Raw genomic sequence first — 510000 nt, 5'->3', positions numbered from 1 at the left:
ACAATGTCCTTTATCATTTCAGACTGATCTGAACAGTTTGAGTACCACAGATTGTTTAGTGAATCTTATTAATGTCTTAAAGTAGTGCAACTTTGCAAAGAGGCTGTTTCTGAAGGATGGAGCAGTGTGAACAAAATTGGAGCCAACAGAAAACACTACAGAAAAAAAACAAACAAAAAAAAAACATTGGTGGAACTCAGGGAAGAGATTAAAACTGTATTCTCTTGATATATATTCACATTCAAGAGAAAGTCTTTGCCGCTATGTTTGTCGCCAGGTTGTTTCCCACTTTTACACTTCATGCCCTCCTATAATGAAGTGATTTGCACCTTCATTATCTTTACAGTAATCACACTGTTTGAGAAGATTGTCATCTCTTTCTCGGTCCCTCTGACCTGAGACAAATCGCCCTTGACTGAGCCAACTAAAGCCGGACAGAGCTTCAACGTGAGCATCTTAAGAGAAAACATCCTGCATTTTGCACACTTAATCTATGCTTAAGTATCTATGAATTTCACTGCATTAGATAAAATATCAAACCAAGTGGCGTTTATTTAAAAGAAAGATAGCACGAGCACAAAAAGATAGTTTTAAATGATAAAAATAACTGTTTAAATAGATGGATGCTTTCTAGTTGGCAAACAATAGTGGAACATGTTTATAGATTAAGGAACAATTTAAAAGGAAGTATGTATTTTTTTAGTCACCCATGTGACATGTAATGGTCGATGATTATTGGTCATGTCACAATAACATTAATCTTGATGTGTTGCATCTAAAGGCCACGTATTTTAAAGGTGATAAAGAGGATCTTTTCGTCGACTGAGAAACCAAAGACTGTTACTAAGTTTTTGAAATGAGCGCATACGTAAGAACAACCCCCCTCCTTCGAAGGAACGCCTCCCAAAACTCGTAAACACTCGTATTGGAACACGAGTGTTTACCACCGGCATTCGCTGTGTCATGTTAGTGGATTCATTATGTCGGACTCACCGCAGGTAACTCATAATCTGCAGTCGTTACTCCTGTCTCCGGACAAAAACATTGCATGCGGTGCCTGTGGAGTGTGGAAAGTTACTGGAGCGTGCAGCCGTGCTCGTCTCTCACAAGGAACGTCGTGGCAGTGATTGACAAGCCAGAGGGCCAATCGTTTAAACTATTGGCTGATGTTTTTAAGGCCCTACCTCGTGCACAGATGATGTATATTAATATTATTCCTTTCAGTGCACCTAATAAATAGTCTTTTATCAGTTAGTAAAGACAGTTTCAAGTAATATTGCAAAAATGTATAAAACAAAACATCTTCTTTAGCACATTTAATAGACACGGACAGTAGAGGGCTATTTTCTCAGTGAATAACTATTCAAATTTTTTTAAATACAATTAAAATTCAATTAAAAGAGACACACAAGTTGGTTAAAATTGTAAAAATGCTTCAGAAAGTACAGTTAGTTATGAGAAAAGCTCAGCATTTGCTTGCAGAGACCATTCGGTTTGGTATTTTGTCATCTTATTCTATGAAATTCTGACATTTTTAATGCCACTAGCGTCACCAAATCCAAAAATAGTAACTGTTTTTAAACAGGTTTTGGGAACACTCCTCCCATCAGCAATTAGCTGGACAAACGGATAGTCCCGCCCCCAAACTCACGCCATTGGGTCAACATGTTGGGCTGCTCAAACCAACAGATTAATGCTACAAACGTCACAGACCCACATTGTTTACACTCTTCTGGGAAATAAAACTCTTACTTATAGCTGTCTCTGTGCCAGGACTTGAGAAAGTGTTTTCACTTCAAAAAATTACACACAGCCGCTTTAAGTGTCCACATACCTTTTGGGACCACTGTATATTCCCATTTAAACTTTTAAAACGTCAAATCTTCATCCATAAAGCTCTCAAGCGTTCAACACTGTCTGATCGTGTACGTGGCACATACCAGTCTCACAACATAAAATCACAAATACAAATAAAACATGGATGACAACTTTAAACAACACTCTCTGGCCAAACAAGAGCGCCCACACACACACACACACACACACACACACACACACACAACTTCAGTTTGTCATAGCATGTCGGTGGTGGAATGTCTGCTATCCTCACGTTCACATTTAGGTCAAATGCTACTATTAAACACAAAGCACTTTAAAGCGACATGATCGATCATCTTTAATGCCATTGACTTGAATGGAAGAGATGCTATTTAATTCTAAGTTAACAAATGCTTTTGAGGTGTAAATATTTTACAAGATATATAATGGTTGAATGTTTGTAGTTTTGAGTCACTGTGCTGTATTTTAATATGATTTAGCTGTGTCAATAAACAAAAATGAAAATGCTTATTGTTTCGTTTGTGAGTATCATGTGGGCAGCTGTAATAGAATGCAAACACAGAAAAGCACAGATCATTCATTACCACAGTGACCTTCTGTGTCAGAGTAACATAAGTGAGATACGTTTGGAGTCAGATTTTATGTTTTTGAAAGAAGTATCTTTTGCTGCATTTATTTGATAAAAAAAAAAAAAAAAAGTAAAACAGCAATATTTTTACATTCTAAAATAACTTTTTTATATTTTAAAAAGTAATTTATTCCTGTGATGCAAAGCTGAATTTTCAGCATCATTACTCCAGTCTTCAGTGTCACATGATCCTTTAAAAATCACTCTAACGATGATTTGCCGCTCAAGAAACATTTCTTATTATTATCAATGTTGAAAACTGACATGTTTGAAAAATATTACAGATGTATAAACATGTTTAATTCATTTTAAAACATAACACTAAATTAAGCCATTTATTTAGGATTTTTTGTAACAATTACATCAGTATAACTGCTTAACTCATGTGTCAGTCACTACTGGCGGTGCAACAACATATCAGTGGCACATGACGCAATGAAAACTGGACATGCCACCGGATGTGCCACTAAGAACAGCAGCATGTGCCAATGGCTTCTGTGTGTAAGATGTCATGCCACTTAATGTTAATAACACTAGTGATAAAAACAGTAAAATGCAAACTCAGAACATTACGCAAACCTGCAATAATTAAATGGTAAATTACAAAAACATACTATGCATTTAATCTCACTTTATTAACCAATGTCTTTGCTGCTGACATTCGATAACCCAATTCAACCATACAAAAGTAACATAACATTACTTTCCATAAAAAGTAACTAAGTAATGCAATTAGTTACTTTAATAGGGACTAATGCAATATTATAATGAATTACTTTTAAAAGTAACTTTATCCAACACTGCTTCCCAAAATATGGTGAAGTAGGTACCTTTATTCTGATGGCAGGACATCCATTCAGGAGAGTTTTAAGTTAGACTGCCATCTGCTGGCTGCAGACCTGAAACATTACACAAAGTAAGCGCAAACTTACACAGAAACTGAAAAATACATAAAGAAATACATTTAAAAATAGGTTATAATAATAAATTGGATTGGTTTTAAATTTTAAATGTTCTGAAAGTGATTTCAACAGTGTTTGTTACCGAACTAAACCTACACTCTAAAAAATGCTGGGTTAAAAACAACCCAAGTTGGGTTGAAAATGGACAAACACAGCGATTGGGTTGTTTTAACCCAGCAGTTGGGTTAAATGTTTAACTATTGTTTAAAAATTACAGTATTGCTTACTTAAAATGAACCCAAAATATCTTGAAAATTAACATTTATTTATATGTTTAATAAATTAACATTTTAATTTCATTTTAGATTCATTTTAAGTCAGCCATATAGTCATTTTCAAACAATAGTTGGGTTAAATAAAACTACTCAGTGGGTTGGGCAAACATTTAACCCAACAGTTGGGTTAAAACAACCCAATTGCTGGGTTTGTCCATTTTCAACCCAACTTGGTTTGTTTTTAACACAGCATTTTTTAGAGTGTACTATAATATAATTTTTACATTTTAATTTTTTTTTTACATTATAATATTTTTAATGGACTTCAATAGAAAAAGATGCTTTTAAGAGCCAGATAGTGTATTTATAATATCTACCAACTAGACCATTTAATAATAACATTTAATTAAGAGCCCTATTTAATCCACCTCTATAATAGCATGATCAAATGTGTCAAAAAGTAAAAAGGTCAAATATTCCTGCCAAAAATGAAAAAGAGAAAAATGTTTTAGATGTCAGAATAAGTGTATGTGTCAAGTATTGTAGTTTATCTGCTTCTTTTTAACTTTAGACTGTGTACTCGTTACATGTGACCTAGTACCAGACACATCACAGGCTCACCCACAAACTATCAGCCAATAAAAACCAGAGGTGTAACCTACTGTAAACACAAAACACTCACACACACACACACACACGTTGGGTTTCCATTTTCATAAACATTATGATTTGTATACTGGACAAACTGTATATTCTATTTTCTAACCATAACCTACCTATTACAGAAAACTTTCTGCCTTTACATTTTCAAAAAACATCATTCTCTATGATTATAAGCTGTTTTCCTCATGTGGAACAAAAAAATTTACCCACAAGATCTAATATTCCTGGTATTACGGTCATTGTGGGGACATTTTGTCCTCACAACATAGAGAACACCTGAATCCACCAAAACACCCCCCACCCCACATAGAAAACCCTTGAAGAAAACCTGTTGCAATCAATGCAAAATATACTAAACTTTTTACTCAGATTTATTGTGTTGACTGATGTCAAAAATACAATTACAATCATTAAACTAAACTAAAAAATAAAATGTAAAACAAAGCCATATTGTGAAATGTAGCAAAATCACACTAAAACAAAACAATAAAACACAAAAAATACGTGAATATATTGTATAATATAACTTAAAATATAAATTCTTTAAATTACCATTAAATCAAATGCCCCTAGTCACTGTAATGGTACAAAATATCCCAGTACTGAGCATTCTCACTCAAACATGCACATGTACACATACTGTACACACGTATGCACACTGATAGACCATTGGAAGCTTCAGAGAGAAAGTGACCTGGAGAAAGTTAAAGTTTTACTAGTTATTTCCACTACAGTTCAGAGACCCCATATGTGCACCATTTATAAATGGAGCAATCCGAGACGCCAAACACACAACATCCTCCTTCATCCTGAACGACACAATCTCAACTGAACCATGAGGGTGCTGAACCTGGTATGTACCTGACATTCAGACACTTATTGACATAATTTCCTCAACAAGTTGTAAGCATTATATACATGAATGATTTTTTGCAATGCTGAAAATGGTCAATCAAACTGTTGCTTTGGTTTGTTAGATTGTGTATCTGTCTATTAAGTCTTATTTCTGACACAAACTTTTACTCATAGGGTCCAGATCCTTCTCTGGCATATCGCCCCGAATGTCACGAGAAAGACCAAGCAGAATTCAGGAATTTTGAAGTAAAATTTTGAATTTTGCATATTCTTGACTTATTCATGTACATTTCCTCTTAATATGAGACACTTATTTCCATTTTGATGTGTGTACGTATCTAATACAGAGTGGAGAGCTCTTTGACCGTGTGTTTAATACATACAAGCTGATGCACACGTACCAAACGCTGGACTTTGTCAAACAAAAGGTTGGTTTTTGAATGGCAAACTATATATAGTATGTATGTACTGTATATGAATATGTAGAGTTTGCATTTTCATCTTCTGTTCTTATTTAAGTCATATTCTGTATTAAAACCAGACAATAAATAGCAGGTAAAAATAAAATATAATGCACCTCTAATAAGGTAAAAGCCCTGTGCAGATACAATGCAGACACACTGAAAACTAAATTCTCTGTTGATCTCCATTAAACAGTATCTATATTGCATGCGTTACTTGCATAATAAAGTTAATTCTAATTCTGGACGTGTTTCTATGTTGGAGTTAAACTAGAATAAACTTAAGACGCTCTGTGTTGGCCTGGATCAATGATAACCTTCACAAACACTGAACACGGCCTCTCTCACCTTTAGCGCCTGGAGTGGGCGAACTGCAATCACTTCAGCATGGCCATGATGGAGAACATCAATTCCCTGGACGAGCTTGTTGACGAATCCGACCCTGATGTTGACTTCCCGAACTCTTTCCATGCTTTCCAGACTGCCGAGGGAATCCGTAAAGAGCATCCTGATAAAGGTGAGGAGTCAGCAGGGACAAAGGCCACAGGAGTCAATTACACCGTCCTTAGATAAGATGGTCTTTTACAATAACACATAGCTTAAGTTGTTTTTGTCCAGTTTCTGATTAATATGTCCAGACACACAGACTAAAATACATATCTAAATGTGAAAGTTTATTTGGCCGAATGTTAAAATACAACATTGAAAACGGAATTTTAAAAAGCACTTCTCTCATTTTTTTACCTGTATCCAGATTGGTTCCAGCTAGTAGGCTTGATCCATGACATTGGAAAAATCATGGCCCTGTATGGGGAGCCACAGGTGAGAGACAAATGCATCCAAACACAGTCTAAAAATCTACAACAATCACATGGGCTAAATAATAAGCTATCAGAATGCTGCTTTGTGCATTTCAGTGGGCTGTAGTTGGAGACACATTCCCAGTGGGATGCAAGTTCCAGAATTCAATAGTGTTCAGAAACTCCACATTTGAAGGCAATCCGGATGTGAAAAACCCTACACTCAAGTACAGCACCACACCTTTTTTCAAAACTCAAATACCTTCTAAATATCAAAACTGGTTTCCTGATCAGTGATATTACAGTATTATTTATATAATATTATATTTAATAATATAATATTATAATATTATTAATAATTTGATAGTTTTCATTTAATTTTAAACAGTCATTTTGCTTTTGTCATTTTTAATTTTAGTTTTATATGTATTTGTTTCTTTTAATATATTTTATATTTATTATTTTTATTATATATATTATTTTATTATTGCCATATTTATATTTTATATCCATTTAATTGTTCTAAATATTTCTATTTAGTTTTCATTTAAGTTTTGGTCAATTTAGTACAACATTTCTAACATTTTAAAGTTTTTTTCCATTAACATTTTTTTTAAATTCAGCTTTATTTAATGAATTTAAATGATTTTTAAAAGTTTTAGTTAACAATAACAACACTTTTCCTGAACATAAACAAACAATTATGCTGTAAAAGGAATAACGGTCAGGTCGTTTCAAACCTGTGAGACTTTCTTTTGTCCATGGAGATGTTTTGAAGAATGTCAACACTGCTCAGTGCTTTAGTGTTCCTCAAAAGAAAGTCATAGAGGTTTGGAAAAACATGAGGGCAAGTAAATGAGTTTTCATTTTAATAAAGTTAATAAATATAAAAATATTATCCTATGTCAATATAGAAATAAAATGTTGACTGCATTCTATAGCATTCCACCTGATGATGTCGCGTTTGCATATTTCCTTCAATGCAGCACAGAATTTGGGATCTATAAGCCACAATGTGGGCTTGATAATGTCCTGATGTCTTGGGGACATGATGGTGAGTGATTTGAGGATCTTTACACACAAGACCATCATGATACTGCATTCAATGTCTCATTGCAAAGCCCACACTATACTGTTCAAACATTTGAGGTTTGAGGGTTTTATTAAGAAAAATACATTAAATTGATCAAAAGTGTTTCTTTGTTTATGATTTAACGCCATGCGAACTACCTCGGCTATATTCATGGCGAGAATGAGATTTTTTTTTTTTTTTTAAAGAAAGAAAAATAATTCAATTACGTTTTTAAATTTGATCTCAGATAAAAATTCTAAAACTAAATCTGACCTTACTTAAGTGACAGTAAAGACCAGGGGAGTGGGAAGATGTCAATACCTGCTTGTAAAAGCCAATGAAGATATTCTGTATCTGAGGCCAAATATTGAGAATTCAACAACACACATTATATTTTTCTAACTCCAAATGATCGGACACTGATTGGAACCGGCTGACAATCACTTCCTTTGATTCAATAAGTCTCAACTTAAGGACCATAGCAAAAAATGGCAGATGGAGCAATAATAACTGACATGATTCATGATAACATGATATTTTTAGTGATATTTGTAAATTGTCTTTCTAAATGTTTCGTTAGCATGTTGCTAAAGTACTGTTAAATGTGGTTAAAGTTACCATAGTTTATTACTGTATTCACGGAGACATGAGGCATCGTTATTTTCATTTTTTAAACACTTGCAGTCTGTATAATTCATAAACACAACTTCATTCTTTATAAATCTCTCCAACAGTGTAGCATTAGCCGTTAGCCACGGAGCACTATCAAACTCATTCAGAATCAAATGTAAATATCCAAATAAATACCATACTTACGCGATTAGACATGCTGCATGACGAACACTTTGTAAAGATCCATTTTGAGGGTTATATTAGCTGTTTGAACTTTGTTTATGCTGTTCAAGGCAAGCGCGAGCTCCGTGGGCGGAGAGCGTGAGCATTTAAAGGGGCCGCAGCCTAAATCGGCTCATATTTAATGATGCCCCAAAATAGGCAGTTAAAAAAAATTAATAAAAAAACATCTATGGGGTATTTTGAGCTAAAACTTCACAGACAAATTCAGGGGACACCTTAGACTTATATTACATCTTTTAAAAAGATGTTCTACGGCACCTTTAAGATATGGCATTACTGTACCAGGGAAACAAATATAAACAATAAGTCTACCATTACCAATATCCTAAAAAATTAAAAGGCAGGAAATTAAATTTATTATGAATACAATACAACTTTATATTCATAAAAAAAAGGTTTCCAAACAGTATGAAGCAACACAACCGTTTTTAACATTGATGATACTAAGAAATTTTCCTTGAGCACCAAATCATCAAATTAGGATAATGTGACAATGAAGACTGTTTTGCAGGCCTAGGAATAAACTGCATTTTAAAATAAATTTAAAACTAAAATATTTTTCCACAATGTTACTGTATTTTTGATCAAATAAATGTCAAAAAAAGAGACTTTTAATAACATTAAAAAAATCTTACCAACCCCAAACTTTTGAATGGTTGTGTATTTGCTGCTGAAGTAACAAAATGGAAATTCTGCTTGCACTATTCTAGAGTATCTGTACCAGGTAATGAAGTTCAACAAATGCACCATCCCTGAGGAGGTAACGTCATAGAGCCCACCTGAGAGGCAAACAAATCTAACACACACAAGCAATAGGATGTCATGTACACTTTTATAAAATACACTTTTGTACATTTAACACTCCCAAATTCTTTCAGGGTCTCTACATGATCCGCTTCCACTCCTTCTACCCTTGGCACTCAAACGGAGACTACATGCACTTATGCAACGAGAAAGACCTGCAGATGCTTCCCTGGGTCAAAGAGTTTAAGTATGTTTTCAGTTTCTCAATAAGAGCTCCTCTGCATTTAATCAGTAAGATCTGACCTTACTCTGCGAGTTTCTAGAGATAGATCAATAACATGTGTCTGTTTGTCTTTGCTCTGACAGCAAGTTCGATTTGTATACAAAGAGCACTGAACTACCGGACGTGGAGAGTCTGAGGCCGTATTATCAGACACTCATTGATAAGTACAGCCCCGGGGTACTGCAGTGGTGAACGTGTACCAGAATTCTACATAAGACAGTATGATGTTCAGTCACTTGAATTAAGGGTGGACTCTTGACTTCCAAAATATGAATTATTAATATCCAAGACTTTATCATATGTATTCGTTGTTATTACTATATTAGACTTTTATTCATATAGATTAAAGATAAAAATGTAAACTGTGAGGCTGTATTTCTTTGGAAATAATGGCAGTTGTGCTAGTGTATATATTTTTTTTAAGTTTATTAAAAATATAACAAAACATTAAAGCTGAGTGTTTTTTTGTGCATCTTCACTCATATTAACAATAAACATGCAATATTTTAATGACATCAAAGTGGTCAAAAAAAGCAATGTCACAAACATTATTACAACGCACATATCACAGACCATAACCAGTTACAGTCTGATAAACAATTTGCAGATCATATAACACCACATATACAAGATGACAGTCTAAGTGAAAAACTATTAAACATCTCTATATTACTCATGAAAATAAAACAAGATTGAAATATTTTCTGATATCAAGATTTCTGAGATACTTTTGGTATACCATAAGGCACAGAGCACATACTGGGCTTCACTCATAAAACACAAGCAGAACAAAGCAATGTGTGTGTAAATTGTTCATAAAACCGCAAGTGCTGGTAGGTTTTTCGATGCATTCAATTCAATGTGTAATTTATGCAAGAATTACTAACACAAATTCCACTCTTCTGTTTAATGAGGCCCAGTATTGAAATATACAGTTTATTTGTTGTTTTTTACAGTTATTTTTAGGTCTCATGGTGGAAGACATTCTGGATTTTACTTAACATGATATAATGTAAGGTGCAAGCAGTAAGTAAGTGCACAATGGGGGAAACGATAACCTACCTTGTCTTGCATTTACCTGTCAGATCAATCGGAGAGCATACAACAAAAATCCCTTGTTTTGCAGTGTGGCCTTCCTATCCGGATTAGTTTAACTAAACGTGCAGGTAAATCCCAGACACTACTAGGATGCATGAAAGTTTCGCTACTCTGCCTACATCTCTCAAAAACGCCTGTGAAAACAGAGAAGTATCAATGTTTTGACAATGAAGGTGTAAGTACTGATGTTTTGGGGTAGATGTCATTACCCTGAGCTGGTATTAAAAAGTCCAGAGTTTCATTTAGAGCCACAGGAGATCAACTGAAAACTTCACTTCCTTTTCCTGAGGCTGTCCTCTTCAGTTTCCTTTGCACTCACTTCCTCTTCAATTTCACCTTCCTGTTCCTCTTCACTTGTTGCAACTTCTTCCTGTTCTTTTCCATCTTCCTCTGCATCATTTTTTGTAACCTCTTTTTTCTCCTCCTCCTCCTCCTCATGTTTCTTCTTGTTCTCTTCCGTCACATTGGGGCGTGTCTGTTCAGCAGCCTGTTTGTCTGTGTGTTGGTTCTGGAGCGATTCGTGTAGGCGATGATATGCACGTGATCGCAGAGAGTTGAGGAGACACACGGTCGCTGCAGAGGTGAAGAGAGTCCACAGCAGCAGATGAGCTGGTATCTCACGGGCATGTTCGCCAACATGTCGCAAGAACCGCGGCAGCCATGCATTCGAGCTGCGCCTCGGAGGAGCCTTATCCTGATGGGCAAAAATGGAAGAGGGTCTCAAATAAAACTGGGTAGATTTCATCCTATAAGTGTATGTACGCGCAAAAGCTAGATTCTGTGTACGCACAAAAAAAAAAATCTGATTTATAAAACCATGCGTACGCCGGATCCTGTGCACAAATCCCTTTATAAATCCCAGTCAGCGCCCTGTCTCCTCCCCAAAATCATATATGGAGCTTATGACGCCTAGTTTTACTATGCATAACCTCATCTGCATATCATTTCCAAGCATATTCCCATCCACGTGACACCATGGTTAACATTTGTGCCATACACATTACATTGCTAAAAATCATCCAATATTCTTATGTTTTAGAATATATATATCAAAATATGCAAAAAAACAAAATTGTATTAAAAGGTGCCCTAGAATTAAAAATTGAATTTATCTCGGCATAGTTAAATAACAAGAGTTCAGTACATGGAAATGAAATACAGTGAGTCTCAAACTCCATTGTTTCCTCCTTCTTATACAAATCTCATTTGTTTAAAAGAATCTCAACATAACACCGACTGTTACGTAACAGTCGGGGTGTACGCCCCCAATATTTGCATATGCCAGCCCAATGAGCCCATGATCGAGGCATTACACAAGGGCAGCCAGTAACGTCTGGATCTGTGCACAGCTGAATCATCAGACTAGGTAAGCAAGCAAGGACAATAGCGAAAAATGGCAGATGGAGCAATAATAACTGACATGATTCATGATATTTTTAGTGATATTTGTAAATTGTCTTTCTAAATGTTTTGTTAGCATGTTGCTAATGTACTGTTAAATGTGGTTAAAGTTACCATCGTTTCTTACTGTATTCGCGGAGACAAGAGAGCCGTCGCTATTTTAATTTTTAAACACTTGCAGTCTGTATAATTCATAAACAACTTCATTCTTTATAAATCTCTCTAACAGTGTAGCATTAGCCGTTAGCCACAGAGCATATAGCCTCAAACTCATTCAGAATCAAATGTAAACATCCAAATAAATACTATACTCACATAATCCGACGCATGCATGCAGTATGCATGACGAACATCTTGTAAAGATCCATTTTGAGGGTTATATTAGCTGTGTAAACTGTGTTTATGGTGTTCAAGGCAAGCGCGAGCTCCGGGGGAGGGGGAGCACGAGAATTAAAGGGGCCGCAACCTATATATCGGTGCATAGTTAATGATGCCCCAAAATAGGCAGTTAAAAACATGAATAAAAAAAATAAAAAATCTATGTGGTATTTTGAGCTGAAACTTCAGAGACACATTCAGGGGACACCTTAGACTTATATTACATCTTGTAAAAAAACGTTCGATGACACCTTTAATTACTTAAGATAAAGGTTTTAGAATAGAGTTGATTCACTCATTTCCACTGGCCAAATAGTATTTTAATCGTTTTAAACAATTCGAATCAAATTTATGCAGTTTTGCTGATAAGGTGAACATATCTTTTAGGAAGTTTATAGGCTATTTTAGTGGAAACAGATCGGCCTACTTATTTATTGCAGTGTAAATACAATTGTCTTTCTCGGCACTTCACTGAAGTATTTTAAAAAGGAAACGTGCAAATCTTACCATTTTCCTCAAATTATATCCTTCATAAACAGTGGTAATTGTTTGAAGATCCTTCACACGACATCAACACCTCCTGCAGCTGTGGTTATACAGTAAGATATTATCATTGGAACTATTCAAACAGGACAACGGACTGTTCGACCACCGGATCCAGCAGTGTCTTCGATAATATCGAAGTTAAGTGTGCATCGATCACCGGTTTCGCTAAAATATTTTGTATAACATCTGCAATGTAGTTTCACAACACAATCAGAACTCGTTACGTATTTCTGAAGGAGGGACTTCATAGAACAAGGAAGTCATCAGCCCGTTTTTATGACAGTGGAAACAGCGGTATACAGATAAGTAAATTATATGAAAAATACTGTTTTTTTACACGCGAAACATGAACACATGTTATATTGCACACTATATACACAATCAAAGCTTCAAAACACGAAAAACGGGATCTTTAAAGCAGCGTGTCACAGGAAATGTAATAGAAAGTAGCACATCTACTATGTAAATTCATATCACGTTTGATTAACTTCTCCGTAATGACTGCGTAATGTAATTTCTGTGCTTATCGCCATTAGTGAAAGTGTAACATTAATGTAAATGTGTATATCAAAATGAAAACGTGAGTTTCCATGCGAGTTTAAATCATTCTTTTATTTATTTAAACTGTTATTGTGAACATGCACTGTATTTATGATTATGACCCATAATTAGGATTTAAAGTGGTTTTCCTTAATCTGCTCTGTCTCCAAAATGTTCGTACGCACGGCTCAAAGTTTGCTTAAAGGTGCGCACATTCTCCCATCAAGTTTGTTTTTTATAGATCACAACCTTTGCGTGGGAACTGGCGTACGCACATTTCCAGCCCCGTTTTGTGCGTATGCACGCTTTATAAATGAGACCCCAGATCATGGCAATGGCATTTAAAATTGTTAAAAGTTCATTAAAAAGATTTTCCATTATTTATGACACAAATTGATGTGTTATTCCCGGCAATCAATGTTTTCACTGTTTTTATATGGTAGGAGGTGCTATTATGCATCTTCTGACATGATTCACTTCATCTATGTTTTGATCAACGTACTGAATCTGATTCAGACAAAATCTTTGACAAAACATGATTCTCAGCTTTTTTTTAAATGTTCCTTTTATTATGAACCTTGCCCACATTCAAATGTTGATAAAAGAATGCATGAAGCTAGAATATTTTGTTGTTATTGATTAAAATCAGAGGCTCTGTTCTTACTTTTGATATCTTGTATGATCAGTAGATTTGTCAAAAGTACCTACTTTGGTACAAAGTCCATATTAAATTTAAAAAAAAAATGTGACGCTTTGAGCGCTGTTGAGCTAATTCGTAAATACCTCTGAATGACACGCTCATCGGATATGTTTGTGATTGGCTACAATGATCAACGCTTTAAAAAGTTGTAAATAGTCATCAATGACACACTTTACTGAGCGCTTACACAGATACACATGGGAGCGTTTGAAAGCAGACGTCTATTGTGAACCAGCCCACTGATCAAACACTTCTGTGTGCTTTCAAACACTCCCGTGCATTGATTATTGTAGCCAATCACAGACATATCTGATGAGCAAATGAACTTAATGGCCAATCAGGTGTTTAAGAATCCGCTCAACAGTGCTCAAAGCGTCACAGTACCGATTGGTACCGAAGTCAGCACTTTTGACAACTCTAATGTTCAGATATTCATACAACAAAATATATTTTCAAAACTAACAAATGTTAAACCCTCAAGCTTTTATTTTGGTGGAAAAACACCAGAAGCTTCACTTTTGTTACCAACAGGCTGTAAATGTTCGTTCATGCGTGTAAATGAACATAGTGCTGCACTTCACTCTGAAACACACAGCATATATTTATTTATGATTTGATAAATCGCACAAAGCCATATGGAATTTTCAGTTTCAATTAATTGTGCAGCCCTAAAAACACGGTTTTCCTAAATCAAACTACTCTACAGATAACAGGACAGTGTACTTTAGGTCTGTTTGATCTCCTCCCTTGAGGTTATAGTCGAAATCAATATTCAAAACATGAACTAATTCAGTTACACTTTCACTTTTGAAGACAGACTTGTTTCTTACCTTCAAACCATGTTGAACCAACATCTGTTCAAGGTAAGAGTCACCAAGGCGCACTATAGGATAGAACTCTTCCACATAAACCCGTCTCCACCATCGCTGGGGATACGAACTAAACACACACAAAAACATTAAATATGACATAGTCATAAAAGAAACGCATCCAATAAGGCTAACATTAAACATCAGCGTTAACAATAATGCATTGTGTTATGCAAGATAATTAAAATGTAATTTTTAACATGCATTTAACAATTTATAGCAAGAGTCATAGTGGAATTTTGCGTGCGCTCACCCGTCCTCTTTTGGCTCGCTGAACCAGTATTTGTAGCGGTGAGCTCTTAGGTACGTAGGAGGCTGTTTGCTGAACGGATACTGAGACTCATCTGTCTGAATGAGTTTGACCACTAAACAACACACACATAGTGTAGTATAGTATAGTATAGTATAATAGAAAACACTGCATTCAGCACTGCATCTTGTTCAGACTGATGCACTGGATGCCTTTAAATCTCACACATGCACAAACGACACATCACCTTACCATCGCGTTTGCCCTGCAGGAGTCTGTGTAGGAGGCTGCTGAACCAGGGGCTCTGTGTGTGTGGCCCCAGAGCAGCAAACCACATCTGCCAGTCCAGCCTGGGCTGGTGCGGAGCCACCACAGGGGGCGCTGCGCTCATGTTCCCTGGCTTATACATGAACTCTATCTCCTGCAAAGAAAAAAAAAAATGCAGATCAAGAATAGTTTTGGAATCGGATTGTGAGGTGCCTAAAGATTCCCAAACCAAGTTGGAAAAAGTATTTTTGCAAATTTGAGGCTGCCTGCTGCAGAGAATCTACAAACTTCAGCTTTAAGATCTGGGTTAGACTTTTCAATCACAAGCCCGTATTATAGACCTTTTAGACTGTTTTTAATATGATAAAAAATTTTGTGAAGTCCATCTCCTTCACATACAAATTAATGCTGTAAATCAGACACAATGCACTTCCTGAAATACTCGTAAACTGACCGTCCATGTGTTGCGATCCATGCTTCCCTCAATGACCACCTCTGGACGACCTCCGACACCGGTCATTCTCCGAAACAATCCATACGAGTTGACCAGCTGGTAACGGTCAGTCACTTCAAACGCTGTCCGGATCCCAGGCCAGAGATTATTGTTGGAATCATACTCAATGTAGGTGTAGGGAACCTGCACATATACAGTACTTCATTATTAGCCTCATTATTTTTACATCACTTAAAAGGGACAGTGCACTCCAAAAGATGTGCACTACACATAAAATACACAATGAAGTTCTTATGTGTATTGTGAATGTTTGAGGTTTGAACATGTGAAAGCATGAATGAGATTGAGATGTGCAGAAGGCTTTTGGTAATAAATTACTATATTCAGTTCCTCACAAAAGCTATCATACTGTTTGGTAAGACTTTAAATATGAAGTACAAAATGTATGGACCATGTTTAGTGGTTCATTTTTGTCATTACATTACAATTCCGCTAATTAACTAAACAGACAGGTTTAAGGGGGTCGCACACCGGACGCGAAGCACGGCGCCGCAAAGCTCTGATAACTCACAGGTATCGCACACCGGCCGCACACATTATATACGTGCGAGCTCAATTTTGAATCGACTCCTGATAGAAGAGCTGCACAATGGGAGTGTTTTACGTCAACAGGGAAACGTTACATGCCTATGCTTTAATATTTCACACTGAGGTTAGTGTACATGGAAAAATGGCACAACAAAGCAAAAGGAAAGAAAATGCTACGTTTATTATACATTTTTAGACTTTATTCAAGCTGTTAAACTAAGAATGTGAAACTGATGTATCTTGCAGCACAGGGTGAAGTCAGTATGTACATTAACGACGATTTGAGAGAAATATACATTTAATGTAAAACAATGTACATGGTGCTCTGTGGTGCGGCAGGATTTTAAACAACTTAATGAGTCGTTGCTGGGCGCCGCGGACAGACGCCGAATGTCGCCGCTGGTGTGCGCACTCTCATAGAAAACAATGCGTTTGAATTTTAAAGACGTGGCGTGGCGCTGAGCTTCGCGTCCGGTGTGCGACCCCCTTTAGAGTGGCATGCAGGAAATAGTATTATTAACTAAAACTAAAATAAACATTAATAAAATATATTTTTAAAAATGCTTGTTTTATTTGAGTTAGTTGCCAAGGCAAATTTCTACTTTTTAAATAGTTTAAGCTGAAATACTAAAACTACTAAAACCAAACCGTAAATAAAAAAAAAAAGACTTAAAAAAAAAAAACTAAAAAAAAAAAACTAAAAACAGAATTACTAAAACTTCAACTAAAATGGGAAAGCATAGAATTGAAAACTACTTTAAAATATTAATAAATGCTATCATACTGTATTAATGATACTAAAATAACACTGACAGGAAGTTTACTGACCAGACTGATGGCAAACATTGAGACTGTAGCCGCAGCCATCACTGCCCACTGGATTGTGCTCCAGAGACGCCGCAACACGCCCCTCACACAAGCACATCTGGAGCATATGCACATGCACAAGCAATCAAAAACATATTTCTACCAGAACGCCATCTAATGGACATAGTGAGCTGACAAACCACAGGTAAACTATCCCCTAACACTCACTTAAACATGGCAGTGATGATCTCCCATGTGAGAGACAGCACACCAATCCAGATACTGGGCACTGTGACAGTCTTCAGAAAGCCATTGAACTCAAAATAAGTAAAGGCTGAGGAACAGGAACACAAAGAGAGATAAATCACACTCAATGATAAGTGACCGCAATAAGAAATCGTAGAGAGCTTCACCTGTTTTGGAGGACACACTTTTCTTTTCCCAGTCCACCTGTAGGTCAAAGTATTGGACAGTCCAGTAGCAAAGCAGAGCGTATACACCGACCTCTAACATTACAGCCAGTCCAGAGAAGAGAGTCTGTAATGATGCTGAACAAATTAATAAATTAACATGGATGTCCAGACCTGGTTTTAACATCTTGTCCTAACAAGGTACAACAAACATTGCCATCTTCACGTAATAATCAAAACATTTTTGCCATTTGATGAAGGAAGTCTTCTGTTCAACTTCAAAAGTTGACATAAAAAAGTTGATACTTTTTCTGCAAGGACACATTAAATTGATCAAAAGTGACAGTAAAGAAATTTATAATGTTACAAATTTTCTATTTCAAATACATGTTACGTTTTTTAAACATACTGCTTTCTGTCTTTTGCGTGGGTCTGCGGAGCCAGAAGTTTACATGTTGGTCATCCAGCAGCGACAGGCACAGGGTGATTGTGAGAATATTAAAGAAGTTATAATTCCCAGACAGGATGATAAACACCTGAAGCAGGAGCTGTAACACACAAAGATGTCACAATAATGCACAAACTCGTAGTAGCTTCTCCATTTCTGATCAAACACACACATACACACTCACCTGCATGTAGAAGGCGGCAAGTCTGTGTCTTCGTATGGGGCTGAAGAACAGGAAAGGAAGTGCGATCTCGATAACAAACGTTCCCACTATACTGAGTTTCTGGAACCACACCGGCAGCTGATGAGCAAACCAGGCCAGCGGGGTCGGTATACACTGGGTCTCATAGTGATAGGTCAAAGCTGATAAGAGAACAACAGAATATTTTAGTATCATTGATATATTATTATAGTTTTTATTAAAATTTTTAATTATTTTTATTTTTATATTGTCCATTATAATTTATGTTAAACATTTAGTAATTCTGTTGTTTGTTTTTTTAAATGTCTATAGAGTTTTTACTCATTTTTACTTTAGTTTTAGTTATTTTAATACATCAAGTTAAACTAAATTAAAAATGAGAACTGTTGCCTTGGCAACTAGCTGAAAGAAATTTATTTTATTTTACTGTTTATTTTATTTCAAGCAATATTGGTTACGATATTGGTTTTGTAATATCGGATTTACAGATTAACGTCACCATCTTATGGGTGTTTTGAGAATTGTGTGTAGGATCGCCATTACAGCGCATCTGAGGGGAGACGAGACCACGGCGTGCACATGTAAAGTATACTTACCTGCTTTGCTGTAAATTAGTCAACTTTATTTAACATAACAGCCATTAAAGGATTAGTTCACTTTCAAATTAAAATTTCCTGATAATTTACTCACCCCCATGTCATCCAAGATGTTCATGTCATTCTTTCTTCAGTTGAAAAGAAATTAAGGTTTTTGATGGAAACTTTCCAGGATTTCTCTCCATATAGTGGGCTTCAATGGAGCCCAAATGGTTGAAGGTCAAAATTACAGTTTCATTGCAGCGTCAAAATGTTCTACACGATCCCAGACGAGAAATAAGGGTCTTATCTAGAGAAACCATCACTCATTTAAGAAAAAAAAATTATATAAGTTAACAATAAATGCTCATCTTGAACTAGCTCTCTTCTTCTTCTCTATTAGAGTTCCAGCAGTGTAGACACTGCTAAGTGTATTACTGCCCTCTACAGGTTAAAGTTTGAACTAATTGTTATACTTGCACTAGCATATTATATATGACAATTTAGTTCAAACTTTGACCTGCGGAGGGCAGTAATACACTTAGCAGTGTCTACACTAGCTAGTTCAAGATGAGCATTTGTGGATAAAACGTATACATTTTTAAAAAAAAAATTTTTTAGTAAATGAGCAATGGTTTCTCTAGATAAGACCCTTATTTCTCATCTGGGATCGCTATAAACTGTAATTTTGACCTTCAACCATTTGGGCTCCATTGAAGTCCACTATATGGAGAAAAATCCTGGAATGTTTTCATCAAAAACCTTAATTTCTTTTCGACTGAAGAAAGAAAGACATGGACATCTTGGATGACATGGGGGTGAGTAAATTATCAGGAAATTTTAATTTGAAAGCGAACTAATTCTTTAATGCACAAATTAGATGCACCTGAAATGCAGCTAGTTTATGCAGCTTGTCTCTAAGAAATAGAGACAAGCTCACAGAGTCACGTAAAATAATTTGTCAAGTCCTGTCCCAATAAAAAAGTAACTTTGCATGAATTAAATACTACAGCCATGAATGAGCACATGTAGGAAATAAAAGCGCTGAATTTAATTCTCTCTCTCTGTTGTCTATGTTCATCATTAGTCTCGTGAAGTCATCTGCATTTTGCCGTTCGCTCAGCGGGTTGATGCTCAGGAAATGCTCCACGGCCACCGCATGTAACTTTTAACAAGATTCACTTGCTTATGTATCAGGATAATCAATAAACTTTGGAGTTTTCAGAATGCTTTTAACCTGATGAACTTTGTTTCTTAATCACTAAATCGGGTCCGAACTGTCTACTAAATATGAGCCCACTTGACACCTTTGTGGCCCTCCGAGGTAACACAGCAGGCCCAATTTCCTTGCTCTTAGGACATCAAAGGGGCCCCTCATGTGGACTACGGGCCAGATCCACATTCCAGCACCCACACACACTGGCACACACACAGACACACATACAGAAACACACAAACATACACTTTTAACTGCATATATATATATATATATATATATATATATAGCACCACTATGCTGAAATATATATTTCATATATTTTAGGGCCTATGCATGTTTCCTAGTGTTTAAATGAGTGTATTTGTGCTAGTGTGCATTTTAATGATATAATTTTGTCTGTAAACCATAACTTCTCTCCTATGCCTTTCTGACCTATCGAGTTTGATCTCGTTTCAAAGCTCCGGACTCGAGCTATTGATTGAGACATGTCAACAAACGGACAAATGCATTTTTCTATGTGTTTAATGATACTGTGAAGAACACACTCCTTTTGGAGATCTGATCTGGTAGTCATAAATCATTGGATTAAGTCGTGAGGCCAAACAATGGGAAAGCTTTCCCGCCAACTTTGCACCCATGTTATTGGCTACCCCACCTCAAGGAGGTGTGTCGGCTTATCTGTCATAAAAGCAAAGACACACTTTCTTGTGTGTTCTCTACCGATTGTCTCACGAGCATCTCGTGCACGTTTTTCCCGGACCTCTCCGGTGACCACGCGCTGCCATCGCGCTCAGCTTCGGGATCGCCATCTTCCAGCGAAACTCACTCTCGTCCTCAGTTCAAACCTTCCCGCTGAACGGAGGAAGCCAACGAACTGCACCAGCGCTAACCTGAAAGTCGACACACGCAACCAATGCAAGTATACTGCCGTTTCTCAATCTTAGATGATGAAACTGATTTCCGTGCTGGCTTAGGACTGGTTGTGAGTTTGCTACTTGCCTTCTCTCTTTCCTTCTCTACTTCTATTCTTGTACATAGGTGTGTATTTTCTTGTATATATATTTAGATGTATAACCTCTGTATTCGTAGTTCGCATATATTAAAACGTTATTCATGCTCGATTGTTCTGTTTGTTCTTTCAGCTGAAAACCAAGTCACTTTAACGCTTTTCGATCGCTTTATGCTTTGATGCAAGTTATTTTCAAGGCTAGAGAATAACTTTGTTTATAATATTCTGTGATAATATTATATAAAAATTTACTATATAACCATTAATTCGCTAATAAACATCCAAGTAAACAACTCTATGGAAATTATTTATTATATCTGTGAGCGATCGCATTTTGAGTATAACTCTTAGTAAATGCATAGATAAACAGCACTTTGTCAGCAGATATTTCATAATCTAGATCGACAAAAACATTATTAATAATTCTGATATAACATACCAGTTGAGAAATGCAATAAAATACGATGTTTTGTTTGTTATATTCCAATATTCCAGACAATATTATTCAGTTATTTAACATTATCCAGTGAATTATTCTTCATTCTTTAGCCTAAACAGCTTAAAATCTACAAAAAAAAAAACTGTAGTTTAAAATGAAGTATTACATTTCTGCAAAGTTTATATGACTCCTGTCTTTAATTTATTTTCTCCATTTGAAAACATTAGACATTCTACATTTATTTTGCTTATTGTTAACATTAGTGTTGCAGCTGATGCTTTTTAATAAGATTTGTTTTGTTTTCTATGCAAGGAAGGAGTGATTGTTATAAATAAAATGGTTTGTTCAGTTCAGTGGTGTTGTAATCGTGTCAAAAACAGAAGTATAACAGTAAATAAATATCAGTTCTGCATATCGGTTATCGGTTCTAAAAAATGAGTATCGGTCTATCACAAAAAATTTGATTTATCAATTCATGAGCCCTTTAATGCTTAACAGCAACTCAGGAACATTTAGTCACAAATACCAATATATTCTACAATTCCTCACCCGTTAGGCCCCACCAGGTGGGGCAGCGGCTGGTCAGTTTGACGACGCCCGACGCAAACATCAGCCGAAACAACAGCCAGCGCACCAGCCAGAAAGTCACATTATCATGGAGACACAACTTTGAAGACCAGGGCATTTTCATGGGAGCAACGAGAATGGCCAAGAAGCCTGTCTCCAACAAGAGGTTATCCCTGAAAACAAGATGAGAAAGCAGAGAGATATGTTTGACACATTCAGATGTGCTGCTGAGGGTTCACATGTGTTATGAAAGCAGATCAACACAGACATGCGACTACAGACACTCAAGTGTCTCGCAAGGTCAAGATTGTTTTGTTGCTACAGTTGTACAGAGTTAAACAAAGCCTGTTGCATAACGGATACAGTTGAGGGAAGGAGAACTTTTTTGAAACAATTTAACATCAACCGGTGTACAAGCAGCACAAAGTGAAAGAAAGCCTTATACTCACCACTGAAAGTATAAGAATACCTGGCCAACCTAGAACAACAAGCACATTTCACTACTTTATACATTACCTTCGAAAAACAATTATTTTTACATTTAATAATAGTATTCATGATAAGTAGTGGTCAACCGATATGGGTTTTTAGGATAATGGCTGACAACAAGTTGGATAGTTTGCAAATTAATATGATACAATACAGTTTAAAGATAGCAAATGAGATGCTTAAAGGGTTAGTTCATCCAAAAATGAAAATTATGTCATTAATTACTCACCATCATGGCGTTCCACACCCGTAAGACCTTCGTTCATCTTCGGAACACAAATTAAGATATTTTTGATGAAATCATTTAATCATTTGCTTTTTCTATGCCCAGAAAGCTACTAAAAAAATATTTAAAGGGATAGTTCGCCCAAAAATGAAAATTTGATGTTTATCTGTTTACACCCAGTGCATCCAAGATGTAGGTGACTTTTTTTCTTCAGTTGAATGCAAATTATGATTTTTAACTGCAACCGCTGCCGTCTGTCAGTCAAATAATAGCAGTAGATGGGAACTTCAACTATAACAGTAAATAAAACTTGCTTAGACAAATCCAAATTAAAACCTGCGGCTCGTGACGACACATTAATGTCCTAAGACACAAAACGATTGGTTTGTGCGAGAAACCGAACATTATTTATATAATTTTTTACCTCTAATACACCACTATGTCCAACTTCGTTCAGCTTCCTGTTAGTGAGGTCAAAAAACGCGTTCTGTTGACGGAAGTGATGTCTCGCCCATATACTTCAATGAGCGCGAGACATCACTTCCGTTGTCAGAGCGCGATCAGACCTCACTAACCGGAAGCTGAACGGAGTTGGACATAGTGGTGTATTAGAGGTAAAAAATGATATAAATACTGTTCGGTTTCTCGCACAAACCGATCGTTTCGTGTCTTAGGACATCAATGTGCCGTCACGAGCCGCAGGGTTTCATTTGGATTTGTCTATGGAAGTTTTTTCGACTCTTATTGTTCAAGTTCCCAATCACTGCTATTATTTGACTGACAGACGGCAGCGGTTGCAGTTAAAAATCATAATTTGCGTTCAACTGAAGAAAAAAAGTAATCTACATCTTGGATGCCCTGGGGGTAAGCAGATAAACATCAAATTTTCATTTTTGGGTGAACTATCCCTTTAAAACGGTTCATGTGACTACAGTGGTTCTACCTTAATGTTACAAAGCGACGAGAATACTTTATGCGACTTATAATGACTTCTCAATAATATCTAGTGATGGGCGATTTCAAAACACCGCTTCATGAAGCTTTACGAATCTTTTGTTTCGAATCAGTGGTTCGGAGCGCCAAAGTCATGTGATTTCAGCAGTTTGACACGCGATCCGAACCACTGATTCGAAACAAAAGATTTGTAAAGCTTCAAAACTTCATGAAGCAGTGTTTTGAAATTGCCCATCACTAGATATTGTTGAAAAGTCATCATTTCGTTTTTTTTGGCGCACAAAAAAAAATATGCTCGTCGCTTTATAATATTAAGGTAGAACCTCTGCAGTCACATGAACCGTTTTAAATATGTCTTTAGTAGCTTTCTGGGCAATGAAAGTGTAAATTAACTTGCTGTCAATGGAGGCTTTTCTGAGCCATCGGATTTCATCAAAAATATCTTAATTTGTGTTCCGAAGAAGAACAAAGGTCTCACGGGTGTGGAACGACATGAGGGTGAGTAATAAATGACAGAATTTTCATTTTTGGGTGAACCCTTTAAAGTAAATGTATCTAAAAAACAATTTAATTAATATTTTTAGCAATATAGAATAAAAAAAATAAAAAAATACACTACATTTTTTTTATTTCTATATATTTTAATATCTGTATAAGAACATTTCTAAATTTTCCATATACAGTGGCATGAAAAAGTATGTGAATTATTTTAATAAAATAAGAGGGATGATAAAAAATGAATGTTATTTTTTGTTTAGTACTGTCCTGAGTAAGATATTTTACATAAAAGATGTTTGCATTTAGTTCACAAGACAAACAATAGCTGAATTTATTAAAATAACACCATTCATAAGTATGTGAACCACTGATTCTCAATACTGTGTGTGATTACCTGATGATCCACGACTGTTTTTATGTTTTGTGATGTTATTCATGAGTTTCTTGTTTGTCCTGAGCAGTTAAACTGAGCTCTGTTCTTCAGAAAATTCCTCCAGCTCCTTCAGATTCATCAGTTTTCAAGCATTTTTGCATATTTGAACCCTTTCCAGCAGTGACTGTAGGATTTTGAGATTCATCTTTTCACACTGAGGACAATTGAGGGACTCAAACACAACTACGTTATTAAAAAAGGTTCAAACATTCACTGATGCACCAGAAGGAAACACGATGCATTAAGAGCCGAGGGGTGAAAACTTTTGAATTCAAATATCAAGGTAAATTGTAGTTAGTTTTTCTGTCGGGAAACATGCAAGTATCTTCTGTTGGTTCTGAAGGGCAGTACTAAATGAAAAACAATGATATTTAAACGAAATAAGAAAAATTGTGACATCTTCATCCTGTTCAAATGTTTACACCCCGACTCTCAGTGCATCGTGTTTCCTTCTGGAGCATCAGTGAATGTTTGAACCTTTTTAATAGTTGTGTTTGAGTCCCTCAGTATGAAAACACAGATCTCAAAATCCTACAGTCACTGCTGGAAAGGGTTAAAATATGCAAAAATGCTTGAAAACTGATGAATCTGCAGGACCTGGAGGATTTTTCTGAAGAACAGAGCTCAGTTTAACTGCTCAGGACAAACAAGAGACTAATTAACAACCATCACACAAAAAAAAAAAAAACAGTCGTGGATCATCAGGTAACCACACACAGTATTGAGAATCAATGGTTCACATACTTATGAATGGGGTTATTTTAATAAATTCAGCTATTGTTTTGTCTTGTGAACTAAATGCAAACATCTTTTATGTGAAATATCTTACTCAGGACAGTACTAAATAAAAAAAAAAAACATGCATTTTTTATTATCCCTCTTATTTTATTAAAATAATTCTCATTTTCACAGATTCTGCAAGGGGTTCACATACTTTTTCATGCCACTGTATATTAATTGGCTATCACTATATCAAGGCAACAACAAATAAGTAGGATATCTGTAAGGCCCAATTAATTGGCAAAAATTTGGCCATTATTGAGATTATCATCATCAGCCGATAATGGTGTATGATTGCACAATTAAAGGAAAGTCTGTTACTCCTTTTATCAAATCCAAGTGAATCTCTTTATACCAAAGAGCTTTTTCAGTATATACTAATTTCTGTGTAAAATATTGTAAAAAATATTTAATCAATTTTATTTACATCAAATGATTTGCTGTTATTAAATTGTATTGTATTTATATATCAGCATCATATCAGCCATAGGTCTATACATCAGCCATTGAAAACCTCATATTGGCCAATCACTAGTAGCATCCGCATGTGAAATAAGTTTGTACCTGGTAGAGAGACAGATAAAGTATCCAGAGCACCAGGAAGACTCTGCAGTCTCTGAGCGGCGGTAAAGCCAGAGTCATTAAACTGAGCAGAGCTCCGGCCAGACTGAGCAGCTCCATGCACTGCTGTGTGTCCAAACCCAGACGAGGACCAAACCACAGCAGTGTGGGAGAATCCTTCAGCTGCTCCACAACACTCTTACCAGACACTCGCAGCTGCCACCGAGCTGGTAGCAAACCCTCATTTCCATACAGACCTAAAGAAAGAGAGCGTTCACATGGTCATTGCAACAAAATTGCTGCAGAATCTGAAATGTGAATGTCATTATGTTACTTTTAGTTTTTGTTTGTTTGGTTGTTTTTCAGAATGCTGATTTCCAAGTTTAAATTTGATTTTGAATCTCAGATTGTCAATGTGGTCTCATATTTTTGGACCCCAATGATCACCATATTCAAATACCATGGTATTATCATGTACATGTCCAAAATCATGATAATATACTAATACTATGGCAAAAAAAAAAAATTAGTTTGTGCAATGCATTTCCTCTTGAGTGAAAGTCTGGCTAATATTCTTACAGTCTGGGTGTCTCAGAACAGACATCAACATGCTAATCTGAGATGTTCTGCACAAACAGACCCATGTAATATGGGCCCTTTAAAATATTTTCATCTCTAGTACTGTATCTCTACACTGCAAAATCACTGGACAACCTGGAGATTTATACGAACTATTACCTAATGTTTTAACAGATGAGTATGTTCATTAAAAATTTAACGTTATGCCTACAAGACATTTGTTGCATGCGTCACAGATAAACTCTTAGTTAGTTAATCAATGCATACAAGTTAAACTAAAAATCTTCACAAACTCACCTGGAATCTGTACGTAAAGAGACGCAAAGGCAAACATATAAACAGCAGAAAGGCACCACAAGAACATGTGCCTCGGCAGTCTTATATCTCCCATTTTTTGGATAATAAACTCCTAAAGGAAACAGATGGGGTAGGAATCTCCTCAAGATGGAGATCAGGGAGGTTTGAATGCAGAGGACTGACTGAGCGACACGTCTGACGTGCAGGAACAGAGAGGCGCGTTCGCTGGCTGTGGCTGTTTTGCCAACGAATCCTACTATGGCGAAGATTTGGCTCATGAATATCAACTACGTAACGCTCGCGGAAGTCAAATTGATTGGCTGACTGGTGTACGTTAGTAAGTTGGCGTGCTCTGCCTGGGTCAACGTTTGACCAACATGAATATGAATTACGCTCGTCCAGTAAAATTAACCGATTGGCTGAAAGGCAGACGTTTTCATTCTTCATAAAAGTTCTTCATAAGTTGACTTTAAATTCTTAAAATGAGCCAAACATTTAATTATTTATTTTTTTAATTTATTATTTACCTAACTGAACTTACCTTTTTTGTTTGTTTGTTTTACAGTCTATGACTGGACGATCCCGGAGGGTAAAAATCAAATCAACTTGACCTAATTACGTTACTATTCACGAGCTAAGCCTTCGTCATAGTAGGATTCGGGAATTTCATTCATGGTCTTGTTTATTTTTTGATTGTTTTATTTTTAGAAGTTTGGAGACTATATTTGAATACTGATGTACAAACGCCTATTTCGGGCGCAGCCATATCCAACTCAGATATTTAGGACATGTATTTTTTTTAATGCCTGGCCACAACTAGCGATTCAGATTAGAATTTATAACTATTTAGTGTCTTTTTGGTTTTGCTTGCATTATGGTTTTTACAGTCATTCAGTATTATTAGCGGATGAAGATTTAAAAAAGGATTTGGATGAATCATTCAGGCTGATTTGTGAACCGGTTCGACTGATTCACTGAAAAGACCTGAATCAAAAAATACTTGTTCACAATCACTATGGTTTTTGGGCAAATTATATTCAATTTTTTTTTATATATTTCCATATATTTCCAGATTTTATTTGATCATAAGAATATATATTCTTAAAATTGTTTCCAAATTCATCATCATCTGGAACAACCTGGGGCCGATTGCATAAACCACTAAGGCTAGTCTTACAAGTTAAGTCATCAATTTTTTTTTTTAAGTCTTCATAACTAAGTTTTTTTTTTTTTAGTTTCATAAGATTGGCCTAATTTGATACCAAAAAGTAAGATTGACTGCCCTTTTACTAACTGCTAATGGGCCACACTAGGGGTTAGTTCACCCAAAAATTAAATTTCTGTAATTAGTTACTCACCCTTGTGTTGTTCCACATCCGTAAGACCTTCATTCATCTTTGGAAGACAAGTTAAGATCTTTTTGATGAAGTCTGAGAGGTTTCTGTCTCTCCATAGAGATCCAACGCAACTACCACTCCAAGGTCCAGAAAGGTAGGAATGACAGTATTAAAGTACTCCATGTGACTCAAGTGGCTTAAACTCAATTTTATGAAGTGAAGTGAGTGCTTTGTTTACGCAACATAAACATAATTTACCACTTACATAAATATTGATCTGCAACAGCGCACGTTCACGAGAGCTTCACAAGGCGTAATTTGCGGGTGGGACATGTCCCCACCACTTTTTGCCAGGGTCGATATTGTCCCCACCACTTTTTATAACATCTCAAGGCACGGATGTATACTAATACAATGGAATGTGTTGTTTTTGAAATCATGCTGAGTGCTCGTTGCCGCCGTTATCAGTGGCGCAACAGTTTTCTCTTTGTGCTTGTGCACACTGCGCAGTCTTCACACGGACGAGCGGTTCAATCTATTGCTGTTGCGGCCGCAGACTCTATATGTTCCGGTGAAATTACAAACAAAATGCACAGAAATGTGTCCCTGCTTTTGATATACAATCACTGATGAACATCTTTGGTTTTAATGAGAAAAAAATTAAATAAATAACACGAGGGCGGTTTATAACCAAGAACCTCTGGCACGCTGAACAAAAATTCTACCCCTCGTCCATCAGGACAACTTAATTTTAACAGCGGATCAAAGTATTTATTGGCCAATGTAAATACTTTTGAGACTAACAATATATTGTATTATACAGGTGCATCTCAATAAATTAGAATATCATGAAAAAGTAATTTAACTCAAAAAGAAAAACTTAAATATATTAAAGTAAAATATTTCCAGACTTTTTTGTCTTCATTTTGATGATTACAGCTTGCTGCTCATCAAAATCAAAAAATCAGTATCTCAAATTATTAGAATATGTAATTTCAAGTTCTATTAAATTACCATTCTCAGGGTATAAATACTGGGTTTAGGTCAGTAATCCCAACAGCAGTCATGGGGAAGTCTGCTGACTTGACAGTTGTCCAGAAGATGATAATCAAAACCCTCTACAATGAGGCCACAGAGGGTCACTGCTGAAAGAGCTGGCTGTTCGCAGAGTGCTGTGCCAAAGCATATTCATGGAAAGTTGACTGGAAGTAAAAAGTGTGGTAGGAAAAGGTGTACAAGTGAAAGGAATGACCACAGGCTTGAGAAGATTGTCAGGTGAAGCCGATTTAAGAACGTAGGAGAGCTTCAAAAGGAGTGGAGTGAAGCTGGAGTCAATGCATCAAGAGCTACCACACACAGACATCTTCAGGAAATGGGCTACAACTGTCACATTCCACGTGCCAAGCCACTTCTGAACCAAAGACAACGTCAGATGTGCTTTATCTGGGCTAAGGAGAAAAAGAACTGGACTGTTGCTCAGGGGTCCAAAGTCCTCTTTTCAGATTAAAGTAAATTTTCCATTTCATTTGGAAATCAGGGTCCCAGAGTCTGGAGGAAGAGAGGAGAGGCACAGAAACCATGTTGCTTGAAGTCCAGTGTGAAGTTTCCACAGTCAGTGATGATTTGGGCTGCCATGTCATCTGCTGGTGTTGTTCCACTGTGTTTTCTGAAGTCCACAGTCAACAGAGCATCTACCAGGAAATTTTAGAGCACTTCATGCTTCCTTCTGCTGACAAGCTTTATGGAGATGCTGATTTCATTTTCCAGCAGGACTTGGCACCTGCCCACACTGCCAAAGGTACCAAAAGCTGGTTCAATGACCAGTTGTTACTGTGCTTGATTGGCCAGCAAACTCGCCTGACCTGAACTCCATAGAGAATCTATGGGGTATTGTCAAGAGGAAGATGAGAGACACCAGACCAATCAATGGAGATGACCTGAAAGCCGCTAAAAGCAACCTCGGCTTCCATTACACCTGAGCAGTGCCACAGGCTGATTGCCTCCATGCCACGCCACATTGATGCAGTAATTCATGCAAAAGGAGGCCCAACCAAGTAATAAGTTCATAGAAATGAACATGCTTTTCAGAAGCCTGACATTTCTGTTTAAAATATCCTTTTTTTTAAGGATTAAGTATTCTAATTTATTGAGATTGGAGGGTTTTTGTTAAATGTGAGCCAAAATCATCACAATTAAAAGAACCAAAGACTTAAAAGTACTTCAATCTGTGTGCACTGAATTTATTTAATACACAAGTTACACAATTTGAGTTGAATTACTGAAATAAATGAACTTTCCATGACATTCTAATTTATTGAGATGCACCTGTAGTAGATGTAAGGAGGAAACTATCATATTAAACATGATGTCTATGTCAATAAATTTTGTGCATTTATTATTGTAATGATACAATTACAATTTACAATACACACCCCCAACACACACAATCCTGTCCCACCCACTTTTTAAAACAAAGTTATGCCACTGTTTCTTACTCATTAAACAACAGGGAAGAAATCAACAAGGACAGAGCCATAATAGTTTTATTTAATTATATCTTATTAATGTACAATTTTGATTTGTCCTCAGGCAAACACATATACAAAATAATAGCAATAAAAGTCAGTCAACACAGGAGCAGAGCATCCCACCTCATATCCAGACCAGTCATCTGTACATTCAAGTGTCAGTCTACAGTGAGCACGCTTCTGCCCTGAAATATCTCTTTCTCTTAATGATTAACTGGCATTGCACATGCAAGAGAACTGGACCGGCCTCAAAGAAGTCAGATCCAAACATTTTGATTTAAAAAAAGCATACATTGTGGCACATGAAAGCAAACAACTTTTCCAGCATTTGACATGATTTTAAAGAGATCAGTAGGACATGACAGGAAGTGCCTAATTTGAAACCAGTTTTTAAAATCCTGAACTGCATGTCGGTGTGAGTGCATCAGTAGTTTATTCCTTTATTTAAATATAAAACATGGCCATTTGGAGTCGTTGACACGTTTACACACTCTTTGAGAACACAAACGCATTTTACAGATCTTTTGGATTTTGTAGCTGCCTTCGCCACATATGGACAAAATGGAATGTGAACAACAATGGACAACACATAGAGACATGGCAGACGACCTTTCTGAAAGGCTTCTGAAGGAGGGATTTAAAAACATTATTCCGAAATAAAAAAATATTGGCCATTTACAGGGGCTAAAATATAATACATGGGCGAACTAACCAATCACGTCATGTTATGCGTGTTTAGATTTTAACTTCTTGTTAGAGATTTGGTTGGTAATTGTAGCGTGACATCTCTTCAAATGGCATGGTTCATGTTGAGACTCATTTACTTGAGTTTGTCGATGTGTGTATGTGGGTTCACGTTCCTTCCCCACCGTTGGAGGTCTGTGTGGTGGTTGACTGTGGCTGTACCGAAGCCGCCTCGAGTTCAGATTCTCGAACAAAGATAACGGCATCCCCGCTGACGTTGATTAGGCACTGCGCCTGTAAAGTACGTGCAACACCAGCATAAATTAACAAACGTGATTGGTTGAGTGTGTATGAGTCTGTGTGTGTGACTGTGGTATGTATTAACCTGGTTCTTGTTAGGGTTCTCCATAAACACACACTCCTTCATGCTGTAGGAGACGACAGCATTCCCTCCAAGAGCAGCGACGTGGGCGCGAACCATCGCAAATACTTCAGCTATGAACGTATGCAGAAACCCGCTAACACCTCCCTCCTAAAACACAGTAATAATAATGATGATAACAATAATAATAATAATAATAATACAATATATACAACAGTAAAAAACTACATATTTATAAAAAATATAAATTAATTACTATTAATGTGAATATTTTAACGTTTAATTTAATGTTATTTTACAAAATATTTAATATTATTACATGTATTATATTTATTATTTTAATAACACTACTTATTATATTAATACTATTAAGTTTTTATAATGCTAATAATAAAACAATATACAATAAATAATATCAATTATATTTTCATGACTATTAATGTTAATAATTGTAATTTAATTATATTATTATTATCAAAAATATTTATTTATTTTTTATCTTTATTTAAAAGATGTATTATATTAATTGTGTAATATTATAATTACTATAATAATTATTTTAATATATAAAATATTAATATGAAATTAACAATATCAATAATTGTAACAATAATGTTTTTAATTAATGTTAATGACTGTAATTTTAAGGGCATTAATATAAAATATTTAATATTAATAATTTTTATTATTGTAATTATTAATTTAAAATGGTTATATCAAATTCATTAAATATAAATATATATTAAAATATTAAAATGTATTAAATACATTTTAAAAGCCTTAATATTACACTAAATATTTAATATATTTTTTAATTAACAATAAAAGTAATACAAGTAATAATAATCATCATAAGCAAATTTCTTAATACATGTGAGGTGGGTAGTAAAAAGAGTGAGACTGCTACCTCTTTCAGTGAGGTGGTCTCTCTAATGAAGAACATGTTGATGATGCCGAGGTATTTTATGATCTTTGCACCAGGAATGAACGAGAGCGGGGTCATTTTGACCACTGCGACAGAACTGCCAGAGTAGGAGCGATTTGACCGAAGAGAACGAGAGCGACCCTCGGGCAACGGGCTAGCCTTCTCCATAGATGATGCTGTTGAGAGTAAAAGAGCGAGAGAGAAAGGGGGTAGAGAAAAAGAGAAGAGAGAAAAGAAAGAGGGGGGTGGGAAGATACCAGACATGGCCTTCAGAGGACGCTCTACAAGACCAACGGATGTGACGAGACAAACATAGTGTGACCGTGGAAAAAAGACATATGTGTATTTGTGTTGCAGATCAGCGGCGTGTGATCAAAGCAAAGCAAAGCACCATGCAAATAAACACCATGCAAATACAGAGAGACAGAGAAGGAGAGAAAGAATGAATGCACGCATGTTGAATCTGCCTTGATAAATCAGAGGATGATAAGCTTTGAGAAGGGAGGACACTTTTTCCCATCAAGAGTGTGAAAGAGCTTAAAATCTCAAAGCTGTAAAACATCATACATGGGGCTGCATCACAACTGTTACATAGAGCTCTATTGTGCATGCAGCTCCAAAACATCGCTCAAACTATCGGTCAGTGGACTCAATTAGGGCTGGGCGATATACTGGAATATATTGGCTTTACAATGGAAATTGTTTTTGTGTTCATTGAGATGAATGTTACTTTTCAAAGGGGGTGTAATCATTTACACTGAGCACTGTACCTTGATTATTTTACACTAAATGTGTTTTTACATTAACCATTTTGAATCTTCAGTAGCTGTTGAGTTGCCATGTCAGAGCATCTACATAAATATCAAGATATTATATATCATCTGAAAAAGAGATTTTTTTTTGTTATAACACCCAACCCTAAACTGTATAACCTTTAAAGCCAAACTTCTAATGCATTTATGCATCATATGCAACAGAGGCAGCCTGTGATGTGCCTTTATTCATACTTGTCTCATCAGCCAGCTCAAATATGAAAACACTGTGGCACAACTGAAAGAATGATGGTCTCATCACAGGTTTCTCACTAGGACTCAACCTCAACTTTCACACTCTGTCAGTCAAGTTCGGATAAGATCGGATTGGCATATGGCAGCAAGACTTGTCCTCTTTTGGATGCAGGACATGGAAGTATGTGTGTAAGGATGCTTGTATAGACTGTAGTCAGAGTAGATGCCATTTTAAATGTAAATTTGAAATTTGATATGTAATCGGTGTACAGCGTAATTTGTGTTCCGAAGATGAGCGAAAGTCTTACGGATGTGGAACGACACCACGGTGAGCAATAAATGACACAATTTTTTTTATTTTTGGGTGAACTATCCCTTTAATGCATGCATTTGTGCCAACTTAAAACAGGATCAAAACACTAATGTATTTTAATGACAAAAATTCAAATAAGAGCAAGTGACAAATATCGGTATCGGAATTGGCCAATGGTTGTTTGATAAAATTGGTATCGGAATTGGTATTGGTATTCGAAAAAAAATCATATCGGCGCATCCCTAATATATACATTTCTTGCACAATAAGACTACAAGTAAATGTTTATGCAATTTGTATTAACATAGTATATAAAGTAAACTGGTCCCATTTTGATTTAACTTTGAAGTTAAAGATCCCTTTAAATATGCAGATCTACTCTGACTAGGGTCTATGTGAGCTTGTGTATGTGTGTCTGTGTATGTAAGCGAGTTTGCGTGAGTACTCCTACTTGTTTTAACTGATCCGCGTCTTATGGTGTGAGCTTTCAGTCTAAGCTGCTCTATCCAGGAGCTGCATCTGTCTGCAAAGGAACTGTAATCAACTGAGGGGGCTGGACACACACACATACACACACACACACACACACACACACATACATACATAGACAAATATAGACAAACATTCAGACACAAACACAGAAAGACACATACACACACACACACACACACACACAAATACGTGCACAAGTGGGAACAAATCCCGTGGACACATACATACAATGACACAACAAAGGGACAAAGAGAAGAGGAAACAAGACACAGAAAGAAAGAAAGAAAAAAAAGAAAAAAGGGGTAAAATGGATGATGCTGGGGTGTGTGCTGCAGCACTTCAAACTGTCACACACAAAAGGAGCAGAAATGAAAAGAAAAAAACACCCTGCTGCCTCCAGATCTCCAAGCAACGAATCAGGTACTGACCTTTGGCTGATGGATGGCTGCCAATCTCTGATAGACCTGTGACAGAGGAAACCAATGCAATTTTGAAAGGACTGAAAATAGGATTTACCTTATTTTTTAAATAAAATTTCAATGTAGAATGGCTCAACAATAATAATAATAATTTTTACAATAATTAATCAAATTCATCAAATCAGAAATCATTCTAAGCCTTGGTGAGCATTAGAGGCTCCTTTCAAAAAGTAAAAAAAAAAAAAAACTTAATTATTCCAAACTTTTCCGAACTTTTTTTTTTGTATCTGTATGTGTCATACAAAAATATTTTTTTCAATGTCAGAATAAAAATATTTAATACTTTTTAAATAAATAAACAAGCAAATAAAGAGTCTCCAGCATCCCTGTGACCATACAGAAGACAAGAGGTTTGGATGGATTGATTATGGCAAACATTTAAAAAGCTGTAAAGAACTGAAGGGGTCATCGGGTGAAGTTTGGATTCACTAGGGTTTACCTTTCGGGGAGCTAAGAGGGTTGGAAGAAGACGTTTCAGCATTGAGCTCCAGGTTGAACTGAAGCTGCTCATCATTTTCTGTTATTGCTGCAAATGACATTCAACAGGAGACCATGACGACCAGCTTTTCAGAGAGGTGTTTCCTACATGAAGGTACATAGAGCACATGCTTACCCTTTATTAGTGTCTTGTCCCCACTTTGTTTGCCATTCTCCAGAGTCTGCTCTTTGTCAAAGCTCATTGCCACAGCTGTCACCGCCACCTGTCAGATTACGTGGGACAGAGGTAAAGGGATAAGAATGAAACCCAAGAGGATAAACAGATCTTGAGGGTTCCATTATTATTTTCTTTTTTGTTTCACAACAGTAACAAGACTGCAAACTGGAAGTTTAATAAGTTTATATTTAACAAAAAAGTAATAAGGTCAGGTGTGTTCTCACCTGGATGAGCTCATCTTCAGGTATTGCCACGGTGAAGTTCAGGTGACAAAGACAGCAAGGGACCATCGACCGCAGTTTGAAGTACAAACTCTACAGAGTACACATATATTCCAGTTAGAGCAGTGATTTCCAAGCACGCTTAAATCATTTAACTTGGTTTAGCTGGTCTACCATGATAGAACTGATCTCTTGAGATAAATAAGATATAGGAAATGTAAGGAAAAAACATGTATTCACCTTAAGCAGGTTCTCACAGAGGTCACTGAAAATCTTATTCAGTCCCTGATTGGTCAAGTTGACGTTGTTAAGGCGAAAGACCCTCACAGAGGTAAACATCTGAAAGCACACAAAAATATGTTTGATTCTACACCATACATTGAAAACTCAGATACAGTACATTACAAACAAGTATAATATGCAAATATTATAGACAATGAATCTGTTTTTCTAAAGTGAACATATCTCAAACTAGCTTCATTTATTAATTATCTGCAAATTTTAGGATAACAGTAATGGTCTTCATGGACCCTTTTCACATTTCCAGGGTTCTCAGAAGTGAAAGTCGTCATAGCTAGCTAGGTAAGCTTCTATAGCGGTGAACGGAAACAACAACAAACACAATTTTTGCTTTCCCATTTGCTTCAATAGCAAAAGAAAAAAAATCCATGATTGTGTTTCTATAAATTTCCAAAAGAGAAAAAAGTTGAGAGATTGCCTGTAGGGCTGCTCGATTATGGCAAAAATCATATCACGATTATTTTGGTCAATATTGCAATCACGATTATTGGTGGGTGATATGACCAAAGTCTTATTTCATGATATGAGTCATTTTAAATGTCAGTGAAATTTCACAATTATTCATACTTCAGCAAAAAGTAATACTAGGTTAATTAATGCAAGTAAAAATTCATCAAAACAGCTACAGAGGACAAGTAGACAGTCAACAATAAAATACGAACAAAAACTAATTAAACTAAAGTAATACCCAAAATTGAATAAAGTAATAAAATGTAAAATAACTCATGTATACATTCAAAATAGACTAATTCTTATTTAAAACTAAAAAAGTTATTCATTCAAGAGCAGTGAGTGATTTTATCTTTGTCTTTTTTGTTAGATTAACAATGACTGCAGCAGACACTGAAGTTGGCTTCTGTCCCTTTAAGAGCTGCACGGACCCAATATAGGCCTACTCTTACTGCGCACTTTCTCGATGTTCATTTTAGACATAACCGACTGCGTTTACGAGGATACTTACCAAAAAGGCATTTTGATTTATTTGTGTGTAGACTATTTGACCGTTTAGGTGCGTATCTGAAACCCATAGTATACTTTGCTTATGCGAGTTCCGCCCCGTCTCGGAGCACGCACACAGGTGGCCGCCTAGGGAACAGCGTTTCTTTCGCGGCTTAATGTGCTTTTAATAGCACTGTTTAATATCAAACACGTCTAGCAGTTTAGCAATAGTAGACTGCATTTTACATCACTCTCTTATTCGGCTGATTTCGATGTTAAGTTTGGGTTAGGGGGGAATGACAGCGCACCGCTGTGAAGGAAAGGAAGGTGCGCTGGACGGAATGTGGCAGCGGTACAGTAATCCTTTTACCTCGATTATCTTATTTTCATAATCGTTGGAAGCCAAAATGTGTTGGTCTGAGGTGAGAAAAATGTCAATTTTGTTATCACTCCCTCAACCTTTCTATTAGAAACTCAAACTATATTGTTATAAATGTACATTATATTATATATATATATATATATATATATATATATATATATATATATATATATATATATATATATATATATATATATATATATATATATATATGTATTAATTTATTTGCAAGATTTATGATGTTAATAACTGTGGAAATGCATCATCACAGTCTGTGAAAAGGTTCCATTGTTAATAAATATAAATATTGCTAAAAAAAATTATTTGATATCTGTGCTGTGATTTGAAATGGCTCTTGCACTCATCCGGTCTTTATTAAAATATTGCTGGCTTCTGTTGAGTCAATAAGTGGCACATCAAGAAATATTGTGTGTTGTAAACATTCTATCTGCAATATTCAGAAAAAATGGACAGGTTCACTATGGTGACCGATACCTGTATAGCTGAAGTCCAGTTCTGAATCCCAGGCATGATTTCAGTGTTGCAGCTGTAGAATCCTGAAAAGAAGACAATGTACAAAACACATATCTGAATATATAGTCCAGTAAACACATCATAGAGTCCAACAGTGGTCTAGTAGAGGTTTGTACCTGCTGGGGTGGGAGAATCAATCAGAAGTGCATGAATATCTTCCACAGCGTCCGTGTCATCAATCTAGAAGAGCATTAAAACATCAGATCTTTCACTCCGCAAAAAAGTCTAGTATCTCCAAATTTATCCATCAAAGCATCAACCTCTAGTACAAAGCCAATTTACCTCCAACACAAAGGCATCCTTCTTCCCATGGGACAGGTCTAGTTCTGACACCTCATCTGAGCTCTCTGAGTGAGAACGAAAGAGACGGGACCTCTGACGGGGTTCAGGAATTGGTGATCCAATGATCTCTTCGACAACTTCCTATGATGGAAAAAAAAGAGAAAATGTTTAGCTGTGGTTTAAAAAGAAGAATGGGTGGACACAAAGAAAAAATAAAATAATATAAAAAATATATTAATATAAAATAATTTAAGAAGTAAATTGCACCTCACAATGTGCCTTGACATGTATATGTACTTACAGGGGGGTTGATTTCATACAGTTCTTTATTTTTAGCGATGGTGTCATTGATTTTCTTCTGCATATTGGAGATGTGCTGTTCGTATGTGATGTCACTGGGAGTTTTTCCCAATATCTGGATTCCTCCTGGACTGGGTAATGCTGTCAGATAGACTCCTGTTGCAGACTGGAAGCACCAAACAACAGCTATTAGCAGGACAAACAGTCATATTTATAAACACATTGAGTATTATGGGTAATAGCACACTGACCGCCATTCCTAGCAGCATGGTCTCTCCCACGCTGATTTGGATACGCAGACCGAACAAAGCATTCATGCCCCGTAGCTTCAATTTGTTCATCAGCTGGGTGTGGAGCTCGTACTCTAGGAACGGCAGAAGATTGCTAATGGATGTGGCGTTCCCCTCTCCCTGGGCCTTCTTTTTAGTCCGACACAGCCTACAGTGGGGTGGAGATGCAAAGAATACCTATTACATTTGCCAAAATGCACAGTTTACAACCAGAACATACCGTGAGAAACACTGTATTCCACAATGCAATACATTTGACCTGAGCTTCACCCGAAGTCTTAACTAATTATTCACTTGGGACACTTTAAAAAAATTCAAGGAAATGCAACGTTGTGATGTTACAAAGTCATTAAACAATACTGCATACTACTAAGGCTGAACGATTTGGGGGAAAATCTAATGAGTTTTTTTATATAAAAAAAATCTTATTATATAATAATAATAATAATAATAATAAAAATTATTATTATTAAATAAAATATTAAAACAAGAAATATTCATATCGTAATGTTTCACTATAAAATAAACTCACTGTAAATCAACTATTTAAGAAAATAATATTAATAATAATAATAACAAGAGCCATTTATACCTTTTTTGTTGCACTATACTGTGCAGTATCCAGTACAATAATATTTCAATTGGACAGGATGTTATGTGCAGTTTCTACCTGGCCTGAATCAGGCAGCCCTTCCCCGTGACGTTGGCTTCAGTAGGCAGGTCGATCGTGGTAAAGAGGACATCGGGCACTTTGTAGCGGCGACAGCAGCAGCAATAGGTCAGCTGAGCAGGAAATGGTATATTCAACTCATCATATGGTATGTGACAGAACCCACAGCCAGGGGGAGCCACCTCCTCAAATCTTACAGAAATAAATACTGCAATTAGTACATAAACAATAACACAAGGGCACACACAGACTCAGCCAGCCATAAACAGAAGAAAACTATCTTTACATACTGTAAGCGTACAAATTTGTAAAGATTATTTTTTAACATAAAACATACATATTCAGAGACAGCCAAATGTTTTAGCCCCTTTGTTATTAAGTCTTTAGGTTAGTAGCTATAAAAACAGTCCTCAGCAAACATATACACAGACACACACACACACACACCGATTTAATTAGTATTGTTTAGTATTGAGATTAAAGGAAAAGTTCACCCAAAATGAAATTTAAGTCATGATTTACTTACAATTATGTTGTTCCAAATCTGTTTGACTTTTAACCTCACCATGAAATCAAAACTGACAATAAACAAAATCAAGTTGCACCTTTTTTATTAAAGTCATGATGAAACGGAAGTACAAACAGATCTTTTCTTATGTATTATGATATTGTGCATTCAAGTGTAACTGTCGAAAAAGAAAAAAAAATAGAGGCTGTTATTTGGTTCAATGCATTGATTGTTTATCCACCTTATGCCTATGCCCCATGACGTGAATTATGGGTGTAACTTCCATTAGGCTGTAAACAATAAGTGAAAGGCTCGCTCTATGAACGCAATAATATGTTTTTTAAACTGGGTACAATGAGATGACATTATTCTACTCACCCTTCAACCACCCAACATTAAATGGACATTTAAGAGTGAAAAAGCATCAACATGGTACTTTCAACAGACCATGAATAACCCTAAATCACAATTTTTTTCTAGAGCAATAACGGACGGGTTAAACAACACTGTAGTAATATAATAATATAATATCTGTATTATGTAATATACGTTGCCTTAATCAAAAATGTTCATAAACTTCAACATTGCATGATACTATTTCAAAGTAATTTCTGTCAAAAAAATCATGATGAAAAGAAAGCAGTGACTGAACAGAGCTCTTGCCAAAGATATTGTTGTTAAACATGTCACGTTAAAATACCAAGCATTACATTATTCTCACGTCTGAAAATAAAACATGAAGGAAAATTGACAGCTAATTTAGATAAACTGACGGATAAGATTCATTTGTAGGGCAACCTTATTATTTGAAATGATTAATTTCAGTCTTTTTGAATGGAAGTTCCCCAAACTGGAAGTGCCACCCATAATTCAAAACGCAGTAGGCTCCTCTGGAATAAGGTGGATTGGATTGGTTGAGATGTGGCCGTTGCACTCAAAAGTGGAGGCAGATGAATGCAAGCATGCAGGAGCAGATTTAAATTTACTAAATTATTGGAGAAGTCCTACATATGTCATCAGAGAGAAGTACATTTTGATTAAAAAATATGAGGTCAAAACATTTAAAAAGAAAAAAAAGAAAGAAAAGAATCATAAATAAAATGATGCACTGATGAATTGCTCACAATAAGATCTATAACATGTATTTAGAAAAAAGATTAACATTTTAAAAATTAAAAAACAAACAAAACAAAAAAAAAAAAACAGATTTTATTTGAAAGATTTATTACATTAACCCTCTGGGGTCTGAGGGTGTTTTTGGGCCCTGGAGAATTTTTGACACGCCCTGATATTTGTGCTTTTTTCCAGTTTCTTATAAATATATTAACTAAAGTCGGATTACACTGTATACACAAACAGGCCTACAATAATATGTGAGCAACATGTATGTATATATATATATATATATATATATATATATATATATATATATATATATATATATATATATATATATATATATTATATATTATATATATTATATATATAATATATATTATATATATATATATATTATATATATAATATATATATATATATATATATATATATATATATATATATATATATATATATATAAATAATACTAGCTAAATTAATACTAGCCTAAAAAACTCTCAAGCTTACTGAAGACAAATAAACTGTGATAAAGAAAGACAAAAGAAAACAAACTACAATAGAACAAAGACAGACCTTATAGGCCTTATAGACAGACAGCTTGAGAGTGACTCCTGAAGGACCAGCACCACATCCTCTTGTACCACTGTTTGAAGAATTTATCATCCAGAATCTGGCAGTAAGTTTTGGAAGATCATTTAGTCCATCTCTGCAAGATGGACATTTCAGGATAAGAGATGGACTAAAAGTGAACTCCCACACCTTACTGCCAGATTCTGGAAGATAAATTCTTCAAACAGTGGTACAACAGGATGTGGTGCTGTTCCTTCAGGAGTCACTCTCAAGCTGTCTGTCTATAAGGCCTATAAAAACCCAGTCTTCATGTATTTTATAACACTTCAGCTTGTGATTCTTATTAAGAGCGGGTCATTTTTTAGGATTCTTCACCTAACCTAAGTCTCTGAGATCCTGACACCTCACACTTCTGAAGACTCCAGGTAGGTTTCAGTACTGGGAAATGGTGGCGCTGGAGACTAAAGGGTTCCTGATGGTTTCACACTTAATTCTTCACCTTAATTCTTAATTATTTTGCAGTTAACGTGTCTTTTCTTCTCCAGCTGTTTTTGTATGACCCCGCTGACCCAATGAGCATTTCACTGTCCAATGGTCATGCTTTAACTTTGCAATTTCTAGTATTACATTAGTATTGCGTCCTTCTCATGAGTATTTAATAATTTTTGACTTTTCAGTCTGAGTTAAATCTCTTTTTTGGCTCATTTTATCTGTAAAAGAAAACCTGCCTAATAATTCTGCACACCTGAATATAGGGCATTCTTCATTTCCAGCCTTCATGAACAATTATATATCACTTATAAATGATTAAAAACAATATTAATAGTAGTTATTAAGATTGATGTGGATTGGAATTGGTCAAATGTGCTTGGAAAAAAAATATGATCAGAAAATCAACTTGCCTAATAATTCTGCACTCCCTGTATATTTAGCACATTCAAAACTTACATCTGAGCAGAAATCTGCTAACAAAAGCTTCTTTGATGATGTAGTATTTTACAGTGAGCACTTCATAAACTATCCAAAACAGGCCAATGAAATCGTGTCTAATAGGGATGTGTATCTCCATAACTGAGGCCGATGCGATACGCATCTCGATGCATAGCCAACGATGCGATACATTAAAAGATACATATAGGCAGCTACCGATGCGATACGATTCACTACTATTACGATGCGGTGCGATACGATTCCGATTAGATTCTACACGATGTGATTCAGTGTAATACGATGCAATGGAGAAAAATAATATGCTGTGCAATTCAATATGTAGATATTTAACTTTTATTTATTTTGTTCCGACAGAAATCTTATCTTAAAGTATCTTAAGTGCCATCTGGCTCTTTCACAAACAAAATATTAGTTTTTTCACAAAACCAAAAGATTAAATAAAAACAGACATTCTTTTCCTGTCTTGTCTCTAGTTACTTTTAACAGCTCACACATTTAAGAATGCTGCTCAGGGATAAACAATAAATAAATGTTCTGTAACTTGCCAGCAGGCTAATGTGATTTCAGCAGGCTAACTCAGTGAGCAGAAAGCAGGTGCTGTTTTTTTAACATAAGCAAAACAAATGAAAACCTTTCACAAACAGGTAAACAAAAATGTATATATTATATTATATATATATATATATATATATATATATATATATATATATATATATGTATATATTATATTATATATATATATATATATATATATATAAGAAAAACTAGTATTGGCAGTCACAGACTGTTGTAAAGCAGATTAGCTTAAATGTCCTACTTTAAGGTTTTTCTTCAGGAAAATCAGTTGATCTACATGATCAGGATGAAGCAAACTTTAAAATCAATCCGTTCTTGGTGGTAACTCTCAGGAGGACACCTCTCGGTCTCCGTAGTGTTGTTGTGATACGTCATAATCACGTAGCAGCTGCAGTGGTGATGAGAGAACGCGCTGAATGCAACAGTTCAGAAAGGAGAAATCAATCTAAAAGTTACATAACATATTGGTCGCTTTATAAATAGTAAAAGAATAGCGCATCTGCTAATAATTATATATGAATAAATAGTTTTTTACCGATGCAGATATGTTAGAAACGATGCATCGCGATACAAATGCCAAATGTATCCGATGCACGCTTATTTAAATCGATGCATCGCATCGTAAGCTTTTATGCCGATGCACCGATGCAAATCGGTGAATCTTACCATCCCTATTGTCTAAACATTCATATTACTTTTATAACATAATATATATAATTTATGTTATATTATAGAGCAGTGATTCTCAAACATTTTAAAGTGGAGTACCCCCTGAAGCATTTAACATCTTTATGCGTACCCCCTTTCTTCCACTTAGACCGCAGTCACACCTTTTCCATTAAGAGACAATTATAGTTGCCCCCTTAAATTGGTTTTCCAGCGTATTTTTTACCTTTATAAATACCTTTTTAAAATAAATAATTAGTGATCGACCGATGTATCGGTTTACCGATATTTTTCCCGATATTTAAGCATTTTTCCATAATCGGGTATCGGTTTTGTAATATCGGATTCGCCGATTTACGGCACCATCTTGTGGCCGTTTTGAGACTTCCTCCGTCTGACGAGATCAGTCAACAACAACTCAGTGCACAGGTAAAGTATATGTTCTACTTGGTTTGCTTTAATTAATCAACTTTATTTAACATAACAGACATGCACAAATGAGATCTGAGACATAAATTCCTGATATAGTTAATTTATGCAGCTTGTTTCTAAACAATTGCTCACTTTTAGTCTAGAAGAAAAAGTTCGTTCATATTGCTTAGCAACTGACGGATGATCAGGAGGCTTAAGCATGGCCACTGAATGAAACTTTTGACAAGATTATCTTGTTTAAACACCCTAGATTATATTATCATTTACTACATAACAATTATTTCGCTAATACACATATAAATATAGCCTACAGCTTTGTGGAAATTAATTATTTATTATCTCCATGCGCGATCGCGGTTGATTAAGTTATAGTCAAACAGCACTTTGTCAGTTGGCATTTCATGATTTAACGTTAGATTAAATTTAGATCATAAAATGCCAACTGACAAGTGCTGTTTAACTTTATTAGATTATATAATCATTTGATTTACTACATAGCTAACCATTATTTAGTTAATACAAATCTAAATAAATGCAGCTCTGTGGAAATTATTTAGTATCTCCACACGCGATCGCGGTTATAGTTTTGTGTAAATGCATAGATAAGTTACAGCACTTTGTCAGAAAGCATTTCATGATCTAGACCGACAAAACATAATAATTAATAAAACTAGTTGGAAAATTCAATGATGTATGCTGTTTTGTTTGTTACTTTCCTGACAATGTTATATATTCCAGCTAATATTATTCAGTAAAGTTTTTTTTTTTTTTTTTGTATGCAAGGAGGGAGTGATTGTTATAAATAAAATGGTTTGTTCAGCTCATTTGTGTTGTAATAATTGTCAAAAACAGAAGTATAACAGTAAATAAATATTGGTTCTGCATATCGGTTATCAGGTACATAAACATGCAAATAATCGGTATCGGTTATAAAAAAATCAATATCGGTCGATCACTATAAATAATGTTTTAAATAAAAAGGTTCAATAGAGAAATATGTAATATTTTTAAATATTAAACTAAATATTAAACACCAGTAGGTGGCAGTAAGTCACTGTCTTAGTAAGTGAATCATCGAGTCATTCATTCAGTAACAATGCAAGTGGCTGTATTTATGAATGGCTCATTGAATCTTTGACTCAATTCGTTCAAAGCCACAGATTCATTCAGGAAACACCACTGCGTGTTGCATTTATTCTGTGGCTTTCGTTGGAACTATTATTTTGTTGCAAAATTGAGCAAACAACACTGACAATACTCCATTTAAAATGTTTATCACTTAATATTCACTTTAAATTTTTTTTGTTGAACTGATAAAATCAATGTCACATTTGCAATTGTGTGGATATTTGGGGAGAAATTGCATTCTTGCTCGTAAAATATATTATCAACATTAAAAACAAGAACTCAGAAGGTACATTGGTACATTGTCGACAATGGCAGTAATGTTGTGCGATTTGCTAAGACAGCATACTCTGCAAGCAACATATTTGCACGCTGCTTGTACGGATGCAGTCAGTTTTGACCACAAAAGACTGGATGTTATGTATTTACGACATTTTGCCTGTATATAATGTTTGCTCGGTTTTAATGTTATTTTAAGGTGGGGTAGAATTAAATTAATGGCAAAACTCGTACCTCCTCGTCACCTCACGTTCCCTCAGGGGTACGCGTACCCCAGTTTGAGAACCACTGTTATAGAGCTCATAAATGTTCATCCTACAGTTGTAATATGTTGCTTATAACAAAGACATTTTATATTTTAACAATAAACATCGATTTCACTCCTCTCTAAGTATAGCAATATAGTTCGGGAAAAGCCAAACTGTACGTCAATGTAAAAAAAAAAAATATATATAGCACTTACCCGTTAAATATATCCTCGGTTGGATCAAGCTGCTCCTCAAAATTAAACTAAGAACCACAATCGTTCTCTTCTTCTTCTTCTTCTATTTTTCACTGCATCCCAAAACGATGTAAAGTAAATGAATCTGATGAAACTTGATGCGTTTAATTGTTTAACGTGAGTGTTGACTGTTTGCATGGGTCGATTCAGATCATTACCTTATGATTAGAGCATTCTGGCTGTAGGTGTGTTCACATAAGCGGTAATTAGGTCACACGCAAACAACTGGACATCGCTCTTTTTTTTATACAGATTTCATAAAGAAAGAATATTGTTTAGTTTTGAATTAGATAATTTAAAAGCAGGCACTTAAGTGTTTCTACAGATGTATTGTTCATGTCTGTGTGACAAGTATTCGCTGAGTTTTGTTTCATTTTTTTTTGTTTCTCCTTTTTTGTTTCAAAATAGTTCATAGAGCAGCAGAAAGCACACCGTTTTTGTTTTCTTTATTTTACAAAAGCACAATGTTTTGTTTTGATAGTAAGTGGACACGTATAAAAGTAGTATAAAATAATGTATTGCTTTTATCTGTATGATTATAAATAAAGTATTTTGAGTTAAATTTGCTGCTAGGTGAAAAAAAATCAACCAAAATGCACCGGTGCGTTCATCGACCCAGAGGGTTATTAACCGTGGGAATGCATCATTACGGTCTGTGAAAAGGGTCCATTATTAATAAATATAAATATTGCTCAATAAATCCTTTGATATCCATGCTGTGATTTTAAATGGCTTTTGCGCTCATCCTGTCTTTATTAAAATAAAATTTTCAAAATTAAAAAAAAAAAAATTCATTTCATGCCCTTTTTGCTGTTTGATACAACATGAGGGAGAGAGTTAATTATCAATTTTTTTTTTTTTGGGTGAACTATTCCTTTAAAAGCCCCTTGTATGGTGTTAAATGATGGACAAAACAGTGCAAGCACATAAACAGCATGCAAGTGAATTACAGCAGTGTGAGCACAGTGACAAAGCTCGCACATAAAATGAAAACCTGCAGAAATCGCAAATCCAATTTTTTTATTTTTTTTTTTCTTTACTAAGTTTTAACATTTACAGTACATTCATCACCCCACCCCTTTGATGGCATATATATATATATATATATATATATATATATATATATCACACACATACATACACACTGTTGTAGTTGTGCTCAAAAGTTTACATACCCCTTGCAGAATCTGCAAATTGTTAATTATTTTAACAAAATAAGAGGGATCATGCAAAATGTGTGTTCTTTTTTATTTACTACTGTCCTGAATTAGATATTTTGCATAAAAGATGTTTACATATAGTCAAAAAACAGCTGAATTTATAAAAATTATCCGTTCAAAAATGTACATACCCTTGATTCTTAATACTGTGTGTGATTACCTGGATGATCCACAACTGTTTTTATGTTTTGTGATGGTTGTTCATGAGTCTCTTGTTTGTCCTGAATAGTTAATGCATCATGTTTTCTTCTGGAGCATCAGTAAATGTTTGAACCTTTTTTAATAGCTGTGTCTGAGTCCCTCAGTTGTCCTCAGTGTGAAAAGATGGATCTCAATATCATACAGTCACTGCTGGAAAGGGTTCAAATATGCAGAAGATGCTGGAAAACTGAAGAATTTGCAGGACCTGGAGGATTTTTCTTAAGAACGTTGGTCAGTTTAAGAACCAGGGGGTGAAAACTTTTGAACAAGATGAAGATGTCCAAATTTGTCTTATTTTGTTTAAATATCTACATTTTTTCATTTAGTACTGCCCATCGGAAGCTACAGAAGATACTCTCATGTTTCCCGGAAGACAAATTAAGTAAAATTTATCTTGATCTTCAAATTCAAAAAGTTTTCACCCCCCGGCTCTTAATGCATCATGTTTCCTTCTGGAGCATTTTTTTAATAGTTGTGTTTGAGTCCCTCAGTTGTCCTCAGTGTGAAAAGATGGATCTCAATATCATACAGTCACTGCTGGAAAGAGTTCAAATATGCAGAAGATGCTGGAAAACTGAAGAATTTGCAGGATCTGGGGGATTTTTCTGAAGGATGTTGGTCAGTTTAACTGTTCAGGACAAACAAGAGACTCATGAACAACCATCACAAAACATAAAAACAGTCGTGGATCATCCAGGTAACCACACACAGTATTGAGAATCAAGGGTATGTAAATTTTTGAACGGGTCATTTTTATAAATTCAGCTATTTTTTGACTATATGTAAATATCTTTTATGCAAAATATCGATAATTTGTGAGGAACATGTTGTACATGTTTGTGTTTTTGAAGGAATAACGTTTATACGTGGTTATTGAAAAAACAAAAAACTTAAGTCACTGAAATAAAGCCAAAAAATATATAATTAAATCTTTGTTCACAAGACTTCTGGGTATTTGAGGTTGTAGACTAGAGTTTTCGTTTCAAACTGAGGTAAAACTTATGCTGCCTGCTTGTTCATATAAAAAAATAGAGAGATTTAAATTTTCTAAAACATCTTTGGTCAAGAAACACAGTATGCGTGGAGGCTTGAATAATCATGAATAATGGATGATTCTCACCTGAGAAGACAAAAGAATTGCATAAAGAGCTCTAATGAGCTGCATAAATAATGAGTTGTTTCAGACAGGTAAGGCTGTGAAAAAACCCTCTGTTGATCATGTCTCACATCTCATCATGGTGTAAATCAAACATACAGAAAAAATAGCAATACTGTGAAATATTATTACAATTTAAAATAATGGCATTCTATTATATTCTTTAAAATATAATGTATTTCTATGATGCAAAGTGTCTGAACAATTATGTTACCTCTATGATATTTCATATAGGCTTTTAGCTTAAAAGCATGCACATTTGGAGAAATACTGATGGATTCTCATATGTTTGTCAATTTTCTATACAGAGGAGTAATATTTATTCAGGATTTATTGTCATTACTATGGATACTGTGTTTTGAATTCATACTTGCAGCCGGAGGGCGCTCTGTACACCTTTAGTCCACAAATGCCTGAGCACTAAAGAAGAATAGGCAATCCAGGAAATAACTGAACTAACAGAGGCCAGAGATCGCTAACTATGGCTATTCAAAACACTTTTCAAGATAATAAATACACGATTGAGACGATGTATGCATGTATTGACTCAGAATTTGCGTCTGAATAGCGCTGGCTCCGTGGGCGTGGCCGCATTAGCGGATAATGAGCTGAATCACAGACTTCTGACATGGCTCTCTTTTCATACAGATTACATAAACACAGAATGTTTGTTTTCGATTTGACTTACACGATTTAAAACCTGAAATTTCAACGTTTTTTTAGACATAAGTCTAATTTTTTTGTCATTAGTATTCACTAAGTTACAGTTCATTTTCTGAGAACTATCAGATTGGAGTTCCTTCAGAGGGAGATGAGAGATCATGCATCTGAGTGTACACAAATAAAAGAAGATATTCCACAGATTAACACTCTGGGGTCGGCGGTCACGCAGGCGTGATCACCGCATTTTTTTTTCAAAATACTCTGTCAATGTTCCACATACAATTAAGAGTTATACACCATTTTAATCTGTGGAATATTTTCTTTTATTTGTGTACACTCAGAGTAAAAACAGAATGTTGTGCTTTTTGTAAAATAAAGAAAACTAACATGATGCGTGATCTCTCGTCTCCCTCTGAATGAAGTCCAATCTGATAGTTCTCAGAAAATGAACTGTAACTTAGTGAATACTAATCACAAAAAAATAGACTTGTGTCTTAAAAAACGTTGAAATGTCAGGTTTTAAATCGTGCAAGTCAGAAAACAAATCTTCTGTGTTTATGTAATCTGTATGAAAAGAGAGCCATGTCAGAAGTCTGTGATTCAGCTCATTATCCGCTAATGCGGCCACGCCCACGGAGCCAGCGCTATTCAGACGCAAATTCAGAGTCAATGCATGCATTCATCGTCTCAACCGTGTATTTACTGTCTTGAAAAGTGTTTTGAATAGCCTTAGTTAGCGATCTCTGGCCTCTGTTAGTTCGGTTATTTCCTGGATTGCCTATTCTTCTTTAGTGCTCAGGCATTTGTGGACAAAAGGGGCAGAGCGCCCTCCGGCTTCAAGTATGAATTGTAAACACAGTATCCAGCACTCATTGTAATGACAATAAATCCTGAATATTACTCCTCTGTATAGAAAATTGACAAACATATGAGAATCCATCAATATTTCTCCAAATGTGCATGCTTTTAAGCTAAAAGCCTCTATGAAATGCCACAGAGATAACATAATTGTTCAGACACTTTGAATCACAGAAATACATTATATTTTAAAGAATATTTTTTAAATTGTAATAATATTTCACAGTATTGCTGTTTTTTCTGTATGTTTGATATACACCATGAGCTTGAGACATAATCATTGTCTCACAGGTTTTTTCACAGCCTACCTGACTGAAAGGCCTCATTATTTATGCATTATTTATCTCTCTATTGTTTTATATGAACAAGCAGGCAGCATCATTTTTACCTCATTTTGAAGCAAAAACTCTAGTCTACAACCTCAAATACCCAAAGGTTTTGTGAACAACGATTTAATATATATTTTTTGTCTTTATTTCAGTGACTTAAGTTTTTTGTTTTTTCAATAACCACGCATAAACGTTATTCCATCAAAAACACAAACATGTACATACATGTTCCTCACATATTATTGTAGCCTAGTTTGTGCTGAATACAGTGTAAAGACACTTTTTCCATTAATATGTTTATGAACAACTGAAAAAAGCACAAATGTCAGGGTATGTCAAAACTTCTCCAGGGGCCAGTTGCACCAGCTGTGCGCAAGTTACAACGTAGACTAGTTTTTACGTAAATGGGCACTAAGTTACAACTTACGCACTACTAAATATTTTTGTGTTGCACCATTAAACTTAGTTGAAGCGTAACTCTACGTATACACTAAATATTTACGGAAGCCTCCTATCAGGAGTAACGGTTGGAATAAAATAGCAGACTGACTGAACTGCATCAATAAGCTCTTGTTTTACCTGACAGACTTCATTCTTTACACATATATGATGCTGCTGACATTTACACTCTCTTAAATTTTAAGAGAGAGAACATCATGTGAAAAGATTACTTTGTTAGACACTCTTCAACACGAACCCGTTAAACAGCGCACCGCTGTGTGCATCGGTCCTATCACTCCGTGTTGTGCATGTCAAATAAAATCAGTCATAATCAATAAATGTAATTTCTTATGTTTTTGTTGTTGTTTCAGTATTTATTTATTGATCCTTATTAATTTCGTTACAAATACAGTTTCTGAATGTTATTTACATATAAAAACATTTATGATTAAGTAGTAGGCTATTATATTTAATGGGAACTTATTACTGTTAGCTACGTGAGGCAAAATAAGTCAGAATGAAGGATAAACTGAAATTCACGTAATTTCAACAACTTCTGCTCCTGTATTTGAAGGATCACTGAAGGTAAACGTCATATTATGCGACTACGCATTACTTTACGGAGACCTTACGAGCTACTAGCTACGTTCTGCCTTAAGAACAAATGGTGCAACCGAATAAAGTACAGAGTTAGTTACAAACTAGCTAGTAGTTACTAAGCCACTAGTGTGGACTTTACGTTCCAATTTAAGAAAGAACTTACGAACGGCTGGTGCAACCCTACCCAGGGTCCCAAAAATCCTCAGACCCCTGAGGGTTAAAATGGTGTATAACTCTTAATTGTATGTGCAACATTGACAGAGTATTTTGAGTCTCTTTCACACTGGTTAGAAAAAAAATGCAGTGATCACGCCATCGTGACCGCCGACCCCAGAGTGTTAAAGGAATACATTTTCTTTCTGAGTTAATACATATGTCTTAGTAGCTGTAAGATTCTTTTTGCACTGGAGCAGCAAGTTTCCATTAAGGCAAACATGATTAGTTTCATAAATGTATGATGCTCGGGAGGCTAACAGCAAATTATAAATGGTCAGCTATTTCAAATAAAAGATGAAGGGTGTGATATTAATGTTGTTCACTAGAGGGAGCCACAGGATAAGAAGTCTTTTAAGACTAATGCCCTTCTATCAGTTTCCATTTGAATGGAAATGCATAGATTATAGTTCATTTGTGTAACTAGGGTTTGTGTAACCCCGTTGTGTTTGCACCCCGTCAAAACTGACTTGTGTCTGTGAAGATTTTAGCTTGTGCACGTGTAGAAAAGAACTCATGCTTGTGGTCAGTTCGGCACGTCTGAAACCTGTCAGGACTCGTAGTTTTGCTATTTCTCATCACAATGTGTTGATTTGTGTCCACTATCATATATTTTTTTTTTTGTGCTTGAGTTTGGGATTTGCGATTTCTTCAGGTTTAAATTTTATGTGCAAGCTTTGTCACTGCGCTCACACTGCTATAATTTACTTGCACTTGCGCTTTTTTGTCCATCATTTAATGCCATACCCTTAGCAGGGGGCCAAAGGTGTGTGTGTGTATATGTGCATGTGTGTGTCATTAACCTACCCTAATGATGCTGTACTACCCATATCCCCCTCGACCCTTTCTGACCCTGCAGAAAAGACAAGCGGTTGCCGTGACAACCTGTGATCGGTGTCCAACGGGCCGTCCTGCATGAAACGGGAGCTGAGGATCGCAGCAGTGCCTGATGCTGACAGAATACACACCTCCTCACTGCAAACACACATAAAAAGCACATAATCAGAGCGTTTCATCACAGAACGGGATGAGGAAGCTGTTTTTGAGGATGTTTCCACATGCTTTTGGTAAAGACCCAAGTTAGTTTGATGTGAATTTAGCTCTTCTGGTTAGTAGGAAAGCCATGTATATCTTACATACACTCTTAAAAATTAAGTGCCCAATTTAACTCTTTTCCATCAATCCATGTTTTCACTGTTATATGTAGGTGGCACTATTACGCACCTTCTGGAAGAGTACAGAATCTCTGGTTAAAACACAGATGAAGAAGCAGATATAAATTAAAACTGCCTAATGTTACTTTAATGAAATGTCGGCTCAGGAAGAGGTATAGGAATGTGCATGCTTTGGGGGTGTTGATGAACTCGATGTACTGCATTTATGTTTTGATTATGGGTGTGCACAAATAGTCGAATATTCGAAATGTATTTAATATTCGAAAAATAAAAATACTATTCAAATTTTACTATGTTGATTTGCTGGTTGTAAATGCAGTGAATCCATGATAAATCCTAAGCACTAAAACTCGCAGTTATAAATAAATGCAGCGGGTGGCGCTGTGGAGTGTGTTTAACAAGTTTATTTAATTTGATCGTCACATACTGTTAGAAAATTAGCTTAGCACACAGTTATCTTTGTGTCTTCTGCAACGTCTGTCAGTGCAGCACGTTTTCTCACCTGAGCATGTGGATATTGTTGTTTTTCTCAACGTGAACATGTGAAACAATACAAACACAATAACCATATACTGAATCGAGTGTATATGTACGTTCTGTACCATAACTGGCGCTGTCTACTTTATTAGCGTTTTTCTCGTTCGCGCTGCTTGAGCTTAAATGCTCTTTATATTTTTTTGTTTGCACATATTGTTTTATGCTTTTTTAGCTAAAAGAAACCTTAATATATAACATAAACTTGTGTTTATTGCCTAATCATAAGCTTGTTCAGAAATGGTTACAAAATCTTGATGAATTAAAAAAAATAACGCCTTTCTCGTGACGTCATTTAAATAAATGAATATTCGAATATTCGTTTTTTACGAGGCCAAATATTCGAATACAATATTTTGGAAAAATGCCCATCCCTAGTTTTGATCAGCTAAGAAAATCGCATTTTTGGCAAAGACAGATTTCAGCTGTTCAGGCAAGCATTTAAAGAAGCCAAAACAACTGTCAACAACTTTACTGAAAAACCTGGATATATGGAAGTCTAATTTTAAAAATGTTATTTCTAGACCTGGAAGAGTTATGCAAATTAATAAAAATCATAAATATCTCTGGGCATTTTTATAATGAATATACATGTTTCTACTTATGCCAAGTTCTAAAAATCAATCCTTTTCCAGTAAATCACAAAAATCTGAAAATAATGAGGTGCCTTCAAATATTGCTGTGGACAATGTGAAGCACTGGAGTCAAATAAGTTTTGTTTGAAAACATCCTCAGAGTTCTATCTGTGTGTGTGTGTGTTTGTTAAGTACCAGATGCTGGTGGACTCGCTGTACCCCACCACAGCGTGGCAGCCGAGAGCTTTGGCATGAGACTTTATTTCCTGACGGATCTCCTCCCACCACGCATCCCGTGTCTCTGGCTCGTCTGAAACAAACATATTTACAACATCACGCACATCGTTGGCACATAAACACCCCTCTTACATTAACAGGATACTAGCCCTGTTAGCTGGTTTCTCGATGCTCCCAAATCTGGCACAACTCACAATTATGCATTTTCATGTATTTAGTCTATATCAGGGATTTCCAAACTTTTTTGTCAGCTGAAACCCCTTTGATCTAAATTTTTACTTGAAGTATTTACCCTGAGCTTTTAAAGGGTTAGTTCACACAAAAATGAAAATTCTGTCATTAATTACTCACCCTCATGTCGTTACAAACTCGTAAGACCTTTGTTCATCTTCTGAACACAAATGAAGATCTTTTTGATGAAATCGGAGAGATTTCTGTCCCTCCATAGACATCTACGCAATTGACACTTTGACGCTTCAAAACGTTCATAAAGAGATCAAAGACTATTCCATATGAATATTACATTTTAGTCCAAATTTTCTGAAAAGACACGATCACTTTTTTTTAATGATGAAAAGATTTAATTTAGGCTTTTAACAAAAACATTCATTAACTCACACATCAGTTGTGGTAAACAGAAGCTCAAGCATATTTGCTTCATGTGCGAGAACCAATGAGGTTCATTCTCGAGTGTTATGCAGTACATTTGAGCTTCCATAAGAGGTTTGTTCTTGCACATTAAGCAGGTGTGGTTGAGCTTGAGTTTTTGTTCGCTGTGAATAAAAGCCTAAAGCCTAGCTGTCTATGGAGGAACAGAAAGCTCTCAGATTTCATCAAAAAGATCTTCATTTGTGTTCCGAAGATGAACGAAAGTCTTACAGGTTTGGAATGACATGAGGGTGAGTAATTGATGACAGAATTTTCATTTTGGGGTGAACTATACCTTTAAAATTAATATTTAAATAATTTAATAAAACATTTGTATATTTACAGTTCTCTGATGTTGGTTATTGGTCTTATGAAATGCAGGTAAACAAAATATTTTATCTTTTTTATTAAGTATTTTGTTTTTACTTTCAAAATTATTTATTTTTTGTAATTTTTAATTTTTATGATCTATTTATTTGCTTTTTGTCAACTCACAAACCCCATGTAACTCCCCCATGAATCCGTTTTGGAAACCCTGCTCTATATCAATAATATGTTACATTTAATGTTTGAGTCCCATACTAAACGGTGTGTATCCCAGAAAAAAATTCTGATTGTCAGAAGAATTAAGGCCCTTTCACACCAATGACGATCGATAACTATAAAGTTAAAGTTATAAAAATCCTTCAAATTCTATGAGAATAGAAGTCCACACCACAACTATCAATATCAACACAAAGGAACAATAATGTTGAAATCCGTTGGAGTGATTTTTTTTCCAGCTGGTTAAGGTTAAATACACTGACAGCCAATCAAAAGAGGCCCGACTTTATAAAGCTTGAGCATTTACAGCAGCATATGACAAAACCTTACAGAACGTTATCAAATGTTGGTGTGGATGCTAATATAGTTTTCATTATAGTTATTGTTCTGGTGTGAATAGGCCTTTAGGCCTGTTCCTCACCATTATTAAAGAGTTAGTTCAACCAAAAATGAAAATTCTGTCACCCTCATGCCGTTCCACACCCGTAAGACACAAATTAAGATATTTTAGTTGAAATCTGATGGCTCTGTGGGGCCTGCATAGGGAGCAATGACACTTCGTCTCTCAAGATCCATAAAGGTACTAAAAACATATTTAAATCAGTTCATGTGAGTACAGTGGTTCAATATTAATATTATAAAACAACGAGAATATTTTTGGAGCGCCAAAAAAAACAAATTAACGACTTCTTTAGTGATGGCCGATTTCAAAACACTGCTTCAGGAAGCATCGGAGCACAGATGAATAAGTGTATCGAATCTGCTGTTCGGAGCGCCAAAGTCACGTGATTTCAGCCGTTGGCAGTTTGACACGCGATCTGAATCATAATTTGATACACTGATTCATTTGTGCTCCAAACGCTCTGATGCTTCATGAAGCAGTGTTTTGAAATCGACCATCACTATATAAGTCGTTATTTTGGTTTTTTTGGTGCACCAAAAATATTCTCGTCGCTTTATAATATTAATATTGAACCACTGTACTCACATGAACTGATTTAAATACGTTTTTAGTACTTTTATGGATCTTGAGAGAAGAATGGATCTTGTCATTGCTCCCTATGGAGGCCTCACGGAGCCATCGGATTTCAACTAAAATATCTTAATTTGTGTTCTGAAGATGAACGAAGGTCTTACAGGTGCGGAACGGCATGAGGGTAAGTAATACATTTTCATTTTTGGGTGAACTAACCCTTTAAAGTCCCCCTGTGGTAAAAATCATGCTTTTGATGTTTATATATCTATGTGGTGATTTTAATATGCTTTAAGACAAATCATGTGCAAATTCATAAGTCAGCACCATTGCTGAGTATTTTATATTTAAAACTGCAATGAAAAAAAAAACAATCATGTCAATGTGCTGGCATATCATTAGCTTATCATTAACAATGACTGCTCTGAAGCAGGAGAGTCTCAAAAGAATATATCCTACTATAACTGTCTGAAAAGGTTAATCATAATAATTATCGTTATGTGTCTGGCGTTGTAAACAGAGATACCATTGTACAGTGTTTACCTCAGTAAATTCACCGAGTGGATCTTTTGAGCTTGTGCAAGTGAGTGGAGGCGGGGCTAATTAGCATATTCAAATATCAATGTATAATAAATGCGGCTAGGGTGTAGAGTTACATTCAAGCTATTTTAAGGCATGTAGATTTTTTTTCCACATGAAAAAATGTTTAAATGTGTCATTTTGGTGATCAAAGATGAGTTTTAAGGGACAAAATTATTGACTACAGGAGGACTTTAAAGGAAATATTCAATATAGCATCCTAAAAAAAAAAAAAAAAAAAAATCGCTTTATTTTCTGTATAGAGTTTGGTTATGCATCAGATAAAAAGTCAGTGTGAAAACACTATGTAATTAAGCAGCTGCTTGAGTATGTGGTGTGAAACAGGCCTTAAAACAGCATCAGAAATGTGTTTTATTAATTTAGTTGTGCAAAACGTATATATTTTTAAAGTGTCAAATATCAAAATTGTCCTCAGAGCAAACCATGTGCTAAAGCAAACAAGGCTAGTACCTGACCTATTCTCTCTCTCTCACACACACACACACACACACACTCACTCACACATGCACGCACACGTGCTCATACTCTCTGAGAGCAAGGGGTTTTCACAAGAGCAAACTCCCCTGCCTATTTACCACATACAAGGAGAGGGCCGAGGGAATGAGGAAGATGAAAGTGATGGTGAAGACGAAGAGGTCAGCGGTGTGATTTGCCATTCTCCTGACTGACAGCTTTTATTAACTAATCTACAACAGTAGGCAGATCATTCCCCTGCTAGTGCAGTCATGCTTCCCAAAGGAGGACAAACTCCATCCTATCCTGGATAAACAGCCCACAGCAGGAGGGAGTTTGAACAATAACAGTAAAAAGAAAAGTGCACAGCATACAAGAGATCAGAAGCAGAAGAAAGTGCAAAAAATAAATAATGGTCTGATGCTCACCTTACCACTGCTGTAATATGATTCAAATCCCTTGTGAACTGACTAGCAACTGAGCATTAAAATACACATTACAACAAAAGTCCAAAATGAACTTTCTTCTAAACTATCCAGACATCTGATTGCTTTTGTAACTATATATACAAATTTCTCTTAAGTCACTGAAAAAGTGCACAGGTGATCAAAAATAACTTTCCACTTCTGCCAATAAATAAAAATCTATAGATAAAATCTTGTGACCAATAAATGTCCCTTTAGGCCAAGAATTTAATTATATTATAATATTAAATTATATTACTTAATACATTTATTTAAATATTTTTTATACCTATGAAAATATATTTTTTTCATTATCATTATCATCTTTGACCTTGACCAAAAACAATTTTTACTAAAATTTTTAATTATAGATTCTTCATTTTGTACTCTGCTGCCAGCTGTTTACAGTTCCTAAGTAATGTTAAACTTTCTGCGATTTCCATTGTCAAAAAACACACCAAAAGTTGCATTAATGAAAAATAAGAGCAAAAATATTCAGTCAAGAAACCAAAAGTATTTAACTAAAGTAAAAATCCCCTACCGACAAGTACGAACCCAGACAATAACTACAAATCCGTATCATCAGAACACGTGATGTCAGGGGACACAATCATAATCCATAATGTATGAATTCTTTTTACTTTAGTACAGGGAAGCAACAATGACCACAGAGGAAACAGCACTGCCAAGCACACAGAGGTCATGAGACAATTCATGACTGAAAAGTAGAACATTGCCTAAGTCCACTTCTCTGGATTGGTAATCAAGTGGTCAAGTGATTAGGGAGCAGGGGAAGCTGGGGAAGGGGTCAGGTGAAGCGCAGTCAGCAGATCAAGGAATGATCGGCCAGAGCAGAGAACAGCCACGGATCCAGCTAAAGCATGCAATGCAACAGCTGCCCGACACACGTTCATTCAGAAGCACAGCGCATGGCAGCTCATGCAACACTCACTACTGAGAAAAAGCATTAGTTTATATATGCGAGCCTGTGTATATTTAAGATTTTCTGTGTAAAGACTAGAACATAAGCATAAATGATTCCTTTTACACACTTAATTAATTTTTATTAAATGTATTTGTAATCACTCTTGACAAAAATCAATGAGCTAAGATCTTCTTTACTGTGAATATGCTTGGAATAAAAATTTTCAACACATATTAAAAGGAAAAGTTCCCCTAATTTTAAAATGTTGTCATTTATTTACCCTCATGTTGTTCGAAACCGTTATGCCTTTCCTAAAATCTTCTTTTGCATTCCATGAAATAAATTACAGTCGTTATTCGATAAAAATCTACTCTCTTGGTGGAAGTACCCACTTTTTGCACCACAGGAACTGGGAATGATTTTAATTATAAGAATGCCTTTTGGGGGGGCTAAATTATTTCCTACTGGAGATGGGTCTAACCCAGCAATAGGAATAGCAATTGGAACTACCAGTGACTTAAGTGTACATAAAGGGCTTTTCCCGAGAACTAAATTTTCAGTTTTCCTGGTTGCATTTGCACCGCCAATAGGAACTCTGACGTGACATAAGCCGCACTCCCATTCTCCTTCTTTAGTTTACAATCTGTTTAACTGTCCTGTCTATTATGTTATTTAGATAGAACTGTTATACAAAGAAAGTTAACAGCATGAGCATTTACCGTGTGGATGATGCCCAATGTCGCTAGCTGAGCAGAAATACATAATCATGTTTCGCTTGGTCCCCTCAAAGTTGTGTTGGATTATCTCCTCAAGTGTAAAGGTTGAGAGGTCCATCTATCACTGTTTTCCATGTTCGTAGAGTATATATATAGGCTATAACCTGTGTGTGTGCACGGCTTTTTTAAAAACAAGTGCTGGTGTTTCACGTGCGTTTGGCCAATCAGCATACACACATCACTGGAGGTTCCTATTGTGCTGGCCCTGGGTTAGACCCAACTCAAAAGTATGAGCAAATTTAGTTCCCCCAAAAGGCGTTCATTGAATTAAACTTGTTCCCAGTTCCTGAGGTGAGAAAAGGCCAAAAAGAGGCTACTTCCACCGTTAGATCTATGTAAAGGTTGCTCCAGTGCAAAAGCCCCTACTGATTGGCCGAACGCATGCCATACGAAACACCAGAACCCGCAATTTTTAAAAACCCTCACTTTACATATACTTTCTTCACAAACTAACTCCACAAATGTGAAAAACAGTGATAGATGGACTGAAGTCCAGGCGCATTGTGTTATTTTCTTAGCCTTGATGATATGTAGTATATAAGCGCATAACTTAAATATCTAGTTCCTAAAAGTGAGTTCCTATAACTACCCATGGGCAAGCACCTAATGATATAAAATCTGGTGCAAAATGTGTCATGTCTGAAGGATTTTCAGAGACTCCTGTTCACTATTTCCATTTAAGTAAAGCATGGACATTCAGATAAACTCTTTTAGTGTTCCTCAGAAGAAAGAAAATCATATGGTTTTGGAAAACATAAGGGTGAGGAAATAATGACAGCATTTAAGCATTATCATTGTAATATTAACTATTGAAAAATATTCAAAATGCAAAACTGCATGATAATACCTGAACCTTATCATATGTATTCAATCATTAGATAAGTGCGTAACAGCTGAGCTGCCAGGAGCTGCGTATAAGTGTGTGTGTGTGTGTGTGTTTGTTGTTTGTGTGTGTTTGTTTGTGTAAAGCAGGACTGAGGGTAGGGTAGTACCTGCATTGAAACTATTCCAGTCTAGCAGTTTGTATGATCTGGTGTTACCCAAGGCTGAGCCAAATCGCCACATTAGTAGATCGGTTAAAGGAGTGGAGAGAAAAAGAGAGAAAGAGAGAGAGAAAGAGAGTAGAAAAGAAAAAGAAAACCAAACACTAACTACAAACAAGAACACAACACTGGACAACACCACTCCACAGGAACTGCAAAGTCAGACAAGAGTTATCTGAGAGGGTGACCACGAGAACGAGAGCAAGAGAGAAGAGATGAACAGAGAGGAAGAATTTAGAGGTCTAGCAGAGAAAATGAAGGGAAAAGAGGTGAAGGAAGAAGAAGGAGAGAGAGAGAGAGAAAGAGAAAGAGAGAGAGAAGCATGCAGCAGCACTACGTCAGAGGCTCTAAACCAGCACATCTACAATAAAAACTACATGAGCAGCTCCTTCAACAAAACCATGCTTTAATTAATGCACACACACTCACACACACTGTTAAATCTTCCATACACAAATGTAGCTGTAGATGCATTTCATTTGTATATTGTTAAATGAAAATTGTGTGTTTTGCAGTCATCTATATGTTACATTAAGAAAATAAAACATCAGATACCCTCTGCACTCTAGAGCTTAATTTAAGTTTTCTGCATTTAATTACACTCCACTAACAAAATAATAGCTTCTCTATGCGGTACCTAATTTGGAAACACATCAGCATTTAAAATGTAAATTAGTAGTAATGGCTTAGCTTGGTTAGCTTGAAGCTTAAATGCATGCAAGTTTTAAACAAATGCAATCAGAGACCACTGCAATGGGCAGCTTCACAAAAGGTGACAAGAGTTATGGGTCATACTGAGGATAGAGTGTTAGGATGGGCAGGAAATGAGAATTAGAAATAGTACGCAATTAAAAAAAATTCATGGGTAGATAAAAAAAAAAAGAAAAAAAAAAGAGACATTATAAGAATCATGCAACAGAGATGTAAAAATTCACTCTGACAAGAACTAAATTTTTTATGCAAAGCAGCATGAATTAAATAATTATTTCGGTCTGATTTATAATTATTTTTAAAAATATGTAGATGGGTCTGAACAGGGTATGTTTTTACAACTCAAAATAGTAAATAGTATGTGTCTGTGTATTATATATATATATATATATATATATATATATATATATATATATATATATATATATATATATATATATATATATATATATATATAAAATTACTATTGAATATTTACATTTAATAATATGCATTTTTAGCTTGATGCATTTTCACAAAGGATGCACTGGAGAAATTGAGTGAGCACAACAGCATTACAAACTATGGAAAGACATGGTGTTACAAATTCAAACAATTGTAAATTAAGATAGCATTTGCATTTTCTACAGCTGTGATTAAATTCCCAATGAAAATGCAAAGAAGCTTGCCACAACCTTCCTTCAGAGATGGAAATTAAAATATTATTAAAAAAACAATATTTTAAATTTTAAACTGCATCAATACCAATATTTACATCCCCTATAAAGCAATGTTAGTACAGATTAGAAAGGGTATATGCAGGTTCACAAAAAGTAATTTTTTGTGCATGTGCTAATAGTAGAAAAATGCAGTAGGCAAAAATAATGTTCAGGGGAGATGGATGTCTCAAAATCTTCTATAAGCAAAGAAGATTAAAAGAGCATCATCTGCTGGACAGGGCCTGAATTCCAGAGGGGAATTGCGGGTATTGCGCATAGTTTCACGCTTATAATGCACCAAATTTCAGCAAACATTTATTCACTATAGCATGTAGTTTAGATGAGTAAATTAATCCACAATGAATATCAAATCAAATTAATAATTTGAAAGCAGTGTGAGTGATTCAGCAGCTCCGCGTCTTCTCTCTCCATGTATCTTGTTATGATGCGGAAGTGGCTTCACATCAGCACATCCATTAAGGTAGAGTTCTACAGGGGTCCACTTGGATCCGAAAACATGAGGTCCGACTAGAGACCTGAGCGGGTTCGGGTCCAAAACTCTGACAAGTGCCTTAGACATGGGTCGGGTTCAGTATTAGTGGTCTCGGGCAAATTAAAATCAATGCCTTTTTTTGAATGGACCCGAGAAGAGCCGAATTCTTTTAAACTATGTGGGGCATTTAACAAAATTTTATTATTTAAAACAATTCTATGACAACGTTATCACACTTTGTCTAAGATCTCTCGGAATCCGCGCTTCTATGTGCATTGGATTATATGCAGTTGTTTCTGCATTTACACTCAGTTGCTCCACATTTTTGCCTACCATTTCAACGAGTGCTGTCAGTATGGATTAAAATAAACTTTAATCTTAAAATAATCTTTAATCTCTTTAATCTAAAGGGGCAATCTTCTGGTCAGGTAAATAACATTACGCTAAAGGTTACAGGACATTTTTCCTGACAGACTGCGGAACTGCAGGCTGTACAAGTCATTGTAGTTTACATTTGAAAATAGGCTACATGCCGTCGGGTCGGGTCTAACTCGGCATCGGGTCGGGTCGGGTTTTTCTTTAAAAAAAATATATTTATGTACGTAGGGCTTGAGTAAGAAGTGATTCGGGTCCGGTACAGATTTTAGGACCCAGAGAAGACCTCTAGCACAGGGTTCTTTTTCACGGCTTATAGCGCTTAAACTGTTAAATACAAACAAAAATTATGTCAAAATGCCTGTTTTGGCGAGTATCCTTGTAAACAAAGTCGGTTATGTCTTAAGTGAACATACAAAGTTGTGAAAGAAAACGTGCATAATGCCTTGGATCCATGCATTTGAGTGACAGCAAGTTAATAAACCTGCTGCTTTCAGTGTCATTAATGTTAATCAAACAACAAAAATCACTCCCTGCTCTTGACTGAATAATGTTTTTAATGTTTATTTTAAGGATTAATCTGTATTTAATTTTTACAGTGAAGACTATCCTATGTTATTTTACATTTGACTATTCAATTTCTGTAGTATTTCTGTACCTGAATACTACTGTTAGACCTACCTAAAAAAAACTTTGATTTGTATCTTTATTCTATTCTATTGTATTTGTGCTACTGCATATAATTTATTTGATCTTATATCACTAACTGTTAACTTACTGTCTGTAAAAATCAATTTTGAAATCAAGCTTACTTGTGCTGTGTGTAAGCTACTGCGTGAAAAAATTACCCTATTGTAAAAACACAAATACATAGAATGAGCAAACATTTAGAATTTAGGTGAAATAATTGTAATTAAAAAAACATTTTTTTTAAAAATCCCTCCTTCCCCATAAGAGTCACCTAAGGTGGGAATTGCCCACATTTTCCAAAACGAAATTCAGGCCCTGCTGGAGAGGACAAACGTTAAGGCCAAGGAATGGGGCACATGCATGGGGTGATGCAGAACATATACCGTACAAGGAACTGGGAACTGAAATTGTAAATACAACGAAATCTCGCACATAACATGCGCAGTTCCAAACTGTCACACGAACACACCTGCTGACTGGTCTGAGTTTTTACTAGGGCTGGGTACTGACACAAATTTCACAATTCAATTTCACAAGCTTGTGATTAAATTCTGATCTCGGTTCGATTTCATTTTATTTTATATCAATTCAATTGTATATATATTATATCAGATACGGTATATGTAAATTTTTCTCAAGGAAAAACTCTGATTAATGCTGTAAACTATACAGGGAATCCCGTCAGTTGGTACAATAATATTAAAGGTGCTCTAAGTGATGTCACGCGTTTTTAGGCCAAAACACTTTTTGTCACATACAGCAAACATCTCCTCACTATCCGCTAGCTGCCTGTCCCCTGAACACACTGTAAAAAAACACGGTCTCTGTAGTCGCCACAAGCTCCGAAAACGGCAATAAAAACAAACTGGTGCAGCCTGGACCACGAAACATAATAAACACGCTTCAGCCGATAACCGACAAGAATGATTTTAAATGCGCGTTCATGACTGTTTCAGGAAGCACGGAGGGGAGGGGGAGGAGGAGGGAGGATCTAGCTAGCCTCTGTTTTGTTTGACAACACTTCGAACGTGAACAGGAAGTTACATCCACCCAGGATCACTTAGAGAACTTTTAAGGTTAAAATTAATAATTACTGTTAATATTTTTGAAAAATAAACATTTAAATGATGGCTGTTGTAACGTTTCATAACAGATTTATTTGAAGAAGAAAAATGTAAGAATAGATTAAATAAAAATATAATGAATACGTAATAGTGTATAAGTGTATATATTTTAGCAGTATATATGCAGTAAATTGCCAGATCTATGGAAACCCTACTTAGAGGTTGTTCCATATTATTAAGTCACAGTTCTCATGCAATATGGGGAGGAAGAAAGATCTTTCTGAAGATGAAAAGCATGAAATGGTGCAATGTTGTGCAAAAGGCATGAAAACAACTAATATTGTGTGAAACTGAATGGAGATTATCGAATTATCATAAGATTTGTGAGTGATTTAGAGCCCAGCAGAACTTGGTCAGATAAAGGCTTATTAATGAAAGTTCCTATCAAAAAAATGAATTGTATTAAAAGGGCAGCTATAAAAAGCCAGTGTTGAGCAGCAAACAGGTATTTGAAGCTGCTGGTGTCTCTGGAGTCTCGAGAACCTCACCATGCAGGCTGGCAGTTGTGCGTAAAGATGCATTTCAGCCACTCCAAACCAAACATCACAAAGAGAAACATTTACAGTAGGTTTAGAAATACATGAAGACTCATTTTTAAATAGTTTTATTCACTGACCAATGCCGTACTACAATGGATGGTCTAAACGGATGGATTTCTGTATGGTTGGTGAATGGCCACCACGTTCCAACAAGACTGCGACGTCAGCAAGGAGCTGGTGGGTGATGATTTGGGCTAGAATACTGGGAAGTGAGATGGAGGGTATTAAAATGACTTTTGCAAGATATGTGGCGTTCATAACTGGCCATTTTCAGCTATGGTATAAAAAGGAGCAATGCACTACTGTACAATGCACTATCCCATGCTGCAAAAAAACACCACAGCAATAAAACTGTTTGAAAATATATTTCTACACCCACTGTAAATGTTTCTCTTTGTTGGTTTGTGGTGTCTAAAATGCATCTTTACGCAAAACTGCCAGCCTGCATGGAGAGGTTCTCAAGACTCCAGAGACACCAGCAGCTTCAAATACCTGTTTGCTGCTCAACACTGGCTTTTTTATAGCTGCCCTTTTAATACAATTAATTTTTTTGATAGGAACTTTCCTCAATAAGCCTTTATCTGACCGAGTTCTGCTGTGCTCTAAATCATGCTTTTCATCTTCAGAAAAATCTTTCTTCCTCTCCATACTGCATGAGAACTGTGACTTGCTTAATAATGTGGAACAACCTCTAAGTAGGGTTTCCATAGATGTGGCAAGTCATGTTGTCTGAGATTGATACCAGTTATCTAAAAAGACATGGATAAATAAACAAACAAACATTTTCTTAGAAAAACTAAAATCTGAATGTTAATTGTACTGAAATCTTACTGATATGTCACTTGCATAATAATTTGGAACGCAGTGTCTATATTTTAGCTCCTGTCCAGAGTTATTTATTCTAGCTGACTAACAAACTATGGATATTGAATGGCTTTCCTGAGGTAAATGCAACTTTACAAAACTGTTTTACTGTTTGTTGTTTTATACAACTTTGTAAAGAGGTAGAGGCAATCGGTTCACTCGCGCTCTGCACAGCCACTTCGCTTGAACTACGGCAATCTGTCGCGTCACCAAACCGATATTTATTGTTTGAATTTCATAATTAAATTGACGAATTGAAAGCAGTGACTTTTTTATATCAAAAATAACAAAACAAAAAGCGATTTACTTGATGGAAGTTGCACTGCAAATAATGTTTAGTAAAGATTTGTTCATGCATCAACTGAAAACAGCATAGACTAAAAGGATCGATTCTTGGGGATTGAAGCATCAATATTGGTCAACCGATTAAAATCGAGAAATCGATATTCTCAACCCAGCCCTAGTCCTTACTACAGTTAAGTTTTGTTATTTGAAATTATGTTAATATATCATATATGTAGTGTGTTGCAGGTATTTGTTTATGTTTGTGCTTGTGTAATACGAGCCATCTTACCTGGGTTGTGGATTCGATCCAGAAGCTTTACTGAGCGTGCACTGACCACACCCCCCAAGTGAAGGAGAAATCCAGGAGGGAAGGAGGTCAACGTGAAGAAAGGGTATTCCTGAAACACACAGAATGGTGATGGAGGGGTCATACAGAACAGACAAAGGTGACCCACTGGCATTCTAGCAAATGTCATGAAGACAGGTGAACTTCTGTACTGAAATCTTCACACATAACTGAAGATTTTATGGTGCAGAAATGGAAACCTGTTGGGTCATGTGATTACATTGTCAATATTTAGCAATTGCAGCAACATTCATGCAGAGACACTTTAGGCTCTTTTACTGGGTAACAACTCTGCATGATGCAATACATCAGGACTTTCAGTAGATGTAAGTGGTTTAAAAAGTGGTCCTTCGGTTTACATGCTCATAAATGCATATGGAGGCCCTTATATTTACTTAACTTACCACTCAAATATTAAACAATATTAAATAATATTCAAGTAGTCCTGATTAAAAGCCTGAACAAAATTGTTACCAGCACCTGTTTCTTTCTCATCCATATGAGTGTGAAGACACAGGCTATAAGAACTCTGGCTATTCACTTAATCATAATTTCATTATTTCACAAGACATTTCACCCCAGGACAAAATCAGACAAAGATCACAGCAAAACTGTGACATACAGATAAACATGAGAGCTTCATAGCACCTGTCAAAGGTTCTAGAACATTCTCCATGTAAATGGGTGCATAACCACATGATGCCCAAACCAATAGTCACAATACTGATGTGTCATTGGTTTGATAATGAAGTCAATAGGACAGTAGAAGAGATGCAGGTCTTCAAGTTTACAGTTCTCAAACAGGGAGGATTTTGGGAAACAAGATAAATAAAAGATTCTACAACCAGAAATATTCGGCATGCCCTTTCCAGACATACCCCTGTCCTAACAAATGCTTCAGAGGATGATGAAACCCCCTGAAGTCCAGTGAGAGAGAGATAGAGTGGAGAAACATAATTCTCATAATCACCAGTCTTTTGTGCATAAACTTGATAGTGAATATATAAACACATGTGAATATATTGTCTTTGTCTTACTCTCTGCTCCAGTGCTGATTGGGTCTGTTGCCTAAGAAGAGCTTTAAGAGGCCCCGCCTCCTTCCCTGCACTGCCGCCACTTCCCATTCCTGTTGGTGGTGAAGAGAGAGAAATTCAGGGGAAATGAAAGTTGACAAACGATACTTTACTTCTAAATAACCAAATAAACAATGTTAAAATAGCCCATGCACTCACATACATTCACCTCTTCTGTGTGCCTATGCCTGTGTTTACATGCAGAAGAATAGTCTTATATTAATTAAAATTGCATGGCATATTATATATATATATATATATATATATATATATATATATATATATATTATATATATATATATATATATATATATATATATATATATATATTGGTTTCTAGTAATTCTAGTAATATTATTCTTGTTATATTATTAATATTCTATAATTCTTGTCATGTAAACATTTAGTTATTTTTTTGCTTTTGTGAATTGTTGTCAACGTAGGTAAAGAACATACATACAGGAATATTCTAATAGCTGTGAAGCATATAAAGGCTGCACCAGAATACCTAAATAAATCATGCAAAAATGATTAATATACACTATCATACAAAAGTTTGGGGTCTAAGATTTTTGAAAGAAGTCTATTATGCTCACCAAGGCTTCATTAATTGGATCAAATACAGTAAAACAGTAATATGATAAAACTACTGTTTTCTATTGTAATTTATTTTAAAATTGTTATTTACTTCTGTGATGCAAAGCTGAATTTTCAGTATCTTTACTCCAGTCTTCAGTGTCATGTGATCCTTCAGAAATTCTAAACATTTCTTATAATTATCAAAGTTGGAAAGAGTTGGCTACTTAATAGTTTGTAACATTATAAATGTCTTTACTGTCACTTTAGAACAATTTAATGCATCCTTGCTCCATAAAAGTATTAATTTCCTTCCAAAAAAAATAAATAAATAAATCTTACTGACCCCAAACTTTTGAATGGTGGTATCAGTCATTAGGTGCCCATAGCCTTCATATCCAGTAAGTGACTTTCTACACTCTATTAGGTAGAGAAGCTGTCTAATATAAAGACAATGTTCACTTCTATTTTGAAAACACAAGGCAAACTTTGTATTCTAAAAATGTAATAATTATATATTTGTTGGATATACACTTAAAGTAATACAAATATGACACCACACAAAACATCTAGAGACTCAATTAAGAAGTAACATTCATCACAATAACATTCAACTTCATCTGGTCATCATATTTGAACAGAATAAAACAATTAACAATTAAAAGACACATAAGCTCAGAGCCCAGGCACTAGGAAATGAGATTTTATGGAACCAGCCAATAAGAGATGACTGAGGGACGCTGGTTTGCTTTTCTTGTTTGCACTTTCATTGGTGGAGAAATCTAACTTGCAGTCAGGCTGAAAAAACATGCAAGTGGGGTTTTGTTAAACCAGAGTGCTCAAAATACATTAAACCACACTGCTCTATCATAAGCAGAGTGCATTTGTCGAAATATGTATGTGGGCAAATGAGGAAAAAAACATTTGTTAGTACGATTTATGCAAAGACGGGCATGATATTCTTCCAGAGGGCAGCACAGGGGTTGGTGTGGTCACACTGGATGCAATCACTGCACCAAGGGTCAAAGGTCATTGGGACAGCAGTGGGTGTGTCCTACCAGAGGCCGCCAGCAGCAGTTCCTCACTGAAAGACACGCTCTTTCGAAGCATGGCTGTGTCTGATTGGCTGACATGGAGAGGGGGAGGAGTTGTACTCCTGGGGGCCATCCTTGGCCGAAAGTGACGGGGCAGATGGGCAGAGGGGAGGGGAGATGATTCAGACTCAAGGGCAGGAGAACTGGGACACAGAAATATCCTCGCTGACAGAGAAAGAATTAGAGAGAAGGACAGTTTGGGGAGGAAAGGTATGAAGACATTCACATGAGAAAAAAGTAAGAGGGGTGGGTGACTGAAATGTAAACAGAAAGAGGAACCCAGAAAGACAGGGATGCAAACTGATGAGAGGTAATAAAAAGGTCAGAAAGTCACAAGTTTCCAGCAAGTTATTTTTTTAAGGTATGCACTGTATAAAGTTCATCCAAAAAACTTGAAACTTCTGTCAGAACTTTGACTTGACTTCGACTTAACTCTGTGAATTATCATAATTCAGTTTGCTCTTCATACAAAGCTGTCTTATCACTTGAAGAGACTCTGATTAGTCATATGGACTACAAAAATTATTCTTTTATGTTTTTTTTTTTTTTTTAGCTTGACAGACATGGTCACTATAAACTAATGTTGTATGGAAACAGAACGACATGAGTGAGAGAAAATAACATTTTCATATTTAGGTGAATAATACCTCTAAAGTGGGATTTTCAAACCTTTTCAAACCATTTTATTTAAAAATGTAGAAAACAATTCTACAGCTTAGGTAAATTTGCTTCAAAAAGAATTTGCATTTCACTTGAAAACACTAAAAGACTAAGACACAACAACGTTCATAAATTACAATGTTTTTTAATGTAAAAGATATGAATGATGAACAACAGAGGAGAGAGAAAAGGAGGAAGATAAAATAATTTTAAAAAATGAAGAGTATCGATTTTATAAATGATACTGTGGCCTTTTGTTTCTTGTGCACATTAATACGTTATTGTTTGCTTAGGCTGGCCACATATTACAACCCTATTTTTAGCTCAATTTGCACCCCCGATTGTGGATTCAAGGCTTGTCGCAAACTATTTTTTTCTCTATTGTGTGGTGTCATTATGATTAACTGATAAATTAAGATATTTACTAATAAGTAAATATCAAACATGACTCTTAATCGGGCTGCCTCTGACATGATAACCTGCGAGAGCCAATGAGAGTGAGCAAGCATAACGGATGTTGCATGCTTCTTTAGCTGAAACTTGGCAGCCACAAACATGCCACGAAAGGGGAGTATTGAGAAAGAAGATCACTCATATTCTTTTTTTCTACTTTGTTTTTCACTGTAAAGCAGAATGCGTGGCAGGGCGGCCTGATGACAATGTTGATTGTCCTCCATTTGTTTTTCTTAAGTCACATTTGATCTAGTGAGTCTCCATGAGATCTCATCTCACTGTGAAATTGCTCCTACAATCAACAGGTGTGTGGTCTCGCAGTCCAGTCGAATTATCCAGTGTGTGCATTTTAATGCTAAAAATCGGTTGAACCTTTCATTATGTTTGTGGTCTCCCACAGTTTTAAAATCAGCTTTATTAGTGCAAAATTAGTGCTGAAACAATTTTAAATCATCATGTTTTGTAATTTAGGGTGTCTGCAAGGAAAAGCCGCACCTTATCTTTTGCTTTTCAATGAGTGTCTTAAGTTGTGAAACCTTCAGAAAAACACTCAGCACATTTACGCAGACTATCTGTGCTAGCAATGTTGTAGTCGAGCACACGATGACCCAATCAAAAGCAAAAACTAGCATTTTCATACAAGTACAGTTAAATATCAACCTTATATCTACTTTACAAAATACCTCTTGAGGCTTCATGTTAAAGGGACAGTTCATCCAGAAGTTATTGTCAACTGACTTACTATCTTCTGCAGAACACAAAAGATATTATAAAGAATATTGGGAACCAAACAGCAGCGCTCATAATGATAACAATGAATATAGAATAAACTCTGTATAGAATAAAATCTGTATAGAAAATTGACATAAACATATGAGAATACATCAATATTTCTCCAAATGTGCATGCTTTTAAACTAAAAACCTATAGTCAGACTCTTTGCATCACAGAAATACATTATATTTTAAAGAATATAATAGAATACCATTATTTTAAATTAAGCTAGGACATGATTACAAAGGTTTTTTTCAAAGTCTACCTGACTGAAAGGCCTCATTATTATACAGCACCATTAGAGGTTCTTTATGCGATTCTTTTGTCTTCTCAGGTGTAAATGATCCATTATTCATGATGATTCACTATACTGTCATACTGTGTTTCTTGACAAAAAGTGTCTTACAAAAACTAAATAAATAAAAAGTTTTATATGAACAAGTAGGCATTATAATTTTTACATAATTTTGAAGCAAAAACTCTAGCCTACAACCTCCAAAACCCAGGAAGACTTGTAAACACTGATTTAATATATATATTTTGGCCTTATTTCAGTGGCTTAATTTTTTTGTTTTTTCAATAACCATGCATAAACGTTATTCCTTCAAAAACGCAAACATGTGCATACTTGTTCCTCACATAGTATGGTAGCCTAGTTTGTGCTGAATACAGTATAATGACACTTTTTCCATTAATATGTTTATGAACAACTGAAAAAAAGCACAAATGTCAGGGCATGTCAAAACTTCTCCAGGCCCCAAATCAGCCTCAGACTCCAGAGGGTTAAACCCCATTGACTTCCACAGAATGGACAAAAAAAACTTTTCTCAAAATATATTTTTCAGTGTTACACAAGAGGAATGAAAGTCATATATGGTTTGGAACAACATAAGGGTGAGTAAATAATGACAGAACATTCATTTTTGGGTGACCTATCCATTTAAAAAATTAACTTTACTGTAAAAATATAAGCTGCTTGGTTCAGCATGAAACAAATAATAAGTGACCTATTTTGTATAACAAACTGAGGATTTAGCATAAAGGTGAGTAGTTTGCATCCCTGGAAAGATAATAAAAGAATAAAGTAGACAAAATTATAATTTCATAAAATTCCAAACGCACAAAATCCGAGATCACAGCCTTGAATCAAATAAAAATAAACATATCACACATGCAGATAAAGTAATAATGGAGGGAAAAAACATAAATTAAATAAACACAAAACTAGAACAAAATATACAAAGACACTGTGCCCTACACCCTCTGCCTCTAGGCTTTGATACTGGGGTCAGTGCATTGATATTGATTAAAATGAAGGCTCGTGGAGAGAGAGAGAGTGTCTGGCAGAGTGCCTGAGGTCAGGTGGGGACGGGTATCTTACCGGTTTTGGGGGTTAGGCTGAGCTCGGTGTCAGAGGAGGAAGACTGGCGACTGTAGGACTTGGAGGGGGAGAAGGAGGAGAAGGTTTGTGCTCTCAGAGGGGTGGGGGGTCCCGAGGACAACGGGACGCCTGGGGCCTCCTCCCCAAAACCTGGCCTGTCAGAGCAAGGAGTAACACACACCATCAACACACACGGACTCACAGGGTCATACATGAGGACTGTGCCCGTGTGCGTGTGTTTGAGCGTGTGCATGTGTGCGTGTTTGTGTGAAGAAGGACTAGAGGTAGAGAAAGAAAGGAGGAAAAGTGTTGACTGCTTGCTGCTGAAAGGGTAGAGCACGTGAGGATGTCAGGAAGAGAGAGGAAAGCACGTGATGTTGTGGGCATGGATAGCAAAAATAAATGGAGAAAAATCCAACACTGTGAAAACTGAAAAAGAGGCAGAATGCAAATGAGATGAACAAGAAGCGTGTTTCAGCCAACCAAAGCACAACGCTTTGATAACAAGGGTCGACTACTGCCTTTACAAGGCCAAAATGTAAAATTCAACAACCCTGCCTGAGAATAAAGGTACACACGCACAACTTAAAAACACAAAAGCTAAACCCACACCTCTGATTGGATATACTCCGTAAGTGACAGCTGAATGCAGCTCACTGATTGGTCAGAGGCGTTTTAAAGCTGTAAACGAGGTTGCTTTGGCAGCTGAAGGGAGGGGGTCTGGTGATGTCGTAGCTGTCTGCCAATGAAGAACAAGGGGTGGTGAGAGGTCCGTGGTGGGTCGTGACGGGGTCATGGGGGTCGTGGGGTACCTGCCTACACTGCCTGGCTCTGGGGGCTTCTGAGCTCCTGTGTCTGGGTTTCATACCGGCGAACAGCAGTGTCGGCACAGAAACGGAGAAGCCCTGAGAAAGACGACTGCTCGCACTGTGAACTGGACTGCTGTGTGTGGAACGACATCCGAGAGTGGAAGGAGCAGCCTGCGGAGAGCTACACACACATTCACGCATATTTCATACATTAAACACACACACGCACCACTGTGTACTGTACAATCACAGAGAACGTGGAACGTGGACATAACATCGACATAACACAAACATGCGTGTGCGCACATAGGGGTGGGAGAAAAAAAAAACTATTCTCTGGATATTTCAGTGTTTTCCCTTAAATAAAAAATAAAAATGCTCTACCAAGGCATAATTTATGCCAATTAAAATGCAGTATAAATTCAATACACAAAACTCAATTATGGACAGACGTTTGCTTTCAAATGCTCATATGCGCTTTCTTTGTGTTAATTCTGAAGGGCGCAAAATTAGAGGATTAGTTCACTTCAGAATTAAAATTTCCTGATAATTTACTCACCCCCATGTCATCCAAGATGTCTTTCTTTTTCAGTCAAAAGTTTGAGGAAAGTTTTTTGAGGAAAACACAGGATTTTTCTCCATATAGTGGACTACAATGGGTTGAAGGTCCAAATTGCAGTTTCACTGCAGCTTCAAAGGGCTCTACATGATCCCAGTCGAGGAATTAGGGTCTTATCTATCGAAACGATCGATAATTAAAAAATATATATATATATATGTATATATATTTTTTAACCACAAATGCTCGTCTTGCACCTGCAAGAAAGACATAAACATCTTGGATGACATTGGGGTGAGTAAATTATTATGGAAGTAAAATAATGCCAAATGTTTTTGAAATAAAAAGCTTGTTGAATTGCACTATTTGAAAAAAATATGCATTACATTAGCTGTACTTGCATTTAGATGCACTGTATTTTTAAGGCTTGCATTTTTATGGGCTGAAATTCAACATGGTCGTATATTTAGGCTGTGAATATTTCAATTAAAAATATTTCACACACATTTTCATTATTAAAAATTCAATAATTCATATTCACCTTTTAGATTTCACTTCCAAAATATTCATTCTGTTTAAAAATACAACCTATAAAATTCAACTAGCAATTTTCAGTCCATTTTATTTCGCTTTACAAATTCGCTTCCACAAATTCAGTGGTTCAAATTCGGCAGAAAATTCAACATTTCACATCCGGGAACTGCAGGAAGAGCAGTAGAGTGCCGATGCATCATCTCTATCTGCTGTTGGTCTTCTTCACCAGCAGGTGCCGCTAGCGGCTGTTTAAGAGAGATCACGGCTAGTAAGTCATCATTCATTCATAAAAACAGATTTACAGAAATGGAGCAAGCGGTAAGTGAATGTGTGATGATTATCAGGGCCAGTATAAATGCAGAAAAGCTGATAAAGACACAAAAGCTGCATTTATGTTTAATTCAGTGTATTTACGCTTACTTTCCCAGTGTAGCTACAGCTTTCTCTCCAGTGAACAAGATAACGTTATTGCCCGATGCTGGTGTATAGATCAAACGTTAAATCTGAGATAGACATATATTTTTCTCTGTTGTTTAGTTTCCTTAACTTTATATCGCAGCGCTGTGTTGTAATTCTAGGGCTTCCCTCATCCGTCATTGCTGCCATCAGGACATATAAACTCTTAACACAGCTTAATGGACTCGTACAGTGATATAAAAGACCAAACTCGCACCTCATTTGTGATGTAGGTTAGACTATATAGGCTCCAAGAAAGCAGATACTGGCATTAAGTTGATTTGACGCTGAACGTTTGATTATGATATTCGCAAATTTAGGGACTGTCTCTAAAGTTACAACATTATGTATTCACGTTTCTACCTTCAATAGCATTTAAAGAGAATGACTTAGTCACAAAACCAACTGTAAATTGTTCATCTAGGTGTCAGGTATAATGCAAACCTTTTAGATTTTTGATGTTTATTAAAATAAAAGGTAACACTTTATATTAAATAGTTGATATGAACGAACAATGAACTGCACTTCTACAGCACTTACTAATCTTTGTTAATGTTAATTCCAGCATTTACTAATACATTATTAAAATCAAGAGTTGTATTTGTCAACTTTAGTTAATGCACAGTGAAGTAACATGAACAATGAACTGCTGTATTTTTATTAACGTTAACAAAGATTAACAAATACAACAACAAATGTGTTGCTCATGGATAGTTCACATTAGTTAATACATTATGAACCTTACTGTAAAGTGTTTCCAAATAAACTGTCAAGTAATATGTAAAGATTGCTATGTATTTCACTACTGTATTGGATCATACAAAAAAATGCCATAACTTAAAGCTCAATAGCATTTGATGAGAATGATTTACAATCACCAAAACTACCTGTGAAGTGTTCATCTATAGGTGCCAGGTCGAAGAGTGATGCACCCTTCTCTCTCTCTCTCTCTCTCTCTCTCACACACACACACACACACACACACACACATATTCAAACACACTCAACTCAAAGTACATGCACATATACTTTTTCTTTTTTTTACACATTCATCACACAATTAGTTCTACTTAGTTAATTTTATTTCTAAATTTAATTTAAAATTTGTATAAGCAGGATAATCTATGATCAGGTAAAATAAAAAATGAACAAAGTAAAAAAAAAATTGTGTGATGAACGTGTAAAAAAAAAAAAAAAAGAAATAGTATATATGCATGTACTTTGAGTGGGGTGTGTTTGAATATGTATATGTGCATGTGTGTCTACAAGAGTTTGGTAGAAGGTAGAAACGTGAATACAGAATGTCGTAACTTTAGAGACGGTCCCTAAATTTGCGAGTATCATAATCAAACGTTCAGCGTCAAATCAACTTTATGCCAGTATCTGCTTTCTTGGAGCCTATATAGTCTAACCTACATCACAAATGAGGTGCGAGTTTGGTCTTTTATATCACTGTACGAGTCCATTAAGCTGTGTTAAGAGTTTATATGTCCTGATGGCAGCTATGACGGATGAGGGAAGCCCTAGTATTACAACACAGCGCTGCGATATAAAGTTAAGGAAACTAAACAACAGAGAGAAATATATGTCTATCTCAGATTTAACGTTTGATCTATACACCAGCATCGGGCAATAACGTTATCTTGTTCACTGTAGAGAAAGCTGTAGCTACACAGGGAAAGTAAGCGTAAAGACACTGAATTAAACATAAATGCAGCTTTTGTGTCTTTATCAGCTTTTCTGCATTTATACTGGCCCTGATAATCATCACACATTCACTTACCGCTTGCTCTAATTCTGTAAATCCGTTTTTATGAATGAATGACTTACTAGCGTTGCTTTGGTCTTCCTAAACAGCCGCTAGCGGCACCTGCTGGTGAAGAAGACTAACAGCAGATAGAGATGATGCATCGGCACTCTACTGCTCTTCCTGCAGTTCCCGGATGTGAAATGTTGAATTTTCTGCCGAATTTGAGCCACTGAATTTGTGGAAGCGAATTTGTAAAGTGAAATAAAATGGACTGAAAATTGCTAGTCGAATTTTATAGGTTGTATTTTTAAACAGAATAAATATCTTGGAAGTGAAATTTGAAATGTGAATATGAATTATTTAATTTTTAATAATGAAAATGTGTGTGAAATATTTTTAATTGAAATATTCACAGCTTAAATATACGACTGTGTTGAATTTCATCCCATAAAAATGCAAGCCTTAAAAATACAGTGCATCTAAATGCAAGTACAGCTAATGTAATGCATTTTTTTTTTTTCCAGTTAGAGCAATTCAACAAGCTTTTTATTTCAAAAACATTTGGCATTAATTTACTTCCATAATTATCAGGAAATTTTTATTCGGAAGTCAGCTATTCCTTTAATGTAAACATTTGACAGGTTAAAATAGATCTGTGTATTAGTGTGGATGTATGGAAGTAAGATAATGCCAAATGTTTTTGAAATAAAAAGCTTGTTGAATTGCACTATTTGAAAAAAAATATGCATTACATTAGCTGTGCTTGCATTTAGATGCACTGTATTTTTAAGGCTTGCATGTTTATGGGATGAAATTCAACACAATCGTATATTTAAGCTGTGAATATTTCAATTAAAAATATTTCACACACATTTTCATTATTAAAAATTCAATAATTCATATTCACCTTTCAAATTTCACTTCCAAAATATTCATTCTGTTTAAAAATACAACCTATAAAATTCGACTAGCAATTTTCAGTCCATTTTATTTCGCTTTACAAATTCGCTCCCACAAATTCAGTGGTTCAAATTCGGCAGAAAATTCAACATTTCACATCCGGGAACTGCAGGAAGAGCAGTAGAGTGCCGATGCATCATCTCTATCTGCTGTTGGTCTTCTTCACCAGCAGGTGCCGCTAGCGGCTGTTTACAAAGACGAGCAACGGCTAGTAAGTCATCATTCATTCATAAAAACGGATTTACAGAATTAGAGCAAGCATAAGTGAATATGTGATGATTATCAGGGCCAGTATAAATGCAGAAAAGCTGATAAAGACACAAAAACTGCATTTATGTTTAATTCAGTGTATTTACGCTTACTTTCCCTGTGTAGCTACAGCTTTCTGTACAGTGAACAAGATAACGTTATTGCCCGATGCTGGTGTACAGATCAAACGTTAAATCTGAGATAGACATATATTTCTCTCTGTTGTTTAGTTTCCTTAACTTTATATCGCGGCGCTGTGTTGTAATACTAGGGCTTCCCTCATCCGTCATAGGATTGCCCTGCCATCAGGACATATAAAACTCTTAACACAGCTTAATGGACTCGTACAGTGATATAAAAGACCAAACTCGCACCTCATTTGTGATGTAGGTTAGACTATATAGGCTCCAAGAAAGCAGATACTGGCATAAAGTTGATTTGACGCTGAACGTTTGATTATGATATTCGCAAATTTAGGGACCGTCTCTAAAGTTACGACATTCTGTATTCACGTTTCTACCTTCAATTGCATTTAAAGAGAATGACTTAGTCACAAAACCAACTGTAAATTGTTCATCTAGCTGTCAGGTATAATGCAAACCTTTTAGATTTTTGATGTTTATTATAATAAAAGGTAACACTTTATATTAAATAGTTGATATGAACGAACAATGAACTGCACTTCTACAGCACTTACTAATCTTTGTTAATGTTAATTCCAGCATTTACTAATACATTATTAAAATCAAGAGTTGTATTTGTCAACTTTAGTTAATGCACAGTGAAGTAACATGAACAATGAACTGCTGTATTTTTATTAACGTTAACAAAGATTAACAAATACAACAACAAATGTGTTGCTCATGGATAGTTCACATTAGTTAATACATTATGAACCTTACTGTAAAGTGGTTCCAAATAAAGTGTCAAGTAATATGTAAAGATTGCTATGTATTTCACTACTGTATTGGATTATACAAAAAATTGCCATAACTTAAAGCTCAATAGCATATGATGAGAATGATTTAGTCACCAAAACTACCTGTGAAGTGTTCATCTATAGGTGCCAGGTCAAAGAGTGATGCACCCTTCTCTCGCTCTCTCTCTCTCTCTCTCTCTCTCTCTCTCTCACACACACACACACACACACACACACACACATATTCAAACACACTCAACTCAAAGTACATGCACATATACTTTTTCTTTTTTTTACACATTCATCACACAATTAGTTCTACTTAGTTAATTTTATTTCTAAATTTTATTTAAAATTTGTATAAGCAGGATAATCTATGATCAGGTAAAATAAAAAATGAACAAAGTAAAAAAAAAATAGTGTGATGAACGTGTAAAAAAAAAAATAAATAAATAAATAAATAGTATAAATATATGCATGTACTTTGAGTGAGGTGTGTTTGAATATGTATATGTGCATGTGTGTCTACAAGAGTTTGGTAGAAGGTAGAAACGTGAATACAGAATGTCGTAACTTTAGAGACGGTCCCTAAATTTGCGAATATCATAATCAAACGTTCAGCGTCAAATCAACTTTATGCCAGTATCTGCTTTCTTGGAGCCTATATAGTCTAACCTACATCACAAATGAGGTGCGAGTTTGGTCTTTTTTATCACTGTACGAGTCCATTAAGCTGTGTTAAGAGTTTTTGTCCTGATGGCAGGGGAATCCTATGACGGATGAGGGAAGCCCTAGTATTACAGCACAGTGCCTCGATATAAAGTTAAGGAAACTAAACAACAGAGAGAAATATATGTCTATCTCAGATTTAACGTTTGATCTGTACACCAGCATCGGGCAATAACGTTATCTTGTTCACTGGAGAGAAAGCTGTAGCTACACTGGGAAAGTAAGCGTAAATACACTGAATTAAACATAAATGCAGCTTTTGTGTCTTTATCAGCTTTTCTGCATTTATACTGGCCCTGATAATCATCACATATTCACTTATGCTTGCTCTAATTCTGTAAATCCGTTTTTATGAATGAATGATGATTTACTAGCGTTGCTTTGGTCTTCCTAAACAGCCGCTAGCGGCACCTGCTGGTGAAGCAGACTAACAGCAGATAGAGATGATGCATCGGCACTCTACTGCTCTTCCTGCAGTTCCCGGATGTGAAATGTTGAATTTTCTGCCGAATTTGAACCACTGAATTTGTGGAAGCGAATTTGTAAAGCGAAATAAAATGGACTGAAAATTGCTAGTTGAATTTTATAGGTTGTATTTTTAAACAGAATAAATATCTTGGAAGTGAAATTTGAAATGTAAATATGAATTATTGAATTTTTAATAATGAAAATGTGTGTGAAATATTTTTAATTGAAATATTCACAGCTTAAATATACGACCATGTTGAATTTCATCCCATAAAAATGCAAGCCTTAAAAATACAGTGCATCTAAATGCAAGTACAGCTAATGTAGTGCATATTTGTTTTCAGTTAGAGCAATTCAACAAGCTTTTTATTTCAAAAACATTTGGCATTAATTTACTTCCATATGGATGCAGCCTATTAGACCTGCCGCTGTCTATGATGTCATCAGTACTAAATCAAAAGAAAAGAAAAGAAAAAAAATCCCTCAGTACCCTTGTCTGAAAAACTTTCACATACTCTCAGTTACTGAAAACACTTTTTGTTCATTGCTTGTATTGTTTCTTTGTTGCCTTTTATTATTTTATTTTTGCTTTTGACACTATATTTAGAATAGATATACATTTCGAAGCTATTTAGATGGTTAATAATTATTAACATACAATTAATTTCTAAATATTTTAAGTAGTACTTATAATTATATAAGTCATTTAGTGAAAATACACAAATTCATTTGATATTCAAAGTTGGTAAACTCAATAAATAAGAAAAAAAAAATCATTTTAGAAATGGATCATGATTACCCAAAATTGGAATTGGATCGGATTGTGATGTGCTTAAAAGATTCCCACCCCTACGCACACACCCAAAGCAGACCGCTTCAAAAACCAACAGGTAGAAAAGTCCATATTGGCTGTAATATGTTTTCTTAAAAACCTACTGAGCTGACTATCTAGACAGCACAAAAAAATGCTGTCTAGTTAGGCAGGTCACTGTAGTTCAAACATTCTTAGCTCCTTAGAGAGCAAGGGAAAAGACAACACAAACACAAAACACAACAGACTCAAGGCAGCACTCCGGATGCAAACCACGGCTAGTTCTGAAACGCACAACTGTACAGCATTTAACCTTTAAGCCATCTAACACAAACACATGCTAGTGCAGGAGAGATGCAGCATGCAGGAGAACGTCAGAAGAAAAAGACAGAGAGAGCAAGAGGAAGATAGAGGACATGCAGGGGAGAACAAGATTGTGGTGTGTTTGTGTGTTGAGAATGCATTTTTTGTAGAAATTATAAAACAGCAGCTCATGAAACAAACACACACACACCCTCATACTCATTTATAAATATATAAACAGAAAACAGTGGGCAATTGTGCAGCATTTTCTTTTTCATGTTGCATTAATACCTGTTTAATAAAACCAAAGGAACGTTAGAACATCTGAATAAATTATTTTAATAATAATAAATTGCTGTGGATAAAAATGTCTGCTAAATAAATAGATGCAAATGTTAATCACAATACACTAATGTTCAAAGGTTTGGGGTCAGTAAGATTTTTTTTTTAAGGAATTAAAGGCACAATATATAGTTTTTTTCCCACTAGAGGTCGCTTATTCAAAACAAAGGAGTAGATTGATAATGCCTTGATTTTGCAGAATCATGGGAAGTGTTGTCTTCACATCCAAAGCCGGTGGAAAAGAATCCGACAGGGCTTGGGCAGAAATCATATTAATGGATGAGCTAATGTATTAAAGATTAACTGTACTACAGTTACTGTAGTATGAAGCAGGGTGCAGCTAAAAGGCCGCTGGAGCGATTGCTAATGAGAGACGAGCACGACACGCGTCTCAAGAGCAGTGGAGCTTTTATTATGCCGCAGTCGCCGCTTCCGCTTCTTCCAGTCCAGCGTATGTGGGGTAAACGCCATGCTGATACATTTGTGTGTTGAAAGTTGTTATAATGCTATTCTGTGCGTTTGCTAGATGTCTACAATGAGACACTTGTTGCACACTGCAGTAAGCTAGATCAATTTTAGGCATGGTAAAACATGGTATTCGTGGTAAATAAGAAAATTGCTTATTTCTTTGGATTTAAACATTCTAGAAACATCTGGGACAATGTAAGTACACAAGTCAACAAAATATATAACACTTTGCTAGTGGTTTTCCAAAAATCTTACATATTGTGCCTTTAATAGTTTTATTCAGCAAGGATATATAATATTGATCAACAAAAATTCTTTTTCAAATAAATGCTGATCTTTTGAAGCACAACTGTTTAAGTTTTCTTGAGCAGCAAATCAGATATTCGAATGATTTCTCAAGGATCGTGCGACAGTGAAGTCATGATGCTGAAAATTCAGCTTTGCATTATAGGAAAATATTACATTTTAAATATGTATTAAAATAGAAAAAAGTCATTTTAAATTGTAATAATATTTCACAATATTAATGTTTTCATTGTATTTATGTTTTTATTTTTTGATCAAATAAATGCAGCGTTGGTGAGCATAACACACTTCTTTCAAGAATCTTAAAGACCCCAAAGTTTTGAATGGTAGTGTACAGTGAGTGAAAATTCACTGAAAACAAACAGCCTCTATTTTTATTAAAGTGTAAAATAATAACCCATGTACAACACTTTAATTTCTAATCCAAAATTCAATTCTTGATCCATTTTTAGTTTAAAAGAAATCCAATGTACTGCAGATGAACTGAGATAGTTGTAAGAAAAGCAAAACAATAACAATTTCCAAATCTCTTAAAAAAAAAAATGCAAGACTTAATGCTGACATGCACAGATGCAAAAACAGTGCATTTTATCCTTGAGGTGGTTTGTGTGTGAGAAAGAGAGAGACACTTACTCTTTCATGTCTTTTGAAGGAGAGGAGTTGCTGGGGAGTGTGGCTGTGGCAGGGAGTGTGCTGATTTTCTCAAGTGTGCAGGCTGTCCCGATGGCACGAACCACAAGGCCTGATTCCCCTTCCAGATCAAAACACTGTAGGTAACCAACCACCGCATTCCCTCCCATCTCCAGCACCTTCAGTCCAATCTTCCTCTGCAATTCACCTACAACAGAAACATATGCATTTACACACTCACCACATGAGCCAATGAGTTTGCGTTCTGATGTAAAACCAGGAAGCACTGAACATAAACAGTGTATGAAAATGACACAGAAGAGAAGATATTGTTAAATGAAGTCATTATTTTTGTTTTGTTTTTGCACACATAAAGTATTCTCGTCGCTTCATAACATTAAGGTTGAAACACTGCAGTGACATTGACTTTTTTAATGATGTCTTTATTACCTTTCTGGATCTTGAAAGTGTTTGTTAAATTGCTGTCTATGCACGAGTCATATACCTCACGGAATTCATCAAAAATATCTTAATTTGTGTTCTGATGATGAACAAAAGGTGGAACGACATGAGGGTGAGTACTTAATGACAGAATTTTCATTTTTGGGTGAATTTAAAAATAGTGTTAAAATATTGTCTCATTCTCGTGAATCCAATATTGTGTATCCTCTTGTCTCGTGAGCTAAGTGTATCATCAACAGCATTATAAATAAGGTTATAAATAATATAAATAAGGTCAGAATTATTGAACTCCATTTCTAATCCGCTCCATCTATTTGACCAGCACATGTTCATCGAAGTCTGTGAAGTTAAACTTTGACTTGCTTGCTGTCAGGATAATCCTTTACATGAAATGGAAATACTTTGTAACATTTACGACTGTAAGAAGTAAGCTCTGCATCTCAAATGCATTAAACAACACAGACATGTAACAGAAGAACAAGCCACATTGGTTTATGATTTAGTTTGAAGCACTTAATATAAAGCAAGTCTCATGTTTAAGACTTGGACTTGAATTGTGCACTCATCCAGCAGTGTCCTTCTTTATTTTTCAGATGTGTTCGCAAAGGATACTGTTCCATCCTGTGGGGGAAACTCGTTGCACACACAGAGAGGTTCCACACATGCAGTGGTTAAAACAACACTGTATTCATTCAGTGCACATGAGCACCATATTTTAGTATGAATGTGTATACCATTACACCCCTACCAGCAATATATGCAAACTAATGGAACAATTCATATCTCCTACATATATCTTTGTCTCTCTTGAACACAGTTTGTGTTGAAGGGGTGGATTCTGGAATCCACTGCCGCTTCAATATATATCTTTTAAGTTATAAATCAACATTTATATTTCTGTTAAATTATTTGAATGACTTCTTCAATGTATGTTAAAGGATCTATTTTCCTCTGTACCTCTCACTGAGAGAAAAGAACATGTTATCAGTATGTTTTGGTAAAGTTTCCTGCTCAGAGCAGAGCTCAGATCAACTTCAGCCTTGAAGAAGCTGTGAATCATGTGTATCTGTGTATGTGCGCTAAGTGTTTTGTGCAGGTCCCTTTGTACTGGACAACTGGCATTCTGCTTGAGACCAGCAGACGCCACATCTTGACCCCAAAAGGACATCCGGTACCTAAATCTAGGGTCCCCCTCGTCATCATCGTGACGAAGGGAGATATGCTTCTTACTATCTGTCCACGTGTGGAAAATTTCTAATCTTGTCTATTTTTCCTAGCCAATCAGAATCATCCAACCTGAAGTAATGACGTAGTTAGTGGACTCTGTTAGAGTATAATTGTTGTGGAAATGTGAATGTACGCGGAGCGGCCTACGAACTCCTTGGGAGACTTGAAGCTGGCTTCTGCTGATGAAACTGCAAACTATTCTTCATTAAATTTTTCTTCAATTTATTATTTTTTTAAACTTTGACTCCTGGTCTTTATTCAACATATCTGGTTTCAAGGGTCCTAAACTGTTTATCCCCAACAGTGTTTAAGTACCTGACATGAGAAAGATGAGTCTCTGTCGGGCCTCGTTGGATGCACGAGGGGTTCTGATACGGTCGATCCACTGGTACTCTGGATCCTCATTCACCACAAGTTCTTCCACAAAGCCATGAATCATAATGGCCCGGTAACATCGGGGAATGGAGGTTGCTGAAGAAAAAGGGAATGCGAGTGAAAATTCTCAGAGAAAGATGAAAATAAAGAGAAAAGTGAGCGAAGCAGAGTAGATAGTGGAGGAAGAAAGTTGTCAGATGAAATACAGTAAAGATGTACAGGAGGCAATGGAAGCAGATGATCTAGATACTTACTACAGAAAAATTTAACCCCACATGAAGACTGTCTGAAGCGGTTCAGGTCGTTGAAGAGATCCACCTTCACCAGCACATTAATTTCCCCTCTTATACCTGAACACAAGCAAGTCATTACAACAAAACAATTCAGAATCATAACTCTTCAATATTACAGACTAAGGGTGTTTCCAGACCTGTAGATTGCTTACTTTGTTCCGAAACAGGGATTAAAATTGTTACAAAGTTTCATTTTCTTCTTGGTTTGGCTCACTTTCACAAGGAAACATTTCTAAACTGACCAAAATTTGCTAGCTAATACAAGTCACATGCAAGTAACCTGTCCTCTTATTGGTCAATGTGTGATTTTCCAGTGCATACTTTGACGTTTATGAATAACTTAATAAAATAAATAATGTTTTAAATAAAAAATCTTTAATAGAGAAATATGCAATGATGGTAAAACGAAGTGATACTTTTAAATATTAAACTAAAACTGCCAGTAGGTGGCAGCAAGTCAACTGTTTTTATGAGTGAGTCATCGAGTCATTTATTCAGTAATGAAGCAAGTGGCTGTGAATGAATCATTGAATCATTGACTCTCACGATTTGTTCAAAGCCGCACTCGTGTGTTGTAGTTCTACTCTGGTTTTCGTTAAAAATATTTTTTCATTGCAAAATAGAGTAAATACCGACAGTACTGTGTTTAAAATGTACGTTTTGTTTTTTGACCTGTTGTATAATAATGCACGTTTGCAGTCATGTGGATATTTGGGTACAGTTGCATTCTTCCTCGTTATCAACATTAAATACAAGAACTCACATAAGGTATGTTTTTGTATTGAAGAACGTTTGAGTCTTAAATTGATATAAATCCTCTATCTGTGTCTATATTTGTTCTTCATGCAAGCGCTAAATCCCCACTTTTACAAAGGTGCATTGTCAAGAACGGCAGTAATTTAGCGCGATTTAAGGCAGCAGATTCGGCACGCAATCTATCATATGCATGCTGCTTGTGTGGATACAGTCATTTTAGACTGCAAAACATGAGGTAATTTGATTAAATGTAATGGATTTATGGCATTTTGCCAGTTAGAAATACATGCTGGATTTTAATATTATTTTAAGGTATGGTAGAGTTCAATTAACTACTCTGCATTTTGTTTGTGTACCCCAGTTTGAGAAACACTGTTCTAAGGCGAACACTCATTTAGACAACCTCTGACTTTTTTTTTTTTTTTCAAATAAGCCAGGTGTGAAAAACCCCTACATTTGCTTATGAATACACACCATGTATAGTGTCATAAATGGGGAGCCAGCCAGAGATGACAGTAGCAGCTTCACTGCAGAGTAATGGATCAATGTCAATGTAAACCTTTCCAATAGCATCATTAGCGCTGTATGTGTCATGGTCAAGAACAGTTATCTGCAATGGCTCATCCTGTAAATCTTCATCATCCACCTGAAGGTAAAACAAAGATAAACATAGGAATAAACTCCATAAAAATCCAAACTATAGCACGACAAAGGAGGAAGACCTTACCTCGAATTTGAACCACTCAGAATTCCACTGAGGATTCAGGGACTTGGGGTATACATCCGTTTTAAATGTTGTGTTTCCAAACTTCACCTGTGGAACAAAAATTTATAAATACTGATCTACAAATTGAGCTGGCTACTTAGGCCACTTTTTTGATCTAATTTGCAGAGCAGACTTCATTAACAGACTGGTGATCAACTGACCTCCACGAAGGCATCAGTGAGATCGCTGGCACGGTCCATGACAGGCAGGTGCCGCCCTGCAACTATCTTCGCCTTTAACTTCCCAGGCATTATTCCTCTAGTCTTGTTATTTGAACACACATAAACACAAACACACTGATTACACTGGATCAAGGCTAAACAGAAAAAAACAGATCCTAAGCAACGTGACCCAGATACATCCCTACTTGAAACAGGTGACCACAACAGGTGCTTTTGACAGATTAGAGGACAGACAGAAGAGACAGAGACTACTGATGCAGATATACTCTCAAATGAAAGCCATTGTGTATATATACACATGAATATATATATATATATGTATTATATATATATATATATATATATATATATATATATATATGCACGTTCCGAACGTCATTTTGACTGAACAAATTATGGCGTCAATGGGAAAACTAATTGAAAAGTAAGTAAACAGATCACGCAGTTATCATCGGTTTATGTCACATCAAAATCAAACTTGAAATGGACTGAAAGCATGATGATTGCAGGGTTATTTAGTGCAATCAGCTTGGTGAAATTAAAAATACATCTTAGTGTCTGTGACAGATGGTGTTTACAGAGCATTACTGATGATCCAAAATAGCCTAGTTGACTATTAAAAATAAAAACATCAATACACAAATAAAATATATTGGTTTAAATTATTATTACCTTTAGTTATTATTTTGGAACGAATGTAGAAATGCTTAAAACACTAACTTGATGAGACTGACTTGGTTTTGATAAATAGAACATTACAAAATAGAATTGTATTTGGTTTATGTTTTTATTTTTTGATGTATTGTAAAATAATGTTCATTTAACAAGGAAGATGTGCCAACGTTAAGAGTAATGCATTAATTTACATTGATTCATAATAAATAAAAAATGTGCCTCATTTCAGAACACCACTGATATATATATATATATATATAATGCATGTACCTTGTTCATGTAAAAACGCAGCAACATTAGCCATGTAAACATGATCTTTTCAGAATTTTGAGAAAATAATTAAATTATACAGCTAATTAATAGATGTAGGTTACATTTCTGGTTTCACCTCACGGTTAGCAGATTGAACCTCATAAACCTTAATGTTTTTACTAAATCATTAGACGTAAAATAAGAACCCCAAAACATTTTAAGGAAATCATAAATCGATAATAATTCTTATACAAAATATGTATAGCTCTGTATGGTTCAGGCAGTCAGCAAAGCGTAGCTGCATTCACATTGTCAATATAACACAGCAGTACCATATTAGACACAAAAGCATATTTCTACAATGATATGTGGACAAACTACTCAAATAAATGCTATTATTTTAGTGTTTTGATGCTGTCAGCTCACCAGAGTTTCACCTTAGCGGTTCAATCTGACATTAAAGTCTCTCCACCGATCCTCGCACCGATTGAAACGCTTCTTCTATCATGATTAGATCTCAGGAAGGTGCAGCGTCGATTTTGTGATGCATTTTGGTCGCTATCATATCAAAATGTTGATGTTTATACGGCTAATTTCAAAAATAAAATCGTCTGTCAGATGCAACGGATTGCGCAGAATCAAGCGCATCGCTCACGCACACGCAGGTGGGAGGGGCGGGCAACTCAAAGCATATCCGGGTCACGGACATTGACGACATTCGCACGTGGGTTTGGGGTCAGATGTGTGCTTTTTCATCCAAAGTTTTTTTCCATCATACAACATCTTTCTTAAATCTTCACACTATCAAATAACTGCACAAATATGCATTGAACTTTTTCCATGTGTCGAGGATTAAAAGTCTTTAACGTCTTAAACTAATCCCATTGCATTCAGGGCCAAATCAGCCAGTGGATGGTTATTAGTCTACCATTATTAAACCTCGCTATCCCACTGAGATCCTCCTATGAAGCATGTGTAAACACACATATTTAATGCCACATAAGCCTTCTTGCACTTAATAAAATGTGTTATTTTAATGTGTAACTCATGTTCATATTGTAATTTATCGGATAAAGGAGCATATGAAACTCTAAATTGTTAAAGATGGAAATCACACAATCAAACAACAAATAGGCCTACAAGTTATATATATAACTTGTATATATAATTATAGTTGAATATATATGTTTGTAAATATTTTTAATATTATTTGGTTTTTCTCACATTTTAAAATATTCCATCTGGGATGATAAATTACAAAAAATGGCATAATAATATAAATAAATTATTATATATTTAAAGGTCCCGTTCTTCGTGATCCCATGTTTCAAACTTTAGTTAGTGTGTAATGTTGTTGTTAAAGTATAAATAAAATCTGTAAAATTTTAAAGCTCAAAGTTCAATGCCAAGCGAGATATTTTATTTAACAGAAGTCGCCTACGTCGAACGGCCAGTTTGGACAACATCCCTCTACTTCCTTCTTTAATGACGTCACTAAAACAGTTTTTTGACTAACCTACGCCCACAGAAATACACAAGAGTTGCGTTTGTAGAGTGTGTTTGTCGCCATGTCGTCGAAACGCTGTTATTTTCATCCGGCAGTCCAATCACCGGGTCTGATTCCGGCTCAAATTGATAGGGTACAATTAAAGACATGTTTACAATAACACTGAGCGCATGCATCTCCACCATAGACTGTGATCTCCACGTTATGGTAAGATGCGTGACTTTTCCGGGCACGGTGCGCTCAGAGCTGTCGAATCACAACACAGGAACCGCTGGCACAATCAGAACTCGTTACGTATTTCTGAAGGAGGGACTTCATAGAACAAGGAAGTCATCAGCCCGTTTTTATGACAGTGGAAACAGCGGTATACAGATAAGTAAATTATGTGAAAAATACTGTTTTTTTACACGCGAAAAATGAACACATGTTAAATTACACACTATAAACACAATCAAAGTTCCAAAAAACCACGAAAAACGGGACCTTTAAAAAAAAAAAAAAGGCTATAATTTACTTTACTTGAACAGAGCCTATTTTTACACCCGTTTATTGTGTAAATATATATGTCCAATATATTCCGCAGGCGTTAGATCCTTCTCCTATTTGGCACCTAAACTCTGGAACAATCTTCCCAGCATTGTTCGGGAAGCAGACACACTTTGTCAGTTTAAATTTAGACTAAAAACGCATCTCTTTAACCTGGCATACACATAACACATTATCAATTTATATTTTCAAATCCGTTAAAGCATTATTAGGCTGCATAAATTAGGTCAGCCGGAACCGGGAACACTTCCTATAACACCAGATGTACTCATCTATGCTAATTTTAGTCTTTCTGTTTATCCTGAGGTTTACCGTAGTCATCCGGACCCGGGCCGTATCCAGATGAGACCGAGGACCTGCGCCTTGACACTGAAGGCCTCATCAACACGACAACCCATGGCGCAGCTCCTCAACAACCATCCATACTTTGAATGTTGCGATCCTATCGGACTTATGATAGCAACCTGAGTCGTAACAAAGCACTGTTCGCCAGAGGAGAACTGGCCCCCCGACTAAGCCTGGTTTCTCCCAAGTTTTTTTTCTCCATTTTAACACCTATTTGCCACCTGTTTGCCACCTGTTGGAGTTTAGGTTCCTTGCCGCTGTCGCCTTTGGCTTGCTTAGTTGGGGACACTTGATATTTGACTTGACATTTGACATTCAACAGTGCTTTGATCAGCCTGCATTAACACTATTCTTTAAGAGCTGCAATGCGGGTAAAATTATATACCAATTATCAATGTAAAGTTGCTTTGACACAATCTGCATTGTAAAAAGCGCTATATAAATAAAGATGACTTGACTATTCATTTTTTAAAAATGGTACAGAGTTAGACCTACTGAGGAAATGACCCGTGTCTAACAATAACCATTACATAAGCAAGCATCATGTTACATAAAATCCATACCTGACATATAGTCATCAAAGACTATTTTTATATGCATGAGTGCATTTTTTGACATCATGTAGCTTGTGTGTATGTAATTTGTATGTGTGTGTGTTAGGGGAACAAGTAGTGTGTTTATGTGCTTCTGTTGTAAGAATCAATTCAGTATCTCGTAAATATTGGCTTAGTTTTAAATTAACCACTGGATCAGAGGAGTTTTCACCTCATTGTGCTGCCTTAGGTGGAAATGTGCTAATTTGAGCTCAAGATGATGCATGAGAGATATTCCTGACACCCCAAGCTGCCGAAAACAGTTCGACTGTAGAGTCTGTCTGCCAGTCAGTGCCGGTCGTGCCTCCGCTCTCCATATGGAAGGGTTACTGAATAAATAGATCATACATTTCAACACAAATTTTTCCTCACTGAATCCAAAAGGACTTTTTGGTAAACAAATAACCTGCATGAAAAGCTTTGCCAGTTCTCATGACCTGATTGTAGATGAAAATGTATAACAGTCCAAATGGTACTGACAGCGGTCCTTGTATGAGTAATCAAGAGTCAAGAATTTAGATGACATATCCTTAAGAATACACCAACACAAAAACTATAAATGCTTGTTCTTGATTTCTAACATACAACAAAATGCATATGCAAAGTATACAGGTGTTTAAAATGCATGCAGTGAGATAATATTTTAGGTCCTGGGTTGGTGGGCAAATGGTGTTTAAAATTAGTATTTATGGAAGTGAGGTTTGCCTCTGAACATGTGAGGGCGAGCAGGTGCTGATTGTTCTGAACTATGACTAATGGATGGAAACGTTTGCTTTATGCAGTGTCTTTCTTGTTAGTGAAGAGTTAATGACCTGGCATTTCTGTAATTTACAGATGTGTCTGGCTGTCCTTTTTAGTCGATGGACTTTCCCTTATACTTACTGACTGTTTGGTTTCACTATTTTCCATTTTTTTTATAGGATGTGTCATTTTTGTCTGCTATATTGTAGTGGAGATATATATAAAAATAATTTGAGTCTAGTAGGCTTTGAATTGCTTTGTCCTTGTGGCGTAGGACACACACACACACACCCAGTCTCTGATATGTTAAGGACAGCTGTCCATTCATTCTCATTCCAGTCTCTGGGAGCTAAAATTACAAAGGTGGTGCCTGTCACAGATAAAAACAATTGTCTCTGTCCTTTGTGCTTTCAGAAGCTGGTTTGACCCCACAGGCAACACCTCAGGTAACACGTCTCTCTCTATGCCACTTTCCTAGACATCTCTCATCAAAAGAGAAGATTTATGTAGTTTAGTATTGTGATTGCAACTATACATCATTGTTTATTTTTATTTCTGATTTCACAGATTTCAAGATGGCAGACGAGTAAGTAGTTTATGCATTGTTTTTCATTAATCTGTGAATTCATGAACACACATCTTTGTATATGTATTTATTTGATACTATTATTATTTTCTTCTCTTTTTCTCTCTGCAACCACCAAAAAACATAAAATCTGCAGCGATGTAAGTAAATTGTCTATTGTTTACATATGTTTTGAGACTCAAATTATAGTAACATTAGGATTAAAACCTTTTAAACCTTAATTATATTATACAATAGTTTTCTGATATGGACAATATGATTTATACTATGTATGTTTACTTGTTTTTTTCATCAAAAGGCACCTGGCCCATTGGCCCCTCGGGTACAAGCCAAGGTATTCACCATAATATTCAAATGTATATTGTGATCATGAAATTTATGCATTTATCTCTATATTGTTGAATGACAGAACATAATGTATAAAATTTGGGATTAAATTCACTTTATTATCTTCCACCCCCTTTTTTTTTTAGCCAAAGTCTAAGATCTCTGCATCTCGAAAACTCTCCCTGAAGGTATGGGTTGGTGTGTGTGTGTGTGTGTGTGTGTGTGTGTGTGTGTGTGTGTGTGTGTGTGTGTGTGTGTTTGTGTGTGGTTAAGGTTAACCCTATGTTATATGGATAAAATGTCCCAACAAAGATGGCAATATGAGAAATCCTTTCCTTTGTGGGGACATTTTTTTGGTCCCCATGTGAAAAACAGCTGATAAACCATACAGAATGATGTTATTTGAAAATGCAGAAAGTTTTCTGTGATGGGTAGGTTTGGATTAGGTGATAGAATATACAGTTTGTACAGTATAAAAATTATTATGTCTATGGAAAGTCTCTATAAAACATGAAAACCCAACGTGTGTGTGTGTGTGTGTGTGTGTGTTTGTTCTGGGGACTAAGCAAATGTGCGTGTGGTAGATATGTTGGTATGTTATTTTAACCTACAGAATGTCTTTTTGTGTTCTGTTTTCTAAGATCCTTTTGCTCCAAAGAGCCATGGAGGAGCTGGAACAGGAAACGATCAATCGTGATGAGGAGAAGGTGAAATATCTGGGTGAAAAGCTTCCGCCTCTTCAAATAACCGGCCTCCAAATGGAGGAGTTGCAGGTTAGTGAAAGATACTCATCAACATATACAGCCACTCATCAATTAGTAAAATAGTGAGTTCAAATTTGATTTTATATTTATTGTAATTAATTCTCATTTTTAGTATTTATTTATATTTTATAATTACATTACAAATTTGACTGAAATTATCTTTCTTATGAAGAGAATTATGTTAGTTCAGAGTTATATATTTATTTATATTTTTTAGTCAATTTGCATATTTTTTTATTGTGATATTGTAATTTGATGACTTAAATATGATTAAAAAACATTAAAAATAGTAATACTTAAGAATGAGTATTTCTGCATGTGTGCAGAAACTGTGCCGGCAACTTCATGCCAAAATCGACATAGTGGACGAGGAGAGATATGACTTTGAGGCCAAAGTCAATAAAAACAACAAAGATGTAAGTATGAAATAAATACTCTAAACTCGCACTAAATGTTTCTGTAATTAACAGCGTGTGTGTATGTGTGTCTGTAAAAGATCCATGAGCTGAAGCTGAAGGTGCAAGATTTAGGAGGGAAGTTTAAGAAACCTGCCCTGAGGAAGGTGCGTGTGTCTGCGGATGAGATGATGAGAGCGCTGCTGGGCTCCAAACACAAGGGCTCCATGGACCTCAGAGCCAACCTCAAATCTGTGAAGAAAGAAGACATTAAACAAGAGAAGGTACAAACATACAAAACACAACAAATAGTAGCATATTGTATAAAACTTTACATAATAGAGTAGAATTTTTGCATTAAATTAAAGGGGACCTATAATGGCCCTTTTCACAAGCCTCTGGTGTCCCCAGAATGTGTCTGTGAAGTTTAAGTTCAAAATACCCCACAGATCATTTATTATAGCTTGTCAAATTTGCCCCTATTTGGGTGTGAGCAAAAACAGCTCATGCTTCCGTTGCTCAACAACAACAAAGCTGGAGAATCTCACGCAGCCAAAATGACGATTGTGGCGCTCTTCAGCCTTAGGGTTCACACCGCACGCGTCAGCAGAGCAGAAGCAGCGCGTATTTTTTTCGGCGTCCATGTTAACAGATGAGAGCGTTCACACCGCACGCAGAGGCTGCGCAGCACCGCGTTGCAGTAGCAGAGCAGAAGCAGCAGTGCCGCGATCTTTTCGGCGCTGGATCTATTTTTGCTGCGCTGCTAACGCTCAATTAAAGTGTTAGTACACCTTTGATGGACAAAATAAATATGATTTCACACAAAAAGTGATAAAAAATGCACAGAATAAGCATATCTAGTGTGTTTTAACAAGAATTGAAGTATGTCAGGAAAGAAAATTAATATTAAAAAATATTTATAGAAGATTTACTCATTTAAACTTGTTTTTAATTATTCAGTTTGGATTAAAGTATGCTATATTATAAAAAAACTAAACTAAACTAGCCAGAAAATAGGATATATAAACATTATTTTACACAGACAGCAATATAGGCTCTAGCATACCCAAATCAAACCCGAGTTTGCTGGCTTTTTTTCGCTGAGTTTGCTGTGTTGTAAACATGTTCATGCGGCAGATGATGTAAAACACAAAGCTTACCTCATTCGTGTGCAGCAATGGATGACATGAGGGTTTTATTCATTTATGTTTTATTCATTTTACGTTTATATGTGAGTTTTGTACACCTTGGATGTTAACAAACTTTCAAGACTATCAAGTTTATAAATGACCAACTTATAAAAACAAATTTATAGCTGTCTTTGTAAAGAAATGCCCACTTTACATATAAAGCTTCGAGCCGCTGCTGTGACGCTGTACAAACGCTTCCAGTGTGAATACTCGCGCGTCTCTGCAGCTGCAGTTCACGCTCACGCGCTTCTGACGCTTGCGGTGTGAACCCGGCCTTACATTGTTCAAACTGGAGTCAGACACTGATGGAGAGACTCAGGAAGAAGCTACAACTTTTAGAATGCATCTGGACATTTTTGAATGGTTAGTAGATAAATTGATGTAGATGCTGGAGTAACTACATTTGTGAAGCAGTCCGGCATAAAATGATGGCATGGCAACAACACTTTACTACAACTCTTCCGCTTCTCTAAAGAACCCCAACATGGCCCCTTTGTTGCGTGTTCTTCTCGGGGGCAGGGTTTATGTAAATTTTGGGGTTTGTGATGTCACCAACCCAAGAAGCTTGTTTTAATGCCGCATTCCAGGCAACCCGTAACCCGTGTTTTTCCAACCTTCTACCCGTGAAAGTGCACTGGAACGGCTGTCAAACCCGTGACTTCATACTAGTGCTGCGTTCCAGGCAGGTATTTGAGTCCTTAAGTCACGATTTCAAATCACGACTTTGTAGCCTTCCAGGAAAGTCAAAAAGTGTAAACAAACCAACATGGCAGATCGTACGGGGCTTATGCTCATTAAAAACAAAGGTGCTTACTCCTTGCTTAATTGAGGGAAACAGAGGAGGAAAACGGCGCATAAGGCAAGAGAAGCTGTTATACCTTTTATTTTACCGTGTACTTGCATAAACACCGCATCCGTAGGGGCTGCCATTGTTGTTTCGCGGGCTATGTGACGTCAGAACTCGTAACTGGGAGTACATTGATCTAGTACGAGTTCACGGGTCGGAAGTCACGGCTTTGACTGCTGTTCCAGTGTACTTTCACGGGTAGAAGGTTGGAAAAACACGGGTTACGGGTTGCCTGGAACGCCGCATAGATCGATGTACCCCAGTTACGGGTTCTGACGTCACATAGCCCGCGAAACAACAATGGCAGCCCCTACGGATGCGGTGTTTATGCAAGTAACGTTACACGGTAAAATAAAAGGTATAACAGCTTCTCTTGCCTACTGTGTGTTCACACCGCCGGCGGCGAGAGCGTCAAAGTGACGCTAGTCATTCATTTTCAATGAGAGCGGCGCGGCGCGTCTTGGACGGTGAGAGCGTCGAGGAGACTTGAAATCAGGTTAACTTTATGGTAATGAGCTATGACGCGGTTCGGCGGCAACCAATTGGAATGTAGAGGTCCTCGCTTGAGAGGCTTCCGATTGGTTGACGCGACTTGTCATTTACTTTGACCCTCCCGTCGGCGGCGGTTTGAACGAACAGTACAGCGTTGTTGGCAGGGCAGCCAAGGCGACTGTTGACGCTCTCGCCGGCGGCGGTTTGAACGAACAGTACAGCGTTGTTGGCAGGGCAGCCAAGGCGACTGTTGACGCTCTCGCCGGCGGCGGTTTGAACGCACGGTTATACGCCGTTTTCCTCCTCCGTTTCCCTCAATTAAGCAAGGAGTAAGCACCTTTGGTTTTAATGAGCATAAGCCCCGTACGGTCCGCCATGTTGGTTTGTTTACACTTTTACGCAGTTTGGCGTGACTTTCCTGGAACTACAAAGTCGTGAGTCGTGATTTGAAGTGACTTACGGGCTCAAAAACCTGCCTGGAACGCAGCCTAAGTCCCTACCAGTTGTATGTTATAAATATCTCCCTTTGCATTGAACTTTGAGCATTGTAACTTTGCAGATGTTGTTTATGCTCAAACAGCATCATTACACACTAACTAAAGTGAAAAAAGTGAAATCATAATCAAGGACCCCTTTAATGGGGTAAATATGCCTAAATGCTGCAGATTTTTTTCATTTTACTTGTCCTTGACAGTTGTTTAGAGATTCACCTGAATAAAGGAAACATGTTTTCAGTTTCTAGACATAACACTGCATTTCTGTTTTATCAGGTTATGTCGGCAGAGGTGGGCGACTGGCGTAAGAACGTTGAGGCCATGTCTGGTATGGAGGGCAGGAAGAAGATGTTTGATGCTGCTGGTGGAGGACAGTAATGGGAGTGTATATAAGAGTGTATAATTGTGTATATTTATGCGTGTGCATTTTTATTAGTCAAAATGAAGGAAATCGCTTGAAGTTAGCCTCCAATAAAAAAACAATATGCATTTAGTACAAATCTCAAAAGAAAGCTTGTTACTATATGAATATGGAATGTTTCATATGACCTCAATTTAAGCTTATTAAAATTTTGATTGTGCTAATTATGTGTGATTCATTATGACAACAGACTGTCATGATATTTTTAACACACACTGGATGGAGAGAACTTCACGACCTTGTGTGACTGACAGTCACTTACATATCAGGCTGTGAGTTCAGGTCACAATCACCACTGACAGATGACAACTGACTCATTCAGAATATTCACACTGTGTGACTGACTCTGTGTTTGTGCTCAAGGGCAAGAGAAGTTATTGTCTTTTATTTGGTCAACACCTGTCTGTGACAAAAGAGATATGAGTTGTGGACATGTAACGTGGCCTGGTTTGGCAGGCATACTCCATGAACAATGGCGTGGACAGTGTGGAAAAAAGAGTTTATCACCTCAAAATAGCATGATTATGTCAGGGAACGGCAAAGTACTCTTATTATTCTTATCATACACACTCTTCTCAAGGCACATTTTACCCCAAAAATTAATGCAATATAAAATAGAATGAAAATAAAGTAGATTTTTATTTAGTTATTTATTTTTTGCAGTGACATTACTTTCATGACAATGGTCTATTAATAGTGTCTATTTTAGACATTTGACCTCTTTTTTTTATTCCTGTTATTCTTAGAGGTGATTATCATTAGATTCAAATTAATTTAATAGAGTAATTTGGTCATGTATTTTTAAAAATGTTTTATTTGAAAAAAACAAAAACAACAAATAAATTATTTGCCTGAATGCTGCAGAAAATGCTTTATTTGGGGTCAGTAAAAGCAGTATTATTGTGAAATATTATTAGAATTTAAAATATTGTGTTCCACCTGAATATATTTTAAAATGTAATTTATTCCTGTGAGTTTTCAGCATCATTACTCCAGTCTTCAGAGTCACATGATCCTTCAGGGGTCAGTTGCATAAACATAGCCATTATGTTAAGACTGTGTCTTAAAGGGTTAGTTCACCCAAAAATGAAAATAATGTCATTTATTACTCACCCTCATGTCGTTCTACAGCCGTAAGACCTTTGTTCATCTCTCAAACACAAATTAAGATATTGTTGATGAAATCCGATGGCTCATTGAGGCCTATATTGAGAGCAAAGCCATTCAAACTCTCAAGGTCCATGAAAGTACTAAAAACATATTTGAAACTATTCATGTGAGTTCAGTTTTAATATTATAAAGCGACGAGAATACTTTTTGTGCACCAAAAAAAAAAAAATAAAAAAAAAAATTAACTACTTTTCAACAATATCTATATGGGCCGATTTCAAAACACTGCTTCAGAGCTTTACGAATCAAATCAGTGAATCGGAGCGCGAAAGTCATGTGTTTTCAGCAGTTTAGCTGTTTGATAGGAGAACCGAATCACTGATTTGAAACAAAAGATTCATAAAGTTCAGAAGCTTCATGAAGAAGTGTTTTGAAATTGGCCCACATAGATATTGTTGAAAAGACATTTTTTTTTTTTTTTTTTTGGCACACAAAAAGTATTCTTGTCGCTTTATAACATTAAGATAGAAAAATTTAACTCACATGAACTGATTCAAATATGTTTTGTGGATCTTGAGAGTTTGAATGGCTTTGCTCTAAATTGAGGCCTCAATGAGCCATCGGATTTCATCAACAATTACATCATAATTTTTGTTCAGAAGATGATCAAAGGTCTTACGGCTGTAAAACGACATGAGGGTGAGTAATAAATTACATTATTTTCATTTTTGGGTGAACTAACCCTTTAACTAGTACTGTATGTCCAACTATCAATTAGTTAGGGGTCTAACTTTTCGGTATCAAATTAGACCAATCTACATTTTTATGTAACTGACTTAAAGGTGCCATCGAACGTTTTTTTACAAGATGTAATATAAGTCTAAGGTGTCCCCTGAATGTGTCTGTGAAGTTTCAGCTCAAAATACCCCATAGATTTTTTTTTAATTCATTTTTTTAACTGCCTATTTTGGGGCATAATTAGAAATGCGCCGATTCATGTTGCAGCCCATTTAAATGCTCACGCTCCCGCCCACGGAGCTCGCGCTTGCCTTAAACAGCAAAGTTTACACAGCTAATATACCCCCCAAAATGGATCTTTACAAAGTGTTCGTCATGCATACTGCATGTATGCATCAGATTATTATCGGACTGTTACGTAACAGTCGGTGTTATGTTGAGATTCGCCTGTTCTTTGGAGGTCTTTCAAACAAATGAGATTTATATAATAAGGAGGAAACAATGGAGTTTGAGACTCACTGTATGTCATTTCCATGTACTGAACTCTTGTTATTTAACTATGCCAAGATAAATTCAATTTTTTTATTCTAGGGCACCTTTAAAAAAAGAAGTTACGAACAGTCTTAAAGGAAAAAAAAAAGATTATAAACTTGTAAGAGTCTTAGCAGTTTATTCATCTGACCTCAGAAATCATTCTAATTTACTGATTTGCTGCTCAAGAAACATTTCTTATTACCAATCGATAACAGTTGTGCAGCATTTTTGTGGAAACCATGATACATACATTTTGTAACAATGTAAAGGTCTTTACTGTAGAGAAAATTTAATAAATCATAGGCTCTAGTGTGTATTATGCAGTATTCTAGTACTCTCACACCAAAATCAGACTACAAACCTCATTTAAACACGTTAAAGTTTAAACAATTGATTGTGTCTGTGTTTGTACTTTGCACTATGGTGAGCTCAGCTGTCTGTAGACGTGAGTGCGCACAAATACAGAACTCCAAATAAATGCACAGACGTGAGCCTTCACTAAATATAACCCAACGTATAAAATTAAAAGGCATTTGCAGAATTTAAACATGCTCACAGGGAAGCCAGAATCCCCTGTACTTATTTTAACCCTTCACAAGCTCATACCAGCAGGTGGAGGGTATATATAGATGCTCTGGAATTAGGTACTGTATTTACTATTCAAGTGTTCATTATTTTTGGTGGATTGTTTAACAATTTGAATGCACCATATTTTAAAGTGTTAGTTCAACCAAAAATTAAAATTCTGTCATTAATTACTTACCCTCATGTCATTCCACACCTTCGTTCATCTTCGGAACACAAATTAAGATATTTTTGATAAAATCTGATGGCACAGTGGGGCCTCCATAGACAGCAAGATAATTAACACTTTCAGTGCCCAGAAAGACATATTTAAAACAGTTCAACCTTAATGATATGAAATACACGCTCCGAACCACTGATTCGAAACAAAAGATTTGTAAAGAAGAGGGAAAGGACATTATTTTGATTATTTTGAAGCATGTTAATTTTTTCTTTTCTCCAAAACAAATGCTTTAAACAAATCATTTACATTTGCAATATACAAACCCGATTCCAAAAAAGTTGGGACACTGTACAAATTGTGAATAAAAACAGAATGCAATGATGTGGAAGTTTCAAATTTCAACATTTTATTCAGAATACAACATAGGTGACATATCAAAAGTTTAAACTGAGAAAATGTATAATTTTAAGGTAAAAATAATTTGATTTTAAATTTCATGGCATCAACACATCTCAAAAAAGTTTGGACAAGGCCTGTGTGGCATCCCCTCTTCTTTTTATAACAGTCTGCAAACGTCTGGGGACTGAGGAGACAAGTTGCTCAAGTTTAGGAATAGGAATGTTGTGCCATTCTTGTCTAATACAGGCTTCTAGTTGCTCGACTGTCTCGGGTCTTCTTTGTTGCATCTTCCTCTTTATGATGCGCCAAATGTTTTCTAATGGGTGAAAGATCTGGACTGCAGGCTGGCTATTTCAGTACCCGGATCCTTCTTCTATGCAGCCGTGATATTGTAATTGATGCAGTATGTGGTCTGGCATTGTCATGTTGAAAAATGCAAGGTCTTCCCTGAAAGAGACGACGTCTGGATGGGAGCATATGTTGTTCTAGAACTTGGATATACCTTTCAGCATTGATGGTGCCTTTCCAGATGTGTAAGCTGCCCATGCCACACACACTCATACAACCCCATACCATCAGAGATGGAGGCTTCTGAACTGAGCGCTGATAACAACTTGGGTTGTCCTTGTCCTCTTTAGTCCGGATGACATGGCGTCCCAGTTTTCCAAAAAGAACTTCAAATGTTGATTCGTCTGACCACAGAACAGTTTTCCACTTTGCCACAGTCCATAGAGAAAACGCCTGCGCTTCTGGATCATGTTTAGATATGGCTTCTTTTTTGACCTATAGAGTTTTAGCTGGCAACGGCGAATGGCACGATGGATTGTGTTCACCGACAATGTTTTCTGGAAGTATTCCTGAGTCCATGTTGTGATTTCCATTACAGTAGCATTCCTGTATATGATGCAGTGCCGTCTAAGGGCCTGAAGATCACGGGCATCCAGAATTTTTTTACCGGCCTTGACCCTTACTCACAGAGATTGTTCCAGATTCTCTGAATCTTTGGATGATATTATGCACTGTAGATGATGATAACTTCAAATTCTTTGCAATTTTTCTCTGAGAAACTCCTTTCTGATATTGCTCCACTATTTTTCACCGCAGCATTGGGGGAATTGGTGATCCTCTGCCCATCTTGACTTCTGAGAGACACTGTCACTCTGAGAGGCTCTTTTTATACCCAATCATGTTGCCAATTGACCTAATAAGTTGCAAATTGGTCCTCCAGCTGTTCCTTATATGTACATTTAACTTTTCCGGCCTCTTATTGCTACCTTTCCCAACTTTTTTAGAATGTGTAGCTCTCATGAAATCCAAAATGAGCCAATATTTGGCATGACATTTCAAAATGTCTCACTTTCAACATTTGATATGTTATGTATATTCTATTGTGAATAAAATATAAGTTTTTGAGATTTGTAAATTATTGCATTCCTTTTTTATTCACATTTTGTACAGTGTCCCAACTTTTTTGGAATCTTGTTTGTACTGCAGTACCGAGAAGTGTTCTTCGAGGTCTTGGTCTAGTTATTTATTACAACAATGATGCACATTGTAGCAAGCAGCTATTTTTGGAGTCTGGCACAACAGACAGGAATTACATAAAAGAATGATGAAACTAACATGCCACATGAGTTGGACAGACAGAAGAACAAGTTTTTTTTGGCCATAATGAAGTACAATATGCAATGTTACAGTCAGACAGTAATATAATTAATGTATTTGATTAAAGGCCATAAACAGGTAAAACAATACTGGTATTAAACATATACCAAATAAAACTCACCACCTGGTGAAGCTTTGCCTGCTGTGCTACATTTTTAAACTGGCCCAGAAGAGCCTATTATAGACTTGACTTTCAGCTAGTTCAGTAGTTTAGCTCATTTTGTCAAAAATGTCACCTTGGCAAAAAGCATTTGTGAAAGGAAACCCAATGTAAATGTAAACCCAGTGTCCCAGGAGCCTGGACTAACAGATCACAGATCCAACAGAAAACTAATGTCGACATCTTCCAGGTTTGGAATCTGCTGAAAAAGGTGAGATCTTTCACTCTCATGTATGAATTCCTCATTAATGTCTTTAGGGAAGAACATTCTATTTTTCTCTTCATCTTCACTGTTTTCAAATCTTCAGATTCAGATTATAAGGAAACTTATAAGAAGTCTTACATCAGCTCTGACAGATCTAAAAGTTGGGAAAGAGATCAGGCTGGTTTCCAGTGAACGCCAAACTCACATGTTTTGGCATTCTCAAAGGAGAAAGTGAGATTTGTTACATTGCAGAAGCTTGAGGACACTCAAGAAAGAACATTAAGCTCATTCATATGACTTTCAGTCAGAAAGCATAATTTCACTGTGAAATTAAATAAAATGAGCTCGTTTCACTCAAATGATAATGAAAGTTCATTGTACTTGGTAGAAAATGATTGTGTACTCTCAAAATGTGATTGTAGTAAGCTTAACTTAATATGATTGAGTTGTAGCAGATTTCATGCTTTGCGTTAGACTAAGGAAAATAAATGTTGAAATTAAGTGTTAATTTCTGTGTTTTCGCACAAGATTAACACAGGGAGACATAAGTGTTTAATATTGTGTTATGTTGGGATTTACAAGGGGTTCTGTTATGTTAGTTTTGTAGGGTTACCATTGTGGTGAAGAGTAGAGCCTGTGCTTAGGTTGAGAATGGGCTGCAAAACATTTAAGACTATACACTGCATGTTGTTTAATTATATCCATGCAAGTATATAATAACAGTCTCTTTGATAGTTATAATAGCATGTGTTATTTGCCATCCAAGATTTAACCAAGATCTGAATGTGATGTTTATGTAAATGAACTATATGTAATTAACATTATGGTGAGTGGGGTGAGGCTAAGAGTGCGTCTCAATCAGCTCCCTAGTTCAGAAGTCAGGGCACTGATCAGGGAGTCGGCCATTTTTAATGGCTGTCTCATTCGCAGAATCCTTGCAGGGCACTGAAATGTTCGCTCCCTAAAAAGTTCCACAATGCACCGTGAGAACCAGGGAGCATCGATGCTCACTATGTTTCCTTAACGGAATTTCTGAAGTGCGAAACTTAAATCACCTGAGCCAATTCATTACACACAATGACGCGCGATAAAGGTTTTTAAAAATACAAACCAATATTTTTTTATATTTCAGCGTAAACATACATCACTAGACAAGTGAACATAATCTAGATAAAATGTATAATTTATTTATGACCGAAATGCTGCATGTATATGTAACAGCTCTGCTGTTGTCCTTTACGGTCCACCAGTGCTCGAATTTGTGTACACGATATACTGATTCACAAGCTCAGGAGCTAGGGAGCTGATTGAGACACACCCTAAGAACTGTGGGAGCGAAGGGATGTTTGATGTGATTGTTAATTAGAGACACCTGTGCACCACACTGGCCTAACTATTATATACTATTGAACTAGCATATTGCATATAAAAATTAGTTCAAAACTTTGACCTGTGGAGGGCAGTATTATGATTAGCAGCGTCTACACTGCTGGAATTCTAATAGAGAAGAAGAAGAAGAGAGCTAGTTCAAGATGAGCATTGATGGCTATATTTCAAATTTTTTTCAGAAAATGAGCGATGGTTTCACTAGATAAGACCCTTATTTCTCATCTGGGATAGTGTAGAACAATTTGAAGCTGCAGTGAAACTAATTTTGACCTTCAACTGTTTGGTGCCCATTGAAGTCTACTAAGGAGAATAATCCTGGAATGTTTTCATCAAAAACCTGCATTTCTTTTCGACTGAAGAAAGAAAGACATGAACATCTTGGATGACATGGGGGTGAGTAAATTATCAGGAAAATTTTATTTAAAAGTGGACTAATCCTTTAAGGCAATTCAATTGGTTTCCTCATATGGTTTGTATTACTGTGACTTATCGGGTCTTACAGTGTAGTGGTTCTTTGTCAGGTTGAAAATTATAGTTTTGACAGGAGAGGCAAAGGTTGAGCTCCTGTAATTCTGTGTTTTAATGGAAAGCTGCTGGTGAGAAAAAAATGCAGGTCAGATCTTTAGAATTGAGGAGCTTTTGAATAGGGCAGATCTAAAAACCTCAGTGTGGTTCAACAAATTCTGAATGTTCAATCAACAAATTCTGCATTTAGAGGAGCAATAAAACCAGGGGGAAAAAAGCTGCAGTTGAAAATCAATCTTTTCACTGCCAATCACAAATATGACTCCACTTTTCATCTCCCAGGGCAAATATGGAAGACCAAACAATTGGTTGTGTTGTGGCTCAGTGATGGTCATAAATACACACACACCAACAAAACAGAAACCTGAAGAAACATTTTATTTTAAGGTTGTTGGTGATCTGCATAAACAATTCATTTTTACTTTGCCTCCAAGAAGATCCTTCATATAAAAAAAAAAATATTTGGACAAAATTATTATTAAAAACAACTACAGATTTTGTAAATAAAAGACTATTGACTGTCAGATCTACAATGCATTAAATGTTACAGCAAGGCAATAACATTTAGAGCATGTGTATAACCATCTCTGGAAAAACAGCACCAAATCCCCACATAAAACAGTAGTGTACAGTAGCTATGTCCATCGGATTTCCTCGAAATTAAACAGCAAAAGGCACTTATGAATAAGTGAGCATGGCTTACATCAGCTTTCATTGGGCAGCAATTCATCAGAGTACAAACTCAAACCCCTAAAGTAAAAACTGAAAACCACTTTATTTGTGTTTTTGATGAATATTATTAGGATCCAATTTATTTTAAAAGTAATACTGTAGAGGGTTGAATCAATCTGAATTGACATGAGCCGGATTTAATGGCTGGAATGTATCATGAACACAAAAAAACTGGCTGCTCAGGAATGAAACTCAAAAAAACACATTGCTTTTTCAGAAAAAAGGGGCATTTTCATCATCAAAACACCTTGAATTCTACTTTAAAAATGGAAAATATCACAAAAACAAGGCCATTTCATAACCTATACCTCTCTCCCCCCAAAATTATATTTTGCATAAAGAAAATGAAGCCTTCAATGAAGGTACTGTGACAGTATGTGACAATTAACCACATCTGTACTAAAACTTCTCATTGATAGAATGAATGTTTTACCTTTTAGTTTTCCTGTGCTGTATTACAATAACAAAACTTTTTTTTACCTTTAAAACAGATCTATATTAAATCTTTATTTTTCTGCATTACATTAAGAATTTGGGAGTAAAACATGCCTAATTTTCAGTCTTTCTTTCTTTTGTATTTTGAGGATGAAATATGACACAGCATGTACTTGACAGGCTTTATGCGATTGACCTGAAAACGGAACAGCATTTCTAACTTGAATTAATTCACTTTTCAAAAACTATCTGAACGCTCCGTGCCTCTGGGAATATTGCACATTTCTTTGGTTTTGGCCACAGTGATGGAAGAGGTCACACAGCATAAAACACATAATAACAGTGTGCAAAGTCAAACCCCTCACCCAAAACACTCATCTACCTGAATAAATACACATTTTCTCATTATATACATCTCATTGAACATCACATTTCTGTCTGTCAGAACAGAATACTTGAATGAAGGCATATTATTGACCTGGAAGTCTGTGACAACACCAAAGTGATGCTGAAACCATAAATGACCTGCACCTATTTCTTTTTACTTTTTTTTTTTTTCTCCCCCTCGACAGTGTAGTTGGCATTAGAGAAACATTTAAACTCTGGAGATGATCCCATAGCAGTTGGAGATGTTGCATAACTCATCTTCAAACAAACATCACAGACATCCTTTTCCTGAGTCTCTGTGTTTGTTTCCAGTAATTTTCACCTCAAAATTACCTTCAGTCCGATGCGATCTGGAACGCACATCTGGAATGTCCTGAGGTTCACCAAACGTTTAAAGTGCCATAGTAACCGGTGCTCAGCAGCGGCAAGACTGTTGAAACGGTTACGTTTTGCGCATCATCTGGTGATTCCACATTCCTCGCTTTGAGTGGAAGTGATGGAAGAAGTTCCTCAGGTAGAGACGTTCCACCTCCAGCCCTCCCTGAAGGATCCTTGAGACCACAGATAACACATGGCACTTTACAAACCAAATAATGTTTAACATTAAGGATGCATTGATATTACATTTCTTTTCATTTATTCTTCTCATTTCATTTATTTTCATGTTTTTTTTATTTTATGTATATAGCACATTCCATACATGGTGGTAATTCAAAGTGCTTTATATAAAATAACTAAACAGAAATAAAACTGTGCATAAAAAAAAATATATATTTTTAAATACTTTATTTTTTAAATAAAAATTTAACTTTAATAAAATTTAATATAATATTTTTTTATAATTATATAATTATAATTATATTTTTTTAATTTTATAATATATATATATATATATATATATATATATATATATATATATATATATATATATATATATATAAAATGTTTTATTTTTATATAAATAAAAGCCTAAAAAACAACAACAACAACAACAACAACAAAAAATCAATACCTTTAAAGATTACCAATGAAATTAGAAATCGCAACATCATAATGTTCAGTATGAAAAATGGATACTGTCTAAGATTAGCTAAAGATTTAGTTAAAGGGTTAGTTCACCCTCATGACATTCCAAACCCGTAAGGTCTTCGTTTATCTTCGGAACACAAATTTGATATTTTTGATGAAATCCAAGATGTTTTTTATCTCCCGTAGAAAGCAACGTAATTACCGTCATTCAAAGTCCAGAAAAGTAGTAAAAACATTGTTTAAATAGTCAACGTGACTAGAGTGGTTCAACCTTAAATGTTATGAAGCAACAACAATACTTTTTGTGCACAAAAACTAAACAAATCAACAACATTTATTCAACAATTTCTTCTCAACCCTGTCAGTCTCCTATGCAGTTGACGCAGTGAATGAAGTTCTGCGCTTCCGTGTTTATGTCCGAACGCAAAAAGTATTCTCGTTGCTTCATAACATTAAGGTTGAACCACTGTAGTCACAGTGACTGTTTTAACAATGTCTTTACTACTTTTCTGGACCTTGAAGGACGGTAATTACGTTGTTTCTATGGGCCCTATTTTAACAATCTAAGCACATGATCTAAAGTGCACAGCACAAGTGCACTTAGGGCGTGTCCAAATCCACTTTTGTTACATTAACGACAGGAAAAATGGTCGGTGCGCATGGTATAAAAGGGTTGTCCCTATTCTTTTAATGAGTAATGGGTGTGTTTTGGGTGTAACATGCAATAAACCAATCAGAGTCTCATCTCCCATTCCCTTTAAAAGCCAGTTGCGCTTACACCATGGAGGAATTTGCAAGCAGAAAAACTGAACGCTTCTCTAGCGAGAAAACAGATCTTTTTGTGCGCTCTTAAATAACAAAACAAATATTGTGCCATTGACTGAGGTTTCAGTTGGTCAACGTGTCTCTATTTCAGTTACCTCAAAACAACAACACACTAGCAATGCCCCTGAACACACCTCGTTTTCAGCTCCACTGGCGCACAAATGGGCATAAATGCATTTGCTATTTAAACAATGTGGCGCAGAACGTGAAAATGATAACTGCATCAAGTTGAAACTAGCAAAAAACACTTGTGTCGCACCAGGCACAGCATTGCACCTGGTTGATGATAGGGCCCTATGGGGGACAAAAAAAATTATTGGATTTCATCAAAAATATCTTAATTTGGCTTCCGAAGATGAACAAAGGTCTTACGGGTTTGGAACGACATGAGGGTGAATAATTAATGACAGAAATTTCATTTTAAGAACTAACCCTTTAAAGATTTCACAGTTTTATTAAATTGTTGTTTTTAATGATTAACTTCAAGTGAGAGTTAGCTGACGTAATCTAAATGTAAAAATATGATATAATGAGCATGCACAGTTAAATAACGATGATACCAATAACTTGAAAAATCTCTAATATTAACCGATAACCGATATATTGGACTGATATACTCTATTTAAAATCATGAAAATTATCCAGACTTCTGCAGTCCGATCTGCTTTGTGATTACGGTTTGCATTATTTTGATATTAGTGTATTGTCTCACGACTGACCTGTCCAGTAGTTCCCAGTCCTCTCCACCCCAGCGGTCAGTGAATTCTTTGGTGTTCATGCCCCCAATGGAGTCCAGGTCTGATTTATAAATGCCCAGGAGTCCAAAGCCATTGACCTCCCAATAACCTGAACATTAAACACACACTCTGTATCTGGTATTCAGTGGTTTTGCTGTGAATTTAAACATCTGCATTACTGTTCAAAATTGTGGGGTCTTTTGATTTTTTTTTTTTTTTTTTTTTTTTACTTATTCAGCAAGGACCCATTTAATTGATCAAAGTAATATCATATATAATTGTTACAAGCAATTCAAATAAATGCTGTTCTTTTGAACTTTCTATTCATCTTTCAATAAGTTACTACAAAACTATTAAGCAGCACAAATAATAAATGTTTCTTGAACAGCAAATCAGCATATTAGAATGATTTCTGAAGGATCATGTGACACTGAAGAGTGAAGTAATGATGCTGAAAATTCAGCTTTGCTTCACAGGAATAAATAAAACTCACTAAAATAGAAAACACTTATTTTGTAATAATATTTTACAATATTCCAGTTTTTAATGTATTTTTGATCACAGAAATGAAGCCTTGTTGAGCATAATATATTAGTCTTAAAAACTCCAAACTTTTGAAAGGCATTGTATTTGTTGATGTACAAAGCAAATCTATTTCTCTCTGATATATCTGACAATGTTATTAGATTATCTCATGTTTGTAAAGACTGTACCATCAGGCTCCAGAGGTGTAGCACCACAGTTCAGTCTCATGACTATGGGAGCGAAGGCCATGTGTCCCTCCACACAGTGTTTTCTCACAGTGTCGATGAAGCCAGGTGGAAAATGGATGTGCAGATCACAAAGAAACACAATGCTGTGATCATCCTAACAGAGAGACAGACAACAGCTTGTATTATCGAAGATCAGGCTTTCATGGCATGTTTTTAGAAATTCAAGCATATTTTGTGCAAGTGTGGTGTGTGTGAGTGACTGTGTGTCTTAAACTTACAGTAATGAGGTCAATTCCTGCCTGCAGTCCTGCTGATCGCTCAAATTTTCCACTTAGCCTGAGGTACTGATACCTGAAATAGAGGACACACAATAGAAAAGGAGTTAAAGTGAGGTCTCATTTGAAAAGATGTACATGAATCATTAAAACAATGTCTTTAAAGGGATAGTTCAAAAATTAACATTTTGTCATCACTTCCCCTCAAGTTGTTCCAAACCTGTATGAGTTTCTTTCTTGCGTTTAACGCAAAAGATTATATTTTAAAGAATGTTGGTAATCAGACAGTTGATGAAAGCCGGACTTTCATAGTAGGAAAAAAAAAAACTATGTAGGTCAACTCTCTGATTACTGACGTTCTTTAAAATATCTTCTTTTTTGTTCAACAGAAGGAAGAAACTCATATAGGTTAGGAACAACTTGAGGGTGAGTAAGTGATTTTCATTTTTGGGTGAACTATGCCATTAACACTTTTTTTTTTTTTTAAGAAGAAGAATCATGCAAATTAATAATAAATAATAATATGATAGGTACAGAAGCATGAGATGACAACATGCCATATGATCAAGGAATCAAAATCATGAAGTTCAGGGGATCACTCTACTAAGCATGTGTTTATAAACCTGTAAATGTACCTGGGTAAATAAGAGTTTTGTAGTGCTTTTTCTATGTTCATATCAGTGCTTTCATAGTCAGTAATGATGATGTTGAAGTTCTGATCTCTAGTGGTGCGGTATAACTCCTCCATGTCAGTTATAAACTGCAGTACCCAACGGGCCTGGTTCTTCACTGCAGACACACAAACACAGACAGAATGAAGCAGACATTAAGTGTGCAAAGAACCCAGCCAACACAGAGCATCCCCTTAAAAGAACTGGTTTGTGTTTTTTTTGCAAACAAATTAGAACATATAAGAAGAGATTTTTGGTTTAATTTTTAATAACCATAAACATTCCCAAAATGTTGCAGAGAGGTTTTTAACACACACACACACACACACACACACAAATTAACAAAAGAGAAATAATTCACAGGGACATAAATATTATAGATGCAGTCAAATACATGTACAAAATCATGGACCAGTGGCATACAGCAGATCATCACAATATTAAGCATAACTCTCTGTTTATGGGTATAATTAACAATGACTCCGCCATATATGGCAGCTGCCTATAATAGCAGACAGAGCACAGTACCTTGCTAGCCGCTTAGCCCTTTTTTGGGCATCCCAAGCTTTGAAGCCCCTTTACTACCAGCCTGTGTGTATGTCCTAAGCTGCTAAATATGAAAACATGTAATCAGGCCCCATAACCAAATCTCTGAAATGGTTTTTAGGAGTGGTTGTTATTTAACCACTTTAGTCATAAAGGCTTCCTCCACACTGGAGTCAAAAGTGCAAGCAACCACCAAAACAAACACTTCTCTAGACTCTTCATTAATCACAACAACATCAGGTGTAGCAAACAGATGTGAAAAGGTTCCAGAGTTACTATTGCAGTACTGGAACATGTATGTATAAACATTCCTGTGTAAAACCAGAGTCAGACCTCGCCCACTCCAGCGATACTCCAGTTCGAACACAGAGGTCATTTAGGTCCGGCCAGTCTGACCAGACACCAAAACCAGCACAGTGGGTGTCAAGACTCCTGCTGGGTTTTCTTTTGAAGCCAAGGAAGTAAGGCTCTGACTCCCTGGCCAACGGCACATTGACACATCTTCTTTAAAGGTGCCATAGAATGTTCTTTCACAAAATGTAATATAAGTCTAAGGTGTCCCCTGAATGTGTCTGTGAAGTTTCAGCCCAAAATACCCCATTGATTCATTTTTTTAAACTGCCTATTTTGGGGCATCATTAACTATGCACCGATTCAGCGCACGGCCCCTTTAAATTTCTTGCTCCATACATGGATTGGATCATGTGAGTATTTTTTAAGTATGTTTTATTTTTTAAGTATGTTTTAAGTTTCTATTAGAATGTTAAAACATTCTTTATATATAAGAAACTTCAGCCACGTTTTTAAAATGTTTAAAAAAAATTATATCTATTCATCTATATATATGATATAAGCATGATATGATTTATGATAATCATAATGTTACAGAAGGTTGCAGAAAGGATTTTTAAATAGACAATTATGCATAAAGATGTGAATCGGAACCGTTTAAATAAGCTGGTGTAACTTCTGTTAAATCAAACTTTTGTTTAGAACAAGGTTATAAATAAAACTAGTTTAACTAGCTACAGTAGCTATAGCTGGTGACCAGTTTAAATGACCAGATAAAACCATCTTACTGCTGGTTACCAGCATAAAGGTATGTTTGGATTGTGCCAGACCAGCACATCTTTCTTACTAAGAAAGGGTCTTAAATACAATCCAGAAAATCTGGTTGTTCATTCTTCTCTTTATGAGAGAGTCTTACCTGGGATGATGAAGTGGACAGTAGCAGTCGGATTCCAGTAGAAGCTATATGGATTGCAAAGCTTAAATTCTGCATCCTGAACCTTTTGTTTTTTATAAGAACCCCAATCATCAGCTCTTTTCACAAAGATGTACTGAACCAGGCGCAGGTGGTGTCCTGATGCCTCCAGCAGGTCCAGTTCCAGTAGATATCTACTGCCCCAATTAAAATCAGGCTTCTTCTCAATGTTCACAATATTACCTAGAGTGAACTGCCTACACACACAAAAATGTATGTCAGAGATGAATTAAATATTTGGAATGGCATATTACCATACTACTCATACTATTGTTACTATGTATGCAATACTATAGGACCAAAACATACCATGTGACATACTGTATTCCAAAATTAAATGATTTTGACTTGATCTTCCAATTTTCATGATGGTGAACTGGAAATAATTGCAAAATTGTATGCAAAAGTGCATACAATTACAATTTATTGCTATATTCACTAAACAATAATATATATTTAATATTTAATATATCACATTTTTTAGTTAATATAGACAATATTAAACAATATTTTTGATCAATCAGCCTTGGTGATCAAAACATAAAACATAAAACATAACACATACATACATACATATATATATATATATATATAAAAAATATTATTTTGTGAATATAGTATTTTAAATTGTATGCACTTTTGGCATTCGGTTTAGGGTCAGTAATATGTTATTAATGTTTTTCGAAGAAATCTCTTTACGCTCACCATTTATTGATCAAAAATACAGTAAAAACAGTAATATTAAGAAATTTTATTAGAATTTAAATTGACTGCTTACTATTTAAATATATATTAAAATGTAATTTATTCCTGTGATGCAAAGCTGAATTTTTAGCATCATTAATAAAAACATTTCTTATAATTTTCAATGTTGAAAAGAGTTGTGCTGCTTAATAGTTTTGTAGAAACTGTACACATTTATTTTTTCAGGATTCTTTGATGAATAGAAAGTTAATGTTTTTTAATTTATTAAAGCATTTATTTGAAATAGAAATCATTTGTAACATTCTAAATGTCTTTTTTGTCAAGGTTGGCCAATTTAATGTGACCATGCTGAATAAAAGTATTAATGTTTTTCAAAAAGCTATCAAAAAATATTTACTGACCACAAACTTTTGAACGGTAGTGTAAAATGTGCATTATATTGTAAGCATGTTACAAATCCATACAAAGAAATGTTACCTTATTAATGCAAGTTTCACATAACATTGTTAATAAAATGGCATGCAGTACACTGCATAAAATGTGTAGTATGCAGTATGCTAGTATTCCATTCTAAACACAGCTCAGAGAATCTTATTTTGCATACTGTAATAGGATAATTGATTCAAAACTATTTTAGCAGTCAGCCTACCTTGGATATTTCTTGTTTAGTTTGTTCATGAAAGCTTCAACTACGGACAATGCTTCTGATTCGTCTAGTAGCAAGTTTCCAGACACATTACACTTCAGATCGATCCAATCGGAGCGCATGACATTCAGATCTAGGGGTTTAGCCTGGAACGTCTGATTCCACTTGACTTCTACATCAAACAAAGCCTTACTGAAGAGGTCGTAGTCTTCTTCCTCTGAGAAACCATGATCCACCCAAGAGTCTTCCTCTTGTCCATCTTTAATCTCTTCTATATGTATTGCATTATCCTGCTTCTCATTTTCCTTTCTGGCATCATTCACACGGCCCAAGTGTTTGTTATATTCTTTTGTGGACGGAGCAGCAAGGACCAATGTCTTATGCTCATTAGCCTGGTTATATAATGCGTTTTGTTGTGAATTTTGAGTGATTTGGAGATGATGTGCCACATTTTTATGCTTGATATTATTGCTGTCATTTTCATTGTTGCCATCTACTACAGCCTTTTTAGGGTTGCCCTTCAAAACATGCAAAGCTTTTTCTGCTTTACGCTCTGGGTGTTTGGACCTCAAAGCTTCTGCTTTGACTTCATCCCCATCCAAAGATGGTCGTTCATCTGTACTATTCTTCTTCTTTACTTCTACCACATCTAATGAGTTCTTGGGTGCCTTGTCCACATGACCTCCCAGAAAGACTTTCCGATTACCCATCCGATTCACAAGGTCATGACGTTCATTCTGGACCTCATCAAACATGGCAGGGTTGGTCACTAATCTTTTCTTCAACTTATTGACTTCTTGTATGTTCTCCAGTGGAATATCTCTGTCTCTGAATGCAGCAGGGTTTAGATTTCCATCGCCATTATAGCCGTGTGGTGCTTTAAGTGGGTGGAGCTCAATTCCACCATCCTGACTAAGCGATTGGTCCATTTGATGTTTCACCTCTGACCTCCAGCGGTCTTCTTTCTGAGCTGGTCCTGGATTCTGCTGAGCAGGTATCTTCTCCATGACATTATTCTGAATCTGTTGTGCGACCACAGAGTCGTTTTCCTTTCCCTGGTCATGGGTCTTCACCTCAGAAGGTCCGTTTTGAAGGTAGTGTTGGTCCTTCAGGTGTTGTTGAGGGCGTCTCTTTTTCTTCTTCCTTCTCTGTTGGTGCTGTGGTTCCTCTGGATCATTCCGAGGTTCTTCAGGCAGTTTTTGGATTCCCTTAGCTTGGTTGTCTTGGTCCATCTGTTCAAATCTGACATCTATTTTCCCATCTTCTCTCTTTTTTCTGATTCTGACATTTTTCTGGACAGAGAACAGCTTGCGGCGCATCTGCATCGAGTAATCATAATACTCGCCGTAATCTTGGAGAACCTCGTTCCTCTCCATACCTTCCACTTGCTGCTCCTTCTCATCATTTTTAGCTCCTACAGGAAGATAAAGACAAGCATGACCTGTCATGAAATGGGGAATGAATAAACACTTTTACATTCCTTTTAGAGTGTTTTATGTTCTGAACCATAAAGCTGATTGCATATTTTAATACAACAGTTAAAGACAACAAAACTGACCCTATTTAAATAAATTTACCTGATCTTATTACACAGTTCATCATAATATGTTATAGTTAATGAGAAAAAAATGTTTGTTTTCATAATTGTAATGATAATTCATAATAATGAAGTCCTCATGCTCATTTCAGTGCTTATTTCCTGCTGAATACTCTTGTTGCATTAAGGAAGTTAGATGCATTGTGAATGTTGTTTTAATGTGGTCTTTAAATGTAAAGACACCACTAAAGCACTGCGTGTTTGCTGTACCTTTGAATTTGATGAACTCTTGATTTCCAGGCTGATCAAGTTGAATGTAGTGTGAGAAGCCATATCTGGAAAAAAATAAATTAAAAAATTGATTCGAGATAATACACAAGGTGCACCAAAGAGTGCTAGATTGGTGGGTGTGTTTTTGCTCATGTACAGATTGTACACAATCATTCAAAAGTTCAATAGGTCAATATTTTTTTTTAAATACGTTTAATCAGCAAGGACACATTAAATTGAAGACATTTATAATGTTAAAAAAAGATATCCATTTAAAGGGATCATGAACTGAGAAGTCAAAATTTCCTTGAGTTTTGATATACAGTGGGTACGGAAAGTATTCAGGCCCCCTTAAATTTTTCACTCTTTGTTATATTGCAGCCATTTGCTAAAATCATTTAAGTTTATTTTTTTCCTCATTAATGTACACACAGCACCCCTTATTGACAGAAAAAACAGAATTTTTGCATTTTTGCAGATTTATTAAAAAAGAAAAACTGAAATATCACATGGTCCTAAGTATTCAGACCCTTTGCTCAGAATTTAGTAGAAGCACCCTTCTAATACAGCCATGAGTCTTTTTGGGAAAGATGCAACAAGTTTTTCACACCTGGATTTGGGGATCCTCTGCCATTCCTCCTTGCAGATCATCTCCAGTTCTGTCAGGTTGGATGGTAAACGTTGGTGGTCAGCCATTTTTAGGTCTCTCCAGAGATGCTCAATTGGGTTTAAGTCAGGGCTCTGGCTGGGCCATTCAAGAACAGTTGTTGTGAAGCCACTCCTTCGTTATTTTAGCTGTGTGCTTAGGGTCATTGTCTTGTTGGAAGGTAAACCTTCAGCCCAGTCTGAGGTCCTGAGCACTCTGGAGAAGGTTTTCGTCCAGGATATCCCTGTACTTGGCCGCATTCATCTTTCCCTCGATTGCAACCAGTCGTCCTGTCCCTGCAGCTGAAAAACACTCCCACAGCATGATGCTGCCACCACCATGCTTCACTATTGGGACTGTATTGGACAGGTGATGAGCAGTGCGTGGTTTTCTCCACACATACCGCTTAGAATTAAGGCCAAAAAGTTCTATCTTGGTCTCATCAGACCAGAGAATCTTATTTCTCACCATATTAGAGTCCTTCAGGTGTTTTTTAGCAAACTCCATGCGGGCTTTCATGTGTCTTGCACTGAGGAGAGGCTTCCGTCGGGCCACTCTGCCATAAAGCCCCGACTGGTGGAGGGCTGAAGTGATGGTTGACTTTCTACAACTTTCTCCCATCTCCCGACTGCATCTCTGGAGCTCAGCCACAGTGATCTTTGGGTTCTTCTTTACCTCTCTCACCAAGGCTCTTCTCCTCCGATAGCTCAGTTTGGCCGGATGGCCAGCCAGCTCTAGGAAGGGTTCTGGTCGTCCCAAACGTCTTCCATTTAAGGATTATGGAGGCCACTGTGCTCTTAGGAACCTTAAGTGCAGCAGAATTTTTTTTGTAACCTTGGCCAGATCTGTGCCTTGCCACAATTCTGTCTCTGAGCTCTTCAGGCAGTTCCTTTGACCTCATGATTCTCATTTGCTCTGACATGCACTGTGAGCTGTAAGGTCTTATATAGACAGGTGTGTGGCTTTCCTAATCAAGTCCAATCAGTATAATCAAACACAGCTGGACTCAAATGAAGGTGTAGAACCATCTCAAGGATGATCAGAAGAAATGGACAGCACCTGAGTTAAATATATGAGTGTCACAGCAAAGGGTCTGAATACTTAGGACCATGTGATATTTCAGTTTTTCTTTTTTAATAAATCTGCAAAAATGTCAACAATTCTGTGTTTTTCTGTCAATATGGGGTGCTGTGTGTACATTAATGAGGGAAAAAAAGAACTTAAATGACTTTAGCAAATGGCTGCAATATAACAAAGAGTGAAAATTTTAAGGGGGTCTGAATACTTTCCGTAGGTCATCATACAATAAGAATATCCTGCAAGTTTCAGAACTGAAAACTTCCTTGTTAGTCCAAAAACAGCTTTTAATGTTACCAAGCCCAGCAAACGACTGGTCCTGGAATGTGCATATTTATGACATAATAGATAGGTGAAAGACCGCCTCTGCAGAAGAAAATCAACACCTACTTCACCATTGCAACTTTGGCCCTGCCCACTGGCATTAGTGAGATGAGTAAGATAGAACACCTTCCAAAGGATCCTAATGCTAGGAATGTGGCTATTTTATTTATTTTAAGCAATATGAATGTCTCAGTTGAGCATTATTTATTTTTTATGCAGAACACTGTGGATTCTTTGGTAAATCAGTCACAATTTTGGAGCAGACTCTGCAAACATATGGACTTGACAGTAATGTAAACATGTAAGTAACCGTGTTAATTCTAATGTCTGATCTGTGACCAGTGATTTCTGATTTGTAATGATTCATGTACAGTCAGATGTTCTTTGTAAATCAAATCAAACCAGTGATGACTTAACAGTCAACTTCACACTGTTTCTCTTAGCAGGATGAAAATAATCTGTTATTTAAACTGTGATCAAATCATAAATAGAAAGCGATCAAAGAACGCTCCTTTTACAATAGCTGGAGCTGTCAATCAAATAACACCAGTTTATCAGTGACTGAGTTCTGGACTTCAGTGTACCAAAAGTGCACCAAATGAAACATTCTAAAAACAACAACAACAAAAAAACCCCAATGCAGTTCATGACCTCTTTAAAATAAATGCTGTTCAAATAAATCAGTGTATTAGAATGATTTCTGAAGGATCATGAGTCTAAGAAGACTGGAGTAATAATGCTGAATATTCAGCCATCACAGGAATAAATGACATTTTAATATATATTCAAATATTTTTAATTGTAATAATATTTCACAATATTACTTTTTACTGTATTTCTGTATTTGTGTGTCTCTACCTGTCCATGTAGTATGGATTCTCACGGTAGAAACATTTGTTATTGCTCTCCATGTGTGTTAGCCGTGTGTAGTCATTAGGATACACATACGTCAGGTGCACCTGCATGAGATTACATTGATCAAGATCATGCTCGCACAGGCACAACAAAATGAATTGCTTTACAAAGGAATGCAATTAAAAAATAAATTTTTCCTAGTGCTCTATTTATTTATGTGTGTTCAAGCACTTACAAACTGCAGGCCCTGGTAGCGCATTAGAGGATATCCCTTTATGATGTAGCTGGGGTTATAGATACAGTCAGGTAAAACTCCCTGCATACGCACCCTGTCCAGTAATGGAACTGCACATACAAATACACACAAACAAAAAAGGCAAGAAATAACACTATTATTAATAATAATAATAATAATAATAATAATAATAACACTGTTACATAATTGCATTAATTCTATAAACTTAAGCCTCTAATGCAGTGGTTCATCCGCAGCAAACATCCAAGGGGGCAGCAAGTTACATTTAAATGAATAAATTATTCATTTTAAATTATTAGAATTATTTTTTATGTATATAATCTCTCAACTCTAAATCTAAACTCTAATCTAAACTACTGTTTCTAAAACTTCTAGAATCACAAAATGTATTATTGTTAATTAATTTAATATATCAAGATTCTCAGTTTCCATTAACAGAGCCCTCCAGTCGAAAAGGTTGAGAAATACTGTCTCTTTTGCCACAAGGTGGTGCTAAATTCATGTTCTGAATATCATATATTCCAATGTCCAGTGCTTGTATACATGCAACTTTAAGATCTGTAACAGATTTTGTCTATAAGTCAATACATCACAAAATTTAAGGAACAAGCAAGCAACTAGAAACAAGAAGCAAATAAAAAGTGATGGATCATAAACATATTCGTAATAAAAAGTGCAGAGGACAGTGATTTATTATAGAGTAATAGAACTTTCATAAATCTGCCAGGTCCACTTTATTTGACAATTCTGTTAATATTCACTCACTCTTATGTTTCAAACCAGTATACCAGGGGTGTTCAAACTCGGTCCTGCAGAGATTAGCTCTAACTTGCCTCAACAAACCTGTCTGGAAGTTCCTAGAATGCCGAGTAAGACCTTGATTAGCTGTTTAATTGAGGTTATTTATTTTGTTAGTTATTTTGAGGGGACAGCAAATTTACACTGTTATACAAGCTGTACAATCACTACTTTACATTGTAGTAAAGTGTCATCTCTTCAGTGTTGTCACATGAAAAGATATAATACAATATTTACAAAAATATGAGGGGTGTACTCACTTCTGTGAGATACTGTATATGGTTATATTATGTATATGGTCATTATTATATATACACAGTTTCTCAAAACTTTTAGTTTTTCGCTGAAAAACACCAGAGAATGGCATGAGGTTGAGTATATAATTACAAAAAATGAATTTTTGGGAAAAATATCTCTTTAACAAGTTAAGTTTAGTTTTTAATGGTTCATCATGTCTTCATTGTTAGTGTATTATGTTTATTCTGACCATGAAGTGTGTTAAGTGAGTGTGGGTTTTTTGTCTGAATTTCTCACCCTGATGAAATGAGTCTCGTGGATCTGTTCTCAGCATGTCTACTCCATGGGGCGGATTCTGAGATGACTTCTGGGGAGGAGTCACATGACTCGCAGCAGTTAGAGGAATGTGACTGACATCTCCTGCCATCAGAGTGGACTCATCTACACACACACACACACACACACACACACACACACACACACACACACACACACACACACACACACACACACACACACACACACACACACACACACACACACACACACACACACACACACACACACATAATCAGGACTGCTTTAATGTGTAAACTCTGATACAAAAATTAGATTATCAGTTTGGCAAGCATACATACTACACATTATTTTTAGTATGCGGTATGTACAACCATCAGAAAGCTATAAGTTGCTAAAAGTTTAGGCGATTTTAAAAATGCTAAATTTTTTATAACAGTATGTAGTGTGTAACGATAAATGTGTCAAACAGCAGTACACTACATTGTCACATGACCTTACAACATGTCCCAAACAGCATAACTACTGTTTAAAACCTTTATCGCACAATGCACAATGCATGATGTTTTAAAAAACATACTACTTAAAACATTTTTTTTTTCACAATGTATTATACTATTAATATAATACACTATTTTTTAAAAGAAAAAAAAAAAAAATAGTATAATACAGTAGTATGCAGTACACATATATTCCTAAACATACTGTAGCAGGCATTGTTATCGGACATACCTACAAGATCTAGAGAAAAACGTAAACACACATGCGATGCAGTGTTATTCATGTATTACTTATATTCAAATCATATTATTATTTATTAGTATCTTACATGAGCTTTTATTTGTATATTTTTAAATTTTGATTGTAGCATTAGTAAGTTTGCTATGTGTTTTTCTTTTTTTTTTTTAATTTCTATTTAGTTGTCAAGTTTTTATTATCTAATAGTTATATTTAATTTTATTTCAATTTCAAAAGTAATTTTTTTTTTTAAATAGTGATGCAGTGACAGAGGCATATTGACAAACTAGCAATCTGAAGTACATCAAAAACATTCAGTTTTTACCTAAAGCTACATAAGCATACCTTTAAATAGAAATGAATGCAAAAGCCAGCTTAAGCATTAAGACGACAACACACACACACACACACACACACACACACACACACACACACACACACACACACACACACACACACACACACACACACACACACACACACACACACACACACACTTTGTGCAGAGGAGGCTACCCCATCATTAACTCTATTTCAGGGCGTGTGTGTGGACAGAAGCAGCTATTCCAGGCTTCTTAACACTACCCTGACATTTCTGCAACCACAGCCCAAAATAACACACACACACACACACTCACTGGTATAGAGGGAGATGAACTTGGAATCGATGATTGAAAATCCGTGTCCAGTCTGTTTGAGCTGCCACTGTAAGTAAATACAGGCAGTGTCATAACAGTATACGACAATCACACAGCAAAACCCTCATTAAACACACTCACCGCAACCTCCACATGATCCGTTCCTTGATCGTTTTGCTTATGAAGGAGTTCAAAGAAATATTTATTGTTCTTCTGAAGACTGTAAAAAACGATAACAAAATGTGAAACATTCCTCATTTCGTAAGAATTATGTGCGAGAATTTTCTCTTAAAGAATTAAGGCCTTTGAATTTTTTCAACAGTTTTATAGAATTAATTAATAGAAGCGTCATATTTTGTTCAATTTATTATGCATTTTTAAATGTATTTTATTAAAATATAGACAAACTTCTTTTTTTGAAAGAAATTAAAGCTCCTATTTAACAAGGACATATTAAACTAATCAAAACTGACAGTAAAGAAATTTATAATGTTACAAAAGATTTCTATTTCAAATAAATGCTGTTTTTTTTAAACTTTCTATTAGATCTATTTATCAATTCTGAAAAAGCATCAAATCAGCATTTTAAAATCAGGGACATGGGCAGGGTTTTTATAAATACAGGGGTCCCAAAATGTGGTAAGGATAACAATAGCTTTAAATCCATGTCAGTGAGCAGCAGCATAAATTATTTGTCAGGCAGATAACTTTTAAACATGAGAATCAGGTTAAATGTTGCAATGAATGATCCACACTACAAACTGGAAATACAGAAGAGGCTATTTTTTTTTTTGTTGAAAATGCACAATCACAAATGGCCTTAAATAAGAAAAACTCTTCCTCTTTCATCTCATCACCTTCTTTCTTTCTTTTTCTCAGTCTCCTTATCTTGCCCTGTATCTCATCCCTGAGAGTCTTTTTTAAAAAAATCTGTGTCAGTGAAGAAAGTAAACATAGGGTGAACTGATATTTATGTTTTATGAATCATATTCTTAGATAAGTGAATTTACTGAAGGCAACCAGGAAAGCTAAGCAACTTAGTAACTCAAATTCATTCACAACGTGTGCACATTCCTTATTAATCTTATGCGTAATGTGAAGAAAACGGCTTTGTTATTTTCTATTAAAAATGGCGAAATTAGAAAAAAGTTTATTAGTTTGCATCCCTGAGTCGTTTCACATTTCTATTGTAAAACTGCTGTCAACTATTAAACGTTTAGTTTAGCTTATCTCACACTTTTATGAATTGAAGCATCACACTGGAATTCAAGCTCAGCAGCTTCTGTGAACATAAATCTCATCTACTTTGATTTGTTTCATCTCAAATATTGACGAGTGCTATTTGGCTGCTGAGGCAGCTCAGATGAAAAGGTTGGTTATTTTGGCATTGTGCAATATGCTTGCAGCACCATAGTAGCCGCAAGCACATTGCAGCTACTATGGTGCAATATGCTTCCCATAATTTACTCACCCTCAAGCCATCCTAGGTGTATTTGACTTTCTTCTTTCAGTCAAACACAGGTGGAGTTATATTAAAATAATATTCTGGCTCTTCTAAACTTTACAATGGGAGGGAATAGTAACTGATAAAGCCCAAAAAAGGACATCCATCATCCATCCATCATAAAAGTAACCCATACGTCTCCAGGGGGTCAATAGAGGCCTTCTGAAGTTAAGTGAAGCAATGCGTTTTTGTAAGTAAAATATCTATATTTATAAAAGAGAAATTTAAAGAGAATTGAAAGAGAAATGTTGGAGGAGCTTGAGTTTGTTACCCAGTCCTATTTGTTTGTACTGCGAGAGGCGTCTACTCTCACCTAAGCTTAAGTGAACTAACCCTTTAATATTAGGCAATTATTTCAAAACCTTTACTATATGCTTAACTATTTAGGTCTGGACCTCAGGGACCTCAATGGTGGGTACGGCCCTGATTAGAATGATTTCTGAAGGATCATGTGACTGAAGATCAATTGCTTGTTGAACGTCCATACACAATAGCTGGATCAGCAATGTTTTGTGTGATTTGATCTAAGGAAGTACTGCTGGGTTGATGAACTACACAATATTTTTGTCGGTTACGATAGTCACTGTGTCAGATTATATGATTTTGACTCCTAAAATCTTGTCATCTTCTAAACAACAAACATGAACATCCATTTATCGCTTTCCGTCTTTAACAACGTGTGTGCTGTCATCGAGAAGGCGGGACTATCGACTGACAGAAGGTGCCTTGAGAGTACAATGGCTAGTAGCGTGTCAGAAAAGCGGTTAGATGTTGCATGACGAACACTTTGTAAAGATCCATTTTGAGGGTTATATTAGCTGTGTAAACTTTGTTTTTTATAAGGCAAGCGCAAGCTCTTGGGGCGTGGAGCACGAGATTTAAAGGGGCCGCGTACCCTGAATCGGCGCATTTATAATGATAGGCAGTAAAAAAAAATTATAAAAAAAAAAAAACTATGGGGTGTTTTGAGCTGATACTTCACAGACACATTCAGGGGACACCTTAGACTTATATTACATCTTTTGAAAACATGTTCTTCGGCACCTTTAAAAAAAGTTTATTTTTTCAACTTTTAGGAACATGATTGCACAGTATATCGATTTCCTCAAACCTAACAGACAAAAACCCACTAAAACATCACGTGATTGCGGTGCGTGCTCTCAGGCGAAAGCGAAACGCTAGAGTCACACATGTGACGGAACTAGCCGTGGACGACCGGAAAAAAAAATTAAACATGCTAGTCTTTCTGTCGTAAACCATCGCAGACGCGGCATCGGTTGTCGTCCACAATGACACACTACACAAGCTGAAACGATCGAATCTTACATCCTGACACCCGTTGTCATTTACGCATCCCCACGACACCCTACGTCACGCAGATCGTGGCAAAATCGGGCTAAAATGGTGTAGTCTGAACTGGGCTTAACAACTGATTTACCCATTTTTGTTTGATTTTATCTGTTACTGAAATGTAATCTTGACCAACAGATTTCAGACACACACACACACACACACGAATTACAAATCATGATTTAACAGATGAATCACTTCTAATGGCTTCCCGGCTTGTGCCATGACCAGAATTTGGACACAAGCAGCAGCTTGTGAATCTACACATGATGAGTCTAAAAATAGTTCTTCATCACTGAGGTATGTGGTCACAACATGGAGAGGTGTTTGAGTATTTCCCTGAAGCATTATGAAACGCAAATGCCACATTCACTTACGGAATGAGATCTGATATCTGACTGGCGTATTTCTCATATTCCCCTGGGGCGGTCCATTCTCTGCCAGTCTAAAAATGGAGGAATAACAGAAAATGAAGTGTGTGAATTTCACACACCTACACAACAGTAATCGTAAAGTCAACACTTGTCTCACAAACCTTTCCAACGTAAGCACGGAGCTTCAGATTATCGGGATTCTCATCGTCGCTGAGCCAGAACTCACTGTTATCATCAGACGCTACTGCAAACAGAAAGTCACCTGTCGGACATAAGGAAGTATTAACAGTGGGACAATGGCACACGATCTGAATAGGTGTGTGTGTGTGTGTGAAAGAGATTTACAGACCATCAGTATAAGGATGTATGTAGCCAAATATCCTGAGTCCATAATTGGTCCAACTGGGCGACACAGCAAGTTTCTTCACAGTTGAACGATTCTAAAAAGATAAAAAAAAAAAAACAGTGTTATCAAATGCAATATGCAAAGCAAACAAATGTAATATTGCAAGAAAAGTATGTTGCTAACAGTGTTATTGTTAATGAACAAATTTTGTTAGCTGAAATCAAAACACGTATTAAAAAAAACTTTAAAATAGAAATGTTTCCATGACAACTAACTGAAAATAATACTGAAATAAAATAAAGTTCTAAAATTACTGAAACTGAAATAGCGTTAGTTAAAACTATAAAATAAAGCTATAAAACTTAAAAAAAAAGATTAAAAAATGACAATCACAGCAAAATTCAACTCAAAATATTAATAAATACTATAATAGTATATAAATACTAAAATAATGTATTGTCAACATGCTTGATCTTTTATAGTAGAGTATTTAGATAAATGCTGTTTTCAATTCATTTCATTTATATAACCTTTTCAAGTAGTATTTATGTATCTGATCAAAATGATTAAAAACGCCCTCCCAAAAAATGAAAATAGATTCCTGTTCAAATTTGATTGCAGTCTTATATCAGAAATACATCCTACTTGCTATCAGATTTTCAAAATTGTGGCCAGTTAAATGTGGTTAAAGTTACCATCGTTTCTTACTGTATTCACAGAGACAAGATTATCGTTATTTTCATTTTTAAACACTTGCAGTCTGTATAATATAAACAACTTCATTCTTTATAAATCTCTCCAACAGTGTAGCATTAGCTGTTAGCCACGGAGCACCATCAAACTCGTTCAGAATCAATGTAAACATCCAAATAAATACCATATTTACGCAGTTAGACATGTTGCATGATGAACACTTTGTAAAGATCCATTTTGAGGGTTATATTAGCTGTGTAAACTTTGTTTATGGTGTTAAAGGCAAGCGCGAGCTCTTGGGGCGTGGAGCACGAGATTTAAAGGGGCTGCGTACCCTGAATAGGCACATTTATAATGATAGGCAGTTAAAAAAATTAATAAAAAAAAAAACTATGGGGTGTTTTGAGCTGATACTACACAGACACATTCAGGGGACACCTTAGACTTATATTACATCTTTTGAAAACATGTTCTTTGGCACCTTTAAAAAAAATATTTTTTCAACTTTTAGGAACATGATTGTACAGTATATCGATTTCCTCAAATCTAACAGACAAAAACCCACTAAAATGTCACGTGATTGCGGTGCATGCTCTCAGGCGAAAGCGTGTCTTTCAAGAGCTTCATGTTTGCTGAAAGCGACAAAAGGAAATGGTGTGTGGAAAGCCCTTATGGACACGGTTTGGGAGTCTTTTATGCAATTACTAACCTCAGGCACATGGTCGCTCATTTAGAATACTCCAAATTCATTAACGTTCGAACGAGGTTAAGAACAATTCCATGTGTGTACACATCTGGTGTGAATTAGGCAGACATTTTTCATGAGAAGTTCTCTTGTGCATATGAACATGAATAATGTACACAATTATTTCTGAATGAGAGCAATTTCTTTTTATTATCAGTGTTGAAAACAGTTGTGCAGCTTAATATTTTGAAACAGTCACTGTCACTTTTGAACAATTTAATTAATCTTTGCTGAATAAAAGGTAAAAGGTGAGAATGACAGGGGAGAGATGAATTTGTTGAATAAAATCATTATTTTTGTTTTGGTGCACAAAAAGTATTATCGTCACTTCATAATATTAAGGATGAACCACTGTAGTCACGTTGACTATTTTAACCATGTTTTTACTACTTTTCTGTACCTTGAATGACGGTAATGTCATTGCCTTTAATAGACAATAAAAAAAAAAACCTCGAATTTCATCAAAAATATCTTAATTTGTGTTCTGAATATGACTTTTGGTGAACTAACCCTTTAAACTTTTGAATGGCAGTGTATATTTGACAGATATATAACTTACGTGAGGATATAGTGGATAATGTAGATTCTTCCGTAGCTGAGCTATTGACGTCCCACACCAGTCCTCAAAGATGTGAAGATTAGCCAGTCCTTTATACTGCAGCAAACACACACAAACAAACACACTCATATATAGCAAATGAACAGCTTTTTACTTTACAATAGTCTATGCAATTTAAAGAATGCTTTGGGTTCAGTAATACAAGAAAATTTTATCCATCAGACTGTAAAAACAAGGAAAACCATGTTTACAGTAATACACAATAATGCATGGAAGTCTATTGGGCAAGACCCTGCACTGGAATAAACATTAAAATACTGTTTCAAAGCAGAGGCACAACATCATACATATCAGCATGGTCATGGATGTGATAAAAACCCTACCCAGTCTCTGTGCAAAGTTATTTGAACTCCTGTCATAACTGTGTAAAGTTGCACAACATGATATCATAGGATAGGTGACTGTCTGTACCATTTACATTCATTCACCTAGAACAATTTTCTACTTCTAAAAGGATGAGATAGGCATTTTTATAGCTCAAATTATACACATTTTTGCAAATAAGAATTAATAAAATTACAAGCTGCTCATTTCTCCTGTTATTTCTCCTGGATTATCTTGCCCCATAGGGCAAGTTTTTTTTTTTTTTTTTTTTACAAAGAGTCATTTTCTGTGGTAATTAATAATAGAACTTAAATTACTTTGAAGCACAAATATTTTAAATCACCAACTAACATACAGAATGAACAAAAATGTACAGCTCATGTGTCATGTTTAAAATAGTGCAGTGACACCAGAGACACACAGAGTCATGCTAAATTTAACAAGACAGCAAAAGTCTTGCCAAAGACACACAGAAAGGGCCATAGGCAACATGGAGGGAAATGTTCTTGTGGTTTAATACCATCATCCTTACAGCATATGTACATCAACAGATTACGCATACAGAGCTCTGAGTAAGAGAAACACTATTACACTAAACAAAGTACCAAAAAATACAATGGTATTAAGCTTTCTGGGACATACCAAGGTGATACCGTGGCAATACCATGGTTTTGGAAACGCATCAACGTTAAACCATATTTTTGGATACCATGGTAACACCATCCCTGTGTATTCCTGTCATTGTGGCTGTATCTTTACCTCCATCCTCCATGTCTGTTGAGTGTTTTTTGGTGTCCAGATGTCTTTATCATGATTATCATAAGAGATGTGATCTTCTTGAGACTGTGAGACACACACACACAGTTTTTTTTTGTATTTCATTTGTGTTTCAAAACATACTAAGCAACTACCTAGACAATATTTTTGAGCATCACAGATGTGGTGACATGTTTTTATTTCTGAGTATGCAAATTTTCTGCATGCATGAAACACCGGGAAACCCACTACATTTGCCAAAATGTGCAAAGGATGTGGCAAGGAATATTGTATCCAACAATACTATGAATGTACTCAACTTATTTTTATTTTGTTTATTATTTGCCGTTTCACAAATGAACCAGAAGAAAAATCTGCCATGATTTTTAACCTTTTTTGTGACTCAAAATATTTAACTGGCTGCTGAGAGTCATGTTTTAACACAAAAATAAATTTAAAAATGGAAAATAATAATTTTCAAGATTATAACTGGGCTCTAGATGAATGAAACATGCAACATGATGGAGTATAACTGAGTTTTTACCACACATCGAACAGCAGCTTTTGACCTGGCGACACTTTCACTGCGGACGGTTACGTCTGAAAGAGAAATAGAGTAAATATTTAGTCAAGTAGCCAATTAATTAATTAAACCTGACCAACCAAGTGTGTGTTTGATCCATGACAGTGACGTTAGATTGCCATTGATGGTTTAGGATTTCTACAGATAGACTGAAACCGATTCCATGTTCACATTAATCTTTAACAGGAAGGAAAAAGTATTAACTTACACACCGTCACACACATTTCTCCCTTACACACACTTTCAATTTTACCCCAAATTACATGAAATAAAAAAATATAAATTCTACACTATAGGCAAACACAGAGTTTAAACTGGGTTTCCAGCTACTATCCTGAGCCATTTATAAAATGCAACACTGCTTTCAGAGTTTCCCGAAACTCAAATCAAGTGATTGACATGGAATTTTTATTTGTCACAAACATGCTTGATGCTTCCTTGTCATTTAATGTCAAGATGTTTCTCTCTGTGCATGTACATGCACACATAAATGAGGACATACAGTACACTTATTTTGTTTTTAAATAAGATCAATTATGATTAATTTACTACTAACCCTAATCCCATTTTAAAAAGGAAACTTTATGCATTTTAAGGAAAAAAAAAAAAATCAATAAAAAAAAAAAAATCTACTTATTTACACTTTTTTTTTTTATAATTGCAGAGGTTTCTAAAAAACTTCTGAGGGCAATTTCATTCCCCAAGTATAGCTAAACACACATACCTAGTTTACCATTTTAAATTAGCACATATCATGAACTATTGTTTAATATAAAAAGCAATGTATAATTACTATAAACTAAAGCTGCACGATTAATCATTAAAAAAAAAAAAAATTTTTTTTAATTTTAATTCAAACAACCATGCCATCTTATTCTAAATGACAACAATTTCCCTATTTGTCCTCTAGTCATTTGTAATAATTGCAGAGGTTGTCTGTGATCTAAATCCTGTGTGAATCGGCCATGTCTGTAATTTGTAAAGTAAAAAAAATTCCCCTGCAAATTACCTACCATATTTCACCGAACACTGAGGTTCTGTGATAATATTAGTCATGTGCGAATTGGCATCTCTGTGATTTGACAGATTTCACAGTCAAATATAATTTTTTCAAGGTTTTTGTTTCCTTTGCCTTTTTATCCATCTTTCGTGAAGAATGGAGGCTGCGTTGGGAGTGTTTTGATGGTATTTTGGGTGCTGGGTCATATCGAAAACTGGGACGCCATGTCATCCGGACTAAAGAGGACAAGGACAACCCAAGTTGTTATCAGCGCTCAGTTCAGAAGCCTGCAGCTCTGATGGTATGGGGTTGTATGAATGGGTGTGGCATGGGCAGCTTACACATCTGGAAAGGCACCATCAATGCTGAAAGGTATATCCAAGTTCTAGAACAACATATGCTCCCATCCAGACGTCATCTCTTTCAGGGAAGACCTTGCATTTTCCAACATGACAATGCCAGACCACATACTGCATCAATTACAAAATCATGGCTGTGTAGAAGAAGGATCCGGGTACTGAAATGGCCAGCCTGCAGTCCAGATCTTTCACCCATAGAAAACATTTGCCGCATCATAAGGAGGAAGATGCGACAACGAAAACCTGAGACAGTTGAGCAACTAGAAGCCTGTATTGGTCAAGAATGGGACAACATTCCTATTCCTAAACTTGAGCAACTTGTCTCCTCAGTCCCCAGACGTTTGCCACACAGTTTGCCACACAGTGGTAAACAAGGCCTTGTCCCATCTTTTTTGAGACTTATTTTTCCCTTAAAATGATACAATTTCTCAGTTTAAACATTTGATATGTCATCTATGTTGTATTCTGAATAAAATATTGACATTTGAAACTTTTGAAACTAACAATTTGTACAGTGTCCCAACTTTTTTGGAATCGGGTTTGTAATTCGAGGTTAATGTGTTAAATAAATCAAGTGTAAAGCTTGAGCTATTAGATTTTAACCTGGTGAAATGTTTCGTTTTTATCCATCTAACAAGACCATAGGACTCTCAACAAGGGGAAAAGCCTTGACTCCATATCCAGGAGATGAGTCAGAAAATGTAAGTATAATCATAGTCTTCACTTATCCCATGTGAATGCACCACAAAAAATTCAGGTTGGGGGGTAATTTCTAAATCACTCAAGGTCCCCAGAAAATACCGATGCCGTGCGAATAGCGTTTATGTTTATTAAACCTTTGACAAGTACGATCACAGTGAACATTCAAATCTGTGTTGGTGCTTCCGCTGAAAAAGAAACAGCTTCACAAACTGTCTTTTCAACCACACAGTATCATTATTTCTGTTACAAACATTGTAATTATCACAAAAGTACTGGGATAAAGTTTATATTTTCAGTAATGAAACAAGTAAAGTCTTTATGAGTGAGTCATTGAATCATTAATTCAACCGATTTTAAAAAATTATAATTCAAATTAAATATTTTTAAATAGACTGCATCAATAACATTTTGTCAGAACCTCTAGTAAATGACGTTTTTTCTGTTTTAATGTTTGTTCTGTTTATTTGTTTATTCAGAATCATATGAGAATTGTGATCTCTAAAATTGTGTTTCTCAATTTATCCAAATTTGTGGCGATCTACTGTAAATGACTCATGTTACATCATTTGGGCACCTGTACATGTGTGTTGTATGCACTTTGTCCCTTCAGTCACATTATACAGTATGTGAACAAAAACCAGTTACTTAAGTTTCACTAAAGTTTCTGGGTATAAAGAATGGGTATTTTGTATGCATTCATCGAACAACTGCTGTCTTTTGACTGACAAACATCCTGCTATGTTGTGAGCTTGTCAAATAGACAGTTAAATATGTACAATAAGCACACAATACATAAAAAAAATTGTATAGTTTATTTACACAAGCTATCTGCAAATATTTACAGCAAATGTCTAGAGGTAAAGAAAATACATACACTCCCTGCAAAAAGACAGAGAGAGATTGTGTGTACAGAGAAGTGTGCTTAACCTTGCACATTGGTGCTATAGCAACAAGGAACACAGGAAATGTCGCCTCGCCTTACAGAAGAGAGGGTCACCTGACCCCCAGTGCGACTGAGCATACACTGAGGGGAGGGCCAGGGCGGACAGGCTATTATGGTATGTGTCTTCAGGTGTATTTGCAAACTAGGTGGTGTGTGAACTTTCTTTAGAGTGTGAGTGAGAACAAATGAGTTTAAAGAAGAGACCCTGATCTCATGTGCATGTTCAAAGTGTGTTTTTAGCGAGTGACCAAGATTTCCTTCTTTGCCTTTCTCCATCATCCAAATCCTTTCTTTCACTGTTCACCCTAGAAGTCACTGGTAGCCCCCGGAGGAATGTCGAGTTTGTTTAAAAGAGGGTAAAAGCAGCATAGGAGGAGAGAGAGAGAGAGAGAGAGAGAGAGAGAGAGGGTGAGACATGCATTACTGTAGTCTCGTTCCATTTCTGCTCCATGCACCTGCTCTTTGATGATTCCTCACAAAAAATAACAAAGAAATCATGATCTTAAAGTCCAGGGCTGGAACCACTGGTGCAAAAATAATCCAGGGTCAAGGGTCAGTCACAAGGGTGCGTCACTTCACACCGACATACAATGTTGCCCCAGTGTGTCTAAACTGACACACACATAAAATTTAGGGTAGGCCACATGGATGACTAACTACAGCCCTTCAAAGGGCAAGCTGAACACAGGTGCTGCCCGTCAAACACTCAAAACAACAAAATTAGTGAGAACAATCAACTGTGCATCTTCTCCTGAAGGTATTATACTAATTTAGCTACATAAAATTCAGTGATTGGCACTACACTTTTTTTTAAAATAAGCTAATTTTCCAACTCCCCTAGAGTTAAACAGTTGAGTTTTACCGTTTTCAAATCCATTCAGCCAATCTCAGGGAACTATACTCTCATTCCGCCGTAATAATCAAGGAACTTTGCTGCCGTACTATGGGTGCAGCAGGCGCAATGATATTACGCATATCGTGTAATATCATTGCGCCTGCTGCACCCATGGTACGACAGCACAGTTCCTTGATTATTACGGCGGAATATTATTATGATTATGATAGGAAATCAATTTTTCATTTTCCATCGGTCTTAGTACACAATGTAACTAAAGAAGAGTCAAGTTTTAAAAAGGAAAAATATCGAAACTCTTTGGTCATTTTTTTTGAGAGAGATGCTAATGGTCTAATCAGATTCAATGAACTATGCTAAGCTATGCTAAAAGTGGTACCACCAAACCCAGAGATCGGCTGAATGGATTTGAAAACAGTAAAACTCAACTGTTTAACTCTAGGAGAGTTGGAAAATGAGCCTATTTTCAAAAAATTGTCACATGCAAACTACAGTGACAATGGAGGCCTACATAGATGAGAGACTGTACGAAGAGGTTAGAAAGCACACTAATTTGCACAACTTTAGCATGAAAGAATACAAAGATATTTACATAAGTTGTAATAAGTTGTGTTGAGAGATTGCTCAAAACTGTATATGCATACGAGTACACTAGCGTACGCGTAAAAAAATGAAGTATACCCAGGGCTTGATGCTGACGCAGGAGCTGGCCAATAAGGAGTCAACATTCTGACGTAGAACCTGATATAAACAGCGTAGGAGAATATCAGGAGAAAAAATTCATTTTTTGAATAAAGTTGTTATTTTTGTTTTGTTTTTGTGCACAAAAAGTATTCTTGTCGCTTAATAACATTAAGGTTAAACCACTGTAGTCACGTTGACTATTTTAATGAGGTCTTTAATACTTTTCTGGAACTTGAATGACTGTAATTTTGTTGCTTTCTATGGGGGGATAAAAAACCTCTCGGATTTCGTAAAAAATACCTTAATTTGTGTTCCAAAGGTCTTATTGGTGTGGAACGACATGAGGGTGAGTAATTAATGACAGAATTATTTTTGGGTGAACTAACCCTTTAACTATGGGTTAAAGGTACAATATGTAATATTTTCTGTCCGCTAGAGGTCACTAGAAGCCTATTCAAAACAAAGGCGTAGCTTGATGATGCTCTGAAACTCTGGCTTGATTGGCTCCGAAACTCTGGAATAGCCTTCCTGATAATGTTAGGGGCTCAGACTCGCTCACCCAGTTTAAATCTAGATTAAAGACACATCTCTTTAGCCAAGCATTCACATAATGCATCTCATATCAGATCAATTGCACATGACTATCTTTGCTTAAAGGTGCCCTCGAATGAAAAATTGAATTTATATTGGCATAGTTAAATAACAAGAGTTCAGTACATGGAAATGACATACAGTGAGTTTCAAACCCCATTGCTTCCTCTTTCTTATGTAAATCTCATTTGTTTAAAAGACTTCTGGAAAACACGCGGATCTCAACATAACACCGACTGTTACGTAACAGTCGGGATCATTAATATGTATGACCCCAATATTTGCATATATGCCAGCCCATGTTCGAGCATTAGACAAGGAAAGGCAGTATTAACGTCTGGATCTGTGCACAGACAAAGTAAGCAAGCAAGAACAACAGGAGCGAAAAATGGCAGATGGAGTAATAATAACTGACATGATCCATGATATCATGATATTTTTAGTGATATTTGTAAATTGTCTTTCTAAATGTTTTGTTAGCATGTTGCTAATGTACTGTTAAATGAGGTTAAAGTTACCATTGTGTCTTACTGTATTCACGGAGACAAGAGCCGTCGCTATTTTCATTTGCAAAATGAAATTTGCAGTCTGTATAATGCATAAACACAACTTCATTCTTTATAAATCTCTCCAACAGTGTAGCATTAGCCGTTAGCCACGGAGTATAACCTCAAACTCATAGAGAATCAAATGTAAACATAAAAAAAAATAGTTTACTCACATGATTCAATGTATGCACACATCATGCATGACGAACATCTTGTAAAGATCCATTTGAGGGTTATATTATCTTTGTAAATACGCTGTAATATAGTCAAGAGCTCTTGAGGCAGGGAGTATGCGATTTAAAGGGGCGGCGTGCTGAAAAAAATCAGTGTATAGTTAATGATGCCCCAAAATAGGGAGTTAAAAAAATTTATTAAAAAAAATCTATGGGGTATTTTGAGCTGAAACTTCACAGACACATTCAGGAGACACCTTAGACATATTACATTTTGTGAAAAAGCATTCTTGGGCACCTTTAATGTTATGAACAGCAGCTACGCTAATTATTCTCCATTTGCTTATTCTCCATTACACTCGTCCCGAGGTGACTAGAGAGGACATCAGCTTCAGTTTGGATCCAGCCTCTTAAGAAGACCTCAGATGACCAACACCTATGAAGAGACGGCGCCAACTCCTGCGAGGACTTCAGAAGATGCAATCATCTGGATCAACATGCACACTGCCCAATTTCTATATCCTAATTATTGTTAATGTAATTCATTTTTTCAGGAGCTCACTTCTTCTACGTTCAGTTAAACTGCTAACAGTGATTGTAAATTAATTGCCTAAATTATTACATTATTTGCTAACTGCATTCTTTAAATTGTGATGTTGACATGCATTCTCTGTAAAGCTGCTTTGAAATGATATGTATCGTGAAAAGCGCTATACAAATAAATGTGAATTGAATTGAATTGATGATGCCAAGTTTTAGAGCGGAATCTTGGGACATGTGGTCTCCATTTCAACGGACAGTGCAAAAGAACAGGGATTTGAATCGGGAAGAAATCATGTTCATGAATGCGATTATTAACGTTGCTGTAGTATGAAGCAGAGCAGGACCGAGTGTTGTGGGAGCTGAATGAGGCCGCTGGAGCCATTGAGCAACACACGCCTCACGAGCAGCAGAACTTTTATTATGCCACAGTCGCCGGTGCCGCTTCCGCTTTTCCAGTCATGAGTATGAGGTAACGCAGCTCTGTTTATTAGATCCATTTGAGTGTGTTGAAAATGTTATAAGGTTACTGTGTGCATTCGCTTGGTGGCTGCTGTGAGACACTGTTGCACACTGCAGTAAGATTTTAGAATATCATATTAAATACTGGATGGCTTGTGTTGATAAATGGCATGCAATTAATATGCAAAATAAAACCGGAAACCGAGGGTAACACGGGTATGACGCAATTGATAGGCGACTCCTCACACGTCCCGGAGCCTTGGTTAAAATTGCAATTTTCTCACGATTTACAAATAGTTGGAAACATTTGGGCTATTATAAGTACTCAAGTGAACAAAATATATAACACTGGCCTAGTGGTTTTTGGATATTTTACTGCAAAAATATTACTTATTGCACCTTTAAGCAATATTTTGCATAATATTGAGTGAGTTAGCAAAGGTTTTTATTTTTTGGGTGAATATTTGGCAACTATATTTGGTCATTATCAGCCGATAACCATATCTGTGTGGCTGAATACCAAAAATCTACCAACAGCTTTGACACAATCAATAATAAACAAATTTTGTTTTTTATTTTTGTATGTGAATATTGTGTAAAAATGTTTGCATTTCATTTCAGCAGTTTCATAACTCATCTGCAGTCATTAAACTGCTCTCTGGATATCATCTATTGACAAAAAAAAGAATACAAAAAGTGGTTGTTGACCACTAGTTACATTTTGCAGTGATAACTCATAATTGCATTTCCTAGGCAGTACAAAACAACACAAAACACATTACTCAGAATTGTTTAGCCACCGACAATCATTAACTAAGCAGCAATTATTATTATTAATTATTAGCCGGAGGCAAAAACTTAAAAATGTATTAAAAGTTTATTTAATAGACTGACGTGATTTGACACAAGTTATGTGCATTATTGTTCTTGTGTGTTGTGCATGTCCAATTGATGTTATTAAGTTCATAAATATGCAAATAACGTTCAAGTCTAACTATCATGCAAAATAAATGTAGGTTCACAGAGGAATGGCATGCATGAGAATGTGTGAGTAATGGAATCATAAGAGTGCAACAATGCCATGTAGTCACAAAACCAAAGTGTGCCTGCGGGGACACACACTACCCTGCTGTCATTCTTAAAAGTACCAGTACTAGAAAAATGAGAAATCGTACTGTTTTTTAAAAGCAGGGCAATACCCTTCTAGTACCGGTAAATAATCTTTTCTGTAAGCCCCAATCTTTATGAATTAGGGCTGAGTCAGTGAGAAACATGCACTGTACAACATCAAAAGTTGAGAAAACTTTTAAGTTTAAGGCAAACTTCAGCAGATTTTTTGAGTTTTCTCTACTTGTTGTATTCAGTTTAAACAACAAAAAGTTGAGAAAACTCAAAAATCTGCTTAAGTTTATTGCCTTAAACTTTTAGGTTTTCTCAACTTTTGATTTTTTTACAGTGTGCTGGAATAATTTTTTATTATTTACAAACAAAATAAGTTAACTGCCTGCACAAAATATAATAGCATTGTAATTTAACATTATAATAAGTAACAAAGTTTACAATGGCTTCACAAATTAGTTAAAAACATAAAAAAGCAAAACACACTGCACATTATTTGTTCTTCATTTTCTACAAGTAGAGTTTAAAATCATTGCTGTATTTTTGTGTAGTTAATTAAGAATAGGTACAACACCATCTTGCTCTGATAAAAGTAACTTGAACACACCTGACGTAAACACGACTTCCCAAGAGGCTTTGAACCTATCGTAGTGCCATGTGCAATCATTCACCTCTGGATTTCTTTTGGAAATACAGAAGGAACAAGGAACTCAGATCACATTCAAGCATCCTCCACCCAATCAAAATTAACATGAGCCCAAGCAAAGCTAAACTGTACAGCTGTTGTTTACATTCTGATTTTATGCAGGTCAGTGTGAGTTTACTATTCAAATGTAATTCTAGATGCACATTAGCAGGCTGGTGTCCAGGTGGTGTGACATTGGTGCTGCTCTGCTGGTCTGACACTGACCTCAAACAAGATGACAAACCCCTTCTGTAGGTCAGAGCTCACCTGACATCTCTCAGGTTTCCTCAATCACATAAGCGTCTCTTTGTACAGACTTTGCAATAAAAGAACATGAATAAAATTGCTGTAAGTTTCAAGGTGCCTGAGTCAGCAGATATAGGAAAGCAGAGGAGACACTGAGTCACTCTGGGAATAGGGAAGAAACACCCTGTATTCAGCTGGTGTAAAAAAAAAAAAAAAAAAAAACTAACTTGACCGACAGGGCAGAAACAAGCAGCCTGATGTTCTTGCGTTTGCACGCACATTGAACATATCCTTCTTATTAATACAATGTATTCTGCCACTGCATTATATTCATTGTGCTGTACTGTTTGCATGTTGTTTTGTATTGCATTGTGTTCAATAAAAATTGAACTGTTCTTAAGAACAAACTCACTAAGCCAACAAACTCCAAACTTTAACTCCAGCTCAAACTGATACAAAAGACGAGAATATCCAAAACACTGGAATGTTATTAGTCAAATGGACTGCATGTAACTGTGGAATATAATGGGTAAAAATTGGAATGCAATCATAAAATGTATCTAGAAAGGAATGCAATTACAAGTTGGTAAAAATCTAATAAGAAAACAGAAATGGAAGGTAGAAACTGGAATCCAATTAGAAATTGGCCAAATTGACCTTATTGAGTGTTATCTAGATTAACATTAGTTAATAATTATCATTATAATGTGATTAACTTGTGTTGCTGATAATAAATTAACTAATTTTAAAGGGTTAGTTCACACAAAAATGAAAATTCTTTAATTTATTACTCACCCTCATGTCGTTTCACACCCGTAAGACCTTTGTTAATCTTCGGAATACAAATTAAGATATTTTAGTTGAAATCCAATGGCTCCATGAGGCATCCATAGGGAGCAATGTCACTTCCTCTGTCAAGATCCATAAAGGTACTAAAAACATATTTAAATCAGTTCATGTAAGTACAGTAGCTCAATATTAATAATATAAAGCGACGAGAATATTTTTTGTTATATGGAATATTTATGAAGCATCGGAGCATTGTGAATCTGTGTGTCGAATCTGCAGTTCGGAGTGCCAAAGTCACGTGACTTCAGCCGTTTGACACGCGATCCGAATCATGATTCGATACACTGATTCATTTATGCTCCGAATCTTCCTGAAGCAGTGTTTTGAAATCAGTCATCACTAAATAAGTCGTTATTTTGTTTTTTTGGCGCACCAAAAATATTCTCGTCGCTTTATAATATTAATATTGAGCCACTGTACTCACATGAACTGATTTAAATATGTTTTTAGTACCTTTATGGATCTTGAGAGAGGAAGTGTCCATTGCTCCCTATGGAGGCCTCACAGAGCCATCAGATTTCAACAAAAATATCTTAATTTGTGTTCAAAAGATTAATGAAGGTCTTACAGGTGTGGAACGACATGAGGGTGAGTAATAAATGACAGAATTTTCATTTTTGGGTGAACTAACCCTTTAATACCGAAAAGTCTTTAGTTTTGTCATATTTATAAAAGATAGATACGCTAAATCGAGTCTTTCCGAAAAAAGCCAAGATCCTGGAGGCGTGTCTGCCGTCAGTGCTGTGGGCAGAGCTAAAGAATCAGGAGCGCACGCAGCTTTTGCATAGAGATTGCATGCTAGCTGCGAGCTATTATAAATAAAAAGGGAACAAAAATGTTTGTCGTTAACATTATATGCACTTGCACGCCGATTGCCAACAAAACACAGACATCTGATGCAGCTTTACTCACAGTCTGTGATCTGCAAATCCAGTGCCGAACTGGGACTTGTTTACAAAGTATTCATCACAGAATTCCCGGGAACAAACAAACATATATGTACAACTCTGTTGCTGCTGAAAAACACACTTCATCCACTGTTCCCTTGGCGCTGGGTTCTTTGGTAAGCTGAAAAAGTTAACTTTTCCTCACAACCAAAAACACACTCCTTTGTTTACAGGAGCTGTGTCTCATTTTGAAGGCTGCATACGTCATCGAGGATGTCATATTTAAGAAAAGGAAGCGTAATAAAATTGACTGATAATTCATTGTGAGGTGTAAAATACTGTAATTTCTTTTCTATGTTGCAATCTAACAGTTAATTTACTTAAATGAGACTCGATGATGTATGCAGCCTTCAAAGGGTGCAGCCCCTATAGTGGGACACAGCCAGGGATGGGCAGTATTTATGAATCATGTATTTCAAATACAAAATAGTATTTTGTAATTTGTATTTGATAGGGTTGATGAAAATGGCTTTGTATTTTGTATCAAAATACTTTAGTGTTTCGTATTTTTGTAGTTTTAAAATACTGTAAAATACTTTGTAGGAAGTCTACATGATCACATCATAAAAATGCGGCCTCTGATTGGTGCTTACTCAGTAGTTAGCAGAGACTTGTTGAGTTCAGAACAGATGTTAACTTTTGGTGTTTGTTTTAGTAGCCTAAGCTAAATAGTTTACCAATTTACATAATGTTCTAGAAAACTATTATACCGACCAGCAGCCCCTATATTTATGATTTATTAATTAGAAACTAGTTGCTATGAATACAGGTGCCATCAGTTGTCTTCTTATGAGGGATTTGTTTGTCATTGAGTCCGTGTTGCTGATGCAAAGTAGGCCCTTCGTTACCAAACACAGAGTAACTAAATTAGAATACAATTATGAGTCAATCGCAAACTGTTAAAAATTAAACTGTTGGTTACTTTAAAACTAACCTTCATCTGGGAGATCACAGTTATATGTGAATATTTGATCTGTTAAATATTCACCATTAGAGGTCGCTTATTCAGTCACTTATCCTTGATTTTGTGGAATCAAGGGATTAGTGTTGCACGATATACCGGTACTAGAAAGATATCGCGATAGCCTGCTTTTAAAAACGGTCCGGTTCTTCATTTTATTAGTACCGGTACTTTGAGTGCCAGCTGTATTTCCTAAAGTGCAACAGCAGGGGGCAGTGTGCATGCAGCGCACTGCTTCAAAGGCACATTGAGTGCGTGTTTATTCCTCAACTGCGCAATAGACATACACGGTTTTATGGTGACGAAACGAGAGGTATGGCTGCAAATACAGGTGCTCTTGCAGACCGTCCACAAATTGTTGAGAAAGCAGATGCACGAAGCGAAATATGGCATTATTTTGCTTACATTGCCGACAGTCAGGGCAAGCCCACGGACACCACAAAGCCCGTCTGCAAAAGATGTTACAAAATAACGCAAGCGAAGGGAGTCAAAAGCATCTTGGCGACAAAGAATTTAAAGGTGCCCTAGAATTAAAAATTGAATTTATATTGGCATAGTTAAATAACAAGAGTTCAGTACATGGAAAAGACATACATTGAGTTTCAAACCCCATTGCTTCCTCCTTCTAATATAAATCTCACTTGTTTAAAAGACTTCTGGAAACACGCAGATCTCAACATAACACTGGCTGTTACGTAACAGTCGGGATCATTAATATGTATGACCCCAATATTTGCATATATGCCAGCCCATGTTCAAGGCATTAGACAAGGAAAGGCAGTATTAACGTCTAGATCTGTGCACAGACAAGGTAAGCCAGCAAGAACAACAAGAGCGAAAAATGGCAGATGGAGCAATAATAACTGACATGATCCATGATATCATGATATTTTTAGTGATATTTGTAAATTGTCTTTCTAAACGTTTCATTAGCATGTTGCTAATGTACTGTTAAATGAGGTAAAAGTTACCATCGTTTCTTACTGTATTCACGGAGACAAGAGAGCCGTCGCTATTTTCATTTTTAAACATGTGCAGTCTGTATAATTCATAAACACAACTTCATTCTTTATAAATCTCGCCAGTGTAGCATTAGCCGTTAGCCACAGAGCATAGCCTCAAACTCATATAGAATCAAACGTAAACATCAAAATAAATACTTTTAATTCGAAGCATGAATACAGCATGCATGACGAACATCTTGTAAAGATCCATTTGAGGGTTATATTGAACTTTGTAAATGCACTGTAATATAGTCGAGAGCTCGTGTGGCAGTGAGCACGCCATTTAAAGGGGCGGCGCTGCCAAAATCAGTGTATAGTTAATGATGCCCCAAAATAGGCAGTTAAAAAAATTAATTAAAAAAAATCTATGGGGTATTTTGAGCTGAAACTTCACAGACACATTCAGGAGACACCTTAGACTTATATTACATCTTGTGAAAAAGCATTCTTGGGCACCTTTAAAGAGCGACAGGTTAGTGAATGTGATACCAGCATTATGTTTATGCCCTCAAACATTAAATGAGTGTTTTTTTATTTATTTTACTTGTGCAAGCAGACCTGAGGTGTATTAATGAGTCTAAGTTTATAAGTGATATAAGTGATATCTGGTTGATTAAGAAGTTCTGTCATATGTTATTTATTTACTTTTTCTGCTGTTTTAGGTTTTTGCCGTAGTATCGTTTAAGTATCGGTATCGTGATATTTAGGTTAGGTATCGTATCGAAGTCAAAATTTTGGTATCGTGACAACACTACAAGGGATGTGTTGTTTTCATGTCTACAGCTCTTGGAAAAGAATCAGGATGGGCATATCCATGGATGAGAAAGTTGTTATGGTTGTTATACACTCCTCTGTGTGTTTGCTTGGAGGCTGCTATTAGACACTTGTAAGCTAGATCGATATTAGTCATGGTAAAACATGGTAATCGTGGTAAACCAAGAAAACAAGATTTAAACAAGAAGCTATATATCATGATTAGTTTTCAGTCGATGAATGAATCCAAATAGTTCCTCATCTGTCTAATAAAACATCAAACAGGCCAATTGATGGAAGGTCTGCGAAGAAATTTCATGCTCCCTTGTAAAAGTATTTTTTAGTATTTTCAAAATACAAAAATACAGTAGTTTATTTTGATACATGGTGTGGCTGCTGTATTTTGTAGTTTATTTTGATACACTTAAAATTAAGGTATTTGGTATTTTATTTTTAAATACATTTTGATGTATTTTTGCCCAACCCTGGACACAGCCATTGTTGAAAAATCTCGGCTTCTGTATCCCTAATGAAACGCGTAGATGGGCGTGCTCTTGCTCTTGTTCTGGGTGATGTGTGTGCACGCTTATCAAGGAAAAGTGCCTGTACAAGGAATTCCGCTCTCTTTTGACGTCATACAGGACACATTCGAAAAAAAACTCTCCGAATCCTGTACGGAAGTAGTGGATTTGGCACATAAATAATCATATGTCCAACTCGTGTTTTGAAACTTTGACCATGTTTAGCATGAGAATGCAACTATTTAACAGTGTAAATAAGTCAGAATGCATGAAATAGCATTACACCCCCCTTTAATCTTAATTATAATAAGCAGCTAGTAAATAATTAAATCGAAAAAAAGCTAAATTATTTAAAAAAAATCTTAATAAAACACTTAAAAAAGATAAAATAATCTATTTGTTTACCTGCATGTCATGTGATTATTAACTGACATCAGGGGGGTATTCCACAAAGCAAGGTTAACTTATACCCTGAACTCTCGGGTTATGTTCAGAGAGTAAGTTGCTTTCTGGAATACAACTCTGACTGTGATGTAAACACGCATTTTGTTATTTTATTTAGGTCAAATGGGTTCGGTTGACGACAAATAGTTTAGGAATCCTGATTCTAGATTGATAAATGCTGTAAAAATGTTGTTAATAAATTGATCCTTATTGTAAACAATTTGACTTTAATACTTTAACACTATACCACAACGAATGTGTAAAGTAGTCAGTAAGTGGACAGGGCATCAGATGTCACTCACCAGTGCTGCTCCACTCGCTCGTGGCCCTGAACTCCAGATAAGCCGCCAGCAACGCGACCATCAGCACCACCCCGAACACGATATATCTGCCGTTGCGCTTGAATTTCCGCACCGGGAAAAAGTTGAGCATCATCTTTAAGTCCTTCAGGCTCCGTGCGAATCACAGAAGTTGAAAACCGCTGGAAGAATCATCGATACACGCTATCCCGGTTTCAAACCCTGTGGAAAAACTCAATCTCTCGTCACACTCGTTCACATTTCCTTCACTGTGATTCAGCGTCTGCAAGTGTCTCTCAAACATCAGTGCACGCACAGGTTGACGAGGCCACGCCCTCTGCGTGACGTCGCTGCTCCTCTGAACAGGTACAACAGGGTAAATTCAACTATATACTGGGCAATATTATCAAGCTATTTCCTTTTCAAAGTCTCTTAAGACGGGAAAGCTGTGCGGCATTCTTAATTTATTTTGTTAAAGGATATATTTTGTCGAGTTATTATTAACTTTATTATTGATTTATTTATTTATGTGTTTTTCTTTTTGTCTTTGTTTATTTAAATTTGCATGACATAAAATACTACCTTGTTTTGTTTAAAAAAAAAATTATTTACATAATACAGACATAAAGGATAAAGGCTTTTTTTTTTTTTTGGTAACCCACTTAAGACATTCTAATAACTAAGTAACTTTGCAACTAAATGTCAATTACCAGTCATTAGAGTATTAATAGTTGTTAACTTGTTCTACTAACCCTAACCTAACCTAAACAGTCTACTAATACTCTAATGAGAGTTAGTTGACATGCATTTGCAAAGTTATTTACAGTTAGTAGTGGACTCAAATTAAAGTATCATTTCAAAAGGCAATTTCAAAGAAACTGTGATTATCTCCTAAAAGTCCTCAAAGGAGGACAAAGAATATTTATACAATTATGTGCAGTGTGGCTGGTCTGGAAAAACCTGTATGACCTGCTGCAGGCTGCTTTGCATGCAGGTTTATTTGTTTACAACATCAGTGTTGTTTCTAGCAGAAGCCATAAATTTGAACATGGAAACATAAGAGCAAGAGATGTGCTTAGTACTGAAAAACAAACATATCTGCCTGGGGACTTCACGGTCTCTAATGACCATATGTTACCAAGTGACACACCGCAGGCACACAGAGGAAAGGGCTCAAGTTTACGCCATTTTATTTAACACTAAAATGCAGGCTTTTTTGCTATATTTTTATATAAACTATTACCTGATATTTCTCAATTCAGATATTTGTGAACTCACTCTTTTCCTATTTACTATATATAAAAAAGGGTTCATAATATTAATATCCCTATAGTGTTTTGTTGTTTGCATGTTATCTAAGTTTGTCATCACATACAGGCAATGTTCAGAATTTTTTTAAATAAGTAAATAAGCTTTCATTTGTCAGATGTTTTTATTAACAGAGACTTTTTTTAGGGACAATCCCCTTGGAGCAACCTGAGTTTCGGTGTACACACACGCACGTCACTATCCCTCTAGGGACTCTCCATAGACGTAATGGTTTTTATACTGTACAAACTGTATATTCTATCCCCCTACACTAAACCTACCCCTGAACCTAGCCATCACAGAAAACCTTTGGCATTTTTACATTTTCAAAACATAATTTAGTATGTTTATAAATCCATTTTCCCCATGGGGACTGCTGGCTGGTCCCGACAGTGTAGGTGATCTCAGGTTTTACTATCCTTGACCCAAAATGTAATATAAACCTGTACACACACACACATACACACACACACACACACACACACACACACACACACACACACACACACGCATACACTTTCCATTATCGTCGTGAGGACTTTTCATCAACTTCTGTTGTTTTAATATTGTGCTAATGATAATCCTAAACATAACCCTTACAAAAGCCTTTGTGCATTTGAGATCATTATTTAGTATTGTAAAATGAGCCATTTTCTTATGTTGATCGCAACAGTGTAGGTTATTTCAGGTTTTACCGTCTTTGTGGTGTAATTTGGTCATTGTTGGCAAAACCTGACCCACACAAGCACAATCAAAACTTTATTTTTATATTTTTCACCAACAAAACAAGTGTTATATGCATCTAATTTTTATTCCCTTCACAACTATATCCACATGTCTTTTAGAAAAAAACGTTAGCCATTAGTTAAGAAGAATCTAGAAACTATGTGACATCAGGTGTCTTGCAGGTGTAAGTGTTGTATAGCACCAGCAGATGGCAGTGTGAACATGTATTTAAAAGTTTCACGCAGATGCACTTTGGATTCAATTAATGCATTTTTTGTTTTTTTTTCACTTATTTTATTGCTGCTAGACTCTCGTTAGACACTAGTTTATTCACATGTTAGACTCTCTTTATGTTCTCTATTTATTCTGCTTCAATTGCACTCTTATGCTTCACGTGCACCATTACACACCCTGCAGGTGTACGTATAGAGTTCTTGGCATGTTTACTGCTTCAAAACCACCAAGGCAAAGTCCTTCTAAGTACAACTTGGCCAATAAAATTAGATTTCTGATTAAACAATTGTGCAATTTTTCCACATTATATATTTTCCTTCTCAATCAAATGCTACCTGTTTGCATGATTATGGTATTGTGGCATAAACCATGGTACATTTTAGTGAAAACAAATCAGTCATAAGGGTCCATTTTTTTTTAAATTAAGAAAGCTGAATAAATAAGCTTTCCATTGATGTATGATTTGTTATGATAGGACACTAAACTAAAAATAAAAAAAAATAAATAAATAAAAATAATGGGAAAATCATCTTTAAAGTTGTCCAAATTAAGTCTTTAGCAATGCATATCCACTCACAAAAATATTTTTTATATATATTTACGGTAGGAACATGATCTTTACTTAATATCCTAATGATTTTTGGCATAAAAAAAAAAAATCATTTTGACCCATACAAGGTATTGTCGGCTATTACTAAAAATATACCCGTGTGACTTATGACTGGTTTTGTGGTCCAGCGTCACATTTAATAGCAATTTCTATCTAATAAAATATTTTACAGCTTAAAGTTTATATAAATTTATAAAAAAATATATTCATTATAAAAATATCCACAACATAAGATTTAATTTCCATGACGTATTCACGAGCACCGTGATTGAAACAAATGAAAAGGATTTCAACTTATATTTTGATTATTAGCCATTTTTGACTTTTGAGTTTATTAGCCTAACATTTATCTAGTTTTGCTTGTATTTTTGCTGAATGCAATTTCACTGGCTAATATGATATCTTTAGAAAGATATTGACCCATTTTGTACTAATTTCACATTGTACTAAATGCTACAAACCAGACAATACAGCAGAAGGATTTTGAGTTTATTTTTATTGTTCTAGTCAACATCAGAAGAGAATCAAGGACATGGGAACAGAACTATCTGTATGCCTCTCTTAAACCCCAACACTACAGTAATCTTGTCCTGGTTGAGCTCCGTCACAAAGCGCTGCAGGGTAAAGCAAGCCTCTTCTGCCATGACAATTCACCATGAGATTAGGCTACAATGTGCAAGTTACAATTATGGAGAAATCATGGGTAATCTTGTCCACAAGAAGATAAAAAGAGACAAGGGACAAAGCCGCAAAATGTCTCAATGTAAGACTGCAGGTCTAAGTTCATGTTCTCACTTTGTAAAAATGACAAACATCTCAGCCCCATATTGATGATGTTCTCTGCTAGAACAATATCACCGAAAAGGCTGCACACAGAGGGAAGCAGAGACTAAACAGCTCTTTACAGGAAAGGTGCGTGATTTCTCCTCTAAAACGCTTCAGCAGAGATTCACTATCGAAAGGTTTCCAGTTGTGATTAGTCATACACATTAAACGTGGAGAATTTAACAGTGGATCGATTATAAAAAAACAAAAAAAAAAACAAAAAAAAAAAAAACAGTCTTTTTGCCCTGGTGATCACTTCCATGCACATAAAGTTAAGTGACGGGACAGAAAAGCGCTTTATTGTACAGCAGTGCGACTCAAAAGTTTCTAAGGATCAGCATCGGTTTTGCGGCCGACACGAGAGGCTGCAGTACAGGCTACAGGCTGAGAATGAGTTTGTTTTATTTCCACTGTCTCTCAACACGAAGAGAGACGCAGCAGAGAACATGGCCAGGCCGACTAGCTGCCTTACAGTAATGCACACACAAACATTCATACACACCCTGGCCATAAGGATCTGGCCACAGTACAAAAGCAAATGTCTCGCTACTTTATATTAGAAACCAAAACATGTACGCATCCTCACTCGCACAAACACACTTCAGGGGAACAGAAATTATAGAAGGTATATAAAAAAAAAAAAAAAAAGACTCTTAAAACCAAAACACAAAAGACAGTAAACAGAAACGCACACCATTATGCTGCAGTTTGTTCCTGAGCTCCGTTTTCTTCTATTTCCATTGCATTACCATTCTGTTTCTTTTCCTGCTCCTTTTCATGCTCCGCCTCCTTCTGAAAAAAAAAAAACAATATTAGATAGTATACAACAGATATTTGGTGGGTAAATCTTTTGTGCAGTGACTAAGAGCTAGTAACCGTAGACACTTACTTTAGCGTCTCTCTCTGCAAACTTCTGGAACATGTTGGCATAGAGGCGTTTGTCCTTCTCATGTTGCTCTTTGACATGTTTCTGGCAGAGCATGATCTGGCTCTTTGCTGCCTTATTTGCTGGATACAACTGAGTGACACGCTGGAAGTCTGCTCTCGCCCTGTCAAACTCCTTCATGACAACCAGCGCCTCTCCTCGCCTAAACAAAGCCTTCTCGTTATTTGCGTCCAGCTCCAGTGCCTTCACACAAAGAAAACAGAAAGCAAAAAGAAATCTGAAGAGATGAGAGCAACAGTTTGGCAGGGCACAATGAAGATCAAATTTACCTGCAATTTATGTAAGAAACCATTTCTAAACATCATAGTTAGCCACCAAATAAATGAATTAGGACTTCAAAATCAAGATGAGGCACAATAAATCACAATTATTAAATCATTATTAAAAAAGTATAATTTAAAATGGGTAGAATTGAGTATGAAATGCTACATGCTCAGTTACATTAATCGTTTTTGCTCATTAACCATTTTATTTCAAGTAATTATAAATGTAGGGCCATTATTAACATTTCTCACAAGTAAGCATTTTGGGAGCTCAAACAATAGTGAATTAGGGATGTGATGGTGAGGAAGTTTTCCCATGGGTCGACATTGTGACAATACCTAATACTTTTTTTTTTTTTTTAAATGGCTTAAGAATGCCGGTGTGGCTGTGTGCATTTTACTTTCACTGTCAAATTAGTGGCAATTGCTTGAATGGTGGGTTATTATTCTTACTGAAAAACACAACAACAAAACAGTACAATGACAAACTCGCTTATATTAAACATAGAACGTTTATTAACAAAATTAATAAGATACATCATGCTAGGCCTAATATAAAATAAAAAAATAGGCTAATTTACACAACTGGAAATTGTGGAACCAAATAAAGAAGGTTTTAATTCTTTAGTCAAGAACAGTGAGTAATTCTCTCTCTTACCTTTGTTCTTTGATTAACATTAATGACACTTTAAGTTCTGCCGCTGCTGCACACAACGCGGATCTGACACGCGTCCCATTTTCTCACAAATCTTTACGTTCATTTAAGACTTAATTTAACTCATTTAAGACTGCTCTTATGAGGACACTCAACAAAAACTGACATTTTGGCATAATTTGTGTGTGTAATGTTCGTTCAAGCGTGGAGGAGAACTCGATACTGGAGCATGTTGTGTGCGTGTCACAGACAGGACATAGACAGCGCGTTCACTTGTGTCTTGTCTTGTGCTTGAATGGTTTAAAAGCATTTGCATGAATAAGTGCTTGATCAAATAACGCAGAAAAACTGATACTGCGTTAAATATTTTTAACACATTAAACTGAAAAAATTTGCCCTGGGGGGCAAGTGATGAAACTGGTGTTGCGACTGATCACTGATAATTGCATTAAAGCAATTTTAAAAAATGAAATGTGATGTATTAACTTCAGCAGCCCTTATATATGAAATAGAAGTGACGTGACGTAACCAAGTATGGTGTCCCATACTCGGAATTTGTCCTCTGCATTTCACCCAAGTGCGCACACACAGCAGCGAGTGTTGAACACACACACGTTTGTTTTTGTGAATTGTGGGGACTTTCCATAGGCCGCAATGCATTTTATACTGTACAAACCGTACTTTCTATCCCCCTACCCTACCCCTAACCCTAAACCTAAACCTAACCATCACAGGAAACTGCACACCTTTATTTTCTCACAAAAACATAATTTAGTATTTTTATTAATGAATTTACACTGTGGGGACCGGTGGCTGGTCCCCACGATGTAGGTGAACTCAGGTTTATATTACATCGTGGGGACACCACAATGTAATATAAACAAACTCACACACACACACACACACACACACGAACACACCCGGAGCAGTGGGCAGTCTGAGGCACCTGGGAGTGATTGGGGGTTAGGTACCTTGCTCAAGGGCACCTCATCTGTGGATAATGAGTGGAAGTGAGCACTGTTCCATCCCCCCACCTACATTTCCTGCCGGTACTGAAACTTGAACCTATGAAGTCTGACTCTCTAACCATTAGGGCCACAACTTCCTTGACCATGCGACAAGCATGAATTTCCTACCTTGTCACAGTTCTCGAGGGCAGGGCTTGCATCCTGCAGCTTTAGGTAGCACATAGCTAGATTGAGGTGAGCAGCCAATCGCAGTGCTTTGGCTTTCTCTTCTTCCTCCGGCTCCATACTGGACTCGTGCTCTAACCAGGACACAATGCGTTTGTACTGCACGGCTGCCTGCTTGAATTTCCCCTCCTGTGCACATGAAACACTCCAATTACTGAAACAAATCATTCAATGAGAGCAACCTCATAACAAACACTGACACATAGTCATCATTGTGGTGATCTTGTACAATGAATAGATCTTAAAATAGTGTACTATTAGAAAGAGCTGGGTGGTATGACCAAAAATCTGTATTACAGTATTTTAAGATTCTGGTCATTTCATGGTATATCACAGTATTATTGCTTGAAGTATACTCTACTGAGGAATTTCTGTTATATTTTCTTCAAGTTAAACCAAAGTTTTATTTTGACGGGTTGTCGTGAAGACCTTTGGGTTTCTGTGTGTATATGATATGACAATTGTTTTACCTAATGAAATGGTGAAATGCTCATAACATGAACTCTTATAGCAGCTATGGAGATGAACTTCATGTCCTCATAGTGAGACGGCATACACTGAAAACAAACGTCACACGTGCTTCAGTAGCCCATGTGTGTATTAGATGAAACTGTGGTGCTAATTCACACAGCGACATGCAGACTTCAGATTTACAGTATTTATGCAGTATTTTTGTGCTTTAAAGCTGCAGTAGGGAGTTTTTTTTAACCTGAAAATTTGAACAAGCACAACTCATAGGTCACTCCCCCTTGCTCTCTGCTGCGCTACAGCCCTCCCTCCACAGCTCCTCCCCCATCACAACGGAGCCTGCCGTGAACGCGCAGGCTAGTAAGGCTGATAAACAGTTATGGCACATTCACTGGTACAGACGAAACTTCAACAATATGATTTACATTGACTATGGCCTGCCCATACTTTGACTACAAACTTGGTCCTCAAAACATTACGTATTTTGCAATACATGTAATGTAACTATATGACGTATATGCACTATTTCTATAAGTAATAAATAGCTAGTATGATAATATAACGGTAACTAACGTTACAGTATGCAAGTAATTATTCTATCGATATGTAATGCTAAATAAGGTTTGCTAGTACATTATTTCAGCAACATGACAAGCCAGTGAATTAGTAGTTTTCAATAGTTGCTTTGCACAGTGCGTGACATTTTATCTGTATGTTATGCGGCTAGAGTTTTGACACTAGACGTTTCTCAAAACCAGGTTCACTAAGTTCGGACTCGCGTCCTTGGTAGTTCGGACTTGGCAAGTTCGACTCCGGAGAACGAACTCCCGTGGACGGGAGAACACAAGTCCGGTGATTCTGCAAATGGAACAGCCGCGTACTTGATAACGTCACTCAGCACGCTCTGGCTTCTCCGGTTATCTCTGTATGTATATTTTAGCCAAGAATAAAACAAAATTTGTTATTAAACCACTCTGCCTCTTTTCGTTTTATTTAAAGAAACAAACAAAAACATATTAATAGCCTCAGGCAACGAGTGATTAATTATCTGCAATGTGCACATATTTATAACAAAACGAAATATTAAACAATCCTGCCTCTTTTCGTTTACATTTCAAAAATATTAAATGTAATACTATTTGTGGATAATCTGATTATCTTCACTGTAATGAAATGAAATAGGCTTTAACATAAAACACAACCTTCTCTTTTTGTTAAATGTCAGTTTTAATGTTCAATAATAGCCATTATAAAAGGTATAAAAATATACAATAAGAAATAAAGCAAACAATTCAGTCAAGCGTACAAAATCTACAAAATCAGCGCTTTAGTATGATACAAAAGTGAAATAGCCATATATAAATTTATGAAACGTCACGGAGCCAGCGGCAAACGTCAGAAGGATTAGCCGAGGTAAGGCTGCTCTCGGCTGGGTACATGAGCGCTGAGAGTCCGGTGATCGCCTGGATCTCACAACTCCGACAACGTCAGATCAAATTTTCAGAAAGGCGCTATCTTTATCAATTAACCACAAATTTGAGCTTTAAACCAGCACATTCTTGCCTGAAAAATCGTAAAACTGCATATCATGACATAATAGAGCCCGATCACACGAAAATGCGTATCAATAGTACGAGTTTGTAATCTCGTAGAATATATACGCCAAAATGAGTTTTTCGCGTGCATATGATACGCACTTTATGGGGTATTATACGTACGAAACTGGATTGTTTGTCCGCCATAAGCAAAGCTACAGCACACCGGTAATCTTGAATTTGACGCCTGTACGTGCTGGCGCTGTGCTTGACAGGAGTGTGATCAGTGCACACACGAGCTTGATTGACACTGCTAAGACACTCCTCCTGACTCTGATTGGTTGTTTCTTAAGCCGGGGACACACCTAACGATTCGCTGAAACATTCTAAGACTGAACTGAACACACATACCGATTGTTTCCTTTGACTGGAGCCGATTTTAATCGTTGACAGTCGGAGAAGAACACAAACGTTTATGATTGAGACCGCTGCTAAGCAACACACTGTGCGCGGGATCTTGAAAATGGATGTAAACAAACAGCTGGCGCTCTTCATCTGCAGCTATATTTGTGCGGAAAATAACAAAAAAAAAAAACGAAAAACGCGCAGGATATGGGTGAGGTTCTGGCTGGAGAGGCAACATGGACTTTGTTCTCTACAGAGAGAATTTGAGGTGAGTAAACTTTGTTAAATTAATCTATTTTTAGAGCTTGCACTCCGGTGGTGTTGGCCGTTGTTAAGCAACGATAAGCTGCGATCCTCAATGAAGCTTGTTCGACTTGAAACGGCACTGTACAGACCATTAAATTACCACAGAAGTATACTACTACAATGCGACCTCAAAGGGCACTTTCACTTTCGCGATCAAAGGGCAGGGCTCTTTATATTCTCTCTGTATATTGTATCATTAACTGTTAATTTTGATCCTTATCTTTCCAGATAAATAATATATACAAAACATGATAAAAAAAAAAATTTAAAAAAAAGTCAAACTTAGTCATTATCTTTATCACTTGTTGCCCCCCTATTGGCTGGTGCCCCAGGACACTCGCCCAATCCCGTCTATAATCCGGTCCAGTATGTCCAGTACCTGACACGTCCAAAGCTTCCGCAATAGCAGCCCAGCTTCTTTCCTTGTCGCTTCTATTATGGTATTCCTTCGAAGAAATGTTGTATAGACATTTATACTCTTGCCAGAGTTCAACCAGTTTTTCTTCCATACTGGTTGTCCAATGTGTTTTTATGTTGCAAACTTTTTTGACGCCATTTCGCCACTTGTTTACAATCGCCTGACAGCCTCCAAGGAAACAGAGACGTTAGCGGTCGCAAATAATATGCTGCCTTCTCGTGCTCTCATCGTTATTGTAAAGATGACTTTCCTTGAAAAAAATTTAACGCCCCCCCAGTTCGAAACCTGAATGCGATTTGCTCGTAATCACTACTTCAGAAGTGGGAATTATCAAATTTGAGAAGAATCTTTGTGAGGAGGACTGGCAATGACTGTTTCTAAAAGTCTAAGACTAGAATCGTTAGACGCAGCACACGATTTTAAGCACCAACTGTAAACACCGACTGAACGCAACTGGCTCTGACTCGCCGCGATTGGACATGATCAGTCTTAAGTATCAAATTACTAGGGCTGGGTACCGAACTCGATACTTTTTAGGTACCGATCGAACTGCCTCGATACTACAGAGTATCGAAAAGTGTCTTGTCATTCGGTACCAAATTTCGGTACCTCAGAATGGAGCCGATCGAGGAGAGGGGCGGAGAAATGCTTTCGCTGTCTCGTTGAGGAGCAAGTAACGTTGCGCTACATTGTTATTTATATCTAAATATATAAAACTATACGCGCGAGAGAGACCATATGTGCGAGAGGGCGATTGAATCAACGGTTTCGTTTTCAGTTTATCTCCGAATGGACGGGTGAGAAACGGCTGTTTATGTGAGCAGCCGGTTCACTACAGATACTGTTAACAGAAAACAAAAGTGTAGCACTGCCTGCGGAAACAGCGGAACGCGCAATGTTTTTTAGACTAGTTATGGACAGGTACAACACAGCAGCAGCTTTACATCAGCGTTCTTCCCTCAAGTCTACACGCGACCGGTTCGTGACAGGCTCGTTCACCTGCACGAGCACAGGCTCTGCCTCTGGCTCCAGAACGCGAACAATTCTGCTGAAAAAGGGGTCTCAGCGTCCTCCTGATACTGCGGATAATTTGCGGGTCGGGCCAAGTAATAACAAAATAACATTCAAATTAATTGCGAGTGGATGAGAGATGAATCATTAATGTGTTGATTTTAATAAAGACACAGAACTCTTATTTCACGGTAAGACGCAACGAACTTGCGTCACTCTTACTTCCGCTTTGATCTTGTTAATAATAATACATTTTTTGAAGAACAATTGCTGAGTGATTTAAAAAGAGCCTCACATACTTAATTTTTTCCATTGAAAACTAAACTTTATTAAAACTATTTGCACTGATTTATTGTGTTGGGTAAATTTTGTTAATTTGTGCTTTTTTTATTCCCCGCAGTGGCTCAGGAGATGAGTCTTTGAGTCTGATAAAAAGTCAAGAAAGTTAAAATATAAAACCAAAGAATTTTTTGAGGTTATGTAATCTTGTTTAAACAGATTTTATAAAACTGGTACCGAAAAAGGTATCGTTTAGGTATCGGTATCGAAGTCAAGGTATCGGTATCGAAGTCAAGGTATCGGTATCGTCTCGGTATCGAAAATTTTTGAACGATACCCAGCCCTACAAATTACATTCATAATCGGCCTTACAATCGTTAAATGTGTGCCCGGCTTTACCGGGAGCGGTGTATTTCTGCAAATGGCAATAGGACCACTGGGAGGAGCCAGAGGAGCTTGATTTTTTCACAGATTATCTGTCTCATATTCTACTGTCAGGACATAATGACAGGTTTAATAAATATGTAAAAAATACATTTTACCTACTGCAGCTTTAATATTCACAAATACTAGTCCATATCGCAATTTGATTCCTTGTACAGCCCTATTTTTGATTTATTCATCCAAAAATTGCCACTTTATACAGAAAGTTCCATTTGTGAAAGTTCCATTTGTGACTGGATTCCGTAATTCCGTCCGCGTTTTCTACATCGCGGAAATCATGGACCTCTACAAGGTATTTGCCGTGTTAAAGAGAGTTTATTTATTGTTGTTATAAACTTATAACCATTAGTAAGAAGGGTATGCATTCAATAGAGGTCCCCTCTCAATACACTATACATAGTGCTCTTCATGGCCATTGAATAGATGCAATTTTTTCAGCTATTCACCGAAACTGAAACCGGTATACCAGATGAACCGTTATACCACCCAGCACTACTGTTAGATTAAAATAGAATATAGAGCATAAATTCATGGCGGTGTGCATGACATTGCATCTACCTTAAAATACTGAGTTCCTTTCTCTTTGACGATGATGCTCTGTTCTAGTTTTTCACTCGAGTTCATCTCCCAGGATTCTTTGGCCTGTGCGACAGGACACAGCATCTTAACCTCATCACAATGACTGTGTACAGACATTACTGCATAACTGATCATTTACAGTCTGTAATAAATCTTCAAGCATGGCTTTTTTTAATAAAGCTAGAAACGAGTTCTTAGGACTTATTTCAATGACCAAAATCTTACATCACAATATAGTGAATTTTATATTACAAACCCACATGTTCCCTACAATATAAACTCCCATATCATAATACCCCCATATACCAAGTATTACAGGTGTAATTTTGCTATGCATTGCTTATATTTTGAAGGAGACACTGACCTTCTCAAATGCTTTCAGTGTGACATTGTACTGCAGTGTAGCATCAGGTGGAATGTTGAATTTCTCGCTGCCAGCAGTTCCATAGCCGTACCTAAGATTCATAAATAAATAAATTAAAACATTCACACATTTACAGCTACTGTGCGCAGGTGTAAGAAATGTGCGTTTACTTTGGCTTGATGGTGAAGAGTGCCTCTTCTCCCTGCTCCATGGATTGCAAAGCTTTCTCCACACCTGGAGGCAGGCCCAAACTCTCTCCATCTCCCACCTCAAACTTCAACTCACGCTCGTCGAAAACACGTTCCTCGTGACGGCCCACCAAACACACTAAATCAAAGAAAAGGAAAAATGAATGAACTATGGCAAAGGTGCACTAATAAGGAATGATTAAATTAGTTTTGCTTCATTCTTCTGATAACATTTGCATTTACTCATTTAGAGGACACTCGCAGACTGCAGTGTAGATGAACTGCTCTCCAATTATTGATTGCTTCAAATAGGCCATATCAAGTCTTGATTTTGTTTTTTGGTTTACAAGAATAGGTTTTCATTCTTGAAATGTTAAAAAACAAACAAATAAAACCCCAAACAAACATTATTCTTCACATATTTTACATTTTTGCAGCACCTCTCTTGGTCAGTCAGTAACACTGTTTAATTCACGTCTCTATGAAGCCCCTCCTTCCAAAAAGGAGCAATGTGCTGATCGGTCAGCTGGACCAGTGTGTTGTGACTGGTCATACGCACCCCTACTAGTACTGCAACTTAACTAGGCCTCACTTTTTTTTTGAGTATGCCTTGGGCAGGAATTATTTAAATTAGGGATAACGTGTTCTTTCCTGGAAGAAAACTCAAGACTACATTTGAGGCGTTGCAGGGAGTTCAGAAACAGTGCTTACTGATAACTCCCTTCGGAGTAACTTTGCAGACATTTTTCATGCTCAAACAGCAACAGAAAAGCATAATTCAGCCAGGACCACTCTGTTTGATTAAGATTACTGATGAACGATAGTTATTTGGTGGAAGTCTTCGCTCTGAAGGTTTCAGCTTCTGGCAAGTGAGTGTACGGAATAAACTTATATGTCTTGCATAAATGGTAGAGGGAGGAGCTACGGATCAGCTAAGTGTCAGCTAATGGCTGGCTGTCATGCTGTAGTCTGCCTGAATTACGTTTAAACTTAGGGGTTAAACGGATCACCGTTGATCAGTGATCTATACGGACCCGTCCCCTCAGTTCTGCACACATGAGTTGTTTGTGGATTAATTGCTAAATTTCACTATCAATTCTGTACTTGTGCGCAGAGAGGGGCGAGTTTCAGATATCGTGCAAACAGCGAATTGATTCCTCTTTTGAACATCCATGCGCTTAAACGGACATACACACAAAATTTTGTAAAAATACCAGTCTTGGCAAATATTCTCGTAAACGCATTCAGTTATGTTTTAGGGTGCTTTCACACTTGGTTCGATTGCCTGGACCGAACCAGAGTTCGATTACTCCCCCCTCCCCCTTCACCCACTGGACTGTGTTCACATTATATTATTTGGGTCCAACCCGCGGTTCGTTTGCATCATCAAACCAGCAGCTGTTTACTACGTTGCTTAGTAACGATGGCACAGGAGAAGGCGGCAAAATGCATAACGTTGCTCTCCTCACTTTTATATTTTTGTTTTTGAACCGTTGGTTTTGTTCATAACGGCTCTTGCGTCTATCTGCCACGAATGTAGAATGTTGAAGGCGAGCAGAAATGAGAAAAGCTACGCTACAGCTCTCTGTTTGCAGCACGTCAGTCACGCTCGTTGGGAAAGTGAGTGAAACACACACACAAACACACATTTTTATCAAATTATATGGCATTAATAGCGGTTCACTTCCGCAATTTGGTACGTTTGCATTCATATCAGAAGCGAACCGTACACTTGAACCGCACCCCAGACCACCCTTTTTAAGCAGACTCGGGTACGGTTTGAGTTCAGAAGACCGTGTTCACATCATCCAAACGTACCGAACTCTGACGTCAATCGAACCCGGGTGCGCACCAAAAGTGCTAATGTGAAAGCACCCTTAAAAGAACGTAAAGAGTTGAGAAAGAAATAGGATGTGTATCATTATATTGGATCCATGCATTTGCTCTTAAAGTGACAGCAACCTATAAATACCTGCTGCTGTCTGAGTAATTAATGTTAATCAAACAACAAAACACAGCTTTCACAAAGAATCTAGATTTCATTTATACAGTGATCACTATAGTCTTATTTTAAAGGTGCCCTAGAATTAAAAATTGAATTTACCTTGGCATAGTTGAATAACAAGAGTTATATGCCAGCTCATGTTAAAGGCATTACACAAGGGCAGCCAGTATTAACGTCTGGATCTGTGCACAGCTGAATCGACAGACTAGGTAAGAAAGCAAGAACAACAGCAAAAAATGGCAGATGGAGCGATAATAACTGACATGATCCATGATATCATTATATTTTTAGTGATATTTGTAAATTGTCTTTCTAAATGTTTCGTTAGCATGTTGCTAATGTACTGTTAAATGTGGTTAACGTTAAACATCCAAATAAATACCAAACTCACATAAGCCGATGTATGCATGCAGCATGCATGACGAACACTTTGTAAAGATCCATTTTGAGGGTTATATTAGTTGTGTGAACTTTGTTTATGCTGTTCAAGGCAAGCGCGAGCTCCATGGGCGGAGAGCACGAGAATTTAAAGGGGCCGCAGCATGAATCGGCGCATTTCTAATTATGCCTCAAAATAGGCCGTTAAAAAATTAATTAAAAAAAAAAAAAACAATCTATAGGGTATTTTGAGCTGAAACTTCACAGACACATTCAGGGGACACCGTAGACTTCTATTACATCTTGTAAAACGTTCGATGGCACCTTTAAATTTAGGCGTAATTATTACATGCGTGAACCTGAATACACTGCAGTTAGACCTTTATTTGTAACTTTGTTGTAAATTAATTTGTTTGTAAATTAGTTAGGATAGTAGTTTAGTTAGGCTAGTAGTTTTTTGCTGTGTTATTGGAAGTGTGCTTTAAAAATGGAAAGCAATGTTACAGTTGCCATTTTTGCTGATCCGAAAAATGATCAGAACAAAAAACATAATATGAGCCGAACTCTGAGTTTTGTGATCCATTGAACCACTACTCAGACTACATTAGGTCCTCTATAAGAATAAGAATAGTTTGTTTTACCTTCCACAGATGCACCCTCATTAGGCTTTGTGTAGCCCTCCCCCTTAGTAATGATCCTGCGAATAATTCCACCATCTTCTTCATCAGTGATGTCTTCCCCATGAAACTCAAACAACTCCACCTGCCAGACAAACAAATGGACACGTCAAAACAAAACCTCTCCTTGCAATACTCTGAATAGTCTGTTCTCATGCGTCTGGACCTTACCTGGAACACAAGGGTGGCGTTGGGTGGGATTTTGGGTGGGCTGCCAGCAGCTCCATAAGCATACTCGGGTTTGCAAATCAATTGGCAGATCTCGCCAATCTTCATCGTGGCCACACCGATGTCCCATGCTTTGATCACCTGACCTGTGAGCGAGATCAAATAATGGTTTAAAGTGGTGGACTTGCATGCTAAACAATGTTTTGCTCTATTCTATATTTCTGCAGCACTCCATATGGAAAAATCATCTGTCGCTGCTTCCATTACATTGCGATTTTTAGCAATCATAACAGGTGTTATTTCCATATAAAGCTACAGTATCAACAGCCTGTTTTAAGAGTCAGGGAGGGTACACTAATATTTAACCCACTTTACCTTATAATACCCACCTTTGCCCAGCTCAAAGGAGAACTTCTCCCCTCTATCCCGGCTGGAGTCAAACTGTGTGCCATCAAGCAGTGTTCCGACATAGTGCACAAATACTTTATCACCGGTCATAGGCAACTCAGAGCCTGTACCCTCCTTCTTGACCATCTGTAGAAGAGAGAAAGAGATTAATCATCAATCTGTTAGTCGCACTGCACTACACCTGTGACCTGTCAATCTTCAAAGGCCACAGGGCAGAAAGATGTTCACGCCTATGCTTATGTTAATGATACATTACATAATTACTGCAGATAATTTCATCTACGTTTGAATATAGTAAACTACTTTAAACTACACAGGTGTACTATACTGCACATTATAATTAGAGGTCATTCAGACACATATTATTGAATGCATTACATTGAAAGCGTTGAATTATCCCAATTAAATCCTATTAAATGTGTCACTTATGAATACATATTGGATGACATTTTAATGTTTACTTGCACGTGGTTAATCTGTGCAAGCAGAACAACAATATTGCAACACGCTTAAACGGAAAATTCACCTAAAAAAAAAATATATATATATATATTTGTCTATATTTACTCGACCTCGTGCTATTTCAAATCTTATTTACTTTATTTTTGTCTGTGGAACACAAAAATAAATGTTATTCATAATGACATCAGTCGTTGGATAGGACAATATGCAATGAAAGTGAATGGTGACCGAAGCTACCAATCGCTAACGTTTTGCTACATCTCCTTAACATAAGAAAGAAAGTCATAATGTGTATTTTTAGACATTGAAAGTGATATAGTGATAAAAAATGTCATTTTGAGGGGTGAACTGTCCCTTTAATCTCGACAAGATCGCTAGAAAGATCTAGCAATGCTGCAAAATTAGCAACAGGCGCTGTTCGCAACCAGTTAATAACGTTTAAATTAATTAAACACATTTATTCGTATTTGACTACATAGAACAGCTATAGCTCCGGTAAAGTGAGCTAACAGATAGAAATTGGCTCAACATGCATTCAGTCAGTCAGTCAGTCAGTCAAACCTCCCTCATGGAGTCAATGCGGCTCAGTGCACTGCAGTATTTACCTTTAAAACACCTCCATCTTTCTTCGCGGTGATGTCTTCACCCTCGACGGGGATGCTGCAACCTTCAGCCACCACCTCCTCTGCAGTCATCTTTGATTTAATATGAATATTTCCTTTAAAACAGTCCAAACAATAGATCCACTCTCTTCACAGAGGCTCTCTGAGGTATTTCCTTCAAAGAAATCACTGAAGACTCGACGTCAGCAGAACTAAACCGATTTAATATCGTTATTAGTAATGGACTTGGTGATCTAAAGCGTGAATTTGAAGGTTAGTTGCCGTTAAATATAGTTTTTAAGTCCGCAAACAGGCTGAGCGAGGCGTTTATATAACGTTCGGCCCCGCCACTGGAAACTGAAGCGAACTTTCCAGAGCTTGTGGAGTCTAGAACGGACTGAATTTAGGCACCGTCGCTAAAATGTTAACTGCATTCATTAACGAAAAAAGGGTTATGCATGTTTATACGGTCAGATTATATTCAAATCACTTGATGTGTACAGAATAAATTACATTAAATATTTGATTTAACACATTTTAAATACATTTTAACAAGAACATGTAGCCTGTCTATACTATACAGTTTACCACTGCATATCAATGTTGTGTAATGGTGTATATAATAAAAAAAAGTATAAGATTGTTTAAAAATATCAATTTGTATTTATACAGAACACTTTAAAACAATACTAATTCGTAAATGCATGTACAATATGGATATGGATATATGATAGATAGATGATAGATAGATGTTAGATAGATAGATAAATGTTAGATAGATAGATAGATAGATTACAAATATTAAATAGACACTTTAAACAAAACATTACTGTTGTTTAAATAAAAGAATGATAGTTTGTGAAAATCAATGGAAGATTCAAGAAAACGGTGTTGTTATGGTTAACTATATTATTAACAGTTTTTGTTCATTGAAATAAATCTGGAATAAAATACAGTTAGAAGAAAAAAAATAAATGCTAAAATTACTAAAACAAATAAAAATAAATTGAAGCTAAATAGACATAAAAACAAAAGTTAAAATGAAAAAAAACACAATATACAATAAAAAATATTAAATAAACAGACGACTTTAAACAAATCGTTACTGATGTTTAAACAAAAGAGTGATCGTTCGTCAAAATCAACGAAAGACGTTCAAGAAAGGGTGAAGTTTCTTTTCAGTTTTTATGAAAGAGTGGAAATTGATGTGGGTCCCTATCTTCTAAGAAGATTTCCTTTGTTTTCATTGGTTAAAGCAGAAGACTGGCGCGTTTGTTCGAGGAAGTTTACGCTGTCAGAACGTGTTTTCTTTGATGTGGAATAACGTGATATTTCTTTACAGCCATTTGTAATCTCAATGTAATTACGCGGGGAAAATGGCACATTTAGATATGAACTTAAGTCATGTTCCGTTGAAACCGTGAGGTGTTTATTGTCAGTGTGTTACTGGTCCAATGCAGCGTTGAATTGTTCAGTATATGGGTGTTTAGTCTGTATGTTAGGAATCGCTTCGTCCTGATTCCGATTATATGACATGGAGAGCAAGAGCGGTCGGTTTCCTTTCCCCTTCCAGCCCTATCCCATTCAGGAGAGCTTCATGGAGGCACTTTACACTGCTCTGGATCAGGGGAAAATCGGTATATTCGAGAGTCCCACGGGCACGGTCAGTCTGCGCATGAGATCAGTTCATCTTAAAACAGATTACAGAGGGTGTTTGAGCTTTCTTGTGTTTGATCCCTCAGGGAAAGTCTCTGAGTCTAATATGTGGTGCACTGACGTGGCTGAGAGACTATGAGGAGAAGAAGAAACAGGAGGCTGCTAAACTTCTGGATCAACCGGAGGAGTGTGATGCTGTGAAGGAGAACACCAACGGCCACCTATCAGAGCCAGACTGGGTGTCTGAGTTTGTGCAGAAGAAAGCAGAAAGAGACATGGTGAACAAGTTAAAGGTATGACAACTGTTATGTGCCTTTAACAGTTCATTAGATCTTCAAGGCCAGTTAAGCTCAAACAGTGCGCTTAAAGGTAGTACTTGGGGGGAAAAAAACAAAATAATGATATTAAATGATTCAATAAATTAAAAATTAACATTTTTAATAAATAAATAGTACAAATAACAGTACAGTACTATAGTGAGTACAAAAAAATGTAATGTAAAAAAAAACTATTTTCCAAATAATATTTATTTAAATTATTTTTAAATTTATATTTTTCATATTTTTCATATTTCACATGATAATATGAGTCCATGGCATCTAAAAGATCGAAATTCAATGTTTAAGAGAGTTTAAAGGGTTAGTTCACCCAGATATGAAATTTTCTGTCATTATTTACTCACCCTCATGTCGTTCCAAACCTGTAAGACCTTCATTCATCTTTGAATGAAGATATTTTTGATGAAATCCAAGGGTTTCTGAACCACACATAGGCAGCAACGTCATTGCACCTTTTGTGGTCCAGAAAGTAGACATTGTTAAAATAATCAACGTGACTACAGTGCTTCAACCTTAAAGGTACAATATGTAAAATTTTTGCAGTAAAATATCAAAAAACCACTAGGCTAGTGTTATATATTTTGTCCAGCTGATTACAAACAATATCTCTAATGTTTTCAACTACTTGTAAATCATGAGAAAATTCCCATTCTAAACAGTGACACGGGGCAGTGCAGTGCAGTCGCCTGTCAATGACGTCAGTTACCTTTGTTACTGCCTTTACTGACGTAGAAACCACATGACAACAGTGCCGTGGACAAATGCGGAAGTAGAGTCTAGCGTCCAGCAAACCACTAGCTTGCTTCAAGCAGTTCCTTATTTACTTCTTGCACATTTTATGGTGGATTGTGTTACTTATTTATGGAATATAATTACTGTTTACCATCTGCCGCTGGTTCTGTCGACAAGGACAGCTCCCGTAAACTCATGACTGGAAAAGCGGAAGCGGTGCCGGTGACTGTTTCATAATAAAAGTCCCGCTGCTCGTGAGGCATGTGTTGATCGATCGCTCCAGCTCCTCGTTCAGCTCCCGCAACACTCGGTCCTGCTCTGCTTCATACTACAGTAACGTTAATAATCGCATCCACGAACATGAGTTCTTCCAGACTCCAATCCCTATTCTTTTGCACCGTCCGTTGAGTTAGAGACCACATGTCCCAAGTTTCCGCTCTAAAACTTGGCGTCATCAAACTACGCCTTTGTTTTGAATAGGCTTCTAGAGACCTCTAGCGGAAAAAAATATCACAAATTGTACCTTTAATGTTATAAAGTGACGAATGCTTTTTGTGCGCAAAAACAAAACAAAAATAACGACTTTATTTTACAGTTTGAACTGTTGTCATATGCAGTTGACATAGTGAATGCAGTGCAGGCTTCCGTGTTCTACATTCGAATGACGACGACTCAGTACTCAATACCTTTCTGGACCTCAAAAGGTGCAGTGACATTGCTTGCCTATGTGTAGTTCAGAAATGGATTTCATGAAAAATATCTGAATTTGGGTTCTGAAGTCTCACGGGTTTGAGACGACATGAGGGTGAGTAATTAATGACAGAAATTTCATTTTTGGATGAACTAACCCTTTAAAAAATATCATTGTCCTCAATTTCATTCAGGATGAAGAGCTGAAACGGAAGAAGCGAGAGGAGAGACTGGAGATGATCCGACACAATGCCCAGCTCAGATATGCTGTGAAGAGAAAAGTGAGTGCATGAACAGTGGGATCCGAAAGACTGCAATCTGGCTTGTTTTTTCATCTTTACTTGGAAATAAAGAGAAGGTTTTACTATTTAGAAGAATTAAGAAAAATAAATATTTAAAAATTCTGCATATATAAATGTTTAATAGTTTAGTCAAATAAATACGTTTGAAATACATAAATTGAGCGAGGATCTGCTTTATTTCTATTGCTCATGGATATTTACCCAGTTAAAGTATCAGGTTGCTTATTGCACCTTTAACAGGCCAGTGAAGATGATGAGGCTGTAAAATTACTGCAGCTAAGCAGAGAGGGGGTGGAGTCAGAGAGCCACGATCCAGAGGAGGAGGGGCTTATTGTAGCAGAATATGAGAGTGATGATGAGGCCACGCCCAAGAGCAGGTATTGATTGTGTTTGAGAATGACTGGATGAGTGTGTGTTTCCCAGCCTTGAGTTCTCATAGCGCTTCCTCCACAGGCTGTGTGATGATGATGAAGATGAAGATCTAGAAGAGGATCATGTCACTAAGGTGCATGTTTAAATCCACCCTGTATTGGTATTGTGCATGTTTAAAAATGTATTTTTTTATTTTTTATATTAAGATTTATTACTGTAGCCGAACTCACTCTCAGCTGGCTCAGTTTGTGCATGAGGTACAGAAGAGTCCTTACGGGACTGCTGTCCGCTTGGTTAACCTGGGCTCCAGACAGGTAAACATACACCAGATTTATTCTTGTGATTACAGTATGACTATGATTTATATACACTTATGCAACAATTGTACCATTTAAAAGTTTGGGGACTGTGATATTTAAACACTGTGACAGTAATTTCAGCATCATTACTCCAGTCTTCAGTGTTACATGATTCTTCATAAAGAAACATTCTTATTATTATCAGTGTTGAAACCAGTTGTGCTGCTTTATATTTTTGTGGAAACTGATAAAATAAATAAAAAATTTTGGGATGTTTTGATGAATAGAAAGTTTAAAGGTGCCCTAGAATCAGAATTAGAATTTTCCTCGGCATAGTTGAATAACAAGAGTTCAGTACATGGAAAAGACATACAGTGAGTTTCAAACTCCATTGTTTCCTCCTTCTTATGTAAATCTCATTTGTTTAAAAGACTTCCGGAAAACACTCGGATCTCAACATAACACCGACTGTTACGTAACAGTCGGGATCATTAATATGTATGACCCCAATATTTGCATAATGCCAGCCCATTCGACGCATTAGACAAGGAAAGGCAGTATTAACGTCTGGATCTGTGCACAGACAAGGTAAGCAAGCAAGAACAACAGCAAAAAATGGCAGATGGAGCGATAATAACTGACATGATTCGTGATATCATGATATTTTTAGTGATATTTGTAAATTGTCTTTCTAAATGTTTTGTTAGCATGTTGCTAATGTACTGTTAAATGTGGTTAGAGTTACCATCCTTTCTTACTGTATTCACGGAGAAAAGAGCCGTCGTTATTTTCATTATTAAACACTTGCAGTCTGTATAATTCATAAACACAACTTCATTCTTTATAAATCTCTCCAACAGTGTGTAATGTTAGCTTTAGCCACAGAGCATAGCCTCAAACTCACACAGAATCAAACGTAAATAAATAAAATACTAAATATCTAAATAAATACTTTACTCACATAATTCGAAGCATGCATGCAGCATGCATGACGAACATCTTGTAAAGATCCATTTGAGGATTATATTAGCTGTGTGAACTTTGTAAATGCACTGTAATATAGTCGAGAGCTTGTGTGGCAGAGGAAGCGCATCTCTTAAAGGGGCCGTGCTGAAAAAATCTGTGCATAGTTAGGCCCAATCCCAATTCTACTCCTTACCCCTTCCCCTTTACCCTTCCCCTTTGTTTCGCGCGTTCACGTGAAGGGGTAGGGGTGTCCCAATTCTCATTTGGTTGGAGGGGAAGGGGTAGGGGGAAGGGCCAGGTAGCCCTTCAAACGAAGATTTTTCGGGACCACACTTCAGACGAAGGGGTATGATAAATTTCCAACATGGCCGACCGAGCGAGCAGAGAGACCCATAAATATAAGTATTTTCTAACGGTAAACAGTATTTTAGTAATAAATAATCACTTGTTTTATGTTGGCTTTAATCTTGTGTTCATGTATATGGTTATGTTCTCCGAAAAAAGGATTACGCCAGAGTTTGTTGCCGTCTGTTGGAAAACTGTTCACACCGCGCAGACATTCCACGACCCGACAAACGCCGATTAAACATGTTCAGTCGGGTGAAAACCGACTCCAACAGACACCAACAGGGGTATCACACCGATCCAACAAACTCCAACAGACGAGTGTTGTCGGTGCGGTGTGAATTGACCTTTAGAAGTGTCAGTGATAAACATCGGCGCATCTATGACGTAGGAGCTAGCGACGACTTATGATGACGTGTAACGGTCTAGTAGTGGTGTCCCATTTCTTAGGGGAATATTTTCAGCCATACCCCTTGACACTCTGTTTCAAGGGGCAAGGGGAAGGGGTAGGCGTAGGGGGAAGGGGAAGGGGAATAAAATAGAATTGGGATTGGGCCTTAATGATGCCCCAAAATAGGCAGTTAAAAAAATTAATAAAAAAAAATCTATGTGGTATTTTGAGCTGAAACTTCACAGACACATTCAGGGGACACCTACGACTTATATTACATCTTGTAAAAAAACTATCTAGGGCACCTTTAAAAGAACAGAATTTATGTGAAATGTAAATCATTTTGTAAAATTACAGATGTCTTTACTGTCACTTTTGATCTATTAAATGAATCCTTTCTGAAGTATTAATTTCATTTAAAAAAATCAACTGACCCCCCAAAAATGTTAACACTAGTGTATAATGTTTTAATTATACTATAATCAATATACAGTATTTAAAGGGTTAGTTCACCCAAAAATGAAAATAATGTCATTTATTACTCACACTCATGCCGTTCCACACCCGTAAGAGCTTTGTTCATCTTTGGAACGCAAATTAAGATATTTTTGTTGAAATCCGATGGCTCAGTGAGTCCTGCATAGGGAGCAATGACACTTCCTGTCTCAAGATCCATAAAGGTACTAAAAACATATTTAAATCACTTCATGTGAGTACAGTGGCTCAATATTAATATTATAAAGCGACGAGAATATTTTTGGAGCACCAAAAAAACTAAATAACGACTTATTTAGTGATGGCCGATTTCAAAACACTGCTTCAGGAAGCTTCGGAGCACAGATGAATCAGTGTGTCGAATCTGCTGTTCGGAGCGCCAAAGTCACGTGATTTCAGCTGTTGGCAGTTTGACACGCGATCTGAATCATGATTCGACACACTGATTCATTGTGCTCTGATGCTTCATGAAGCAGTGTTTTGAAATCAGCCATCACTAAATAAGTTGTTATTTTGATTTTTTTTTAGCGCACCAAAAATATTCTTGTCACTTTATTATATTAATATTGAACCACTGTACTCACATGAACTGATTTAAATATGTTTTTAGTACCTTTATGGATCTTGAGAGAGGAAATGTCATTGCTCCCTATGGAGGCCTCATGGAGCTATTGGATTTCAACAAAAATATCTTAATTTGTGTTCCAAAGATTAAGGAAGGTCTTACGGTTGTGGAACGGCATGAGGGTGAGTAATTAATGACAGAATTTTCATTTTTGGGTGAACTAACCCTTTAATATAATAAAAAAAAGTTACAATAAAATCGATATGAGTACCTATAACAAGAATTGTACATTTATATTTTTTCTAAATGAACTTTTAAATTTTAGATTTTCAAATTTTCTGAAGAAAATTAGTGCTGCTTGCCTGAGCAAAAGTCGCTGCCACAATGCTAGGCCAGTTTTCAACAATAAATTCTTATGAACACATTAAAATGAATAAAAAGCAAAACAGATGATTTCTGTGTCACTTTTGCCCTTATTAGAACCTGTGCATTAATCCAGAGATCATCCGGCTCGGAAACGTCCAAATGATGAACGACCGCTGTTTGGAAATGCAGAAAAACAAACATGGTCAGAGAGATAAACACGATCTCTGCCAATTCAAACACAGTGTTATTGCTATTTCAAATGATCCAATGAATACATAATCAGGAGAGAATGACATAATGAGGAAAATGTTCTGACCTCCATCTCCAGAGAAGCGAGAAAAGGCTACAGACTTAGAGCCGAAGCGGAGGCGTGGTGATGCCAAGGTGACGTGTGCTTTCTCTGGTTTTGAGAATTTGATGGCGATGAGGGACGAAGTGCTGGTGAAGGTGCGAGACGTGGAGCAGCTCCTACAGCACGGCCGGGAAACGCACACGTGTCCTTACTACAGCACACGGATGGCCATACCTGCAGCTCAGGTACACACACACCAACTGGAATACACTCTCATTCATATAAAACATGCATTCAGTCTTTCTCTCTTTTTCTCAGGTGGTGGTGTTGCCGTATCAGTCACTGCTTCATGCTTCCACCCGCAAAGCATCAGGGATCAAACTAAAGGATCAGATTGTCATTATAGATGAGGCTCATAATCTAACTGACACCATCTCAGCCATACACAGCACTGAAATCAGTGGAGCACAGGTATATGCATGCACAAACTCATTGATCAGATCTAGACAACTCAGGCTAGTTAACCAATGTGCATTTCTTATGTTTCAGCTCTGCAGGGCTCATTCACAGCTCTCTCAGTACTGTGAGCGCTACAGGTAAAGAACACATTTCAAGCACTTGGTACATCTAAATTAGGGTCATTTATTCACCCTCATGTCGTTCCAAACTCGTATGACTTTCTTTCCACTGTGGAACACAAAAGAAGAACTTTTGATTGTTCATACAATGAAAATGAATGGGACTAATGCTGTTGAGCACAAATGTTTTTGAAAGAAGCCTCTTCTGCTCACCAAGACTGCATTTATTTGATCAGAAATACAGTAAAACAGTATTATTGTGAAATATTATTACAGTTTATAAGAACTGCTTTCTATGTTACTATATTTTAAAATGTAATTTCTTCCTGTGATGGCAAAACTGAATTTTCAGCATCATTACTCCAGTCTTTATTGTCACATGATCCTTCAGAAATCATTCTAATATGCTGATTTACTTCTCAAGAAATATTTCTTCTTATTAATACCATCACAAAAGTACAAACTTAAATTAAAGTCAGCTAAAGTCATGTTTTTAGACATCAGATGACATTATCATTGTGATTTACTATACATGTCATTGTGTCGGATGGTTGCAGAAGTCGATTGAAGGCGAAAAATCTGATGTACATCAAACAGATCCTGTTTGTGCTGGAGGGGCTTGTGCGAACACTCGGAGGTAGGCTGTGCACTGCATAGTTTTGTTTGTGTATTCTATCTTGTTCCATCTGGTTTTATCTAGCTGATTTATTGCTGTCATTTACTGTTAACAGGTAAAGTGGGTCAGAATCCGAACACTCAGTCCTGCCAAGCAGGTAAACAAACTTTTTGCTTCTAAGAGTTTTCCTCCTTAATGAAGTTTTCTTTACATCCTCGTACTATGTCATCATCAACCGATGAAGTTAAATTCCAATACTCAAGAATGCAAGTACAGAGAACGCATGAAAGTACCTGGATGTGTTTTTGATATCAAGGATGCATTGAATGCAGACTTGAGAGAATCAAACCGTTAGAAATCCCAGAATGCGCTGCGGGCGGACAACGTACGGAAGCCTGTCAGCTTTAAACTTCTCATTCTCACTTAAGAGATTCCCGCTGCAAGCTCGCAAATACACAAAGGCTTGTGAAAGCAAACATTTGTCCGTTTGTTTTGCTTAATTTTAATAAAGTGATAACCTGAAGAAAGCCTACAGTATTTTTATTGGCATATTAAAAAGAATTGACAAAGCATAGGTAACATTAAACATGCATACTCATTTTCACAAATACACGAGGTAAAATAAAATGATTTAAAATAATATGAAAATAAACGCCAATAATAATAATAATAATATGAAATAAATGTTTTAATAGGTTATGACATTTGTTTGTGATGTTCTGTTCTATTTATTGTGCATTGGTCGCTACTTAGAATATGCTGGGACGGTCAGTTGAGCAATGGGAATGCAAGTCCGTTCTTTGCGTTCTTGGAATTGAGAAACAAGACTAAAAATGTTAATTTGGTTTTGAATTTCTTTACACAACAGGAAGTGAGCTGCTGACCATCAACGACTTCCTGTTTAAGGGTCAAGTTGATAACATAAACCTTTTTAAGGTATTACTCCAACTCTTGAGTTATTTTAGTATTATTCATATACTATTTTATTTATTAATACAAACCCGATTCCAAAAAAGTTGGGACACTGTACAAATTGTGAATAAAAAAGGAATGCAATAATTTACAAATCTCATAAACTTATATTTTATTCACAGTAGAATATAGATAACATATCAAATGTTGAAAGTGAGACATTTTGAAATGTCATGCCAAATATTGGCTTATTTTGGATTTCATGAGAGCTACACATTCCAAAAAAGTTGGGACAGGTAGCAATAAGAGGCCGGAAAAGTTAAATGTACATATAAGGAACAGCTGGAGGACCAATTTGCAACTTATTAGGTCAATTGGCAACATGATTGGGTATAAAAAGAGCCTCTCAGAGTGGCAGTGTCTCTCAGAAGTCAAGATGGGCAGAGGATCACCAATTCCCCAATGCTGCAGCGAAAAATAGTGGAGCAATATCAGAAAGTTTCTCCAAGAAAAATTGCAAAGAGTTTGAAGTTATCATCATCTACAGTGCATAATATCATCCAAAGATTCAGAGAATCTGGAACAATCTCTGTGCGTAAGGGTCAAGGCCAGAAAACCATACTGGATGCCCGTGATCTTCAGGCCCTTAGACGGCACTGCATCACATACAGGAATGCTACTGTAATGGAAATCACAACATGGACTCAGGAATACTTCCAGAAAACATTGTCGGTGAACACAATCCATCCAGAAGCGCAGGCGTTTTCTCTGGGCCAAGGCTCATTTAAAATGGACTGTGGAAAAGTGGAAAACTGTTCTGTGGTCAGACAAATCAAAATATTGAAGTTATATTGGAAAACTGTGACGCCATGTCATCCGGACTAAAGAGGACAAGGACAACCCAAGTTGTTATCAGCGCTCAGTTCAGAAGCCTCCATCTCTGATGGTATGGGGTTGCATGAGTGAGTGTGGCATGGGCAGCTTACACATCTGGAAAGGCACCATCAATGCTGAAAGGTATATCCAAGTTCTAGAACAACATATGCTCCCATCCAGACGTCGTCTCTTTCAGGGAAGACGTTGCATTTTCCTACATGACAATGCCAGACCACATACTGCATCAATTACAACATCATGGCTGCGTAAAAGGAGGATCCGGGCACTGAAATGGCCAGCCTGCAGTCCAGATCTTTCACCCATAGAAAACATTTGGCGCATCATAAAGAGGAAGATGCGACAAAGACAGTTGAGCAACTAGAAGCCTGTATTAGACAAGAATGGGACAACATTCCTATTCCTAAACTTGTCTCCTCAGTCCCCAGACGTTTGCAGACTGTTATAAAAAGAAGAGGGGATGCCACACAGGGGTTTAACATGGCCTTGTCCCAACTTTTTTGAGATGTGTTGATGCCATGAAATTTAAAATCAACTTATTTTTCCCTTAAAATGATACATTTTCTCAGTTTAAACTTTTGATATGTCTTCTATGTTGTATTCTGAATAAAATATTGAAATTTGAAACTTCCATATCATTGCATTCTGTTTTTATTCACAATTTGTACAGTGTCCCAACTTTTTTGGAATCGGGTTTGTATATTGAATTGGCTTTTGCTCTATATTTTCTGTTTTTATTTTAACTTTTAGTAATTTTGTTATGTGCTTTTGCCATTTTTATTAGCTTGTTTTTTAATATTTCTATTTAGCTTTAATTTATTTTTATTTCAGTTTAGTAATTTTAGAACTTTATTTTATTTCAGTTATTTGCTAAGGCAACTTTTTCATTATTTCGGATTTATTTCAATTAACGAAAACAATTGTATTTTTTACACTGCACTGCACTTTGTTGGTATATTCTGGTAACAAAAACATAAGAAATTTAAAAAAAAAATTGTTTTGACTTTTATTAGTTTCTTTAATATTTGTATTTAGATTTATTTTATTTTTATTTCAGTTTTAATAGTGTTAGAACTTTTTTCACTTAGTTATCAAGGCATCATTTTTAAGTTTTTCATCTAATATTGATATTTTATTTCTGATTTATTTCAATTAAAAAAAAGATTTTCAATAGTTTTGGTTAACGATAACATAACTGTACCAACTTCATTGGTACATTCTAGAAACAAAAACATAATATTAATTTGACATTGTTATAATTCTTAACATGATTTAATCTGTCTGTTGAAGGTTCAGAAATATTTTGAGAAGAGCATGATCAGCCGAAAGGTCAGTATGAGAACACATTTACGAATTTATTTTAAAAAGTGGACATAAACACACGCTGATGATCTGTGTTCTGTGTGTAGCTGTGTGGATTTGTGGAGAAATATGAAGGCAGCGGTGTAAACACACACTCCAGCTCGAAGAACAAAGAGAACCGTCGTACAGAAGGACTCGGACGTTTCCTGCAGACGCTTCAGAACAAACCTACAGGTACAATCTGGTATCAGTAAACATTTAGACCTTGTTTCCACCTGCTATTAAGGTATGTTTTGGTCGATCAGATCACAAGTGGACGAAGCTAAATACAGGTGTAAACGGGGTGTAAAACGTTTTGATTGTCTACTTTCAACTACTTCCAGAGGTATTCGAAAACACGTGTTCGAACAGCCACTAAAGACCTCTAATTGACCTAACGCGTAAACAGTGCGCTAGCCAAATGGAATTTCAATTTTGTCAGCTGAAGACCCAAGTTTGGTGTTCAATGTTCTCACACCATTCCTGATTTCTAACACGCACTCACCATGTTCAGCCGGCTGGTCTTACAGCTGTAAAGAGCAGAAACGAAAACTGATGCTCTCTTTGTGTTTTTCTGTCATGATGGGCACGTTCATATGTAAATTACACAAGCTTATTTTGTCCATTAGATCAAAAGATCTGAAAAATCCCTTACATTTACCCACCCATAGACCCTCCCTTCAAGGAAATCAGGACAGAAGTGGTTGAAAGTGGACAAAAGGGACGGATTAAAATACCAGGTGTAAATGGGTATGTGTCTGCCTCGTCTACTTGTGATCCAATCGACCAATCGAACGCATCTTAAAGGGTTAGTTCACCCAAAAATGAAAATATTGTCATTTATTTGTATTTTTTTATCTGTAAGACCTTCGTTCAACTTCAGAACGCAAATTAAGATGTTTTTGACGAAGTCTGAGAGGTTTCCATCTCTCCATAGAGATCCAGCACAACTACCACTCCAAGATCCAGAAAGGTAGGAATGACATCATTACTCCATGTGACTCCAGTGGCTTAAACTCAATTTTATGAAAAAAAAACCCCAAAACAATTTACCTCTTTATTTAAAAAATAATATTATCCAAAGCATGTTCACGCAACAATGTCAGCTCTTGTGTGAACACAAACCGTATGCCTCGTGAACGTACATTGCAGATCAATATTTTTGTAAGTAAAGTGATAAATTAAGTTTTTTTTGAGCAAACAAAGCACTCGCGTTGCTTCATAAAATTGAGTTTAAGCCACTGGGGTCACATGTACTTTAATGTACTTTAATGATGTCACTCCTACCTTTCTAAACCTTGAAAGTGGTAGTTGCATTGGATCTCTATGGAGAGACAGAAACCTCTCAGACTTCATCAAAAACATCTTAATTTGTGTTCTGAAGATGAACGAAGGTCTTACGGATGTGTGAACGACACAAGGGTGAGTAATAAGTAACAAAGGAAGATATTTGGAAGAATGTCAGTAACCAAACAGATCTCGCCCCCCGTTTACTACCATAGCATTATTTTTTCCCTAGTATGGTAGTAAACGGGGGACGAGATCTGTTTGGTTACTGACATTCTTCCAAATATTTTCCTTTGTGTTCAGCAGAACAGAAATTCATACAGGTCTGGAACCATTTGAGGGTGAGTAAATGATGACAGAATTTTCAATTTTGGGTAAGCTATCCCTTTAATACCAGGTGGAAACAGTGCCTTAGTTCCTCATTATACACCATGGTTTTGGAGAAGCAGCACTCAAGCCAATGGGTTCATCTCAGTCAGCTCCCTAGCTCCCGAATTAGTGAATCAGTATATCGTGTACACAAATCCGGGCACTGGTAAGGACCTTGGTTCACTACACTTTGGGACAGTGATTAGATTACTCAATTTCTAATTTACGGTGACATGATTATGTACGGCGTGAATGTACAACATTGTAGAGCATCACGCTTGTATTAATTAAAGGGTTAGTTCACCCAAAAATGAAAATTCTGTCATTTATTACTTACCCTCATGCCGTTCTACACCCGTAAGACCTTCGTTAATCTTCGGAACACAGATTAAGATGTTTTAGTTGAAATCCGATGGCTCCGTGAGGCCTCTATAGGGAGCAATGACACTTCCTCTCTCAAGATCCATAAAGGTACTTAAAACATATTTAAAGGTGCCCTTGATTCAAAAATTTAATTTACCTCGGCATAGTCAAACAACAAGAGTTCAGTACATGGAAGTGACATACAGTGAGTCTCAAACTCCATTGTTTCCTCCTCCTTATATAAATCTCATTTGTTTAAACGACCTCTGAAGAACAGGCGAATCTCAACATAACACCGACTGTTATGTAACAGTCGGGGTGTTCGCCCCAATATTTGCATATTCCAGCCCATGTTCCCAACATTATGAAAGGCATTAGACAAGGGCAGCCAGTAACGTCTGGATCTGCACAGGTGAATCAACATACTAGGTAAGCAAGCAAGAACAACAGCGAAAAATGGCAGATGGAGCAATAATAACTGACATGATTCATGATAACATGATATTTTTAGTGATATTTGTAAATTGTCTTTCTAAATGTTTCGTTAGCATGTTGCTAATGTACTGTTAAATGTGGTTAAAGTTACCATCGTTTTTTACTGTATTCACGGAGACAAGAGCCGTCGCTATTTTCATTTTTAAACACTTGCAGTCTGTATAATTCATAAACAACTTCATTCTTCATAAATCTCTCCAACAGTGTGTAATGTTAGCTTTAGCCATGGAGCACTATCAAACTCATTCAGAATCAAATGTAAACATCAAAATAAACACTGTACTTACGCGATTAGACATGCTGCATGACAAACACTTTGTAAAGATCCATTTTGAGGGTTATATTAGCTGTTTTAACTTTTTTTATGTTGTTTAAGGCAAGCGTGAGCTCTTGGGGCGTGGAGCACGAGATTTAAAGGGGCCGCGTACCCTGAATCGGCACATTTATAATGATGCCCCAAAATAGGCAGTTAAACATGAATTTAAAAAAATCTATGGGGGATTTTGAGCTGAAACTTCACAGACACATTCAGGAGACACCTTAGACTTATATTACATCTTTTAAAAAAAAGTTCTAGGGCACCTTTAAATCAGTTCATGTGAGTACAGTGGTTCAATATTAATATTATAAAGCGATGAGAATATTTTTGGAGTGCCAAAAAAACAAAAAAACGACTTATTTAGTGATGGCCGATTTCAAAACACTAATAGAGCATAATGAATCAGTGTATCGAATCATGATTCAGATCGCATATCAAACTGCCAATGGCTGAAATAACGTGACTTTGGCGCTCCGAACAGCAGATTCGACACACTGATTCATCTGTGCTCTGATGCTTCCTGAAGCATTGTTTTGAAATCGGCCATCACTAAAGAAGTCGTTATTTTGCTCCAAAAATATTCTCGTCGCTTTATAATATTAATATTGAACCACTGTACTCACATGAACCAATTTAAATATGTTTTTAGTACCTTTATGGATCTTGAGAGAGGAAGTGTCCATTGCTCCCTGTGGAGGCCTCACGGAGCTATCGGATTTCAACTAAAATATCTTAATTTGTGTTCTGAAGATTAACGAAGGTCTTACGGGTGTGGAACGATATGAGGGTGAGTAATAAATGACAGAATTTTCATTTTTGGGTGAACTAACCCTTTAACTGCTGACAGGACCTATATCTTTTTGATATTTTTTATGCAGTTTAAACACATTGTTCTGTTATTAATGTTAGCTACATGTGTTCACTACCTGTCTAGCAATGTGCGTTTATGCTGATATATAATTATTATTATTATTATAATAAAATGGTTTGTCTTTTCAAATCTTCTATCGCATGTCATTATATTTGAGTTGGCTCATGCGTCTTATGTTTTCACACTTCAGAAATGTGGTAAGGGAGCATAGTGAGCATCGATGCTCCCTGTTTTTTGCAGTGCATTGTGGGATTTTTTCGTTTTTTGCGATTAAGGCAGCTTATTGGCCGACTCCCTGATCAGTGCCCTGACTACTGAACTAGGGAGCTGATTGAGACGCACCCAATGTAAAACGTGTGTTTTTGATGTTCTAGATGTTTCAGAACAGCAGGTGGCAGTAGAGGACAAACCAATCATGGCCTCTCCAATGATGCTGGTTGAAAGTTTCCTGTTTGCCCTTACTAACACTAACAAAGACGGACGAGTCGTGATACAAAGGCAGGGTTAGTGGAGTATTTGATCACCTGCATAACGATACACATGTGAAACTGTCTCTCACAAATAATTCCTTTCTCCAGCATGTCTTGCCCAGAGCAGTCTGAAATTTCTCCTGCTGAACGCCGCGGTTCACTTCGCACAGATCGTGGAGGAGTGCAGGGCTGTGATCATCGCCGGGGGAACCATGCAGCCCGTCAGCTCACACACACACACACACACACACACATACACAGACTATTGGAGACAGTGACACAGCTGTCTCGCTTACATAACCTAACATTAAAAGACTCGCAGTGTGTGGAATATCACTCTGAAAGCAAGACTTATTTTGTGTTAATGTTTTGCAGGTTGCTGATTTCAAAGAGCAGCTTCTGTTTTCCGCCGGGGTCACAGAAGACCGTATTTTAGAGTTCTCATGTGGTGAGTTTACGTTATTGTGCTCATTTCTTCTTACCATCTTTTACAATGTTGCTAATCATGTGTGTAACTGTTGCGTAATGGCTTCAGGTCATGTCATTCCCCCTGAGAACATCCTACCCATAATCCTTTGCGCCGGCCCCTCAGGACAACAGTTGGAGTTCACTTTTCAAACTAGAGACACGCCGCAGATGGTAAAACTTACATGTGCAAATAAAAAATTCCACAGATGGTTGCATGCAAACACAAAATCTGCTTATTTTAAATTATGGCCACAAAATACACATAAATATGGTTCACATCATAGACACAACATATTAATGTTATGTTATGTTATGTTATGTTATTTATTTATAAAGCACATATAAAAACAACCACAAGGTTGACCAAAGTGCTGTACATTAGAAACAATACATAAAAGAAAACTTCGAAAGAACAGAGTAAAATACACACAATTAAATTTTTGTTAAACACTGTAGATAAAAAATAAGATTTTAACTTTGATTTAAACATGGAAAGAGATGGTACCGTTCTAATTGACATTGGTAGGCTGTTCCATAGTTTGGGGCCAGCCTTAGCAAAGGCTCTGTCCCCTCTATGTTTTAGCTTAGTCCTGCACACAGAGAGTAATCCAAGATCCCCTGACCTAAGTGACCTAATTGGGTTGTGAGTGAGTACCAAAACGGAAAGGTAGTCTGGAGCTAAGCCATGTAAACATTTATAAACGAAAACCAAGATTTTGAACTCTATTCTAAATTTGACCGGAAGCCAGCGCAGAGACGTCAAGATGGGAGTAATGCGATCAAATTTTTTGCTGCCAGTCAACAGCCTAGCAGCAGCATTCTGAACGAGTTGTAGACGCCCAATTGATGAGCTATTAGCTCCATAGTAAAGAGAATTACAGTAGTCAAGACGTGTAGTAATGAATGCGTGGATAACTGTTTCAAAATTCTTGAGAGAGAGAAATGATTTAACTTTTGCAAGGCGGTGTAGATGGAAAAAACACGATTTGACAACAGAATTAATCTGTTTATCAAACCGAAGTCCTGAGTCGATTAAAACGCCAAGGTTTTTAGCGCACAGAGTAACATAAGAACTTAAAATGCCAAGGTCCAGATTACCACGATCATAAAAGTCACTTGGTCCGAAAATTAAAACCTTAGTTTTTTTCTCATTTAAGGCCAAAAAATTTTGCGATAGCCATGATTTCAGATCCTGTAGGCATGCTATCAAAACCTCAATAGAACAGGAATCATTGCGTTTAAGTGGGAGATACAACTGGGTGTCATCGGCGTATAAATGAAATGATACTCCATATTTAGAAAACGGGGATCCCAATGGTAACATGTATAAAGAGAAAAGTGTTGGAGCAAGGAAAACTTCCTATTGGTTAAATATGATCGAAACCATTTTAAAACAACACCCTGAATGCCTACATAACTTTCCAGTCTAGAAATTAAAATGTTATGATCAACCATATCAAATGCTGAACTGAGATCTAAAAGAACCAAAGCAACAGCATTCCCATTGTCAGTAGACATCATAATATCATTTGTAACTTTCAATAATGCAGATTCAGTACTATGTAATTTTCTATAACCTGACTGAAATGTTTCATATATTGAATTTGAACTTAGAAAAGACTGTAGTTGAGTGAGTACCACCTTTTCTAAAATTTTTTAAACAAACGGAAGATTAGAAATCGGTCTAAAATTACTTAACACGGAAACATCAAGATTGGGTTTCTTCAAAAAAGGGGTGACGGAAGCATGTTTTAGACAGTCAGGAACAGTACCAGTATGTAGACAGCTATTAATAAAAAACAAAAGATCAGACCCTACAATGTCTATAATTTGCTTTAAAAAACGTGAAGGAATAAAATCATAGTGACAGGAAGTAGGTTTTAAGTGTGTAATAATATCGTTACAGGTTTGTAAGGAAATGTGATCAAACACACTCCAGGTAGCTGAGCGACGATTTATTTCAGACAAGGCATAAGACATCTGTGAAGATTGAGGTCTTGATAATTTTGTCTTATCAACAAAGAAAGACAGAAAGTTTTCACATAGAGTGTTAGACACATCAGAGAAAACATTAACAACAGGGTTTAAAACAGAATCTATAGTTGAAAATATGATCCTGGGAGTCTGACAGTTTTTTGTAACAATCTCAGTAAGGAATCTGGATTTAGCTGACTTAACAGCCTTCTGAAAGACAGAAAGAGACTCCTGTAGCATTTCATAGGACACCTGTAGTCTGTCCTTACGAAATTTACGTTCAGCCCTTCTACATACTCGTCTGAGTGAACGAATAGAGTCATTAAACCAGGGCGCAGATTTTTCTTTAGAAAGTTTACATTTCAAAGGATGTTCAAACAGGTGTTACTAAAATGATTAAAAAATTCATCAGCGTTATATTCTGAAGTCAGAAACATCCATAGACGAGTCAACAGCCGTATATGCAGCCGCAAAATCCTCACTGGCTGTCGGAGAAAAATAACGAGACAATCGAGCCAGGACAGGTGCATCACTTGATGTGTAAGGAAGACTAGTAGCGAAAATCACAGATTTATGATCAGAAAAACCAATGTCATTAATCTCCAAGTTGGTGAGAGGAAGACCATGTGAGAAAACCAGATCCAAGGTATGACCGTGATTATGCGTCAGACAATTAACTTGTGAGAATGTCATATTTGTCATAAGATCTATGTTGAGGGAATATCTAATGACATAAGGATGTCGTTACCTTTACAAAATTATTATATAAAAAGTTACTAACACAATTAGTTGCTTTTTAGGAGTAACACAATATTGTAACACATTACTTTTAAATGTAGCTTTCTCCCAACACTGGTAATGATTTCATTTTCAAACTTAATGATTCTGTATAATTAATGGTAGAGTGAAGCATGATCTTTATACCTGTCACCTATATCAGATGGAGGAGACGGGCCGGGTTCTGTCAAACCTCTGTAACATAGTGCCGGGGGGCGTGGTCTGTTTCTTCCCCTCCTACGAATATGAAAAGAGGATTCTGGGACACTGGGAAAGCACTGGTGTCCTCCAGCGGCTGCAGTCTAAGAAGAAGGTACACAAACGGCAACACTATCATGCAAAGTCAGTTTATGCTCGAGTTAAGATTCCCTCTGTGTGTTTCAGATTTTCCAGGAGCCGAAAAAAGCCAGTCAGGTTGAGCAAGTGCTCAGTGACTATTCCAAGTGTATACAGGTGTGTTAGTATGTGAATATTACTATACTTATATTACATGTAAACATAACTGTGCCTTATGCAGTAAACCAAAACAGATCTGTTTATATCTACAATAAATGTCATTATAGTCAAGTCAATGCAGATTGTTTCAAAGCAGCTTCACATGAATTGAACAGTTTTATTGTAAAATACATCAGGGTAGAAATCAATTAAATTTTAGCTGAAAAGGCAGCACTACAGAAGAAAAGAGTCATTATTCAGCTCAGTATAGTTTGCAAAGTTACTGTGAGGTCAGATTTCATCTGATAGTGACGGTGCAGTGAAATCGATAATATTGACGCATATTAATCGTCTTTTAAACCAATTTTATTTGTTTATTTTATTTGTTTTATAGTGTTTTTATAGTCTTTTAAAGTGTAAAATGGTTTGTTGATGCAGCGCTGCAGTAATGCCGGAAGTGGCCAGACTGGGGCGCTGCTATTCTCTGTAGTCGGTGGGAAAATGAGTGAAGGAATCAACTTCTCTGATGAACTGGGCAGGTGAGTACGAGCACTGTATGTTACAATAGAATACCATACTATTGCAGTATGTATCCACCTTATTTTAAATGTCGTCTTCATAACATGAATGGCTTTTATCTGAAGTACTTAATACTACAGATGACTTATTTTTCATGTTGTAACTACTTTTTTTTTCACAATGTTTCTAAAACATTTTATTTGTTTACATTATTTGTTAAATTGTTGAATGAAACAGCTTTTTGCATCTGTGGATGCGTTTAGATGTATCGTTATGGTTGGAATGCCGTATCCCAACATAAAGTCACCAGAGCTGCAGGAGAAGATGGCTTACCTGGACAAGCACATGGTGAGATGTAGTACGGGATGGTGCAGAAACACATTGGCCATTTCTAACTCTTTCTCTACATTTTCAGCCTCACATTAGTGGTAAAAGTCCCGGGAAGGCTTTGGTTGAGAGTCTCTGCATGAAAGCTGTCAATCAATCTATTGGTAGGTGAAGCCACATACTCAAGACCTCCTGAGATTCAATGCCGTTTCACAAAGGGCAAACACATAGTCTGAATTGAGAATTTTTTAAATTATTTTATTATTTCTTGGATATAAAACTAGTATCCTAGTGTTTTATTACCAATTCAACTATTAAGACAATGCATTAACTAACAGTTGTTTAATAGCTGATAAAGCAGAGTAAAGCAGTTTAACACATTTGTTTCTGACTTCTTACCCCACACAGGTCGGGCGATCCGTCACAGGGGCGATTACGCATGCATTGTGCTGTGTGACCATCGATACGCCCGAACAGGCACACTGCAGAAACTTCCACAATGGATTCGTTCCAGCACACACACGCACACAACTTTTGGTCCTGCCTTTGCCAGCGTCAGGAGGGTAAGCATACTGCATATTGTGTAGTATGTAGTGTCTACTTTTTAAAAATTGTATGTGAAACAACATGCAACAATTTCAAACTTTAGTATTATGGTCACATGATCTTTTTTGTTGCATTTAGCAATTCTCCAGTTGTTTCAAAATCAAATTTTCAATTCAGTTTTTGTTAAAATGTCTTAGCTTTTGCCAGACATATCAAATATTAAGTAAATAAATTATTTGAAAAATGCAGTTGATCACATTCGTCAAAATGGAAGGTCAAGCACATTGCATTGTGGGATACCATGTGCTCTGTTGTATACTATGTATGTACAGTATGCATCAGGGATGCAATTTGTTTTCCATATTGATATAGATTTCTGTATTTTACATAATCTTTAAGGTTCTCCAGTAGATTTCCACCAAAATAAAAGCTCTATGGTTTAGAGTTTGAAAGCAAAGAAATTAAGACAGTCATAAATACAAGTATTGTCATTTTACTGTTATTATTATTATTATTATTATGTTTCATTTTACATTACAATAGAAGTAATATTTCTTTGATTTGTTGATTTTTATAATTTAAATAATATTAATTAAAATGTTTTTTATTGTATTATTTATTTCTTATTATAATTATATAGTCATGTTAAAGGGGACCTATTATGCAAAATTCACTTTTATAAAGTGTTTGTTCTAGCACTACGGACACACATCGATGTACAATCAGCCTATAATGGTAAAAATCCACTTTTTATAATTCCAATAAATCAGAAGCAGTCTCTTCAAACAAGCCGATTCAGATTACCTGCTATGATGACGTCATTTTAGGTAGAAGTCCCGCCTTATTAGCGTAGACAGCCCTGAGTAAGAAGCCCAGAGTCTGCCATTTCTGTATCCTCGCTGTAGCAGCTGGAGCTGTACATTGGCCCTGTCCCAAATGGCACCCTAAACACTTGCAGTCTTCCTATGAGTCCGCACTTTTGTGAGGTAATGCCACTTTGACTGTCGGGAAGATTTTTGCTGCGGAGCTCGCACCAGTGTGGGCTCGGCAAAAGTGTGCATTGAGGGTGCATATCGACCACAAAGGGGGTGCTTGTGAGCACCCTTCTGAGACCTAAAATTGACAAATGGGACAGCCATTGGAAATCAACAAGACCGAAAGTTCTATGAAGTGTGCCATTTGGGACAGGGCCCATGTCTGCGCCAAAGAGGCATTACAAGTGTTTTGTTTTGGGATGTTCCACTGAACACCATCTGAGTCACTGAGCACATCATGGTTAAATTTCATTTTCATAGGAAATGTCCCCCCAAAAACAAAACAAAAAATCAGTAAAGTATTATACGTTTGCGGCAATCATTTTGCACCAGACTGCTTCACAAACGAGGGTCTTTTTAATGCTGGATTTTCACAAAGGTTGATTCTGAAGCATATAAGGACTTTTTCACAAGAATCGGAAATCACGTGACGCGGGGTAAAGTTAGTTCCGCTATGCGTCTACGGCTATTTTCTCAAATATCGCTTCTTACCTTTTCTGTTTTGTCTGTTTTCCAAGTTGCTGTTGTATAATCTACAAAGATATTATTTTCTACTTGTTTGTAGCTTATATGGCCACTCAAACCGTTGCTCGAATTTACAGCAGGTGGATTTATAGTCGGTATAGGCTACGCAGCTACTCATTCAGTAATTCCCCTGATCATATCACGTATGATGCACATTATTTATATAATTTATTCAACTCCCAATATATACTTCAGTGGAGTAAATAAAGTCGTGATACACAATATTGATGTGAGTTTAATACGTTTTAAAAATATATAGCATGTATTAATCTCACATGGCATTACATCCCACATTCAAGCATATGTTTTATCCTGATCAATTAAAATGATTCAACTAAGACATAATTTCCAACACCACACTACACAACTATCAGTCTTTGCATTAATGTTGCAACAGCACAATAATACTGCGCATAATACACACTTTATGATGATGACGACAGGAAAATATGAGTGAGAGATGACTGAAATCTTTATATATATCCAGAAATATCAGGGTACGAGCGGATCAGAGGATCAGGCTTGCGTGATAAAGGATCCAATAATTTCCCCAGCACGTCGCTAAAAATACTCTATACATCCCAATGTGCATACTATCCACCCTAAATATTACTATATATTACTAATGTCACATAGACTATTATTTAGGATGGCTAGTATGCACGTTTAGATGCAGGCACTGTCTTTACAGTACATAGAGTGCGATAATGCACAGCCGCGCCAAAGTTTAACCGCCAGCACTTCGAATTATTTATTAAATTTAGCTCTTAATGAGAACTCTGTAGTCTCACCAATAATTCACCAAGAACGTTCAAACATTTTCATGACATTTAATTCGTAAAACGACTTTGATTCCCGAGCTGGTTCTGATCGAGGCTATTTATCACTGTAACCGGAAAAACTTTTACCCAGCGTGGATCATTGCGGAAGCCAAAAACATGGAAGTGTGAAAAAGGTCTATTGACAGTTTCTGACATTTTCAGTGCGTGAGATAATCCTGTTTTGTTGTTGCTGGTATGCCTGAGCATGATTTCTTGAAACTATGTCCCTTATCTTGAAAGGGGGCCGGGAGCACCAGCTTATTTACATTTAAAGGATTCGTCCACTTTTAAATAAACTTTTCCTGATCATTTACTCACCCCCATGTCATCTAAGATGTCCATGTCTTTCTTTCTTCAGTCGAAAAGAAATTTAAGTTTTTGATGAAAACATTCCAGGATTTTTCTCCTTATAGTGGACTTCAATGGGCACCAAACAGTTGAAGGTCAAAATTAGTTTCACTGCAGCTTCAAATTGTTCAACACGATCCCAGATGAGAAATAAGGGTTTAAGAGAAACCATCGCTCATTTTCTGAAAAAAATTTAAAATTATATATTTTAACCAGAAATGCTCATCTTGAACTAGCTCTCTTCTTCTCCTCTATTAGAATTCCAGCAGTGTAGACACTGCTAAGTGTATTACTGCCCTCCACAGGCCAAAGTTTGAACTAATTGTTATATAGTATTGAACTAGCATATTGCATATAAAATTAGTTCAAAACTTTGACCTGTGGAGGGCAGTAATACTCTTAGAAGTGTCTACACTGCTGGAATTTCTGGTTAAAACTTATATAATTTTAAATTTTTTTCAGAAAATGAGCGATGGTTTCTCTAGATGAGACCCTTATTTCTCATCTGGGATCGTGTTGAACAATTTGAAGCTGCAGTGAAACTAATTTTGACCTTCAACCGTTTGGTGCCCATTGAAGTCTACTATAAGGAGAAAAATCCTGAAATATTTTCCTCAAATTGTAATTTCTTTTCGACTGAAGAAAGAAAGACATGAACATCTTGGATGACATGGGGGTGAGTAAATTATCAGGAAAAGTTTATTTAAAAGTGGATTAATCTTTTAAAGACACACACACAAATGGCACGTTTTTGCTCACCCCCAAAATGTGGCAATTTTAACATGCTATAAAAAAAATGATTTATAGGGTATTTTGAGCTAAGACTTAACATACACACTCATTAGGTCCGTTTTAAATAGGTAAAAAAAATAGATTTTCCTTTTTTTTTGTCCTTAGTTGATCACTTCCCTCATGCATACTACAATCAGCTTCATTTCTAAAATAGTATGTAGAATGCCAATCTTGTAGAGTGTGATAGACAGGAGCATGTGAAGAGCGTCTGAGTGTCTCTCCAGCTGCGTGCTGTTTTAATGAGACAGACGTTCTCCAGCTGTGCACTCTGTAAGCAGGTCTGTTCTAATGACAGGAAGTGGAGGATGACAGGATGAGAAGGATTTGTTAGCAGTATGCTCCCTGTCTGATCCTTTATTTGATTCCGCAGTTCTTCCTGGAGAAGCGACAGAGACCGCCGCTCTGAGGCCATCAACTCGACAGCATGTAAAAGTACTACGGTGTGTCCTGCATTATGAATGTTTGTTTGATTACTCTGGCCTTGTGAATTATTGAGTTCTGCCGCCTCTGTCCTCAGGTTCTGTGTTCAGATGTGTGTTTTTGATTCAGTCCTTGACTTTCATTTAAATAAAGCTCATTTTTACAAGGCTGGATTGGTTTCTGTGTTTGAATTCCAAAATGTGAAGCCAAGACTGGTTTGTATGGGCTAAAACAATCATAGTAGATTAGTTTATTTTTTTGTACTAAAGCTACAAATGCCAGAGATGTTTTAGTCCATGTAAAACACAAAATAGTTTTTTTTTTAAACATTCTTTTCTTCCTTGATGGAAAACATTTGTTATTTCAACATCAACTTCATTCTGTCACTTTCTAAATGTGCATGAGAAGTGAAAGACTTTCATCAAAAAGTGCGATTAAGTATTGTCAACATAAAACAACCATAATGTCAGTTCTGAGTAAAAGTGGTTCAGGTTCACATGAACTCAATTGCTTGTACGGCCTCGATGGCATCGGATGAACTGGATCAGAACTGGAGGAAGTTGTTGACATTAATAATATAATCTTTCTGGCTCTAAGGGTTTTAGTGACATTTAGAATGCATCTTCTCATACTTCTGTTCATTTACTGACCTTGAGGTTACAAAACAAGTGACAAAATGTCTCACTTAACGCCATAGCTCTCCTTGGAGAGACAATATTTCCAGACTGTCTTTGAGAATTTCAACTCTTGAGTTTCATGCTCAACTCTGGGTCGCCATGGTTACGCCTCCCAATCATCTTCATCATCTGCGGTCGCTTGCTGCGGCGCTGGAAGGGGTGGGATCACATCTGACATCCTGGCGAATGCTCCGCCAGAGCTGGCAGGTGCTTCGGATGAGTCTCCAGCCCCTGGAACCTTGCCAGAGATACCTGTCGAATATTCACACACACACACACAAAAAAAAATGGATCAGGTAGCATGAAAACACAGAGATTGAGGCACTGAAATTAAGGTTTCCAACACACCTTTCCTGCGCAAGGCCAACTTATTGAAGAGGTCTGACATCAGGTCTCCACCGCTGACTGCTGCACCAACTGGAAAAAAGGATGATTGTTAGTTTAAGCGACAGGGGAGAAAATGGCTTTTTTTCTTAATGTTACACATTACAGGGCTTCAGAAGATTATTTTTATAGAAAGGAATCCTTAAAATGGTCAAAGCTGACGAACTTTCTATTTTTATTTAACTTTCTATTTATTAAAAAGGGTTAGTTCACCCAAAAATGAAAATTATATCATTAATTAATCACCCTCATGTCTTTCCACATCCGTAAGACCTTCGTTCATCTTCACAACACAAAGATATTTTTGATAAAATCCGATGGCTCAGTGAGGCCTGCATCGCCAGCAATAACACTCCCTTTTTCAATGCCCAGAAAGCTACTAAAAACATATTTAAAACAGTTCATGTGACTACAGTGGTTCAACCTTAATATTATAAAGCAACGAGAATACTTTTTGTGCGCCAAAAAAAAAAAAAAATGGTGACTTTATTCCACAATATCTAGTGATGGGCGATTTCAAAACAATGCTTCATGAAGCTTCAAAACTTTTTCGAATCAGTGGTTCAGAGCACCACAATCACATGATTTCAGAAAACAAGGCTTCGTTACATCATAAATGTTTTAAACTTCAATATTTCATGTGACTTCGGCAGTTTGATACGCGCTCCGAACCACTGAATTGAAACAAAAGATTCGAAAAGCTTCAAAGCTCACTAGATATTGTTGAATAAAGTCGCTATTTTGTTATTTTTGGCGCACAAAAAGTATTCTCGTCGCTTTATAATATTAAGGTTGAACCACTGTAGTCACATGAACTGATTTAAATATGTCTTTAGTAGCTTTCTGGGCATTGAAAAAGGGAGTGTTATTGCTGGCGATGCAGGCCTCACTGAACCATCGGATTTTATCAAAAAATATCTTAATTTGTGTTCCAAAGATGAATGAAAGTCTTACAGGTGTGGAACAACATGATGGTGAGTAATAAATGACAATCTTCATTTTTGGGTGAACTAACCCTTTAAATGCAGCCTTGGTCAGCATAAGAATTCTTCCAAAAAACAAAACAAAAGACGAACGAACCACGCACAAACTTTTGAACGGTAGTGTATATTGCGCACAAGTCATATAGATCACTTTTATTGTGCTTTTTTGACCTTTTCAGAGACTCAACAGCATCCATCCTAATTAACTTTCATTGAAACAAAAGTAGCAGTGAATATCTCCTTTATTTTATGTTCCTCAAAAGAAAAGCAGTTTCCAAAGACTGTCTTTGTTATTTTCTGCAGAAAAAAAGAGAATAACAAGTAGTAAAGAATATTAAATTATGTTCTTTCAAATCTTAACTGTGGCATTTACTCTCACCCAAGTCCTAAATCATTAGTAATTACCTCTCAGAGATGACTAATTCAAAAGACTGCATAGTTTATCCATTGATAACATATCAATGAAGAACTTATTTTAAATATCTGAGACTTTGTGAGTCCAGAGCCAGTCGATTTCAGAGCAAATGTCAAGCGGATTTAAAAAGGCTTAATAGGGCAGATTTAATGAAAGTAAATTTCTCTTTTGACCTTTCCAAATACCACGGCGCTCTTCCTTATATCAGAGTTACTGAAACAATGAATTCCTCTTGTTTTAAAAAAAGAATACTCTTGTACAAATTACCAGCACATTTTACGTATATTCTGGGTGGTTGCCAGGATGTACCTATGCGATTACTAGGGAATTGTTAGGTGGTTGCTTACTGACCCAAGTCTGTACATAGAATGCTTGGGTGCCTTAGGATTTTTTATGCTTGCCTGAGCAAACACTACTAACGAGTTTCTTACTCTAATAACAGTTTATCTAATGTTAACACCCTCTAATTGACCCTGTTTGAGTAGTATGTACAGCCTGTTTTTAGCACAGAGTGTAAACACTGGTGGCGTCTGACCTTGCTCTTGTTCCTTCTGTTTCTTCTTCTCCATCTTGCGCTCCTTCACATTGCGGAGGTTTGCTTTGCCGATTCCGCCGGCGTTTCGGATCGACTCCAGCAGGCTGGCTCGTCCGTCCGACGGCTGTAACACCTCAGAAGGGGCGTCTTTCACCACACCTTGTAAACGCAAACAGAAATTAATGTGGTTGACATACACTACCATTCAAATTTTGTTTTTTTATTAAAGAAATAATACTTTTGTTCAGCAAGGATGCATTCAATTAATGAAAAGTGACAGTATAGGCATGTATAATGTGAGATTTATTTCTTTTGAACTTTCTATTCATCAAAAAATCCTAAAAAAAAAAATAAAATTCCACAAAAATATTATGCAGCACAACTGTTTTCAACATTGATAGGAATAAGAAATGTTTCTTGAGTAGCAAATCAGAATATTAGAATGATTTCTGAAGGATCATGTGACACTGAAGACTGGAGTGATGATGCTGAAAATTCAGCTTTCATCACTGGAATAAATTACATTTGAAAATAAAATAGAAAACATTTTAAAATGTATTAATATGACTATTTTTTACAGTAATTTTGATCAAATAAATGCAGACTTGGTGAGCAGAAGAGACTTCTTTCAAAAACATTTAAAAATCTTTTGAAAATATAAAAAAAATAAAAAAAACATTGAACAGTAGTGTATACGGACAAAAAGAGACTGTTTTTGTTGTTTGTGGGCAGAAGGCAGAAATATAAAAGTCATGTTTTAAATAAGTTTAGGTTTTGAACATTAAAGGGAAAGTTCACCCAAAAATGAAAACTCATGTGGGTGAGTAAATAATGAAAGAATTTTCATTTTTGGGTAAACTATTCCTTTTAATCATCTTTGCAGTCAAAAAAAAATTTCAAGAAAGTAGACCAATAGCAATTCAATACTGCAATGACATCATCACAGTCGGTTTGCCTTACAAACAATAACAATAAAATGTAATTAAATTATAAAAAATTCATTCAAGTCTATAAATCTGAAAATGAAACTTACTTGAGGGAGTGGCTTGACTTGTTGTGTCAGTGCAGTCTGGTGTGATAGGTGGAGGCGGGGGTGGAGGAGGCGGGGCTGGAGACATTCCAGGGGGTGGGACTGATACCTGGGTTGACTCCGGTGGAGGAGGGGGTGGTGGAGGCGGAGGGGGTGGAGCCTCAAGTCTAAAATGAGAGTCTTAAAACAAACAAACAAAACAATAAGAATTAAAAAAAAAAAACAGTAGACCATGAAGGAAAACAAATGAGACTGCTTAAAGTTAGGGCTGCACGATTTGGAGAAAAAATCTAATTGCGATTTTCTGGTTAAAATTGCGTTTTAAAATTAAATTAAAAATTGGGAAAAAAAAAAAAAAAAAAATTACAAACAATACCAGGCTTGTTTTGCTTGTTTGTAGGGCTGCACAATTTGGCTCAAAATTATTTTTATTATCATTATTGCTAAATAAAAATTCTAAACCAAATAAGAAATATTACTGTTGTAATAACTTTCATTATTAAAGTATTTAGCATTAGTATTTGATTATAAATATAACTATAATAATTAGAAAATAAAATTAAAACTTGTATGACAAAATGGGGGATTACCTGTTAACATGCAAGCAGTATGTATATAAATCATTAGAAAGGTCTAAGGATTTATTATCAAATATTATATTATTATGATAAAAATCTGTCTCAACTTCTTTATTTTTGTCAGGAAGTATGCAAAATCAAAAATGGAGTCCATGATTTAATATGAACTACGTGTCTCTTATGCATCCACTGTGGAAAAAACTGTACACTTATGTACACTGGAGAAAAACATATTTATTATATATTTCCCTCAAAGTTCTTTAGAGAGAGGAATTATTTTTCCTATTTTTACCTTGAATAGGATTGAATGAGCTTTACTATATATAACAAACGCTGTTCCAGGTAATCCCCAATGGGCATCATGCTATCGCTGAATAAAAAGAAGGTAGAAACGCTTTGATTGATTAAACCTGAATAAAATAAACAGACGACTACAACTATACATGGTTTATATGTTTTCTTCAAGCTTTCTCAGGTATTTCCGTAATAATAAAGTATATTTATAATCCAATGCTAATCAAAATGCTATTTCAAACACGCAACTGATGTAATGAAGTGAGTTTGGAGTAAAAACACATTAAATGTTGTCTTTTGTTAGAAAATAAGTTCATAAAGGCTTCTCGTGTTTGGAAAGTTTGCATATTTGACGTGTGTTGCGTTTTCTAATGCAGTGCTCTCGAATGAAGCGTCATTTTCTACTGATCACAGAGCAGCTCTTTGCAATGTCATAATCGCACTAAGCCAAATCGCGATTTTGATTCGATTACGATTAATTGTGCAGCCCTACTTAAAGGGGTCACACTGTACTTTTTTTTTTTTAATTCATTTTGTGTTTATAAATATAAAAAATTAAATTATTTTTTATATTTTCCAAAATAATTATATTTAAAGACTGAATTTCTCACAATATGACCTCTTTAAGTTTAAAATATGCCATAAAAGAATGTTAATAATGATCCCACCGGATCCACTAGATTCATCATGCTCCGTGCCAAACGAGGGAAGTTCAGGGATGCTGTTGCTGGCAGGAACAGACGGTGCGAACCCTGGGCCGAGGTCAGCGCTGTACATGAGGTCATCAGCGATGCCGGGTAAGTCAGGCAGGTAAGACGGAACATCAATCTCCGGCACTTGCCCCAGGTCTGGCACATAGAAATAATTCTCTGCAGTCTGAGTAGAAAGCGTGACAGAGACATCAGCTAAGCTTGCATCCTGTTTTCAGTTTATCGCTTTATTATAGATGTGACTAAACATCTCACCTGTCTTTCTAGCTGCTCTCTCTTGGTGATTGACAGCGGTGCATCAAACGGTTTATCTTCCTTTTCCGTCTCTAACGTGGTGTGTGTTTTAGTCACAGCACCCGCCAGAGGGTCAAGAAACACATATTTCTTATAGCTGAAAACACACAAACACACATAGCGATGATTATATGAGCGTTAATAAGGTTGCATCGCCTGTGCAGCATTCAGTCGATATGTGTAGGTGTGTGTATACTCACAGGTTCTCCGTTGTGTTGAACAGCAATAAGGAGCTGACTGAGTTGACATTTCTCGGCAGACTTCCCAATCCCTCCTCTGTCTCATCCTCAGAGTGCTTCTTAGTGTTTACGCACACGGGCAAATACATCAGCTTCTCCTATAAAACATATTTGCTGGTCATTTCGTGAATCATTTTTAAGATTTTTGTTGATAGTTTTACACTGTAATCTGACATTACAAGCTTAGTGCTCAAGGTCGTGAAACTACAAACAGCTACTTAAAAAAAGAATTTAATGTTGACATTTTTACAAATATCCTCAATTTTTTTTCATGTAACAACTGTTAAGTGCTTGTGTGGCTCTGAAAATTCAGTCAAAAGCTGATCGTTGCCTACACAAGTGAAATGTCAATTTTTTTTAACTAAAAAAAATGTATAAAAAAACAATAACTGGTAAAGGTTTTTTCAAAAATGATTTTTAATTCATTCAATTTTAAAACATTAATTAAATAAAGTTTTAAATATGTCCATTTATATTTCAATTATTTTAACAACATTTTATAACATGAATTAAATGTGCAGTTTTCAATATGTCTTTTAATTTGTCTATTTAAAAAGTGATTTCTTTATTTCCATTTTTAGGTTTGAATTATTAAATTGGTAATCTGTATTTATTTCACTCCTAGACCTCCATAAAATCATGGTAACAGAGTTGATATAGTAATATTACAAAATACAATGTTAATTCTGTTACCATGATTTTTGGAAATAAAAATAGAAATAAATATATCAATTTTTTAAATGTACAAATGAACAGACATATTTAACACATATTTAATTCATGTTTTAAAACAATAAAATATTAATAAATAAAGAGATAAATAGAGTTCACTTCCTCTCTTTATGTCAGATTTTTTTTTTATTTAAAACTCCATTCATTTATAAGAGGGAAATAATTATGAACTGCAGACTTTAAGTCCTTACAATAATTCATTACAATCTAAAAGTATATAGAAATAAATTAAGACAAAATGCTAGCTTATATAGCCATTAATTTCCATGTATTTGTAAATAACTAAATATGATCCATTAAAGGTACAATATGTAATCATTTTGCAGTAAAATATCCAAAAACCACTAGGCCAGTGCTATATATTTTTTTCACTTGAGTACTTACAATATCCCAAATGTTTCCAACTATTTGTAAATTGTGAGAAAATTGCAATTTTAACCAAGGCTCCGGGACGTGTGAGGAGTCGCCTGTCAATTGTGTCATACCCGCGTTACCCTCGGTTTCCGGTTTTATTTTGTAGAAACCATGGAAACACCAAAGACGCTTTAATATATTACATGTTTTAATAGACAAGGAAACAAATGTTTTGATTTATAGACAGAAAATGAATTATTGTTATATAGCTCAACACGTTTAGTCTTATTGTTTAAATCTAATTTTCTTGATTTTTTGCGAGTACCATGCTTTACCATGCCTCAGAGAAAAACACTATTTTATGAAGTAGCTAATATAGCATAATCAGATGCACCTTTATTTTTATTAACAGTAATACAGAATTTTCTCCATCATACAATACGTTTTAAAATTAATCGCATGCCATTTATCAACACAAGCCATCCAGCATTTAATATGATATTCTAAAATCGATCTATCTTACAGTGTGTCTCAAACAAGTGTCGCACAGCAGCCACCGAGCGAACGTAACGTGATAACATCATTTTCAACACACTCAAATGTATCTAATATGATAAACAGAGCTGTGTTACCTCATACTCATGACCGGAAAAGTGGAAGGAGCGCCGGCGACTGTGGCATAATAAAAGTTCTGCTGAGGCTTGTGTTGTGCAATCGCTCCAGCGGCCTCGTTCAGCTCCCACAACACTCGGTCCTGCTCTGCTTCATACTAAAGTAACGTACTAAACATACCAAATAATTGAACATACTAAATAATCTAATTCATGAACATGAGTTCTTCCAGACTCAAATCCATGTTCTTTTGCACCGTCCGTTGAGGTGGAGACCACATGTCCCAAGATTCTGCTCTAAAACTTGGCGTCATCAAGCTACGCCTTTGTTTTGAATAGGCTTCTAGCGACCTCTAGCGGCAAAAATTATTACATATTGTACCTTTAACTCTGGAAAGTATGACAGGAAGAAGGAGGTTTAAGACAGATAACTGAATTTTTTTCACCTGTAAGGCCTTGTCATCCAGTGGGCGATGTTTGCTCTGAACTTTAAAGCGAGGCCGCTTCTGGGATGCGGGATCAACTGCCCCCGTAAAGATAGAAGAATAATCCTGCAGTTTTTCTGGAGCGGGGTATTTAGCACTGGAGAACACCTACACAAACACATCAAACATAATCACTCAGACCTTTAAAGTGCCCCTATTATGCTTTTTCGAATATAGCCTTTCATGCTGTGTGTTTGTGAATGTAATATGTCTGCAAAGTTTTAAAGATCAAAGTGCACGAAAGATAAAGTTATTGTCTCCTAAAAGAAAGAATTGATTCTGAACTGCCAAAACAAGTCATCAGCAATTCCAGTATCACTTCCTGTTACATAGGCCAGTATATGACCTTCACTGGCTGCCCACGAACAACATCTACATTGACCCACCCTCAAACACTGTAGTTGTAGCTGAGGCCTAAGAGTGTGGTTCATGTTGTCGACATGTTGAGAAGACATTGTTTTCAGTGATGCCTGCACTTCAAAAGGATGAGGACTCGTGTTGGACTGACGCCATTATTCATTTCACTGTGTATCACAAATGCTGAATAAGCCTAATAGGCGTTTAGTTTCTGACTTGTGCTGTAAGCGAAAGACCAATCATGACAGACTAGGCCGTCTGACAGAGCAGAGTAGACTAGCGGTTAAGAGGGGATTAAAGAGACTGTGCAATGTATATCATGAGAAAATTAAGTGTTTTTGACCTTGGATGCATGTAAATCTATTGTAGGAGAACACTAAAACAAAAATAGGAAACTTTAAAATTGCATAATAGGGGAACTTTAAGTAACCTTCAGGTGCTCAAAAAGAAAAATAATATATGTCATTTGCATAAAGAAAAAGACTATTTTGCACTGTGACATTTTTATGACAACTAAGCACATTTAATCCTCAAATTTTAATTTCAGTAATGTGAAAAAATAATGATATATTATTTAAATTGAATAGCAATTATATATATCATGGCATTATTTGTTGTATTGTATTTAATTCATGCTAATTAATAAAATACTTGTGTTTGGATGTAGTAAAGACAATTTGGGGGTAAATGTGCTTAATTGTCATAAAATAATATCACAATGCAAAAAAGCTTCATTTTCTTAATGGAAACAGTGTTTTTGCAAAATAGGTTTTGTAATTTTCACTGTTTTAACCATTAGCCTATGCATATTCACATGCTGCTCCAGACAGTTGTTGCAGAATAAGTTTCTCTTCTACACTTTGTGACTGACTGGCAGATTTTCTGTGTGTCTGAATCATCTGCATCACCTTTGTGGCTTTCTTGCTTCCTTTGATCTTCTGGACTCTGGCCTGAGCCAATTTGATCCGGTCTGTGACAGACTGAAGGTGTGCACGGTTCTTCTCCACGCTCTGAGACACCCTGTCAAAGCCAAACCAAGTCAAAAAATGTCTGCAGAATACAGATGAACACATTCAAATCGGAACTTCACCAAACTGTAATATAAAATTCAATTCTGAACTAATTTGTTATTGATTGAAACGGTTTTGCAATGAATCTACTTTAAACCAGTATGCTTGAATAATATTGAACTATTTTTACATGTTCAACACTAATAATTTCAATTTTCATATTGGCAAAGTTGAATAACAAGAGTTCAGTACATGGAAATGACATACAGTGAGTCTCAAACTCCATTGTTTCCTCCTTCTTATATAAAACTCATTTGTTTAAAAGACCTCTGAAGAACAGGCGAATCTCAACATAACACCGACTGTTACACAACAGTTGGGGTGTACGCCCCCAATATTTGCATATGCCAGCCCATGTTCCCTATTTTCATTATTAAACACTTGCAGTCTGTATAATTCATAAACACAACTTCATTCTATATAAATCTCTCCAACAGTGTAGCATTAGCCGTTAGCCACGGAGCACCATCAAACTCATTCAGAATCAAATGTAAACAATATAACAGTATACAATACTCACATAATCCGACCCATGCATGCCGCATACATGTCGAACACTTTGTAAAGATCCATTTGAGGGTTATATTAGCTGTGTGAACTTTGTTTATTCACTGTTCAAGGCAAGCGCGAGCTCCGTGGGCGTGGAGCACGAGAATTAAAGGGCCAGTAGCCCTGAATCGGCTCATTTATAATGATGCCCCAAAACAGGCAAAAAAATGAATTAAAAAAAATCTATTGGGTATTATGAGCTGAAACTTCACAGACACATTCAGGGGACACCTTAGACTTATATTACATCTTTTTTTAAAAAAGTTCTAGGGCACCTTTAATAGATATTTCTGAGTGAATTTTATGTAATAATAATAGAATTGAAATATTTTGTATGTTTAATTTGCTATAAGCAGTAAGGTACAAGTGCGTTATTACTTTTATAAAACAGTATATACATTGTATATTATATAAACACACTACTAATTAAAAGTCAGAACTTTTTTTTAAAGAAATTAATACTTTTATTCATCAAGGATGCATTAAAGGCTTTTATAATGTTGCAATGTTGTTTTATAATGTTATACAGTTTTATAATGAAAAGGATTTCTATTTCAAATAAATGTTTCTATTCTTCAAAGAATATATATATATATATATATATATATATATATATATATATATATATATTTATATTTTTTTATATATATATATATATATCATATCATGGTTTCTATATTATTGTTTAGCTATAAATTGTAATATTTCACAATTTTATTGTTTTTACTGTATTTTTTTTATCAGATTAATGCAGCCTTGGTGAACATGAAAAGACTTCTTTTAATAAAAAAAATGTAAAAATATTAATTATATATAAAAATACTGGACACTATGGCCTTTATACACTATTGGTCAAAAGTTTTTGAACGGTAAGATTTTTAAAAATGTTTTTAAAAGAAGTCTCTTCTGCTCACCAAGGCTTCATTTATTTGATATAAAATACAGCAAAAACAGTAATATTGTGAAATATTTTTACAATTTAAAATAACTTTATAATTGATAATAATCATAAATGTTTCTTGAGCAGCAAATATTAGAACGATTTCTGAAGGATCATGTGACACTGAAGACTGGAGTAATGATGCTGAAAATTCAGTTTTGCCATCACAGAAATACATTGCATTTTAAAATATATTCAAATAGAAAACAGTTATTTTAAATTGTAAAAATATTTCACAATATTACTGTTTTTACTGTATTTTGGATCAAATAAATGAAGCCTTGGTGAGCAGAAAAGACTTCTGCTCAAAAACCGTTCAAAAACTTTTGACCGGTACCGTATATCAACATTGGTCTCTGAAAAATCCATATTTGTCAACCGCTAGTTGTGACAGCTAAATTTCCCATAATATTAAGCAACAACCAGGACGAATGCGAAACTTTGCAGCAAACTTCTCCAAACAACGGTCTGAACAATAAGCCAAGTAAATGATGTACTGCAGCATGCTAAGCAGACAAAACTGCACCAATACTCAGACCTTCTGGCTCTCTGACAATGCCATCGGTCTTGGCTGGATAATGAATTTTATTACACCTATTGTAACCCACTGACCATATATCTCTTTCGTTTGTCCATTCTTAACTGCTTCTGTGAACAAACATCACAAATGGAAAAGAAGATCCCTTGATTGCAAAAGGACAGCTACAGTAAGCCAGCCTGAATACATAAACAAAATGCAGCGGGAATGAGAGCGTAATTGTGCATGCGTACAGTCCTATCATCACTACAAAGTGTGCTTTTCTAGTGCCCTATGGCACTACATGCTGTCTGAAAAGACCCTCCATTAGAAAAGGATGGAAAAAATGACAGAAGAATGACTAAAAGAGAGGGGGGAAGGAGAGGCTTAATGGAGCTGACCTAGAAACGCACTGCTTCACCACACACACACAAATACGTTCCCTGGACCCCTACGTGCCATGTTGTCATGGTAACGCTGTGGATGGTTTTCCAGCCTGTTCAGCTGGAATTAGCATATTTGAGCACTCACTCCTTCACAACTGCATCTCATGCAAAACACACACCTTCATTGTATTTCTCTTCTTTGTTATTTTCACACGGTCTAAACACACTCTTTCCTTCAATAGCCAGGCGCAACAATAAGGATGGCCCGGGGGCCAGTGCGAGGGTGTTTTGGGCCCGTGGACAGAGCTGTCATTTACCTTATAGGACCAGTAGCGTATTTTTGCTACATCTTATGTTTGCTGATCATGTACATGTGCTTTTATGCCTTACACACATAAACATTTGCTCTGCGTAATGCACTGAAATGTTGTTCATTCTAGAGTTATCTTGCTGGTTAACATTCAAGATTTTGATGAACCTGTTATATCAAAACTGTATGAAGTGATAGTTTTCACAGAGTTAAATTAGAGTTGCAGTTATTAAAATTAACTAATATATTACTATAGTAATTTTTGGTAAAGAACTTAAAATTATATGAAAAATATATTTTTGACATAAAATACATTGCTAAAATAAATATATTTTTATCACATATAAAATTTGTTGCTAAAATTTTGAAAAATGTGAAAAAAATATTAAAAATGTTGAATGTGAAATTTTTTCAAATTATCTATTTTTCATCCATTTTGCTATTTAATTTATTCACAAAATTCATATATCGCATAAAATATTTGTGAATAATGCAGCGTTATCATCCCATGTGTTCAATATAACAAAATCATCACTTCCTGGTAAATTGGAGCAAAATATCTAATAAAAATGGAAGTTTCTGCAACGTAGGAATCCACAGTGGCTCTTTTTTCATATATCATAAATGTACGAATTATTCCTAACTGTTTTGATGACAGAGTTTGGCTCATGCATTTCAGAAGGACCAAACCAACATTTGAGATGCTGAGCGATGTGATTGGCCCCATGGTTAGTCCAGATATCCAAACACATCCACTGTTGAGGCAAAATCACGTGAGTTTTCAGTTGCGCATCGAAGCATGAATTTGGTAAACGTGTTTCCATCGTAGTTTATGCACACATATATGTTTTTATTGATCTTGGTGATTTTTATGCAATATCCCAAAATGCGTAAAAAAATAGGTGGATGGAAACATAGCTAATGTTGAAATTTTTTTGAAAAATCCATATTGTTGAGACTTGAATAGGTGACTCAAAAAGTAACCTTCATATATATATATGTATATATGTATATATATATATATATATATATATATATATATATATATGTATATATGTATATATATATATATATATATATATATATATTAGTATTTGCGTGTACTGCTATAATCTAGAAATTCTAGATCCTTGATCTCTGATCTGCAGAAAAACACTCTGTACTATGAATGAATGTGTATAAATGTTTTTACCTATTAAAGATGTCTGTTGATATAGTTTCCAGGTACTGTAGTGCATCAGTGATCTGATGGACAGCCTCTTCCCTCCTCAGGTCTGGCTGGATAAGTGGAACAGAGTACACCTGTCCCTCCAGGTAACGTTTCTGTGTCATCCTACACATACACACAGATACACACCAATAAATCATTCAATCTGTGTATCAAATATATTCCTAAACTATGCTTTAAGCATTAAAACAAGCAAATAAACCAAACATTGTGCAGTAAATAAATTGAAAGGGTATGATACGCGCGCACACACACACACACACACACACACACACACACACACACACACACACACACAAACATTAAATCTAGTGTTATAATTTGCCATGGTAGTAGCTAAATTGATCCAGTATGTGTTGTGATATATACATATAACTTATACACTGCATACTATAGGCTACTGAAGTTGGCAACCCACAATACTGTTTGTTGCAATGGACACTGGATGGAAATGCAAATTTAATCTCCTCTGGGGATTTATGTTTTTTGCCCCCTTTCATCACTGTTACATAGTTCACGTATCTAGATCCAATCTAGAAGACTCTAATCTAGTACAGCAACATAAAACACTGATCCAGCCTTAACAGAAACAAACCCACAGGCTTCACCAAATGACAGTCACATGACGACTCCACACAGCGTTAGATAAAGTTGAATAAACAGTGTTATGTTTTATGTCGCAACGCAAACCCATTAATAAGAGTGTATAATAACAATATGACAATTATTTGAAAAAAAAAAATCAGTTGATTTCGATATTGATTCTCATTAGATTTACACAACGCAATCATCATCCTGCTACCTCCGGTGGAAAAAAACAAAGCGGCAAGAAACTCAAAAGGGATGCCTGTAAGATGTCTGTGGAATATTGCTATAAAAATAAATGCAAGTAGAAGGAAACACTGTACCTGACCATTTATATGACAAAAGCACAAACGTTCAAAAGCTTGAAGGTGCTCGGAGTGTCAGGATCAAAACTTCCGCACTCCCAGATCACGTGACGCCTGACGTCGGCGCGCAACAACGGGGGGAAAACGTATCATAAAATAATAAAAACAAAATTTTAAAGTTTAAAATCTGTGTACATAACAGTATGTTAGGATTTAATTAAATGTTTATTAAATGTCAATTAAAATGTTAATAATGATTCACGTAGAAGACTTAACACACTGTTTTAATCTCTGTTATATTGTTATTTTATTATTATTGGTTACAATTATTTTATATGTATTTTTTGTGTAAGATACCTTTTCTGTAAGCCATACGAATATTAAAACAATTATTTGTGTTGTAGCTTAGGCCTCGGCTAAACAGGTAAATAGGAAAGACGTTTTGATCGGATTATTTAGCAGTCTATGACGAACCATGTTCACATATCGACCTTTTTGATTTTGTTCTATTTTTATTATTATTTGCACTGAAGATTAGTATAAGGCCTATATAGTAAGCAACAGTCATAATGCTCTCAGATTCATTGGTAACTAAGCAACAGAAATCTAAATTTGTAACAATAAAATAAGACTCTAGGCATTTTAAATACACATTTAACTTTTCTGTAGCTACATTTTCATGATTAGGCCTAGCCTACATGGGATGTTATTATTTTTTTTATTATTGAATATACAAACTATAGGAACAGGGACGTGCACAGACATTTTGGGGGGCAGGGGCTCAAGTGGAAAAAAGGCACTTCATATAATTATTTATTTAAAGAAATTATAAACCCTTAAATATATTAAGACAACTGACTTCCTTACCATTTTATTTTAATTCCCTCACACTCACGCAATTTCATACTCCACAGATTTCTACAAAATAATCAGTCCACACAGAGACCATGGTCTTCTTTAGTATTCACTAGGTTTATAACAAGAGAAGGCTACAGCAAACTATGCCACAGTGTGCATGTTTTCTACGCTACTATTTTCAAGTAGCTATATATTTTAAAAAAAATGACTGCACCTACGAGAGGGACATAGTTTCACTAATAATTTGTTTATTTGTTTATGTAGTGGACAATTTTAAGATTGTGGACCATTTTTGCTGCCATGTCTTTACTCTAATGGAAAGAAAACCCTACACATTTAGATGGTGTTTGTTTTAAGCCTACTACCATCTGTCTGTTTGCATCTGTAGATTTCTAAATTAACCAAAACAAGCTAATCTGCATATTGAAACACATCAAGAGTTTTTTCCCCTGAATTGTTATAAATACATTATATTTTATAACAAATGCCTGCAGAGGGCGCCAAAAGCCTGCTGTTTTTTGTTGTTACACAGCACAGCATGATCAAATCCACGATCAAAGACAACCACCATCATTAAAAATATATATATTATTAGTTAAATAATAATATAATAAATATTTTATATAATTTAATAATAATATTTATGATTTTTAAATAGTTTTAGTACATCGTGCATCCTCAGAAAACTGTCTAATAGTTCACAAATGCTCCTCTTCTGGTATTGACAGCCCTACAGATATCTTTACCATGGTTCAAAGCGCAATGCATAGCACATTAAAATAATCGAAATTATAATATGACATAAATTACATTAGTATCAAATCAGGCAGATGCGTTGCTGGTGGTCAAACTATTAAAGCGGCCTTAAATGTATAAATAATCTCACCTTTAAATAGCCAAAAATTTCACATGTTTGTGAACATACATAGGCTACCTAAAAGAAATGCACGGGATGGATCCATCTAGAGCTTTTTTCTTTTTCGCTTCTCATCGCGCGCGTGCGGGAATGAATGAATGGTGAGTCTCGGAGCGGAGGGCAGCTGAACTCAAAAAGGCCGACCTGATATATAGTATTTTTTTTTTTTTTTTTTATTCAGTAAATATATTTGTTTGACAGGGAAGCTGTGCGCAAACGGCAATATATATTCATTTATTTTAAAAAAACAAGAAAAGAAAAAAAAATGTCTATGTGTGCAAGTGCCTGTATAGAAGCCATGTTAAGGCAGTTATTATTAATAATGATAATTCATTATTAACAACAAATCTGAATGAACTGTGAAAATAAACAAACGAAATAATAAACAAAGTACAGCTGATCTCGATTTCTTATTTTTTATGAGCCTCAGTAAACCAAACAAACTCTGTTATTGCGCCTCATTGCGTGCCCCCTGACGTCACTCGCGAATCCGGCCACGCCCCCTTCAATCCTATGTTTTGACATCCTCGCCTCAGCACCACTCCGCGCATCCCTTCATGCGCGCTCTGGACACGGATGTGGAGGCGGAGGCGGGGGTCTCGCGCTCTTTCTGTCTCTCTTTCTCTCTCAGTTCAGCCATTTAAATAGCAACCCGTACATCAGGGGTACTGACACCGAAACACCCCGCTTGTATAGCATCATTGCTCGGCTTTTTCAAGAGGAGCGTCGCACGGGAGTCTCGCCGGGATGTCAAGCCTCCTGGAGAACCCTCTGCAGGCGGTGCTCTATCTTAAGGAGCTCACCGCCATCGTGCAGAATCAACAGAGTCTGATCCAAACCCAGCGATACCGGATAGACATACTCGAGCGCCGGCTGGAGGATCTAGCGGTTGAGAATCGGCAGCTCCGGGACTCCAGCAGCCATCACCGGCATCCTCCCCGCTATCATCCGCCTCCGCCCCCCCGGACCTCCAGCCTGCCCCGAACCAGCAGAGCCGGGACACCTCCAGTTCAAACTCAGCAGCAGCAGCATCATTCCCCTCTGGACATGCAGCTTGTGCCTGCTGGACCCAGCACTGCCAGTCCGGACTCTGCTGATGAAGATGATGATGATGCTCAGAACCCCTGCTGTAGGTCCCTGGTCCCACAGACACCTGCCACCTTGTGCCGAGCTGTGGGACTCCCACGGGCATCTGAGTGAGTTCTCAAGTGGATAATAATTTCTCAAATCAGTCTTTCTTTAGGAAAACACGAGATCGGTGAGGCAGATTACATGCGCCATCAGGATTACATAACACAGGAATCTCACTATGTAGGCCACAGTGAATATACAAGTGTGCACATCAATAATTCAGTGAACTTAAAATGTATGATTTGCATTTATAAAATCATTCAGCATTTATAAAATCACCCACATGATCTTAAAAATATTTTTTTAAGATCATGTGGGTGTGTAATCTGGCAGTGTTTATATGCATGTGTGTGTGTATGTGTTTGCACTGCTATGTCCAGTACTGAATTAACCACACACTCTAAAATGGAAGAAAAATGATTATAGGTCAGCATTAGTTCACTCTTTACAGGGCAAAAAGGTCTCAGGAAAGAGGTTTTTAATGCACCTGATTATTTTGCTGCAAGAATGCTTTTTAAAAAGAGCTTAAAAACACTTTACTGCCAGGGATCTACATGCACACACACACACACACATACACACAAATTTATGCATAAAACGAGGCTTTAAGTGACATTCCCATAGTGCATGTGAATTTGATCCGCCAGCTGGAATCTAATCCACAGTAAGAGAGAGAAAGATTGAGGGACTGAGTGTGTGTGTGTGTCACTGTCATCTATTACGACTGCTCATCTGCTTCGATGCACATCTCACGCTGCATTTGTAGAGTACTCCCTGTGTGTGTGTGTGTGTGTGTGTGTATGTGTGTGTGTTAACCCCACAAGCAAAACTGGAATGATACATTCTGCTCTGATTTGTTTAATGGTAACATTGTCTTTTCCTTTAGGGTACAAAACACTTAGTCTTGAGTCTGAGAGTATGTTACCTTGTAGTGTGTTTATGATGGAATAAATTTAGATGTACTGGAAGTGTGAGACACTCATTGCCAATGAGTTTTAGGGTCCAATTATGCTCATGCTCCCAGCTCATTAAAGTTAATCTCACATCGCTATCATCAGCGTGTCTGGTTATGACAGGTGTATTTTGAGAGTGTTGCATCTTTATTAGCGAGTGAAGACAGGGTGTTTGCAAAAGACAAATCAACATTCTGCCATCATCCTCATGTCGTTCCAAAACTGACTTTCTTTCTTCTGTGGAACACAAAAATGTAGCGATGCACTTTTTTTTTTTTAAAACCAAGAAAGCAGCTGGGACAACAGAATATTGGATTATTAATGAATATTACATAATAATCACAATAGCAGGACTGCAAGGAAGTGATATGCAAATATGATTATATTAATAGCACTTCACATTCTCATGTTATGCTCGAGTGAGAAGTAAACATATTTGATGTGCTGTCAACAATGGAGGGCTCAAACAAGACTCATCTTGAGCTCTGAAATCAGCCAGACTCCTTATTTAGACTGAAGTATATACAATATTAGGTCCCACTTTATATTAAGTGGCCTTAACTACTATGTACTTACATCAAAAAATAAGTACAATGTACTTATTGGGTTCATATTGAATTACAAAACACATTTTCAGCTATTGAGGTGGGATACGGGTAAGGTTAGGGACAGGTTTGGTGGTATGGGTAGGTTTAAGGGTAGGGGTAGGGTTAAGGGATGGGTCAACAGTGTAATTATAAATGTAATTACAGAAATTAATTACAGATGTATTTACATGGAAGTGTTTTTAAAATATAAGTACAATGTAAAAACATGTATTTACACAATAAGTGCATTGTATCAAATGATTAATTTAAATGTAAGTACATAGTAGTTAAGGCCATTTAATATAAAGTGGGTCCCAATATTATAGAATGAAAAGAAATTGTGAGCAGCCATATACAGTGCTCAGTGTAGATGAGTACACCCCCTTTGAAAAGTAACATTTTGAACAATATCTCCATTAACACAAAAACAATTTCCAAAATGTTGACAAGACTACGTTTTATACAACATCTGTTTAACATGAAAGTAAGTGCTGTCATTTCATGGAGGCCATACAAAGTACTAGATGTAGTTTTTGTTGTGGGGTGTACTCATTTTTGCATCAATCTAATTTGAGTAAAACTAAAAAATTTTTAATCTAAGTTATATTATTAACCTTACTTTCATGTTATAAGTTAAACAGATGTTATACAAAACTTAGTCGTCAACATTTTGGAAGTTGTTTTTGTGTTCTTTGAGATATTGTTTAAAACATTTGTGATTGCCAGGATGAACATTTCATTTTGAAATTAATTTAGGTATGTTGTTTAGCATCAGGCTAGTGGTTCAAAACCAGCAACTGCAGGTCTGTTCTGGTTGCAGACACCTGGAAAAGCAACTAACCATTTTTAAAGGTAAACGAAATATGACTCAAACTACATTAAATACAGGTTCTCTTGCATCAAGGACATGGTTTGTGCCAACCATAATGTTTTGTGCAGTGAATGCCTGGCTGTTATTTCGATTGCTATTTCCTGTAGCTCAAGTAGTAGAGCATGACGCTAATAATGCCAAGGTCATGGGTTTGATTCCTAGGGAATGCGTGAACTGATAAAATGTATACTTTGAATGCAATACAAGTTACATAGGTAGAAAGAGTTTACCAAACACATAAATGTATTTAAAGGGATAGTTCACCCAAAAATGAAAATTCTGTCATCATTTACTCACCCTTATGTTGTTCCAAACCTGTGAGTTTCTTTCTTCTGTTGAACACAAAAGAAGTTATTTTAAAGCTGCAGTCCATAAGTTTTGCCTCTTTGTCGCCATCTCTGTTCAAAACCTGCAATTGCAGTTATATGTGTAATTATCATCTTTACGTGGGTTGTGCATCAGCGCAGATGAAACTAATGCTTTGAGGAGAATGTGTGGCTGTCAGTCACTGCACCAGTGGATACTACTGTACTTCGGAATCACAGATTGTAGTCTTGGAAATATGACCAACACTTTTGTTCTGACCAACTGAGAAAAAAGTATTACAATAAATCGCGCTACCAGTGGTGAGTAAATTTAACGATCGCTTAGCTTAGATCAAACTGTGCAAATTATTATTGTTATACTTTGTTCTCAAATTGTTAATACTAACATCAGCATTGTGTGACTACGTGTATTTAGTGTGTATTAGCGTAATCTGTAGATTTCAGTTTCTGTACAGTCTAATCTCTAATTGTCCATTTGTCATACCATACAATCCGCCATCAAACTGATAAGTTTAATTATTGCAGCTGCTTTGAGAAAACACTATAAATAATCCGCCACCTGCAGCATCCTCACATGCCATATAGCCTACTAGCTGGGATTCGTTCTTTCGAAACAGATGTGATGTACTGACACAAAGAACAACAGCGGCATGCTCAAATTTCCAGCAGAAACCAACCAGTACCACTCTATTTAGAAAACTTTATTACAAGCTTACCGTTGTGAATCGGGCTAAGGTAAGGAGATAGTTTTGAACACTGGCTGGTTATGTACTTGCTCAAAAATTGATTTGGGGTAATTTTTAAACAAAAAATGTTACGGACTGCAGCTTTTAAGAATGTTGGTAACCAGACAGTTGACGGTAGCCATTGACTTCTATAGTATTTTTTTCCTACAATGGAAGTCAATGGCTACCGTCAACTGTCTGATTGCAAACATTATTTAAAATATCTTCCTTTGTGTCCAACTGAAAAAAAGAAACTTATACAGGTTTGGAACAGCTTGAGAGTGAATAAGTGATGATAGAATTGTTTTTTTTGGGGTGAACTAACCCTTTAAGGCCCAATAATCTGCATTCTGAAGCAAAACTAGTTCAGTACCACCACACTAAGCTACAGCAACCAAGTGCTTGAGAAAGGCAAATGAAGTGACATGTAAATAATATAGTATTTAATATGTGGAATGTGGATTTCAACATTTACAGGAGTCAGACCGTCTTGCACCAGTTCTGCTGTCCAGCACCAGAGGCCCCAGAGGGAGATTCCATAACCTGCTCCAGGTGAGGATGACACCCTCTATAACAAGCCAATCAGAAGAGAGTTACACTTTCTACACGACAGGCAAAATGTGCAATATGAGAAACAGTACATTGATGCAGGAAGAATAGTGTGAATATACATGTTTACCGCAGATGTCTGCATTGTTTAAGTATTTCATCTTTGAATGGTAGTGGTTTTCTGTTTGCGGTCCCTGTTCTCTGGGCCTGAGGCAGTCTGGGTGATGGGATTCAAGCTAGCGGAGTGTAAGTGTGTGTGTGTTTGCGAGAAAGAGAGTTAGTGCATGTTGCAGGTGTAGTTTAACCGTGGTCCGTCCTCTGATAGACTGGAAAACTCTCGGCATGGATAAGCACCACTCAGGTGGAGAGAGAGGCTGTGTGTGTTTGTGTGTGTGAGAATGCATGTGCGAATGTGGCAGCTCTGCACTATTTTGGGAACTTCAAACCATCTGAGCTTTGTTGACTGCATATTTTATGATGCCAAGAAAACCAAGTCTTAAAAGCTATTCATAATAAAACAGTAAATAATAACTGAACATAATCAGATCCAAACAACAGAAAATTTATACTTTTGTGTCCAAATTTGAAGAAATTATCACCATGTCTTTTTAGCAAACTGATAAGGCAGAAATTTCCCATATTTTTTTTTTTACCTTAACAGAAAACTCTGAATCATATTATCAAATTTTTGTGGTAAACATAAAAGAGCAGCTTTATTTCTATAGAAAATCTATTTTGATTTAGTGCCAGTAATGATTGAAAAAAGAAGAACCAAGATAAACAAAAAATACTGTTAACTTTACATTAAAAACTGGCTGATGTGGTAACAGCGGTATTATGGGATGCCTGTATAATTTATATCTTACAATTGTACATTTCATTAAATGATATGATGTTAATATACCAATCTACTTAAACTGCTTTTTTAATTATATGGTATTTCATTTTTTTTTACTTCTAAAAAACATTAATTTGACAGTATTTAACAGTAAAATACACATATACAGTATAATGTCATGTTAAACCATTAACAATTTTCACTGCACTTTAAGAAAGTAACTTCATAAATTTGCAGCCAAATGTTAATATGAAGAAATTTTCATTATTGTTTTTTTCACAGGCGTTTTACCTGTATTTTGAATTACATATTGCATGTTTTGTGTTTCAGGGTTGAAGGAAATGTCTGTAAACTTTTCTCAAAGGACGTTATCCAATTTTTCTACAGATATTTCTTCTTACAGTGTGTATATAATAAAGTATCTTATAGTTAAAGGAACACTCCACTTTTTTTGAAAATAGGCTCATTTTCCAGCTCCCCTAGAGTTAAACAGTTGAGTTTTACCGTTTTCGAATCCATTCAGCCGATCTCCGGTTCTGGCGGTACCACTTTTAGCATAGCTTAGCATAGTTCATTGAATCTGATTAGACCGTTAGCATCGCGCTTAAAAATGACCAAAGAGTTTTGATATTTTTCCTATTTAAAACTTGACTCTTCTGTAGTGAAATCGTGTACTAAGACCGACGGAAAATAAAAAGTTGTGATTTTCTAGGCTGATATGTCTAGGAACTATACTCTCATTCAGGCGTAATAATCAAGGAACTTTGCTGCCGTTCCATGGCTGCAGCAGGAGCAATGATATTACGCAGCCTCTCTCACATACGTCTCCATGGTTGCAAGGCACGTTCCCTGTGCAAGCAGGGGCTCACGGGCGCTGCGTAATGTCATTGCTCCTGCTGCAGCCATGGAACGGCAGCAAAGTTCCTTGATTATTACGCCTGAATGAGAGTATAGTTCCTAGCCATATCAGCCTAGAAAATCACAACTTTTTATTTTCCGTCGGTCTTAGTACACAATTTAACTACAGAAGAGTCAAGTTTTAAATAGGAAAAATATCAAAACTCTTTGGTCATTTTTAAGCGCGATGCTAACGGTCTAATCAGATTCAATGAACTATGCTAAGCTATGCTAAAAGTGGTACCGCCAAAACCGGAGATCGGCTGAATGGATTTTTTAAAAAAAAGTGGAGTGTTCCTTTAAGCATTGTTTTTTACTGTGGCATCACATGTAGAAATTACATTTACATTGAAGAGGAAACATGCTTGCAGGGCTGGACGATATGACCTAAAGTCAAAACCTCAATTAATTGAACATTCACTGACAAGGTTTGTACTGTAATATGCTTGACTATTAAAAGTGGGATATTTTTCCTAATGAAAGAGTGCTCCAACATAGCTCACTTTCAGCAGTTATTTTATCTATAGTTGCGTCCCAAATGACACACTATGCACTTGTACACAATGTACTTATGCACTATGTACACATCCATGTAGTGTGTAAATTGTATAAGGTTATTTTGTCATTTAACAACAGAGTCTGATACCCTCTCCCCCTCCAATACGTAATTAAAGCTGTGACAGTTGAGTGCGGTGTGTCCAACATTCCACACTTTGTTTTTTCCGTTAATTTAGTGCACCATCCGGGTATTTAAAGTGCACTTTTTCTTTTTGGAATTTTCATTGTGAACACACTATTTGTACTTAAAAATGTCATAGAATAGTGCATAAGTACGCAAATTGGGACGCACCTTATGATTCGTAACATTTCTTACAGATTTCTGCTCGTTGTAAATCAGATACAGATAAATTAGCACAGTACCAGTACATTTATTTGAATGCATTAATGAGAGCGATTGCATCTGTGAATTAGTCATGCCATCTCTCTATTAATTATGAATCTGTGGGATGTAAGTAGTTACTTCAAAAGTAGAAAAATATATGCTATAACTTGAGTTTCTAATCTACTTTAGTGATAAATCACAGGACAGTGTTGATAATGAGTTTCTGCGCTCCTCTCTCTGCGCACGGTCTTCACGTGATGTGCGGCTATGAAGCTCAGTATAATACAAATCTGATGGTCTAAAATTGCTTGAATGTTCAAACTGGCAATCCTTAAAAACACATACAATTGACAAACTTTCATGAGGACCAAAGCTAAAGTGATCTCACTTCGGGGATCGTCTTTGTGTGTTGACTCTGCGTTCGAGTTTGCCTCCATGTTGCTTCCATGCCGCTGACTTGACGGGGCAGAGTCACGTGACTACACATGCGGTAGTATGTTTTTAAGCATTAAGTATTAACAGTAATTAAAAAACCCAAATAATCGACATGGGAAAATTATGCTGGTTAGAGGTTCTGAATTTCGATTTCGATTACTTTTCGATTAACTTGTTGGCACCTTGCAGTTATTAGAGTGTTCTGAATGTTTTTAGCATGTTTCTATGCAGTTGCTAGGGTGCTCTGATGGTTACTAGGGCGTTTTGGGAGCTGATATGGTGATGTCATATTTGTCCTTAGCACAAATGGTCCAGGTTTGGTGATGAACTAAAGTTTAATGCTTTAATGAATTAGCTTCTCACTTCTTATTTACAGGAATCGACTGCCTGGGTTTCTGCTTGATGTTGAAACTTGTCGTCACGCACAATTTGTTTTTAAACAGCTTGAGAGAGAAAACATATTCATTTGAGTCATATCACAGGAAATGACATCAAACTCTTTGCTACCTGCATGACTTCACATGCTCTCTCATAAAGAATATCACATTTCAGTTTGGGTGCTCAGATCAATTGCGTAGCAACCTAATGATCTGTACCGACCATGTGGATTGGCGTAAGTTTTCACTCTCGTTTAAGGTTCTGCTGCATTTGTTCTCGTTCCTCAGAGGCAAACAGTACTTGGTGCATGAAAGATGGAAAACCCTGCTCTCTGCTCCTCGTGTATGAGTGCTTACAGAGCTTAAGTGGCCTTGACTCCAGGGTAGCAGCTAATGTGCTGACAGTGAATTCAGTCTGCAGTGTGCTTGTGCGTGTTGTAAACCCGTGTCTACACTGAGAGAGAACCTAGAGAAAATGGAAATGGGGTTGAGCTGTGTTGTTAAGCAGAAGAAACGCACTTTGTGACATCTCTCATGATTTAAACATCTGCTTTCCACTCAGAGACACTTTTCATGAGCCCAACATGAGAGGAAAATGGCTTTGTCATGTATGGGCTTATGCAAGATTGTGTGGGGTGTTAACCTCTGAGATTTGGTTTGATTCAGAATTTATAATTATGACTGTACTATGTGAGTAACCAAATATTTTATTGTATTTAATAAATAATTTAATTAGAATCAGTGTTTTATACACTTTGTGATTTGTATATATATACTTTGTGATTTATTCTCATATATAGATGCATTTAAATCAAATTTATTCAATGAATAGTTTAAAATACAAAACTGAATAACGCCATTTTATTTTATTGTAATTAAATTTTGCTTATCTAATGCAATGTTTCATGACAATTAAATGATGATTTGAAATGATGATCTAAACCCTTCACTTGATTACCTCATTTTCCATGAAGACTGTGTTGAATTTGAAATCCGTGAGACCCTGCATGTAGTAATTAAGCAGAGTTAATTAGTCTTGAATGCGCACTGGGTTCTGATCAGGCTAGATTAAAAGACAGCAAATCTGGGTCAGCCACTGCTCACTTGTGTCATTCCAAACCTCAGCTCGATTCCTGCTGCAGGAGAGGAACAGAAAGATGAAAAAAAAGACGGTCAGCCTGACGTGCCGCCCTGCTCACATCCTCCAGAATACGAGCTCTCTCCTGATCTGAAACAAAAACAGGTAAGCCCCAACAGTAAGGCTTCTGTGCATGTGAAACTGTTTGTTACAGATATTAAGAGCTTGAAAAGATGAGATCATTTTAAGTTAATAAGTATCTATCTATCTATCTATCTATCTGCAGATAGAGGAACTGGAGCAAAAGTACGGTGGTCCTCTAATTTCTCGGCGTGCGGCCTGTAAGATTCAGATGGCGTTTCGTCAGTACCAGCTCAGCAAGAACTTCCAGAAGATCCGTAACTCAGTTCTGGAGAGTGGGATCCCGCGGCGTATGTCAGTGCGCAGGGTCCGGGTGCAGAGGGAAAGTTTCTCTGCTGAACGGGCGCTGATGGAAGGATGTTCACTCATGGGAATCCCGCTCACACACTCCACGTCACTGCCGGGGGCCGCTACAACCACACTCACACACCTGGAGGACACATTCACAGAACAGGTACAGTTACACCATTAACATACATGATGATACAGCAAGAATTCTGTGCAAATCAGTTCAGCATATTTAGCTCAAGTAAACAAACTATTCTGTTCATTCATACTATTTTATTGCTTGATTCTACTGCATTTGTTCTTTCTCTTCTGTCCTTCTGTTTTGTTGTTCTGTTCTATTCAAATGTTATTCTATTCTGTTGTATTCTGTTCTATTCTATTATATTCCATTCTGCTCTATTCTATTATTCTACTCTATTGTATTCATTTCTGTTCTATTCAAATATGGGTTTCTATTTTGTTGTATTCTGTTTTATTCTATTCTATTCAATTCAAATATGTTGTTCTATTATGTTGTATTTGGTTCTATTCTATTCTGTTCTGTTTTATTAAATTAAAATGTTGTATTCTGTTCTATTTAAATAAGATTTGTTCTATTATATTGTAACAGTTATGTTCAGGCAGGAAGATGAATAGATCAAAATACTCCAAGTTTAATTACAACAATCCACACAGGCAGATAGGCAGGGTTAACACAACATAATGTAATGTAGTTCGGACCAGGATAAAGTGAACAGGATGAACTAAAATATCAAAGACAACCAAGGATAATTAATAGAACACAGCTGACACATATGAACTAATAACGATGGTAACCGGGGAGACGGATGAGGGGCGGAACACTGAACAAAGGAACATGTGACAAATGAAAACAAACTGGAAGTCCATGAAACTGAACATAAACAGTACTGAACGTGACATGTCGCCCCCTCCAGCAAAGGCACAACTGCGCCATGGCAGAACAGAGGGAGGGCCAGAGGGGGCTTTGGAGGAGGACGAGGTGATGGAGAAGGGATGGTGAGAGGCAGACAAGGAGGGATGATGGCAGGATGTAGTGAAAGGATGGTGATGGTGGGACAATGAGACACTGGCTACAATGATGGTGGTTGGTCGATGGCACAGACCCAGAAGTTCCCCAGTGCCAACAGCCCACGGTGGAGACAAGGGAGGGAGGAGTCCAGGTGGTGACGAAGCTGATGTCAGCTGGGGGATGACCATTAGAGACAGAGCCGGTGGCTCCACCGGTGCAGACCGAGCATCGATGGAGCTGAGCGACATCGCTGGTGCAGGAGATCCAGGCAATGTCACGACGCTGAGCATTGTAGGTGGAGCCAGAGTACCCGAGGACAGGGACAATGCTGGTGAGACCCCGCAGGGAGGATGGAGCCCGCTGTAGCCGTAGGGGAGGAGGGGCAGAGCGCAGCGGACGGCCCAGATGTCCGTGGCATAGACAGTGAGACGACAGACCAAGGGGGAGCCGACGGGACAAGGGAATCTGGTGGAGTCACTCGGATGAGGGTCTCTGGAGGAGCCAAAGGTGGGAGGAGCCAGGGCGGAGCCGACAGGTCAACAGGCCGAGGTGGAATGAAGGGATCTGAGGCCGGATTATCCTTGATAGGCGCTGTTGATGGTTGCTGGACCTGCGTCTCAACGGCTTGACAGGGCGTAGAGACAGTGCAGGGCTGCAAACATCCAGAAGTGATGGGGCTGGAGGACTGCCTGAGCTCTGTAGTGGTGGAAGTGACAGGAGACTGGACATGATGATGGTGTCCTTAAACAACAATGAAGATTCAGATATCGGTTGGGAGTTGACAAGTCCCTGTCGAAGTCAGCCAGTACTCTGCTTCACTGGGGTCACGGGCTCACACCCCTGGTCTGAACCACGTTGGGGCACTGCATGACTGACAAGCTCTGTTTCTCTTTTCAGTGGGCTCTGGCTCGCTCTTCACGGTGGGTGGTGCCACTCAGTCTGTGGGGGGCTCATGTGACATCTCTGTGGTTGCTGGTGTAGAAGCTTGCTCTGGGTCTGGCTGCTCTCTGGATCGGGACGCGATGCTCTTCAAACACCTAAAGATAGTCTAGTTCAGTCCATTAGTGTTTGGGAGGTCGATGGGATGATTGTAGTTGGCCCTGATCCAGATAAGCGACTTCAGGGTCTCGTCATTGAGGGGGCTGGTGATAGCAAGATGACAAAAGTTAACATTAAAGGTAAAAAAGTTTGTGCTTTCTTGAGGATGACAAATTTGAGCCAGTTGTCCATTTTGGGCAGTCTGATATTCTGTAACACTTGTGTTCAGGTAGGAAAATTAGTGTTCAGGCAGGAAGATGAAGACAGACGAATAGATCAAAATACAAGTTTAATTACAACAATCCACACAGGCAGGCAGGCAGGGTTAACACAACATAATGTAACGTAGATCTGACCAGGATAGAGTAAACAGGAGGAACTTAATAGAACACAGCTGACACGTGAACTAATAACGATGGTAACCGGGGAGACAGACGAGTGGCGGGAAACTGAAAAAAGAACGTGACAAATGAAAGTTCATGAAACAGAAACTAAACAGTGCTGAACGTGACATCTATTCTATTCTCTTCTATTCAAATATGGTGTTCTATTCTGTTCTATTTCATTAAATTCAAATATGTTGTATTCTGTTCTATTTTATTCAAATTTGTTCTATTCTATTCTATTCTATTCACATATGGTGTTCTATTTTGTTGGAGTTGGTTCTATTCCGTTCCATTTCATTAAATTCAAATGTCATATTCTGTTCTATTTTTATTTAAATTTGTTCTATTCTATTATATTTTATTCAAATATGTTGTTCTTTTCAAGTCAAGTCAAGTGACCTTTATTTATATAGCGCTTTATACAATACAGATTGTTTCAAAGCAGCTTTACAGTGATAACAAAAATGACGCATTTTGGCTGTTGTTCAGCTGAAGTCAGTTCAATGCTGACTCAGTTCTGTTGTAAAGATCATTCTGTTGTATTTGGTTCTATTCTAATCTGTTTAATTAAATTCAAATATGTTGTATTCTGTTCTATTTTATTCAAATTTGTTCTGTTCTATTTTATTCAAATTTGTTCTGTTCTATTCAAATATGTTGTTCTGTTCTGTTGTATTTGGCTTTATTCTATTCTGTTCTATTTCATGTTGTATTCTGTTATATTTTATTCAAATTTGTTCTATTCTATTCTATTCTATTCTATTCTATTCTATTCTATTCTATTCTATTCTATTCTGTCCTCCCTGCCAGGTTCAGTCTTTAGCACGGTCTATTGACGAGGCTTTGAGCAGCTGGAGTTCTGTTCGAGACGGTGAAGCAGAGAAGTCCTCTGCGGCCCCTCCCTCTGGCTCCCATCCTGAGGGGCTCCTGATGGACCCCCTACAGGAGGCCGCACCGAGCGGCTGTGGGGAGAGCATACCCCGCAGTGCCAGTAAACTCATGATGGCTTTCAGAGATGTGACTGTTCAAATTGATAACCACAACTTTCGCCTCTCCTCCTCCTCCATGCTGGAGTCAGTATCCCTTGGTAACGGCGTATCCAAGGAGACCGGCTCGGAACCCCAAAAGGGGGGAAAGATTGCAGGCCAGTCGGCATCATCAGCCCCGGTGGAGCCTGAGTTTCCAGCTCCACCACCCAGCGAGGAAGAGAAAGAGAACCAACAGCCAACCGGATTGGATGCACCATCAGCAGGGTCGGGACAGGAGGGGAAACAGACCAATCAGATTGCGCCCGAGACGGCGGAAAACAGCTCAGAGCCCGTCAGTAGCAGCAGCACCTCGACATCAGCGTGTGAAACGATGATTCTGTCTCTGCCCCGCCCACACTGCCAGGACACGCCCTGTGGCACGCTGTCAACAGATATTGCACGCAAACGCCTTTACCGCATAGGACTCAACCTCTTCAATGTGTGAGTACAAAGATTAAAGATAAATCTTTCTATTAAAGGTCCAGTATGTAAAATTTAGGAGGATCTATTGACAGAAATGCAATACAGTATACATAACTATGTTTTCAGTGGTGTATAAAGACCTTACATAATGAACTATTATGTTTTTATTACCTTAGAATGAGCCATTTCTATCTACATACACCGGGGGGCCCCTTACATCAAATTTGCCATTTTGTGCCGCCATGTTTCTACAGTAGCCCTAAATGGACAAACTGCTTTACAGAGCATGTTTGCTTGACTAGCTACTCTTTGCTGTTTAGACAACGACATATTTGTCCCGTGTCAGCCTCCGTAGCTTCTGTATGTGCTTTGAAAGGGAGGGGTGAGCAGTGGCCTGAGTCTTTGGTTGCGATTTGCAGCCTCACCGCTAGATGGCGCTAAAATTTACACACTGCACCTTTAAAGCGGTCTTTTAGTTTGTTACTGTTTTTTTTTCTCTATATTTCTTTACAGCTTTAATTTATTTTTGTATTAATTCAACTTAAACTTTTTTCAGTTAGTTGCCAAGGCAACATTTCAGTTTTTTATATTTTATTTTAGCTTTATTTTAACTACCAAAAACAATTTTCAATAGTTTTAGTAAACAAAAACAGCACTGCCAATCTTATGATCTTCATGAGGAAAACTGATGGTACGGTACGGTTAGTACGGAAGTTAATTTGTCCCTAGATCATTTCATTTTCTGAAGAAAGGTGCTCTGAATGTTTTTTTTAGCATGTTTCTATGCTGTTACTAGGGTCTTCTTAGTGGTTGCTACATATATTTACTGGCCCAAGTCCAAAGCACCACGTACGATATTCTGGTTTCAAGATATTGCTTCAATTTCTAAATTTAAGGATGTAGAATTGCAATTTGAATATATGAAAGTAAAATTAAATGTGAAGAAATTCATATAGGTATAATATTTGACTACAAAAGCAAAGTTTGTCATGGTACATTTTGGCTTGTCAAAATCTCATTCGAACGTTTTGAAAAAAGTTTACAGTTTAAAGGTTTATAGGTCTTCATGAACAAAGAAACATTTGATAGATTTGTTCCAAATACTAATCCAAAATATGAGCAACAGTAATAGTAGCAAGACCCACTAAATCTAATTTAAAAACAGTACAATTTATTGGCGGGTACATTTGCTGTAAATAAAATATAATTTCACAAAAGAGCTTTTGTTTGCCGGGTCAGTTTGCGCATGAATAAAGAGTTGAGTGCATTTTCATTATGCCTGCTGATACACACTGACAATTACACACACACACACACACTCGCACATGTATACATACACACATACTCAAGATGACTACATTATACTCCCTCAGGGGTGATTGTGAAGCTCTTTCTCTGCTCCATTTTGTGTGTGTGTAGCACTTTCAGACACACACACATATACAGAGAGAGAGAATAAAGCCAATCCTCAGAGGCTTCAGAGTGCATCAGCACTCAATTGAAATCTCAGATCAGATTCACTTTGACATGCTTGATGTGAGTAGCAGCATGGTTGCCGTGGTAACCAGGTGATCTACACTGACAGTTTTACTCAGGCTGTGTGACTAAGGGACAATGTTGTTTTTAAAAAGGTTTCTGTCAAGATATATGTGGATATTGTATTTTTTTCAGCTATTCACTCACAATGGGTAGCACGTTTGGGGTGACGCACGTGTGTGTGCATGTTTGCACGTGCGTTTACCCCTTATAAGGTCGGATGTGACCTGTGAAGATGTTCAGCGTGCTGGAAATAATGCACGTTACAGTGATGTCATCTCAGAATGCGATGCTAAAGAAAGCAAGAAGCAGACAAATACAGAGAGAGACTGAGAAAGAAATATCAGTATTATTATAAATGAACATTTCAATGCAATAGTGCAAATAAAACAAAAACTTTCACTGGTGTCCATATGGGTTATTTTTTCCTTTAAATCAACTTATAATGAAGCAATGTCCTGTAATAATTCTGTTCTAGCTCCACTCTGAGTTTTTCATTTCACACTTCTTGCTTTCACTACTTGCTTTATTTGAAATGTCTTTATAAAGGTCTTTACTGTCACTTTTGATCAATTTAATCCAGCCTTGCTGAGTTCTTATCGACGCAATAGTAGTGTACATACATAAATATAAGATACTCAGTGCAGCTGTTATTGGCTGAGGGCTGCTAATACAAACGTTGTGATGCACAAATGGATGTGCGCATCTCTGAAACAGAATGATGTTAATGGATGTGGAAAGAGTAATCTGAAATACTCTATGTTTTGTCGCTATGAATATCTCTCCTAACACATTTATATAAGAAAACCTGCGCACAAGCACACAAACTAGTGTTGCCAAGTCCGTGGTTTTCCTACTTTAACACGGTTGCCGCGGGTTGTTTTTTTTTTTATGTCGGCGGGTTGAAGCGACCCCAAATAACATGATATTTATCCCCCAAATGAGAATTTTACCAGGGGAACCTCGCCACAAAGCTGGGGCCGGGGGACCCCCCGATACGCGATTGGACAAGTTTCAAGTAGCAATTTGGCAGGTTTTGTTGTGAAAACCTGGTAACCCTGACACAAACGTCTTCCTTTTTTTTTTTTTTTCTTGGAAACATAACTTTCACACAACCTGACTAGATGCAGATTGTTTGTGTATTTTCTGCTCAGAATTTTGTTTAATGGTTTTAACATAGTAAAATATGTGTTCAAAAAAGCATTCAATTCACCAAGGCTGCATTTATATGATCAAAAATACTGTAAAAACAGTAATATTATGAAATATTCTTACAATTTAAAATATGTGTTTTCCATATATTTTAAACTGTTATTTATTACTGTGATGCAAAGCTGAATTTTCAGCATCAGTACTCCAGTCTTCAGTGTTACATGATCCTTCAGAAGTCCCTCTAATATGCTGATTTGCTCAAGAAACATTTCTTATTATTATCAATGTTGAAACCATTTTTTTCTTGGAATATTTTTGTGGAAAATTATTAAAAAAAAAAAAAAAAAAAAAAGATTTTAATGGGTATTGTAAATTTAAGTATAAAAAAATGTTTCATTAAATGTACATGAAGTATATTATATCATAACATTATATAATGTGATGTTAGCTAATTATATTAATGATAGTTAATATAGTGTTAGCTCCAGCTTCTTTAGAAAAAGAAGAATCAGTTGTTAGTACTCATCTACATCTTTCTTAATCTTCCTGCAGAAATCCAGACAAAGGAATCCAGTTCTTGATATCCAGGGGCTTTATTCCGGACACAGCCATCGGTGTGGCTCACTTCCTGTTGCAGAGGAAGGGTTTGAGTCGACAGATGATTGGAGAGTTCCTGGGTAACAGCAAGAGGCAGTTCAACAGAGATGTGTTAGAGTGAGTCATGTCTTCATAAACCCTTCATAAGCACTATAGTTTTCCCTGTATCATAGTCATTTTGCAGACGAACTGTCTGATGAGGCAAAGGTTTAGTCCTAAATCCTTTAAAACATCTATATAAACCCCCATAAATGAAATAAACCAGCTGAATTTAAAACTATGTAAAAATATGTGCAAATATACTATATAGAAATAAAATGATGCAAAAAGTATTGTGCAAAAAAAAAAAAAAAAAGTCAGGATTGTCAATAAATTGTAAATATAAATTAAAAATATTATGTTAATACATAATATTAAACTATGGCATTAATTAACAAACTATAAAATTATATTCTTGTTGTGAAAGGTAAACATTACAATTAAGGTTAATATAATGACATTAACCTGACCAATGTTAACCAGCGCATGAATATAACTGCATATTCAGGATTGGGGTTTATAATTTAAGAACCAACCACTGAAGGTAATAATGGCACATTTTCATTTCTTACAGTGCTGGAGCTTCATAAATTGGTCTCTTAATTTAAACAGAGCACATTTATGAGTTTTTTATGTGCCTCTCTCTCTCTCTTTCTCAGCTGTGTGGTGGATGAGATGGATTTTTCTATGCTGGAGCTGGATGAAGCTCTGAGAAAGTTTCAGGCTCATGTGCGAGTGCAAGGAGAAGCTCAAAAAGTCGAGAGACTCATTGAAGCATTCAGGTGAGAATCACACACCAGTAAAGAGTCATTTCCTTGACACACATGCAATTTTCAGATTAACTATGGCAATTTTTTTCCACAGCTTTTACTGGGTGCAGTAGATTTACTAAAATGTGCATTCCTGTGTCTTTCTTTCAGTCAGAGGTATTGCATGTGTAACCCTGACGTGGTGCAACAGTTTCATAACCCCGACACCATCTTCATCCTGGCCTTTGCCATCGTGCTGCTGAACACAGACATGTACAGTCCCAACATAAAACCAGAGCGCAAGATGCTGCTGGAAGACTTCATACGCAACCTACGAGGTGCGTTTATGTGTGCTTTGGAGCGTGTTGGTGTTTTGAGGTCAGAGATTGAATATTTGATTTTAAATCTTGCCAATTTTAATCAGCTTTCCATCTCCATGTTTAAATTTGCATTTTTTAATATCAAAAGAGTCATTCTGATTATCTCCTAGGAGTGTAGACGTGTGTGTGTGTGTGTGTGTGTCTTGGACAGATTCCGGGTCTCTGATCAAATAGTTTTTGATCTGTTGCCATACTTCCTGCAAACACATACGGTGTAAGAGAGCTGTTTAAAGTGAGATGTAAAGACATGGGGACTGGAATGAAATTAGAGCATACTATTAGTTGAGCTCTAGGACTTTTCAATAGAGCCAAATAAATCCTCACTTTTAACAGCAATAAGTTACTTAAAAGTATACAGTGACACTTCTGCTTTTCTATATGGTGTGGTCCTTGTTAACAAAAGATTCATACCTATTACACAGACCATCCAGAACATTCATGTACACAGTTCTACATCCTGTCTTATTTTTGCATTTGTATTATAATGATAATACATAATTAATAAATAAATTCCCCTTCAGGAGTGGATGATGGGGCAGATATTCCGCGGGAGATGCTAGCCGGCATTTACGAGCGGATTCAGCAGAGGGAGCTGCGCTCCAACGAGGACCATGTGACCTACGTTACCAGGGTGGAGCAAAGCATTCTTGGAATGAAGACGGTGAGTCAGTTCTCTACCAATTAAACACAAAGGTCAAGTAAATGTGAAAAGTGCATCACCTTTTGGTTTGGGTTGCACCTGTTACAGATTTGAAAAGGTGATTAGAGACAGTGAGATAGCTGACCGAACAACCGTCTCATCAACATTACATTTATTAGTGGGTCTTGCTGAGCCAAACATTGGCATTACTATCACTCATACTTGTGCAGTGGAGTGATGATGTCCTACAAAGTTAGCTTCAACTTGCCTCAAAACACCTGCCTGGAAGTTTTCTAGTATACCTTGGCTGTGTTCGAAATTGCCCCCTATACCCTTATTCACTATTATCCACAATTACTCCACTAATAATCCACTTAAATGAGTGAATGAAAATGAGTGAGTGAATCTGACACTGCATATGCTGGATAAGCATTACAAGCTTTTGCATAGTTTGTGCTTGAAACGTAGCAAACTGGCAGCTCCAGTAGTAAGATGAAAAGATGTATCTTGAACTCTGTCATGGAAACTACTGTAGCATTTATTAAACAATTTAATAATCAAGTAAAAAGGAATTTATACCTGCATGATATTATGCTGTTGCCACATTGGACCAGCAGTTTGGAAAATGGACGGATGGATGATTCAGCTGCGGAAGCCATCTTTTGGTTTCATTCGACGCGACCATCACAGAGCATTATGGGTATTCTCTAGCCATTGAACGTACATCGGTTGTAAACTTGTTATTATGGTGCATTGCGGGATTGAATGAGTGCACTCGATAACGTCCACTATGGTTTCGGACACCACTACAAATGACTGTCCCCTCAAATAGTGCCCTTTTTAAGGGTACAGGGGGCTATTTTAGACACAGCTCTTGATTAGTTGGGTCAGGTGTGTTTAATTGGGGTTGGAGCTAAACTCTGAAGGACACTGACCCTCCAGGAGCAGGACTGGACCCCCCTGTACTAGTGTAAATGATTTGGTCAAACCCTAACACTCATAGGCGTAATTTGTGGGTGGGACGGGTGGGACATGTCCCCACCACTTTTTGAAAGGGTCGATATTGTCCCCACCACTTTTTATAACATCTCGCAGATATCTAATACAAAATAAACACCTCTAGTTGATTATCAATTTGTGTTAATAATAGGCGATTTGGCGCTGGGATGTGTTGTTTTTGAAATTATGTTGAGTGCTTGTTGTCACTGTTATCAGAGGCGCGTGCAACAGGGTTCACAGCACTCGTGCACACTGCGCAGTCTTCACACGGATGAGCGCTTCAATCTATCGCTATTGCGGAGACTCTCTATTCGATACGTTGAAATCACAAAAAACAAAATACATATAAACGTATCCCATCTCTCGATATACAATCACTAATGAACATATTTGGTTTTAATGAGGAAAAAAAAAAGACATATGGTTGGATTAGAACCGGGAACCTCTTGCACCCTAAACGGAGAAACTGCCACTAGTCCATCAGTACATTCAATTATTTAAGGCGGATCGTCGTATTTATTAACTAATGTACATACTCTCGAGACTAAAGACATTGTATTATAGCAGATGTTAGAAAACTATCATATTTGAACACATTTATAGTTTTAATATCATATTATTATTATTGTAATAATAATACAACATACCCCCCCCCCATACACATTCTTGTCCCACCCATTTTTTAAAATAAAGTTACGCCACTGCTAACACTAGGTATTGAACTTGTCCAGCACCGTTTATGCAATAGTTATAAATGTCGAGGGATTCTTCTTAGAAATTTAGGGGAAAAAAGAAGAGCAACTAGATTGCCAAATGATGAAATTGTGCTATTAATGGAACTGGTTCATAAAAATTCATAAAATTCTATTTATTTAAATGAATCCGGTTCTGCGTAAGAACTTACAAAATAATAAGGAAGGTAAACAACATGGGTTTCATATATAAGTCTGAAATTTATTTTTAACTTATATGACCCAAAAAACATTTGCCAGTCTGAAGTTTGAGTAACATGATGAAGTAAAAATAAACTTTGCTCAAAGCATCAACCAGTGAAATTCACATTACTGTTTCTGATCATTAATTTTTCCCACCTCTGTATACTAACAGCTACGTGAATCAGTTTATAAAAACAGGTATAAAAGTAAAAAAAAAAACAAAAAAAAAAAAACAGAAAACTTGAGACTGAAACTGCTCATTAGTTTGGTGCCATAATTTCATACTTCACATGACAGCGCAGTAAAACATTGCACCTCCATATTAAATATTAATTTCTTTCTTCAGCCCGTGCTGCATCAGAAATTCCCCTTTTCATTTCTTGTGCTGATGGAAGCTGTACCTTTTGAATTGAATTCACTCGATTTTTGATCTCTCTCTTTCTTCCTCAGATACTGTCAGTTCCTCATCGTAGGCTGGTGTGCTGCAGTCGACTCTATGAGGTCACTGATGTAAATAAACCGCAGAAACAGGCTTCACATCAGAGGGAGGTGTTCCTCTTCAATGACCTGATAGTGGTGAGACACACACACACAGATCAACACATATTCGCACATGTACAAACAAACAACTGAAATTAAACAATCTTTTTTCCCCTGCTTTTTTATGATGTTAGATCTTAAAACTATGCCCTAAGAAGAAGAGTGCCGCAACATACACGTTCTGCAAGGCCATGGGCTTACTGGGAATGCAATTCCATCTTTTTGAGAATGAGTGTAAGAACACAAACATACACATAGTTAAATATAGCATATGTTTATTTTTACTATAATTATAAATAAAGTAAAAATTGTTAGTTATAGTTGACCATGAAAGTATTAAAGGGGGTATTACTACCATGGGAAAAAAAAATTGTATTGTTGTATTACTTTATATAATTCAGTTGCTACTGAAGAATTTACGGAAGAGGATTAGGGCCAAGCAATAATAAAAAAATAAAACCATCTCAAGATTAAAGTTGTTAAATTTCGAGAAAAAACTTGATAAATTTCGAGAAAATGTCTAAATAAAATGTTGAGAATAAACTCATTAAATTATGAGAAAAAACTCGTTAAATTTCGAGAAAAAGGGAATTTAACGATAAAATGTTGAGAATAAACTTGTTAAATTACGAGAAAAAAACTCGTTAAATTTCGTGAAAAAGGTCGAGATAAAATGTTGAGAATAAACTTGTGAACATCTTTGGTTTTAATGAGGAAAAAAAATGACATATGGTTAGATTAGAACCGGGAACCTCTTGCACCCTAAACTGAGAAACTGCCACTAGTCCATCAGGACATTCAATTATTCAAGGCGGATCGTCATATTTATTAACTAATGTACATACTCTCGAGACTAACGACATTGTATTATAGCAGATGTAGGAAAACTATCATATTTGATTATGAGAAAAAACTCGTTAAATTATGAGAAACAACTCGTTACATTTCGAGAAAAAAGTCTAAATAAAATGTTGAGAATAAACTCATTAAATTATGTGAAAAAAATCATTAAATTTCGAGAAAAAGGTCAAGATAAAATGTTGAGAATAAACTCGTTAAATTACGAGAAAAAAACTTGTTAAATTTCGAGAAAAAAGTCGAGATAAAATGTTGAGAATAAAGTCATTAAATTACGAGAAAAAAGTCGAGATAAAATGTTGAGAATAAACTCGTTAAATCACGAGAAAAAAACTCATTAAATTTAGAGAAAAAAGTCGCGATAAAATGTTGAGAATAAACTTGTTAAATTATGAGAAAAAACTCGTTAAATTATGAGAAAAAACTCGTTAAATTTCGAGAAAAAAGTCGAGATAAAATGTTGAGAATAAACTCATTAAATTATGAGAAAAAACTCGTTAAATTTTGAGAAAAAGGTCGAGATAAAATGTTGAGAATAAACTCGTTAAATCACGAGAAAAAAACTCGTTAAATTTAGAGAAAAAAGTCGAGATAAAATGTAGAGAATAAAGTCATTAATTTACGAGAAAAAACTCGTTAAATTTCGAGAAAAAAGGTAGAGATAAAATGTTGAGAATAAACTCATTAAATTACGAGAAAAAATCTCGTTAAATTTCGAGAAAACAGTCGAGATAAAATGTTGAGAATAAAGTCATTAAATTACGAGAAAAAAAGTCAATAAATTACGAGAAAAAAGTCGAGATAAAATGTTGAGAATAAACTCATTAAATCACGAGAAAAAAACTCGTTAAATTTAGAGAAAAAAGTCGAGATAAAATGTTGAGAATAAACTCATTAAATTATGAGAAAAAACTCGTTAAATTTTGAGAAAAAGGTCGAGATAAAATGTTGAGAATAAACTCGTTAAATCACGAGAAAAAAACTCGTTAAATTTAGAGAAAAAAGTCGAGATAAAATGTAGAGAATAAAGTCATTAATTTACGAGAAAAAACTCGTTAAATTTCGAGAAAAAAGGTAGAGATAAAATGTTGAGAATAAACTCATTAAATTACGAGAAAAAATCTTGTTAAATTTCGAGAAAACAGTCGAGATAAAATGTTGAGAATAAAGTCATTAAATTACGAGAAAAAAAGTCAATAAATTACGAGAAAAAAGTCGAGATAAAATGTTGAGAATAAACTCATTAAATCACGAGAAAAAAACTTGTTAAATTTAGAGAAAAAAGTCGAGATAAAATGTTGAGAATAAAGTGATTAATTTACGAGAAAAAACTCGTAAAATTTTGTGAAAAAGGTCAAGATAAAATGTTGAGAATAAACTTGTTAAATTATGAGAAAAAACTTGTTAAATTATGAGAAAAAACTCGTTAAATTTTGAGAAAAAAGTCTAGATAAAATGTTGAGAATAAACTTGTTAAGTTACGAGAAAAAACTTGTTAAATTTCGAGAAAAAGGTTGAGATAAAATGTTGAGAATAAAGTCATTAAGTTGTTAAATTACGAGAACAAATTCGTTAAATTATGAGAAAAATGTTAAATTTTGAGAAAAAAAGTCAAGATAAAATGTGGAGAATAAAGTCATTAAATTACGAGAACAAATTCGTTAAATTACAAATTTATTCTCATAATTTAACTACTTTTTTCTAGTAATTTAATGACTTTATTCTCCACATTTTATTTCGACTTTTTTCTTGAAATTTAACAAGTTTTTTCTCAAAATTTAACAACTCTCAAGATGGTTTTATTTTTTTATTATTGCTTGGCCCTAATCCTCTTCCGTAAGAATTACCCAATTTTAATATTCTTGTCTTTTAAGTACCATTTTGTTATTTTTTTTTACCTAATTCAGATGCATGCATGTTTTTTTTAAATCATAAAAACAGAGAAAAATTCACAAATCCTCAAGGCAGGACCTTACTCAATATTTGCAGTATCAGATGTGTGATACATACGATACAATGCGTTTTTTCCATCACAGATTACCCTCATGGAATCACGATATTGTCTCCATTCTCATCGGAAAAGAAGCAGGTGGTGAGCTTCTGTTCTCAGAGCGCAGAAGAGCTGCTCAAGTTTGTAGAGGACCTGAGAGAGAGCATTGCAGAGGTGGCAGAGATGGAACAAATTCGCATTGAGTGTGAGTGTTTTTGCATGTTACTGTATGTTACTCGTGTTCACATGCTTTAGGGTAGTGAGTTTATGTTAAAAATTTCAACATAAAAAAATCTCTGTGTTTCTGGACGTCCATGTTTTGTCTAAACCAGATCCCATAGACTTACATTGAGAAGCTAAAATCTAGGGAACAGTAAGAAACCACCCAGCAACATGTCAAACAATCTTAGTGGTGAGTTTTGTATAGGTAAACATCACTCACATTAGCTTCAGAGAAGAAAAAAACAGTTCAAAAGGGGGTCCAAGCAAACCATTTTGGGTTCCCCAAAGAACCTTTTGGTGAAAAGTTCGTAAAAGAGACAATTTTTTTAGTGCGAAGAATATTTAAATAATCTGAAGAACGTTTCTAATATAAAGAACATTTTGTGCTATGTAAAGTTTTTATGGATGGTAAAGGTTCTTCACGAAAACCATCAATGCCAATAAAGAACCTTTATTTTAAGCGTATAAGGGGATGTTCTGTATGTAAAAGAACGTTATCATTACCTAAAGGTTAGCTTTAATAAAAATAAATTCTCTACATTCCTCTGTGGTTTGAATACTATGGTTGTGGCCATCATTAAAGTGAATTATGCATGTGGTTCTCAGGGGAACTAGAAAGACAACAGGTTGTGAGAAATCAAACTAACAAGAACGGCACACAACTAGACATCCACGCTGGACCTAGTTCTGCTTCAGGTACACACACACTTACACACACATACATGCTCATACACAACATTAAGCCTATTTTTGATGTCTTGTATATTTTTGTGGTTTGCAGGGGATGATTTTTATGAGAAAACGGGGAGCAACACGGTAGAGGTTTGTATCAGTAAATCGTTGTGTGAGCGCAGCGCAAAATTATGTTCCGATTCTGTGTGCATGTATTTACAGTGTCCTCCAAAAGTGTGGAAACACCCTAGGCAAAGTGGGATTTTGGATAATATCAGCATAAATCTGTATAATTTTTAGTGATGATTTTGCATTGATAAGGGACTATGGAAATATATTAAAAAATGAATACAGAGCATAGAAAAATACTAGAGCTATTTATAAACAGGGTTTATGCAGGTTTCAAATTTAAGACCTTTTTAAGACATTTTAAGACCATAAAGATTGAAATTTAAGACCTACACGACGCATTACCAAAAAATATTCAAATCAAAGAAATTCTGAAAAAATCATTTTTATTTCAATGAATTCAGTCATTGAAAAAGCATTAATTTAATTTACAGATAAAGCAATCACATTAGTAACCTTCCACACACATCAATGTGCCAAATGGCCAAAACCTTAGGCCCCAAATGAAAATAGGCTAAAACAAACTTTCCCTCAAATAGAATAGATTTCATCTCATTATTTATTTACATTACAAAACAGCATATTAATAGCCTAATAAAGATTGAACAGGCTACTCCAACCCATGTAACAACCAATGTAGCACACACACACACACACACACACACACACACACACACTCACACCAGATAATCCATTTTAGATAGATAGATACTTACCTCGGGATAATTAGAGTATCTATCTAACATGGATATCTGTGTGTGTGTGTGTGTGTGTGTGTGTGTGTGTGTGTGTCTCGCACTGTCCCATGAACTGTGAGCCCAGGTACCTCGACTTAACAATTCATTGTTCCAGAACAATGGTCCTGGTGGTCTGATTTTGGCTTTCATTGAACGTTACGACATACGGCCCGGTAAGAGTACGAATCAGTTCCCTCTTTATAAACTCCCCCAATCCAAATCTCACCATAAGTGATCTTGTTGGGCCCGCAAGAGAAGTAGTATATAAATACTTGTTGGGCCCGTGTGTAGTATACAAATCACCTCGGCTTTCGATGTGTCAGTCACTCCAAAAGTACCCCGAAGGTTGTTCGACGGAGCTGTGATGATATTGCGCTGGAGACCGGAGGGACCAGGCATTGAGGAGGACGACGGCAGTGGTGAGGCTAATTGGCCGAGTCCGCTGAAGGGATTTTGCGGCTAGCTTGTGTTTCTCCGCTCTGGCGTGTGACTCCAGCGCCTTTACACCGCTTCACACCCAGACTCTCTAACTGATTTTTTTATTTTTATTTTTTCAAAGTTTGCAGTGAGCCTCGTACCTGGAGCTGGGTACCGCTTGTAACCAACAGCAGAAATCGCTGTGATCTAGCCATGTCTCGTTGAAAGTACACTTTCCCATTTTCCACACGTAGCCGAACTTTAACAAACTCTGAGGAGACGCAGACGTATTTCGCGGGCACGTATTGCATTTATCACGGGATTTGTAGTTTTATCACCGCGTATTCCAACACCAATATACCCCAGAAAGAACTACGACTCGCTACTTTTTTGCTACTTTGTAATAACTTTCAGCAGGTAGCGTTTCTGGAAATGGGTAAAAAAAATTAAGACCTGACTAAATGAAATTTAAGACCTCGGATGAAAATCTGGCCGTTTTTAAGACTTTTTAAGGCCTTAAATTTAAAGTTCTGAATTTTAGACTTTTTAAGACTTTTTAAGACCCCGCGGGAACCCTGTATAAAGCACCTTCAAACTGTGTTCTGATGGATCTGTTGTTCTGTCAGTCAATCAGTGAAGCTATAAAGGTGTGCTGCTGACATAATAAACTTCAAAAAGAAACTATTATCCAATCAGTAAGAAAATTATTATTGTCTTCAATGATAATTGCATAATCCCAATTTTAAACCTAGGGTGTTTCTAAACTTTTTAGAGTCATTGTAGGTGGTGACAGTACGTATTGTAGTTAACATCACTGTCTCCTTGCAGAATCAGAGATAACCTCCCCACCGTCCCCCCACTCCCTGACCTTTGCTTTTGACCCCTGAGCTCACTGTCCCCTCTGTCCATCAGAATGGAGACACCTGCCCTCGGTGTCTTCACTGCAAACACACACCCCTCGTTCAGAGCAATAACAGCACTGCCGTCCCCCAGAAAACACCACCCACTGCCCCTCGTCGTGATCTGTAATCGATGGCCTCTCACTCGGGCTTTTGCTGACTGCTGTGTTTTAATCCTGCATACAGCTGCTGTTGTCGTAGGGTGAAATTATTTAAACTTAAAAATCTTTATGCCAGTCCATAAGTGGAAATTATGTCGACAATGTATTCAACTAAGATGCGTTGATAACGCATTTACACATACAGCCTTTGCCTTAAAGAAAATTTTGTGCTGGAATGCAACGGATTTGTGACTGTAATGCAACGGATTAGCATCAATGCCATGTGCAAATAAATCCTATTTTTTCTGTTATATATCCTTTTTTTTACTCAGAAATGCTCTGAGTTCAAAGATTTGGGGTCAGTTAGATTTAAAATAATAATAAAAATAATATTTTTATTCAGCAAGGATGCATGATTAAAGTGACCGTATGCATTTATAATGTTACAAAAGATTTCTATTTCAAATAAATGCTTTTTTTAACCTTCTAGTTATCAAAGAGTCCTGAAAAAAATTGTTTCCACAAAAATATTTCAACATTGATAATATTAAGAAATGTTTCTTGAGCCTCATCAGCATATTATGATGACTTCTGAAGGATATTGTCACACTGAAGACTAGAGTAATGATGCTAAAAATAAAGCTTTTTTTCACAGGAACATTGTATTTTTAAAAAATATATTAAAATGGAAAACCATTATTTGAAGTTGTAATAATAATAATTCACAATATTACTGTATTTTTAATTAACAAGTTGATGAAATTGAGAGAATAATTTTTATTTGCATTTCTTTCAAAATATAATGATTAATTATTAATTATAATGAAATTATCATTAATTTAAAAGAAGGTGTACAAGGCAGAACCCCCAAAATATCGGTATCGTTATCGGTACACTGTAAAAAAATATTTTCAGAACATTTTTTCAAAACCAATCACCTTCATTGTATTAACATTAACTAAAAAATTTTATTTCAATGAACTCAAAATTAAGGCAACCAGGTAACTTACTTTTTTTAATTTAAACCAACAATTCTTTTTTACAATGTATTGGCAGATATCACTCTGAATAATCGGCTATCATATCGGTGGAGAGATTTCATATCGGTGCATCTCTATTTAAAATGGTAGTGTATATTAGATTACAGAATTAAAAAAGGTTGCAAATTGCATATCATGTTGTAACATTACAAAAAAGACAACATACAAATAACGTGAAAATAGTATTGCTTGCGAAACAACTAAGTTAAGATTTGCAGTGCACGTCTAGAGACTCCATCAGCAGTAGTTTCAACAGCTCCTGCACTGGAACTCATTAAATTTCAAATACTTCATTAAAAAGAGCTGAAATGAAAAGGAATGAGCTGTGGTTAGTATGGACAGACAGGCTACATGAGTGCGCTTTCATGAGATGCCTCGCACATAACATGTATACACGTGCAAACAAGGTCTATCAAGACAAGGTGCAAATTATCCAGCATGCAATAAGGACCCTCTCTGCCAAGCGTCTTGGCCCTCAAGGGGCACTTTAATGCTTCTTACAGAAGGATAAAAATATAACAGTCTGATTAGCAGTGAAGTAATAAGAGGAAATGCATAAGATTGCAGGTAATTATGCAAATCTTGGCAGGTCTAGTAGGAAATCACCCTGCCTTCACCCACTCCGACCGCGCTGTATGTACATAGTCATGCCGTGTTTTGCCGCCTGCATGCTCTGTGGCATGGCCTTGTCGTGTGATCCGCACCAGAGGGCCGTGAGAGTGCAGCAGGCCAGGCTGATAACGCTTCCTGCTTCTGGCTGTTTCTAAACTAGGTGTCAATTCACAACAGGCTCCAAACATACCAACTCAGCTCTCCTCTGGCCCCACCCAGCGCTCAGCAACACCTGGCCGTCCTGCCTAGCCCCGCCCCTGGCTCCGCCCTCACCATCTCCCCCGACACCCTGATCCAGTGCCAGCAGATCGTGAAAGTGATCGTCATGGACGCCGCCGGGCGTGGCCACGTGGAGGCGTTCCTCAGCCACAACCCCGCCCACCGCCTCATCCAGTCGGCTGTGTCCACACCCATCAGGTCACGGGAGGGAGGCAAGCAACAGCAGCCTCCCCTCCCTCCCCCGCCACCTCCTTATCACCACCCTCATCAGTTTTGCCCCCCGACCCCTCCACCACCACGCCACCTGCTGAGCCAACGCAGGTACTCCAGTGGGACACGCAGCCTAGTCTGAATAACATACACACAAATGAGTTTACACCTGTTCACAGATCACCTAAAATGAACATTCTGTCTTTATTTAATCACCCACATGCTGTTCCATGCTGCTAATATTATATATATCTATATATATCTATATATATATATATATATATATATATATATACATACATACATACATACACATAATTACTAAAACTAAAATGAAAACTGAAAATATAAAAATAAAAAACATGTAAAATATAAAAAAATACTATAATAGTATATAAATAATACAATAATTAATATTGTATTATTGATATAATATTTATTGATATTTTAAATTTTTTTATTTTTATATTTTCAGTTTTCATTTTAGTAATTATGTGCTTTTATTATTTATTTTTATTTAGTTTTAGTTTTAGTAATTTAATTATTAAAATCACTTTTGTTTAAACTTTAAGTTTTTCATCTAATATTTAGATTTTTTTTATTTCAGCTTAATTTCAATTAAAGGCACAATATGTAAATTTTCGCCACCAGAGGTCACTTATTCAAAACAAAGGTGTAGCTTGATGATGAGACACTGTCTACTATGAGACACTGCAGTAAGCTAGATCGATATTAGGCATGGTAAAACATGGTACTCGCTGTAAATCAAGAAAACAAGATTTAAACAATAAGACTTACTGTGTTAACATTATTAGTTTTCTGTCAATGAATGTATCCAAACAGTTGCTCACCTGTCTAAAAAAAAAACATACTATATTAAAGCGTCTTTGATGTTACCATGGTTTCTATAAAATAAAACCGGAAACCCAAGGTAACGTGACATGGTGTCCTGATTAAAATTACTTATTTCTCTGGATTTAAAAATTCTTAGAAACATTTGGGATAATGTAAGTACACAAATAAAATATATAACATTGTTCTAGTGGTTTTAGGTATTTTAATCTAAAAATCTTACATATTGTGCCTTTAAAAAAAAAAGTTTTAATTTTTAATTAACTATCATTGCATGTAAACATTATATAAAAATTAAAAACATTGTATAAAAATTCTCTTTTTGTGTTCCTTGGGAAAAATAACAGCATACAGATTTACAGCAACATGAGGGTGAATAAATAATGAAGGAATGTTCATATTTATGTGAACTATGGCTTTAAAACTAAACTATCATGTACACTCTTTTTTGAAGATAGCACAAGCAGCCCAATCTGAACTCTTAGGCTCAGATCACTCAAAAGAAGATATTCTTAGAATTGTTGGGTTCTCATGGCCTTAAAGTGTGCATTTAAAAGTGAGTAGATGTATAGTATTTTTTTAAGAGGGTTTTTTTCTCAGATCTTTTTTGTGTGTGTTCACCATGTCCCTATATTCAAATTAAGTGTTTATATATTTTGATTTCTCCTTAAAAACCGATGTTGTGTCACCCGAACTACAATAGATGGATGTAGTATAGAGAGAGTGCTTGTGAAGGTGAATTTATTCCAAGATACCACCATGAAATAATGTTTGCAATTATATAAATGTTCACATCATATTTTGTATAGAGATAGGAAATCACCACCCTCTTTCAAAGGTCTTACCTGTTAGTCTAAATCCCAAAGATGAAATCCAATACCAGTATTTGGATATAAATCATACCTCAACATTTCTGAAAAGGAAACAAGCAAAAGTAATTTAGTTAGATAAAAGTACACCCTCTGAGTGAGTTTAAATACAACAAATAACAATTTGCACACACGTCACTGCAGTAGGCGCTCTGAACTAAACAGTAGCCAAGGGAGATCATGCGACTTCTACTGCTTTCCCATTGGTGGTTGTCACATCATGTGAATCCACATTTGCATTCGAACAGCAAAATCTCACAGAAAATGAATGCTTTTATTGCTGCAAATTACTGTCTTTTAGTGAATTATTCAAACCGTGTTTTTGGGTTTTGGATGAGATTTAGGTCAGGATGTGACCACTAAAGAATTTCTAACTTCCAAGATAAAAGCCACAGATTTTGTCTGTATTTGGCATCATCCACTGATGTTTTTATCCTGTCAAGAGTCCCAATCTCAGCTGCTGTTAACTAGGCATTGGTCACATGTGACCAAAACATTTGCCACTTTTTCATTAAGGCAGCGGGTTTATCTTGCAATTGGTGGTTCCCCTTCATTGTTAGAGTGTGCAGGCTTTTTTTAAGTGTTTCCCTAATTGGAGTTTTCAGTCTATGTGTCTCATTTGGACAATTTTTAAGGCGTGGTGGTGAGCTTCTGGCTTTTCTTAAATTGAGGATGCTGCCATACTGTGTGGAGGAAGCGCATCATCTTGGCTACGTTCAGTCCAAATCTGATTTTTGTGCATATCCTATTGATATCTGATCAGATTTAGCAAGTGTGAATGGCCAAGCTACATTCATATGTGGACACCCAATGTGGATGTCAATAATTTTAGATCAGATTCCAATCGGATACAAAAAAATCAGATTTGGACTGACAGTGTAAACGGAGCCCCTGAGAGCCGTTCACCTCATACCTAGCAGGGGTGTTGACTGAGCTCCATTAACCCTTTAAAACTTTTAGACAGTCTGCTCTTGACTTGTGCCTTCCTACAAAAGTATTTTAATGTCCTTTGAAAAGCACATTTGAATTGCTAATCTGCGTTGAAATTAGGGGTGCAACGGTTCAGATTACTCACGGTTCGGTTTGTATCAAGGTTTTAGGCTTACGGTTTCAGTACTGTTCGGTATGTCAAATAAAAATAAAGAAAATAAGAACAAATAATCAAAAAGCACAAATAAATTCAGTAAAGCAAAAATACAAATAAAGCTTTCAGGTTTTTTAATAATTCATAATGATTGATCTTTATTTAATTAATACAGTTACTATTCAGTCATGAGCAATGAGTGATTTCCTTGTCTTTTGTCGTTTGATTAACATTAAAAACAATAGACAGCAGGAATGCAAGGGCTCTTTAAGACATAATACAGTAATCAGTACAACTGATACTGAACACATGCGTTCTTTCTCGAGTGTATAAGTTAACTTAAGACATAACCGACAATGCTTGCTAGGATACTCACCAAGACAGGCATGTTGACATAATTTTGTGTGAATTTGTCCGTTCAAGCAAAAGACTTGAATGAGACCTCAATATTTGCGCGCTGTACAGCGCTTCCGCGTGCGCGCTTCGGATGAGTGCACAAATCTTCTTAGCGCGCGTGTAAATTCTCTTTCGCGCCTTGCACTCGAATGTTTAAATTGGCAACGCTTAAATTTCAACGTGTGCTGTTCAGGTCTCACCTGCACTCGCGCATTATCAACAGTGGTGTGTTTAGGTTATTGGGGGCCCTAAGCAAATCTCCAGGAGGGGGCCCCGTGAACGTGTTCCCGGGGGTTTATCAGCTTGAAATTTTCAATGCACATTGAAAAGTGCAGGTTGCCACTATTATTGACAATAATGGAAAGATGAGGCTTATCAATATGTCACAATATCACCCTGTTTGGACTTTGTTTTCTGTTTTGCGTAATTTCCTGCCAGTATGTCATCATAGTTATGCATTTTGATTCACAAGCTTGCAATTAAATTCAGAGTCAGTTATTTTGGACATAATGTATATCAGGTACAGTACATGGCAAATTTTCTCAAGAAAAACAAATCTCTCAACTACTGGGAATTAGTTGGTACTACATTAATATTGAAGGTTAAAATGAACTGATTTGTATACAAACTTAAATTACACTTAAGGAAATTTTTATAATAATAAAGTTGGTAGGCCTACTAACTTTAAAATTATTTCTACTCCAATTCGTTTTTTTGAAATAAACATTTAAATGGTGCTGTCAACTTGATGGATTTATTCAAACATGCATTATATAATAAAGAACATTAAAAATATATAATTAATATGTAATATGGTACATATATTAAGCTAAATGCTCCTCTCTAGAGTTCATTTTCTTGCTGACTAACGAGTTTATGGTCATGATAAATATGTTTGTTCCAAGGTAAATGTGTCGTGTGTTGTTTGTTTACCAGCGTTTTTATTAACGTCTTTCCGCGTTTAAAACAATGATTGAGCACGATTACACAAGACATGATGTGGATTTTGAAAAGTTGAACAGTATCTTTTAACACACCTTTAGTTGTTCATTCATGTATATTTCGTGCTGTAACTGGTATTAAAGTGGAGGAGAAGATCAGTTCACGTGCGCGTCAGGCTGCCGCTTCTCTTGAACTGAGGCGTTACGATCTGTGACGGCACATTACAGAGCACCAAATCTGTATCCTCGTGCTTTTTAAAGCGCGTATATGCTAATCCTTGACCTTTCTCAGTGGATATACGGCATATACCTGCGTATCACAGAGACAACACCACCTTGAGGTCCCCCTCGGGAGAAATTGCGGGGGCCCCCCAAGCCCGCGGGGCCCCACGCAATTGCGTGCTTTGCGTTGTGGGTAAACACGCTACTGGCTATCAACACGCGGGTAATGATGGCGTAAATGACTGGTCATATAAAGCATATGGCACTCGCATTGAACAAAGTTTAGGGGAAGCCAGAATGCGCATCGACAGAAACATACATTAGCCTAACTCTGTTTGTCTGTTTTATTTATTTTCTACAAACCATATTATGTGTCGTCAGATTTGAAATGAACCGCGGTGTAAGTGCGTGCCGAACCGAGTGTGCAGAACGGTACGGTTCGCTTTATTTTTTTCTTTTATTTTTTTACAGAAAACCGTTTCACCCCTAGTTGAAATCTGCACTATATCATTTTCTACAAATTCGTATTGGTTATCAAAGGGTGTGGTTTACTTATCCAAATGAGGTATTTACATCATTAACAAACATAGTATCCTGTTGAAAAATGTTAGTTCATTTTCAAATAGTGAGAAATTTTTATTTTATTGGTATATTTTTTTCACATATATATACATTTGAATGTACATCAAGTAGCCTATTGATCTGTTCTACATTATCATGTTTGTAAATGAGTAGGCTGTAATTTTAAGTGTATAAAAGTGTTTCCAAATGTTATTTTCACTTTGTTAAAGGATATTTACAACATATTTTTAGAGCAACACAAAGCAAAAAATATAAAATTTGAAAGAGGGTGGTGAGATGGTTTACTAACTAGAGCCAGGGGCCGGCTTTAACCCAGCTAATCATCTCAAATCAACCTGTTTATTTTTGTCCGGTCCAATAGAGCGACTCTGTAGCTTGTTACTGTGATCAAGCCTGGTGCTCAGGTAGCTTCATGTGAAAACCAGGCGCACATCAAACCTCTGAGAAAATATCAAATGTTGTATACTACAAGGCTATGACTGAGAAATTGTATATTTTTAAAAAAAACTTATCACTTAAAATGTTTATTAAAATATTGTATTAAAATCTTTTTTTTTTTTGGGGGGGGGGGGGGGGGATTTGTGTTTTAAAAAGATCTGGTGGATTATGTTTGTGTTTGCCACTTAGATTTCACATTTTCTGTATTGCATGTAATAAGAGATTCATATGTTTATGTGCAGATCTTTAAAGAGCTTTTATCTGGAGTATATTGGCACTAATATTTATGTTACTGTTTTGCTTGGTTTTTGAATCACAAAACTAGTTTTTAATTACAAGTGTATCTGTTTTTTTCCAAGGCATTATTGGAAATGATGTCATTCTGTGCTTAGACACAGGAATTACAGAAAAGCAGCAAAAAAATGTATTTATAAATCTATTTATTTATACAGAGTAGAGAACGAAAAGCTTTATTGTATAATTTGCACAGCTGTTTATTCATTAAGATGCGCTGATCCAATACCGTCTTTACTTCATGTACACCTGCTCTGACATGTTTCTGGGACAATTCAAATCATGTGCGCTCCTCTACCACGCACCACATCGAGTCAGAAGCTGTTCATTTTCTAGGTTAAATTAGTACGTAGCAACATATTTGTTTCCAAGTACATGCTGACACATTTAAACCCAGCGAGGGGCCGTATTCTGACTGTGAATTTGTGAACATGCACTGCATTTTTGTAAAAATGCACCATAAACTCCATCCTAGAGTCCATAGATTCAGTCTAATGTGAAATTCTTGACTCAAATTCTTTCCCAGAAGTTCATTATAAAAAAAAGAGAAGCTAAAAATGTCTTCAAAAGAAGTCAATGCTGAAATTCATGTATAACTCGTCAAAATATGGCCTTGTGATGGTCAATGCAGTGGTCCCATCTATAAGGTTTTTACGATTTATATTTATATTGAGCACTGTTATGAAGTTTTATATAGTGTAAAGACACTTGATACGCTCACATTCATATCCTGTATATGCAATGTCACTCAATCATATCTCAACAATCATTAAACGTGCAGAAAAACTTGTGTGTGTTTGTGTTTCAGTATTTGTACTTATAAACTCGTCAATTTATCATGATGGTATTAAAGACGGCAATCAGAGGCCTGTTAAATAATACAGTAAATCTATTGTTCAGCTAGGCTTTCTCAAATACTATTGACTGCATATTGGTTAAACTTGACATTCAAGAGTTTGCTCACTAATCAGTACTAATCAAAAACATTAGCATTTATTTACATGATTAAACATTATCAACTCCATTTATCAAAATCACTATTAGACATGAGATTAGTTGCATTGTACGAGAAAACTGGCGCCCAATTAAAAATTGAAAAAATCAAACACAAAAACAAAATATAGCTGCGAGCAGCAATTATTGGGTTCAAGCTTTAAGGCCTTTAAGCACATTCATAAAAAGGTATAATGTTTTAATTAGCAAGCCTGTAATCATCTCAATCGTAGATGGAAAAGACCATTTACTATTGGAAATATATAATTTATAAAGCTTTTTAAAAGTTATTGAGTTTGAGCCAAAAACCTAGGGTTAGTTTGCCAAAGTTGGTTTTTGAAATAATCTCCAATATTTAACAAACGATTCAGCGGTCCTAGAGGCAAAGTTGCTTGGAATCAGGAGTTCTACCGTGTGTTATGAATGTTGTGGGCGTGTGCGAAAAATCGCATGATATACAATCCTTTACGCACATGAAAATCGCGAAGGTGCCTCCCAGAGGCAGATTTCTTTAGAATTTCTCACAGGCTTCAAGAGCCGTGAGTCAAACAGGCCCAGCGAGTTTTGGCCTCCATTACCCTTGTCCGATAGCTGCTCAAACTTCATTGGCCAACACCGGCCACATTTTTTAAGATATGCAAATGTCCTCAAAGGCAGTCTTGGCACCTTGGACAAAGACACTGCATGCCAATTTTCAAGTCAATCAGACTTCGGGTTGCGTAGTTATAGCCATTTTTTTTTTTAATTCCATGGTAATAATAACGCCACCAAGTGGCCAGATGCCGCATCCTTTTTCAAGCAACCACAGAATGAGCACTTACGTTTTAGGAGTTATGATTACAATTTCATACTTTTGACCTCTGTAGCACCCCCATCAGGCCGATCAGGGCGAGCCTTGGTGACGTTGTAGACAGTATGAGTACTGTATGTCCTGATACAGTTAAATTATCTTACCGACCCCAAACTTTTGAACTGTAGTACTTTCTTACTCAAAGTCAAAGGTGCCGTAGAACGTCTTTTTAAAAGATGTAATATTAGTCTAAGGTGTCCCCTGAATGTGTCTGTGAAGTTTCAGCTCAAAATACCCCATAGATTTTTTTTATTAATTTTTTTAACTGCCTATTTTGGGGCATCATTAAATATGAGCCGATTTAGGCTGCGGCCCCTTTAAATGCTTACGCTCCCCGCCCACGGAGCTCACGCTTGCCTTTAACAGCATAAACAAAGTTCAAACAGCTAATGTAACCCTCAAAATTGTTCTTTACAAAGTGTTCATCATGCAGCATGTCTAATCGTGTAAGTATGGTATTTATTTGGATGTTTACATTTGATTCGAGTTTGATAGTGCTCCGCGGCTAAAGCTAACATTACACACTATTGGAGAGATTTATACAGAATGAAGTTGTATTTATGAATTATATTATACAGACTGCAAGTGTTTAAAAAATGAAAATAGCGACGGCTCTTGTCTCCGTGAATACAGTAAGAAATGATGGTAACTTTAACCACATTTAACAGTACATTAGCAACATGCTAACGAAACATTTAGAAAGGCAATTTACAAATATCACTAAAAATATCATGTTATCATGGATCATGTCAGTTATTATTGCTCCATCTGCCATTTTTCGCTATTGTCCTTGCTTGCTTACCTACTCTGATGATTCAGCTGTGCACATCCACACGTCCTGCCCTTGTCTAATGCTTGAACATGAGCTGGCATATGCAAATATTGGGGGCGTTCACTCCGACTGTTTTGTAACAGTGGGTGTTATGTTGAGATTCACCTGTTTTTCTGAGGTCTTTTAAACAAATGAGATTTATATAAGGAGGAAACAATGGAGTTTGAGACTCACTGTATGTCATTTCCATGTACTGAACTCTTATTTAACTATGCCAACATAAATTCAATTTTTAATTCTAGGGCACCTTTAAAAATGTAAAATAGATGTACACATGTGCTCTCATATCAGTTCAGTTATTAATTACAGGACTTATTCTTATTATGCAGTTTCTTATTGTACCCCAAACATCCCCTATACCTGAACAGTCCTCTCAATATAGGACCTTGTGTTCTCCCAGCATCCCTTTGTTTCGACAGCAAGCTTTAGTACTGCTCTCCAGGGTCCTGAATTGCTGCTTTCACACTGGATGCTCTCTCACTCTTCAAAGCAACCATACAGAGAATGACAGTCCTTGCACTCTGGGATGTCTACGAAATTGAGCTCCTGTAATCATTTCAACAATCAGACATTTTGAAAACCTCTAGTTTTTTTTTTTTTTTTTTTTTTTTTTAAACATCATTAACACCAGACAATTTCCATTACTGTAACCATTTATAAAGATTACATTTAACCACTTCTGTGTTATTCCAAACCTATGACTTTCGTTCATCCGTTCATCACAAAACGTGAATTTCTGACAAAAACTGAGCTCAATCTTTTTAGTACATATAAGGAGAATGAGGACCGAGACTGTAAAGTTCCAAATTGACAAAAACACCATTAAAGTTTTAAAGTATCATAAAAAATATCTTAAAAGTGCTCCACACAACTCATGGACTATTGTAAAGTCATAGTATGATAGCTTTGTGTGAAGAACAGATCATAATTTAACTATTTAGTGAAAACCATGACAGTCAAAATATCTGCAGTAATCTTCAGAAGAAAAAAAACAACATTTATATATTTATTTCAAAACACAAATACGGTTGATTTCCAAATATACACACAACAAATTCGTATGTCATCTCCAGACACACATTTGGCTTGATAATAATTTACACAAAAGATAGATAACTTCTGAAAGAGCTTTACAATTTTGTGAGATAAATCTTGGTTTGCTCTCAATCAGTACCTGTGTTACACGAACAAATGAAGCAAAACAAGACAAATGAACGACGTGACAAGTTATTTACAAATGAATGAACATGTAAAGTGTGTTACCTTACTCTGCCCCAGCTTTAGCATGAGTTAACAGAAGGTTGAAGTAATGTCTAAAAAGCACCACAGTTTGAAACTTCAGAGATGATGATGGTGAAGAGATGCTGTGTGAAAGATCTTTCTTTTAAACTTAAGTTATTGCTTAGAAAAACATTAGTTATAGATATACACGACACAACTTCCGTATGAAACAATAAGTGCAGTTTTTCCCCCATTGTGGGTAAATATAATTCATGTCAGGCCTCTCAAACTATCTAATGTCCCATTTACACCACCTTCCAAACGATAACGACGCGGTGGAATGATATTTTTGTAATCACGGTCAGGGCGGGGTTTTTTTTTTCTAACGGATGAACGGTAAAATATTGACAGGCAATGAAAATCCACCCGGCGTAAAGCGCGCGCTGAGATTAACGTCAAATAACGTAAGTTACGTAACTGTAAATCACGCGCATTAGGCCTACTTAAAGCGGCAGACTATATAACTCATAATTAACATTATTTTCCGTTGATATGGACGCTAAAATAAATGGTTGTAGTAAAATAGTCTTTCAGAATTATAAAACATTAAGAGATATTCAAAATTCATGCGACTTTAAAGCGCACACTATGTTCAGAGAACGTAGCGCGCGCTAATAAACAATGTTATTTTACGTTGACGTGTGAACATTACATTCATTATAGTTTTACTCATTTACATTCTAGGAGTGAGGAAGACTAAAAGGAGGGGTATGTTCATGTTCTATGTGAATAAAAATACTCTTCTGCTAAAATGATCTCATAATTTGTCCCCCGCCCCCCAAAAAATCATTTTGGAACCAGAATCATTAGATTTGTAATGACTCTCATCTCTAATAATTGCGTTTAAAATACATTTGACTACAGGACATAAGAAAAACTTAGTTTTTTCCTACTGCTGAATATTCTTTCTCCAGAACATAGTCTATATAATTTTGGAGTTTGATACATTTTGATTCCATAAGTAGTGTACCATATTCTACAGTAGGTAGAGATAAAATAATTACAGAAGTTGGACAAGAACTACGAGAAAAACTTTGATGGATGAGAGTGTCTCCTGGATGTAAATGAGATTGTGAGTCAGAGTCGATCCATTTAGGAGAGAATATTTGAGTTTGCTTCTGAATCCTCATTTTATCCTTTGCTCAGTGTTTGGCCTCAGGGTCCAAAGTCCCAGCATCTGTGTATGGATTTCATAAGTCTCCATGTCTCCTCCCAACAGACTGACAGAGTGTCCCCGTTACATTGTTGTCTCTTCCCACTCCAGTTCTACATCACCTGAGAGAACAAACGTGACAAAATACAGTTCCATCAAGACAAAACAAAAGAATGATCTTTAACAACCAGCCTTCACCATAGTGCACAAGTCAGCGATTGTGGGATATATTTTACCCTCCATCGCATCTAGCGAGTCCATCTTCTCCAGAGCGGAGTAATTTACAAACCATATGGACTGACTGTTTCCTTTTGCGGACAGCAGATCCAGAGTGCTTTGATGCAGAAACATGTACTGAGCCTGAGAGAGAGGCAGATATCATCAAATCTGAAAATGATCATCTCTCACTAGTCTACACAACTATTTCTGCAACATACAGTGAAATCTGTCAGTTTTTAATGGGTTTACCAGGTTTTGCACCATGCACATCCTCTCACTGCGCAGTTCTGCGACCAGGCCATATATATCCACAAAGTCATGATCCCTCATATGCTGAATGAGATGATCCAGGGCTATAAACACCCCAGTTCTGCCCACACCAGCACTGCACATATAGACATTAGATACATGATACACATGGAAATATTAATAAACATCTTACACTACAACCATAAAAAACTTTTTTTTTTACTTGAAATAAAATAAACGTTAACCAAAATGCAAAAGAAAAAAAGACGCTTTATCAGGTAGTTGCTGAGGAAACATTTTTAATTAAGTTTATTTTAATTTAGTGTACTAAAATTACGGAAGAGGATTAGGGCCAATCAATAATAAAAAAATAAAACCATCTGGAGATTAAAGTTTTTTGAGAATAAATTTGTTAAATTACAAGAATAAATTTGTTAAATTACGAGAATAAACTTGTAAAATTACGAGAAAAAACTTGTTAAATTTTGAGAAAAAGGTCGAGATAAAATGTTGAGAATAAACTCATTAAATTACGAGAAAAAAGTTGTTAAATTACGAGAACAAATTCGTTAAATTATGAGAAAAATGTCGTTAAATTTAGAGAAAAAAGACGTTAAATTTATTACGAGAACAAATTTGTTAAATTACGAATTTGTTCTCATAATTTAACGACTTTTTTCTCGAAATTTAACAACTTTAATCTCAAAATGTTTTTTTTATTATTATTGCTTGGCCCTATTCTGTATAAAATAACTTAAAATTAATAAAAAATTAATAAAAACTATATTGAAAAAAACTAATACAAATGACAAATTAAAAAAAAAAAAACTTTAAAGTTAAAATGAAAACAGAACAGACAAAAATAAAAAATTCTAAATAATAAAATCTATAACAGTATCTCAATGATACTAAGAATACACTGGTCAGTACAGATAAATAAAAAAAATGTTGCATTTGTTAATGCACTGAGGTAACGAACAAAAATGTAATTTCTCTCCATATGGTGGACTTCAATGGTCTCCAAACGGTTGAAGGTCAAAATTACAGTTTACAGTGATCCCAGATGAGAAATAAGGGTCTTATCTAGAGAAACCATTGCTCATTTTCTAAAAAAATAAATAATTTTTTTTATACGTTTTAACCATAAATGCTCATCCTGAACTAGCCCTCTTCTTCTCTATTTGAATTCCGGCAGTGTAGATGCTGCTAAGTGTATTACTGCCCTCTATAGGTCAAAGTTTGAACTAAATTGTCATATACAATATGCTAGTGCAAGTATACAACAATTACTTTAAAACTTTAACCTGTTGAGGGCAGTAAAACACTTAGCAGCATCTACACTGCTGGAATTCAAATAGAGAAGAAGAAGAGAGCTAGTTCAAGATGAGCATTTATTGTTAATAATGTTATGTTTTTGTTTTTTTAGAAAATGAGTGATGGTTTCTCTAGATAAGACCCTTATTCCTCGTCTGGGATCATATAGAACGTTTTGAAGATGTAATGAAACTGTAATTTTGACCTTCATCTGTTTGGGCTCCATTGAAGTCCACTATAAGGAGAATAATCCTGGAATGTTTTCATCAAAAACCTTAATTTCTTTTCGACTGAAGAAAGAAGGACATGAACATCTTGGATGACATGGGGGTGAGTAAATTATCAGGAAATTTTAATTTGAAAGTGAACAAACCTCTTAACTAATGTTAACAAATAAACCTTATTGTAAAGTGTTACCACTTTTTCTTTTACTCTGAGGCAAAACGGGCTTCCATGCAGTCCGAAACAGCTCAAACATAAACATGGAAGCACACTGTAGAAAAAATGTTCAAGACCTCCTGTTAAGGTAATTTGGCAGATAGCACACACCTGCAGTGGACCACGATGGTTGTGTTGTCATGGGCTCTGTTGGAGCGAACCGCTTTGACAAACTGGATGAGTGTGGAGCTGGACTCTGGAACGCCATGTTCTGGCCATGAGGTGTAGTTGAAATGATGAACAATCATGTAGTTGCCATGCTGGAGAGAGAAAGAGAGAGAGAGGAAGGGCTAAATGTGTCATTGGGGACTAATTATCGATCCATCTAACCACCCACATCTGTGTGTGTATGTGTTATTGTGCATTGTTAAGACTCAGAGTAAGGCCACAAACATACTCAAGTATGCATACGCAGAACCAAATACTCAATCAACACATGAAAGTGTGCAGCCCCATGGTACATACATTTCTGTGGCAGTAAAAAAACTTATTACCCAGGGGCAACAGATTTTATTTAAATTAAAATGGTCATTTAATTGGATGTAAATGTAACCAGCTTGCGAAAAACATGTCTGGAAATATTACTAACTTGCTCAACAAGATTGTCTTGAAGGGGATGTACAATGCCCCTTTTACAAGATGTAATGCAAGTCTCTGCTGTCCCCAAAATGTGCCTGTGAAGTTTTAGCTCAGAATACCCCACAGATCATTTATTATAGTTTGTCAAATTTGCCCCTATTTGGGTGTGAGCAAAAACACAGTTTTTGTGTGTCCCTTTAAATGCAAATGAGCTGCTGCTCCCGGCCGCTTTCCAGAAGAGGGCGGAGCTTTAACAGCTCGCACTTTGGTTGCTCAACAACAAAGCTGGAGAATCTCACGCAGCCAAAATGATGATTGTCACTATGTTCAGCCTTACATTGTTCAAACTGGAGTCAAACAGTGATGGAGAGACTCAGGAAGAAGTTCTGGGCATTTCTGAATGGTTTGTGGATACATTTATGTAGTTGCTGTGGAGTTGATTCAACTCATCGAATAGCATGTGCCGTCATGTTAACCTTTTGTGCATATCCACCCTTAAATTAACCCTCGTTTTTGAAGCAGTCCAGTGTAAAATGACGGCATGGCAACAACACTCTACTACAACAACTCTTCCTCTTCTCTAAAGAAGCCCAACATGGCCTCAGCCCTTTGTTGCGTGTTCTCTTGTGCAGGGTTTCTGTCAATTTCAGGGTTAGTGATGTTACCAACCCGGGAAGAAGCTCGTTGTAGTCCCTACTAACCGTTTGTTGTAGCCCTTAAAAAGCAAATTCTTTAAAAGAAAATATCTCCCTTTGCATTGAACTTTGAGCTTCGTAACTTTGCAGATGTTGTTTATGCTAACTAAAGTTTAAAAAAGTGAAATCATAATCAACCACCATTTTAAACTGTTGCTCTTCTATGAGATAAAAATGACAATGTAAAAGCAATGCTGACAATGCAAAAATAAACATCGTTTTACCCTCTCCACTCTGAGTGCCCGGACTGTCCAATCAGGGCGCACGTCCTCTGTGAGTTTAGTGATTATGATGTCAGCAAAAACAGTGACGGGTTTATTGTCCTCTGGCCAGTACTGATGGCAACGGATCTGAAACATACAACCACATTACTTGTACAGTTTACTATTATAACGCATATATATTTCAGTAGATCACTGTCAAATTTCCTAATTTTTTTAATTGTGTTTTAGCAGTGTACTGGATGTAAATAAATTCATACAGACTTTCAATGAGATAAAATTAATTAAATATAATATAAAGTCTGAAGTAATTAACCGTATCTATTACATATTAGGCAAACAGTGCAAAAAATGTGAGAAAAAATTAAAATAACTTAAATACATTAATATATTAAATCTGATATTATTACTGTTTTGATGTAGACTGACTGGAAAACATGAGATTAAATGACAATTATTTAATTCTATTAATAGTCATGGGTTTTAAATTTCTCTTAAACAACACTGTAATTAATAGAAATTAAATATTTTCCAGAGAATATTTTATACATATTTAGAATATTTATATTTGTCACTGTACAAATGGGGTTTATACATTAAATGAATATATAAATGTTTATATTTATCAGTATAAATGAGTATATATTTTGTATAAAATATGTATAAAATACATATACAGTGAAATTTTATTTTAGCAAGGAAGTGTCTCGCAAAGAGATGATATTTGTGGGTCCGTGACATCAAAACTTCGCAGATGAGGGATAGACTGTAAAACCCTTATATAGAATTTTTATGATTATACACTGTACAAAAGTATATACAATCATAAATCTAATGGCTACATTGTTTTGTTAAAACACACATACACACCCTGCCCTTCTCAAAGCATTGAGTGAGCATGACAATGGTTTTGGTCCCCGTCTCCCAAATCATCCTCCAGAAGTCTGCGACGGTACTAGGCAGAGGACCCTGAGTTGCTATAAACTCATTAGGACACAGATAGCCCTGAGAAACAGAGACAAGACACAAAACAAAATAGGAGCTTAGGCCAATTTAATTAAAGTTGTGCCGCAGAGTAAAAGAGAGACAGCTGATATGTGGGCTGCTCTCGAGCGCTTACAGAGACGAAGCTGGCATTGATGTAGTCAGACCCCGGCATTCCTGGCTCAGACAGTAACTTCACTCGGTTGTTGTTATCTAAAAAAGACATGTTAAAATATGTGTTAACAATCTTTGTATAAAGAAAGCTTGGTAAGTTTTAAAGAAATGGTTATCTCAGAAATTAAAATTCTAACACTCATGTAGTTCAGAACCTGCATGACTTTCATGGAACAAAAATAAATTATTCTGAGTAACAGTGATGCTCTTTTCCATATAGCATAAATTATTGCGCATCCCAGATAACAAAAGAGCGCCATAAAAACAACTATAAAAGTAGTCAATATGACTCTTCAAATGGAATCCAATTTATCTAAAGCCATATGATAACTCATTTGCAGTAGCTAGTATTTGCATATTTAAATTTGAGAGCTATGATATGACTTGAGAAGACTATATACACTACCATTCAAAACTTTTTGAAAGAAACTGATACTATTATTCAGCAAGGATGCAAACGTGACAGTAAAGACTTTTACATTCTTACAAAAGATATATATTTTCAACATTGGTAATAATAAGAAATGTTTCTTGAGCACCAAATTGGCATATTACAATGATTTCTTCAATAATTCAGCTTTGAATCACAGGAATAAATTACATTTTGAAATATATTCAAAAAGATAACAGTAATAATATTTCACGATATTACTGTATTTATCAAGTAAATGCAGATTTGGTGAGTTTAAGTGACAACAAATGATCTTACTGACCCCAAACTTTGAATGGTTGTGAAGCACAAAAGATACTTCTGAGGTGCTTTTATGTCCTTTTTGGAGCTTGACACCATGTGATTATTGTATTATTTCATTATATGGGATACGTCTCCTTTTGTGTTGCACAGAACAAAGAAAGTCATACAGGCTTGAAAAAACTACTACACAATGATAGAATTAAAACATTTTCATACAGGGTTTAATGTTTGTGAAGCGATTTTTGGAGCGATTCCAGGGAAGGTCAGCGTCTGATGTGGCCAGATCCTGAAGCAACTTCGGCAACTCCTGAAACACAGAAGAAAAGGTCCAATTATGAAACACACCAGGAAGAAAATTAATCAACCTCGGAATACATTTTCCAAAATGACATACACCACTGAGCACATAACTCTACGTGCTCAATCAGAATGAAGTGTCACTGAAACTCATTTTACAGTTCACTGGTGCCTTCTTTCTCTCTCACCCACCTACACAGACACACAAACAAACAAATAAACAAACACTTAATGCTAAAACTTACAGCAAACTCCTCCTGAAACTTGGCATTGTCATTGGCACAAAGATCTTCCACATGCTGAAGAAATGATTTCTTACTGATTGGCCTGCAAATGTGTTAGAGAGCGATAAACAGAATGAAAATACCCACAAAACCATAAATAATCATCAACTTTAGAATTAATACCACTACAGCAAGCATCTTATGACCTCTAAACAACCCACTAAAGAGCAGGTGGTTAAGGGTAATCATCTACAGTATCTTTGGGACTCGAATGTTTATTGAGCAATAATAGACAAATAAATAAATAAGAAAAAATAGGAAAATGAGGTAAATATCAATCAATCCATAAAGTCTCCTTCACTTACTTGAGAGATTTCCTGTAACTTAGCAGCCTGGAACATTAGACAGTAGAAAATTATTATGAAATTGGCATTGGACTGAAAAATGAGGTTACTTATTCACTTCCAGTGATAAATAAGAAATGAATCTATGTGAAGTTCTCTACACGATCTAATTAGACGAAGACACACAAACATAAAACGAATGGGAGAGTCACTCTATGTGATCTTTCAGGCAGAGATACGTAGGGCAGAGCAGAACTACAGAGCAGGATTATGAAACCGAACAGCCCCAAATTATGGCAAGGCAGATCATTTACTCTTGCATATTCATTCATAATAAAACAGCTTCATCACCACAACAGCACAACATGCAACTGGGAAAATGAAAAGTTTGAATTTAAAATGAAAGAAAATACTGATACAGTCATGCATCAGCTAAATACCAAAATCACTGCCTACTTACTGGATGACAAAAATCTCCTTCCTTCTAAAGAAAAAGGAGGAATACCTGAGAACAGAGGATAGTGAGTAAGTGTGTGAAGTGCATGAATGGATTAGTGAGAGTGAATTAATGAAAGAACGCATGAGTGAGTGAGTGAGTCAATGATAGATTTAGTGAGTCAGAGTGAGCAGACTAAGCACATGTAACTAAATCCCACTGCTTATGTACAGTATGTTTGATGTCTCACCGGTTAATCTTGTCCTCTTTGAGCTCCAAGTCGGCCACTGCAATTAGCTGATCCAGTTTGAACTTTGTCTCGATAATCTCAGCCTCGCGTGGAGAGTACGTCCCACCTTCCTTCTGCCTGCGGTGGATCCTAGGATAGAAGAGAGTTAGTCTAGTTGTTAAACCAAGAAAAAAACTTTTGGGGAAATACTATTTGACTCTGTTGTTGAAACCCTATTTACAATAACAATCAACTTACCTCACAGATCCGTAAATAATCAGAATGAAAAACAATGCCAGGAAAAATGACAGCAGGACACCAAGAATGATCTGTTCATCTCTGGTCAGAAGGCGGTCATCTGAAATCAAAATCGATATTCATACACAGCAGAAGCAGTACTTGTTCACAATGAAATGTGTTGTTCTACGAGCCCACCATTATAATAACATACAATACCATTCAAAAGTTTTATGTCTAAAAGATTCTTTTTTTTTTTAAGAAGTATTTTATGCTCATCAAGGCTGCATTTATTTGATCAAAAATCTAGTAAAAATGTTAAAAATGTTATTTCAATTAAAAATAACTTTTCTACTTTAAAATGTTATTTAATCCTGTGATGCAAAGCTGATCATTACTCCAGTCTTTAGTGTCACATGATCCTTCAGAAATTACAGTTGTGCTGTTTAATATTTTTGTGGAAACAGATGAATAGAAAGTTCAAAAGAACATAATTTATTTCAAATAGAAATATTTTGTAACATTATAAATGTATTTATTGTTACTTTTCATCAATAATGCATCCTTGCTCAATAAAAGTAGTAATTATAGGAGAAATGCTAATAAAAATACCACAAGGTAATATAATGATATTTCTATTTGAAATGTTTTATAAAAAATGTGTAATAATAAGTATAGTACTAAAAATAATAATATAAAGTTAAATTTGCAAATTAAGGTGTGTACTAATATTTAAAGGAACACTCCACTTTTTTTGAAAATAGGCTCATTTTCCAACTCCCCTAGAGTTAAACAGTTGAGCTTTACCGTTTTCGCATCCATTCAGCCGATCTCCGGTTCTGGCGGTACCACTTTTAGCATAGCTTAGCATAGTTCATTGAATCTGATTAGACCGTTAGCATCGCGCTTAAAAATGACCAAAGAGTTTTGATATTTTTCCTATTTAAAACTTGACTCTTCTGTAGTTAAATCGTGTACTAAGACCGACGGAAAATGAAAAGTTGCGATTTTCTAGGCTGATATGTCTAGGAACTATACTCTCATTCAGGCGTAATAATCAAGGAACTTTGCTGCCGTTCCATGGGTGCAGCAGGCGCAATGATATTACGCAGCGTCTCTCACATACGTCTCCATGGTTGCAAGGCACGTTCCCTGTGCAAGCAGGGGCTCACGGGCGCTGCGTAATATCATTGCACTGCTGCAGCCATGGAACGGCAGCAAAGTTCCTTGATTATTACGCCTGAGTGAGAGTATAGTTCATAGTATAGTTTAGTCAAAGCGGTTATAGCTAATGATATGCTAAATCCTGCTAGCACGTTGACATGATTGGTTACAAGGTTGTTTGTGATGTCACAGACACCAGCAATTTCAAACCGCATTAGATCACTGCAGTTTTAAAGAGAAAATACTGAGCAATGGTGTTGACTTATGAATTTGCACATGATTTGTCTTAAAGCATATTAAAAACACCACATAGACAAATAAACAACAAAACTTGATTTTCACCACAGGGGGTCTTTAATAAAATAAATTTAAAAGTAGCAATAAGCAATAAAATAAATAAATCAATTAATTAAGTTTACTGATTTTAAAAAGTATATAGGAATAATTTACCCAAAAATGAAAATATCAGAGGAAATATAATTTAATCACTGTTAATTCATTTCAAATCTGTATGACATTCTCGTTTTAATGGGACACAAAATATTTATATTACATATATTTATGGTAAACAATGACAGAATTTTTATTTTTGGGTGAACTATCCCTTTAACTGTAAGTATATCGCTATAGTATATACACAGTAAAATCCCCAGAGTTAAATCAACTCTGCTCAGAGTACATATGGTCCCTCTCTAAATAGTGTTAAAGTAACACTGAAGCAGAGTTAAAGTTAATGAGAAAATTAAGCAATTAATAAGGCTGTGACTGAAATCAGTTATAGTTCTTGTGCTTCTCTTTTCTTCAGTGATTCTGCTTGTTAACAGCAGGTGTTCATCAATAATGCTCAATCATCAATTAATTGTTTAATTATCTCATTAATTTTACTCTGCTTCAGTGTTATTTTAACACTATTTAGAGAGGGACCATATGTACTCTGAGCAGAGTTGATTTAACTCTGGAGATTTTGCTGTGTAGTAAGTATATAACAATACTTAAAAATGAAAATCTAAGAGGAAAGCGGCGAAATGTGAGTGAGAAATCACACCTGCTCTTGGTGCATTAATATCATGACAGTTATATTATGGCTACTGCGTCCATACCTGCAGTTCTGACCCTCTCTGAGTACTCAGAGTCTGTGTACTGCCCACGGATGTTTGTCGCCCGGAATTTGAACCTACAATACAAAAATAAACAGTAAAGAACAGGTTAAAAAGATCTCTGGATTAAGATAATTACAACACGGATTAGTCGTGTGTGCATATGTCTCTCACACATAATGTGTTTTGGGCTTGAGGGGTCCGTTACAAAGAGTCTTGGCATCTTCAGACAAGCAGCCCTCGTCTGCTCCTATGATGTATGTGTTAGTGTTTGTGCTCATGCGTTCTGATTTATCAGAGCAGCCTGGGTTCAAGAAGCCCTCGTCGGTCAGGTACGGAGCAGTAGGTTGCTGGAAAACACTCTTCCAGTTGGACAGATTACCGAAGTCCATCACTGCATCAACATAAGAACAACAATTTAACAAACTATTCAGTATAATCATTTTATTACACATATGATGGAAAAAATCTATGTATATGTTGATCATACTGTACTATACAATCAAACTCTAATGTTCTAATGTTCACAACACAATTCCTCTGTGTGTGTGTACATATAGCCACTAGGGCTGGGTATCGTTCAAAAATTGTCGATACCGAGACAATACCGATACCTTGACTTCGATACCGATACCTAAACGATACCTTTTTCGATACCAATTTTATAAAATCTGTTTAAACAAGATTAAATAACCTCAAAAAGAAAATTTGGTTTTATGTTTTAATTTTGTTGACTTTTTTTCAGACTCAAAGACTCATCTCCTGAGCCACTGCGGGAAATAAAAAAAGCACAAATTAACTAAATTTATAGTTTTAATAAAGTTTAGTTTTCAATGCAAAAATTCAGTATGTGAGGCTCTTTTTAAATCACTCAGCAATTGTTCTTCTTCAAAAAATTAATTATTATTAACAAGATCAAAGCGGAAGTAAGAGTGACGCAAGTTCGTTGAAATAAGAGTTCTGTGTCTTCATTAAAATCAACACATTAATGATTCATCTCTCATCCACCCGCAATTCATTTGAATGTTATTTTTTTATTACTTGGCCCGACCCGCAGATTATCCGCAGTATCAGGAGGACGCTGAGACCCCTTTTTCAGCAGAATGGACTATATGCACGGAGCGTTCTTTAGAACTTCCGCATTAATATAAGCCAGCTCGAAAACTTCCGGTGAGATGTCATTTGCTGGTGTGTTGAGCATTGGTAGTGTAATACTTAGTTTATAATCAGAATATAGTCACTTAAATAGTGTGGCATAGCATTAATTTAGTTATTCAAACGCAAGACAGCATAAAAAACAAATAAATAAAGACGTACCTCAATGTTCCTCCTCGGCTAAATTCAATTCGACCATTAGTTTTCACACTTTTATGTGGAAAAAAATCTTCAAAAATTAAATATTTATTGTGCACTTTAGTTAGATTAATTGAATAAATGTGTGTTTTCACAATTGTGCTGAAATCATTGATCTTGCACTGCACTGACTGACAGCTGCTGTGATTACAAAAGGAGAGCACGGTGCTCGCTTTCTGTGTAATTCACAATAAAAGTTATTGTTTTTCATAAGATTTTGTGAGTATTTCATACTTCACATTGACAAAATGTATTTTAAACCTAGTTATTTTTTTAATGTTTAATATTTAGTCAAAAACGAAGTGAAAAACGTTTAGAGGAAATGGCTATGTGCGCAAATAAATGCTACTTTGCCGCCATCTGGTGGTTAAAATGCTAATTACTGTCTTTTTTATTTTTAGATAAGTGTTTTCTATCAAATGTTAAATTTCCTATATTTTTAAACGTTCGGTTTTACAATGGGGACAATCTCAGAAGGATGAACAAATAATGTTTGTGGTCATCACATTAAAAATAACATTTGAAGTGCTGGGAAAAAATGTGTGTGTGTGCGTGTCTAATTACAGACAAGGCATTTTTAAACAGTCCCAATAGCTTCGTCTTTATTGCAATCAATAAAACTGGTTTATTGGCAAATTAGGTAAATGTGATAACTACATTAAAATATAAATACAACATTAAAAAGTCAACCATAGATGGTTTTCTGTCGATGTACAACGACTACAGAATGAACAGCTAACAGTTCACCGGAAGTGCTCGAGCTGGCTTAACGACAACCAGGAAGTAACCCGTGCATATAGTCCATTGTTCGCGTTCTGGAGCCAGAGGCAGAGCATGTGCTCGTGCAGGCGAACGAGCCTGTCACGAACCGGTCGCGTGTTTCCATAGACTTGAGGGACGAACGCTGATGTAAAGCTGCTGTGTGTTGTACCTGTCCATAACTAGTCTAAAAAACATTGCGCGTTCCGCTGTTTCTGCAGGCAGTGCGACACTTTTGTTTTATGTTAACAGTATTATCTGTAGTGAACCGGCTGCTCACATAAACAGCCGTTTCTCACCCGTCCATTCGGAGATAAACTGAAAACGATGCCGTTGATTCACTCGCCCTCTCGCACATAGGGTCTCTCTCGTGCGTATAGTTTTATATATTTAGATATAAATAATAATGTAGCGCAACGTTACTTGCTCCTCAACGAGACAGCGAAAGCATTTCTCCGCCCCTCTACTCGGTTCCATTCTGAGGTACCGAAATTTGGTACCGAATGACAAGACACTTTTCGATACTCGATAGTATCGAGGCAGTTCGATCGGTACCTAAAAAGTATCGAGTTCGGTACCCAGCCCTAATAGCCACACAGAAGGGTAAGATTTTTTTGGGGTACTCAAGAAACATTTCTTATCATTATCGGTCTTGAAAACAGTTGTGCTACTTAATATTGTTGTGGAAATCATGTTACATTTGATGAATAGAAAACTAGAAATAGAAATCCAAACATAACACTCTATTCCCCATTTTAATCTTGTGCAAAAACACACAAAATAACACTTAATTTCAACATTTATTTTTACAGTCTGATGCAAAGCATGCTGGGAATAAGAAATCTACTGCAACTCAACTCAATCATATTAAGTTCAACTTAATACAATGAAATTTTGAGTTCATGCAACTTTTTTCGATTAAGTACAATGAACTTTGAGAGTGGAAAACTCATTTCATTTCATTAATTTGACTGTTCAGTTTTACATTGTGCTTGTTGCATTATTGCTGTATTGTGAGTTGGATTTTTATTTATTTTTTTCCGAATAATGTTGTATATATAGTGTTAAATGTCAGATTTTTAATACCTGCTGGTTCAGAAACTATGACCTGGACTTTTTGGATTGGTCCATGGTCATCAGTGAAGAAACATTCAGGCATCTCGATGGTGATGGTCTTGGAGGTTGAGATGACGACACCTGCATTGTTCAGAGCAGCCCGAGGCTTCCTTGTTGGCTTGGGTGGAGCTAAATAAACCCGTCAGGATCTTAAAGTGACAGTCACTTCAACAGAGTAGCTGATTTACACAAGTGTTATGCCTTCTCGTACCTTTCACACCGGTGGTGATCTGAACCTCTGAACTTGGCCCTAAACCTGCTCCATTCACGGCTGCTATCTGCAACAAGTAAGCAAATGTCAAATAGTCAGCAAATGACTACCATTTTGTGAAAGCAAAATTGAAGTCATAAAAACATGATTAAAAAGAGTGATGCAAATATTGTTTTCTGTTTTTGGTGCTGCATTCTCTGTGGTTACCTAGATACGGTTTTAAATAGTTGCCTCTTGTGCTTAGATGGCATTAGATGATACAAACGTATCAGAGTTCAGTATTAAAAAGAAAGAGACCTGTGCATGCAGGTGGAGAGGCTGGAGCTGAATGGGTTTGAACCAAGCAATCAACCCAAGTATGAAAACAGCAAAAAAATTGGTTTTGGTTTCCTACCCTTATACTGTAATTGAATCCACCCTTCAGTCCATCTATAATGGCCGTCATGGTATTATTAGGGTTGCTGATCACAGACAGGCTGTTGATGTAGAAATCCAGTTGTCCATTGCGGTAGATGGCGACATGGTAGGAACTGATGTTTCCATTCGGCTCATCCGGTGGAGAGAATGTTACATAAACACGTGTCACTTCCTCGGGAATCACTGTCAATGTCAAATTTTTGGGAGGATCTTTGGGCTCTGGAAAACACAACCATGAATGTCACTAAAAGTGCAAATAAGTATCTGAGAAACAAGCATGCACAAACGTCCTCACCATCCTCCAGGGTTCTGGCGAGTACGGGTTCAGATACTTTGCCGTCTCTGCGAGCGTTGGAAAGCTGCCCCGTGAAGGCGGTGATGGTAATAGAGTACAGAGTAAATGCAGTCAGGTTCCCGACAACCAACGTCCTGATCTCCTCTGAATATCGCACTAAGCTAATGTTATATCCCGAACCGTCCAACTGGAAGAGGACAAAGAGAAATTGAAGTAGAAACTGTCAGAAAGTAAACAGATGAACAAGATATTTAAAGTTTATGAACTCACAGCAGTGATGTCAATGATGTATGAGGTGGGCCCTGAGATGACCGATGGCTCATCCCACTCAATCTTTAATCCAGTGGCAGAAGGAACCACTGAGATGCCACCAGGAGGGTTATCAGGGTCTAAGACAAAAAGGTAGAGATAAAGAGCTGGGGCTGTTTTTAAGCTATATATATGGAGACTTAATGAATGTTCCCTCTAAGCTGCATGTCTGCACAGCCATTATATTGCTCCCACGCAGACCAAAGAACACTCTCTGCATAAGGCAAATAATCAAAAATGTGTGAAATATGCTGATATTGAGATGTCTTAAATCAAAGCTAATGGATTGGGCAGTGCTTCAACAACAGTCCATTGATTTTCAGTGTGGAACTAAAACTGTGAGAACGCAGCTCTGATTCACAGGATCCCTGAACAAGATCCCTGTGGAAATTTCATAGGAGCATCAAAAACAGAATTGAAAGATAACTGACACAATGAAGCTCACAGAGGTCATGCATTATTACTTTCCTTTCTTGATTTCTCTTATAATCTCAACATAACAAAAGTCATTAACAAAAAAACTGATACATCAAGTTTTGCTGATTATTTTGGGAAAACAAGATAAATAATAATGCATGATCTCTAGATAACAATTTTCTATATTTTCTATACATTTATATATTAATCAGTCAATTAAGATCTTTATATATTTTAGAACCTAGACAAATTTGAAAAAAAAAAAAAAATATTTATATTAATCAAACAATACATGTATGTATACACACACACACACACACACATATATATATATACATATACATATATATGTATATATATATATATATATATATATATATATATCTGTGTTGTGTGTGTATGTGTGTGTACATATATATATATATATATATATATATATATATATATATATATATATATATATTCTGATAGTGCTCTGAAAGAGTTTAATGAGAAATGTTTGAGTTTATATTGAGATCAGACATTGTTTAGATCTTTTTCTCAGGGGAAACATCTGAGAAGCAGGAGGCTCATGCAAAAATCTCCTGTTGCTGTCTAAGAGAATCATTTGAGACATGAAAGAGATCTCATTTGTAATTTTTCTTTCTTATGGGAATGTCAATATGCACACAGGTGTAACATACTTCCTGCGAGCGTCTGTGTGTGGATCCACTCTGAGGGTTCTCCCGCCCCGGCCCTGGTAAACGCCACCACTCTCATACGATACTCTCTATATTTGAGCAGAGGGGAAAGTGTGACTCCGCTGGTTTCTCCTTCAACCCACTCCACATCTTCACTCTCCACGCAGGACTCCACGTGCTCCTTTTGCTCACAATTTCTTGCCAATTGCTTGAACTCTACATTATAACCCTGCAGAAGACCAGGAACATGTGCGGGACGTCGCCAGCTTAGAGACACACTGTCAGAGGTAACGTCCATTATGGTCAGCGACTCAGGGGGACCAGGAACTTCAGAAAGAGAAAGAAACAATCTGCATGATCATGTCTGTAGCACAAATGGTGCAGTGCAAGTTAAATGCCAAAGTACTTAGTGTTGTTTTTTTTTCAAATCTTATATTTGAGCAACCACTACAAATGATACAAGACCTGACTCTGGTCGAGTGTGTGCCGTGCAGTTGGCTTCCTCCCCTATTCCGGCTGAATTAACTGCAGCCACGCTGATAACATAGAAAACGTCAGGCGACAGGCCAGTGAAAGTGTGCGCCACTGTGTATGTGAGTGTGAGAGGATGGGCCTCCTCCTCCAGATTTCCAGAGCGAATGAGGTAGTGCAGAATCTCTCCATTAGGATGAATCGGAAGCTCCCATTCCATGTACACTGAATTCCAATCCAACCCAGAGCAGGACAGATTTCCAACTGCATCTGATACTGCAACATACACACAGACACCACAGATATATAACAAACACACTTGAAAATAAAGCATCCAGTTTTGAAAAAAAAAAAAAAAAAATGATTCTTTCTTTGGATTCTTTTAATTTTTTTTTTAGAAATGTTTTTTAAGAAATAGTTAATATATACTTTTATTAGTGATGCATTAAATTGATCAAAAGTGACAGTAAAGTACATTTATAATGTTACAAAAGATTTATATTTCAATTGCTGTTTTTTTAAACTTTCTATTTATCAAGGAAACCTGAAAAATGCAACAGTTTCTACAAAATCAAGCAGCACAACTGCTTTTAACATTGATAATATAAAATTTGGTTGCACTTTTGATTAGGGTCCAGTTCTCACTATTAACTAACTATTAACTAGATCTTTTGCCTCAATAAACTCCTAATTACTTATTAATCATTAGTAAGGTAGTTGTTGAGTTTAGGTATTAAAGGGTGTAGAATAAGGTCATGCAGAATAAAGCATTAATATGTGCTTTATAAGTACTGATAAACAGCCAATATGCTATTAATATGCATACTAATAAGCAGCTAGTTAATAGTGAGAATGAACCCTAAAATAAAGTGCTAAAGGGAATTTTTCTTGAGCAGCAAATCAGCATATCAGAATGATTTGTGAAGGGTCATGTGACACGGACAGATGTGCTAGTGTGTATTACCTGATTCATTGGTGGTAAACATTACAGGCAGGCTGTACTGATCCCCATTTCCTGCTCTAGTGAATGTGCACACACTGATTTCATATGAATTATGAGGTCTGAAGCCACTCAGTTCTGCTTGTGTAGATGCATCTGATGAGTTCTTGGGTAAACAGAGGCATGTGAGTTAAATTTACACACATAGAAAAATCTAAAATAGATGAACTGTAGGTGTGCACTACCTGATATCTGAAAGTGTATGTGTTCAGTTCCAGTATTCTGAATCCGTAGTGCTGGACGATTCCATTTGGCTCTGGACTAGGTTCCCAGTGAAGCCATACTGAATTCGCAGTGTGGTTAAAAATACTCAGATTGTGTGGTGGAGACATTGGACCTGGACAAATAGTACTAGACATATTAAGTCTGCACATTTATACTTTAGTTGTATGAATTTGCCAAGTAGGCCATTCAAATTTCAGAGTTCAGTCTTCACATTGTAATTTTTAATTTTTAAATTTTCTATTTTAATTTCTAAGCCAAGACTTAACTTAACTTTCCAGAAGTTTAACCATTCCATATGTGTGTGTGTGTGTGTGTGTGTGTGGGTGTGTGTGTGTGTGCGCGTGTATCAAACAAATTTCAAATTCAGATTTCAAAGCCAAGACTTAAAAGACTAAATAAGTTTTTAAGTTTACATTTCCAAAGATCAAACATCAGGCATCAAATTCAATTTTCCTTTTAAAATGTCAAATATCAAACAAATTCCAAAGCAAAAACATAAATATTTAAAGTTCAACAAAAGTTTAAACTTTCAAAGATCAAACATCAAACTTTTCAAATTTTCTGTTTTAAAATATTCAAATTTAAACAAATTCCAAATGCAAACTTCAAAGCCAAAAATTAAAGATTTAAATTTTAACAGATCAGTTAAAAGAAAAGCAGTAAAGATGGGTCTCTGACCTGCTTCATCAGTATGTAGTGGAATAATCACAAAGGGGCCAACACCTTGTCGAGTAACTGCAGCGATGGAGAGATTGTAAGGTGTAAATGGAGTGAGTTCTGAGAGAATTAGGTGTGTTTCAGAGGTGTAGGTTCTGTTGACGGCCCCAGGACCCTGTAAAACTACAGTGTATTCTATAATCTCGCCATTGGCCTCCACTGGTGGGAACCACGACACATGGATGGAGGTGCTGGAGAGATTTCTACTAGCTCCAGGCAATGGAGGAGAACTTGGGACTGTCAGAACACAGACACACAAAGACAAAATCATGAGTTTTCAATCAAGAAGTACGAATCCTCATGCTTTATATACATGTGCATGTAAAATACAGGAAGTGATGAGCACCATCTTCATCTGTTCGAAGGTGGAGGGTTGCAGTGTGGTTTACAGCTGATCCCGCACTGGTTGCTGGGGTGACTTTTATGATGTAGGGAAAATACTTCCTGAGCTTGGTGAAGAGGTAGATGTTGTCTGTGGTTGTCTTAGAGATGGTGATGTTGATCGTGCGGTTGATGGACGGGTGGGTCATTCCCGCCTCCTGCAAGCTCAGCTGGTAGAAGACTCTGCCGTTGGGCTCCAAAGGGGGGTCCCAGCTGATCACTACAGCCGTAGAACTATAGATGGTAGCTGTGAGGTTGTGGACTGGACCACTTGGCACTGCAGCAGGGGGAGGGTGCAGAAGACATGCAATTGATATATGTGATGAAAAGCCAACAGTTACACTTTGGAATGGGAAACAAATCATTGCAGTCTAAATAAAAGATGTTTCAATGTGTTACCAAGAAATGGAATGAGGATTTGTTCCCCAATCTAAAGTGAAACATGTCTTTGTGACAAAATTAGGGGTTCAAATCTGCCAATATCAGGATATATTTCATCTCAAAATCAAAAGAAAAAAAATGGCATTTAACATAAAGAAAATTGAGCCTGTTAATGGACCGTTATGAGGTTTTTCACTGTTACACTCATCATGACAATTAAACACATTTTCCTCTCCAAATCTCAGTCGCCTACTGAAATCTCACTACTGCAAAAACAATGATACATAATTAAACAGTAATGTTCATTTGTAAAAATAATATTTAATTGATTAATTTAATGATTTAAGGATGATATTTAAGGGTGATTTTTGCATTGCAGTAATTAGAATTTTGGGGATGAGAATGTGCTTAAAGGAACACTCCACTTTTTTGAAAATAGGCTCATTTTCCAACTCCCCTAGAGTTAAACAGTTGAGTTTTACCGTTTTCTAATCCATTCAGCCGATCTCCGGGTCTGGCGGTACCACTTTTGGCATAGCTTAGCATAGTTCATTGAATCTGATTAGACTGTTAGCATCTCGCTCAAAAATGACCAAAGAGTTTCGATATTTTTCCTATTTAAAACTTGACTCTTCTATAATTACAATGTGTACTAAGACCGACGGAAAATGAAAATTTGATGAAGATTTTCTAGGCCGATATGGCTACTATATCTCTACTATTGAACTATACTCTCCGCTCCGTAATGTCATTGCGCCTGCTGCACCCATGGTATGGCAGCAAAGTTCCTTGATTATTACGGCGGAATGAGAATATAGTTCCTAGCCATATCGGCCTAGAAATTCCCAAATTTAAATTCAGCGAGATGCTAACGGTCTAATCAGATTCAATGAACTATGCTAAGCTATGCTAAAAGTGGTACCGCCAGACCCGGAGATCGGCTGAATGGATTCGAAAACGGTAAAACTCAACTGTTTAACTCTAGAGGAGTTGGAAAAGTTGGAGCCTATTTTCAAAAAAAGTGGAGTGTTCCTTTAATTGTCAAGAAATTAGTGTCACAAAGCAACATAACTCAAAATAATAATAATAATAATAAATTATTAAAAAAAAAACAATTAATCATAAATTATCAATTTTATATAAACAGACATTACAGTTAATAAACTCATTTACCTATATAGAAATATAGAAATGTATTTCTATATATAAGAAATAAATGGCACACTGCAACATCAAATCACTCAACATCATAATGATTAAAGCAGTAAAAATGAATCTTGTATCTTAAACCCAGAGATTAAAATATTCATATTGTTCATAGGCACACATACAACACACAAATACACATTATTTTCAGCATTCACATTACACACATCTGTAAGTCTGTGGAAATTAAAAATGGTAAATAACTCCAGCGCAGCATCTGCAAAATTCAGAGTCAAAGTACAAGGTCACAGATAAAGGAAAGAAGAAAGAATCAGAGAAAGACAGTTGTGTTAGTAGGAAAATCCTTTTGGAGCATGTTCTGTGTCCGAGACATTGGTCTGTACTGAGCTGCTGAAGCTGGGTGATTCTCCAGTAACTGCAAACCAATCAGACACAATCACTCACAAAGAACCAAACAGGACCATGGCATTATTTATTTATATAGAACACTTTCAAAATCTCAGACACCAGGGGAGAAAACCTTTATATTTCAAAAGGTCACCTCTGCACCATTTTTCCCAAAATCACACAAAAACTCTTTATTATGACTCTACAAAAAACCTTGACATATAGGTATTGAAATTAGGTCCATATATTCTCTTGCTTAGTATCACAGGGGAACATTTTAGTGCTCAAATGTTGCTCTTTCATAGTTCAGGATACATAATGGAGTTCTCAGTTATGTTTCTCAGTTAAGTATCAACTCAGATGTTTCTTCTAATTCCAGGCTATAAAATAGACAACTGTTGTCATAGAGTAATATTATACAGCTATAAAATGAGTATATATGTATATAGCAACTCTTATTATTTGCTAAAATTTGGAAAATTTGATGAGAATGTTTGAGTTCATATTGTAGATTTTGGCATATCTGAGCACATATCGAGACATTGTTGAAATCTCTTGAAATTACTGGGCTCTTTTTCTGTGGACTAACATCTGAGAAGCGAGAAAAAAAAAAAAAAAAGTCTCCAATAGCTCTCAAACAAGAAGTTTTATGATGTTTCAGGTTGACACATTTACAATATTCTTGAAGACAAATATAAAACATGTTACATAATGTACCCAGAAACTTGCCACTGCAGAAAAAACACTAACAGCAATGTGCTATTTTCTATTTTTCAACAAATCCTGTGAGAGGAAATGCAAGCTGGGATAGTCTGGAGACCATCAAATGAAAGGCTTGAGATCAGACACACTCAGACTCGTGATGAGGGCTCAACAATCCCAAGTTTGCAGCTTGGAGGAAGTTGTCTCCTTTCACAAGACGTGCTGAATATGTGCTGTGTGTGTGTGTGTGTGTATGTGTCAGAGTTTCAGTGTGATTTTTTTGGAGCGTAATCATTTGGAAAAGTGGTGCAGAGCTGCACTTCTCCCCTGAGTGTGTGAGGAGACTGACCGTCCTCTAATGTGGTGAAGTTTAGACGGGGACTGAACACTCCCCCATCACCAACAGAAGTGCTGGAACTCATCCATACACTGTACTCCTGTCCCGCCATAAGATCAGACAACACCAGCCACTGCTCTGAACCCGGAACCATCTACAGTGAGAGAAAGAGAACCTGCTCATTCACTGCATGACTGAGGTTAAAATGTGTTTATGAGATTTTGAATTGATAGCTGTTCTTATGGAGATTACATCCCTTACAGAATGTACTGTGGTGGTTTCATGGTACACTCTAAAAAATGCTGGGTTAAAAACAACCCAAGTTGGGTTGAAAATGGACAAACCCAGCAATTGGGTTGTTTTAACCCAGCGGTAGGGTTAAATGTTTGCCCAACCTGCTGGGTAGTTTTATTTAACTCAACTATTGTTTAAAAAATACTGTATTGCTTAATTAAAATTAACCCAAAGTATGTTGGAAATGAACATTTATTAATGTTCAATGAATAATTATTAAACAATAAACATTTATTAAATTGCTTATTAATAAATGTATATTAATAAACTATTAAACTATTAAGTTTATATTAATAAAATATTAAAGCTTATTAATAAACATTCACCTTTTGTCTATTATTGTTGCCTCTAATTGCATCTGGTTTTTAATTTCCCAACTATTTGGGGTTCATTTTAAGCTAGCCATATAGCAATTTGTAAACAATAGTTGGCTTAAATAAAACTACCCAGCAGGTTGGGCAAACATTTAACCCAACCGCTGGGTTAAAACAACCCAATCGCTGGGTTTGTCCATTTTCAACCCAACTTGGGTTGTTTTTAACCCAGCATTTTTTAGAGTGTACAAATGAAGGTATGTTCCAAACCGCCATGTTTGCAAAATGATAAAATTGAATGTTTTCTTAACATTCACAAAACCAAGAAAAAAACATTTCAGAGAACATTAAAAATAAAAGTTTTCATAACTTAAAGAGGACCTATTATGCAAAATTCACTTTTGCATGGTGTTTGGACATAAATGTAGTTATCAGTGTGTACACAACCACCCTATAATGGTAAAAATCCACCCACTCTTTTGTTTAATCCCCATAAATCATAAGCAGTGTCTCAGAATAAGCCATTTGCAGTTTCTATGCAATTTGACATCACATTGCATGTGCCCCGCCCACGACTGCTGACGGACTCTGCCCTATTAGCATAGACCCAGTGGTGTAATGTAACGAAGTAATAATGCTTTGTTACAGTACTTTTTTGGGAGAATCAGTACGTTACTTGAGTTTTATATTTCTGTCAACTTGTACTTTTACTCCACTACGTTTTCTAAATAAAATGTATACTTTTACTTCGATACATTTTCCCAAAGCATTTTCGTTACTTACTACAAAATAAATTTGCACAGACACAGACTGCAAGCAAGCATGTGCAAACAAGTGCTCACACAACCACGGCTGATTTCATTTTCTGGGTTGCGTCCGTTGCTGGTGCGGTGTGAAAAGAGTGCGCTGTCATTATACAGTACAAGAGTGGCCTCTAGAGGCGAAATAAATACTATCACTGATGCCTCGTAGAGTTTGTTTTGACACGTGACGTGAGGCTGCGCGCTACACACTTCAAAAGCGGATTTAAAACATAGACAACAAAACGGTATGTTATACAGTGTACACTACAGTACATGTTTTTATATCATTATAAAGTAATTTGTTTGTTGACTAGATGCTGCATTAGTGGAGAACAGCAGTATGTTTGCCGTCGAGGCTGAGAGGATGCTAACATTAGTAGTACCTCAAGCGGTTAAAACAATGTGACAAAAACAGCAACTGTTTAATGTCATGATTGTTACCATTCATTTGTATTAGTTTATATCCATTTTTTCACTGTTATGCATTCATTATCCAGCGAAGTCTTTTATACGAGTCATCGTGCAGCGACAGAAACAGAAATCAGAAATGTATTCCATTTCAGTTCTTTTTTTATCAGCACTGTAACACATATTTTGATCAGATAATCATCAAGTTTTCTAAAATAGAGGCAAATAATGTGTGAAAGTATGCATATAATAGACTTATGCTATGCCTTTGTGTGTAAAGATGGTAATTTTTAAGCATGACTGGATTTATATGAAATGGTAACACTACAATAAGAGTCCATTTGTAACATTTTAATGTTTTTTTATTTGTTTTTATTATTTAATGTTATTTAAAAATAAAGTTAATAAAAGTATTATTCATTTTTAATTTAAACATTTTAAAGTTGTCTCTTACATTAGTTATAATGCACTTGAACAATCAATGTATAATTAATATACTACTATTTTTTATATTTAAAAATTACAATAAACATTTAACCATTTTTTTAATTCAAAGAAACAAAATGTAAGAAAGAGTTAAAACTGAACACAATCTTGCTGCTCAAACTGTGTATAGCATACTTAAGTATGTTTAATATAAAAAAAAAAATACTTCTTGTACTTAAGTACAAAAAATATCACATACTTTAAAACTTTTACTCGAGTAACATTCTAAACAGTGACTTTAACTTCTACCATAGTCATTTTCTGGTAATCTTTTACTCAAAACTTTTACTCACTTTACTACTTTTACTCAAGTATGGTTTTCGAGTACTTTATACATAGACCCCGTACAGAGTCCACTATGTTTATCTCCTCGCCAAAGCATTTAACAGCAGCATTCAAACTTATTAAAGCTAATAAATTTATTTACTCAAGACCAGTGAGTGATTTTCTGTTTTTCTTTTGCTGTTTGATTTATTAACAGCATATATAGCAGTAGGTACATATATACGCAGTTTTCACTTTCATACACAGATCTAATACTCACATGTGATTTCTTTACTTGCTGTTTATGTTCACAGACATAAACCTCTGTGTTTATGTGAACTTTATGTGTTTTTGATATAACCTTGAATTGAAGAACTGCAATGTCACGTGAGCATGAACGCGATAGAGATGATAATCATAATCAAACAGATGTTTTAGTTTTTGGCAGTGTATCCAGGGCTCCGCACTCTCGTGGAAAGCGGGGTGGGGAGCAGCAGTAGCTCATTTGCATTTAAAAGATACATGCACAAAAACAGCATGTTTTTGCTTCAACTCAAAAATCATATTATAAATGATCTGTGGGGTATTTTGAGATAAAACTTCACAGACTAATTCTGTGGACACATATTACATCTTGTAAAAATGGGCATAATAGGCCTCTTTAATATGAACATTAGCAAAATGTCCTTAGAACATAATTTTGTTAGCTGGGATTGGATTGATGATTGGATTGCTTGCAAGTATGCAATAAATTGATCAAAAGTGAAAGTAAAGACATTTATAAAGTTACAAAAGATTTCTATTTCAAATAAATGCTGTTCTTTTGAACTTTTTATTCATTAATATACTGTAAATCCTATAAGAAATTTCATCTGTCTGTAGCACTGGGGAGCTCCGCTTACAGTTAAGTCTCATTTAATACAGCAGTGTAGTAAATGACATATAGTGTGAAGTTTGGGGCTATTTTACTAATATTTTTGAAAGAAATGTCTTATGTTCATCAAGGCTGCTTTTATTTAATCAAAAATACAGTGAAAACAGCATTGTTTTCAAAATAATATTATATTATTATAATTTAAAATAACTGTTTTAGTATATTTTAAAATAGTTTGTCACATTATCAAGGTGCCCCTGGATATGACAGTATTTAGTGTCTCCAAAAAGATCAGTACACATCTGTGCGAGTGCGTATACCTGCTTATACTCTGTATAATTATCTGTGTAGTAGATAGTGTAGTATTGGATGATGCCGTTGGGTTCATTTGGAGGACTCCAGTTGAGACGCACTGTAGTGGTCGTAAGGAGTGTGTATAATACATTCTGTGGAGGGTCAGATGGGGCTGCAATACAGAAAGAAAAAAAGTACCATTATGAACATGAGGGCAATGAGGTTTCATGATATTGTGGATCTTTTTCAAAACCTAGTGAGCTGCCTCACTCTCTAGCAACCTTCTAGACTAGAGCAGCATTGTCACTGAAACTAAACCTTACAAGTGAAATGACATGTCCTGAGAAGTCTCTTACGCTCACCAAGGCTGCATTTATTTGATCATTTGTTTTCTATTTGAATATATTTTAAAATGTAATTTATTTCTGTGATGGTAAAGCTGTATTTTTAGCAATCATTACCAATATCTAATATTATCAATGCTGCTTAGTATTTTTGTGGAAAGCGTGATACATTTAAGGATTCTTTAATAAATAGAAAGTTAAAAAAAAAACCAGTATTTATTTGAAATGTAAAAATATTTACTGTCAGTTATGATCATTTTAATGCATCCTTGCTAATTAAAAGTGTTAATTTCTTCTAAAATAAAAAATCTTACTGACCCCAAACCTTTTCATTTAAATCTAATATTTCCCTCCATCTCCTCATCAGTTCATTCTATGATACTTGTGATGCTGCCTTAGATTTTGGGCAAAATTAGACATATGAGGTCTTATAAGCCAGTATATTTTTGTTTAGAACAGTTTTCACATTAGAAATATGCTTATAAGTGTTGTTTGGAACAGAACGTGTTTGTGTTCACCTGATTCTACGGTACTGAACGTGATGTAAATCAGTATCCCTCCATCTCCGAGTCGAGTCCAGCTGCTGACGGAGGCATTATACTCGCCCAGCCCCTCCACACTCACGACCACCGACGTTCCCGTGACATTGGCGACAAACTCAGAGCTCAGATTCCTTATAAACAAACATACATGTAAGTTTCAATCTAGTATGACTACAGTCTGGTCTATAAAACTGATTTTAAATCATCTTGACTTACCACACTCTCACTATGTAGTGTAAAATCTCAGAGTTGGCCTCCTCGGGAGGTTTCCAAGACAACTCTACCTCAGTATCTGACAATTTCCTGGCGATTAGGAATTTTGGAGGGGAACTGGGTACTGCCGTTTAGGAAAAACAGCTATTATAGCTCGTAAACTGCAGAAAAGGACTTTACTCTCAAACATGATAGTGATTGGTGTTAGTAAATGTAAGAGAATGTCTCCCATGCTGCATGTGTCCATCCTGACAACTGATAATGGGACATCCAACCAACCAAAGACACAGAGAAACAAACAAAACATTGTTGGTAAGCTCCTCTGCCTCCTAAGGTAGAAAGATTAAACATGCTTTAAAGATTCATCCATAACACACCCAGAGTGCTGTCAGAAATGTCCTTTGGGGGAAATAAAAACAGTTAAAAACAATAAAACACTCCCATTTCCTGCAAGCAGACTCCCGGAAAGCTGTAAAAAGGAGAAATGTTTATGTGTGACCCTGATACTCTGCATCTTTGGCCAGATCCAGAATTTGATAACTGACACTAAAAAAGGAAGAATAGTTTAATTAAACACCACAGGGTCTGTTCATTAAAAACAAACACTCACCGTCTTCCAGTGTGGTGATGTTCAGGATCTCGCTCGTGTAGTTGCCCATGCCGACCTGTGTGGCAGCCTGCACGCTGATGCGGTAGCGTGCGTACTTTCGCAGGTTGGACAGGACAACATAAGGCACATGTGTGGTTTGGTTCAGACTGTGTGTGGCGTTCCAGTATTCCACGTTGTAGAACAGAATAATGCCGTTTGCGAGAAGCGGGGGCGCCCACGACACGTTCACCTCGCTGGAGCCGATGCTCTCGTAGGTCAAATCGTAAGGTGGGCTGCCAGGCACTGGAACAAACAATCAAACCACACATTAGGACAAAGTCAGCACTCAGTGCAAATATTATACAACAGGTAAATCAATTTGCTTGCCATATTGCGAATAGCTGATATTCAATATTCAAACCTCTTGCAAGTGGGCTTTTTTTGAGACAGTAGAGAGGGAGAATGAGATTGGAACCTGCATTTCCCATATACGCAGCTCATCATGACTGAAACATGTTTCTTAACCAATATGCCACAGCTCCAATGTGAAGTGGGCTTTTTCGAGCACTTTATTAACAGTACAGGCATGAAACAATGAAGAGAATGAAATATGAGCACCAAACCTCAACATGCTGGAGCTCATGCACTAACCACTAGACCAGGGGTGTCCAAACCCGGTCATTGATGGCCACTGTCCTGCAGAGTTTGGCTCCAACTTGTCTCAATACACCTGCCTGGAAGCTTCTATATGTCTAGTAAGACCTTGATAATCTGGTTTAATTGTGTTTAATTGGGGTTGAAGCTAAACTCTGCAGGACAGTGGCCCTCCAGAAGCAGGATTAGACACCCCTGCACTAGGCAATGGCCTCTGATTTGGACTGTTTTTAGGTGATTTTGACATTTTTATTAACAGTATGAACAGTATAAAGATGATAGGAAACTATAGGGAGAAGAAGAGGAAATTGCAAGTAATAGAAAATGATGAGAAGGAGGACGAGGAATGTAAATGTAAAACTTTATAAACTATAATAACTGGCTTCCAGGCGATGGCCGTACATGAGTCTAGTTCCAGCGGAAGAGTGACCTCAGATTGAGGAACACGGAAGCGCAGAGGATAGAGCAAAACAAAACACTGGTCATGATTTAGAAGTCTAAAATGAGGATTTCGATATAAGAAAAGACAGAGCTTGAGTTTGTTGCCCAGCCCTATTTGTTTGAACCGTGAAAGGCATCTACTCTGACCTAAGCATACGCTAATCCTACATCCTACATTATACGTCGGGTAAGAGGTCACTCTTCCACTGGAACTAGACTCTCCTACGGCAGTTGCCAGAAACCAGTTATTATAGTTTATAAAGTTATAAATATGAATAATTTTCTTACAAAAACCCATCGCTTCACTTCAGAAGGCCTTTATTAACCCTCTGGATTACTTTATGATGGATGGATGCACTTTTTTGGGCTTGAAAATCTCGAGCCCCATTCATTACCTTTATAAAGCTTGGAAGAGCCAGAATATTTTTATATAACTCTGATTGTGTTAGTCTGAAAGTCTGATATATACACCTATGATGACTTGAGGGTGAGTAAATTATCTCTTTAAAGGTGCCGTAGAACGTCTTTTTAAAAGATGTAATATAAGTCCAAGGTGTCCCCTGAATGTGTTCAGCTCAAAACACCCCATAGATTTTTTTTGTATCCATTTTTTTAACTGCCTATTTTGGGGCATCATTAACTATGCACTGATTCATGGTGCTGCCCCTTTAATTCCTCACACTCCCCACCCCTGGAGCTCGCGCTTGCCTTAAACAGCATAAACAAAGTTCACACAGCTAATACAACCCTCAAAACGGACCTTTACAAAGTGTTTGTCATGCAACATGTCTAATCGCGTAAGTATGGTATTTATTTGGATGTTTACATTTGATTCTGAATGAGTTTGATGGTGCTCCGTGGCTAAAGCTAACATCACACACTGTTGGAAAGAGTTATAAAGAATGAAGTTGTGTTTATGAATTATACAGACTGCAAAAAATTTTGAAAAATGAAAATTCTTAATTCTTAATTCTTAACATTCTTAATAATGACAGACCGTGAATACAGTAAGAAACGGTGGAAACTTTAACCACATTTAACAGTACATTAGCAACATGCTAACGAAACATTTATAAAGACAATTTACAAATATCAATAAAAATATCATGTTATCATGGATCATGTCAGTTATTATCGCTCCATTTGACATTTTTCACTATTGTCCTTGCTTGCTTACCGAGTCTGATAATTCAGCTGTGCACAGATCCAGACATTAATACTGGCTGCCCTTGTGTAATGCTTGAACATGAGCTGGCATATGCAAATATTAGGGGCGTACATATTAATGATCCCGACTGTTGCGTTATGTTGAGATTCGCCTGTTCTTCGGAGGTCTTTTAAACAAATGAGATTTACATAAGAAGAAGGAAACAATGGAGTTTGAGACTCACTGTATGTCATTTCACATGGAAATGAACTGAACTCTTGTTATTCAACTATGCCAAGATAAATTAAATTTTTGATTCTAGGGCACCTTTAAGATTTAATCGCTGTATGTGTGAATGACCCTTAATTGTAGGAACCTTTTGAAGGGGAAAGAGTGTGGGGTTTCAAGATGAAATTCAAGTTTTATGTTTCTTCTAGTTTTTCAATGAAATATGAACACACACAATGACTCACCATCCTCCCCTGACAACATCTGTAGAGTATCAGAAATCTGGTTCCCGTGTCCATGCAGTGTAAACGCACGGACAGTCACATTGTAGTGTGTGTACGGCTTCAGGTAGCGCAGTGTGGCGCTGAGTGATGTGCTGTTGACTGTGTTGCTGTATGTGCCGTTGGTGTAGGAGACCTCATACAGGCGGATGATGCCGTTGGGCTTCTCTGGAGGAGACCAGGAGATAGTAGCGGTGGAGGAGGTGTTTTTTACTACGACCAGATCCCGCGGGGGTGAATCCGGCTCTAAAAGACAGACAGAGGCATACTGAGAGATCTCATGTGTGTGTAAGAATACTTCTGCTTGTATATGAAAAATAATTGGCTCAATACCATCCTCTAGTGTCACAACAAAGATGTAGTCTTCATCGGTCAGAGGGCTTTCCCCCACGGCTGTAGACGCCGCCACACGCACCTTATAACTGCTGTGCTTGTCCAGACCTGTGGATATGATCATAAATAGTTTCATACAGTGGCCTCAAAAACTATTTAAACACTTGGGTCACACTTAGAAATGTCTGAACGTCATTACATTAGATATAAAATATCAAAGCAGGATGCATTTGCAAACAAATGCAAGAGCTTTTGACAGAAATTCACATTTTTTCAGCATTTTTGTTCAATGTTTTTTAATCAACATGTATTTTGGTGGATGTTTAAAATCAGTTCTCAAGTTCAGACAGGTTTCCGAGAAAACCGTTCAAACATTTTTGGGTTGGTAAGATTTTGAAATTGTTTTTGTCTCTTTTGCTCACCAAGGCTGCATTTATTTGAACAAAATACAAAAAAAAACAGGAATATATTGAGAAATATTATTACAATTTGTAATGTTTTCTATTTTAATGTATGCAATGATGCAAAGCTGAATTTTCAGCATCATTAATTCAGTCTTCAGTGTCACATGATCCTTCAGAAATCATTATAATATCCTGATTTGCTGCTCAGGAAACATTATTATTATCAATGTTGAAAATGGTTGTGCTGCTTAATATTTTTGTGGAAACCGTGAGATTTTTTTTTTTTTCAGGATTTTTTGATGGATCCATTTTTTTTTTTTAAATTTTTAAATAGAATTGATTTATTTAATATGTCCTGGCTGAAGAAAAGCATTCATTTCTTTCAAATAAATAAATAAAAAAAATTTTTGGTATCTTACTGACACCAAACATTTGAGAGATTGTGTGTACCTGTAAGAACTGCAGTGGTAGTGTCTGTCATCTGTCGTAATTCATGGTTTGAAAGGAGATTTTGAGCATACACAGCATAGTGCGTTATCTTGCCGTTGGGGTTGAGGGGTGGCTCCCAGTTAACACGGATAGAGGTGGAGGTAAGATTCTGATAGGACACATTCTGAACAGAGCTTGGCACTGTGGGAAAACACTGGGGGTTACTTTATACAGTGGTAGTATAATATAACTATTGTAATTCTACTAGAGTTCTGAAGGCATTTTACCCTGTTCAGTTGTTTTCACTGTAACTTGTGCGGAAGGTCCTTCTCCGATAATGTTTTTTGCCGACACGCTAAATGTGTACTCTGTGAAAGGGCTCAGTCTTCTAACCACATACAAGAGCTGATCAGACGACAGGTCTGCTGCCTCCTCAATGGCTGGTAGGACTGTCAATCAAAACACAGCACACAGGCACAACCAATCAGAAAACAAAGCACAAGTAACAGAGCGAAACAATGACTGCCCAACTTTTTAGCACCAATGATATAATTTCCCATTCATTTTCTCCATTTTGATTTTAAAAAGTCTTCAGCAAGGAGTCACATTTATATAACAATAGTTATATAATTATTAATTAATTAAATTAATTAATAAATGATTAATAAATTACTAAAACTGAAAGGAACCAATTAAATCGATGAAAAAGTACAGTATATGGTGGACAAAAGTTTTTCAATTGTATCATCAATTTTAAAATTACTGATATTTATAAAATTTGTTTATATGAAAGGTTTCAAACCTAAAATTATGCCATAGTCTTTAGTTTTACACTTTTTATTATTAAGACACCATTTTAAATAGTTTTCTCATCTGTTCATTTGTTCGTACAGTTGCACTACCAGACATTTTGGGGGTTAAATGTAACAAAACATAAAAAAAAAAAAAATCTGTAAAAAAAACAGATAATGTACTGGAAGAAAATTACCTTAACCCTAAAACACAACGCAATGAAGTTCAAAATTCTAAACAAACAAATTTAAATGTGAGTGAGTCCATAATGGGTGAAGTCAAGGGGAGGAGTTATTTACCTTCTATTCCAATGGTAGTGGCATCTCTTGTTGGGAGGTTTGTCTGCTGCTGGGTGTAGTCAGTGGCCACCGCCCTAGTGAAGCGACGGGGCTGGGAGGGGCTTAAGTTATCCAGTGGCGGTTGGTCAGTGCCTAGAGTGAGAGCTGAAAGTTCAGTCAAAGGGCCCTCAGTTACGGCCTCGGTCTCAGCCTGAACAGATGCATTGGTTCTATCGTGGGTGACTGTGAGCCAGGGTGGAGACGCGTGGGGAGTGCTTGGAGTCAGAGGAAGGTCAGAGGGCAGTTCCGTGTCAGTGTTGGTAAAACTGCGACCCAAAGTGAGAAATGTTCCATATGAGGTGAGGGTGAACGTAGATGCTGTGGTGACGTCAAGTGACCTTGCATTGCGACGAAGTGGTTGAGACACAGCGTTCTGTAACAACAACATATAATCAGTGGTGCTAAATCATAAACAAAGATTTACAGTGACTGTGTGCACACTTGTGTAATTTATTGTGTTTTACCTGTCCTCTTAGGGTGATGTCCTGTACAAGCGTACTACGGTACATTGCTAGAATCCGATAGTGGGTTATCAAGCCATTTGGTTGGCTCGGGGATCTCCAGGACAGACGAACTGATGTGGAGTCCACAGCCTCAGCTGTCAGATGAGATACGGCACTCGGGGCTGACATGGAAATAAATGCACACACATACAGTTGTTAACACACCTTGCCATATACTTAACCAAGGGTCATCAGCATAGTTGGAAGTTGCAAGATGATGTAAAATGATTTTTAAAAAAAATGCTTTAAAATAAAATTAAGAGCCAAAAAATAAAATAAATGAATAAAAATAAAACATGCTTTAATCACACACGACTACAAAAGTCATGTAAATGTATTATTTATAGTAAAAAGTGTAAACCCTGAAGAACATTCAGTTATTGAAACTTTTATATTTCATTATTTTAATAAAAATATTACTATAAATACAATTAATAAAATATTGAATTAAATTAATTTAAATTGACACTAGTTTCTGTAAAATAGTAGTAATAATAATAATAATAATAATAATAATAATAAAAGCTTCTGTCATTACAGCAGAAGTGCCAGAAATCTTGGGGGTCCTTAAAGGTGCCCTAGAACGTCTTTTTAAAAGATGTAATATAAGTGTCCCCTGAATGTGTCTGAAGGTTCAGCTAAAAATACCCCCTAGATTTTTTTTTTATTCATTTTTTTAACTGCCTATTTTGGGGTATCATTAACTATGCACCATTATATAGGCTGCGGCCCCTGTAATTCTCGTGCTCCCCACCCACGGAGCTCACGCTTGCCTTGAACAGCATAGACACAGTTCACACAGCTATTGGTAACTTTAACCACATTTAACAGTACATTAGCAACATGCTAACGAATCATTTAGAAAGACAATTTACAAATATCACTAAAATATCATGTAATCATGGATCATGTCAGTTATTATTGCTCCATTTGCCATTTTTCGATATTGTTCTTGCTTGCTTACCTAGTCTGATGATTCTGCTGTGCACAGATTCAGACGTTCTGCCCTTGTCTAATGGCTTGAACATGAGCTGGCATATGCAAATATTGGGGGCATATATATAAATGATCCCGACTGTTACGTAACAGTCAGTGTTATGTTGAGATTGGCCTGTTCTTCGGAGGTCTTTTAAACAAATGAGAATTATATAAGGAGGAGGAAACAATGGAGTTTGAGACTCAGTGTATGTCTTTTCCATGTACTGAACTCTTGTTATTCAGCTATGCCGAGGTAAATTCAATATTTAATTCTAGGGCACCTTTCAAATACAGTCTTTGACAGCGAGGAGCCTAGGAGTCAAAAAGGTTGAGAACCACTGCAATAGACTCGATTGTGAGTACTTCTGTGAAATGTTATTTGTTTTAACTAAAGAAAATCTGCAAAGTGTATAGTGAGATATTTAACCACTTTTAAAACAAAAAAAATATGTGCTGTATGTAAAAACACACGACTGTAAAAATATTTTAAATGGTTTTTGAAAGAAGTCTCTGATGCTCAATAAAGCTGCATTTTTTTTAATAAAAAATACATTAAAACCAGTAATATTTGGAAATATTTTTAAATTTTAAAGTAACTGTTTTCTATTTGAATGTATTTTCAAATGTAATTCATTATGTGATGCAAAGCTGAATTTTCAGCATCATTACTTAAATGTCACATGATTCTTTAGAAATCATTCTAATACGCTGATTTGATGCTCAAGAAACATTTCTTATTATTAACAATGTTGAAAACAGTTTAAATATATGCTGCTTCATATTTTTTTGTGGAAACCATGATACATTTTTTTCAAGATTCATTGATGAATAATAGAATGTTCAAGAGAACAGCATTTATTTAAAATAGAAATCTTTTGTAACATTATACATGTCTTTACTGCCACATTTTCACAATTTCACATTGTATGTCACCTTAGCCTATATCTGACATTTTTGTCAAAATTGAATTATTCACATATTCTTTTTCTGCAACAACGTTTTTACATTATGTGATGTTTTTCTTTTAAAGTTTTGAACATTTTGGGACTTTTTTTTAGAAAACAAAAAGGGTCCATCCACAAAGGAGTATGGAATGCAAAAATTTTAAAGCTCAATATCTCAAAACTGCTCAAAATGCAGATAGAACCTTATAATCCCAAGGTGGCAAACACAGTGCTGAGAAAAGCACAGCCCTTTATTTATCACACATTTTCGGCATTGGATGCTTTGAGGCCTTCAACCAAAATCTAATTTTAGATAAAAGCAACCCTAAGTGAACAACAAATAACCTTTCTTTTTTTCCATGCATTTAATGAGCATTCAGTTATGCAGCACCAACTGGCTCTGTATGAAAAAGTCATTTCCTCCAGCTAAATTAACCCAATTAAAGGTACAATTAGAGATAGCTGATTTCAGACAGACTTAATTACAACCACACCAGCTAAATATAAGCCTCATTTATAACTCTTACTTATTTTGACCCCCAAGTCTGAACACAGAAATCGCAAACAAGTACATATTCCCTGAGCATTTAGAGATTATGTTCTCCGTACAGATGAGTCAAAAATGGAATTGATTTGGCCAACATGGGTGCCACTATGTCTCCATCAAGCATACACAAACACAGTTTGAGAAACCATGACAACAACAATCAATCACAGCAGAGGTCATGTGATGTCAACCTGAATGTCACAAGTGAAGGAACCAGTAATTCTCCACTGCAGTGGAAAATACATTAATTTAGAATTTGTTACAATTCATCCATGAATCACAACTAAAGTGTTGCTGGGTCATGCAGTAAGAAAATGGGGTGAAAAAACAAAAGCAATTCCATTTCAGTGGTATCTAATGTGATTTAATGCTTCTTTGAGTTGCAGTCAGTACAACTACATGTGGTTCAGCTAGGTATTGCATAGACTTAATTACCATTGAAATGTTTGGGGTTGGTAAGATTGGTTGGTAAGCCTTTTATGCTGACCAAGGCTGCATTTATTTGATCAAAAATGCAGTAAAATCAGTAATATTTAGGGGTGTAACAATACACATAACTGACGGTTTGAAGTCAGTACAGTTCAGTACAGCAGGGGGAGAAAACTAAACAAAATTGTTTTTGTTTTTTTAAACAGTAGTTTACTGAACAAACTGTGTCTCTGTCTTGAAATGAATTCAATTATAATTAATTAAAGCTGCAAGCAGCGTTGAAAGGGCCCTCGCACCTAGGCTTAACGCCACCCATTGGCCTTAGTAAAACAGTGAACAGTGGGCGACATGCATGTAAGCGGGTAAATACAGGAGAAATATGGCAAAGTCATTTCGACGTGCCACACTTCCTGCTGCCAACAGGTGGCGCTTTGACTATAACTAAATGTTGCCATGTAGACGACATCAGGCCAGGACTATAATCAAACGTGGAGTTTGGAGCAAATCGGACATTGTATGCCTGAGTGACAATAACTTCCTGTTTCGTGGCATTAATCGCAAACATTAGCACTTAGCCAAGTGTTTCATGATTTAATGTGTTTCTAGCATGTTTGGTAATTCATGGCATATACAAATGTGTTTCTGGGAATGAATTACAGAGCAAAGCATGCCATTTCCTGTTGCCAGCAGTTGGTGCCATGACTAACTGAATATTAGCATGTAGATGTCTTTAGACCAGGGCTGTGTTCCAGTTCGGTTTTTAAATGCCCTTCCCTCGCTAACTTCACTCAGTCTCGTTGACTCGGATGTACGTCATTGCTTACGTTGCACGAGTGCCCACTTCTGGCGGAACCTTTGTATGGGCTGAACTGGAACATCCTAAGCCCTTGGAATCACTTGGAATCCGCAATGGAGCTGATTTATTATTTATTTTTTCCCCTTACAAAATTGTTTAATACAGCATTCTATATGTATATATGTGTGTTTTAAATGTTTAAAGCATAATTAATATATCATAGAGTTGTTTGTGGTGGGGTAAATTAAACGTGATATGCGGTGACGTCACAATCGTGTTGCATTGTGGGTTATGGAGCTGCCTGAAGTGTACATATGAAGTAGACTCGCTCCCTCGGTCAAAATCAAGGGAGCGAGGGTCTGTCCATATAAACTTCCCTCGTCCACTTCACGAAGTGGAACGCACTTCAAAATGGCGGCAGGGATTCCCCCAAGGGGAAGTGTTTAGGGAAGTTTGCGAGTGCGTGTCTAAAACCGAACTGGAACGTAACCCAGGACTTTTATCAAACATGTGAAGTTTGGGGCAGATCGGACACTGTATGCCTGAGTTACAACAGCTTTCTCTTTCATGGCGAAACGTCAAACTCGGTCAGGCCGCCACGGACACGCCATGGACACGCCTTCAAGGAAAACTCAAGATCTTTGCAATGTAACATCACTAAGGCCTTAAGATTAGACAGACCAAATATGATGTTGATCTGGTTAAATCTCTATGAGTAGTTAATCACTGTGCAAAACAACTCAGAGAAAATAGGAAATATCTCACTTCCTGTTGGGTTTTCAGATTTTGCACCCAGGGTTTTTTGTAGGTATTGGGCTGTTAGATGTGTCTACCGAATTTCATACTTGTCCATGAAATGTAGCAATCAGGCCGCTTAAATGAAATTTTGTAGGTGGCGCTATCGAGCCATTTTGCCACACCTAATTCTCTGAAAACCCATATCAGATGTAAATTTTCAGCACTTCTGAGGTGTGTGTTCAAAGTTTCATGAGTTTGAGCATGTTTAGGCCCTCAAAAATGTGATTCATTTCGGAGAAGAAGAATAGTTGACTGAGCAATTACAAAAGGGTCCTCACACCATTGGTGCTCGGGCCCTAATTAAAAGTTTCTTAAGGATAAAAAACGGGTGTGTCTCATACGTTCTGAAAAGTGAAGCCACGGGCTCTTTGATCGCCCCCTGGAGGCTGGATGCAGTACAGATCATAAACCCCGCCCTCTCAATGCAGTCGAATGAGACTTCAGTGAAAACTTAAAAATAAAGTCTGCTTCAAATAAAACTTTCTGAAAGATGGTTTTGGTCATTTAAGGTAGTTGTTATCACACTGATATATATTCAATTGTTCGTTTTTGTGATGATTTAGATTTTAGCTAGCAATTTTATTCTATAAAAACGGGGCGTGTCGTCATGATTCGAAGTTGATTGACAGGTTGTCTGAGGACTGTCGGAGCTTCGAGGGGAGATTGAAGATGTATTAACTAACTGTTAATTTTCGATTTCTTTGTCATTAACACCAACAAAATGAGTTGTTCAGCAGTAAACTGTACTAACCGACCTACAGGATCTGACGGATCACTGAACTTTTTTTCTGTAACATCAAATGTGGGCGTTATAAGCTAATTAATAAATGTTATTAGTTAAGATAACACACCTAATGTTAACCATGTCGGGAAAAAGCAGGTGATCGTTATCTGGCAGTTACTTATTATTTTTATGGGTATAAAATAATAATTAGCAGGACAAAACTAATGATAGCTTACTCTAATTACAGCAATCGATCTCCTGTAACGTTAGTTGAACTTGATTTAAAATGGCAGGACCGTTTCTGACGATTTAGAGTTGTTTCTAGTGGCATATTATATTGATTTTATCTACTGAATTTGCTGTTTCAAAAATATTATTGCTCTAGAAACAGAATAGCCTATTATTTTATAGGTAGACTTTTAAATTGTGTATAATTTTTATAGTCTATTTAAAATACATGAATGATGACGCAGTCGTCTGGGCGGAAGTTTGATATCGCGACTCCGCCTCCGGCTCAACGGACGATTCCTTCTGCGCATGCCCAGGCTCCAAACTTTTTTTTTTTTGACGTAATGCGTAACGTGTCAGCGCCCATTCATCAGCCCATTTTGGCTTCAGTTCAATACAATGGAAGGAAGCGACGTCGCGTCGTCCATCTTTTTTTACAGTCTATGATAAAAAACATTATTTCTGCTAATTCTGTAAACTATATAGGGAGCCCTTACTTGCACATTACTATAATTTTAAAGGTTCAGATCCCAACCTATTAGCCTAAATTCAGTTGCTAGATGACTAAATCTGATAAAACCTCTCTTTGGGAAAATATAGGCACATACTCAACTGGAAAACAAAATGAAACATGAAATAAATCTCTTTTTTACCTAAAAAAGCAAAAATGTTCTCTTATTCTAGGCAAATCCTAAACTAGTAAGCCCTCATTTAGGTAGTAAAAGTGTGTGTGTTTTCACCTTCTGCCAGTGTTGTAATGTTGACCACTGCTGCCGGTCCTGTGGCCCCCGCTGATTTGGCCATCACATGGATGTAGTATTGTGTGTATGGAGTCAGTCCAGTATAAATAAATGCTTGATCGATTGTGCTGTTCTCACTAATAAACTCTGAAATACACATATACATGCACCACATTAACATACAAATGATGAGAGGATGTGCTTTGAATTAAGTAGTCTGGAGCATGTGTGCTAAACGCAAGGTCATCCTGCTTTATATTCTCACTGGTTTAGATTAAGGGCTTGTCCTGCCACAGTGTGGTGTCTGTCTGATAGTACAGTATTAATGGTAAAGACATTGGTTTGATGGTCATGGGGTGTTACCTTCAGAGCTGTGGAGCTGGATGATGTAACTGAAACGTCCTGTGGTGATCTTTGGTGGGTCCCAAATTAGAGACAGAGATTTGGACGTGATGTTTCTTAAAAGTACATTTTGCGGCGGGTCTTCAGGGGCTGCAAAACACATTTTTGTTTTTACATTTTTGATTTGTTACAGAAACTTGAGATTATGTATTACTTTGTTGAATAGATAGAACAGCATTTATTTGAAACAGAACTTTTTTATAACAATATAAATGCATTTAGTGTCACTTTAGATCAATTTAATGCATCAGCGCTGAATAAAAGCATTTATATATATATATAAGAATTAAGTGTGTGTGATAGCATACCAGCCTCCGGCATTCGAACCATAGTGCTGGCAATCTGTCCCTCCCCATCGCTAGTGAAGGCGGAGACTTCAAACACATAAGGTGTGTAGGGGCGGAGCTCATCAATCTTTACACTGATCGGAACACTCCAGATGGAGGCGGGAGGTACGGCTGAGAGCGTAACCGTGGGCAACACAGCAGAAGTTAACTGGGAAGACTCGGACGGACTTGGAGTTCCACGAGATAAGATGTCTGCTGCATCCTAGGAGACACATAAATATCCAAAACTAATTGTAAAAGATTGGTAGATCAATGCATAAGGTGGTTTGAATTGGGTTCAATTGTCTTGTATCACTTCAAATAAACATTAATGCAAGTAAGGACGTACGTTGCAGTGAGGCAGAGCTCCGTTCATGATGTCCTCTGCTTTGAGCTCCAGCGTGCGGACAATCTGGCCTGTTCGAGCATGTTTGACTTTCACTGCGAACTTGGTGATAAGGCCATTAATGCGTACAGGGAGAAACCATGTCACTAACACAGATGCGTGATCATCAGCAAACGCTGTGAGGTTTGACACCAGACCAGGGGCTGAGAATGAACAAAAACACATGGATTAAAACATAGGTATACACATACTCTAAACAAGCAGAATGAAAATACGGGTCCAAATAGATTGAATTCTACACATTTGTTCAAAACAACCTAGTGAACTGCCAATTTAGCCATCACTATTAGACATCAAAGACTAGGCAGCAAAATCATGCTAATATATAAACTATTGTTCAGTTTAGGGTCAGTACATTTTTTAAAGTCCCCCTTTATCCCTTAAAACTCATCTTTGATAATCAAAATTACATATTTAAATGTTTATTTCTGTGACAAAAAAAAATCTTAATTCCTTAAAATAGCTTGAATGTAACTCTACACCCTTGCCTCATTTAATATACACAGATCTATGAATATGATAATTAGCCCCGCCTCCACTCACTCGCATAAGCTCAGACGAGATCCACTCGGTCAACTTCCTGAGGTAAACACTGCACATTGGTATCGCTTTTTACAACATCGTCCACATAACAATAATTAATATGTTTTAGCCTTTTGCTTGACTACTTTATCAAACAGCTAATACTGTGTTGCTAACGCTACACAAACCATGTTCACATTCACGAGTCAGACTTCTAACAATCAGTATCCTTAGAAACACTTTGAATGACTCAGAACATCAGTGGAGAAAGGCATATAGTTCATAACATAACATCGTAATATACATCATACACCTGTCATATTGTCAAATCTACCTGATTTTTCATATCAACAGAAAAATATACTGGTATACCCTCCTTTTGAGACTCCCATGCGCGGTCAGTTAGTGATATGCTAAAGCCCGCCGGTAGGTTGATATGATTGGTTACAAGGTAGTTTGTGATGTCAGAAACAGACTTGAGACTGTCTTTGGTTTACTGCAGTTTTAAAGAAAATATTCAGCAATGGTGTTGACATGAATTTGCAAATGGTTTGTCTTAAAGCATGTTAAAAACACCACATAGACACAAACAACATTAACATGTTTTTAAAAGTAGTCTCTTATGCCGACCAATGCTTACAAATGCAGTAAAACTGTTAATATTATGAAATATTATTACAATTTAAAATAACTATGTGGCGAGGGGGGCGTGGTTCAGCGAGGTCTGCGGCGGGAGAGAGCATCGGGAGATCTTTGGTGAGTTAGCGAGTTAAATGTAAATCACGAACACCTGTTTCTCATTTCAGTAATTGGCGCGGAGACAGGTTAAAACGCTGCGAGAAGCAGGAGTCGGGGAGAGAGAGGGGAACTGCTGACTGAGCCGCTGGTGCACGACAACCTGGAGTGAAGCCCATTGTGGATTGTATATGCCGTGACCAGGAGTGAAGCCCTTTGTGGATTGTATATGCCGTGACTGGAGTGAAGCCCTTTGTGGATTATTTTGTTTTGCTGTTGTGCCTTGCACAGTTTTTGTTGGACGTTTCTGAATTGTGAAATAAAGCTCAGTCAGCAGTTAAACGCCGACCCTGTCCCCTTCCTTCCTACACTGAAGAACATTATCCGTACTACACTGGTGCCGAAACCCGGGAAGGAAGCTGGGTGGCCGCTGCCATGCAATCTTCGTCCTCCCCATCGACATTTGCGGAAGTCATCGTGTCCCTCGCGGTCCTGCATCAGAAGCAACATCAGGCCCTGCTGGACCTGCTGCGCCTACCCACCTGCCGTTGAACAAAATGGGGCCACGTGACGACCCCGAGGCCTTCCTCGACTTGTTCGAGCGGTCAGCCGAGGCAAGTGGCTGGCCGCAGGACCAATGGTCCATGAGGTTGGTCCCGCTCCTCTCGGGGAAGTAGCAGGTGGCGGCGCAGCAGCTGCCAGCAGAGAACCTCCTGGACTTTGAAGATCTTCGGCGGGCCATCGTCCAGCAGGTCGGCCGGACCCCAGAGCAACATCGTCAAAGCTTCCGCTCCCTGGACCTGGGCGAGTCCGGCCGGCCCTTCGTGTTGGCCCAACAGCTCCGGGACTCGTGCCGCAAATGGCTACTGGCTGAAGGAAGCGACGTGGACCTGGTTATCGATCGCATGGTACTGGAGCAGTTTATCACTCGGCTCCCCAAGAAAACCGCCGAGTGGGTCCAGTGCCACCGCCCCACGTCGCTGGACTCAGCCATCGAACTGCCGGAGGACCACATGGTGGCGTGCCAAGGGGTCGGCGAACCCCTACCATCTGCCTCTCTCTCTCTCCTTCTTTTAATTCCCCCTCTCTCTCTAAACCTGTCCCTCTACCCAGGTCTCGTCCGCCCGGCCCGCCACGTGTTCCGCCCCGGGGGCAAGGTGGAACTGAACAAGGCCCGTATTATGGACCAAGAGCCCCGCCCAGGGGGGTGGGTCTCCCTGCCGCCGGGCCGGACTCCACTCCTGCTTCTCCCTCTCTTCGCGTCAACCATTTAACCCGCTCCCTGTCACAAGAATGGCGGGCAGGTCTGAAATATCCGTTAGTGCCCATCATTACTCAATTTTAGGGGTCAAAAGCATAGCGTGGAGGTGGCAGTTAATCCGCACCTCCGGCATCCGATAATTTTGGTACGAATTGGCCTGCATTTAATAAATTATTGGGGTGTTTATGCTCGGATGCCTCTTAGGGGGAAAAATTGCGGGATAAGGAGGTGCGAGTGCAGGCGGGAGAGACTGATCAGGGACCAGTGAGTTCAGCTTCAGGGAAACAGAGCGAAATTGGAAGACTTATTCTTTCAGATCGCGATGACTTTCCCCTGGAGCAGTCTCACGTTGAGACGCTAAAAAACGCGTTTGAAAAGGTCAGCACCATCGATGGTCAGCCTCTCCAGCCTGGGCGTCCACTTTCTTATCCGTATTTTGCGATCATAAAAGATAGTGTCTTGGGTCACTCGATACAACCTCAGACAAAAGAAGATACGACACAATTATTAGTTCCAAAGAGCCGCAGGGAAATGCTTTTCCACGCGGCTCATTCTAATCCGATGGCTGGGCATCTAGGACAAACGGCAACACTAAATCGTCTCATGACCCGATTCTTTTGGCCGGGCATTCACGAGAATGTGCGCAGGTGGTGCGCGTCTTGTCTGGAATGTCAGTTGGTTAACCCACCGGCCACCCCAAAAGCGCCGTTGCGCCCCCTCCCATTAATGCAGGTCCCCTTCGAAAGAATTGGTATGGACCTCATCGGGCCATTAGAGCGATCAGCAAGAGGGCATCGCTTTGCATTAGTCATTGTGGATTATGCAACGCGATATCCTGAAGCAGTGCCACTCCGCAACATTTCCGCTAAGAGTGTTGCGGATGCACTGTTTAGTTTAATCTCCCGAGTGGGGATTCCGAAAGAAATCCTCACTGATCAAGGCACAGCGTTTATGTCACGCACATTACGTGAACTTTACGAATTGTTGGGCATTAAATCCGTGCGTACCAGCGTCTTTCACCCACAAACGGACAGGCTGGTCGAACGGTTTAATCGCACGCTTAAATCCATGATTCGTAAATTCGTTCAAGAGGACGCCATAAATTGGGATAAGTGGTTGGAACCTCTGTTATTTGCAGTGTGAGAGGTCCCGCAAGCCTCCACGGGGTTTTCCCCCTTCGAGCTTCTCTTTGGACGCCAGCCCCGTGGGGTATTAGACGTCCTAAGAGAGACTTGGGAGGACGGACCATCTCAGGCCAAAAATGAAATTCAGTATGTGCTGGACTTGAGAGCAAAACTCCACACGTTGGGGCGGCTGTCTATGGAGAATTTGTTACAAGCCCAGCACAGACAGAGCCAGCTGTATGACAGACGAACTAACTTACGCACATTTTCACCAGGAGATAAAGTACTTCCCGCTTCCCACTTCAAGCTCGAAATTACTTGCAAAGTGGCAAGGACCATTTGTGGTTACAAGTCCGTGAGCTCGATTACGAGGTTGTGCGTTCCGATAGGAGAGGAGCACGTCAGATTTACCACCTCAATCTCCTTAAAAAATGGAATGAGGCGGAATCAGTGATGCTGGCGACGGTGATTAGCGGAGAGGATGATCTCGGGCCAGAGGTGAATATCAAAAAACAGTCCCACGCTCTGGCCCCGGGGGGAGATCACCTCTCGCCCTCTCAGCTCACTGATTTATCCAAGTTACAAGCAGAATTTGCAGACGTGTTTTCTCCCCTACCGGGCCGTACAAACCTCATTCAGCACCACATCGAGACAGAGCCGGGTGTGGTGGTTCGCAGCCGGCCGTATAGATTGCCTGAACACAAGAAAAATGTAGTTCAGGCAGAATTAGAGGCTATGCTTGAAATGGGAGTAATAGAAGAGTCCAGCAATAACTGGGCGAGCCCGATAGTTTTGGTTCCAAAGACGGACGGCTAGGTTCGGTTCTGTGTGGACTACTGCGAGGTGAACGCAGTGTCGAAATTCGACGCGTATCCAATGCCTCGGGTGGACGAGTTGCTTGACCGGCTAGGTACGGCTCGATTTTATTCGACACTGGACTTAACGAAGGGATATTGGAAGATCCCCTTGTCACCATTATCCAAAGAAAAGACAGCTTTCACGACGCCGTTTAGATTACATCAATTGTTACCCTTCCGTTCGGGCTGTTCGGGGCACTGGCTACCTTTCAGCATCTCATGGATAAAATTTTGCGGCCCCATGGTGCATATTCTGCTGCCTATCTGGACGATATTATCATCTTCAGTAAAGACTGGCAGCGGCATATGCAGCATTTGAGGGCCGTCCTGAGATCGCTGAGGGGAGCCGGGCTCACAGCCAACCCGAAGAAGTGTGCGATTGTGCGCGTGGAAGTTAGGTATCTGGGCTTCCACTTGGGGCATGGACAGGTGCGTCCCCAAATTGATAAGACGGCAGCGATTGCGACCTGTCTGCGCCCCAAGACCAAAAAGGAGGTTAGACAGTACCTCGGGCTGGCGGGATATTATAGGAGGTTTGTTCCTAATTATTCGGCCCTCACCAGCTCGTTGACTGATCTAACTAAAAAGGATGCACCAGATACGGTCCAGTGGACGAAGCTACACTTCACATGGGGAGAACCATTTCTGTTTTGCACCTGTGACCATTAACAATATTGCCCATGTTGCCCATGTCTATGAAGACCATTTCAAATCACTTAGATAAGATGCCAACTTTGATGGTATAGCTACTTTACCTCTCTGGGCATTGAAGCAGCGCACTAGGGTTTTGAAAATAGCTTATATGAAATATATGAATCCTGCTTACGGGCTTCTGCTGTTTTGTAGTACAGAGATTGGCTAAAAGGTCCAGTTCCTGCTTTATTTACTGCTGCAACCTATAAAGAAAAGACAGAAATGACAAAAGCAATATACTCAGACCGCACATAGCTTAAGAACGTCATGTTGATTTATCACCATGACTTAGCAGAAGTGGTTATATAAACAGTGTGAATGAAGATTCCAATGCAAGATGATCTACTCCAGACAAGAGATCCATCAAATACTGTCACACATACAAACACACACTCGCACAATAGCTTAGAGAGTCAATTCAGAGTTCACGGTGTACCCAGCCAATGAATTCACGAGACAAATGAGGGAAAACAGAGATCCCTCGTGGATCCAGAGTTCTCTGTAGGACATGAATAATTCACAGTTGATAAATTATTAAGTGAGATCAATGGAATAGAGGCCACTGGCAACTTTCCCATGGACAGTTAATCTAGTAGTGTCTGCTGAACGCTGGACCTTCCCTACAGTTTAATGAAAACCAATTTCAGAAAAGTTTTAGCTGGCTGCTGTTTCTTACACCACACCACAAAGACATTAAATAAACAGAAAACACTAAAAAGGGAAGTAAAGGGGGCTCTAACATTTCAGATACACATGGGGTGGATATAATATCAGTAACATCTATAAATGAAGGACTTAATAAGGAGCAGGTCATGCTTTTGCTTTCAGAAGCGCTTCATTTCTTTGGGGAATTGTGTAATTCAGATCCCAGAACCGTGGAATATTGCACCATTCCTCAACAAGAAGCCTGGGGCTCTTTGGAGTTGGAAATTAATTGGAAATATATACAATTTCCCATGATATTTAGACATTGAAAGTCTTTGTAGAGTGTATGGAGGTAGTTTCTCATGACGTCACATCTGAATTTGTTTAGCAGTGTGTACTAGGACAGATCTGCTCTGGAATATAGGCACATTATAGGGCTTTTCACACTTGAAAAACTTAACCCTGGGTCATTCTAAACCCCAGGTAAATGGAATCCTGGGTTATCTTGCTTCACGTTTCACACTGCTCATAATTTACCCGGGGTTAACAATTAATCCTGAGTATTCATAAGCTGACTTTTCACATTGTACATTCCTAAACCCAGTGTTAACATCCTTATTTGCATATTTGTGGTGTCAGTGCCATTGGTCTCTTCTAAACTCAAATTGTTGAGTTTTCAAATTGAAATTGTTTTCTGTCACCATTTGACTTTTTTTTTCCCTCTCTTTCCTCTTTATATACAATGCGCAGTGTTCCCTTGACTGAATATGGGCATGCTATTGGTTGTCTGTAGTTAAAGGGTTAGTTCACCCAAAAATGAAAATTCTGTCATTAATTACATGTTGTTCCACACCCGTAAAACCTTAATTGATCTTCAGAACACAAATTAAGATATTTTTTGTTGAAATCCGATGGCTCAGTGAGGCCTCCATAGGGAGCAATGACACTTCCTCTCTCTAGATCCATAAAGGTACTAAAAACATATTCAAATCAGTTCATGTGAGTACAGTGGTTCAATATTAATATTATAAAGCGATGAGAATATTTTTGGTGCGGCAAAAAATACAAAATAACGACTTATATAGTGATGGCCTATTTCAAAACACTGCTTCAGGAAGATTCGGAGCGTTCTGAATCAGTGTATCGAATCATGATTCAAATCGCGTGTCAAACCACCAAACTGCTGAAATCACGTGACTTTGACGCTCCGAACCGCTGATTCGACACGCTGATTCATTATGCTCCGAAGCTTCCTGAAGCAGTGTTTTGAAATCGGCCATCACTACATAAGTCGTTTTTTTTTTTTTTTTTGCCGCACCAAAATATTCTCGTCGCTTTATAATATTAATATTGAACCACTGTACTCACATGAACCGATTTAAATATGTTTTTAGTACCTTTATGGATCTTGAGAGAGGAAATGTCATTGCTCCCTATGCAGGCCTTTAACGATTAACGAAGGTCTTACGGGTATAAGTAATTAATGACAGAATTTTCATTTTTGGGTAAACTAACCCTTTAAGCATCTAACTGTAACATTCTAACACTGTACAAGGTCCCGTTTACACTAGTTCTTTTTCGTTTTAAAACGCATACGCTTTGCTACGGTTATGCCCGCGTTTACGCCAGAGTTGCATTTCAGTACAAAAGGACGAAAACGGAAACTTTTGAAAAAGTTGGCGTGGCTGCCCACGTTTGCTCTGAGTATCCTTGACATCGATGACTGTGTAAACAATAACATGGAGACTAAACTGCAGTCTTTGCTGGCTTTGTTGTCATTTTTAGCAGCCATTGTGCAGTTAAACTCTGCATTTTTTAATACTGCAGCTGCCTACATGCGCAAGACACAACTGTTTACACTTGTACGTGCATGCCCAGTCATGTGACATGCATTTTCGGTCGTGTAGTATAGACGGAGATCGTTTCTGAAACGCTGTGGAAATGGCAGTTTTAAATGGCATTTTAAAACGCTGTTTTAAAATGAAAATGCACTAGCCCAACTTGGCATCGCAATGCGGGGTTAACACTGCAAAAGCAGTGCTAACCCTGCTCAGGAGCAGGGCTTCATAACCACGGGTAAAAAGCAGTGCTAACCCCGCTTCTAAATTATAAGTGTGAAACATTCCTTTACACGGGCTTAAAAGCGGTGTTTAGAACAATGATAACCCAGTGCAGTGTGAAAAGCCTATATGAGTGGAGTTCACCCTCATGTTTTTTTTTTTTGGCATTACTATGCATCATATACACTACAGTTCAAAATTTTGGTGTCGGTAAGATTTTTTAATGTTTTTGAAAGATATTACTCTAGTCTTCAGTGTCACATAATCCTTCAGAAATCATTCAAATATGCTGATTTGGTGCTCAAGATTAATTTCTTATTATTATCAATATTGAAATCAGTTGTGCTGTTTAATATTATTGTGTAAATTTTTAGGATTCTTTGATAAATATAAAGTTCAAAAGAACAGTTTATTTAAAACATAAATATTTTGTAGCATTATAAATGTCTTTAATGTCATTTTCGATCAATTTAATGCATCTTTGTTGGTATAAAGTCAATATAAATCTTTCAATATATATAGTTTTGACCAAATCATTAAAACATTTATATTTTTGTCAATGTCTGTGTTTGTGCTCCTATGGTTAATGGGCTTTCTGTGGCTGTGGACAAGCAATTTCATCAAAATAGACTTGCCAGGTAGTTTCTGAGGATGTACTTTTGTGACATTTAGAAACTGAAGTGTGCTGCCTCTTGGTAAGCTTTAACCACAAACCACTATTCTTGACACTTTAATTAATTTTATAGTTTTTCTGAACAATGCATTTGTGGCTAGGCTGAGAACTGTCTGCATCATTTGTTATTTCAATTTAGTTCCTTTTTACAGTTCAAAAAACAAAACAAAAAACTGCAGTATTTTATTATGGTGCTGTGTATATTCTTTGAGCAGTTTAAAATACACTATATCCTGATTCTATAATGTAAAAATCTATGCTGTGGTTAAATTATACTTTGTGAATGAATATTTGCTATCACATAAACTATTGAAATGCGTGTGAAGATCAAGCATGCACCTTGATGTTGTACGTTGCTCCAGGAGTCAGTGTGTTTAGGAGGGTTTCTGGGATGTCCAGGCTCTTGATGACCTCAGTGAAGGTAGGGTCGGGATATGGACACACCTCCTTGTATTTGATGACAAATGAGTGAATTGAGGGGTCGAGGGGCACCGGCATCCGCCAGGACAGCAGGATTCCAGTGGAACCAACCCGCTCACCTTCTGGCTTAGAGGGGGCCGCAGGCACTACATACACATACATATAAACACACAAATAATTAGAGATTTTTATGATACATTTGATATATTATTCTATTTTTACGACAGCTTTATTGAATACTTGATTCTAATTGGTTAATTACAGCAATTTTTTTCATGTAGTTTTTACACACAATTAATTTTTAATTGATTGTCACTTCTTTCATTTGTGTTGCCATTATATCCTCATCTTCTTCAATGAAGCGGGACGGATATTGTTGCTCGTCCAGGTCATTATCAAATTTAAAGGTCTTTCAGAAGGCGTTCGGCTCGCTAACAGCTATCTGTTGTTGTGGAGGTGTCAGCCATTTAGGAGAATAACAATATAAAGCCATCAGAAAGCATGACCCGTCCATGCCATTCTCAGAGGAACGAGCAAATCGGCAACCGAGGAATCTGATACCGACCTATTAAAGCCTGCTAACTGGAATCAGCATCAATTATGCAAACATAAATATACACACATCTCAACTGGAAAAAAAAGTGCATATAGATTCATGTACAACATCTCAAAGGGTTTCATCTTTCAATTTTCATCACTGGTTCTACCCTTACACAACAATGCTTTAGTACAGAGATGGTATCAGATTGTAATACCATGGTACTTTGATGTGTATCATGGTACCTAATGATTACTGCATTCATGTACCATGAAATTTACATGGTACTCCTAAATACTTCAAAGTATACTGCCATAGCCATTGATATTTTTAATCATTTTTATTTTATTTTTAATGTTTCAATAGAAATAGAATTAAATAGAATTTTGCAAAATCCATACAAATAATATAATGTTTTCACCTGACAAATAAAATCCTCGGGAGGTAGTCTAGAGGAATATATAGGAACTATGGGAAAATAGACATACATAACCAAAGGAAGGCATCATTTTTATTAAAAGATGATAGTAGTTTAAAAATGGAACACAGACTTACAGGACTCAATAGTTGTGACAAGTATTCGGCTGACAGGTGAGCTGAACCCTGACGAGGCCACTGCATTGACCGTAACGGTGTATGATGTTCCAGGGGTTACACTAGACACTTGAGCCTAAAACACAGAATATGCACAATACATATACAGGATAAATATATATCTACATCTACAATGAACACATGGGACATTCTCAAATATGGTAACAGAGATGATTAAAAGATTTAAAAGACAGAATTCTATAATAATTTTCTATATTAGATAATATAAAAATACTTTTTTTTTTTTTTACTTTTTCCCCCTTATTATGTTCGAATTCTGGGTACAATTTTCATGTTGTAAGTCAAATTGACCCTGATTAGATTCAATAAATCACAATCACACGTTCTCACACATTACAACAAAAATAAACATGAGAACAAATTATTTTTAAAAACATATTTAACAACTAGTTTTTAACCATTTGTTTTTTGTTTTTAAATGAATATTATAAACAGCATAGTAACTTTTTTTTTTTATTTAAAACATAAAATTTCAGTGCCAACAAAGCCAAAATCATGTGTTTGATTCCTAGCAATATTAACATTCTTGAACTGATAAAAATGTACGCCTTCAATGTACTAATGTACAATGTAGTAATATCTCTCAACATCTTGCTGAGTCATGTCTCTTCTGAGAAAGCTGAAGCATAATGTGCTATAAAATAAACCTCAGGTAAAACCAAAAAGTCAGTACTAGATAATAAACAGATTTGCCTGACTGAAGACAATGACTAACATTAATCAAACACATCGCAATATTATTCCAAAATACCACCATGCATCAAACCGACCTCAAAAACACAAGGAATAGATACCATCAATAATCCATGCACCTCTGACACTCCCACAAACAGACACACTTTTTGCAAGCAAATCTTCTTGAGTTACCATGCATTTCAAATGATAACCATTACTGGAAATAATTTCAACAAAAATCATTGAATAAATGCATCTCCTGTGGTCTTTTGTCACATGTTCTCAAACACAAAGTTTGTTGAGTAACATAACAGCGACAGGCTAAGTTACCGTACGTGATGTCACACCACTTGTTCCAGAAAGACAATAGTCTTATCAGATCCGAGGATAAAATAGCCTGACAACACCAGTAAAACAAGATAACATGGTAAAATCTAATCCATGCTTACATGCTTTACATAACGTGTATATATAATAATCCACACTTCTATGAATTTCACTGCAAATAAATAACAAAATATCAACCAATATACTTGCTTACAAATGTTGCAAGAGCTTTTCTTAGAACTAATTTTGCAATTTAACTTACCTAAGTTCCAAAAGTAAGGAGAACATATAAATTGTAAAGAAAATATAAATGATTCACAAAAGGAAGTATCCAGATTCAAACCGAAACTTTTAATTGTTGATGACAACTTTTATCAGAAATGTTATGATTTTCAATTATGAATGCTCTACAAATTAATGCATAAAATGGCAATTCTTTCCAAACATAAAGTCTTGCTCAAACAAGACGAGTCAATAAACAGTGATATTTATCACACACTCAAGTCTTTGTTTGTTTGGTAGAACCGTCGTATTAAAGAAACACAAGCCAGTTCAAGAATTCCTCCAAGGTCGTGTAGCGTCTCACCATCACTCTCTAATAGACCACAGTGTGTGTGTGTGTGTGAGAGAGAGAGAGAGTGTGTAAGAGTTCAGCAAACTTTTATGAGAAGAAATCTATTTTGCAGGGATGAAAATTTCAGAATATTACAAAATTGTCTCCCTTTAAAGGGACAGTTCACCCAAAAAATGAAAACTCATACTCAAGTTGTTCCAAACCTGAATGAGTTTCTTTCTTCTGTTTAACACAAAAGAAGATATTTTAAAGAATGCTGATAACCAGACAGATGATGGTAGCCTTTGACTTCCACAGTAGGAAAAAAAATACTATGGAAGTCAACAGGTGTCGTCAACTATCTGGTTACCAGCATTCTTTAAAATATCTTCATCTGTGTTCAACAGAAGTTATTTAAAATAAATCTCAATACAATTCTGAATGGCACTCGACCCTGCTATCTTGAGCATTTAATTTGGTATATGGTAAAGCGTAAAGCATGTCACGTAATGCAAAACCCATGCAATGCAAATACGCAATTGATGCCTACCTGAACGTTCCCGAGGCCCGCGTACAAGATAACCAGCAGGGGAAGACAGGATGGCATGATGGCCCCTCACTAAGAGAGAGCTGGTGAATGCGTGACCGGGGTAACTAACCGGTGGTATGTGAGTGATCAGAAACAAACTAGTCCCACCACCAATGCTAAACCTATTATTAATGATCTTCTCTCTCTCTTTCACTCTCTCTCTTGTTCTCCAACCTTCCTCCACACACTCCGCCCAGCTGACACGGATACTCTTCTACCTGACACCTGGCATATGGCTGTGGGAGAGATCTGTGAGTGACTCAGGGTGTGTGTGGTGGTGGTGGTGGGGGGGGGGGTGTACCTGGACGTAGCTGTTTGCTGTGGTGTTGATGGTAATATTGCCATGGTCAGGAAGCAGTTGGATCACGTAGTTCTTATCACATCCAGGTGATGCCAGCCAGCGGAGTGAGAAAGCACGAGGTGACACGCTGATCACACGCAACCCTTCAGGACTGGCAGGCACTGAAACACACAGATTTGGGTTGTTCAGAAAAAACAAATGCATGTATATATTTTATAGACAGACAAATGCTAAAAATTAAAGGTGCCCTAGATTCAAAAATTGAATTTACCTCGGCATAGTTAAATAACAAGAGTTCAGTACATGGAAATTACATACAGTGAGTCTCAAACTCCATTGTTTCCTCCTTCTTATATAAATCTCATTTTTTTAAAAGACCTCCGAAGAACAGGCAAATCTCAACATAACACCGACTGTTATGTAACAGTCGGGGTGTACGCCCCAATATTTGCATATGCCAGCCCATTATGAAAGGCATTAGACAATGGCAGAACGTCTGGATCTGTGCAGAGCTGAATCAACAGATTAGGTAAGCAAGCAAGGACAATAGCGAAAAATGGCAGATGGAGCAATAATAACTGACATGATTCATGATAACATGATATTTTTAGTGATATTTGTAAATTGTCTTTCTAAATGTTTCATTAGCATGTTGCTAATGTACTGTTAAATGTGGTTAAAGTTACCATCGTTTCTTACTGTATTCACGGAGACAAGAGCCGTCGCTATTTTCATTTTTAAACACTTGCAGTCTGTATAATTCATAAACACAACTTCATTCTATATAAATCTCTCCAACAGTGTAGCATTAGCCGTTAGCCACGGAGCACAGCCTCAAATTCATTCAGAATCAAATGTAAACAAAAAACAAAAAAAAACACTGTACTTACGCGATTAGACATGCTGCATGATGAACACTTTGTAAAGATCCATTTTGAGGGTTATATTAGCTGTTTGAACTTTTTTTTTTATGTTTTTTAAGGCAAGCGCGAGCTCTTGGGGCGTGGAGCACCAGATTTAAAGGGCCACACACCCTGAATCGGCTCATTTCTAATTATGCCCCAAAATAGGCAGTTAAAAAAATGAATAAAAAAAATCTATGGGGTATTTTGAGCTGAAACTTCACAGACACATTCAGGGGACACCTTAGACTTATATTACATCTTGTGAAAAAGCATTCTTGGGCACCTTTAACATCAAGCCCTATGTTGTAGCATTTCAGCTTTCAATGCTTATTTTAACGCTGCCTCTAATCAATGCTCTCTAGAATGAAAAAAGTCACTCACACTAATACCACCTGTCATTAATTACAAATGGCTAAAGTTCTAGGGCACCTTTAAATTCGGTTCACTTCCAGCCATCCATCTTAATTAATATAGCACCTTTCAAATAAATTCAATGCAATTCAAAGTAAACAAGCAATTGCCATAAAATACAAATATAGCAATGAAAATAACACTAAAATAGTTTAGAATAAATAGAAATGTTAGAATACAGTAAAAATGATCAACAATGAAATGTTCATAAAGTAAAAGTGATTAGAAATGATAGTGATGTTAATAAATGGTTTAATTTGATTAATTTCAGTTTGGTTAAATTACATTTTTATTCAGTTCAGATTGGCTCAGTTCAATTTTAACAACTGAATCGCAATTAATAATTTCATTTTGAGTTAAGTTCAGTTCAATTGATTGTTAAATTCAGTTTGGATTTGTTCAAATCAATGCAAGGCGAATCAGAAACTGTTCTAAAAAAGTTTTAGAGGAATTAGACCCTTTCATCATGTAAAGTGCATTTTGGGTAACAGTCTAACCTGTGTGTATGGTGATCGTGGCAGCGGTTCCACTGATGCTGTTTCTGAAGCGTTGTACAGTAGTGTTGTAGGAGCAGCCGCTCCACAGGCCATTGACTGTGACCTCCTGTAAGTGTGGACTCACGTCTAATGTCCAGATATGAGAGCTGTTATTGATGGTCACTTTATAGAAATCAAAATGGCCAGCAGCTTGTTCCCATGCCACTGTGGCTGACGTGACGTTGACATGAGACACAGTGAGTGAACATACACCTGCTGGCCCTGGAATAAAAAAATATATAATTGCATAGAATGACTTTTCTTATTAATATGTGTTTGTGTATTGTATTTTTTTTGTATCTGTATTTGTTAATGATACTGAATGTAGAAAGCATCACTAAGAGATTCTCACTAGTAGAGATGTTTTTGGATATGGTCTGGCTGAAATCTGACCCCAGGAAGGACTGGATCTCAAACCTGTAATCACTTCCTGGGGTCAGGTCATGAATCCTGACACTGTTTCCATGGAGATCAATCTGGTGTTGCAGAAGGAGGTCACCTGCGAGGCCATATTGAAACTAAAGAGGAACAAATGAAAAGAAAGCAAGCAAGCAACACAAATAAATTAAGGATAGGCATAAACTTCAAACAATATCGTTCAACAGATTGGGGTCTGTAAGATTTTTTTTTTTGAAAGAAATTAATACTTTTATTCATCAAGGATGTATTAAATTGATCACTATTGAAAGTAAAGTAAACATTTATAATGTTTCAAAATAGTTTTTTTCCCCTTCAAATCAGTGCTGTTCTTTTGAACTTTCTATTCAGCAAATATTCCTGAAAAAATGTGTCAGTTTCCACAAAAATATGAAGCATCGCAACTGTTTTCAAAAATGATAATATTAAGAAATGTTTGTTGAGCAGCAAATCAGCATTAGAGTGATTTCTGAAGGATCATTTGAAGATTCAGACTGGAGTAATGATGCTGAAAAATCAGCTTTGCATCACAGGAATAAAATACATTTAAAATATATTCAATTAGAAAATAGTTCATTTTAAATTGTAAAAATATTTCACAATATTTTTGCTTTATTTTTGAACAAATAAATGAGCCTTGGTGAGCACAAGAGACTTTTTTTTTCTTTAAAATAAATAAATAAATGAATAAATAAATAAATTACTATCCCCAGGCCTGGTTTCACAGACAGGGTTTAGATTAAGCCAGGATTAGGCCTTAATTCAATTAGGGCATTTATAGGATTAGTTCACTTTCAAATAAAATTTTCCTGATAATTTACTCACCCCAATGTAATCCAAGATGTTCAAGTCTTTCTTTCTTCAGTCGAAAAGAAATTAAGGTTTATGATGAAAACATTCCAGGATTATTTTCCTTATAGTGGACTTCAATGGCCTCCAAACGGTTGAAGGTCAAAATGACAGTTTCAGTACAGCTTCAAAGAGCTTTAAACGATACCAGACGAGGAATAAGGGTCCTATCTAGCGAAACGATCAGTTATTTAAAAAAAGATACAACTGTACATGCTTTATAAACACAAATGATCGCCTTGTCCGTATTCTTCAAAAAGCTTATGCTGTATGTCTTACACCTAATCCTGGAATGTTTTCATCAAAAACCTTAATTTCTTTTCCAATGAAGAAAGAAAGACATGAACATCTTGGATGACATGGGGGTGAGTAAATTATAAGGAAAATTTTATTTGAAAGTGGACTAATCCTTTAAGTAGCTTTTATAAATGTACCTTTGCTGGTGTGCATCTTGAGACAAAACAAAGGCATTGACATATTTTAAGATATGTCAGTACAAGTTAAAACAGTTTAAACAAGCATTTTAGTCTGGGAATAGTATTAAGCCTTGTCTGTGAAACTGGGGCCAAACTTTTGAATGGTAATATGTACATAAAATTACAAACAAAATTAAAAATCATGTTAATAACCCAGTCAAAGATCTGGGACGCTGGCAGAGCTAATCTAGCATAGGGGTGACCATGGAAATGAGGACTGGGAGATCATTACCATAGGAGAAGTCATTTTAACCCAAGTTATTCCAAGGGGACTTTACACTGAATGAAAAACATCTTCTCAAGTTTGCAAAATTGTATTTTTACATCATACACACAAATACCTTCTCACTCTTTGTGAAGTAAAATGAAGGATTGGTCCTCATGTATAATGAGAAAGGCAGAAACCTGAGCACACGGGGCTACAGGGTGTTGCTAGGCTACATTTCAGCTGAGACAGTCATTATGAAAGTTTTAACAAGTGTGCAAAGGCGCCAACACTAGTCTAGTCAAGCTTACGATAGAAAAACAAACTTATAATAACTCATTCCAGATAGCCACTTCAAAATTTTAGTCAATTCAAAAGTATTTAGTCTATAAAAACAAACAATCAAACAAAAAACAAAAAATCTACTGTGAAAATACACTCATATACAACTACCAAATCCCTATGTTATAGAGATCTCGATACTGATTGGATGATCAAAAAGTCACCCTACCCTGTAACCATCCACTCTGCCTGGTGGGTGTGTCCATATCACATACATTCTGCTCATTTCTTGTTCAATGAAAGTGAGGTCACCAGGAGGTTCTGGAACTGAGGTACAAAAAAAAAAAAAAAAAATTAATAATAATGTGAGCATGTGTGAGTTTACAGCTGATCCAAACCGTAGTGAGCTAGATGGATTTAAAGGCATCATAATTGCTCATAAGGCATCATCAGAACAAACTGTTCCAAATTCAAATCAGCATAATTTTAACTAAATAGGCTGTCAGGAAGTTTGCATTTGACACTGTCCTAACAAAAAGAGCCCACCCTCATGTCTCTATGATATTCTACATTCTTATGGCCAATTCAAGAGTAGCATTGCACACATCTTTCACAGAATGCAATGCTCAGTGAAAAAAACATTTTTAAATGGTAAAAATATTTCTATTTCAATTAAATGCTTATATAAAAAAAAACGTTCTATTCAAAGAATACTGAAAAAAAAAAAAAAAAACGGAACTCGACTCTCTTGTGAACGCTCGCAAGGCTGTTGCCGGAAGCAGTGATTATAGTTTATAAAGTTTTAAATATGGATATTTTTCTTACAAAACCCACTGATTCACTTCAGAAGACATTTACAGTTCCCTTTCGTGGGAACTATTGACGCTACGTCGGATGACGTGATGGGAACCCTCTGTATTTTTGTGTTCGTGAAGCACCTCTGTATCCAACCAATGAAAAGACGCGACGTCAGAGGCGGGTGACGTCACGGATCAGGAAGCTATAAAGCACACCTGAACACAAAGCACGCCAGCTTCTGTTGTCTTCAGCAAGCGTTCTCTGTATCTTGTCTGTCTTATTTATTGTTGTCTGTCTGATATATATATATACATATTCACACAGTGATCTCTTCGTCCGAGGACAAGAGTTTCAAAGCACAAAAATAAGACAAAAAGCATTATGGCGGAAAAGCAGCAACAGTTTAAAAAGTGTACTCCTCCTTGTCCACGCTACATAGTGACAGGAGATTCACACGACATGTGTGTGAAATGCCTGGGGGTTGAGCATGCACAGGCGGCTCTCGAGGGAGCCGTCTGTGTACACTGCGATCAGCTCACCCTCAGAGTGCTGCGATCTCGCCGGGCGCTCTTTGAGGAGGGCGCCGAGGCGAGTGTTCCCCGCGGGTCTGGTCCCGCTGTTGCCGAGGCACAGCGAAGGCTGCACTCGTGGGGTTCACAGATGGATCTAGCAGAGGGGGAAGAGACGGGCACTGCCCTATCGCTTCCCTTACCTGCTAGACCCAGTGTCTCTTCTTTGGTGGCGGAAGCACGCGTAGCGGTTTCTTCCCCCCGAAGAGAGGCACCGATGCTTAACATATCTTCCTCCGAGGAGGTTGATGTGGAGAGCGTCGATGAGGAACCGCCATCCTCATCCCCTGCTTATGAGGAGCTATTAGAGGTAGTGACCAGGGCAGTAGAAAAGTTAAAAATCGACTGGCCCGCGGAAAAAGCTGAAAATAAACCAAAAAGTAAGCTTGATGAAAGGTTTCTTCCCGCGCGGTCACTACCTCAGCGCCGGGGTCTCCCGTGTATAACCGACCTCCACACCGAGGTGTCGAGGTCGTGGAAGAGGCCAGTACAATACAGACTGTACAGCCCGCAGACGTCACTATATAGCAATATAGTTGGGCTGAAACGTCACGGCTATGGGGCGATGCCTCGGGTCGAGGAGACGCTCGCGAGCCATCTCTCACCCGAGCCCACATCGTCCCTTAAGACCCCGACGCTGCCCACCAAGCCCCTAAAGACAACTTCCAGCTTGGTGGGCAAGGCTTATTCGGCGGCAGGTCAGGCGGCGGCATGCCTTCATACCATGTCTATCTTACAGGCATACCAAGCCGACCTGCTGGGGGAAATTGATGACACTGGGGAAGCGTCCTTTGAGGCTATTCACGAGCTCAGAAAGGCAACAGATTTAGCTCTCCGGGCCACCAAGGAGACGGCCAAATCCATCGGCCGCTCTATGGCAGCCCTGGTGGCCACGGAGAGGCATCTCTGGCTCAACCTCTCAGACATCAAGGAGAGAGATAAAAATGTTCTCATGGACGCGCCGCTGTCTCCTGATGGCCTGTTCGGCGACGCAGTGTCAACTGTCGTCGACAGGTTTCAGGAGACACGAAAGCAGACAGCGGCATTTTCTAAAATTATTCCCCGCCGCTCTCATCCCCCCGAGGCTGCTGGGCGGGAGCAGCCTCGGCCGACAGCCAGCTCCTCAGCACACAGGGTGCAACAAAGAGCCAGTGTCGCCTCCCGCGCTCCCCCACAAAGATTTGGGGGGCCGGGGCGGGTGGCACAGGCGAAGCCTTCCGGAGGTAGGACGGATCTGAGGACCGTCATTATCTCCCGGAAGGCTTCAAAGAAGAGGTCCTGACCTTTATAGTGCAGGATCTCTCGAGGGCAGCCCCTCCGGGGGGATTCGGATATCGGGTCCCTCCCGGTGCCCTCAGGGGACCGTCCTGTCAACCCTGCCACCCAGCGTGCGTCAGGGCACAGCGGTCTCCGCCGATCCTCCGAGGAGGGTTGGCCAGCACGTGATTCGCCTGTCTGCCGGTGCGCCGCGTCAGATGGACGAGCCAAGTGCTCAAAAAACACCAGAGACCAGTCTCGAGAGACTGGTTCCCTTAGTAGAATATTTGGAAGAGTGGAAAAATCTCCCGAATGTTTCGAAGTGGGTGCTGCTCATGGTAGAACAGGGCTACAGAATTCAGTTCGGTTCACGACCGCCCAAGTTCAATGGGGTGCTTCCTACGGTGGTAACCCCAGAGCAGTCTCTGGTGATGGAGCAAGAAGTAACGACGCTTTTGCAAAAAGGGGCTATAGAAAGGGTTTCCCCTCCCAGCAAAATGTCGGGCTTTTACAGCCGCTACTTCATTGTTCCGAAGAAGGATGGAGGGTTGCGTCCGATCATAGATTTACGTGTGTTAAATCGATCAGTAAGGAAGTTGAAGTTCAAAATGCTTACACTCAGACAGATCATCCCTCAGATCAGGTCCGAGGACTGGTTTGTAGCGATAGATCTGAAAGACGCATACTTTCATGTATCCATCCATCCTTCACACAGGAAGTTCCTCAGGTTTGCTTTCGGGGGCGAAGCTTACCAATACAGGGTTCTTCCGTTCGGCCTATCCCTCTCACCCCGCACGTTCACGAAGTGCGTGGATGCAGCGCTGGCTCCGCTGAGACTCCAGGGCATCCGCGTGCTGAACTATATCGACGATTGGTTGATACTAGCTCAAACAGAACAATTGGCAGTTCAACATCGAGATGTTGTTCTGTCGCACATGAAAAGGCTTGGGCTGAGGCTCAACGCCAAAAAGAGTGTGCTGGTCCCAAGTCAGGTTGCAAACTATTTAGGTGTAATCTGGGATTCCACCACGATGCAGGCGCAGTTGTCCCCTGCTCGTGTGAGTTCCATTCTCGGGGCCGTGAAAGGGGTGAAATTAGGCCAGTCACTCACTGTAAAACAGTGTCAGAGACTGTTGGGTCTGATGGCAGCTGCGTCCAACGTCATTACTTTTGGCCTCCTGCACATGAGACCCTTACAGTGGTGGCTCAGGACCAAGGGGTTTTCCCCGAGGGGAAATCCTTTTCGCATGATCAAAGTCACGCGGCGATGCCTTCGTGCTCTGGTCATGTGGAAGAAGCCTTGGTTCCTAACCCAGGGACCCGTGCTGGGGACTTCTGGTCGTCGTGTAATGCTTACGACAGATGCTTCCCTCACGGGCTGGGGGGCGATCATGAGTGGTCGCTCGGCTCAGGGTCTTTGGGAGGACCATCAGCTCTCCTGGCACATAAATCGGCTGGAGATGATGGCGGTGCTTCTTGCACTGAAACACTTCCTCCCCGACCTGAGAGACCATCATGTGCTGGTCCGAACGGACAACACTACGGTGGTCTCGTATATCAACCATCAGGGGGTTTGCGGTCTCGCCCATTATCAAAGTTGGCCAGTCGCATCCTCCTCTGGTCCCAGGGAAAGCTCCTCTCGCTGAGAGCAGCCTACATCCCCGGGCGGTTGAATGTGGGAGCGGACGCCCTGTCGAGGCAGGGCGCGAGATCGGGGAATGGAAACTCCACACCAAGGTGGTGGAGTTAATATGGAAAACTTTCGGTCGAGCTCAAGTCGATCTTTTTGCCACAGAGGAGTCAGCTCAGTGTCCTCTGTGGTACTCACTTCAGCACCCAGCACCTCTAGGGCTGGATGCCATGCTACAGACGTGGCCGAGGCTACGTCTGTATGCATTTCCCCCAGTCTCAATGCTCCCGGGAGTTCTGGAAAAGGTTCGCCAGGAGAAGGTCGACCTAATATTGGTGGCCCCTTACTGGCCGACCAGAATATGGTTTTCGGACATAATGTCTCTTCTGCACGGCTCTCCCTTAGAGCTTCCCCTCAGGCAGGATCTCCTGTCTCAAGTGGGCGGCACGATTCTCCATCCCCGCCCAGAAATGTGGAAACTGTGGGCCTGGCCCCTGAGGGGGCAAGGCTCATAGGATCTGGTCTCCCAACTGAGGTTGTGGAGACCATCCTTCATTCCAGAGCTCCCTCCACGAGGAAGTTGTACTTATACAAATGGAAATTGTTCTCTGTGTGGTGTGAACAACATAATTTGGACCCGGTCCATTCTTCAGTCTCAGACGTGCTTCGGTTCCTTCAGGAAAAGTTCTCGGAAGGTTTAACCCCTTCCACGCTGAAAGTATATGTGGCCGCTATTTCGGCTCATCATATTCCTGTAGGGGGCTCCTCGCTGGGTCGAGACCCTCTAGTAGTACGCTTCCTCCGTGGTGCACTCAGGTTGAGGCCTGTGGTGCGCACAAAGACCCCGACCTGGGACCTCACTATTGTGCTCCAAGGGCTGGCTGAGGCTCCCTTCGAGCCAATAGAGGAGGTGTCAGACAAATTCCTGACACTTAAAACTATCTTTCTCTTGGCCGTCTCTTCTTTGAAGAGAATTGGTGATTTACAAGCGCTGTCAATAGCTCCATCTTGTCTTGAGTTTGCGCCTGGTATGGTGAAAGCCTTTTTGCATACTAGGCCGGGCTATGTTCCAAAGGTTCCGACGAGGGTCCCAGGCCCCATTGTACTTGAGGCTTTCTGCCCGCCTCCTTTTGCAAACTTGGATCAGGAAAGGAAGAATCTGCTTTGCCCTGTAAGAGCATTAGATGCATATGTCCACAGAGCTGCCCTGTGGAGAAAAACAGAACAATTGTTTGTGTGTTATGGGTCCCCTAAGAAGGGGGGCCCAGCATCTAAACAGCGGATGAGCAAGTGGGTGGTCGAGGCCATCTCACTTGCATATGAGACGGTGGGGCGCCCGTGTCCTTTGATGGTGCGGGCTCACTCCACGAGAGGTATGGCCGCGTCCAGAGCTCTTCTATCTGGTGTCTCTATGGACGACATTTGTGGTGCGGCTGGATGGTCATCCCAGCACACCTTTATCAGATTTTACAATCTTCACCTTAATATCACTCCGGGGGCCAGGGTGCTACAAGATAGCAGCCAGACACTTGGAGAGACGGCGTAGTTGGGATTGCGTTCCCATCACGTCATCCGACGTAGCGTCGATAGTTCCCACGAAAGGGAACGTCTCGGGTTACGAGTGTAACCCTTGTTCCCTGAGTAAGGGAACGAGACGCTACGTCACGTGGCCGTATCTCCTGCATACCTGGTGCGCTTGCTTCAGACAACCTACAGAAGCTGGCGTGCTTTGTGTTCAGGTGTGCTTTATAGCTTCCTGATCCGTGACGTCACCCGCCTCTGACGTCGCGTCTTTTCATTGGTTGGATACAGAGGTGCTTCACGAACACAAAAATACAGAGGGTTCCCATCACGTCATCCGACGTAGCGTCTCGTTCCCTTACTCAGGGAACAAGGGTTACACTCGTAACCCGAGACGTTTTTCTCAGTCGCTTTGGTGCATTTCTCACATCACTATTTACATTTGCACAACAGTTAGTTCAACCTCCACAACATTTAGTCATTTGTTTACATCATAGTAGCAGTTTCTCATTCCTTCGAACAAATTGCAAATGCTTTTGGACATGCATCAATTGCTTTCATTCAACTCTCTGCTGTTTTATAACATTATCATTCGCTTATGTCATGTCAGTCAAAATTAACTATACTTGTGAATGCTGAATAGTCATTCCATATAAAACTAATAGTCCTCATTTCATTGCTTGAGTCTTTACATACAAAAATGTTGAACTATTTGTCAAAATCTGTCAAGCAAATTTTACACATTTTTTTAAATCTTTTTTTCCTAAAAAATGTCTACTAAATTGAACAATTTCTCTCAAGTGAATCTCAACTTTCACTGATAAGAAGGGGTGTGTGAAGCATTAGTTGCAACTAATGATAAACCACTTCTCTACAATCACTGTCAGAGCTGAATCCCATAAACCCCCACTTTACAAGCATATACGAACCAAGCAGAACATAGTGTGTACCATTTCTACAATACTGTGACACAGAAATGGAAGGTCAGCCTCGTGGAAGAGGGGTAAGGGTGCGGGGAGGAAGGGGAAGGGGACAAAACAGGGGAAGAGGAAGAAGAGGCCAAGTATATAGGCAGATCCCTGATGAAATCAGGGCTACAATTGTGGATCATGTTGTCAATCACGACCTCACAATGGCTGAGGCTGGTCGAAGGGTGCAGCTAAATGTTGGGAGAACCACTGTAAATTCAATTGTTCAAACATTTCGTTGGGAGAACAAGTGTGCATAAATGGACAGTAATTCAGCACTAAACAATCTGCACTGCACTACTGTCATTGTGTCATACATGAAGCTTGCATTGGGACAAGAACTTGTCACTGTACGTTTTACATTTAGACATACAGCTTTACTGCATCACACATTTAGTGTATTGTAGTGTACAGTAGTGTTACAGTAAAGATTTGCCATATGTACTGCAATATTGTTTACAGTTGTGCACAGCTCTACCCAAAGGGAGTTTATGTTTGTTGCAAATAAGGGTGTATTTTTTCTTTTGCACAATGCTGTGAACAAATTTGAATATGTATGTTTCACATTTTTACTGCACATGCTCTTTGCAATTCTGTGTCTTGTACTCAGTTACCTCACTAAATACAGTAATGTGTAACTTTCCTGTATTTTTCAAATGGCTGTGCAAATAGTATATAGTGCTGTCTTGAGCATTTTCAGGTAGTGTCACTGTCACGATCACCGTCAGTTCCTGTCACTTCCTGGACTACATTCCCCATAATCCTCTCTGCCAATCACCTGCACTCACTCCACCAATCACTACACTAATCACCACACCCAGCTGCCATGCATTACCTGGACTATAAAAGACTCACACACTCATCACCTGATGGCGAAGTCTTGTTGTCACTTGTGTCACATTTCTGAGCGTTTCCTTGTATCCTGTTTGCCTGTCTGTGATTGATTTTGCCTGATTCCTGTTTTACGACCCATTGCTGCCTGCCTCGATCCTTGCCTGTACCCTGACTACGACTCTGCCACAACAACACCAAGTCAAAACATAGTTGATCTTCATGAGCCACGTCACGTCTCCGCTGATCGCCCAGAGTCACGTCACATCTTCGCTGATCGCCCAGAGCAACGTCACGCCTTCGCTGATCGCCCAGAGCAACGTCACGCCTTCGCTGATCGCCCAGAGCAACGTCACGCCTTCGCTGATCGCCCAGAGCAACGTCACGCCTTCGCTGATCGCCCAGAGCAACGTCACGCCTTCGCTGATCGCCCAGAGCAACGTCATGCCTTCGCTGATCGCCCAGAGCAACGTCACGCCTTCGCTGATCGCCCAGAGCAACGTCACGCCTTCGCTGATCGCCCAGAGCAACGTCACGCCTTCGCTGATCGCCCAGAGCAACGTCACGCCTTCGCTGATCGCCCAGAGCAACGTCACGCCTTCGCTGATCGCCCAGAGTCACGTCACGTCTTCGCTGATAGCCCAGAGCAACGTCACGTCGCCGCTGATCACCCAGAGTCACGTCACGTCTGTAGATCAGTCCGGGAGCGGAGAGGGTTGCGTTCCAGTGTGGCTGATCCTCCACTGACTACGGTCCGAGCAGCTGGCATCTCCAAGTCCTCGCCGCCCGCTTCGCTCTCAAGCCAGCCGGACGCTTCGCTCTCAAGCCTGCCGGACGCTTCGCTCTCAAGCCTGCCGAACGCTTCGCTCTCAAGTTCGCCGGTTGCAACGCTCTAAAGTTCGCCGGTTGCAACGCTCTAAAGTTCGCCGGTTGCAACGCTCTAAAGTTCGCCGGTTGCAACGCTCTCAAGTTCGCCGGTTGCAACGCTCTCAAGTTCGCCGGTTGCAACGCTCTCAAGTTCGCTGGTTGCAACGCTCTCAAGTTCGCCGGTTGCAACGCTCTCAAGCGTCCCGGACACAATGGACAAAGTGGCTGCCTTGCCAGTGCCCTCGGGCAAGATGGCCGCCCCTGCAATGAGTAAGGATGTAGGGGGCGTTCCAGCCAGTGAGTCCATTCCAGAGGCCACTCCAGCCAGTGAGTCCACTCCAGAGCAGCCTGCTCTCCTGGTCAGTCCTGTCTTGGCCCAGAGGGCTGTGCTCACTTTTTATGTTTTGGCTGTCCTGCGTGCATTGAGGATAAACTCGAGCTCTATGGACTTTGGAGCAGTCTGCCAGCCCGAGCAGCCCGCTGTCGTCCCAGAGCAGCCCGCTGTCGTCCCAGAGCAGCCCGCTGTCGTCCCAGAGCAGCCCGCTGTCGTCCCAGAGCAGCCCGAGCCTGCTGCCGTCACAGAGCGGCTCGCTGCCGATCTAGAACAGCCTGTGCCCATCCCAGAGCTGCTAGCTCTCCCTGTCACCGAGCTGCCCGCTCTCCCTGACACGGCCACGGAGGCCGTCACCGAGCTGCCCGCTCTCACTGACACGGCCATGGAGCACCCTTGGTCGGCCCTGCCACCACCGCTCAGGCCATCTGCCCTGCAGGCGCCACCCGAGCTCCTTGCCCATGAACCCGCCAATGACTCCGTTGATTTCCCCAAGAACTTTTTTGGGGGGGGGGCAGTATACCTAGGGGTGGGGAGCTTGTGGGAGGGGACCCTGCTCGGCCACTGCCGTCATCTGCCTTTGAACTAGTCTGGCCATTTATGGACCCTGACCCGCCGTGGTTACTCAAGCCGCCTGACCTGCCGTGGTTACCCAAGCCGCCTGACCTGCCGTGGTTACCCAAGCCGCCTGACCTGCCGTGGTTACCCAAGCCGCCTGACCTGCCGTGGTTACCCAAGCCGCCTGACCTGCCGTGGTTACCCAGGCCGCCTGACCTGCCGTGGCTACCCAGGCCGCCTGACCTGCCGTGGCTACCCAGGCCGCCTGACCTGCCGTGGCTACCCAGGCCGCCTTACCTGCCGTGGCCGCTCGAGCCACCTGACCCGCCGTGGCTTTCCGACACTCCGGACTCGCCATGGTTGCCAGAGTTCCTGGACCTGCATTGGGGACCCCGTTCCTGTCTGCATGCAGGTCTCCAATGCACCCACCCTCCCTCCCTAGCTGTTCCTTTTACGCCGCGAGGATGCGCCTTCCGGGAGGGGGGCGTTATGTCACGATCACCGTCAGTTCCTGTCACTTCCTGGACTACATTCCCCATAATCCTCTCTGCCAATCACCTGCACTCACTCCACCAATCACTACACTAATCACCACACCCAGCTGCCATGCATTACCTGCACTATAAAAGACTCACACACTCATCACCTGATGGCGAAGTCTTGTTGTCACTTGTGTCACATTTCTGAGCGTTTCCTTGTATCCTGTTTGCCTGTCTGTGATTGATTTTGCCTGATTCCTGTTTTACGACCCATTGCTGCCTGCCTCGATCCTTGCCTGTACCCTGACTACGACTCTGCCTGTTCCTTATTGCTCCTGTTTGTTCCTGTTTGACCCTGCCTGAACGACCACGCTCACTTCTAATAAAACGCTGCAGTTGGATCTTACTCTGAGTCCTGCCTTCGTTACAGTCACCAAGATCTGACTTTTTTTGCATTGGAAAACATTGACAGAGTAAACTGTCATAATGAAAACATGACAAAGCCATTTGAATATCTTGTTCATAAACAATGGTGTCAGGACTTTTCATCTTCATGACACTGACACTTTCATTGACATGAATACTTGCTTTTTAGGAATGACCTATCCATTTTGAGCAAGTGACATGCTTTTGCAGGTTATCAACTAGGTTTTGCAGTTTGTACTAATTGTTTTGAGAACTGCATTAACTGTTGTGCAAATGTAAATAGTGATGTGAGAAATGCACCAAAGCGATTGAGAATAACTGTAATATTGGAGTTGTATGGATTACGTTTATGATGAATGGATGATGGGGTGAACTATTCCTTTAACAACCTTAAACTTTTAAACGTTTTACCTAAAACTATTGATAAACAGATTTAAACCCAATATATGCTATATATTTTTATGTTTACTGGATTATCTCTTCAGCTTAAAGGATTAGGAATTAAAATTTCTTGATAATTTACTGACCCCCATGTCATCCAAGATCTTTTTTTTTCTTTAGTCGAAAAGAAATTAAAGGTACCCAAGAATTAAAAATTGAATTTATATTGGCATAGTTAAATAACAAGAGTTCAGTACATGGAAATGACTTACAGTGAGTCTCAAACTCCATTGTTTCCTCCTTCTTATATAAATCTCATTTGTTTAAAAGACCTCCGAAGAACAGGCGAATCTCAATATAACACCGTCTGTTATGTAACAGTCGGGGTGTACCCCCCCAATATTTGCATATGCCAGCCTATGTTCCTAACATTATGAAAGGCATTAGACAAGGGCAGCCAGTATTACAGTTTTTTACAATCGTTAGGACACATTTCTCAATACTTAGGCAACTTTTTCAAAACTCTTCACACAGTTCTCCTAACCAACTTTCATCTTGGCACAGCAGTTAATTTCACATTCAAAATGCACTAAATCTACCAAAACACTTCATTCATGTCTCAAATAGACTAATTCTTCGAGAACATTAGCAAAGGTTTTCACCCAGCAAACACACTTTATCAGTCATAAAATACTGACCTAGAAAACACTGACATTAGGTATCATTATACGTTTTCTTTTGTAAAATTTCTTATGCTGTAAAAAACAAGAATAACACTGTCTATTGTTTATAATTCACTGCAGTTTGTTACATGAACCTTGTTTACATAACAGTACAAAATTATTCAGAAGTTTTCCTCTTTGAATGGATGATAATGAAATTGAAAAATGAATGCTTATGTGTAGGTGTTCAGTTTCATCTAATTGCTTTGATAGTATTTGATTTTTTAGATTCAGCATATATTTCATTACAATATAACTGTAGAAATGTAGCAAATTGCTGTCCTATTCAGTTTTGTATTACAGTATGTTATTGTTTTGAACATAAGTTTAACAGTTTTGAAAACAGTATGTAAGCATGTGCAAATTGGCCTGTACGTACAAAGAGTTTTGGCAGTTGTTGTGTCTGAGTGAGAAAAGAATTGATGAAATTTGAGAGATGTAGTCACTGAATGCATTTTGTGCCAAAGCAATGATGATTGATGCTCAGTTTAGCCCACATAGACTTCTGTTGTGCTCACTGTGTGAAGAGTTTTGCAAAAGTGACGTAAGTATTGAAAAATGTGTCCTAGCGTCTGTAAAAAACTGTAACGTCTGGATTTGCACAGCAGAATCGTCAGACTCGGTAAGCAAGCAAGAACAATAGCGAAAAATGGTAGATGGAGCAATAATACCTGACATGATATTTTTAGTGATATTTGTAAATTGTCATTCTAAATGTTTCGTTAGCATGTTGCTAATGTACTGTTAAATGTGGTTAAATGTGTCGATATTTTCATTTTTAAACACTTGCAGTCTGTGTAATGCACAAAAACAATATTATTATAAATCTCTCCAACAGTGTGTAATGTTAGCTTTAGCCACGGAGCAAAACCTCAAAATCATTCAGAATCAAATGTAAACATCCAAATAAATACAATACTCACATAATCTGACGCATACATGCAGTATGCATGACGAACACTTTGTAAAGATCCATTTTGAGGGTTATATTAGCTGTGTAAACTGTGTTTATGCTGTTCAAGGCAAGCGTGAGCTCCGGGGGCGGGGGAGCGGGAGATTTAAAGGGGCCGCAACCTATATATCGGTGCATAGTTAATGATGCCCCAAAATAGGCAGTTAAAAAAATAAATTAAAAAAATCTAAAAATCTATTTTGAGCTGAAACTTCACAGACACATTCAGGGGACACCTTAGACTTATATTACATCTTTTAAAAAGACGTTTGCTGGAACCTTTAAGTTTTTTTCCCAGGATTTTTCTCCATATAGTGGACTTCAAGGGCTACCAATGGGTTGAAGGTCCAAATTGCAGTTACAATGCAGCTTCAAAGGGCTCTACATGATCTACAAATCCTGGAATGTTTTCCTCAAAAACCTTAATTTCTTTTCGACTGAAGAAAGAAAGACATAAACATCTTGGATGACATGGGGGTGAGTAAATTATCAGGAAATTTTAATTCTGGAGTGAACTAATCCTTTATTGGCACACTAACATTAAATTCTGTTGAACTGGCATCACATGAAGAGCACTTTTTGTAGGATGTTTGTAAGTAAATGCTAATGGAGTTGCTGCCTAAGTGGAGTGTTCCAAATGAGTCATTTATAAGGTCCAGTTTCATGCTACCTTAGAGGGCAGCTGTCTATATAGTCAATACAGCAAGGCACTATGTTTTGGAACAGAGCTAATATGTGGATTTATGTGAGAGAGTAGACAATAAGTTCTTGCTAAGTCTTGTACCAATATATCAGTGTAGTAACACTCACGTGTGTTAGCAATTGCAGAAGCAGGTAAACTTCGCCTGTCTCCACTAACACTGCTCACTTCAACAGTATACACACTTCCAGGCAACAGGTTTTCAAAGCGATATGTTCTAAAAAGAGAGAAAGCTGCAGTCCAAACCTCTCTCATATAAAGAACGAATCTTTAGGGCAGATAACTGATCTAAATCCGCACCTGTCATCAGACGCACTCTGATTGGTCTGCAGGATAAAGGTTGAGTTTCTGATGGACAGGATGAATGAGTCACTGACCCCCTGGCCTGCCCTCCAGCGCACACTGAGAGATGCTGATGTCCTCTGCAGAGGCAACAAGGTGACCTTACTGGGAGCTACAAACAGACACAAGGCAATTAAAGTGATCAAGTAGGGTTCATAGAACTCCTGGAAATATTACAGGATTGAACAAAAACTGTGATTTCCAGACTTATCCGGAAAAACGTTTTGACCCCAAACTTTTGAACGGTAGTGTAAGTACTTAAGCCTGTGTGATTGTATGTTTACCAGCTCTGATGGCGATAATCACTGCTGGACTGTCTCTGAAAAATTCCTTCTCGGTTCGGACTGAAAAGTTGCATAGCTTTCCTGCTATCACGTCTTTAAAAACTGCTCTAGTGTCCACTACTTTCTGCACCTAGAAGACATACACAACAAAGTTGTAAACAAACTATTTTCCCCTCGTTTGAGTATCTATTGTTTAAGGACAGCAAAAAACATTGACTTCTAAATCTTCTGTGCACAATTTCACTTTAGTTTCATAATGGTGATGGTGATTCCATTGATGGTGGCAAATCAGTATTGCACATTTTTTCCATCAAATGCTGTGCTGTATGCGGTCATCCACTCAAGAAACTTTTTCAACCTGATCTGTCGCTTAAAAGAAGAAACAGACATACACAGGATGTGTACTCACAAATATAGGATCATACCATGACAGTATTAGCACAGTTCATACACAGCGCTTCGTAATGATGGCCATCCCCCTCAGCCCTGTCCCACAAGAGCTCTATTGAGCTGTCAGTCACAACACCAGCATGCACATGAGTGGGAGGGGCCAAACCTGTAAATAGATAAACAGACATTCAAATTCAGTACTTCACCAGTGAGACTCTAAAACTATTTTTGGAATAGCATACTACCATTCTAGTCATATCATTTTTGAAGCATGGAGTATGCGTAGTGTGCAAAACTAGACTAAAATGAAAAACAACTGTTTTTCTTTTCAAGATTATAACTGGATGCTACTTGCTGCATTAAAAGGTGCTCTAAGCGATGTCACGTGTTTTTAGGCCAAAACATTTTTTGTCACATACAGCAAACATCTCCTCACTATCTGCTAAGTGCCTGTCCCCTGAACACACTGTAAAAAAACGCGGTCTCTGTAGTCGCCACAAGCTCCGAAAACGGCAATAAAAACAAACTGGTGCAGCCTGGACCACGAAACATAATAAACACGCTCCAGCCAATAACCGACAAGAATGATTTTAAATGAGCGTTCCTGACTGTTTCAGGAAGCACGGAGGGGAGGGGGAGGGGGAGGAGGAGGAGGGAGGGTCTAGCTAGCCTCTGTTTTGTTTGACAACACTTCAAACGTCAACAGGAAATTACTCCACCCAGGATTGCTAAGAGCACCTTTAAATATGCAATGTAACAAGATCATGTGACAACAATGTAGGATTATTTGCATACGTTTTTTGCATACATCATATTGTTTCGTATACTCTTTGTAAAGAAAAAAATACTGTGCAGTGTAAAATAAGCAGTAAGCTGTTTCAATTGAATATTCAGTATCTGTCAAAAATTTGGAATCATTAGTCTCATCTCATGCTAACCAAAAATTGCATTTATTTGATCAAAATTATATGCTTTTATAAGAGATGTTTCTAGAGCACTAAATCAGCATATTAGAATGATTTCTGAAAGATCATTTGACACTCAAGACAGTCACTTTTAATCAATTTAATTCATTCTATCTGAATAATTTTTTTTTTTCTGAATTAGTGCTCAAGAAACATTTCTTAGTGTTGAGCAGCAAATCAGCATATTAGAATGATTTCTGAAGAATCATGTGACACTGAAGACCATCAGTAATGATCCTGAAAATTCAGCTTTGTATCACAGGAATAAATTACATGTTTAAAATAAATATATTCTAATAGAAAATATTTATTTTAAATTGTAATAATATTTCACAATTTTACCATTTTTACTGTATTTTTGATCAAAAAATTGCAGCCTTGGTGGGCAGAAGAGACATATTTCAAAAAAATCGTAATGATTCCAAACTTTTGAGTACTTATTTGAACAATAAGAGCAAAAGTTTCTTAAATGTTTTCTCACAGGTCCTCACAGGTGGTAAAGCAAAACCGTCACTGCTTGTGTCTCTGCTGGTCACAAACACATAAAAGTTATACTGCGTTCCTGGATTCAGGTTGCTGACTACCACTTTGGTGCCATCTTTGGACACTGGTGTCCAGGATCGATTGTTCTGGTGAGTAACTGTGATGCCGTCATAAATGCTGTTTCTGGGCATCTGCACAAACAGCACCACAGAATGTGTGCCAACTGCATATGGGACAGCTATCTGAACCCCATCAGGTTCTGAAAGAAGCATAAAAATACATATTATAGGCTGAGGCAGAGGCTTAAAAATGGAAATTAAAGGTGCCCTAGATTAAAAAAATTGAATTTACCTTGGCATAGTTAAATAACAAGAGTTCAGTACTTGGAAAAGACATACAGTGAGTCTCAAACTCAATTTTTTCCTCCTTCTTATATAAATCTCATTTGTTTAAAAGACCTCCGAAGAACAGGACAACATAACACCGACATAAATCTCAACATAACACAGACTGCTACGTAACAGTCGGGGTGTACGCCCCCAATATTTGCATATGCCACGTCATGTTCAAGGCATTACACAAGGGCAGCCAGTATTAACATCTGGATGTGCACAGCTGAATCATCAGACTAGGTAAGCAAGCAAGGACAATAGCGAAAAATGGCAGATAGAGCGATAATAACTGACATGATTCATGATAACATGATATTTTTAGTGATATTTGTAAATTGTCTTTCTAAATGTTTTGTTAGCATGTTGCTAATGTACTGTTAAATGTGGTTAAAGTTACCATCGTTTCTTACTGTATTCACGGAGACAAGAGCCGTCACTATTTTCATTATTAAACACTTGCAGTCTGTATAATTCATAAACACAACTTCATTCTTTATAAATCTCTCCAACATTGTAGCATTAGCCGTTAGCCACGGAGCACAGCCTCAAACTCATTCAGAATCAAATATAAACATCAAAATAAACACTGTACTTACACGATTAGACATGCTGCATGACGAACACTTTTTTTGAGGGTTATATTAGCTGTTTGAACTTTTTTTATGTTGTTTAAGACAAGCGTGAGCTCCGTGGGCGTGGAGCACGAGAATTAAAGGGGCCACACAGCATGAAACGGCTCATTTCCAATTATGCCCCAAAATAGGTAGTTAAAAAAATTAATAAAAAAAAATCTATGGGGTATTTTGAGCTGAAACTTCACAGACACATTCAGAGGACACCTTAGACTTATATTACATCTTTTAAAAAAAAGTTCTAAAAAGGGCACCTATAAGTAAAAGGAAGATAAAAACAAACAAATCATACTCAGAGTCTGCTGTATGGTAACTGGTACGCTTCTGTTGTTGTCCTTCACTGCAGTCACGCCCACTTCATATGTCCCACCTGGTTTGAGCTGTGAAAGAGGGACGCAGGTGGAGCTATTTAACCAGAACTCTCTAGTTTGGGTCTGATTTGTTATTCGGACATAATATTCATCAACTTCCTCATCAGGTGAAGGCCACCAGCACACAGTCATGTTCTCCAGACCCACAGCATCAACCTTGAGCGAGACCTTGCGTGGAGGACTAACCTCTAAAACACACAGACATCAACAAAAAAAAAACATCTATGTGGATCTCCATAACCGTGTGAGAAAACCCAAATTATTAAAAACCAATTGAGGGGGGAATTCATTCAAAATTAATTTATAAGCATCTGCTTATTTGCATGAATTGTCTACACCGGTGGTCACCAACCTTTTTAAGCCCAAGATCCCTGACCTCGACCTTTATGAAAGACAAGATCTACCTATTGAAGAATTGATAGAAAAAGACAGCCCAGATTGTATTTAGTATTTATATCCCCTAACCCTACCTCTACCCATCACAGAAAACCTTCTGCATTTTAAAATTTTCAAAAAACATCACTTAGTATGATTTATAAGCTGTTTTCCTCATGGGGACCAAAAATGTCCTTCCCATTCTTGTGGGAACATTTTGTCCCTTTAAGGTAGGGTTTACAAGGACCTCACACACAGGGTACAACGGGGCTAAAGGTGCACCGGGTAAAAGGCGCATTTGATTTTATTTTCCTCAGAACCACTAGATGGCACAAAAACTTGCCGCAGCACTTTCCAAAACATTCGCTTTTCAAGATGCACGTTGAAATTTGGCTGATCCTCGATGCGATCGTGGACACAAAGTTGATTCTGCACTAAACTGATGTAATATTTAATGTTTTTTTAAATATTGTAGATTTAAGTAGCATATGAGAATCACTAAAATTATTGAACATATTTTGACACAATATATAATAACAGAAGAATATGTAAAAGTATGGTATTTGGGGTAAAAAGCGCATTTGTTATTGGGGCTAAAGATACAATAATTAACATTATAATAAACAGCTGGCTGACTTTTCCATTTGTTGACATGACATGGTTAGATTAAGAGGGTAAATATCAAGTTGGGTGTCCACATTAGAGATAATCACCATATTTATAATGAAACCATATTTAAAAATACACTACCGTTCAAAAGTTTAGGGTCAGTAAGATTTTTTAATGTTTTAAAAGAAGTATATTCTGCTCTCCAAGCCTGCATTTATTTGATTGAAAATACAAACAAAATCAGTAATATTGTGAAATATTATTCTAATTTTAAACAGCTGTTTTCTATGTCAGTATACAGTAAAGTGTAATTTATTCCTGTGATCAAAGCTGATTTTCAGCATCATTACTCCAGTCTTCAGTATCACATGATCCTTCAGAAATCAATCTAATATGATGATTTGATGCTCAAGAAACATTTATGATTATTATCAATGTTGAAAACAGTTATTTACATTTTTATTTCATGATGCTATGATGAATAGAAAGTTCAAAAGAACAGCATTTGTCTGAAATCTAAATCTTTTGTAACATTAAACACTACCGTTCAAAAGTTTGGGGTCAGTAAGAATTTTAATTTTATTTTTGGGGGATAGAAATAAAATGAATCAATACTTTTATTAATCAAGGATGAGTTAAACTGATCAAAAGTTACAGTAAAGACAATTATAATGTTAGAAAATATTCTATTTTAAATAAATGCTGTTCTTTTGAACTTTCTATTCTTCAAATAATTTTGAAAAAAAAATTGTACACAACTGTTTTCAACATTGATAATAATAATGAATGTTTCTTGAGCATCAAAACATCATATTAGATTAATTTCTGAAGGATCATGTGACACTGAAGACTGAAGTAATGATGCTGAAAATTCAGCTTTGATCACAGGAATAAATTACACTTTACTGTATATTGACATAGAAAACAGCTGTTTTAAATTGGAATAATATTTCACAATATTACTGTTTTTGTTTGTATTTTTAATCATATAAATGCAGGCTTGGTGAGCAGAAGATACTTCTTTTAAAACATTAAAAAATCTTACAGACCCCAAACTTTTGAACGGTAGTGTATATTAATCATATCATATAATAAAATATCATTTATTGTTACTACTGTAAAATAAATTATTATGGGATCTCCTTCAATGCTTTCAGAATCTTTACTTTTTAAAATAATTTTGTTTCTGTATTTTTAAAATATATATTTTATATTAACATTTTAATGGCAGTGTATTTATTGAACAAAAATGAATACTTTTATCAAAATAAACCGAAAATAGTACAAACTTTGTTAAAGTGATTGTTTTGAACAAGTATTAACTTAGACATTATTAAAAACATTATTTTAGCTAAAGTATTTGTATAAATATTGTGCCTTTTGCCCCATTTTTTAAATAAAAACCCAGCAGCTTCATTGGCACACAATAGGTGAGTTTGCTGAGATAAGAATATCAATTAATTTAAATAAGCATTGCACAGTGTTATTGTGTGTTTAGTGTTTTTATTAAGTTGAGCTATGGTTGGCATGTTTATGAGGCATATAGTTTTGAATGGAAATACTGCACACAGAAGTGAATTCACCCCTCAGTATCTCCTATCCTACACACTTTTTTTTGCAAAACCTACCTGTAATGACAGTCTTGGACATACTGTCATTGCTTTCCACATCTTGAGCTGTGACAGTCAAAACTGTGATCTTGTAAGCATGATACGCCTTCAACCCACCAATCACAGCACTCTGATTTGTCTTGTCCACCCGAATAGAATGGCCTCTGCCAGAGGATAGATCCACCCAGTGCAAGATGTATTGCTTGAACAGAGCGTTCTGGGTAGAATCAGGGGCGGTCCACCACACTGCAATCAGATTGGACTTAACAGCTGTCACTGTGAGATTCTGAGGAGGATTTGGCTCTGCAACATTAAACAAACCAACAAAAAAAGCTAATTTCTGGGTAAACTATTCCTTTAATGTGTGTTGGTACTATAGATGTAGAGACTTACTTGTATTGGCGATAAAAATGGGTCCAAGTGTCTGAGACGCCCCACTGGGGCGTGTAAGAACCAGTGAGAAAAAATAGACGTGTCCAGGAGAGAGACCTTGAACTCTCACTCTGTTTTGAGTGTTTGTGAGTGGCATCCTTGACAGAGTTCCATCCATTGATTCATCTTCTGATTGTAGAGCAAGTGAAAAACCAGCAGACAAGTCCAAGTGAGATTCATTTGACCAGATAAATGCTGCTTCTGTCTCACATACACTCTCCAGGTACAGCCATTTACTACTGCTCTGCAACACTGTAACATAAACACATGTAGATAAGATTATTCTCAAAGAAAATCACAAATGAAATCTTGTTAAGGTCTCAAATATTTCTCTTAGACATCAATTCAAATAAATGAAGAGTAAATGGAGACTATGCTGCAAAAACCTATACCAGTTGTCACATTTCAAGTGGACCAGCAATTTTTTGCCAATCCATTTGTCATTTTAGTTTAAAGAAGCGTCCTTATAAGTAGATATCATCACAGTGTACTATTACCAAAGCCCCTTTAGGGAAGTCTGTTCACTCTGTGGCTATTTGCAACTCCTCTGGGCAGCTAATTCAGGCATTTAAGGCCAAGTCCTATCTACTTGAATGGGGGAATCCAGAAATCTCAAAAACATGCTTGGCGACCTCACAATTAAATAACATATTTCCAATCAGCAATAAAATATGACATTAACTTTTCCATAAATGTTGTTTCTTATGCTTAAATAGCGTTAAAAAAGCTTATTTTTCAGGCTAGATGAGCCAATGCACATGTGCAGTCCTAAGAGCGAGTCTCTCAGGTTTCTTTGAGAACTGGAGCTTCTAACGGCAGCTGCAATGATGCATGACTTTATCAATCAACGATTGGCTCTTTTACTTAGAAGGCGGGACTTATTTCGCCATATTCCGCATTGCAGTTTCTCCCATTCATAACTAATAGGAGTTAACCTATTAGTCTTTCTATATCTAGAGTCTTTGCTATTACCCAACAAAATATAGACTCAGAGATAGGCTGAAGGTGTCATTTTGGCCTACTACTTCTCATTTTTTTTTTTTTTTATCTATTGTATACTCATGTATATTCTCTAGAGTTTCAGAAATGTTCTCAACGTCTCAAACTGTGCTCATATCTCCCAAGACACCAAAGTCTGCAATCAAAAGAAACAGACCTAAATATGAATTTAATATTTCTCATCAAATTGTTGTAAAACCCAAATAATCTCAGCTATGCCATCCACATCAGTTATTTAATTTAATTTTTATTTTATTAATATTTTGAATTATCTTAAATCTTTATATTTTTAGGTTTAATTTTTATCTAGTTTAAGTTTTAGTTATGTGCTTTAGTCATTTTAATTAGTTTTTTAAATATATATTTTTAATTAGCTTTATTTTTATTTCAATTTTAGCAATTTCAGTACTTCAACTTAACTTATTTCAGTTAGTTGCCAAGGGAACATTTCTAATTTTCATTTAAGTTTTCCATCTAATATTTATGTATTATTTCAGCTAACAAAAATTATTTCTAATAGTTTTAGTTTTAGATTTACTTCATCATACTGATTTAATTAATAATAATTCTGATCCACATTCATTTTATGGCTTTATATTTGTATTTCATGTCAGCATTTGTCTCATTTGAGTCTACTTTTATTTCTTCTAATGATGCTGGAGAAACATCTGTGACAATAGGTATGTTTCCATCCAAAGTTGCGTATTTAACTTATGCGCACATTTATAATATAGCATAAAACTGTTACATGTGCACTCTGTTTTGGACTCACTCTGGACTTGTTGTTGTTCTATTTCCCGCCACTAGTCATTCACCATAGCAACTAATCATCACACCCAGTTGTTCCTTATCACCCTGCTTGTTATCCCTTGTATATAAGCCCTGTGTTTCCAGTCCTGTGTGGTCCAGTATTGTACTTGTATTGTTTGGTGAATGTTCCTGCCTGTTCCTGTATTCTCCTGTGGATATTCCAGTAAAAGACTTGTTTATGTATATTTCTCCTCGTCGTGTGCTTTATACACCAGCAACCGTAACAGAATACCGGACCGAAACAGTCAAACAGATTGCGGCGTGTTTAGTGTTTTGTTTTTTTTCCGTCTCAGTGTTTTTCGTGTTTCACTCCTCTTCCCCGTCACTATGTACACACCCGCATTTCTGTTAATCTGCCTTGAGCAGAAGGACCGCTCCCTCGAGGAACATCTGAATGACTTTCTGTTCCTAGCACCATCGACACATTTCCCGGACAGCAGCCTTTGCAACTTTCTGTTTGCCGGCCTGAACACCGCCACCAAAGCGCTGCTGTCTGGGGAAGGACCTCGAGGGAGCTTCCCTGAATACGTGGAGTGGGTACTGGCGTCCTGTGGATCGTCAATGACCGTGGGCTTCTACGATAACGACGCCAGTCCCACTCCCACTCCAGTGCCCAGCCAGGAACCCTCTGACGGTGTGGAAAGACAGCGCAGCGCCACCGAAGACAGAGAGCCCGCCTCCACCGCGATGCAAGAGCCAGCGATGAGTGGAACGACTGAGCGTAACATCGCCGCGGAGACGGAGCCCAGCGTGTCTGACCAGGTGTGTGAGTCTGCTGCTACCATCGCCGAGGGAGACCGTGTGGAACACGAGTGGTTGGATGGGAGCCCTGCCCACACTCCTGCCACTGAGAGTGAGTTCCAGGCAAGCACTATAGACCATTATGACTTTGAAGAAGATTCCTTACCTGCGTTAGTACCTCCTGAGACTGTCATTTTCATTTTGGATGAAATGGTCCCACCCAGCTTCCCTCTCCCACCTCCTCTCCAAAACCCCGTTAATGACTTTGTTTGTCCTAGTCCCTCTGCTTTTCTGCCTGTTCTCCAGCCCACAACCTTGCCTGCTACCCAGCCTTCACTGTCTCACATCACGCCCTCAGCTCTACTCCAGCCTCCTCTCAGTGGCGTGGCTACACCAGGGGCCTGCTGTGAGCCAGCCTCAGGCAATGAGGATCCTGTGGCTCCACCTCCAGCCTCAGATCACGTCATTCCACCTCGACTCATCATCCTGACTCCTCCGCCTCTGCTCCTGCCACCCTCATCTACAGCAGTGACCATCGAGCTTTCGGCTCCACTGGACTCCCTTGGTCCTGCGACTCCGCCTGGGTCAGTCATCGCCAGCACTTCGCCACGGACTTACGGGTCGTTCGAGTTTCTCCGACCCTCCACCCCTACGGCTCCGTTGGGCTCCGCCTTCCCTCAGACTCCGCCTCGGCCCTCAGTTGGTCCAGCTCCACCTCAGCCCTCCGGTACACTGCTGCTGCCTCGGGGGGCCGTCACGAGGACGTCGTCGCGGACTCAGAGGTCATCGGCATCACTCCGCTCCTTCGGCTCTCTGTCTTCGCCTAAGGGTCCCTCTTCATCGGCGGCGCTGCTTCCACGCCTCCCCAAGGTGGTTTGGAACGCTTCACCACCTCGGCTCCTCCCTCCAGCAACGCCGCCTTGGGTCGCCGTCCTGGTTGTGGCCTGGAGCAACATCTGGTCTCCTCTGCTCCCTGGACTTCACCACCTGTACTTCCCTGGATTTCTCCTCCATCAGCACCTCCCTGGACTCCTGCACTTCGCCTCCTCCCAAGATAGCCGTCCGCCTCCCGAACCGCCTCCTACACCATCAGCACCATCCATTTCTTCTTCCCCTCTCCACGGCGCGAGGACGCGCCTTTCCGGGAGGTGGCGATATGTTACATGTGCACTCTGTTTTGGACTCACTCTGGACTTGTTGTTGTTCTATTTCCCGCCACTAGTCATTCACCATAACAACTAATCATCACACCCAGCTGTTCCTTATCACCCTGCTTGTTATCCCTTGTATATAAGCCCTGTGTTTCCAGTCCTGTGTGGTCTGGTATTGTACTTGTATTGTTTGGTGAATGTTCCTGCCTGTTCCTGTATTCTCCTGTGGATATTCCAGTAAAAGACTTGTTTATGTATATTTCTCCTCGTCGTGTGCTTTATACACCAGCAACCGTAACAAACATTTGCTCAAGCATTACAGAATGACCAAAAACAGCATTTCAGATGCTATGCAACGAGATCGGTCCGCTGGTTAGTCCAGTTATGCTGTCACACTGTAAAGTCACATTGTCTTTTTTGATGCGCATCGAGGAATTTATTCGGTAAAAGTGTTTCCATCATAGTTTATGTGCATATTTTCGCGTCGCATAAAAAATGTATCCTACTCATTTGAGTGCATACGTTTTTTTTATGTACATTTTTAGAATTTATGCGCATCTTGGCCTTTCCATCCAGCGTTTTTTTTTTATGCAATATCCCAAAATGCACATAAAAATAGGTGGATGGAAACATAGCTAATATTTAGTTAAAAGGACTATATGTAAAAAAAAATATATATTATTAATAGCTTTTATATTGCCAGTGTGTGGACAGCTTATAAGAAAGACTTTCGTTCATCCCCGACCTCCTAGGTCATCTATGAAAAGCTGTAGACTGTTTTTACCGCGAAAATCAAAAGGATGTTATGGTTACATGCTCTCCCAAGAGTCTCAGTTTCATTCTATGCCACAAGAAATGAATGCTTATACAATGTTCAGGATAATGACGAAAGAGCTTTTAGTAACACTTTACAATAAGGTTCATTAGTTAAACATTAGTTAATGTATTCACTAACATGAACTAACTATGAGCAATATATTTGTTACTGTATTTACTAATCTTCGTTAACGTTAGTTAATGAAAATCCAGCTGTTCATTGTTTGTTCATGTTAGTTCACAGTGCATTAAATAATGTTAACAAGATTGTAATAATGTATTAGTAAACGTTGAAATTAACATTAACAAAGATTAATAAATGCTGTAGAAGTGCAGTTCATTATTAGTTCATGTTAACTGATGTAGTTAACTATTGTTAACTAATGAACCTTACTGTAATGTGTTACCAAGCTTTTCTGTACAGTAATGTCAGTGTAATGCAAAGAAAATGGATTAATTCAAACTATAGTCTCACATAGCCAGATCTATATAGTTTCAAATATACATTATAATCAAACTATAATAACAGTGTAATTTTACCCACATCACTATCAGATGCTTTCTTAACTGCTGTTCCCTTTCGATACTTCACTCGTACTGCGTATGGGGAAAGGTCTCCCTTTTTCCCCGCTGCTGAAGCCTTTTTCAATAACGCAGTGTAACTGCATCGTCATTGGTTCACTCATAGACAAGTTGTTGAACCAATGACGACGCGGCATAGCTGCGCGGCCTATGACGACAAAGCGCGCGAATATTCCCGCCGAAATGGGCGGGGTTACGGGCTATATAAGCAGGCATTTCGCCATAGGATTTCAGTGTTTTCTCCTTCAGCGACGACCTCTACATCTCTTCGCTGATCTCCGCCTGAAGCCGAAGAAGCTTGCCGCCTTCCTGACAGCTCTCGCCGCCATCTGAAGAGGCTCCCGCAGCGGACTCGCCTGGACTCGCCGGTTGAGGACAGCGCCGGCGCCCTCACTGACTGCAGCTTCAGCGCCGTCGTTGAGCCGCCGCTTCCCGCTCCCGGCCGCTTCCTGTGTGTACCCTGCCGCCATCCGGCGCGCCGCCTGAGAGCTTCACCGGCGGCTTAACGACGTTCTAAAAGAGCGATTTCAGCGGTTTTCACCGCTCCTAAAAGAGCTTCCGCGGTCCTCGCCGCTCTAAAGAGCCACCCAACTGCCGTTTTCACGTCACCGGCGTCTCACGATGCCCCATCACTCATGTGCTACGTGCAGGGCCCCCCTGCACGATAGCGACGGTCACGCCGAGTGCGTCGCCTGCCTGGGCAAGCCCCATGCGGACGGCGCGCTTGCTGGGGACTGCGAGTACATGAGTCTCAGTTCCCTGCTCTCGCGGGTCGCCTTCTTCACGGAAGGCGATCTCGCCGCTCGCGCCCTCCCGTCTTCTTCCTCACGCGAACCGGCCAGGAAGAGACAGTGGGGTAGAGCGATTCAGCGCCCGGAGTCAGACGAGCTCACGCCGGCCCAGCCCCCGCGTGCCTCGCTTTCTCCTCCGAGGGAACCATCTCCCGTCCCGTTCTCCCGCCCTGAGCAGCGTCCCTCTGCCGAAGCAAGTGACCTCGTCTCATTTGGAGGAACAGACGACGAGCAGGATGACTCCATGTCACTTGCGGCTTCCGAAGCAGAAGCATGGGCTGGCGAGCCGGAAGACACTGCTCCGCCTCCCTTGGAACCCGTTGAGCACGGCCAGGGCATGGATGCCGAGCTTTTCCGCGTCCTGTCCAGAGCTGTGGAAGAGCTGGACCTCGAATGGGCCCCTCCAGAGGAGCCGTCTTGCAGCCGCCTGGAGGAATGGTTCCTGCCAGGCCGCCACCAAGCACCTCGCCAGCGCTCAGCGCCCTTTTTTCCCGAGGTCCACGGGGAGCTCACGAAGTCGTGGCGCGCTCCGTATTCCGCCCGCCTTCACATGACGCACCGCTCCGCCCTCACCGCCTTTACGCCTTTCCTCCGATCGCACTGATCCCTCAGGTTATCAGGCGCATCAGAGAAGACCAACACAGAGTCCTTCTGGTATCCCCGCTCTGGAGGAACCAGGTTTGGTCCTCGGAGCTGTTCAAGCTCTCCCTGAGAGCCCCGTGGCCTATTCCCCTGAGACGGGACCTCCTCTCTCAGGCAAACAGAACGATGAGGCAGATGGGAATCCGGGTCCTGAATTATCTCGACGACTGGCTCATCCTAGCCTGTTCGCGAGTCGAGCTGGAACACCACAGATCCGTGCTCCTCAGCCATTTACAATGTCTGGGTCTCAGGGTCAACCTAGCCAAGAGCTCGCTGTGCCCCACCCAGCGAATTTCGTTTCTGGGGGCAGTTTTCGACTCAGTCCGTATGTCGGCAGTAGTCTCGCCGGAGCGTGCTCTAGCGATTCAGCAGCTCGCGGCCTCAATCAAGAACAAAGCCTGTCTCCCTCTGAAGTTTAACCAGAGGCTACTAGGGCTGATGGCTTCCGCCTCCCCGGTGCTGCAGCTCGGCCTTCTTCGGATGCGGCCTCTTCAGTACTGGTTGAAGTTCCGGGTTCCTCCCAGCGCCTGGCGGCACGGCCGCTTATGTCTCAAGGTCAATCAGGCCTGTCTTCTAGCTCTGAAACCTTGGATGGACCCCACGTGGTTCAAACGCGGAGCGTTTGTTTTGGTGGCCGCACCAAGGGGTCTCCGGTCTCAAAACAGCGCCTCTCCCGTTGGATAGTGGACGCTATTAACCTGTGCTACTCCTCACTGGGTGCAGACTGCCCCATAGGAGTCAGGGCCCACTCCACTAGAGGAATGGCTTCCTCGTGGGCTTGGTCCAATGGAGTTTCCATTCAAGACATCTGTGAGGCGGCCGGCTGGTCTTCGCCGTCCACTTTTGTCAGATTCTATCATCTCGATGTCCCGACCTTGCAAGCTCGGGTTCTTTCAGTGTGATTTAGCGGCCTCTAGTGAGTTCCGCCTCACACAACCCCAGGAATTATTTCCTTAAGTGTAACCAGAGGGTTCGATTAAGGCTTTGCCTTCTCACTTGTTTTCTTGGACCCCCTTCCATGTGTCCAAATTCAGGCTGTATCGTTCCCAGTGGCACGGCGTGGTTGAATTCGTTCCCCATACGCAGTACGAGTGAAGTATCGAAAGGGAACGTACTCAGTTACTAACGTAACCTCGGTTCCCTGAGATACGGAACGAGTAATGCGTCACTTGCCGTGCCACGAGGCTGCGGCTTCAGGGTCGTCGCTTCAGTCGATTACACTGAAATCCTATGGCGAAACGCTTGCTTATATAGCCCGTAACCCCGCCCATTTCGGCGTGAATATTCGCACGCTTTGTCGCCATAGGCCGCGCAGCTATGCCGCGTCGTCATTGGTTCAACAACTTGTCTATGAGTGAACCAATGACGATGCAGTTACACTGCGTTATTGAAAAAGGCTTCAGCAGCGGGGAAAAAGGGAGACCTTTCCCCATATGCAGTACTCGTTCCGTATCTCAGGGAACCGAGGTTACGTTAGTAACCGAGTACGTTTTCTCAACACTGTCATTTTTGTGCGTTCTTGTTATTGAGAGGAAAGCATGCATCACATATTTACATATTTAAATGTCGCAGAGTTGGGATGTTTGTTAACAGTATATCGCTGTTAAGGTATTTCCAACTTCTTTTAATTTCTTAAAGAATGAGAAAGAACTTTGCTGTGGGTATCGGGGCCTTGAATCGTCTCTTGTACGTTACAAGCACAAGCTAAAGGGTTAGTTCACCCTCTCTCAAGATCCATAAAGGTACTAAAAACATATTTAAAACAGTTCATGTGAGTACAGTGGTCTATGTTAATATTATAAAGCAACGAGAATACTTTTTGTGCGCCAAAAAAAACAATGACTTTTCAACAACATAGTGATGATCGATTTCAAAACACTGCTTCGGAGCTTCACGAATCGAATCAGTGACTCAGAGCGCCAAAGTCACATGATTTCACGAGCTGTTTGATAGGAGATCCGAATTACTGATTTGATTCGTAAAGCTCCGAAGCAGTGTTTTGAAATCGCCCATCATTATTGTTACATGTTCATTGTGGTATTCCTTAGTTTGACCTAGTTCTGTCTGTCAGTCTGTTAATTATGTAATTAGTTTCCACCTGTGTTCATTATCGCCCTCATTAGTTAATTTGTTTGAGTCCTGTATATATACCCTGTGTTTTTTCTATCATTCCTTGTCCGTTCTTGTTTATGTTGGATGTGTATTTTGAGTCTCCTGCCTGTTTCTATCATTAAATTCTACTCCATGTACTCTCCTTCATCCTTGTGCCTTCATCTACACACGTCACGTAACAACTATATTGTTGAAAAGTCATTATTTTGTTTTTTTGGCACACAAAAAGTATTCTCTTCACTTTATAATATTAAGATAGAACCACTGTACTCACATGAATTGTTTTAAATATGTTTTAGTACCTTTATGGATCTTGAGAGAGGAAGTGTCATTGCTGGCGATGCAGGCCTCACTGAGCCATCGGATTTAATCAAAATATCTTAATTTGTGTTCCGAAGGTCTTACGGGTGTGGAACGACATGAGGGTGAGTAATAAATGACAGAATTTTTGGGTGAACTAACCCTTTAAGTTGCTGGCTGTTGTTCAATTAATGGCCACCGATGTTGCTAATAACAAAGGTTTCTGAATTATAGCCAATTTAAAAGAAACTTCAGTTTTGTTCCCAATTAATGTTCTGGCTTGGAATCGATCCTTTGACTCATATCCATTCAGGACTACAGAGGGCCCCATGACATACCTGGGAGTAAGTGTCACAAGTAGATACAAGGACCTATTCCAAAATAACTTTAAATCAGCCTTAGGACAGATCAAGGAGAACCTTAAACATTGGTTTACTCTGCCTCTGTCCCTGGCTGGACGTATTAATTCAATAAAGATGGTAACGCTACCTAAGATCTTGTATTTATTCCAAACAGTCCCAATTTTCATACCCAAATCATTCTTTAAGGAACTTGACAGGCACATCAGTACATTTATATGGAACAAAACTATACCTTGCGTACGGAAAACAGTTCTTGAGAGACGTAAGGAGAATGCTGGAAAATTAAGTTTACCAAAAACACATTTTTTTAGGTATCTTCAGGTCCGTGATTTTGTCCGTTCCCAGTTTCGTTCATTCCCCTCAAAACCAAATACCGGCCCTCTTGATCATTGTCTGACGGTCAAGCCTCATCTCTCGGGTGGTGTCTCTCAGCTGTATACTGTTATTCAGGCTATGAAATGCCCATCTCTTCTGTCTCTTAAGGTACAGTGGAAGGAGGATCTAAATACAGAATTGATGGATGAAATTTGGCAAAGAGCTATACATAAAATATACACATCGTCTATCTGTGTCAGGCACAGGTTGATACAATTCAAAGTATTTAATCGCCTGCACCTCTCTAGGACCAAATTGGCCAAAATGTATCCTAATGTGGATCCCAACTGTATGCGTTGTCACCAAGCCCCTGCTTCTCTGTCTCACATGTTCTGGTCATGCCCAAACATAGGCGCATTCTGGTCTGAGATATTTAATACATTCACCTACATTTGTAAAAAGAATATTGATCCAGACCCTATAATTGCAATATTTGGGGTGGTACACAGTAGAGTTGGGGTCTCAAGAGGCCAATCTCAATTAATAGCATTCTCTACACTGTTAGCTCGCCGACTAATTCTTACAAATTGGAAATCTCCCTCAACCCCAAAACACTTGCATTGGGTGTGCGAACCTATGTCCTTCCTCCAGCTTGAAAAGTTAAGAACTACAGTCCAAAACTCAGCAGAAAGGTTTCAGAACCTTTCTTGGATTATTATGAAAATGCATTTGATGCTAATTCTTTAGATTAAAACAATTAGGTTCTCATCTCCTCTTCTTCTCCTCTTTTTTATTTTTTTCGTGTGTGTGTTCTGTGTGCATTCTCTGCGACGAAAGGAGATATGTGAGATAATGTGTACAAAGTATGAGGTTTGTGGATGGGGATGCCTTGTATGACATAAGAGAATGTATGTTGGTTTGATTGTGTTATGTACATTTAAAACAATAAAAAGCACTTTGAAATAAAAAAAAAAAAAACTTCAGAGCTTTAAATGAGCAACCTCAGAGCAATACAGTCTTCCGCAGGGCATTTCTCTGAAAATCCTTATCGCACAGCTTGATTTATCAAAACAGGACATATTCCTGGATCAACATGCTTTGTTGGTCCAGAAACAACATTCCTATCAACCCAATCAATCCTGACTCTAACCCAACCCCTTTTTCTAAGAACAACAGTGGATGTTGATCAAGGAACATGTCCTGCTAAATCATACCCCCCTTATCACTCACACTCTTCTTGACAAATATACGGGAGCTGCAGGTAACACAGGAAAGCAGTAAAGAAGTATCCTGTTCCAGTGGCATTCTTCTGCATCGCAACACAGCCTGTTTGATTGGGTGCAAGTGACGATGTCACTTCAATATTTAAGTTGTAGGTAGAGCCATCAGACCAGCGGAGTTCACCTTCAGTCTGTAGATATTAAAAACAGAGGCTAAATGGAATATACTATATTCTGCATACTATTTTTAAAAGTTTCAGTACGCAAAAAACAACAAAAAAAAAAAAACTCATTTCAAACAGTATAAAATCCACCAGTCTGGTTCAGAAAGTAAAAATTACATTTATTTTCTCCTTAGGGGAATAGATTTTTAACTTATAAACAACTAAAGACAGATCTACTATGAGCTATGAGGTTATTCTCTGCATTAGTCTGTATTATTTCAACTTATTTTTTTAAATAATCGTGTTTGAAAAACTACCCATGATTCTGCAAAGAAAGCTCCATCAACTAGAGTACAAGTAAATTGTTTTGATTTAACCCTAACCCTAACCCACACTAACCCAAACCCATAAAGCACTTCGAATGACATATAGAAGTGTGATTTTCAAATATTTTTTGCTGCAGAAAAAAAACTTCAGGAACCATTTTTGTATAAAAATGCCTTAAATTAATGCAAATAATGAGTGAAAAAGCATATATGCATTATGCATACAGACAATTTGCACACTGTTCAGAGTAAACATGCTGCACACTCCTGTCTTTCAAAAATAGTAGGAAATACTGTACGTCATTACTGTTTATGTGTGTTTGCCATCTACCTCATGGTCATTCAAAGCCGTCCACAACAGCAGAAGATGGTTATAGGACTTTAAGTAGGATGTGATGGACAGAAACTCTGCATCTGTCTGTATGTTGGCCAGATGTGACCCTGGGGTTGATCTTTCACACGTTTGCTTCGCTCCAGACCATGACGTGAACCTTGGGCTCACTTTATAACAGCTCCACCCCACAGCAAGCCAGCCAACGAGACACTGACCTGCAGGAGGACAAGTTACACCATCAGTGTAACTGTGTCTTTACAAGGTTTTATACTCTTTACTACACAATTTTTAATCTTCAAACATTTGACATTCCAAATCAGTATGATATTTTATTTCAAGGAGCACAAATGGAGATTACACAAAAGATCTCTATTCTACACTTTTCATTCAACCAAGGCGTATATGTGTCACGTTCTGTTTTCATTCAGGTTTCATTGTTTTGCGTTCCCTGTTAATCTTCTAGTCCAGGGGTCTCCAAACTCAGTCCTGGAGGGCCACTGTCCTGCAGAGTTTAGCTAAAACTTGCCTCAACACATCTACCTGGAAGTTTCTAGTATGCTTAATTAGTCCTTAATTAGCTGTTTCAGGTGTGTTTATTTGGGGTTGGAGCTAAACTCTGCAGGACAGTGGCCCTCCAGGACTGAGTTTGGAGACCCCTGTTCTGGTCTCTTAGGGTACATTTACATGACAACAATATATGCTTAAAACGGAGAGGTTTTTCCTTTGAGTTTTCTGCATACAATGAATTGTCAAAACAATCTTCATTCATACGAATCCGTGAAAATGACTAAAAATGCTGTATTCTGCTGGCAGGCCAATAGATGGCGATGAAACACTATCTACTGAACATTTAATGTGCATGTGCATGACATCATCGTTTTCACAGAATGCCGTTTTTGTTGTTTACACGGAGACCATTTTCAAAAACTTGCACTTTGAAACCTATTTTCAAAAGATGCTTTTCGAGGCCACCAAAACGCCGTTGTGTAAATGAATGGCCAAAATGCATAAAACGTTTTCCGTTTTTAGTTGAAAACGGTGTTGTGTAAATGGCCCCTTAAAGGTGCTAAAGAGGATCTTTTCGTCGACTGAGAAACCAAAGGCTGTTACTGAGTTTTTGAAATGAGCGCATGTGTCACAGCTCATTTCGAGGGAATGCCTCCCAAAATTCGTGCACGAGTATTGGAACGCGAGTGTTTACCACCGGCATTCGCTGTGTCGTGTTAGTGGATTCATTATGTCGGACTCACCACAGTTAATTCATAATCTGCAGTTGTTACTCGTGTCTCCTGACAAAAACATCGAATGCCACGCCTGTGGAGTGTGGAAAGTTACTGGCCGCGCACATCTCTCACAAGGAACGTCATGGCAGTGATTGACAAGCCAGAGGGCCAATCGTTTACGCGATGATCGCGTAAACGATTGGCTGATGTTTTTAAGGCCCTACCTCGTGCACAGATGATGTATATTAATATTATTACTTTCAGTGCACCTAATAAATAGTCTTTTATCAGTTAGTAAAGACAGTTTCAAGTAATATTGCAAAAATGTATAAAACACAACATCCTCTTCAGCACCTTTAATTAGTTCAGTTCTCCTCTGTTCTCTCCCTGTTTGTTTCTATGGTTACTAAGTGATTAAGTTCCTCAGTTCAGGTCTGGTTAGTTTTTCCCTTTGTCTGCTGTGTATATAAGCCTTCAGTTTGAGTTAGTTATTTGTCCTCTATTGTCTTAATGTAGTGTGTTCATGATAGTTTGATTGTCTTGTTTTCTCCTGCGTTTGATTCTCCTATTATCTCCTGCATTTAGAATAAAGTCTTTGTATCAGTATTTCCTCGTCTGTGGTGACGAGAACACACCAGTACCCTGAAAATATGGTGATTTACATAGTCAAATATAATATAATGTCCCAAAAAAATGGCAAAAATCATAATCAAATATTTACTTTTATTAATATTCTATTAATATTTTAGCCAATTTTATTAAGATTTTGATTTTGCTTTACGTTATTATATTTTGGTAACACTTTTACCCTTTAGACATTCTGTTTCTAACACTTTATTTTGGTGCTCCCCCAACAGACATTCTACTGAATATAAGAAACTTTGCAAGTGCAATGTCAACTTATTCTACAAGCCGAATTTATTAATAAATTACATTTATTAAGCCGAACCCTACCCTTAACAGTCTACTAATATTCAACTAATCCTCTAATGAGAGTTAATTGAAATGTAGGTGCAAAGTAACTTACAGTCAACAGAATGTCTAAAGTGGACCATCAAAATGAAGTGTAATTTCCATTTTAGTTTTTGTAAATGTGTTGTGTTTTATATATATATTAGTATTTCCGTTTAGCCTATTTTTTATTTCAGTTTTAGCAATTTTAGTACTTCAACTTAACTTTTAACTTTTCATCTAATATATATATATATATATATATATATATATATATATATATATATATATATATATATATATATATATATATATATATATATATATATATAAAAATATATATATATATATTTTTTTTTTTTTTTTTCAGCTTAATTTAAATTTAGTTTTAGTCTAGTTTTTGGTTTTCGTGCACTATATTCTAAGTCTTCTGAAGTCATACGATTGTTTTTGTGTGAGAAATGGATTGAAATTTAAGTTATTCACTAAAAATCTCAAATCCCACAGCAGTTTCATTAATAAATGTTATAATTTTCTAAATAAAAGTATTTGAGAAACTAAAAGGTTCTCCTATTGTATCAAGCCCAGTAAAAGAATTTTGGCTTTACATAACTTTACTTTTGAGATATTTACCTTCACGTACTTAGCAGAAACTTTTATCCAAAGTAACTTAAAGGGTTAGTTCACCCAAAAAATTAAAATAATATCTTTTATTACTCACCCTCATGTCGTTCCACACCCGTAAGACCTTCATTCATTTTCGGATCACAAATTAAGATATTTTTGATAAAATCCGATGGCTCAGCAAGGCCTGCATCACCAGCAATGACACTTCCTCTCTCAAGATCCATAAAGGTACTAAAAACATTTAAATCAGTTCATGTGAGTACAGTGGTTCAATATTAATATTATAAAGCGACGAGAATATTTTTGTGCACCAAAAAAACAAAATAGCGACTTTTTAACAATATCTCGTGATGCCTGATTTCAAAACACTGCTTCAGAGCGTTATGAATCTTTTGTGTCAAACTGCTAAACTGCTGAAATCATGTGACTTTGGCGCTCCGAAACACTGATTCGATTCGTAAAGCTCCGAAACTTCATGAAACAGTGTTTTAAAAATCGCCATCACTTGACTTTGTTAAAAAGTCATTATTTTGTTTTTTTGGTGCACAAAAAGTATTCCCGTCACTTTATAATATTGACATTGAACCATTGTACTCACATGAACTGATTTAAATGTTTTTAGTACCTTTATGGATCTTGAGAGAGGAAGTACCATTGCACTGAGCCTTCGGATTTTATCAAAAATATCTTAATTTGTGTTCCAAAGATGAACAAAGGTCTTACGGGTGTAGAACGACATGAGGGTGAGTAATAAATGACATTATTTTCATTTTTGGGTGAACTAACCCTTTAAAATAAAGGAACATAATTCATCACAGACCCAACAATAAGCATGTGAGAGTATGTGTTTGTGTACATACCTGTTTTTATGGCCATCTGAAGGCTTTGTGTAACGTTAATTTGGAGATGAGGGAAGAATGTTTTCTTTTTCACAATGACATTATAACGATGTCCAGGCTGTAACCCTTTCACCTGGTGGAATGGCTGAAAATGGGATGCAACCCAACACTGCTCATCCAAACACACATCCAAGACATTTCCATCACCTAATGTAGACCAGCTGAACATGGCAGTCGTGGATGAGATGCTCAAGCTTAAAGAGGAGCTCAGGAGAGGAACTAACAGAGGAAAACAAGAGCCAAAACAAAGTAGAATCTCAATGATGGTAAATAAAATATACAAATAAAACAATATGTTCATTTGTGTAGTTGAAGATACTGTCTTTATTGTTACCAAGGTGGAATGTCTTGGCATCCAGCAGTTCTGTGTTATTGTATGATTGCAGACTAAATTCCAGTTTCTCATACACTTGTGGTGCTCTGAACATCATCACACACTCACACACGTCTTCACAAACTGAAATACTGCTCAGCACCTGACAGAGGGGGGAAAGACTCCATTAATCAAACATATTATCAATGCGTGTGATCATTTGAGAGGGATTGTGTTTGTTTTGCACCTTGTTTCCCAATGAAAGTGCATAGAAATTAGCTGTCTGTGATGGAAAACACTGAAACGCCACCTGCACATGGACAGAGGATGGACTTCTGGGACATGAAAGACTGAAAGCCTGAAGGACAAGATGAAAGAAAAATCTAGGGATTGGGTGCAGATCATTGTTTTTCTATCAAACCTTTAATACTACTTTATTAAACTCCTTGTAAAATCAACATGAAAAGTTGTTCACATCACACTTCTGCATGTACTACATAGGACATTCGATGATTAACAAAGGGACTTGTATTCCAGAGGGAGGTAAAAAGTATTATTGCACTATTATTGTCAAAACCTTTATTATATTAACGTTAGGCACCACTGAATTATCTGGAAGATTTAACAAAGGCTGAAAAATAATATAAAAAAAGCAGTATTTGTCTAGTGATTAACATTATTTCAGATGCAAAAGTTACCAGGTTTTGATGAAAGATTGTATTTTTTGTGTCTTTACAATCTTTAATCCAAAGTTCATTTTCATGAACTAATGGATAATGGCACAGGAATATTTATTAAGAAAGCAAACAGAGTCCATTTTGATTTCATGTTGACTTTGAAGCTTTTCTAAATAACTATTCTAGTTTAGAATGTTTTTACCACAAACAGGTTTTGTTATATAACTCAGAAAGGCATATTTCTTCACAGTAATTCACAGCATACAATTGCATTTTTTTTACTTCCTTAACTTGAAGATGAAGTAATACATTTAGAATGAACTGTTTAAATGAATTATTACCTGAAAGAAGTGCAGAAGTTGCCAAAACAAGGCCAGAACTTTGTCCATGGAGCTCCATCCCATAATTCCAATGTCCATAGACGATACAATATTCTTAAAGTAAAACACTAAGGTCTTTAGCCTTGCAGCTTGCACTGTAATAATAACCTACACTACAATAGTATGGTCAGTCAAACTTCAGCAGCATCCTAAAACAGTCTTTGTGGTCACACGAGCACTCCGTGGCATCTTAGAGCAAAAATTTGGTTCAGTTTACATTGAAAAAAATACCCTACATTCCTTGAGGACACGCCTCCATGCCACTACAGATGCCCATGCCAGCATCTTACAACATTACAAAACACACTGGAGGATTCAACCACACCTCCTCTTGAAAGCAACTCCAGAAAGTCTCATTTAGTCGGATCAGATAGCCTCTACAGTACTTTTTTTTTTTGCTTTCATTTTTGACCTGATCAATATAAAGTACAGGTTGTCGAGACAACAGTGGCAGCATGTAGGAGTCGTGCGGTAAAAGTGAAGAGAACAAAACAGGCACTAACACCAGACTCCTACATGCATTACATCACCCACTGAGAATAAAACTCAATTTATATTAGCTGTCATTTACAAACATTATGTAATGTTTGGAATGTTTCAGGTTTAAATGCATTTGCAATGGAAGTGCAAGCTTACATTTGTTTGTTAATTCATTTATATATACAAAAGTGTGTTATTTGAGCGATATAGCTTTTTAAAATGTCTATTCCTCCAGCTTTCAAAATGTGTACTTTAATGTCTATACCAGTATAATGTCCTACCCCAGATTTTCATTGTCAGTGTGCACTGCTGTTTTTACTAATAAAGCTCGATGTTATTCTCTGTGGAAATTCAATGTTCACTGTACTGAACTCGCAACATGCCTTTATATTCTGATTCAGCAGATGTACACGAGGGAGGAGATGAACTTTTCCAACATTTTAATTATCCGACTTGAAAGCAAAACACAGCTCAGCAGGATATAACTCAAGTCATGCGTGGGCTGATCTAGTTAATAAATCACTGCTGAAATTAGATCAGGGTGAAGATCCTACAATTCTGCTGATGGATGCCAAGTGTTTTTTTTGTTTTTTTTGCAGTTTTATTGATTATAGTCCATTTGGTAATTGTACAGTGAAATGTCTTAAATTAAATATTCACACACACAAAGGTGAAATACAAAATGGCTTGGTAAATCAATTAAAGTGGGGTCTAATGCTATCATGCATTCTGACTTATTTACACTGTTAAAGAGTTGCATTCTAATGCTAAACATGGACAAAGTTTCAAAAAACAAGATTGGTGTATGAGTAAGTTTCGGAAAGTTTTTTTCGAGTATGGCCCTGTATCACATCATAAAGGGTGGAATTCCTTGTATGGGCACTTCTCCCTGATAAGCATGTGCACACACACATCTCCCAATGAGCAAGCCCATCAACGTGCTTCGTTCAGGTAACGGAAGCCGAGAGATTTTTCAACAATATCACCAAAGAAGTGTGTTTTTGGTTGTGAGGGAAGTGTGTTTTTGGCTTTTGATAAAATCTGATGGCTCAGTGAGGCCTGCATTGCCAGCAAGATCATTTCTTTTTTCAATGCCCAGAAAGGTAAAAAGCAACGAGAATACTTTTTGTCCGCCAAAAAAACAAAACAAAATAGCGACTTTATTCAACAATATCTAGTGATGGGCGATTTCAAAATGATGCTTCATGAAGCTTCGAAGCTTTACGAATCTTTTGTTTCGAATCAGTGGTTCAGAGCGTGTATCAAACTGCCAAAGTCACATGAACTATTGAAATTTCAAAACACTTATAACGAAGACTCGCTTACTGAAATCACGTGATTTTGCTGCTCTGAACCACTGATTCGAAACAAAAGATTCATAAAGCTTCGAAGCTTCATGAACCAGTGTTTTGAAATCGACCATCAATCTAGATATTGTTGAATGAAGTCGTTATATTTTGTTTTTGGCGCTCAAAAAGTATTCTCGCCGCTTTATAATATTAACGTTGAACCACTGTAGTCACATGAACTGTTTTAAATATGTCTTTAGTAGCTTTCTGGGCATTGAAAAAGGAAATGATCCTGCTGGCAATGTAGGCCTCACTGAGCTATTGGATTTCAACAAAAATATCTTAATTTGTGTTCTGAAGATGAACGAAGGACTTACGGGTGTGGAACGACATGAGGGTGAGTAATTAATGACAGAATTTTCATTTTTGGGTGAACTAACCCTTTAAGGGAACAGTGGATGCAATTTGTTTTTACGGGGCAGCAATGGAGTTGTGCATGTTTGTTTGTTCCCAAACCTTCGGTGATGAATGTTTTGTAAACAAGTCCAAGTTCGATGCTGGATCGCTGCATCAAATGCCTGTGTTTTGATGGCAAACGGCGCGCAAGAGCATATAATGTAAACAACACAAATGTTTTTGTTCCCTTTTTATTTATAATAATGACGCAGTTTGCAGGCGATCTCTATGCAAAAGCTGCACGCACTTGTGACTCTTTAGCTCTGCCCACGGCAGGCACACCTCCAGGAGCTCGGGTTTTTTCCGGAAAGAGTCGGTACAACGTATCTATCATTTATAAATATGATAAAACTAAAGGCTTTCAGCGATATGAAGGATGCAATAGTACTCTACAGGTACTCAAGATTAACATGAGATTGGCGCAAACTGTGTGTGTATCCTTTAAATGATTGATTTGCACAGTGCAATTTTTTGTATTTTTATTTCATTATTTAAAAAACATTGACAATAACATGCAGGTTTTTAGGTATTTTACTAAATGCTAATTATTTTTAGGCGTATACAATTTTGTTCAGTTGCAGCAGAAATCATATTTTTGGCATTATGGCTATAGTATGGAGAATTCAAGTTCATCACGTTGTTTTTAAAGACGGCTAAGACATAGAGCACACCACAACTAGAGCATCAACACAACTAGTGAGTGACGGACTGAAGTGTGCGCCTGTCAAGCAACTGTGGATTTCTTTAAAATAGAAATATCAGTAAAGCTTTACAACAAGGTTCCAATTGTTAACATTAGTTAATGACATTAGTTAACAAGAACTAACAAAGAAAAAAATCTTCTAAAGCATTTATTAATCTCAAATACATTAGTAAAAAAAAATTAAAAAATTAAAGTTGTATCTGTTAATATTATTTAATGGACCTGAGCTAAAAATAAACTAAAAATAACTTAAAACTTAAAAAAATAAAATAAATAAAAAATAAAAAATCAACTAACATTAACGTGTTGTTCAAGGTTAGTTAATGTTAGTATTAACTAATGTTAACTACTGGGACCTTATTGCAAGTGTTACTGAAATATCAAATTACTAAAGACTGGTTTGTTCATTTTTTTCGTGTAATTAAAAAAAGATTTTGTTAGAAAAAAGCACTAAGATGCATTAAAATAAAGCATTTGGTTAAGTTAAGATCTTAAGATGTACAGTATAAGTGTACTTAAAATGTTTTTGGAACATATTGGTCACACTTTATTTTACAGTCCTGTTCCACATGTACATACTATGTACTTTTTATAGCAATTACAATAACTGGGTTATAACTAGGTACTAACCCTGTACCTACCCCTAAACCCAACCTTAACCCACGTAGTTACCAATACTTTCTTAGGTAAGTACACTGTAAGTACACATATTACTGTAAAATAAAATGTAAAATATTAATACTAATAATACTATTGCGCATGTCATTTAGTCTTTTAACAAATGTTAATTCTCTAAAATCTAAACCAAACACAAAAATTTAACAGCAGTTTGTTGTTCTTACTCTAATGACTGTTTGATTAACATATTACAGATACAGTTTAGATATCAAAGACAACAAAAACAGTGATAGTGTTAGTAGTTTGCAGTTTTACAGATACTGTACTGTATACGCAGTCAAAGTCTGCGTCAAGCTAGTGCTCTCACTGAGACCTTAACTTTACTGCACACAGTCCGCAAGGAATCAATTCCACTGGCATGAGCAGTCCATTGGCTCCTGGTAGTAATAGTCCACCGTAGTGGCGTTTCGAGTGCAGTACAGCTGAATGATGCGGTTTTGTAGGCCGTTCTCACGGCAGCACTTGCAGAAACGTGCATGACTGTTAATGTTAAAATTAAAGATGGTGGCAGATGGACATTTTCCATCACATGAATACACAGTCACCTGAAGAGAAAAACCAAGAGAGATGAGATTAACAACTCCAGGAGATTAATTATGCTCAATTCAATATAGAATAGAATAGAATAGAATAGAATAGAATAGAATAGAATAGAATAGAATAGAATAGAATAGAATAGAATAGAGCACAGGTGTTCAACCCTGCTCCTGGGGGCCCACTGTCCTGCAGAGTTTAGCTCCAACCCTAATCAAATACACCTGAACCAGCTACTCAAGCTCTTCAGGATCACTTTAAAAGCTAAAGCAGTTTGGATAAACTTTGCAGGGCAGTGGGCCTCCATGAGCAGGGTTGAAGACCTCTGGATTAGAGAATAGAAGCAAATCTTATACAATAGATTAAAACAGCAGAGAATGTATATCTGTAACAACAATCTTTCACACTCACAGGTGCATTACTTCTACAGTCATCTTTTCTGATGGTGGTCCTGATGGCGACTCTCTTACAGGTTTTACCATCTTCTTTGCCTACACACACACACGCACACACACACACACACACAGAAACAATGTGACTTACAAATAAACACAAACATGCACATTTTTGTTTGGAAAAAAACATTAAACAATATTAAATAAAATAATAATAAAAAAAATAGGAAGAATGTGGGGAAGGTTTTTTTTTTTTATCGTTACTTAATATATATTATTGCATATATTAAGTAACATTATTGCATTATTCCTCTTATGCAGTAACATTACTTTAAAGGATTAGTTCATTTTCAAATGAAAATGACCCCAAGCTTTACTCACCCTCAAGCCATCCTAGGTGTATATGACTTTCTTCTTTCTGATGAACACAACCCTGACGCATCCGAGCTTTATAATGGCAGTGACTGGGATCAACAAGCATGAGCTGAAGAAAGTGTCTCAATCCACATCCATCATAAACATACTCCACACAGTTCCGGGGTTAATAAAACTTTCTTCAGCTCATACTAGTTGATCCCGCTAACTGCCATTATATGCATCAGGATATTCATTAATATATCTCTGACTGTGTTCATCAGAAAGAAGAAAGTCATATACACCTAGGATGGCTTGAGGGTGAGTAAAGCTTGGGGTAATTTTCATTTGAAAGTGAACTAATCCTTTAACTGACATTAAATTACTGCATTAATTATTATTAATTATTGGCATGATTTCAGAAAGGCATTAATCAATCAGTAATCAATAGCTCATAAGGCCTATTTTACATCAGTTGAGGTGAACCAAGTTCTTGCATTTTGAGTAAAGATTATGAAAACAAACATGAACTAATGTGCGCTGATAAATAATTTGCAACGAGACCAGAAACATGTAATAAAAATTTAAATAGATGTCATGTTGACTTTCAACATGCTTATACACAGTACTTTACAATATATGTGATATTTTGTGCCATAACATTATAGAGTGCAACAGTGCCCATCCGCTTTTTCAAGTATTTTTCCCATTCATTTTTTACATAGAGTTTTAAAAAAAAGTATTGGTGAAAGCCATAAACCAATGCAATTGAGGTGAATCACAACACTACAAACTTTGATTTGAAAAAAAAAAAAAAAAGAAGAAAAAAAAATTTGGACAAAAAAGGTACAAGACTGTGTACTTATCGGCTGTGGGGAGGGAAATAACTATAATTCCATGATGCATTGCGAACAACATAATCAAATTAAAAACGATGGAGAATTATGCCGCATTCCAGGCAACCCGTAACCCGTGTTTTTCCAACCTTCTACCCGTGAAAGTGCACTGGAACAGCAGTCAAAGCCGTGACTTCCCTCCCGTGAAATTGTACTAGATCGATGTTCTCCCAGTTATGGGTTCTGACGTCACATAGCCCGCAAAACAACAATGGCAGCCCCAACGGATGCGGTGTTTATGCAAGTGCACGGTAAAATAAAAGGTATAACAGCTTCTCTTGCCTTATGCGCCGTTTTCCTCCTCTGTTTCCATCAAATAAGCATGGAGTAAGCATCTCTGGCGATAGAAATAATTGTTAATGAGCATAAGCCCCGTACGGTCCGCCACGTTGGTTTGTTTACACTTTTACGCCGTTTGTTGTGACTTTCCTGGAACTACAAAGTCATGAGTTGTGATTTTAAGTCGTGACTCACGGGCTCAAAAACCTGCCTGGAACGCAGCATAACAACTACACATTTAGAAAAATGTTGATTATAAAAAAACAATAAAGCAAAATATGCATATATTTGTATGTACATATATACATATATTTAAGTATTTTGAAAGTGTAGGGAGATCGACATTTGCAGTGCTTCATTGGAGTAGGTGGAGCTAAAGCTCTAATTTTGGTGTGTGTTGCTTTTTTCGACTCTGATTGCTGTCATTTTCTGTACAGCATTATATATAATGTAGTTTTTCACCAGGAATTTACATCTGAAATTTGACTGTTGCACTCTATTAATGATAAAATAAATGTTAAAAAAAGATTTAATGCCATTAAGTACGTTAATTTTCACAAATTTGCAATATTCATTCATGAGGTCTGTTTTGACAACTAAACCAAGTAGTGTTTAATTTTTGTAAATGCAACTGTAACAATGAGTCAAGGACACACGCACACACAGATCAAACCACATTAACACAGCAGGCTCAGTGAGTATTATTACTGCACCTTGGGGGCTCCACTTGATTGACATGTTAGTTACTATGGTGACATTTGTCTGACAATGATCGAGTGGCACCATTGAGAACTGAACTTTTCACCCATATGTACGTTTTGTTTGTATAACAATGACAAATAAAAAGGCATTTAATTCTTTTGAGGGCTGTGTGTGTGTGTGTGTAGGTGTGTGTAGGTGTGTGTGCCTGTGTGTGTGTGCTTTTGTTTATATTACATTGTGGGGTCCCCACGATGTAATATAAACCTGAGTTCACCTACATTGTGGGGACCAGCCACCGGTCCCCACAATGTAAATTAATTAATAAAAATACTAAATGATGTTTTTGTGAGAAAATAAAGGTGTGCACAGTTTCCTGTGATGGTTAGGTTTAGGTTTAGGGGTAGGGTAGGGGGATAGAAAGTACGGTTTGTACAGTATAAAATGCATTGTGGCCTATGGAAAGTCCCCACAATTCACAAAAACAAACGTGTGTGTGTGTGTGTGTGTGTGTGTGTGTGTGTGTGTGTGTGTGTGTGTGTGTGTGTGTGTGTGTTGTAAATTCCCAGCTCATTCATTTTGACACTGAGATTCTGGAGGTTCAAATGAAAGACAGGGTTTTGAAGATATCAGGGATTTCAACAGGAAATAAATCAAGACTTCACAGCTGTGTGTCTGAGATGGTGGGAGGGACAGCTGATGAGTGTTTTTGGAAAGAAGTTGTGTCTGTGTTTGTTTTTGAATGCTACATGGATGTTCATGAGTACAAAAATTAAATGAATAATTCAATTCTACCAATATTTACTGACCCTCATGTTGTGTCATGTTCTTTTTTTCAATGGAACATAACAGTGACTTTTTATTTATTTTATTTTTTTAAATAATTTATATATTTGTATTATTTATTTTATTTTTTGCCAAACAGACCATTAAAAGTGACCTTGCTTTAATGAAATAAAGGAGTCATTTTTTAAATTAAAAATTAGACAAAATGTGTGCACATTTGGCAGGCAAAAAACTCAATAAAGGGTGCTCAACCACCAAAAAAAAAATAAAAAAAAAATAAAAAATAACAAAAAGGAAAAAGTTGGCATACCACAACTCTATAAATAAAAAAATATATATTTATTTCTTGTTCTCACTAAAATATTTCTGTAAATAATTAGAATAAATGTATTCTATTGTTTAGCTTGAGACTTAATGTACAGTACTACTAAAAAAAAAAAAAAGTATGAATATTCTTCAAAACTACTCCTTTTGTGTTCCGCAGCAAAAAAAAAAGAAAAAGTGTAAGGAATTTAACCAACATGAGGGTGAGTAAATGATGACAGAATTTCTAATAATGTCCAAATGTCTCACACACTTAATTAATTCACTCAAACTAAGAGAAAAAAAAAAAACAAAAAAAAAAAACGGTCAGACTGAAAGAGATAAGAAATAATATTTTTCTTCAACACACAAAATGTTATGAGACACAGATAAAGAAGAAAATTCAGTAGATGAGTGAGTACCTGTATCACAGTTAGTACTAGCAGTGGGTGTTACTGGACTAACGGAAAAAGGCAACAAACCAAGTCCAGCACCTGAGAAACACACAGGGGCAGGTTCACAAACTCACAAGTCTGTAACAAACTCATTTGGTTGAAGTCGCTCGTAAAGCTTCCAGCACAAACGCAAGAGCCCCCAAACCAATGCAAACATACACAAACCTGCGCCCACAAGTGCCCTCATGCGTAAAAAGATGCACAGACCCACCGCTTACACAAAAAAAACATACCAATTTGTTAAAAGCAAATTAATAGCACATAGCCAGCAAAGGCACATGCCAGACATGTTGAGTTTCTTCCTCGAAATCATATCTGAATCCCTATAGCATGCCATGCCAATATAATCAAGAAAACCAGGTCTTATCTAAGAGTATATTAAAAACAGATTCATGCAGCATTTTCCAATATGCTTTCCTTGGTTTATGAGTAATGCAAAAAATATATACACTACCATTCAAATGTTTTGGGACCAGTAAGATTTTTTTTTTTAAAGAAATGAATAATTTTATTCAGCAAGGACACATCAAACTGATCAAAAGTGACAGCAAAGACATTTAATTATGTTACAAAAGATTTTTATTCCAAATAAATGTTGTTCTTTTGAATTTTCTATTAATCAAAGAATCCTGAAAAAAAAATCTATCATGGTTTCCAACAATTTTTAACATTGATAAGAAATATATATAATATAAATATTTGTTGATTAAATCAGCTTATTAGAATGATTTCTGAAGGATCATGTGACACTGCACTGAAGAGTAATGATGCTGATTGCTGATGCTAAAATATATTCAACAATAATATATATATATATATATATATATATATATATATATTATATATATATATATATATATATATGTATATATATACACACACACAGAGGGTATGGAAAGTATTCAGACCCCCTTAAATTTTCCACTCTGTTATATTGCAGCCATTTGCTAAAATCATTTAAGTTCATTTTTTTTCCTCATTAATGTACACACAGCACCCCATATTGACAGAAAAACACAGAATTGTTGACATTTGTTGATTTATTAAAAAAGAAAAACTGAAATATCACATGGTCCTAAGTGTTCAGACCCTTTGCTCGGTATTTAGTAGAAGCACCCTTTTGATCTAATACAGCCATGAGTGTTTTTGGGAAAGATGCAACAAGTTTTTTACACCTGAATTTGGGGATCCTCTGCCATTCCTCCTTGCAGATCATCTCCAGTTCTGTCAGGTTGGATGGTAAACGTTGGTGGACAGCCATTTTTAGGTCTCTCCAGAGATGCTCAATTGGGTTTAAGACAGGGCTCTGGCTGGGCCATTCAAGAACAGTCACAGAGTTGTTGTGAAGCCACTCCTTCGTTATTTTAGCTGTGTGCTTAGGGTCATTGTCTTGTTGGAAGGTAAACCTTCGGCCCAGTCTGAGGTCCTGAGCACTCTGGAGAAGGTTTTCGTCCAGGATATCCCTGTATTGGCCGCATTCATTTTTCCCTCGATTGCAACCAGTCGTCCTGTCCCTGCAGCTGAAAAACACCCCCACAGCATGATGCTGCCACCACCATGCTTCACTGTTGGGACTGTATTGGACAGGTGATGAGCAGTGCCTGGTTTTCTCCACAAATACCGCTTAGAATTAAGGCCAAAAAGTTCTATCTTGGTCTCATCAGACCAGAGAATCTTATTTCTCACCATCTTGGAGTCCTTCAGGTGTTTTTTAGCAAACTCCATGTGGGCTTTCATGTGTCGGGCCACTCTGCCATAAAGCCCCGACTGGTGGAGGGCTGAAGTGATGGTTGACTTTCTACAACTTTCTCCCATCTCCTGACTGCATCTCTGGAGCTCAGCCACAGTGATCTTTGGGTTCTTCTTTACCTCTCTCACCAAGGCTCTTCTCCCCCGATAGCTCAGTTTGGCCGGACGGCCAGCTCTAGGAAGGGTTCTGGTCATCCCAAACGTCTTCCATTTAAGGATTATGGAGGCTACTGTGCTCTTAGGAACCTTAAGTGCAGCAGAATTTTTTTTTTGTAACCTTGGCCAGATCTGTGCCTTGCCACAATTCTGTCTCTGAGCTCTTCAGGCAGTTCCTTTGACCTCATGATTCTCATTTGCTCTGACATGCACTGTGAGCTGTAAGGTCTTATATAGACAGGTGTGTGGCTTTCCTAATCAAGTCCAATCAGTATAATCAAACACAGCTGGACTCAAATGAAGGTGTAGAACCATCTCAAGGATGATCAGAAGAAATGGACAGCACCTGAGTTAAATATATGAGTGTCACAGCAAAGGGTATGAATACTTAGGACCATGTGATATTTCAATTTTCTTTTTTAATAAATCTGCAAAAATGTCAACAATTCTGTGTTTTTCTGTCAATATGGGGTGCTGTGTGTACATTAATGAGGAAAAAAAAGAACTTAAATGATTTTAGCAAATGGCTGCAATATAACAAAGAGTGAAAAAATTAAGGGGGTCTGAATACTTTCCATACCCACTGTATATAGATATAGATATATTAGATGTATTGATGTGAATATATTCAAATATATTCAAACAGTTATTTAAAATTAAACAATATTTCCCCAATATTGCTGTTTTACTGTATTTTTGATCAAATAAATGTAGCCTTGGTGATTTGAGACTTATTTTATAAACTTTTAAAAAATTGAAAGATTGAAACAATCGGCCAGGGTTGCATTTTCCACAAGCATTGTAAGCCTAAATAGATTGTAGAGATTTATATGATCTACTTAGGCATACGATGTTTTTATGAAATGCAATCAATCGACAAATATTCATCTGTCCATTCGTCTTTGCATTTTAAATAATTTTGTAAAATACAGGGTTCCCACGCCTTATAATCTATGAATTCCCATGACTTTTCTATGATCTAGTAGATGATTCCAGTAGTTAAAGATTACTTAATTACTCATTTTTATAATTCAAGGTTTGCTAAAGTTATTCATTTGAACCTGTTTGTACCTAAAGCATCAAGCTTTGACAAGAGACAGTTAAAAACCACAAACACCAATCCCATAGCACAAAAACCAGCCTGAGCCACAGATTACACAAAAGACAAAGATAAAGTTAAGAACGCATAGAAAGGAGAATTGTACAGCAATCTGGCTTTCATTAAAATTGTCATCACGAAAAACCCTGTTCCGACAAGCTAAAATCTATACATTTCTTCCAATATTACATCATGTATAATCATTGTATTTTAGAGAGAATTGAGGACAAGGAAAAGCACAATTGAAATTGAAAGAAAAGAATGAAAAGGCCCATGAGATATGTACAGCAGCGCTCATTTTTTCCCTGGGACAACAGGGAGCATCTAACCACAATGCAACCAGCAGCTAGTAAGCCCAGCACTGCTTCTCCATCATGCTGTTCCAAACATCCCCCAGCATTCCCAGAAAGCACAGCCAGCCCCAGACACACACTACTCACATGTCTTACAGCAACCGTCCACATACGTCTGAACCACGCCTCCATTCTGAAACAGAAAGCACAGGGGTTAGAAGAACAACAACACAAACAGATACAGAAGAAGCAAAAGGAATGCATTGATTTGAGTCAGACCTGAATACACTCTGTGTCATTGAAAGGAGGACAGACAACTCCAGAGGCCAGAACTACTGCCCCAACTGCAGTCTCCATACAGTCGAACCGTGTGCAGTTAGCCACCCATGAGCTACCTGCCTGCAAACCACATGAAAAAAAAAACCTTATCAGGTAAATGCATTTGAGGCTATTTCCTGAAAACAATGATGGAGCTGTGTGTGTTTCTGACCTACAGTAGCAATATTTTTATGGATACATTTTTGCTGAAAATGCCCCCAGAAAATCTGACAAAACATCCTCAAAGGGGAAAATGTTCACAAATACAGAAAATTATGCCAGAAAGTTTCCTTCAAGGGTACGTTTAGGGTTACATTAATAAAATGCACCAGAAGGTGAGTGCAGATTACCATAAATACTTCTGTAGTCCCGTTTTCACTGGGATATGAGCATGAGATGTTTTTGCAGGAGCCACAGCACACGTGTGGATCAGATGATGGGACATAAACCTGGTGCTACAGTGACAGAAATGTAAACAAAATATATACATATATATTTATATATTTTACAAAATATTCTTTTAAAAGAAAATATCAATTCATAACACACAAACTAAATATTGGGAAAATATAAAAATATGAAATGTTATTGTTTATTCTACACTTCTGAAGCATTGTTTATTCCATGAAATCCACTAAAACCAGCTAGAATTTAGTTTTACATGACTTTCCTCTACTTTTTTCTAACACTTAGAAGGCTGAAATTGGTGCTTTACCTTTAAAACTTCTATGTAGAATCCTTCTGTTATGATTGATTAACCTAAGTCTACACTGTACATTGAAATATTTAATTTAGAAGAGCATTTTTTTTTCTTCTATGACATGTGCCTTTTAAACCTGGACTTTCATAAATTTCATGGAACATCATGTAAAATATGGAAAGATCCATTAATACATATATGTGACCCTAGACCACAAAACCAGTCATAAGGGTTTAAATTGGTTTATTCGTCATCTGAAAGCTGAATAAATAAGCTTTCCATTGATGAATGGTTTGTTAGGATAGGACAATATTTGGCTGAGATACAACTATTTGAAAATCTGGAATCTGAGGGTGCAAAAAAAGCTAAATTTTGAGAAAATCACCATTAAAGTTCAAATGCATATGCATATCCAATCAAAAAAATCAGTATTTGATATATTTACGGTAGGAAATTTACAAAATATCTTCATGGAACATGATCTTTACTTAATATCATAATAATTTTTTGCATAAAAAAATAAAATAAAAATCATCATAATTTTGACCCATACAATGTATTGTTGGTTACAGCTACAAATATACCAGTGTGACTTATGACTGGTTTTGTGGTCTAGGGTCACATTTTGAAAGTTTTATTAGTCATGTGACTTACAGGTTCACACTTCTCAGAGCAGTTGGCAGTGGTGACCTCCATGGCGTAGAACCCGGTGCTGGGGTCTTTATGTGTGAGGCACTGAACCGTGTAACACAGTTCCCCCTCAAAGTATTGCACCATAGACTGGCCCGGGTTCAATATAGTCACACCCTGAAACAGACACACTTCTGCCTTCTCTACACACACATGCACACAGAGATACATAAACATACATTCGTGTTTCAGTTTCATTGAATAGAACGATATTTTGAGTGTGTGAGTGTTAGTTTGAGTCTTACTGCAGTGATACAGTGGGCATCCACACGGGCCGCCGGGGTCTGGATCCTCCACTTTCACCTCACCCTTTAACACAAAGGTCATGGAATAATACTGTAGTTACAGGACAAGTCATTATGGCAATGTGATTCATGCACACAACAAAATGGACTACTGTATTCACACACACAGAATAAACTGTAGAACACTTACCGCAGTGCAGGCAGGAAGTGTAATGTTGTTACAGTGGCATTCTAAAAACAACAAAAATAAATGTTACAAATGTAACTGTGTATATGCATACAAAAAATACTTTGGCAAACCATGGTGACATGAAACTTTGATGCATACTGTACCATTCAAATTTTGGGGAGGGTAAGATATTTTTATGTTTTTGAAAGTCTCTTAAGCTCACAGAGGGTGCATTTTATTTGATCAAAAATACAGTAAAATAGTAATATTGTGAAATATTAACAATTTAAATTTCTATTTGACTATATTTTAACATGTAATTTATTCCTGTGAATTTTCAGCATCATTACTCCAGTCTTCATTGTCACATGATCATTCAGAAATCATTCTAATATTCTAATTTGGTGCTCAAGAAACATTTCTTATTATTATCAATGTTGAAAACAGTTGTGCTGCTGCATATTTTTTTGGAAACTTTCTTTGGGATTATTTAATAAATAGAAAGTAAAAACAGCATTTAGGTTCATGTTCAACACATAGCAATAGCAGCATGGTACTAGTTCGTGTAAATTTTCTGTATCTGTGTGCTTGTGCATGTTTTTAGTTTATACTTTAAGAGAAAACTGTGGAATTTTTTCAAAATCTACCAAAAGTAAGAATAAGAAAACATCCACAAAAGGAATAAAAGTACATAGAGGGACAAAATGATGCCTTCTAAAATGTCAAAAGGTGAATCTGAGGGTTTGAGTAAGGGTTATTCTATATTTACTATAATTATCTTGATTATCTTAAAAACAAAATGAAGTCAAAGGGAAGTTAAGAGTTTAGATATCTAGGTAAGTGTGCATGTGTCCAATACCGCAGCGTGTCTCAGGGCAGCAGCTGTCTGGCACGGGTCTCTTCACAAGCACAGCTCCAGGAGCACAACTCACACTGGGCTCAGGACACAGACCTGTATCACACACTGAAAAAATCAAGACACAGCCTTTAAACGCGTCATGTTTCTCTGTTTCATTACGACACACAAAATGACTGGGCACTTCAGTACAGTGACTACTTGTGTTTTTGTTATAACTACCACAATGATACTGTGGACAGCAGTGATTAGTGGTGTTCATATCCACAGCCAGTATCTCTCCAGGCAGACACACTGGTATAGGTTCAATACAGGACTCGCACACTGCAAAACATATGCAAATTATTACTACAGCATGCCATAACATCACAGAAAAATACAAATTATGATAATATATAATGCATTAATGTGTATTTTAAGGCATTATAAATACTTGAATCTTTGTATATTTAAATATACATTGTACAGCATATTTATGATTAATTATACACAGATCAGGCATAACATTATGACCACCTTCCTAATATTGTGTCTGCCCCCCTTTTGCCTCCAAAACAACCCTGACCCATCAAGGCATGGACTCCACTAGACCCCTGAAGGTGTGCTGTGGTATCTGGCACCAAGATGTTAGCAGCAGATCCTTTAAATCCTGTAAGTTGTGAGGTGGAGCCTCCATGGATAAGACTTGTTTGTTCAACACATCCCACAGATGCTCGATTGGATTGAGGTCTGGGGAATTTGGAGGCCAAGTCAACACCTCAAATTCATTGTTGTGCTCTTCAAACCTGAACCATTTCACAAGTTCACATTTACATATAATTAACTACAGTAAGAGTTATGCGTATTTGGCGTGCTGTCCGGGGGAGGGATCCGAGCTCTGAAATTTTGGCCCCAACCCAGAGTACTCCCCCATTGCGGTAGAAGTAGATAGAACTGAAGTGAAGGAGAAGGGGTGGAGGAGGGATGCTGATGAAGTGTCAGATGAACAGAGGCAAGTCTGCTGTATTTTCTGTATTTGTTAATCATGGTTGCATTGATTAACTGAATGCTTTCCACCTGAGCTAATTAGGTTAATTTTCTGCACCTGTTCCTCCCGAACGTTGTTAATAAAACATCATTTTTGCTTTGTGGCAGGTTCATTCTGAAAGAGGTCACAGCCACCAGGGAATATCGTTTCCATGAAAGGGTGTACATGGTCTGCAACAATGCTTAAGTACTGTAGGTAGTACGTGTCTAAGTAACATCCACATGGATGGCAGGACCCAAGGTTTCCCAGCAGAACATTTCCCAAAGCATCACACTGCCTCCGCTGGCTTGCCTTCTTCCCATAGTGCATCCTGATGCCATGTGTTCCCCAGGTAAGAGACGCACCCGGCCATCCACGTGAGGTAAAAGAAAACGTGATTCATCAGACCAGACCACCTTCTTCCATTGCTCCGTGGTCCAGGTCTGATGCTCACGTTGTCCACTGTTGGCGCTTTTGGCGGTGGACAGGGGTCAACATGGGCACCCTGACTGGTCTGCGTCTATGCAGCCCCATATGCAACAAACTGTGATTCACTGTGTATTCTGACACCTTTCTATCAGAACCAGCATTAACTTCTTGAACAATTTGAGCTACAGTAGCTCGTCTGTTGGATCGGACAACACGGGCCAGCCTTCGCTCCCCACGTGCATCAATGAGCCTTGGCCGCCCATGGTCCCGTCAATGGTTCACCACTGTTCCTTCCTTGGACCACTTTTGATAGATACTGACCACTGCAGACCAGGAACACCCGACAACAGCTGCAGTTTTGGAGAAGCTCTGACCCAGTCGTCTGGCCATCACAATTTGGCCCTTGTCAAACTCACTCAAATCCTTACGCTTGCCCATTTTTCCTGCTTCTAACACATCAACTTTGAGGAAAAAATGTTCACTTGCTGCCTAATATATCCCACCCACTAACAGGTGCCGTGATGAAGAGATAATCAGTGTTATTCACTTCACCTGTCAGTGGTCATAATGTTATGCCTGATCGGTGTATATGGCTTCAGAGTCTTAATAATCTTCTCAACCTTGAGAACCTTGAGAAACATTTAGAACTATATATATAAAATTCAGCTGTAGTACTGTATTTATTATGTGTTTTTACCACACATGTAGCTGTAGCAGCAGGCGTGTGCTCCTCTGACTTCCACCAGGAACTGATCTTCTCTGCAAATCGGGGAAGGAACACTCAGGCATGCCAGCGGATCACATTCTAAGAGAGATCAATCAGAAGACTGACCCTTATCAACTGACCACATAAACAACCAGTCCTAGAAAGGATTACATGAGCTCTTACCACATCTGTATTCGGGACAGCAGGACAGAGCGCTGTAGCCAATCACCAGCTTGTCTCCATTCTCACAGCTAGGAACTTCACTCTGACAGATGGTGAGGTTACATTCTACACACACAGACAACACAGACACAAGCTTTTTTCATGCATATTTCTGGTTCATTTTCTTGGAAGAAAAATGCTGTACATATTAAATGTGCATTTATTTGTTTAGTTATTTATTTGTTTGTTTGTGCTGTGTCAGCATAAAAGGCCATTTTCATGGCAAGAAGAAAAATAGGTAAATAAAATGAATAAACATTTAAAAGGATAGAGAAATAGGATAAATAATTTACATATAGAAAGATAAAATCTAAACATTTTGCAAGTATCTTATGAAGATATATTTTTTTAACTTTAAGTACACAAGGATATAAATGGACCTAAAACAAACAGACATGGACTCAAAAGCACAAATTTTGATTTCATAAGATCCATTCACCTTAGGTTGTGTGGCAAACAATAACTCCCAGTTCAAATACTATTCAACTTATACTACCATTCAAAAGTTTGGGGTCTGTAGGATTTTTAAATGTTTTTGAAAAAAAAAAAAATCTCTTATGCTCACCAAGGCTGCTTTTATTTGACCAAAAATACAGTCAATTTATGAAATATTATTACAATTTAAAGTAACTCTTTACTATATGAATACATTTTAAAATGTAATTTATTGTAATTTATTGTAATTAAATGTAATTTAAAGCTGAATTTTCAGCATCATTACTCTAATCTTCAGTGTCACATGATAACTAGCTTCCGGCAGACGGCCGGATGCAATGATTTACACCAAAAGAGTAACGAGACGTAGGATGGAGGAGTAAGCTCAGACACCTCTCGCGGTTCAAACTAATTGGGCTGGGCAACAAACTCAAGCACTTCTTCTCTTGTATCAAAATCCTCCGACATTTCCCTTTAAAAATTCTCGTTTTAGACTTCTAATTCGTGGCCGGTGTTTTGTTTTGCTCTATCCTCTGTGCTTCCACGTTCATCATTGTGACATGAGTCAGGTCAGGGGTTACGCTTCCGCCATAACTCAGTGCGTACTACCGTTTGCGGATGTTAGTTATTATTTTTTATAAAGTATTAAATATGGATATTTTTCCTACAAAAACCCATCGCTTCGCTTCAGAAGGCCTTTATTAACCCCCTAGAGCTGTATGGATTACATTTATGATGGATGGATGGATGGATGCACTTTTTTGGGCTTCAAAATCGTGAACGTCATTCACTACCATTATAAAGCTTGGAAGAGCCAGGATATTTTTAAATATAACTCCGATTGTGTCTGTCTGAAAGTAGATAGTCATATACACCTAGGATGGCTTGAGGGTGAGTAAATCATGGCATAATTTTCATTTTTGGGTGAACTATCCCTTTAATTCATCCTTGCTGAGCAAAAGTATGAATTTATTTAAAAAAAACAAAAGTCTTTTGAACAGTAGTATATATAGTATGAGACATTAGCATTAGAGATGATTGCCATCCAGCTCATAGTATATTGAAAATAGAACACCAAAGGTGCCAGGATGATATACTTATTTCTGTTAGATTTGAGAAGCATACATCCATTACATCCATGTGTGTTTATATATTTATACCACAAATCTTCTTAGGACAGCAGACTCCCTCCTCCAGCACGTCAACTGCATACTCTCCCTCCCTCTCACACAGCGGGGCAGGTTCATAACTGCACTCGGGTTCCACAGGAACCACACTACCGTTCTCCAGACACTTGAACAGACAGCAGCCACGCAGAGAGCCGTTCCACACCTCACCCGGGGCACGTGGAGCACCATCGTTATCCGTACAAACTGATCACATAGAAATAACATTGTCACATTAATATTATCACAAGAAAGAGCACTTTATTTTACATGCAAATGCACAGTGTGGCATTCTCACTGCATTGGTCCTCGGTGACACAGAAAGCAGAGTCTGCTCGGTGCAGGATGGTACCGCTTTTACAAACGCACTCCTCTCTGATAGAAGTACAGGTGCTCTCCTCATAGTAATCTCGGTTCTGACATGTTCGGGTCTTACATGTATTCACACATGGTTTATATTCCTTACCAGGAGGACATTTGAGTGCTGTAAAATGTAAAAACACAAAAAAAAGTTAATAAATATACTACCAGTCAAAAGTTTTAAGACTGAAAATGTACATTTAGTCACACAAGTGTTCAAATATTTGACTGGTAGAGTATCTGTAAACACACTCACGGCAGAAGTTGCTTTTCCTCCAGCTGAAGCAGATCTGATGTGTGTAGCAAATGGCCACATAAGCAGCCAGGAAGTCACACTCATGCTCTTTATAATGTAGGTCACCGGCCCATATCTTATCACAGAAATTTTCTGGAGAAACCTGCAAAATGGCATTTGGAAATTCAATATAAAATGGCCAAGTCAGTGTACGGTGTGAGTGGGAACTTACATATGGGTACACAATCCAGTGAGGATGAAATTTCTCTAAATGTCCCCAGAATATTAGCAAAACATGTCAAAATAGCTAAAAATAGTAAGTAACAGCAAGTTGTAATTTTTCATTTAATATTTTTATATTATTTTAGCTTTATTTCTATTACAAAACAATTGATCAATAACAGAAGTTTTAGTTAACAATTAAAAATGCGCTAACAAATAGTCCTTTATGGCCCAAATTATGTTTCCTGAACAAGCTAAATAAGATTTTAGAGTTAACATTAATCTGTAGTAATTTAATAACATTAACCTATAATTATTTAAATGCACTTATATTAAAAGTAAATGGGACACCCATGCTCAAGCTTGTGTGTAGTACCTTGTGGTGACATCTAGAGAAAGGTCTCTGGTTGAGCATGGTGAAACATTTGGAGCAGTTGCCGGTGGTGCAGTTGTCTCCCACTCTGCGGAAGTAATCTGTATCCTCTGACGTATCCACCATCCATCCGTGCAGAAACATGGGGATGTCCTCAACATCCCGGACCACAGTGCCATTGGGCAGGCGCAGGTCATCAGCTGGATTACCATCGCAACATCCTGACAAAGGAAACAAAATATGTTGGTAACAAAATACATCCAACACACTAACATGACCAAATAGAGTTGAATTATTAAAGGCAACATAGGAAAATAAAAACACATTTAGCTTCCAAAATGTGACATATTTCAGAATTAAACTAAATAATATTCATATATTATCTGGATTTGGTTGTATTGTGAAAAGTAGGATTACCTGGTTACATCAACAGAACAGTTTAAATTTTGATGAAGTATTATAAAAGCATTTCTTTCTTTTACACAAACATGCACTGATGATTTGTGCACAATAAGCTCACAGATACTGAAAGAAAGTGTGGTCCTGTTTGATTTCATAGTTTAACAAAGTGTAACATACTGACCACAGAGCCCCCTAGTGGAGGTATTATCAGGAGCCGTGTACTGTAGAACCATAATGCCAGTGCTGTGGTACCACTTTATGTTGATCCCACCAGGCGTATCAATGATGTACATTGTCCCGGTGTCATCAATATGGAAGTTCTGTCTGGTGAGAGGAAGCCGAGCCGTAATCTGATTCACCGACACCTGCGTCAGAACAACATATATTCATGCGTCTATGTGCCACGATTAAGGGGAGGTACGAGATGCATGAATTATTTATGTTTCTTGAGCAGCAAATCAGTATATTAGAATGATTTCTGAAGGATCATGTGACGCTGAAAATTCAGCATTTCCATCACAGGATTTTAAAATATATTCAAATAGAAAAGTTTTTTTTTTATTTATTTGTAATAATATTTCACAATATTACAGTTTTTACTGTACTTTTGATCAAATAAATGCAGTCTTGGTGAGCATAAGAGTTTTTTTTTTAAGCATATAAAAAATCTTACCAACCCAAGCTGTTGAACTGTAGTGTATGCTATTAATTTCCTTACATAAAAAACCTTAAGAACATTCCCTTAACAAAGGTGTTTACAACAACATGATTCATAACTAAACTTGCAGGTGCTAAACTTTGTTACCTTTCTGTCCAAACGGTTGATCATAATTCTGTATGAGTGAGTTGTAATGTTCAGCTTCTTAAAACACAGACCAGAGGTTCCACCAGAGGGAGTCTAACAGAAAGAAAATAAGCTTGTGACCCTGATTAAGATGATTATAATGAATAACATTTTAACATAAAATAGCTAATAATACACTTACAGGTCTTCTGATGTAGTTCACACTCTGGAAGGAAAAGTAAAGCATTTAACAGAAACATAAAGAAGCATATTTAGAAGACACAGCATGGTAGAGTGTTAGCATGGGTTTACCTCACTGGTTGGGCATTTCTCAATGTGGCCAACTATCTTCTCTCTGGGCAGGTGGACCAGAATATAAGAACCGATATCATACAGAGCCACATTATTCCCATCAAATGTGATCACACGCAGGTCAGAGATTATAGAGCAGCGACCTGACAGTACATACACACACACACATAGAGAGAGAGAGAGAGAGAGAGAGAGAGAGAGACATACTGTAAAAGTCAAAACATAAGGTGTTTCTGTTGAACACTTTATTTAACATAACCACTGATTATATTAATAACTAAAACTATTAAATATCCCTTTCAGTAATTGAAATAAAGCTGAAATAAAATAAAGTATAAATATTAGATAAAAACTTAAATGAAAATTAGAAATGTTGCCTTGAAATAAATTATTTGAAGTTGAAGTACTAAAATTACTACATTTTAAAAAATAATAAAAATAAATTAAAGATATATAGAAATATATTTTTTTAAAAATTAATAAAATGAAAAAAGCACAAAAGAAAATTACTAAAACTAAATCAAAACTTCAAATATAAAATTAAAACTAAATAAAAAAATTAATTATTAATTACAATATACTGTTATATATTATTATATAATAATTAGTATATACACTACCATTCAAAAGTTTGGGGTCGCTCACCAAAGCTGCATTTATTTGATCAAAAATACAGTAAAATCATTAATATTGTGAAATATTATAATTTAAAATAACTGTTTTCCATGTGAATAGATAAATGCAAAGCTGAATTTTCATACTCCAGTATTCAGTGTCACACAATCCTTCAGAAATCATTCCAATATGCTGATTTGCTGCTCAAGAAACAGTCCTTATCATTATCAATGTTGAAAACTGTTGTGCTGCTTCATATTTTTGTGGAAACTATGATACATTTTGTTTTTCAGGATTCTTTGATGAATAGAAAGTTAAAAAGAACTGCATTTATTTGAAATATTTGAATTTTTTTATAACATTAAATGTCTTTCGGTCACTCTTGATCAGTTTAATGCATACTTGTTGAATAAAAATATTAATTTCTTTTAAAAAAAAGAAAGAAGGAAAGCATGAGAGAAAAATCTTACTGACCCCAAACTTTTGAATGGTAGTGTAAAACTGACATTAATACCTCCCATCTAGAGCAAATCTGAAAGTGTGTATGTCTTACATGGGCACTGCCACAGTGGGCAGCAGGGATCTGTGTTGGTCTGGATTGGTGTGCCCAGCAGGTTGCACTGTGGCTGGCTGATGTTATATCTGCAGTGTTGGGAGGAATTATGCAGCATCAGCTGTCCATTTAAGCAGATGTACTCACTGCACTCGTCCACACGCAATGAATATGGAGGCTGTATGGACACAGAACAGAAATGTTCATGAAATACAGAACATATAAACCCTTCTACCACAAAAAAAACTTCCCCAAAGAACATCAGGTTTTCAAAGGGATCAACTATCTTCAAGCAACTTTTTTATGCCTGTGATCTGTTATTGTGTTATATTACAACAGAGTCAAAAATTATTTACTGTACCACATCTTAAAGGATTAGTTCAACTGTTTGGGCTCCATTGAAGTCCACCATATGGAGAAAAATCCTGGAATGTTTTCATCAAAAACCTTAATTTCTTATCGACTGACGAAAGAAAGACATGACCATCTTGGATGACATGAGGGTGAGTAAATGATCAGAAAATTTTAATGTGAAAGTGAACTAATCCTTTAACACATGATGCTTCCCTTCAGGCATCAACATCCTGGCAAGTGGACAGGAATGACTCAATAACAAGGAGTTAAGGCTGGTAGAAGTGTTCACCCTATGTGGATCAACAATTAATCTTGAGGATGTGTATATTTATGGCCATATGTGTAAATGTGTCAGAGAGATATACAAGTCAGGGAGGGAAATGGAAGACATCAGCTCTCACTTAATACTGTTGAAACCATCACTGATATATCACGGACGATGATTCAACAGTAACTAATAGGCAAAACTGTTTTTCTTGGCAAACACAGACACACTAGGAATGAGATTTGAATGATTCTTTGATTCTGAATCTTTAACTACAAGTTGTTGTACGAAGAACCACTATAACTATACATATTTAAGTCTCATGAGTCTTAGGTGCACATGAATAACATCTTTTATTCACAGTCATTCAGTTTATCTTGAGTTTGACATAACAAAGTAATTACTTTCAATTCAGGGAGTAAGTCAACAACAGATTCAACTAATTCACTTATAACCAAATTTACAACCTGAATTCCAGTGTTTATTCAGGTATGAAAATGTTACAATTTTATGCACAAAATGAGCTCATTTCAAATTTGATGCCTGCCACAGGTCTCAAAATAGTTGGGTCGGGGGCATGTTTACCATGGTGTAGCATCTCGTCTTCTTTTCAAAACAGTTTGAAGACGTCTGAGCATTGAGGTTATGAGTTTCTGGAGTTTTGGTGTTTGAATTTGGTCCCATTCTTGCCTGATATAGGTTTCCAGCTGCTGAAGACTTCATGGTCGTCTTTGATGTATTTTTTGTTTAATGATGCACCAAACGTTCTCTATAGGTGAAAGATCTGGACTGCCGGCAGGCCAATTCAGCACCCGAAGCCATGCTGTTGTAATAGCTCCAGTATGTTGTTTTGCATTGTCCTGCTGAAATACACAAGGCCTTCCCTGAAATAGACGTCGTCTGGAAACCTTTATATACCTTTCAGCATTCATAGTGCCTTCCAAAACATGCAAGCTGCCCATACCATATGCACTTATGCACCCTCATACCATCAGAGATGCTGGCTTTTGAACTGAATGTTGATGACACGCTGGAAGGTCTCCCTCCTCTTTAGCCCGGAGGACACGGCGTCCGTGATTTCCAGCAAGAATGTAAAATTTTGACTCTTCTGACCATAGAAAACTTTTCCATTTTGAAACAGTCCATTTTAAATGAGCCTTGGCCCACAGGACAGGACGGTGCTTCAGGACCATGTTCACATATGCCTTTCTTTTTTGCATGATAGAGATTTAGTTGGCATCTGCAGATGGCACGGTGGATTGTGTTTACCGACAGTGGTTTGTGGAAGTATTCCTGGGCCCATTTAGTAATGTCATTGACACAATCATGCCGATGAGTGATCCAGTGTAGTCTGAGTTCCCTTACACACAGATTTCTCCAGTTTCTCTGAATCTTTTGATGATGATATGCACTGTAGATGATGAGATTTGCAAAGCCTTTGCAATTTGACATTGAGGAACATTGTTTTCGACAATCTGTTTATGCACTCTTTCAAAGATTGGAGTGCCTATGCCCATCTTTACTTCTGAGAGACACTGCCTCTCTAAGACATCCCTTTTATAGCTAATCATTTTACTGACCTGATATCAATTAACTTAATTAGTTGCTAGATGTTCTCCCAGCTGAATCTTTTCAAAATGTCTTGCTTTTTCAGCCATTTCTTGCCCCCGTGCCAACTTTTTTGAGACCTGTAGCAGGCATCAAATTTGAAATGAGCTCATTTAGTGGATAAAAGTGTAATATTTCTCCATATAACCCTTGTGCGGTCTTCGTTTAAGGGACTACACTCGTGGTCTTCGGGGTCTCTGGAGACCCTGGCAACAAAATGCAATTTTGTAACAATATAATATATTTTTTAAAAACCAATGTAATTTTACTCTGTTTATTAATTAACTGCATTATTTTTACTCAACATTTGTGCAGTTTTTGGAGGATTTGTTATATCTTTTAAATTTGTATAAATAAATTTAAAAATATTTTTTTAAATAGGTTTTTATGCAAAAGCAGTTTTTTATGTAAAATTTCTAACTTTCATTCATGTGGATAACATGGATAATTTGACATGGTTTAGTGTTTTTTTACAAAGATTTTTGCCCATCTTTTGGAAAATGCAGTTATAAAAGTAAAAAAAAAAAAAATCATTTAACCCAGTAGATGGCTGCAGAGCTCCACTATTTGCTATGTGCTATTTGAATGACTGAAAGATGTCATTTCATGTTTTTTTCAGTTGGATTCATATCTAAATGTTATGAAATCAAAATTATAACAATAAAAATTACTTTTTGTCAAAGTTTAGCATTTTTTGTACTGAAAAAAATTGGTTTTTCAATAATATCATCAATAATGTAACCCACAAAGACCCCACTTAGAAACTGGACAAAATCCATTCTCAAAATCAGAAACCACGCACAACACACATAGACAAAAATGAAGTGGCACACTTCCAAAAATGCAAAAAACATCCCCAATACAAAATGGACATGCTCACACACACAAGCACGTACACAAAATAAAAAAAAAAATATTTTATTATTTTTATTATAAAACTAATTTTGCCCTGCACAAAAAATGCTAAACTTTGACGAAGTAATTTTTATTGTTATAATTGTGATTTCATAACATTTAGATATGAATCCAACTGAAAAAAAATTGTGAAAAGACATCTTTCAGTCATTCAAATAGCACATAGCAAATAGTGGAGCTCTGCAGCCATCTACTGGTAAAAGTGATATTTTTACTTTTAAAACTGCATTTTTCAAAAGATGGGCAAAAATCTTACACTAAACCATGTCAAATTATCCATGTTATCCCCATGAATGAAAGTTAGAAATCTGGGCCTTTTATAAAGTGAATTTTACATAAAAAGCTGTTCATGCATAAAAACCGATTTCAAAAAATATTTTTTAATTTATTTATATAAATTTAAAAGATATCATGAATCCTCCAAAAACTGCACAAATGTTGAGAAAAAACATTAATAAACTAAGTAAAATTACATTGGTTAATAAAAAAAATATATAATATTGTTACAAAATTACATTTTGTTGCCCGGGGTCTCCAGAGACCCTGAAGACCACGAACGTAACGTTTTTTTTTCTTCAATAACATAAAAGCAAGATATATGCAAGATGTATGTTTACGGTTGAACGCAACAATGTGATACTATGAATATCAATGAATATTGAAACAAAGATATTTTAATATGTTTAGAATAGCAATCACCAACACTAACACACAAACTCTTACCGTGCAGGGTCCTGTGGGTACAATGAACGGAGGAAGAACTGTTGTTATTCCGGCTGTCTCAGGTGAAGGAGAGGGTGAAGGCATCACCTCAGAAGTTGTTGAAACTGTTGCTGTAGTTGTCGAAGGCTCCTCGGTCGTCATGACAGATGTTGTCTCCGTGGTGATGATTGTTGTAGGTTTTGAAGTTGTGGTCTCAGTAGTAATTAAAGTAGTGGTTGTAACAGGCGGGATGGTGGTGGTGGTCGGAGAGGTTGTCTCTAGTTCGGTGGTGGCCTCGGGTGTGGTCAGCACCTCTGTGGTCGAGGTAGATAATGCTAAAGTGGTAAAAAATGTTGTGGGCTCTGGAGTGGGCGTGGCTGTTGTGGTGGGCGGAGCAGTGCTGACTATAGGGGGTTCTGTGGTTGGTGGAGAGGGTGTTGTAGGAGTTTCAGTGGGCGTGGTTGTGGCCAATGTTGAAGAGAGTGTGGTTGGTGGTAATGTGGGTGTAGTTGGGCTGCCAATTAAATCATCTGCTTCTAAAGGTGTAGTTACGATTGTAGTACTGGCAGTTGTGCTCGGAGCTGTGCTTGGTGTTGCCGTTGTGGTGGAGGGAGTTGTTGTGGTTGTAGTTGTGGTTGTAGGAGCAGAGGTGGGAGCCGCCGTGGTTCGGTTTGATCGGGTCACAAACATGTAAGGAGTCGGAGTTGGAGATAGTATCACACCTGTGACAACAAGTACATTAGAAACAATATGGGTGCTAAGATAAATCTAAATGTGTGCATAAATGTTTATAAAAGTGAGAAAGATGATGAAAGTTGTGAAATTAATGTTTCACACGTACAATCTTCTTTGTACACACACCGCCTGGTCACTTCATCCAGCAGCATAGACTTGGGACAACGTGGAAAACAACCTTCAACCCTAAACCAGATCAGAGAGTGAAAGACAACATAACAGATCTGGATTTTTACTTTTCCTGAAGAAATTGTGAGGGTGAATATTTTTGAAAACATCTTCTTTTGTGTTCAGTAGAAGAAAGAAACTCATACAACTTGGGGGTGAGTAAATGATGACAGAATTTTAATATTTGGATGAACTATCCCATTAATTCTCCTAAAGCAGAGGTTCTCAACCTTATTGATTTGAAGGCTCACACATATAAATAATTTTTAGTATTTCTGCTGTAATTATGATGAAACAGCTTGTTTTCATATTTTTTTTTTATAAACAGAGACAGGTAGTATTGATATTATTTAAATTACTTAACCAAGATTTTTTGTGACTTCAGAAATTTCAAGAACTGTATGTTCCTCAAATAAAAACAAGTTACTGAGGGGGAAAAACTAATATTTGTAGGATTTTACTATTTTCATTTTATCATATTGTATTATAAGGAATGCATTTCAGTTCACATCATCATTTATATGTTTCAGCATTTTAAATTAGATTACAATATATTAATAATAAATTATTAACTTAAATACTTTTTAGTCATCTTGAGGCCCTTAGTGGGCTCCGGAACCTGGTTGAGAACAACTGTCCTAAAGGCTTGATTTTCTTTAATATCTTTCTTTTGATTTTGGAGTGAAACATGACAATTATTAAACACCTTTTGTAAAATTGTCATGTATGTTATTATAGTATAAGCACATGCAAGATCTTACGGAGGTAGAAACTGGCAGCGTGTGGCATCGGGGTCACTGCATGTTTTCACACATGGACTGGCACATGCATGATATTTCCACTCGCACATCAAGCGGTAAGGGATCACAAAACTGCTCTCTAATATCCAGGAACACAACCACCATACAAAAGACACAAAAAAATAACATCAATATTACAGAAAGCCTCTCGAAATAGGTGGGTACATTTTTAGAGAGCACCGCATGATACTTGGAGGGTTATTAGAGTTATTCAGGTATAGTTTCTGTGTAATATGAGCTTATATGATAAGCAGGCCCACACAAATCCGCACCTGCAGAACTTGGCAAAAGCTCAGCAGATTTCTGCAGAATTGCAGCATCCAATCTCAATTTATTATATACTCATTTAATGTTTACAGCTTTCAATAAGGGTGTAGCACCCTCAGCTCAGTTTAAAACATTTCACCATATTTAATTTCATTCCACAGAAAGAAATTTCCCTGAAATTCAGTGCAGATAATGTGAAAAAAAAACTGGGCCTGATGATAAGATAAATTGTATTTGCAGATTATATATACAGATCGGTCTTACCCTCAATAATAAAACTGCTGCTAATTTTGAAGTTGTACGTGTTGTCATAGTTCTGAGCACGTGCGTGCATGTGTGAGAGGGTGAGGAAGACGCCCTTTTGGCTGTGCAACTCAAAGGATGATCGCCCAGGTAACCACAAGCCCTGGTGGTGGATGAAGGTCGCCTGCCGTCCAAACTCTTCCCCATTCTGCCAGTGTTCCAATCGTAACCCACGGTTCCCAGTAACACACAGGAAGTAGTTGGGCCTCTCTGCAGACTCCAGTGAGACAAGAGGAAGTCCTAAATACAGCAAAATACCAAGTACAATATCAGTAGATGCTACTCCTTAGATATAAAATAAGACTGAAATAAGAGAGCTAATAAGTATTTTTTTCAGAGGCTGGCCAATTTTGTTCCATCATCTAATAAGATGTGGGCATGTGATCAGCTACAATAATACAATACAGCTTTACAATAATAATAATAATAATAATAAAGAAACAACACAAACAATAATAATAATAATGATATGTGGTATTTTTTAATTATTATTAATGCAATATTACTAAGTTTTTAAAAATAATTATTATTATTAGTAGTAGTATATACTCATTTACAATATATATTTTATTTATTATTAATATATACTTTATTTATTATTAATAAATATATATATATATATATATATATATATATATATATATATATATATATATATATATATATATATATATATTTTTTTTTTTTTTTTACAAAACAACAGTAAAATTTCAATAATAACATTTACCACTCTCTTCATATCTTTGCTTTCAGAAGTTAAAGTATAGAACTTTTACTTTAGTGGAAACCACTGGGAGAAATTAAAGCTTCTTTTTTGCTGACAACAGATTTATTAAAAATATTAATAATCTTAAACGATATTAAAGATGGCTGCCACATGTTGCATTTTCAAAAGCATGACCCAAACTTACAGTGCATGCAGAGATGGAGCTCGTGTGGAGCAACATTTACTAAAAACGAGCTGCCAAAGTGCATTATATTTTCAGTCTATTTTGCCTATGATTTGTTCAGCTTTTTTGTTTTGTTGTTGAAGAGAAAAGTATGTTCTCACTGGAAGCTCGGTCTTTGAATAGTCCAGTTGTGATCATGAAGTGGAAAATGGTGCTGGGTTGAGCGTTAGTCCTCAGGAGGGGAAACACTTCACCACTGCTCACGTTTGCCCCAAACACACAGACAGAGTCATTTTGCTCTGTGCTGGACAGAGTGAACGGACCCTCTCCTAACACTAAATACACATTAATAAATAAAAAGGTTAGGGAAAGATTTTCTGGTGCTAAAAGTTGCTTCCAGAATTATTCTAGGCAAATATAGAAAATAAATAATTCCCACCTTGGTTGTAATATTCACAGTCATATGCTGTTAAAAGAAAAATACTTGTATTATCGGCAATCACACTGTATCATGATTTTGCATGCATTAGTTCAGCATTACTAGCAAAACAAAAGCAACATAAAACAGCATTTGCAATGTTTTTAACCTCTTCAGTGTGACAAATCTGCAACCGAGACAGAAACTAGAATTGGACTCATTACATAAACAGATCCTGACAGCAAATGGGCATGCTGGGTTTCTTTTGCATTAGAAATATTAGTTTGTCTATGTGTATTAATCTACAATGACAGACAGCGCGATCAGGTCAAAAGGTCATTTGGTTCATCGTGTGTGCTTATACTCACGACACACGGTGGGGGATCTCCAGTTCACCGTGACACCGTTTTGACAGCATTTGTGTGCATATGCTGCAATGCTGGTGCACAGACATTCACAGTCCCCCCCACGGTTGCAGTTGCAGGTGTCCGTTAGGCAGTTCTTATAGAACCAGGTCACATCCACCTGGGGGTCCACAAGGATTAGTTACGCACAATACATGGATATCTAAAATCTCAAATAGCTAGCCAAAAACACACAAATGGTAATGCAACACACACTCTGGACAATTTACTTGAACCTGAATGTGTTGATGGTGGAATGTTCTAGCTTTTCAAACCTATACAGCCACCTAGTGGCATGATTCTGAAATGCAAACCATCTCAAAGCCTCTATCAGTTGGTTCATCGTAGACAGTGTGTGTGTGCGTGTGTGTTTGTGTTTGTGTGTGTATATCTGATGCAGTCTGCCAGCCTGTGGGTAAGACTTGGCCTTTTTATCTGTAGGCCAAATGTGTTGTTAAACCCCAGAGGAGAGCGGCTCACCACATTGTGACATGGAGCGAATACGTCACTGTAGAGGAGGCCGCACTCTCGCTTAGCATATGGCTGTCGGCTGAGATCTCCTTCACACAGTCTGCGAACTACAAAATCACTCTCACACTGCACACAACACACATAATAAAAAGATTTACTGTTTGTGTTCAGAGCAAAGTGTACAGTACTGCTATAATGATTTTACAGTAGTAAAAAATCATTCAAAAGTTTGTACAATTTTTTTAAAATGTTTTGAATGCAATGCATCAAGGCTGCATTTACTTGATCAAAAATGCAGTAAAAGTAGTAATATTGTGAAATATTACAATCGAAAATTTTCTTTTTAATATATTTTAAAATGTCATTTATTCCAAAGCTATAAAACGTTCAAAAGAACAGCATGAATTTGAAATATAAATCTTTTGTAACATTATGTTATGTTACATTACATTTGTTACATCCTTGCAAAATAAAAAGCATTAATGTCTTTTAAAAAAAAATGTCTTACTGACCCCAGACTTTTAAATGGTAGTGTACATTTAGGTCCTGTTTACAGCTGGTATTAAGATGGGTTTTGGTCAATCAGATCACAAGTGTATGACACTAAATACAGATGTAAATGGAGTCTAAAACGTTTTGAGTTTTTCTACTTTTGACCACTTCCAGAGGTAGTCAATAACGCATTTGACTGTGTGGTCGAATGTGTTCAAACAGCCACAAAAGACCGCCTACTGTCCGCCAACTGACCTAATGTGTGAACATTACGCAAAGCGCGCTAGCCAGACGGGATTTAAACTTTGTCGGCTGAAGACCCAAGTTTGGTTTGAAGATGAATAATGTACCAAGCACAATGTTCTCTCACCATTCCTGATTTCTAACATGAACTCATCGCATTCGCCGTGGTCTTGCGGCTGTCAGGGCAGGAACGAAAGCTGATGCTCTCCGTTTGTTTTTCTGTTGTCTCCGGTCGTGTTCATATGTAAATTGCATGAGCTTATTTTGTCCATTAGATCAAAAGATCTTAAAAAAACACATTTACCTGCCCATAGACCCTGCCCTTGGAAGAAATCAGGACAGAAATGGTTGAAAGTGGACAAAAGAAATGGATTAAAACACCAGGTGTAAACAGGTATGTCTCGGCCTCGTCTACTTGTGATCCAATCGACCAAAACGCATCTTAATACCAGGTATAAACAGGGCCTTAGTGTACTCCAGTCTATCACAGTAGTATCCTAAAGCTAGGTGTTTTACCTGTCCAACAGCCCAGCTGTCTCCAAAGGCCTGTGCGTTGCTGACCTCCATATGTCCGGCTGTGGTCATGTCATTTACTGTTACCATGTCAAAGTTTCCACACAAACCACTCATCTGACCCTAAAAACACAGCCAAATACATTATAGTAAAAATATAGTTTATAAAGTGTAACATTATACTGCTCATTCAAAGAGAACGACCTCTGACCTTCCATTGGGGTCCAGCACGAATATGGACAGTTGTCTTGCGGTCCCATAAAACAGTCAGATCTTGAGCAGGGAAGTGGACCACAGTATAGTAGCCAGCACCCCAGAGCTGAAACTCATATCCTCTTCCCACAACAGTAGATGAGCTCTGGAGAACAAGCACAAAACCACTTCAAACAAATGCAGATTACAGTAAATACAGACTACAAGATATGCTAACACAGAAAAAATTACAGTCTCATAGTTTAAGAAAGGACAAATGTGCCTTTAAACAGCTAAAGATGGTTGTGTCTTGTACTCACAGGTTTACCAGAGTTATCACTGAAGTAGATTTTGGTGAGGCCAACATAGATGAGCAGGTATTTCATGCAAACAATCCCACTTTCGTAGCAATCTTTATTTTGAGCCATGATGGACACCTCAGTATCACCAACACTCTATTTAGACACAGGATTAACAAGTATAGTATGCATTCAATATATGACGCTTTATCATCTCTACATCTGAAAAACAACACTTCCTTAAAGTGTGTGAAACAAGTGTTACCAAACAGAACTGACAAATTTTTTTTCAAAGAAAATTATATGTTGAAGTTGTCCACTATCAATAGTTTCCCCCACCCATCAATGCACCCCAGCCATAATCTAACATTGGATGAAAAAAGTGGTCAAGAAAAGCATTTAATTTACTTTGGGTATGCCTTTTTAGACATGTTGGGAAAATTTGACAGGAATTCTAAGAGATTGAGGTCAGTAAGATGTTTTTTTTTTAAATAATACCTTTATTCAGCAAAGGCACATTAAATTGATCAAATGTGACAGTAAAGACATTTATAATGTTACAAAAAATTCTATATATTAAAGAATCCTGAATAAAATATATTACATTTTCCACAAAAATATGAAGAACAATAACTGTTTTCAACATTGATAATAATAAGAAATATTTCTAATGGCTGCTGAAAATTAAGATTTGCAATCATAATTGTAAGATTGTAATCATACTTCACAGTATTACTGTTTTTACTGTATTTTTTATTAAATAAAAGTAAATTAGAGCATAAGTGTGTGTGTGTGTGTGTGTGTGTGTGTGTGTGTGTGTGCGTGTGTGTATGTGTGTGACTAAAGCCATTTCTTTTTGTTGTGAAGTCTGTCCCTCGGGTAGATCAGTAGACTCCTCAGAGAATCAGTGGCCTTTAGGAGACACCAAAGTCTATTCACCTGCACCTTAAGCATCCACACACACACAAAAACCACACACACAAACCACACACACACACATGCATTCCTGTACACACTTTCTCAGTCATTAAGGGCAGTAGCAGGTTGCATTGCGTAGGCTGATAGGGAACAGATTGCTCTTTGTTATGTGCGGCTCTTTGCTGAGTTTCTGTGCTGGGACTGACATTAACTCTGGCTCCATTACCGCAGTCCTGTTCTAATTAAAAATCCCCTCTGATTTTCCCAAGATTAGAGGCGGTAGAAGCAGATCTCTTTTCCTGCTACTTTATACGTCCTTACTGAAGTCCGCAAAGTGTGAGAGCGCACATGCACGCACACTCTTTGGCCATTCGTTAAAAATTCTTCGGTTTAAAGGTGCAACACTTTCAACTGGTGAAACACACTCTTTGTTAAAGACAAGGTGGTAAGCACCACTCCACTTGGTCCTAAGACCAGCACACAAGGCAAGCAATCGTCACCGATTACAGCAGTTGTACACTTGCTCTTACACTTAAGCTTACCCTCACAAAAAACACTATTAACACGTTTCAAGATGAGAATCCATGGTAATATCATTAATCGTTGACCATTGTGGGCTTTTTAAATGGCTGATGGTTATGTCTACAGTGGAGGAGGGTCAATATACAGTAATTGTAATTGTAGCCCAATAATGGTAAACACACAATACATACCATTCAAAAGTATGACACTGAAGACTGGAGTAATAGCTGCTGAAAGTTCAGCTTTGCCATCACAGGAATAAATAAAAATTTTTAAATATATTCAAATATAAAACAGTTCTTTTAAACATTATAAGCAAAGCTTACTAACTTTTACTTAACTTTTGTACAGTACGTACATAACATTTCTGAAAATAAATTAGTGCTTCTTTCACACAATATTTACTTATTATTATATTTACTTTATTAATAGTTAATAAAAGAATTGGCCATGGTTATTTGCGATTGCCTATGAATCTCAAAAAGGACAAATGTCAGCTATCTTAAATGTCTATGACTAAATACCCTTTTACTTTTTGGCACTTTTATGCTAGTGTGCCCAAAGTCACAAACACACACAGTCAGGAAGTACCTTGACCAGGTAGACCTGGCAGTCACTGACGTAATCATACTCCAAGCCATCAAATGTGTGGTAATGACGGTCACTGTAAATGGTACACACTGCTGGACACGGTGAATATGTGCAGTTAAAGAACCCGCGATGACACACACTGGAGAGAGAGATCAAAAGAAACATTACTTAAACACACATAAACAGGTAATTCTGCAATTAGGGGCCTTTTTGACTACTTGAACTATTACAGAAGAAAAATAATCTTTTTCTAACAATTTCATCTGTTTTGAAACATTTATCACATGTTCTGGAGTAAAGCTCTGACCATAGCCTTCATCAGTCTTCAAGTGTATTTTGTTATAATGTGTGATTGCGTAAATTTTTGGCATTGACTTGTGAGGACATATATAATTTTTGGGACAAAATGTTAGATCCATTTGAATATATAGAATATATTTTGAATATGTGAGTAATTTATTCCTGTGGTAACACTTGATCTGTCAATAATGAATAACTACACTGGAACAAATGAGTAATGCTAATATTAATATTAATATTATATTAATATTCTAGTAACTGCTATCAACTAACAAGAAACTCTGATTAACTAATTAGTAAGTAATAGCGTTTACAAACCTAACCAGAACCTGAATGAGGTAGTTCACTATTAGCTAATCAATAACTACTATTTTTTATACCTCCCAGCAGACTTACTATAGAATTACTCTATAGAGATTCATAATTAATGTGAATAATGTATAATTAATTCTAAAGTGAAGATCATGGTAACCCACTAGACTCAAGTACAAATAATTCATAAGGAATTACTAATTATTTGGAACAGTATTCTAAAGTGAAAAACATGATCACTTCAGTCATTACTAGGGAGTTATCATGCTTTTCATTCTTTAGAAAACTGTTCCAATTAGTTATTCCTTCTAAAGGATTTGGTAATACTTGAGTCATTACTAGTGGGTTACCATGATCTTCACTTTAGAATTAATGGTTACACTTTAGATTACGGTCCTATTAACTAACTATTAACCATGCCTTTGCCTCAATAAACTCCTAATTACTGCTTAATAATAGTTAGTAAGGTAGTTGTTAAGTTTTTGAATTGGGTAGGATTAATAGATGTGGAATATGGTCATGCAGAATAAGGCATTAATATGTACTAATAAACAGCCAATATCCTAGTAATATGCATGCTAATAAGCAACTAGTTAATAGTGAGAACTGGACCCTAAACTAAAGTGTTACCGAATTATTGGACATTATGCATTATTCACATTAATTATAAAGCTGTATATAGTAGTTCTTAGTAGTCCTCTGTGAGTTAGTAGTTACTGATCAGCAAATAGTCAACTACCTCATTCAACTGAGCGATATTACTTACTAATTTGTTAATCAGAGTTTCTTGTTAGTTAATAGTAGTTACTAGAATGTTAATATCGCATTACTCATTTGTTCCTGTGTAGTTATTTATCAATGATGGAACAGTATTCTAAAGTGTTCTGTGAATTCCAGATGACTGTCAGAGGCAGTGCTTAGGCACTAGTGGCATTATCGCAGTGCCAGCTAGAGAGGTCGAGATAATATACCAAAAATGTCACGTAGTGACGAAGGTTGAGCCTTGAGGGTAATAGCCACATTAGCTCAGCATTCAGTCTCTGTATGCCTTTCTAGAGCATTTTGAGTGACAAATAACTTTGGCATCATCTGGAACTCACAGAACCACAGTTACCTACGTAACTAGCATTTTGTTTCCTTCTTCTGACCGTCAGAGGCAGTGCTTAAAGGGTTAGTTCACCCAGAAATTAAAATAATTCACAATACACATATCAGTGATTCGGATCACGTGTCAAACTGCTGAAATCACATGACTGTGGCACTCCGAATCACTGAATCGAAACAAAAGGTTCAAAGCAGTGTTTTGAAATTGGCCACTTTCACACAAAACGAACACAAAACGAACTTTGTTTTTGCCTGATTTTGTTCGAAATGATGTCACATCAGTTTGTTCTTCGATTTCATTTGAAGTATACCGGGGCCTTAAGCAGTCCAAGATATAGACAGTCTTAGTGGAATGACAAGAGACACCTCCTGGAAAAGGCTTTTAGACTTTCTTGTATGCTATAGTAATCACCTCCACAATCCAATTTGAAAATCTCTGCTTGATACAGCAGCCCCTTTCTGGGCACCACCATAAACAAAAAGCTGTTTGCCTAAGGTTAATGGTAGCAGCCACATAGCACCTCAAAGCTCACACAGGACACAAAAGGTGATCCCCTGACAGGTCTGATTGAGATGTAGACTGAAAAGCATCCAAATTGATCAACTTATTTATAAACTGAGGAAACAGAACATTAGGTAGAAAAGATGAATTTGGTTGAAGCACAGTGCCAGAATCATCCAGCAGCCAGCACATGCATTACTCACTAACAGACAAAGAATGTAACTTGCTAGCATGCTTAGGGCAAAAAAAAAATTATGAATGTTAATGTCATGAAGCGACAAGAATACTTTTTGTGTAACAAGTCTGTGCAACCGCATTGAGAGCACTAGGGCAATGCACATTGCTTCATAGGGCCTCATCAGGTGACACCACCAAGGCAGTGACAGGTTGTTCTATTTCTCGAGCATGGCCCACCCCAATAGTATCCACATATGCCATAGACGCTTTTGTATGAGCAGTCTATGCATTGGTGCACTAGATCCCATAAAGGCATTCAAAAATTCAGACACAAAATCCTTGCATGGTGGAATAGCAAAGTTAGATCCAGCTGAAAACTGTCTATAAAAGAACATTGGACTGGGCTGGTTGCGAAGTTGGGTTGTCCAGCCCTAAGCAGGCAACCACCATCTGGAGCACATCCAAAGTATCATATCCAGCCAAAATAACTGCCCTATCAGTCAATTTGTCCTGACAGTATCAAATCTCTACTAGAACCCGAGCCATTCAAATACCAGTATGAGCCTTATAGGGAGAAGGTTGCGCAGCAACATCCGCAGCATTCAAATGATCCTGGGAAAAAAAGGGGACATGCTTGTAGATAGCACATAAAATTCAGCATGACATGAAGGAGAAGAGAAACTAAAAGGCTCTTCCTCCATTCTCTTACTTGAACCCTCTTCACCCCCCTGTGTTATAGAAACAGGTGAGACAGACACTTCAGGCTGAAGCATCTGAAGATGTTTTAACATCTCAGTGTTACGTTTTTGACATCTCGATGAAAGAACAGTAACTGTCTTAGAAAAAGTTTCCCTTATATGCTCATTCCATGAAGTGGAGAGCTGTGCACTGGCAGTCGCAGACGTACCCCGTTTCTGTGTGGTGGGGTGTTTTTTTAGGATTTTTTTTAGGAAAACAGGACAGACAAATATCAGAATATATACACATTTTGACAACATGCCACCGGACTGCACTGAGGAGCATAACGTATCCCAAAATCTGCTATTTGAGCCTTTGTAGACATATAACCTTACATGGATATCTTTGAAAACTATTTTTTGCTGGCCATTGCTTCCGCTAAATGTGTTAGCGAGTTACATGCTTTGTCTGTTCATGAGTAATGCATGCCTTGGTTCCGCTGATTATTCTGGCATTGTCCTTTAACCAAATCCATCTTTTCTACCTAATGTTCTGATTCCTCAGTTTATAAATCAGTCGATTAATTTGGCTGCTTTTCAGTCTACTTCTCAATCAGTCAGTCAGAGGATCAGTCCTGTGTGAGCCTTGAGGTGCTATGTGGCTGCTACAGATCAGCTTTTTGTTTGCTTTGGTGGTGACCAGAAAGGGGCTGCTGTATTAAGCAGAGATTGTCAAATTGTATTGTAGAGGTGATCACTATGGCATACAAGAAATCCAAAAACCCTCTGCCAGGAGGTATCTCTTGTCATTCCACTAGGGCTGTGTCTACATCTAGGGCTGCTTTTAGAGGAGTCTCTAAAGTGAATATCTGTGCAGCGGCTACAGGCATCTCCCTGTACTTTTGTCTGCTTCTACAAGTTAATCATTGCTACCCCTCATGCAGTCAGATTAGCAGTTCTTTAGGACTCATCCACTAGTGCTTAAGTACCGCCTCTGATGGTCAAGAGGAAGGAAAAAGAAGGCTAGTTACATGTAACTGTGGTTCTGTGAATTCCAGATGACCAGAATGCTGAGCTAATGTGGCTATTACCCTCGAGGTTCAGCCTATGTCACTACTTGACTTTTCATGGAAACTAGTGATTTGCTCTAATTTGCTGCTTAAAAAGTTTTTATTATTATCAATGGTAAATGACAATAAGCAGTATTAAGGACTGGGATTCTTTCGTAGGAAAAATGCATATTGCACACATAAAATCCCACTGAATTTAAAATGTTTATTAGGTTTTTAGGAATATTGCAATGTAAAATTTTCCTGTTTTTTATACTATTTATAAATAAAGTGAAATCTTCTTGGTAGAGGACAAACCCAAAACAAATAATTCCCTCAAATGTAACTTTTCAACACTCTTAATTAGAAAAAGGCTATTAGGTTATAAGAGACACGATTTAAAAAAAAAATAAAAATCCTTTCTTTAAAATCATCCTAGGTATGAAAAGCATCCAAGGAACAGAAAAGCTCCATTAACTGAAGAATCACCCAGGAAACAGAATTATGAAAGCTAAGCTCATACTAAAAAAACACACTGACCAGCGGTAGCACGGAGTGTCCACAGTCTCTCCAGGGAGATACTCTAGACCAAGCCATGCACAGGGGCAGTTCTCTGGGTAATAGCAGTCTCCATTATGAACCACTAGCCTGCACCAATTAAAGAAGATGGTGTAACATTACACGCTCTGGTGTCAATAGACACGCATACTTTTCAAAACATTTGTTCCAAATGCAAAGAAAGAAAGTGATTACCCAGCAGGACATCCACATCCTGGTACACATGGAGTCATGGGAGGGCAGGTCAGGTTCAGCATCAGGTTTCGACAGGTGAGTTCACAGGCCAGGCCCACACCTGAAGGTCCGCGCCCAATCTGACCCCTGCAGCTGTAGTAGACTTTACCATTGGGACAATCTCCTCTCTCAGGTTCTGAAAAAAATGGATGGAGAGAGATTGGTTAAAAGAAAATGTATAATAGTGAACTTAAAGGGTTAGTTCACCCAAAAATGAAAATTCTGTCATTTATTACTCACCCTCATGCCGTTCCACACCCATAAGACCTTAGTTAATCTTCAGAACACAAATTAAGATATTTTAGTTGAAATCCGATGGCTCCATGAGGCCTTCATAGGGAGCAATGACATTTCCTCTCTCAAGATCCATAAAGGTACTAAAAACATATTTAAAATGGTTCATGTGAGTACAGTGGTTCAATATTAATATTATAAAGCGACGAGAATATTTTTGGAGCACCAAAAAAGAAACAAAATAATGACTTATTTAGTCATGGCCGATTTCAAAACAATGCTTCAAGAAGCAGCAGAGCTCAAGTGAATCAGTGTATCGAATCTGCTGTTCGGAGCGCCAAAGTCACGTGATTTCAGCCGTTGGCAGTTTGACACGCGATCCGAATCATGATTCGATACACTGATTCATTGTGCTCCGATGCTTCATGAAGCAGTGTTTTGAAATCAGCCATCACTAAATAAGTCATTATTTTGTTTGTTTTGGTGCTCCAAAAATATTCTCGTCGCTTTATAATATTAATATTGAACCACTGTACTCACATGAACTGATTTAAATATGTTTTTAGTACCTTTATGGATCTTGAGAGATCTATGGATCTATGGAGGCCTCACGGAGCCATCGGATTTCAACTAAAATATCTTAATTTTTTGTTCCGAAGATTAACGAAGGTCTTACGGGTGTGGAACGGCACGAGGGTAAGTAATACATGACAGAATTTTAATTTTTCAGTGAACTAACCCTTTAAGTGGTGCTTGTTCATTTAACACATTGTTTGTTTTGGTAGCTAGGGCATTTCTAGTTGGTTCCTAGATATGACTCCTAGTTTCAGTGTGGGTTCTGTTTTATCACTATTCTGACTCAACTTTCTCCTCAACTGTGTTGAAAGAATGAGAAATAGTAATAGTGATGACTGCACCATTAATAATTATCAAAAGAAATTTGGGTTAACAGACAACCAGTTTATTCTAAATTGTTGAAATTCAATGAGTTGAAAAACAAAAACTGGACACATTAAAAATGCAGCCCCCTGAATATTATTGAAGCATTTCAAATCACAGCCATATCTGGCAAATGAGCAATTTGAATTTATCATTGGAAAATTCTAGAAAAAGTCAAATCGACAAGCAAAAAGCAGAATTTGCTCTCTTCCCAAGTCTCCCTCTTTCTTTGTGCATGTGTATCTGAGGTTCAGATCTGTCCAGCATTCAGTCTGCTCAATGCGTTACCTCTGAGGAATGTACTGCTGTGATGAAAACACTCTTTTCCTGGGGAAGGCAGAGGTGAAAGGGAAGACTGGTGAAATGGAGCAAAGAAAAAGTAAAAGTTTACCTCTCTCTTCTGGCACACACTCCATACGACCATTTCTGCAGAGACTAAAGAAAAATCAAATCGAAATATACATTACCAATATACAGAGTATAATACGATATATAGATATATCGTGTATATATATATATATATACAGTCAAAAAAAAATTATTCAGACATTTTTGATATATTTTTACAAGTGCAGGACACTATAGTTCATTTATGTAAGTGAGGATAGCAAAATAAAGTAAACGATGGCATATTATACCCTAAATTTCTTCATACAGTGGACTACCAGTAAAATTTAGAAAAAAATTGGAACAAAAAATTATTTAGACACTTTGACCTGACCATGTTTTGCTTAAGTGTTATATGACATAATTAAGATTATTTTTTTCTGACACAGTTTAACTCTGAGATCTTGTCATATTTTATTACCATTTTTTTAAACTATAGTGAATAATCTGTATTAATGAATAAAATGTTCAAGGTGTCTGAATAAATTTTGGTTTGATTGTATGTATGTATATATATTTTGTAACATTATAAATGTCCTGATGATGCGGTTAGAATTTGAATTCATGTTGTTGCAAAATGTAGCAAACCTACTTGTAGCTGTAAATCTACATGTTTGACAACAAAATCCACTCACTCACTCACCATGGTCCAGATGAACTGAAGGACACTTCACCAGGCTGAAACACTGAACCCATGAAGTAACAGTGACACTGGGAGCTGAAATTAAACCCAAGACCCAGTTAAAAAGGAAACACATGTCCATTTATATGCTAGTATTCAGAAATTACAAGGTGAGGGTAGGGGTATTGACGTTTGCTGTATTCAGACGTACAGCAGCACACAGCGCTGGCGAGCGTGATCATAGAACGTTCCCTCGTTGCAGCTGCATCCTTCAGCACAGTCACCATCACACACTTCAGCACTGCTGATTGACTGACACGTCCTCCCGCATGCTGATGTGCACGGGTGATACAGCATCCCACCTAAACACACCATACCTACACGTACAGACACACTCAAATTACTTCCTCAAAATACTCATGTAATAGATAGATAGACAGACAAATAGATGTAGGGACGACCAACGAACCGCACTCAGAGACATGTGCTCTGAAGTTGATGGTGATTTGATGTTTGCCGCAGATGTATGCATAGTGGGACAGAGCAGTACAGAGGCAGGCGCTGCCACATCGACAGGCCTGGTAGCGGCACTGCTGGTGGTACAGGGTGGGGCTAACATATGCATGGCATGGCGCAAACACTTCCTCTTCTAGCACATCACACTGGGCAGCATAAAACACTGAAACAAAACCACCTTTTCAGCATCATGAAGGTCTAGAAATCATGCATTACATTTGCTTTGGAGGCTACAGAGTGTACATTTTTCTATTTTCGTACCTGATTCTTGGGACAACAATGAATATTTTAACTGTGATAAGCAAAAGGATTAACATAATATACCATTTTGTTGGTTCATTTCACAGGGGTCGATAATGGGTATGTTGACAGGGCTAATGCACGCTGAAGACACTTTCCAGGCGTTGACGTGTAGCTGTGGAGTTCCTTCAATCATGCCTGCAGGAGAACTGGAGAGCAAAAACACATTTACTTACACGCAAGTCCAAGAACTACATAATGCAACCTGAAGAGAAATTGAGAGACATTTAAAATGTTTTGCAGAAAGAAGTTTCCTACAGGAAATCATCCCGTAGGTTTCCGTTGAGGGTCCCGCAGAGGCCAAGTGTGGAGCCCATCCAGGTGCTGTCCAGCTGAAGGTAGATTCGTCCACCCTGCCAATCATACTGAAACCTCAGGCCAAACACAGACCGCAGACCCACAAACATAGACGTCAGCCGACGAATGTTCACCATGTCTAATAAACAAGCAGAAATAAAGAAATAGGAAATACATTTTAATCAAATTTATTCTAATATTATTTCTGTTAATTATTATCTATGTAGTAGACACATTTTTATTACTGCTTAGGTAGCAGAAATATTTTAATAAGGTAACTTATTTTATAATTTATTCAATTTAATTTAAAGGTGCCCAAGAATGCTTTTTCACAAGATGTAATATAAGTATAAGGTGTCTCCTGAATGTGTCTGTGAAGTTTCAGCTCAAAATACCCCATAGATTTTTTTTAATTAATTTTTTTAACTGCCTATTTTGGGACATCATTAACTATACACTGATTTTGGCAGCGCGCCGCCCCTTTAATTCGCCTGCTCCCTGCCACACGAGCTCTCAACTATATTACAGTGCATTTACAAAGTTCACACAGCTAATATAACCCTCAAATGGATCTTTACAAGATGTTCGTCATGCATGCTGTATGCATGCTTCGAATTATGTGAGTAAAGTATTTATTTTGATGTTTACGTTTGATTCTGTATGAGTTTGAGGCTATATGCTCTGTGGCTAACGGGCTAACATTACACTGTTAGATTTATAAAGAATGAAGTTGTGATTATGAATTATACAGACTGCACATGTTTAAAAATGAAAATTCTGTTATCATTTACTCAACCTAAAATTGTTCCAAACCTGTATGAATTTATTTTTTCTGCTGAACACAAAAGAAGATATTTTGAAGAATATCGGTAACCAAACAGTTGATGGCCCAGCTGTTACCCATATTCTTCAAAATATCTTCTTTTGTGTTCAGCAGAAAAAAGAAATTCATACAGTCTTGGAATAACTTGATGGTGGATAAATGATGACAGAATTTTCATTTTGGGGTAAACTATCCCTTTAACTACCATATTATATTTATTAATGCATTTCAAGCTTCAGCATTTAACCTAGAAATGTTAAATAAAGCATAATGACCCTTAGTAAAAAAAAAAAAAAGAAAAATTAATTTGCAGCAAATCAAATATGGCATCTACCTTGACTAAGGTTCATAAGGAACATTCACTATTAAAGTGGCCCGTACCGATGTAAATCTGAGAACCTGTCCTTACCATCTGAGTAAGGCAAATTGACAGCCATACTAGCCCCAATGACAACTTCCCCCTCTCTTGTGAGAGTGACCTGCCTGCTGACGTCTTCATCCACCACCAGAGCCACTGAGTGGATGCAGGAGTGTTCCTGAGACTGAGAGACAAGAGACTCCATTAAACACACACAAAACATCTCTGATCACACACATTTCTAGACACACTCTTTTTACCTGTCCACAGGCTGTGTACTGTAGTGTGACAGTAAACTTGGTGCTGCCACGGCTCTTCACTAGCACATACTGGCAAGAGCCCACATACATGAAGATCCGGCCATCGAATGTTGTCACATGCGTGTCACCCATTACTGTGCATTCCGCTAGGGGTTGAAAAAAACTTTTAATCCTAATATAATCTTTGAAAACACAATCATTTAGTAAGTTACGGAGCCCCTAAGGAGACATTGTGATAAATGGAATGATGGAAGGAAAAATTAGATTTAAATAGCTGGTTTTGCAATGCTTTTGGTATGGTATTCTGCAAAACTGTGAAATACAAAGGTTGTTGATTACCAGTGCAATTGTTTTCGGTGCAGTTCCACAATCCTCCCATACAGACACTGAAAATGTAAATCACATTAGATGGATTCACTCATGAATTCAACACAAGATCATTTGTTGTGTTTCTATAATCAGCTACTGTGGTTATCTACTGGTTAAAAATGGGAGAAACGTGGTGTTTTAGGTGTAAAAGAGTCAAAATTGCATGTTTCTAACCAGACACTGCAGCCCTGCTCCAATACATGACCCAGAGGATATGCTGTACCATGGTACACACAGGGGCACTGAGACACTGCAATACAGGTGCCATTCTGCAAGATCAGACCTGAGAGAGGCCAGACAGAAAGAGAAGCCATAGGTGAAACAAGTTAGCTGTAGTTCACTATTAAAGGGGATCTATAATGCCCCTTTATAAGACGTAATAGAAGTCTCTGGTGTCCCTGGAATGTGACTGTGAAGTTTCAGCTCCAAAATACCCCACAGATCATTTATTATAGCTTTTTTGCCCCTATTTGGGTATGAGCAAAATTCAATTTAATTCAATTCAGTTTTATTTATAAATTACATTTAAAATCAGCCTGAGCTGGCCAAAGTGCTGTACATAGGAGATTAAACGAAAAGGAGAAAGAAGAACATAAATAAAAACACAAAACATACAAATTATCAACAGTTTAAAGCACAAGAAAAGAGATGTGTTTTAAGCATGGATTTAAATTCAGCAAACGTAGAGGCAGTTCTGACTGGTGGTGGCAAGCTATTCCATAGCTTAGGGCCCGCTACTGCGAAAGCTCGGTCTCCCCCTGCGTTGCAGACGAGATCGTGGTACCAACAAAAGATGACTATTTTGGGATCTAAGTGATCTTGAAGGATTGTATATAGTAATCAAATCAGATAGATATTTAGGAGCTAAATTATTGAGGGCTTTGTAAACGAATATCAAAATCTTATAGTTGATACGGTGTCGTACTGGCAGCCAGTGCAGAGAACGTAGGATTGGTCATGTTTGCGGCTACCTGTGAGTAGACGGGCTGCCACATTTTGGACCATTTGAAGGCGAGAGATGGAAGAGAGAGGTAACCCAGAGTACAGAGAGTTACAGTAATCGAGTCGAGTTGAGATAAAAGCATGGATGACTATTTCCAAACTTTTCCTGCTTAGGAAAGGTTTGACTTTAGCTAATTTGCGAATATGATAAAAACTGGTACTAACTATGGTGTTGATTTGTTTGTCTAATTTAAGACCATTACCTAGGTGAAATCCTAGATCTTTAACATCAGAGGTAAGATAAGGTGTGAGGGTTCCAAGGTTGACAGAATCTTTATCTGGGTGCTCTTTTGGCCCAAACTGAATGACTTGGGTTTTATCATCATTGAGTATCATAAAATTATTTGTAAGCCATAATTTGAGTTCATGCAGACAAGTTTCTAATTTCTTGTAAGCCGAGTTATCCTTGCGTTTAATAGGTATGTAAAGTTGTGTGTCGTCCGCGTAGCAATGATACGACACCCCAAAATGATGCATAATTGATCCCAGAGGTAACATATACAGCGAAAATAACAACGGTGCTAAGATTGATCCATGGGGTACACCACAGGTGACGTGGGCCACTGAGGATGAATGAACACCTAGATTGACTGTGAATCTTCTGTTTGACAAAAAAGATTGGAACTATTTCCACACTGTACCAGTGATACCAATCGAGTGTTCAAGCCGAGATAGAAGAATCTTGTGGTCTACAAAATCAAAAGCAGAGCTCAAATCTAAAAGCACTAAGGCCATGGTATCACCAGCATCTGTGGCCATTAAAATATCATTGAAAACTTTTAAAAGAGCTGACTCAGAGCTATGAAGGGTTTTAACGCCGGATTGAAAAATATCAGAGATAGAGTTGATTTGCAGGTAGTTCCTCAATTGTATAAAAACAGCTTTTTCAAGAATTTTGGATAAAAACGGCAAATTAGAGATGGGTCTGTAATTTGCATATATTGCAGAGTCAAGTACTGTTTTTTTGAGGATAGGAGTCACAGCAGCTAGTTTAAAACAGGCTGGAACAGTACCGGTGACTAAACAATTATTAATGATGCGCAAAATGTCGCAAAAACATGCCATTTTTGTGTGTGTCCCTTTAAATGCAAATGAGCTACTGCTATTAGCCGCTTTCCAAAAAAGGGCGGGGCTTTAAGAGCTTGTGCTTCGGTTGCTCAACAGCAACAAAGCTGGAGAATCTCACAAAGCCAAAATGTCGATTGTCAGTAACTGTGTTCAACCTTACATTGTCGGACAAGAAGTTACAACTTATAGAATGCAACTGGACGTTTCTGAACAGTTAGAGGATACATTTATGTAGTTGCTGTGGAGATCATTCAACTCATTGACTAGCATGTGCCGTCATGTTAAACTTTTGTGCAAATCCAGTTTTGAATTGACCCTCGTTTGTGAAGCAGTCTGGCGTAAAATGATGGCATGGTAACAACACTCTACTACTACTTCCTCTTCTCTAAAGCAGCCCAACATGGCCTCACCCCCTTTTTCGCATGTACCCAGAAGCAGGGTTTATATAAATTTTAGGGTTAGTGATGTCACCAACCCGGGAAGAAGCTCGTTGTAGTCCCTACCAGCCATTTATTGTAGTCCTTAAACAGCGAATTCTTTAAAATAAAATATCTCCCTTTGCATTGAACTTTAAACATTGTAACTTTGCAGATGTTGTTTATGCTCAAACAGCAACATTATACACTAACTAAAGTTAAAAAAGTGAAATCATAATCAACCACCCCTTTAAGAAGTCATAAAAATCATACTAAAATTAAAATCATCAACAAATCACTGCAAAATGCATTCTGAAGTGTATTTTGTATTCTCTTCATAATAGCAAGCATTCAGGAAAATTACTAATTATACTCCCATTTAGGCATCTGATTATCGGTCTCACCATCCGGGCAGTAGCATCCATCCAGACAGTGCAGGTTGGTGCCCAAACACTCCTTCTCAAACGTACATGTAGGCGGGCAGCAGCTGATACAGTCTCTGTGGACAAAACTATCCTCACATCCGTCCGCTGAAACACAAACATGTTACATCACAAGCTGCAAAGTTTATGCCATTTGTTACCTTCATGACATGAAAGCCAACTGACCGCATGTAGGAAAACTGTCCCTCCATTCTCTGACGGGGTAGCCCACATGAGAACAAGCCCTGGTGTACTCAACCAGAGTCCGACAAAACGTCTCCTCATCATCTGATCTGGAAATATAAAAAACATTTAAATGTTAATAAACACAAAACAGCCCAAAAAGAAGTTATAAGAAAGAACATGGGGAAAAGTCAATCCTAAAAAATAATCTCTTTTAGTATCGTGATATAAGACTGAATGAAACTGTAAGAGCAGTACAGCTGCAAGTTCAACTTGCTCTTGCAATCTGATCCTCTCACTACCTCTTCAATCATCAGTTGAGTCTGAAAATGTTCATAAACTCCAGCAGCTATTTAATCACTGTAATCAATACACATACACACACACACACATACGCTTACAAATACTAGTGCAAACATAATTACATGCATTCATACACATACATATAGGCTACATATATTCACAAATATTCTTTCTGCAGCTTTTGCCATATGCAAGATATTTTCATTACTATAATTAACATAATCCTGTTGGAATTGGGAGGTGTGGAATGCAAGAAAGAGGCTATGGAGAAAAAAAAACATTCAGGAAGGGAGAGGAAGAGAGAGAGAGTGTACTTAAAATCTTAAATGCAAGAAACAGAAATGTTCAATACTGACATTAACACAAAAGTTAATATCACATAATAGTGCCATTATGCTAGAATTAGTCATCTGAAATTTTAATTTCACCATGTTTATCTTTGTTCAACAAACTAATGTTCCCACATTTTTAAAGCAAATGATTGCAAAAGATCAAATGACAAAATTCCGAATGAATTTTAGATCTAAGACAACTGGTCTTAAAGGGTTAGTTCACCCAAAAATGACATTTCTGTCATTTATTACTCACCCTCATGCCGTTCCACACCTGTAAGACCTTCGTTCATCTTCAAAACACAAATTAAGATATTTTGATGAAATCTGAGAGGTTTTTTATCCTCAATTGAAAGCAACAAAATTATCCTCATTCAAGGTCCAGAAAAATAGTAAAAACATTGTTAAGATAGTCAACGTGATTGCAGTGGTTCAACCTTAATATTATGAAGCGACAAGAATACTTTTTGTGCGCAGAAACAAAACAAAAATAACGACTTTATTCAACAAATTCATCTCTCCCGTCATTCTACTACGCTGTTAACATTGCAGAGCTTTCGTGTTTACGTCCGAACTTATTAATACTGAGCCATCATTTTGACGTAGAACCTGGAAGCGCTGCAACATAAATAGTGTGCCAGAATGACAGAGGAGAGGCGAATTTGTTGAATTAAGTTGTTATTTTTGTTTTGTTTTGTTGCACAAAAAGCATTCTCGTTGCTTCATAATATTAAGGTTGAACCACTGCAGTCACATGGACTATTTTAACAATGTTTTTACTACTTTTCTGGACCTTGAATGTGGTAATTTCATTGCTTTCAATGGAGGATAAAAAACCTCTAGGTTTTCATCAAAATATCTTAATTTGTGTTCCAAAGATCAAGGAAGGTCTTACTGGTGTGGAACGACATCAGGGTGAGTAAATAATTATAGAAATTATATTTTTGGGTGAACTAACCCTTTAAGGTTCTCATGATCCAAACATTGCTATAAGAAAAAGAAGGTTTAAGAAATTTGATTTATATCAGTGTTCTTACTGTTAGCTAAAACTATTAAAAAATAAAACTTTTGTCAGTTTATTTTAATTAACATTTTTGTTAATTGAAATAAAACTTATAAAATATAAATATTATAATATAAATATTAGATGAAAAACTAGAATATGTAAGTTTAGGCTGAAGTACTTAATTACTAATTACTGAAACTAATAAAGCTAAATAGAAAAAAAAAAAACTAATAAAAAGGAAAAAAGCACAAAATTACTAAAACCAAATTTAAAACTGAAAATGTTTAAAAACGTATAGAATTAAAAATATTAAAAATACTACAATAGTATATAAATTATACAAAAATAACAAAGATTTCGATAAACCTGCTGGGGATAAAAAGTATATGAAACCAGTTTAAGTTTCTTAGTTGATCTCTCAGTTTGGCCAAGCTGGTTAGACTAGTCATTTTAAATGGCTTTAGAGTGGTTTTAAGACCAGCTAGCCAACCAGCTAAACACCAGCTAAACACTGAGTGGCCAGTTAGAATAGCTTAATCCAGCTAAAATCAGCAATCCATCTTTTGCTTGTTTTTTTCAGCAGGGTTCAACTTCAGTTACACCATTTAGACAAAAGCACCACAGTTGACTTACACACACATGTCCGAAACACAACTGGCGACAAATGGATTTGGGTCAATGTTCTCATGGCAGGAGATGAAAGGAAAGAAAAGCAAGGCACTGCACTTCTCAATGGCATCCTGCTCAGATAACACACAAACAAGCAATATTGCTAAAACAGGTTTTAAGGTGGACAACCGAAAATACTTTTCACATTTTACTGAATGCACAATCATACTAAAACACGTATGACTCCTCTTATAAACTCTTGTTTTAAACTATACATACTAAGACCCATTTAGCTCAGTTCAAACCCAGAAGGCAGTGTGTACAAGCGTACATCCATATCAGACTCAGATGAGCATGGTCCAGGGAAATCATCATCAACCTCAGGACAGGGTCTCTCATGGGGCAAATCTACTGCCCAGCTGTTCCCAAATTCCGCAATGTCATCAGAGACTACACCTGACGATACAAAATGCAAAGCAATAAAACCACCATAATAGATTTGTAGCAAATTAAATTATAACATTTTGAAATTTTAGCACTGTTTCTTGAGAATTAAACTGTCCCTAAAATTATGTTACAACTCATCTCTAAATAGAAAACACTGGGCCGGGCCAGGTGTGTTCAGACGGAGTATGCAGCTCTGCTCAGCTTTGATATAATTGTCCTGAATTTGCTGCTGACTGAGATGATAAGTGTGTGTCCAGGCTTGTTTGTCTCACCGCGGCTGCTGCTGAGATCATCTGATCCGTCATCATTATAGTTTCCACACAGACCACAAGGCCTTCCTTTGTGTGCTTCGGTCATTTTGAGGTAGACTCCAGAGCTCCCGTCCCACGCCAGAGAGAAGCCAAACGTGCTCTTCACCAGGATATAGTCAGCCAAACGCTCAATGAAAACATTACGTACTGTCTGCGGCAGACTCAGCCTGAACATATGGACGTGAAACAGACAAATAAATATCACAAGAATTTTGATCATGTTTGATATTGAAATATGTTGCCATTGGACCTTTTCTGCCATTTTATCATCATCATGCTATCATGACCTAAAATCGATTTAAAACCATAAGTGGCCAAGGTTTCTAATGTTCTCTGACAAAACATACACATCATACAGAATTATTTGTTCATTTATTCATTAATTCGTTTTTTCATTCAAATATTTACAACAAATTTTGTAATGGCTTCAAAATAAGTCTCTTATGCATTCATTTGATAAAATATACAGCAAAAAAGTAATATTTTTAAATAGCATTACATAGTGTAATTTATTCCTGTGATGCAAAGCTGAATTTTCAGCATCATTATTCCAGTCTTCAGTGTCACATGATCCTTCAGAAATCACATTTCTTATTATCAAAGTAGTGCTGCTTAATATTTTTGTGGAAACTGTAATACATTTTTAGGATTCTTTGTTAAAAAACAAACAAACAGAACATTTCTTTAAAAATAGAAATCTTTTGTAACATTATTATACTGTCACTTTTGATTAATTTAATGAATTCTTTCTAAATAAAAGCATGCATTTTGAACAGCAAAGTATATCCAAACTCACCTATGCCCATTCTTTAGCACCTGATAACCACTAATATAGATTTCCTCTTCATTTGGGAAGAACAGACTCAGACCACGTGGACATGAATACACCGAACCTCTACATGAACGACTGTTATGAACCTGCCAAAGAGAAATTACATAAGAAAAACGGACATAACAAACAGACATGTGTTCTAGTGCGGAAATTCTGGTGTAGCTGTAACTTACCCACACCGTATACTGGGGCTCTGTGGAATGGCAGTCTTTGGCCAGGATATATGAACAGGTTCCAGGAAAGTAGTAATACATTCCATCAAAGGTCTCAAAATGATGCTGACCCCATGAACGGCAAATCCCATCCCTATCCTGACCATGGTTGGGAACTGATACAAAAAAAATCAAAAAATCATTCCTATACAAAAAACAAAGTACTCTAGTGGGACCATAAGACAGTGATAGTGTCAGATGATGATAATACCTTAGAATTATGGGACTGAATGATAAACAATATGTACATTACTGTTCAAAGGTTTGGCATCAGTAATATGTTTTAATGTTTTTGAAAGAAGTCTCTTATGCACTCCTGGATGCATTTTCAAAAAATACAGTACAAACAGTAATACTGTGAAATATTATTACAGTTTAAAATATATTTTTTTCTATTTGAATATATTTTAAAATGTAATTTATTCCTGTGATGGCAAATCAGAATCTTTAGCATCATTACTCCAGTCTTTAGTGTCACATGATCCTTCAGAAATCATTCTTATATGCTGATCTGATGATCAAGAAACATTTCTTATTACTATCAATGTTGAAAATGCTGATCAATATCTTTGTGGAAACCATAATGCATTTTTTCAGGATTCTTTGATGAATAGAAAGTTGAAAAGAACAGCATTTAATTGTAATAGAAAACCCTCGTAACATGCTTTCATTTTTGAACAATTTAATACATCCTCGCTCAATAAAAGTACTAATTTCTTTTCTTTCTTTCTTTCTTTCTTTCTTTCTTCTTAAAAAAATAGTACTGACCCCAAACATTTAAACAGTAGCGTACATGGTATTTCAATTAATATGTGGTACAGGGGGATGTGCCCAAAAAACCATGGTATTAGTATCAAAGTAAGAGTTGTTACTTTTTTGTTAGTGATTATTAAACTATTTAATTCAATATTTGTGCCCCATGTAATCGATGCCCCGTTGCGCATGTAATCAGTATAGCTTATATCAATACAGTAAATGTAATAACCTGTTATTGTGTTGGTCAGACCAGCTGCCCGGCTTTTTCAGTGCATGGTTAATTAAGCATACATACAGGAGCTCTCTGTGGCCAGCAATCTATTCCCAGCACATCTGTAATCCAATGCTACCAAATGAAGTAAGACGTAGTCACATAGATTATCTGGAACCACGAGCAACGCCGTTTGAATTAATTAAATTCAGGGTTCCTTCTTCCACATTTAATGGTCAGCACTGGGTGGCAGATGATAATATCAGACCGTATGTACCTCACTATAATTAAATGGAAGCAAGCTTCATTTTGAATTTAATATAACCTGTGTGTTTGTATGTGTGTGTGTGTGTGTGTGTGCATGTGTGCATTTTTTGTGACATATCAGGACACAAATTTGTATAATGACATGGGTATGACATAGGTATTACAAGGAAGGGTGACTTATGAGGACATTACCCCATGTCCCCATTTTTCAAAAGGCTTATAAATCATAAAGAATGAGTTTTTTTGAGAAAGTAAAAATGTGCAGTTTTCTGTGATGGGTAGGTTTAGGTGTAGGCCGATAGAAAATACGGTTTGTACAGTATAAAAAACAATTACGCCTATGAAATTTTCCCACAATTCATAAAAACAAACCTGTGTGTGTGCGTGTGTGTGTGCATTTTTGTGACATATCAGGACACAAATTTGTATAATGACATGGGTATGACAGGTATTACAAGGAGAGGGTGACTTATGAGGACATGTCCCCATTTTTCAAAAGGCTTATAAATCATACAGAATCAGTTTTTTTGAGAAAGTAAAAATGTGCAGTTTTCTGTGATGGGTAGGCTTAGGTGTAGGGTTGGTGTAGGGTAGACTTGTGCCGAGATGAGCGAGTGAAGGAGACGCGCTGAATGAAAGTGCTCGTTCACTCTCTGACAGCAGAGGGCGCTGATGGAACAGCAGAGTGCAACGGTTACCCCAGAAACCCCATAAACAAAGCAACTGCGCTGGTGAAGTTTTTAAAATGCCTCAAACATTTATTTTAATCTGGACTACAACATGCCCTAATGATTAGAAATGTTCTGATTATTTGTTATTGTTCAGTAAAACTTAAAGACATACTGCTTCATTAGTTAACATGTTAATTCATTATTACCAAACTGACCATGAAAAATACTTCTAAAGTATTAATTATTCTTAGTTTTTGTTAATTTCTTTTTACTGTTTAATAACATTACTAAAATCAAAAGAATTTATTTAATGGACTTGAGATAAATCTAACATTGATCAGTTGTATTTCTTAACGAACATTAACAAAACATTATACTTTCTGTAACAAATGTAGCTCTTGCTCAATCTTAGTTAATGCATTGAATGAGACCTTATTGTAAACTGTTTCCTGTTGTTCTTTATAGCCTAATTCTTTTGCACTTAAATCTGTTTGAGAATGTGACTTTATATATTTTTTGTGTGTGTATTTTATTATTGTATTTAAACATTCAGAGTTAAAAAGAGTTCTTAAACCTGTTATACTGACACTTTTTTTTTTTGCAACTTATTTCAATATCGTGATAATACCGTATACCGTGATAAAAGCTTAAGCAATTAATCGTAACATGAAAATTTGATACCGTCACATGCCTATTGTAGAGCGATAAAAAAAATACGGTTTGTACAGTATAAAAACCATTACGCTTATGGAATGTCCCCAGAATTCACAGAAATAAACCTGTGTGTGTGTTTCTTACTGATTTGACAGCGTTCCCCGAGACCCTGGAATTGAGCACAATCGCAGCGTCCTTCCTCCTGGCACCAGCCCCCATTAAGACACCCACAATATTCTACAACACACACAATCACAAAAGGCAATTTTCACTAAGTATTTCTAAAGCAAATGAAAATTTAAAAGTATGGGCCAAGCACAGAGGCTTGAAATCCCCAATGTTTTAGTTAAGACAAATTTTTGTCTAAAGGCCAATTCACACTGGACCAACAGATGCCGAACACTTTGTCTGGTTTTGTCGGATCAGTGTGTCACCCTTGTTGGCGTCTGTTGGTCAGTGTTTGTTTTCACTAATTAAATATGTATAATGTCATGAAATGTCTAAGTGACTGTAATCTGGTGATTGCGTTGGTCGCATCTGTTGGTGAAACGGCCTTAATGCAACCCATAAAACCATATAGTTGATTTTAAATAGTTGTCTGATCAAATACAAAGTTCTGCCATGAAACTGTAGATGGCGCAGGCTGAGAGGTCCTTAAAGTCCCCCTGTAGTCAATAAATCATCTTTGATCACCAAAATGAAATATCTAAACATTTTCCCTGTGAAAAAAATGTCTTCGTGCCTTAAATAGCTTGTATGTAACTCTACACCCTTGCCTCATTTAATATACACAGATCAATGAATATGCAAATTAGCCCCACCCTCACTCACTCACACCAGCTCAGACGAGATCCACTCGGTCAACTTACTGAGGTAAACGCTGCGCAATGGTATCACTGTTTACAACGTTGGACACATAACGGAAATTAATATGATTAGCCTTTTGCTTGACTGTGTTATCAAGCTAATAGCTAATAATGTGTTGCTAATGTTATACAAACCAAGTTTCCGTTCGCCATGTCAGAGTCACACAGCTGCCTTCTATGCTTTGAACAACTCAGAATGTCAGAGGAGAAAGGCATATAGTTCATCATAACATCGTAATATACATCATACACCCGCCATATTGCTAAATCTACACGCTTTTTCACATCAACAGAAAAATATGCCGGGATAACCTGGCTTCTCTCGAGACTCCCATGCTCGCTATTAATGATATGCTAAAGCCAACACATTGACGTGATTGGTTACAAGGTAGTTTGTGATGTCACAGACACCAGCAATTTCAGACCAAGGGTTTAAAACTGTCTTTTTTCACCGAAGTTTTAAGGAGAAAATACTCAGCAATTTTTGCACATAGTTTATCTTAAAGCATATTAAAAAAAACACACAGACAACATTAAAAACTTGATTTTCACCACAGGGGGAAATTAAAGGTGCCATCGAATTGAAAATTTAATTTACCTCGGCATAGTTGAATAACAAGAGTTCAGTACATGGAAATGACATACAGTGAGTCTCAAATCTCATTTGTTTAAAAAATCCTCAGAAGAACAGACAATCTCAACATAACACCGACTGTTACGTAACAGTTGGGGTGTACGCCCCCAATATTTGCATATGCCAGCTCATGTTTGAGGCATTACACAAGGGCAGCCAGTATTAACGTCTGGATGTGCACAGCTGAATCAACAGACTAGGTAAGCAAGCAAGAACAACAGCGAAAAATGGCAGATGGAGCGATAATAACTGACATGATCCATGATATCATGATATTTTTAGTGATATTTGTAAATTGTCTTTCTAAATGTTTCGTTAGCATGTTGCTAATGTACTGTTAAATGTAGTTAAAGTTACCATCGTTTCTTAATGTATTCACGGAGACAAGAGCCGTTACTATTTTCATTATTAAACACTTGCAGTGTGTATAATTCATAAACACAACTTCATTCTTTATAAATCTCTCTAACAGTGTAGCATTAGCCGTTAGCATTTCTAATTATGCCTCAAAATAGGCAGTTAAAAAAAATAATTAAAAAAATCTATGGGGTATTTTGAGCTGCAACTTCACAGACACATTCAGGGGACACCTTACACTTATATTACATCTTGTAAAAAAAACGTTCGATGGCACCTTTAACTCAATTTGTTAGCGATCACATTGTTATCTGCACAGCGCAGCTGATTGGCTGCTGATGCCACAGCAACCAATGAGCTACGGGTCAACATTCAAATACTTGGCATTGTTTGTTGTTAACAGTCTGCAGCACACTTCAGATTCTCTCCTCCTTCCCCAGCTACACCTGTATAGATCTGCTGTCTTACATGTTTTAATCCTTTTACAAATTTTATTCAATCTTTCTCAAAGTTGGCTCTAGATGATCTTTTTGTATTTAATAAGTGATATTTCTAGCATCCAAAATCAAGTGAGACTGAATACTGTATATTTTTGCATGTGCAATACCTGTTGATGCATCTCTCGCTGTATAATTATGAAGAACTCTTCGTGGAAGAGTTGAATCAGACAGCACTGCGCTAAGGGTCTGCAAAGAAAAAAAATTGTGTTGAGAAATTGCAAAAACTTTGGGTCTTATGAGTTATAGTGGCAACAGTACCATGTCTAGCCACTAAGCCATATTGGTGAACTTGTCTTGGCGTTCCTTCACATGGTTTTGCCACTGCAGACATTTGGGACGGGAGCTTTCAGTCTCTGTAGTATTTGTGTAAACTCCACAAAGACAGCTTTGTCAGCACTGAGAGTGTATCTCAGTATTAGTGTGTGTGTTGTGTGTGTGTGTGTGTGTGGTTACTCCACTCTGTCCCTTGTCACTTTCTCTTAGGTATACTCACCTCTTCACGGAAGAGATCCCGTTTCTGCCGCAGTGCATTAACCCTCCTTTTAAAAGCAGCACAAAGAGAGCAGTATTAAAAGTGCGGTGACTGTGAGACTAAAGGTCCAGAAACACTTAAGATGCCATACAGACACAGTCATGCTGATGGACCAAATGATTCTCAAGGAAATGGTTTAATGGTTACACAGCAAAACATTAGACCAAACACTTAACATCTTATCAGTGGTTACATATATAACTTGACACTGTCCCTCTACTCAAAAGATCCTTGTAATAATGGATGTTGGATCGAGTTCACAAGTTTTTAAAGCTATAATCAAACTGCAATCTATTAACACTTTTGTCAAAGTCATGAAAGCGCCAAAACAAGAGGTTTGATACCTATTAAAACACATACCTGGGTAGTTTATTTTCTGAGTTTGATTCCTGGCAAATAAATCCTGTCAGAAGTAAAATTATATCAAGATAAAATCATGTGTTTTTATAAACTTAACAAAGTTCGGTCTGTTTTTAAATAAACCATTGCACGCTATAACTACGTAGGAGAGCTGCTCCATCTTATATAGTCTCATAGGATACTCAAAACTGTAAGATTTTATAAATTGTAAGTTTTTCAAGGCTTAAGATAGAATTACATAATACATAATTCAGAGTTTACATAAAGGTTATCTAATATAGCAACCTTCCCCTACAAATCTTACTATGTATACATTTTCTGCTAAAGCATCCTAGTTACTACATTTATAAATTATTCTGGAATGTCCTTCAAAAAGTGTCTGATACTTTCAGAATCTTTATTTTGTTGAATGTATTATGGCTAAAACAGAATTACCACAATTTTACTGTAGTAGGGATAAATAAATAAATAAATATGGTATTTCAGGAAATTTTAGAAAGTTCACCTGTTAATTTAGAAAAAATGAAGCATGGTTCAAAATTAAAATACTTACCTTGAAGCACAAATAGCTTGAAAATGAAAAGTGTACAGAGTGAAAACAGTTTAATGTCCCGCTGTTCGTTCATCTCAGAGCGACGGACGTCCTTCAACGATCATGAAATGACAAGTTTCATTTTAGGAGGATCGATTGAAATTCTCCGTTGGAAAAAGATTCTTATATGATTGATCAATTTCAAATATCTAAGGTACGAATAACAAACTATTGTGATTTGTCCAAGAGTAGTGAAGGATAAACGTCCATCTTCTGTCCAGTCAGAGGAGGAAGATGTACCTGCGCGCACCTGCGGCATCAGGAGGAGGGAGCGCACCTGCGCGCAGGTAAGAGCGCACGAGCACTATGGATTGGCATATAGATCAGGTGATAGGCCTATTCCAGTTGTTGGTGAAGTTACCACAAGTTTACTTTAACTTTACAATGGTTTAGACAGTTCACAGCTCAGTCAACTGAGGTGCATTTATTTATTAGACTCACATCTTTAATATTTGTATCCTTAACAAGTAACGTACTGAGGATATTGTCGACCAGTGCTTCCCAAACTGGGGTACGCGTAGGTGACAAAAGGGGGTACGCGAACAAAATGCTGAGTAGTTCATTTAATGCTACCTTAAAATAATATTAAAACCAAGCATGTATTTTTAACGGCCAAAATGCCATAAATCCAGTACAATCAAATTACCTCATCTTGCAGTCAAAAATGACTGTATCCACACAAGCAGCATTCACATGATTGACCGCGTGCAGTCTGCTGCCTTAAATGGCGCTAAATTACTGTCGTTCTCGACAATGCACCTTTGTAAAAGTGGGGATTTAGCACTTACTCGCATGAAGAACAATTATAGACACAGATAGTGGATTAATTTCGGTTCAAGGTTCAAACTTTCTCCGATACAAAAACATACCTTGTGTGAGTTCTTGTATTTAATGATGATAACGAGCAAGAACGCAATTGTTCCCAAATATCCACTGCAAACGTCACATTATTATACAACAGGTCAAAAACAAAACGTAGGCTACATTTTAAACGCAATACTGTCAGTATTTACTCTATTTTGCAATGAAATAATAGTTCTAACGAAAACCACAGCAGAACTACAACACACGTTTGTGTTTCTAGACAATTCTGCGGCTTTGAACGAATCGTGAGAGTCAATGATTCAATGATTCATTCACAGCCACTGATAAAACAGTGACTTGCTGCCACCTACTGGCGGTTTTAGTTTAATATTTAAAAGTATCACTTATTTACAATCATTGCATATTTCTCTATTGAACATGTTTTAATTTAAAACATTATTTATTTGATAAAGTTATTCATAAAGGTAAAAATATGCACTGGAAAATCAATTTAGGGGGCAAATATTGTCCCTTAGTGGTAAAGGTGTGACTGCAGTCGAAGTAGAAGAAAGGGGGTAGCCTACCCAGAAGGATGGTAATCTCTTCAGGGGGTACTCTAAATTAGGGGTGTTCGATTCCAGGTTTTTTGGAGTCGACTCCGACTTCCACTGTTGATCGACTCCATTTACCGTACATCAAAACGGTCATAAATAAACCAAAATTGCAGTCCTTACACACTTAATGTATTTTTCCCCGACGCGAAGACTTAAAATGCCCTTATTAAAACAACACGTTTAGAAAGACTGTCAAACTTAGTTCAATTAGAGATGACTTGATGAGTAGCCTGTTAATGTTGCTAATTGCCGATACATAATATTACCGAGAGAAAAGTCACGAAAAACATCTGTGGTCGAATATTATATCAGAATTAAATAAACGAGAAAGCAGGGATTCTTTAATGAATTCATCTCAATAATTGTCGGGAGATGGCGCTAAACGCACATGATCATTGTCTTAAAAGTGCTTGGATGCTAAAATGAATACAATGCATATAAAATGCATACAAAAATGTACACTTTAATGTGTTTATTGTTAATGTGAGTTTTTATTAGGCTATTTTTATGTATGGGTAGTTTAATGAACACGCTTATGGAAAATCAAATATGCATTTATTGCAATAATATAAGCTACCATCACTAAAGCTAAAGCTGACACGGAGGTATGTATAATTACAAACTAAAGTCACTATGACTGTTACCTATTTCTAAAGTAAGCTAAATGTATGTGACAAAGTTCCTGCACCAGCTCTCTGACGCAATTCGTGTCCGAATCATAGAATTCCTCGCTTCATGTCGTTCACTCCTTGCTTAGTTCACTTAACCACAGTGAGGACACAGCAACAGAGTCGACACCGAGAGTCGATTCCTGTGCTGGAGTCGACCCTGACTCTGGGGCTATTCAGAGACGAGGAATCGACTCTTTTGGAGTCGACTCCCCATCATACTCTGTGGTTCCCAAACATTTATTAGAGACTGGTCTTCAAGCAGCCAATACCGAGGTCAACGCGACTTCTGTTCACGAGCGTCTAGGCTACTGTAACCTAATTTTTGTTATTCAGATTTGGGTACGAATTATTAAATGATTATCAAGTGGTCGACATTTTAAGATAATTTCTGTGAGTAGGGACTATAATTTTCGGGGAAAATCTGTTTTGTCTCACGAAACCAAATGTTTTTGACTTGAGTTCAAACAAAACTTATTTTGGATATAGGCTACTTGCGACATGTAGGCTATGTCTAAAAAATTAATGTAGGCCTAATGCTACGTTTTAGCACTTACGTTTTGTCGAACACGAATCCCAACGCCCTGTTACTTCTGCCTGTCTATTTCAGTGTGCTGGACGGACACACGGGGCTATATTTAACTTACTCATATTTAAACAAAACAATATAATGAACACAACACGCTAAAACATTCTCAGTGCCTGAAAAAAAATCCTAAATAGGCAACTGAACCGTCAAAACATTTTGAAAAAAAGGGGAAACGAACATTGCACACAAATACTTTGATAGTTTGTACTAAATTGATCCGTTTAAGTTACTTTATATTCACCTTCTGCTTATGAAAAAATTGAATCCGTCATTCCTGATCAATTATGTTTTCCCTCTATTCAAAATTTCACTCTATAAAATGTGTTTTAAAATAAAAAGTGTATATTATTGTTATTATGTATAGTTTTATGATGTCATACTAAGATATTAGTCCTATTTGTACGAAAGGTGTAATTTTTCACATCACAGAAATATTTAAGTGAATTTCACAACAGCAAATTTGTGATTAAAAAAACAACGTTAAAATACATTTTCCTTCAAACTAAAACCGACGCACCGCTTTGGCGCGCATAGTCTTTTCGAATAATGACATCATCTAGGTGCGCCGGCGTCCGTTGTTATTTGCGTACGGGGAATAATGGCGATGTGCACAATATTACGATGTGCTTCTGTTAGTTTGACCTCTTCTCTACCTCGACTCTCAAACAGAATCGCCGTGACTCCAACTACACTACTGGCGAGGACATGCTATAAAAGGTTCCTGAACACAACCATTACATTTCGCGCAGGTATTCACACTTATGAAAGTTTACAGGCTCCACGAGTGAAAGTTTGTGATCACATTGATATTAACAAGTGATATTAAATGCCAGATACGCATTTAAAGCCATCAAAGCGCCATATCTATCTATCTATCTATCTATCTATCTATCTATCTATCTATCTATCTATCTATCTATCTATCTATCTATCTATCTATCTATCTATCTATCTATCTATCTATCATTTTAAATGTATTGCAACGGCAGAGATCAACCCATTTACAATTAAATGCATCTTTATGTGCATTTATAAATCTTAATTGTTTACCCGATTAGCCTAAGAGACGAACAAATCTACTTTCTCTGTCATGCAGCACTTAAGTTCACAGACAAACACGAGTGGGTTCGCGTGGACAGTGGTGTGGCAACAGTGGGCATCAGTAAATTTGCTCAGGTTAGGCTGGTTATTATTATTATTAATGCGTAATTTTTATAGGAAGAGGTATGTGAACTGTATCAGCTTTATTTTCATGCGTTTATAATTCACTGTTCCCAGGAGGCACTGGGGGACGTGGTCTACTGTGGTCTTCCTGAAGTTGGCACAAAGTTATCACAGTCAGGTAAAACTATATTTATGAAAGAGTGCATTCTCAGTATATTAGTTAATTGTTCTGGTTAATTAGGCAGATATTAAATGGTTAGTTCACCTAAAAATGAAAATAATGTCATTAATTACCCTCATGTCGTTCTAAACCCGTAAGACCTTTGTTAATCTTCGGAACACAAATTAAGATATTTTTGTTGAGATCTGATGGCTCTGTGATTCCTGCATAGACGGCAATGGTACTTCCTCTCTCAAGATCCATAAAAGTACTAAAAACATATTTAAAACAATTCATGTGAGTACAGTGGTTCTACCTTAATATTATAAAGTGACGAGAATATTTTTTTTATGCACCAAAAAACAAAATAATGACTTTTTAACAATATCTAGTGATGGCCGATTTCAAAACACTGCTTCAGAGCATTATGAATCTTTTGAATCGCGTATCAAACCGCCAAACTGCTGAAATCACGTGACTTTGACGCTTCGAACCACTGATTTGATTCGTAAAGCTCCGAAGCTTCATGAAGCAGTGTTTTGAAATTGGCGATCACTAGATATTGTTAAAGTTTTTTTTTTTTTTTTTTTTTTTTTTTTTTTGGTGCTTTATAATATTAAGGTAGAACCACTGAACTCACATTAACTGATTTAAATATGTTTTTAGTACCTTTTTATGAATCTTGAGAGAGGAAGTACCATTGCTGTCTATGCAGGCCTCACTGAGCCATCGGATTTAATCAAAAATATCTTAATTTGTGTTCCGAAAATGAATGAAGGTCTTACGGGTGTAGAATGACATGAGGTTGAGTAATAAATGACATTATTTTCATTTTTGGGTGAACTAACCCTTTAATATGATGTTATTTTGTTTGTGTATGCTCTGAAATCTGTATTGTAGATGAATTCGGTACTCTGGAGAGTGTTAAAGCAGCGAGTGAGTTGTACTCTCCTCTAACGGGGGAGGTGACCGATGTCAATGATGCCCTGGCGGACAACCCTGGACTGGTCAACAAGTCTTGCTATAAAGATGGTGAGATGTTCCTCCAAACTTGTTTTGACACAAACCAGCCTGAAATCTTTTAACTTCTTGTGACCAGGTTTATGGAATAGGTCACTCAAATATAGAAATTCTGTCATCGTTAAGTGTGTATTTTGTTCACAGGCTGGCTCATGAAGATGACTCTATCTGTTCCTGAGGAATTAAATGGACTGATGGATGAAGCTGCTTATGAGAGATACATCAAATCTATAGAGGACTAGAGCGTTCTGCTGACCTGTTGCATATGGGGGAGAATTTTAAAAGAATCAATTAAGAAATGTTTATTTCTTCATCAAATACATTTTGTTTGTAGTTGATTTAGTTTAGATATTCTTCTAAATATATTTTCCCTTCAAGCCACACCCAGTCAATAGAGGGGACCACATGGTCACAACATTATGCACTACGCTTGGAAAGCAACAAGCAGACCTGGTTGGATTGATCCAGTCATTTTCTAGCCACAGAGATTTGAAGATCATGTACAGCCTATGTAACATGTCTCATCTCTTTTGTAGATGTCACACTTTTCCTGTGGAAGCTTGTCATTGCTTGGAATAAGCTACAAATAAAGTATGGAAGTATGAATAACACTTAATGAGGACAGATATGAAATCTGATGAAATCTTTGTTGGTTTTGAGGAATCATAATTGAGTGAAAGTGATTAACATCATTAATTAACATCATTAAATTACTATTTAAAACTCTTACCTGATTTAAATGGTTTTATTGCATTAGAAATGTTGCGTTTGGAGTCAAATGTGCTTCTCAGAGATGTAATGTATGAAATATAGAACCCAATGTCTGCAAATGAATTGTTCTTGTTTTGAGAAATACATTTTAAAGAACAAGTCAAATATGTTCAATATCGGACCATTTTCAACACTATGATGAAGCTAAGAAATTTGTTCATGTTGCATTTATAGTGAACATGAAAACAAAATGTACCCTATTTACTTTCTATTGCTTGTGAGTCAAAATAATGTCAAAGGTTTCTGATTTCTAGATATCAGGTCCATCCTTCAATGAATATATAATGAATAAATATGACTTTCCCACCAGGTGAAAACCTTAAATCTGATAACTTAGAAAAGTAATGGTATGCTACACTCATGAGCAATAATGACAGCACATCGAGTTACAAAAATGATTCATAATATCATTTGTATTGAATTATATACCAAAGTAAGACTAAAAAGTCTGTTAGATTTTGTAAAAGTTAAAGGCACTAAAGCTGGAATACATTACATGACTTAAAATCTGAACAGATTTGGTTATTAATCAGTTACAGAGCAAAACCGGGCAGCATACAATAAATACCTGAGGATTACACACTACCAGACTTTCATTCTGAACACAACAAACTCATGCAGAAACAAGAGCCTCGTTGCCAAGAGAAACATTACAAAAAACAATATGTGTAAAAACTGGCTCAAAATATCAAATATATTTAATATACTCTGAATGGAAGGTGTCATAGATTAAGCTAAAAAAAGAAAAGTAAATCTGTGCCCATCATGCACTGCGTGAATATGTGTGAAATCTGTCAACTCTGACTAACAAAAATCTGCAGATTGGCAGACTTTCGGCAACTGGAATCGAATGATCCAGACTGCAAATTGTGGGGGGAAAAAAGGCATTTAGTGTATTCCACTGTAACATGTCATTCTGTTATCTGTGGGGAATAGCGACACCCCCAGGCACTTTGCTGTAAGTGTCTCTGGTTGGTGTACGCCTGGCCCGGCCACGTGAGGCTGTGGGGTGAGGTAGACCCTCCAGAAGACAAGAGTCCCTCTCTAACCTCTCTCTACGCTGTGCGCTCTCACACATCACACTGGCTGTGAAGTCTCGCTCGTTTAGGAAGGCAATGGTTTCGTCTCGTTTGCGACTGACGTAGCCCTTTAGCACAGCGCTGTATGGGTTGTCTGTCCTGTCTGGATCCTCCGAATGGTGTTTAAACTCCATGCGTGTGATGACTGGGAGGAGGAACCCAGTTCCTTCATGCCTCACAACTTCCTCCATACTGCCCAGAGCTTCCTGCACCAGCCTGGCAGGGAGAGGAACCAGGTCACAGCCTGATCGCTGGTCTACAAACTCTCTAAAATGCCTCCGCACTGATGCAACATCCTGCAGAGACTGTGCACGTCGTTCCTCAAGGTCAATAACAACCCGCTCTGGGTAGTTGCCCCCTAAAACCACACCTGTGAACAGAAAGGTTGAATAGATAGTATAATTGTGATTATAAATCACAAAGGATTAGTTCACTTTCAAATTAAAATTTCCTGATCATTTAAATCACCCCCATGTAATCCAAGATGTTCATGTCCTTTCTTCAGTCGAAAAGAAATTAAGGATTTTGATGAAAACATTCCAGGATTTTTCTCCATATAGTGGACTTCAATGGAGCCCATACGGTTGAAGGTCAAAATTACAGTTTCAGTGCAGCTTCAAAGGGCTTTAAACGATCCAAGATGAGGAATAAGGGTCTCAACTAGAGAAACCATCACTCATTTTCTAAAAAAAAATTAAAATTTTATACGTTTTAACCATAAATGCTCATCTTGAACTAGCTCTCTTCTTCTTCTTCTCTATTAGAATTCCGGCAGTGTAGACACTGCTAAGTGGATTACTGCCCTCCACAGGTCAAAGTTTGAACTAAATTGTCATATTCAATATGCTAGTGCAAGTATATAACAATTAGTTCAAACTTTGACCTGAGGAGGGCAGTAATACACTTAGCAGTGTCTACACTGCCGGAATTCAAATAAAGAAGAAGAGAGCTAGTTCAAGATGAGCATTTATGGTTAAAACGTATACAATTTTAATTTTTTTAGAAAATGAGTGATGGTTTCTCTTGATAAGACCCTTATTCCTCATCTGGGATCATGTAGAACGCTTTGAAGCTGCAATGAAACTGTAATTTTGACCTTCAACCGTTTGGAAGCCATTGAAGTCCACTATATGGAGAAAAATCCTATAATATTTTCATCAGAAATTTCTTTTCGACTGAAGGAATTAATTATCAGGAAAGTGAACTAATCCTTTAAGTAATCTGTCTCAGTTTTCAGTTTAAGAAAACTCATTTTACCTTCATAATGTGACATCTTTTAGAGTGAAACAGAATAAGGTTGTTATGATCACAACATTTCAAATGATGTTAGATGACATTAAAATGTCACAATCCAAATTTCAAAGTTCACTTTAAGACAACTTAATACTCAAGACTGAAAAATCTAGCACTGCTGGTCACCATCATAAGGGATTTTTTTGGATGCTGGGACCAGCATAAGAAGCAGGAGTGATGGTGGACCAGCTCAGTTTTGCTCGAGAACAGCATGGTCAGCTATGCTGGTCCACCAGCTAAACCAGCACTATATCTGCTCTAAACAACATAAACCAACCTGGACCAAAACAGAATTCATGCTGGTTTATGCTGGATTTTTTTAGTAGGGGTGTTTACATAAATACACACCAAGACGGGCAATTTGAAATGAAAAAAAGAATGCAATTTGGTACTCACATGCTGTCAGACAGGCGGCTTTCTATTTAGTTCTCTGTCACATCTTACTGCACTTAAAAATCGCTCTAATGTTGAAAATTTAAGGCATAAAAATCATGAAAATTACAACTTTTTAAATCAATTTAAACCATTTAAGTGCAATAAGATGCAGAGGATATGTTTTTGTGTATTTGCGCAGAAAACAGCATCAGAACAGCGTGCAAATACAGAATTAAGTTCTCTTTCACATCTTACTGTGCTTAAATGGTTTAGACTCGCTCGAATATTTAAACTGGCTAGGCTCAAAAACATGAAAAGGATAAACTTTTTAAACCAACTGTATACAATTTAAGTGCAATACGACACGAAAAAGAACGCAATTCAAGCATCTAATTCTGCATCTGTCAGAACAGTGTGTGAATTGAATACCCTTTCATGTATGTTTCATGCCTAAGTGGTTTAAAATCGCACAAATGTTTAAATTGGCAGAGCTTAAATTCAAGGTCATGTGAGTGTAACCATGATTGAGGTGGATGGAAAATTTCTACCAGTTTATCGTGTCTTTTGGTATATTGCCCATCCCTTAATTATAAATTGACCCAAATGTTTTTTTTTAATTTTTACAATCAACAAAATAGCTGGACGTGCGCATTTTAAATTATTTGACCAGTATAGATATGAAGCTCTAAAGAAAGCATTATAAAATGACTATTTCCATGTAATATTAATAGTATAATCATATCTGTGTCAGTCTGAGATAACCACGAGCAGATTAGCATAACACACCTGTCCTACGCAGCATTGATGCTGGACACTTCCAGGGCTTATGGATGAGGTCATCAGGAAGTGCCTTCAGTTCAGGACACCATTGCCGCACATAGCTGCCATAGGGGTCACAGGTCAATGCTGCATCAACAGGGTGCATGACGAAGTTCCAATGATCCAGTCCACACATTCCTCCATTTTGCCACATCATGGCATCTATGGCAACATCAGCATCTACCAGTGTGTCCTATAAAATGAAGAAAAAGTGTTGAATGGTCCACTGCAGGTCATTTCTAGCAGCATTGACACGTTTTCTATCAATAAACCAGAAACTCGATGTGTGAATGCTAAACTTGCTGACAAAATGCTACTTTGATGCAGGTGATTGCCAAGGTGTTGCTATCTGATTTCTAGGGTACTTTGGCTGGTTGCTAGCATGTTACTAGGTGCAGTGGTGTAAAGTATTAGAGTAAATGTAATTAGATACTTTACTTAAGTATATTTTTGGCTACATTGTAGTTTGACTGCAACTTTTACTCTTTTTGATTGCATTTTTGAATAAGTTACATTTTGCATGGCACCTAACTTTTTCTGCAGCAGTTTATTTCTGTTACAAAAGAAGCTATATCAGCATCTACAGGCCATTGAAGGTACTATATTTTGTGTTTTGCCCTTACTCACCTGAACTTGTCAGCAAGGCTACTTTACACCAATGTGAGTGCATTAGCAGGTCGTTGCTGAATCACAGGTGTTTCATATACGAGATGAGGACATGACTGCAATTGTGCAATAATGAGGCTGATAACGTCCAGTGCAAGTAAGCTTTGACTATTCGTTATACTGAAGAGACCTTTTTGAAGGATATTGGTTTACTTATGCTCTTTTTGAGCACTTGAGCTGAACTGAGACTTTTGAGGTGTTCAGTTTTAGTTTCACCTAAAAAAAATGTGATTGCTCTCCTCACAAATCACCTGATTCTTGTTTTCACTGGCATGGCTCTCAGATGTTGACTAGTAAGTACAACATTGAGCCTATATTCAGTACGAGTAAAATATGGCCTTCTGCCTGTTTCACAAACCGGGCTTAAACCAGGATTAGGCCTTAGTTCAATTAGGATATTTAAGTAACTTTTATATACTTGCCCTAAAATAAAAAAAAATGTATGCATCTTGAGACAAAACAATGGCACTGATGTATTTTAAGATATGTCAATGCGAGTTACTTTCAGTTAAGGCCCCGTTTACACATACATGGTTATTTTGAAAAACGGAGACATTTCCCTTCGTTTGCGCCCTTCGTTTACACGCAAACTGAGAATTCGCCTCTGAAAACGAGTCTTTCTAAAAACTCTGGCCAGAGTGGAGATTTTGAAAATCTTCGTTTACATGTTTGTATGTAAACTGAGACAAACGGGTGTTTAGGCAGCCAACGTCACAGTATGAGCTCGCACCTACGTCAAAAGTGCGACCTATGTTTACATGTGATCATGGAAGCGTTCAGAGTAGCAGTCGCATTTATGTTGGTGCAAACTCTTCTCGTGTGTTATTCGTTGCTATTTATGTTGCTATTTATGTTGTTATTTGTTGCTATTTATGCATTTATGTTGGTGCAAACTCTTCTTGTGTATTATTCGTTGTTATTTTCGGGATTCTAATTGGCTTACGTTGGCTTGAGCTTCTTGTTACTCCGCCACCTACAGGTTTGGCATGCTCTTGACGGCATATATACACGGGTACGTGTAAATGAACACTTTTCTGAAAACTGCACATAACATGTGTGCACGATGTTATTTTTGAAACCGGAGAGGTTGAAATGTCTGTTTATGAAAATAGCCACCCACGTGTAAACATAGCCTAAGACAGCTCAAACATGCATTTTGGACTGGGACTAGGCTTATGCCTTGTCTGTGAAAATGGGGGTAAGACTTTTACTCAAGTTGAATAGGAATTGCTGACTTATAACTGGTAATGGAGTCATTTTTGCTCTAAGGTATCTGTAAATTTACTCAAGTATGGTTTTTCAGTTTTTCAGGTACTCTTTACACCTCTGGCTAGGTGGTTTCTTACTGGATAAATCAAAATAGCCCACTCCCAACTAGAGCTGTTAGATTAATTAATGTTGAAAAAAAAAAAAGATGTGAGGTCTGGGATGAGTTATGTGCAGAATATAAATACTTATAGTTAGGGGTATTACATTAGCTATAGCATCGCATTATATAGTCAGCTCTTAATCAAAGGAATTATGGGAATAAATTTGGTGTCTTCTGCATGTGTCACCTGAAACCAGCGGTATCCTTCTTGCCAGGGAATATGCAAATAAGCAATGAGGAAGGAGGCCACCACATGTCTCATGTAGTTGTTCATCCAGCCAGTTTTCCACAGCTGTCTCATTGCTGCATCTACCAGCGGGTACCCTGTGAATCCACGCTGCCAGGCCTTCAGATGGACACGATCTGAACTCCAGCGCATAGCCTGCACATGGGTAAAACATTTTGAGTATACAAATGTAATTATGATGATAATCGCATAACTAGATGCGGAAATTCTTATGATTATCAATGCAAAATTCGCCACCAAGATTCTAGGATGTTGTGGGTGGTTGCTAGGGCATGAAATGAACTTTGCACAGTTATTGAACTGAACTGAATCAACACTGAACTGACTTCAGCTGAACAATGACATTATTGTCTTTTTTAGGCTAATTTACAGCAGAATTGAATTCTATTCGCATCATTGATCTTTATTTTCCTGATTATCACTATAAATATATATAATCAATATATCAATATAAATAAAAAGTGTTGACTTGACTTAGCATTAATTTGTAGTTGCTAGTGTGTTCTTGGTGGTTTCTTATTGGCCCAAGTAAAAAGATTTTCTTTGATGGCTCGGGTCTCTCCTTGATTGTAGGTCTATGTTTGTTTGTTGTTTGTGCATTTAATTATCCGCCAAGCAAAATAGATTTTTCTCCTCAATAAGTCACATGATTTGACACCAATATTCCATCCTAATTGCAATAATACTATCTAGACATGATCTTACACTTTCCATACAACCAAAAGCATTAAGTGGGAATAATAAATAGGAATCTTGCCTTATACGGTGGCCTGAGGGACTCCCAGGGCAGGTCTGGGAAAAGGCACAGTTGCCAGTACGCCAGGTCCCTCCAGGCCAGTTTGCGCTGGAATTTGGGAGATCTGCAGCGAGCTCCACGGGAGTCACATAATAGGCTGCGTGCACTCAGCTGCCCAAAGTGCAGATATGGAGATAGAGAGCTGGTGTTGGGGGTATCCGCACGACTTGACTCCTTTTCATAACGGTACACACCTACAATGAAGTCAATTGATGAGCACAATATGATGGATGGGAATGTACCTTAAATAGGGTGACCATATGTGCCATTTTCCCAGGATGCGTCCTGTCCAGGATTTCTAAATTGCCTAAAATGGTTTTAGCCCTTGCCTCTTTAATTGTGAAAGTGGTCATATCGATGTGCCCCCGGAACATGATTTAGGAACGCAATTTCTGCATGGAGTTCTGTGCAAGCCACTGTTCTTATTGACAGTCTTCATGCAATGCATTAAAATGTTGTCGTATTTGCAATGCTTTGACCGTTCTCTGTAGATCCAGCCTTCTCGCAAGCCATGATTGGTTGATTATGTATAATGCACGCTATTGGTCAAATTATTTTTCAGTCGTTACCTTCCACAAATATGAAAACAAAACCAAAACTGGGACATTTTATGCAACTTAGAAATCCTGGACAGGACACATCCTGGGAAAATGGCACATAGGGTCACCCTACCTTAAAGGTGCCCTAGATTCAAAAATTTAATTTACCTCGGCATAGTTAAATAACAAGAGTTCAGTACATGGAAATGAAATACAGTGAGTCTCAAACTCCATTGTTTCCTCCTTATATAAATCTCATTTGTTTAAAAGACCTCAGAAGAACAGGCAAATCTCAACATAACACCGACTGTTATGTAACAGTCGGGGTGTATGCCCCCAATATTTGCATATGCCAGCCCATGTTCCCAACATTATGAAAGGCATTAGACAAGGGCAGGACGTCAGGATGTGCACAGATGAATCAACATGCTAGGTAAGCAAGCAAGAACAACATCGAAAAATGGCAGATGGAGCGATAATAACTGACATGATCCATGATAACATGATATTTTTAGTGATATTTGTAAATTGTCTTTCTAAATGTTTCGTTAGCATGTTGCTAATGTACTGTTAAATGTGGTTAAAGTTACCATTGTTTCTTACTGTATTCACGGAGACAAGAGCCGTTGCTATTTTCATTATTAAACACTTGCAGTCTGTATAATTCATAAACACAACTTCATTCTTTATAAATCTCTCCAACAGTGTAGCATTAGCCGTTAGCCACAGAGCACTATCAAACTCATGCAGAATCAAATGTAAACATCAAAATAAACACTGTACTTACGCGATTAGACATGCTGCATGACAAACACTTTGTAAAGATCCATTTTGAGGGTTATATTAGCTGTTTGAACTTTTTTTATGTTGTTTAAGGCAAGCGTGAGCTCTTGGGGCATGGAGCACGAGATTTAAAGGGCCACACACCCTGAATCGGCTAATTTCTAATTATGCCCCAAAATAGGCAGTTAAAAAAATGAATAAAAAAAAAATCTATGGGGGATTTTGAGCTGAAACTTCACAGACACATTCAGGAGACACCTTAGACTTATATTACATCTTTTTAAAAAAAGTTCTAGGGCTACTTTAAAACATGTACCGTGGAAATGTGTCTTACCATCTCGCAGGAAGGCCTCAAGATGGGCCTGAGCTCCTTCTTCACTGAAGTCCCATGATTTCCGAATGTTCACGGCCCAGTCAATCTGTCAGTAACACATCACAACGGCACTTAGATCTCAGAGTTTTTGCATTCCACTGCACTACTTTTGCATTGTTTTTCTATGTAAAAGTGCTAGATGGTAGTCTTTAACAGTTGCGATCATGACTTGCATCAGTGCTCAAGTGCAGTGCTCAAGTTAAAATAAGTTCAACTTTTTTTTTTTTTAAAAGTGGTGGTTTGAATATTTTACCTCTGTGCCATCTTTCCTGCGTGGCATGCGTGCAAGCTCCAGATCTATAAGCGGGCATCCCTGCGGCCATGTTGAAGGGGCAGGCAGGGCACCGGGGGCATCCAGTGGAGCTCCCAGGCCACTGGCAGGGTTCTGCTGGCAGCAGCTCATAAAGTGAGATACAGAGCCGATACCTGCAAAGAAATGTAGAAACTTTTACAATTAGCACTTTAAAAGATTTTGGTTGTGCTTGCCCATGCAAAAGTTGCAGCCATCATGCTAGGGTGTAGAAGGTGTTTGCCAGGGCGTTGCAATTATTAGTGTGTTGCTGTGAAGTTGCTATGGTGGATGTTTTAATTACCCAAGACCCCTAAGAATGGGTTATCTACCAAGCAAAAATAAGTCTTAATTTGCTTAGAAAAGTAATAGCACATCTCTTTCAACAAGCCACATGACACTATAGACAAAACCATTGTTTTCTTTTTCAAGCACTGGTCAGCATTTTAGATTTTAGGCTATTTTACTTCCATAATGTGACTTCTTGCAGACTAGTTGAAGAAAACATCTGAAATACACATTAAAAAAGAGTTTATTTTTCTTTTCGACTGAAGAAAGAAAGACAAACATCTTGGATGACATGGGGGTGAGTAAATTATCAGAAAATTTGAATTTTGAAGTGAACCAGTCCTTTAAAGGGATAGATTTTGTCATCATTTACTCACACACAAATTGTTCCAAACCTGTATGAATTTCTTTCTTCAGCTGAACACAAAAGAATATATTTTGAAGAATGCTGGTAATCAAACAGTTGATGGGACCCATTGACTTCCATAGTATTTTTTTTTTCTTCCATATTATAGTAGTCAGTGGGCCCCATCAACTGTTTGGTTACCGACATTCTTCAAAATATCTTAATTTCTGTTCAGCAGAAGAATGAAATTCATTTAGGTTTTTTACAACTTTGAGGGTGAGTAAATGATGACAGAATCTTCATTATTGTGTGAACCATCCCTTTAAGGTATGATTTATGCCCAAGTTACATACAAAAATGTATTACTTTTAAAAAATATATGAACAATCACCACTAGAATGTAAAAATTAAATCCCCAAAGTTTCCACCGCATCAGCCCTGACCTGCTGCACTGCATTACCCACCTCGTAGCCCGACGCCCCGTGTGGTGACCGTGTAGGGGTCTCTAAGGCAGTAGGAATGGTAGATGTGGCAATTAACACCTTGTTTCTCCAGTGTCTCCCACACTCTGTCATCTCTTTCCTTCAGCCACGGCTCATACAGGGCCGTTGCCACGACCGATGCTGCCCCCGTCTCAGCGATCAACCCCTGCAGCGCTGTCAAAGATGAGGGCTCTGCCTTCAGGGTCACCAAGTGACTTCCAAGCTGCTCTAGAGAAAGGTTCAGACTTACTAGTGCTTGATGCAGCCAGTATTTAGACGCCCCACCAGTTGCCACGGTAACCCCAGGTCCCTCCTCCTCCACTGCATTCCACAAAAAGACTGGTATTACTGGTGCACCAAGCTCCAGGCAGCCAATCAGAGCAGGGTTATCCCAAATGCGGAGGTCCCTCCTGAACCACAGCAGAACGGGTCGTGGCCCTGATGGGTTCTTCGACAAAAGTTGCTTCTTACGCAGACGGCGCCTTTGTGACCTCGTTGACTTTGCGACTTCGAGATCATCATTGTCTTTATTTATGTTTTTAATGGCACATGTGATTTTATGTACTTCAGTATCTAGTGTACATTTTGCAATAGGCTGGTTCTTTGAAGCTACACTGACTTTTGGCTGATCAACACCTGAAGTTACTGTAGTCATGTCAGCATAGCTTTTGTAACAGGGAGGCCCATTAGGGTGATGGTCTGAATCCTGCTGCCTAAAATCTCTTTTGATTTGCTTGGTTTCATTAAGAGACAGTGTTAAGGCCAGCTCTAATTCATCTGCTTCATCCTGAAAAATCAACACAGAAAAAAAATGTCTTTAACATTAGCCTATACAAACAACTATTAAAGGGATAGTTCACCCAAAAATGAAAATTCTGTCATCATTTACTCACCCTCAAGTTGTTCCAAAATGTCTTTCTTCTGCTGAACATAAAGGAAGATATTTTGGAGAAAGTTTGTAACCAGGCTGTTTTGGGGCACCTTTGACTTCCATAGTAGGAAAATAAATACTATGGAAGTCAATGGTGCCCCAAAACTGTTCAGTCTCCCACATTCATTAATTCCTTTGTGTTCAACATAACAAAAAAAAATAAAAAAATGTGTACAAGTTTGGAACAACCTGAGGGTGAGTAAATGATGACAGAATTTTCATTTTTGGGTGAACTATCCCTTATTATGCTCTATGCAACAAACATTGTGTATTGTAAACCCCTGAAATACATATATGTAAGTCTCTTTCTCACCAATGCAACATTTGATCAAAAATAAAACAGTAAAAACAGTAATATTGTGAAATATTATTACAATATTACTACTTTTCTATTTTAATACATTTTAAAATGTATTACTGTGATGCAAAGCTGAATTTTCAGCATCATTACTCCATCCTTCAGTGTCACATGATCCTTCAGAAATCATTCTAATATGATGATTTGCTGCTCAAGATATATATTTACACACTCTAAAAAAAAAATGCTGGGTTGTTTTAACCCAAATTTGGGTCAAATATGGACAAACCCAACCGTTGGGTTAAAAAAATACATTTAAAAATTTAACCCAATGGTTGGATTTGTCCATTTTTGGCCCAAACTTGGGTTGAAACAACCCAGCATTTTTTAGAGTGTATATATCTATATATACACACTTTATTTAGGTATTTGGGTATTTGACTTAAATAAATTTGACAGACGGATAGATAGATAGATAGATAGATAGATAGATAGATAGATAGATAGATAGATAGATAGATAGATAGATAGATAGATAGATAGATAGATAGATAGATAGACAGACAGACAGATAGACAGACAGACAGACAGACAGACAGACAGACTACACCTTAGAGAAGTACTCCAGAAAGATTTGAGTCAGCTGACTGTGTAGATGTTCATGTCCGGATGAAATGGGTTTGATCACGTCCAGAAAGTGTGTTCGGGTGTCTGTGTCCCCCAGCAGAGACAAACACAGACAGAAAAACCCGTCCGGATCCTCACGACCCAACATCAGCTCTCTCAGGAGCTCACGGACCTGAGACACGGACTTCAAATCGTTGCCTACAGACATTCTCTTTGACCAAATCCGTCACTTTTCGACCTAATTAATATGAATAATAATCATAAAATATATCAAAATCATCTGTAACAGTTTGCGTCATAAAAAAACAGACGGATAGCCTACAATGTATCCGCGAGCGAGCCGAGCCGCGTTACAAAACGAATGAATGACGAGTTGACAGGTTACAAAAGAAGCCGCATTGGGGGTTTCATAACCGTAATCGGCTGTAAAAAAAAAAATACAATAAAAATACTTACTTCTGTTTATATCACATGCAGGTTTCATTATCAATACATCTGCACATGTACTATTAATTAATTACATTACATTAAATACATAAACTTCAGTATTTTAAGCATGGTGACTACGTAACAGCGTCTCCAGTGAGAGGCGGTGCTGAATGAGCTGTCTGACCAATCACGGTCGAGCATCGTGCAAAGGCTCCTCCCCCTCAATGAGGCACGTGTTAACCCAAACACATGAGCCAATCAATCAGGAGAATTTAGGCAGAGAAACAGGTAGGCTACATACAAACATTTTAAAATCTTTTTTTTTTTTTTTTTTTGGTAATCGTGGATAAATACAGAATAATCTTAACACAAGTGATGAACACTGAGTAGATTTTAAAATGACTCTGGCTGAGTAGAACTGTCTCAGGACCTGACTCCACTGTGAAAAAGGGCCCAGCAGAGGAAGTTCAGGAACTGCTGAAACATTTCTATTCAGCCATCACTGAGTTTGGTTCAGCTACCAAATCAGTCATGAGGAGACTACAACGGACAGTCAGGACGGCTGAGATGATTATTGGTTCCCTTCTGCCCAACCTCCAAGATTTTTACACCTCTAGAGTGAGAAATAGGGCTAAGAAAATCACTTTGGACCCCATACACCCAACCCACCTTCTCTTTGAACTGTTGCCCTCTGGTCTACGCTACAGAGCACCGACCACCAGAATAGCCCAGCTATATTCAGCCTGAACAATTAAAAACTCCCATAATATACACTGTCTAAAATAACTGTACATTTGTACATAACATCGAAAAATTGCACATTTGTAAATTACATAAACTGTATGCTTTTAAATAACATATCTGTACATTCAGTAAAACAATTATATTTTTCTCTAGTTTTCTACTGCTGTATTATATATTATATACTGTGTATGTATGTCTGCACTGTCTGTACTTTCTTCTGCACTAGAAGCTCCTGTTGCCAAGACAAATTCCTTGTGTGTATAAACATACTTGGCAATAAAGCTCTTTCTGATTCTGAAATTAAATTATTCTGAAAAGTTATATATATATATATATATATATATATATATATATATATATATACAGTACAGTCCAAAATTTTGGAACCACTAAGATTTTTAATGTTTTTAAAATAAGTTTCGTCTGCTCACCAAGGCTACATTTATTTAATTAAAAATACAGTAAAAAAACAGTAATATTGTGAAATTTTGTGAAACACATTTATGATTATTTTCAATGTTGAAAACAGTTGTGTACTTTTTTCAGGATTCCTTGATGAATAGAAAGTTCAAAAGAACAGCATTTATCTGAAATACAAAGCTTCTGTAGCATTATACACTACCGTTCAAAAGTTTGGGGTCAGTAAGAATTTTTTAATTTTTTTTTTTTTAAAGAAATTAAAGAAATGAATACTTTTGTTCAGCAAGGATGCATTAAATCAATCAAAAGTGGCAGTAAAGACATTTTTTAATGTTACAAAAGATTAGATTTCAGATAAACACTGTTCTTTTGATCTTTCTATTCATCAAATAATCCTGAAAAAAAATATTGTACACAAATATTTTGCACAATTGTACACGTGAAATGTTTCTTGAGCAGCAGATCAGCCTATTAGAGTGATTTCTGAAGGATCATGTGACACTGAAGACTGGAGTAATGATGCTGAAAAATCAGCTTTGCATCACAGGAATAAATTACTTTGTGAAATATATTTAAATAGAAAACAGTTATTTTAAATTGTAATAATATTTCACAATATTACTGTTTTTTTTACTATATTTTTAATTAAATAAATTTAGCCTTGGTGAGCAAACGAAACTTCTTTTAAAAACATTAAAAATCTTAGTGGTTCCAAACTTTTGGACTGTACTGTATATATATATATTTATATAACTTTTCAGAATAATTTAATTTCAGAATCAGAAAGAGCTTTATTGCCAAGTATGTTTATACACACAAGGAATTTGTCTTGGCAACAGGAGCTTCTAGTGCAGAAGAAAGTACAGACAGTGCAGACATACATACACAGTATATATGTTCCAAACTTTTGGACTGTATATATATATATATATATATATATATATATATATACACACACACACAGATAAGGCATAACATTTTGACCACCTTCCTAATGTTGTCTTGGTCCCCCTTTTGCTGCCAAAACAGCTCTGACCCATCAAGGCATGGACTCCACTAGACCCCTGAAGGTGTGCTGTGGTATCTGGCACCAAGATGTTAGCAGCAGATCCTTTAAATCCAGTAAGTTGCGATGTGGGGCCTCCATGGATCAGACTTGTTTGTTCAACACATCCCACAAACGCTCGACTGGATTGAGATCTGGGGAATTTGGAGGCCAAGACAACACTTCAAACTCATTGTTGTGCCCCTTAAACCATTCCAGAACCATTTTTGCTTTGTGGCAGGTTCATTATCCTGCTGAAAGAGGCCACAGCCACCAGAAAATATCATTTCCATGAAAGGGTGAACATGGTCTGCAACAATGCTTAAGTAGTAGGTATGTGTCAAAGTAACATCCACATGGATGGCAGGACCCAAGATTTCCCAGCAGAACATTGCCCAAAGCATCACACTGCCTCCGGCGACTTGCCTTCTTCCCATAGTGCATCCTGGTGCCATGTTTTCCCCAGGTAAGAGATGCACTCGCACTCGGCCATCCACGTGATGTGAAAGAAAATGTGATTCAGCCACCTTCTTCCACTGCTCTGTGGTCCAGTTCTGATGCATAGGTGCCCATTGTTGGCTTTTTTTTTTAGACAGGGGTCAACATGGGCACCCTGACTGGTCTGCGGCTATGTAGCCCCATATGCAACAAACTGTGATGCACTGTGTATTCTGACACCTTTCTATCAGAACCAGCATTAACTTCTTGAGCAATTTGAGCTACAGTAGCTCGGTACAGTAGTTGGATCGGACCACACGGGCCAGCCTTCGCTCCCCACGTGCATCATTGAGCCTTAGCTGCCCATTTTTCCTGCTTCTAACACATCAACTTTGAGGACAAAATGTTCATAAAATATACCACCCACTAACATGTGCCATGATGAAGAGATAATCAGTATTATTCACTACACCTGTCAGTGGTCATAATGTTATGCCTGATCCATTGATATATACACACACAGAGACACAATATTGTCCTCCTGGTGAAAATGAAGAAATTTTATTTTAGTGAGTAAAGGATCATGGTGTAATTACTAATAAATAAAATATATGATTGGGCATATTACTTAATTTTCTATTTGTCATGTATTTATTTATAGATATCTGTGTTAGTGAAGGTTTATATGTGAAGTGTATATATATATATATATATATATATATATATATATATATATATATTTGAAGACAGAAAAGTGTAGTTATGTTATTGTACCAGCAGGGGGTGATGGTCTGATGTCACCTACTGTAGTAAAACCATCTAAAATGTTGTAGTGGCAATAATAATATATAACAACAAGAACTATTTTATATAGATACATGGTGATTATGTACTTGTGGTCAATATCAAATAATTTTTATTTTCATTAAGTAGATGGTATCTCAATATTATACAAATACAGATATTTTACTAATTCAGTGATTAATTCATAAAAATTAAATGGCTCATTGGCTTAAGTGCACCTTTAAAACATCCATTCACTCTGTTTGAAGCGCAGACAAAAGATATAGGCCTACACACAGAGAGTGACACACATGCTGTAAAACAATGTGTTACTATCTTTTTCTTTCAAGTGTATTGACTTACAAGAGGACTAAAGCCTTTCTAAAGAGGAACAAATAGCTTTAAAATGAAAATTGAACAGGGAGCTTGTGTTTGAGGACAGTGTAATCAATAATGTTTAGACGGTAGAACAAGTCTAACAGACAGCAGATCAATACAGAGGAGCCCCCACCTCCCTCCCCCCCTGTCCCACTGACCTCATCGTATGATCTGATCAGGTCTTTATTTAAAGCTCAGCGGCTGGTGAGTGAAGGCAGGATCACAGAGCGAGAGTGAGAGTGAGCAGAAAGCAGTTATCCGGTTCATTGGTCGAAAAAAAATTGAACGTCACATAAAAATTAACTAGACTTTTACATTTTTTAAATAAAATGTGAGTGGTCATTGCCCAAGCAAAATTTTGCAATTATTATTATTTTTATTTTTTTTCAATTTAATGCGTTAAAAATATTTAAAGCTGCAGTCCATAACTTTTTTTGGTTAAAAATAATCCAAAATCAATTTTTGAGCAGGTACATAACCATCTCCTTATAGCCTGATTCACAAACGATAAACTTGTAATAATGTTTTCTAATTTGAATGGTACTGGTAGGTTTCCGCAGGAAATTCGAGCATTCGTCTTTACGTCATTACACCTTACAACCCACATAAAAGTGATAATTCCATAAATAACTGCAATTGCAGGTTTCAAACAGAGATGGCGACAAAGAGGCAAAACTTACGGACTGCAGCTTTAACGCAATTAACGCCATTAACATCCGGTTTTTTTTTTTCTGTCATCCTTTGGCTGTTCTACAGTAGGCCTATATGATCACGCTAAGATTCATTCAAGTTTTATTAAAACACTCAAGTGCCATAAGACACACACACAAAAAAAAAAAAACTAAAAACTGTACTGGCACGCAGCACGCACAGAATGCCACTTCACAGAACTTCACTCAATGAGTTCTTTTTCACGCTTGAATGGAAAAAACACAAAATGATGGCAAAATTCCCATTTTGTCGAGTGTCCTTCTAAGCACAGTCTTAAATTAGTTAAGTTTTAAATGAGTGTTAGATGTAAAGAGCTGTGAGAAAATAGAATGTGTTTCAGATCTGCATCAGCTCTTAAAGTGACAGCAGCCTAATAATCCTGTCATTAATGTTAATCAAAGAACAAAAGACAAAGAGAAAAAAACACTCACTGCTCTTGACTGAATAACTTTTGTAGCTTTAATAAGGATTAATCTATATTCAATTAATAATTTATGCATAAATAAAATTGTGAGATTTATTAGTGGGTTTATGTGAAGATTGTCACTTAAATTAAATGTTATATATTTTTAAAGCCTATTAAATGTTACAATTGACAGATTTCAATTATACGGAAGAGGATTAGGGCCAAGCAATAATAAAAAATTAAAACCATCTCGAGATTAAAGTTGTTAAATTTCAAGAAAAAAGTCGAAATAAAATGTTGAGAATAAACTTGTTAAATTTCGAGAAAAAAGTCGAGATAAAATATTGAGAATAAACTCATTAAATTATGAGAAAAAAGTCATTAAATTATGAGAAAAAAGTCGAGATAAAATGTTGAGAATAAAGTCATAATTTTAGAATTAGAATTAAAGTCATAAGTTTTTTTCTTGTAATTTAATGAGTTTATTCTCAACATTTTATCTAGACTTTTTTCTCGAAATTTAACGAGTTTTTCTCGTAATTTAATGAGTTTTTCTTGTAATTTAATGAGTTTATTCTCAACATTTTATCTAGACTTTTTTCTCGAAATTTAACGAGTTTTTCTCGTAATTTAATGAGTTTTTCTTGTAATTTAATGAGTTTATTCTCAACATTTTATCTAGACTTTTTTCTCGAAATTTAACGAGTTTTTCTCGTAATTTAATGAGTTTTTCTTGTAATTTAATGAGTTTATTCTCAACATTTTATCTCGACTTTTTTCTCGAAATTTTACAACATTTTTCTCATAATTTAATGAATTTGTTCTCGTAATTTAATGAATTTGTTCTCGTAATTTAATGAGTTTATTCTCAACATTTTATCTCGACTTTTTTCTCGAAATTTTACAACATTTTTCTCATAATTTAATGAATTTGTTCTCGTAATTTAATGACTTTTTTCTCGTAATTTAATGAATTTATTCTCAATATTTTATCCAGACTTTTTTCTCCACATTTAACGAGTTTTTCTCGTAATTTAATGAGTTTTTCTAGTAATTTAATGAGTTTATTCTCAACATTTTATTTCGACTTTTTTCTCGAAATTATCGAGGTTTTCTCGAAATTTATCAACTTTAATCTTGAGATGGTTTTATTTTTTTTATTATTGCTTGGCCCTAATCCTCTTCCGTACAATTATACTGTAATGTTAAATAACTAATTAATGGCGAAAATTGAAAAAAAAAAATAATAATAATTTAGACATCAGTATCAGTACTGGTATGCTGATATACTTACTTCATTCCTATAAAAATTTAAATTGCCATTATACAAATATTTAAAATATACCATCTTTAGGTTGTTTCTACATTATTTTAATGATTTAATGGATTACAATATAAAAATATATTACAAACTTTAATGTTAGTTGCAATTAATCGTGATTACTACAGAATAATGTGTGATTAATTAGGCTAGTTAATTAGATTGACAGCACTAGTTTTAGAACATTGCTATATGTTCAACAAAAAAAATATATTATGCTGTAAAAACAGAAAGTGTGAGGAATTGAAGGAAATAAAAAGATGAATAAAGGAAATAAAGCTATGAAGGCATATAAGTGGAGTCATATATGGAGCGTGTTGCCATGGAAATGCAAGGAGTGATTTCAATTGGCTGCTTTTGAGCCTGACCTCTGATTTCAGTGAATGCTCATTCACAGTAGTATGAGATGACATAGCCTTTTCTCCAGTGCTGAAGGTCTCAACCCAAATTCTCGGACAAGATCTAATGCACTGTTTTCTATGGTTCTATTCTGCATGTTTTCATGTGCTGTAAGTATGTGTCTGTGTATCTGTCTCTTTTGAGCCTCTTTTTCTCTCTCTCTCATTAACGCTCCGCTCAGACGCTGTATAGCAGGTGACAGGGAGAACTAATCGCTCTGAAGATTAAAAATAAATGAAGAGAAACGTGTTTTAGAAAAACGGTGGAACGAACATCATAAATCATCCAGCCTGGATCAGGTTCCTCCTCACTGTCCGCACACTGACACACACACGCACACACGCAGACAAATTACATTACTGAAATCACATTACTGCTGCCTTTCAGGAAGGACGCAAGAAGGGGAAAAGAGAGAGAAGGTGACAGAGAGTGAGAGAGAGAGTCATATTAGATGAGGCTTTAAAGTGATAGAACTGTGGGGGAAAAAAAAGGAAAACAGAGAATTTTGTATCCAAAAGCTTGTAGGCCTATTGACTGCATAATAATAATAATAATAATAATAATAAAATAAAATGTGCAGTCTACATAAACTAAAGCATAAACAAGCTTTAATATATATTTGAATTATATATATATATATAACATTGTTCATTATTAATATTGTATTTTATTTAAAAATGTTTAATTAATTATAGTGTTATAATATTAGACTCAATTAGACATCTGCTTTTATATTTCTAACTATGTATGATAATTTAATGATTTGATAATTTGATATGATTTTTTTGCTGCATAGTGTAAAAGTTTATACGTATTATATGTAGTTTGTGGTCTAGGATTAATAAAAACATTCTGCATACTTATCCTCGCAGTCACAGGGCATTAGTTTAATGCCTATGGATGCCTCAAATAATGAGTTTGCAGCAGCAGCAGCAGTGTATCGTCCATAACAGGCATAGGCTGCAGTTTTATAAATGTCCTCTGGAGGTCACTGTTCGACAGTGAGTGCAGCATCCGCAGGAAGCAGCTGAATCACAGGCTGCAGAGACAGAGAGAAGATAGAAAATGTCAGACATTATTTGTGACTTTTTGTTATAGCAGTATGTGTTTGTGTTTATGAGCTCATTTCTCTGTGTTTTTCTAGAGGCGCTGTTAGAAAGGACAAGTGGACAAAGAAAAAAATAGCAAAAAAAATAAATGAACAGAGTAACAACAGTCGGCAGAACAAGAGGAATCAGGGGAGAGCATAATCCTTTGTTCTCCTCTATTCACTTGGAGCGCGTGTCTGACTCCCTATAGGCGGAATTTCATTTTGCAGCATCTCACAGACACACACACTCAAACACCATGTAATTTGCCCTCCAGGGACACTATCATTTTTGTATTTCTGCCTGTGTTTTTCAGATGAAGTGTGTGAGCGCAGATCCTCTTAAGTTTATTTTGGGGGGTTTCCTTGTGATACAAGTATAATATTTTCATTTCTTTCCTTATGCCTGCAAGAATAATGTGTGATTCTTAATTAGATGTTTTTGAGAAGTTCACAAAAAGAGCAGGATTAAACATGAATTACATACACACTTAGATGTATTTAGGTAGCTATCATTACTGCTTTGGTCCTACATCTGTCAGACAGACAGACGGCTTCTACTTGCAGCTTAATACAGGACAAAAATCAATATTAAGGAATACAAAGATTTGGAATCATGAACATACACTGTATGCTAATAATTACTATGTCTAGTGTCCTGTTTTATGTTTAAGATCTCTGAAGGTGAAATTCAAAAGAACATCATTTAACAGGATCCCTATAGCTTGATGTGTAGTCAGAAAACCAAGGCAGTGGATTTGATTCACAGGGAAAGTACAATATGCAAAGATTGAGTACACTGCAAGTTGCATTGGATAAAGTAATACAGTATATAAAATAAAAAGAGAATAAAATATGGAATTAGGAATGAAACGTAATCAACATATGTGACCCTGGACCACAAAACCAGTCATAAGGGTCAACTGAAAGCTGAATAAATTGATGTATGGTTTGTTAAGGATAGAACAATATTTGGCTGAGATACAACTATTTGAAAATCTGGAATCTGAGGGTGCAAAACATCAAAATATAGAGAAAATTGCCTATAAAGTTGTCCTTAGCAATGCATATCCACTCACAAAATACATTTTTGATATATTTAAGGTAGGAAATTTACAAAATATCTTCATGGAACATGATTTTTACTTAATATCCAAATGATTTTTGGCATAAAAGAAAAACTGACAATTTTGACCCATGCTACTTATGACTAGTTTTATGGTCCAGGGTCACAAATATACTTAAAATAATGTATTTAAAGTACAAATAATGTATAAGACATGTATTTTTGGTGTTGTAACTATTTCTTCAATTTTTTTCTCCGTTTTTAATCACCTCCCTGCCTTAACTAGCTCAATTTAAATAATCCTGCGGTGTGACAAATTGATTTTTAAAACTACAAATATTTCATGTAGGTTCTCAATTAACACGAGGACATAAACACTGCATGCATAGTAATTAAAAAATAATTTGCAAAACACTGCCTAAAATTGTTTAAAAAGGATCATGTCACACTGTAATATGATTTTTTCCCATAAATGTGCATTCTTTTTTTATAGTACATTTATTTAAACATGTAAATTCTGCAATTACGAATTTGTATACAACTGCATACATTTCATTAGTATTTTTATTTAGTATAATCTAGATTATAGCTGATAAAACTCTGATTTATTAGGCATTTGTGCACAGTTGTATATATATATAAATATATATATATATATATATATATATATATATATATATATATATATATATATATATATATATATATATATATATTTCCATAGTGTTTAGTGGTCTATTCTATTCTGAACAGGTAGATTTATATTTATTAGATAATCTAATATTGCATGTTTCCTCTCAGTTCGGTATCAGTATGATCTAGATAATGGCTAATGAATAAGCAATGGCATTTCATTTTTCTCTGTGAATTTTTTCGTTGTTGTTATTGTTTCACAGAGCTAAGACGGATTTAATGATATTCATTTGAGTTTAGGTCGACTTCACACACTATATAGCTCGGAGCGGAATAAATTTTGAAGGAGGGAAGCTCCTAATATTCAGCCATTAGCTCCAATAAACAAAAGTGCCCTGAAGTATTCCCACTGCAAATGGAAAGAGAATTAAATAAAATGTGAGACAGTTCTGAAATTATACATTTGTTCTGAAGGAATATGAAGTAATAAATAAAAGCGAGAGTTTTGGTTATCCTGTGTGGAAAACAGTCTGTCTCAAAATAGAAAGCAGTGCAAGCTCACATGCTTATTTGTGCAGGAGTGAGTGAGCATGTCAACACGCTCAAACATGATACCACCACATAATAAAGACACCTGCTGGTGATCTCCATGGCAACGCTACCTGACAGCCCCGTGACATGCATGGTAAGTTTTATTCCATGGTGATCTTATAGTAATATCACACCTCTCTGTCTCTTGTGTGTGCGTGTGTGTGTGTAGGTGTGGAGATTTACTCTCTGTGGCCCTGCTAATGGACAGATGTGAGAATAATGTAGTGTAAAAGATCAGAGATCCTGTAGCTATCGACCAAGAGATACTCACACACACACACTCACACATATACATTTTCTTGAACACCATATCAGAGTGGAGGTCAAAGGTCAGAGCAGAGGCTGATGGGAAATGTGATTTATATTCTAAGGTGGCCAAGCTGCCTCCCATTACTATTACTCACTTAAATGTATGTGCATAGAGCAAGTGTGTATGTGTGTATGATGTTACTGTGCAATGCATAGTCATATTTAAAACACACACCTCACACATTTTTCAACTTGGTATTTGTCTATGCACTAAGGATGATAGTATGGCATTATGGATATACAAGTGCTGGTCATATAATTAAAATATCATCAAAAAGTTGATTTATTTCACTAATTCCATTCAAAAAGTGAAACTTGTATATTATATTCATTCATTACACACAGACTGATATATTTCAAATATTTATTTCTTTTAATTTTGATGATTATAACTGACAACTAAGAAAATCCCAAATTCAGTATCTCAGAAAATTAGAATATTGTGAAAAGGTTCAATATTGAAGACACCTGGTGCCACACTCTAATCAGCTAATTAACTCAAAACACCTGCAAAGGCCTTTAAATGGTCTCTCAGTCTAGTTCTGTAGGCTACACAATCATCAGGAAGACTGCTGACTTGACAGTTGTCCAAAAGACGACCATTGACACCTTGCACAAGGAGGGCAAGACACAAAAGGTCATTGCAAAAGAGGCTGGCTGTTCACAGAGATCTGTGTCCAAGCACATTAATAGAGAGGTGAAGGGAAGGAAAAGATGTGGTAGAAAAAAGTGTACAAGCAATAGGGATAACCGCACCCTGGAGAGGATTGTGAAACAAAACCCATTCAAAAATATGGGGGAGATTCACAAAGAGTGGACTGCAGCTGGAGTCAGTGCTTCAAGAACCACTACGCACAGACGTATGCAAGACATGGGTTTCAGCTGTCGCATTCCTTGTGTCAAGCCACTCTTGAACAACAGACAGCGTCAGAAGCGGCTAAAGACAAAAAGGACTGGACTGCTGCTGAGTGGTCCAAAGTTATGTTCTCTGATGAAAGTAAATTTTGTATTTCCTTTGGAAATCAGGGTCCCAGAGTCTGGAGGAAGAGAGGAGAGGCACACAATCCACGTTGCTTAAGGTCCAGTGTAAAGTTTCCACAGTCAGTGATGGTTTGGGGTGCCATGTCATCTGCTGGTGTTGGTCCACTGTATTTTCTGAGGTCCAAGGTCAACGCAGCCGTATACCAGGAAGTTTTAGAGCACTTCATGCTTCCTGCTGCTGACCAACTTTATGGAGATGCAGGTTTCATTTTTCAACAGGACTTGGCACCTGCACACAGTGCCAAAGCTACCAGTACCTGGTTTAAGGACCATGGTATCCCTGTTCTTAATTGGCCAGCAAACTCGCCTGACCTTAACCCCATAGAAAATCTGTGGGGTATTGTGAAGAGGAAGATGCGATATGCCAGACCCAACAATGCAGAAGAGCTGAAGGCCACTATCAGAGCAACCTGGGCTCTCATAACACCTCAGCAGTGCCACAGACTGATCGACTCCATGCCACGCCGCATTGCTGCAGTAATTCAGGCAAAAGGAGTCCCAACTAAGTATTACATGCTCATACTTTTCAGTTGGCCAAGATTTCTAAAAATCCTTTCTTTGTATTGGTCTTAAGTAATATTCTAATTTTCTGAGATACTGAATTTGGGATTTTCCTTAGTTGTCAGTTATAATCATCAAAATTAAAAGAAATAACATTTGAAATATATCAGTCTGTATGTAATGAATGAATATAATATACAAGTTTCACTTTTTGAATGGAATTAGTGAAATAAATCAACTTTTTGATGATATTTTAATTATATAACCAGCACCTGTACTTACAGTACATAAGAGTTTGGATGGGTTCCATTACCCCTGACAATGCCCTCCTAAAGCAAATATCTCATATCCGGCCATCTTAGCCAGTTTTTAAATCACAGGAAGCGCATCCGCTCAGCCCGAAAGGCACTGCAAATGGCATAGGGAACAAGTGTACACTTACAGGAAGCTGCTAAAATAAACACAAAGGAGTTTTTTTTTTTTTTTACAGAATGTGAACCAAAGCAAATTTGTTTTCATATTAAACATTATAACATTATATATACAGTACTGTGCAAAAGTCTTAGGCCACCACTGGCTTTGTTGTTTTAGCAATGTTTTAATGAGCATCTATATTTCTTTTTCAGTCTCTTTATTACAATACAAACATTAAATAAAGGATATATGTACATAAAATGTAAAAAAAAGAACAAAATGGCTTCTTTAAGCAAAAATTACCACTTTAGCCTATAGAAGATGTTTTTTTCAGATTTTTTCCTTTTTTTTTTAATATTGCATTTAAATTGACTGTTCTTTCTGCTTATATTCTAATAAAGAGACTGAGAAATAATTATATATGATTATTATTATATCACTGCTAAAACAACATCTAATGGTGGCCTAAGACTTTTGCACAGTACTCTATTTAGATATCCTTATATGTGACCCTGGACCACAAAACCAGTCATAAGTGTCAGTTTTTTGAAATTGAGATTTATTTATCAACTGAAGGCTGAATAAATAAGCTTTCCTTTGATGGATGGATTTGTTAGGATAGAACAATATTTGGCCGAGATACAACTTTTTGAAAATCTGAAATCTGAGGGTGCAAAAAAAAATCTAAATATTGAGAAAATTGCCTTCAAAGTTGTCCAAAGGAAGTCCATAGAAATGCATATCCACTCACAAAAATAAGTTTTTTTATATATTTACAGTAGGAAATGTACAAAATATCTTCATGATCTTTACTTAATATCTTAATGATTTTTGGCATAAAAGAAAAAAAGATCATCTTGACCCATACAATGTATTGTTGGCTATTGCTACAAATATACCCATGTGACTTATTACTGGTTTTGTGGTCCAAGGTCACATACACACACACACACACACATATATATATATATATATATATATATATATATATATATATATATATATATATATATATATATATATATATATATATACATATATTTATCACAATCTTACCTGAAACTCCTAATCTGCGCATTGCACACTGCAGTGCCTTTCAAGTGAATGAAGTTTGTCATAGTGAACAAATATCCCCTGCTGAATATGTATGGAGCAGTAAACGCTGTAAGTACCCTGTTAATCTCATCACAGCTTTTATGTATTACTTCGGTGCTGATTGTGGGGTGGGGGGGGAATCTGATCAAATGTGTTAACCGGGACTGTGAATACTACATAGTACATTACCAAATTATCCAAAATATTTTAGAAATGAACATGCAACGTAATGACCTCATTAGCCATTTTAAAAGACACTGCGTCTTGAATCACTGGGTATAAATCATCAATTTGATGCAATTAAATTGGCATAATAAATCATGTCTGGAATTTTAAATTGTGTTTAATATTCTCATCTATTCATTCATATTCGAGATTTTGGATGACCCTCATTTTTCTAATTGTGTCAAAATATATTTTTCATTTCAGTGCCTATTATGATAGTAAAAGCTATGTTTAAGACAAACCAATTTGCATCAAAGTGATAAATAACCCAGCTCTACTGTTATTTATCTTCCATAATGCAAAAAATAAAACGGACATACAGGACACTGTACAGTACCGTAAAAACAAAAAATATTTTAAGGATAATATTTTGTTATGTGTTAAACGATTAAAAAATATATAAAATTGATAATTAGAATTAATATTTACAATAAAGAGAAACATGAGAGAAAACAACATGCTTGTCTAAGCACATATTGCAACCAAAGATTGGTTTGTTGCATTGTTGTTGCAACTGTCTGCAATTTTAGGCTCTTTCCTTGGAAAATTAATCATTTACAAGGTTATTTTGGCTTTTCAAATCATTAAATATAAAGACATTTTGTAGCCAAGAAGAAAACACAGCCATGAATGTTTCCTCTAGCAGTAACTGTGCCACACATCCATGAGTTCTCTTCTGTGTACTGGAAGTTGAAGCCCAGCTGGGCAGACATGCCCACAAGGTGAACTATTTTACCCTAAAATACTCTCAATACCCTTTGGTAATCTTAACGTCATAGAATGTCCCCTATACAAACTCTCTGAGACAGAAAAATGAAGATTAAATGAGAAAAAGGGAGCGAGTGAGAAGAGATTAGAGAATGTAAAAGGAAAGAGGTATCAGTGCACACATAAGAGACTTCTGAATTGTCAAAGGCTGAAAACTCAAATTTCAAAGAGCATTTGCATATGCATTCCACTAAATGATATGCAAATCCACTTGATTTGCATCGCAGTGACCTCCTGTTGCGAAACGCTTCATGCTTAGATTCTCCGAATGAAAGAACAGAAAACAGAACAGAAGGGAGAACAACTTGTTGGGGCCCAGCGAACAGGCTTGCGTGTCTCTGGAAGTGGAGTATCATAAGGGACATAAAAGCGCACTTGTGATCTTTGAATAGCAAGAAATAAAAGGCACATCAGAGCTGAAGAGCAGCGACAAGAAAACCCTATAGAAAGTTACTGTGGTGCGCTGTACAGACGTGAATGCTGAAGTAAACACAGAAATCATTTCTAGTACTCAGTCATCAAAGAGAGCACATGGATCCAAAGTAGAGCGACAGAATGAAGAAGGATGGAAAAAGAGAAAGGGTGAAGAGTTAGAGAGGGAGGGTGTGGGGGGGAAGAGCATGACGCGTAGTGGCGAATGAACACAGTGGTTTTGCGAGGTTGGCACGGTGCCATCCACTCAGCGCCGGTGCCAAAGAGGGCGTGTAGGCAGGGTGGCATTACAGAGGAGAGAGGAGGAGAGACAGATAACGAGAGAAAAGAGAGGCATCATCCTGCTGCCAATTCTCCAAACGAAATCTTCCCGAGCATTGGATTCAAAAGTTGGAGCTCTTTGAAGATCCATCCGCCGGCTCATCAGCATGCCAACTGTGTGAGTATGCACAACGCCGCATGCAATGCATTGCGATAAACTGATGTGGTGTCTCTTAACAAACCTCTTATCATTTCAGAAAACCGCAAAACTCTTCGCCCCAACCTGCCGTCCTCCTGCGTTTCGCCGTCTCCTTCGTGACTGTGCCAGGCTCTAAGTAGGCACATATCCCCCCAGAGAGTTAGCAGCACATGCCCCGATGTCGATGCCACTCGACGCGGGTATGACGGCATCTGCTCTGTATTAATGGAGATATGCGACTTGTCTTGTTATTCTCGTTGGCACGCACAATCCTTCGGCAGTGTGCCAGGATCTCTGCGCCGCCGCTGGGAAGCTGGCGGTGACTTGGGAATGGCAGAGTGCCAGCATGTTCCTGCGGTAACCAGCCCCCGACGCGTGCCACTTGGCAAAGACAAAGAGCCCTAGGGACGAAATACAAAACAAGATTGAAAAACACAGTGATCCGACAGCTTAATTAACACTTGCAGAGTTTGTTGGGTTAATTAGTGTGACAGATTTGGTGAGGAGGAATGTGGCAGGAACACTTGTGAGAACAAAAGTGATGGGCAAACCAGAGTGAAGGAATGTCAACGGATGCCAGCGATCCGCGTGCCTGTGCCAACATCGTTTGTAAAAGGATAAATGGAAGAATAAAGAAAGAGTTTGTTTCAAATGTTGGACATAAGAAACGGTAAAGATGGTGGACAGGACAGAAGAAACACCTGGGAATACAAGCAAACAGGGAGGAGCTAAAGAAAACCACAGGCCTCGACTTATACAGTGACTCAACAAATCAATCAAATCATAACTATTGTTATGGAATATGACTTTATCTACTGCAAAAATCCAGAATGGACTTGCACAAATATACATTGAAGCAAGAGTGAATGTTCATTAGTACGTCGGGAACACCAAAAGGATAAAAGACGGGTATTAGCATGGTGAAGTTTACCAGATGGATGCACAACTTTTGAAATTTCATGAACCTACTAGAGCTTTCCAAGTACATGGAGAGGTTTGTGCTTGAATACCTGTTCCGAGGATCCTCGAAGCTTCCTGTCGAGTCAGAGAGTGAGTGAGAGAATTCAGTCTCTCACTGGATGCGTTTGACATTGTAGAGGAGTATATAAATAATGCAGATTTTCTCTCCTCCTCTTCCTTCTCGTGCTTTCTGAAGGAACAGATTTACAGACATTGAATCTTTCATTGGCATCTCTCTCGTTAAGCGACGGAGGATTTGTTCCGAAACGGGCATTGTTTTCAGCGTAACCTTCAATAAACAAGTTCAAATTAGCCGTTAACAACCTCGCGAAATGGGCCGATTAATTTGCGGTTCCTGTTGTTTTTTTGCTTTTACGTCTTTCTTTGTACCGATTGCGGACAATTATGTACGGATATGCTAATCGTGCTGTATTAATGAGGTTTGTATCGCTGGGATTCTCTTCTTTACTCCTGTGGGGATCTTAATTTTACCTCATCTTTATTATGTAAATGGATTATGCCAAAAAAAACTGTGCACACACACACACACACTAACACAAAAGGGGCGAGTCAAAGGAAGAGGGAATAAGGCAACGGTGGGAGGGATTGGGGGGGTGGGGGGGGGCGAAAATGGAGGACATGCTCCCTTACCAGCTTCAGCACCAAAACGCAAGAAACTGAAGAGAAATCTAAAAGGATTTTTCTACTCGGTGCACCGCATACCAAGACGCAGGACAAATGCATTGAATTTTCAGTGCTTTTTTTTTTTTTTTTTTTTTTTGCACTGGAGTGACAGAGCCAAGGATGGGATTTACTAGATGAGGAGAGAGAGAGTAAGAGCGAGAGCGAGAGAGAATGGTTAATATCCTGCGCTTAATCATGGCACATGAGATTGGCTGTATGCATATCTCATTTGCATCTCATTAAATTGCTCATGCACCTGCAGAGAGAGGGGAGAGGGGAAGAGGATAGCACAACGAGAAATGAGGGTGTTGTTTTAAAATGCAGATTTTATGTTGAAGTATAAAATGTTATTTATTTTTTTTAAAGTACACTCTGCACTTTAAAAAGGTTGTTTTTGGGTGTTATTTTAATGATGCATTCCATTATTCTAATAAGGTATTTAATATATATTGTCTTAATCGCATAAGATATCCCATCCCATAGCACTGTGACATTGAATTCTCTCTGGGAGGATACAATTGAGATTTTAAGATATTGAGGCTTAAAACAATCCATATGTTTCAGAGTATGTAAAGTCCACCACTGGTCACTAGTTTAATATATGCATGATTAGTATGCAGCTCTTTGCATTCTTTTAATAGAACTCAGGGTGAAGACTATTGTCTCTGATTCCAGGATGTGCCATCTGCCTGGCTGCAGAGACTGGCCTTTCTCTTTGTGTTCCGCACAATGGGCTATTCTACACTGGACATCCACACATAACTCAAATAAATCATGCCTGAGCCAACAGACCACAAGAGAACCACTGCAATATTTTCCATAAAAGAACGGAGAAGACAGCATGCGGAGTAGGGGAGAGATTAGGAAAATTAGAAATTTTCCATTACAGAAATATAATGACAAACACAGTTGGAGGAAAGAAATTGGAAGAAGAGAAGAACAGGAAAGGGAAAGTAAAAGGAAATGAATAATAATTTAAATTGGACTTAAAATATTACTCACATTCACCTCTCATGCTCATTGTACCATCATTTTCCTTACATATTTCGTAAATAAAGTACAAAGCAGCGTCCAACCTCCAGACCCAAGAATGGCCATTCTCTGACGTGACTTTAATGTAATTACTTTCTGACGGATATATTTAAATCTGTATGTAAACACTGGAGCAGCAAGGTCTACGTATGATAGAAATGTCTGCATCGATTACCCGCTATGAATGTGAAATGTTTAATCTCGTTAAAAATCTCATGCCTAAATTAGACTCCCTCAGCAGCTTTTTAAATTGGGCTATCCATCATATATAATGAAGAAGTGACAGAGTGTGTATGCAGGGGGTTCTAATATAAAATTGTTTTAAAATATTCTCATATTAGCTCTGCTGTGGCAAATGGCACAGGCTAGCCGGTGCGTTTCCATGATTTGGTAAACAATAAGAGCCCTAATCCAAAGCTTTTGTATGGACCGAGTCACAAAGCATTGCTGAGGGACAAACGGTGCTTCAAGGATTTATTCTCTTTTAAGAAACGAAAAGAAAGGGGGAAAAAATAGAAAGAGGGAAAGACATGTGGTGTTGGCCACCACCTGGTGAGATGTCATGTACGATTAAGTGTGTGTTTGTCTGGCACGCTTCTTGCCGTTATCAAGTGCGGACAGCTCAGTGCAACCACTACACTGCGTACTTTTCTTATGCTAATGATTTCACTTGGACAGACCCCTCCTCCCTCTCTAAGCTCGGTACGCCATCCTGCCCACCTTTTCCTGTAGCATACCCACCTGTGCCACTTTCTAAATCCTTCGTAAAAGTCGCCCTAAACTAACAACCGCTCTACCAGTCTTAAACCACTCACTCTACGCAGGGTGTAGGGTCTCAAAACCATATAACAAACCATCATACGCCAGACACCCCAAGGTCAAGGGGTCAAAGATTTAGCATAATTTATCATATCAGTGCGAGATATTCACGGCAGCCACGCGTAGCCCGTTCATGCTCCTGCTGCCTCTGATTAGCATCTCATTTCACAGGCTTGATTTTTAAAAAGCCCCCCCATACGCCCCCTTTCCACTAACATGATGGCTCAGTTTCTGCCCTGTAGAAACAGATGCTCACCCAAAATATTATACAGTGACCGTGTCAAACTGACAGCGCAAACCACAAAGGGGGAAAAGGGGTGTCTTAGTCAGCAAATGTTTGGATTGCGGCGTTCTGCCATTCACGGTATTACGAACAAAATTACAGACGTGCTACTTGTAAACATCTTAGCATGTATAAAAGAGTTTTACAACATTTTACAATGCTGCAGTTAGATTATATTGCAGTACATTTTAAAAACATTCTAGACACCACACCTTGAAATTGAAAAAAAAGAAAAAGGAGCATATTTTAAGTATTGATTACCATTAAAGATCAGTACTGAACTGTGGATTAAGTTACATTTACGTCTTAATACAATACAACCAATTTGGAAATGTTAACCTATACCATTCAAATGTCTCATTTAAAAAACTTACTATTGTGACATATTATTACAATTAAAAATAACTGTTTTCTATTTTAATATATTTAAAAATGATTTATTCCTGTGTTGGCAAAGCCAATACTTCAGTCTTGAGTGTTACGTTAAAAAAGAACAGCATTTATGTGAACTAGAATACATTTTACTGTTGATCAATTTAATGCATCAATGCTGAATAAAAGTCTTATTCCAAACATTTTATTGGAAGCTTAAAGTTTTAGTTCACCCAAAAATAAAAATTCTGTCATTAATTACTTACCCTCATGTCGTTCAAAACCGTAAGACTTTCGTTCATCTTCGGAACACAAATTATTTCATTGCCAGCAAGATAATTAATGCCCAGAAAGCTACTAAAGACATTTAAAACGGTTCATGTGACTACAGTGGTTCAACCTTAATGTTATGAAGCGACGAGAATACTTTTTGTGCGCCAAAAAACAAAATAACGACTTTCTTCAACAATATCTAGTGATGGACGATTTCAAAACAGGAACGTGTATCGAACTGCCAAAGTCATGTGATTTCAGTGAACGAGGCTTCCTTACATCATAAGTGTTTCGAAATTTCAATGGTTCAGCAATGGGGGGGGGGGGGGGGGGTGACTGATTCAAACCACTGATTCAAAACAAAACATTCGTAAAACTTCAAAGCTTCATGAAGCAGTGTTTTGAAATCGCCCATCATTAGATATTGTTGAATAAAGTCGCTTTTTTTTTGGCGCGCAAAAAGTATTCTCAACGCTTCATAACATTAAGGTTGAACCACTGTAGTCACATGAACTGTTTTGAATATGGCTGTGAAGCTCTTGAGGTGGGAGGTTTGGAATACCTCTGGAAACATACCTCGAGTTCCCTTTTCCTGCTTTAAAAACACAACAAAGTCTAATTAAAAAAAAAATCGTTCAAAACCGTAAGACTTTCGTTCATCTTCGGAACACAAATTATTTCATTGCCAGCAAGATAATTAATGCCCAGAAAGCTACTAAAGACATTTAAAACGGTTCATGTGACTACAGTGGTTCAACCTTAATGTTATGAAGCGACGAGAATACTTTTTGTGCGCCAAAAAACAAAATAACGACTTTCTTCAACAATATCTAGTGATGGGCGATTTCAAAACAGGAACGTGTATCGAACTGCCAAAGTCATGTGATTTCAGTGAACGAGGCTTCCTTACATCATAAGTGTTTCGAAATTTCAATGGTTCAGCAATGGGGGGGTGGGGGGGTGGTGACTGATTCAAACCACTGATTCAAAACAAAAGATTCGTAAAACTTCAAAGCTTCATGAAGCAGTGTTTTGAAATCGCCCATCATTAGATATTGTTGAATAAAGTCGCTTTTTGGCGCGCAAAAAGTATTCTCAACGCTTCATAACATTAAGGTTGAACCACTGTAGTCACATGAACTGTTTTGAATATGTCTTTAGTAGCTTTCTGGGCATGTGAAAGTGTCAATTATCTTGCTGGCAATGGAGGCCTCACTGAGCCATCGGATTTTATCAAAAATACCTTAATTTGTTTTTCGAAGATGAATGAAGGACTTACGGGTGTGGAACGACATGAGGGCGAGTAATTAATGACAGAATTTTCATTTTTGGGTGAACTAACCCTTTAAATATGTCAATATCATAAATGTAATTTTTCCAGAATATCCAAGCAGCTCTTTACCATACAATGACAGTGGGCATTGATTTTCAGCATCAGCCTACAACATAACATAAAAGCAGTCCATGCAACTCTATTTTTTAATATTTTATATATATATATATATATATATATATATATATATATATATATATATATATATATATATATATATTTGGTTAGCATTTGTGGTGGAATAAGGGGCTCAAAATATCTATACTCAAATATATATATTTGACAATATTCAAATATTGCTGAGGCTTTGACAGAATGTCATCACCACAGCACACATTTTTGGATTTCCCTTGTGAGCTTGTGCTGTTTTTACAGCTATTTATTGTAAATTTTGCAAACCTGACTTTGTGAGTGAACGACTCAGTAAGAGAAAAACCCACTCAGATGAATTTCTCTGCCAAGCAGTGTAAAGAACTGCATATGGAACAGTACAATGGCGGCTGCGTGAACATTAGTAACCGAATCTATCTGAGTTTATCGGAGAATCAAGAGCGGCGCAGACCTGTGATAGATGAGCAAATCTAGTCGGCCATTAAAAAGTCATTTCAGAGACAGATAGCTAGCAGGTTCCCCTCTAAATGTCTACTGCGGGAAGCATACTTTAATGGCGCGTGAGAGAAAACAGAAACAATATAGCCTATTTCCAGAAATAGAAAGATAACAGGTGACGTCCTATGGTTTTGCATCTAATGGGCTTCTTAAATGAAATACAGATAGAAGATGGCATGTATCCACAATAGAATTTGCTGCTCCAATCTCTCACCGCTCGCATGCTAAGGAAGCAAATTGTCTTAAGGAACACCATAGTGGTTTTAATGAGTTGGAAGCGAGCACTAGCCGGTACTTTCTCAGATTCTGGGAGATCATTATAGCTGCCTGGACCTGCTTCACTGGAGAGGGACAACATGACACACAGTCCGTGAATCTCTTAATGACTCAACTGAAAATAATGATAATGCTGCTACAGGCTAATCTACTGTGAAAAACATTCATGAAATCCGAAGCAAACAATATCTGTTTAACAAGAATCATTTAGATGAAAATTCATTATTATCTTTACTCTTAAAGAGCCTTGGTGATATTTTAAAATCACAACAACAACATCAGTTACACGTTAGCAGCAACCAGAGAAAGGTGCAGCGAATGTGGCGCTCTGTCCCTTTAAGAGGAAATCACAGCTTCGAGCTCATGAATAAAGATGAGCTGGCCTTTCTCCGCATACATCATAGATCATGTATCAGCAGGGCCCATCTATCAGAACACAAGAGGAGCTGAAATGCTCATAACGGCCCTGCGCTGCCCAGTATTAAAACCAATGAGATGGGGGAAGGGTCTCTCTGAAGGTACCACAATTCACTTTGTTTCGAAACACGGGTGGGCTTGGCATTTAATGCAATTTTTTACAAATGATCTCCGTGTTATTACGTCGACATGCAAAACCAATGACGCAATAGCATCTTTAATCTATTAGGTCTAGGCAATTACAGAAATGATTCTCCATTAACCACACAAACACATAGTTTTAAAACGCACGAGACAGTTTTAAGTAGTTCATTCGGAAACTCTAAAAAGTGAGAGACAAAACCACTTAAAGTCATCTTCCGAAGAACAAGCTTCACGCACAAAATGCCTGACGCATCACATTTAGCTTTGACACCAGCTATGCACGAGCCAGGATCTCCATATCCCAGCCTGCTTTTTCATTTTAAAATCTGCTGCTCGAGAAAGATTCAATCTCTCTGATGCCATAAAAAACACGGTCTGTTACAGCTTCTATTCACACAGGGCCGTTAATATTAATAATATCATCCTCACTCAGAGGAAACTCATCTGGCTAAATGTCACAAGTTTAATTAATGACTGGTCTGGGTTGACCTCGGCTGAGGAGGGGGGAGTGTTGCAGCCCCTAATGCCATGCAGGCAAACTGGAATAATTTAGCATGTTAAACGCAAAGTCAATTAACCTTCCTCAGCAGCCAATGACGTGCAGCCCCCATTCGAACCGGCGTCATTCTATAGAATCATCTGCGCCGCGCCACCCTGATGAAGGGATACGGAGATGCATGAGTCATTAGTGGGAAATGGTTTCTGTTTTCCGCAAAGCCGCGGACTAATTGTACAATAAAAAACAATTAGTGCGTATTGATTCGTTTATGCCGTGATTTACCTCAGCTCAGACAGGATTATGATGCGCAGTACGGGTAAGTGCTATATGACCATGGCTGTGAAGCTCTTGAGGTGGGAGGTTTGGAATACCTCTGGAAACATACCTCGAGTTCCCTTTTCCTGCTTTAAAAACACAACAAAGTCTTATTTAAAAAAAAAAAAATCATGTCGAAGTCCTGACATCGTGGCCATAATGGACCTCAAAACAGCTCTCGCGCCCATCACCTTCCTGTAGCCTATCTCTGGTAATGAGATGTGCAGAAATCATTCAGAGACGTGATGTAATTTAGTCCTCATCTCCCAGCAGCATACACAAGTCACGCACGCGCTCGGGCCCTCTACACTGCAAGTAAACGACATAATGCGACAAACCAGAACTACGGCCAGTTATAAACGAATCAAATTGTCGCGTTCACTACAGAAGCTTCGTTGACTGTAACGGAAGCGTTCTAGTTTTGTCACCTTCCATTGCTTGGTTCCCAGTCAAGAAATGTGTTCTTAAAACATTAAAATGATAAAATATTTAAGTTTTCTTAATGTGAGCACCCACATGAAAACATAATTTATAGTAATTGTTTTTTATTAACCATACTATAGTAAAGTAGTCTACTTGAATTAATTTGTTGTGGTAATTCTATAGTTGCTGTGGTAATTTAATTAGTTATAAACAAATAATAAGTTTTCTACAACTATAAGGTATATTATACTACAATAAACTGTAGTAAAAACTAAAGTATACTACAGTTTTTATTACAGTTTATAACTTCACTATAGTTAGTATGCTGTAGCATTCATTTAAAAAAGTGTTGTAAATACTATAATGTATACTACAATTTACTGTAGTTTGGTTTAAAAACACTATTTTTTTTCATTTGGGTCATTAACATGACATTCTTTAAAGTAAAACTTAAAAAATACTGCTTCATAGGGTAAACCACCCACATTATTATTGTGACAACTAGAAAAAGTACATGTTTTATTTACCCATCCTGATGGAATACTTGATCCTGATTGGTCAGTGCCGACTGGCGAGAAACAGAAATGTTTCTGAATAAAGACTGTGGCATCGAAACATTAATTTATACAGTCATCTAGTCAATATGGCAAAATAGTACCGATACAAGACTGATCCTGGTCACCCTTATTGCGATAATGAGCTGACTATATTATCTCTTAAATATCCCTTCAATCACACCCAGTTTGTGAGAATGTTTTTAAGTAATGGCTTGTTAAAAAAGAAGAACATTCTCCTTAACATTAGCTTCTAAAATTCACATCAACTTCCCTGTTAGGAAGATTATTTGCAGAGTAGATAAGGCCTAATTCTTTCCCATAGACAAAATATTTTTCCTTTTCTGAACAACCCAGTGCATTACATATATTGAGCACAAGCAACACTGTTATCAACGCTGTCTCTTGCTAATACACATGAACTTGAATCTCGGTTTGAACTTTAGCTGCATTGATTTTGTCTCGTTTAACCTCCATTGATTTCTAGTGCTTTGGCTGATTGCCCGTCTCCTTTGCACTGCCTCAGCAGAGTAGGGTGCATGCAATCAGATTAACGACATAGCAGAAACGCATATGATCAAATCACAGAACTTGGATCACTACAAATTTGGTGTGCATTTTCAGTGAAAATATGTTACTTGCAACCTTCAATTTGTCAGACAGGGGAGTCAAAAATATCTTTTAAAAAGACAGATTGCCTGGGCGCTCCGAGGACCACAGAGACATGCCAAATTATTAAAAGGAAACAATTTTATTCACTTTGAATGCTTGTATATAAGAGGACAGGAGACATTAGCCCAGTGAGTCACATGAATAAACACAAGTGCATCATGAACGTACATTATTTGGCGATCGCTACAGTAATAACATTTCCAGGAACACGCAGAGAAAACAGTCTCTCACAGCAGGTCCAGACTTAGGAGTGAGAGCATACGTTACAGTCCCCTTAGAAGCAGAATACAACAACAACAACAAAAAAAGAAAATCAATTCAAATGACAAATGTGATATTTGGAATGCAAACTTTGTATAAATATATCATCATTGGTTTTCAACATTGGTTGGCTAAGAGGAGAACATAATGTAGTTTATGGAGTCACAGTCTTCACAGTCATGTGTGGACAGAACTGCGGTGGAACAGGGACAGGGTTTGTGGCTACTGACGGTCGTCATTAAAGCTTCAGCAAAAAGCAAAATCAAGCATGCATCTTAGTACAAACCTACATTAGCAGCACACTCTATTTCCTCAACAATTAGACCCAGTACATTTAGTAGAACAAACAAAAAGAAATGAAATCAAGAGAGATAACCAGACAAAAAGAAAGGCCAGACACAGAGAAGCAAACTGTGTGATCTCCACCTCTATAATACAAACTACAATGGCTGCACAAACAGTGCTGTCCCATATCCTCAGAGTAAGCTTTCTGTTTTGTTTTTATTTTTGGTTCTCTGGTTGTTTCATATATGAGGTCACAAATGTTCTAATAAGTTAGCTAAAACAGTATTCTCATAGCTGGCTCCATCATCTAAAAAGATTTCCATTCCTTAAAAACAGTAATATTTTTTAAAGTATAAAGTTTTTTTTTTCTCCATCCTTTGTATGCACCAATGGTAAGACTACTTTATCTTTGGATTTTCCATTAAAGCAATACTGTAAGTTATTATTGTTTCATAATAGCGTCATTGTTATTGTTAGTCATGGCAAGTGCAGAAATGTTAAGAAATAAAATACAGTGTACGGAAGGAGAAATAATAAAAAAAAAAAACTACTGCCTTAAGTGAAATTACAGCATTGAAGGCAAAAGAAGAGGAAAAAAAATAATAAGTGCACAATCGAAATGTTCTGTTTAAAAGACAACAAAAATAGAAAATATCTTAGATGTCATCAATCTAATTCATACACAGATAGGGTCTTTCAACTTGGCTCAGTGCAGGAGAGGAAGTTGGTTGTACAGTGACAATTTTCAACAGCATTAGAGGGTAAATGCTATGTTTTAACATGAGCATGGCTAAACAGCCTCAAGTGTCTTTGACTGGGACAATACAAAAGTTAAATATACAAGTCATTTGTTTTAAACCTACCATACAATTAAGTCATTTGAATTCAACAATCTACGCAACACCAAAATGTTCATACATTTATCTATCATTAACACAGAATGTTTTTTTGTCATTTTTCAGAAAAAAAAAAAAAAACTAAATTATATTTTTTCCACAATTTACAACGGTCTGCAATACGCTTTGTGTCTGGACAAATACATGTCCTTGAAAAAAAAGTGAACATCTACTAGCTTAGTTTCAGGACTTTGAATACAAATCAGAATTGTACGTTTTCATTCATTACACATTTCTTTTGGGCTTAATATATTTTCTATTGGTATGTCTTGTAACAGAACAAAATTGAGAGCTGTTGACCTGAGAGAAGACAACATCAAAAAACATTACATCACTTCATTAAGCCAATAATATAATATTTTAACACTTGACAGGGCAAAAAAATAGTGTGGGTGTTTTATGGGTGTCTGTTAAAACTTACTCGTTATAAACAGACTTTTGGTTAGTTAAGTAATCATGAAACCATCTTAGGTTCTTCACCAGTCTTTAGCTGTGCACCCTTTAGTTTTCAAACAGTTTACATATACTCAAGTTTTCATTAAAAACCAGCATATTGAAATGGAAAAAAACATTCTACTGACACTTGTTTTTGGTTACAAGCACTGGTAATGCAAGTTGGATCCTACTGGATTCAGTCCTTTTAAAACAGTCTGCCAAACTAGCTCTGGGTCATATCTTTTCCCCAGTATAATCTACAGTGGAGACGTTTTGTTTTACTTTCCTCTTGTTTTGTTTTTTTTATCTCATGGAGTCCATTCTGAGGCTTCAAAGCCATAAAAACAAGTGTTATGAAAAGCATCAAACCTCTTGCTCCGATATATTATGTCGAGTCTTGTCCCTCCTCTGACTCGTTGCTGTCGCAACGCCCATCCACAGAGTCTATTGGTTTTATGTGACATGTCTTTGCAAGGCTTGTCAGGCTTGAGGTAACATTTGAAGGCGAAAGAACATGATGTGAGTGAGAAGCCTGTGAGCTTTGGGAAGCCTCAGGTAAAGCTGAAGTCAGGGGTGAGCTTTGGAGACGTCTACTGTTCTGGTCAGAACTGGCTGGGGTAGGGATGGAGGTTTCAGAAGGAGTCCCTAAAGAAGACTGGGCAGTTGAAGAGGATCTCTGTTCACTGGATGGGTTTGACTGAGAGGTAGATGAGGGACTGACGTGAGGTAATTGAGGAGAAGCATGCTCTTTGGCATTCAGTCTCTCTGCCACTCTTTGTCTATGCTGAGGGAACTCAAGATGTTTGATGAGCTCTGCATTCCCAGTGAGAGACACCTCACAGGCGAGACAGTCATAAAGATGACCATCCTTGCCTTCTGTTCTACACTCTGTTTTGGAAACAATACTGTGGCTTAGAAGAAAGTTGTTATCCATGTCTGGCTGCTTAGTGTTGACAGAGTTTATGAAGGGGGAATCTGTGCCATTGAGTGTGCCTTGCTTCTTGTCACGTTTGGATGAAATGATGTCCTCTGCATGGAGGCGAGCAGAGATTTGGCTAGGTTTTGGTTTCTCTGGTAGCTTCACTAACTGTTTCTGTTGCAGCTGCAGTCTTTGTTGCATCAGTGCACCCTGCAGATTTTGTTGATATTGCTGGAGAATGGAGCCTGGGGACAGCCCCATTAGAGCCTGTGGCAAGACTGGACCATATGGGAACATGCTTTCCATGCCAAACATGGGCTGCAGGAGGCCTCCAGGCATAGGTGTGGGAATATGGGGTGAAAAAAGTGGAGGGAAGCCAGGCATCAGACAGGGCAGGAGGGGACTAGGGAGCAGAGCAGCTTGGTCAGTTTTCATTGCTGCATGAAGAACTTGTAGCTGAGTTGGGTCCATGGCATATTCCCTTCCAGTATTTGGAGTAGATACTGTTGGTCTGGAAGAGTCTGACTTTTCTTTACTGTTGCAAGAAGAATTTACACGAGTAGCATTTCCCAATGGAGAACTGTCAAGTTTGTTTGTGGGAATCCTGTTACTCCCAGTGTCATTTTCTTTGGGTAACTGAAGTTCTTGTTCCGTGGTCTTTGGGGTCAAGACAGAGTTGGTTGTGCTAACTACATCTTTGTCATCCATAGCTGATATGGCAGAAGAGGACATCACGTTTGGCTTGCGGGTCAGCTCATTTACAGGAGGGTCACTGGCACCTTCTACAATAATGAATTAAGAAAAAAAGCAAGGATTACAAAAGAGCAGAATTTTAAGTAAATTAATTTTTTTTAAAAAGTGTAGATTAGACATACCTGTTTTTATGGACGAAACGCCCTCAGTCATTGTGCTGCTACCACTTCGTATGCTTGTAGTGGTCTGCGTCTGTAGACTTGAATAAACTGAAGACTGGCTCAGACAATGAAGGGCAGTTTGGTTGAGGCCCACTGAGCTCAGTATAGCTTGTGGTTGGACAAGTCCCAGAACATCACTTGTTTTTTTTGGATGATCCACCTCTTGTTGAGCCATCAGCTGGCGAGCAGATACTGAACCCAAATATTCCTTGTCCCTCTCCATCTGGCCACCCAGAGCCTCCTTAACTTTAGCAAGATGTTGCTGGGAGAAGACATGGTCACGAATAGACAAGCAGCCAGTGTATTTAACCGAGCAAAGAGTGCATTCAGTCTTAGGTCTATCAATAGAAGTACTCTCTGTACCAAACTGCTTTGCAAGGCTAAGCTTGGCCTTTTTCTCCTTGGCACGAGCATTCTGAAACCACACCTGAACCACCCTCTTGGCAAGACCAATGTCACTGCCCAAGGCTTCACACTCAAGCATTGTCGGGGTTTTGTAGTCACTAAAGCAGGCTTTGAGCACTTTCACCTGCAGATTGCTCATTTGAGTGCGGTAGCGTTTTTGGCTGTGTCTGTCATTATCAAAGCCCTGACTGTTGGAGCTACCAGGGCATGGTGAAGCTGGATCAGCCAGGCTGGAATTTTCACTGTAATCTAAGACTAAATCATTATCAAAATCTTTAGCATTAAAGCTGATTGCAGGGCTAACCAAACCAGAAGACATCTTTTCATCACTTTCAGAAGAAGCCTCTCTTTCAGTGCTGGGAGACATGTGGTCGATACTGCCATGTTTACCCTCTAGAGAGTCATTTCCTTCATCAGTTGTATGGTCACGGGTCGTGTTTGTGTTAGCCTCACAGTTATTCAGCTTGCTCTGTTCAAAAGTCTGATAAACTGACATGGAAGGCATCTCAAAATCTTCCATACCCTCACCTTTTATAGGTTTTGGGCTCAGACGCTGCTGATGTGAAGACAGGTCCATGCTTTTGCATGCTGGAGAATCTGCATCATCAGTGGAGCTCAAAAACTGAGAATAATTGGCTAAATCAAAGAGATCAGATTTAATCTGAGAACCTTCCTGATCTTGAGTCATACTAGACATTGCCATACTATACCCTGCATTCCTTGCTTCATGCCAGTGACGTGAACGTATGTGAGCAGCAAGAGCAGTCTGTGCTTTAAAGAGAGCTCGACAGAATGGGCAACGGCGATGGATTTGAGATGGTCCCAATGCCCGAAACTGGCCTTTCCTCTCACGAGCTCGGGTGTTCTGGAACCAGACTTGAACCACTCTTTTCTTAAGACCGACCTCGCTGGAGATATGGTCAAGCATCTTGCGTGTTGGATTGGAGTCTAAAAGGTATTTCTGATATAAAACCTCTAGCTGCTCTGGTGTTATGGTGGTCCTCATACGTTTGTCTCGCTGGGGTTCCTCCCCATTATTTTCCCAATCATTTTCCATAGAACTGGTTCCTGCTTTCTCTTCAAGTTTCCTCTTCAGAGAGTTTATTGTTGAATCAGGAATGGTTGTTACTGCAGGTGGATTTGCCACTATCTGAGAAATTGTTCCTGAAAGCAAATGCCTTGCAAGTAGGGGATTAGCAGGATCAAACAGCATGAGAGGCATGTCTACAGGACGGTCGAGGAACTGTGGGCTGGGAAAGTAACTTTGGGTAAGGAAGTGCATTTGCTGGTGCTCTTGCCAATGTTCAAAAGAGGGGAAGCTCAATTTACACTGGATGCAGTGGTAAGGGCTCATATCCTGGGCTGGTTTCTGTTGCAGTTGTTGCTCAGATGAAGGAATCTCTGAAGGACTAAAAATGTTTTGGGAGCTCTGTGAGGGAGCTGGGTTTGTTTCAGATGTGCAGGAAACCTGTTGTTGTTTAGGAGGTGAGTGAGAGTGAATCTCTGTGCTTACATTTTGGTTCTCCTCACGGGGAGGCTTTGGCTGCAGCACACAGTTCTCCAATTCCTCTAACTCAGTGTTGATACTAACAGCCTGTTTAGGGTCAGAGGATGATTCATTTGCTTGTTCAAGCTCTCTAGTGAGACTTGTGTGCATATGCTCAGAATCAGTGGACTTCATAATAGTACTAGACACAGAAGAACTGGAGGGGCTTGAGCAAGAAGTTGCTTGTGTAAAACAAGAGGGTCCAGATATTGGACTATGACACTCAGTCATGAAAGTGTCATTCTGATCATTCTGCATTTCCTCCTCTTCATCTTTGTAACACTGCTTTTTCTGGTGATTAATGAGATCAAAAATGCGTTGAAAGACTACGTTGCATTTCTTACACTGGAAATTGTTGTTGGAAGTACGAAAGTAGCGGTCATTAGATAGGTCTCGGCGTTCACTATCCTTCACTCCCTCTCCTTGGTTCTCATAGTTCTTCCGAGCTTTTTGTCTGGCATTTTGAAACCATACCACAATCACACGGGTAGAAAGATTAAGGAGGTTGGACAGTTGCTCAAACTCATCATCTTTGGGGTATGCATTGGCATCAAAAAAATCCTGCAATAATCTTAGCTGATAGTCAGTAAACCTGGTTCTTGAGGACCTTTTACCCCCATAAAACTCTTGTCTTGGTGGCTCAGGAGAGGGTGGTCTAGAATCCACCTTTACATCTTCCAGTGTTGTGATGGGAGGGTTACTAAAGTTATATGGAGAATCCTTGTTGCGCTGGCGTTCTTTGAATAGAGTGTTCCGAAACCAATGCTTTATGACTTTATGTGGCAAACCAGATTTGTTGGCCATCTCGTGGATTTGGTCTTCATTTGGAGAATTGTTTATATCAAAATACTGACGCAGGATTCTAAGCTGATCATCCGTGATCCTGGTTCGAGGTCTTTTATTTTGCTGCTGTATCATGGGTGGAGTTAACTGTTGTTGATAAAGCTGTGTCAAATCAGGACTCAAACTGGCCTCCACTGGGGGCAGATGGACAGAGCCCTGAGGAGTTAAAGCTTGCAAAGTTATGGGGGGCATTAGGAGTGGGGGGAAGAGTGGCAGTTCCATGGGTAAGGGAATCTGAGATAATGGAGCTTTAACTTGAGGAATGGAGACAGTAGCAGGAGTAGCACTGAGTGTAGAGACCGGTACAATTGGTTGCACTGGTTGTTGGTGTTGTGGCTGCTGCACTGAAGGGTTGGGAATCATAGGAGGTGTAGGAGAAGGGGATGAGACAGGAGAAGTCTCTGGAGTTGCAGGTCTCAGTGGAAAGAGTTTGTCATATTGCTCCCTGTAGTCTTTGGCAAATTTTTCCAATGACTTGATAGGGAATATGGAATGATGAATCTGCTCTTTATGGCTCTTCAGAATCAGTGCATTTGAAAAAAGCTTCCCACAAGACTCACACTCTAGCTTCTCCATGCCTTCTGTATGATCCACCTCTTTGGTGTCAGACACATACCCACCATTTGGTATTGCCTCGGTATGATTTTTCTGATATCGCTGCTTACTTTCATTGAATTGCATGACTAACTCAAAACCAATGTTTTCAAGCAAAGCCTTTGAAGCATTCCCTGGAGCATCATGGGCTATTCTGGGTGGAAGAAACTCATCAAAACCTTCCCCACTGGTTGACATCTCTTTGTTTACATCTTCATTTTCTTGTGTTTTGGGATGATGTTTTTTTTCTTTGATACCCCCATTATCGATTTCTTTTGATCCTTCATTATCGTTCTGTTCATCTGCATCCTTTACACACTGTCGATCACTGGTCAGTTTTTGTTCATTAATTTCAGGATGAATTACCAGATTTTCATTTTGTTTTTGTTTAGAACAATATTTCGAGCCAACTTTTTTGGAAGACTCAGCAGTATCCTCATTTACAGTAGGTTTTAATGTGCTTAAGTTTAGACCAGAGCCTTTAAGGTTCACCTCTGGATTCATACGGAACTCTCCTCCTGGAATAAGAAAAGGAAGAAGCAATTGCTGTTGCTGCTGCACTGGAAGAAGAGCCTCTGTTGCCATAGGAAAAGGATGTAAAAGTGCAGGATTAAATAAATGGGACTGAAGAAGAGCAGCCTTCTTTTGGAGCTCTTGCTGGAGATGGGCTTGAGCCTGGGCTAACTGCTGCTGCTGCTGCTGTTGTTGTAGTAATGGTTGTTGTTGTAATGACACCTGTTGTTGCTTGGCAGCTGAATCAATCATGTTTACCAACTTCTTCCTCATGTCAGATGTTGAAGGATGGCTGGTGTCTGGGTTTGCAGGTGTGCCATTGAGTTCAGTGCTTTGTTGGTGGCTTAGACCAGCATTGTTCATGGAAGTAGCAGGCTTCATGGTTGCAGGGGTGCTGGACAATGCCTTGCCTGGGGGAGGGCCAGCAGATTCAGAACTAGACGTAGATGAATCAAGCTTGGATGCACGAGCTTTTGTCTGATGCAAGACAGAACGCATATGAATCTCTAAGGTTGAACTTTGACTATATGCTACATTGCAAATACTACATTTAAATGGCTTGTGGTCTGCATTGTTGACAGGCTCTTGCAAGCCAGTTGACGTGTCCTGAAGAGACCGTTTAAGTTTGTGTAAGTGTGACACTGAGTTGTAGTGAACCAAGAGAATATTCTTCTGGGTAAAAGATTCCTTGCAAACAGTACATTTGAAAGGCCTCGATGGATCCAGAAATTTCTCCATTGTTATATTCGGGCCCTTTCTAAGTGGAAAAACAGGCTGCTTGGGGTCACATTCAGCATTATCTTTAACCAAACTTGAATCATTGTCTGTAGGACTTAGTTTTTTCTCCAAATCACATTCTTCATCATCTTTCATCTCAGTTTCTTCTGGTGATCCCTCCTCTTCACCAAATGTTTGGTCGCCGGAGATCAGGGTTTCACCATTCATCATTAAACCACCGTAAAGCTGCTGTATCTGGGTTTCACTTAGCTCCAGGTGGCTTGTCTCAAGGTGTTTCCGAAGGGCCTGCATTGTACGAAAACTGCGTTGACAGAGGCAGCATATGGTGGCAGCTCTTATAGCATGGTACTGAGAATGCAGTTGCAACTTTTCAGGGGTTTTGAATGCCAGGCTGCACTGATTACACCGGTACTTGTAAATGTGGCGATCAGATATTGCTGTTTGAGATTTCTGGCTATGAAGCTGGTTGAAGTGTGTCTGGAGTGCACTTGAGGATGTAAAGACTTTGTTACAGCCCTTCTGCCAACAAGGAAAAGCAGCATTGTTCTCCTTTGTTGCTTCTGCATCCTCTGATGGTTGTTTATAGATTTTTGCTGCCTCTAAGTGAGGTGTGGTACCTCTCTCAGGTTCAGCATCAGTTGAAATTTCTAAAAAAAATAAACAGAAAAAGGACTGTTCTGAATATACAATCAAGCAAAATGAATTAAAACAAAATCATAATTTATTAATTAAACCAAGCACAAATATTGCTAGATCACCTTTGGACTAATTTTTGAGTCAGATCATAACTGTCAACCTTATTTAAAATGATGACAAATATAGAACCATGCTCAACCTAGATTTAAAAAAGAAAAAGTAATATTTATACTAACCATCCAGTCTCTTTGTTTCATTAGCATTTATTAGCTGTGTATCAGAGTTGTGCACTGGTAAAAACATCTTCTCTGGCAGCACGTCTGAAGCAATCACCTGATCACAAGGGAAAAAAGAAATCATAATAGGTTTGATAAATCCATTTTGTGGATTAATTAATCCACAAAATCTCATTATTAAGTCATTTGATTGTTATCTCTGAAAATGATTGGTCATTATGCCGTGTTCCTGCTACGTGTGCATTAACGATGCATCGTGCAAGAGAATAGACCCTTAACTTCAGAAAGCAAAATGGAATCGCAGTCATGAACCAACACTTAAAGCAGTTCAAAGGTTAAGTATGAATGGAAGCCCTCTTTGGTCCATGACAACACAATTAGCTAACTTTGGATGTAAAAAAGCCACTTTATTTATCTTCCTCTCCTTCTCTCCTCCTGTACCCACTCAAATTTAAAATGTGTAAATCAATGCAACTTTAAGGGGGGAGAGGGAGGGAGAGCAACCAAACAAAATGGCTGCTATTTCCATCACAAAGCACACCATTTCAGGAAAGTGCTGTATTAAAGGGACACAAAGCAGCACACAAGTCCTCTTCAAGGTCACATTTAATTTAGAACATAATTACTAGGCATGGTTCATAACGAAAATCACCTAGCACTGGCTCAGAGCTAATGAAGCACAATTATTTTCATTACTGTATTTCAGTTCAGCAGGGAAAGGGGAGAGGAACGGCAAGTGCCGAGGAGAGAAATCAAGAGAGATGGCAGAGCAGAGGGCAAGGAAGACCAAGAAAGATAGGAGAGGGAAGAACACATGAAATGGGAAAAAAAAAAAAAAAAGACAGAAAAGCCTTTTTACGCAAGAAAAAGCACTCAGCGCAAGCTGACTGAATTGGCAAAAAATGTCCAACCTTTCAGAAACAGTGAGGCATGTCTGCTTCGGGTTCAAACAAGCTCTGGGTGCATTAGTATCAATTTATATTCTGCAGATAAAAAAAGCTAATTTTAATATTCATTGGATCTGAGGCAGCTACCTCTCCCCTCCCCCCACTCAATGTCATTACTTGTCTCCGTGCGCTCGTGCTGGAGTCACCGAGGGTTTAAACACCCCTCCGTATACACACATGCACACTGTGCTAAACATTTTCTTGCATAAATACAATTTTTACACCATATATAAAAATAGTGGTCCACTGTTTTTTTAATATAAAATATCTAGAAAGCAGCATGGCTGATGGCTAATATAACAAGTAACAATAGCGACTAAGATGCAGGCAACACAAAATTGCAGAAATTATTCAAGCACTTTGCAATATTTACCCATTTTTTTTCTTTTTAACTTCTCAAAATTGCCAAATAGCAGCTGATGATAGAAATAAAAATCCTTTTAAAAGATTAAAAATCCATTCTGATTTTACATCAGTAAATATTGCCTATAGGTTAAAAAAAACGAATTCAAAACATATTGTCTTTAAAAGATTCTTAATACCCCAAGCAATTTATCTTGTTTTAAGGGAGTTTAGACGTTTTTACTAGTTGTGAGAACTGTGGCTGGAATGGACATGTGTTGTTCATAAAATCCCTGGTTGCTTTAATTCTTTATATAGCACTAAAATATTGAATCTACACGCTACATCCATACTGTCTTTTCCCCCCCTCACCGTGTTGATGAGCTTCTGAGTGCAGTCTGCAGTGACACTGTGCAGCTGTGTGAGGTGGGTACGCAAGAGGGCAATACTGTGCAATGTGTCTTGGCACAGTGGGCAGCGGAGAGCAGGCTGAACTGCATGCTGGTTCATCACATGACTCCTTAGACGCTCAATATCAGTATGACGGAACCGACAGAATGGACACTGCCGCATCTAAATGAGAAACGAACAGAAATACAGAGGAACAATAATTACTTACTGTCTTTGCAGTATCCTGTCCCTTTAAATAATATTAGGCTTTGTTTCTATTCTTATTTTTTGCACAATGGTATAATAAGCAATTAAATTATTAGTAATTTAATTAAATTAGTATTAAATTACCATATTATTCCATAACCCTAACTACTCATTTATACTATTATGCTAGACGTACAGAAAACTAATGTTGTTTATCTTATTTAACAATGATCTGAATAGTGATCTGATAGCACTTTAAAGAACTTGTAAAATGAACATGGCTTTACCAGGTTACATTTTATTAAAAAAATAAATAATGAGCGCAGAGTGTATTGCAGCAGACCTCTTCCTGTATTCGTGGCCGTTTGCAGAGAGAGAGCTCAACTGACTCGTCAGATCCAGATGAGGGACGCTTAGGACTGGAAGAAGACTCATTTTGCTCCACCTCCGTTTGAATTAATCCTTCTAAGAGCAAAAAGAATCAAACAGAGAAAATTTTAAGTTTATCGATAATATTAAACAACATTATTATTTAACAACACTAAGCTTATTGTAAAACAGTGGTTCCCAGTTGGTATCATGGACAGCAGGGAAAACAACAATGCACAATGCTAATAACACAATTGGTGATATGGTAATATTAATATAATTAATATTAATTAATAGGTGTGGGTTCACCACAGCATCTAATATAAAATCTGGGTCCTGAAGCAAAACCAGCTGGAAAAACAAAAACAAAACAAACATCATTTTGGTAAAGACCTGTTTTTTCCGCTGCTATGTCTCCATGTTTACTTCGGTCTTCTTGGTTAGCCGTAAACTCAGTGGAAGAGTCCATCCCATTCTGATCTCCTTGAAGAGCTGAAGAGAAGAAAATATGTATATATTCAGAGAGTAAATCACAATAGACAAATTCTTATGTACACACTCAAGGTTGTTTCTTTCCTGTATGCTTTGCTATTTGTATAATCAGGCCTATTTGATTTTCAAGGCAACTGATCATTGCAGAAAATATCTTGCGAGCATGAGCCACTGCAAAACAAGGTTGAATGCAGGAACACATTCTAACCTATAGGGGTCAGTCTACACTAGCTCGGTGAGACACAACCAACCTGCTCAAAAACATTAACAGACAGACCGACACAATACAGTAGCTAGTAATCTACAAATTCTCTTTCACACAAAATAAGTTATATTTATCTTCTACAGTAAAAATACAAAGAAAGATATGAGAGAAGAAAACCAGGAAGAGGATGAGTTAAAGTCAGCAGCGTCAGCAGAGCTTCATTTGACCTGTGGGGATTTGAAAAGTCACAGGAGGAAGATAATACATCAGAGGTCAGGAGGGTCACACACAAAGAGTCCATTTCAAAGCACAAATTGGCGAACAATGCTGCCATGACAGCCTTTAAAAATTATCCTAATACAATAGGTCTTCTCATTGTGCTCAGTTTGAGTCTGTTGTGCTAGTTCTTGCTAAAAGAAGCATTTTATAAAGCACTCCCTGAAAATTGAAATGACTGTGCATATCCAAAACATGTGGGATGGCATTTACTGACAATATTTTGACAACAGTCTTCAGATGTTATCTTCCCGATGAACTCTAAAATCAAAAAGAGCGAGCATGCACGCATTAAGATGGAAATTCAAAAAGGGCAATGATGCTCTGTTGTTCTTTTGCAGCGTCTAAAAGCTTCGGCTGAGCTCTGTAGGTACAAAACACACAGCCTCGGGACACACTAAACCAGATACCCCATTCAACACCCTCCCTCCCTCTCCTCATCCTCTTCTCTTGCTTTCTGCCTTTCTGCTTTCTTAGCAGAGTAATTGTTCTGCTACGTGGGGGGAAGGGAAAAGAAGAACAGAGTTGATTTGGGTGGGTTTTGGGCAGGGGGGTGGTTGGGGTATGGGGGGGCAAGTGGAAACAAAAAAAAAAAAAAAAAATGCATGAGGGTTGTCATAACAGGCCAATCAAAGGCAGGCTGAGGTATCTTCTGGTAATTCTTTGAGAAGGTGATTATGACAGAGGGTGAGAGAGAGAGCGAGAAAGGCCATCTGAACACCAATTATCCTGACAGACACGCTATTGATTTCCTATCAAACCAACACACCCATAAACACAGAACACATAACCTGAAACTGTCAAATCCGCTCTAGTTACGACCGCCCCATTGAGCCCTCTCGCTCAGTCATTCTCTCAGAGTCACACACACCGCGCCGAACCTGACCAAAAAAAAAAGAGTCTATTGTTGAGCATCTCTCACAGGGAAAATCACAACAAAAAAGGCTTAGGGATGGAAATTAAAAATAAATCAAATGAACAATGGCAACTAAATGTATTGGACAGAAGGAAATCTTTCATTAGTGAAAATTCGGTAACACTTTATTTTATGGTCTTTAACTAGCTGCTTATTAGCATGCATATTACTAGTATATTGGCTATTTGTTAGTACTTATTAATGCCTTATCCTGCATGACTTTATTCTACATTCTTAATCCTAACCTACTGTATACCTAAACTTAACAACTACCTTACTAACCATTAATAAGCAGTAAATTAGGAGTTTATTGAGGGAATAGTCATAGTTAATAGTTTATATGTGTTCCCCTTACTAAAATGTTACCGAAAATTCAATAATGTGTTGCATGATATGTTTAAATAGTGACAAAATGGCAAATTATCCATTTAATGCGAAACCTGTTAATTAACTCATACATTTCAATTCTACAAATTTATAATGCCAAAATAAGCTAATTTTAACCAAATGCATATGTGTGTTTTAGACAAACACATTTTTACTTGCAAACATCATGCAACTTAATTATCAAAGGCACAAATATTTTAATTTTCAAGTTAAAATCAAAGGGGACATGTGCATTCACTTAGAATGTTCATGACGCTTCTTGGACAAAACAGATGGCCGTGGCTCAGCGTGGTGAGGTCATTTTGGCCAGTAATGAAGTGATCAGATGCACCCACACATGCTAACACACTCCAGGCGCACACTCAACACACACTTCATCAGCACTTCCTACCCGTCTCGGGGATCAATATACAAATGCTCAGCAGCATTGATCCAGTATTGATTATAAATTAGGCAATGCCCTGGTGTTCCTAAAAAGATCAATAACCAGCCATTCAGCTGCGGCGCTCCAGCAGGTCGGAAGCAGCGCTGATCCGATGTTCCTACAGGTTCAAATTCACACTGAAACAGCTACTCACTCTCACTCGCTGACTTTAGCATTGATTGTATGCGACACACTGACTACTAACCTTTTCTTGTATGCTGCGCGTAGGGCTGTCAAACGATTAATCACGATTAATTGAATACAAAATAAAAGTTTGACTAATATATGTTGGTGTACTGTGTGTAATTATGTATATATAAATACAAACATATCCATGTATATATTTGAGAAATATTTTATATATAAATACATTTTTTGTACATAAATAACATTTCTCTTAAATATACTGTGTGTATTATATATATATATATATATATTATATATATATATATTTGTGTGTATTTATAAATACACATATTAATTACACACATTACTTACACATATATTATACAAACTCAAACTTTTATTTTGTATGCGATTAATCGCGATTAATCGTTTGACAGCCCTAGCTGCGTGTTCGCCATTTCTCCTCATCGGGAATATGATGCTACTATATACAGTATTTCAGTATTCTTTCTTTTTTAAATGTACCATGTTTAGCAATGTATATTTTTCTTTTCGTTCTTTTTTTGCCGATTCATTTGAGATTTGAAAACATTAGTAAACAAATCTAATCAAAGTTGAGAAAAAGAACATTCAAATAGAAACATTTTCTTAACACAAAAAGAAACAATGAATATTTAGAAACACCTGTCAGCCTTTAGGAATCTCTATCAGACTTTTTCTCTGTCTTTCTTTTAAAATGTTAATTTGAGAATGTTAATTAACTCATGCCTCGTTAGTGGGTTGCGCCTTTATTGGCTGCATTGACTGGCTAACCCTCTAGTTTAGCCTCTTTCTGGCCAGTGAAGATGTTACAAATGTGATTATTGGCAAGTCAATTAACAAAATCAATTCCTACCATTCTGTACAAAAAGCACACACTCTCTTTCTTTTTCTCTCTCGCTCTCACACACAAATGCATATGCAAATATACACATACAAACAGGCTGGGTGCCAAGGTCGGGCTATTGTTCAACTCATTAGCTGAGCTTATTTTGTGTTAGAACTAAATGCTAATTGTATCCACCACCCGGTTTTCTCAATTACCCCAGTGTAAATATCTGCCCTCTTTCTTTTTCTATTCTTTCTGTTTTTTGGCATGTCTGTCAGCCCCTCCCCCTCTGTTGTTCTGTTGTGTGTTTTAGAGCCTTGAGCGTCATGAGCACAACACACAAGGGACAGTTAGTCTTTTGATTTGGTTTTAAGGAATTCTCCCTGACTTTCTCCCCCACATTAATCTAGCATCAAAAGCTGGTGTTCTGCTTATGAGTGTGTTGGATTTTGCTTATTTTCCCCCCTGAAATTTGACTGGTTTGAAAACACAATTTTTGGTGCTAACTCTGTAAATTGTAAACGACTTTGTATATAGAGAACAAAGCGATCATGCATGTGTGTCTCATACCATTTTCTTGAGCAGGGCTTTTTCGGATTGTAAAGATGGCACCAAGCTCCTCCTCATCCTGCAGACCCTTCTGGATTCGCTGTAGTCTGAGCAGCCCCTCCCCTCTCTGGTGGCTCAATGAATGGGAGTGCTGCACTAAAGAAAGGCTGTTCTGAGTGGAGAAATCACACAGCACACAGTGTAGCCAGACATCTTCAGACTCCACTCCATCCAGCTGCTGCAAATACTGAGAGAAAGTGAAGATAAACATTATTCATATATAATGTGTGAGAGTGAATGGAAAGGAAAAATATAAGTAAAGAAGTTAAAAGAAGTTATCACTTAATAAAACACTCTTCTACTTCATCCAGCTCACATTTCAACACCAGCATACTTAAGGTACTTTAGCGGAAGCCATATATTGACCATACAGTCATAAATGATCAATATGTGGCTTCCTCTAATGTGAACAGCACAACATAGATCAATGCAGGATCAATACAACCCTGTAAAAACACCTATGTAGATGTTACTTAACATGCTTTGCTCAAATAAACGCCAAATCTTCCTCACTGTCTGCGGTATGGTGAAAGCTAAGTAGACAGATTCAAAGCAAATGAATCCAGTGAAACATTACATGCACACTGTCAGACACAAAAACACATGCACACAACCACAGTGAGAAACACCAGTCCACTTGTTTTACAGAACTCTAAACTGATTAGAGATGTGCTGAGTTAATGGACCACATTAGGAGGAGGGAAAAAATAACATCCAATCTATCTCAATTACCAGAGAGGCCTTACAGGTTTTGGGAATAATGGCGTCACTGAGGGCGCCTTGGGCTTTTGTGGATTTTACTGACAGGAATACCATGCCTCAGACTTTTTGTACATAGAGTTTTGGTTTTGAATTGTGAGGTTTACCTTGTATAGTCTCAGGCTGGTCTCATGTCTGGAGTTCATGGTGTGTAGCTTCAGTTTCTCCAAGCTGCTGGCCTCGTAGTCACATGCATTGCACCTGAGCTGCACTTGGCTTCCTGCAGCGACACACCTGAGACGCCACTCTTCTTCCTCCTCTTCGATGTTTACATGTTGACTACTGGCCTCCCGTAGGTGTGCAGCTAGCTGGTAGCGCTGTACGTGTTTGTCTGTCTGGCAGTGCAGTTGGAAGTTTGCTCGCAAAGGCGTGGCATAATGGCAAAGCCGACAATGATGGGTGTCTCCGGTTGTGCTCCTCCAATAGGAATTGGGTAATGAACGCTGCATGGTCAGGTGTTGACTAAGCTCTTCTAGAGTGTCACAGGAAAAGTGGCCACATAGAATGCATTCAAAGAGTTTCTGTGAAGAGGTTTCATTGCAGGACAGAGGAGCAATGGCATCGGACAGTTTGGTCTGAGGTTGGCAGTGGCGGTAAAGCTCGGTGGTATTGTGCTTACGTTGACGTTGCATGTGTGCCAGGTTCTGCTGCAGTAGAAGCACGTTGTGCGTGTGCTTTTCACTGGTCATGTGGATTCGGAGGTTCCGTGCCACGTTGGTTTCGTAGTCGCAGACTTCACACCGCCATGATGCACGTCCCCGAAGTTTAGATGGAGAGGGGGAGTTGGCTTGGGTGGGGTGAGTGAGAGTAGGATGCGAATGGGTTAAAGGATTGGGCTGGGCTGCTGGGCTGTGTGCATGTGACTGCGTCTGCAGGCTCTGCATGTTGTTGAGGTGTTTGTCCGATTGCATGTGGATGCTCAAGTTGCCCTTGGTAGTGGTGGAATATTGGCAGACCTGGCAGCGGAACGGCTTGTATCCGCAAGAATATGTCTCACCTCTTGCTAAGCGTGGATGGCTCTGACCACTGCTGCAGTATGGACACTGTTCAGACTCCGACTCTGGATGCTTCTCCTTCATATGGGCTTCAAGAGTTTGCTGGTACTTATAGTGCCAGTTGCATTTTGGACACTTCAATGTCTTGCAGGAGTTTCTGGAGTGTACTATAGAGGCCTGAATGCCATAACTGAAAGATGATCCTTGGACATCATCCCCAGCTGCAACAAAGCCTCCGTCACTAGCCATCAACAGCCTTTTTCTAGAGGCCATGTCCAAGTGCCCTTCTTCAAGAATAGGCTGACTAGTCTGGTTTAAGGTAGGACTCAGTGTAGGGGATGGGGAATGGCTATGATTATTGGGCAGGTCAGAATGAGTGACAGCATGTCTGTCATCTTCAGACAACCTAGTGGTTGGTTCCATTGCTATGGCGCTACCATTCTCTAACTGTTCATTTGGTTCGGTTGCTGTGGCACTCTCTTGGTTGGCAAGTTGTTCTGTAGTAGTGACAGTGGATGGGTTTACCACAACAAGGGAAGCAGGTGCAGGGTCGTGGCAGTTAAAGCTTGTTCCACACTCTGACTCAGAGTCTGTAAGGGTTTTGGTGTTGTTCATAAAGCTGGTTGCTATTGTTACAGAGTTTGGAGGTTTTGAAATGCTTTGGTTTGACAGAGCAGCTTCAGTAATGTGCTCTTGTCCGCTGCTGCTGCTAATACCATGAGCACCGTCATCTACAGTGCTGCCTACCTCTAAATACAATCTCCTCTCTCCCCCCTCATTACTTTCTCCATCCTTCCATATCTTATCCTCCTTGCCTCTTTGTGTGCCCTCTCTTCCCAGGGTTGAAGGGTCTTTGGCAGGGCTTGGTATTGAGGTAGCAGGGGAGGTTCTGGGTGGAGAGGGCAGGAGAGGGAGTCCTGGCTTAGAGATCAGAGGCTCTTCATTCTCTTTCCGTCTTGCCGTGTCCTCTGTGCTGTTCCCAGAGGTCTGAGATGCCAGGTTAAGTGGTACCATAGACTCACAATTCCTTTTTGGTTCTAGGAAACAGAGGAATGGGTGGTTGCCTGGGCCGGCAGGCTGTAAAATGGCAGAGGTGTGTTTAAACGAGAGCAGATGTTGTTCTTCGTCGCTGAAGGTGATGTTGTGTTGCTGAGAAGCATGAGCCCTAAACAAGTGTGAACGGCCAAAAGACAGCCGACACAGAAAGCACATCAGGATGGGTTTGGTTAGACCAGACCATGTCACCCCTTCCTCTGATGATCCTGCCACGTCAGGAGCACTATCTTTGGATTGGCGGGTCACCAGAGCTAGACTATCACTGTCGTCAAGGTTATGCATTTGGAAGACACGAAAAATCTGTGGAGTGGAGCTTTTAGACGAGGAAACGTAACAGGTTCTAATGATGGAGGAAGGGGCACCTAACGAGGAGGACGGTACACCACTCGTGAGTTTACTCTTCGTCACATAGGCAGACCCATCAGGCTGGTACAAGATCTCTCCGATAGGTCTCTCCACATCATCACCTTCTTCTTCATCTGCCTTCTCCCTCTCCGCTGCATCTTTTAACATCTCTCTAGTTGAACATTCATTGACCTGTTTTTCCCTAACTCTTTCTTCAAATCTCCCTGCAAGTCCCTCCTCCTCAGCCCGCCCCACTAGTCCACCCTGCTTGGACAGAGTTGTTGTGCTCCGATGAATGGCTTGATCTCTGGCCAGTAGGAGTGGATTGGGGGCCAGTGGTCTGCAGAGCCCAGGAGGCTGTTGTGTGTGGGGGCCAGAGGCTCCATTGTTGGAGACAGAGTCACAACACTCCATCCTCTGAGCTACTAAGCACATTCATCCCACCCTGGCCTAGAAAAAGAATGAAAGAGAGAGAAAAGTTAAATTACCCAAACTTTACACCTACATTACGATTTTCTAAATCATTTTGCATAATTAAATCACTAAATCACTATACATAATTACAGCAACAGATGAAGTATCTTAAACTTGAGCAGCATAACAAACTTCAATGTCAGTATTCAGAGAGAAGCAACCCTGGAATGATGAAGAAAAGTAGAGAAAGTCTCAACTGTGATCAATAGCTCTTTGCCAAGCTGTATTAAAGACAGCTGAATATTACATGAGAGACAATTCCTGGAATCACCAAGATCTCCTCAATTAAATGTCTCTGTCTGTCTTTGACTCCCCCATCCCCCTCCATCTTGAATTAAATTTCCCTTTAGGCAACTGAGCAGAACATAGGGCCATGTCTACGGGGGATTGCCCCGTGACAGTGCCTCTGGAATAAGTTCCCTATTGACTCTAGTCCCAGGTTTCTCCAGAGACACGGCCCCCACAGGCCTTGATCAGTAAAGCAGCTGAAGTGAATTAAATTGAATTATATTAAAGCAGCCTATCACAACAGGGTTCAGCTTATATTAGGCATCTATAATAATTGCAATTTGCATTAATGCTATGTAGAAACAGGTTCACATTTGGATAGGCATTTTAATTGTACCAGCGGCACAAACATATACATTTTACACATGCAAACATATGATGTAGCAACTTAAGCCTGCCTTGTGGTTACACCGTGGGCTACAGTTAAATAATTCAAATGTGCTTGTAGTTATTACTGGATTTATCTACAGTTAAATCACCTAAATAGTTTACAAACGTCAAACATTTGCACAGAAGGTGTCTGAGGAGAGTAGCCTACAGAGTTTGTGGATTGTAGTTGGGGGCTAATTGCTCTGTTTCTAGGTTGAAGAGTGCAGATTCTTGAACTGAGATTCAAGCTGTTATATTGAGCTCTCTCTGATCCTCTCTACTGGAGGGGGCTAAAGTGCTAATGGGAAAATCAATAGCATGAATGCTAAGCATCTTACTGGAAGCAAGAGAAGGATGCTAGCACACCAAGCTAAAGGATGTGTTCACTGATTTAAGCTCAAACTGGACCTAAAACGACAGACTTAAAGGGCCAAATGTTTCAAAACTATAATAAACAGCTCTTATACATAAGAGTCAACTCATTAGAATGAACACAAATGCTTATAGAGAGCTGGAGATACATATTCATAAACAAACTGCCATGCTGGCACAAACTAGACTTCCTGTACAGATCAATGAATATCCAGTCTTTTTTTTTTTTTTTTTTGCTCCATGTGTGCATGTGTGTGTATGTGTGTGTGTGTGTGTGTGTGTGTGTGTGTGTGTGGTGTAATTAGTGATGTATCTCATTAGCTGCTAGGTTAATTACCCATCTCTCTGGGATACCTGATAGGGGGCACACAGCTGGAATCAAGACACATCTTAAACCAATTACTCTCTGTAAGCGTGTGTGGATTAAGACCAAGATGTCGGCTGAGAATTAGACAAAACAGAACTAAAACTAAAATTAACCCTGACACTATAGCACCAGCAATAACCCTTAAAAGCAACAACAACAACATTTACAGGGAAACTGTTTTCACTGCACAAAACTGAAATCAGGAAACCTTTGTTTCTAGTGACTAAATTATTATCTAACATAAAATTAACCCACATGTTGTGGGCAATCCCTGTAATCTCCCAGTTATGGCACTCAAGAAGCAACATTTTTTGACGAGTTTCTACAAAAACATTACAGTAAGGCAGGGAAATACTCCCACTCCATCCTCCCTAGTTTATAAAAAATGACAAATAAGAAACAAGTTCCTTAATAACCACTAATTAATAACCACTGAACTAATTTTGCTCTTAATGAAAGCTGTAACATCCTATTCTAGTGCATTATTCTGTTAATTTTGTCTACTTCAATGTTTACTGATTGTGAGAAAGGTTGCAAACTACATATAAATTAAATAGAAAATAAAACAGCTGATTTGATATTTAGTTTGACCATCCTGAGACTGACTAGCAACATTTTCTGACAGCTGAAAGGAAGTGCTTAACCTGACAAAAAAAAGATATTGTGTGGGAAGCCCCGTTTTGTTAGAGAGAGTGATTTCACATTCACAGCACAGATTGCTGATTCAGGGGCTCAGCTTCCTGTTTTAATGCTAATCTAATATTGTCTCAGTATCTTAGCAAACATTCTATTGCACAGATATGACTGTACAACACACCTAATCCTTACGAAACATGTTTTACATGTCTACAACATGACATAGCAGCACATGGCTATACTACAGAGCACCAGAGACTTCTTAAAAACATTTAAAATGATCAAGTGTGCGCACAATCTTACTTTGTGCCAGCGTTTTTATCCTTTTAAGCACTTGCAACATTCATGAACACACAAAAACGAAAACTGTTACAAGGGTTGAACTGAAAAATAACAGTATCAAATCAAACCAAACTTAAACCAGCTAACCCCACACCCTTCTCTCTTGCAGTCACGCAAACACAGACACATTTTCTCCCCACTGTATTTAGACAGCTGTCCTCTCTGCTGTGCGCTTGTCTTTGATCTTTGATTTAATGCCCCATTTCCATTAGAGACACTAGCCCATTCAGGAGCAAAACTTCAAAAGAAAGAGAGAGAACGATAGAGAGAAAAAAAGAAAGAGTGTACGAAAGAGAGGGCAAGAGTGGAGGGGAAAATTTATGACTTATAATTTAGAAAACTGAGGCCTTAATTGTTTCTTGTTTAGTCAGCCAGCACAGAACAAAATATGTAAGCAGGAAGTAAAATGCTGATGCACTTCCTGTATGACATGCAAAAAGGAAGTGGCAGACAAAAATGCAGGGTCAAAGTTCAAAAGGTAATGCTAATGTTATGGCAGGGCCATGACAGTGTTGTGACAGCTGCCTTCTTAAAAATTAGCCTTATATTATAGTTCTGGGAAAATATACATTAGCTTACATTAAGTTTCCAATGGGCAAAGATGTAGGACAATGTTTGGCAAAGGCACAGTGATGCATTCTGTCAGTATGCTTACAGTAAGTCACACACGCTTCAGTTTCTAGTGTGAAAGTCTGAGCGTGATGTAAACGTATTGATCTAAACTGCAGCAAGATCCGGCGGGATTATGAAATCAATGCTACACTGAAAGAGTTCTTATTCATTTGACTTGATCTTATCCCTCTGACAACGCATGGGAAACGCTGCTCTTCCAGAGTCAAATTGCGGCACTTGTTACACACATATCAACTGGAAAGTGGCACTGTGTACTAAAGCTTTTATCTGTAAGGATTATTTATGTAAATATTCTGCATTCATTACCAGAGTATATGCACTGTGAAATGAGAAAGGAAAAGAAAACATTTGTGCAAGATTAACTCCTTTTAACAGCTAGATCATAATCCAAAATCCATAATCCTGCAGAGCTGAACAACATGCAAAACAAAAGTGGAATTCACTAGGTGGAAAATATATATATTATATATATATAAAAATGTTACTGCTATGTTGTTTTTAATCATTGGTATTAAAATGATTAATGCAACCTCTCACAAACTGACAAGAGATTACATTCTGTTGGAGAATAATTACTGTTGAAAATAGGTAGTTGACAAATAACATTATTTTATCCATCAGGAATTGATTGAATTGTGAAAATGGGCCGAAATTCCTTTATGCTAAAACAATAACTAATGTGACAACTGGTTAGAAATCCAATAGCTCATACATTAAGTAAATAGGGACAAATTTGACGCCATTGAGATCCATATATATGTGACATATATGTGACCAAAACTAGTCATAAGTCGCACAGGTAAATTTGTAGCAATAGCCAACTACACATAGTATGGGTCAAAATGACTGATTTTTCTTTTATGCCAAAAATCATTAGAATATTAAGTAAAGATCATGTTTCATGAAGATATTTTGTATAATTTCATACCGTAAATATATCAATAATGTATTTTTTTAAAGTGGATATGCATTCCTAAGGACTTCATTTGGACAACATTAAAGGGGATTTTCCTCAATATTTAGATTTTTTTAGTTGTTTTTTCAAATAGTTGTATCTCAGCCAAATATTGTCCTATCATAAACCATAAATCAATGGAAATCTTATGCTTATTTATTCAGCTTTTAGATGATGTATAAATCTCAATTTCAAAAAATTGACCTTTATGACTGATTTTGTTGTCCAGGGTCACATATACATATTAAACACACACACACACACACACACACACACACACACACACACACACACACACACACACACACACACACACACACACACACACATACATGTATATACATATATATACATATATATATATATATATAGTAATACATAGTACTATGAGCTATTGGATTTCTATCTATATAGGATGAATAAAATAATGTTATTTATAATATTATGTCATATATACACACACACATTATACATGTAAATATATATATATATAAAGTGTGTGTGGAGATAGATATATATATACACACATATACATAAACACACACATAGTGTGTGTGTGTACTAACCAAATATTAATAATGGAAATACAAACTGTAAAACATGACATCATAATATTTAAGAGTACATATGTAAATATTCAAATATGTAAAGAGACTAAATTGTCATGCAGAGCTTTCCCTTTTTCTTTCAATAAATAGCATAAATCTAAGACAAATGGTAATAATATACAGAACCCCTACTGAAATACATTTCAGTATTATTTGAAAACACTGCAAAATCTCTGTCTCTCACTACAGGCGCCGTCTGTCTCAATTTCTAGTCCATTTCCAAGAAAATGTGCTCAACAATCCCACTGACCTTTGCATGACTGTGGTTTATGCACCTTTTATAAACTATACCTTCATTCTATATAATCAACAGCCACGGCAAACAGCACACACCTCTTTCTGCCTGGAATAAGGCAGACAGTGTAATACAGTTCAATATTTGCAGTGAATTCTGGTGAGAGTTGACAGTAACACGGAGGTGAGGCAGAATCACTGATCACCCTCGTTTCTCCTGTGCACACACACACACACACACACACACACAAGGTCTGTTTAAGGCGTGGATGGAGAGCAGAATTTGAACTGACAGGCTGGGCCCCCATGCATTGTTCTCTGGCTGAGTGTGTGTGCACGCTGTGTGTACGCAAGTGTGTGTGTGTGTGTTCGAGAGGCCTTAGTGACTGATCTGCCGATGTGCCTCACTTCTCCACAACCCCAGCTATTATTATGATAAACAGAAAAAGTCAAACCCTGAAGGCAGTGTGTGCACACAGACTCACAAACGGACACACACAATTCATTATTCAGATGTTGCAACACCTTATTTACAAACACACTACACAATCTTTACTGTATCCTGCAAGGTTGAAGATTTCACTAACACATTTAATAAACAAAAAGACCTACAAACGCAGCATAAAATGGGACTGCTGTATTTTTTTAAATATTTTTATTATATACGAATAATAAGAAATAACATTTACCCCATATATATTTAGATATTTTACAATGCATCCACTAAATTTTGCTAATGCAGTAAAAATAAATGCTTCAATGAAACCGGGAACAATTTCCTTTAAACCCTCTCATTGGCTCAGCACTATCTGTTTGACACCGCTACCCTGCAGAGTCCACTTTTCTCTTCCCTTGCTGTGCCCTTTCATCCCATCTTCTTCCTTTCACCCTGTTCCCTAACTCTGTGAACTCTGACCTGTGAGCCAATCCTCTTTCACCCCACACCATCTCTTGTGTGTGTGTGTGTGTGTGTGTGTTTTTGTGCATTCTCAAAAGAAAGAGTGCCTGCTCCTCAAGCACAGGCAGTTTTTATTTTCTCGCAGTAGAACTGGTTATTCCAGTGAAAGCACTCTATTTAAGGCCAAACACTGACATTTTTACCTAGAAATATAAAATTGTATATATTGTATTTCGAAAGTTGAACATTCTTACATTGAGCTAAATGAATAATTTGAAAAAATGATTTTTTTTTCTAAATCCATCCATGCTTTTTATAAGCCCAGCTGCTCAAAAACAACCAACTGAACTATTGAATAAAAAAATAAAAAAAAACTATTATATAATGTATAAAAAAAGAAACTATTTGTCACAGTGTGACAGATTCACAAAAGGACAGGAAAAAACAATACCCAAACACACGGTCAGTCGGTCACACACAAGCGCATCCACACATGTTTATCTAGCTATATCTAAATGAGGACATACTATAGATTTGTATTGCTTTTATAAATATATTGATTAAAATTTCAACATGTGCGCTAATAAAAAAACATTAACCTTATTTATCATTGATAACATCTGATATAATTTTCTCCAAACAAGTAGGTTTGTAAACACATACATTCTATGAAAATTATAAGTTCTTTTGTTCTTCGTTGAATTTAACAAAATATACTCTCTTCCTTTTATGACTTACCATATTTACCTAACTTCTGGGGACAACACACCTACCCACCCACTCACACACACACACACATACACACACACACACACATACACACACACACACAGTTGAAGGAAAACAGGCTTGACCAAGCATGCCCAGAACATCAGGGCCAGCATAATTCTTCTTCTTTTACCATCTATACTTCATTTAAGACGGAAAAACTAAAAGTTACAGCTTTGCGACCGCTTATCTTTTTAAAAAAGAAAAAAAAAGAAAAGAAAAAAAGGCTCAATTGTGTCGCGACGCGGACGACGCACAGGCATCGGCTCCTTCGTATCCTATCATTACACGGACGGATCTGGACGCGTAGCGCGTGTCAATACTGATACATTCGCTGAAAATGAGCCTGATGTGTCACACACAACAGCACTCGTCTAAACAAAAGCATACACAGACAGAAAGGACGTTTCTTTACGCTTTTCGGGCTTTTTCTTTCGCAACTAACAAGAGGGCGACAACTCTTGGAGAAAACAGGTAGGAGAACACCAGAAGAGCTTTTCTAACTTCAAACCGAACTCGAGAAAGACACTGACATCAAAGAAAGTGAATACCACATTCGCTACAATGTCATACATATGTAATGACAGCTTCTAGTAAAGCTCAATAACAAAACAAGAGATTCAAAATAATAATCATACATTATGTAGTTCATTAGTGTTACGGTTTATACTTTTGTAAATACGCTGCGTAAATAAAATGCGTAACGAATCAGCTGAGCAAAGAATCAACCTCAACGGCGTAGAAGAGTCATTTGATACAAACTTACATTTGGACGCGTCGCTTTGTATTCCGGTAAACACGTTTATAGATCCCATTCGCACAGATGCCTGCGTTCACACATCATGCTGCTGAAGTTAAACGAGGTATTTGACTGTTCCTTAAAGCATTTAAAAGGTTTGTTTTTGGTTGTACTGCAGACGACAGACGCGCCCTGGCTTCGGTTCGAGGAAGGAGGAGAGAGTGAAAAAAAATCAGTCCGGTCTTTATTCCTGCTAATTACTTTCGTGCAAAAAATGGCTGGAATTAACACACTGCGCATGTGCTGATTACACAGTCACGAGGGGAAGAGATAATTAGCTCCTCCTGGATCAATAAGATTCCAGGATGGAAGAGAGAGAGGAGGGAGATGTAGGGAGGAGAGAGGGGGGAAGTGATGGAATTAGACTATAGGACAATTTTACCTCTGCACATAAACAACAAACAATAAAGGAGGATAAAACAACGAAGTTGCCATGAGATGAGAAGCAAGAAAAAAAAAAAAAAAAAAACTTTTATTGCAACATTTAATAGGCTACTCAAATGATGATTATCCACCAATGGAAAATGAACCGCATTGTTTTGTTATAATCATAATCATACATGATCTGCAAATCCTGAAATCATATTTAAAAAAAAAAAAAAAGGTTCTGTCAATCAATAGGGCTGGTGGAAAGTTTGAAGCGCTACTGTAAAAAGTGCATTTATATTTAAAATACATCGATTTATTGGTTGAATATTGGGTAGAAATGTAACTGGATACGATATTCAATATAATTCATGCAAAATTGTAAACTTGAGCATCAAAACAGAGCGGTTTATTTTAGCAGTCGTCGTTTTTCGAGGATGGCCAAAGATAAATAGGCCTACATTTATAAAATTTCATATTTATGTTTTTAAATTCTATAAATGATTATCATTAGTGTTCATTATAATTAATGTACAGTTTAGTGCCTCTATCAAAGCGTTGCGTTAAATAAAAACTCTCTGAACCTATTTTAAATCGTGTATATTGAAGATTTTGTAGCCTATAAATAAAAATACACATTATAAATAATAATAATAATAATAGTGATAATAAAATTATTATTATAAACAAATTAATAAAATTAAATTTGAAAAAATAATTAAAATGTCCAGCATTTTACAATTCAGCGTATAACACTGAAATAGTGTAGGCTACTTATATGAAAAACATCTTTAAGGTCGAGTAAAAGGAGCATGGCATATATACACAACAACATCTCAATAATACTCGCATCAATATTTTACCAGTAGCACATGGCATATGTTTCATCTGTGCACGAGCAGGAAGAAAATTGTTTCCATTAAAACTTCTACATGAAAGGACTGAGTGTTGAAGTGTTTTTCACTCTACTTGTGTCTTTTGTTATGATAATTCTTTTGTGTTCTTTGTGAATATATGTGTGTATGTGTGTGTGTGTGTGTGTGTGTGTGTGTCCGTGCACGCGCGTGCTTGAATGGCTGTTGAGCCGTTATGGTCAACGTTTCCGTTTTGTCATGAAAACCGACTCTGCAGTACTTCAAGATTTGATCTAACTTCTTTGCTACTTAATATGCACGAAATATGTTTTGTGGTCTTTTATAAGTTAAATATGAATTTAAATTTTCAAACTGGAGAATCCAAGCGAACACTTTTACCTTGCCTTAAAAATAGCCATTTATAAATGCATAAAAAAATCGTATCAAGCCAATGGATACTATTTTTAATAGACCTATTTTTTGTTTATAAGGAGCCAAAAATGTAGGATATACACTTTTTATTGACCACCGGTCACACACACACGCACAGTCATATTCTAAGTTTGTTATGGTCAAAGTTTGATGCGTGAATATTAGCCTAGGCTGTTTGCATATAAGGGGGAAAATCTGTAGCCTATATAATATAAGCTCTGTGTGTTTGTGCATTTAAAAATGCAAATCTTGGTGAAATAATCTTTTATCAATGCATTATAAAACAGGAGAGTTTTATCATTTATAGCCTACACATGCATCAACAGAGCAGCAGAATCAGTGTCATTTTCAAGCCCATATAATGACATTTCCTTGAAAAGCCTTTATGAACAAAAGAGGAGAATTCATCAGCCACAGATGGACCAACAGCTGAAAACAAGTTCTGATTCATGCACCCATCTGCAGGACACACCGCTCACTACTGCTTTACAGACATTTTGGGTTTGTGCTGATATTTTCTGGTTTATAGGCTAATACTCGTTTTTCTCAATGATGCAAACTTAGACTACATCTTATTTATACAAGCAAATGTAGGCTATTTCGTACGCGAGCAAAAAGATCCATTAAGCGGAGCCCCCAAGTTGAAGTAAAAAAACAAAAACATCTAGGCTAATTTTTGCCACACGCTCACCGATCCTCAGAGTGATGATTAAAATGTTTTCCAAGTAGGCTAAATATATTTTTCATGTAGTCACAATTATAAATCAACTTAAATTTATCTAGGACTGGCAAACTATACAAATATGTTCGATCAGCATATGAGCAGTATGAGGTGGTGACAGAGGCGAGTGCTTCTGCAGCGCCCCCTTATGGCTGCTTTGATAGTTCAACCGCTTATAGGAAAGAACATTCTTTCCTCTCACTGAACAATGCATTTAATGTTAATGTCAAAGCTAGAAAAGTATAATCGAATGGATTTTAATATAGCCCAAACAATAAATGTATAAAAATACAATAACCAAATGAGAGGCTTTTGGTTGTTTAAATTAATTATTATACAAAAATCACAGTAATAACATTATTAGCCTTAAAAACTAAATATTTTTAAGATAAGAATGACAAAACAGGTTACATATTGAATTACACACATGTGATTTTCCTATTCTAACAGTATTATTTACCTAAACTGTTGTCAATGTGATTACATTATTGTTCTGAAGAATGTTATAGCATGTACATTTTGCAGATTAAGCCAAATATACCTGCAAGACAGAATTCCTCGCACCTAGAGGCAGAAGTAGCATTAAAATATAGGCATATATATATATTTATATATATATATATATTTTTATATATATTTTTATTTTTTTTTTTTTTTTTTTTATTAATTATTACAGCTCTTCTAAACTTAGAGATCAGAATATGTTGAGCTCTATTGTATAACCATCTTTTAAATGAAGGATTTGCTTAAATCTTTTATATGGAACAGGTATATCAAAAATTCAGCTAAATTATTCATACGGACTAGTCTGTAAAATGTGTAAATTTATATGGTTAAGCCAAAGGTGGTTTACATAAATGCGGGAGGCTGCAGCAAGGCCCGTTTCTTGTTGAAGAAAATTTGTAATTTCATGACTCATGCTGGATATATATTTATTTGTAAAACAATACAACACCCCAGAAGCAGCTATCATTTCTGGGAGTCGTTTTTCACGAATGTGGGCCACGGCGCGAGCCACTTTGCATAAACACTATTTCTCAGCTGGAAAAAAAAAAGGAATTGGAATAATACATGTCTGCTGGGAAATCCCATTTATGTTCCCAATGTGATACCTGTGTTCAGGATCTTCAGAGGTTGTGAGGATAACAGAACACAAGAGCCCTAAATCCAGTCGCTATTGATCCAGGGTAAAGTTTCAATAGTTGGCAAATCCTTCTGTGGATTTGAATCTTTTGGAAGGAAATTATTAGGATAATCCAAGTGGGAATGTTTAGCCCAGATTTGCTAGATTCTGAATTATAAGCACTACAACTGATGCATTATCCTTAAGAAATGTTTTACACTATATTTTCCCGTTTGTAGGAGTAAAAAAAAAAAGTGTACATTTTGAGGTGAAATCATACTACTTTGCTGTGATGGATGGATCTGAATGCATTATCCCTTGGATCGTTTCTGCTTGTGTGAATGTGTGCGTATGCATATGTGTTTGTTTATGCACGCGTGTGTGTCTGGCCCCGTGCCAGACCTCTATATGTCTGTGAGCCCCACGGCAGTGCTGGGGGTCACTGTTTTCATTGTGAAACAAATGCCACCCTCGTAGATTAATCTAATGTGGGTTAATTACCCCAACATGCTAAACACACACACACACACACACACACACACACACACACACACACACACACACACACACACACACACACACACACACACACACACACACACACACCTATCATTAAGGGGACATTAGACAATGATTTTTATACTGTACAAACTGCATATTCTCTATATATCTTTACCCCTAAACCTACCCTTCACAGAGAACTTACTGCATTTATACATTTATACAGAAAGTACCAAAAATATACATATTTTTGGTACTTTCTAAAGACCAACTTGCCTTTATGTGTTTAATCTAAGGATATTTATGCGCATTATTCTACTTATTCTCTTCTAATTTCCTCATCTAATGCATATTTAGCTTTTTATCATTGTAAAATTATTCTGATAAAGTAGTAACCAAACAGATACAACCCCATGCTGGGTTAAAAACAACCCAAGTTGGGTTAGTTATGGACAAACGCACTGATTGGGTTGTTTTAACCCAGCGGTTGGGTTAACCTGCTGGGCAGTTTCATTTAACTCAACTATTGATAAAAAATTACAATATGGCTGGCTTAAAATGAACCCAAAATAGGTTGGAAATTAAAAATCAGACACATAATTACTAAAAGCAACACTAAGATGAACATTTATTAATGAGCAATTTAATGTTTATTATTTAATTATTATTTAGGCTATTACACTCTAAAAAATGCTGGGTTAAAAGCAACCCAAGTTGGGTTGAAAATGGACAAACTCAGCAATTGGGTTGTTTTAACCCAGTGGTTGGGTTAAATGTTTGCCCAACGTGCTGGGTAGTTTTATTTAACTCAACTATTGTTTAAAAAATACTGTATTGCTTGCTTAAAATGAACCCAAAATATGCTGGAAATTAACATTTATTAATATGTTTAATAAATGCGCATTTATTAATAATATGCATAATTAACAATAAACATTAATTAAATTGCTTATTAATAAATGTACACCTTTTGATTATTATTGTTGCCTCTAGTAATTATGTGTCTGATTTTTAATTTCTCACCTATTTTGGATTCATTTTAAGGCAGCCATATAGTAATTTTTAATCAGTAGTTGGGTTAAATAAAACTGCCCAGCAGGTTGGGCAAACATTTAACCCAACCACTGGGTTAAAACAACCCAATTGCTGGGTTTGTCCATTTTCAACCCAACCTGGGTTGTTTTTAACCAAACATTTTTTAGAGTGTAAAATTATTAATACATGTTCATTTATAAAACATATTAATAAATGTTCATTTCCAACCTATTTTAGGTACATTTTAGGCGAGCAATAGTAATTTTTAATCATTAGTTGAGTTAAATAAAACTACCCAGGTTGGGTCAAAACAACCCAATTGCAACATTTTTTAGAGTGTAATTTATTAAATAGTGGAATATTTTTGCTACTTTCTAATGACTAACTAGCCTTTGTGTGTTTAAAATAAGGATACTTATGTGTGTTATTGATTTTCTTGTCCAAATTAGTGTTATCATCATTATAAAATTATTCTAATAAAAGTAATCAATCATAGATATTAATTTATTAAATAATGGAATACTTTTGCCATACTTATATAAAAACAAACTTGGTTTTATGCAATATGAGGATATTAAAGGATATGGCAATGAATGGCAACACTACCAAATGTATAATTTTTATAAGAAATATTTGGGATAAATAAATTCAGATCCATAACAGCAGCTGTCAATCAAAAAAACAATGGAGTCATCCTGAATTTTGTATAAAAATGCATTGACAATGCACAGTACATCGGTAGTCAACGTGCATGTTAACGCTTTTCCTTTGTGGGATGTGGGATGAGTTGACAATGTCAATATTAACTTGGAATTATAGAAATATTCTTAGTTAAATAAAATTCAAAATTCTTTCATTTGAAAGTTTATGCATACAATGATCACCTCTCAAGAGACTGCAACACTGGAGCTCTCATCAGAAATACTAACCTTATAATTAAGTCTATATTTGACAGTTATCAAAAAGAATTATAATGATTTGTGGGTGTGACACAGACTGTTGATTTGTGACCAGAACAAATGTCTTTGTTTGTATTACAGTACAAAAGTCCCATCAGACAGACGCTGCATCTGTTACTACGTCACACCACTGACCCTTGAGCATCACTTCACTCTTGCCTCTTTCTTTGGACACAAATGTCACCCATCTTCATGTCAGTGGGCCTTTCGCTGTCTTAAGACGCTGTACTTGAGAGCAGTACTGCAGCGAAAGGGTTTATGGTCTTATAAGGAATTAAGATCCGCCACAAAATTTGAAACTAGCTGTTATCAGTCATTCCTCCTTTGACTAGTAGCATTAGAGGCCAGTATTATTCCCTGTTTCATTCTTTTTTTAATCTAGATGTCCCTCTACCCCCTCCACCTTCACCCCTCCCGCTCACCCTTAGATGGGACATCTAATAAGCGGTTTCTGTCTAATACTGCTGTTGCCACAGTAACACGTCAGGTGGCCGGTTGATATGGCAACCACGGTCCTCTATTTGAGTTTTTGGAGAGAATGACTGGGGTTCAACACAGAGCCTTTAAAATCTAAAAAGACTGACTAACTCAAATCTTAAATTGCACATATGCATGTGTAAATGATTCATTGATAATGCTCTGATTGATAATCAACCATCCTGATATGCTCTAGTCCAGTCTAAACTAATATAAACTCTCTAGTTTATTATATCCAGAATAAGGCCTTCAGATATTTATAAGTATACCACAAATATATACTAATAATAACATCTCATTCATCTATATTATACATTTAATTTACATCATCTGTCATTTGGATTTAAAATTATTATTAGCATTTAATGCTGATTTTTGGCAGGTTTGATAAAAAAGGTGCTATTATTTATTTTCTAAGATTCAGAAAGGAGCAGGAAGATCACGGTAATGACAAGATTTGATATTTTATCTAGTTACTGGAACAGAATCAGTGAATGGGCAAAATATAAACACTTTAAATTAACTCCACAAATAAAGAAATGCAAGAAAGATATGCAGAAATGCAAAAAGAAATGCAGAAAGAAACAAAGGCAGAAAGAAAGAAACGCAGGAAGAAACGAAGAAAAAGAAACGCTGAAACAAACGCAGAAATGCAGAAAGACGCAGAAAGAAAGAAATGCAGAAACGTAGAAAGATAAGCAGAAATAAACGCAGAAAGAAAGAAACGCATAAATAAACGCAGAAAACGTAAAAACAGAAAGCAAGAAACAGAAAGAAAGAAAGAAAACAAAGAAACAGAAAGAAACGAAGAAAAAGAAACAGAAACAAATGCAGAAAGAAAGATGCAGAAAGAAACACAGAAAGGCAGAAAGAAAAATGTAGAAAGAAATAAAAACGCAGAAAGAAATGCAGAAACAGAAACGCAGAAAGAAAAAAAACACAGAAAGAAATAAAGAAAGAAATGCAGAAAGGAAGAAACGCAGAAAGAAAGAAACAAAGGAAGAAACGCAGAAAGAAACACAGAAAGAAAGAAACACAGAAAGAGAGAAAGAAAGAAAGAAAGAAAGAAAGAAAGAAAGAAAGAAAGAAAGAAACAGAAAGGAAGAAATGCAGAAAGAAATGCAGAAAGGAAGAAACGCAGAAAGAAAGAAAGAAATTGTGTCAAACGGCACATTTTGCAGAAAATTCATCTTAATCTTGCAGTAATGGAAAAAAATAAAATCTCATTTACTCTCTTCACAACAAATGTCAAATAGTGAGATTGAAGCATCTTGATGCTATTCATGGAATTGTAAATCCTTATTTAACCCACCCAATTTCTGCCCTCCATATGACATCCAATGTGCTCTGCAGTTTAAAGCCCTGACTGCTGTCTGTCTGCTGACCCCATGACCTTCACCTCCAACAGCAGCCCAGCCGACACCCGGTCTCACAGCGTCTGCTCCTCAAATCTCTCCAAAATCACCAGACACCACAACCACAAGCCCTCTTCTCTTCTTTGGCTTTTTTTTTTTTTTTAAAGGTAAGTCCATTTTGTAAATATATGTCTCTGTTCCTTCATGTGCAAGGCTATTTTCCACTTTGATTGCTTCTTTAATGTCTTTCATATTACTGTTTCCTGTCATCATTTAGTAGGCTATTTTCTGTGAAGAGAGGCCTTATGTCTGGCTTTAATAGATACAGCTACACAAAACTGCTAAAGTATAGCAGCCTGAGGAAATATATGATTTAATAATAACCTTTTTTTAAAAAAAAAACATTTTAATCACAGTAAGTTATTTAGCTTTCTTTCTTTTATTTTTCTATCTCTACTATAAAATGAGCTGCACGCGCAGTGAACATGAACTTGACTGGAAATTGATCGGACAGGATCAGAAAGGTCATTGAATTACTGTGGCGTTTTAATATCATCTTTATATAGCCTATATGTGAAGTAGCCTACATTAAGATGATGTTATTGCTCTGTATTTTCTTTTATATTTAATATCTTTAAAAACGTCATTTCACGCGACATCTTAAAGCAGTTTAAATTGTCGGATTTGGTGTGTCAAAAAAGAAAGAAAACGACACGTCAGTTTGGATACAGTGCGTTCACGCGTGTTGTTGGCTGATATATGATCGAATTATACAACGTAAGTATATCTGTTAGAAGATCAGCTTGAGAAAATTAGGAATTTTAATGAACAAACGACAGTCCTGATGCGGAAATGTATAGCCTAAATGTTAATTAGCTTCGGAAATTCTCCTCTCATAGGCTACCTGTAAAAAATAATCTTATTTTAATGTTCATACTGTTTAACCTCTGTACCACGTGCTGAAATATAATACAGCCTCTTCTGAAGTAAAATGCAGCGTATAATTATGACTCATGGCATATTATAATTTGATATCCAGCCTTTGATTCGACAATTAACATTTTAACATTCAAACTGTAGGTAAATCTTTAAGACGTGATGCACTTCTGCTTTGAATAGTAATACTTATTATTGACAAATAATGAACTGTTGAAATAAAGTCAATATTTTTTAAACTTAAAAAGATTCGTTTTTAAATGAAATTAAACCCCATTCTGTTTTACAAATAATTCAGATAATTATAATTCGAACTATATTAACATAAAATTACAATTATCATTATTTTAGCTATTATAACTAATACGCTTATATTAGTTAGGCTATTGCCTAGGCTACTACACAAAATATTTTGTATGCTAAAGCTAAACAGAGGCTATTTCTTTATACGTCAACAAAAACAGAGGTAGCCTACCAGTTAGAAAATATTCATAATTCACCTCATTAATAAAACCATTTTATGCCGTGAAATCTTAATGTTCGTCACTGTTATTTATTGAATGGTTTCTAATGTAGACGAATAAAAAAGCTGAAGGTTATTTGATTCACCGACGGTTTTAAACAATCGTAAATTTATCCTCTCAGATTTGTGTTCACTGCATCTTCGCAACATCCATTCGTTAGAAAGAAACACAAAGAAATTCGTTACAACGAAAGAACAAAAAAGACAAAATATCAGGTGAATTTGACAAAATCTTTAAAACGGAGCCTCATAAAATCCTCTGATGCGTCACACTAAGAACATTCACGTGTCACTAGATTTAATCGCAAGTTTATAATGAAGTGTACAGTTTCTGAACTTTAAGCATGTCAAACCCTCTTGTCAATGATTTGAAGTCCTGATATCTGGAGCAGACAGTGTCAGAAGAGCTCGTGGTGCAGCAGCTGTTCCGCAGTTCAGACAAAAGGTCAAGTGCATGACCCCAGGACAAAAGCCCAGAGCAGCCCGATGTGTTTATCTGCCCCTCACACACACACACACACACACACACACACACTTTATATAACACTGTCCATTTTACACATAGGCTACTGTAATTAAACAATATTAACATATACTAAGCATATTTAAACGCTTTTTTCACGGTCGCTGATAAATATCAACAATGTAAATGTATCCCTACTTCAAATTCAATATCTCAAAAGACATATATGCTCAAATCATTTAAATATTGAGAATACAGAGGAATAAAATCATTGTAAAATGAAAGGAAACATGTTTACTTTAGACTAAATTAGCTAATAGCTTAGTATCTTAATAGCTTAGTTTTTTTTTTTTTTTTTTTTTTTTTTTTTAGATAATAGATTTAGTCAACCACCAATAAATATGGCAGAATCGGATTACAGCAATTGAAATCCAAAACCGAAATGGGAGAAACGACAAGGACGGTCACAAACAGGGAAGATTTATAATGGAATTAATTGAGGCCGGATAAGAAAACGGTCGCTGTTATTGCAGCATTTTTTTAATGTATCTAAGATAAGCTATATGTTGAGCTACAGTAAAAGCTCACTGACAGAGTGAGGAATTACATGAGCTGCTGTTTTATATGAAAACGCTGACAAGAAATGCAAGTGAGCACAGACTGCCATCTGCTGGACCAAAGAAGAAATAGCCTACGTGACGGTCAAACAGGCGTAGCTTTATCAATCAAATAAGGTCAATAAAAGTGAATCACTAAAAATTAGTAACTGCAATTACTTATATGAAAAGTGAATCTGAATGGCACATGAGCATTAATAACTTAGTATATTAAAAAAACGTCGTACTAGTCATTATTACCACATGATAACATGAAACACAAGGATAACAATCCAATGACTGATCATTTTGATGTAGAGAGGAACAAACAACAATACACTAAACATGCCTGCAAATAAAATAAAGGAATAGCTAATCTAAAAATGAGAGCTCTATCAATTACTCACCCTCATATTGTCGTAATAAACCCGTGTGACTGTCTTTCCTCCACTGGGCACAAACAATGGTCAAGGAATGGGAAGATGATGACCGTCAAACTCCAGAAAGTGCCATGAAAAGTAATACACTGCTGCGCTACCCTCCATTATCAGGGTAATCATTTAACATCCTGCTGAGCCAGATGGGTTAGTTTGCCAACCACAAACTAACTGAAATCACATAAACAAACCTTTATTTTAACTGACTGATTGATTGGTTAAATTGATCAATGTATTGACACCATATAAAATGGAGAGGAACCTGAACACCCCTGCTATGGCTTCTCTGTATGTCCTTAACCAGATTTAAATGTTTGTAAGTAGGTCTAATTGTGATTTGAGAACTATAGGGAGGCCAGAGTTTATCTTCACACTTAAATTCACACTTTATTACCTGACTCATTTGATATCACTGAAATAATTATGTGTCCTGAGACAGCAAACTTGCCTCTGCAGTCTGCAACAAACCAAGGCCTTGTACTCAGCACAAAAGCATCAATCTGTTTATAGCCAATTGGAATCATTATCTGACTGTCAATCATTGCACACAGTCAGGTGTGCTGAGATCGGGTTGGCTCACATGTCTTTGGAGGGCGGGGCTTTTGATAGAGAAAGAGGGCGGGTCATGAATGTTTGCAAAATGGTAAAGCTAGCAAAAAGACTGAATAAAGACCTTCACATTTATGTGTAGATGCTTTACTCGAGATTATTTTGGATGGATTTAGAAACCTATATTAACAGAAAACTAGAACGTAGGATATAAACTTATGATCTTAAATGATCACTATCTCCCTATGGTCTTCTAAGTTTTATTTTTAATCTATTGCCTGGGAATATTTTTAAAGGATTAGTTCACTTTAAAATTAAAATTTCCTGATAATTTACTCACCCCCATGTCATCCAAGATGTTCATGTCCTTCTTTCTTCGAAAAGAAATTAAGGTTTTTGATGAAAACATTCCAGGATTTTTCTCCATATAGTGGACTTCAATGGAGCCCAAACGGTTGAAGGTCAAAATTACAGTTTCATTGCAGCTTTAAAGCGTTCTACATGATCCAAGATGAGGAATAAGGGTCTTATCAAGAGAAACCATCACTCATTTTCTAAAACAAATTAAAAATTATATATGTTTTAACGATAAATGCTCATCTTGAACTAGCTCTCTTCTTCTTCTTCTTTATTTGAATTCCAGCAGTGTAGAAGCTGCTAAGTGTATTACTGCCCTCCACAGGTCAAAGTTTGAACTAATTGTTATATACTTGCACTAGCATATTGAATATGACAATTTAGTTCAGACTTTGACCTGTGGAGGGCAGTAATACACTTAGCAGTGTCTACACTGCTGGAATTCTAATAGAGAAGAAGAAGAAGAGAGCTAGTTCAAGATGAGCATTTATCGTTAAAACGTGTAAAATTTTAAAGAGTGATGGTTTCTCTAGATAAGACCCTTATTTCTTGTCTGGGATCATGTAGAACGCTTTAAAGCTGCAATGAAACTGTAATTTTGACCTTCAACCGTTTGGGCTCCATTGAAGTCCACTATATGGAGAAAAATCCTGAAATGTTTTCATCAAAAACCTTAATTTCTTTTCGACTGAAGAAAGAAAGACATGGACATCTTGGATGACATGGGGGTGAGTAAATTATCAGGAAATTTTAATTTGAAAGTGAACAAATCCTTTAACATCATTTTAACATCACAAGACATTGCAGGTTACACACTAAACATGGATATAGGCATATTCTTCTAACTAGCCCACACTTCTTCACAGATAATAAAAAGTTTGCAAAATGCCATGTTTCATTATATGGGCTGAATAGCCTACATCCATGATCTTTGGCTGGAAAGGCTGAAAAGAAGAAAAAATGACAGAATATGCCTGCAGGAGAGATAGTATTGACCTCCTGGTAATTCTGGATGGATGGATGGAAGACGGATGACTAGTAGGTAATAAATTATTTGACGTTTATGGCTGTCCACTAGTTATTTATATCTAAGCCATTCTGGATTGATGTCATTAATCGTTGCCCGTTGGTCCATCACAAACCTTGGCCACATTTTATAAAAGCATTTCAGTCCAAACACCACTAGGTGGCAGTAAATGCTACACTTGTTTTATGATCGACTTCATAATGGCTTCAGACACATTGACAGCTTTCAGTGATGCGTATGTCGAAATAGGTTTAATAATAGTGTTTAAAATACTAAATACGTAAATATTTCACCACTGAGATTTGTATGTTTGGTCAAAAAAGTTCAACAACGAACGTTTTAGAATTCTGAAACATTTAAAACGAACAAACACTGACGTAAAGTAGTAGCATAGCTATTCTCTATTTCCAAGTCACTAATGGAATAATAATTGATCATGTGACTTTTTGTACAGATAATCAGATGGTCTTGCTTCAGTTGAAGCTCATGGTGGATCATTTTTAAATCATGCTGCTCCAGTGCTGCTACTATTAAAGCAAAAGGAGACAAACCACATACTAAGACATTCTGATATTCATGTTATGCCATTTTGAGTACTGGGACTCTCATTATCCAGGTCCTCCTGGGTTACATAAGCCTCTTAATGCAGAGGAAGACTGGCTTTGACTAAGACAAGTGCCTCATTATTTTATGCATAGAGTATTTCATTATCATAATCATTGATGGCAGCAGCCCAAGTGACAGCAATCCTCAGGCCTTCTACAGTTGTATTAGTAATAAGAATTTGAAGTAGGTCATCTTTAACTGAAATGTCAGGGTTTTTTTTTTTGGCATTCTGCTGGCTGTATTTTTAAGACTGTACTGCTAATGAGACATCTTAAACTTCTCATTTCTGATTAATTTGTTCTTTAATGGACGTGAACTAACAATGAACAATTGTATTTTTATTAACTATAACAAAGATTAATAAATACTATAACAAATGTATTTATCATTGTAAGTGAATGCATTCATTAAAGGTACTATATGTAATATTTTCCGCTAGAGGCCTATTCAAAACAAAGGCGTAGCTTGATGACGCCAAGTTTTAGAGCGGAATCTTGGGACATGTGGTCTCCATCTCAACGGACGGTCCAAAAGAATAGGGAATTGAGTTGGGAAGAAATCATGTTCATGGTTTGAAGCAGTAGTATGAAGCAGAGCAGGACCGAGTGTTGTGGGAGCCGAACGAGGCCGCTGGAGCCATTGAGCAACACACGCCGTGACCAGCGGAACTTTTATTCTGCCAGTTGCCGGCACTGCTTCCGCTTTTCCGGTCATGAGTATGAGGTTACGCAGCTCTGTTTATCATATTAGATGCATTTGAGTGTGTTGAAAATTGTTATAACGTTACTCTGTGCGTTCGCTCTGTGGCTGCGAGACACTGTTGCACACTGCAGTAAGATAGATTGATTTTAGAATATATTAAATATTGGATGAGTTGATATGCAATTAATTTTAAAGGTGCCCTAGAACCCCTTTTCAAAAGATGTAATATAAGTCTAAGGTGTCCCCTGAATGTGTCTGTGAAGTTTCAGCTCAAAATACCCCATAGATTTTTTTTAATTAATTTTTTTTAATTAACTGCCTATTTTGAGCCATTATTACATCTACACCGATTAAGCGTGCGGCCCCTTTAAATCTCCCGCTCCCCCGCGAGCTCTCAACTGCCTTAAACAGCAAACACAAAGTTCACACAGCTAATATAACCCTCAAAATGGATCTTTACAAAGTGTTCGTCATGCATACATCGATTCCTGTGAGTATAGTATTTATTTTGATGTTTACAATTGATTCTGAATGAGTTTGAGGCTGTGCTCCGTGGCTAATGGCTAATGCTACACTGTTGGAGAGATTTATAAAGAATGAAGTTGTGTTTATGAATTATACAGACTGCAATTGTTTAAAAATGAAAATAACGACGGCTTTCTTGTCTCCGTGAATACAGTAAGAAACAATGGTAACTTTAACCACATTTAACAGTACATTAGCAACATGCTAACGAAACATTTAGAAAGACAATTTACAAATATCACTAAAAATATCATGTTATCATGGATCATGTCAGTTATTATCGCTCCATCTGCCATTTTTCGCTGTTGTTCTTGCTTGCTTACCTAGTCTGATGATTCGGCTGTGCACATCCAGATAATACTGGCTGCCCATGTGTAATGTCTTGAATATGAGCTGGTATATGCAAATATTGGGGCGTACACCCCAACTGTTACGTAACAGACGGTGTTGAGCTATATAACAATAATTAGTTTTCTGTCTATATATATATCTAAACAGTTGTTCCCTTGTCTAATAAAACATGTAATATATTAAAGCGTCTTTGGTGTTTCCATGGTTTCTACAAAATAAATCCAGAAACCGAGGGTAACGCGGGTATGACGCAATTGACAGGCGACGACTCACACGTCCCGGAGCCTTGGTTAAAGTTGCAATTTACTCATGATTTACAAATATTTGAAAACATTTGGAATATTGTAAGTACTCAAGTGAACAAAATATATAACACTGGCCTTAGTGTTTTTTGGATATTTTACTGGAAAAAATATTACATATTGCACCTTTAATGGGACCTTATTGTAAAGTGTCACCAAATGAATTAAAAAGACAGCCATTGAGAAAGTGGTGTTATAATTTATAAATATGTGTAGCTTTAGCTGAATAACTGAATTAATATTCAATATACCATATGAATAAAACAAAACTAGAGACAAAACGGAATGGTAAGAAAATCTACAGCATTTTATTAAACTGAATTCATCATCTGTACAGAATTAGGGAAACCAACAAAAATCTGATTTGTCACAATGTTACATGGCAAGATGAAGAAACTGAGAAAATATCACAGCCATAACTTGTTACAATGTTTAGTCAATTGGAAGTTAATAAGAAACTGAATGAAAAACAATAATGAGCAGATGTTAGAGCCGCTTAGAGGAGCATTTTAAACAAAGCAGGATCATCTTTGGCTCTGCACTGACTGTTGGGAAATTGTGACTGGCAATGTCACTTTTCAGAGTAATAGAATCAGGTTTTGCTCTCGCTTGTGGCTTTAAAAGATGCTTTCAAAACGAGACACACACACACACAAAAAGAAACAACGGTCATTCAACATATGGACTTCTAAATTTTGTCATAAGAAAAGGTTTATCTTCCAGGCAAAAAAAAAAATCTTCAAAGAGAAAGCAAATATTCTAGTTGTAATAGTTGGAAAGGCTCAATATTCCATGCACATTCTCCAAAACTCTTTAAGAATCACTTGATTTCCAAACTAGTGCAGAGTTCAATTCAAACAGAACATTAGCTCACTTTGAGTTTCAAAAGAAAGTGATCAATGAGCCATCACAGTCAGCTTTGTGTTTTTTACACTCCAATGACATACAAGTTACCATTATAAACCAGTTATATGTAAAATAGTAAAAAAAAAAAAAAAAAAAACATCATCATGATCAGTCTCTAAAAGCATGAATTAGGAGAAATATATTTAGAATAACATTTACTTATCTACAATATATATTCAAATGTGATCATATGATCGGTAAAATTTTACAGTCCAAATTTCAATCAACCAGAAATCTCAGACACTGTCATTTGCACATTAGATCTATTATTTACAGAAGAACATTGAGATCATCAATGCTAGAGGTAAAAGCAGTACGCCTGTGGCCTCCCGAGCTCAAAAAAAAAAAAAAAAAGGAAAAAAGCATTACAACATATAAATCTGGAAAAAAGATTTTTAAATCTGTTGAAGGGATAGTCCACCCAAAAATGAAAATTCTGTCATCATCATCCTACTTATTGGGAACCAACATTTTTCAAAATATATTATTCTGTGTTTCGCAAAAGAAAGAAATACATAGAGCTTTAGAATGACACGAGGGTCAGTAAATTATGACAAAGTTTTGGATGCACTGTCTGAGGATAGTAGACAAATGGATTTCATAGAGCTTTGCACACTCTTTAAGAGACACAATATACATAATGCACAATATATTCTCTATAGTGGTACAGATTCTGTTAAGAAAATTAAATAAAATGAAAAGGTATAATAATAATAATCCAAAAATATGTTTTATTTATTTATTTTTTTAATTTGGGGTGGAATTTTGATTTGTCAAAGTACTATTTCACCATATTATTGCACAAAGCACATTTTTCTCATGTATGAGAGGACACAGAATGAGTTTGGGGGGGAAAGCATGCATGTATCTTTTAGAAATTCCCTATGTCTTCAGCAAATATTATGCATATAATCACAGTTATAATCAAAGTAACTCAGTAACAAATAGACAAAGACAAGTAAGTCATTACTTTTCATCGTAGAGATGTTTGTGGGTACAGCTTTGAAAAAATTCAGAGCCACCATCAATGGGGACTAATGGATGTTTCCTTTCACTGGTGTGACAGAGAAAGAGAAAAGGCAACATTAGAACATATTTCTCTCTATGCACACACACACACACACACACACACACACACACACACACACACACACACACACACACACACACACACACACACACACACACACACACACACACACACACACACACACACACACATATTAAACCAAGATCAGCACATTTGTTGTAAACAATAAATAAGGCTTAAGCCAAACATAACAAAACATCAAAAAAGTGCAATCGTCCTGTGAACATTCAAAGTACCTCTGAAAAAAATACATCTAACAGGGTATACAGTCAAGTTCAACCTTGCAAGTTTGGTCCGCAGGAAACTTGGCCCTGGACAATCAAAGCATCTTTAACACGGAACCTTCTCTAAAGGTCTATTTGAATATTGTACTCTTTGTATATTCATCATTATAATTGCGCGAACTGGACGTTGCTTCAGAACACTCGGATAAGTGAATCTCAAAAAAAACACTCCAACACCAGTCATTTTTTCCCCTTGGAATTAGAAGGTTCTATCTGCATTCTGAGCAGTTTTGAGATATTGAGCGTTTTGCATTCCATTCGACTTTGTAGACAGAACCTTTTTTTTTTTCCTCAAATAAAAAGTCCCAAAATTGTGTGTTTTTTTTTTTTTTATCACATAATGTAAATAATTAAATAACCAAAATGTCAGAAAGAACCTTCTAATTCCAAAGGGATGATATTTCCCATCAAAATAAAAATACATTTAGTTCAAAGAAAACTAAGCATTTTATGACTTTGTGTTTTTATTTACTTTTGCTGTATTTGTTGTACTACCTTTGCATATTTGAACCAATTTGTATTACAGTGACATTTTTAAAAACCATAAAGTAGTAAAAATGAGCAATGAGAAAACTATTGAGAATTGTGGGAATGACAGAACTCAAAAGAAAACTGTGCCGACGTAATGGGCATTCTGTGAGGAAACTTATCAAAATAATGTCACAATGTACTAAATTTTAATGTCGTGGGGGTGTTTGGCGTTTACTAGGTGTATTCAAATGTCATAATCTTTGTAAGTTTAATGCTTGATGTTTAATGTGAAATAAAAAGTCTTTTACCTGATAAAGACCACCATTTCATGTGTCACAATCATTGAAGTTCATCATACTGGACTAGAAAAGCCATCTTATCTCCCCAGTGCCAAAACATTCAGTAGACACCCAAAAATCAATCCCACCCAAAGTGGACTAAGATTAAAAAAAAAAAACGAAACAAAAAAACAAATATAAAGATTGCTTCTGAACTTTCATGTAAGCTGCTGATTGAAGCCCTATCTATGACCACACATTCTGAAAAACTGGAAAAGATACAACAATAAAAATACTGCATTGACACATGACCATATTACAATCAAGAAGTAAGGCTGCCACTCTCAAAACAAAAACAAAAACCAAATATAATCAAGGCATAATGTCCCAAAACGATCTTGATCCTGTTCGAGAAGCATTTCGAAAGTTTAACGTTTGGATTCAGTGGCTGGGTGGGCTAGAGAGGGTTCCAAACATGGCACCAGCCCACAGAAGGTCCACTGACAGCTCCCAAAGTCTTCGCAGGTATAAGTACAAAGAACAGCGAGGGCAGGAAATGACGTGTGAAACAGGAGGGGGCGGATGGGCGGCATCCTCGCTCTACCTGTCTTTCAGCTCTCTGGTTACACGTTTGGTGATGCGACCACACAGCAGCCCCACAAGGAAGAGGATGGACACAGCCAGCGCAATCACGAATAAGATGTAGTTCTTGGAAGGTGAAGTCATGACTTGCACAGCGAGGTCCGAGAAACCTTCAGCTGGTGCCACCTAGGAAATCACAGACTATAACTCATAATAAGGAAGATACACTCTGTCCATAGAATTTAGCTTAACCTGACATAACATAACATCCTTTAGACGACATTCTCAAAGTGAAAATTTGTTAATAAATAAACATTAATAATAATAGTTTATATATAATAGAATGCATACGTTTATTATTATTAATAATAATACTAATACTAATATAACAACAAAGAAAATGTATTGTAATATGATTTTTTTTGTTTTAATAATAACAATTTTAATATTATTTATTAAATTATTAATATTAATTATTAATACTATTATTCATTTTATATATATATATATATATATATATATATATATATATATATATATATATATATTTAAAAATAATATTTTTTCTTATTAAATTAATTAATTTTTATTATAATTAGTTATAATAACGTAGATATTTTTATAATAATATAATATGTTATATATATATATATATATATATATAAATAAATACGACTTATAGAATTTATATTTTATTAACAATATAACTAATTTATTTTGAAATCAATTAATCACGATTAATCATATCTAACATAAAAGTTTATGTTTATATATATATATATATATATATATATATATATATATATATATATATATATATATATATATATATATATATATATATATATATATATATTGATTCGCATTTAAACAGCACTAAAAACAATAATAAATACATTTTTTATTGCAAAGGGGCATCTTTTAGTGCTTGAGGTTGGGCTTGTATGTAGTAATTATGTTTAAGAAAAGTTATAAAAAAATGATTTAGTTGTCCATCTGGACAGCTAGTTAAATGTGTTTGTTTACTGACCTTCGCTGCATAGCCCCACATGTCTATGCGGTCCTGTAATCTTCTCTTACATTCAGGCTGTAGACGCACCTGCTTGTCCTGCAGAGCTTCCATCAAACAGGACATTTCTGGGAAAAAGGTTACAAACACAGGGAGTTAGAAGCCCCAAATTGCAGAGTTCAGAAGAAAAAAACAACAACACACTATAATCACACCATCTGTCAAGTTTCACATATTTCTTCCTCTCTTTCTACCAACACAGAAACAAGGTCTCTAAAATAGACCCTCAACCCAGCTATCTTAACTAGGCATCATGAATTAAACAACATGGAATTGTATTTATGATGCATTTAACTGTGAATAAGGAAAATTCAGTGTGAAATTATATAGGATGGGAATTCTTTTCTGAATGAGAAACTACTGAACACATGACAATCAGAATATATTTTGGGGTTTAATATGCAGATATGTGAAGCAAGTAAATAACATCTTTAAAAGTATTGGTGTATATTGTGAATTTACAAAATATATACATACAATAGAGTGAATACTCACGTCTGCCCCTTCCAGGGTTGATGGCTGCACAGTGGTGTTTCAAATCCAGAGCACAGGCTGTGTGCAAGACAGGATCCACAAATATGTCTGCTTTGCTTTCTTTGAGCATGTTCAACACCTCCTACACATGAAGAAGAGGACGAAATGAGCGAAATGCAGACACTAAACCTGTACGTCTGTTAAAGATGTGTGTGAGCGGACTGTTGCTCATTTCACACGTGAAGCACAAAAGAGCAGCGAAAAAAGCTCGTTTAATTCTTAAAAAAAAAAATAAATAAGATTTTTAAATGTTTTGAAAAAAGTCTCTTATGCTCACCAGTGTTGCACGCACTTGATTCAGAACAGCAAAAACAGTAATATTGTGAAACATTAAAATAAATGAAAATAAAATTGAAATAACTGTTTTAATAACTATTTGAAAACTAACTATTTAAATATATATAAAAATGCTATTTATTTCTGTGATGCAAAGCTGAATTTTCAGCATCATTACTCCAGTCTTCAGTGTCACATGATCCTTCAGAAATCATTCTAATATGCTGATTTGCATTTATTTTTACTATTATCAATGAAAACAGTTGACTGTGATACTTTTTTCTTCTTTGATTAATAGAAATAAACAACATTTATTTGAAATCGAAATCTTTTATAACATTGTCACTTATATTAAATTTAATGAATGATATATATATATATATATACACATATCTCATTCATTAAATGCTGGATCAAATCATTCATTAAATGCTGGATATCTATACTGATATGGACTGGGTAATGTGTTAGGAACGAAAGGAAGCCACATTGTTTGATGGAAATGAAAATTATCAACCTACAGAGGAATGAATTCAAAGACACCCTGAAAATCAAAGTGAAAAAATGATGCAGCTGGCTCGTCAATTTTGCTTAAATTTCATTGCAGCAACTCAAAATGGCACCCAGTAGTTTGTATGGCCCCCACGTGCTTGTATGCATGCCTGACAACATCGGGACATGCTCCTAATGAGACGCCAGATGGTGTCTTGGGGTATTTCCTCCCAGATCTGGACCAGGGCATCACTGAGCTCCTGGACAGTCTGAGGTGAAACATGGCAGCGTTGGATGAACCGAAACATAGTGTCCCAGAGGTGTTCTATTGAATTTAGGTCAGGCGAGCATGGGGGCCATTCAATGGTATCAATTCCTTCATCCTCCAGGAACTGACACCAGGAGGAACCCAGGACCCACTGCACCAGCGCAGGGTATGACAATGGGTCCAAGGATTTCATCCCAATACCAAATGGCAGTCAGGGTGCCATTGTCTAGCCTGTAGAGGTCTGTGTGTCCCTCCATGGATATGCCTCCCCAGACTATCAACGACCACCACCAAACCGGCAGGCAGCATAACATTCTCCATGGCTTCTCCAGACCCTTTAACATCTGTCACATGTGCTCAGGGTGAACCTGCTCTCATCTGTGTAAAAGCACAGGGCGCCAGTGGCAGACCTGCCAATTCTGGTGGTCAATGGCAAATGCCAATCGAGCTCCATGGTGCCGGCAGTGAGCACAGGACCCGCTAGAGGACGTCGGGCCCTCAGGCCACCCTCATGAAGTCTGTTTCTGATCGTTTGGTCAGAGACATTCACACTAGTGGCCTGCTGGAGATCATTTTATAGGGCTCTGGAAGTGCTCATCCTGTTCCTCCTTGCACAAAGGAGCAGATACCGGTCCTGCTGATGGGTTAAGGACCTTCTATGGCCCTGTCCAGCTCTTCTAGAGAAAACCTTCTGGCAATGGCACGTATTGATGTGCCATCCTGGAGGAATTGGACTGCCTGTGCAAACTCTGTAAAGTCCAGGTATCGCCTCATGCTACCAGTAGTTACACTGACCCTAGCCAAATGCAAAACTAGTGGAAAAACAGTCAGAAAAGAGGAGTAGAGAAAAAAAATGTCAGTGGCCTCCACCTGTAAAACCATTCCTGTTTTGGGGGTCGTCTTATTGTTGCACATTTAGTGCACCTGTTGTTCATTTCATTAACACCAAAGCAGCTGAAACTGATTAACAACCCCCTCTGCTACTTAACTGACCAGATCAATATCAAAGGAGTTTAACTGAATCTGAATATGCTTCGAATTATGTAAGTAAAGTATTTATTTAGATGGTTACGTTTGATTCTGTGTGAGTTTGAGGCTGTGCTCTGTGGCTAAAGCTAACATTACACACTGCTGGAGAGATTTATAAAGAATGAAGTTGTTTATGAATTATACAGACTGCACGTGTTTAAAAATGAAAATAGCGACGACTCTCGTCTCCGTGAATACAGTAAGAAATGATGGTAACTTTAACCACATTTAACAGTATATTAGCAACATGCTAACGAAACATTTAGAAAGACAATTTACAAATATCACTAAAAATATCATGTTATCATGAATCATGTCAATTATCGCTCCATCTGCCATTTTTCGCTGTTGTTCTTGCTGGCTTACCTTGTCTGTGCACAGATCCAGACGTTAATACTGCCTTTCCTTGTCTAATGCGTCGAATGGGCTGGCATTATGCAAATATTGGGGTCATACATATTAATGATCCCGACTGTTACGTAACAGTCAGTCTTATGTTGAGATCCGAGTGTTTTCCGGAAGTCTTTTAAACAAATGAGATTTACATAAGAAGGAGGAAACAATGGAGTTTGAAACTCAATGTATGTCTTTTCCATGTACTGAACTCTTGTTATTCAAATATGCCGAGGTAAATTCAAATTCTGATTCTAGGGCACCTTTAACATATCTAATATGACAGTCAGTCAAAATCTAAAAATGCTCATAATATATATATATATATAGACACACACACACACACACACACACACACACACACACACACACACACACACACACACACACACACACACACACACACACACACACACACACACACACACACACACACACACACACACACACACACACACACACACACACACACACACACACAAACATAAAACAACCACCTATTTGTCTAGTGTGGGAATCTCTACTGATCAAAAAAGCAGATGTGGGTTTAAAAACACTAATGGTGTTTCCATAGCAACTGATACAGAGCAAACCAGCGTGTAGCAGATGAAGCATATTTGAGGATGTGTTCTGTACCGTCTTGCACTCCTCTTGTTTAATTTTCAGTAGGTTGTTCTTCAGACACTCCTCCACTTGACCCGTCTGTTCCTGTGCGGCAGCTTCCTCTGCGCATAGCCGCGTGATCTTATACACACACACACACACACACACAAACAAACAGACACAGACATGTTATGAAGTGACTTAAGATATAAAAATCTCCATTTTCTTCCTCAAAAATGTGTCTTGTCTTTGTCTGTTGGCCACCTGCCAGCAGAATATAACAGTCAATTTTCTTTACTGACCCATCAAGAGACCCATTTCACACAGTTTCTGCTTGATTGCTCCATGAGGGCCTACGGCTCACGGAGACCATAAATAAAGGGCTTTTCTCAGACAGCCTGCAGGAGGAGGGTCCCTGTCCCATTGCGTTACAAACAAGCCATTATAATCTGCAACACTCTCTGCTGAATAGCAGATCAAACAGTCCTAATACAATAACAGTTTTCAAAAGCTTTCATTAAAACCCATTAGCCTTGGTGCAGCGGTAAGCACAAATTCTTGTGACAATGCATGGAACAGTTCAGATTCGGACGGTCATTTCCAGATACAATATTATATGTGCAATAGGTGATTCTCTGCAGAAACATTTTGTTATACTGGTTTAAAAATGTATGTTTTTATATTCCCTCGCGCACCCTGTTCATGCAGACATCACACGTCATCAGTGCGTTTCATGCTGTGCAGAGTTTATGTAGATGGACATCATTTACGGAGCACAGCACACAAACAGTAGACATATTTTACAGTTCATACCGAATCAGAACCACGAGGTTACACTGCGTTCATGCAAGCAGCTGTGTGTGTGTGCACATTCATGTGTTTTGGAGGAGGTATGGCTTTGGAGACACTCCAGACACTTGCTATTGCTAGCCTCTCTGAAAATGTCCTATTGCACCTTTAATTAAGTTCCTGTCATTATACACTGTCCTGTCCTATAAAGACAGAATTAAATTAAAACATAATAAAAATGAAATTTAAATTAAATGAGCAACTGATGAAAAAATTAAAACTATTAAACATTTTTATTAGAGCTGTCAAAATAATGTGTTAATTTCGATTAATTAATCTGAGAAAAAAATAAAACAACGCAGATTAATCCATTCCGTATTGACCTTTGAACCTGGAGCTGTTCTAGCCACCATTCGACTGTAAAATGAAGGAGGGAGACGACTGCTGTGCTGACGGACAGAACGAGCAGAGCTCCTCCCTCGTGCGCGCGAGCTCTCTTCTTCTTCAAAGTAAGCACCGTCTTTGCACTCTCTCTACCTCACACACAATAATCTAAATCAACTGACACAATGCTAAAAGTTCGTAAGAACGAATCCATGTTTCACGAGGCGCATTCGGAGAATGTTTTTCCTGAATAACCGCTGGGTGTGAATATTGCTCAAAAGAACGTCACCTCATGACAGGCGCCCTGCACGTGCAGCTGACATAAACCACACTTTCAGTAAACAAAAAGAAAATCCTATCCAGTGGTGAAGTGTTTTCTGTGTTGACAAATCTTTTGCGATGTCCTAATAACAGTCGCAATTCGCACACAACACGTCAACATCCGCTAATGTCCAATTCGTGACCTAATGACTCATTTGAACAGATTAATTTTAATGAATCATGACAACAACTGATCTGTCCACACAGTCTATAATGAATCATTTACTCGAACAACTTTGAAATGAGAACATAAGTGTGCTTACCCCATTTAGCAAGAGTGGTTAGTAAAATTAGCCTTAATAATCCACAATATTTTCAGGTTATTTAAATGACAATGTGTAGTAAATTAGGCCTACCTATAAAATCAGTTAGTTTAGACTGGAGTGAGGTGAAACCAGAACAAAGCAAGTTGTTGTTAGCTAGGTGCATTCAATTGTATATGGTAGAAAATTATATTATTAGTTAATGTAACTTCTAAATGCTACTTTTTAATACTTTTCAGGTTTAGCAAAAAAGCATCTTCTCTTACAAAGCTAAAAAAAATTTTTTTGCAAAGAGGGCAAGAAAAAATTAAAGTAAGAGTGACGGGTACTTTATTGTCAGTATCAGGCTCACAGATCACGTGGGTAGGGCGCTTTTTACTGTTTGTGTGGTTGACCAGGTCTGTCACCACAGAGGACCATTTTTGACCCAGGAAAAACCCTGCATTGATTCATTTGAATTGAAATATTTAATACTTTCACAGCAAAAATTATGTATGCGATTAATTTAGATTAATTAATCACAGAGTATGTAATTAATTAGATTAAAATTTTTAATCGATTGACAGCCCTAATTTTTATGCAATAGTACATCTAACCATTAAATTTAGACTTGACCATTTAAACAGAGTGAGGAAAGAGAGATATATTTCTAAATAATAGAAAAGCACAAAATGTACATTACCTTTAAAAAAGTTTGGGGTCAGACTTTTTTTTTTTTAATAAATTTTTTCATTAGCAGACAATGCAATCCTAAACTGCAGAGCCCATGTTTCCACTCACCTCATTATTGCAGTGAGCCTGGAGCTGCGGATCGAGCCGGTAGTCGAGTGCTGACTCCTGAAGAATCACTCTGATCTGATCCTCACATTCTCCAGACAACCGCTAAGAAAAAAAAAACAATTTTGGTAACATTTATAATCCATTAAATCAAAATGGGTAATTCCTATTATGGAAAATTGCAGTGTTTATTAAGAATAAATTTTATGAGTAAATTTTTTTTTTTTAAATCCATGTGTCCTCATAACCTGTTATGTGCTTTTGTCATTATTATTTTTTTCTTTATATTTCTATATAGCTGTAACTTAATTTATTTTTAGCCCAATTAGGCAGCATTTATTTTTTTATTTATTTGTATTTTTTTCATCTAACATTTATATTTAATTTCAGATTTGTTTAAATTACTAAAAGTGCTTTTTATTAGTTTTAGTTAACAATAATTAATAACAACATTGATGTAAGTAAGCACTAGCTGGATAATGTACAGTCACACGGTCATTATCGCAAAATAAATCCTTCAGTAATGATACAAGACTACAATTTTGCTATAATAATCGGCTGACTGTATTATTTACTTATTTGCTGCTAATATTCATTAACATGCATACCTGGTCTGCATACTTGAGTTTGAGGCAGGATATGACTTGACCCTCCAGTTCATTGGCATCACTGGCTTTGTTGAGAATGTTCTGACAGAATTTGGGAATGTCTGGCTTACAAGCCTTCCTCAACACTGGGTTCAGTCTGTAGTCTGAATACACCAACAATGAAGTTAAAACTCTAGCATGACAGAAGAAGTTGAAATAATTCAAAGATACTTCAAAAAAAAAAAAAAAAAAAAAAAACAGTTCTGATCTCAAGGTCAGGAGGTAAAGACAGAAACTAGCCTCAAAACAGAGAGTTTTAGATGACAAATCTTCAAATTAAACAACTTGACCAACTAGCTAAGTGGAAATGAAAGTGGATTAGTGGAGATGTGTTAGATCTTCACCTGTGTTCTGAGTGATTTGTCTCTTGGTGATCATCTGTTTACACTTTGGATCCATTAGCTCGCTGTTCTTGTTCAGTTTTAGACACTGAAGGACGTTCTTAGCATCTGACTCTGTGCAAAAACGCTAAACCAAGGAGAAAAAGGTTGAGAAAGACAAAGGAGAGACAGAATACTGACTGGACAGATCTATGGGAAACACAGAAGCTCATAGACTATGCAAGTATGTAGTCATTTAGCATGCGCCTTTAGACAAAATGACTCGCCCTTAATGCAGATTCAGAATATCTGCACTCAAGGGAAAAAGAGTGATAGCTAATGGCTTAGTAACTTTAGCAAATGAACCAGCAATTTTGTGATTATAAACCCTTAGCTTTAACCACTACATCACTCCATTGCTCTTCTGTGATGTAATGTGGCATAAAACTATTGTGATACCTTTTTAAAACTACACTACTTTTCAAACATTTGAAAGAAGTCTGCATTTACATGCATTAAAAATACAGCATTAAAATACAGTAATAATGTGAAATATAATTAGAATTGAAAATAACTTTTCTATTTGAATACATTTTAATATAATACTAATTTATTCCTGTGATGCAAAGCTGAATTTTCAGCATCATTACTCCATTCTTCAGTGTCACATGATCCTTCAGAAATCATTCTAATATGCTGATTTTGTGGTCAAGAAACATTTATTATCATCAATGTTGAAATAGTTGCTATTTAATATTTGTGTTTGTCTAAACCACTGATTCTTTGATGAATAGTACGTTCAAAAGAACAGCATTTATTAGAAATAGAAATCTATTGTAACATCATAAATGTCTTTACTGTCATTTTTGATCAACTTAATGCATCCTTGCTGAATAAAAGTAATATTTGTTTCAAAAAATATTTATTTGTTTAAAAATGAAATAAAACTTTTGAACAGTACTGTATTTGTTCATTCCATATGTTTTACTCAAAAGACAAGGTGATGAGTTGAGTGTTTAAGACTCTTTTCCAAATCAAGTTCGATCCATCAACCGCTACGCTTCGGCCCCATGTTGATCTTATTGAGCTTAAGTAATTAAAACGTGGAAGTTAAGCAATTACCATTGATCTTTGACAATACAGAGTACGTTTATAACCATCAGATCGCTGTTTGACAGGAAAGCTTTAATGAAGCTAGAAATGTCAGGGCATGACTGAAGGGAACCAAAGAACTTGCCCCAAGTTAGTTACCTGTTAAAACACCTCACCTTGATCATCTGCTTGCACACTCTCATGAGCTGATAGTCCAGCTCTGGATCCATCATTTCAGTTTCCTGAAGCTTAAAGACCTTCTGATGACACACCTGGGAAAGCTGCTTCTTGTTCTCTTTGAGACACTCAATGATCTGAGAGGAAGAAAAGAGATACCAATGAGAAAAGAACAAAATGATTTGTCCAAAAGGAGTTTGTTAATAGGGCTCTATTCTACACTTCTCCAGCATTTTATTCTTTCCACTTATGTTGTCAAGTTAAAGGTGCAGTAAGCGATTTCTGTTAAATTCTGTCAAAAGTAGTTTGAACAGAGCACCACAACAGGCATTGTAGCCAATCAACAGTAGGGAGCGTGTCCACTCATGACACTCATGAAAGAAGGTCAAAAAAGAGATGGCTGAGAGACATTACAAAAGAGAAAAGGTCAGAGGAATATCAATGAAAAAAAACAATGGCTTATGATCAAGCAAGAGCTTTAGGACCCGCATTAATATTAGAAAAGCTTTCCAGCACTGGACAGACCTAAGCAGGAAATGGACACTGAAGTTGTGTTGTTTCTGCTCCATAACTCAGTAACATTGATTTTTCTGTTTCTCAAAACCAAGACATGCTGTTCTTGTAATGTTAGCTGTGTTGTTGTTTATCTGGAGCTGGTATGCTGCTGGCGACGAACTATGAACTCATGCTTGTATTTTCTTGTGCACTGTATGTAAATTTTTTGTTCTTCTTTGTCGTTTGCTCATCATCTCATCTAGCATTTTATGTTTGTGCACTTTGGGGGACGGGGTAATGAAGGGAGGGGTGTGTTTGTTTGGGTTGATTTCAAATATCAACATTACTGCACCTTTAAGGTTAGTCAAGGTTTCTTGTTTATGGTCACCCGGGACATGAATAAATGCATTAACTTTATCAAATAATAATCACACTGAATTAAAATGTTAAACGGACACATTTTTTTTATTTTTTATTTTTTGCATTTTTTAGGTGGTAGTTAAAGCTGAAATTGTGCTGAAGGTAGAAACATTTCTTATGAAATTTACATTTAGGTCAGAGGGCATGATTAAATGCATTACTATTTTATATTACACATTTTTTCCCCCACATTAATAATATTTTTTAAAAGACCCATTATGATTGGCTAACCATTGCTGTTACATGACTAAAAATGTGTGGTCATATATCAGTTGCGCAGTTGTGTCAACATGATTTATGGCTGAATCATTTTTATAGCTTAGTTTCAATGGAATAGGTGAGAAAGGTAAGAGTGTAGCACATTGAAAATGTATTTACAAAAAGCAAGAAAAATCTCATTTGGTACAACATGCAATTTGTACTTTGCATGTTTGCATACTGTACATGCGTAAAACCATCTGTCTGTAATGTAGGGTTTTCCACAGGGTTCCTACATTTAACCAGTGGATTTCTATGACTTTTCCTATTCTTTCATGATCACTCAATAAGTATATTTAATCATTTTATGGAGATTAATGGGGAAGATTTCCATTTGTACTGTATGTTAGACAATAATTATGTTCACATAATGTTTAGTAATTGATGTGTATGTGAGAGCGTATTTGTAAATGCATGCTGAGGAATGAATGAAGGGTGTGATCGTTTTAATGCTGTATTGGGATAAATGTATTATTAACTTGATTTGTTGACATCAGCCTGTCCAGGGACTACAGGTGTTAATTAGCACAATTGCTACAACCTGGTAAAATGCATCTCTCCTTCTTAAGGTTAATGTATATTTTACACTGTCCCTGTTTAAATAAATAAATAAATAAATAAATGAAATGAAATACTTAAAAATCAATGGATTTAAATCAGTGGTTTTCAATTAGGGGGCTTCAACAAACTTTTAGGGGGGACTTAATAATTCAAAATAAGACAAAACAAGTCTTAAAATAAACTAAAACAGATAAAAATCAAGATATAAGCTGACATTTTTTTTCTTATTTTAATTTATTCCCCTCCACATTTTTATTTAAGAACCAGAGTTCCCACAGTCAAAATGCATATATGATAGGAAATTTTAAATGTGATGTCTAGAATTTAAAAAATCATGGAAATTAATAAAATAATTATTAATTTGCTAACACTTTAGTTTAGGGTCCATTCTCTCTATTAACTAGCGACTTATAAGCATGCATATTACCAGGATATTGGCTATTTATTAGTACTTATAAAGCACATATTAATGCCTTATTCTGCATGACCTTTTTCTGCATGCCTTAATCTTACCCAATACCTAAACTTAACAACTACCTTACTAACTATTAAATAGCAGTAATTAGGAGTTTATTGAGGCAAAAGTCAGTCATTAGTTAGCTAATAGTGAGAATTGGACCCTAATCTAAAGTGTGACCATAAATTGTCTTTTTCTAAGATATTTTATTGGGTAACTAACTAACTAACTAACTAACTAACTAACTAACTAACTAACTAACTAACTAACTAACTAACTAACTAAATAATATTATATATATATATATATTTATTTTTTTAAATCCCATGTATATTAATCTAAAACTTCTAGAATTATGGAATGTAATTGTTTCATTCATTTTAATACAAATCCTAGTATATGTACATAAAAACGCACAAAAAACTGACATTTAAATGTGGTTCAATGGAGGATTTACCTTTTTTATAGACATTTCTATAACCTGGAAATCTCAATTTTAAAATTCTCTACTATTTCCAGGTGTTCCATGACTGTGGGAATCTTGTTATATGAAGCTTCTTTCACTAGTTTCATCATGTGAGCAGCTGTAGGTGGGTGAATAAAGCCATCTTGAAAATTAAAAGATCAAAGTAATCCTTTACCTGAGCATTTCCATAAGCAAAAGAGGAACAGAGCTTGTTGATATCCTTCTTACAAGCGTCATGCAGCTCAGGTTCTAGTCGAATGTCCTCTGACTGTAAACGAAGAGGACAGAGAGTGTGACATCTGAAAGCAGAGCTTCAGTGTAATGAACTTTTAATGGTGCTTTTAGGTCTTTGATTGAATAAAATCACAGTTCAATTTTGTTGTAGAGAAATAAGGGTCTGAATGACACTGTATCTGATTTAACTTGAGTAAAGGGAATTTACCATCTCCAGCTCTTCCACCCTCAGCTGTTTCCGACATTTCAGAGACACGCGCTGATCTTTCACTTCTTGTAGTGTGTCGTTCCTCACTGTGGTGCTCAAACAGATGACAACATCTGCCCTGAGGTGGAAGAAACACGAAATGACACATGAAAGAGACACTAGGAGGCAAAGGATAAAAAAGTATGTGGTTCAAGAGGATAAATGTGTGTCAGGGAGAGAGAAAGCAAGCAAGTGCAACAGTGCCAAAATAAGAAGAGACACATATATAGGCACTTATGATTTAAGTCTCTATGGAAAGATGCTATATAATAAATATAAAATCACTATGTGTGAAAACTGAATGATAAAATCCAGAATGCTTCAAAGCCTGCAGAACAGCCACGAATCATATCAGTAATGTATCTCTGGGATATGTGAACTCACTTCTTCTTAATGTTTGGACAGAGTTTGAGTACATCCTCCTTACAGGCCATTTTGAACTTGTAGGAGAAGCGGAAGTCCTTCATCTGAACCTGCAGGGTAGACAATTATAAACTTGAATAAAAATACATCCCATATCTCAAAACTCATAAAGACTGTTGGGTAGTACACCTCATTTCAGTGTGATATACACTACCGTTCAAAACTATTAAGCAGCAAAATGGTTTTCAACATTGGTAATATTAAGAAATGTTCATTGAGCAGCAAATCAGCATATTAGAATGATTTCTGAAGGATCATGTGACACTGAAGACTGGAGTAATGATGCTGAAAATTCAGCTTTGCCATCACAGGAATACATAACTTTTTAAAATATATTAAAATAGAAAACAGATATTTCAAATTGTAATAATATTTCACAATAATACTGTTTTACTTAATTTTTGATCAAATAAATGCAGCCTTGGTGAGCAGATGAAACTTCTTTCTAAAACACTGAAAAAATCTTACCAACCCCAAACTTTTGAACGGTAGTGTAATGTTGGTATAAAGCGGATGTGCATTATATACAAAAAAAATGTAGTGATAGTTAATTTTCACAATATATACACATAATTGACTCAGAAAATATGTCAATCTCAAAATGTCAAATGTCAGCTGATTAATTAGAATGGTCAACATATGCATCAATACCCCAAACCAACCCAAAACCATTCAGTAGGATCTCTGCTGGGACAGGATGACATTTGGGAAAACATTTACTGTCATCATTCAAATGTACCATTGGGAAATTGGTTTTGTGACTGGCTTACCAGCTGGAAATGAGTGACGCCCACAGCACATTTATCATTCATTTCTCTCTGATGTTTGTTCTGCACCAGGCATTCCAGAAGATTTCCTGTGTCTATCTGATTATCAGCTACGTCCTGGGAGGAAGGAGACCGAATTGAGAAATTCAGATTTAATAAATACAGGGATATATAATGTAGATGTGTGCTGTCAGTACTTACATGGCAGTGGTTCTGGATGACCTGTTCACAGGCTCGGATCAGCAGGGCTTCAATCTGAATGTCCTGTAAACACAACAACAGTATGGCCATAAAAAAAAAATCCTAAGATAATTTAATGTTTTTGAAATAAGTCTCTTATGCTCACCAAGGTTGAATTTATTTGATCAAAAATACATTAAAAACAGTAAAGGGTTAGTTCACCCAAAAATGAAAATTATGTCATTAATGACTCATGGCCTCATGTCGTTCCACACCTGTAAGACCTCCGTTCATCTTCGTAACACAGTTTAAGATATTTTAGATTTATTCCGAGAGCTTTCTGTCCCTCAATTGAAAATGTATGTACGGTATACTGTCCATGTCCAGAAAGGTAATAAAAACATCATCAAAGTAGTGCATGTGACATCAGTGGGTTAGTTAGAATTTGTTGAAGCATCGAAAATACATTTTTGTCCAAAAATAACAAAAACTACGACTTTATTCAGCATTGTATTCTCTTCCGGAATCCATTCCATTGAATTGATTCCATTGAATCCTTTCATCTGTCTGCGTTGGTAATGCACTTTTACGTCGCCGTGGTTGTTTTTGGCGATTAGGACATCCGCGACATTTTGAAGCATCGAAAATACATTTTGGTCCAAAATTAACAAAAACTATGACTTTATTCAGCATTGTATTCTCTTCCGGGTCTGTTGTCAATCCGCGTTCACGACTCCGCTTCTTCTTTCCTGTTTTACAGCGGTTGGCATCCAGCTTATTGGTGCATTACCGCCCCCTTCTGCTCCGGAGTGTGGTTCACGACTCCGCAGTGACACTGCTGATGTAAGATGCTGCTGACGTGTTATCCGGTGCGCCCGAGCTTCGTTTACAGTCTGAGGGAGATGCACGCTGTATTCAAGCTATTCTACATTGTTTGTATTTTGGTATTGCTATATTTTTTAAAATGGTGCGTAAGTGTGCATGTCGCGGATGTCCTAATCGCTAAAAACAACCACGGCGACGTAAAAGTGCATTACCAACGCCGACAGATGAAAGGATTCAATGGAATCAATTCAATGGAATCAGTTTAATGGAAAGGATTCCGGAAGAGAAGACAATGCTGAATAAAGTTGTAGTTTTTGTTATTTTTGGACCAAAATGTATTTTTGATGCTTCAAAAAATTCTAATTAACCCACTGATGTCACATGGACTACTTTGATGATGTTTTTATTACCTTTCTGGACATGGACAGTCTACTGTACATACATTTTCAATGGAGGGACAGAAAGCTCTCGGACTAAATCTAAAATATCTTAAACTGTGTTCCGAAGATGAACGGAGGTCTTACGGGTGTGGAACGACATGAGGGTGAGTCATTAATGACATAATTTTCATTTTTGGGTGAACTAACCCTGTAAGTAACATTGTGAAAAAATGTTTTATATTTGAATATATTTTAAAATGTAATTTATTACTGTGATGCAAAGCTGAATTTTCAGCATCATTACTCCAGTCTTCAGTGTCACATGATCCTTCAGAAATCATTCTAATATGCTAATTTGCTGCTATTATCAATGTTGAAAACAGTATTTGCTGCATGATATTTTTGTGGAAATTGCAATAAATTTCATGACAAAAATTCAGGATTCTTTGAGGAATAGAAAGTTAATTTAGCAAAGTTAAACAGCATTAATTTATTAATTAATAAAAATCTTTTGTTAAATTATAAATGTCTTTACTGTTACTTTTGATCAACTTAATGCATCCTAGCTAAATAAAAAATTAATTTCATTTAAAAAATAAATAAAGTAATCCATTTAACTAATTTAACTAGATGCTGAAATATGAATGCTTGCATGGCAATGTTCAAGTCCAATCACAATTCAGGCAAATTGCAAAATTAAAAAAAAAAAAATTTAAAGCATAACATTTATTTTAAACAAATATAAAGCACACTTAATGCTAAAATGAGCTACAAAACTTCAAATGGAGTTTGTATGTTAAGCAGTTAAAGCTGAATTAATTGAAAAACAATACCTACCTTGCAAGCTATTTCTTCTACACAGGGTTGTGTACCTGCAGTGGAGTAAAATATGAAACGTACCTCAGATTCCAGTTCTGTCAGGTTTCCCACCACGTCTCTGCAGTTTGACACCAGGTCCTCTAGATGGTCCTGAAGACACTCCAGCTCCTGAGGCAGAAAAAACTACCACTGAATTACTGATATAGATGCTCATCCTGTACTGATACTCCTGTAAGACTGAGGAGTTTCATTCCAAAGTGCATTTTCTACCTGTCCAGTGTCTGTCTTCTCGCTGCACCATTTGCCCAGGTCAGTCATGCAACGTTTCTGGAGCTCAGGGTCCAACTTCACATCCAGAGCTCTCTGGTGAAGAATTCTCTGGACTTCCACCTTACAGTCCCTGGTTAGCTGCACATGGGCGTCAGTGATTTTTTCCACATTAGTTGAATATTATGACAGAATTCAAGTACATTCATATATTTTGATGTGCAAATTCAATGGCTGAATCCAAAATCACATGCTCTCTTTTCTACATGCTTCTTTGGTCAAGCACGCATGACCAAATTTGAATGCTGTAAACAGTGTTCACTGATCAAAAAGCCTAAATTAAATCTGTTCATTATGTAAAACTATTGTGTCTCTTCAGAAGACTTGGATTAAACTGCTTGATTCATATGGATTATTTTTATGATCTCTGATTTTTTTATGATCTCAGAGTTTTGGCTAAATATAGACTAGTCAACAGAAGGACAAAAATCTCTAGATTTCATTAAAAATACCTTCATCTGTGTTCTGAAGATGAACAAAAGTCTTAAGCATTTGGAATCACATACAGGTGCTGGTCATATAATTAGAATATCGTGAAAAAGTTATTTTTTTTATTGTAAATTATTTTTAAAAATGAAACTTTCATATATTCTAGATTCCCTACATGTAAAGTAAAACATTTCAAAAGTTTTTTTTTTTTTAAATTTTGATGATTAGAGCGCACAGCTCATGAAAGTCCAAAATCCAGTATCTCAAAATATTAGAATATTTCCTAAGATCAATCAAAAAATTGATTTTCAAAACAGAAAAGTTCAAGTTCTTTAAAGTATGTTAATTTGTGCACTCAATACTTGGTCGGCAGCACATATAACAGCAAATGACTTGCTCCTAGCACAAATTACAGCATCAGTGAAGTGTGGCATGGAAGTGATCAGCCTGTGGCACTGCTGAGGCACTATTGAGCCTTCAGATCATCTGTATATTGTTGGATCGACTGTTTCTCATCTTTCTCTTGAAAATATCCCATAGATTCAAGGGTCAGGCATGTTGGCTGGCCAATAAAACACAGTAATATCATGGTCAGCAAACCACTTGGAAGTGGTTTTTGCACTGTGGGCAGGTTCCTGGAAAAGAAAATCAGCATCTCCATAAAGCTGGTCAGCAGATGGAAGCATAAAGTGCTCCAAAATCTCCTGGAAGATGGCTGCATTGACTTTGCACTTGATAAAACACAATGGACCAACACCAGCAGACGTCACGGCCCCCCAAATCATTACTAACTTCAGACACTTCCCACTAGACTTCAAGCAGCTTGGATTCTGTGCCTCTCCAGTCTTCCTTCAAACTCTGGGACCATGATTTCAACATGAAATGCAAAATTTACTTTTATCTGAAAAGAGGACTGTCGACCACTGTTCACTGTCCAGTTGTTTTTCTCCTTAGCCCAGGTAAGATGCTTCTGATGTTGTTTCTGTTTCAGAAGTGGCTTGGTAGTACTTTTCCTGAAGATGTCTAAGTGTGGTGACTCTTGATGCGCTGACTCCGGCTTCATTTGACTCATTGTGAAGCCCTCCCAAGTGTTTGAATTGGCTTTACTTGACAGTATTCTCAAGCTTGTGGTCACCCCTGTTGCTTGTGCACCTTTGCCTACCCAATTTCTTCCTTCTAGTCAACTTTGCATTTAATATGCTTTGATACATCACTCTGTAAACAGTTCAGTAATGTCCATCTGTGACTTACTCTCTTTGTGGAGGGTGTCAATGATTGTCTCCTGGACCATTGCCAAGTCAGCAGTCTTCCCCATTAGTGTGGTTTCAAAGAACAAGAGATACCCGGAATTTATACTGTAGAGATGGTCATTTAATGAAACTATATTCTAATATTTTGAGATACTGGATTTTGGACTTTCATTAGCTGTACGCTCTAATCAATAAATTAAAAAAAAAAGAAATGAAATGAAAGTTTCATTTTTAAAAATAATTTACAATAAAAAAAATGAACTTTTTCACAATATTCTAATTATATGACCAGCACCTGTAAGGTCGAGTAAATGACAGAATTTTGAGTGAACTAACCCTTTAATGAGAACTGACAAACTAAAAAAAGTGCCTCTCACCCTTCTGCCCTGCTCTTCTGTCCGATAAGCATGGCGGTGCAAGCAGGAAAACACAGCACCAGGAGGCATGAGATCAGTGCTTTCATTCCAGCCTGGTGTGTAGCACAGTCTGGATGCATCATTCTGACATTTACGGTATAAGATAGGATCAAGCCTGGAGGAAAAAACACAGTAGGAAAAGTTTTAAAGAGGGCCTATTAAGCCCTTTTTACAAAGTCTTGATTTTGTGGATTACTAGAATAGGTTTTCATTCTTGAATGTTCAAAAAACACCTTGTTTTCCCACATATTTTACATTGTTGCAGCACCTCCCTTCCCTGTCTGTCAGTAACGCTCTGGGGTGCGTTTCCCGAAACCAACTATGGTCGCAAGTTCCGTCATTACCAACACAATTCAATGGAACTTGCAACCGTATTTTGCTAACAATGCTTTAGGGAAATGCACCCCTATTTAATTCCTGTCTCTATGAAGCCCATCCTTCTGAAAAAAAATCTTCTGTGTCCTGATTAGTTGGCTGGATCAGTGTGTTGTGACTGGTCAACTGCTTCAAGTGTGTTCTGTCCCTTGGATATGGCGACAACACGCTACTAATGCAACTCTACCAGGCCTCGCCCCTTTATTTTGCGTAAGCCTTGGGCGGGAATTATTTAAATGAGGAGTATTTACGTTCACGCATCGTCGACGGCCTCACGTGTGACATTGTTTACATTTTATCAAGTAAAATGATCAAGTTGTGTGAAAGATACAAGAATTCTGATTTAACCTGTACAAGCATTATACAACCAAGATAACTTTATAGTAGTTTTTTGTTATTCTGTATGACCGTAAACAATTTCCTAAGACAACAAAAGAGAGGGGGCGTCCTTACCTTTTTGTGTCGTGGAACTGTAATGTTTGGCAGTATAATGGTGACATCGACGTTTTTTCCATGGGAAGAGTCCAATACACGATTTCCATAGTAAATATTTGTCCAAAAGCATGCAAACTGGTATAAAAATCTATATAACTTCTATTGTTTACATCCTGTAAGCGCTATTCACAGGTGCGCTGTCATGTTTATTCGACGAACTGTCCACATCTAGCACTTTATTCAATGAAATATAACGTATCACTGTATTTAGTAGAGTGTCTGTAAATTAAGGTGACCAGATTTCTGAAATGGAAACCGGGGACATTTCCTATGCGAGTGGTCAAAATACCACAAAAATGTCATTTGTTATTATCTATTAATTAAAAAACGGGGACAGTACATTTTTCATTGTTGTGAGTTTCACATTTTACATTAATAAATATTATGATTTAATTTTATTATTAGGCTTTTTTGGTCTGGTTTTAATACAATTCACCAAAATAACTAGCCAGTAGGCCTAACTACAAAAAACTATTCTATTGCACTATTTTGAAAAATCACATTACAAAATATGAGATAAATAACAAATAATATTTGCAACATTTATTATTGGATATTTTCATTTTCATGAGCTGTTACTGTACAAAATTACAACTTTTGTCCAATGACATTTTACTGACATGAAAGGAGCTTTGAGTAAAGTTCATAAAATATAGGCTACATTATTTCCCACTTGAATTTGTTAAAATGTTCTGTATACCTCCTCTAGGGGGGTCCGGGGGCATGCACTACGGAAGAAAATTTTGTACATTTTAAGGTTAAATTATATAATTATTCATATGACAATGATATCCATATAGGCTATTGTAACAAATGCATTCTAATATATATATATATATATATATATATATATATATATATATATATATATATATATATATATATATATATATTGGTTAGGCTACTTTACATAACGTATAAGGAAATTAAAATACTAGTTTGTAGCCAATTTCTAAGATAAATCCTTGAGCTTTAATTTTAATCACCAAATCGCCAGCTGATCGTGTGACCAAAGTGCACACGTCTCTTTAAAACACGCAGCATAAATGCATATAGCCTATACTTAATCACTGTATTTTGCTGTTTTAGAAAGGCACAAAGCCATGTCACGGTTTCGATTTTAGTTCGTTGGCAAAATACAACGTAGAGACCATTTATGTTTTAAATTTTCGGTTCATTATGAAACGGTGTCGGCACAGGGTCATTAATGGGAAACACTGAATGAATGTTTAGCTGATAGCTACATGTGCTAAAGTTGTCATATCAGGTGTTATATCATAACAAAAACCTTTCAACCGGACTGAACAAGAGTCTCGAGGCCTGCCGCTGCGCTGAGTGAGTGACAGGAGGCTCGTCTGTGTTCAACGGTGTGCGTGAACGCGCTGCGTTGGATGTATAATATATATATATATTATATTAACAACAGCACCGTTAAGAAACCTCTAGGCTGTATGCTGGCCAGACTTTTTTTGCAATGTATTTGCGGATTATTTTGAACGAGATATAAAACGGGGACATTTCCGGGGACAGGCTCCAGTCGGGGACGGAGCACCAAAAACCGGGGACGTCTGGCAGGGGCGCAACTATCCAGTGTTAGAGGGGTATGCAGCAAAAAAATGTGGCGCAATAAGTGTGCTGGACATCATCATGTATGGGTTTGAAATAATAAATGTTTATTTTAAAGTATATCAGACAGCCACTGTAAGCCTACCATAATTATATAGTATATATGTACACATATTTAAAAAAAAAAAAAAAAAAAAAAAAAACTATTTCTTTCCATGATAAACCAGCCTTATTGCATAAGTAATGTTTTCCAGCTTCTAGTCATTATTATTGTGCATGCTACCTTATATATACCAGTTGTCATTTTACTTTAATAAAATTGAGATGTGTCAAGAATGGGATTGGTACCAAAGGGTTTAACCAAAATCTAAATGTAGATATCAGCAACATTATTTTGCAGTAAGTTAGTAAACACTTGTCAGTCAACATTAATATTTGCAAGCCTCCAAGTTTGGTAGCAAATATATGCATAATTTCCACGGTAAACCAGAGATATTAAAGTTGTTTTCCAGATTCTTGTCATTTATTGTACATGCTATCTTATATTTTTCAGTTTTCAGCTCAGCAACCTCGGTTTTGCATATTCTAAGCTAGCTACATATTCTGTCTGCTACATTCCCAGTGTCAGCAAATGCTAGCTAGTCTGTTAACATGAATAACGTATTTGCAAGCCTCCAAGCATAGACGTCACATTTTAAATCCTACCTGTTGCCTTTCACCATCCACTTATTTAGCTGCTGTCGCATCCCTTGACATGTCATCTCCTTTTCCCTCTTTCTTTTTCTATTTTTAGCCCCCGATAGCTTTTTTGCTTTATCCATCTTTTTCGAGTTTCAATTAACGTTACAACCATAGACATCATATAGGTAGACGCCCTATCGAACGCTACTGCCTATTGGCACGGACGAGCCGTGGAGCCGCCATCTTGGACCGGTCGCCAGCTCCACTCAGTGTAACTTGTTTGACAGGTGCAATGAGCTGTCAGCGCATTTAATTAATCATATCTCACTGAATACCTAACTGATTTTGACGCGGGTTTTTTTGCTGCAAAGGTCATTCATGTAGCTATGATACAGGACACATTGTTCAGTGTATTTTAATATTCATAGTAGGCTTAACAGTTATATAATATTCTGATATAAGATATAACGTGACCATACGTCCAAAATCAAAATATGTGATGTACGATATAAGGTAATTTATAAATCACACACTATAAATATGATAAAGAAGCAGAAACAGATAGCTGCGGTAAAATAAGATATCTCAGTAATACTAGCAGAAGTGGGAGGGGTAACTCGATTTGCGCTTTGCCGTCATGTGTGAATACATTGTGCACGTGATATCAGGAAGCAAACACAAATAACAGTTATTATGTCCGGTCGAACAATGTATGTATAACTTCAGATTGGATTGTGTTGGTAATAGGCACTTAACGCTACCTAAAGCTAAAAGTAAGTTTCGTGCATTGAGCGCATTCTAACAAGTGCTTTCGAACTTCTTTCTGATCTGAATAGTAGGCTAAATTATGTGGAAAACACTTGCGAGGTTCGACGGTTAAGCAGAGCGGTTAAGATAAAGGGGCTTGAATAATTAATAAATATAACCTGACGAAAAGATATTTATTAAATGTTATCCACATTATATTTCATCTGCAACAGCATTGTGTACTTTTATAATGATGCGTTGGTCATTAATTTTTAAATGCATCATTATGCAAAGATGAGGAGAATTCTCTGCATGAAAGACCCATGACTGGCAGATCAACGTGCGACTACATTTCTCTCCAAAATGGTAGGAAAATAAATTTAATTGAATGTGGAGGATTTTAACTGTGACAAGATGATTGACAGGGTAGTTTAAACAGTTATAGGTTGCGTAAATAAGCGACGGAAACGTCAATTAAAGATGCAGTTATGAGGTAGTATGTCCCAATTTGTCTACTCTTCTGCTACACACTCAAAAGTTATACTTTTTCTTTACAAAAACAGTAAATGCTTTTAGGACGTAGTATAAGTAGGCGAATTGGGACGCAGCTTAGGAGTACGACCGGTCTAAGATGGCGGCCGCAAATCTCATCGACCAGCGGCCAATAGGGCGTCTACCTATATGATGTCTATGGTTACAACTCACTAACGTTACTGCTGCTCACTCAGCGCTGCGCCCCGCCCACTCGCGATATTACCCTTCTATGTCTAAATTCTATGATGGAATCTTATGAGGGCACCGGCGCCTACTCTAGCCTGTTAGTCCTCTAAAATTTATATAACTTTTTTTTTTAATATATAACTTTTATATATATATAAAAAAATAAAAAATAAAAAATAACCATCGCTTTGGCGCCCCTATGCGCCGCATATAGCGCATACCCACTTTTTGCGCCACTGACGTCTGGTCACCCTACTGTAACTGAATGAGAACAGCCCAGAAGATGTCCGATGAAAACTGGACACATACATGTATAAAAAAAAGTTGACAGGCGCTTTCAAGTGACGTGTGATTACGCACAGGCAAACGTAAGTGGGAAAAAAAGTAAAAAGACAGCAATGGCAAACTATTGTGTTGTCATGTAACGTTAGCTTATGCAATAACGATTACGCCAATGTGTTGATTTGCATAATCTCGCGTGTAATACATTGTTGTTTCGTGTGCGTAACAACCCAAGTATAGGTCTCTGCGGAACAAAAGAGGGGCGTCTCCCAATTTTGGGGTGTTTTCTAACAGAGAGGTCCCAGCTAACACACGACGTAACAGTTACGTAATGTATTCGTACTTTTTGGTAATGTCATGACTTACTAACTGACAACGTAACTACGACGTCGCATGCCAGTAATTTCATTACCTTCAGATTACCATCTCACAACGTCGTCAGTACGTTCTCCTAACGTTATAAGATTACCCAGAACGTTCCAGATACGTCCTCTATTCGTAATATATTGGTAATTCCATGACTTACTAGTAACGTAACTACAACGTTGTATGCCCGTAATAATATTACCATCAAATTACCATATCACAACGTCGTCAGTACGTTCTCCAAACGTTACAAGATTACCAAGGACGTTCCAGATACGTCCTCTATTCGTAATATAATGGTCATTCCATGACTTACTGGCAACGTAGCAGCAACGTCATGTGCTCGTAATTTCATTACCATCATTTACAAATTCTTTATATGTTATTATTACCAGAATTTGCAATATAAAACGTGTAATTAAATGTCAGACACAAGACTGAAATGTCCCCTTAAGAAAAAAAAGGTTTCTTTTCACCAAATCAGAGTATGGATGACTGTTTTTTATATATAGTGACGTGACATACAGCGCGCCTCCACAAATGTAGTGCGCGCGTGCCCACAGTATGTTGATAAGAGTGTAAAGTTAATTTTTCTGAGAGAAGAATTTATTTTTCCGAGGTGACAACGAATAAATGGCTTTTATAAAAATGTATAAAGTTAACTTTGGAAAGACGCAAAACCTTTTTTTATTGTTATGTTTACGTTAGTGCAGGTGGCCGTTAGAGTTGCCATGGCAACCGGGAAAACATTCAAGCTGCTGGAGAGGACAGCGTCGACGTTTCTCCGTGTTTCTCGTCAGTTTTATAGCAATAAAGTTCAACAACTGCGTCAGATTGGTTAAGTAACATTACCCACAGTCTACTTTAAGTACTTTTGTTAATATTTTTACCTTTGTGATTTCCTTGATCGTCTGAAATATATGTTATGCAAAATGTTACGTTAGCATAGCATATGTTTTTAATGATACTGAGAGCAAAACGTCTTGAATGCTTTTATTTTATGTTTCGCTGTAGGCTATATGTTTTTATTTATAGTTTGAGTGTATTTCATTATTTTTATTTGGAGTTTTATTCATGTTCTGTGTGTTTTTCAAAATAAATGAATTGAATTCATTTCGAGTCTGCATTCATCGTTCACAGCTGTTGGAATAGCCTTTACATTAGTTTGGGCAAATGAGGACATAAATTAGGTTAAACTACTGCATGTCCGCCCATAGAAAAATAAATAAAAATAAGAATTACCAACTGATGACCAACACACAACTATTGATACACAACGTTGCCACGACGTCGCAGTTACTAACTGGCAACGTCACAAAGTTACGTTGTGGCGACGTATAGGCACCTTTCACTTTTCCGGTTGCCACGACGTAACTAGTTACGTCGCCACGACGAAAGTTTGGTCACCAAATTACGTTGCAGTTACGTAACAGTCACGTATTTTGGTTAGCTGGGGTGTTTATAACATAGACAGAAAAGAAAGGTTTATAACGATCCAACCTCTATGGATCCAACCAAAAGGTACGGAAGCCGGGATATGCGGTTTTTTTTAAAGTACGAAAGGCCATTCATTATTATTTTTTTTTCTTGTTTTCTTATGATTACAACTACTTTTTTAATGTTTAGATCCCGAGAAACAATTATGTCGAGATAATGAAAAATAAATAAAATATTGCTGCATGCTTGACTTCCGTAACAGGGAAACTATGCGTTTTTCCCGAGTGCCTGCCTAGATATATTTTACTATAATGCATTCATTTATTTTGAAGAGTATGAACTATTTTTACAGGACCTGTAGCTTATAGCTCGAGAGGGCGAAATATATGATTTATGCAATATTTATTAGCCTACTCCGTTTTTTTAGTGCTAGTTATTTATTTATTTATTTTATTATTATTATTATTTTGCATAAACTAGCCTACGAATTATAATGACACGGGATGTAATTTTGTCACAATGGCTATATATTTTACATTGACAAATAGTCATTTGTCTGAACTTATCCAATCGGCGTCATTTGGTTGGGCATGGGGTGTAAACATTCTATATTGATAGTAAATAGTGTTTTTGAACCAGTAAATATACTGTATATTATAGTATTTACAACACTTTGTTAATTATTGCTACAGCATAGGCTGTAGTACTTTAGTTTGTACTACAGTTAACTGCGTGTACTGTAGTATAATATAGTTAAAAGAAAACATAGTACAGTATTGGGTAACGTAATTTGTTTATATTACTAAAGTTGTTATATTACCACAGCAATAGCCTATAGAATTACCACAACAAATTAATTCAAGTATGGTTCAAAAACACTAGTAGGCCTACTTACTATAAATTACTACGGTATTTTTTCACCTCAAATAAAAAAAGTCTTGTTTAATAATTGATGCTCTTCAATATGAATAACGCAGAAGAGCAGGCACGCGATCAACAGCCTATTTTATTTAATCTCTCGCATACCATATTTCACGTGCATAATGTAAACCTTCGTCATAAAAGCTATATAATATTATATATATTATATAATATTAAAATGACATAACCACTGCACTATCAACAGACAAGCAGAGAGAATACGTAGGCTAGACAGTGCTTGTGATATAATTAACTTTAATTTTAAGTCTTTGTTTTTTATAGGCTATCAACCACAGAAACACATGACTGCCTCAGCGTATATTGTATAAGTATAAGCTTTATATGCATTAATAAGACTACTTACTGACCTTGTGTAAGCTTTAAAAAAAAAGTTTTAAGCTGAAATGATGACTCTGAAGACTTTAAACTTTATAATCACTTTATTAACCACAGACACTATAGCCACAACCTAATTGCAAAACTAATGCTGCGTTCACGTCACCTCGTATTTACCGGATTCTTGAAATGACAACACGTGACGTTATATTCGGAGCAGATTCAGAGCTGTTCACGTCCTCTGACTGGGAATTATGCGTTTCCATGGCACCAATATCAACGCCTAAATGAATCAACAGCGGTCAGGTGGTACAGCGGCCACGTGGTACATCTGGGAGCTTTCAGAAAACTCCCAGCTTACAAGCTGTAATTACGAGCTCTACGAGGACGTGAACGCTTTTTACAAGCTAGAATCTTGTAACTACAGGAATTACGAGGCCGCGTGAACGCACCTTAAATCAAGTGACTAACAGATACATCAAATAGAATAGCGAATGTTAGCTAATAATAGTTATCGCTAGAAGTGAGTGGAAGATTGCTTGGAGCTTTTTACAACGAGCTAGCAAGCATATTCACACAAAAGAAACATTAAACAACTGTTAAACAACTTAAACAATACACCTGCATTCATATACAATACATATCTCTTATTGTTTTTCCGGAAATATCCCACTCGATTTGAGCAAATCAGGTAAAGAGGTTGAAAAACACCTATTCCCGTGTGATAACACCCCAAAGTTGGGAACCACCCCTTTTTGTTCCGCAGAGACAACTTGCTTCCATGCTTGCTTCCAGGAAATATAGCGCGCGCGCGCCCCCACTGGCGTGACGCAAATATAAGGAACGCACCTGCTGCCTACTAGCATAATCTCGCGTGTAATACGTTCGTCAGACATGGATCAGCGTCGTGTACAGAAGTTGTTTTCTCCTGTTTCTGCATTGGAAAAACAAGTGATGAAGAAAATGTGGATAATTCGGAAGAGAGTGTTGTATCTAGCGTCTTTATTGCAAACTTGGTCATTAGCTGCTGGTGTAAATGTTCAATAATGTTTTTTTAAATTTTTTCTCCCTGGCCAAAAGTGGGGGTGACTGGTAAGGGGTTAAACTACAGTGTATGTGCACAAATCTCACAAATGCATTCAGTGCTAGTTGCATGAATCAACATCTAATAAAAGGGGTACACATCAAGCTAAATACTTTTTGTCATGATTCGGCCACAAAAGAGAACAAAACAGCAGTCTCTCTATGGCTCTAACAAGCAAAGCTGTCACACTGCCAGTGTGTCACAATGGACCATCAAACCAAATTGCGGTTTCAAAATGCTCTAATTAAAAACCACTTGAATCTAATGGGATGTGAATGAAGTTATGACCATCTAATGGTTTTATTATAATGGCACTGTGTGGGCATCCTTCTCAAATTGAATGGATGTGAGAAACACAGTGAAGGTCGCATCATACAGGCAAATCAAACTGCAGATGAGTGCTAAGCTATTAAACGCATACAATGAAGACATCGGACTGACTGAATAGATTTGAACGGCAGGCTATTGCACAAACACACTCTAAACATCAACTTAAAAG

The 510000-nt window shown here is 37.1% G+C and overlaps 18 protein-coding genes across 34 annotated transcripts in view; 6 read left to right on the top strand and 12 right to left on the bottom strand.

The window, feature by feature from the left end:
• The window catches only part of adm2b (adrenomedullin 2b), a 9832-nt gene extending 7549 nt beyond the window's left edge, over positions 1-2283 (top strand). The window contains exon 3 of the mRNA XM_067389175.1: positions 1-2283. This exon is cut by the window's left edge and continues 883 nt beyond it. The gene's annotated coding sequence lies outside the window, so the exon portion shown is untranslated.
• A 2789-nt stretch (positions 2284-5072) lies between these two features.
• miox (myo-inositol oxygenase) lies at positions 5073-9771 on the top strand. Its single transcript, XM_067389965.1, has 10 exons — positions 5073-5160; positions 5337-5408; positions 5510-5590; positions 5978-6140; positions 6378-6445; positions 6541-6650; positions 7410-7477; positions 9061-9110; positions 9229-9341; positions 9461-9771. Exons 1-10 carry the CDS (start codon positions 5143-5145, stop codon positions 9567-9569), a joined length of 852 nt encoding a protein of 283 aa, XP_067246066.1. The 5' UTR covers positions 5073-5142; the 3' UTR covers positions 9570-9771.
• Positions 9772-9952: 181 nt separating this feature from the next.
• On the bottom strand, positions 9953-27155 carry lmf2a (lipase maturation factor 2a). Its single transcript, XM_067389964.1, has 14 exons — positions 26962-27155; positions 26089-26342; positions 22594-22622; positions 22127-22317; positions 18318-18496; positions 18095-18233; positions 17689-17823; positions 17504-17609; positions 17297-17393; positions 15881-16063; positions 15412-15580; positions 15163-15274; positions 14871-14979; positions 9953-11169 (listed from the first exon to the last, which is right to left on the bottom strand). The coding sequence occupies exons 1-14, from the start codon at positions 27053-27055 to the stop codon at positions 10747-10749; spliced, it is 2220 nt and encodes a 739-aa protein (XP_067246065.1). The 5' UTR covers positions 27056-27155; the 3' UTR covers positions 9953-10746.
• Positions 27156-30537: 3382 nt separating this feature from the next.
• On the bottom strand, positions 30538-89119 carry c2cd5 (C2 calcium dependent domain containing 5). Of its 12 annotated transcripts, XM_067389957.1 has the most exons (29): positions 88880-89119; positions 87506-87607; positions 87306-87392; positions 87053-87224; positions 85784-85879; positions 85470-85625; positions 83469-83673; positions 73989-74162; positions 73173-73327; positions 69869-70069; positions 68199-68287; positions 67105-67213; positions 54570-54684; positions 52898-53065; positions 39682-39873; positions 38973-39159; positions 38723-38887; positions 38422-38562; positions 38256-38319; positions 38101-38162; positions 36225-36323; positions 35988-36077; positions 35722-35809; positions 35548-35634; positions 35058-35093; positions 34589-34690; positions 32800-32993; positions 31896-32042; positions 30538-31804 (listed from the first exon to the last, which is right to left on the bottom strand). In XM_067389957.1, the coding sequence occupies exons 2-29, from the start codon at positions 87593-87595 to the stop codon at positions 31679-31681; spliced, it is 3597 nt and encodes a 1198-aa protein (XP_067246058.1). In that variant the 5' UTR covers positions 87596-87607; positions 88880-89119; the 3' UTR covers positions 30538-31678. The 12 variants fall into 12 exon arrangements, with proteins under 12 accessions (XP_067246058.1, XP_067246048.1, XP_067246051.1 ...); XM_067389947.1 differs by lacking the exons at positions 69869-70069; positions 73989-74162 and having other exon boundaries at positions 32800-33098; XM_067389950.1 differs by lacking the exons at positions 69869-70069; positions 73989-74162.
• Positions 89120-93075: 3956 nt separating this feature from the next.
• Positions 93076-97953, top strand: tnni1c (troponin I, skeletal, slow c). The gene is made up of 6 exons (XM_067389960.1): positions 93076-93105; positions 93245-93286; positions 93740-93871; positions 94189-94278; positions 94359-94541; positions 97557-97953. Exons 3-6 carry the CDS (start codon positions 93761-93763, stop codon positions 97656-97658), a joined length of 486 nt encoding a protein of 161 aa, XP_067246061.1. The 5' UTR covers positions 93076-93105; positions 93245-93286; positions 93740-93760; the 3' UTR covers positions 97659-97953.
• Positions 97954-106224: 8271 nt separating this feature from the next.
• On the bottom strand, positions 106225-144008 carry b4galnt3b (beta-1,4-N-acetyl-galactosaminyl transferase 3b). 2 transcript variants are annotated; one of them, XM_067389173.1, is made up of 20 exons: positions 143793-144008; positions 129068-129123; positions 128527-128610; positions 127384-127479; positions 125390-125480; positions 125202-125302; positions 125044-125111; positions 121954-122032; positions 121813-121879; positions 120437-120580; positions 119084-119193; positions 118852-118952; positions 115947-116011; positions 114143-115553; positions 112732-112985; positions 110943-111096; positions 110311-110383; positions 110033-110186; positions 109302-109428; positions 106225-107279 (listed from the first exon to the last, which is right to left on the bottom strand). In XM_067389173.1, exons 1-20 carry the CDS (start codon positions 143923-143925, stop codon positions 107171-107173), a joined length of 3477 nt encoding a protein of 1158 aa, XP_067245274.1. In that variant the 5' UTR covers positions 143926-144008; the 3' UTR covers positions 106225-107170. The 2 variants fall into 2 exon arrangements, with proteins under 2 accessions (XP_067245274.1, XP_067245275.1); XM_067389174.1 differs by lacking the exons at positions 125390-125480; positions 127384-127479; positions 128527-128610; positions 129068-129123; positions 143793-144008 and having other exon boundaries at positions 120437-120506; positions 125202-125298.
• Positions 144009-147148: 3140 nt separating this feature from the next.
• fkbp4 (FKBP prolyl isomerase 4) lies at positions 147149-161671 on the bottom strand. 2 transcript variants are annotated; one of them, XM_067389946.1, is made up of 10 exons: positions 161250-161671; positions 160164-160308; positions 159778-159920; positions 159571-159691; positions 156529-156685; positions 156359-156449; positions 155974-156057; positions 150493-150678; positions 148382-148621; positions 147149-148281 (listed from the first exon to the last, which is right to left on the bottom strand). In XM_067389946.1, the coding sequence occupies exons 1-10, from the start codon at positions 161337-161339 to the stop codon at positions 148189-148191; spliced, it is 1350 nt and encodes a 449-aa protein (XP_067246047.1). In that variant the 5' UTR covers positions 161340-161671; the 3' UTR covers positions 147149-148188. The 2 variants fall into 2 exon arrangements, with proteins under 2 accessions (XP_067246047.1, XP_067246046.1); XM_067389945.1 differs by having other exon boundaries at positions 147149-148284; positions 161250-161668.
• A 287-nt stretch (positions 161672-161958) lies between these two features.
• On the top strand, positions 161959-186638 carry ddx11 (DEAD/H (Asp-Glu-Ala-Asp/His) box helicase 11). 2 transcript variants are annotated; one of them, XM_067389941.1, is made up of 26 exons: positions 161959-162909; positions 162989-163195; positions 164857-164943; positions 165205-165341; positions 165418-165469; positions 165543-165650; positions 168878-168965; positions 169092-169300; positions 169374-169526; positions 169605-169651; positions 170191-170270; positions 170365-170406; positions 171118-171185; positions 173346-173384; positions 173465-173591; positions 177475-177603; positions 177679-177791; positions 177946-178018; positions 178106-178209; positions 180953-181102; positions 181174-181242; positions 181663-181763; positions 182007-182091; positions 182159-182234; positions 182479-182633; positions 186507-186638. In XM_067389941.1, the coding sequence occupies exons 1-26, from the start codon at positions 162781-162783 to the stop codon at positions 186540-186542; spliced, it is 2664 nt and encodes an 887-aa protein (XP_067246042.1). In that variant the 5' UTR covers positions 161959-162780; the 3' UTR covers positions 186543-186638. The 2 variants fall into 2 exon arrangements, with proteins under 2 accessions (XP_067246042.1, XP_067246043.1); XM_067389942.1 differs by lacking the exon at positions 165543-165650.
• Positions 186042-201243, bottom strand: wash1 (WAS protein family homolog 1). Its single transcript, XM_067389944.1, has 11 exons — positions 201143-201243; positions 200199-200339; positions 196143-196254; positions 194839-194985; positions 192657-192793; positions 192418-192553; positions 192121-192328; positions 190584-190760; positions 189551-189709; positions 187582-187650; positions 186042-187485 (listed from the first exon to the last, which is right to left on the bottom strand). Exons 1-11 carry the CDS (start codon positions 201148-201150, stop codon positions 187337-187339), a joined length of 1443 nt encoding a protein of 480 aa, XP_067246045.1. The 5' UTR covers positions 201151-201243; the 3' UTR covers positions 186042-187336.
• Positions 201244-203458: 2215 nt separating this feature from the next.
• iqsec3b (IQ motif and Sec7 domain ArfGEF 3b) lies at positions 203459-232697 on the top strand. The gene is made up of 15 exons (XM_067389172.1): positions 203459-204094; positions 207969-208043; positions 212596-212713; positions 212835-213143; positions 216242-216900; positions 220123-220284; positions 220866-220988; positions 221127-221293; positions 221857-221996; positions 224360-224485; positions 224584-224683; positions 227344-227502; positions 228126-228215; positions 228301-228341; positions 232287-232697. The coding sequence occupies exons 1-15, from the start codon at positions 203646-203648 to the stop codon at positions 232695-232697; spliced, it is 3129 nt and encodes a 1042-aa protein (XP_067245273.1). The 5' UTR covers positions 203459-203645.
• Positions 232698-242130: 9433 nt separating this feature from the next.
• ptprq (protein tyrosine phosphatase receptor type Q) lies at positions 242131-318755 on the bottom strand. Its single transcript, XM_067389381.1, has 50 exons — positions 318686-318755; positions 315995-316261; positions 314677-314937; positions 313266-313396; positions 312841-312970; positions 312515-312668; positions 312325-312431; positions 299454-299551; positions 297348-297513; positions 296957-297217; positions 295144-295304; positions 292639-292753; positions 291465-291691; positions 287881-287950; positions 282499-282698; positions 282132-282372; positions 281785-281913; positions 281422-281568; positions 275199-275359; positions 274696-275107; positions 273892-274053; positions 273626-273805; positions 272772-272879; positions 272403-272684; positions 269709-269990; positions 261254-261565; positions 260869-261144; positions 260151-260302; positions 259930-260071; positions 258960-259241; positions 258498-258821; positions 257359-257477; positions 257089-257275; positions 256771-257012; positions 256377-256443; positions 256136-256294; positions 253112-253331; positions 252941-253014; positions 250698-250797; positions 250461-250589; positions 249796-249822; positions 249452-249533; positions 249126-249216; positions 248178-248254; positions 247928-248062; positions 247061-247186; positions 245674-245822; positions 243811-243946; positions 243579-243702; positions 242131-243464 (listed from the first exon to the last, which is right to left on the bottom strand). Exons 1-50 carry the CDS (start codon positions 318705-318707, stop codon positions 243427-243429), a joined length of 8244 nt encoding a protein of 2747 aa, XP_067245482.1. The 5' UTR covers positions 318708-318755; the 3' UTR covers positions 242131-243426.
• On the bottom strand, positions 263166-269345 carry LOC137023531 (phosphatidylinositol phosphatase PTPRQ-like). Its single transcript, XM_067390729.1, has 6 exons — positions 269279-269345; positions 269102-269222; positions 268862-269016; positions 268026-268171; positions 264275-264416; positions 263166-263251 (listed from the first exon to the last, which is right to left on the bottom strand). The coding sequence occupies exons 1-6, from the start codon at positions 269343-269345 to the stop codon at positions 263166-263168; spliced, it is 717 nt and encodes a 238-aa protein (XP_067246830.1).
• A 285-nt stretch (positions 318756-319040) lies between the features above and the next one.
• Positions 319041-335984, bottom strand: LOC137022911 (uncharacterized). The gene is made up of 7 exons (XM_067389380.1): positions 335796-335984; positions 335025-335135; positions 334799-334940; positions 334426-334683; positions 330762-330979; positions 329951-330131; positions 319041-319351 (listed from the first exon to the last, which is right to left on the bottom strand). The coding sequence occupies exons 1-7, from the start codon at positions 335871-335873 to the stop codon at positions 319041-319043; spliced, it is 1299 nt and encodes a 432-aa protein (XP_067245481.1). The 5' UTR covers positions 335874-335984.
• Positions 335985-339784: 3800 nt separating this feature from the next.
• On the bottom strand, positions 339785-394518 carry otogl (otogelin-like). The gene is made up of 56 exons (XM_067389378.1): positions 394514-394518; positions 392877-392922; positions 392491-392569; positions 390171-390263; positions 387429-387583; positions 387220-387341; positions 386385-386590; positions 385997-386121; positions 385690-385796; positions 383419-383525; positions 383215-383340; positions 380499-380607; positions 380295-380341; positions 379956-380101; positions 379747-379873; positions 378476-378653; positions 378242-378366; positions 377871-378080; positions 377613-377778; positions 377423-377497; positions 376784-376827; positions 375181-375355; positions 374968-375075; positions 370307-370445; positions 368297-368431; positions 367996-368142; positions 367788-367907; positions 366546-366662; positions 366030-366186; positions 365683-365709; positions 365405-365578; positions 364315-364593; positions 363745-363862; positions 362922-363001; positions 362102-362802; positions 358237-358414; positions 357069-357211; positions 356959-356982; positions 356778-356870; positions 356154-356337; positions 355574-355791; positions 354997-355138; positions 354679-354864; positions 354375-354587; positions 352741-352845; positions 352549-352656; positions 350639-350740; positions 350420-350524; positions 349582-349622; positions 349392-349455; positions 349111-349289; positions 348107-348211; positions 347718-347837; positions 347586-347631; positions 340386-340465; positions 339785-339985 (listed from the first exon to the last, which is right to left on the bottom strand). The coding sequence occupies exons 1-56, from the start codon at positions 394516-394518 to the stop codon at positions 339785-339787; spliced, it is 7512 nt and encodes a 2503-aa protein (XP_067245479.1).
• A 2594-nt stretch (positions 394519-397112) lies between these two features.
• gcsha (glycine cleavage system protein H (aminomethyl carrier), a) lies at positions 397113-399917 on the top strand. Its single transcript, XM_067389171.1, has 5 exons — positions 397113-397291; positions 397639-397718; positions 397821-397884; positions 398767-398898; positions 399031-399917. The coding sequence occupies exons 1-5, from the start codon at positions 397141-397143 to the stop codon at positions 399126-399128; spliced, it is 525 nt and encodes a 174-aa protein (XP_067245272.1). The 5' UTR covers positions 397113-397140; the 3' UTR covers positions 399129-399917.
• Positions 399918-400142: 225 nt separating this feature from the next.
• si:ch1073-390k14.1 (deoxyribodipyrimidine photo-lyase) lies at positions 400143-411836 on the bottom strand. 2 transcript variants are annotated; one of them, XM_067389169.1, is made up of 9 exons: positions 411714-411836; positions 411241-411495; positions 409384-410188; positions 408250-408422; positions 407958-408042; positions 406263-406495; positions 405446-405640; positions 403191-403416; positions 400143-401106 (listed from the first exon to the last, which is right to left on the bottom strand). In XM_067389169.1, the coding sequence occupies exons 2-9, from the start codon at positions 411463-411465 to the stop codon at positions 400577-400579; spliced, it is 2472 nt and encodes an 823-aa protein (XP_067245270.1). In that variant the 5' UTR covers positions 411466-411495; positions 411714-411836; the 3' UTR covers positions 400143-400576. The 2 variants fall into 2 exon arrangements, with proteins under 2 accessions (XP_067245270.1, XP_067245271.1); XM_067389170.1 differs by lacking the exon at positions 411241-411495 and having other exon boundaries at positions 411714-411772.
• Positions 411837-436720: 24884 nt separating this feature from the next.
• On the bottom strand, positions 436721-463419 carry zfhx3a (zinc finger homeobox 3a). Its single transcript, XM_067389940.1, has 9 exons — positions 463263-463419; positions 453264-456002; positions 452359-452584; positions 448488-448586; positions 448069-448190; positions 447501-447701; positions 445840-445936; positions 440290-445614; positions 436721-440196 (listed from the first exon to the last, which is right to left on the bottom strand). The coding sequence occupies exons 2-9, from the start codon at positions 455985-455987 to the stop codon at positions 438881-438883; spliced, it is 10110 nt and encodes a 3369-aa protein (XP_067246041.1). The 5' UTR covers positions 455988-456002; positions 463263-463419; the 3' UTR covers positions 436721-438880.
• Positions 463420-478830: 15411 nt separating this feature from the next.
• The window catches only part of glg1b (golgi glycoprotein 1b), a 73720-nt gene continuing 42550 nt past the window's right edge, over positions 478831-510000 (bottom strand). The window contains exons 11-27 of one of the 2 annotated variants that reach the window (XM_067389938.1): positions 500453-500606; positions 498340-498477; positions 498151-498237; positions 496067-496129; positions 495869-495982; positions 495060-495148; positions 494637-494754; positions 494370-494462; positions 491537-491674; positions 490293-490416; positions 489910-490052; positions 489305-489406; positions 486801-486908; positions 483668-483788; positions 483134-483240; positions 482126-482289; positions 478831-480452 (exon numbers count right to left, since the gene is read on the bottom strand). In XM_067389938.1, coding sequence (XP_067246039.1) covers positions 480365-480452; positions 482126-482289; positions 483134-483240; positions 483668-483788; positions 486801-486908; positions 489305-489406; positions 489910-490052; positions 490293-490416; positions 491537-491674; positions 494370-494462; positions 494637-494754; positions 495060-495148; positions 495869-495982; positions 496067-496129; positions 498151-498237; positions 498340-498477; positions 500453-500606 — 1951 coding nt within the window. In that variant the 3' untranslated portion in view covers positions 478831-480364. Of the gene's footprint in view, positions 480453-482125; positions 482305-483133; positions 483241-483667; positions 483789-486800; positions 486909-489304; positions 489407-489909; positions 490053-490292; positions 490417-491536; positions 491675-494369; positions 494463-494636; positions 494755-495059; positions 495149-495868; positions 495983-496066; positions 496130-498150; positions 498238-498339; positions 498478-500452; positions 500607-510000 lie in introns of those variants that run through there. The other variant, XM_067389939.1, reaches the window with a different exon arrangement.

Source organism: Chanodichthys erythropterus, chromosome 7, assembly GCF_024489055.1.
Source record: "Chanodichthys erythropterus isolate Z2021 chromosome 7, ASM2448905v1, whole genome shotgun sequence".
In the NCBI taxonomy this organism is placed as follows: Eukaryota; Metazoa; Chordata; class Actinopteri; order Cypriniformes; family Xenocyprididae; genus Chanodichthys; species Chanodichthys erythropterus.
The sequence above is the reverse complement of the archived record's forward strand: the minus strand, read 5'-3'. Positions and strand labels throughout refer to the sequence as shown.

Bases quoted from the DNA above. Each gene is read 5' to 3' on its own strand.
- si:ch1073-390k14.1 (XM_067389169.1), bottom strand. From the start codon at position 411,465: ATGTCTGTAGGCAACGATTTGAAGTCCGTGTCTCAGGTCCGTGAGCTC. The intron at 403,417-405,445 runs GTGACACATGCA...TTCATTTTATAG, and splicing joins AAGGATACCGCTGGTTTCAG to GACACACTGGTAGATGCTGA. The intron at 401,107-403,190 runs GTGTGTTATGCT...TTCTGTTCACAG, and splicing joins ATCAATGCTGCGTAGGACAG to GTGTGGTTTTAGGGGGCAAC.
- fkbp4 (XM_067389945.1), bottom strand. From the start codon at position 161,339: ATGACTGCAGAGGAGGTGGTGGCTGAAGGTTGCAGCATCCCCGTCGAG. The intron at 159,921-160,163 runs GTGGGTATTATA...TCTCGCTCACAG, and splicing joins CTCCTTTGAGCTGGGCAAAG to GTCAGGTGATCAAAGCATGG. The intron at 148,285-148,381 runs GTAAGTGTCTAC...TTTTTTTTTCAG, and splicing joins TTGCAGAGAGAGACGCTAAA to AAGGAGGCGGAGCATGAAAA.
- b4galnt3b (XM_067389173.1), bottom strand. From the start codon at position 143,925: ATGATGCTCAACTTTTTCCCGGTGCGGAAATTCAAGCGCAACGGCAGA. The intron at 116,012-118,851 runs GTAGAGACACAC...ATTTTTTTCCAG, and splicing joins AATCCATACTACATGGACAG to ATATGGCTTCTCACACTACA. The intron at 115,554-115,946 runs GTACAGCAAACA...ATCTTCCTGTAG, and splicing joins AGAGTTCATCAAATTCAAAG to GAGCTAAAAATGATGAGAAG.
- otogl (XM_067389378.1), bottom strand. The intron at 386,122-386,384 runs GTGAGACAAACA...TTGTATCGTCAG, and splicing joins TGATCTCAGCAGCAGCCGCG to GTGTAGTCTCTGATGACATT. The intron at 349,456-349,581 runs GTAAGTGTTCTA...TTTGTGTTAAAG, and splicing joins CACTTCCTGCCTGCACTGCG to GGTGAGGTGAAAGTGGAGGA.
- tnni1c (XM_067389960.1), top strand. From the start codon at position 93,761: ATGGAGGAGCTGGAACAGGAAACGATCAATCGTGATGAGGAGAAGGTG. The intron at 94,279-94,358 runs GTAAGTATGAAA...TGTCTGTAAAAG, and splicing joins TCAATAAAAACAACAAAGAT to ATCCATGAGCTGAAGCTGAA. The intron at 94,542-97,556 runs GTACAAACATAC...CTGTTTTATCAG, and splicing joins AAGACATTAAACAAGAGAAG to GTTATGTCGGCAGAGGTGGG.
- lmf2a (XM_067389964.1), bottom strand. From the start codon at position 27,055: ATGGGAGATATAAGACTGCCGAGGCACATGTTCTTGTGGTGCCTTTCT. The intron at 22,318-22,593 runs GTGAGTATAAGG...TCTTGTTTTCAG, and splicing joins GTATTCTTATACTTTCAGTG to GGATAACCTCTTGTTGGAGA. The intron at 15,275-15,411 runs GTAAGGTGATGT...TGTGTTGTTTAG, and splicing joins CCTGCAGGGCAAACGCGATG to TGGTCAAACTCATTCAGACA.
- miox (XM_067389965.1), top strand. The intron at 5,591-5,977 runs GTTGGTTTTTGA...TCTCACCTTTAG, and splicing joins TGGACTTTGTCAAACAAAAG to CGCCTGGAGTGGGCGAACTG. The intron at 9,111-9,228 runs GTAACGTCATAG...AAATTCTTTCAG, and splicing joins AATGCACCATCCCTGAGGAG to GGTCTCTACATGATCCGCTT.
- zfhx3a (XM_067389940.1), bottom strand. From the start codon at position 455,987: ATGTGCTTAGTAGCTCAGAGGATGGAGTGTTGTGACTCTGTCTCCAAC. The intron at 452,585-453,263 runs GTAAACCTCACA...ACTTTCTCTCAG, and splicing joins CCAGCCTGAGACTATACAAG to TATTTGCAGCAGCTGGATGG. The intron at 440,197-440,289 runs GTATGTCTAATC...TCATTATTGTAG, and splicing joins CGTTTCGTCCATAAAAACAG to AAGGTGCCAGTGACCCTCCT.
- ddx11 (XM_067389941.1), top strand. From the start codon at position 162,781: ATGGAGAGCAAGAGCGGTCGGTTTCCTTTCCCCTTCCAGCCCTATCCC. The intron at 165,470-165,542 runs GTGCATGTTTAA...TTTTATATTAAG, and splicing joins AAGAGGATCATGTCACTAAG to ATTTATTACTGTAGCCGAAC. The intron at 177,792-177,945 runs GTCAGCTCACAC...AATGTTTTGCAG, and splicing joins CCGGGGGAACCATGCAGCCC to GTTGCTGATTTCAAAGAGCA.
- gcsha (XM_067389171.1), top strand. From the start codon at position 397,141: ATGGCGATGTGCACAATATTACGATGTGCTTCTGTTAGTTTGACCTCT. The intron at 397,292-397,638 runs GTATTCACACTT...TCTGTCATGCAG, and splicing joins AACCATTACATTTCGCGCAG to CACTTAAGTTCACAGACAAA. The intron at 397,885-398,766 runs GTAAAACTATAT...TCTGTATTGTAG, and splicing joins CACAAAGTTATCACAGTCAG to ATGAATTCGGTACTCTGGAG.
- iqsec3b (XM_067389172.1), top strand. From the start codon at position 203,646: ATGTCAAGCCTCCTGGAGAACCCTCTGCAGGCGGTGCTCTATCTTAAG. The intron at 208,044-212,595 runs GTGAGGATGACA...TCCAAACCTCAG, and splicing joins GATTCCATAACCTGCTCCAG to CTCGATTCCTGCTGCAGGAG. The intron at 212,714-212,834 runs GTAAGCCCCAAC...ATCTATCTGCAG, and splicing joins CTGATCTGAAACAAAAACAG to ATAGAGGAACTGGAGCAAAA.
- wash1 (XM_067389944.1), bottom strand. The intron at 192,329-192,417 runs GTGAGATGTTTA...CTTTCTACTCAG, and splicing joins GAGAGCAGCTAGAAAGACAG to ACTGCAGAGAATTATTTCTA. The intron at 187,486-187,581 runs GTGTGTTGGAAA...AATATTCGACAG, and splicing joins GTTGGCCTTGCGCAGGAAAG to GTATCTCTGGCAAGGTTCCA.
- ptprq (XM_067389381.1), bottom strand. From the start codon at position 318,707: ATGTCCAAGACTGTCATTACAG. The intron at 297,514-299,453 runs GTAGGGTGACTT...GTTCCTCTTTAG, and splicing joins GCAGAGTGGATGGTTACAGG to TTTCAATATGGCCTCGCAGG. The intron at 275,108-275,198 runs GTAAAACACAAT...TTGTTGTTACAG, and splicing joins ACATCACCCTAAGAGGACAG to AACGCTGTGTCTCAACCACT.
- LOC137022911 (XM_067389380.1), bottom strand. From the start codon at position 335,873: ATGGACATTGGAATTATGGGATGGAGCTCCATGGACAAAGTTCTGGCC. The intron at 335,136-335,795 runs GTAATAATTCAT...CTTGTCCTTCAG, and splicing joins AACTTCTGCACTTCTTTCAG to GCTTTCAGTCTTTCATGTCC. The intron at 330,980-334,425 runs GTATGTACACAA...GTCCTCCTGCAG, and splicing joins TCAGATGGCCATAAAAACAG to GTCAGTGTCTCGTTGGCTGG.
- c2cd5 (XM_067389957.1), bottom strand. From the start codon at position 87,595: ATGCCTGGGAAGTTAAAGGCGAAGATAGTTGCAGGGCGGCACCTGCCT. The intron at 35,635-35,721 runs GTAAGCATGTGC...TGTCATTTGCAG, and splicing joins GGACAAGACACTAATAAAGG to CAATAACAGAAAATGATGAG. The intron at 34,691-35,057 runs GTCAGTACCTGA...GTGTGTGTCCAG, and splicing joins CAGCCATCCATCAGCCAAAG to CCCCCTCAGTTGATTACAGT.
- LOC137023531 (XM_067390729.1), bottom strand. From the start codon at position 269,345: ATGGACACATGCAGCATGGGAGACATTCTCTTACATTTACTAACACCA. The intron at 269,017-269,101 runs GTAAGTCAAGAT...TTTGTTTATAAG, and splicing joins CACTACATAGTGAGAGTGTG to GAATCTGAGCTCTGAGTTTG. The intron at 263,252-264,274 runs GTCAGTCTCCTC...ATTGGTTTGCAG, and splicing joins CTTCACCACATTAGAGGACG to TTACTGGAGAATCACCCAGC.